The sequence below is a fragment of the Pongo pygmaeus genome, chromosome 19 (assembly GCF_028885625.2).
Source record: "Pongo pygmaeus isolate AG05252 chromosome 19, NHGRI_mPonPyg2-v2.0_pri, whole genome shotgun sequence".
In the NCBI taxonomy this organism is placed as follows: domain Eukaryota; kingdom Metazoa; phylum Chordata; class Mammalia; order Primates; family Hominidae; genus Pongo; species Pongo pygmaeus.
In genome coordinates this window covers 70,384,947-70,930,951 of record NC_072392.2, presented here as the reverse complement: position 1 = coordinate 70,930,951, position 546,005 = coordinate 70,384,947, and the positions used below count along the sequence as shown (strand labels likewise).

Genomic DNA, 546,005 nt, shown 5'->3' with positions numbered 1-546,005 from the left:
TTATACTTTTATCAGACTCTCAAAGAGACCTGTGACAATCTCCCCACTAGCAAAGTGCCACTGGCTTCAACTCCTCCCAGATGTTCAGCAGTCTATTGAAAGGGCCTTCCTGGGTATTATAAAGTTGGCAAAACCTGGAGCAAGTTCTCAAGGAAAGGAGAGATGGGTCCCTAGTGAGGCTAGAAGAGAAGGAAAGGCAAGAAGGCAGGGGATGGGCACACGGTTGGGGACCGGGGTAGAGTGTGTGTGCACAGGGGCCATCGTCCTCACTGATCTGCAGTCTCACTGCCCCTGCAAACCCACCATAGGCCAAGCTGTGTGCAGCCCTCAGCCAGGGCTGCTCTTGCAGATGGCTCCGTGCTTGGGGAGCGTTGTTTTGCAGCCACCGGGAGATGGCCTGTCCTATTTGCACTAGCATTCTCTCTCCCCTCAGATGGGCATCGCTGGAGAGTGGAAAACATCTGCTACATACTCAGTGTCTCTGCCACTTCCTGGGCCCAGTGCTACCAGCTTAGGTGCCCAATCCACCCACCAGCTACCTTCCTCCATGGACCGGGTGTGCATGTCAGGCAAAGAGTGAGGCACGTGGTAGAGAAAAAGCATAAAATCCCCCCTTTCCCTGGCTCTCCCTCTAAGTTACATTTGAAATCCCAGCTCACCAACTCTTAAAGCTGTCCCCCATTTCCAATCCTGCTTCTACTCGCTCCAGCTTCTGATGGCCTCTTGGGTTTGTATTCTCCTGCATCTGAAATAGCCCCCCTTCCCTTAAAATGTCCTTGGGTGGACAGTCCTCCAAAGCCTCCCCACAGCCCACAGCAGAACCTGCTTGGCCTGGCTCTCCTAGGATGGGGCCTCTGCAGCCTCCTCTCGTGCCCACCCACCCCTGCCAACTCTCCCTGAACACTAGGACCTTCTCTGCCTGCCTTTGTAGGCACGAGGCTGCCTTAGAAGGGTGAGATTAGGAGTGCTGGCTGTGCTCTTAGGTAACAATGTCCTCCCCATCACCTGTGCGACCCAAAACAAACTCCTTTTCATCCCTCAGAACCTGAATTAATGATCACACGTCCCACCCCACCAGGAATTTTCTTCTTTCCCCTTCTGTCTTCCCGTAGAACCTGCTCATATACTTCTATTTAACACGATATATATACCATGATTGATTTCCACTTATAGAATTTTAGCTCTTAGAGCCCAGAATTATGTATCACTGATCCAGACCGGACATACAGTAGGTACTTATGCAAGCTTGAAAACACAAATGAGAAACAGAAACATTGTTTTTACCCAAAGAAACTGTTAATGTAGCCAACTGCTTTGTCCCACTCTCCCTGGGGCAGGTAAACGTGCAAGAAAACCCATTTATTTGCCTTCTTGTGGTTCCAACCACAGCTGGCTTGCTGTCATGCTATCATGAAGGATATAATTTTGTAAGGTCCCCTGCCTCTAGTGCAAAGTACACACAGCTGTCCCAGAAAGCTGTCCCAGGCCCACAGCCTCCTAGATCTGTCACTTTCTATAAAAGCCTGGTCTACTCAGAGTGGATATCTGGTTCAGAAGACAAAAACTCCTTCCAGCTTAGGTGTTGGGAAGGGACCAGAAAGCTAGTGGGATGGGCTTTGGTCTGGGGGACAGTAACTCAGAGTCAGGTCCCCATTCCCCATCCATAGAAGAAAGGGCTTGCCCTGGAGGTACTCATTCCCTGTGCCTCAGAGATCCAGCCTCTCTGATGTCTGAGCCCAGGGGAGCAGATTCCTGTTCTCTTGGCTCCACACTGGAGAAGGAGCCCCCGTAAGTGCCATGGCAGGTCCACCTGTGGCTCTCCCTTCCCAAGTGCCACCAGGACCAGAAGCAGGTGTGAGGACCTAGTGCATTACCAGAGAGGGGCCAGCCTGGGAAGTCAGGCACAACCCCTGGCCTTCAGGGCATTTATTTCTGGGAGGAGCAGGGCTGGGAGGAAAGTTTGAGATAAGGCTGTGAGCTACTAATATAACTCCTCACGTACAGGCCACTTTATTGCTTTATAAAAATTTTCACCTTTGGCCGGGCACAGTGGCTCACACCTGTAATCCCAGCACTTTGGGAGACTGAGGCAGGCAGATCACCTGAGGTCGGAAGTTCGAGACCAGTCTGACCAACATGGAGAAACCCCAACTCTACTAAAAATACAAAATTAGCTAGTCATGTTGGTGTACGCCTGTAATCCCAGCTACTCGGGAGGCTGAGGCAGGAGAATCACTTGAACCTGGGAGGCGGAGGTTGCGGTGAGGCGAGACTGCACCATTGCACTCCAGCCTGGGCAACAAGAGTGAAACTCTGTCTTAAAAAAAAAAAAAAAAAAAAAAAATTCACCTTTAAGCACACCTTCCTAAAACTAGGTTTAAGTGTAACATGCTATATACATGCAGTGTGCACGTTTTCAGAAATGTGTTCTTGTTGAGTAAAGCAAGTTAAATTCACCTAAGGGAGCCCCAAGGACCTTGGTGCCCTTTTGGGGTGCACAGCCATGGGGCCCCATTGCATTACAAATCTAATCGGCCTGGCATATCCATCCCATTTTACTGACCTCTGCCCAGCAAGTAGATCTAGTCTTCAGGGATATTTCTTCCCTAAAACAGGGAGAAGAGAGGTGCTGCCATTCTCCTCAGCTCTCCCCGTTCTCTGGAAGGCCAGGAGATTGGAGATCCTGGGGGTGTCCAGCCCGGTCAAGGTGACAGGTGGGGCAAGACCAAAGATCAGTCTCTGGTGGACTACACCAGGTGCAGTGGGGAGGCGGGGGCAGGCAGAAGCTGCATTCTGATCTGAGGTGGGTGGTGGGGCTGCCATTGGAGGGGGCTTTCTCCTTGTTTTCATGTGAGGCGTTCCCTTCAAGGAGATCTCAGCAGGGAGTGGGGGTATAAGCAGCCAATATTAGGGGGACTGTGTTCCAGGCACTCTTGCAAATGTTCCATAGGTGTGAACTCTTGATCCCCACAGCTGCCCCTTAAGGTGGATTCTCTAACCGAGTACACCCATTTGCACCCCCTCAGCAATTTTCCTGTTGCTGTTTGCATTTGTTTCCTGTAGCTGCCATGAGTTACCACGAACTCCATGGCTTGAAACAACAGAAATGGATTCTTCTGACCTATCCAGTAAGTCAGAAGTCAGAAATGAGTTTAACTGGTGAAGACCAACGAGTTGCCAGTGCTATGATCCTTCTGGAGGCTTCAGGGAGAACCTGTCCTTGACTCTTCCAAGCTCCTGGTGACTGCAGGCACTCCTGGGCTTGTGGCCACATCACTCCAATCTCTGCCTCCTTTGTTTTCACTTCTGTGGGTTTGGCTAAACTCCCTCCACCTCTCTCTTATAAGGACACTTGGGATGGCATTTAGGGTCCACCCAGATAATCCAGGATTCTCTCATCTCAAGACGTTTAACATAATCACATGTGCAAAGAGTCTTTTTCCAAATAAGGTCACACTCATAGCTTCTGGAGATTTGACACGGTTATCTTTGGAGGGATCATTTTTCAGCCTTCCACATTCTTCATTCAGACCACCTCTTTGTATTGTCAGACGTAAGTGTGCTTCCTACATCCTTTTTCAGGGAAGGACTTGCTGCCGGGTCACAGGAGTGTGGTCAGCAGTTGGCCATCGGCTCCTTCAAGGTCTGTCTCAGCCACAGAAAGCCACCTTGCCCGAGGGCTACCATTCTGGAGCAGTGCACTTCTAGTGATATAAAAGCCCAGCCATTTCAGCCCCATGAAGGACATTCTCAGAGCAATATTCACTCAGAGGCTCCCACCACATTGACTAAAGCTTTGCTGGGCCTGCAGTGCAGTTGGATTTCTGCCTTTGCCCAGCACTGCTTCCATCTGGTTCCTCTTACAGGAAATGATTCCTAATAAACATCTTGCCCCCCAAAACACCACCTACTTCTGTAGAATGCAACCCATGACACGGACATTTCCATTTTTGCCAGTATGATGGAAGTGAAGTGGTCTTCTTCATGTTATTTATTTATTTATTTATTTAGAGAAGGAGTCTCGATCTGTTTCCCAGGCTGGAGTGCAGTGGTGCCATCTTGGCTCACTGCAACCTTCACCTCCCAGGTTCAAGCAATTCTCCCACCTCAGCCTCCTGAATACCTGGACTTACAGGTGGGCACCACCACACCCAGCTAATTTTTGCATTTTTAGTAGAGATGGGGTTTCACCATGTTGGACAGGCTGGTCTGGAACTCCTGACTTCACATGATCCGCCCACCTCAGCCTCCCAAAGTGCTGGGATTACAGGTGTGCACCATTATACCCGGCCCATGTCCTTTATATTTGCATTTCCCTAGTGTACTAGATTGAATAGTGTCCCCGAAAATTCACGTCCACTCAGAACCCCAGAAGGTGACCTGCATTGGAACTAGGGTTTCCAGATGTGGTTTTCAGATGTAGTCATCCTCGGTTAGTGTAGGCCCTAAGGCTGAGGAGTAGTGTCCTTACAGGAAGAGTGTCATGTGACAATGGAGGCCATGTGACAATGGAGGTACCTGCAAGCCAAAGACACCAAGGCCTTCCAGCAGCTGCAGAAGCCAGAAGAGAGGCACAGACAGCATCTCCTCTGCAAGGAACCAACCATACTGACACCTGGATTTCAGACTTCAAGCCTCCAGAACTGTGAGAGTAAATTTCTTTTTTTTTTTTTTTTTTGGGACAGAGTCTCTCTGTCACCCAGGCTGGAGTGCAGTGGTGCGATCTCGGCTCACTGCACCCTCCACCTCCCGGGTTCACGCCGTTCTCCTGTCTCAGCCTCCCAAGTAGCTGGGACTATAGGCGCCCGCCACCATGCCCGGCTAATTTTGTATTTTTAGTAGAGACGGGGTTTCTCCATGTTGGTCAGGCTGGTCTCAAACTCCTGACCTCAGGTGATCCGCCCGCCTCGGCTTCCCAAAGTGCTGGGATTACAGGTTTGAGCCACTGATCCCGGCCCTGTGAGAGAGTAAATTTCTATTGTTTTAAGCCACCCAGTTTGTGGTGATTTGTTACAGCAGCCCCAGGAAACTAGACACCTTGTTTCTAGTAAGGTTGGACATCTTTTCATACATTTATTGGTCATGTTCTCTGAAATGATCTTTCCTTCCTTCTTCCCTCCCTTCCTTCCTCTCTCTCTCCCTCTCTTTCTTTCTTTCTTTTTTTTTTTCTGAGTCAGGGTCTCACTATGTTGCCCAGGCTGGTTTCGAACTCCTGGACTCAAGTGATCCTCCTTCCTCAACCTCCCAAAATGCTGGGATTACAGGTGTGCGCTACCATGCCCAGCCAAAATGATCACTTTTTTCAATGTAGAAAAATTTCTGCATCTCATCATTTGAAAGTTGTCTTTTTAGTAACCACTGACTTAAAAAAAAAATCAATGCATTTATGGATCCCTGGCACCTTTGCATAATTCTATTTTATTTATTTATTTATTATTTTTACAGACAGGGTCTCCCTCCATCACCCAGGCTGGAATACAGTTGCACAGTCATAGCTCACTGCAGCCTCAAACTCCTTGGCTCAAGCCATCTTCCCACCTTTGCATAATTCTACAGCTTTCCAGGGACCTGCTTGCCCATTAGTTGGGAATCCTAACCTACAGAATTAAATTTCAACCCTGTATAATGGACCTGAAAGTTCTTCAAGATCTCCCTTTGCCTGTCTCTTCAACCTAATTTTTCTCCACTCTCCCCATAAACATCCATGCTCCCATAATAAACTTCTTCCTTCTGGAACAGCCATTCTCTCACCTCTGGGCTTTGTCCTTGCTTTTCCCTTTTTCCAGAATGACACCTGTCACCTCCCTTCCTCTTTTCTCTTCTCTCCGTTCTATTACAATCCATGCCATCTTGCAAGACTCAGCTCAAGTGTTACTTCTCCTAAGAGCCTTTTCTGGTGGTGTTCTGTCCTTCTCCTTTGCCTTTTCCCATGCTGAGCTGGGTACTCCGTCTCCTTCTTTCTGTTCCCTTAGCACTCTGAGCATCTCTGAGTGGAGCTCTTATTTGCTTTTTTTTTTTTTTTTTTTTTTTTTTTTGAGACTGAGTCTTGCTCTGTTGCCCAGGCTGGAGTGCAGTGGCACGACCTTGGCTCACTGCAACCTCTGCCTCCTGGGTTCAAGTGATTCTTGTGCCTGTGCCTCCCAAGTAGCTGGGACTACAAGCAGGCACCACCACACCCAGTTAATTTTCTGTGTTTTTGTATTTTTAGTAGAGACGGGATTTTGCCACGTTGGCCAGGCTGGTCTCAAACTCTTGACCTCAGGTGATCTGCCTGCCTCGGCCTCCCAAAGTGCTGGGATTACAGGTGCCTCTTATTTGCTTTGTATAGATTTTTTGAGCACCTTCTATGCATGAGCACAGTACTCTCACACTCTGTGACGACACACTCTGGAGATGCCGTCATGGGATTTGGAAAGTGGCGGGCCCCTCACTCAACATACTGCTATTTCCTTTGAGGCCTAGGACTGTGTCTTCGTGATAAGGTCCTCAGGGTGCATAAAGTTGAACTCCATTGGAAAAGAGGCAAATGGATGGGTGGTTTGGTAGTATCCCTGGTTTTCCTTCTCTTAGCAGATTAGATTCCCACCCCCTTCCATGATAAGCATGGTGAAATAATGAAAAACAGTGGCGTCCTTAGAAGATGACACACAGGACCCATTTCATGAAGCCACCCAGGGAGTTCTTTTTCCCCAGAAGACTAACAAAGGTGGAGGGATGAGGTGGCCAAGAGGCCATGAGTGGCCAGGGTTAAGGGTGCAATGAGTGGCCCCAGAGCATGACCCAGGTGACTGGCCCCACATAGACTTTCACTGGTCTGTACCAAACTTGTGAAGCTGACCACCCCTAATTTCTTCTCCCTTCACTCCCAAGAGGCTCAGAGGATGTTGACTCCAAGTCCTGAGCTGTAGAGGAAAGGATGAGAAAAGGATCTGGGGACCTTGAACCTCTTGTCCCAAGACAAAGCAATCATGGTCCCGACTCATCACAACTACCACCATCATCAAAAGCCTTCCTGCATACAGCTTGCCTTCACTACAAGCATCCATTAAGCTCCTGACACTCAATGTCAAGTGTCACACCGGATGCTGGGGTTATAGAGATGAACAAGTCTGCTTTGGCTTCCCAGCCCACAGGTACTCGCAGACTAGGCGGGGAGACAGACTGAAAAAAGCAACACGCCGGGCACGGTGGCTCACGCCTGTAATCCCAGCACTTTGGGAGGCCAAAGTGGGCGGATCACGAGGTCAGGAGTTCAAGACCACCCTGGCCAACATGGTGAAACCCCATCTCTACTGAAAATACAAAAATTAGCTGGGCATGGTGGCAGGTGCCTGTAATCCCAGCTACTTGGGAGGCTGAGGTAGGAGAATCGCTTGAACCCGAGAGGAGGAGGCTGCAGTGAGCTGAGATCACGCCACTGCACTCCAGCCTGGGTGACAGAGCGAGACTCTGTCTCAAAAAAAAAAAAAAAGAAAGAAAAAAGCAACACAGTGGTTACACTCCAGGCAGCAAGAGGCCCAAGGCTGCTATGTTTTCAGAGCTTCCAGCCTAGCAGGCAGATACACCACACACACACAGGCACACACACCACACCCCATAGTCAGTGTGGCTGTGAGCAAACACACAGACCATAAAGTAATAAAAATATAGCAGATAAAATAAATGAGTTATTTGAATGTCGAAAGTAAGCCTTCTTTTATGGATATTGCAGGAGGATAAGTAATGGGCTCCCTTTCCCAGAATGGGGTGTGGTAAGAATGAACTTTGGAAAGGGGCAGGGCCTGCAGGGGTGGGAGTTCTAAGTGTCTGGCACAACAACTGGGGAGAAAATAGGAATCAGGCCCAAGGGAGGAAGAGACCTGAAGCTGTTGTGGCTGAGCCAAAGGGGCAGGCAGGGGTGCAGGAGAAGCAAAGGCACATCACACAGAGAAGAAGAATGCAGGTTGGCTAGCCCAACAGGCCCGGGTTTGAATCCCAGCCCCACCAACTACCCACTGTATGATTTTCCTTTTTTTTTTTTTGAGTCTTTCTCTGTTTCCCAGGCTGGAGTGTAGTGACACAATCTTGGCTCATTGCAACCTCTGCCTCCCAGGTTCAAGGGATTCTCCTGCCTCAACCTCCCGAGTAGCTGGGATTACAGGCATGCGCCATCACGCCCAGCTAATTTTGTATATTTAGTAGATGGGGTTTCACTATGTTGGCCAGGCTGGTCTCAAACTTCTGACCTCAGGTGATCCACCCGCCTCAGCCTCCCAAAGTGTTGAGTTACATGTGTGAGCCACCGCGCCCGGCCCACTGTATGATCTGTATGATTTTCTTTTCTTTCTTTTTTTTTTTTTTTTTTTTTGAGACGGAGTCTTGCTCTGTCATCCAGGCTGGAGTGCAGTGGCACGATCTCGGCTCACTGCAACCTCCGCCTCCTGGGTTCAAGTGATTGTCCTGCCTCAGCCTCCTGAGTAGCTGGGACCACAGGCACGTGCCACCACACCCAGCTAATTTTTTGTGTTTTTAATAGAGACGGGGTTTCACCGTGTTAGCCAGGATGGTCTCAATCTCCTGACCTTGTGATCCACCCGCCTCGGCCTCCCAAAGTGTTGGGATTGCAGACGTGAGCCACCGCACCTGGCCCACTGGATGATTTTCAACATGTTACATAATTAGTCTTTGGCTTCCTTGCCTTTAAAATCTGGTTAATGATGGTACCCACATTATAAGGTTGTTAGAAGAATCACATTAGATAAGGCTTGTAAAACATTTAGATCTACACTGGCACGTGGGCATGTTTATCACGTAATGAGCAAGCTAACAACAACAATAATGGATGGCAAGTCAGGCTGCCTACACAGTGCCTTCAGGCTCTGTGCTTCCTTGTCCAAAGCTGGCACAGCCCTGGTATATCCTCCTCACCTCTCTACATGTGCTGCCCCTCTCCCAGGGTCCCATCTGCTAAATCAGCAGAGAACTGAGAGATTCCTGGTCAGAAACCTACCATACCTCTCTCTGCCTCCTTCTAGCTGCTGGGAGCCCCGATGACTAAAGTCTCCTGAAGGAGATAGAGTCGATGCCCTGGATGCCAGACCAATTATGTGCTTATCTGCCCATAGGCCCTGAAGTTCCCTGTGGCCTTGGAAAAGTGCAGAAACCCGCCAAAGGCCCATGCTCCTACACTCTTTGGGAACACAGAAGCATGTGCCTTTGGCAGGCTGTCCCCCAGAGCCTCTGCAGTCAGCAGAGGCAGTTTCTCTCCCAGAGCCTCTGGCTTTGGGACAGCCTCCCTGGAGTCAGTAGCTGGGCAGAACTGTTCTCAAACATGCTTCTGCTCCACGTGAGTCACCTTGGGGAGCTGTGGGTGGGGCTGAGGTGCTGGTGGTCCCTGCTTCCATCAACTCACCTGGGCTGGGTCTTCCAGACCCACCCTGTCCTGTTCTGCCCAGCCTGTTGGTTCAAGGAAGAGAGATAGATACACCTTGAGGGCAGGGCATTGCCTTGCTTCTTGAGATGTCCCAGAGAGCCCCGAGCACATAGTTGGGGCCCAGTTAAGTGTGTGTTTAATCATGGAGGAGCCTGAGCAATTCCTACAGCCCGAGTCAGGCTGACTCAGATGGGAGCCAAATTCCCATGAAAGATCCCTGAAAAGGCCCTTAGTTCAGCCCTATGAGCCATTTTCAGAGCAGTTTTTCAATCCGTTCTATAATAATAATGATCATATATGACATATATATATATTTCGAGATGGAGTCTCACTCTGTTGCCCAGACTGGAGTGCAGTGGCGCAGCCTCGGCTCATTGCAACCTCCGCCTCCCGGGTTCAAGTGATTCTTCCGCCGCAGCCTGCCGAGTAGCTGAGTAGCTGGGACTGCAGGCATGCACCACCACGCCGGGATGGTTTTTGTTTTTGTTTGTTTGTTTTTTGTTTTGTTTTGTTTTTGAGATGGAGTCTCACTCTGTCGCCCAGGCTGGAGTGCGGTGGCGCAATATCGGCTCACTGCAGCCTCCGCCTCCCGGGTTCAAGCAGTTCTCCTGCCTCAGCTTCCTGAGTAGCTGGGATTACAGGCGTACGCCACCACGCCCAGCTAATTTTCGTATTTTTAGTAAAGACGGGGTTTCACCATGTTGATCAGGCTGGTCTCAAACTCCTGACCTCGTGATCCACCTGCCTCAGCCTCCCAAAGTGCTGAGATTACAGGCGTGAGCCACCGTACCCGGCGTGTTTTTTGTTTTTTTCAGAGATGGGATTTCACCATGTTGATCAGGCTGGTCTCAAATTCCTGACCTTAGGTGATCCGCCTGTCTCAGTCTCCCAAAAGTGCTGGGATTACAGGCGTGAGCCACCGCGCCCGGCCCATATATGATATTTCATATAGGGAGAGTTTACAAAGCATGAGAAATATATCCACAGTATGTTGTAAACTGTCATGAGTTACTAGTGTGTTTATTTAAGCCTCTAAACAGAAATACCCTGAGATAGGATAGCTGTTATCTCCATGTCGGGAAACTGTGGCTATCAGATAGGTTATAGAAATGGTCCAAGACCTCACTGGGCAGAATCTAGGTCTTCCCGCTGCTGTATCACACTATGCATTTCAATCAAAAATTTACTAAGCCACAAGTGTTGTGCTGTGGTGAGCAGGAGCTGGGGAAGGAATATTTAGAAATGGCATACCCAGGGCCGGGCGCGGTGGCTCAAGCCTGTAATCCTAGCACTTTAGGAGGCCGAGGCGGGCGGATCACGAGGTCAGGAGATCGAGACCATCCTGGCTAACACGTCTCTACTAAAAATACAAAAAAAATTAGCCGGGCGTGGTGGCGGGCGCATGTAGTCCCAGCTACTCGGGAGGCTGAGGCAGGAGAATGGCGTGAACCCGGGAGGCGGAGCTTGCAGTGAGCCGAGATCGCGTCACTGCACTACAGGCCGGGTGACAGAGCGCGACTCCGTCTCAAAAACCTGGGGGATCTGGCCTCAGCCTATCCTCCCTCCTTACTCTACCCACTTCTTGGCCAATCTCAGACTCTCCCTTAGCTTCAGCCACCACTCGGACCACAGATTAGCCAGCTTGTGACTCTCCAAGCTGTATCTCCAGCCCGGACAACTCCCTTGAACTCCAAAATTATAGACCCAAGTGCCTTCTGCACACTTTCCATCTGGGGGGGTCTCCCAGCATTGCCAGACTAGATTCAAAGCTAGACCCCTCTTCCCCAACACCTGCTCAGCATCCTGCATCCCTGTCTCAGGTGGTGGTTCCCACTTAATCACCTAGGTGTCATCCTTAGTGTCTCTCTCCTCCACCCAAACAGCCAATCAATTGCCAAGTCCTATTCATTTTCCTCCTAAATATTCCTCAGATCCAGCCCTTCCCCTTCCTCCTCATATCTTGTGTCCCAGCTCAGGCTATAATCCCTCGATAACAACCTCCTTCCAGTCTCCTTGTCCCCAGTCTTATCTCCCATGCATCCATCATCCTAGCAGCCTATCTGTACAGGTTCCTCCCTGCCTCAAACCCCTTCTGTGATTCCTCTGTCTGAAGGGATGAAGTCCAAGTTCCTTAATGAGTCTCCCTTTGATATGACCTTTCCACCCTTACAGCCTCTCCTGTAGCCACTCGCTGCCTCAAACCATCTACGGCACAGAGGTTGGCCTGCCCGCGGAGCCGACTTCATCTTGAAATTCTTCATCATTTTGTAACAAGCAGCCGTGCATTTCCATTTTGCACTGGACCTCACAAATTATGTTGCCCGTCCCGCCTGCCTGTTGTTGCTTGCACCCCTCTTGCAGTTTGCGGCCACCTAAGCTTTGTCTGTGTAGTCTCTTCCACCTAAAACTCCTCTTCCCACATCACCCAGCTATCTTCAGCTCTTCGTTTAGACTCAATGTAGGTGTTCTCTTTGGGACGTCTCACCGACTCTCCTCCCTCCCCTTCCCTGCCCTAATCGCCCAACACGTTGCAGGTGCTCAACCATGTCTATTAGAGAAACTGAATGAGAAGGCAAAGCATGACAAGTGCCACAAGAGACCTGCACACTGCTCTGGATGGTAAAGCGACGCAAGGAGGGAAGAAGGTATTTGCAACGGCCTCCCATATCGGCGCTAGGACCCCGCCAGCAGACGCCTCAATCTGCGTGGAGAGGACCCAGTGCCCGCCAGGGGAAGCGGCTGCCAGGCTGGGCTCTCGAGCGCCGCCTGTCGCAATCGCACGGCCGCTGCAGCGCACCCCCTCCCGTCCCGCGCCCTGAGCCCGCCTCGCGTCTCCGATTGGCTGTCTCTATTCTCCCGCCCCCCCCGAGCTCAGCCATTCGGAGCCTGGGGTGGGCGGGGCTTGAGGCCTGTGGAGCGTAAGCCCTGATTGGCTGTACGGAAGGCGGCGACGGGGCCGAAGGAGGCCCGTTTGTGTCTAAACGGAGGCTCGGCCACAACGCCACTGGATTGGTGGTAGGGCGGGGCGGGCCAGAGTCTCCAGCCTGAAGCGGAAGTGGAGGAAAGATGGAGGTGTGGGGACAGGAGATGGGTGTGCTGGGGACTGGCCGCGGACCCCTAACCTATGTCCCCGGTATCCCTCCGGGAGCGGCTCAACCCAGCCCATCGCTCTGGCCCCGTTCTGGCCCTGCAGGGTGGTGGTTGGGACCGTGAAATGAGCGCGCGAGTGGTACGTCCGCTCTCCGCGCTCACGCCCCCCCCCACTACCGTGTTTCCCGCCAGGACCATCAGCACGTGCCCATCGACATCCAGACCAGCAAGCTGCTCGGTAGGAGGGGGCGCCACCGCGCAGCTGACTGTCGGGGGGAGGCCTGTTCGTTGCCCCCTGTGTCCAACAGCTGGGAGTTCTGATGCCTGAAAGCCTGGGTCGAGATGCTGACCACTGGCCTCGTTCTATGCCCCATCTGTGGCCAGACCTGCTTACCTGATAGCAGCGGGAAGGAACCATATGTGGAGTCTGTTTGACCTGCGTTTTTTCCTTTAATAACATATGTTATCGTATCATTCAGGGACAGGATAAATGACTCGCTTTAAAAACAGTCAACCACGGACGGGCGCGGTGGCTCATGCCCGTAATTCCAGCACTGTGGGAGGCCGAGGCGGGTGAATCACCTGAGGTCGGGAGTTCGAGACCAGCCTGAGCAACATGGAGAAACCTTGTCTCCATGTCTCCATGACTAAAAATAGAAAATAAATAAATAAATAAAAAGTAGCTGGGCGTGGTAGCACATGCCTGTAATCCCAGTTACTCGGGAGGCTGAGGTGGGAGAATCGCTTGAACCCGAGAGGCAGAGGTTGCGGTGAGCCGAGATCTCACCATTGCACTCCAGCCTGGGCAACAAGAGCGAAACTCCATCTCAAAAAGAAGACAAAGAACAGTCAACCACTAAGTGGCACATCTGAATTGGAACTTAAGTCTGTCTGACCCACTGTCCATGCCTTTTGCATTATGCCAGGAAAAAAAAAAAACTCATTTAAAAAGCTTCCACCTCCCCCTTGATTTTAGGAGGAAGAGGGACCTAAGACCCAGTTGCAAATGAAGACCTTTTAGTGTCCTGGCCATCTCCAGGTTGTCTGTATGGGGCCTACATACCTCTTCCCCAGTTCATAGTTAGGGAAGGCCTCTTCATCTGATCACACAGCTCCTGGCATTTTAAAATGCTTATTGGATTCATGGATTTGATGCCAGTCTTGTCCTTAAGATGGTGTCTGTTTGACTACCCCAGTCCATTGCTTCTAGTTCTGTGACATCAACAGAATTTTTCTTTCTGAAAACTTTACAGGAATATAGCAGAGGGAGTATAACTGATACTAGTGTGGGACCCCAGCATTTGACTGGTTGGCAGAGTTCAAGTTCTGAATTCACCGCTCTGTAGGGCCATTTAGTCAGTCCTGCTTGGTGGCCACGAGGGGAGCTTCTTTAGCCTTCCTTCAGATTTGTACTGGCCCTTCAGCCCATGTGCAGTCTTGGTGTGTGAGCTTGTTCTTGGTCATGAAAAGGACCAATAAAATGACCACCATTCATTGAGGGTTTTTTTTGTACCAGGTGCTGTTTTAGGCACTTGACATGATAAAAATGATCACTATGATTTTTTGAGTCCTTGCCATGTCTCAGGTACACTGTTCAGTGTTTTACCTGCATTCCCTTTTCTAGTCAGTGTCTTATTGTTCCCCATTTTACATGTGGGAAAACTGAGGCACAGAATAGTAGACTTGCTCAAGAAACTTGATAACGAGAACCCAGGACCATTTGACCACAAAGCTCAGCTCTTAGCTCTCACTGAGGAAATATGCATGGCTCCGAAGCCACAAATCTGGGCCCAGTCTTTGAGAGGTCAGTCCCATTGGTATTCACATGTATAGGGTGGTACTTCACTGTTCACAATAGAGTCATGTTATCTAGTCCTTAGGGCGCTGTAGGTATTAGGAGCTTTGCAGCTGTTCATTCATCCGGTACTTGGCATAACCAGCTTGTATTTTCCACTGTCATGGTTAATCCCAGCCCTGAGGAAATGGAAGTTGAGCAGCATCCTCTGTCAGGAAGAAAGATATAATTACCCATAGAAGCAAAAATATTATGGGGAATTGAGAATGGTCAAAAGTGGCATTTCCAATTCAAACTTTTTGTTATCCCTGTGTTGAGGCAATTGCTCTATAAAAATCACACTGCTAATGAAGTCAGATTGTCAGAGCCTGGTTTAGCCCCAGGCATCTCTTTGGGCTTGTCTTTATTCCCGTCTTCCCATAACCCCCATACTTTAATCAATGTAAAGACAACTTTTAGACTAATTTCAGTGTATTTCACTCAAATTAGTGATGGAATTTTGGTGATGTGAATGGGAATGCTCTAATTTGGGTGCTTCTCATGTAGATTGGCTGGTGGACAGAAGGCACTGCAGCCTGAAATGGCAGAGTCTGGTGCTGACGATCCGCGAGAAGATCAATGCTGCCATCCAGGATATGCCAGAGAGCGAAGAGATCGCCCAGCTGCTGTCTGGGTCCTGTGAGTGCTTAGGGGCTGTCACTGGAGTCCCCTCTTTGCTGAGGTAGTATGTATCAGCTGAGCTACTCTCTTGTTATTTAGCCACCAGGGCTGGCCTGTAGAGAGGGAGCGATTTTTATTTGAGGTATAGATACTGGCTTCTTGCACTATGAAATGATTAAGGGAAAAGCTACACACTAAAGTTACTGGTAGTATATTATACATGAATCAGCCACCTGCAGTGCCCAGAGTAGGTGAGGAAGATACTTTAGTTCTCAAAATCCTGTCTCTTGCTTTCTAGACATTCACTACTTTCACTGCCTAAGAATCCTGGACCTTCTCAAAGGCACAGAGGCCTCCACGAAAAATATTTTTGGCCGATACTCTTCACAGCGGATGAAGGCAAGTGTGGGCCAAGGGCTGGTAGTATGTGGCTGGGGACATCCAGTCCGAGGAGTCATAGCCTCTGTGGTCTCTCTGAGGCTCCAGTGGGGAGGCCTACATAGAATATTTCCTGAACTTTCACTCTGTCTCTATAGTTTATTCCAAAAGTGGATCCTATCCCTGAGTTTAATTTTCAAACCCACTGCTTTAGGGATTGCCTGCACTCTTAAAGTGGGTGGTCCAGCCAGCAGAGTTGAAAGAAGGACAAGGAGTTTGTGTTTGATGTGATATGAAGGCTGGGAGAACTTCCCCTGTTTAGGGATTGAGCTGGGATGTGGCTGTTGAGTGCTCTTCTGGCTTAACGTCGTCTTTCTGTTCTTACTCAGGATTGGCAGGAGATTATAGCCCTGTATGAGAAGGACAACACCTACTTAGGTAAAGTGGCCTGGCCTGGGAGCCCTGGTATCCATGGGGAAGCCCACTCTCAGAGTTCTGAGATACCAGGCTTATAGGAGGCACAGTCTGTGAGTGGGAAGAGACTGGAGTATAGATGTTGCCTGTTTGTAGGTGGTAGAATCAATTGTTTTTGATGGAGTTGATTTTCCCTGGGTGGAGTGCTGGGGGAAGGAGGAGGTCCAGGCCGGTAGTGGGCATTCACCATGCCTCAGCGAGCAGGTGTGTGTGGGTCCTCCACCACTCACCTATTGCTTAGCGGGAGTGTGCTGCCCCCACCCCTACGCCCGCACCCCCATTCTGCAAGGCAGAAGAGGCACGGGTTTTCCTGGGAGCGAATATCAAGTGACTGAGAGAGAGCAACTACAGGACTAATTGTGTTTGGGTTGGGTTTAGTATAAATGATAATAATGGCTAATATTTACTGAGCATCTACTAAATGCAAGGAATTGTGCTTGGTGTGTCATGTGGATTCCCTCTTGCGTCTTCATGATAAATGTTATTGTCACTGTTTTACAGATGAGGGTTGGATTAGAGGGGTTAAACAACTTGTCTTAGGCTCCACAGCTGGGAACAAGTGGGGCAGGGAAGCTGACTTCATGCTCTTCACCACCACAAAGGGTGTGTGTGCATCCTGGGGCATGCCTGCCTCATGTGGGGGTGTCCTGGGCTGAATTTCCTGGGCACTTCTCAGTGGAACTCTCTAGCCTCCTGGTTCGGAATGTCAACTATGAGATCCCCTCACTGAAGAAGCAGATTGCCAAGTGCCAGCAGCTGCAGCAAGAATACAGCCGCAAGGAGGAGGAGTGCCAGGCAGGGGCTGCCGAGATGCGGGAGCAGTTCTACCACTCCTGCAAGCAGTATGGTATCACGGTGAGCGGCGGCAGCCTCTTCGCAGCCAGAGGACATCTGGGCCCTTGCTTGTCTTCCTTTGACCCCGTCTGACCCCTCAGCCTGGTTGCGCCCCCTTTGGGCCAGTGTCTTACTTTTCTTCGGTCTTTGGATGTTTTTTTCAATCTGTTGGACTCCACCTCTCACCACTTCTGTCTCACTCCACCTCTTTTCCCCTCTCTAGGGCGAAAATGTCCGAGGAGAACTGCTGGCCCTGGTGAAGGACCTGCCGAGTCAGCTGGCTGAGATCGGGGCAGCGGCTCAGCAGTCCCTGGGGGAAGCCATTGACGTGTACCAGGCGTCTGTGGGGTTTGTGTGTGAGAGGTAAAGAGGCCTCAGCTTCTGGTGGGGGTGCTTTGCCTGTGTTCCCCAGCTCATGTCCCTTCTCCAGTTGTCTTGTTCCCATATAACATTTGAACTCTTTTTACACACCTGAACCTGTGGGGGCCTTGCCCATTTGACCATGTGGCCCAGGCCAAAGCCCATTGTTGACCTTATGCATGGTCGGCAGGAGAGTCAGTTGTGTGCTCTGTTGAAGCCCCACAGAGCAGGTGTTGCCAATGCTGCAGTTCGTGCAGAAGCGGGGAAACTCAACGGTGTACGAGTGGAGGACAGGGACAGAGCCCTCTGTGGTGGAGCGACCCCACCTCGAGGAGCTTCCGGAGCAGGTGGCAGAAGACGCGGTAAGATGGGCCTCGTGATGAGCTGTGGGAGTGGAGTGGGAGCTGCTTGTCCCCTCCCCACCCACAACAGCCCAACCCAAGACCCAGAGGGAAGAAAGGGGGATTTGTGTGAGAGTGACTGTAGGTAGAAGGGCCCAGGAGGCCCTACTCCTTTATTTTTCTGAGTATAGGTGAGTGAGTGCCACAGAGGCTTTGCAAGGTGGTTCGCTTTGAACTCGGAACCTCCATCATGTGAGCTCTCTGAAGATGGGCTTTCTTTGGGGTAGCTTAGAGGCCACTGCATTTGAACAGTGTGCTCTCTACAGAAGCAGCTGAGGCCTGTGGGAAGGCAGTCCCACCCTCCTTTTTAAATTAATTAATTTTGAGACTGGGCCTTGCTCTGTTGCCCAGGCTGGAGTGCGGTGGCATGATCTTAGCTGACTGCAACCTCTGCCTTTCAGCCTCAAGTGATCCTCCCAAGTCAGCCTCCCAGATAGCTGGGATTACAGGTTTGCACCACCACTCCTAGCTAATTTTTTATTAACATCTTTGTAGGGACAGGATTTTGCCATATTGCCCAGGCTGGTCTCAAACTCCTGGGCTCAAGCAATCCACTATCCTCGGCCTCCCAAAGTACTGGGGTTACAGACATGAGCCACCACGCCTGGCCCTTTTTAAATCCATCTTCCGTGAGCTAACACTCTCTTTCCCTTTCCAGATTGACTGGGGCGACTTTGCGGTAGAGGCAGTGTCTGAGGGGACTGACTCTGGCATCTCTGCCGAGGCTGCTGGAATCGACTGGGGCATCTTCCCGGAATCAGATTCAAAGGTGAGGAGGCCTTCTCAGTCTGTCTCTCTCTGATCACTACTCTAACCATAAGAAAAGTGTCATTTGTGTCTGTAAAGGCATCACTTGAAGTTCATAGCTCTAAGACCAGGTATAGTCCAAGGGAGGCAGAGTTTCACACATCACATGTCAGAGTTTTGTTTTGTTTTTTGAGACAGAGTCTCATTCTGTCACCCAGGCTGGAGTGCAGTGGCGCGATCTCAGCTCACTGCAACTTCCACCTCTGGGGTTCAGGTGATTCTCCTGCCTCAGCCTCCCAAGTAGTTGGGATTATAGGCACCCACCACCACACCCCTCTAATTTTTGTATTTTGTTTGTTTGTTTGTTTTTTGAGACAGAGTCTCGCTCTGTCACCCAGGCTGGAGTGCAGTGGTGTGATCGGCTCACTGCAAGCTCCGCCTCCCGGGTTCACGCCATTCTCCTGCCTCAGCCTCCTGAGTAGCTGGGACTACAGGTGCCCGTCACCACTCCCGGCTAATTGTTTTGTATTTTTAGTAGAGATGGGGTTTCACCATGTTAGCCAGGATGGTTTCGATCTCCTGACCTCGTGATCCACCCGCCTCAGCCTCCCAAAGTGCTGGGATTACAGGCGTGAGCCACCGTGCCCGGCTGATTTTTGTATTTTTAATAGAGACGGGGTTTTGCCATGTTGGCCATGCTGGTAACTCCTGACCTTAGGTGATCCACCTGCCTTGGCCTCCTGAGGTGCTGGGATTACAGGCGTGAGCCACTACACCCAGCCCATGTCAGAGTTAAATTTTGATGTTTGGTATGGGGTGTAGGGGTAAAGGCAGGTGGGAACACTACAGAGCAGGGATGATGGGCCATACTGCCATTTTTGCCACCTAAGTCAGGGCTGCAAATCCTTAATAGAGTTGGAATGTGCAGCCATTGACCTCATCAAGGGCTTTGGTTTATTCTGGCTCCTTGGCTCAGGAAAAGGCTCCCCCCATTGCTGTGGTTCTTTGCTCTCCTTCCAGGACCCTGGAGGTGATGGGATAGACTGGGGAGACGGTGCTGTTGCTTTGCAGATCACAGTGCTGGAAGCAGGAACCCAGGGTAAGTGCACCATCCCCTGCAGCCCTGGCAAAAGTGGGGTGCTCAAGGGCCCCCACATGTCTAGAAACAGAAAAAATGCAGCGCTAAGATGAGGCTTCTTGTACATTTAACTGTTTCTCAGAACCTTGATGAGGATGTGAGCTGAGGGGGACCAAGAGAGGTTCTTTTTTTTTTTTTCTGGAGACGGAGTTTCACTCTTGTTGCCCAGGTTGGAGTGCAATGGCATGATCTCAGCTCACTGCAACCTCCACCTCCTGGGTTCAAGCTATTCTCCTGCCTCAGCCTCCCGAGTAGCTGGGATTACAGGCATGCACCACCACGCCCAGCTAATTTTATATTTTTTTAGTAGAGACGGGGTTTCTCCATGTTGGTCAGGCTGGTTTGGAACTTGACCTCAGGTGATCCACCTGCCTCGGCCCCCCAAATGCTGGGATTATAGGTGTGAGCCACCGCGCCTGGCCCAAGAGAGGTTCTTAAAAGTTGAGAGTTTAGAAACTCTCAACTTTTTAGAGACCAAATGTGGGCCAGCTGTTATGGTAGAAGGGCTCTAGGGGGATCGGGGCCCTGGAGTGTGACATGACCCCCGCACCAACAGCAGAGAAGATGTAGTGGTGTCTTACCCACTAGAGGGCGGTGCAGGATGAAACTTTACCTCCTGCGGTCCACCAGAGCAGAGAGCCGGCCTTTCTACCCCTCTGAACCCAGCTCTGGTTCTCCTCTCAGTCTGGGGGTTGGAAAGTGGTACCTGATTAGAGCTGAGACACCTGGGACAAGGTAGCCTTCCCCCTTGGATTGGAACAAGAAGTGGCTTTAGCACAGTGAGTCTGTCCGTATTAATCCTCCAGGGCTTCTCAAACTTGAGGGTCTTTTCCTTCTCCAGTCCTCTGATCCTTTATCACTTCTCTGTCTCTTCCTGGCAGCTCCAGAAGGTGTTGCCAGGGGCCCAGATGCCCTGACACTTCTTGAATACACTGAGACCCGGAATCAGTTCCTTGATGAACTCATGGAGGTACTGTCATCTCTGGAAGATGCAGGGGGAGGCATGGCACCAGCACAGGTGGCCTCTCTCCAGACGCCTGACCTGACCCCTCCTGTTTTTGTGAAGGGTGTGAGTGCTTTCTGTGTCCTACAGCAGGAGCCTCACATATTAGATGCCTCCTATTCATCCAGTTACTTATCAGGTACCTCTTAGGCACCTGGCACTATCTTAGGCACCAGAACTTGGGTGGTGAATAAGACAGTCAAAGTCCTTGACCTCATGGAGCTTATATTCTAATGGGGAATGCAGACTGGAAAGAAGATAAATAAATAAAATGTGCAGGATGCTAGATGGCACTAAATGCCACGGAGAAAAAGAAAGTAGGGGAGGATGACGAGAATGTTGGGAAGGGCTATGGTTTTGTATCTGGTGGTCAGGGAAGGCCTCATTGAGAAGGTGACCTGTAATCAAGACTGCAGGCGGTGCAGAGAGAACCATGCAGATGTCTGGCAGAAGGGCTTCCCAGGCAGAGAGAGCAAGTGCAGAGGTCCCAAGGTGGGAGCAGGTCTTGCACAGTTGACCAGCAACATGGAGGCTGGTGTGGCTGAGGAGAGAGCTGGTGGGGAGTAGAAGAGCTCAGAGATGTAGCGTCTGAACCTTGGTTTGCCTCTGAGTGAACTGGGAAGCTGTTGGAGGTTTCGAGCAGGTTAGGAACATGATCTCATTTGTGTTTAAGCACAATCCGTGTGGCTAAGGTGTTGAGCAGCCCAGCATAAGGAGCCAGTGTTCTTGGACCTTTGTTGTAAGGCTGGGAGAACGGGGTCCTGTCTTTGTTAATCTCTATATCTGCTCCCTTCCCAGTAGCCTGCTGGTTCGGAGAGCCTGCTGAAAGTTCTGTCCTCACCCAGTTCTCTCCTCTTTCTGCCCAGAGTCTCCTCCCAGCCTCAAGGGGAGAGGACAAAAGATATCTGTGAAGTTTTAATGGCAGAATAGGATTGATAAATTAATATGGCTGGCTCTTGTATTCCTTTCAGCCTTGCCTTAATCTGGTGCTTCTCAAACATGTATTTCTGTTCCCTGAATCTCATTCCTCCCATGGAGACAAAATAAATACCTTCCCTGGGCAGAGAGAACCCTTTGAGTCTCTGTGTTCTCAGTTATCTCATCCCAGGCTGGGGAGAAAGGACAGAGGTCCCGGGGTTAGGGTGAGATAGGAGTTGGGGACTGAAGGGTGACAGTAGTCTCTCCTAGCACTTGCAGTGTTCAGAGGAAATAACCCCTCGTTACCCAGGGTCTAGCCCTCATGTCTCATTTTTGCATTTCGAGTAGTCTGAGGGCTTAGATTCTGAGTTCTTTTCTCAGTTTGAACCAATTTATCTTCTTTTTTTCTTGCTTCCTTTTTTTTAAAAAGAGTTTCTCTGTCGCCCAGTCTGGAGTGCAGTGGAGCAATCATAGCTCACTATAACCTCGAACTCCTGGGCTCAAGTGATCCTCCGGCCTCAGCCTCCTGAGTAGCTGGGACTACAGGCATATACCACCATGTTTGGCTAATTTTAAAAATTTCTGTAGAGACAGGGTCTCACTGTTTCCCAGGCTGGTCTTGAACTCCTGGCCTCAAGCGATCCTCCTGCCTCGGCCTCCCACAGTGCTGGAATTGCAAGTGTGAGCCATCATGTACAGCCTGAACCAATCTTTCTTGTATCCTCAGCTTGAGATCTTCTTAGCCCAGAGAGCAGTGGAGTTGAGTGAGGAGGCAGACGTCCTGTCTGTGAGCCAGTTCCAGCTGGCTCCAGCCATCCTGCAGGGTCAGACCAAAGAGAAGACGGTTACCATGGTGTCAGTGCTGGAGGATCTGATTGGCAAGCTTACCAGTCTTCAACTGCAACACCTGTTTATGATCCTGGCCTCACCAAGGTCTGGCTTCCCCTTGATGCAAGGCTCTGCCATCTTGAGCAGCTCTGCCTCCTTGTATTCCTCCTCTTGTTCCATGACCCCTTAGACCCCATCCCTGCCTCCTGGCCATTGCCATCCACTGGGGATAGGGGTTCTCTTTGGGACAAGAGGGGGTGGTTTGATATATACAGGAAGAATCTGCTTGCTTCCTGAGTAGGACAGGGGAACTGGGAGTGGGTTTTCCTTAAAAGGAAAGGGTTTAAGGATGTGAGGGTAAGCGGCCAATTGGGGGTTTGGTTTCCCGAGCCTCTCACCTCCCCAGCAGCTGAATGGGAATGCTCAGGATGCACAGCTACCCCAGCACTCACCTGAGTGCCCTGCACAGGTATGTGGACCGAGTGACTGAATTCCTCCAGCAAAAGCTGAAGCAGTCCCAGTTGCTGGCTTTGAAGAAAGAGCTGATGGTGCAGAAGCAGCAGGAGGCACTTGAGGAGCAGGCAGCTCTGGAGCCTAAGCTGGACCTGCTGCTGGAGAAGACCAAGGAGCTGCAGAAGCTGGTGAGATGGGAAAGGGAGGCCTGCCGGTGGGAGGACTCCCAGTCTGTACAAAGTGAGGCCCTGAGCACCCCTGCTTCTGCCCACTTGGTATCACTCTTTCAGATTGAAGCTGACATCTCCAAGAGGTACAGCGGGCGCCCTGTGAACCTGATGGGAACCTCTCTGTGACACCCTCCGTGTTCTTGCCTGCCCATCTTCTCCGCTTTTGGGATGAAGATGATAGCCAGGGCTGTTGTTTTGGGGCCCTTCAAGGCAAAAGACCAGGCCGACTGGAAGACGGAAAGCCACAGGAAGGAAGCAGCACCTGATGGTGATCTTGGCACTCTCCATGTTCTCTACAAGAAGCTGTGGTGATTGGCCCTGTGGCCTGTCAGGTGAAAACCACAGCTTCTTCTAATTAGTATAGCAGACTTCATAAAAGAGGAAAAAACTCTTGCCTCAGTACTGACAGTTCCTTATGCTGCTTCGCTGAGCCGGCAGTTGAGGCTTCGCACCTGTTTTCGTGGGGTTCTTGATCCAGGTGGGCTCCCCGGGCCATCAGCTGTCACTGTGGAGCCCCAAGTTGAGGACTTTTCCCCTTTGCTTCTGGTGATAAGGAGGACCCCAGATCTACAAATGGTTCAGCAAGGGGCTCTGGGATGGCTGCGTGTGGGCCCCTTTCCATAACCAGGCCCAGGCCGCCCGACTCAGGCCAGAAGCCCGGGGGGAGCAGTCAAGCAGCAGCCTTGTTGGAGCCAGCAAAGCTGTATTTTCCTTTTAATCACAGCTTACCTCCAGGCAGAGGGAAAATGCGGTTTGGGGAGGAGGGGTCTGATAAACAAGGTGGAGACAGGAGCTGTCACCTTCCCTGGCTGCCTGTCCACTTCCTGCCCATAACTGCCCGCTCTGTGATCGGATAGAGCCCACCCCAGGATAGCAGCCCTCTCCCAAGCCACCTACCCATTCCCATTTCCCAGGAAGGGTAGGGGTTGGGGGTGGCCGGCAATTCGATTTTAATTTCATAGCAGAGCAGTTGATTCATGGCTCTTTGTCGCTGGCGTTGACTCCCGTAATGACTTTCCATCAAAATGAAAAGTGGAGTGACACCACTCATTATTCCTGCTGCTTGTTATCTCAGTTCTGGGGAGGGCCGCCCCCTCCCTGCTGCCTTTCAGCCGTCCTGGACAGTGAGTGATGGCGCCTATTAATCACCGACCCCGCGGACTCCAGCGGACACACGCTATCCAAAGGAGAGAGAGATAAGGCAGCATGAACTGCTCGAAGCCGTTCCTATCAATTAATGCCAACCCACCACTTCCCCCCAGTCTTTGCCTGGTCACCTCTTTCTGGGGGATCAGGGGCCGAAATGAGAAGTCCAGGAATTGGGAAAATATTGGTGTTGAATGTGGAAGTAAGACTCTGCAGACTAGCAGGGTATAGAGGAGCTAAGTGGACTGCACTCTGGCCTCAGCGCTCAGGAGGGATGCACTTGGCTTAGGGAACTGCCTGCTGCTCTTGGTCCCTCTGCCTCTGGGAGATTGCCTGCTAGCTCCTGCCGCACCTGTTCAGCTGCTGGCTCCGATGGCCGTCTGGCCAGCCTCTTGCAGTAGCAGTCAGTTCACTGAGGCATGCTACGCTTGCCCACTCTAATGTCCTTTGCCCAGTCACCAGCTGTTACGCAGACTCCATTGCTTACAGCAATGGAGCTTCAGGGAGAAGCCCCGTGGACCAGGTGACCGTGGCAGACCGGGTTCAGGCCTCCAAAGCTTCTGCCCCTGCCGTTGCAGATGAGCACCTGACCTGCTTTCCCAGCCCTGCCTAAGGTCAGCGACGGGAAGCAGTACTCACCGAGGTTTGGCTATTTTCCCAGGAAGGGAAGTGGGTTTAGATAGAGTTTTCTCAGCTGATTTTGGCCCCCTTGGTAAGCAGTGTGGTTAGGCGACTGCTCTGGATCAGAGATACTAGGTGACTGCTTAACAGGTGACATCAAGGCCCACCCTGATCCCCAGGCTGAGGCAAGTGGTTTCGTAAAAGCCTTTAACCCGATAACATTGGGTTTGTTCTCCAGAACCTTCAGCCTCCCTTTCCTTTACCCCCGCCTGCTTCCTGAGTCCAGCCCTCCTGGCCATGCTGAAGACACTGAAGGGATCCACCTGGCTGGTTCTCCCTGGCAAGAGCAGCTCTGTGTCTTTCAGGTCTGCCTCCAACTTCCCTGAGCTTCTCTGGTTGTATTTGGGTTCCTGCTTGTGTATCTCAGAATGCCCTCAGAAGTCGTTGTAGGGACAGAATGAGTTAAGATATGCAGAGCTCTTAGAACGCTGCCTGGTGCGGAGGAGGCTCTTGCTGGACATGTGTGAGCTCTTATTTTTGGTTTGGGGAACCATGATGAGGACTCTCCATCCTGGCCTAACTTGTCTTCTTGGAAAGGAAAGGTGAGGGGCTTTAGGGGGGAGCTTGAGACCAAGTTTCAAGCAGTCAGGTTGAAACTTCCCTCTTTCAGGGAAAGAGGGAAGCGGTGCACCAAGATTACACCCTCAGAATCCTTAGTTTGGTGTGAATTATGCTGCCAAGAGCACACTATACTTTTGTGTTGACTTTTATCCCACCTCTTTCCAGAGAGGATTTAAGGCAACGCCTCTCACTACTTGGCTAGGACTCCTCACCCGGCTTCAGATAAGGAAGCAGCGAGTCACCTTTCCAAAATTCTCTGCTTGCTAAATCCAGCCACGGCTCAGCCCCACTCACTGCTCTCTGCCCAAACACTGCCTCTCTCCCTGCGTCAGTTCTACCGTGTCCTCTCTGGTGTGGTTCTCTTTATAGACCACAAAAGTAGGATCCCTTTGCACTGCAGCCTGCAGTGGCTGACTGTGAACATGGGGTAAGTGGAGTGCTAAGGCTCATTCATCTGGGTCCCAGCAGTCCACCCCCTGTGCCCCTCTGAGGGCCTGCCAGTATCATGGGGAGTCTGGCACATCTAGAACTCTTCCCATTGCCAGTTCAGAGCAGGGAACAAGCTGCATCATTCAGAGTGAACATCTCCTCACCCATCTAAAGAATTAACCTGCTCTGGAGACCTGGCCTGGAGTTGAGGACAAAAGAAAGGCACATCCCCAGCCTTTGGGAGCAGAAGCCAACCTTGCTGGAGCTCCTCACATGTACCTCCCAACCACCATTAATTCCCCAGATGTTGTGTACAGTTTCTCCCCAGAAACCCAGGTCCTGTGGCTCTTCTCTGCTTTTTCATACACTCCTACCTGTCCTGTTAATGATTTTTATTTCATCTTTTTTTAAAACTTATTATTTTTGAGACAGTTTTGCTTGTCACCCAGGCTGGAGTACACTGGCGCGATCTCGGCTCACTGCAACCTCTGCCTCCCGGGTTCAAGCGATTCTCCTGCCTCAGCCTCCCAAGTAGCTGGGATTACAGGTGCAGTAGAGACTGGGTTTCACAGTGTTGGCCAGGCTGGTCTCGAACTCCTGACCTCAGGTGATCCACCCACCTCGGCCTCCCAAAGTGTTGGTATTACAGGCATGAACCACCATGCCTGGCCTAAACTTATTTATTTATTTTTTTTGAGACAGAGCCTCACTGTGTCACCCAGGCTGGAGTGTAGTGGCATGATCTAAGCTCACTGCAACCTCTGACACCCAGGTTCAAGCAATTCTCCTGCCTCAACTTCCCCAGTAGCTGAGATTAGGGGCAGTTGCCACCACACCCAACTAATTTTTGTATTTTTAGTAGAGACAGGGTTTTGCCATATTGGTCAGGCTGGTGTTGAACTCCTGACAGGCGTGAGCCACTGCGCCCGGCTGCCTAAACTTATTTTTTAATAGAGACAGGGTCTCACTATGTTTTCCAGGCTGATCTCAAACTCCTGGCCTCAAGGGATCCTCCTGCCTCAGTCTCCCAAAGTGCTGGGATTACAGGTGTGAGCCACCTTATCAGGCCTATTTAATCTAATTGCCACTTGTTTGATCTCTTTCCCAACTCCTGTACATGCACATACAAAATCTAATAAAAGTGATAGGAAGACAAACGCGCAATACAGTGTGGTGGTGATTAGCACGTTCTTGAGATCTGGACTGCTTGGGTCAAACCCTGTCTCTGTTCTTACTCCCTTGGGCGAGTTGCTAGACCTCTCTGCCTCATTTCCTTCACCTGTAAAATGAAGACGAAGACCTTGGGTAGGAAGCTGTGGTGAGCATGCACACCACTTAGAACAGTGCCTGGAGGTCAGGCGCGGTGGCTCACACCTGTAATCCCAGCACTTTGGCAGGCCAGGGTGGGCAGATCACCTGAGGTCAGGAGTTTGAGACCAGCCTGGCCAAGATGGTGAAACCCCGTCTCCACTAAAAACACCAAAAATTAGCCAGTGTAGTGGCAGGCACCTGTAATCCCTGCTATTCAGGAGGCTGAGACAGGAGAATCGCTTGAACCTGGGAGGCAGAGGTTGCAGAGCTGAGATCATGCCATTGCACTCCAGCCTAGGCAACAAGAGTGAAACTCTGTCTCAAACAAACAAACAAAAAACAAAAAACAGTGCCTGGCACAGTAAGACTCAGACTAGCTGTTGTGAGAGGGTGGTGGGGTGGAAATACCCTTGGCTGAGGTTAGAAAGTTGTGTTCTAGGCTGGGCGCGGTGGCTCAAGCCTGTAATCCCAGCACTTTGAGAGGCAGAGGCAGGTGGATCACGAGGTCAGTAGTTCGAGACCAGCCTGGCCAATACACTGAAACTCTGTCTCTACTAAAAATACAAAAATTACCTGAACGTGGTGACGCGTGCCTGTAGTCCCAGCTACTCAGCAGGAGAATCGCTTGAACCCAGAGGCGGAGGTTGCAGTGAGCCAAGATCTCGTCACTGCACTCCAGACTGAGTGACAAGGCAAGACTCTGTCTCAAAGAAAAAAAAAAGAAAGAAAAAAGAAAGTTGTGTTCTGGTGCCCCATATTCCAACATGTCCCAAATCGAAGCCATTGTCCACACCCATACTGCATCTCTGTTTCCTGACGGTTTCATCAGTGGTGTCCTGGGCTCTGCTGGCTGCTCTTTCTAATCCACCCTTTCAGTGTTGCTCTGGGCCTTTTCATCCTAGTCATTTCCCTGCTTAGAAACTCCGAGGCTCTGTAGTGCCCCAAATTCCTAGAGTAGCAGCCACCCAGCCCTGCATAATTGGACCCCCACCACCCTTTTCAGCCTGGGCTACCCACCCAAGACACCAAATTCACATGTGTCCTCGAGGCCCCACCCTTTACTCGGCTCCCTCCAAACCCTCTTGACCCCCGACTCAGATGAGGCCCAAACGCATCTCTGTGGACATCTCCAGTTGTCCCTGCAGAATTAGTCACTCCATCCCTCAGCAGCATCCTGCAGCCCCATGCAGATGTCCTTAGGAGGGGGGAGCTCTTATTAATTGTGTTATATGCCTTCCTGAAGTGCCTGCCCACTGAGCTGCTTGCGGGCAGGAATGGTGTCTTGACCACATTTATGTCTCTCTTGGAGTATCAAACTTTAGCTTCTCTGAACTTTAATTGTCTTAATGCTCTCTAAAATGACTTTGACCTCTGACATATTATGATCATGTGGCTTACAAGTTAACACAAAGGAAGAGTCCCACAAAGCACAAGAAGTTTGGGAAGAAAATTGGGGTTGTCAGCTTTTTAAATGGACTGATGGCCAGGTGGGGTGGCTCATGCCTGTAATCCCAGCACTTTGGGAGGCCAAGGCGGGAGGATCACTTGAGCCCAGGAGTTCGAGACCAGCCTGGGCAGAGTGCCTGCCTACCCCGAGGATCATTTCTGGGCCTCATCTCTTCTCTTTCCCTGTTTGGTTGAGGACATTTCTGGAGAGGAAAGTAGAGGGCTGTTGTCCCATCCTTTTGGAGATATCATTGCTTCATAGACCCAGTTTTGCTATCAAAGCTGGGGCCTCCTCCCCTGTCTGAATACCACCATCTGCTGGGCTTTGAGCAAGCCGTTCTGCCCCCTGAGCAATCAGGCCCGAGGAGCTGCGTCCAGGGTAGCTGTCCTGCCTGGCAGAGCCTGAGCCCAGCAGGAGGGCATCAAGGCTGCTGCAGGAGTGCAGAACCTGGGGGCACCAGCTGACCCGGATCTGCCTGTGTCCTCCAGATGCCCTTCCTCCCTGGTGACCGCCGGGGCTTCTCTGAGTAAATTGGCCCTGAGTAAACTCTTACTTAGCCAGCCCGCCACCCTCCTCTCATTCCCCAGGCTTCAAAGAAAGCCAGTTTGAATATTTAAACTTCTCCTGTGTATCTAATAAAAAGTTCTGCACTATTTAACGCCCCAGCTATCCATTACTGTCGGGAGCTGCCCTCTCCCTCCCAGCATTCCCCTCCCTCCCTCTCGCCCAAACCACGCGCATGGCAAAGCCATTTGTCAAACCGCTCCCGCCACTGGCTGCGCTTGGCTGTGTCTGAAAGGACAAGCCGCCCCACAGGGGAAGGTGGGAATGAATAAAGGGGCTATGCAAATTGCTGCTTAATCTGCAGAGAAACACCCAGGCTTTGGGGAGACGCTCATTACTTCTTTTAACTGTGATTAACGGGCAAATTAAACCCAAGCCCTTAACTCTCTCCTGGCAGAGGACTTGAACGCAGAGCCCTGGGCCAGTGAGGTTGGAGGGAGGTAGTTGCATCTGTACCTGGGGACCAGGACCGAGGAGCAGCCGCACTGCCCCTTAACCCTGGTAGAAGGGAGGGGAACCCCAATTGCCTGAGGGCAGACCCAGCACAACTAACCTTAAAGCGCAGGGAAGGAAGAACTTAATTCTGTATTTGAGAAGACAGTTCTGTCTGTCATTCAAGAAAAAGCAAAGTCAGGTTGGGCACGGTGGCTCACTCCTGTAATCCCAGCACTTTGGGAAGCTGAGGCAGGCAGACTGCTTGAGCCCAGGAGTTCCAGACCAACCTGGACAACATAGCAAAACCCCGTCTCTACAAGAAATACAAAAAATTAGCCGGATTTGGTGGTCCACACCTGTAGTCCCAGCTACTGTGGAGGCTGAGGTGGGAGGGTCACCTGAGTCCAGGAGGCAGAGGCTGCAGTGAGCCAAGATCACACCACTACACTCTAGCCTGGGCGACAGAGACCCTGAGTCAAAAAAAAAAAAGTAACACAGAGGCCAGGCACAGTGGCTCACACTTGTAATCCCAGCACTTTGGGAGGCCAAGGCGGGTGGATCACTTGAGGTCAGGAGTTTGAGGCCAGCCTGGCCAACATGGTGAAACCCTATCTCCACTAAAAATACAAAAAAAAAAAAAAGCAAAGTCACTGGTCCCTTGAATTTGTTGCCATCCTTCCCCCCACCCCCCCACACACACACATACACACACAAAAAAAAAACCCTGGGAGAATTTCTTAGACCTCAAGTGCCAGAACATGCCAAGGGTGTGGCTAAAGTGGCTTTAGCCACAAACTGAGTTGCTGGTCAGACCAGCCCCAAGTCTGGTGCTGGAAAAGTGTGTTTAAGGAGCCTCCAGATGTTCAACTCCAAAAATGACCTTGAGACATATTAACCAGGGAGGTGAGGAAGCAGGAAGTGGGGGAGCTGAGTGTGCTTCTGGAAGGGGAGACACTGGGAATGGCCCTGCGCTGGCCATATGGGTTACAAGCACACACCCTACAAGGGATCAAAGAGCCAAGGCAGCTCTCTTCGTTCCTTATCCATCTGTGGGTTTTGGTTTTGGTTTTGAGGTAAGACATACATAGAATAAAATATGCCATTTTAACCTTTTTTGAGTGTACAGTTCAGTGACATTCACATTGCTGTACCACCATCATCACTATCCATTCTGTTTTTGCAGAATATCGAGCCATCCTAGGAGACCTGTAATCACCTCTAACAAACAGCAACAATGGAGGCAGGGCCCTGTAGCTAGAAGAGTTCTGTTTGAAATCCAGAAAATTGGAGAATGCCCACAGGAGCCCCGGGAGGTTGAAATAGAGGCCTGCTGTTCAGGAGGCAGGTTTGGGAGGAAATCCTACAGAGATTCCCCGTTAAACGTGGATTTCCCCTAAGCTTGAGCGATTAGGAGGTGAAAGATGGCATACAATAGTGACAGACTGTCTGTCAACCTGATGGAGCCAAGGAGAGACACGGCCCCGTATTTTATTTTGTCGTGGAGTCGATCAGTAGGTCTGTCATAGAAACCAGCCCTGACAGCTCGCTCAACAACTCTGCTCTCTTTTCTTAACTCCCGAAGCCCAGCTCCACCATCTATTAAAACATCCTGGGCTGTCAGGGATATTAAAAGGCTCTGTCACTCCTTCTTAAAACAGTCATAAATACAATCTGGACACCAGCATTTGGGCAGGAGCCCCAGCATTGAGTGGGAAGAGGCAACAGCAGGTATGCCTGCCTTTCTTGACAGCCTGGGCTTTGGCATTGTTCAAATAGGGACCATGGACTTATCTCCTTTTTCTGTGTGTAGATGCAGGAATCACGGCCTTCTCTGATATCATGGATGCCTGGTATTTTGAAACGACTGTTCTTGACCACAGGATGTAGTCTTTGGTAAATGCAACCACAACTCTCAGCTTATCTTGCTCCTCATGCACCTAAACCACACCTGTTCCGAATGCCTACCTAAGGAGTCTGGTTCCCAGGCCACCCCAGCTGGTAGGAGGGGGAGGAGGAACAAAAAGGTAACCAGAGTCTGAATTTTCCTCCACAATGGAGTTTGCCTCTTTCCCACTTCCATTCTTCTTGCTCCATGCAGCCTTGTAACTGACCCACCTTGCTAAAAAAGGTCTTTTGGGCGCCAGAAACTGACCTGAGACTTTGCAGGTGGGCTTCTCAGAGTGTAGGCTGGAACTTATGACCTTGCCAATTGGAAGAGCCCAGTCATTATCTCTGAATCTTTTATTTTTTTTTTTTGAGACAGAGTCTTGCTCTGTCGCCCAGGCTGGAGTTCAGTGGCGCGATCTCAGCTCACTGCAACCTCCACCTCCCGGGTTCAAGCAATTCTCCTGCCCTCAGCCTCCCAAGTAGCTGGGATTACATGTGTGTGCCACCATGCCCGGCCAATTTTTGTGTTTTTAGTAGAGACGGGGTTTCACCATGTTGGCCAAGCTGGTCTTGAACTCCAGACCTCAGGTGATCCACCCGCCTCGGCCTCCCAAAGTGCTGGGATTACAGGCATGAGCCACCAAGCCTGGCCCCATCAACTTCTGTGTTGACATCAGAGCAGTGCAGCACCAGGGAGCCTGGCATCTTAAGATGTCCTGTCTTTTGCCCACCCAGTGTCCAGTGTCCAGAATCACTTTTCACCCCAGGACTGTCACTCTTTCACTTAGCTTTGGATATTTTAAAACTACAGACTGTGTGTTTTTCCCAACTGAGTCATCTTCTCAGCAGCTTTCTTCAGGTATTTTATGCCAAGAAGGGTCAGGCTTTTATGTTTTCTTTCTATGACATTAAATCCCTACTTTATTCCACTGTGCAACCTCAGAGGGCAGAACTAGAGCCCACTCGTGGAGGTAACAGGGCGATGGATTTCCACCTGATATAAGGAAGCCCTTTCTGACAACCAAAAATGCCCTGCAAGGGCACAGGTGGGAAAGTCACATCACTGAAGACCTTAGGCTGACATTGGATCAATATCTGATGGGGACACTGCTGAGAGTGGGAGGTTGGGTCAGATGACTCTGAGTCAATGATTTGGGCACTTGGTATGTCCAGAGGCTGGACGAGGCCTAGCAGCTGTTCACCAGCTGCCTTCCATGTGGCCATCTTGCAATTTAATCCCAGATGGTGGGACCCCTCACCCTCAAAGGTCACAGGGCCAGCTGCAGGGTAGTGGGCAAACCCTTCTTTGCCCCGGTAGCCTCCAGGCAGTGTCTGTGACCCAGCAGGCAGGATGTGGAAAGGAAAGAATGAGAGATGAAGCTGAGAGATCCCACCAGCGCCTCTGATTGAGAAAGGCAGGCGGGAGCTCTGCTGGCTTCCCCTCCCCCTTTCACTTCACCCCCTCCCTGCTCCTTGCCTGTTTCCACCTGCCTTTCACTCTCCCTCCCTCTTTTGCTCTCTTCATCCCTCCCAGAGACCTCCCCCCATCTCCATGGCGATAAAAGGGGAGGTGGGGTGGGCTGTGCCCTGTATTTTTAGTTGCACCATAATAGCCCCTTTCTCTGGAGACACAGGGGCTGCCTGTGGAACGAATCTCCCCCTGCCCGTTGGCTCACAAAGGGCCAGAGAAGCCCCTTCAGCCTGGGCCGCCCTCTGTGACCCCAGCCTGTTTCCGGGTGGGGTGTGCTTCCAGCCCCCGGGGGCCTGCAGCTGGGCCTCTCTCACGGGATCCTGCACACAGGCAGGGTCACCCTGGCTGACCTCCCCCGAGGACAGAGGTCAAGCCCCCTCTGGGGTCTCTGATGTGATTGGAAGGGAGCCCAGGCAGGGGACAGGGGGAGGGGCGAGGAGGAAGGGACCTTCTCTTTTAATGTAAAATTAAACGACTCCCTGTGCCTCCCTGTCTGTGCCTATCTCAGGCTGGGTCCGTTGGCCTAGGACCTCACCCCTGGGGATCCAGGCATCTTAGAAATGAGTTAAACACCCTGCACTGGGGCTTGGTCAAACCTGAGTCCAGAGTATTAGAATAATAAAATCCTGGTCAGGCATGGTGGCTCATGACTGTAATCCCAGCACTTTGGAAGGCTGACGTGGGCAGATCATGAGGTCAGGAGTTCAAGCCCAGCCTGGCCAGTATGGTGAAACCTTGTCTCTACTAAAAATACAAAAATTAGCTGGGTGTGGTGGCGTACACCTGTAATCCCAGCTACTTGGAAGGCTAGGACAAGGAATTGCTTGAACCTGGGAGGTGGAGGTTGCAGTGAGCGGAGATCACACCACTGCACTCCAGCCTGGGCAACAGATCAAAACTCCATCTCGAAAAAAGATAAATAAAAATAAAACCCTGGCATGGGAAATGGGAGAAACTGCATAGGGCATCCGGGCCCGCAGAGTCAGCCCTGGATTTGAATCTGGTATTTGCTTGCTACCATGTGGCTTGAGACACTTCTGAGCCTTGATATGCTCATCTGCAGAGTCAATATCACAAGGTTAAGGCTCAAGTGAGATAATGCACATAACATGTTTCTTTGCACAGTGCTTGGCTCCTAGTAGGTACTCAGGGTCCCATAGCTGTGACACTATTAGGCAGGAAGGAGTTCTTAGGCTTCAAAAATTTACCCACTTAATTGAGGCTAGGACATCCCCATTTCAGAACATTAAAGACAGAGAAGCCACCATCCCCAGAGAAGAATAGTCAAGGCAGTATAGCGGATGAGAATCCAGGATGGGAAGTCAGAGTGGCTGGAACTGAATTGACTATGTAGGGTTATTATGAAAATCAAACATGTTAACACATGAAATGTGCTCAAAAGGGAACTTGGCCCTTCACCCCCACTATATAAATGTTATTATTATTGTTATTGATTTATTATTATTGGGTCTCTGCGGATTTTCCGGGAGACTGCTTATTTCAAATATGTAAAGCCCCTGTCCCTACAGGTTCCCCCTCTTTTCCATGTCACACAGCATGTTCTGATTCCCGGCAAGAAATAATATACGATCACTCTGACTTCCTTGGCTGATGAAAAAAAAATTCATTTTGTCCATGTAAATAGCAGCTCTAAACAAGGGACACAGCTAACCCAGAAGGGAGTAATTGGCCCCGTATAAAACAAGGCCAAGTGAAAGATAGGAGTTCCGAAAGGTCGAAGGAGGTCTGGCAGGAGCTGCCGACAGCTCTTCTAACCTGCCCAACTTATTACCGGAATCATTTCAAGAGATTATTTAATGGTCTCCCTCTGTGTGGCCCTGTTCACTCCTGAAGGGAAATATATAAATAAATAAACAAACCTAACTACCCCAACCAACACATGCTTTATGAGAACATCGCTTGCTTGTTTTTAATGGCACAGTTATTAATATAACTGTCCCGGCACCTCCCCTACATCTGATCACTGCTGAATTATGAGCCTTGAATCCTGATTGTGGTTCCCATGACTGCAGACGTCTCCACACTGTCCTGATGGGAGGAGAGAAGCAGCCCTCCACATGCAGGGAGGACTCAGAGGCTGGAGCGGGGGCCTGCTGCCCTATCTGGGAACATGCAGAATTTGGGGGACAAGGCTGAAACATGGAGCAGGAGGGGAAGAAAGGCATCTGTAAGGTGTGATGAGGAAAGCTTTGGACTGAGGTCAGGAGACCTCAATTCAAAACAATCACTAGCTCTGGGATCTAGCTCAACCTCTCACCTGCCTCAAATAAATAGGAATCTTATTTTATATTTTATTATTTTTTTTGAGACAGTGTCTCATTCTGTTGCCCAGGCTGGAGTGCAGTGGTGTGATCTCAGCTCACTGCAACCTCTGCCTCCTGGTCTCAAGGGATCCTCCCACCTCAGCCTCCTGAGTAGCTGGGACTACAGGTGCGGGCCATCACACCCAGTTAATTTTTTGTATTTTTAGTAGAGACAGGGTTTTGCCATGTTGCCCAGGTTGGTCTCAAACTCCTGGACTCAAGCAATATGCTTGCCTTGGCCTCCCAAAGTGCTGAGATTACACGTGTGAGACACCTTGCCCGTCTAAAACAGAAATTTTAAGAAATTCCTTTTCCCTTTGCTGTTTTTAAACACTTACAGTGTGCCAGGCGTCGTTAGCAAGATCTCATTTAATGCAGTCCCACAACCACTGTGTATGGAGACTAATTTAATCCCCATGTAGTAGATAAGGAAACTCAAGCTCCGAGAAATTAAGGAACTTGCCCAGCTGGTAAGCAGGGACGCTTATTGACAGCCCGGATGTGCCTGACTGCAGGGCCCAAGCCCGTAACTACTAGGCTACACAGCCTTCCCGGGAAATAACAGCTGTCCCTCCCACCTGGCAGGATGGAGAGAGTCAGATGAGCCTATCCAAGTGAAGGGGCTCCATCACCTGCAAGCAGTATCATATGAGGTGGCTACAAGGCTTTCCCAACAGAAGGAGAGGGAGGCTGGAGTCTGATACACTAAGATTAGAGGCATGGGCAACAAGAGCAAGCTGCAAAAGGCAGCAGCAACATCCCAAAGGGGACTGAATGAGTGACAAGCAGGCCACACCATTCCAACACTCACTCCAGAAGAAAGCTTTATTTCCTTTGACAACTGTGGGTAGACAAGGAAAGGGGAGAATGCTCTCATGTTCTGTGACTTCCTACCTCCATCAGGGGTATAGTTAATTCTCATCTTGCTGGTTCTTCCTCAGGGACTTTGAGATGAGCAGGGCTCTGGTCTAGTTGAGTGGGGTGGACACGGCTGTTTCGTGCCACCCAGGACCCTGCAACCACACGGAGAAGCCTCACTGAGTTCAGCCACAGTAGGGAGTTGGTAGAGCTAGGCATAAAGGCATAGAGGTGGCCAGGGGACAGAACCCCACCTTGCCCAGGTTTGCTGGCCACCAGAGGCAGCCTGAGGCCCAGTGCAACCAGGCGGCTGCTTGGTATTCTGCTCAGGCACTGCTGCGGCCTGCCTCCTGGCTTCTCTGCCAGAGGGGCCTCCTCCCCCAGCCCAGCCTGGGCCATGCATTATCCTTGCAAGATTGAGGACCTAATGGAGGCGATCAGCACCCCCAGAGCGGGGGATCTCCATCCAGGCTTGAGAAGGAGGGCAGAGTAGTGCTAGTTGGCTTCTTTGCCCACCCTGAGATCAGGGTGTACTTGAGGGGGTCCCTGGAACTGGGGGCATTCCCTGCACCCCATCTTTGGGGGCTCTGGACAACCTCTGTCCAGGAAGCCACATTGCAAAAATTTCTCTCCTTGTCTCCATAGGATACCTTTGACATTCAGGGTCCCTTTGGGGAGACCCCAGCCTCTTGAAGCTTTCTGCTTGCTCTGAGGAGGGGACACTCCTACCCTTACCCCACCCCCTCTCCTGACTGCCAGCTGGCCGGCGTGGGAGCCAGGCTTCCACTGCCCATTGTTTCTCAGCTCTCCTCCCACGGTGTGGGGGTGAGCCTCACCCCCCAGGTCAGGAGCACAGGGCAGCCCCTCCCCCTTCCCTTCCTAGGCTTCAAAGGCCCAGAGGGACTAACCCTTGTCACCATGGGGCCTCCCCTCTGGGAGCCATGATGGGGGCAGCTGCCCCCAAAGCAGCATTCAGTGGCTCCCTGGGAGTGAGCCGAGCAGGCCAGGAGGTGATCACAGGCATGTATGAGGTCAAACGAGGGAGGTCCCAGCAGACCGCTTGGGAAAAGCTTGGGGATGGGAGAGAGGCAGCAAAGGTGACTGCAGTAATTAAAGCAATGAGCCTGCTACTTCCAAGAGGAGCTAATCCTAGCACAGCCCAGGACCAGATGCTGTGTTTCCCGTGTGCCGCATCGTTTCTCCTCACAGAAGCTGTGTAATACCAAAGCTACATTGCACACATGGAGAACATCGGGCTTAGAGAGGTTAAGTAATTTACCTGTGTCACACAGAACGGACCTGAAAAGGACTTGGACTCATATTATTTGACTCTGGAACCTTACTCCTAACCACTGTGCCAGGTGCTGAACTAGGGAACTGGGAGGGAAAACAGAATGGGTCCTGGGCACCCATCTTCAAAACACTCACCTGACTTCATACACGTCTGCAAAATGTGTGCTTCTTGCCAAAGAGTATCCAGGCATCCAAGAAGCAATGTTTTCACTGAGCCTACAATATAGAAATTTCTCCCTCTTCTTTCCAGCTCTCCTTCCCCTTCTAAGTGTCTTTACTCCTCTTTTTCCCAGGCTAACATTCTCTCCTCCCACCATCTGCTCACTGCCCACCTTGCTTCCCTGGGGATGGAGGGGTCTGGGGCTCATCCCTCCCCCAGGTGCTGTAATTTGAGGGGCTGCCCAACTGGAGTGGACCCAGGGCCTCCCAGACTGCCCTCCCGCCACTGTGAGTTGGCTGGCCTCTGCCCTCTGCCCTCTTCTGCCATTAACCCTGTCACCTGCCGGACATCAGCCTCCGGGCCCAGTCTGTCATCCATGGCCAAAGATGGATGGGGGGCGGCTGGGAAGCATAAACAGCGACCCCTTAATGAGATCTGGTGGGGGAGGGCTGGGCTCTATCAGGCGGCAGCAGGGCCAGGTTGGCGATAACAGACCCTTGTGGAGCGTGACCCATTTTCCTTCTGGAGGAGAAGACAGTCGGGTGAGAAGCTGCAGGACAGGCTTGGGGGGCGGGTCACAGGGTTCTTTTACCACCCACCCCTGTCCTCCTTCCCTTCTTCTGGCAAACCAGACTGGGAGGGTAGACGGGCAGAGGCTATGGAAAACGACCCCCACTTCTCATTCCTCCTCCTTGGCACAGTGACCCCAGCTCCTAGGGAAGAAACACGGACACAAAGAATGACTAGGACACAGGAGGCCAGATACCAGGCTGGGGCAGCCCCAGTCAGGCCTGGGAGACGTCAGAGATACTGGAGGGAGGGGGCCTTTGTGGGGTGTCTATGGAGTGAGGAGCATCTTCAGAGGTGCAAGGAAAGGGCCTTTGTTGAAGCTGGTGAAAGAATGGGATGCAAGGGTTGGGGGAGAAACATTATTGCATTACTGGGTGGTCTCCCTACCATTTCCCCACATGGTGATTCATGGCATTTTATTTTATTTATTTATTTATTTTTATTTTTTTTTTTTGAGACAGAGTCTCGCTCTGTCACGTAGGCTGGAGTGCAGTGGTGCGATCTCAGCTCACTGCAAGCTCTGCCTCCCAGGTTCAAGCCATTCTCCTGCCTCAGCCTCCGGAGTAGCCGGGACTACAGGCATCCGCCACCATGCCCAGCTCATTTTTTGTATTTTTTTTAGTAGAGACGGGGTTTCACCGCGTTAGCCAGGATGGTCTCGATCTCCTGACCTCATGATCCGCCCACCTCGGCCTCCCAAAGGGCTGGGATTACAGGTGTGAGCCACTGCGCCCAGCAATTCATGGCATTTTGAAAGAAAGAGATGCTGGGCCGGGCACGGTGGCTCACGCCTGTAATCCCAACACTTTGGGAGGCCAAGGTGGGTGGATTGTCTGAGGTCAGGAGTTCCAGACCAGCCTGGCGAACATAGTGAAACCCTGTCTCTACTAAAAATACAAAAAATTAGCCTGGTGTGGTGGCGGGCTCCTGTAATCCCACCTACTTGGAAGGCTGAGGCAGGAGAATGGCTTGAACCTGGGAGAGGGAGGTTGCAGTGAGCTGAGATCGTGCCATTGCACTCCAGCCTGGGCAACAAGACCAAAACTCCATTTCAATAAATAAATAAATAAGATGCTGGAAAGCATCAGTTCTAGACTTTCATTGTACAGATGGGGAAGTTGATGTCCAGAGAGGGGAAGAGATCCACCCAAATAAGTAGAAGAGCCAGAGCGAGAATCCAGGGCTCTTAAAGACCCAGGCCTCCACTTAGCACCGCACCACATTTCCTTCTTGCTCCTTACCCGGGAAGAAAATATAACAGCTGCTGAAATAATTATTCCTGGACTTGTCTAAAAAGGGTTATTCTTTCCCACTCCCTCCCACACCCCCTCAACCCACATACAGTGCATTGCCCAAGGACTTTTCGTAGGTTTGGGAGAGAGACTTGGGGGAAGAGGGGTGAGGATGCTTCTTGTTTCATCCAAGTCAGAATGGGAAATAATTTACTCCCTGAGGACATGAACAGGGTTGGTTCAAAATAGTAGTCTTCAAGTTTGAGGGGTTTGTTTGGGTTTGGTTTGGTTTTGCCCAGCAAAGGTTGGCTGCGAGACCCTTTGGCCACTTATTTTGACATTGGCCACTGTCGATGGCCCCCTGCGCTCCTGCCTGGGTGCTGCTGTGGTGATGTCTGTCTCCCTGTCTCCTCTCCTCCCTGCCTATGACAGTCCAGCCGAGTTGGATTGTGGAGTGTGGCATCTGGTGGTTCGGGGATCAGGGACTTTGGAATCTGGTCCTAGAAAGCTGTGTGGCTCTCAGTAACAATTAATCTTTCTAGGTCTCAGCTGCCTCATCTTTAAAAGGTAGTAATAGAAAAGTCTTCACACTTTTTTTTTTTTTTTTTTTTGAGACAGTCTCGCTCCATCACCCAGGCTGGAGTGCAGTAGCACAATCTCAGCTTACTGCAACCTCCGCCTCCCAGGTTCAAGCCATTTTCCTGCCTCAGCCTCCCAAGTAGCTGGGATTACAGGCACCCACCACCACACATGGCTAATTTTTTAAATGTATTTTTAGTAGAGATGGGGTTTCACCATGTTGGCCAGCCTGGTCTCAAACTCCTGACCTCAGGTGATCCACCTGCCTCAGCCTCCCAAAATGCTGAGATTACAGGCGTGAGCCACCACGCCCGGCCCACATTTCTTTTTAAAGAGGAGGACTGGGCTGGGCAACGGTGGCTCATGCCAGTAACCCCAGCACTTTGGGAGGCTGAGGTTGGAGGATCACTTGAGCTCAGGGGTTCAACACTAGCCTGGGCAACATGGTGAAACGCTGTCTCTACTAAAAATACAAAAATTAGCTGGGCGTGGTGTTATACGCCTGTAGTCCCAGTTACTCAGGAGGCTGAGGCAGAAGGATGGCTTGAGTTCGGGAGGCACAGGTTGCAGTGAGCTGAGATCACGCCACTGCCCTCCAGCCTGGGTGACAGAGCAAGACTTTGTCATAAAAAAAAAAAAGACCAGAACTAGTGCCATGCTGAAGCTGGCTTACACCGGCTCCTAAAAGCCAATTATGTGCCTTTCCCAACTCTGCACTGGGATTTCCAGTTGGTGTCTTGAAATGGGCTTTTGTGGAAATATTTACACCACAGAAATAAGCAAATGCTACAAATCAGGGCTTCAGAACTCCAAGTGAGAGCCAGCTAGTAAACGTTTAGCAGCATGACACGGGCCAGAACTCTAACATGTTATATGAAAACACATAAACAGGCTGGTCAAGGTGGCTCATGCCTGTAATCCCAGCACTTTGGGAAACCAAGGTGGGCAGATCCCCTGAGGTCAGCAGCTCGAGACTAGCCTGGCCAACATGGCGAAACCCTATCTCTACTAAAAATACAAAAATTAGCCGGGTGTGGTGGCACATGCCTGTAATCCCAGCTACTCAGGAGGCTGAGGCAGGAGAATCGCTTGAACCCAGAAGGCAGTGGTGGCAGTGAGCGGAGATCGCACCACTGCACTCCAGCCCGGGTGACGGTGTGAGACTCCATCTCAAAAACAAAACAAAACAAAACAACAAAACAAAAAAATACACATAAACAGAACTGCTTTGGTTGGTTGAAACAGGGGTTCCCCACTCCCCTCACACACACCAAGCTTTACTAAAACCCAGGACTTGAAGTCTGAGATTTGTCCCAGGTCTCAATCCTGTGAGTCTAAGTAACAGGCCACAAGAGGTGATGCAGGAGGAAGAATGACGAACAATTATGAGGCTTAGGTTTTATTACTGTATTTAGCTAATCGAGCCTTGTCTGTGTGGGCAAGTCAACTTTGATGATCCAGGAAGCAGCTCTGGAGTTGCTTAACCCTGCAGGTCCCAAGGCCTTCTGGTGGCCTCGGCAGGCAGTGGCACCCTCCAGAGCAGTCTCTCACTAGGGGATCTCTCAGTGGGTGGCAGGAGGATGGCTTTAAGGGAGGGAATGTCACCCACCTCCCCACAACTGTGCCCCTGCCCCGCTGGGTGAAGGTAAATGAAGTGACATTTGAATCCATTCAGATACTGCAGGAGAATGAATGCTGAATGAATGAATGAATCCAGGGAGAGCTGGAGCCAAATAAGCTTCGTCAATTTATGTGGTGGGGAGGATGCTAGCCAGGAAGTGGAGGCGGGTGTTCAAATGCAGGGCTCAACCCATAGCTCCAGCAGTTCCTGACCATGACATTTTTTGTATTTCAGTACCGTTTTGTAGAATGGGGCTACTGAACCAGGCTTAAAATCGTATTTCAGTCTGGTCTTTATGATGGGGATGGTAGGGGTGAACATGGAGTTTGCATTCTGCATGTAGTGGAAGGGCCCACCCCACAAGCATGTTTCGCCTCTATTTTTGCCAAGGTTCTGTGAAGATTTCAATATTCCCAAGCTTGCTATCTTTCAAGCCTAGTAGAATCAGCTGGGCTGATTTCTTCTAGCTGGTGGGAAAAAAATGCCAGCAAGCAAAAGAAAAGGAGAGGAAAAACAAATGTTTGTAGCTGAAAGAAACCTGGCATTTAATCTAGTGATTTCTATCTGCCAATCATCAGAATTGTCATTACCTGGGACGATTTAAAAAGTACAATTTCTAGGCCAGGCGCAGTGGCTCACGCCTGTAATCCCAGCACTTTGGGAGGCCAAGGCGGGCAGTTCATGACGTCAGAAGATCGAGACCATCCTGGCTGACACGGTAAAACCCCATCTCTACTAAAAATACAAAAAATTAGCTGGGTGTGGTGGCAGACGCCAGTGGTCCCAGCTACTTGGGAGGCTGAGGCAGGAGAATGGCGTGAAACCAGGAGGTGGAGGTTGCAGTGAGCTGAGATTGTGCCACTGCACCCCAGCCTGGGCGACAGAGCAAGACTCTGTCTCAATAAATAAATAAATAAATAAATAAATAATTTTTAAAAACAAAATAAAAAGTACAATTTCTTACCCCTGCCTCTAGACATACTGATTATTAAAAATCTCCCGTTGAAGAGGGGTCTGGTGTTTGGGAACCAGCAAGCTCCCTCTCCTGACCTCCCACAGCAGAGGGTGAAGGCTACCACCAGCTGACCAGTCATAAGACTTTGTCTTCTTTCTGTTTCTAAAAGAGATTTCCTCATTTTCCCTTAGCAAATAGGGAAAGGCGAAAAAAAAAAAAAAAAAAGAGTTCTTTCCTACAGCTAACCTAAATCTTGGCTGCATTTCTAGGCCTCTCATTTGCATAATAACTTCACTGATGATTTCAGAGTTTGCTTTCTTCACCCTGAATGTTCTGGGTTTATTTCTTCATTCAATAAAAATTAATTCAGCACCTCCTACTCACCAGGTCCTTTAGTAGCTGTTGGGGAGATGAGCAAAATGGACACTATCCTTGGCCTTTGTATCCTATAGCCTTTTAAGGGAGTCAGACAGTTAAATTTGCAATGTTGGCCAGGATGGTGGCTCACGCCTATAATCTCAACACTTTGGGAAGCCAAGGCAGGAGGATTGCTTGAAGTCAGGATTTTGAGACCAGCCTGGGCAGCATAGTGAGACCCTGTCTCTACAAAAAATTAAAAAATTAGCCGGGTATGGTAACACATGCTTGTGGTCCCAGCTACTTGAGAGGCTGAGGTAGGAGGATTGCTTGAGCCTGAGAGGAGGTCACGGTGCTTCAGTGAGCCTTGATTGCACCACTGCACTCCAGCCTGGGTGACACAGCGAGACCCTCATCTCTAAAAAATAATAATAAAAAAATAAAATAGCATGTCAGGATGTTAGGCTAGGGCAGATGTTGGGATGGTAAGATGGGGTGGGGCAAAGCCTCCTGAAGAAATGAAGGGTCGGGTATGGTGGCTCATGCCTATAATCCCAGCACTTTGGGAGGCCAAGGCAGGGGGATCCCTTGAGCCCAGGGATTTGAGACCAACCTAGGCAACACAGCAAAACCCCTTCTCTCCAATAAAATAAAATAAAATAAATAGCTGGGTGTGGTGGTGTGTGCCTGTAATCCCAGCTACTCAGGAGGCTGAGGCAAGAAAATTGCTTTAGCCTGGGAGGTGGCGGGTACAGTGAGTGGTGTTTGTACCACTGCTTTCCAGCATGTAGCAAGAGAGTGAGACTCAACTGGAAGGAAGGAAAGGAGGGAGGGGAAAGAAGGAAAGGAGGGCTAGCTTGTGGCCTTAGGATAAGTAGCAGTTAGTCCAAGGATGTGGAAGGGAGGGTGGAGAGCAAAGATCCTGGCAGAGAGACCAGCATATGTGGGGCTGAAGGCAAAAAAACAGAGAATGCTTGACAAGCTTAGCGAAAATTCATACAATCGGGCACTGTGCCTCACAAATCCTTCTGTCATTTCTACAGTTCTCCCAGAAACCCCTCGAAACTCGCCTGTGACTCTCTAGGCTCCCTGGAGTCCAGAGCAAGACAAAGAACTTTTGTCTGATCAGCTGAGATATAATGAAAATGACCCCCAGGTTCCTTATATATGCATCCGGCATGCAGCTTGCTTTTGTAAGAACAGCACTGTATTGCTGACTCATAGTCAGTCATGCATTTTACAATAATCCCACAATGTCTGCCCTGGATTTTCTTTCTGCCTAACTTCCCTTTCAGCCTTCTTTTAAAAAGCCTTGTCTCTGCTTTTTACTTATCTCTTTCTTTGAAATGGATCATGTCTAGAATTTGTGGGTTTCTGGGAAATCTGCCATCCCAAGGGTCCTTCTCCAATGAAATTCAGGTCAAATTGAGATTTTGAATTGAAAGCCGATTAGTCTAAATGCCCACATCTTAGAGCATCTAACCAATCTATCTGCCCATCAGGGCGACTGATCCCATCCCTGTCTTATTTACTGCTGTGGGGGTGAGGGCAGGGGGTGGAGAAGGATGGAAGCAGAGTCAGCGCCAGACAGTGATGTGCCAGGCAGAATAGAATCTCTGCACAGCGTCTCCTGGAAGGGGGAGGGGGGCAGATGCTGACAGGCTCGTGGGAGCTATGCCAACAGATGGGTCTGCCTGGGTCCCTGACTAAACCAACTAACTCTTCCCAAGCCGATCAGGCTGCAGGGCCTGAGCCCCACTATTCTTCCCTGGGATCCCAAGTGAAGCAATGGGGGCCACGTAGGAATTCATCGGTCAATGCTAGTTTGGTGGGTGAGGGTGTGGAGGTTGGGGAGGAGCAGGCGCGGGGGTGGGTGTGCTTGGATTCGCTCATGGGAGCTGAGCCAGCCCCAGCAGGGAAGAAGGGTCGCTTTGGCATTCATTCTCCTGCAGTTACCAGGCCTCGCCGCCTGCAGGGCTGCTGGTGCGCAGGGCCCAGCCCCCTCCCCAAAAAGCCCCCGAGAGGGGCCAGACGTGGGGGGAAGGCCACCCGTGGCCTTGTGAGGCTGAAGCACAAGCTCCTTCCTCAGCTGCCAGGGAAGAATTTAATTACCAATTAAAGCCCCCTCCATCTGTTTCGGGCCTGCCAGAGAGCTCTCTCTACCCTTTAATTACATCTCTGACAACAATTTAACTCAATTAGCTGGTAAACACAGCAGAATGCAGGCAACCCAGGGCACCCTCTTGTCCCTGCCATCTGTCTGTCCGTCTTGTGCTTTCCCAACTCACTCTCAGTCTGTCTGTCCTGCCCCTGCTTCTCTGTCTCATTTTGACACCACCCCCCACCCCTTGGTTTTCTCTTTTTCTTCTGTCTTCTCCAGCACCTCTTGTCGGTTTCACACCAGCTGGGTACCCCTCCCCCCCGGTCTTCCTTTCCCATCTGCTGTTTGTCCATCCCTTTCCTGTGCTCTGTCTTGTTCTGTGCATCCCAACTTTCTTTCTCTGCCAGGCTAGTCTCCAATGATCCCTTTTCCTTCCCCTTTCCTTCTCCCCATCTTCTTCCTCCTTCTCCGCCATCCATCCTACATTAACCAAATCCATCCCTTTCAGCATCTCTTCTGTGAGCCTCCTTTCTGGTGTGTTTCCCTTAATCCCTGCCATCTCCTTTTGCTTCATCCACTTAGCACAAACAAAGGTGAGCCCTAGAAGCAATAGTTGCCATCTTTTGAGCACTTAACTTTGCCAATCATTGGCTAAGAGCTTTACATGCATTATTTTGTTGAATTTTTACAAAAATTCTGTGAATGGGTATAATTATTCCCATTTCACAAGCGGAATAATGGATCATCTGAGAGATTTTGCCACTTGTCCAAGGTCACAGAGCTTGCAACTGATAGAACTAGGATTCAAATCCAGGTCTGTTTCCTTCAATACTGAATGAGATACCCGAGGCTGGGCACAGTAGCTCATGCCTGTAATCCCAGCACTTTGGGAGGCCAGGGTGGGCAGATAGCTTGAGCCCAGGAGTTCGAGACCAGACTGGGCAACATGATGAGACCCCCGTCTCTATAAAAAATATAAAAATTAGCCAGAAGTGGTGTATGCCTGTAGTCTCAGCTACTCAGGAGCCTGAGGTGAGTGAGTCACTTGAGCCCAGCAGGTCGAGGGGAGCAGTTTTATGGATGACAGAGAGGCCTGAATATTTGGGGAAAGGCTCTGTGTTGCTGAAATGAAGGGCAAAGCAATAGGTTCCCAGTTAACATTGAGAGGGAGATGGGTAGAGAAGGGTAAAAAATGGAAATGATTTCTGAGAATTTAACCTCCTCATTTCTGCTGGAAGGAACTTTCCAGATTCTAGTTTACTACAGTGTTGAAGAAGTTCCCCAGTCCTCTGAGAAAGTAAAAAATGTCCAGGACCTACAGGAATAAGAGAGAGGGAGAGAGAGACACAAGTAGGCTATAATTATCCTAGCAACCCTCTCCTGGAATGGGGGCGGGGGTGGGTGCTGCCGAGAAGGGCAGCCTGATCCGTCTTGTGGACAGGCAGGGACATGATGGAGACCCCAGGTCAGCCAGGTAGTCACATGGCTGCGGCTCGGGCAGACCCCAGCCAGATAAAACTCATCTGCTTTCTTCCCCCATCCTTCCTTGGCTAACTAATCACTCTTCCTGTGATTAAAACAGAAAAGAACTGCAGGGAAAGGCTACAGGAGAGAAAGAGGCTGTCTCTGATCTCTGTTTTCTACCTTCCTTTGCTCTTGAGATGTGCTGTCCATCCTTGGGGGTTTGCTCCGCTTGGTGTTTAGAACCCACGTATTCCACTAACTCATACCTTCACCTCGCCTTCTGCCACGCTAAGCAAGAATGCGTGGATTCCAGCGAAATTCCTCAAGTGCAGAAACTGTGCTCTGAGAGCAAATGCCAGTCAGCTATGGGTTAGAGTCAGCCTCAGTAGGGAGACTGGCACAATACCCAGACTTTTCTTTTTTTGTCTTTTGTCCTGTTTTTGTTTTTGTTTTTGAGAGGGAGTCTCGCTCTGTCATCCAGGCTGGAGTGCAGTGGCACCATCTCGGCTCACTGCAACCTCTGTCTCCCGGGTTCAAGCGATTCTCCTGCCTCAGTCACCCAAGGAGCTGGGATTACAGGCACGTGCCACCATGCCTGGCTAATTTCTGTATTTTTTATAGAGACGGGGTTTCACCATGTTGGCCAGGCTGGTCTCGAACTCCTGACCTCAAGTGATCCGCCCACCTTGGCCTCCCAAAGTGCTGAGATTACAGGCATGAACCACTGCATGTGGCCTCTTTTTTTTTTTTTTTTTTTTGAGACAGAGTCTCACCCTGTTGCCCAGGCTGGAGTGCAGTGGCGCAATCTCAGCTCACTTTGACCTCCACCTCCTGGGTTCGGGCAATTCTCGTGCCTCAGCCTCCCAAGTAGCTGGATTATAAGCATGTGCTACCACGCCTAGCTAATTTTTGTATTTTTAGTAGAGACGGTGTTTCATCATGTTGGCCAGGCTGGTCTCAAATTTCTTGTGTCAAGTGGTCCACCCGCCTTAGCCTCCTAAAGTACTGGGATTACAAGCATGAGCGACTGTGCCTGGCAGAATTTTCAATATTATAAATCTCTCAAGAAGTCCATCCTGCAGGCAGACAAGGAAAGTTCTGGACAGAGGCAACCAAGGGGCAGGATGGAAGGCTGGAAAAGAGATGGGGTAGGGAAGCAAGGAATTCAAAATGAAGAAGCTCCCAGTCCAGTCCCAAGCTTTATACAATCAGTGGATGTGTGGGGAGTTTCTGTAAACATTATATAATAAAGACCACAGAGAAAAGAGGCTGGTAGGTGTTTTTTTTTTGTTTTTGTTTTTGTTTTTTTTTCTAAATAGATATGTAATTACCTAGAACTTTAGAGTTCAACAGACCAGCAGTCTACCTAACCTAGGGTCCTTCCTGTTGCAAGACTTCTTATTATAGTAGCCCTCATAATAGCCTTCTTTGGATACTTCCAGCCACAGATAACTTATTACCTCACTAGGTAATGCCTTTCTATTTTCAGACTGTTTTAATGGGTGTTTTTTTTTTTTTTTTTTCTGAGACGGAGTCTGGCTCTGTTGCCCAGGCTGGAGTGCAGTGGCGTAATCTCGGCTCACTGCAAGCTCCGCCTCCCGGGTTCACGCCATTCTCCTGCCTCAGCCTCCTGAGTAGCTGGGACTACAGGCGCCCACCACTACGCCAGGCTAATTTTTTGTATTTTTAGTAGAGACGGGGTTTCACCGTGTTAGCCAGGATGGTCTTGATCTCCTGACCTCGTGATCCACCCGCCTCGGCCTCCCAAAGTGCTGGGATTACAGGCGTGAGCCACCGCACCCGGCCCTGTTTTAATGTTTAGAAAATTCTTTCTCATACTAAACCAGAAACTATTTCCCTGTAATTCACCTCCTTCTGTCCTTTTTTCATTGTGTGGATTGATGGAGAATATGTAAATCTTCCTCCACAGTTCAGATGCCAATCAAATGTCTAGAAGGCAGCCAACAGGAATCCCTAAGAGTTAAACATTCCTAATTGCTTCACCTATTCCTCAAGTGCTCTCCTTTCAAAATCTCACTATGTTTAAATATCCCACAGGCCTTTTCATTAGCAATGCCTTTCTTTATAAATAGTGCCCCAGACCTAAAGATTAATTCCAAAGGGCACAGGATAAAGAAAGACCATCACCTCGCTTGTTCTAAAGATTGTATTTATTAATGCAGCTCAGAATCTATAATTTTTTACAGCAGACGCAGATCATAGCAGTTTTATTTGTTTGTTTGTTTGTTTAGAGTTTCACTCTGTCTCCCAGGCTAGAGTGCAGTGTCACAATCTCGGCTCACTGCAACCTCCGCCTCCCGGATTCAAGCAATGCCTGTGCTTCAGCCTCCCAGTAGCTGGGATTACGCCACCACACGCAGCTAATTTTCGTATTTTTAGTAGAGACAGGGTTTCATCATGTTGGCCAGGCTGGCTCGAACTCCTGGCCTCATGTGACCCGCCCTCCTCAGCCTCCCAAAGTGCTGGGATTACAGGTGTGAGCCACCATGCCCGGCCCATAGTAGCTTCTCTATCATATCAGCGTATTGAGGTTGCAGGCAACTAAACTTACTGTTTTTAGTATATGTCACTCTTAGGCCCTGTCTTCCTCATTCCTACTGAATTAACTCTTTCGGTGACAAGTATAAAACTTATTTAATTCTTTTAAATTTCACCTCACTCAACTCAATTTAACACTGATGGAGCATACATCAATGTTAAACTGTGTTCGATTTGGGCCAGTGTTCCCATCCTGCTAAGATCTTATTAAATCCTTAGCCTGTCACCCAAAACATTAACTCTCTCTTTTAGCTGTGTATCATCCACAGAGCTGATGAGCTTGTCTTTCATGTTTTCACCCAATCCCGATAAAGTGTTGAAGAGTACAGTGCCTCCTAAAAGGACCATTTTGAAAGAATCAACATCTGGCCGGGCACGGTGGCTCACGCCTGTAATCCCAGCACTTTGGGAGGCCGAGGTGAGCCAATCACGAGGTCAGGAGATCAAGACCATCCTGGCTAACACGGTGAAACCCTGTCTCTACTAAAAAAAAAAAAAAAAAAAAAAAAAAAAAAAAAAAAAAAAAAATTAGCCAGGTGTAGTGGCGGGCACCTGTAGTCCCAGCTACTTGGGAGGCTGAGGCAGGAGAATGGCGTGAACCTGGGAGGCGGAGCTTGCAGTGAGCCGAAATGGCACCACTGCACTCCAGCCTGGGCAACAGAGCGAAACTCTGTCTCAAAAAAAAAAAAAAAAAGAAAGAAAGAAAGAATCAACATCTAAATGAATCTCTCTCCTTCAGATGGAGGCTATATAGTTGGTTTTTTGGTAACTTTTTATTTTGATAAATTTCAAATTTATAAAAAAAATGTCAAAAACAGTACAAAGAACTCCCATATGCCCTTTACCCAGATTCATCAATTGTTTACATTTTGCTCCATTCATTTCATCCTTATCTATCTACATGTTTACATATACATTTTTTTGGAACTTTTGGAGAGTACATTGGAGACATCCTGTCCCTTTACTCCTAAATATTCTAGTATGTGTTTCCTAAGAACAAAGGCATTCTCTTACACAAACAACCTCAGTATCATGATCAAAATCAATAAATTTAACATTGTTATGAAACTACCATCTAATGTACAACCCATATTCAATGTCCATCCATTTTTCCAGTAATGTCCTTTATGACTATTTCCATTGTCAAACCCTCTCTACTGCCAGTCCAGGATACAATCCAGGATCATAGATGGCACTCAGTTGTCATGACTTCTTAGTAGGAGGCTATAATTCTATTTCAACACTTTGCCATTGCTAAAAGCAGTTTCAAAACTTTTTTTGGAAAATGGGAAGGCTCCATGGGAATTATCTTCAGAGTCTTCAGCACATTTGTGTTGCTTTCCTCAAAGGAACCAGATCCTCATCCTTGGAGGGTGGTGGGATGGTTTGAATGTTTTTCTATGGCTGCCATTTCCAAAAAACTCTCCAAAACAAACAAAAAGATTCCTTTTTTGTTGTTGTTGGTGATGGAGTCTTGCTCTGTCGCCCAGGCTGGAGTGCAGTGGCGCAATTTCGGCTCACTGCAACCTCCGCCTCCTGGGTTCAAGCAATTCTCCTGCGTCAGTCTCCTGAGTAGCTGGGACTACAGGCATGCGCCACCATGCCTGGCTAATTTTTGTGTTTTTAGTAGAGACAGGGTTTCGCCATGTTGGCCAGGCTGGTCTCGAACTCCTGACCTCAGGTGATCCACCCTCCTCGGCCTTCCAAAGTGGTGGGATTACAGGCATGCGCCACCGTGCCTGGCCCTGTATTAAAGATTCTTATCAAGTCTACACTTTATTTTTATTTTATTTATTTATTTATTTTTGAAACAGGGTCTCACTCTGCCTCCCAGGCTGGAGTGCAGTGGCACCTTCCCAGCTCCCAGCCTTGACTGCCTGAGCTCAAGCCATCTTCCCACCTCAGCCTCCCAAGTAGCTGGGACCACAGGCAGCCATGACCATGCCCAGCCAATTTTTTATTTGTAGAGACAGGTCTCGTTATGTTGCCCAGGCTGATAAACTTTATCTTTTTTAGAGATGAGGCCTTGCTGTGTTGCCCAGCCTGGTCACACACTCCTGGACTCAAGTGATCCTCATGCTTCAGCCTCCAGAGTAGCTGGAACTACAGGCATAGGCCACCTACTCAGCCCCAAGTTTCCTCTATAGATGCAGCCAGACTCATTCATTCAAAAGCAAGCCATCCTCATAGTCTTTGCTCATGCCATTCCCTTTTTCACTTCACTTCATTCCATCCCTCACTTCCTTAAAGACCCAGGCTCTGTGGCTCCTTTTGCGGGGGACCCCTAGCTCCAAGTCCTGCAACCCCTCCCTTGGAGCTGAGCGTTGAAGCATCTGGCATTTGTACTATTCATTTGGCACTTGGCATACGATTCCTTAGGTGATTTGTCATTTTTAATGCATCTACTATTTCTCATCAGAAAGACTGTAAACCTTTGAGAGCAGAAGTCATGTTTATATCTCTTGCTACCTTATATTTAATGTAATGCCACATACATAGTTGGAGTGCAATGCATATTCAGTGTTGGTGATCATGGGATGTGTTTGAAAAGGAGCTATAACCAAGTAACAGCCAATGTGTATTGGGCACATAATAATCATTATACACAATGCTATACACTTTATATGGATTATGTCATTTGTCCTTTCTACAACCCAGTGATCTACGGACAACTATAATCCCATTTTACTGATGAGGAAACTGAGGCTTAGAGAGAGCCAAGTAATTTGCCTATGGTCATCCAGCTCGTAGGTGGAGAAACCAGAATTCAATCCAGATGGTTTGGTTCCAGAGCCACTGCTCTCAACCACCGTGCTATGACCACATTTGACGAGAGTAATCCCTTCATCCCAGCACTGTAAATAATAATTAAATATAATAATTGTGATGCTGGTGATAAATAAAAATCTTCCATGGAGAGTGGGGCTCTGATCTGCTCCACGTTTGTTTGTTTGTTTGTTTTCTGAGATGAGGTCTCCCCCTGTCACCCAGGCTGGAGTGCAGTGGCACCATCTCTGCTCACTGCAACCTCTGCCTCACGGTTTCCACCGATTCTCCCACCTCAGCCTCCCGAGTAACTGGAATTACAGGCGCATGCCACCACACCCAGATAATTTTTTGTATTTTTAGTAGAGATGGAGTTTCACTATGTTGGCCAGGCTGGTCTTGAACTCCTGACCTCAAGTGATCCATCTGCCTCGGCCTCCCAAATTGCTGGGATTATAGGCATGAGCCACTGTGCCCCACCATCAAACAGGTTTTTTTGGTGTCCAATAACTTCCCTCTTGCAAAGCTCTTCAGATGTAGAAATGCACTTCTTTCTTGTACAAGAAGGTAAAATGAGCTGCACAGTCATGTTAGAATTTGGCTTAGGCTTTAAAGGGGTATTTCTTTTCTTTCTTTCTTTCTTTTTTTTTTTTTTTTTTTTTTTGTCAAGGGATAGTAAAGAGGAAGCCTCTAACCTCAAAGCAGCCTAAGTTTTACAGACCCTCGCCTGTGTTTCTGAATCCCAGGCCTGGCCAGAAATCGGTAATTTTCAGTTTGCACTCCACATTCCTAGTGGGCTGGAGCTGAGGATTTGGTGGGGAGGGCAGAAAAGGGGTGCGGTTGTGTTTTCTCACAAACTGGGTCGTCAAATTTGAGTTTCCAAGGGGGCTCTCAGTTCCCCCATGACTCTAGAGAAGGAAAAATAGAAAGCATTATAGGTGTTCAGACTGGTCACAGAAGACATCTTGGCAAGGTGGTTCCTATCACAGCCAGCTGATGTCACCAACGGGGCATGGGGGAGATGGAGGAAAGAAACAATAGAAGAGACAAACAGGAAGGAGGGACGACGGAGCAAAAGTGAAGACAGGATATATGGCCGAGGACAGAGGGTGAGAGGAAAGAAAAGAGAAGGGTGGAGGAAAGAGAGAGGAAGGAGAATTCGAAGCCTAGGCTTTTGCCTACTTCGCTTCTCCCATCCCTAACACACGGATGAGAGCTTCTCGCCTTTTTCTATATCCAGAGGGTATGGAGACCCCTCACTCTCCGACCTCGGTGATATCTCCAGGGCCCAGAGGAGCAAACTGGGAAGGGGAGGGGAGACTTGTAAACATGAGTGCAATTTTCCTCTGGTTTCCCCAGAAGTTGCCCGTTTCCTGGGGCCATTCCTCTCCAGGCAGCCCTCGGGAGTTCCCGCCGCACCGACCCCAGCCAGGCTCCAGCGGCCCCCTCTCTTCCATCCCGCCATCTCTCTGAGGGGCTTGCGTCTCCCTGATGCGCTCTGGTGTCTGTCTGAGCCATCCATCAAGGGTGGCAGGCTGGGGGAAACATGAAAAAGAGCCTATTTGGCTATTAACATCCCCTCCCGCTTTGTTGTCTATCTCCTCTCCACTCCCCTACCAGCCCCTCACCCAACCCCTCCCTTTTCCCCTTTTGCAGGAGACAAAACCAGACTGACAAGCTGAAGACTCAAACATTAATCAAACTGCGCTCCGGAACAACCTTTCCCTCGCATTAATAAATACATTTGCGGCCCCTCATTGGACAGTTGGCCTAATTTGTTTCTTTTTCGCGGGGTAGGGGGAGCAGCCGCGCCCGCGCCCGCGCCCCCTGGCTCCCAGCAGCCCTGTGCAAAGCAGATGTTCCGCCGCAGACGCCGAGCTGCGCCTAGCCGCGCGCCCCGGAGGCCGCGGTTGCCATGGCGACGGCGGGGCTGCCTGCTGTCGCCGAGCACGCTGTCTCGCCCGCTCAGTGATTACCTCCATCTCCGCAGTGTTCGCCATACGGCCCGGATTCTAATCAGATCCCCTCCCCCCTCTCCCCTCCCTCCTCCGCCCGGCCCACTACCCCTTCAGCTCCCACAGCCTTGGGACCCATTAAGAACTGCCCGCGCATCCCTGAAGGTGCCCAGGAAGGCAGAGTGGGGGAGAGACGACCCGCACTCAGCCTGTGTTTAGGGAGGACTGGCCCCAGTGCGGTTCGCAAGAGGTTCTGTGTCCCCAGGCCATCTTTGGTGACACTGGACCCCGGGAGTCCAGCTCCCAGCACTGTCCCCTGAAGACTCCTCCTCCTCCCCTTTGGTATGTTGAGGCAGGTCACCTGAGGTCCCCAAAAGAAGTAAGGCAGGCAACCATAGTTCCCCCTCCATCTGGACAAGACTCTTCCATTCCCGTTCTGTAAGTGCTGGGAATGATTTCATCTGCACAGACTGGAGGTGGGCAGGGTTTCTGGAACCATCAGAGCATCAGCCCAAGCCATGCTTCTTGTGCTAAACGCAGTGCTTTCTCAGACTAAAGGGAGGAGTGGAGAAGCACAGGTCTGGTACTCCAGCCACTCAGGCCTGGCCTGAGTTAGGCCCATGGTTATTTGACCCCCTCCACATCACACACACACTATGCTTTCCATGCGTCCAGGCTGAGGGTGGTTTTTTATAGGTGGTCTCAGATGTACTCCCGGCTGGCAGCCTTGCAAGGGATGCACTGGGAACCCTCTCTGGACTTAGTAATGAACAACGGGCAGTGCGATGCCTCAGGGCCTTGGGGTACCTAGCTGTCTTTCTGTTAGGGGAGGAGGGTCCTTTCCCTGAGACTCTGAGGCTTCACTATAAGATCCCAAGCATAAGCCCTCTTTCCAAACATCCCTGGCTTTAGGAGAAACGAGGTAATCACAGAAGCCACGGGCAAGAGAGCACAGAGAGGTTGGGAGTGAGGCCGGCAGGGAATAAGGCAGATTTGGGACAGGAAGATGAAATTCTAGGTTCAGATTCCACCTTCCAGCCTAAATCAAAAGGCAGGAAGCCTGAGGTGGTTGGCGTAAAAAATAATTTTGCTCAAGGGGAGGAACCCTTTGGAGTGACGAAAAGTAGAAACACACATGTTCCAGAAGTGTTATCAATGCCAGGGAAATCTTGCTTAAACGCTCTCACAACATCCCAAATGCCAGCCTCCTTCCAATGTTCGCCGGAAAGTTCTGAGCTGTATTAGCAAATGAGAAGAAATGCCAGGCTGAGCTCTCTCTCCGAGGCTACTAAGAATCCTCATGTTAGAGCTGCAAGGGCCTTTAGAGATCTGGACCAATCCTTCATTTTACAGATGAAAAAACTGAAACTCAGAGAGGAATGACAACTGGACAAGATCCCACAGCTAGAAATAGTGGAACCAGGTTTTTCTTTCTGCAATAGTGGCCACTGTTCTGGCCCCTTTCCTCTCTCAGAGGCAACCGGCTGGGAAACTCTGGTTTCCAAGAGGCACAAACAGAATCCCAAAAATCTCAGGCCTTTCCCAGCCCCTAGTCAACCTGCCTCCTGAAGGCCCGTCACCTACCTGAAGGCAGCTCCACTAGAGTGACAGCTCCCGTTGGCTCTGGCTGGCTCAGGGCCTCTGGGGAGGGTATGGGGGGATGGTGGGTTGGGAGGGAACTTTTGTGGGGCCTCCTTCAGTCAATGGTCTACAGCTCTGTCTTTGTCTGTCTGTCACTCAGAAGGGAACTGCTGAAGGGAGAGGTCAGGCTGGTCGGTGGAAAGGGAGAAAGAGGCCTATCTCTGTCAGAGAGGGGTTGGGAAGAAGGCAGGCAAGGGGACCAAAGCTCCTTCAACCTCCTCATCCTCTCCCACCCCAACTCCTGGGCTGTTTCCCCTAGGGAATTCCAGGCTTTGCTCATTTTAGGACCAGGGCAGCAACTGCACACAAAGGCCCTTCTCTTCTTGCCGTGTGAAATCCTGCCTCCCCACTGGAGAGCTACTCCCTTACCCTGCCCTGTCTGCAAGAAGAGACTGCCAAGGGGTCTAACTCAAACCTACAAGGCAGGGAGTTCCATTGCGTTCCCCTTCCATGCAACCAGCACCCTGTGCTTGCCCGTGTCCCTGCTCGCGCCTGCCACATCAGATTCCCCAGGCTCCCTTGCCCCCCATGCAATTTAAAGCAGATTCATCCCCTGAGAGCCCCAGTTTCCAGGCCACCCTAGCTTCTACTGTACACTATCCCATCTCCCCAGATTGTGCTGTTTCCAGTCTCCCCTTGTTCCCTCTGCACACGAATCTTCCTCCCCAGATTCAACTGTTTTCAGGCTACTCCCTCTGTCTGCCCCCTGTACACGACTGTCTCCCCAGATCCTGCTGTTTCTAGGTTCCCCCATATTTCCCCGGTATACAAATTGGCCTCCCTGGGTTCGGCAGTTTCCAGAAGCCCGTTGCTCTCTCACTAGGCAGTTCCATCTCCCCAGATTCAGCTGTTTTCAGGCTCCCCTCATTTGCCCTGTACACAGGTACCTCTCCCAGGTTCTGCTATTTCTAGGCTTCCTGATTTCCCTTGTATACGCATCAGTTTCTAGCTTATATTGATCCCAGCCGCCTAAGGGATTCAGCGGGTTTAGGGAGAGTGGAAGGAAGAAGAGAGTCAGAAAGAGGAGGAGAAGAAAGATGGTCATCAGGGAAGCTCCGGATTTCTCTGTGACCCTAAGCAGCTTGCATACGACAGCCTCTGGGCCTCTGCCTCTACAAATAGGCCCCTTAAGGCCATCTGCCCTGGGACACCCCAATCCCCTCCCCGTTGCTGCTGCCCAGGATCTGAGCTTTAAGTTGGACATCCTCTGGAGGCCCCCCGTCTTGGCAGGAGTGCTTATGCTTGCATGAGGTGGGACAGGCAAGAGCCTTCTCAAGCCAGGAGTTCCCTTGTCTCTCCTCTGCTATTTCCCTCTTGCCTTCCCAGCACCCACCCCTGCTCCCCCCCCACTTTTTTTTTTTTTTTGAGTTGGAGTTTCGCTCTGTCACCCAGGCTGGAGTGTAGTGGTGTGATCTTGGCTCACTACAACCGCTGCCTCATGGGCTCAAGCAACAATCCTGCCTCAGCCTCCGGAGTAGCTGGGACTACAGGCGTGTGCCACCACGCCCAGCTTATTTTTGTATTTTTAGTAGAGGCAAGGTTTCACCATGTTTTCCAGGCTGGTGAACTCCTGACCTCCGGTGATCCACCCGCCTTGGCCTCCCAAAGTGCTGGGATTACAGGCGTGAGCCACTGTGCCCACCCCCACCCCTTGTCTCTTTCTCATCTGTTGCACCTTAGCCCTCCTCAATTTATCCACATATAATTAATTTAATTTAATTTATTTATTATTATTATTATTTTTTGAGATGGAGTCACAAAGTGCTGGGATTATAGGCGCGAGCCACCACGCCTGGCCTTTTGTTTTATTTTTGAAACAGTCTCACTCTGTCGCCCAGGCTGGAGAGCAGTGGCACCATCTCCTCTCACTGCAACCTCTGCCTCTGGGGTTCAAGTGATTCTCCTCCTTTAGCATCCTGTATCCATGTAGAATTTAAAGGAAACTCCAAATGCACTCCCAGAACTAAAGGGAGTACAGAACTAAAGACTCACACTTTTTTTTTTTTTTTTTTTTTTTCCCAGTTTTCAGGATGGAGTAGTATCAATCTCAGGCCCTGGAAACTGCCCCTGGACTAGTTTCCTGACATGCTTCTCCAGCCTTTGTAAACAATTGTTTCATCTGCAGACTCCCTGCATCCTAATCCTCCTTGGGGCTGGAGGTGGGAGGGTATGGGAAGCGTTCTGCAAGGTATTCCAGTCTTCTTATCTTCTCTGATTCATTTAGCTACTGCCTGCAAAGTTTCCACTGGAATCCAGGGAAATGGTCTGATCCCTCATCGCCTTCCTCCACATACAGCTGCTTACCCATTAGACTAATCCCAGCCATTTGTCAGTCACGATGCTCCATCATACTGGCCCCAGCAAACTTTCTGGTTTCACTAAGAAATAAATAGGAAGGGCAGGCCCACTGGGTCCAGGATAGTGCCCTACAAGGAGACCTTTCTTCAAAATAAAATCCATACCTGGGTTCAGGCCGCATTGCTTCTGCTCCCAGGACCCGAGAGCAACCTCAATCACCTCACAAGTGGAAATGACAACTCCTGCCTCCTTCACTGAGATAGGGGTACAAAAAAATTACATGTTTGAAAGAAATAGAATACTTTTACAGATCTTGACAAATGTGAGTTTACATAAATCCTATTAAAAGAACATTGTGCAAGAAGCTTTTCTGTGTCTTGTACATAAATTATCCTCTCTCAGAAAAGAAGTGCAGCTGATGGGACTCACTTATTAATTTCATTATTTAAAAAACACACGTCCTGGGCGCGGTGGCTTACGCCTGTAATCCCAGCACTTTGGGAGGCCAAGGTGGGCGGATCACTTGAGGTCAGGAGTTTGAGACTAGCCTGGCCAATATGGTGAAACTCTGTCTCTACTAAAAATACAAAAATTAGCTGGGCATGGTGTTGTGTGCCTCTAGTCCCAGCTACTTGGGAGGTTGAAGCACGAGAATCACTTGAACCCAGGAGGCAGATGCAGCAGTGAGTCGGGCTGGCGCCACTTACTCCAGCCTGGGCGACCGAGCAAGATTCTGTCTCAAAAAATAAATAAATAAAAAAATAAAAATTAAAAAACCGTATTGGAGCCAGCCGTGGTGGCTCCCAGCACTTTGGGAGGCCGAGGTGGGCAGATTGCTTGAGCTCAGAAGTTTGAGACCAGCCTGGGCAACATGGTGAAACCCCATCTCTACTAAAAATACAAAAATTAGCCAGGCATGGTGGCAGGTGCCTGTAATCCCAGCTACTCAAGAGGCTGAGGCTGAAGAATTGCTTAAACCGGGGAGGTGGAGGTTGCAGTGCACAGAGATCATGCCACTGCACTGCAGCCTAGGCAACAAGAGCAAAACTTGGTCTCAAAAAAAAAAAAAAAAAAGCATGCAAAGAAGGCCCAGTGTGGTGGCTCATGCCTGTAATCCCAGCACTTTGGGAGGCCTAGGCAGGTGGATCACTTGAGGTCAGGAGTTCGAGACTAATCTGGCCAAAATGGTGAAACCTTGTCTCCACTAAAAATACAAAAATTAGCCAGGCATGGTGGCACAAGCCTGTAATCCCAGCTACTCGGGAGGCTGAGGCACGAGAATCACTTGAACCTGGGAGGTGGAGGTTGTAGTAAGCAAAGACTGTGCCACTGTACTCTAGCCTGGGTGATAGAGTGAGACTCTGCTTAAAAAAAAAAAAAAAAAAAAAAAAGGGCATGCAAAGAAAAATGTGCATCAGGGTTTTGAGTCAAGAGCCCTGCTATTTTTTCTAACTGCCCAGGAAGGCAATCCTTGTCAAGGGAATTCTATTTATAAACATTATATTCTCATGCTCTGCAGAAAACACAGGGCAGAAAGAGGTGAGAGGGTTCCAGGAAACCCTCTTTCTTGTCTCAGTTCTGTCCCTTATTAGCTGTGTGACATTGGGTAAGTCACCCTTTGAGCTTCACTTTCCTAATCTGAAGGCCTCTAGCTTGCTCTCCCAGAAAGATCCACTTTTTTTTTCCTACCTTAGAGTATAAACTTCAGTCAGTGCCCAAGCCCCTCCGCCCCCTTCCCCAATCTCCCAGCTACCTTGGGGAGTGGGGCCAAATCTCCAGAGTTGGAGGAAAAGGTCTGTATTTGTTTTTTGTTTGTTTGAGACAGAGTCTCACTCTGTCACCCAGGCTGTAGTGCAGTGGCGCAATCTCGGCTCACTGCAACCTCCATCTCTTGGGTTCAAGCAATTTTCCTGCCTCACCCTCCCGAGTAGCTGGGATTACAGGCATGTGTCATCATGCCCAGCTAATTTTTGTATTTTTAGTAGAGACGGGGTTTCACCACGTTGGCCATGTTGGTGTCGAACTCCTGACCTCAAGTGATCTGCCCACCTCGGCCTCCCAAAGTGCTGGGATTACAGGAGTGAGACACCATGCCCAGCCAGGTCTGTATTTCTTGACAGTGTTTCTTGATCAGAGGCCCTGTTTTCTCAGGACAATTGCTGTCCCAGGTTGCCAGGGTCTCTCACCTTCGTGTTCCCATGGAGGTGCTCACAGCTCTGATGTGGGAACCCCCAAGGTTCTCCTCAGTGGTCTAGGGAGTATCTAGGAATGGACTGCAATGCTCAGCACTCTGAGATAACTCCTGCCCAATAGGGAGTAGAGATGCCCTCTAGGTCTGGTTCCTGCAAGCCTTTTTGTAGTCCTGTCACTGATCCCAGCCAGGCTAAGGATGAAAGAGGGGCTTGTCTTACAGCACCATCTTCTGGGCAAACCTGTGAGAGCTACTTCTTCTTGCTGCCATCTGGAGAATACTGAGATTTTGGGGGATTTTGGGTCCCAGAAGTTTTGTTCGTTTGTTTGTTTGAGATGGAGTCTCGCTCTGTTGCCCAGGGCTGGAGTGCAGTGGTGCGATCTCGGCTCACTGCAACTTCCATCTCCCGGGTTCAAGCGATTCTCCTGCCTCAGCCTCCTGAGTAGCTGGGATTACAGGCGCCCACCACCATGCCCAGCTAATTTTTGTATTTTTAGTAGAGACAGGGTTTCACCATGTTGGTCAGGCTGGTCTCAAACTTGTGACCTCGTGATCCATCCACCTCGTCCTCCCAGAGTGCTGGGATTACAGGTGGGAGCCACCACACCCGGCTGGTTCCAGAAGTTTTTATCTTACCTGTTTCCCCAAGATAAAATAATTCCGGACTTTTCCAGCCATCTCTTAGGAGAGGATGTTCCAAGAGCCCTCCAACCTTCCAAACACAAGGCTGCTAGGAATGGTAAGCAGCTGAAACCAGTCTTCCAAACATTCCACCCAGAACCTGAGTCCTCACCTACTCACCCCATATATCCCCACCCCAGAACACCCTGTCACTCACTAAGAAGCTGTTGTCTGGAAGCAAGGGTACAGTCTCATTACTTCCAGAGTTTTCTTCTATCCTCAAGTTTATTTGTTTGTTTGTTTTAGATGAGGGCTCACTGGCAGCCATGAGAGTAAAACACAGATTTTCAATCTTTTAAAAATCAGGTTTCTGGACTGGGTGTAATGGCTCATGCCTGTAATCCCAGCACTTTGGGAGGCTGACTTGGGTGGATCGCTTGAGCCCAGGAGTTCAAGACCAGCCTGGGCAACATGGCAAAATCGTGTCTCTACAAAAAACAAAAAATTAGCCAGGCGTGGTGGCATGTGCCTGTAGTCCCAGCTACCCGGAGGTTGAGGCTGCAGTGAGCCATGATCACGCCACTGTACTCCAACCTAGGCGACAAAGCAAAACTCTGTCCCTTAGAAAAAAAAAAGGCTAGGCGTGGCGGCTCAATCCTGTAATCCCAGCACTTTGGGAGGCTGAGGCAGGAGGATCACTTGAGCCCAGGAGTTTGAGACCAGCCTGGACAACAAAGTGAGACCCCCATCTCCCTACCAAAAAAAAGGAAAAAAAAAAAAAAAAAAAAAGCAAGGCGTCATGGTGTGCACCTATAGTCCAAGCTACATGGGAGGCTGAAGTAGGAGGATCACTTCTCCCCAGGAAGTCAAGACTGCAGTGAACCGTATTCATGCCACTGCACTCCAGGCTGGGTGACAGAGCAAGACCCAGTCTCAAAAAAAAAAAAAAAAGAAAGAAAAAGAAAAAAAAATCGGGTGTCTAGACAAAGAGAAATTGTGGATCTGGTCAAATGGAATCAGATCCCTCTTGCTACTTCTTTTTCTTTCATTTGAAGTGTATGTGTCTATTTTCAGAGTGCGGTATGTGAGAGTGGTAAGAGGGCACTAAATATATAAGATATAAAGTAGACTTGTGGTTTTTTGTTTTTGTTTTTGTTTTTTGAGACGGAGTCTCGTTCTTTTGCCCAGGCTGGAGTGCAATGGCACGATCTCAGTTCACTGCAACCTCCACCTCCCGGGTTCAAGCGATTCTCCTGCCTCAGCCTCCCAAGTAGCTGGGACTACAGGCACCAGCCACCACGCCCGGCTAATTTTTTTTTTTTTTTTTTTTTTTTTTTTTTGTATTTTTAGTAGAGATGGGGGTTTCACCATCTTGGCCAGGCTGGTCTTGAACTCCTGACCTTGTGATCCACCTGCCTCGGCCTCCCAAAGTGTTGGGATCACAGGCATGAGCCACTGCGCCCAGCCAACTTGTTATTTTTAAACATACTTTTCAGAACCTAAATATTCAGATCATTGTCCCTGACAAAATGATCCTTTTGGAGGGCCTCTTTTGGAATGATTGCCTGCAATTATCTGAATTAATTCAAGCACTAACTCTTCAAATTCTGAGAGTGGACTTGATTTTTGCAAGCTGCTTGGTGAGTAAGATCAGCAATCAAGCGGGGTGGTACTGTTTTAGATAAAGAATGAGAAGTGACTGTAATGAAAATATTTCCTTTTGGAGGTCATAAATTGACCTGAATTCCTGTTCTCTTCTTTAACCCAGGTTCCATGTTGCTAGCAGAGTTCCTCCCTCAAAACACAGAGCTGATATCACTTAACAGCTTGAAAATCTTCAGTGGCTCTCTATTACCTTCAAACACAAGCCAAGTTCTCTACTAACTTTTTTTTTTTTTTTTGAAATGGAGTTTCGCTCTTGTTGCCCAGGCTGGAGTGTGATGGCGTGATCTTGGCTCACCGAAAACTCCGCCTCCCGGGTTCAAGCGATTCTCCTACCTCAGCCTCCCGAGTAGCTGGGATTACAGGCATGCGCCACCACACCCTGCTAATTTTGTATTTTTAGTAGAGACAGGGTTTCTCCATGTTGGTCAGGCTGGTCTCAATCTCAGGTGATCCACCCACCTTGTCCTCCCAAAGTGCTTGGATTACACGGTGCCTGGCCACAAGCCAAGTTCTTTAGCTCTGTGGTTGGGGTAAAGAAGAGCGAGCAATGGAGTCAGACCAGAATGGGTTTAAATCCCACCTATGAGCTCTGAGGCAAATTATTCAATCTCTCAGGCTCTCAGCTCTCTCATTTGTAAAAAGAAGGCTAACAGGCAAGGCACGGTGTACCCAACACTTTGGGACCCAAAGTGGACAAATCGCTTGAGCTCAGGAGTTTGAGACCAGCCTGAGCAACATGGTGAGACCTCGTCTCTACTAAAATTTTTTTAAAAATTAGCTAGGTGTGGTGGTACATGCCTGTGGTCCCAGCTACTCGGGGGACTGAGGTAAGAGGATAGCTTGAGCCCCGGAGGTTGAGGCTGCAGCGAGCCTATCAATACCTACTTTGTTAGGTTGTTTTGAGGACAATGGTAATTTTAAGGTGTATATAGTAGCAAACTCAATAAATAGCAGTCATTCTTCAGCATGGCGTTCATTGCTCACTGTGACCCAGTTGCAACCTATCTAGAAGAAACCTCAGATCTCAACACACTCCATGCAGACACACACCATTCCAGCTACATTTGCCTACCCGAAATTCCTTGAACAATACAGAGATTTTTTTTCTTTTTCTTTTTTTTTTTTTTTAAGACAGGGTCTTGCTCTGTCCTCCAGGCTGGAGTGCAGTGGCGTGATCTCAGCTCACAGCAGCCTCAGCCTCCTGGGCTCAAGTGATCCTTCCACCTCAGCCCATGGTGCCCCCTCTCCCCCCAGTAGCTGGGACTACAGGCACACACCGCTACACCCAGCTAATTTTTTTGGTTGTTTTTTTTTTTTTTTTTGGTAGAGGCAGGGTTTTGCCATGTTGCCCAGGCTGGTCTTGAACTCCCAGACTCAAGCAACCTGCCTGTCTCACCCTTCCTAAGTGCCGGGATTACAGGCATGAGCCACTGCGCCCAGCCTAAACGGAGATTCCTTACCTCTGGCCTTATGTTGTTGCTCCCTTTGGGGTGTCTCTTTCCCCATCTTCCTTCTTTACATGTTATGTAATACACTGTTTCCTCTGTGAATATTTATAATTTCCTTATCTGCATACATGACTTTGTCCCCAGCCAAATTGTAATCTCCTTGAGTCAGGAACTGTGTTTCCCAATTCATTTTAGAAGCTCCCAACAATCCCCAGCAAGGTGCCTGGCCTGGAACAGCCTGTTAGTAAACGTCTGTTGAACGAATTCATTCCAAAAGAGTTTATTTTATTATTATTATTAACATTGCTTTTCTTACCAAAGGGTGCATTTTGAGGAATGGCGTTAATCTATACGTGCAGTATAAAATTTACATGTGTCTCACACTCTTATTTATTTAGAACCTCATCCAACATGTTTACTAGTTTCTGTTGATAGAGATGAGGAAGAGATTAGGAAACAGATGAGGACCATACACACATTGATGCTAGAATATAATTTGGCAGCCATTTGATTTTTTCTTTTTTATTGAAGTATGACTTACCTACAGGAAACAGCACATATCTTAAGTGTAAACTCTGTGACTTTTTTTTCTTTTCTTTTTCTTTTTTTTTTTTTTTTGAGACAGTTTCACTCTTGTTGCCCAGGCTGGATTGCAATGGCAAGATCTCGGCTCACTGCAACCTCCACCTTCCGGGTTCAAGTGATTCTCCTGCCTCAGCCTCCCCCAGTAGCTGGGATTACAGGCACCTGCCATCATGCCTGGCTAATTTTTGTGTTTTTAGTAGAGACGGGGTTTCACCATGTTGGTCAGGCTGGTCTCGAACTCCTGACCTTGTGATCCGCCTGCCTCAGCTTCCCAAAGTGCTGGGATTACAGGTGTGAGACACTGTGCCCGGCCTGTGACTTTTTACTACTACTCAGATCAAGATAAAGAACATCATTTGATTTTTAAAGGCATTTCTACTTTCAAATATCTCTTAAATCCCTTCCTGCCTTTTAACCTCCACCCTCACCCCACTACGGAGTCTAATCAGTCTCTCTCTCACTTTCTTTCCCCAGTGCCTGGCTCATGGCAAACACTCAAATATTTGAAATAATAAATCAACAAACAAATATTGTTGAATGAATGAGACCCAAATTGGAAAGAAATGGAGGTCTGTAAGGTTGTGCCCAGACTGTTTTGGGTAAATTATTCAACATTACTTGCATCGGCCTCCAAAGTTAAGGGGTATCTAGTAGGAATTTAGAGGTAAGATTTTTTTTTTCCCGCTATATAGCAAAGTTTCAAAGGGTGGTTAAGGGCACAGAAAATTTGAGCCTCAGGCGGTGTCCTCCTCATCCCCATGCACCCCACACCCAGGCCTGGCTGGCCCCACCCCCGCCAACCTTTGCAGCCCTGCAAAGCGCCCCGCCCGGCTGCGGTTCCGCCAGCGGGGAGCCATCCATCACCGCCTGGATGCCAGCCAACCCGACCAGCCCCGCCTTCCTGCCAGCCAATAGCCGGAAGGCAGGGGGCGTGCGGGGCTCTAAGTGGTATAAAAGGGGTCCGAGGGTCAGGCCGCGCTACCTCTGCGCCCCCGGTTGGGTCTGCTTGTTGCTGGCGTCCTGTTCCGCGCCAGAGCCCCCAGGCCGGTGTTTCTGTGCGTGCCGTCTGGCTGGGCCCTGACTCCTGGGGTCTGGGTTTCAGAAGTGCCCTGGTGCCCATTCTGCTTGAGGAAAGAAGAGGCCCTGAAGCCCCCTTCCCTTATACACTTGGGGCCCGCAGGGTCGCCCACGAGGGCAAGGGGGTGGAGGAATGCAGAAAGACGCAGAGGGGCCCTGGGGATGGCAGGAGACTGGAAGGCAGGCCCTGGCTGCCCTCCCGCCCGGAACCGCCGGCCGCCCTTCCCGAAAACCGGTCCTCCGCGCTCCCCTCCGCGCCCGCCGGCTCCGGCCTGTGGCAGCGCTAATGAGGCAGTCTGGAGGAAGCCGGTGCCAGCGGGCAGGACTCTGGGCGGCAGGCCAGGCTTGTCATCCTGGCGGCTCTGCCGGGCTGCGGGCGCCACGTGGGAGCTGGGGGCACAGCAGCCGGCGGCCCTCCACCCCCAGCGGGGTCTTCGCCTCAGCCCCCAGAAAGCTGGGCTTGCAAACTCAGGGTCCTCGGGAAGGGGCAGCGCCCTTCCTTGCTGGCCCTCGCGGCTCCTCTGGCAGTGCTGCGCAGCCTGCTCTGCGCTGTCCTCTCCGCCGCGGCGTGGGTCCGTCGGCTGCTTCGTTGCCGCGCCGCTCCCCGCAATCCCTCAGCTGTCGCGGGCGAGGACACCTTTCTGGTCGCCTCTCGGCATTGCCATGCCCCCTCAGCTCCTTCCTTTTAACCTAGTACGGTTATTGTGTGGGCCAGGGGTTCGGATGGGCCTAGGGCAGGGATGCGCGAGAAAGCCACTTGTCCCCAGCAGTTCCCCATCCGGAGCCCCGCCCTGCGGAAACTGCACCAAACACTTCAACCTGAGCCTCAGTGTTCCCTTCCGTAAAATGGGGAGAGCATCGCATAATTCACAGGATTCGGTGAGCCAGTTTGTGTGAAGCGCTCCTGCCTGTCCCTTTACATTCCCGTCCCTGCTACATTGGAATAGCAGGGCCGAGACGGGCGCGACCGCGTTGCTAAGAAGCGCATTTGCCCGTCCCTCCTTGCGGTCGCTTAAGGGTGGTGGAGGAGGCCAAGCCCTGGGTGTGGCCGCATATTTGCCAAAATATTTCTGGAAAATGCCTCCTTTCTTGTCGCCATACTAGCCCCTGAACTCCACGGAATTTAACCGAATACTCTTTTTTTTCTCCCCTTCCAAGAGTTGCCATTTTGCATTATTTATTAGGATGGGTTATGCACTCAGCGCTTACAATGTAAATGTTTACATAACTATATCATTTTCTCCAATTGCAGAAGTAGCAAGCCCGTTATAAATGTCCAATCTTAAACAGTTTTATAATGTAGGACTTGAAAGCCGCAGGGACAACTTCTATTAACGTCCACGGCTCGCCACTTTCCCTCCCTCGCTGAAATTCCTGTGCCCACGCTGGCGCGGCACTACCAGGGTGGGTCACGCGTGCAGGTTGCTGGGGCAACGTCCTGTCGCCGGCGTCGGAAACCAACCAGTAACTCTCAGGAGCCGGAGTCGGGTCCGCCCTGGGGGCGGAGTTAGTCAGCGGGTCGGCCCCGGCGGGAGAGCGTTTCCTGCCGGTCCCTGCAGGTGGCACCATAGGATCGCGGATGCTTTCCTGGGGCGGGGCTTTCCGCAGGGCTCAGCTCACGCCACGGCCGGGGCCGGGGTGGAGCCGGGGTGGAGCGTGAGCCACCAGCTGCAATCCGCAAAGGATCGAGGGAAACGAGCTGTCCCGGGACGCAACGCTAGACAAGCTCAGGGACGCATTTACAGGGACGCAGAAAGTGTACGCGTCAGAGAGTGGAAAGGAGAAAACAGAGGTTCTGGGACGGCGACAGAGAAGGGAAGTCGTGTCGCCCAGAAAGGCTATACAATCTCCACCTTTCCCGATTGTCCCTGCGACACCCTTCCACCCTCCTGTCCCTCCGGACCTGCAATTCTTCACACCCTCTGCAGCGTACAGGGTGCTCAGGACACATGTGCACGGTGGGGGCTGGCGATGCTTCCTCGCCCCCACCACCCGCAAGCTTGCAGAGAGCTGTAGTGCCCAGGGTGTATGCCAGGATAGGAATTCCACGGTTCCAGGCATGCCAAGAAAAATAGCCATGCTGTTTCTCGGTTTGTTCAGAGGAAGCCTCAACTCTTCCCTTCTGGAGTTTGGGAATGGAAAAAATGACTCAAGGAATCCCCAGCGGAGCTACCATGTATGTACTGCATTGCAAAATAGGGGTACCATATTTTGCTCTCCCCTACCTGGCAGTATGCGCCACACATGGGGCTCCGTGGTATCAGCGTCGCACCCCCCCCCCCCGCCATGGTGTTAAATAGTCCCCTTTCCCTTGTCCCACATCTCTGCCCAATCACACAACCACAGGGACACGCCCCACCCTGGTACTGGATATCCCCACGATGAGCCACAGAAAGTGCAGGAGCCCTTATCTGAACACACACACACACACACACACACACACACACACACACACTTCCTAGGCCAAGAAAGAAGGAGATCCTCGGCAGAAGACAAAAGCAGGTTTATTAGGGCCCTGGGGCCAGGAATGCCTAAGATATGAGTTAAGGCCAGGGCCGTGAGAAGAGGTGACTCTCCTGAGGCCAAACCTTTGCATCTCAGAATCCCTGGCTGGAGACCTTAGGAGTCAGTTCCGGGAGGGACCTGGGGATGCAAAGGGGTCTCTCTTGACCCTGGGATCTTTGGGCTTTTGCCAGGATTGGGGAAATGGTCTGGGGGGCAGGGAGCCTTGAATCCACAGCCTTCATTTCAATAACGACCATTTAATTTGTTCCTTGGCAGACTGAAGAACCTGGGGTGGGGTGGGGGAGGTTGAGAGAAAATTGAGAATGTCAAATGCCTCCACACACAGTCATGGGGAGGTCCACAGCCCACCTTCCCCAAGCGCCCCTGCAACCCCCGGTCACTAGGTGGCAGCAGCTTGTCTCCACTTGGCTTAAACGCGGCCAACCCTCCAAGTCAGAACGCGCAGACCAAACCGGCTGCAGCCAGCTCCCACCTCAGGCCCAAGCCTGCCCAGACCTCTGGCTCCTGCATCTGCAGCGTGGGTGTGGCAGCAGCCTGTCTCCCCGCTGTCATGCCATGAGAGTTCCCGCCCACAGTGCCACGTCCAGGCGGACACGGGGCCCAGGCCTGACACTCGCTGTGCTCAGACGCCTCAGCAAACCCCTAGCTCTGGCCATGGCTGGCAATGTGTCCTCAACACCCCACCCCAACCCACTGCTGATGTGGCACAGCTGGCAAAGGGTGGCCAGCCAGACCCTGCGGTGGGATGCCTGGTGGAAAGTCTCAGCCCAGTGCTTACACAAATCCATACAAGTGCACACACGCATACACAATACCAAACCAGGAGAGGGGAACAGGACTCCAGGTGCGTCCCTCAGATTGTCCCTCCAGCCACTCAGCCTTATTCCCTTCTAGAGAAGGAGGGAACGCTGTGTCTCCTCCTCCTGCACAGTCTCCCTCCTCTCTTCGGGGCAGTGGCTTAGGGTTCCCCTGATTCTCCTAGCCAGAATCTAACTTTGTCCTCATTTTATCCCGCATTGGCTACCTGTAGCTTCCTTTGTTTTTACTCAAGAATTCCATAAAAAATGCTGTGTTTTCATTCTTTCTCCCTTTGGAGAAATACTGATGGTTATTCAGCATGTAACTTGCTTGGAGCCCTGCTAAGAGCTTGCCATGCATTGGCTCATTGAATTCTCATAATTCCATGAAGAGGGTCCTGTTATTATGTGAGGCCCAGAGAGGTTGAGTAACTTGCCCTAGGTCACCCAGCTTTAGGTGGTAAGGTAGAACATGTACCCTGGGATGACTCCCATGAGCACCTGTGTTCTTATCTGTTCTGCTCATTACTCCCTACCCTCTTTCCACCCTGAAAATTGCCTTGCAGCTGCATTCATTCCAGCATGGTATGAGGAAACATGGGGAATCACAGGGGAGGACGAAGCAGAGTGAGCGCTAAGGGCAGTGCAGGAAAATGGGCACCACACCTGGGACTCCACACGAGACGGCACAGGCTCATCTCGGTAGGGCCACCACAGCACGAGGAGTTAGCGCCAGGGCGGGGAGTTCCATACAAGCAGGATTAGTCTGAGCAGAGAGACCTGCAGGCGGACAGAAGAGAGGTCAAGACAGTCGTCCTGAACTAGCAGGAAGTTTGTGCAGCTGGGGAACTGATCAGGCTTCAGAGCCAGGAACCTCCCCCTGGCCTCACACTCTGCATGCACCTCCACATAAGACCATGCAGGGTTGTGGCAGGTTCTTCCATAGCCAGGTCACTCAGGGGCAAGGTGACAAGTGATGAGTGGGGAAAGTCAGATCCTATCATGGGTTTGAGAGTCCTTAACAATCCCAGTGTGCACCCTAAGTGGCAAGGACAGGGGTTAAGAGCCAAACTCCTATTTGGTACCCTTTCCAGGTTTCGGTAGAGGTCGCATCAGAGGCCTGAGTTCCCAGATTTTTGGGGGGCACAAGTGACCCAGCCATCTCCAAGGTAGGCAGCTCATCCTAGTTTCAATCCAACTAAACTAAGCCAGATGAGGTGGGCTGACAGTAACATGCCCATCCATCCATTAGTACCCAGCTCCCCCGAGTTGGAGAGCCCGGAGGCCTCCAGTGAGTCTTTCCAAGATATGACCTGTCACTGCCTCATCCCTTCCCTCCTCACCCCTGATTTTTCAGACTTGATAACTTCACTGGGTCCCCTTAGGATGCTCTAGGATGCTCTGCTCCCGTATCTCTCTAGACCATTTCTAGCCAAGGCAGATGCAGGGGGGCCTACCTGGGCCACACTCTGTTCAGTCAAGCCGCCATCATCTACCTGTAAGGAAGCAGAGTCAAAGGGTGGGGTAGGGCCAGCGTGAGGGTCCTGGGTCAGGGAGGTAAAGGAAAGGGGCTTGGGGGTATGGGTGAGGTGGTGCAGTGGTTAGGGTGATTCAGAGCTGCACCTGTGTCACTGCTTAGTAGAAGTCCTGCAGCCTGTCATTTGGAAGCCAGGACCTCTGGGATTGTGCTATGGTGCATGGAGGGTGAGGGAAGATGGGAAGAAAGATGGGAAGAAAGGTTTCATCCAGACGTGAGAAAGCCAAACAAGGCAGGGAGGTTCTATCCATACCCCTGACCCCCAACCTCAAGGCCAAGGCAGCCACCTGGTGCATCTTTGAGGATGTATTTATTTCCCCAGTCTATACTTCCTACCAGGAACGAGGTGAGGTACTTGTGCTCCTAGCCGGGGAGAGGACAGGAAGATTTCTTCCATTAACTGGCATCCCACCCACAAACTGCTGCTCATCCCACCCCTAACAAGTGTGTCAGCCCAGTGGTTGGCTTCTGCTAGAGGAGCTTGGGCTTCTACCATCTAGGCCCTAGCAGCCCTATTCCCAGGGAGGACAGGAAGGGCAGCCTAAAAGAGGAGGTGTTCAGGAAGACTCTTACCCTAAAATTCACCTTCTGGATCACTTGCTGGGGGTCACTCTCCAGAATCACACTAGAAGATGAGAGGAAAAACCAGGAGGCAAATCAGTGGCACAATCCTCCCCTCTGCCCCTTCTCCTTGCCAAGCCTCTTCCCTCTCCCAATGCCTCCTGCAACATCTCCACCTTCCAGGTCCCTTCCCACTGATAGCCCTCAAGTCAGAACTCTCCCTCAGCATGGAGGGCCCTCAGCTCTGATTCTTTGATGCTTCAACCCAGTGGTCCACATGCTTTGTCATCCCTGGGCAAAATCTTTGAAACTGGATGAGAACAGTCTGGTCTAGAATGATCAGGTTGTCAAAAGCAGGGACTCTCAAAACTCAGAGCTCTTGAAAGTTCACTTCACCTTCTGGGTATAGGGTTGGATTCCCTGTGAAAAGAGTTAGGAAGGGAGGCCCTGGGGGTTCTTATCTTGTTGCAATGGTTATTTTATGGCATGGGGTCATGCCCTGCATAAAATAAATGAAACTCCAAAAATCAGCATCTACCTTCTCCCCAACTTCCTCCCTTTTTTTTTTTTTTTTTAAGGCTGGGCACGGTGGTTCATGCCTGTAATCCCAGCACTTTGGGAGGCCGAGGCGGGTGGATCACCTGAGGTCAGGAGTTCCACACCAGCCTGGCCAACATGGCGAAACCCTGTCTCTACTAAAAGTACAAAAATCAGCCAGGCATGGTGGCATACATTGTAATTCCAGCTAATCGGGAGGGTGAGGCAGGAGAATCGCTTCAACCCTGGAGGCAGAGGTTGCAGTGAGCCAAGATCGCGCCACTGCACTCCAGCCTGGGCATCACAGTGAGACTCCGTCCAAAAAAAAAAAATTTTTTTTTTAAATCTTCCCTTTTAGGCCAGGCACAGTGGCTCATGCCTGCAATCCTAGCACTTTGGGAGGCTGAGGTGGGCAGATCACAAGGTCAAGAGTTCGAGACCAGCCTGGCCAATATGGTGAAACCCCGTCTTTACCGAAAATACAAAAAAAAATTAGCCGGTAGTGGTGGCGCACGCCTGTAATCCCAGCTACTCGGGAGGCTGAGGCAGGAGAATTGCTTGAACCCAGGAGGCAGAGGTTGCAGTGAGCCGAGATCACGCCACTGCACTCCAGCCTGGGTGACAGAGCGAGACTCCGTCTCAAAAACACACACACACACACACACACACAAAGAAACAAACAAAAAACTTCCCTTTTGATAGACCCAAATATTGTAGCTTTTCTTAGAGAGCAGGCGCTCCTTCATGAGGCCTTGGGGTTATGTACAGGGTACATGGGCACGAGGGCCTGTCACTGTGGCAGGACAAAGATGACAGGATCTGAGTATACCTCCTTACCCAGTGAGACTCCTCCAGGGCAGAAGCTTTGTTTTTCTTTTTTACTAAATCACTGGAAATGACAAACATTTCTTGGGAGCCTCTTCCAGGCCCCATCCTTGGGCTGAGCACCCCCTGCCCCAAGCTCCCTAACCAGGGGTCCTGTAATCCATAAAGAAAGAGCATCCCAGGCCAAGGCTCCGGTTTAGGCGTTGCCTCCCGACTGGCGCTTCCCCAGTTTTTCTTGGCAGGAAACTGAGTTCCTCAGAGGCAAAGACGGGAAGCTTGTGAAGCTTACACCTCAGGCATCCTCCTTTGCACAAGCCATCCAGAGCCCTGCATCTTGTTTTGCATTCATAGTTTTGTGTGTGTTTGTGTAAAGTTTTCCTTCAAGAGGGTGCACTAAATTGTATATGCTTCTGGCTCCCCAAAACCTGGCGTTACCCCACTCCCTTTTGGGTCTCAGAAATGTGCAGGAGGCATTCCTTAGTGCCCCAGGCAGTCCAGTACAGTGCCATGGAAACAGCCTGGCCCCTGGAACTATTCACATGGTTTTAGATCTTGGCCCTGCCACTCCTTAGCTGTGTGAGAGACCTCTGGCGTGTCACTTGAACCTTTGAGCCTGTTTCCTAATGTATAAAATTATGTAATGATAGAGGCATGTATGTTTTTAAGGAGCTCAAGAAATTCCTATTGGCTGGGGATGGTGGCTCACACCTGTAATCCCAGCACTTTGGGAGGCTGAGGTGGGCGGATCAGGAGGTCAGGAGATCGAGACCATCCTGGCTAACATGGTGAAACCCCGTCTCTACTAAAAATACAAAAAATTAGCTGGGTGTGGTGGTGGGTGCCTGTAGTCCCAGCTACTCATGAGGCTGAAGCAGGAGAATGGTGTGAACCCGGGAGGTGGAGCTTGCAGTGAGCCGAGATTGCGCTACTTACTGCATACCAGCCTGGGTGACAGAGCAAGACTCTGCCTCAAAAAAAAAAAAAAATTTTTATTATCCTTTGCCCCAGAGCCAGAACTTCTTTTTCTCTCTGAATATTGATCCCCTGATGGAAATTCACAAGCCAACTTTTCTCAAAAGAGCTCCTAGCTTCCTAAGAATATACTAGCATACCAATAGGAGGCAACATCTATTGAATGAGAACCACAAGCTTCACATGTATCTTCTCATTTAATCCCCACAATCCCTTATTACCGCCATCCTAAAGATGGAGAAAGTAAGCCTTGGGGAGAGTCAGTAATTGACCCAGGTCACGCATCTAGCTTGTGTTGGAATTGAGCCCTAAGAGCAGGACATGTGGGGCTGGTGGGACTGTCTGAAGTCCTTCCAGAGAGGGCCAGCATCTGTGCCAGTGCTTCCCCTGGGCATTGGAGACCAAACTGGATTTTCCCCAAACCCTGCCTATTCAACAGTCTCCCATAGTTTTGACATCAGGTTACTCTCTTGTTTGGCTTGACTTTGGCTAACATTGAAATCAACTTCTATCTTCATGAGTGGGGCGCTAGTAAGGGGAAGGGGTAGGGGAATGGGATCCCTGGGAATATGCTGGGGGAAGGGAGTGAGAAGTTGGTCAGAGTTCTAGCCATGCTGGGTGCCATCTGGGGCTGATGATTCTCAAAGGCACTCCTGCTGTGAGTGTCCCTGACTGTCCCCTCCTCACCCGCCATCCACAATCTCGTCCAGCACCAAGAAGGCTCCGTCCATGTTCTCCAGCAACCAGCGCTTCTCCACGTTCTTCCTGAAGGTGGACACAAGCTCCTGAGCCTCCCTGTGGCTGGGAGGAACTGAGTCCCTGCCTAGGTGAGGCTGACCCCACTCTCCAAAGACTGCCTCATTCGCCCCTCACCAAACAAGGACTGGGAAGGAGAATGTGAAGGGCAGTGAGCACAGAGCCCATGCAAGGCATTTCTGAGCAAAGGGCAGTTCTGCTTGCTTACACCCTACCTTGTCCAACTTCCCATACTTTGGGCCTTGACACCCACCACAGGACCCCAAATGCATTTCACAACTAGGTTAGATGCTATAGCACAGCCCTACTTTGGTTCATTGTGTCGACTGTGAACTTTTCTTTTTGGATTATCTTAGTCTTGTGGGGACTTCAGGAGAAAAACAGGGAGGAAGGGTCCTGTGACATATCAGGGCTGGGGGGAAGGGGCCTCGGAGGGCAGAGTACCTCACTCACCTTAACATGTGGTTCAGAGACTCAAACAGGCAGGTGAGAACAGACATGAGCATCAGCTGGGATGGGCAGATATGGGAGGAGGAAAACGAGAGTTTGAGATTGAGAAGGTCAAAAGAAGCACTTGGAGCCCACCTGTGTGGGCAGCAATGGAGAGTTTCAGAGGCCTGGGCTGGAGACTGACTGCAGTGTGACATTAGAGGGAACTTCCATGTGTCTGGGCTGGGAAACTGGAGTTCTCCACTGGGAGACATTGAGTGTATCCTTCTCTAGTTATGTTTAAGAAGGACAAAGCCTCCCTTGAAGATGAAGTGATTACTTCATTCCTGGTTCCCAAGGAAACTAAGGGGCATCGAAGATACACATTGTCCCAGAAAGAACCCTTCTGGCTGCCCTCCTCTACCCCATGGAGCCTAGAAGGAGGGGTCCAATGGTGAGCCTCCAGGTCCCAGCCTCAAGCCCAGATTCCAAATAAGAACATTTCCCCATAGACAGACCCTTCTTACTGCCCCAACCTCCTGAATTCACCTCATTCTCGTAGGATGAGCCCACCACGTATAGGAAGAGGTCAATGCTGTTCTTGTAGACGATGGTCATACCCCCAAAAAATGCAATCTCACCTAGAAGTGGAGGGAGCTTTCAGTCCTGGCCACCTTGCCTGGTCCCAGCCTAGCCTCTCCTCCTCATGTATGACTCTGTGACTCTCCTATTTCCTTCTCCCCTTTCTAGAGAACCCTTGGAAAGACCAGCACTAGGGACACTACCATCAGGCAGCCCCATGTCCTTCCCCTTATCTGCTACTCTATTTCTAGGGACTGTCTCAGGCCAAGGAGTCAACAAGCCTAGTTGTTGACCAGTTTACCTCCTGCCCACGCTCCCACCCTGTGCAGCACCTTGGGACTAGATCCAGGTTTGGACCACAACACAGTTGGCCTCCTCAGCTAGAGAGAGGCCTGGGGATGCTGGGGGGTTGGGTAGTTGGGGGAATTGGAGAGCGACAGGGAGTGGAGGTTCCCTGGAGGAAGGGAGTGGAGAACAGCTGGGAAGGAGAGGACAAAAAGCCTCTGAAGAAAGGGAAATGGCCTGTGGGTGTGCAAGGCTGATGGGGACAGACGTGTCCAGATGGAGAAGATGACAGTATGCATCTGATAGTCTGCTGGAGGAAGAGGGGGACACTTACTCTCAGTCCGGCTGGTCTTGTTGAAGACATTTTTCTCGAAAACCATCTGCTCCTTCATGGAGGGGAATGTGTCATCATAATACTATGAGAAAGGGAAGGAGAAGGGACCATAGCTTTCCACACAGCCTGGGTCCTCCCTAGATTGGGGGGCAGGAAAGAGTAGGTGCTGGGCAAGCGAGATCCTGCTTCCCTGCCCCATCTCTCCATTACTGCACCCTAGGCCTGCAGGCTGACTACTTCCTCCAAAACAAATTATTCTTTTTTAGATGGAGTTTTGCTCTTATTGCACAGGCTGGAGTGCAATGGCATGATCTCGGCTCACCACAACCTCCACCTCCCGGGTTCAAGCAATTCTCCTGCCTCAGCCTCCTGAGTAGCTGGGATTACAGGCATGTGCCACCACGCCCAGATAATTTTGTATTTTTAGTAGAGACGGGGTTTCTCCATGTTGGTCAGGCTGGTCTCGAATTCCCAACCTCAGGTGATCTGCCCACCTTGGCCTCCCAAAGTGCTGGGATTACAGGCATGAGCCACTGTGCTCGGCCCCCTCCAAAACAAATTTTGAGCAAAGAAAGTCCCAAAAAGTAGAGGGATATTGAGGCCTGCTTTTGGAGTCCCCTCCTGGTTTCTTGGAGGATCTTGTACATTCAGCAGATGTGCAGGGTGCTAAGGATTGGCATGATCACTAGGGCACACTAATTCTACAGCACCCTGAGTCTACAGGAAAGATGGCAAAACTAGGAGTCCTTCTTAAACAATGATAACGATAATAACAATGCTACTTTATTATCCCCATTACACAGATGGGGAAACCGAGGCATCAAGAAGTCAGGTAACGGCCTGGCACGGTGGCTCATGCCTGTAATCCCAGCACTTTGGGAGGCTGAGGCGGGTGGATCACCTGAGGTCAGGTGTTCAAGACCAGCTTTGCCAACATGGTGAAACCCCATCTCTACTAAATATACAAAATAAATTAGCCAGGCATGGTGGCGGGTGCCTGTAATCCCAGCTACTTAGGAGGCTAAGGCAGAAGAATCGCTTGAACCCGGGAGGTGGAGGTTGCAGTGAGCTGAGATCGCGCCACTGAACTTCAGCCTGGGTAGCAGAGCGAGACTCCATCTCAAAAAAAAAAAAAAGAAGTCAGGTAACTTCTCCAACATCTCACAGTTGTGAGGCCAAAGCTGGGTTTGAGCACTAAGGATGGTCTGACTGCAGACAGGGTTATAGTGAAGATTAAATATCTAAGAAACAATTCCCCACACATATCCCATAACTAAATTAATGTTTTTTGTTTGGGAATGATGACCCTCTCTCTCTGACTCAGTTTCTTAATCAGTAGGGAGCAAGAGCCTTTGGCCTTGCTGATCCACCTCTGACCATCTGCTGGGGCAAGGTGTGGTCAGCTCAGTTTTCAATTTTCTGGATGTGGATTTTGCCACTTAGTACTCAATCCGCAGGCAGATTAGCCATCTCCCTAGTGGCCACTGCTTATTTGAATGCCATAAAAACAAAAAACTTTCAGTTCCAAATAAACAAACAGAAAATATATTTTTTGGGATGGGGTCTCACTCTATAACCCAGATTGGAGTGCAGTAGCTCGATCATGGCTTACTGCAGCCTCAACCTCTCAGGCTCACGCGATCCTCCCACTTCAGCCTCCCGAGTAGCTGGGACTACAGGCGCACACCACCACGCCTGTCTAATTTTCGTTTTTTTTTTTTTTTTTTTTTTTTTGTAGAGATGCGGTTTGCCATGCTGCCCAGGCTGGTCTGGCACTCCTGGGCTCAAGCAGTCCACCTGCTTCAGCCTCTCAAAGTACTGGGATTACAGGCATCAGCCACTGCGCCTGGCCTTACAACATATTTCTTTCCTTTTTCTTTTTTGAGACAGAGTTTCGCTCTTGTTGCCCAGGCTGGAGTGCAATGGTGCGATCTCGGCTCACTGCAACCTCTGCCTCCCAGGTTCAAGCAATTCTCCTGCCTCAGCCTCTCGAGTAGCTGGGATTACAGGCGCCCACCACCATGCCTGGCTAATTCTTTGTATTTTTAGTAGAGACAGGGTTTCACCATGTTGGCCAGGCTGGTTTCGAACTCCTGACCTCAGGTGATCTGCCCTCCTCGGCCTCCCAAAGTGCTGGGATTACAGGCATGAGCCATCACGCCTGGCCTTATAATGCATTTCATAGCTAATGCAGATGCTATAGCTCCACTACAATTAATTGTGTTGACAGTAGAAATTTATTTTTGGATTATTTTAGTTTGGTTTGCTCAGGCCATGTTTGCTAGGATAGATATCAGCTAATTGAATGGGGGTACAGTGAAAACCACCTTGAGCTTCATGTCAAAAAACCTGAGTTTGCCTGTGAAACGTGTGACATGGGAGAAGTGAAAAAATTAAATAAGTAAATAAATAAAATTTGGTTTGGATCTGTTAGGATATTAATACTTGTGACCCCAGGCAACTCACTTAGCTTCTCTACCTCTCATTTTCTTCATCTACGAAATTAAAGAGTTAGATTATACAGTCTCTCAAATCCCATCTGGTTCTAAATCCTTAGACTCCTTAGACTAAATCGTTAGTGTTTACCAAGCTGTAGAACAAAAGTGGAGGTTTTGAGGAGGTTTAGAGACAAACCCCAAAGAACAAAAGAACTTGTGTGGGGGTTTGGGGACTAAGACTCCTGGGTCCCAGGCTCAACACTCCACTGACCCATTAGGCAGAACCTTCCCATGCCCAGGTCCAACTGGCCAGTAGCAGGATGATGAGGAAACATTTCAGGGAACATGAGTAGAAACAGAGGAGACCCCTCATTTCAGGGAGCAGCACCTTGACACGGCAGGAGGATGAGAAGGACCTCTGGAGGGGTCTAAGCTGAGCTGCCCTGACTCACAGAGATCACAGTGGAGTTTCTCCTGAGACAGGAGTGTCAGCTGGGTGGGAACTGTGTCCCTCATGGGTGGGGTCAGAGGTTACCTTGGCCAGCAGCCGGCGCCCGTCATTATCTAGGATGAAAACAGCCTTGATGGTGTAGAGGGAAGGTTCCTGCAACTGACACCGGAGAGGAGAGTTCCGTTTGGCCCCTGACTCAAGGTGGACACCCTGTCTCTATGGGATCTGCTGGCCCTAGGATACATCCTCAGGCTCCAGCAACCCCAGTCCTCAAGGTCCACAGCTGGTTCTGCCCAACCCTGTGCCACATGGGCCAACCCGGGTGCCCAGTCCACTCTCAGGCAGATGTTCCACTGCAGGCCCCGAGTGGGCGCTGTGCCCGTTGGGTGCAGAAGGTCCTTCCGGGCCCAAGTTCTGTCATGCACTGACTGCTCCAGAGCCCGAGTCGGAGTGTATCACAGAACCTGGGCCGGGGGGGACAGCGGGCCGAGCCTCCTCCTTCCAGCTGATCCCTGGCCGGGCTGGACCTGCGCTCTCCAGCGCGCCCCCGGGCCCTGGCCCGGGTGGACTCTAGAAGCATGCCCATCACCCACCGGTGATGGGAGCCGAGTCTGGGACGGACAGGCCACTCCTTACCCTCCCCGCGGAATCTCAACTCACCCGCCACCCCCGCTCCAAACGGACCCAGAACTTCAGCCCCGCACCGACGGACTCAGGACAGGCCTCCTCTCCGGTCGGCGCCGGGACGAACTTTTCCTCCCGGGTCCTGGGACCGGTCAGGGGTGACACAAAGTTCCCAGCCGCCGGGCGCGCGAGTTCTGAGTTGGCTGCTCCCCCCAACCCTGCTCCGTCCCGGCCCAGCTCCCGCCGCCCGGGACCCCCGCGCCCGCCCGCTCCGTACCCGCAGCCCCGAGGGCTCCCCGGCTCGAGCAGGCGGCACCGGGCCCCCGGCCTGGGCCGCCGCGGCCCCCTCCCCCGGGTGCGGACGTGGCCAGGCCTCGGGCCGCTGCATTCCGCTCGCCGCCTCGCACTGACAGCGCCGCCCGCCGCCTGCCCGCCGCCGCCGCCCCGCCTCCGCGCCCGCCCCGCGGCCCCCTCTCGCGCGTGGCCTTCCTTTCCTCGGGGCCCCGTCCTCTTGCTCGTTCTCCCCGCTCTCCCCTCCCGCCCTCACCCCAGCTCTCCTTCCCCCACCTCTCCTCTCCCTCTCTCCTCCTTGGCTCCTTCCCGAGTCCCTTACAGCCCCGAACTCTGCATCCTCAGGGTGCCCCAAGACCAGCCCTCCTCCTGCTTCCTGCCTGCTCTCCGGCCTGTGGCTTTGGTGTGCACTGGTGTCTGTAGGCTGTCCTGGGGCCAGCAGCAAACACAAGCAAAGCCCACTTTTGTCTGTTGACTTCTGGTAGGTACCATGGGGACAAATACGTCAGGTCACCCTTTAGATCTCAGGGACAGGGTCTATAAGCAAGAGCAAATGAGAACAGTTCTGGGGACACCCCTCTGTGAAGAGGCTTTCTCATTCCTCTCTCACTACTTGCAGAAGGGAACCATAGCCCCGGAGACACCTCCCCAGGCTCTCCTAAGTCACAGATATGGCACCATCAGAAGCAAGAGATGCCCAGCAGCACAAATGCTCCACCAATGACATCAGGCTTTGCAGCATGTTTTGGTTTCTCTGGTCTAAGTGTACCTAAGACAAGCTCTCATTTCAGGGTACACTGGCAAGTGGGAAATTCACACCCCAGTGATATGTTAGTGCTACGTATGCATTTACCGGTAAAAACACTGTGTATTTTACATTTGACACCTTTACATCCATTATCTAATATAGCCCACACCTGTGAGACAGGCATAATGGACCCTCATTTCAAGGAAAGAGAGACTCTGAGGTTGTGTGACCTTTTCAAGACTATACAGCTAGTTAACTGGGGATAGAACCCAGATTTTTGACTCAAAATTTCTTCCCTATTCTTCTCTTCAAGCCCTCTCATGTTGTGGACCACAGTCACTTACCCTAGATGGTTACAGAATGGGGTTTTCCTCACTGAATGCATCAAGTCTTCTTATCTTCAAGCCTCTGCTGAAATATCATTACCAAAAGGTCCTCCTGACAGCCACCATATCTGACTTGATAGGTCTCTCCTGTCACATTCTGTATCTTAGTTCCTATTTCTTTCTTTCATTCCACTTTTTTCAATCTCTAAATATTATTTTTACTAATTTTGCTTGTTTGAGACACGGTCTCACTTTGTTGCCCAGGCTGGAGTGCAGTGACTCAATCTGGGCTCACTGCAGCCTCAACCTCCTGGGCTCAGGCAATCCTCCCATCTCAGTCTCCCGAGTAGCTGGGACCACTGGTGCATGCAACCACTCCCAGGTAATTTTTTGTTTGTTTGTTTGTTTTGTAGAAACAAGGTCTCAAGGCTGGGCTCAGTGGCTCACACCTGTAATCCCAGCACTTTGGGAGGCTGAGGTGGGCAGAAGGCTTGAGCCCAGGAGTTCCAGACCAGCCTGGGCAACATGGTAAGACCTGGTCTCTACTAAAACTACAATGAAATTAGCCAGGTAGGGTGGTGTGCACCTGTAGTCCCAGCTACTCAGAAGGCTGAGGTGGGAGAATCACCCGAGTCTGGGGGTTCAAGGCTGCAGAGCCATGATCATGCCACTGTGCTCCAGCCTGAGCAATGGGAGTGAGAACCTGTTTCAAAAAAAAAAAAAAAAAAAAAAGAAGAAGAAGAAAAAGAAAGAGAAAGGAAGAGGAGGAGGAGGAGGAGGCGGCGGAGGGGGAGGGGGAGGGGGAGGAGGGTGATCAAGGTCTCACTATGTTGCCCAGGCTGGTCTTGAACTCCTAGGCTCAAGTGATCCTCCCACCTCAGCCTCCCAAAGTGTTGGGATACAGGCGTGAACCACCATTCCCAGCCTTTACTAGTTTGTTTACAAGTGTTCCTTCTCCCCGCCCAGACTTTGAGCCCTGCAAGAATGAATGAATGTGACTTTTTTGTTTGTTTGTTTTGAGACAGGGTCTTGCTCTATCACCCAGGCTGGAGTACAGTGGTGTGATCATAGTTCACTGCAGCCTCAAATTCCCAGTCTCAGCCGGGCATGGTGGCTCACGCCTGTAATCCCAGCTCTTTGGAAGGCCGAGACAGGCGGATCACGAGATCAGGAGTTTGAGACCAGCCTGGCCAACATGGTAAAACCCCATCTCTACTAAAAATATAAAAAAATTAGCCGGGGGTGGTGGCAGGTGCCTGTAATCCCAGCTACTCGGGAGGCTGAGGCAGGAGAATCACTTGAACCCAGGAGGTGGAGGTTGCAGTGACCCGAGACTGCGCTACAGCACTCCAGCCTGGCCAAGAGAGCGAGAACCTGCCCCCACACACACACAAAAACAACTCCCAGGATCAAGCCATTCTCTTGTCTCAGTCTCCTGAGTAGGTGGGACGATACACATGTGCCACCATGCCTGGTTATTTATTTATTTTTTTTAGAGGCAGGGTCTTGCTGTGTTGTCCAGGCAGGTCTTGAACTCCTGGGATCAAACTCTCTTCCTGCCTCAGCCTCCCAAAGCCCTGAGATTACAGGTGTGACCCACCTCACCTGGCCAAGTATGTTTGTCTTGTTCACTATGGAATCCCTAGTGTTTCTTACCGGGCTTGGTGACAGATTTTTTTTTTTTTTTTTTTTTGAGACGGAGTCTTGCTCCATCACCAGGCTGGAGTGCAGTGGCGAGATCTCGACTCACTGCAACCTCCGCCTCACGGGTTCAAGTGATTCTCCTGCCTCAGCCTCCCGAGTAGCTGGGACTACAGGCGCACACCACCACGCCCAGCTAATTTTTGTATTTTTAGTAGAGACAGGGTTTCACCATGTTGGCCAGGATGGTCTCGATCTCTTGACCTTGTGATCTGCTTGTCTCGGCCTCCCAAAGTGCTGGGATTACAGGCATAGGCCACTGCACCTGGCCGATGACAGATATTTAATAAGCATTTGTGAAGTAAATGAATAAAGGAATTCAGGATGAGGGAGATCATGTATAAATATTCACAGATACCAAATTTTAACTAATAATAATAAAAATGTATCTATCAATGATACCATATTGGCTGGGTGTGGTGGCTTATACCTGTAATCCCAGCACTTTGGGAGGCCAAGGTGGGCAGATCACTTGAGACCAGGAGTTCGAGACCAGCCTGGCCAACATGGTGAAACCCTGATTCTACTAAAAAAACACAAAAATCAGCCGGGCATGGTGGCGAGTGCCTGTAGTCCCAGCTACTTGGGAGGTGAAGGCAGGAGAATCACTTGCACCCAGGAGGCAGAGGCTGTAGTGAGCCAAGATCACACCACTGCAGCCTCGGCAACAGAGCAAGACTCTATCTCAAAAAAAAAAAAAAAAAAAAAAAGACATCATATGTGCCGTACAAATATTTATTGAGTGCTTAGTATGTACCAGATATTTTTCTAGCCACTGGGACACAATAGTAGACAAAAGAAAAATTTTGCTCTCATGGAACTTACAATCAAGTGTTTGTGTGTATACATGCGTGCGTTTCTGTGCAAGATATAATACACAAATAAATGGGAAAAGTAGATATTATGTGAGTTGGGGACAAGTGCTCCAAAGTAAAATAGAGCAGAAATGGGGTGTGGAATGTGAGGGGTCAGGGACAGGCAAGCCAGAAAGCCATTTTCATAGTCCTCTGAGAAAACCTTTAACAAGGTGACATTTGAACAAAGAGCTAAAGGAAAGGAGGAAGCAGGCCATGCAAACATCTGAGGAAGCATCTACTGACCCTCCCTATATGATGACTTAGAAGGCACATCTGAACCTTCCTTGCAGGCTATCAGTTATAACAGGGAACATAATGACACTATTTGATAACAGCAGGCAGGGAAAAGACCCAGTATTTGGGCATTTTATTTCTTCGGATTCCAGATCATCAGAAGTTATGTCAATGGTCATGCTGGCTGGGTATGTTATTTTAAAAAAATACTGATTTGGTTATTTTGATGTCTTAATATTTCTGTGAGCTAGTCCATTTTTTTTTTTTTTTTTGGCTCATATTTACAAGGACAGCGCCAAAAAGCCTCCAGGAGTATTTCTCAGCCTCTGTTTGGCATATGGTACCCACCATGAAAGACCAGCAGCCTGCAGAAGGGACAGAGGGAGACCTGGGAAGATAGGGGACTTAGGGGGCTGGCTCCATGGGGGAGGTGGGGAAGGAGTCAGTTATACACGTTAGGGATGGGAAGGCACTGGAGAGGGGCCAAGGGGATAGGAATGAGAGAAGGCTGGGGAAAGCAGCTTAGGAACCACAAAGTTCTCATCACCCCCACATCTATCACTGTTGTTGCTTTTTTTCTTTCTTTTTTTTTTTTTTAAGAAGGAGTTTCACTCTTGTTGCCCAGGCTGGAGTGCAATGGCGTGATGTCGGCTCACTGCAATCTCCACCTCCCAGGTTCAAGCGATTCTCCTGTCTCAGTCTCCTGAGTAGCTGGGATTACAGGTATGCGCCACCACACCTGGCTAATTTTTTTATTTTTAGTAGAGACAGGGTTTCACTATGTTGTTTGGGCTGGTCTTGAACTCCCGACCTCAGGTGATCGGCCTGCCTCGGCCTCCCAAAGTGCTGGGATTACAGGCGTGAACCACTGCGCCTGGCCTTGTTGTTCCTATTCTTAAAATCTCTTTACATCTTTTCTTTTTTTTGAAATGGAGTCTCACTCTGTCTCCCAGGCTGGAGTGCAGTAGCACGATCTCGGCTCACTGCAACCTCTGCCTCCCAGGTTCAAGCAATTCTCCTGCCTCAGCCTCCCAAGTAGCAGGGACTACAGGCGTGTGCCACCATGCCCGGCTAATTTTTGTATTTTTAGTAGAGACGGGGTTTCACCATGTTAGCCAGGTTGATCTCCAACTCCTGACCTTAAGTGATCTGCCCACCTTGGCCTCCCAAAGTGCTGGGATTATAGGCGTAAGCCACCGTGCCTGGCCCATAAAATCTCTTTACATCTTAAGTGTAGTGGTGAATAAGTAAATTCAGAGCCAAGTTCAACTTTTCAAGGGCAAGATTCTCCCCAATGACAACCCCTCCCCAAACTCCTTCAACAGAGACCCCAGAACTTCTTTCTCTCCATGACACCCGCTTTCCCACACATCTTGAAGTGCACCTTTAATGCGGTTTCACATAAACATGCGAGCTATGTGTGTCCAGTACTGGGACAGTGTCTTCCACAGAGCATGGCCCTAAGAGGACTTTCCAGTTTAAGGCTGGCAGCACATGAGAAGCATGCACGTGCAGCAGCAGACTCGGCAGGAGAGCCTCCCCAGCTCGAGGAAGCCAAGTTGGGTTCAAAAAGAATGCAGCCTTCATGTTTCTCTGCCCTCTGCTCCCTTCAGGTAGGTACAGTAGGGTGGAGAGGTGGGCTGTGCACATCCCTTCCCAGCTGGAACCTGTGAAGTAGTACACTCAGAATTGGTCCCTGCCCTTTGGAGTCCCAGGAGGCAGGTGATTCAAAGGAAGTTCTCCTCTGGGCCTTGGTATAGCTTGAAGGGGAGACCATTTCATTTCCTCTGAGTCACCCTCCTGCTGCCACATTTCTGCGCTGTCTGTCCTAGGATTTCAGCATCTGTTCTTATGTGACGAGAAGAAACAGCTCCCTTGGGTACCAGCCTCTCTCTATCCTTCCTGCTTAATGTCAAGAGGGGGAGGTGTGTGTGGAATATGAGGCGTGGAAGTGTGTACTGGTGGCATCCTCTAGAGAAAACTAAAGCTTCCATGCTCTGTCTGTAGGATGGGTTTCTAGTAGACCATTCTAAGGACAGCTCTCATTTCTTCATCGCCTTTGGCTTTCTCTGAGATAAAGTTGTAGGGTGGGTGGAGAGAGGATTATTCAAGACAGGGCCTTATACTCAGCTCTTCCTCCAGGCATGAATGGCTTTATACACATGACCTGATTTTTAAGATTTATGAATATGTACATTGTTATCTCCATTTAGCTCGGGATGGCCCAACTAGTAAGAAACAGAGCCAGATTTTCGAACCCAGCTATGAGTCCAAAACATCCACTCCTCCCATCTCTTAATGGCAGCTCCTTGATTGTGACATGTCACACAAAGCTATACGAAGAACACTACCTGGTATTGTTTGAGACAACATAGCAAGACATACAGGACAGTTGAACTCAGCTTCAAAAAAATGTTACACTAAGACACTAATGAACAATGAGGCATTTTCATTGTAGAGGTGAAGAAAAAACATTTTAGGGTTGAGAATGAGCACACCCTAAAAGTCAAACAAGCTGGGTGCAGTGGCTCATGCCTGTAATCCCAGCACTTTGGGAGGCTGAGGTGGGCAGATCACTTGAGGTCAGGAGTTTGAGACCAGCCTGGCCAACATGGAAAAACCCTGTCTCTACTAAAAATACAAAAATTAGCCAAGCGTGGTGGTGTGCGCCTTTAATACCAGCCACTCAGGAGGCTGAAGCAGGAATCGCTTGAACTTGGGAGGCAGAGGTTGCAGTGAGCTGAGATGGTGTCACTGCACTCCAGCCTGGACCACAGAGCGACTCCATCTCAAAAAAAAAAAAAAACTCAGATAATCATTTTAGCCTGTGTTCCTGTATTACCACAATCTTCTGCTTTTTTTTTTTTTACCCCAATTTGGATTCTTGCTCCAACCTAGTGATTCTCTACTCTGGCTGCACATAAAAATCACCTGAAGAGCTTTTACAAAATACTGATGTCCAATTCTGCTCTGGGCAGCTGTTTTAATTGGTGTGGGGTGGGACCTGGGCATTGGTATTTCTTACGAGCTACCCACCTGGGGGATTCTAATATGCAGCCAGGATTGAGAAGCAATCTTCTAAGAGTGTGGTAGTGGTGCATAGCAAAGAGGCTGGCTTGCAGGAGAGCTTTACTTTTTGGTGGTTTAATGGTAAGCTTGCTGATGATGTTTACCATGTAAGAGAGAGGGCCATATGTCCGGATTTGCCAGAAAACTGATTTCTTTGCAAAACATGCTAACATTTAGTATTGACATGATGTATTCCTACCATCTCTCAGGACTGTAAGGAAATCTCAGGCAATCATCTATCTAATCTATTCCCCTGGATTAGATGAGGTTACAGATTAAGAAATATTTATACGGATTGGCAACACTTAAAAGACATGTTTTTCTTTTTCTTATTTTTTTTGAGACAGGGTCTTACTCTGTCGCCCAGACTGGAGTGCAATGGCACAATCACAGCTTACTGCACCCTCAACCTCCCCAGGATTGGGTGATCTTTCCACCTCAGCCTCCCCACTAGCTAGGACTACAGGCATGAACCACCACGCCTGGCTAATTTTTGTATATTTTTTGTAGAGATGGGTTTTCACTATGTTGGCCAGGCTGGTCTCAAACTCCTGGCTCAAGTGATCTGCCCACCTGGGCCTCTCAAAGTGCTGGGGTTACAGGTGTGAGCCACTGTGCCTGGCCTTAGAGACATTTTTAGAGGAAGGATAATGGGCAACCAGAATGGCAGAAAGCCTGGGTTTCCCTTTTAGGGAAAAAGCAATTTCACTGTTCCAAAAGAAATCAGAGCCCCAGCCAGCCTGCCCTCCCACAGGCCCTTCTCTGAGGATTCCTGGCATGTGTCATCCTCTGGGGATGACTGCAGGATGGATGTGGCTGTTGGCGGCAGCAGCAGCTTTTCCTACTAGGGAAGCTAGGTCGGTAGACGCTACACTGCTATTCCTGGGGTGGGGGTGGGGATTTCCGTGTATGTCTTATAGTTAGCTGGCCCCAAATCCCTGTGCTTTAGACCTAACCCTCTTCTCAGCTCCCACTGCCTTCTTCTCTCTCCTGCACAGCCTGGAGTCGCAGGGGCAAGGCCTGGTTTTACAATGGCTGCCAGCCTTTCCCTTAGGGAGCCACACGCATGCGCTTTTTCCAGTGGTCTTCTCAGTCTGATTTAATGGATATACCGGGACTGATGACACATCAGCATGGGATCCTTCTTTTGCTTCTTGGGTAATTGTCCTATTAACAGCTGTCCCAGGCAAAGGGAGGGGGAGAGTGTTGGGGGAAAGGAGGGGGTGGCTTCCTGGGTGAAGAAGGACACACCCTGGGTTTTACAAGGTTAATCAGCAGGTTCTGGGAAAGCTTGCACCTGCTCAGACTTGATCTGGAACTCTAGACAGAATGGAAGACAGTCTTTCTGTCTCCACTCCCTTCCATGGAGTATCAAATATCCTGGGCGCCCACACCCTGCCAGGCCTAGGCCTGCTGTTGCGATTGAGTTTGTCTCTACACCTTTACTCTCTTCGGCCCTTGCAACTCTCTTTCCCTTTTTCTGCCCATCTTTGTGAAACGGCTAAGCAGGAAACTCCACAGATAAACGATTGTCCAGTTTTAGTTTGAACTGTTAGGACTGAAAATTGTTCTGTATTTTTCTGTCAAAAAAAGACCAACCTTTGTATGCTCTTTTCACCTTCTCAAAATTGTCTTGTATTTAAACACTGTACTTTAGTTGAGACTTTGTATCTTTCAATTTTATGTTTTGTTTTGAGGAAGGATCTCACTGTTGCCCAGACTGGCACCATCATAGCTCACTGCAGCCTCAACCTCCCGGCTCAAGCAATCCTCCTACCTCAGCCTCCTGAGTAGTTGGGACTATAGATGTGTGGCACCAGGCCCAGCTTGTTTTTTTGTAGAGACGGGGGTCTCACTATGCTGCCCAGGCTGGTGAAGCAATCCTCCCCCCTCGGCCTCCCAAGATGCTACTGTGAGCCACTGCGCCGGGCGCAGTTCTATGATTTTAAAATACTTCCTTTTCAACCTTCTTTATTTATTTTTAGAGTTGATGGCCACACCTAAATTTTTCCTCCTTTCTTATACAATACCAGTCTTTATCTTCATTGTCTCACTGCTTCGGGGACTGAATGGTCTCCTATTTTATTGGTAACATGCCATATCCTTCAAAACTGTACATCCTCCAAGGTGTGGTTAATTTCTGCTTTTAACAGGAAAATCGGAGGCCTGCCTGCTTGAGTCCCCCTTCAAGTACTCAGTATTTGAGTGTCTACTAAGTTATAACAGTTAACGCACAAAATTCTAGTCCTCATGTTGTTTATACTCAGGCATTTATTGGGAGACACGCGTCAGTAGTCCCTGCTAAATGGGAAGATCGCTTGAGTCCAGGAGTTCCAGTCCAGCCTGGAATAGGTAAAACATGTTCTCTGAATTAGTCTTTGAAACTGGTAAACTAGCTCAGAAGTTTTGTAAGAATTCCATGAGCGGTTGCTGGTGTACTTTTATTATATACAGTGAAAGTACTTAATCTGCAAACCACCCCAAATTAAGCCTCCTAACTCAGCAAGCACAAAATAGACTCGATTATTTACTGAGTTATCATTTGGCCTTGTCCTCAGTTGTACAGGGACTAATGACTCACCTATAAATAATCGGCTCTTCTAAGAAGACAGAGTTGAGTTGACACCTCTTTGTCCTATAGCTGGGAGGAACGCTTTGCAAACGCCAACCCAATGATTCCCTAAATGGGGTCTTCGCATCAGCTGCGTTAAAATCACCCCAGCAGGCAGGTTATCTGGCCGCCACTCCAGGGTCATTAAATCAGACTCTCCAGTGGGACCTCGGAATTCGTAGCCTAGCAAGCTCCCCAAGTGATGCTGGGAGTAAACTAACGTTTGAGAGTCACAAACATGTTTTAGAAATATAACCAGATGGGACTGGAGAAATTAAAATTGAGAAACATCCCTAAAAAAGCAAGACTAAGCTGCGTGGGAGGCCAAACGAGGGGGGTCCTTTGGGGTGTTTCTACCATGACAAAAATCGCCATTACCCCACACCTCTCACACCATCAACGTTCCACCAACGTCCCACCACCCTCATGATATCCGTCCGCGGAACTGCTCCAGCGAAGGTACCCTTGCCTGGGCCATGAGGCGCAACCGTCCCTCACAGCTGGGGTGGCTTCTCCAGGTTCGCACCGAGAGGAAGTTAGGGTACCGGTTTCCGCCGCCAGCACCCAAGATGGCGGCACGAGCGTCGCAACCACAAGAACCACATGCTTCGTGTCCCGCCTCAGCCTTCTCGGGTCTCACTAGACTTTTGCAAGTCACTGTGGGAACCCTCAAGGCGAGGGTGTTCCGCACTCCGGCGGCGATACACCCTCCTATTCCCTGACCTAGGCCCTCATTCCCCCGCCACAGAAAGCGCTGGAAGCACCCAACCTGGATACTTCACCCAACACCCAAGCCCACTAACATCGCCCGCTGCGAACGCGCGGCCGAGGGGCCCAGAATGCCAGACACTAGGGCCTTCGCCCTACTCATTGGTGGGTCCACACCGCGGGGCGGGCCTAGGTACTCATTGGGCCGGGAATTATGTCAGTCTTGGGAAATCAGGTCCGGAGATGAGGAGGTACACTCAGCCATTGGGCCCTCTCTGCTGCCAATCAGAGGGACATCCGTCGACGGCCCCGGTCTCGGCTCGTTGATTGGAGAAACTGTTCCTAGGGTGCTTGCGGCGGGCGGGTTTCCGAGTGCCTTAGCAGGAGGGGGCGGGGAGGGAAGCGGAGGCTCGGAGCTCTAGGCCGGCCGGCGGTGGCGGCGGCGAGGCCGGGACTCGGGCTTAGGGCCTGCTGTGGAGGCAGCGGCGGACGCCGAGCTAAGCAGTGGGTATCGGGCACATTCCTTTCCTAGAAGGGAGGGGTGCAGCGCCGCGAGGCCGAGGCTTATGGGGCGACGGGCGACGGGATGGTGCTGAGGTGCAGGAGGCGGGGGCCGAGCGGGGTTCCCGCCAGAGCCCGGCCCTGGGCCTGACAGGGAGGGGCCGCGCGCGGGGCCGAGAGGAAAGCTGGCTCCGGGGTGGGATGGACTGGGCAGGGTTGAGGGCACGAGAAGGCGTGGTGTGAGGCCTGGACTTGGGAGTGGGGTGGGGCCATTGGGACGGAGGGCGGGGTGGGGTTTGCTGTAAGGGTGGGTCAAGGCCAGGGAAGTAGCACTTGTTCGCTGGCCGCCCCTGGAGGCTAGAAGCTCCGGCGCCGAGAGTGGGCATGGCGACTTGGTCTCAGCCGGACTCGGGTATCCGGGCAGGGTGGGACCAGCCTCAGGCTAGGGCCCTGCCCCTACTCGATTTTTAAGGGACTTTGTCCGGTTTCTCGAACTTAATTGGCTCCTGGGAGGTTTTAGTAATAAATTGCGTGAGAACGGGAGGGTAGCGTAAGCAGGAATTCTGGGTCGCAATTGTGTTTACTCTGACCAGAGAGAGGGAGTGTGAGTGTGTGTGTGTACACGTTCGTGTGTGTACGTATAGCTCGCTCTCCCCCTGTAGAATGAAGTTGGTAGATGGGTCACAACGCAGGAGAGGAGAGGGGGTATGTCTTGGTTTGTGAGATTAATGGAAGCTCAAAAGTGGAGACCAGAAACAGATTTACCTCCTCGGCACTGGGCAGTCTGGCTAGAGAACGTGGCCGTATCCTTCTGCTTTGGCTCAGAAGGTCATATGAATGAAAATAAAACCTGCCTATGCAAATTCTGGACGGAATAGTCCTGCGTAGTAGGGCCCCCACAATCCCTCGCCTCCTTTTTTTTTTCTTTTTTCTTTTTTTGAGATGGAGTTTTGCTCTTGTTGCCCAGGCTGGAGTGCAGTGGCGCGATATCGGCCCACCACAACCTACGCTTCCTGGGTTCAAGCGATTCTCCTGTCTCAGCCTCCCGAGTAGCTGGGATTACAGGCATGCGCCACCACACCCGGCTAATTTTTGTATTTTTAGTAGAGATGGGGTTTCTCCATGTCGTTCAGACTGGTCTCGAACTCCCGACCTCGGGTGATCCGCCCTCCTCAGCCTCCCGAAGTGCTGGGATTACAGGCGTCGGCCCTTTTCCTTTTCCTTTTTTTTTTTTTTTTTTTTTAAGATGTGAGGATAGGAAAGGGAAATCAGATTTCAAAGTTCAGAAAACAAAAGGCATTCTTCTTCTGGGTGAAGTGGTGGCCTGAACATTGTCCTTTTGTCCTTCCACACTCTCACTGTTTAATAATCTTGTCTTTTTGAACTGGAAAAGACAACTGTTATGGGTGGTTTTCTCCCGAGAGGTGAAAATCCAGCTTTACTTTTAAGACAGGAAATGGGCTTCTCATGTGAAAATAGAAGCTGGGTAATGCGCCTGTAGTGGGGGAGGAGGGCTGGTAAATAAAACAAAGGTGTGAGATATTTTGGATGACCTGGTTATTGTCTGCTTATCCAAACCAAGCTACATTTTAGGATATTGCACATTTAATATTCAGTAACTGAGATCATTTGTGATCAGTATCTTTCTTTGATAGTTCTTCTATGATCGGTTGCTATATTTTGGGGTTTTTTTCTGAGAGTGTAAGTAGTCCTTTCTTCCTGTAAAAGTGGCCTTTAGGCCAGGCACAGTGGCTTACGCCTGTAATCCCAGCACTTTGGGGGGCCGAGGCGGGCAGATCACCTGAGGTCAGGAGCTCGAGACCAGCCTGGCCAACATAGTGAAACCCCATCTCTACTAAAAATACAAAAATTAGCCGGGCATGGTGGCAGGCGCCTGTAATCCCAGATACTTGGGAGACTGAGGCAGCAGAATCTCTTGAACGCAGAAGGTGGAGGTTGCAGTGAGCACAGATCACGCCACTGCGGTCTAACCTGGGCGACAGAGTCAGACTCGGTCTCAAAAAAAAAAAAAAGTGAAAGTGTCCTTTGAATGTGTTTTCTACCTTCTACTGTGAAGGTTTTCCTACCCTGATCATGATGTGAAAAGTATGGAATCTTATCCTGTTGCTTTTGTGATTCCCATTTCAGGTTTCTCTGGAAACCCCCCTGGTAAGTGTGGAGGAGGCGGGACACTCTGACCCAAGACGAAAGGCCTGTAGCTCCAGCCAAAGAAAATAAACCTTAGGAAGGAGAAGGAAAAAAAAAATCCATCAGCTGTTCCTGAGAACAGCCTGCATTGGAACCTACAGAGAGGACAACTAATGTGAGTGAGGAAGTGACTGTATGTGGACTGTGGAGACAGTAAGTCACGTGGGCCCTTGAGGGCCTGGACTGGGTTAGGAACAGTTGTACTTTCAGAGGTGAGGTGTCAAGAAGGGAAAGTGAATGTGGTCTGGAGTGTGTCCTTGGCCTTGGCTCCACAGGGTGTGCTTTCCTCTGGGGCCATCAGGGAGCTCAGCCCTTGTGTTCTGCCAGGGTGGGGTACGGGGTTTGACACTGAGGAGGGTAACCTGCTGGCTGGAGCGGCAGAGCAGTGGCCTTGATTTGTCTTTTGGAAGATTTTAAAAACCAAAAAGCATAAACATTCTGGTCCTTCAGCAATGCTTTCTCTGAAGAAATACTTAACGGAAGGACTTCTCCAGTTCACCATTCTGCTGAGTTTGATTGGGGTACGGGTGGACGTGGATACTTACCTGACCTCACAGCTTCCCCCACTCCGGGAGATCATCCTGGGGCCCAGTTCTGCCTATACTCAGACCCAGTTCCACAACCTGAGGAATACCTTGGATGGCTATGGTATCCACCCCAAGAGCATAGACCTGGACAATTACTTCACTGCCCGGCGGCTCCTCAGTCAGGTGAGGGCCCTGGACAGGTTCCAGGTGCCAACCACTGAGGTAAATGCCTGGCTGGTTCACCGAGACCCAGAGGGGTCTGTCTCTGGCAGTCAGCCCAACTCAGGCCTTGCCCTCGAGAGTTCCAGTGGCCTCCAAGATGTGACAGGCCCAGACAACGGGGTGCGAGAAAGCGAAACGGAGCAGGGATTCGGTGAAGATTTGGAGGATTTGGGGGCTGTAGCCCCTCCAGTCAGTGGAGACTTAACCAAAGAGGTTAGTGGAACTGTGGTGGGTGTGTGGGGCCTGGGGCTTGGGGGTGGGCTGGTTCCAAAGGATTGTGGTCAGAACACTGAGCCCTGTAAAGAGCCAGACAGGTTTCAGCAGGGCCTCAGGCACTGTTCTTGGGTAGGGATGGGCTGAACTTTCTGACTTTAGGATTGGGGGCTGGGAGCATTTCCCTGTGTTGAACCATTGACCTACCTCTAAATGTACTGTCAGGGCAGTGGGAGGTTCCTACACATGCCAGGGTGTTTACTGCTTGGATTTCAGCATGACTGCTGGAGGCCTGGGGTGGGGGAGGAGTCATGTTGTGATGGGCTTTGATGCAGTGTACATCTGTTGCTAAGACACAAATACTTCATGGACTCTTGCTTTGTATCTCCCCCCACTTCAGAACACAGACATACCCTGAAGTTCTCCTTTGTGGTCAGGCCTGTTGTTGTATTGTCCTGATAATTCAGACCTCCTGGGCCTGAGCCAAAGGGTAGATTTGGATAGTTATTCTTGGCTAGGAGAGGGCCAAGGCTTCCAACCAATCTTTGCTAAAGGCCCACTGCAGGGAGTAGGGAAGAGAAGTCTGGGAGCTAGAAAGAGAAACTGCATTCTGCTGCCCAAGTCAACTTGCTTTGAGCTGTCAGAAGAGATCCTTAGCTCTTGTCACATGGCTGACATACTGTTCTGGGCAGAAAGTGATGCAGTTCTTTGCCTTTTAAGATGTGAATGGCTGCTGCTGCCCCTGCCTCACCAACATAAGTTTGCTTTGAGCTCTGGGTTTGTATGGCTCTCGCTTGCCACCCAGCCTTAAGTAGCTGGGAAAAAGGCCCATTGCACTCCCCTGGCCATTAGGGAAGGAGAAAGCCCGATTGGGTTTTTGGAGGTGGCATGTGAAGGAATGTAAAAAGTTTTACAGATGCTGCAGAAATGGGCTCCTCTACCTGCCAGGTCAGACCACGTTTTCCCTCCTTCCCTGCTCTGTAGTCTTTTCCTGAGCTTAGTTCTCTGACTGTTAGTGAGTGTCAAAGAGTATGGCTTGTTCTAGGCCAGTGGTCCTCAACCGGGGATGATTTTGTCCCCGAGGGTGCAGGTGGCAATATCGTGAAACAGTTTTGGTTGTCCATCTTGGGGCGGGGGTGCTAGTGGCACCTAGTGGGTAGAGGCCAAGGATGCTGGTTAACATCCTGAATGGCACAGGACACCTTCAAACAACAGATTCGTCTGACCCCAAGTGTCAGTAGTGCAGAGATTGAGACACTCAGCTCTGTGCTTAAATGGCTCATACTGGACCTGCTTTGAGAGAGACTAGGATTATCTGAGCGCAGGAGCCAGGAACATTTCTTACCTTTCAGGGCCTCTTAGTTTAGCATCTTACAGGGCCACTTGGAACTTCACCTCTCTTCTGCTTCCCTTTTCCTTCAAGTGGGCTCTAATCTTGGCACAGTGTTCTGAAGTATGCTTCCCAGTCTCTGCTCTATGCTCCTCCCCCAGGGTAGCTCCCCCAGGGGTGGGTGTAACTGGGTTTGCTCCTGGAAACCCTGCAGGGTAGCTCCATATCTGTTCCTGCTGGGATGGGATGGGATGTTTTGGATATTACTGGGTGGGTTGGGGCCGAATGGGATGGGACTCTGACCCTGCTTTCCTCTGTTTCTTGCCCCTCGTGAAGGTTGTGCTTTTCCTCATCTCAGGCCTTTACAGCTCCCTTTGGGAGGTGGGGTGGGTCAGCATTAGGGGCCCAGGCTGGGTATGGGGGAAGGGAGGATTATTATGTGTCTAGAACAACATTTCCTCAGCAACTCAGGGATAAAAATACCCAGGTCCAGAGCATGTGACAGGCACTGCTGGAACCGGTATTATCCCTGGGGTGGCAGTGCTCCCCTGCTGCCAGGCCTGCTCTATGGACAGCCATAGCCTAGGCTGTTGTCAGGGATAGGATTCCCCTTGAGATTGGCATTCTGCCCAGAGCAGGGGGGTGGCCTGTTTACAGCTCTTTCCAGGCTAGGAGCCTACTGTGACCAGAGAGAACATACTGTCTCTCTGACCTGACCTTAGGCTCCAGGGGAGCAGCAGTGGGGAGGGAGCTAAATTTCCCCTCGAGAAACCAATCCGGGGAGTCTGAATTGTGATACTGAGTCTGTGAGGGGCTTCTTTCCTGCTTGGATGAGATATGGGCCAGGGATCAGGCAGAGAATGCTCTTGAATAAAGCTGGGGTGAAAGGGGAGGGGGGACATTTGTGGCGAGGAGAATGCAGAGCACCTGTCTCCCTAAGTATGGGGCTTCAGGGTTGTGTCTCCCCTCCTCTTGCTTGGGGCTAGGCCTGGCCAGCACTGTGACATTGCTGCACGTGGGCAAAATGGCCTTCCCCTTTTCTCTAGTCTGGCCTATTTTGGGGTGACAAAACTTATGGCTTATGGTGGGCCTTGGTGCCCTGGGTTCCTGCCCAGCCTGGCTTGTGATCCCTGGCCTTGAGAACTGGCCACTGCCTTCCTGAGGAATGGGATAACTCTTTCCACTTCCAGCAAATAATTTAGATTCCCAGAGAATCTGCGGGAGGAGTGTCTGCCCAGTCCTGAGTGGGCTGGATGAGCAAGATGCGACAGGAGGGAGGAGAGTGGCACCCCTTCCCCCAGGGCTCTCACTGCGCCACCCCAGCTGACTGACTGGGCTGGGTGGGGCTGCCCGCCCCTGGGCGCATCTCCTCAAGGAGACGGAGGCGGCCCAGGGATGGGCTGGTTCCTTGCGGCAGCTTCTCCAGCTGCCCTGATGCAGAGATTGGCTCCCGTCTGCAGCTAGGTAACAGGCGGTGGAAGGGGATTGGCTCCTTCCGCATCTCCAGCGGAGACTTGGGGGAGGAGATTGGCTCTCGGCGCAGCCTAGGTAACGACAGTGGGAGGGGATTGGCTCTTTCCGCAGCCCAGCTGCTGACCTGGGGGAGGGGATTGGCTCTCTGCAGCCTCAGCAGTGACCTGCGGGGTGGGAGGGGGAGGGGATTGGCTCCCTGCTGCAGCCTAGGTAACAAGTTTGGGGGGCGTGGGGGGGAGGAGCGGGAGGATAGGCCCAGGAGGGAGCTTGCTTTCCTCTGCAGCTTGAGCACGGAGCATGGGGTGGGAGTCCCATCTCACTGCAGCCTCTGCGGTGAGCTCAGGGTGGGGGCAGCTGGGCGCCTGAGTGGAACTGGGGTTGTGAGGTGGGAGGGGGCTGCTCAAGGATGGAGGAAGGGGGCTGGGCTGGGCCGCCCAGGCAGCAGCACGGGCGGGGCACTCTCCTCAGGCCCCTCGGAGCTAGCAAGGGGCCACCCTTCCAGCCTGGTGTGCTCCCTGAAAGCCAAGAGCTCCTTGCAGCCCCCTGTCCGGCTTCCCGGCACCGGCTGCCCTGGGGCTCATCTCGCAGACCATGACCCGCCTGGACCGCAGCTCTCACAGTGGTGGGGGCCATGCCAAAGGCAGCCGGCCCCTTAACTCTTTGCTGGCTGGTCACCGGGTGGCCCAGCCCGCCTCTGCTCCTGGGTCCAGGGCTTCTGTTCAGGTTGGTGTATGTGGGGAGACTAAAGTAGTACGTCTGGGAGGTCTTAGGGTCAGGGAGGGTTAATGGGAGAAGAATACTGGCTTAGAGGTAGGGAGGAGGGTCTGATCTAAGGAAATTGCTTTCTGGAAAGTGTGTGTCTGCATTTTAACCCCTGGATGGAAGGCAACACTTTAGGGTTTCTTCAGGCTTGTGGGGAGGGCTCGACTACAGGGGGGTGCCGTGTATAGGAAGCCCAAATAGCTCTATTTATTGGAGTTATATGCTGTTAGTGGGGGTGGCAGTTGGTGCAGCAACTGTTCACGAGCCACCAGGGTAGAGCGGGAGGGAAGCATTTTTGGTGCCCAAGGTGGCAGTTGTAGCTGAGCAGTGATGGGGGTTATGTCCTTGAGGGGGTTGACTGATGGGGATTTGGTGAGTCCTGGGGTATGGTGAGGGAGTGAGAGCACTGGTGTGAGGGGACACAGTGAGGCTGGCCCGAGCAGGGGTGGGGTACACCCCTGGGGATCATCTGACTGCCTGAGCCTCCCTGGAATGGAGGCAGCAGCTAGGATCAGCTGAGAGGGAATTCTGGCGGGGATGAGTCTTGAGGTGAGCCTGGGCTTGAGGAGTTGTGGGTGTTCAGCCTTACTCTTGCTGCCAGCTGGGGAATGGGGAATGGCTATAGGAAGGGCTGGAGACAGCATGGCGTTGTCATTGGTTGCATCAGGTGGTTGGAAATGCAGGGATTTTCCTCTCTAGCCCACCCCACCCCTTTATGCAAATGAAATGGCACCACAGGCTGATGCAAGCCTGGCCACTGCTAAGTAATTCTGCATGACAATTCGCTCTTGCTTGCCATGGCCAGCTTCCTCCAAACCAAGTTTTAAGGGGTCCAATCCCCAAAGCTAGAGGTGTCTCCTGATGTTCCCCTTCTTTCTTATGTAGGGGTGAGGCGGCCCTGCCTTTTTTCTGGGTGTGTCTTGGTCCAGATCCTAATCCTTTCCACCCTTATGGTGATAGTCACGCTAATGGTTTTGCTAGTGGCTCTTTTTTTTTGTGGGAAGGGGATAGTGTCTGGAAGTAGATGAATGAACACTTGCTGGTGCAGGGACCAGGGGGTAAAGGCTGGCAGGTGAAGAGCTGGGAGGGGCCCCACCCAGGACTAACTGGGGTGACACTAGGAGGGAACTCTGAGGGGCAGGACAAGGAAGGAACCTTGGGACCTTAGAGCTAAAGTCATGTGATCTGTCTTTCAGGACATAGATCTGATTGACATCCTTTGGCGACAGGATATTGATCTGGGGGCTGGGCGTGAGGTTTTTGACTATAGTCATCGCCAGAAGGAGCAGGATGTGGAGAAGGAGCTGCGAGATGGAGGCGAGCAGGACACCTGGGCAGGCGAGGGCGCGGAAGCTCTGGCACGGAACCTGCTAGTGGATGGAGAGACTGGGGAGAGCTTCCCTGCACAGGTACCATCGCCCCTGCTCACTGGGCTCTCTTCTTGTCCCTACTACCCTGACACAAACCAGGCTGGAGTTCTTCCAGAAACTTCCCTTAGAGAAGACAGGTTGTGTGTGGGGTGGACCTGAATTTCTGTTTTGGGTTGGGGTCTGTAAATCACAGTGGCTGAGCCTTGGAAGGGGGGAGTGGAAAGCAGCAGATGCAGAATGGCCAGGCCTTGGCAACAGACAGTGCAAGGGAGGCAGAGCATGTAGCATCTTCCTGCTTGCTTCAGGACTCTTTCACTCTCTCTTCTGTTGTTCCTGGGAGTTTGGGACTCGGGCCAGCCATTAGCCTGGGAATGGGAGGGAGACTGCAGGGCTTCAGCCATTCTGGGAAAGAAGCTTCAGCCCCAGGCAGCCAAGGCCCGGGTCAGTCAGACTTACAGTTCCTGTTGCCACAGGTGCCTAGTGGGGAGGACCAGACGGCCCTGTCCCTGGAAGAGTGCCTTAGGCTGCTGGAAGCCACCTGCCCCTTTGGGGAGAATGCTGAGGTGAGCAGGACTCCAGTGAGAGCCCACCAAGTGAGCAGGGCAGCCTGTACCTGGTGTGTCCCTCCATGGCTGAGGGGCCAGCTGTTGGTTCTGGCCTTGTTCTGGCTGCTGGGGGTAAATGCAGAGGAAGGAAGAACAGAAACAGATCCAGGTGGTAATCTCTGGGAGGAAAGCACAAGGTCTTTCCTTCCCCTTTGTTAAAGCCTCTGTGTTTTGCCCTAGTTTCCAGCAGACATTTCCAGCATAACAGAAGCAGTGCCTAGTGAGAGTGAGCCCCCAGCTCTTCAAAACAACCTCTTGTCTCCTCTTCTGACCGGGACAGAGTCACCATTTGATTTGGAACAGCAGTGGCAAGATCTCATGTCCATCATGGAAATGCAGGTAGGATTGTTGGAACCGGGCACAAACCTATTGGATTTTGCACAGATTGTCTTAGCACTCAGTTGCTTTTCCATCTCCAAGGAGAGAAAGTGTAATACTTTCCCTGATTCATAGAGAAGTGGGGACAATGAGAAGAAACCTGTCCAGGTGTGTCCTTGGGGCAATGGGAGGTGGAGACAGGTAGAGTTTCGGTTAAATAAAACTCAGGACTCAGCCTTCCAAATCAGGGCCTGCATCCTGGGTGTGCCTTCTTCCTTTCCTTCAGGCAGATAGGCACTTGGCTGAATGCTTCCAAGGTTCTGCGTTAATAATAGCTGACATTCACATGGTGCTTCACAGCCATCGTTCGCTCACTTGGCCCTCACAGTCATCTAGTCAGCCTTTATCTCAAAGGTGAGGAAATTGAAGCTCAGAGAGGTTAAAGGATGTGCCCATCGTCACACAGCAAGTGGTGCAGCTAGGTTTTCTGACTTAAGTCTGGGTGTTCTTTTCACTGTGTTGATTTTGCAGTAACAAGGTAGTGTTTTCTTCCTCTCCCTCCAAGATGGGGGAGTCTGGCCAAACATGAGGAAAAGCTGATCAGTCCTGTATTAGGGTGGAGCCTACATGGAAGAACCCATCTCTGCCAGGCCTGGTGGACGAAGCTGGGTCAGGAGCTGACACTGTGGGCTTTGGTTTATAGTATTTTGCCTTTACACCCATGCAGCTGTGCCTCTGTTGGGTGCCTGCAGTGTGTGAGCCCCAGGGGAGGGAGTCAGTTCCTAGTGAACAGTGGTGCTCTTCTCCCCTCCCAGGCCATGGAAGTGAACACATCAGCAAGTGAAATCCTGTACAGTGCCCCTCCTGGAGACCCACTGAGCACCAACTACAGCCTTGCCCCCAACACTCCCATCAATCAGAATGTCAGCCTGCATCAGGCATCCCTGGGGGGCTGCAGCCAGGACTTCTTACTCTTCAGCCCCGAGGTGGAAAGCCTGCCTGTGGCCAGTAGCTCCACGCTGCTCCCGTTGGCCCCCAGCAATTCTACCAGCCTCAACTCCACCTTCGGCTCCACCAACCTGACAGGGCTCTTCTTTCCACCCCAGCTCAATGGCACAGCCAATGACACAGCAGGCCCAGAGCTGCCTGACCCTTTGGGGGGTCTGTTAGATGAAGCTATGTTGGATGAAATCAGCCTTATGGACCTGGCCATTGAAGAAGGCTTTAACCCTGTGCAGGCCTCCCAGCTGGAGGAGGAATTTGACTCTGACTCAGGCCTTTCCTTAGACTCGAGCCATAGCCCTTCTTCCCTAAGCAGCTCTGAAGGCAGTTCTTCCTCTTCTTCCTCCTCCTCTTCCTCTTCTTCCTCTGCCTCTTCCTCCTTTTCTGAGGAAGGTGCGGTCGGCTACAGCTCTGACTCTGAGACCCTGGATCTGGAAGAGGCCGAGGGTGCTGTGGGCTACCAGCCAGAGTATTCCAAGTTCTGCCGCATGAGCTACCAGGATCCAGCTCAGCTCTCATGCCTGCCCTACCTGGAGCACGTGGGCCACAACCACACATACAACATGGCACCCAGTGCCCTGGACTCAGCCGACCTGCCACCACCCAGTGCCCTCAAGAAAGGCAGCAAGGAGAAGCAGGCTGACTTCCTGGACAAGCAGATGAGCCGGGATGAGCACCGAGCCCGAGCCATGAAGATCCCTTTCACCAATGACAAAATCATCAACCTGCCTGTGGAGGAGTTCAATGAGCTGCTGTCCAAATACCAGCTGAGTGAAGCCCAGCTGAGCCTCATCCGAGACATCCGGCGCCGGGGCAAGAACAAGATGGCGGCGCAGAACTGCCGCAAGCGCAAGCTGGACACCATCCTGAATCTGGAGCGTGACGTGGAGGACCTGCAGCGTGACAAAGCCCGGCTGCTGCGGGAGAAAGTGGAGTTCCTGCGCTCCCTGCGACAGATGAAGCAGAAGGTCCAGAGCCTGTACCAGGAGGTGTTTGGGCGGCTGAGAGATGAGAATGGACGACCCTACTCGCCCAGTCAGTATGCGCTCCAGTACGCCGGGGACGGCAGTGTCCTCCTCATCCCCCGCACGATGGCCGACCAGCAGGCCCGGCGGCAGGAGAGGAAGCCAAAGGACCGGAGAAAGTGAGCCTGGGGAGGAAGGGGGTTTGAAGCCCACCAAGACCGAAACTGGAGAAGGGCTGGACCTGGACCTGGACCTGGACCTACAGCGGGGACTTAAATGCCTTCTTATCCAATATATCTTCTCAGATGGGATGACTGCGGGTCAGTGTACAGGAAGAGGCAGGCACTGGCTGGCTCAGCTCCACTCGGGTGGAGTGGAAGTGGCCAGACCATTTAGACGGACAGGGTCCTCACCCTACCCCTTTCCTGTGAGGCAGGGGTGGTGGTGGAGTTGCTGGAGGTAGAGGAGCTGTGTGGAGCAAAGGCCGACAGAGGGGAAGGAATGGACCTGTGAGAGGAAGGGAAGGTGGCAGAAAGTCTCATTTCAGGAAGGAGGGAAAGAAAGAAGGAAGGAAGGAAACCCCTCCCCCCCAAAAAAAATCAAAGCGGGAAGAAAATCAGAGGGAAGGTTAAGGTTGGCTCTGGCCAGGATTCCAGGCAGCAGGTTGGAGTGACTGGTGGGCCTAGATCACTGGTGTGATAAACCCCATTTCACCCCAGGGGGTGGGGTACACAGACACAGGGTGGGGGTGGGGAGGGGCGGTGTTAACTCTTTCTGCTCCTTGCATTTTGGCATCCCTGAAGGGGAGCTCTTGGATATCATCAGCCATAATGTTTCAATCGAATGGAGCCACTGGGCCCCAACACTGGCTTTGAGATTTAGAGTCAAAGGGTAGAGTGAACAGGAAAGGGTCACGTGGTCCCATGTTGCAACAGCCCCAACATCACGCATGTCATTCACTGCCTTGCCACTCCATCTCCCTCCGTGCTCCAGCCACCCCTGAGCTGAGGCTCCCATTGTCTCCATCAGAGCCTGCATGTGAATGCCGTCCTCCCCTGGTCCGGTGTTTGTGTTCCCCACCCCTCACAGACTGCCTGAGCTCTTCTGTAAGCTGGGGTAGGGTGATGGCAGTGCTCCGGGAACTGGGCCTGCAGCCTTCCTCTTCTGGGACTGCTGTGAGGCAGAGGAATGATGGAGGATCTAGTGTAGCAGCCTCCAGGCAGGATTCAGCACAACACTGGGGAGTCACCCTTCCCTCGGGCCTCTGCCTTACCAACAACTGGGCTTATCACTGGGAAAACACAAAAAATTACACAACCCAGCAACAACAAAAAAACTAGTCCTCTTAGAATTTCTTGCGCTTTGATTTTTTTAGGGCTTGTGCCCTGTTTCACTTATAGGGTCTAGAATGCTTGTGTTGAGTAAAAAGGAGATGCCCAATATTCAAAGCTGCTAAATGTTCTCTTTGCCATAAAGACTCCGTGTAACTGTGTGAACATTTGGGATTTTTCTCCTCTGTCCCGAGGTCGTCGTCTGCTTTCTTTTTTGGGTTTCTTTCTAGAAGATTGAGAAGTGCATATGACGGGCTGAGAGCACCTCCCCAAACACACAAGCTCTCAGCCACAGGCAGCTTCTCCACAGCCCCAACTTAGCACAGGCTCCTGGAGGGCTGCCTGGGGGAGGCAGACATGGGAGTGCCAAGGTGGCCAGATGGTTCCAGGACCACAATGTCTTTATTTTTAACTGTTTGCCACTGCTGCCCTCACCCCTGCCCGGCTCTGGAGTAATGTCTGCCCCAGACAAGCAGGAGTGAAATGGGGGTGGGGGGAAGCACTGATTCCCAGTTAGGGGGTGCCTAACTGAGCAGTAGGGATAGAAGGTGTGAACCTGGGAGTGCTTTTATAAATTATTTTCCTTGTAGATTTTATTTTTAATTTATCTCTGTGACCTGCCAGGGAGAGGAGAGAGAGAGAGATGCTGTTGAGCACATGACAAAATAAAATAAAATGGATGATTCATTCTCAAGTGCACTTTTTCCCCACTTTGAATTTAAATTGAGAATAAAGGAAATGGACTCATTGTAGGGAGGACTGGCCATTGCGTGGCTAAGGCAGAGCTCACATGGGAAGATGGGTGGAGAACTGGGGAGGTTAACAATGGGGAACTTCAAAAGGCAAGTCTTAAATATTGTATTAAACGTTGGGGGCAGGCATTAGGCACCATGTACTTCATAGGGTTAGCCAGCTCAATCCTCTCAGGAAGGATTCAGAGTTTTTTTATTCTCATACAGCTAGGATAGGTGGAGGTGTCATTTAACCCAGCTTTTTACCTGTCCACCTGCTACAAACTACATTTTTAAACTCAACTGTCTGTTATTTCTCTAGTGGCCTCACCTGCCAAAGGGGTGCAGAGTATTGGAGTGTAGTCATGATGTTGAAAACCTGAGAAATCCATGGCAGCGACTAACATGTGACAAGCACTACTGTGTAACCAGCAGCAGGGCCACTAAAGAGAAGCAGGAGGCCAAGGTTTAGGACACTGGGAAACCTCCCCAGCTGAGGGGGCTAGAATCTGCTTTCCCTCAAACTGCTCAACTACCCGCCCTATGAAGAGCTGTAATGCGTGAAGGTCTCTGGGATGCTGGAACTTCCACATGCCCATGTTAGGGCAGGTGTTTAGTAGATGCTGGAAGAATGAACACTCACTCAGCAGTCTTTTTATTGGCAGGGTCTTGCTCTGTCCCCCAGGCTGGAGTGCAGTGATGTGATCTCAGCTCACTGCAACTTCCACCGGGCTCAAGCCATCTTCCCACCTCAGCCTCCTGAATAGCTGGGACTACAGGCGCACGCCACCACGTCTAGCTAATCTTTGTAGAGACAAGCTTTTGCTGTGTTGCCCAGGCTGGTCTCAAACTCCTGGCATCAAGTGATCCGCCTGCCTCAGCCTCCCAAAGTGCTGGGATTATAGGCATGAGCCATTGCACCTAGTTTCTGTGAGATTATTGGGCAGGGTTTAGGAGTAGAAGCTATGATCCCCTTAATGGAAGCTGTGATCTCAAACTCCTGGATACCACCCTGTAACCTGGTTCAGCTCAGTCCTTTAGTGATAACTACTTTAGTAATGTTTAGAGTTGTTCTAAGGAGTGGAGTAGAATTCTAAGAATAATGATGATTTCTTATGTTTCAGTTTATAAGAGCCTCTCCACAACTCCCCAGTCTCCAGTTGGAAAGGTTTGGTCATATCAAACAAGAACTCTTTCCTAATTCGGAATTGACTAAAGTCTGTAAGCCAGATAAAACCAAGATACGTAAAGGGGTGAAAAAAGCAAGACTAAAAATTAGTTTGAGGCCTGGTGTGGTGGCTCACGCCTGTAATCCCAGCACTTTGGGAGGCCGAGGCAGATGGATCACCTGAGGTCAGGAGTTCAAACACCAGCCTAACCAACATGGTAAAACCGTCTCTACTAAAAATACAAAAATTAGGCGGGTGTGGTGGCGGGCGCCTGTAATCCCAGCTACTCGGAGACTGAGGCAGGAGAACCGCTTGAACCCGGGAGGCAGAGGTTGCAGTGAGCCAAAAGCGCGCCATTGCACTCCAGCCTGGACAACAAGAGCAAAACTTCCATCTCAAAAAAAAAAAAAAGTTTGAAAAACACTCATACCAATACTTAAAAAAATACAAATTATATATAGAAGGGTAAACTGTGAGAAGTAAAATTCAGTTTTAATATTTTTGTACCCTTCGAGAAATGTATGTACAGTCATGTGTTATTTAACGGCCAACATATATTCTGAGAAATGCCTCGTTAGACAATTTTGTCATAGTGTACTTACACAAACTTAAATGGTAGTGCCTACTACACACCTAGCCTATGTGCCATATAGCCTATTGCTCCTAGGCTACAAACCTGTACAGCATGTTGCTATACTGAATACTATAGGCAGCTGAAGTACAATGATAAGTACTTGTGTATCTAAACATAGAAAAGGCACAGTATAGGCTGGGTGCAGTAGCTCAACGCCTGTACTCGCAACAAGACTGTGCAACTGCACTCCAGCCTGGGTGCAAGAGTGAGACCCTATCTCAAAAAAAAAAAAAAAAAAAAAAAAAAGAAATACAGTATAAATAGGGTATTATAATCTTATCAGACCATAATCATATATGTGATCTGTCACTGATGAAATATGCAGCACATGACTATATATGTATTTTTGTTCAGTAATTACACTGTAACTTTTACCTTATTTTGCAACTTTTTTTTTAACTTAAAAGACTTAAGAGATTTGAAAAATTCTTCTTAATCCCGTTGCTAGTGTTGTCCCTGGTCTGAGTAAGAATATTTTTGTTGGCCAGGCATGGTGGCTCACGCCTGTAATCCTGGCACTTTGGGAGGCTGAGGCAGGTGGATCACGAGGTCAGGAGTTAAAGACCAGCCTGACCAACATGGTGAAACCCCATCTCTACTAAAAATACAAAAATTAGCCGGGCGTGATGGCACATGCCTGTAATCCTAGCTACTCAGGAGGCTGAGGCAGGAGAACGGCTTGAACCCGGGAAGCGGAGGTTGCAGTGAGCCAAGATCATGCATGCCATTGCACTCCAGCCTGTGTGACAAAGCGAGACTCTGTCTCAAAAAAAAAAGGGAATATTTTTGTTAGCAGCCCCTCCCCCTTAGAGAGGTGTACAGTTTTGTCTAGGATCGTGCTGATTAGCTGGGGCATGGAGCCAAGTTGGTCAGCACTGCTGTGGGGCTGACCTCTTTCTGCTGGCAGGTAGAGTGGGTGTTCCAGCCTCTTTCTGGCAGGAAGATAGGAGGACTCAAGGCCTATGGAAGGGCTGCTACCACTAGCCATCTACCTAAGGCAGGAAGTGAGAAGAGGTCCTGGCAGAAGGCTGGGAGCCGAACAGGACTTAGGCTTAACAAAGGACCAAACTCTTCAGGGTGACTGACTTGGGTGGGTGTGGGAAAGCTTACTTTGTCTTGACTTCAGCAGTTGTAGGCCTCATTCAAACTGATTTTTTTCTCACATCTTACTCATGTTAAGGAGATGGAAAAAGACCCATATTTTCAACCTCTGCCCTGCATAGATCTCACCAATGAAGGTGGGGCTGTTTCAGTATCAATAAAAATAGAATAGTGAACTATAGAGGGAAAATCGTGATCTAGAGACATGCTTCAGTGTCATCAAGACTGGCCTCCATAGCTGACATTCCCCCACCTTTACTGGGGAAAGCTGAGTAATAATTAGTCCAACAGTCTGGTGAACAGGGAGGTACTTTCCATAGAGCCCTGTCAAGCTGGCCTCATCCCTGCTTTTATAAGCCCCAGCTAAACCAAACCTTGCTGCCCCTCTTCACGTTTGCTTGGTAAACAGTTCCTTATGGAAAAAAACAACATCCCCACTATCCTCAAGTCCGCCACCTACCTCATCCTGTAGGCACTGACCAAGAGCAACAACTTTAGAAGCTCACGCTAAATATAGTTTAGGGCACACCATGGTGAACAGGTGGACAGCAAGAAGCCTGTTTCCATATTGATGTACCATATGTATACAAACACAGGTACTAGATTGGTGTCTGCTTCTGAGTCATTTTCCCAGCCAAGTATAGAAATTCTGTAGCAAAACCCATGTGCTTCATGATCATGAGTAGTTAAGCCTTGTTTTTCTATCACAGATCCCCCTCTGTTAAGTGAAAGGAACCCACAAACCTTCAACTTCTCATTTTGTCAATATACCAAAAATAACCTTGCTTTTTACCTTTACTGTATTACACAGAAGTCAATCATCTTCCTTGCCTCTGGCTCTGAACTTTGGAGTGGAGAATGAGCCATTTGGGGACTATGGGGAAACTTACCACTATGTGTGAAACTTAACACTACAAGTTCTAGTCCTTGTTCTGTTCAGTTCGTGTCTGCCTGAATTAGCTGAGAAACAGAATTTAGTACACATATTGTCTCTGGAGTAGTGTTAGAATCTGGTACCTTGCAAAAGAGGGCTGTTTTCAAAAATTAGCTGGATAGAAGTCTTTGTCTTCCTTTTTGAATACACCATACCAACAAAGGTCTTAAAGCTGTTTTGGTTGTATTTTTTTTTGAGACGGAGTCTCGCCCTGTCACCCAGGCTGGAGTGTAGTGGCGCAATCTTGGCTCACTGCAAGCTCTGCCTTCCGGGTTCATGCCATTCTCCTGCCGAGTAGCTGGGACTACAGGTGCCCGCCACTGCACCCAGCTAATTTTTTGTATTTTTAGTAGAGATGGGGTTTCACCGTGTTAGCCAGGATGGTCTTGATCTCCTGACCTCATGATCCGCCTGCCTCGGCCTCCCAAAGTGCTGGGATTACAGGCATGAGCCACCGCGCCCAGCCTGCTGTTTTGGTTTTTTTTGGAGACAGGATCTAGCTTTGTCACCCACGCTGGAGTGCAGTGGCGCGATCTTGGCTCACTGTAAAACTGCCTCTAGGCTCAAGCTATTCTCCCACCTCAGCCTCCTGGTAGCTGGCATACAGGCGTGCACCACCATGCCTGGCTAATTTTTGTATTTTTAGTAGAGATGGGGTTTTGCCATGTTGTCCAGTCTGGTCTTGAACTCCTGAGTTCAAGCGATCTGTCCACCTCAGCCTCCAAAGTGCTGGGATTACAGGTGTGAGCCACTGCGCCCAGTCTTAAAGCTGCTGCTTTTCCAGCCTAACTTAAACTGCAGAATGGAGATAGGTTGCACAGTATTTTTTACTTAATTCTAGATGCTCTTCAACTAAGGAAACAAAAAATCTAGTTCACTTGGGGAGAGGTGGAGAATAAACCAAGGAGTTGGCATTCTGCCTTTTGTGTCAAACACAAGTGTAACTGGGGTAATACAGTTGACTTGAACTTTCCAATTCTCAGTTAGGGGCTGAAGCAGTAATTGAAATGGGCTAGTGTCCCAAAGCCAGGCCTCAAAGTTGCCCAGCCTGACCCTAACTATGCAAATAGCAAAAAGGGCAGGCTTGGTCAAAGTCAACTAGGATTTAAAAATCCATTTGGGGTAAACAGTGGCTTTGGTACTATCACAAACCACTATACAAACCAACAAGGTCACAAGGCAGACCCAGTTGTGCCACTGGTATATTTTAAAACAGGTTATTTAATACAACCAAAAACTATAGAAGCTGAATTGTCAGCACCTAGTCTAAACTTGATATTTAGCCTTCCCTCACTTTTGCCACTTCATTAGCCTAAGGAAAAAAAAAAACAAAAAGCCTTTAAAAGGCACTGCTCTGCTTGCCCCCACAAAGCAGGGCCAACTGTGCTTTTCATCCCAGCAGGATGGTTTTATTTCACATTTCATTTGCTTTCAACATTCAGCAGTTTATTCAACAGGAAACTTACAAGGCCAAGGTCAGTTAAGTCATCCGTAGGAGAGACAAGTAACTTTAAACTTCACACACTAGATAGGAAAGCAGTAACTTTTGGGGAAAAAACCTCAGTGCTGGACATCGTCAAAACAAGGTGATGTGCAGATCCACAGACTGACAAGTTGTCTTGGGATCTTAAGTTCTCCTCTATCAAACTCCTGTAATCCCACACCAAAACACTAGGATGCCTCTCCCTGATCATTGTTTCCTACTGCTGAAAGCCAAGACTCCTTTATTAAGTTGAACGCTAATACTGAGCCTGGACTTAGTTCAGTTCTATCAGCTTTAAATTATAAATGAGAACATATCTTCATCAGAAGACCCAACTTGCACATTAATCTGAGCTATCATTTTCCCTTTTACTATGAGAAATAATTGCTTTTATAATGCAGATTCCCAATGCCACAGTCCATAAAGATGTGCCAAGCACACAGACAAACCCCAAACGGTGAAAGTTTAAGATCAAATTGAGCCAAGTCTATGGCCACCACAGAATTGAGAGTTCTGGAATATAAGGTCATATCTGAAAACAGGTATTTAAAAATTTAATTAGGCGAGGTGCAGTGGCTTACACCTGTAATTCTAACACTTTGGAAGGCAGAAGACAGGAGGACTGTTTGATCCCAGGAGTTCGAGACCAGCCTGGGCAACACAGTGAGACCCCATCTCTACTAAAAGTTAAAAAAAAAAAAAAGAAAAAAAGAATTAGCTGGGCATTATGGCACACACCTGTAGTCCCAGCTCAGGAGGCTGAGGTGGGAGGATCCCTTTAGCCCAGGAGGATGAGGCTGCCGTGAGCCATGGTAGCACCACTGCACTCTAGACTAGGTGACAGAGACCATTTCTCTCCTCAAAAAAATAAATAAAAATTTAATTACTAAAAATTACTTAAAATTGGTCGTCAAAATTTTCAAACGATATTAAATGCAGGAACAATTATTCCTCAGCACTGTCAGAGTGCTTCTGTGGTCATTATTCCATCCATTTACAATACTAAATAGAAACTTAAGGCAATGGAGGAGCAAGATTTTTGTTTAATGGCTCTTACCAGTACAGGACACCTCAGGTAATAATGATGTCACAATATTAACAAGCTCCCCTTTTCTGTTAGTAACTAAGATAATTTATTGCCTCTTTAATTCCTGGGCAGGTCTATGATGGTGCAATTTCATGGAAACCACCCAACAAACATGTTTTTCCACTGCCTGAAGAAATATTCTTTGGCTGAGAGTGGTGGTTCACGCCTATAATCCCAGCACTTTGGGAAGCCAAGGCAGGTGGATCACTTGAGGTTAGGGGTTCAAGACCAGCCTGACCAACATGGGGAAACCTCATCTCTACCAAAAATACAAAAATTAGCCAGGTGTGGTGGGGCATGCCTGTAGTCCCAGCTACTCGGGAGGCTGAAGCAGGAGAATCGCTTGAACCCAGGAGGCGGAGGTTGCAGTGAGCTGAGATTGTGCCACTGAACTCCAGCCTGGGTGACAGCAAGACTCTGTCTCGAAAGAAAAAACAAAAAACAAAGAAATATTCTCTGAATACTTTCTCAAGCTGACTTAAGATTTGTTGTGCCTACTTATATTTGTAACAGTTTGAATTTGTGGCCTCAACAATCAAAAAAGTTGATCCTTAAACCATTGATCTAGTAATATGCTAATTGGCTGTTGAAAATAACAAAATTGTGACTACCTAGCTTCAACTCAGTTTTCACTGCATGCCTATCAGTATTACTGTTTTCTCTGGGGGAGAATGATACAGTTTTTACAACAGCTCAGGAATGCCACAAATGACAAGTCAGTCAGTTCCAAAGGTTAAGACCAAAGCTGACTAGTAGTCCATTTGGGATACAAACCAAGGCTGTAGTTTCATTTCAGTGCATCTGATGGTGCAGAACAGAACTAGAACACCTCCACTTAAACTCCCTTAATTAGCTACCGATGGCTGTGCTACTGCCAACCACCATCAGGGCACACACTCAGACCTCTGTGCGGGAAGGCCTGTCTGTGACCCAGACCTTCAGTAAGGCTCCCCAGCTCCATTTATGTCTCCCGAGAACTTTCCTGAGGAGGCTTTCTGAAAAAATTATCTACACATCAGTTTATTTTAAACAAATGCTCTGCAAGAGTGAGTAGTACTCAACTGTTACACTGATTTGTTCTCAGTGGAAATCCTATTTCTGTTACAAAAATGACAAGTTGGCCGGATGTGGTGGCTCATTCCTGTAATACCAGCACTTTGGAAGGCCGAGGTGGGCGGATCATGAGGTCAGGAGATCGAGACCATCCTGGCCAACATGGTGAAACCCTGTCTCCACTAAAATATAAAAAATTAGCTGGGTGAGGTGGCGCGCGCCTGTAGTCCCAGCTACTCAGGAGGATGAGGCAGCGGAATCGCTTGAACCCAGGAGGCGGAGGTTGCAGTGAGCTGAGATTGCACCACTGCACTCCAGCCTGGCGACAGAGCAAGACTCTAAAAAAAAAAAAAAAAAAGACAAGTCCAAGGCAAGGCATGGTGGCTCACGCCTGTAATCCCAGCACTTTGGGAGGCCGAGGCAGGTGGATCACCTGAGGTTAGGAGTTCAAGACCAGCCTGGCCAACATGGCAAAACCCCATCTCTACTAAAAAAATTTAAAAAGTAGCCAGGTGTGGTGGCACGTGCCTGTAGTCCCAGCTACTCTGGAGGCTGAGGCAGGAGAATCGCTTGAACCCGGGAGGCAGAGGTTGTAGTGAGCCGAGATCACACCACTGTAGTCCAGCCTGGGTGACAGCAAGACTCCGTCTCAATAAAATAAAAATAAAATAAAATAAATCATAGGCAGAAAATGACTTTTTAAATCAGTGCTCAAACACAGGGCCAAATTCCTGGAAAATTTTGGAGAAGTAGATTTTAGCCAAGGTCATATAATCTATTACATACCATAGGCAGGATCTAAACCTAACTTAAAAACTCACGTTTCCAAATATACCATAGTTTGGAAGTGCTATCAGGTCAGAGTGCTCAATAAACTTTTGGCAGTACTGAAGACAGCATGATGCGACCATCTTTATAATCTCTGCAGCAACTGATAAATGCTCAGTAAGTATTTACTAAATTAACATGGTACGACCACTTAAAGATACAGGCCAGGCACTAGATTTTCAAGCCTACAATGTTAAAGAAATAAAACCATTCAAGTGAGAAAGCCATTTCCAACAGGCTGAACCTATAAGGCAAGAAGGGTTCCTGGTAAGACTTAAGACAGAAATCAGGGATTATAAATCTATAGTTTTATTAAGACAAAAACTGACAGTGTAGTATGAAGTTTACATTTAAACAAAGTTTACACAGAAATCTAACACATGCCTAAAAGAATTTTACAATGTAGCTCTAGATGCAAGTCTAGACAATATCAAGAACTGATGGATCTCATGACTCAAGACAGAGCATTTTGGGTATGTTACTTCTTAGGATTTCTTAAAAAATTGTTGTGTGTGTGTGTTTTAAAGTGAACCACTGCCCAATATTAAAGTTTAATCTTCTCCTGAGACCAAGGCTTTTGAAATCACTAAACTCTTGGATCAATTCAGTGAAACTTGTGCTGTCAGTGACTGAACCCTGCCAACAATGGTTTCAGTGTTCAAATCTCAAAAAAGAGAACAGCTCCAAGAGTTTTCCCCACTAAGAGCATGGGCCCTTGTCTTTCCCTACTGTCTTATCTCCTCTACCACCCTCTTCCTCTTCCCTAACACCTCAGCCAGTGGCTTGGATGAACAAGCTGATATTTATAACTTCGTTACTGGAAAAGAAAGGGTCTTCTAATTTCAGGAATTAGCACCTCTAAGGCAGAATGATCTGCTTGTACTGTATACTCTCCAATAAAAGACCTTCCCTCCTCGTCAATTTCCATCTCCAAAATGGCAACTTTGGTAACTTATGAACAGGCTTAGTCCTTTGTGGGAATAGCAATAAGTTTAGGCAGGGAACACCTTGGCTTATAGGTTTCAGACATTCACAGCTTTTAAACAGTCTCTCACAGTCCTTATTTATGGTGCCAATGACATTTTTTTAAAGGTAAAATATTCTGGACATAGAAGCAAATCATTAGTTGTCTGTTTTTTTCCATTGCTTCACCATTTCCCCTATCAGGCCCCAAATGTTAATCAAAATGATGCTACCCATCTCCCTTTCTCCCCTCCCCATCCCTCCCTCCCCCAAATAATACACCAGTAATAGCCAAAAACTACACACATGCTACACTGTAAAAATGCAGAGTTAACACTATTGGGAAGAAGGCTGTGGGTTGTGGAGATGCTCTTTGAAGATCTACAGTATTTTTTTGCTCTCCCACACACCCAATTCTGCAAGTTTTGTCCTTCATAGAAGGCCCTTTGCTTTTCGCAGCAAAGTGCAGAAAAGGTTGCCTTGAAACACTTATCCCCTTTCCCCTCCACTGGGATGGGTGTGCAAACTATACAGCTTGAAACGGCTTTAAAGCACTTGGGCTGCTGCAGGGCACAGAAACTATACTGGCTCTTCAAAGGACATCTTCTCAAGCCACCTCTATGGTGTCAAGACAAGTAGAACTCCTTCCCTTCCCACTTGAAACCCACAGTCAGATGTGACAGGGGCTGGTACTCAGGAGCGTTAATTCTTGTCATCTTTTTTGTCATCATCCTCCGAGGGGTAGGAATGCCACGTCAGCCTTTCCTCATAGAAGGATATGACAACCTGTGGGCACTTGACATTGGCTTCCTTGGCAGGGACCAGGTCAGCCTCATCAGAGTTTTTCCTGCAGAATAAAGCAAAGAGAGACTTTGAGACCAGGTGCTGGTGGTCTATCCTAAGTTGGATAACCCAGGGGATAGTGCTTTAAAAATAGTAATTTTAGAAAAATAGGCTAGGGAACAATGAAAACGTGGCCCAAGCAGCATTTACTGGCAATTGTATGTCAAGTGACATCCTCAGAGTTAACTTACCTGTTGAAAATTCCCTCTGGGGATTCGTGTATGTCAAAAGCCAGGTCAATGGGCTTAACCAATCACATCTGAACATCTGGGCAAGGCCCCAAAAAGCATGACTCTCTAGATTCTCTGAGGGAAGAGAGGATACCTAGATTCTCTGAGGGAAGAGAAGCTACCACACTCCTCCAAAAGCCATATCCCAGATGATAAGAACCCATGGAGAAATCTTGGCTTTGTAATAGGATTTTTTTTTTTTTTTGAGACGGAATCTCACTCTGTTGCCCAGGTTGGAGTGCAGTGGCATGATCTCGGCTCACCACAACCTCCACCTCCTGGGTTCAAGCGATTTTCCTGCCTCAGCCTCCCCTAATAGCTGGGATTATTATAGGTGTGCGCCACCACACCCAGCTAATTTTTGTATTTTTAGTAGAGATGGGGTTTTGCCATCTCTACTAAAGATGTTGGCCAGGCTCATCTTGAACTCCTGACCTCAGGTGATCCACCTGCCTCAGCCTCCCAAAGTGTTGGGATTACGGGCATGAGCCACCGCGCCCGGCCCGTAATAGGATTAAATACCACATCTGGCATTGGCCAGAGCAAATGAAGATGGACACTTTTTGCATAATCGTAATTACACTGACACTTCCAAATGCTATCCTCGCATAACTTCCAGGTGCTTTGAAATGATGTTTCAACATTGGGAGGCAGAAAATGAGGGAGCTGTATTTTTCTGAATTTTAAAATGTTTTCAAGTGGCCGGCCGCGGTGGCTCACACCTGTAATCCCAGCACTTTGGGAAGCCGAGGCAGGTGGATCACGAGGTCAGATCGTGGCTAACATGGTGAAACCCTGTCTCTACTAAAAATACAAAAATTAGCCTGGTGTGGTGGCAGGCACCTGTAGTCCCAGCTACTCGGGAGGCTGAGGCAGGAGAATGGCGTGAACCCGGGAGGCAGAGCTTGCAGTGAGCCAAGATCATGTCACTGCACTCCAGTCTGGGCGACAGAGTGAGACTCTGTCTCAAAAAAAAAAATTTTCTTTTCAAAATTTGAAAATCATGCACATTATAAGGGAATTAGGAGTAAACTCTTAGGCCGGGAGCAGTAGCTCACGCCTATAATCCCAGCACTTTGGGAGGCCAAGGTGGGCAGGCCCAGGAGTTCAAGACCAGCCTGGTCAACATGGCAAAACCGTGTTGCTACTAAAAATACAAAAATTAGCCGGGTGACAGAGCGAGACTCTGTCTCATTAAAAAAAAAAAACATTCTTATCTTCAGGTTATTAGGAATGTCCTAGACAGAAGCAGTAGCATAAAACAAGCAGGAGACACCTGATGAGATCTCTGACAAAACACCACCCCAAATCTCCAGCACCTTAATAACAGGAAATCAGAGCCACATCGTCCCATAGAGCAGAAGAGTAAGCTGATAACGTATGTTTTTGAACAATGGACCCAAGAGAATGGGAGGGACATGGGTATCTGAAGCATGCTGCCATTTGCTGACAGCTGAACAACACCTTCTGAGTTAAATTTAGTCATTTCACTCCCTAGAAATATTTACTACTTTTAGAAATATACAAAAATCACTATTCTCCAGTAAAATAACTTTTTAAAATGTACTTGGTCTTATAATCAAATCCAGTTTTAACCTGTAGACAGCAGTGAGTCGGCCAGGTGCAGTGGCTCATGCCTGTAATCCTAGCACCTTGGGAGGCCGAGGTGGGTGGATCACCTAAGGTCAGGAGTTTGAGACCAGCCTGGCTAACATGGTGAAACCCCATCTCTACTAAAAATACAAAAATCAGCTGGGCGTGGTAGCGCATGCCTGTAATCCCAGCTACTTGAGAGGCTGAGGCAGAAGAATTGTTGAACCCAGGGGGGCGGAGGTTGCAGTGAGCTGAGATCGTGCCACTGCACTCCAGCCTAGGCGAAAGAGTGAGACTCTGTCTCAAAAAAAAAAAAAAAAAAAAAAAAAAGACAGTAGTGCCTCAACCAAAGGAGTACAGTCTTAAGCAATATGGAGATACTACTGTAACTCACACTGGTCACAAGCAGAAAAAGTATATTCTAGCTAGACTGAGTAACTCATGGTATAACTTCTCCCACCCCATAAGCAGCACCTTAAAAATGAACTTTTCTCTTATAGGTTAACAATAAATCAGCTAAAAGAGGGGCAGCTCCAGTAACCGCCTAGGGAATAGATAGAAGAGAATAGGTTAGTTAGTTGTGACTCTGGCTTTCAGTGGTGCTAAAGTTAGGCCCCTCTAACCATACTGTAAAAGAGCATAATTAGTACAGACACGAGTTTCAGAGTAAGTTCTGGACTGATGAAAGGACTAAGCTCCATAGACATTGTGTGTGTGTGTGTGTGTGTGTGTGTGTGTGTGTGTGTGTGTGTGTGTGCTCCATAGACATTGTGTGTGTGTGTGTGTGTGTGTGTGTGTGTGTGTGTGTGTGTGTGTATTTTAAAGGACAAAGTTTCTAGAATGCTGCCTTCATTGGCAATGGCTTAGAATTATTCCCTCCTAATTTTAAATACAATCATTGAGATCCACTTTGGGGGGAGAATGAGCAAGAAATAGGAAGAATGGCCTTCTTTTGACAGAGCAGGAAAATTATAGAGATTGTTGGGATAACTATCTTCATTAGGCTGTTTCATGGAGTATTACTATCACCGGTATTTAATACTTATAATGGAAAAAAGCAGGCTTGCTCTATGCTTGATAGCAGTTAAGGAGCCTTGCTGACCCCTGCTGGCTGATCCTGTAATTGTAGAATCTGCACACATTGAAAGGGATCCAACAATTAAGGACAAAAGGAAGAACTACAGATTCTTTCCTAACCCTGAGAATTTAGCAGAATTTCTGATTCTGGGGCCAGCCTCATCTTTATTAAGGAGGTGGTAGAAGGAGAGGGTGGTCCAATCACATTTCATTTTTTCCCCTTTTATTTACAGAAGTGAAATGTAATTCCTTCCCATACTCTTTCCACTCTAGATTGTCTCCCACCTCCTAAAAATATGGGCAAAGACCCAAGATTCCTAAGAGCTCCTACCTGTAATTCATGAGTCCAGGGTGGCAGTCAGGCCGAGGGTCACTATCGAAGGACTATGCCATCTTAACAATTTCACACTTGGGTGACTGGAATTTCGAAGGTCCAGCTCTTTTCCTCTGGCATGAAACCAATGGGAGAAGAAAAAAAACAACCACACAGAGCCACTGGCCGACTCACCATTTCATCAGGAACATAAGCTCTCCACTGGAGTCTGTAGCTCCAATAATCCGCTCCGGCTCCAAACCTCGAGCAAAACCTCGTGGCTTTTCTGACTGTAAAAACAAGATGGGTAAAACAATTTTATCTATATGGGACTATTATCCAGAATGGAACCATTCCTGTGTCTCTGATTAATGTAATCACAAACTCTTTTTTTTTTTTTTTTGAGACGGAATCTCACTCTGTCGCCCAGGCTGGAGTGCAGTGGTGCGATCTCGGCTCACTGCAGCCTCTGCCTCCCAGGTTCAAGTGATTCTCCTGCCTCAGCCTCCCAAGTAGCTGGGACCACAGGCACATGCCACCACGTCTAGCTAATTTTTTGTATATTTAGTAGAGACCCAATTTCACCGTGTTAGTCAGGATGGTCTTGATCTCCTGACCTTGAGATCCGCCCGCCTCGGCCTCCCAAGGGGCTGAGATTACAGGTGTGAGCCACCGTGCCCGGCCCAATCACAAACTCTTTTGCCAATATTTCACCAATACCTTGGCTCAAAGTAAGAGAGCTGTTAGAATCCTTTGGAGTTATTATTCATCAATGTCTGAAGCGCATGAGATTTTCCCTATGTGAAAAGGGACATACAGCCCAAGCAAAATCAATGTTTACAACTATCTCTTCACTCTCAAAAAACAACTTAAGATACTGATTAAGTCAAAATAGCCACCTCACACCTTTAATGATTAAACATTGAAAACTATTTTTTACAAGAATGAATTCACTTGCCCTTATATCTGTCCCCAGCAAGTTTTCCATTTACTGCTCCTGTACCATGGATAAAAGGTAAGCGATCATGTGGCTTCATGACAGTACACTCTCACTTTGTAGGCATTAGCTTACCTAAGATTTCAGGACTAAGAAGAGATAGCTGCTAATATCCGGGAAGAAGCAGAACAAAACTACTTTGACAGTAGTTTGAATTGTGGGCTAGTAAAAATTCTTACTTCTATTCTTACCTCTTCTTTCTTCTTCTTTGGTTTGCTCTCCTCTCCCTTATCTTCAGAATCAGAATCAGCTTTGCGCTTGCCTCCCTCTGATTTATCTGTCTCATGTGCTGTTTTCTGTGACTGCAGAAACTCAGCAATGAGGTCAGGGCAGTCCAGGTTCTCTTCTGGCTCCCATGTGTTGTCCTCACTGAAACCAGAGGGCACAGCAAGTCACACTTTCACTCAAATAAGTATATTCATACTAAGGATAATCGTAAGAGGACGACCTCAGATGTCCATGGAAAAGCTGATATTTCTTGGGGAATGGGGAAGCTTTTTAGTATAAATAGAAAGCTAAGAAACTGGCTTCTTTCAAAGGCAAATGACTTTTACTTGTCAATTTAAATTGGTCTATAGCCACACACAAAACTCTTTCTCAGCAATCACTATGGGCTGGGTACAGTGGCTCATGCCTGTAGTCCCAACACTTTGGGAGGCCCAGGTGGGAGGATTGCTTGAGGCCAGGAGTTAAGAGACAAACCTGGGCAACTAAGCGAGACATGGTGGTGCATGCCTGTGGTACCAGCTACTTAGAAGGCTGAGGTGGGAGGATACCTTGAGCCTGGGAGGTTGAGGCTGCAGCGAGCTATGACTGCACCACTGTACTCTAGCCTGGGTGACAGAGCGAGACCTCGTCTCGAAAGAAATAATTTTTTAAAAGAAGTCATTCTGCTTTGTATTATAAGCAGTAGGCCATATTCCTAATTAAACAATAAGCCATGAAGGTGGAGACTGAGTCACACTGTATCCATCATAGCACTGGAGGTCTCATACATCTCTAGACTCCTGATAAACACTTGGTGGCTACATTTACCTGTGTCAGTGAAACTTACTCTGAGAACCCCTTCCACTTTAGGAGGTACTCCACTTTGCCCTTTACCACTCGACGGTCGAGAACTTTTTCCACCACATATTCCTCTTCCTCCTCTTCTAGCACCTCCTCCACTTTCTTCTTGTTTTGTTTTTTCCCCATAGTGCCCGCCAGCTTTCTGGTATAAAGGGTGACGCTGCTAAAATGATAAATGAAATAAAAAGGGCATTAGGGAGCACTCTTACTGGTTAGATAATATCTGGATGGTTAAGAAAACCAGGGACATGACAGGTGATAATACTGTATGCTGCTTACAGTAAGTGTTAGGCCTATTCTCACACTCGATACACAATAGTTTTCTGGTATGTCCAGCCAGAAAACTCATAAAACAGCCCCAATTAATCTTACAGCAAACTTTTTTTTTTTTTTTTTTGAGAGACGGAGTCTTGCTCTGCTGCCCAGGCTGGAGTGCAGTGGCGCAATCTCGGCTTACTGCAACCTCCGCCTCCTGGGTTCAAGCGATTCTCCTGCCTCAGCTTCCCAACAGCTGGGACTACAGGCGTGTGCCACCAAGCCCAGCTAATTTTTGTATTTTTTTTTTTTTTTTTTTAGTAGAGACGGGGTTTCACTATGTGTTGGCCAGGTTGGTCTCAAACTCCTGACCTCAGGTGATCCACCTGCCTCGGCCTCCCAAAGTGCTGGAATTACAGGCGTGAGCCACCATGCCTGGCCTTCACAGCAAACTTCTTTATTCTTGTGTATCCATTTAAAACTTTTATACCCATTCTTTGTAATTTTAAAAGGCTCCCAATACTCCTTTTACCATAAAGCATGGTAGCTAGGGCCAGGCGTGCAGGCTCACATCTGCAATCCCAGCATTTTGGAAGGCCCAAGTGGAAGAATTCCTGGAGCCCAGGAGTGTGTGACCAGCCTAGGCAACATAGCAAGACTCCATCTCCACAAAAAAAAAAGCGTTGTAAAAGAGCATGGTAGCTAAAATATTGCATTAAATTGAAAGAAGGCCGGGCGCAGTGGCTCACACCTATATATAATTCTAGCACTTTGGGAGGCCGAGGTGGGCAGATCACCTGAGGTCAGGGGTTCAAGACCATCCTGGCCAACATGGCGAGACCCTGTCCCTACTAAAAGTACAAAAATTAGCCAGTCATGAGCCAAGATCGCACGACTGTACTCCAGCCTGGGCAACAGAGTGAGACACTGTCTCAAAAAAAAAAAAAAAAAAAAAAAGAAAAAGAAAAAGAAAGAAAAGCAGTCCTCTTAAAAATGTGCACATATCAATAAAACTTACATATTACTCCCTGACTCATACTTTCTCCTATTCCAAGTTTTCCTTTTCATCAAAGTACTGGACTTGAATTTTTTTTTTTTTTTTGAGACGGAGTCTTGCTCTGTCCCCCAGGCTGGAGTGCAGTGGTGCAATCTCAGCTCACTGCAAGCTCCGCCTCCTGGGTTCACATCATTTTCCTGCCTCAGCCTCCTGAGTAGCTGGGACTACTGGCACCCGCCACCACACCCAGCTAATTTTTTGTATTTTTAGTAGAGACGGGGTTTCACCATGTTAGCCAGGATGGTCTTGATCTCCTGACCTCGTGATCCGCTCGCCTCGGCCTCCCAAAGTGCTGGGATTACAGGCGTGAGTCACCGCGCCCGGCCCTGGACTTGAATTTTTAACTGTGGAAAGCAGCTTGTCCTATTAAACATCTAATTTAATTTTTTCCTTTCATATATGCATATATAATATAATCCATTCTTCTGCATGATTAATACACCGTTTTGAAAAGTTCGCTTTCTGTTTTTTGTTTAGTTTTTTTTTTTTTTTTTGAGACAGAGTCTTGCTTTGTCGCCCACACTGGAGTGCAGCTCACTGCAAGCTCCGCCTCATGGGTTCACGCCATTCTCCTGCCTCAGCCTCCCGAGTAGCTGGGACTACAGGCGCCCGCCACCACGCCTAATTTTTTTGAATTTTTTAGTAGAGACGGGGTTTCACCATGTTAGCCAGGATGGTCTTGATCTCCTGACCTTGTGATCTGCCCACCTCAGCCTCCCAAAGTGCTGGGATTACAGGGCTGAGCCACCATGCCCGGTCTGTTTTTGTCTTTTTGAGACGGAGTCTCAACTCTGTCGCCTGGGCTGGAGTGCAGTGGTGCGATCTCAACTTACTGCAACCTCTGCCTCCCGGGTTCAAGCGATTCTCCTGCCTCCACCTCCCGAGTAGTTGGTTTTACAGGTGCCCACCATTACGCCTGGCTAATTTCTGTATTTTTAGTAGAGACGGGGTTTAACCATGTTGGCCAGGCTGGTCTTGAACTCCTGACCTCGTGATTCGCCTTCCTTGGCCTTCCAAAGTGCTGGGATTATAGGCGTGAGCCACCGCGCTTGGCCCTTTTTTCTTTTTGGAGACGGAGTCTCACTCCAGCCCAGGATGGAGTGCAGTGGCACAATCTTGGCTCACTGCAACCTCTGCCTCCCGGGTTCAAGTGATTCTCCTGTCTCAGCCTCCTGAGTAGCTGGGACTACAGGTGTGAGCCACCATGCCTGGCTAATTTTTGTATTTTTAGTAGAGACAGGGTTTCACCACGTTGGTCAGGCTGCCAGGCTGGTCTCAAACTCCTGACTTCGTGATTTGCCTGCATTGGCCTCCCAAAGTGCTGGGATTACAGACGTGAGCCACCAAGCCCAGCTCCAGCCCTGGCCCCGTCCCTCCCCCTCTTTGAGACGGAGTCTCACTCCAGCCAGGCTGGAGTGCAGTGGCACAGTCTTGGCTCACTGCAACCTCCGCCACCTGGGTTCAAGTGATTCTTTTGCCTCAGCCTCCTGAGTAGCTGGGACTACAGGCGTGTGCCACCATGCCCAGCTAGTTTTTGTATTTTTAGTAGAGACAGGGTTTTGCCATGTTGGCCAGGCTGGTCTCGAACTCCTGACCTCAAGTGATCCACTCGCCATGGCCTCCCAAAGTGCTGGGATTACAGGCATGAGCCACTGTGCCCAGCCATGTTCTCTTGTTCTTTATGCAGTCTTTTCTGAATTGAACTTACGATTCACAAATTTCTTGTTAACTTACTGTATTTGGTTTATTTTACAACTTTTTTTCTTTTTTGAGACAGTGTCTCATTCTATCACCTAGGTTGGAATGCAGTGAAGTAATTATGGCTCACTGCAGCTTTGACCTCCTGGGCTCAAGTGATCCTGCTGCCTCAGTCTCCTGAGTAGCTGGAACCACAGGTGTGCACCACCATGCCTGGCTACTTTTTAAAATTTTTAGTAGAGACAAGTTCTCAATATGTTGCCCAGGCTTGTTTCAAACTCCTAGGCTCAAGTGATCCTCCCACCTCAGCCTCCCAAAGTACTGGGATTACAGACATGAGCCATCACACCTGGCCTCCAATTTATTTCTAAAAACTAAGGAAGAGTCATAAAAATGCCGGAATGACCATGAAATTCTCTAAACTGGAACCCTGTAAAAATTTGGAAAACAAGTGTGGGGAAAACAGAACTGTAGTTATCAAAGATAATAGAATCTGAGTTTACTCCTTTGTAAAATACATCATCAAGCTAGGTAACATCTAAGGGTTTTTCCAGTGTTGAAATTTTAGTCCCTTATAAATCTATTTTATTTAGTCCTTCATCCAAATTTGACTTTTTTGGGGGAGGGGGACACAGTCTCCCTCTGTCACCCAGGCTGCAGTGCAATGGTGCTATCTTGGCTCACCTACGCCTCTAGGATTCAAGTGATTCTCATGCCTCAGCCTCCTGAGTAGCTGGGACTACAGGCGCCCGCCACCAGGCGCAGTTGATTTTTGTATATTTAGTAGAGATGGGGTTTCAGCATGTTGGCCAGGCTAGTCTTGAACTCCTGACCTCAAGTGAGCTGCCTGTTTTGGTTTCCCAAAACACTGGAATTAACAGGCATGAGCTACCGTGCCCGGACCCAACTCTGACTTCTGACAGACTTAAAGCCTTATGATTACCAATTTTTGTCAGTAGATGGCGCTGTATCAATGAAACAAAATTGATCAGCAAAACTGGCCAAATAATTACTTGGATGGCAGGTAATCCAAGACAAGGAAGAAAGAGTTACTTCTCTGCTTGAGTTTAAAATAATACCAATTTGAGGTTAAACTGGTTATTCCTAGCATCCTTAGGAAAGGAAGCTTACTTAGTGTAAGCATTAAGTTTTCTAAACACTGTAAAACTGGCACATATAGACAGAATGCACTTAGAAAGAGTCCATCTACAAGGCCGGGTGCGGTGGTTCACACCTGTAATCCCAGCACTTTGGGAGACCGAGGCAGGCAGATCACAAGGTCAGGAGTTCGAGACCAGCCTGGCCAATATGGTGAAACCCCATCTCTACTAAAAGTATAAAAATTAGCTGGGTATGGTGGCGCTTGCCTGTAGTGCCAGCTACTCGGGAGGCTGAGGCAGGAGAACTGCTTGAACCCGGGAGGCGGAGGTTGCAGTGAGCTGAGATCGCGCCACTGCACTCCAGCCTGGTGACAGAGCGAGACTCCGTCTCAAAAAAAAAAAAAAAAAATTATATATATATATTTGTCTTAGAAAAATAAATAGCATTTCTTTTTGAAAAGTTTAATCTATTTATTTGTTTATTTAAAAACCAGGTTATGAGACTGCCTAATTTTTGTATTTTCGGTAGAGGAGGGTTTTTGCCATGTTGCCAATGCTGGTCTCGAACCCCTGGGCTCAAGCGATCCACCTGCCTCGACCTCCCAAAGTGCTGGGATTACTGGCGTGAGATCTGGCCAAAAAATAAAACAGCACTGACTATTATCCACCTGATCCTTCTGCTACGAGCCGAAAGGGTCAGCATAGCTTCTAACTGATCTCTACCTACTGCAAGCTTATCCTCCCTTTATCATTAATTAGCATGGCCTCAGAGAGGAAGAGTCATAGAATGGCATAATTGTTAGGTAAAGAAAGCCCCCAAATGGGGAAATCTAAAGTAAAACATTCTCATGACTTCGATCTTTACTCACTTTTATTTTTTGAGACAGAGTTTTGCTCTTGTCGCCCAGGCTGGAGTGCAATGGAGCGCTCTCAGCTCACTGCAACCTTCACCTCCTGGGTTCAAGCGATTCTCCTGCCTCAGCCTCTCAAAGAGCTGGGATTACAGGCACTCACCACCATGCCCAGCTTATTTTTTTAATACTCTTAGTAGAGACAAGATTTCACCATGTTGGCCAGGCTGGTCTCGAACTCCTGACCTCAGGTGATCTGCCTGCTTCGGCCTCCCAAAGTGCTGGGATTACAGGCCTGAGCCACTGAGCCTGGCCCTTTACTTACTTTTTAAGTACTGTCTTAAGAGCAACTCAAATAAGAATATAGAAAACAGATCCCCACTTCTTCCTGAGCTTTCTTTACTGGCTCATCCCAGAGCTTCTACATCCAGAGAGACTGTATTACTGGAGATTCCCAGCCAGCCTTCCCAACGTGTTTTTTTGTTTACAATTAGTTCTCTAGGGTTTCAAGAAAGCTATTTGTCAAAATCAGTAGAGAGGTCAGGGCTCGGCAGCACACACCTGTAATTCCAGCACTTTGGGAGGCCTAGGCAGAAGGATTGCTTGAGCCCAGGAGTTTGAGACCAGCCTGGGCAACGTAGTGAGACCCCATCTCTACAAAAAATAATCGGCTGGGTGTGCTGGGAGGATCGCTTAAGCACAGGAGGTTGAGGCTGCTGTGAGCTGTGACTGTGCCACTGCACTCCAGCCTGGGTGACGAAGCAAGACTGTCTTTAAAAAAATGATAAAGAGGCTGGGCGTGGTGGCTCACACCTCTAATCCCAGCACTTTGGGAGGCCGAGGTGGGCAGATCACGAGGTCAGGAGATCGAGCCCATCCTGGCTAACATGGTGAAACCCCATCTCTACTAAAAATACAAAAAATTAGCCGGGTGTGATGGCAGTCACCTGTAATCCCAGCTACTCGGGAGGCTGAGGCAGGAGAATGGCGTGAACCCGGGAAACGGAGCTTGCAGTGAGCTGAGATCACGCCACTGCACTCCAGCCTGGGGGACAGAGCGAGACTCCATCTCAAAAAAAGAAAAAAAAAGGAAAAATGATTTATTATTTATTTTTTTGAGATGGAGTCTCGCTCTGTCCCCCAGGATGGAGTGCAGTGACGCAATCTCAGTTCACTGCAACCTCCACCTCCCAGGTTCAAATGATCCTCTTCCTTAGCCTCCCAAGTAGCTGGGACTACAGATGCACACCACCACTCCTGGCTAATTTTTTTTGTATTTTTAGTAAAGATGTGGTTTTACCATGTTGGCCAGGCTGGTCTCAAACGCTTGACCTCAAGTAATCTGCCCACCTCAGCCTCCCAAAGTGCTGGGATTACAGGCGTGAGCCACTGTGCCAGGTAATTTCATTTTGTTTTAATGACACAATTGTCTTTTTTTTTTTTTTGAGACGGACTTTCGCTCTTGTCACCCAGGCTGGAGTGCAACAACGTGATCTCAGCTCACTACCACCTCTGCCTCCCGGGTTCAAGCAATTCTCCTGCCTCAGCCTCCCAAGTAGCTGGGATTACAGGCATGTACCACCATGCCCAGCTAATTTTGTATTTTTAGTAGAGACAGAGTTTCTCCATGTTGGTCAGGCTGGTCTTGAACTCCCAACCTCAGGTGTTCTGCCCGCCTCAGCCTCCCAAAGTGCTGGCATTACAGGCATGAGCCACCGCACCTGGCCTAATTTTTATTTATTTATTTATTTATTTTTTAAAGACAGGGTTTCACTATGTCACCCAGGCTGTTCTTGAACTCCTGGACTCAAGTGATCCTCCCGCCTCAGCCTCCCAAAGTGCTGGGATTACATGTGTAAGCCATCATACCTGGTCAATTACCACTTTCTAAATTCCACCTGCACCCCTATTGTCAGAGGTACCTAGTGGCCTTTCCAGAATCCTGTGACACAAACTGGTTTGTTGTACCTTCTTGGCTCTTCCTAAATCCAGTCCTACTTAATTTTTAGCTTTTTCTGGTCAGTAACTAGTTTTCCGGCTGTTTTCTGACATCTCTACTTGTCTTTTTCCTATTTTTCTTGTCTCTTTAAAAATCTTCTTATTGGCCAGGTAGCGTGGTGGCTCAATGCCTGTAATCCCAGTAATTTGGGAGGCTGAGGTGAGTGGATCACTTGAGGTCAGGAGTTTGAGACCAGCCTGACCAACATGGTGATAACCCTGTCTCTGCTAAAAATCCAAATAATTAGCTGGGTGTGGTGGTGGGCGCCTGTAATCCCAGCTACTTGGAAGGCTGAGGCAGGAGAATCGTTGGAACCTGGGAGGCAGAGGTTACAGTGAGCCGAGATTGCGCCATTACACTCCAGCCTGGGCGACAAAAGCGAAACTCCATCTGCCCAAAAAAAAAAAAATCCTTTGACCATTACTTGTGTGAGATTTTCAAAAGGAGTAGAACCATGTGGTTCAAACAGCCATGTTTATCTGCGAAGTTTCACTGAAGTATCTAATAATAGTGAGTGCTTATTACATGCCAGATACTATTACAAACACTTTACTCATTTATTTAAAAAATTTTGTTTAGACACAGGGTGTCGCTCTGTTGCCCAGTATGGTGGCCTGATCATAACTCACTGCAGCCTCGATCTCCTGGGCTCAAGCCATCCTCCCGAGTAGCTGGGACTACAGGCTTGTACCACCAAACCTGGCTAATTTTTTCGATTTTTTCTTGTGGAGACAAGGTGTTCAGGCTTCTCTCTTTTTTTTTTTTTTTGAGACAGAGTCTTGCTCTGTCGCTCAGGCTGGAGTGCAGTGGTGCGATCTCAGCTCACTGCAACCTCCGCCTCCCGAGTTCAAGCGATTCTCCTGCCTCAGCCTCCTGAGTAGCTGGGATTACAGGCGCGTGCCACCACACCCAGCTAATTTTTATATTTTTAGTAGAGACAGGTCACCATGTTGGTCAGGCTGGTCTCGAACTCCTGACCTCGTGATCCACCCGCCTCAGCCTCCCAAAGTGCTGGAATAACAGGCGTGAGCCACTGTGCCGGGCCCCAGGCTTCTATTAAACTCCTGGCCTCACACAATTCTCTCACTTTGGCCTCCCCAAGTGTTGGGATTACAGGCATGAACCACGGCGCCCTGCCTACTCATTTATTATTTACAATACTCCCGGCCGGGCATGGTGGCTCACGCCTGTAATCCCAGCACTTTGGGAGGCCGAGGCGGGTGGATCATGAGGTCAGGAGATTGAGACCATCCTGGCTAACATGGTGAAACCCTGTCTCTACTAAATGTACAAAAAATTAGCCGGGCGTGATGGCGGGCGCCTGTAGTCCCAGCTACTTGGGAGGCTGAGGCAGGAGAATGGTGTGAACCCAGGAGACGGAGCTTGCAGTGAGCTGAGATTGCGCCACTGCACTCCAGCCTGGGTGACAGAGCCAGATACGTCTCAAAAAAAAAAAAAAAAAAAAAATACTCCCAAGAGTTACTAGTTGAAGCTAGTAACTGAGTTGACTGGACTACAAATGCGGGATTATGGTTTTACAGTATGTACTCAAACCTCAGTTTGAGATCCTCAGTTGTCCTACTTAGCCAACTCGTATGGTTTATATCACAATATTGTAAACAAAGAAATCTAGCATTGCCATAATTTTTACCTAAACATTTGCTGAGTCTGCTACATTTGAAGATTCCTAGAAAAATACTTTACATTTGCATTATACTTTACAGTTTACAAAGTGCTACCACATTATCTCATTTAATCTTCAAAACCATCCTGTGAGATAAGCCATTCAGATGTTATCTCTACCTCACAAATAGACCAAATTTAGATGAAATAGATCACCTAAGGTCACACAATTAAACAAAGCATTGCACTTCAGTAAGGCCATCTAGCAAGGCTAGGCTAAATGCCCTGTTGAACACATAAAACTAGCAACAAACCTACAGGGTAACATCCCTCCAGCCTGTATAAGGAAAGGACACAGGGGTCTCTTAAGATGACTCCTCCCTACAATTTGTCATTGGTAAATAAGAAAGTGACCAGTAATGATTTTTCTCAGAAAAGACCTTGAAAGGTATGGCTCTGTTAAAAAAAAAAAAAACAATGATTTTTAATTGGTTTCTGTAATATGAAGGTATTCATTGTCATGTCAAGCATGAGAATTGCTTGAACTCAGGCGGCAGACATTGGCAGTGAGCCAAAATCGCGCCACTGCACTCCAGCCTGGGTGACACAGCAAGACTCTGTCTCAATAAAAAACAAAACAAAACAAAACAAACCCAAAACTTGTTTACAGTGTCCCAAGGAATCCAGGAACAGTGTAAATCTGAATCAAGAGTAATTATAATTAATTCATAGCTCAATTTTAAGGAAAGAGTACTGTTGTGATTTTCCTCACCCACCCTCCACTCCTGCACTGAGGAGCTAGAAAATGTAAAGAAGCAACAATGCTACTTGACTGCAGAAGACAGTAACATAACAGACACAAGCTTAGGCATTTCATTTTGTTTTGAAATAGTTTGTACTGTGAAAGGGTACGAAAAGGCTTCAAGAAGCCAGTATGGCCACAGCTCTTGGCTGCCACCATAAACATGAACTATGAAGTGCTATGCTAGGAACTTCCATGATTCTGATTTCTTGCCAGTTTGAAAAACCAAATTATAAATGTGAGGCCATGGTAACACCTACAGACCTAAGAAACTAAACCAGTAGGGTTTCTAGCTAAATGCCAAGGTGAGGCATTTAAAATGTTGGTCAGGGCTGGGCATGATGGCTCACGCCTATAATCCCAGCACTTTGGGAGGCTGAGGCAGCAGAATTACCTGAGATCAGGAGTTTGAGACCAGCCTGGCCAACATGGTGAAACCCTGTCTCTACTAAAAAATACAAAAATTAGCTGGGCATGGTGGTGCACATCTGTAATCGCAGCTACTTGGGAGCCTGAAGCAGGAGAATCACTTGACTTCAACCCAGAAGGCGGAGGCTGCAGTGAGCCTAGATCACACAACTGCACTCCAGCCTGGGCTATAGAGTGAGACTCCCTCTCAAAAAAAAAAAAAAAAAAAAAAGAAAAAGAAAAAAACAATAAATAAATACAAATGGCCGGGCGCAGTGGCTCACGCCTGTAATTCCAGCACTTTGGGAGGCCGAGGTGGGCAGATCATGAGGTCAGGAGATCGAGACCATCCTGGCTAACATGGTGAAACCCCATCTCTACTAAAAACACAAAAAATTAGCTAGGCGTGGTGGCAGGCGCCTGTAGTCCCAGCTACTCAGGAGGCTGAGGCAGGAGAATCAGTTGAACCTGGGAAGCAGAGGTTGCAGTGAGCCCAGATCGCATCACTGCACTCTAGCCTGGGCAACAGAGTAAGACTCCATCTCAAAAAAAAAAAAAGAATTCAGAGGAAAGCAAACTCTGAGTCAAGAACCTTCACCTCTATGAGAACCAGAATCACCTATGGAGTTTAGAAATATAGATGCCTGCCTGGGTGTGATAGCTCACGCCTGTAATCCCAGCACTTTGGGAGGCGAGGTGGGTGGATCACGAGGTCAGGAGTTGAGATCAGCCTGGCCAACATGATGAAACCCCAGTCTCTACTAAAAATACAAAAATTAGCTAGGTGTGGTGGTGTGCACCTGTAATCCCAGCTACTTAGGAGGCTGAGGCAGGAGAATAGCTTGAACCCAGGAGGCGGAGGTTGCAGTAAGCCAAGATCATGCCATTGCACTCCAGCCTGGGCAATAGAGTGAGACTCCATCTCAAAAAAAATTTAGAAAAAGGCTGGGCGCAGTGGCTCACGCCTGTAACCCCAACACTTTGGGAGGTCAAGGCAGGCAGATCACGAGGTCATGAGATCAAGACCATCCTGGCCAACATGGCGAAACCCTGTCTCTAGTAAAAACACAAAAATTGGCCGGGCATAGTGGCACACGCATGTAGTCCTAGCTATTCGGGAGGCTGAGGCAGGAGAATCACTTGAACCGGGGAATTGGAGGTTGCAGTGAGCTGAGATTGTACCACTGCACTCCAGAGCCTGGCAACAGTGAGACTCAGTCTCAAAAAAAAAAAAAAGAAAAAAGAAGAAATACAGGTGCCTAGACCCCACTCCACAGCAAATACATCAGGAAGTGGTGTTTTTAAAGCAGTATTTTAATTTTTTCTAATTAAAATCATATATGAACATTCAATTACAAAAATATATAATGTGGCCAGGCGCAGTGGCTCACGCCTGTAATCCCAGCACTTTGGAAGGCCAAGGCGGGCAGATCACAAGGTCAGGAGTTTGAGACCAGCCTGCCCAACATAGTGAAACTCCATCTCTACTAAAAATACAAAAAATTACTTGGGCGTGGTGGCAGGCGCCTGCAATCCTAGCTACTTGGGAAGCAGAGGCAGAAGAATTGCTACAACCTGGGAGGTGGAGGTTACAGTGTGCCAAGATCACGCCACTGCACTCCAGCCTGGGCGACAGTGTGAGACTCCGTCCGAAAAAACAAAAAAAAAATTTTTTTTTCTTGTTGCCAGGTGCAGTGGCTCACGCCTATAATCCCAGCACTTTGGGAGGTCGAGGTGGGTAGATCACGAGGTCAGGAGTTCGAGACCAGCCTGACCAACATGGTGAAACCCCATCTCTACTAAAAATACAAAAATTAGCCGGGCGTGGTGGCGCATGCCTGTAATCCCAGCTACTCAAGAGGCTGAGGCAGGAAAATCGCTTGAACCCGGGAGGCGGATGTTGCAGTGAGCCAAGATCACGCCACTGCACTCCAGCCTGGGCAACAAAGCGAGACTCCATCTTGAAATAAATAAATAAATAAATAAATAGATAGATAAAAATTTTTTACTTTTGAATTTTTTTTTAAATACTTAAAAATATGGACTGCTTCACGAATTTGCGTGTTGTCCTTGCATAGGGGCCATGCTAATCTTCTCTGTATCATTCCAATTTTAGTATATGTGCTGCCTAAGCAAGCACCAGTTTACCATTTTATACAATGCAATGTCATCTTTGACATTATTCCATGAAGATCTCCATCCCTAACAGCTGCCATAGTATTCCACTGTATGGTTTCCTTTTTTTATTATTATGAAGCGATGCTGTTTTGACATTGGCAGTGAGCCAAAATCGCGCCACTACACTCCAGCCTGGGCGACACAGCAAGACTGTCTCAATAAAACACAAAGCAAAACAAAAAAACCCCAAAACTTGTTTATAGTGTCCCAAAGAATCCAGGAACAGTGTAAATCTGAATCAAGAGTAATTAATTCATAGCTCAATTTTAAAAGCTGGCATCTGCATCTTTCTTTTTTTTTTTTTGAGACAGAGTCTCACTCAGTCGCCCAGGCTGGAGTGCAGTGGCGTGATCTCGGCTCACTGAAAGCTCCACCTCCCAGGTTCATGCCATTCTCCTGCCTCAGCCTCCCCAGTAGCTGGGACTACATGCGCCTGCCGCCACACCCGGCTAATTTTTTTGTATTTTTAGTAGAGACAGGGTTTCACTGTGTTAGCCAGGATGGTCTCTATCTCCTGACCTCGTGATCCGCCCATCTCGGCCTCCAACAGTGCTGGAATTACAGGCGTGAGCCACCGCACCCGGCCAGGCATCTGCAGCTTTCAAAGCTCCACAGGTGATTTTGATGAACATTCTTGGATAAAAGCTACTGCTGTAAGAGGATTGGCAAAAACCATATTCCTCAAGTGAAATTACACACATTACTGCAGACATAAATCAGTTCTCGGGGCCCAGCGCAGTGGCTCAGGCCTGTAATCCCAGCACTTTGGGAGGCCGAGGTGGGCGTATCACCTGAGGTTGGGAGTTCAAGACCAGCCTGACCAACATGGAGAAATCTCGTCTCTACTAAAAACACAAAATTAGCCGGGCGTGGTAGCACATGCCTGTAATCCCAGCTACTCAGGAGGCTGAGGTAATCGCTTGAACCTGGGAGGCAGAGGTTGCAGTGAGCCGAGATCGTGCCATTGCACTCCAGCCTGGGCAACAAGAGTAAAACTCTGTCTCAAAAAGAAAAAAAAAAATCAGTTCTCATAGTTCACTAGAATGCCGGTGAACATTTTATTTTCTCCATCACATTTAGAATAACGATGAAGCAGTAAGGGAAGTAACAACTGATGTGCTTGAAAACAAAACCTCCTCTATATCATATTCAACACCATCCAGTCTAGACCTTTGTTGTACAGCAACGAAACTGGAAGAGCACTGCTTAAAAGATCCTCAGTGTCCCTTTCACCAGAAGAAAGGTAACAGGAGCACCAGAAGCATGATTAGGGTTCCTGTGTGATCTGCTTCTCAGTGAAGACCTGTTTAACCAAACACCAGGACAATAAGCAAAACACAACTGTCACGATTCCAAGCCTTGGCCCCTAATATCTTTCACTTCTCTGACCTCTCAACTTTATGTTTATAGGTAGTCACATATAGTTACTATATAACTCAGTTTCTTCATCTGTACAACAGACTTAATGACCCTCATGGGATAACTGAGAGGTTAGCTTGTTTTCTTTCTTTTTTTTTTGAGACAGAGTCTCGCTTTGTCGCCCAGGATGGGGTCCAGTGGTGCGATCTTGGCTCACTGTAAGCTCTGCCTCCCAGGTTCACACCATTCTTCTGCCTCAGCCTCCCAAGTAGCTGGGACTACAGGCACCAGCCACCACGCCTGGCTAATTTTTTTGTATTTTTAGTAGAGGCAGGGTTTCACTGTGTTAGCCAGGATGCTCTCAATCTCCTGACCTCATGATCCACCCGCCTCGGCCTCCCAAAGTGCTGGAATTACAGGCGTGAGCCACCATGCCCGGCCCTGAGAGGTTAGCTTTTATGACCCCTGGCATTAATTATCTATTTATATATTTGCACATACACTCTACTTCTTCATTATACACTGCTTGAGCAGTATATATTCAGAGATAGCTCTCTGAAACCCAGTGCACTGAGAAAACTCAATGAGAAAACAACATTTTTGTCCTACAGATCTGGCTGAAATTCATGACTTGGTTTCTCCAAACAGCAGAGCAGTTCCAGAAAACACTCAAGAAGAACCCAGATATGGCTACTATGAATGAACCAAGAACTACAAAACAGAGAAACCAAGATCTTATTTCTGGAGGACTGAGACAGAAGAGCTGCCAGAAACAGAAATCACATTACATATACCAAAAACACAGGAATTTCTTGTGCTTTTCCATTTATCTGGCCCAGGGAGGAGAATAGTCACAAAGTTTGTGTAATAAATGGCAAAAGGAGGCCGGGCACGGTGGCTCACGCCTGTAATCCCAACACCCAACACTTTGGGAGGCTGAGATGGGCGGACCACCTGAGGTCAAGAGTTTGAAACCAGCTTGACCAACATGGTGAAATCCCATCTCTACTAAAAATACAAAATTAGCTGGGCGTGGTGGCACATATCTGTAATCCCAGCTACTCGGGAGGCTGAGGCAGGAGAATCACTTGAACCAGAGAGGTGGAGGTTGTAGTGGACTGAGATCGTGCCACTGCACTCTAGCCTGGGCAACAAGAGTGAAACTCTGTCTCTAAATAAATAAATAAATGGCAAAAGGAATTTACCTTCCAAGGAGTAAAGGAAGGAAGTAAATTCTGGATACAAACAAAATTTTAACGAAATTTGTGACTTTTTTTTTTTGAGACGGAGTCTGGCTCTGTCACCCAGGCTGGAGTGCAGTGGCATGATCTCGGCTCACTGCAACCTCCGCCTCCTGGGTTCAAGCAATTCTCCTGCCTCAGCCTTCCAGGGCGTGCACCACCACACCCGGCTAATTTTTGTATTTTTAGTAGAGATGGGGTTTCATCATGTTGGCCAGGATGGTCTTGATCTCTTGACCTCATGATCCGCCCACCTCAGCCTCCCAAAGTGCTGGGATTACAGGCACAAGTCACCGTACCTGGCTATTTGTGACAAAAATTTTAAGATTTCTGATGACCTTTGTAAGTACAAAAATCAGTTTTGGTAATCCACACAGTAAAGTTCCATAAGAAACTTTGGAGGTTGTGATTTCAACCTCAGTTTTTATTTACATGTATATATTTTTTTCTAGCCAATCACCCAATTAAATAAACAGTCTAAGAATTCATATAGCTTTTGCTGCACTCAAGACAAAAATATGGGAATCAGCTCTGATTCCTCATCCTCCATATCCAGTCTCTCACTAAATCCTGGTAATTTTATATCTTAAATATCTTCCAATTCATACTTTTTTCTAGCCCCACTGCTGCTGCTCTATTCCAAGCCACCATCATCTCTTGCAATGGATAACTCCTGATCCAATTCATTTTCAACACTAGCCAGTGATTTCAAAATGAAAATCCATCTCTTCACATCATTATCTGTGGGCATTTGAGCTGAAGGTCCCTGCACCTACACCTATCAATCATAATTACCTTGCGCTTTGCCCAACTTTTCACTTAACCAATTTCCTTAGCTTAAATGTCACTTCCTTAGAATGCCTTCCCTGGAGTCCCAGACTGGGTTAACTCTGTATGAACACGCTCCTGTTGTATTCATTCATCTAACAGTTATCTACTGGGCACCTATTATGTGTGAGGTGCTGGAAAAATGGGGTAGACAAGACAGACAAAATCCTTGATCTCTTAGACCTTATTATTCTAGTGCAGACAAGTGAGTGAGAACTATTGAGTGTGTGCACACATGTGTTTGCAAAGCATGGCACAGACAATAAACAAGAAAATATTACTGATAAATGTTACAAAGCAAATCTCTTTAGAATAACATTTAAACAGAAACCCGAACTACAAGGAGACAACTCAGCCAAAATAAGAAAAGCACTCCACGTTTAGGGAATAGGTGGTTTGAAAGTCCTAAGGTGAGAATGAGCTTGCTTTATCTGAAGAAAAGAAACATGGCCAGGTGGAAAGACCTTGACTAGACTGAGGGAATGGGAGGCAGGAAGAAGATGACAATTATTTTGCATATCACTTCTTACTTCATTCCTTTTTCCATCTAGTTCTTTTTACCATTCCATTTTCTTTCCCCCTCTTTTAACCCCAGTTTAGGCTGAAGATCTAGTCAGTTAATGGCTATCAAAGTTCATAACTGCAGATCTTCTAGCTTTTTTTTTTTTTTTTTTTAAGATGGAGTTTTACTCTTGTTGCCCAGGCAGGAGTGAAGTGGTGTGATCTCAGCTCACTTTAGAACTCTGCCTCTGGGGTTCAACCGATTCTCCTGCCTCAGCCTCCCAAGTAGGTGGGATTACAGGTGCCTGCCACCATGCCCAACTTTTTTTTTTTTTTTTTTTTTGAGACAGAGTCTCACTCTGTTGCCCAGGCTAGAGTGCGGGGGCACGATCTTGGCTCACCGCAACTTCTGCCTCCAGGGTTCAAGTGCTTCTCCTGTCTCAGCCCCACCAAATAGCTGGAATTACAAGCACGCGCCACCATGCCCAGCTAATTTTTTAATTTTTAGTAGAGACGGGGTTTTACCATGTTGGCCAAGCTGCTCTTGAACTCCTGACCTCAGGTGATCCACTCACCTCGACCACTCAAAGTACTCAGGTTACAGGCGTGAGCCACCATGCCCAGCCAGATCTTTTTTTTTTTTTTTTTTGAGACAGAGTTTCACTCTTGTCGCCCAGGCTGGAATACAATGGCGCCATCGTGACTCACCGCAACCTTCGCCTCCCGGGTTCAAGTGATTCTCCTGCCTCAGCCTCCCGAGTGGCTGGGATTACAGGCATGCGCCACCATGCCCAGCTACGTTTGTATTTTTAGTAGAGACGGGGTTTCTCCATGTTGGTCAGGCTGGTCTCGAACTCCTGACCTCGGGTAATCTGCCTGCCTCGGCCTCCCAAAGTGCTGGGATTACAGGTGTGAGCCACCATGCCCGACCAGATCTTCTAGCTTTTAATACTATCTATTAAAAAAAAAAAAAATTAGCAAGGCACTGTGGCTTACACCTGTAATCCCAGCAGTTTAGAAGGCCAAGGCAAGGGTTGTGGGGTGGTTGAGGCCATGAGTTTCAGACCAGCCTGGGCAACATAGCGAGACTCCATCTCTCTCTCTTTTTTTTTTTTGAGAGGGAGTCTTGCTCTGTTGCCCAGGTTAGAGTGCAGCTATCTTGGCTCACAACCTCCACCTCCCGGGTTCAAGCGATTCTCCTGCCTCAGCCTCCCGAGTAACTGGGATTACAGGCGCCCGCCACTGCGCCTGGCTAATTTTTCTATTTTTAGTAGAGACAAGGTTTCACCATCTTTGCCAGGCTGGTCTTGAACTCCTGACCTCGTGATCCACCTACCTCAGACTCCCAAAGTGCTGAGATTGCAGGTGTCAGCCACCGCGCCCAGCCGTGAGACTCTATCTCTAAAAGATTAATTAATTAGGCCGGGCGTGGTGGCTCAGGCCTGTAATCCCAGCACTTTGGGAGGCCGAGGTGGGCAGATGACCTGAGGTCAGGAGTTCAAGACCAGCCTGACCAACATGGAGAAACCCAGTCTCTACTAAAAATACAAAATGAGCTGGACGTGGTGGCGCATGCCTGTAATCCCAGCTACTCGGGAGGCTGAGGCAGGAGAATCGCTTGAACCCAGGAGGCAGAGGTTGCAGTGAGCTGAGATCACAGCATTGCACTCCAGCCTGGGCAGCAAGAGCAAAACTCTGTTTCAAAAAAAAAAAAAAAAAAAAAAGGAAAGAAAAGAAAGAAACAAATTAGCTGGGCATGATGGAAGGCGCCTGTAATCCCAGCTACCCAACTACTTGGGAGGCTAAGGCAGGGAGAACTGCTTGAACCCGGGAGGCAGAGGTTGCAGTGAGGCCAGATCACGACACTGCATTCCAGCCTGGGCAACAGAGCAAGACTCTGTCTCAAAAATAAAATTAAAAAAAAAAAAAAAAAAAAGACGCAGAGAACAGGTCTCGGAAAAAAAAAATACAAAAAGGTAAACAATGCAAGTTCAAGTAAGAGTCCGAAATGGCAAGCATACATAATTACCAAAAGCAGTATAAGCAATAAAAAGTAGCCATAAACACACTATAGGAGATTGGAGGAAGAACTGGCGAGGGCATCAGGAAACATTTTGAAAAGCTGAGTTTGAAACCAGGCTTTACTAGCATTTGAAAAGGTGTACTGGTAGGGCAATTTGGCTTCAGGAACTGTTGTAAACAAAGGCAGTGTGACACATATAAACCAGTTTGGGCTGCAGCTGACTGAATAGGAAATATTTTCTACAAGGTTTCCTCCCATTTAAAACAAAGGCCAAAGTCCTCAGTGTAACACTTACATTCTTCGGTTCCTATTCCAGACTAATTATGTCCCTTCTTCCCTCACAAAATCTACATTCCTGTCAAAGACTATAACCTGGCCATAACCTGAACATATCCTATGTTTCCTCCATAGCTTTGCTCATCTATTAGTATTAAGAAGTGTGGGCTTAGGCCTGGCATGGTGACTCACGCCTGTAATCCCAGCACTTTGGGAGGCTGAGGCAGGCGAATTGAGGTTGGGAGTTCGAGACCAGCCTGACCAACATGACCCCATCTCTACTAAAAATACAAAATGAGCTGGGTGTGGTGGCGCATGCCTGTAATCCCAGCTACTCCAGAGGCTGAGGCAGGAGAATCACTTGAACCTGGGAGGCGGAAGTTGCGGTGCGCCAAGATTGTGCCACTGCACTCCAGCCTGGGCATCAAGAGTGAAACTCCGTCTCAAAAAAAAAAAAAGAAGTGTGGGCTTGGTAGGGCGCAGTGGCTCGTGCTTGTAATCCCAGCACATTGGGAGGCCAAGGCAGGTGGATCACTTGAGGTCAGGAGTTTGAGACCAGGCTGGCTAAGATGGTGAAACCCCAACTCTAGTAAAAATACAAAAATCAGCCAGGTGTGGTGGCACACGCCTGTAATCCCAGATACTCAGGAGGCTAAAGCAGGAGAATTCCTTGAACCTGGGAGGTGAAGGCTGCAGTGAACCGAGACTGCGCCACTGCACTCCAGCCTGGGATACAGGACAAGACTCTGTCTCCAAAAAAAAAAAAAAAAAAGTGTTGGTTGGGCTCTGTGGCCCACACCTGTCATCTCAGCACTTTGGGAGGCCGAGGTGGGTGGATCGCTTCAGGCTAGGAGTTTGAGACCAGCCCAGCAACATGGTGAAACCCCGTGTCTACTAAAAATACAAAAAAAAAATTAGCCAGCATGGCACAGCTGTAGTCCCAGCTACTCAAGAAGCTGAGGCACGACAATTGCTTGAATCCAGAAAACGGGGTTAGGATGCAGTGAGCTGAGATCACACCACTGCACTCCAGCCTGGGTGACGGACCAAGACTCTGTCTCAAAGGAAAAAAAAAAAAAAAAAAAAAAAAGTGTGCTCCTGACTGGGCTTGGTGGCTCACACCTATAAATCAGTACTTTGAGAAGTCGAGGCGGGTGGATCACTTCAGGCCTGGAGTTCAAGACCAGCCTGGCCAACATGGTGAAACCCCATGTCTACTAAAAATACAAAAATTAGCCAGGTGTGGTGGTGCATGCCTGTAATCCCAGCTACTTGGGAGGGTGGGGCACAAGAATTACTTGAACCAGGCAGGCAGAGGTTGCAGTGAGCCAAGATCTTGACACTGCACTCCAGCCTCAGTGACAGAGCAAGACTGCCTCAAAAAAAAAAAAAAAAAAAAAAAGTGTTGTGCTCCTGTACAGGGCCAACAGTCAAAATCCTATCCATTCTTCAAGACCCAGCTTAAAAATGCTACTTTCTCCATGAAGCCTACCCAACCTAGCTAAATAATATTTCTCTTTTCTTTGGGGTTCCCAAAGCATTTTGTTTCTATTTTTACTTGCACACACAATTAAAGGTAGGTCTGGAACCTGAACAAGTTGTTGAACCCTATATGGACAATAAAGATGGATGTCTCAGGTGAGGCACGGTGGCTCATGCCTGTAATCCCAGCACTTTGGGAGGCTAAGGCGGGCAGATCTCCTGAGGTCGGGAGTTCGAGACCAGCCTGACCAACATGGAGAAACCCCATCTCTACTAAAAATGCAAAATTAGCCGGGCATGGTGGTGCATGCCTGTAATCCCAGCTACTTGGGAGGCTGAGGCAGGAAAATCACTTGAACCCAGGAGGCTGAGATTGCGGTGAGCCGAGATTGCACCATTGCACTCCAGCCTGGGCAACAAGAACAAAACTCCTTCTCAAAAAAAAAAAAGGATGATTGTCTCAGAAGCATCAGGGAATAGAATTCCAAAGCTATAAGCTTTTAAGGGAATAAGCAGCAAGATAAATCTGATCCATAAGCCTTAAAGAGAAAACAAGAAAGAAGTACCTTTTGTTGAAAGAATCAGCAACTACATACCAATCATCAAAAGGCAGGTGAAGGCATGTGTAGTATATTCAGGTGGTAGTCTTGTTTCTAAACTGCTTTTAGTCTGTAAGCTGTGGCTGTTTGCGAAGCAAATGCTTTCCAGATGGAAAACTTGACTAAGCAGAAAACAAGAACTTATGCCACACACACAGTTAGCAGGAGTTTCTCTTTTTTGGAGACGGAGTCTTGCTCTTTCACCCAGGCTAGAGTACGGTGGTGCAATCTCGGGTCCCTGCAACCTCCACCTCCCAGGTTCAAGCAGTTCTCCTGCCTCAGCCTCCCGAGTCACTGGGATTACAGGCATGTGCCACCACGCCCAGCTAATTGTGTATTTTTAGTAGAGATGGAGTTTCTCCATGTTGGTCAGGCTGGTCTTCAATTCCCACCTGAGGTGATCCACCCACCTAGGCCTCCCATAGTGCTGGTATTATAGGCGTGAGCCATCACGCCCAGTCAAGAGTTTCATTTTTAAAGGAACACCAGCCCTTGAAATCCAGAGGATCTAAGGCTAGAATGCTGGTGTGTGAATACATTTTGAATTTTATCTGAGATGTGTTCTGAAACTTGGAAAACCCCTTTGAGTATGTTGACATGGATATTTTGACACGGATTTTTGGGCTGAAAGGCCACAAGAGTCTACAAATGTTAATATGGACACAGAGATACTTCAAACAATCTTTCAAAGGTGAATTTAAGATAAAATAAAAGTGGTTAGAAAGCTAGACCACAATTATGACTACACTGGAAATGTATCAAAACACCACGGTGGCCAGGCATGGTGGCTCACACCTGCAATCCCAGCACTTTGAGAGGCTGAGGTGGGTGGATCACTTGAGGTCATGATTTCAAGACCAGCCTGGCCAACATGGTGAGACCTCATCTCTACTAAAAATACAAAAAAAGTTAGCTGGGCATGGTGGTGTGCGCCTGTATTCCTAGCTACTCAGGAGGCTGAGGCAAGAGAATCACTTGAACCTGGGAGGTGGAAGCTGCAGTGAGCCGAGTGGAGTGTACCACTGCACTCCAGCCTGGGTGACAGAGCAAGACTTGTCTAAAAAAAAAAAAAGAAAAACAAAAACCACCACAGTGGGCCAGGTGCAGTGGCTCATGTCTGTAATCCCAGTACTTTGGGAGGGTTAGGTGGGAAGATTACTTGAGGCCAGGAGTTCGAAACTAGCCTGGGCAACATGGTGAGTCCCTGCCTCTATTTATGTGAGAAAAATAAAAGTTCAAAAAACCCCACCATAAGCTGGGTATGGTGGCTCATGCCTGTAATCTCTGCACTTTGGAGGCCAAGGAGGGTGGATCACCTGAGGTCAGGAGTTCAAGACCAACTTGGCCAACATGATGAAACCCCATCTCTACTAAAAAAATACAAAAAATTAGCCAGGCGTGGTGGCAGGCGCCTGTAATTCCAGATACTTAGGAGGCCTGAGGCAGGAGAATCACTTGAACCGAGGAGGCGGAGGTTGCAGTAAACTGAGATTGCGCCACTGCACTCCAGCCTTGGCAACAAGAGCGAAACTCCGTCTCAAAAAAAAAAAAAAAAAAAAAAAAAAAGCCACCACATTGTACCCCGTAAGGATACACCATTCTTGTCAGTTAAAAGTTAATACTATAGGCTGGGCGCGGTAGCTCACGCCTGTAATCCCAACACTTTGGGTGGCCGAGGAGGGTGGGTCACCCGAGGTCAGGAGTTCAAGACCAGCCTGGCCAACATGGCAAGACCCCCATCTCTACTAAAAATACAAAAATTAGCCGGGCGTTGTGGGGGGCCCCTGGTAGCCCCAGCTACTCTGGAGGCTGAAGCAGGAGGATGGCTTGAACCTGGGAGGCGGAGGTTGCAGTGAGCTGAGATCGTGCCACTGCACTCCAGCTTTGGTGACAGAGTGAGACTCTGTCTCAAAAAAAAAAATTAATACCATAGTTCTGTTACACACTCAAAGTGTCAACTATTATTTTAAAAGGCACAATTTCACAGACAAATTAGGTCGCCCCCTTCTGGTCATCAAAGTATAAATGCTAAAGGCAGGAAAGATTTAATACAAATTATTCTATGCAAATACTGACAAGATCTAAATTTTGTCCATATCTGAGTAACTTCAAATAACCTTGGAAAGGCTATTCAATTTTTCAACAGACATTGCTACTGGTAAATTATTGTTCAGGTCAATACAAAGGACACAGAAGATTTTTCAAGATTCTTTTAAAACAGATATATTCAAGCTATTTGCTTGCTGACGAAACCCAGAATCTGAGGACTGAGGTATTTAAAATGGCCAGTTGCACAGCCTGTATACCTTTTCTATATTTAGTACCAGAGTAAGTGCAAAACTGAAGCTAACCATTCTGGGCAACAGAGACTGTCCTACAAAAAAGAAGCCATGCATGGTGGCATGAGACTGTAGTCCTAGCTACTCAAGAGGCTGTGGTGGGAGGACTGCTTGTGTCCAGCAGGTTGAGGCTTCAGTGAGCCATGATGCCACCACTGCACTCCAGCCTGGCAACAGAGCGACACCCTGTCTTAAAAAAACAAAAAACAAACAAACAAACAAAACAAAGAAACTAACTGAGGCTAAGACAAACATGGCAAAGCAACAGTTTAACTCCGCCAAATGTCACAGATACAGGACAAGCAAACTACTATGCACATTAATTTGGCTAACAGAGTTCTCAGAATGGATCTCAAAGCTCCCCTATTTATCATTCATTCATCAACAATCTGAACGGCCTACTATGTGCCAGGCACTGATGAACAAGAGGTACAGCCCCATTTTTTCATTTTTCTTTTTCTGAGACAGAGTTTTGCTCTTGTTGCCCAGGCTGGAGTGCAATAGTGCGATCTCGGCTCATGGCAACCTCCGCCTCCCGGGTTCAAACGATTCTCCTGCCTCAGCCTCCCAAGTAGCTGGGATTACAGGTGTGCACCACCACACCCAGCTAATTTTGTATTTTTAGTAGAGACGGGGCCAGTATAGCCCCATTTTATGGGAGCCCATAAACTAGCAATTAGCCTTCTACTCCAGAAACTCTTCGTGGAAAGAACCTATGAAGTGAAAATCTACCAAATCTAATGCAAAATCTCTTACACCACTGCAGATGGGATTTTTTTTTTTAAAAAGGGAGGTTTTGCTAGATAAACCACTAGAGGATGCCAAAATTTAATGAATTATTTTCAAATGGTGTGAACAACAAAAAGAAACATTTTCCTAGTCCTTAAAATGGGCACAAGAATGAGTGCTATTTTTCTTTAGAGGTATAGTTTGTAAGTTATAGGTATCTTGTATTCAGAAATGCAGAAGACCAGGGTAACTTACTTACCACTAGGCTTCTATTTACATTCAAAACTATTTATTTCACACATCATCTATCTATCTATCATCTATCTTTTCTTTTTTTTGAGACAGAGTCTCCCTCTGTTGCCCGGGCTGGAGTGCAGTGGCGCGGATCTCGGCTCACTGCAACCTCTGCCTCCAGGGTTCAAGCGATTCTCCTGCCTCAGCCTCCTGAGTAGCTGGGACTACAGGCATGCGCCACTGGGCCCAGCTAATTTTGTATTTTTAGTAGAGACGGGGTTTCACCATGTTGGTTGGCCAGGATGGTCTCGATCTCTTGACCTCATGATCCGCCCGCCTCAGCCTCCCAAAGTACGGGGTTACAGGCGTGAGCCACCGCGTCCGGCCTTTTTTTTTGAGACAGAGTCTCTCTCTGTTGCCCAGGCTGGAGGGCAGCGGCGCCAATCTCAGCTCACTGCAACCTCCATCTCGGGTTCAAGCAGTTCTCCTGCCTCAGCCTCCCAAGTAGCTGGGACTACAGGCGCCCGCCACCACACCGTGCTAATTTTTCTATTTTTAGTAGAGACGGGGTTTCACCATGTTGGCCAGGCTGGTCTGGAACTCCTGACCTCAGGTGATCCGCCCACCTCAGACTCCCAAAGTGCTGGGATGGCAGGCTTGAGCCACTGCGCCCGACCCTACTATTTATTTTTTTAATGAAAAACAATTTAGGATACAGCAGCCACTGAAGAAAAATATCACCACAGGGAAAACCGTAAATGACTTCAGGTCCTCCAGTCCCCCGAAGCTTCATTAAGGTGCCACCGGTTTCAATACAAGTGCTTTTCAATCACACCACTTTCATATAAAAGTCTATAAGGCACTTAGGGAGGAACACCGGCATTAATTTCCCCATTGTATTCCTGAATCTATTCCAAAGTCTTGGACCTTTCACAATCTTGCCAAACTGCTGATGTGACTCTTAACACAATTGAGGAGGCTACTTTACCCTGGGCTAGAGGTTCTAGTATATAACTGATTATAGCTGAACTTTTTGTAAATTCCACCTCAATTGCGTTAAACCAACACGTCTAAATGTAACACCAATTTATGAAAAACCCTCATTTGAAACTTTGAAAAAGAGGTAAAATATGGCCAGGCGCGGTGGCTCACGCCTATAATCCCAGCACTTTGGGAGGCCGAGGCGGGAGGATCACGAGGTCAGGAGTTCGAGACCAGGGTGACCAATACGGTGAAACCCCGTCTCTACTAAAAATACAAAAATTAGCCGGGCGTGGTGGCGTGTGCCTGTAATCCCAGCTAGTCGGGAGGCTGAGGCAAGAGAATCGCATGAACCCGGGAGGTGGAAGCTGCAGTGAGCCAAGATCGCACCACTGTACTCCAGCCTGGGCGACAGAGGGAGACTCTTCTCAAAAAAAAAAAAAAAGAGGTAAAATATTGCTCACTCTGTATTCAAATTTTCCAACAAGGAAAAGCTGGCTAAAAACAGAAGGGCCCACGAAACAAATACTACCTCACAATCTCACATAATTTTCTTATGTCTCCCAATTTCTCGCACCTCACACGATCTCACAATCTCTCACTACCTCACGCCGTTCCTTAACTATTAACTCATCTACATACTTTTACAATTTCATAACCTTTGTGAGACCAGTTACGATCCCACACAAAAACGTATGGAACTAATTTTGAATCAAAGCAAGAACTCCACTTGGACTTTTTTTAACTCCCCAAAGGAATCATGGAGTGAAGGTAGTAGGAAACCTGGAAAAGTGAAAAAAGCGTATTCATCCTCCCTTCTCACATTATTCTTACAGCCTCCCCACTGTAAGGACCCATCAGGATGCAAGGGCGGCCTGCTTTCCCCTTTTTTCTTACATACCTTACAGAAATATTCTCGGGATCTCCGCCCTACTTATCCTAACAGCTCCTCCCCTTCCAGAGCCAGGCCCAGCAAACGCCTGCCCCTCCCCCTCCGTGTCCCCTTTCCCAATTTATTCCACACATCTCCTCCTCCAATCAGCACACCTTGTGCGGCCCAGGGCCCTCTTCCAATTCACTCGACGTTACTCCTCCGTAGTCCTGCAAAGCCAGGTTCCTCTGGCAGTCCCAGCCGGACCCGGCGTCCTCCGAATACAGTTACAAACCTCGGGTCGTGGGGTCGTCAGCGCCTCCTCACGCCTATCCAAGCCTCAAGCCTGTCCCCTTCCGCCCTATCCCGCAGCCGCCCAGCCAAGCAACATTGTTCCAGACCACCCGGGCCCCGAAGAGCGGCCCCTAAGTGCTCGGCCCACCCCCAAGCACTTCAGTCTCTGGCTCAGGATTCGCGCCCCGCCCTCTCCATCCTTCACGCAGCTGGCACCGACGCCTCAGCGACAGGCGAAGAGCTCAGCGCGGGAAGCGGAGAAGCAGGACGCTGGATCCGGGCGCGCTCCCCGCTCCTAACCTCCGCCTCGAAAGCGCGGCCCCTCACGCAGGGCTCCCGCCGCCGCCGCCGCCGCCGCGCCCCCTCCCCCAGCTCTCCCGCCTCCAGCGGGCTCCTCACCTCAGAGCAGCGCCCGAGAGCCCGAGAGGAATCGGTGCTGCGCTACTGGCGCGTCGCGTCGGGTCGCCTGGGGGAGTGGCGCCCAGGAAGGCAGCAAGCCGGGTGGCCGCAGTGGAGTCCCTCACTGAAGCGGCGTACCGCAGGCCCCGGCCAACGGCCCTCCCCTCAGCCGAACAAAAGAGCCTCGCACTCTGCGCTGCCCGCCGCTCGCACCGCGCAGGCGCGACGACCAGCCGCACGGCACCATGGGCCTCGTGGCGGCGGCGGCGGGGGGGTGGGGGGGGGGAGTGTCCGTCCAAGACTACAAGGCCCGAAGCGCCGCGCGCCGCGCGCGCACAGTAGGTGAGGGTGGTAGGGACTTCTAGTTTTTAAACTGTAACGGTGGAGAGATTGCAGCGTAGAGCGTTGTAACCTAGAATATTAGAACATATGGGCCAGGGGCAGTCGCTCACGCCTGTCATCCCAGCACTTTGGGAGGCCGAGGCGGGTGGAAAACCTGAAGTCAGGAGTTCGAGACCAGCCTTACCAACAAGGTGAAACCCTGTCTCTACTAAAAATGCAAAAATTAGCCGGGCGTGGTGGCAGGTGCCTGTAGTCCCAGCTACTCAGGAGGCTGAGACAGGAGAATTGCTTGAACTTGGGAGGCGGAGCTTGCAGTGAGCCGAGATCCAGCCACTGCACTTCAGCCTGGGCGATGGAGCGAGACTCCATCTTAAAGAAAAAAAAAAGAAAAAATGAGAACATATGATTTTTATAAGCGATCCCCCTGATGCTTGGCCCCCAAAAAATCAACCACTTCTGGATAGTTCTGTAATTCACATCCTCAAAATTTTTGAATCTTAGATTCTTCACCAGAACTTTATCATATCGCCGCTGTGTCAAATTTCCAATGATTTCTTAGTCCTCAATCTCTGCCTCCTCAAATCTCTGTAAAATTCCTACTCAGGCCAGTACGGTGGCTCAAGCCTGTAATCCCAACACCTGGGGAGGCGGAGGTGGGTGGATCACCTGAGGTCAGGGTTTCAAGACCAGCCTGGCCAACATGGTGAAAACCCATCTCTACTAAAATACAAAAATTAGCTGGACGTCGTGGCGGGCGCCTGTAGTGCCAGCTACTTGGGAGGCTGAGGGGGGAGAATCACTTGAACCCAGGAGGTGGAGGTTGCAGTGAGCCGAGATCGCACCATTGCACTCCAGCCTGGGCAACAAGAGCGAAACTTCCTCTAAAAAAAAAAAATACTGCTCAGTGTTAAGATTACTTCCCCTTCGAGGTCTTCCCTGATTCCCTAGAGTAGGTTAGGTCCCCCCATAGGCCTCTCATAGCTTCCTGAATTTTCCCCCTTTTCATTGGCTGTGCCATAAAAATGTCCCCTTTTTCATTGTAATTTGTGCTCACCTTTTTCAGTGTCATTAATCTCCGTCATCACCTTTCACCCAATCATCCCAAGGAAACACATAATTAGGAAAAAAACATGTTTTTAAGCCACAATATAACTAAAGTTTTATTTATTTATTTTTAAGTATCCTTCTAATCAGGAGAAAGAGGGAAACTCTATTGCACTCTACCCCAAAAGGCAAGAGTTTGCATTTATAAGACAGTTTTGCTGATGCAGGCACTGTTCAGGGCAGGAGTTTGCATTTATAAGACAGTTTTGCTGATGCAGGCACTGTTCAGGGCTCTGGAGAACTGTCATGTAAGAAAAACCCAGCCCAGCAATATCATAATAGAGTTTAGCTAAAAGGGCTTCAAGAAAGCACAGAGAAGATGAGAGGTGAAGCCAGCTGGACTTCCTGGGTCCAGTGGGGACTTGGAGAACTTTTCTGTCTTACAAGAGGATTGTAAAATGCACCAATCAGCACTCTGTACCTAGCAAGGGGATTGTAAAATGTACCAATCAGCACTCTGTAAAAACACACCAATCAGCCCTCTGTAGCTAGCAAGAGGATTGTAAAATGCACCAATCAGCACTCTGCAAAATGCATCAATCAGCCCTCTGTAAAATGCACCAATCAGCACTCTGTAAAATGCACCAATCAGCAGGAATCTAAAAGTAGCCAATCATGGGGAGGATTGAAAAAAGGGCACTCTGATAGGACAGAAATGGAAAATGGGCAGGGACAAATAAGGGTGTAAAAGCTGGCTCCCCGCCCCTCACCCATTCCCGCTAGCCAGCGGCAGCAACCGGCCCAGGTCGGTTTCCGCACTATGGAAGGTTTGTTCTTTCGCGTTCTTTTGCTTTTCACAATAAATCTTGCTGTTGCTCAATCTTTGGGTCCCTGCCAGCTTTAAGAGCTGTTTTTAACACTCACCATGAAGGTCCGCGGCTTCATTCTTTAAGTCAGGGAGACCACAAACCCACCGGAAGGAATCAACTCCGGACACAAAGAGAGCAATTCTTCCTGAAACATTTGGGCTGGGTTTCTATGAAGAAGCAAGTGAGAAGCATCTCCTCACTTTCTCCTGTAGTGTACTGTTTTTGACTGATGATAATGATGAGAAAATTAGTTGTAATGACAATTAGCTACTATTAATAAGTGCTTTTTTTTTTTTTTTCTGAGGCGGAGTCTTGCACTGTCGCCCAGGCTGGAGTGCAATGGCAAGATCTCGGCCCACTGCAACCTCCGCCTCTCGGGTTCATGCAATTCTCCTGCCTCGGCCTCCCAAGTAACTGGTATTACAAGTGCACACCACCATGCATAGCTAATTTTTTTTGTATTTTAGTAGAGACGGGGGCTTCACCGTGTTGCCCAGCCTGGTCTTGAACTCCTGAGTTCCGGCAATCCACCCTCCTCAACCTGCCAAAGTGCAAGGCTTACAGGCGTGAGCCACCACGCCTGGTTTATTTTTTATTGTATTTTATTTATTTTTATTTATTATTATTTTTTGAGACGGAGTCTAACTCTGTCACCCAGGCTGGAGTGCAGTGGCATGATCTTGGCTCACTGCAACCTCCACCTCCCGGGTTCAAGCAATTATCCAGCCTCGGTCTCCCAAGTAGCTGGGATTACAGGTGCCTACCACCATGCCTAGCTACTTTTTTTGTTTCCCGAGACTGAGTCTTGCTCTGTCACCCAGGCTGGAGGGCAGTGGTGAGATCTCAGCTCACTGCAACCTCCACCTCCCGGGTTCAAGCAATTATCCAGCCTCAGTCTCCTGAGTAGCTGGGTTTACAGTCGCCCGCCACCGTGCCTGGCTAATTTTTGTAATTTTAGTAGAGGGCAGTTTCACCATGTTGGCCAGACTGGTCTCGAACTCCTGACCTCAAGTGGTCCCACTGCCTCCGCCTGCCAAAGTGCTGGGATTACAGGTGTGAACCACCGCGCCCAATCTTAATTTTTGTATTTTTGGTAGAGACGGGGTTTCACTGAGTTTTCAGGCTGATCTTGAACTCCTAACCTTGTGATCCCCCCGTTGCAGCCTCCCAAAGTGCTGGCATTACAAGTGTGAGCCACCACACCCAGCCTATTTTTTTTTTTTTTTTTTTTGAGACAGGATGTTACTCTGTCTCCTAGGCTGAAGTGCAGTAGTGCAATCACGGTTCACTGCAGTTTCAACTTCCCAGGCCCAAGTACTCTTTCCCCCTCAGCCTCCTGAGTAGCTTTGAGCCTCACCTTACTCGGCTAATTTTTTCTATTTTGTAGAGACAGAGAGTCTTGTCACATTGTCCAGGCTGGTCTGGAACTCCTGGGCTCAAGCAGGCCTTGACCTGTCTCGGCCTCCCAAAGTGCTGGGATTACAGATATGAGCCACCATGCCTGGCCATAAATTCTTGATTGATTTAATCTCATTTCTGTCTAACTCCCAAACCATATTTCTGTCTACATAAAATGCTGCCATCTCTAATTCCTTGTATTGAGCTGAATTCTGCTCCCCATGGAGATGCCACCTATTTTCCCTAATTCTGGCATCTGTAGCCACACAGTAAGCCTAATCTTTCTTTCACATGTTTCTTCTAATATTGAAGTTCAGCCATCATGTTCCCTGAGGTCTCTATTTAAATGTCATCATTTTCCTAAACTGTATATTACAGGACAACAGTTTCAGATATATCATATTTAGTGTGTTAGTAAATTCTGGCTCTTATATGGGTGTTTCAAGGTGGAGAGGGCCATCACTGCCTTTGTGCTGTATACCATTCTTTTTTTTTTTTTTTTTTTTTGAGACGGAGTCTCGCTTTGTCACTAGGCTGGAGTGCAGTGGCATGATCTTGGCTCACTGAAGCCTCTGCCTCCCGGGTTTAAGTGATTCTCCTGCCTCAGCCTCCCGACTAGCTGGGATTACAATCACACGCCACCAGATGGTCTCAATCTCTTGAGAGTTCAAGACCAGGCGGGGCAACATAGTGAGACCTCATCTAAACAAATAATAATAAAAAATTAGTCGGGCATGGTGGCACACACCTGTGGTCCCAGCTACTTAGGAGGCTTGGGTGGCAGGATCACTTGAGCCCAGGAGGTTGAGGCTGTCTTAATATTAAGACATGTGAGGCCAGGCACAGTGGCTCATGCCTGTAATCCAAGCACTTTGGGAAGCCAAGGCGGGTGGATCATGAGGTCAGGAGTTCAAGACCAGCCTGACCAATATGGTGAAACCCCATGTCTACTAAAAATACAAAAATTAGCAGGGCATGGTGGCGCATGCCTGTAATCCCAGCTAGTCAGTAGGCAGTTTCTTGAGACTTTCCTGATGAGATCAGTGATGAATTTAATAAATGTGATTTTTTTTTACATTGAATAAATGCATCAACATTGGCTGATCTGCATAACTCTGTACCAGTATTTTCTAAATGGCTTCAAACTCCCTATCGCACTTAACCTTTAAGAAATGACTCCATCTCCAAGGTGGTGTGTACTTAAAAAATAAATAAATAAATAAATAAACACTTCCAGTCTCGGCCACATAGGGAGACCCTATCTGTATAAAAATTTAAAAAATTAACCGAGTATGGTGGCACATGCCTGCAGTCCCAGCAGCTCCAAGGGCTGAGGAGGGAGGATGGCTTGAGCCCTGGAGGTTGAGGCTGCAGTGAGCTGTGATCCTGCCACTGCACTCCAGCCTGGGCAACAAAGCAGGACCCTGTCTCAAAAAAACAAAGAAAAGTTACCATTTGTTGAATTTGGGTAGTATCAAAGAAGAGTATTCAGAATTGTTTGAGAAGGCTAAAAATACTCTTCCTTTTCTCAACTACATATCTATGTAAGGCTGAATTTTCTTAATGTACCAAAACAACAGAGCACAACAGAGAAAGGGGAAGCACATATGAGAATCCAGCTATCTTCCTTTTTATTTATTTATTTATTTATTTTTTACAATGGAGTCTCCCAGGCTGGAGTGTAATGGCACGATCTTCGCTCACTGCAACCTCCAATTCCTGGGTTCAAGCAACCCCCCTGCGTCAGTCTCCTGAATAGCTGGGATTACAGGTGCCCATGACCACATCCAGCTAATTTTTGTAGTTTTAGTAGAGACGGGGTTTCACCATGTTGGCCAGGCTGGTCTCGATCTCCTGACCTCAGGTAATCCACCTGCCTCCGCCTCCCAAAGTGGTGGAAGTACAGGCGTGAGGCACTGTGCCCGGCGCCTTTCTTTTCTTTCTTTTCTTCCTTTTAGCTCTCTCTCTTTTTTTCAGACAGGGTCTTGCTCTGCAGTGATCAGGGCTCACTGCAGCCTCGAACCCCTGGGTTCAAGCCATCCTCCTGTTTCAGCCTCCTGAGTAGCTGGGACTACAGGCGCGTGCCACCATGCCCAGCTAATTTTTAAAATTTTTTGCAGAGGCGAGGGTCTCCCTAAGTTGGTAGGGCGTGTCTCAAGCCTGGCCTCAAGTGATCCTCCCGCCTCGGCCTCCCTAATAGTATTGGGATTACAGGCGTGAGCCACCGCGTTAGGCTTGCTGAAATTATCTTTAAATAAGTTGTTAAAAGACCACCGCAAAAGCCTTCAACACATTGAACGGCTTTCTCTTGCTCCCTAGCTGCATGATATTGCTTCGAGTTTGTTTCGGTGTGAGCAATCTGAGTCGCCGGACCCTCTCGAGTCTGACTTTCATTCTGACAATCGGTCCGTGGCTTTACGAATCTGAATCGGAGTCCCCTTGATAGCTCCGCTGGGGAACAGCAAACTACGAGGTTCAAATGGTGGCTCTCGGGACTTAGTGAGGATCTAGGGATGTGGGCTTCCTAAAGCCCCGAACCTCCCACACTGCAGACTATCCCTCGCATAGCGGGAACAAGAGTAACAACCCCCTCACACCCCTCTGAGGCTCCCGGGACCCACTGGCTGACCGTCGCTGACGCCCCCTGGCCGCTGATTGGCTTCCCCTGACAGTGGGCGGAACGCGGCCCCAGATTGGATATCCATTCACCGTCCCTCACCCGGCACCTGCGTCCACTCTCTAGCGTCCCAAGTGAGTGGAGGGGGGATCCCGACTCCAGTCCGGGGCCTTGGCCAGCGGAGCCGCGCTGTTCGGAAGCGGGAATCCCACTAAGAGCCCGGGCCTGTAGGGGCGGGGCGTCCCGGGCACCCGGGATTGGGGCGTCTCCCGTCGTGCACCGGGGCACCGGCGACTCACCCGGAAGGAGAAGCCGTGATCTGGCTATATGGTGGGGCGCGGGCAGTGTCGCTGTGGGGAGCTGGTGCTGTTCTCAGGTGAGAGGGCGTGGGCGGGGCCCCGGGGAGTGGGTGCTGCTCTCCTGTGAGGGGGCGTGGGCTTGAGCTTCAGTAGTGGCACTCGGGATGGTGGCATCGCTTTACATCCTAGGGAGGGTCTCCTAAACCCGGGATTAAGGCAAGGGCTTGCTCGGGATCCCAGAAAGGAAACCTGGCTTTTCAGTTTACCTTCAAAGTATATCTTTCACTTCTTACTCCCCAAGCTTAATCGGAAAGAAAGAAGGACCATGTGGCCCTTTCGGTCCTAGTTTGTTGAGAATGGAGGAGGAGTGGCCGTAGTAAAAGACTCTGGGGACATTTACTTAAATGGCTAAGACTGGGGGCAATGGCGAGTATTTTACGTGGACACGGGAGACTTGCGGTGATTGTGGTCGCCTTTGTTACTTACTTTCCAAGTGAAAGGAGTCGGTTAGAGATGGACAAAAAGATGGAGCATAACTGCTTGGTTGAGATTACACAGAGCTTGGTCAGAACTGGGAGCTTCCTCTATTTAGTACCTGTGATATTTATAATTGGAGGGAGAGCTTTTTGAATTGCTCTCTGCCATCTGGCACTAAAGTCTCAAGATTGAGTAAGAAGGAACAGTAGTCTCAGTAGTTCCATCTACTTTTATCACCTGATTTGTTTCTTAACCTGTCTCTTGAAGTTGTTTAAATGGGAGAGAAAATAAATGGTGAGACTAAAGCCTTGCATTGTTACTATATTAGAAAGCTTTACGATGAATCTACTTTGTAAACAGCAAACAATCGGGTACTCACCAGAGCTACTGGTGCTGGTACAGGTGAAGACAGTAACGGAAACTTCAGATGTGGTTGAAAGGGCCCAGGAAATGTAGTTAACACTAAGTTATGTAACTAGCTATGGTCACTGACTTTAGCCTTATTTGGATGACGTACAGATCCATCTCCCAGATCAGAGAACTAGAGTTAGGAACTTCCTGCTGCTTCTCCAGAGGCAGAACTGAGCTTTTTCTTTTGAGGAGTGGTATCTGTGGGGAGGAATCTAATGGAGAATAGTGGTTGCTAGAAATTACTACTTGGTGTCTAGGTTTTTGTATTTGTTCCAGTGTTTGTTTTTTTTTGAGACAGGGTCTCGCTCTGTCGCCCAGGCTGGAGTGCAGTGGTGTGATCTTGGCTCACTGCAGCCTCCGCCTCCTAGGTTCCAGTGATTCTCATGCCTCAGTCTCCCGAGTAGCTGGGAGTACAGGCCTGCGCCACCATGCCCAGCTAATTTTTGTATTTTTAGTAGAGACAGAGTTTTGCCGTGTTGGCCAGGCTGTTCTTGAACTCCTGGCCTCAAGTGTTCTGCCCGCTTCAGCTTCCCAAAGTGTTGGATTACATGTGTGAGCCACTGGGCTGGCCCACTATTTTTACGGACAGTTACAACTGAAACTTTCTTTTTTTTTTTTTTTTTTTTTTTTGAGACGGAGTCTCATTCTGTTGCCAGGCTGGAGTGCAGTGGCGCGATCTCCGCTCACTGCAACCTCCACCTCCTGGGTTCAACTGATTCTCCTGCCTCAGTCTCCCGAGTAGCTGGGACTACAGGCATGCGCCACCATGCCCAGCTAATTTTTGTATTTTTAGTAAAGAAGGGGTTTCACCATGTTGGCCAGGATGGTCTCAATCTCTTGACCTCGTATTTCGCCCGCCTCGGCCTCCCAAAGTGCTGGGATTACAGACATGAGCCACCGCACCCGGCCCATCTGGAGGTTTTTTGTTTTTTGTTTTTTTTTTTTTGACAACGGAGTCTTGCACTGTCAACTGGGCTGGAGTGCAGTGGCGCGATCTCGGCTCACTGCAACCTCCGCCTCCCGGGTTCAAGCGATTCTCCTGCTTCAGTCTCCCAAGTAGCTGGGATTACAGGCGCCTGCCACCACGCCCAGATAATTTTTTGTATTTTTAGTAGAGATGGAGTTTCATTATGTTGGCCAGGCTGGTGTCGGGAGGTTTTTTAAAAGCCAGTTCATAGCTATTTGTTTCTGAGTGGTATTGACCCCAAAGGAAAGAAGAATTTCTTCATGAAGGTAGTGCAGGGCCCTGTGCAAACTCTTCCTGAGACCAAGGGTATGATGATCATTTCGTTCCTAAATTATGGTCCTGAATTTGACAAACCTTTTTCAAGGCACAAAAGATGTATGAGCTCCACTGAGTGGATGACTGTGATTTCCTTGTTATCGTCTTTCCCATTGTTAGTTTTGTTTAAAGACACTTCAGAATATTTAACTCTCTGCTCCTGTGCTGGCAGTTTATCCCAATGCCTGCAAAGAGAAGAGAAAAAAACACTTAAGGAGGTTCATTGTTCACAGCAAATAGGTCTGCTCTTTTTGGTCTCAGACATTTGACTGATATCTGGAATATTAATATGGATTAATAAGGGTTGTTATGGAATTGGAATTTCCCACCTTTCAGTTCAGGACCCCTTGGAGGTGGTGGCTGCATCAGATAAAAATCAGATTGTCAGCAAGAATACCATTTAAGATGGTACTGAAATCACAAAACCTTGGGTTTGCTCAATATTGTGTAGCCCAATTTTGTCATGGACCATGCAGCTTCATTTCTGCATGCAGTGTTTGTCTGTGGAGATACTTCTGGTATATTGGAGAGAATTGAAAAAGCAGTTTGCTTTGCTAATTTCATGGTGTAAATGAGTTCCCCTTCTTTTGAAATGTTAGCCTTGTGTTAGCAAAACATAAAATAGAAGGAAACTCATTACACAGTCTTCTAATGGTAAGGCAGAACTAATAAGAGAATGTGTTTAAAATTAATTGTGGCACTGTAAAAATGAGTGGGTATGTGAATGGGTATGGGGGGGAGGAGAGGGAGGGCTTAGAGATATTAGAGATAGTCTTGTTTTCCCAGGAGCCAGCCTGGATCATTTGTTGGCAGTACATATTGGCTGAAGTCAGTTTTCATTTCAAGGTAAATTGGAAAAGGAAATTAAACCTTATTGTTTCTCTCTTAAGAGAGAAGGGGGTGGAGGTGGCAGCCAGGGTGGATGCTGTTGGAATAGTTCTAGAAGTAACAAGATTAGTGCTGTATTTTAACAGAAGGTGACATCATGGGCCCCACTGGACTTGAGTAACCCTGTGCTGCAGCCTTCATGGTCCCCTTGTCGGAGTGGGTGATGTCGCTATACATGTAAACTGCCACATTGGGGAAAATCAGGGGCTGAGGCTTTAATGAATCTTTACAAAGGAGCAGAACGCATCCTGAGTCGACCTGTGCAGCTGTGCGGTGCTTGGGCAGAAGTAGAAACCGGATGGCATGTCAGGAGAGGAAGTAATTAGAACAGTTGGCTCGGGTTCCGGAGTATGGATTGGATAAGGGGAAGGTCCCAACTGGGCAACCCACTCAGGTGCTCCTTGGAGTGCACTAGCTCTATGATTCACCTGTGGGGAGTTGACTGATTGTTAGTGAGACTGGGAGAAATGCAGAAGCATTGGTGTTTGTGGGGACTTGGTTGTCTCTAAACAGCCGGGAGGGGGCGCTGTTAGGCTCAATTTCAAAGCTGTGATCTGGCAGGGCACGGTGGCTCACGCCTGTAATCCCGGCACTTTAGGAGGCCGAGGAGGGCGGATTACCTGAGGTCAGGAGTTCGAGACCAGCCTGACCAACATGGAGAAACCCCGTCTCTACTAAAAATACAAAATTAGCCGGGTGTGGTGGCACGTGCCTGTAATCCCAGCTACTCGGGAGACTGAGGCAGGAGAATTGCTTGAACCCAGGAGGCAGAGGTCGCGGTGAGCCGAGATTGTGCCGTTGCACTCCAGCCTGGGCAACAAGAGTGAAACTCCGTCTCAAAAAAAAAAAAAATGCAGTGATGTGAGTGCTCACCAGACCCTGTTGTGCCTGCATTCTTCAAGGCAAAAGTTTTACATCTGGACCCGCCTGTTCTGGCTGTGTGTGACAAACTTTCTGTAGACTCCAACACGCTTTGGGGAGAGGTGGCCTAGTTGAGGGCCTGGTCTGAGAAGGGAGGCAAATCCCCCAGGGCCTTTTAGCTTGGCATTGAGCTAATGGGGATTTTTTTTTGCTTCCTCTTAAGTTTTACAAGAACAAAAAGTGTTGCCTGGGTTTCCCCACAGGGGTCTATTAAAAACTTTCAGGGTTTTCCCTGGTAAAGAATGATAAGAACAGAGGCATACTAACCTTGATCCTGTATCCTCTGTCCCTCATCAGATGTTTCCTTCCAATGGGCTTTTCGTGTAGGATGTCGGAGAACCAAGAACAGGAGGTAAGAGTGTGGTCTCCAGAGAACAGGTGGGTAAAAGTTGGAGAGGGGATTTAGGAGGAAAGAGGACACAGAGATGCAAATCATTAATCATTACCTGCAGTATTACTTTGGTGGTTCTGATGAACTCAGAATAAAGTCAGGAGAAAGAAATCAATAGCAGAGGCATTCCTAGGAAATGGGGTTCCATTCTGACTAAATTTTCCTTTGATTGGAATATACTGGAATGTAAGCTTCATGGGGGCAGGGACTTACGTCTCTTGTTCATGCTTTATCCCCAGTGCCTAGAACAGTGTCTGACACATAGTGGGGCTCAGTAAAAATTTGTTGAATTGAGTGACTGAATTGAGTGAATGAAAGTTGAATTGAATAAATGAAAGTTGGTGTTGGGTGGAAAAATCTAGCAACCTGTGTTGTCAGAGCTGCCTTGCTGTGTGGCTGAAGCTGAGGGAGCTTTTCTTACCTACAGGAGGTGATTACAGTGCGTGTTCAGGACCCCCGAGTGCAGAATGAGGGCTCCTGGAACTCTTATGTGGATTATAAGATATTCCTTCATGTGAGTATATCAAGCTTCTGTATTGGGGTCAGCGCTCTGCAGGGCTGAGGGGCTTGTACTGAGGTGTAACCTTTTTTTTTTTTTTTTTGAGATGGAGTTTTGCTCTTGTTGCCTAGGCTGGAGTGCAGTGGGGTGATCTCGGCTTACTGCAACCTCCGCCTCCCAGGTTTAAGTGATTCTCCTGCCTCAGCCTCCCAAGTAGCTGGGATTACAGGCATGTGCCACCACGCCCAGCTAATTTTGAATATATATTTTTTTAGTAGAGACGGGGTTTCATCATGTTGGCCAGGCTGGTTTTGAACTGCTGACCTCAAGTGATCCACCCTCCTTGGCCTCCCAAAGTGCTGGGATTATAGGCGTGAGCCACCACCCAGGTCAAGGTGTAACCTATTTTTGAGTGTATCTGGTGGACCCAAGACAGAAGACTTAGAAAAAAGGGAGGGAGGAAAGGAAAGAGAGCTTGAGGTATGTCTTTGAGTTGCTTTTGGGCTGCCTGGTGGCACCTTGTTCTAGTTGGGGACCTGATCAGGTCTCTGGCCTGATGGCATGGCTCCTTAGTGAAAGCAATGATAGGGAGCTCATGTGAACTTGTCTTTTTCCACTAAACCCTTTTCATGTGCTTCATGTGCTTTCATGTATAGACCAACAGCAAAGCCTTTACTGCCAAGACTTCCTGTGTGCGGCGCCGCTACCGTGAGTTCGTGTGGCTGAGAAAGCAGCTACAGAGAAATGCTGGTTTGGTGTGAGTTTGCTCTTGCTTCCTTCTTGGGTCTGTGACTGGCTTTTTGGGTGCTTATGTAGGAACTGGAGTTGACAATGAAGAGAACTTGCAACATACCAGGCACTAAGGAAATTGGGAAATATATTGTTTCTTTTTTTGTTTTTTGGGTTTTTTTTTTTGACATAGGGTCTTGCTTTGTTACGGAGGCTGGAGTGCAGTGGTGTGATCATGGCTCACTGCAGCCTCAACCTCCTGGGTTCTAGCAATCCTCCCACCCCAGCTTCCCGAGTGGCTGGGACTACAGGTGCATGCCACCACACTTGCCTAATTTGGAAAATATTTTTGTAGAGATGGGGGTCTCCCTATGTTACTAGGGTGGTCTTGAACTCCTGGGCTCAAGCAGTCCTCCTGCTTTGGCCTTCCAAATTGTTGGGATTACAGGTGTGAGCCACCAGACCCAGCTGGGAAATAATGTTTTTTTTTTTTTTGAGATGGAGTCTTGCTCTGTTGCCTAGGCTGGAGTGCAACTGCATGATCTCATCTCACTGCAACCTCCACCTCCCAGGTTGAAGCAATTCTCTCTGCCTCAGCCTCCCAAGTAGCTGGGATTACAGGTGCCCGCCACTATGCCTGCCTAATTTTTATATTTTTAGTAGAGATGGGGTTTCTCCGTGTTGGCCAGGCTGGTCTCAAACTCCTGGACTCAAGTGATCCACCCGTCTCGGCCTCCCAAAGTGCTGGGATTACAGGCGTGAGCCACCACTCCTGGCTGGGAAATATGTTCTTTTTCTTTTTTTGAGACTGAGTTTTGCTCTTGTTGCCCGGGTGCGATCTCGGCTCACCGCAACCTCCACCTCCCGGGTTCAAGAGGTTCTCCTGCCTTAGCCTCCTGAGTAGCTGGGATCACAGGCATGCGCCACCACTCCCGGCTAATTTTGTATTTTTAGTAGAGATGGGGTTTCTCCATGTTGGTCAGGCTAGTCTTGAACTCCCGACCTCAGGTGATCCGCCTGCCTCAGCCTCCCAAAGTTGCTAGGATTACAGGCGTGAGGCACCATGCCCAGGCTTTTTTTTTTTTTTGAGATGGAGTCTCGCTCTGTTGCCCAGGCTGGAGTGCAGTGGTACAGTCTCGTCTTACTGCAACCTCCGCCTCCCGGGTTCAAGCAGTTCTCTGCCTCAGCCTCCCGAGTAGCTGGAATTACAGGGGCTCACCACCATGCCCAGCTAAGTTTTTGTATTTTTAGTGGAGACAGGGTTTTACCATCTTGGCCAGGCTGGGTTTTTTTTTTGCTTTTTTTTTTTTTTTTTTTTGAGACAGAGTTTCACTTTGTTGCCCAGGCTGGAGTGCAGTGACACCCTCCACCTCCCAGGCTCAAGCAATTCTCGTGCCTCAGCCTTCCGAGTAGCTGGGATTACAGGCGCCTGCCACCACACCCGGCTGACTTTTTTTATATTTTAGTAGAGACGGGGTTTTACCATGTTGCCCAGGCTGGTCTCGAACTCCTGAGCTCAGGCAATCCACCCATCTTGGCCTCCCTAAGTGCTAGGATTACAGGTGTGAGCCACCACACCCAGCCTGGCCAGGCTGGTCTTGAACTGACCTGGTGATCCACCTGCCCTGGCCTCCCAAAGTGCTGGGATTACAGACGTGAGCCACCATGCTCCGCCTTTTTTCTTTTTTCTTTTTTTTTTTTTTTTTTTTTTTTGGAGACAGAGTCTCACTCTGTTGCCCAGGCTGGAGTACAGTGGTGTGATCTCGGCTCACTGCTACCTCTGCCTCAAGAGATTCTCCTGCCTCAGCTTCCCGAGTAGCTGGGATTACAGGTGCCTACCCCTACGCCCAGCTAATTTTTGTGTTTTTAGTAGTGACAGGGTTTTACCATGCTAGCCAGGCTGGTCTCGAACTCCCGACCTCAGGCAATCCGCCTGCCTCGGCCTCCCAAAGTGCTGGGATTACAGGCGTGAGCCACTGCACCCGGCCAGATATATGTTCTTAAATCATACTTTCAAGTCAGTGAAAAAAGTAGAATCTAATTTCGAGTATTTTTACCTAACAAAGCCAAACTAACATCAAAAATATTTTTCTTTCTTTATATGCATATATGTCTAGAGCTCAACAAATATACAGCTAACATTTTAAACAGTTTAAATCTGCTTATCAGAAAATTTTAAGCACCTGGACTTATTTGACAGATAGTGTTTCCATCCACTCCACATGTAAAAATAATGATTTTTTTTTCCCTTTTAATACAGAGGTCCTTTTCCAGAGACATATGAGAGCCTAGGGAAGGCAGTTATTATTTACTCCTCACACCCACCTGCCAAACAATTCCTGAAAGTGGAGAGAATTACAGCAGTGATTTTGCTGTAGGATGGCCACTGACTACTCAGTGGTGATAGGTGGCCGGTTGAGTGACCAAGTCAGTTAACATGTGGAACTGATGAGGCTGTTGTCCTGGGGCAGGCCCTAATGAACCAAGTGAAACTCCGTTCCCCTGACAAATCCTATATCCTCCAGCCTGGCCTGTTTTTTCTGTTTTGTTTTTCTTTTCTTTTTTTTTTTTTGAGATGGAGCTTAGCTATGTGAGACTCTGCTGGTCGCGGTGGCTCACGCCCAGCACTTTGGGAGGCTGAGGCAGGTGGATCACGAGGTCAGGAGTTCAAGACCAGCCTGGCCACAATGGTCTTGGTGAAACCCATCTCTACTAAAAATACAAAAAATTAGCCGGGTGTGGTGGTGGGCGCCTGTAATCCCAGCTACTCAGGAGGCTGAGGCAGAGAATTGCTTGAACCTGGGAGGCAGAGGTTGCAGTGAGCTGAGATTGTGCCACTGCACTCCAGCCTGGTGACAGAGCGAGACTGTCTCAAAAACAACAACAACAACTACAAAAAAAATGTGAGCCTCAGCAGCCTCAAACGCCTGGGGTCAAGGGATTCTCCCACTTCAGCCTCCCAAGTAGCTGGGACTACAGGTATGTGCCACCATGCTCAGCTAATTTTTGTATTTTTTGTAGAGAAAGGTCTCACTTTGTTGCCCAGGCTGGTCTCTCAAACTCCTTGGCCTCAAGTGATCCTCCTGCCTCAGTCTCCCAAGTTGTTGGGATTACAGTTGTGAGCCACTGCATCCCACTCCAGTTTCTTCCTTTTTAAAAATAATAGCTGATGGTGGGTGTGGATTTCTTTTTTTTTTTATTTTTTGAGGCGGAGTCTTGCTCTGTCACCCAGGCTAGAGTGTAGTGGTGCGATCTCGGCTCACTGCACCTCCCAGGTTCAAGGGATTCTCCTGCCTCAGCCTCCTGAGCAGTTGGGATTACAGGTGTGCACCACCATGGCTGGCTAATTTTTGTATTTTTAGTAGAGACGGGGTTTCACCATTTTGGTCAGGCTGGTCTCCAACTCCTGACCTCATGATCTACCCGCCTTGTCCTCCCAAAGTGCTGGGATTACAGGTGTGAGCCACTGCGCCCGGCCTTTATTTTTTTTTTTGAGATGGAGTCTTGCTTCTGTCCCGTCATGCAGGCTGGAGTGTTTGCAGTGGTGTGATCTCGGCTCACTGCAACCTCAACCTCCCAGGTTCAAGTGTTTCTCCTTCCTCAGCCTCCTGAGTAGCTGGGATTACAGGGGTACACCACCACGCCCTACTAATTTTCTTTTCTTTTCTCTTTTTTTTTTTTTTTTTTGAGATGGAGTTTCACTCTTGTTGCCCAGGCTGGAGTGCAATGGCTTGATCTTGGCTCACTGCAACCACCGCCTCACAGGTTTAAACAATTCCCATGCCTCAGCCTCCCGAGTAGCTGGGGATTACAGGCATGTGCCACCATGTCCTGCTAATTATGTATTTTTATTTTTATTTGTTTTTTTAATTTTTTTTTTTTGAGACAGAGTTTCACTCTTGTTGCCCAGGCTGGAGTGCAATGGCAAGATCTCAGCTCACTGCAAGCTCCGCCTCCCGGGTTCACGCCATTCTCCTGCCTCAGCCTCCCGAGTAGCTGGGACTACAGGTGCCCGCCACCACGCCCGGCTAGTTTTTTCTATTTTTAGTGAGACGGGGTTTCACCGTGTTAGCCAGGATGGTCTCGATCTTCTGACCTCATGAACCCCACCCGCCTTGGCCTCCCAAAGTGCTGGGATTACAGGTGTGAGCCACCGCGCCCGGCTGTTTTTTTTTTTTTTAAGGAGAGATGAGGTTTCACCATGTCGCCCAAGGTGGTCTTGAACTCCTGAGCTCAAGTGATCTGCCCACCTCGGCCTCCCAAAGTGCCAGGATTACAGGCATGAACCATGGCACCAAGCCGGGAGTGGGTTTCATAAACAACATAGTGTGGCTCGGCTTTGTGGCTCACACATGTAATTCCAGTGCTTTGGGAGATTAAGGAAGGAAGATCACTTGAGGCCAGGAGTTTGAGACCAGCCTGGGCAACAGACCAATACTCTGTCTCTACAGATACATAAGTAAATAAATAAATAAATTAGGTGCACACAGTGGCACGTGCCTGTAGTCATAGTTATTCTGGAGGCTGATGCAGGAGGATTACTTGATCCCAGGAATTTGAGGCTGCGGTGAGCTATGCTCACAATTATGCTACTGCGCTCCAGCCTGAGCAACCTGGAGACGGCAGCTTGGAAAGCAATACCTTGTCTCTAAAATCAAACAGACAAAAATAATGTATCAGCATGGGTTTTATAGTCATAAATCTGGTTCTGATATGAGCTTTGCTGCTTACCAGCTGTGTAACAGTGAGAAATTTACTTAACTTCTCTGATCTGAAGTGAGTTAATACCTTTCTCACAGAGTTTTGGGATGACTAAATGAAATCATGTTTATAAAACATTTAGCACAGTCTGGCTTGACACTTGGCATGCAGTCAATGTTAGCACCACCCCTTATTAAAAGCTAATTGGGGCCAGGCACGGTGGCTCACGCCTGTAATCCCAGCACTTTGGGAGGCTGAGGCGGTCAGGGATCACGAGGTCAGGAGATCAAGACCATCCTGGCTAACATGGTGAAACCCCGTCTCTACTAAAAATACAAAAAATTAGCTGAGTGTGGTGGCCTGCACCTGTAATCCCAGTTACTTGGGAGGCTGAGGTTGCAGTAAGCCGAGATTGTACCACTACACTCCAGCCTGGGCGATAGAGTGAGACTCCATCTCAAAAAAAAAAAAAAATAGCTATTTGTATTGATTAGGCCTCTTTTCAAGGGGATTTCCTTGATCAGAGGCTAGAATGACTATCTTAGATGTTACACTTATCATGGATGTTATATCATGTGGCTACACAGGCCTGTTCCTGAACTTCCTGGGAAGTCAACCTTCTTCAGCACCTCAGATGAGTTCATTGAGAAGCGACGACAAGGTCTGCAGCACTTCCTTGAAAAGTGAGTGGACAGAACGGCTGGTGCTGGCCACCGAGGGAGGAAGCAGGGGTGGAGGAATGTGCCAGGCAGGATAGAGCTCCCTGCTCAGGTAGCCAGAAGTTCTTCAGAGGATGGGGAATGGAGAGCAGTTCCTCAGGATGATGCTCTGTGTCGTGCTACCTGTGTTTTCCCCAGGGTCCTGCAGAGTGTGGTTCTCCTGTCAGACAGCCAGTTGCACCTCTTCCTGCAAAGCCAGCTCTCGGTGCCTGAGATAGAAGCCTGTGTCCAGGGCCGAAGTACCATGACTGTGTCTGATGCCATTCTTCGATATGCTATGTCAAACTGTGGCTGGGCCCAGGAAGAGAGGCAGAGCTCTTCTCACCTGGCTAAAGGAGACCACCCTAAGAGGTAACTGGAGTACTCTTTGAGATAGCAGGGGCTAGGTTTGCTATAACCTAGACCAGAGAGGTGTCCATTTGTTAGGGAAAGTAATGTCATAGCATTGGTAGCCTTTCACAGCCTTTCTTGTTCTTTGGGTGCGTGGCTTTCTATCCAGGTGGGTCTGTGTTAACCCACCACTGGGTAGCAGGGGCTCCTACTGAAACCTGGGGAGAAAGAAGGGAAAGCTTTCTCATTTATTCGGTTTTTTATTCCTCCTCCCTCCCTTTTTATTTATTTATTTTTTTGTGTGGAGACGGACGCTCACTCTTTCGCCCAGGCTGGAGTGCAGTGGCGTGATCTCAGCTCACTGCAACCTCTGCCTCCTGGGTTCAAGTGATTCTCCTGCAACCTCTGCCTCCTGGGTTCAAGCAATTCTCCTGCCTCAGCTTCCCGAGTAGCTGGGATTACAGGCAAGTGCCACCACACCTGGCTAAGTTTTGTATTTTTAGTAGAGACGGGATTTTGTCATGTTGGCCAGGCTGGTCTCAAACACCTGACCTTAGGTGATCCGCCTGCCTCTGCCTCCCAAAGTGCTAGGATTACTGGCGTGAGCCACTGTGCCTGGCCTAATAGCTTTATTGACATACAATTTACCTGCCATAAAGTTTACCTTTTTAGATACAGTTCAGTAGTTTTTAATATAGTCACAGGGTTGTATAACTGTCAGCCACCACAGTCAATTTTAGAACATTTTCATCACCCCGAAAGAAACCCTGTACCCATGAGTAGTGACTCCCCTGTCCTTCCCTCCCCCCCAGCTCCTGGCAACCACTAGTCTACTTTCTCTGTCTATGCATTTGTCTATTTTGGACATTTACACAAATGGAGTCATATGATTTGTGGTCTTTTGTAACTGGCTTTTTTCATCTAACAATGTTTTCAAGGTTCATTTGTATTTTATCATGTGTCATTACTTCATTACTTTTTTTTTCTCTTTTTTTCCCCCATTTTTATGGCTAAATAACAGTCCATTTATATGGCGCTATATACCACATTTTGTTTATCCATTCACTTGCATGCATTTATCTGTTTTTTTTTTTTTTTTTTTTTTTTTTTTTTTTTGAGACAGAGTCTTGCTCTGTTACCCAGGCTGGAATGCAGTGGCACGATCTCAGCTCACTGCAACCTCCGCCACCCAGGTTCAAGCAATTCTTCTGCCTCAGCCTCCCTAGTAGCTGGGATTACAGGCACCCGACACCACACCCAGCTAAGTTTTTGTATTTTTAGTAGAGATAGGGTTTCGCCATGTTGGCCAGGCTGGTCTCGAACTCCTGACCTCAGGTGATCCACCCGTCTCAGCCTCCCAAAGTGCTGGGATTACAGGTGTGAGCCATCGCACCTGGCCATTTTTTTTTTTTTTTTGAGATAGAGTCTTGCTGTGTTGCCCAGGCTGGAGTGCAGTGGCGCGATTCAGCTCACTGCAAGCTCCGCCTTCTGGGTTCACGCCATTCTCCTGCCTCAGCCTCCCGAGTAGCTGGGACTATAGGTGCCCGCCACCATGCCCGGCTAATTTTTTTTGTATTTTTAGTAGAGATGGGGTTTCACCGTGTTAGCCAGGATGGTCTCGATCTCCTGACCTCGTGATCCGCCCACCTCGGCCTCCCAAAGTGCTGGGGTTACAGGTGTGAGCCACCGCGCCCAGCCTCTTTTTATTTTTTTAAATTGAGATAGGGTTTCACCAGGTTGCCCAGGCTGGTCTCCACCTCCCAGACTCAAATAATTCACCATGCCCAGCCATTTTTTTTTTTTTAATCGGGCAGCCTCCTGAGTCAGAATAGGCTCAGAGAGACTTCCCTTTCCATTCATTTTTGTTTATATGTTCATACTCTTTTTTTTCTGAGACGGAGTCTCACTCTGTTGCCCAGGCTGAAGTGCAGTGGTGTAATCATAACTCACTGCAGCCTTGACCTCCCAGGCTCAAGCAGTCTTCTGGCCTCAGCTTCCTGAGTAGTTGGGATTACAGGCACATGCCAACATCCCTGGCTAATTTATTTTTTTTTGTCGAGACGGAGTCTCCCTATGTTACCCAAGCTGTTCATACCTTTCTTTTCCCTTTCCCACTCTTTTCCAGTTGCTGCTTTCTTCCAAGATCGGGTAGGAGGAACTCTCCCTCACCGCCTCCCAGTGAAGAAAAGGACCATTTAGAAGTGTGGGCTCCAGTTGTTGACTCTGAGGTTCCTTCCTTGGAAAGTCCCACTCTCCCACCCCTCTCACCATTATGCTGTGATTTTGGAAGACCCAAAGAGGGAACCTCCACTCTTCAGTCTGTGAGGAGGGCTGTGGGAGGGGACCATGGTGTGCCTTTGGACCCTGGTCAGTTAGAAACAGTTTTGGAAAAGTGAGCTCTGGGTTCTGCTCTGAGATGGTCAGAGAAGATGCGGGCCAGGAGACTTACTCAGGTGGGACTGGGCACAGGGCAGGTATGTGGGAGGCTGGGCTGCTTAGTGTCTTCTAGTCGCCTCTGCTTGGGCTGATCGACAGAGGTCAGTCATAACAGCCCCTTATGCCTCTTCCATGGGAACAAATACTGTGCAGATGTTTGTAAGTTAAACATAAGACACAGGGGCTGTTGATTTTGAACAGAACCTCATATTACTCTCCTGGGATCTGAGTTTCTGCAGGTCATTTGTATGTAGGACCAGGAGTATCTCCTCAGGTGACCTGTTTTGGGGACCTGTATGTGGCAAATTCTAAGCTGCCATATTGAACATCATCCCAACAGGAGTGGTTATGTTGTATCCCCATCTTGGCTGGCTTCAGTTTTTGCTGTAGCCCTAGAGCACTTTGTTTCTGGGAGGCTGGCCTCTTGCCTACCTCCTTGCATGGACAGGGGGATGAATATTTACTTTCCCACCTCCTTGCTTTTTCTTTCACTGATACCACTGAATGGAACTGGTGCTGTGACTCCTCCTGCTGGGGATTTATGTCCCGAGACCTTATCCTGGCTGAGTGGAGCCTGAGACCTGCACAACAGCTCATGGTCATGCATGAGAGAGAAGTGGCTGGCTACAGCCAGAGGGAACAGTAACAGCCCAGGGGCCTTTATTTTGGGAAAGGCTGTCTGGGGCTGTTACTGTCTCTTCTGGTTATAAAGCGGAGATGTGGCTATCTTTGCTACAGGGTTAGAGTGGGCTCCTTTCTTTTTGGAATCCTTTTCTTCTCCTTTGGTAACAGCTCCCTGCCTCCAGAGCTTCCGCCGCCAGCATCTCTGCTGTGTTGCGCAGTGCAGTGGGGTGCAAGGGCTTTGTTTCTGCCTGCCTGAAAGAGAGGGCTCTGGGGATGGAGATGAGGAACAACACGCTCTCCTTCAGACAATGAGGCATTCTGTCCTTCTGCTGCCATTCTTCATCTCCACTGAGAGCCAGAGCTGGTGGGAGCCGAGTGCCACAGGCATTCTGTATTGCTCTACTCTTAGGTTTGTGTGTGTGATCCTTCTCCCTGTCGCCCACTCCTCCCTCCTCTGGCTATCCTACCTTGTCTGTGGGCTCTTTTACTACCAGCCTATGCTGTGGGACTGTCATGGCATTTAGTTCAGAGTGGAGGGTCTTTGGCCTGAAATAAAATGCAAGTATTTAAGATTGTTGTTGCAATTTGTGTCTAACAAGTTCTAACAAGCTGTAGCAGAGAAGGAGGGAGTGAGGGCTGGCAGTAGTTCCTTTCATAAATCATGAATTTATCAGTGTGGAAATAATGCTTCAGAACTGTGCTCTGTAGCCCTTCTGCATTGTGTGTGCAGCTCAAGTTCACCACTGGAGGAAGGATTGTCTTCCAAAGAGCTGGGATCCAACTCTTCTCACAGTTCTGGGCGTGAACCTTGTTAGGTATAATTTACCTGATGCTGCTTCCATCCTCGCAGTCTGTCTGAGGTGCCAGGTGCTGAAAGAGAAATAAAGTTTGTCAACAGGCAGATGCAAAGCCCTGGCTGGTATTCATCCCTCTTTCCTGCCCGCCTCCCCTGGGTCTCTCCTTTATATGATGCAGCAGAGCAAGGCGAGGATAGAAAACCTACAGAGGCAAATCCAAAATGTTAGAAGTTCATTTAAAAGGGGAAAAAAACTCCATGTGCAACCCTCACAAAAACCCGACAGATGCTAAGCTAATGGCATCCGCTCTGCCGATTGGTGGGGATGGCTCATGAATATTAATGAGCCCAATGCTCCAAATGGCGCAGCTGTGAAGCCAGCTGTGCCTGAAGCTCTCTGATCTCGAAACTTCCAGACAGGAGCCGGAGGTGGTCTGTGTCAATTCCCTACTCAGCCAAAAAACAGCAAGCTGGGTTGGCCTTCTTCTGTTTGCTCCTTTTCTTCCTGGAGTTGGTGCTCAGTAGTTAGTTCTGCCAGCCGGCTAGGCTGCTGGGACAGCAGGAGCCGTTCAAAGACATGGATGTGATTTTTCTGACTCCCAGCTTTTTTAATGATCCATTAGCAGCGTGCATACAACAGCACCTCAGTTAATCTAAGGCCAGGCAACATCTCTTTTCAGCCTCTCTCTTAACTGAGTATAGGCCTTGGAAGGAGAAGTCCTAGGAAGGAAAGCACTTTTCTAATAATACAAGCCTAGGGTCATCAGAAAAATAGCGCACATGAGTTTCCTTCTTCATCCAGATAGTGCCATAGGCCCCTCTTCTGTTTTGCTCTGTCCCTGCGTGTGCCCAGGTCTAGCCACTGTGGCCGGATGACCTCTATGAAAGGTGGAGGATTAGCTGGGGGGAGTGGCTCATTGAGCTGTTTTGTAGGATAAAAATATTTTGTTTAGAATTTAGTTTTGAGTCAAGTTCTGTCCTGATTTAGTCACCTTTCTTCTGTCAGATACCTCCATGGCCCACATCTAGTCATCCATTACCCAGGATGACTGATTCCAAGCTTGTGGGGGTTGTTTGGTGGGAGGAAATGTGTTTGTGTGTGAGGGGGGTGTTTTCTTACATTAAAATACTAAGTTTTATAAGCATAATTTTATTGGCCCTTCTCAGTGCCTAGCAAGGAAGGTAGGTTAGGTATATGCTTCTTTTTTCATTGAGGAAACTGAGCTCAATGTTTTTGTGTTTTTTTTTTTTTTTTTGAGATGGGCAGCCTTTGCTGCCCAGGCTGGAGTGCAGTGGTACAATCTCGGCTCACTGCAACCTCCACCTCTGGGGGTCAAGCAGTTCTCCTGCCTCAGCCTCCGGAGTAGCCGGGATTACAGGGGCCTGCCACCACACCCGGCTAATTTTTGTATTTTTATTTTTATTTTATTTATTTATTATGATTATTTTTTGACATGGACTCTTGCTCTGTGGCCAGGCTGGAGTGCAGTGGCACCATCTTGGCTCACTGCAACCTCCGCTTCCTGGGTTCAAGTGATTCTCCTGCCTCAGCCTCCCAAGTAGCTAGGACTACAGGCGCGTGCCACCATGTCCAGCTAATTTTTGTATTTTTAGTAGAGACGGGGTTTCACCATGTTGGCCAGGCTGGTCTCGAACTCCTGACCTCAAGTGATCCACCTGCCTCGGCCTCCCAAAGTGCTCGGATTACAGGCGTGAGCCACTGTGCCCAGCCAAGTGTGGTTTTTTAAAAAGCTTGCTTTTAGATGATGGTGGAATATGTTCACATGAGAGATACTTTCCAAGCTCTGTGAGACAAGTCCCCCACCACCCCCCCAAAAAAAAGTCTACCACTACATTCAAGGAAAAAAAACAACAACCCCGCAGGGCTTTCCAGAATTGTTCTCAGGAATCAGAGCTCTTTCACAGTTCTTAGTTTTCTCATGCTAAGGCCTTAGATCCACACGACCGAGTCCAAGGTACTTCCTATCCTCTCTGTTAGCTTTGCTTGGGAGGTGATAATGACTTTTTTTTTTTTTTGAGACAGAGTCTCGCTCTGTTGCCCAGGCTGGAGTGCAGTGGTATGATCTCAGTTCACTGCAACCTCTGCCTCCCAGGTTCAAGTGATTCTCTTGCCTCAGCCTCCTGAGTAACTGGGATTACAGGCGTCCGCCACCATGCCTGGCTAATTTTTGTATTGTTATTAGAGGTGGGGTTTCACCATGTTGGCCAGGCTGGTCTCGAACTCCTGACCTCAAGTAATCCGCCTGCCTTGGCCTCCCAAAGTACTAGGATTACAAGTGTGAGCCACGGCGCCCGGCCTGATCATGACTTTTTAACAGTCTGATTGGGTATTAAGTTAGTTCCATGTATGTGAATTTGTTTATATGCCTCAGCTCTTGCAGAATATCCTTAACACCCTAGGGGTGGGGTGGACAGTGGTGTGAGAATTGGAAGGATTTGATGTGAGGAGGGGTTGGGGGTAGAAAGGGGAATAGACCAGCTCCCAGCCTGCCTCACTGAGGCTGCAGGAGCATTAAATCAGAGGCTGGAGTGGCGTCTGTGGATTTATGTATGAGCAGCCAGCTGAGACGCAGCTAAAGCCAAACATAGCCACTGCAGCACGACATAGCACTTCCTTAGTGGAACACTGGGCAGTGATTCTAAGCTGGAGGGGTGGCCCTCTGCCAGCAGGGACTCAGTTCTGTAAAAGGCTCAGAGTCTGGTTTAAAGCACCTTTCTTTGAACTGTGGATGAGTGCCCCCTTTCCTGTTCTCACCCACTATACTTTTTTTTTTTTTTGAGATGGAGTCTCGCTCTGTTGCCCAGGCTGGAGTGCAGTGGCGTGCTCTCGGCTCTGCAACACTTGCCTCCCGGGTTCATGTGATTCTCCTGCCTCAGCCTCCTGAGTAGCTGGGACTACAGGTGTCCACCACCACGCCTGGCTAACTTTTGTATTTTTATTAGAGATGGGATTTCACCATGTTGGCCAGGCTGGTCTCAAACTCCTGACTTCGGGTGATCTGCCCTTCTTGGCCTCCCAAAGTGCTGAGATTACAGGTGTTAGCCACTGAGTCCGGCCTTATTAGAGATACGAGTTCTTAGGGGGGAAAAACACTTCTATTTTAGCCATGATTGGATTTGGAGTTGGAAAGCTGGAGACCTCAAATCTCAAGATATAATAAACACAGACAACTTGTGCTCAAAATGTTAACAAGAAATACACTTCCTAGGAGACAGAGTCCTCCTGACTCAATAAGCAGAGTGAATAATTTTACTTTTCTTTTGTTCAGGGGAGATCTGGTCTATTTTCACAAGCAAAGGAGAAGGAAAAAAAGCCAAGGGGTACCTTCATGGTAGCCAAAGGGGCACAGATAATAAACAGAGGTGATAAAGCTAGGTTGTGAGAATTAGGAGACTACTGGGAAGTCTCTAAGGTTTTTTTCCCCTGGAAGGGCAGGAACACAAGATGCTTCTGGAATCTCTGGATTATGGGAAGCCACCAGCCAAAATTTCTTTTCATGCATGGCTGCATGGCTGTCAAGTCTCTCCTTCCCGTCCTTCAGCCAAGCACTTTTTCTTTGATACCATCAGTTCAGAAAGGGCCAGCCTGTTTGAATCCTGTAAGTGCTCTAGCCCTGTGTGTGTCCCTTTCCCTGGTGGCTGTGTTGGTGTGGGAAGCCTAGCCCACCCCACCAGCAGCCTGACCTGGATCCTTCCGGCAGAAGGCCCAGAACAGTGAAAGCCTGAGGCAGTTTGTTGGAGGCAATGCAGCCTGCCTGCTATAAGCTGTGAGACTTAGATATATTCTACCAATTAGGGCACATCTGTTCAAAACGCTGAAAGGCGGGCACTATCTCTTTAAGAGGCATCCCACTCCTCTCCTTGAGTAATGAGGGCTGGGAGCACAAGGGAGTCAGATGCTGATTAAACAGTCCTACTGCCGAGCTCTGTTAGAAAATTACTGTAATTATGATCTGGTCCCAGCAGAGGGATGAGTTCCAATCCTGCTAATAACCCTTCCAGGTGCCTCAGATTCAGGGCCCATGGGAGGCAGCGTCGACAGGGCTCTGGCTGGCACCAGGGCCGGTGATGGCCCTCCTGGCTGGCCTGTGCTGGCAGAGACAACAATGGCACTGGACCTCACTTCCTATTTTGGCCTCCTGAGAAGGCAGTGGTTTTTGGTTGCGTTTTTGTTTTATTTATTTTTTGGTTCTGGACAGAGCTCCTGGGAGTCATTTTGTATGAGAAAACTTTCCAGTAAATGAACACGGAAGACCAGGAAAATCACAGCCGAGAGATGGCAGTCTGTCCTGAATCTCCCCACTTCTGCCTGGGGACTGTAGTCAACACACGAAAAGCATGTTGCCCAGCCCCAGTCCCACCAGTGCACTGAGGGAACCAGAGCCGAACCCTTTCATCTGCAGCTGCCTTCTGCGTGGTGTTTCTTGATCTGAAGTACACAGCATTTGACTTGGTCCTAAGTGGGAGTTTCAAGCACTCCTCTTTTAGATCTCTGTCATAGAAAAGGGAAACAAGGGATAGTAATCACAGGGCTCGAGACACGAGAGAGACTGTAATGCAGCTCTGAACCGGCGAGTATGGTCTTGCTCATTCCAACACATCGTAGTGCAAATCTGCAGCAGCGCAGGTGAGCAAATCTTAAAGGTAGAGCAAAGGGTTTTTAAGCCCTGAGGGATTTGTGGCATTTAAATGCTGTACCTTCTCAACCTAGCTGTAATCTCTATCACATAATCCAGCAGCTCAAGCACAAACTTCTAGAATGAGGGGCGGTTTCTCTGCTTTGTGCTAAACACACCCCAAATGCTGTGAGACAGCAATTCTCAACCAGGGGAGATTTTGCCCCCAGGGGATATTAGGCACTGCCTAGAAATATTTTTGGTGGTCAGAGCTCAGGGGTAGGGTAGGGGGAGGCCACTGGCACTTAGTGGGTAGAGGCCAGGGGTGTGGCCGAACATCCTACAATGCTCCCAACAACATAGAATTATCTGGCTTAAGATATGAATAATGCTGAGGTCGAGAAGCCCTGCACTAACAGAGTGAAGTAATCTGCTCCAAGTTCTGGTACCCTAAACATGGAGATGTTGAAGAAGTGAACTTCAATCTCCAGATGCTGCATGCTTCTCCGGAGGTGGAACAGTTCATGACACGTCCATGGAGCTGGTGGTGTGCATATGCCACCTTGGTGACTCACAGCACAGCAATGCGGGCATGTCTGATGGTGTGGAAAAGGGAAATGTCTGTAGCCTGCTTCCTGTTCCATGATGGGATGTGGAGGATAAAAGGTGACCAGCTGCTCACCATCAGGCTGCGAGTGTCTACAGTGGAAGCAGATGCCCTCTTTGAGGACCAGCACTAGAAGTCTCTTGGAACACTTCGGTCACAGGAGGCAGGGAAGTGGCATGCTATTGCTCGGTGCCACAAAAATGCTTCCTTCGGTGGCGCTTTGCCAGTTGGAGGGGTGGTGGACTGTGATGGGACCCCACGAGGGAACTGAATGCACACAGCCATTGACAGCTGGCCAGCCCCACAGGCGGCTCGATGCCAAAGACACCAGGCCCCTCAGAATGCCTGGGCATCAGGAAAAGAAAGCCCAGTTGGCAGGGTCTGCCTGGAAACCAGGCCTGCAGGGGAGAGGACTTCATTAGAAGGGAAGTTGCCAAGCCTCATACCAGGAAAGCCAGGTCATCTTTCTCTACTGTCCACTCCCCGGATGACTGGGCACCTCATTTTGCCTATTTTTAGCATAATCACACTTCCCAGTTTACACCTGCGGTCTTGGTATCATCATTAACTCCGCTTTCACTCTCAAAAATGTCTTCCTTTGGAGAATAAATTATACGATCACTCTGTTAATTGTACTTCAGTTTCCTCTGACACGGAAGTATTTTTGAGGCCATTATATTTATAAAAGATTTTTGTGCAGCATGGGCTAAATCTTAAAATATATCATTAATGGAATCCGAAAGAATGGTCATCAATTCATATAGAGGAGAAAAACAGCATGTTTTCTGAAGAGTTAGTTTTTTATAGGGAAAAAGGGAGACTAATTCAAATCCCTTGAAAAAGAAGAATCTTTTTAGTTATAAATTTCAAAGTCCCTACCCAATCTCGGTAAGTTCTAATGGGAAATGAAATAGCTGGGCAGTAGGGAAGGGAAGAAGCAAGGGACTATGGTAATCCACAAACTAGAAAATGAGCTGGAGTCACTGGGCTGTGTCGCAGAGATAATCCTCTGTGTAGAGGTCTGCTTTTTTTAAACTCAGCCCTGCAGATTTTGCTGGTGCTCTGGGAGTTAACAAATCAACGCCATTCAAGATTTATCCTTCCAGAGCCACTCCTGGTGGGAGACCTGAGGGGAGGGGTTTTTGTTTTTGTTTTTGTTTTGCCAAAGATGAAAGCACCACTGTCCCTGGCATCTGAGAGTTTTGTTCTTAAGATAAAAAAAAAAAAAAAAACCTTTTGTTTCTTTTCTTTTTTTTCATCTTGCTTCTCTTCAACTCCATCTTTCTCAGACTGGTTTTTAAAGGCAGGGGTCTTCCTCCCCAGCCATGTGCATTATCTTGCGCTTTGCATTGACACCACTGCTTTATTGTGATGCCAGGGACTGGCATGAAATGTGGATTTTGAAGATGTCTCACTGGAGGTGTCTGACTGCAACAGAACTCGAGTAAGTCAATAAGCAAAGCAGCTGACAGAATTTCAAGGGGCTTTCATTTTATTTCTTCTTCCATGGCAGAGTTTGTGATTTTGAACCAGTGGTCACAACCTTTAAGATCCTCAGTTTCATCATTTGCAAATACGAGCTGCTTATAAATAAGGTGGTGCAACTAGGGAAGCTAAAATTCTTAAAAAGGTTAATGGCAACTTGAGATCAATGCTAATTCCTTACATAATTCTGTTTAGATAAAAAAATCTGTCTCAGCTGGGCGCAGTGGCTCATGCCTATAATCCCAGCACTTTGGGAGGCTGAGGCAGGTGGATCACGAGATTAGGAGTTCAAGACCAGCCTGGCCAAGATGGTGAAACCCTGTCTCTGCTAAAAATACAAAAATTAGCCAGGCGTGGTGGTGGGCGCCTGTAATCCCAGCTACTCGGGAGGCTGAGGCAGAGATCGCATCACTGCACTCCAGCCTGGGTGACAGAGGGGAGACTAGGTCTCAAAAAAAAAAAAAAAATCAAACAGGAGGGAGGGCACCTTGTCAACCCCACCTTTGACACTACTCTAGTTGAAAACAAAATCAACCCGGGTTTAGGGAATGAGACTTAATAGGAATTCTCACCTCTTTCCCATTTTTCATTCGCCATCAAGAAAGATATAGTTGGCTTTGAATTAAATACAGATTTCTAAGAGATATACCAGGCCATCATATGGAAAAATTTAATATTGAGGTAATTGCAAAACAATGTCTATGCTATTTTGCTATGTGGATGACAGGGAAAGCACACTAGAAAAACGTATTTTTAATGAAATGTAGCTGAAATGTTGCTTTCAGAGCATTTAGTATTCTTGGATACCAGCTTGGACAATTCAGGCCAAACTGTACCAGCCCCAGGTTAGATTATTGACTGGGAGTCAGTACCTTCTGTGTCAATGATTACACATTTACTTCTTAAATTTAGGATTTTAGCTTTTAAATTTTCTTTTTACATAAAATCAAGGAAAAAAGCCTTTCATCTCCATAGCTCTCCTATTTCACTTGCCAGAACAATTGGTAGTGATTAAGAAGCCATCCTACATATAATGTGGTTAGTTAAGTGGTCTAATGCCCCAGTTATCCAGTTAGTGGCAGGCAGTGAGGTGGGGATTTGGTTAGTAGAGCCAAACAGAGGAGCGGTAATCTAATTAGCCTGTTGCCATTTGAGGTGTTGGCTAAGTTGGGGGCTAATTGGGTGGGGAGCAGTTTTGCTGGGTGAGGTTTAGTTTCCAATGCTGTAGGAATCTGCTGCTTCCAAAAAGTCTCCTTTAGAACTATCTCCTAGCAGAGGATGTCCATCAGCCTGTAGACTGTCTCATCAACACATCAAACATGCTCTACCCAACGCCCCCCCGCTTTCTTTTTTTTTTTTGCATATAACAATGTCAGAGACAGCCAGAACAACTACAGACCAGATTTCCAATGAGGTCATTTGTTTATATACTTTAGAACCAACCTAATTTCTTTTTCTGCTGAGTTTCACAGCTAGAAGGGCCAGAGATCTGAGTGTGGTCCCTACGGTGGGGTGTATGGCGGTACCCAAATACCTTTGCAGTTTGGCAAGTGGTTGTTTCCTCTTGTTAACAGGTATAGAAGGGACATTTTATTTTAAATGCTGGAAGCCAATGGCCATATGATTTAGAGAGCATTGAACTCTGTAGGGAGTGAAGAAGTTACCTTGACCTTTTTCTTTTCTTTTCTTTTTTTTCTTTTTTTCCTGCTCTGTTGCCAGGCTAGAGTGCAGTGGTGTGATCTTGGCTCACTGCAACCTCCACCTCCCAGGTTCAAGCGATTTTCATGCCTCAGCCACCTTAGTAGCTGGAATTACAGGCGTGCGCCACCACACCTGGCCAATTTTTGTATTTTTAGTCGAGATAGGATTTCATCATGTTGGCCAGGATGGTCTTGATCTCTTGACCTCGTGATCCACCCACCTTGGCCTCCCAAAGTGCTGGGATTACAGGCGTGAGCCACCGCACCCAGCTGACCTTTTCCTTTTTCAGTCTCTTATCCTGTCCCAGATCCCTGCCCTTTCTCTTCTGGTATCCCCTTTTCTGATGTCTTTCAGCCACAGAGTGGTGGCACAGTGATATTCTGGCCTCTTAGCCACCCAGCTTTTCAGATTTGGGTCCCTGGGTCTCCAGGGAAGGATGGGCGAGGGATGGAGGAGTGGGGGAGAGGTGGGTGCAGAGGAGGAGTATAGAAGGGTTTGTGTTTGCTCCCTCTGTTAAACACTTTAGAATACTGCCCATTGTCCTTTCTTGTGGGATGGGATTGGTGCAAAGGCTCCTAAAACTGGAGGCAGTTGGTTCTCTTTGGTTCACCTGCTCATATGCTGCCACCTAGTGGTTCCTTCTCCTTTAGCACTCTGTGTGAAGCGTGGGGGGACGTCAAGGACACTTCTATATTGCTTTTATCTCACTTGGGGTTTTTTTTCCTCCTAAACCTAAAATTTCCCCTTTTCATTCCATGCAGTTATCCATCATACACAAAACTGTTTTCTTCTTTTTACTCTTGGGTCAGATAATCTGGAAATGAATAGTTGGTATAAGATCTATTTTTTTTGAGAAAGTTAGAGCCCACTAACATCCCTGTTTGCCCCCTGGTTTCTCTTTTGTGATGTGAGATGGGCGTCTTACTCCAGTGCTGCAACATGGTCATTACAGAGGAGAGGCAGGCTACCACCAATCCAGGGCTTCTCTGAACAGGGATTTCTTTTTTCTTTTGTTTTCTTTTTTTTATTTTTGAGACGGAGTCTCACTCTGTCGCCCAGGCTGGAGTGCAGTGGCGCGATCTCGGCTCACCACAACCTCCACCTCCCGGGTTCAAGCGATTCTCCTGTCTCAGCCTCCCAAGTAGCTGGGATTACAGGTGCATGCCACCATGCCTGGCTAATTTTTGTATTTTTAGTAGAGACGAGGTTTCACCATGTTGGCCAGGCTGGTCTCAAACGCCTGATCTCGTGATCTGCTCCCCTCGGCCTCCCAAAGTGCTGGGATTACAGGCGTGAGTCACTGCGCCCGGCCAGTTGCCTGTCTTTCAAAATTTCTCCTGTAGAGAATCAGGCAATAATAGCAGCTACCCTTATTGAGCAGTTATTATGTGCCAGGCATTGTTCCAAGTACCATTACACATGTTAAATCATTTAATCTTCCTAATCACCTAATGATACAGTGAATAGAGTATATCCCTTCTAAGGTGAGGAAACTGAGGCATAAACAGTTGAATAACTTGCTCCAGAGAGCACAGTAGACAGAGAACTGAGATTTATTCCCAGGCTCTCTGGTTGCAGATGTTATGCTGTTAATCACTATGTTTTCCTGCCTCTTAATATGCAGGTAACCTGAGTGCTAGGTACAGACAACAGGAAAGGGAAACAGGGAGCCCTGTATCCATACTTGAGCTCTTCTCAGAGCATTTCCTCAGCCCCTACCTGGGAGGTGTTGTAGTGGAGGACACGTGGGTTGTTAACTAACCCGAGGCCTGAAGAGGAACTCTTCAATGTGCTGACTCCAAGGCCTTGCTTCTGGTTCTGTCTCGTTTTGGAGATTCAGCACATAGGAAAAAAACCAAGTAGCTGGGTGGGAGTGGTGGCTCATGTCTGTAATCCCAGCACTTTTGGAGGCTGAGGCGGGTAGATCACTTGAGCTAAGGAGTTTGAGAGCAGCCGGGCCAACATGGTGAAACCCCATCTCTATAAAAATACAAAAATTGGCTGGGCGCAGTGGCTCAGCCACCCTGTAATCCCAGCACTTTGGGAGGCCGTGGCGGGTGGATCACTTGAGGTCAGGAGTTCAAGACCAGCCTGATTAACATGGTGAAACCCCGTCTCTACTAAAAATACAAAAATTAGCTGGGTGTGGTGGTGCAGGCCTGTAATCCCAGCTACTTGGGTGGCTGAGGCAGGAGAATCACTTGAACTGGGGACAGGGAGGTTGCAGTGAGCCAAGATTGTGCCACTGCACTCCAGCCTGGGCAACAGAGTCAAGACTCCATCTCAAAAACAAACAAACAAACAAAAAACCAAAAATGAGCCAGGTGTAGTGGTGGGCGCCTGTAATCCCAGTTACTCGGGAGTCTGAAGCAGGAGAATTGTTTGAACTCAGGAGGTAGAGGTTGCAGTGAGCCAAGATCATGCCACTGCACTCCAGCCTGGGCAACAGAGCAAGACTCTGTCTCAGAAAAAAAAAACAAAAAGCAAAAGACAAAAAATAAACAACAGATGTGGATTCCAGAGAAGATTCTGCTCTGAAAGACAATTCCAAGTCTCCTTTTTTCTCTGGGCTTTTGTTTTCTCTCATGCTATCCCCACTTTATTGGGAGGTGGTAAAAATGCCCAGAGCTGACATATTGATATCATTTTACAAAAAAGAGCTCAACATCATCACACATGGCAAGGAACCACATCCCAAGTTTATTTGTGCTTTTCAAACCAGCCAGAACAACCAGCAATGTCCTCCTCCCAAGGTTTCCTTCTGTCTAACTTTCTTTGTGAAAAGCTTGTGGAAAAGGCAGATGTGACTGTGTGGACACATTTAGAGATGGGGATGAGCTATGACTAGGCTGGTTTAGTAACAGGTTTGATGAACGTGCCTCTTCCCACTTGTCTTACTGGTAGCTTACAGTCACTCTGAGGTGTCAGAGACTTGGGTCTCTTCAGCAAAGAGAGGAGTCCAAGGCGTTGGTGGGGTGGCAGAAGTAGGGAGTGGGAACTTTTGATGATCAGTTTCCTCATAAAGGCAGGAGAGAGGGAAGAATATATTTCCTAAAGGAGGAAAAATACATAAATTTGCTTTTGTGATTCAAAATGTAGACGTATTAAAGGGCACAGAGTATAATGTTTTCCCCCTTACCCTGTCTCACAGTTTCTCTGTCCTTGGAGGCAACCATGTTATCATTTCATGTCTGCCTCCAGAAATATCCCATACAAATATAAACAAACAGGTATATATAGTCTCCAGTCCTTTTTTATACAAATGGGGCAAATTTGGCTCCCATTCTTTGCTGCTTTATTTTTTTAAAACTTACCAACATATCTCAAATGTATTCCACACAGTTTCCCTTTCTTTTTTACTGTTGCGTAATATTCAGCTCTATGAATGTACTATAGTTATTTGACTAGTTCTCTGTTAAACATTTAGGTCATTTCCAAGTGTTTGCTATTACAATGAACTGTATGTGCCTGTCATTTTGCATATGTGCAAGTATAGCTGTAGGATAATTTCTTTTTTTTTTGTTTTTTTACCCAAACCAAAAATGGTCAATAGGATAAATTCGTTTTTTTGTTTTTTTTTTTTTGAGATGGAGTCTTGCTCTGTTGCCCAGGCTGGAGTGCAGTGGCATGATCTCAGCTCACTGCAACCTCCGCCTCCTGGATTCAAGCGATTCTCCTGCCTCAGCCTCCTGAGTAGCCGGGTTACAGGCGCCCGCCACCACGCCTGGCTAATTTTTGTATTTTTAGTAGAGACGAGGTTTCACCATGTTGGTCAGGCTGGTCTCAAACTCCTGATCTCGTTATCTGCTCCCCTTGGCCTCCCAAAGTGCTGGGATTACAGGTGTGAGCCACTGCGCCTGGCCAGATAAATTCTTAGAAATAGATTTGTTGGGCCAAAGACAATGAAGAGATAAACAAATAAATGACAGAGTGAAAAAGGGTGAATTTGTTTTTTATTTTTATTTTTATTTTTTGAGATGGAGTCTCTGTCACCCAGGCTAGAGTACAATGGCGCAATCTCGGCTCACTGCAACCTCTGCCTCCCAGGTTCAAGTGATTCTCCTGCCTCAGCTTCCCAAGTAGCTGGGATTACAGATGCCCGCCACCATGCCTGGCTAATTTTTGTATTTTTAGTAGAGATGGGGTTTCACCATGTTGGTGAGGCCGGTCCTGAACTCCTGACCTCAAGTGATCCACCTGCCTTGGCCTTGAAAGTGCTGGGATTACAGGTGTAAGCCACCATGCCCGGCTGGCTGGATTTGTTTAGATTTGACAGAAAAATTCCAACCCTCTACACTTGTGGCCATGAAACAGTCTTCATCAGAAAAATCATAAAGTCAAACCTTGAGTGACAGGCCTGAGCTGGTGTTATATGGTTGTACAAGGGCATTGGAGAATAAGATCTATCCTTATGTATTTTCCTAAACGAGTTCACTCAGCTGCTGCAGCACACTAGAGTGGGCTCTGGTCTGGACTCCAAGGAGTGTTTGTATCACTGTCACACTGATGCCATTCTTTACCCCCAGCAGTGAAGACTGCTCCTATTTCAGGCCAGAAGATGGAGCTAGTGACAACATGCTGGTCTTGGGGCCCTCCATCAGAATCTTAATTCTAACCAAAACCCACTCTGCACCAAAGTGGCTCCCACTATTATTCCACCCAAACCAGGCACCCACCCCCACTATTTTGAAACACAATGTGGTTCTTGCTAATAAAACACAAACCTATTCTTTTTCTTTTTTTGAGACAGGATCTTGCTCTTTCACCCAGGCTGGAGTGCAGTGGTGCAGTCATGGCTCACTGTAATCTCAACCTCCTGGGCTGAAGCATTCCTCCCACCTTAGCCTCCCAAGTAGCTGGGCCCACAGACGTGCACCACCACACTTGGCTAATTTTTTAAAAAAATTTTTGTAGAGAGGGGGTTTCACTCTGTTGCCCAGGCTGGTCTCAACCTCCTGATCTCAAGTGATCCTCCTGCCTTGGCCTCCTAAAGTGTTGGGATTACAGGTGTGAGCCACTGTGCCTGGCCCTGCAAACCATATTCTCTATTACTTAAAAGTTAATTTGATTATGTTCCATAGTTCCAATATTTCATATGTTCCAATATGAGGAATCCTCATATTGGATTCCTAATCTTGGTCAGTCATATTGCAATATGTGGGCATTTTGGGGAAATGGTGCCCTGAGTTTGAGAGCTGGGGATAAACCTAGATCCATCCCTGTGGCAAAAATTGCTAGTTTTATCCCAATATCCATTCTTCCCTTTGTATTTAATCATGAATCTCCCAATTCTAAGCTGGACACAGGGCTATAAGCTTTCTTTACAGCTTGCTGTGTCCATATATTCCAACTTCTGACCAATGGAATGTGAAAGGAATTGTGTGTGCAACATCTGTGAAGTGCCCTTAAAGGAAGGGGGTATGCTTTTCTCTTTTTTTCATTTTTTATTTTCTCAAGACGGAGTCTTGCTCTGTCGCCCAGGCTGGAGTGCAATGGCGTGATCTTGGCTCACTGCAACCTATCCCTCCTGGGTTCAAGCGATTCTCCTGCCTCAGCCTCCTGAGTAGCTGGGATTACAGGTGTGCGCCACCATGCCTGGCTAATTTTTTGTATTTTTAATAGAGATGGGATTTCACCATGTTGGCCAGGCTGGTCTTGAACTCCTGACCTCATGATCCGCCCACCTGGGACTCCCAAAGTGCTGGGATTACAGGCGTGAGCCCCTGCACCCGGCCTGACCTTCTCCTTTTATCTTTCCTGCTGTGCTGTGTAGGTTGCAGACAGGATGGCTGGAGATGGAGCATCTGTCTTGGCCATTAGGTAACCTTGGGAATGTTGGGCACACAGAGAAGAACAAAAAGAAAAGGTACCTGGGACTGGATACCTTGGACCACTTACCTCTAGATTTTTACAGAAGAGAAAAATACATTTCTGTGTAAATTTTTTTTTTTTTTTTGAGACAGAGTCTCACTCTGTTGGCCCAGGCTGGAGTCCAGTGGTGTGATCTCGGTTCACTGCAACCTCCGCTTCCTGGGTTCAAGCGATTCTCCTGCCTCAGCCTCCCCAGTAGCTGAGATTACAGGCGCCCACCACCACACCTGACTATTTTTTTTTGTATATTTAGTAGAGATGAGGTTTCACTATGTTGGTAAAGCTGGTCTCGAACTCCTGACCTCAGGTGATCTGCCCACCTCAGCCTCCCAAAGTGCTGGGATTACAGGTGTGAGCCACTGAGCCTGGACTTCTGTGTTAATTAAGTCACTTTTAGTTTAGATTTTATGTTGCTATTAGTTGAACCTTATCCTAAGTGACACTGTCCCCAAATTTAAGAAAAAAACAATTCCAGAGGCATTTTCTTTCCATCAGTGGTGAATCACTAGCATTAGTATGAGAAATGAAGAAAAGCTACTTCACTGGCAACTCTCATCTTTCAGAGAACAAAGTAGTGGCCCACAAGTTCCACTCAACTATTAGGCAGTTCATTGGCAATGGTTCTGATACCTGGGTTTCATCTTTCTTCCACTTCAAAGGCAGTGGTGAGATACTCCTTTGGAACAATCCCAACGAGGCTGTTCAGTTCTCCCAGCCACCAGCCATACATGTTATACTCCTGAAAAGTGAAAAGAGGATAGCGTCAGTTAGAATTTGTTCATGCTTCTGCTCATTTATTCTAGTGATTGCATGGGAGATTCTGTTTGGTGGTTTCATTGTTGCCATTATCACTGTGAACTGTTAACTTCCCTGATGGAATTATTAAATTTAAAAAAGTCATCTAGAGGAAGAGAGCAAGCACTTTCATTTTGCCATCTTCCTGTCTACATTGTAAAGTTAGCACATTTGATGCCCTTGCTGAACCTAAAGAGCATTTTTTTTTAAACCAAGCCGAATGGTATAGCTTCTTAGAGAAACTTGGGCACACATTAAATTGCCAGAACACTACAGATATTCAAGGGGTCAACTCATAGTTCAAATCAATAATATTTATCAAGCATCTTCTATGTGCAAAGTGCTGTTTGAGTTCCCATGAGGTATATAATGATGAATCGGAGGATTGCTTGCTCCTTGGGAGCTTACAGCAGAGTAATGGGCTTTGGAGTCAGACAGACTGAGATCTAATCCTCGCTTGGTCATTTAGTAGTCACATGACTTTAGGTTCTCCTAGCTTTAGCTTCTTTATCTCCCTTCTATCTTGTGGAGATGTAAATTGTATCACTGAAGTAAAAACAACTGAAAGTGTTTGATACATAGTAGGTGCTCTAAACATTAGATTCTTTCCCTAGAACAGGTGAGAGGTGACAGGTACATTAATAATGACAGGCTAGTCACAGAGAGGAACAAACAAGAAAGAGGATGAGAGGGTTTTAAAGAGAGTTTAAGGGGTAGTCACAGGGTGAGGATGCAGCTCCTTGAATACAGAAAAGCTTCTCAAAAGCACAACAGATGTTGAAGAGTATGGGGCTATTTCTTTTTTTTTTTTTTTTGAGACGGAGTCTCGCACTGTCGCCCAGGCTGGAGTGCAGTGGCAAGATCTCAGCTCACTGCAACCTCCGGCTCCCAGGTTCAAGCAATTCTCCTGTCTCAACCTCCTGAGTAGCTGGGATTACAGGTGCGTGCCACCACACCTGGCTATTTTTTTTTTAGACAGAGTCTTGCTCTGTCTCCCAGGCTGGAGTGCAGTGGCGCAATCTCGGCTCACTGCAACCTCCACCTCCCAGGTTCAAGCGATTCTCCTGCCTCAGCCTCCCGAGTAGCTGGGATTACAGGCGCGTACCACCACGCCCGGCTAATTTTTCTATTTTTAGTAGAGATGGGGTTTCACCATGTTGGCCATGATGGTCTTGAATTCCTGACCCCAGATGATCCACCCGCCTCAGCCTCCCAAAGTGCTGGGATTACAGGCGTGAGCCACTGCACCTGGCCACAACTGGCTAATATTTTATATTTTTGGTAGAGATGGGGTTTCATCATGTTGGCCAGGCTGGTCTCAAACTCCTGACCTCAAGTGATCCACCAGCCTCGGCCTTGCTAAGTGCTGGGATTACAGGCGTGAGCCACTGTGCCCACTCTGAGTATGGGGCTATTTCTGATAGCACCAGAAAATGTTTTCTTTCTTTTGAAAGAAGTAAAATTAGAATGAAAAAAAAATTTTTTTTTTTTTTGAGACAGAGTCTCACTCTGTTGCCCAGGCTGGAATGCAGTGGCACGATCTTGGCTCACTGCAACCTCCACCTCCTGGGTTCAAATGATTTTCCTGCCTCAGCCTCCTGAGTAGCTGGGACTACAGGCTTGCGCCCAGCTAATTTTTGTATTTTTAGTAAAGACGGGGTTTCACCCTGTTGGCCAGGGTGGTCTCGAATTCCTGACCTCATGATCCGCTCGCCTCGGCCTCTCAAAGTGCTGGGATTACAGGTGTGAGCCACCGTGCCTGGCCAAAATAATTTTTTTTTTTTTTTTTTGAGATGGAGTCTCGCTCTTTCGCCCGGTCTGGAGTGCAGTGGTGAGATCTCAGCTCACTGCAACTTCTGCCTTCTGGGTTCAAGTGATTCTTCTGCTTCAGCCTCCTCAGTAGCTGGGACTACAGGTGTGCACCATCACGCCCAGCTAATTTTTGTATTTTTAGTAGAGACAGGGTTTCACCATGTTGGCCAGGCTGGTCTTGAGCTCCTGACCTCATTATCCACCCGCCTCAGCCTCCCAAAGTACTGGGATTACAGGTGTGAGCCACCGCGCCTGGCCCCAAATGAAATTTTAAGTATGGGAAATATCACATATTCCAGTTCAATTGGATTTGGTGTACCAAAGAGCTAACTGCTTCTTTGTACACTTGGTTGCTGAGTACTATTAGGAAAAACAAAACAAAAGAAATAAAACTAGATTGGTGATATGTAAAATTCAGAGTCCCTAGCATTATCTGGTGATCTTTTTATCTCTGGATGCATGTAATTATCATAGAATTATGATATCTAATATCTCCCTTCCTCAAACTCTTGTTGCTTCCGACAACCTCTTCTCCACCTTCAAAGGGAAAAGAGAAGCCATCAGATTTGTCAGCCTTCAGCCACCAAAGCAGAAACTTACCTGTATTGACAACCATCTTTCTTTCCCATTAAAGTCGGGGAAGCATCCCTCCCCTGGTTTAAGACTACCCCTCACAATATGCACTTGCAACCCTTCTCCTTTCTTTCCGAGAGAGGAGGTTCTGTGGAGACTGATCTCTGCCTGTAAAGTAAATGGCTCCTTCCACCAGCACTGAAAGGTGTTCAAGTTTCTCTCATTTTTGAAAACAACCATTAAATAGCTGCCACTGCATGTCTACTTCCCATTTCTGCTAGTCTATGCCACACTTGTTGGAAAAGTTTACTCACTCACTGCTCCAACTTCCTTCCTGTTCACTGTTGAAGCCGCTCTCATCAGGCTCGGTTGCCGTCCTCTACTTAGGCTCTCTCTCCGTGGTCTCCTGTAACCTCTGCATTGCTCAGATTCCCTGAGCACTTCTCAGTCCTTAACTTACTTGATCTCTCAGCAGTGCTGGCACTATTGATCTTCTTGAGGCCTTTTATTGTCTTAGTTTCTATGATAGTTATACTCACCTGGTTTCTCTCCTTCTGCTTCTACTTCTCATTCTCCTTTGCAGGCTCATCTTGCTCAATTCTGCTTTTTAATGTGGTTGTTTTCCAGGGTTCTATCCTGGCCTTCTCTTCTGTCTTGATGCACTTTACTAGAGAAATCCCATATATCTCTGTAGAGTATCCACCATGTCTGTGTTTATCACTCATGACCAGAGCGCCAGCCCAGGTCTGTATTGGACCCCAATAGCCAAGTGCATTCCACCAAGCTGTTCAAACTCAGCACGTCCTAAATTTAACATGTAATCCTGCCTTTACCTCCATCCTGACTCCGAAGCTATCTTTGCTTCCTTGGTTCTCTATCTCAGTGAGCTGTACTACAATGCACTGTTACCCAGGCTGGAATCTCAGGAGTCATTCCTAATTTCACTTTCACCTTCTTCTTCTTTCTTTTTCTTTTTCTTCTTTTTTCTTTTAAGATGGAGTCTTGCTCTCTGTTACCCAGGCTGGAGTGCAGTGGCGTGATCTCATGATCGCGGCTGACCACAACCTATACCTCCCAGGTTCAAGCAATTCTCCTGCCTCAGCCTCCCAAGTAGCTAGGACTACAGGCATGTGCCACCACGGCCAGCTAATTTTTGTATTTTTAGTAGAGACGAGGTTTCACCATATTAGCCAGGCTGGTCTCGAACTCCTGACCTCAGGTGAGCCACCCGCCTCGGCCTCCCAAAGTACTGGGATTACAGGCGTGTGAGCCACGGCGCCCAGCCCCATCCCCCTCTTCTAATCAATCCTTGAGTCCTGTCAATTCTCCCTCTAAAATATTACTAAAATCCTCCATTTTCTTTCCATTCCCAGTTGCCAATACCATAGGGTCATGTAGCTATCATCTCACATGAGAACTACAGAAACAATCTCCAAGTTAATCTCTGTATCAGCATTCTTCTTCTCCACTCTATTCGTTGTGCAACCAGACTCGCTCCCTACAGTACACATTGATCACATTGATAATGTCACTGCTCTGCTTGGAAACTTTCAGTGGGTTCCCAGTCCAGTGCCCCTTGTTAACTGTTTTTTTTTTTTTTTTTTTTTTTGAGCCGTAGCCCCTGTTGCCCAGTCTGGAGTGCAGTGACATGATCTCAGCTCACTGCAACCTCTGCCTCCTGGGTTCAAACGATTCTCCTACCTCAATCTCCTGAGTAGCTGGGATTACAGGTGCCCGCCACCACACCTGGCTAATTTTTGTATTTTTAGTAGAGATGGGGTTTCACCATATTGGCCAGGCTGGTCTTGAACTCCTGACCTCAGGTGATCTGCCTGCCTCGGCCTCCCAAAGTGCTGGGAATACAGGCATGAGCCACTGTGCCCGGCCACCCCTTAACTTCTTAACAAAGTAGACAAGGCCCTGCATGACCCAGTCCCACTCACTGTTCAGCATTGTCACTCACCTCCTAGATTTAGTGTCCCTTAGTAAAATAGAACTTGTCTCAGCTGCTCCTATGGGCCACAGGCTCCCTCACCTTGGAACCTTTCGTCTGCCTGTTTAGCCTTTACTTCCCTCCTCATTTCATGGGGCTTACTCCTAAGCAGCCTTCAGATCTCAGTTCCTGAGTTACTGACTCTCTAGAAGCCTCTCCTTGACACTCTCTGACTGTGTGGGGTTCTGGTTACACGGTCCACAGTGCTGTGCCCTGTGCTTTCCTGGAAAAGAGCTTGTGATTACACTGCCTTCTATCTGCCTGTCTTTGTCTCAGTGTCAATCACTAGTTGGAAAGTTCTGGGGACTGGACCTTGTTGGTTTTGTTTGCTTTTGTGTTCTCAGCATTCAGCACTGTACCCAGCACAGAGTGGGTCCAAATAAATACTTGTTAAATGAGGCTGGGCGCGGTGGCTAACGCCTGTGATCCCAGCACTTTGGGAGGCCGAGATGGGTGGATCACCTGAGGTCAGGAGTTTGACACCCTGACCAACATGATGAAACCCTGTCTCTATTAAAAATACAAAAATTAGCTGGGCGTGGTTGAGGATGCCTGTAATCCCAGCTACTTGGGAAGCTGAGGCAGGAGAATTGCTTGAACCCGGGAGGCGGAGGTTGCGGTGAGCCGAGATCGTGCCATTGCACTCCAGCCTGGGCAACAAGAGCGAAACTCCATCTCAAATAAAAACAAAACAAAACAAAACAAACAAAAAAACTTGTTAAATGAGATTATGATGAAATGAAGGGGGCAGTGGGAATTTGTACTCTTAGTTGAGCAGATTTAGTTACAACTAACTCCAAGATATTCCCCTGGTGATTGAACTAGTTGTGGCGGAAAGAGATCAACTACCTTTGGAGACAGTCTCCTCAAATGGCTCCCTATACAACAATAAGAGTCTGAAATGCCACAAGAAGTGAGACTACTGAGTTGATCCTTTTAGGACCAGGGAATTGCCTTGTGAAAATCAGCCTTAAATAACTAAATGTGTCTGTCTGTCACCTCTTTCTACACCACACCTTCTTTTCTTGTTTTGTTTTTTGAGACAGGGTTTCGCTCTGTTGCCCAGGATGGAGTGCAGTAGTGCAAGTATAGCTCACTGCAACCACTCGTGGGCTCAAGTGATCCTCCTGCTTCAGCCTCCTAAGTAACTAGGACTACAGGTGCATTTCACCATGCCTGGCTAGTTAAAAAAAAAAAAACAACTTTTTTTTTTTTTGTAGAGATGGGGTCTCCCTATGTTGCCCAGGCTGGTCCTGAACTCCTGGGTTCAAGCAGTCCTCCTGCTTGTTGGGATTACTGGAGTGAGCCACTGTGCCTGACCCACCACACCTCATTTCCTCCCTCTCCCAGGCCAGCTTCCCCCTACAGTTTGCAACGTCTTATGGGAAATTACCTATAATTCTTTAGCTTTTTTTTGTGGGGGGGGGGGCAGGATTTCACTCTCTTCACCTAGGCCGAAGTGCAGTGGCATGATCTCGGCTCACTGCAACCTCTGCCTCCTGGGCTCGAGATTCTCCTGCCTCAGCCTCCAGAGTAGCTGGGACCACAGGCGCATGCCACTGCCTAATTATTTTTTATTTGCTAATTATTTTATTATTATTATTTTTTTGTAGAGATAGAGTTTTGCCATGTTGCCTAGGCTAGCCTTGAACTCCTGAGCTCAAGTGATCCCCCAGCCTCGGGCTCCCAAAGTGCTGGGATTACACCCTGCCCAGCCTGTCAGAGCATTTTTAAGCTCCCCTTGGTACAAGATATGTTACTGTCCATTTTCCGACACTGAAGTTAGGGCAGTTTCTGACTTACGTTTTCTTGTAGTGTTGCCTTGCTGTGAAGGGCCTTGCTGTGAAGGGGAAATACATACTCTGTCTACCTCTCACATTGTAACTTGTAAAAACTAGCTTTAGGTCTTCTGCTATCTCACAGGCAGAGGGTGGGCACAGTATTGTCTGAGAATCTTTTGATCCAAGTCAACTTGCTGAAATGTGTGAAATGTGGTCTTCCACCTGCCAGATGCTGTCATCTGCATCACCTGCAGGGGACAGTAAGGCATTCGCTCCCCGGGGATTGTTCAACGCTCCTAACTTTGACTAACACTTTGTAGCACCCCTCTTTAGTCGTAATGCCAGGAGTAGGGACGAAGCCTTGGGAAGGTGCTCTCTGCCAACTCGAAGAGGGTGCAAACAGGAAGCTGATGAGTCTCAGCAGGGTACCTGCAAAAGCCAGGCTCCCAGTCTGTCTGCTCTTGCTTGAGGGGAACACTGACCCTGCCGACTGCAGATGTAGAAGCCTCGCCACAGTGATGAGAACTGAAATGAGTGAAATCAACTCTCTGCCCTTCAAAACAAAAGAGCAGGCAGAAGTGTAAGGAGGATGGCACAGTCCCAGAGACCATATACATCCTGCTGTGGGAGCCTGGGAGCTTAATCAAAGCACCTACAGGTCCCGGGATCTGACTGTCTTTTCCAGATTTCATCCCTTGGCTGTATACCCGAAAAGGGCTGCAGGGCTGAGATGTTTAAAGCATGAATGGAAAATTTCTAACCTTCTCTCCCACTACCACCCCCATGCATTGCTCCAGCCCAGTCTGAACACCACGAGGTATTTTAAAATAATTTCTACTTTGATGAATTGCTGGGAAGTCCACAATTGCTCATAATCAAAGGGAGAAAAATGCAAATGAGATCCGGCCGAGAACTATCACCACCAAACGTTTATTTCACTGCACAGTGCCAAAAAGAATTAAAACAACATTAAACTCACAGCAATCATGTTTAAGCCCTCGTTTCCAAGTGCCAAATTGCACCACTCTGGATCATACAGATGTTCGTTAATTATGCTAATTTTTATTAAACTATTAAAATGGAGAGAGTACTGGCTCAGTCAGGCAGACCCCAGCTCTGAATGAACCCTGCTCCTGTCTAAAGGTGCTAATTTACTGCATTTTTATTAAGTTGCTGATTCTTGAGTTTTAGTTTTAGGAAGGCAAAGAGAACTGAATTCCTGGGATCAATGTTTGCTATAAACTCTGATTTCTTTTTGCCCAGGTGTTGGAAAGATTGGAAAAATGCTGAGAGGCTCCCGGGAGACCTGAAATCCTCAATTTGGAAGTGTTTCTATCTTCAAGGTAGGGATACACATCTACAAGTGACCGTGTTAGGGCTTCAGAATTATACATGCTCACTACTCCATAACTCTACATATATTCTGAATGGTAGGGCTAAGATTTATATTATACAAAATTGTTCAATGAAGATGTTTTAGATAAGAATATAAAAAGTTATTTAAAAAAAAAACCCCACAAACCTTTCCATCAGGGCTTGCTTCTTGCCACAAAGTCTTTTTAGAAACTTTTCATCTAAAATAAGCACAGTGTATGGTTTGTTCTCCTCATAAATATTTCTAGGTTTGACTAAACATCTGCTTCTCTCAATACCAACCTTGCCCCACCTCCTTGAACAACCCACATGAAGAAGTCTTAAAAATAAAAGTTGGCTGTTTGGACTCCATTATATGGCTGTAGAAACTATTGGTCTGGATGAATGAAGCATTGAGTGAACCTGAAATAGACACAGGGCTCACCATCAGCAACAATCAAAGTGTTTATGGCAGATTTCACACTGCCATAAAAGGATTTATGCTGCTAATCTCCATCAACAAGGAAAAAAAAAAACCCTACCAAACCTGCCATAAAAAGAACAGCAAATTCTATAAACAAAAAGCAGTATGGCCACCAACAACGGGCATGTTGCACAGCTTGACTCTGCCTCCAGTGGTTTCCTATTGCTGTTTATGGTTTCAAGACTATCATGGACCTCCTCAGTGCTCCTCCTGTCACAGGGCCCTGAGTCCCTATGTGATGCTGCAAATACCCTGTCAGTAGGTGTCAGGGGATATCGGGGGAAAACCAGCAGGCGCCTATCATAAGCCTTAAAAGAGATTAAATACCCCTACTCCATGATTGCTACATTTTAATTTCTCTCCTCCCTGCTGGTTCCTATTTGTATAAGCTCTTCCATGGCTCCCCTGGAGTAGCACAGACATGACCTGGAATGACCATCCTGTCTTGGGATGAGAATTCAATTTCTAGGCTCAGTGAATCCTAGGCTGTTCCAACAAAAGGAACTCACCATCCTCCAGGGCACAGATTCTTAAACCAGAGTCTGTGAACCCCTGGCCTCTCTGTGGATGGATGTGAAGGAATCTTTGAACTCCCTGAAACTGGTGTAAAATTTTGTGTGCATGTGTACGTAGGCCTCATCTTTGGGGTGAGGCCCAGAACTTTCATCAGATTCTCAAAGGGTTTATGAACCCTTTGCAGTTTACCAGCCGGCACTCTATGGGAAAAAAATACAATGGTCTTTATGGGCTGGATCTGTACTTTGGCCCAGGGTGGGTATCCTTGCGCTCCGCACACACAGGCCCCTGCTTTTAAAAAATACAGTGAAGGAGAGGCCGGGCATGGTGGCTCACGCCTGTAATCCCAGCACTTTGGGAGGCTAAGGCGGGTGGATCACAAGGTCGGGAGTTCGAGACCAGCCTGGCCAATATGGTGAAACTCAATCTCTACTAAAAATACAAAAAAATTAGCTGGGCATGGTGGCGCACACCTGTAATCCCAGCTACTTGGGAGGCTGAGGCAGGATAATCGCTTGAACCTAGGAGGCAGAGGTTGCAGTGAGCCGAGATCGCACCACTGCACTCCAGCCTGGGCAACAGAGCGAGGCTCCATTAAAAAAAAACAAAAACAAAAACAAAAAACAATGAAGGGGAATCAAGAATCCTCATTGCTTCCATGCTGGATTTCATAGGCTTCAGCCCTCCAGCTGAAGAGGCTGTTCCCTCCTCAAAGGTTGACTGCACTTGTATACCTCTTTTAAGGAATCATCTCTATTTTTTTTGAGACGGAGTTTTGCTCTTTGTCACCCAGGCTGGAGTGCAATGGTGCAGTCTCGGCTCACTGCAACCTCTGCCTCCCAGGTTCAAGCGATTCTCCTGCCTCAGCTTCCTGAATAGTTGAGATTACAGGCGCCCACCACCACGCCCAGCTAATTTTTGTATTTTAGTAGAGATGGGGTTTCACCATGTTGGCCAGGCTGGTCTCGAACTCCTGACCTCAGGCGATCCTGCCCACCTCCACCTCCCAAAGTTCTGGGATTACAGGCGTGAGCCACTGCGCCTGGCCAAGGCATCATCTGTTTAACTGTGACTTCAAAGTTGTGGTGTCTTCTCATAGTTTCCATTCAAATGGCTTGGAGCAAGCTGCTTGACACTGTCAGTTCCCTGGAGAAAGCTCCTAACAGAAACATTCTCTTTTCACATTGAATTGGGTTCCAAGTCTCCGTGGAACAAGATTCCCAGAAAATATCTCATACTTTTTTGTTCTTTTTACCATAAAAGTTCCCTATATCAGTGCTTATAAACAAGAGGATGCATCTTCAAGAGAAGAGTCTATAAGCCCCTAACCCGAAAGATTAGTAAATGCTTGATATATGTATGGAAAGGTCAATCAATCACAGAAATATTGGTTTATGATTGCCTATTTCTCTTATTAGTGTTTGTGCATCATACATTGCCATTAGTTAAGATGGGAAATTTGAATTCCTAAGCAGAGTAACTTGTACTATTCCAGGGTCAGTCCCAAACATCATATTTTTACTCTGGATTTCCCCACAAATTCTCTATTCCTAAAATCCAGCTTTGGATATATAATTCTTTCTTAGGATACCATACCCTATGAAATAAATTAAGGGCTCCAAATCAGCATCCTTCTAACTGCCAAGAAAAACACGGCTGGGAACAGGAATTGTTCACCAAAGACAAAGTGCCCATTTTTCAGCACAGATAGTTTTATGAAGAGATTTTCCAGAAGGAGAAAGGAAATGGTCAGTTGGGTGGCTGGTAGGTTAGTGGTGTTGGAACTTGTGAAAGGATCGAAGCTCAGCACTTGGCTGAAACCTTGGGTAGCGTGGCAGCCTCTCCAGGCTGTTTTACAATCTGTTTTAAGTTCTTGGCAATCACTTTCTCTTTTTCCATTATTCAGAGTTTTGGTCTATAAATCATAATAAAAATGAATCATTAAATTTGCCTCAATTGAGCTAGTTTTATTTATTGTTACATTTCAGGGAACTTGCTAACCTGGAGATTGATGGGCCTGGATACAGGGGAAAGTATGTGAGTGTGAGAAGGGGGACATGGGAAGGCTGGGTAGTCAGCAACAGCAGTTGGGAGGGGGGTGGGTCATGGTGACAACTCCACAAAGTGCACCCTGAGCTAAGTGTTCTGAGAAGAGGAATGTGTTCTCTAGATGGAGGGTCTCAGAGCACTTGAGTGCGAGAGAACATTCAGCCTTAAAGGTGAAGCTTATGTCCTGAACAGGGTGGGAGTGGATAATGATCAAGCTGAGGCCACGGAGGTGTGCAGGGCCTGTGCACACACTGCATGTTGTGGGTGAAATGTGTGCAAAACACAGAGTGGGTGTGTGCAAGTGTATGTGACAGAAGAATCAAGCTGTGAAGGTAAGAGCAAAGGTGAAATAGGGCTGTAAGGAAAGAGAAATGAAAAGAAGCACACAATTACCTAAAGAAGAAAGAAGGGGTAGAGGGAAGGTAAACACTTTGCAGATGGGAGAAAACAAGGTGCCAAGTGCAGAAGTCAGGAACAATAGAGACAGCACCATTTCGGAGCTGATAGAATTGTGATACCATGTGAGACGGGCGTATTAATATGTATTCCATAAACTGCGCAGCTCTGCACCGCTATGTTTTGCTCTGACCGCAGTACCAGCCTCAGGCACCACAACACAATTTGGAAACAATGTGACGGAAATGTTTAATCTGCTCGGCCCATCTGTGCTGCGTATTTCTCCAGATCTCCCTGAGAGAGGCGCCTTGAATCTCCACATTGCCTTTAATATTCTCCTAAATCACCTCCCTACTGCACTTCAAGGGCCATTGCTACAATATCACAGGTTCATCTAAAGTGCAATGGGGAGGGGGTGTTGGGGGAGGCGCAGGCCGGGAGATTTTTTATTTTAAAATAATTTCCAGAGACCGTCCTTTCTGCTTCCTTTAAAAAAAGAAGAAAAGTTATTCTACTGTTGCCTTAAGGTTATTGAGGTTGTTTGGTGCAAAACAGGGTAGGATAGAGTGGAATCATTCTCCAAAGAATTATTTTTATTAATCTCGATTCTCTCAAATGGACATAGGAGGGTGAGCAGATGCTCGTTTTCTCTTATCTCTTTTCCTTGCACCTTGCTAGAAAGCACACATAGGGTATGCTAGGGTGATGTGTTCATTTGGGGCTGGAGCCTCTCTCCTTTCCACTCTTGGCATCAGGTACCAGCTTGTTAGTTTCCAGGGCCAACCCTGTCTCTGCTCCACTCTAAACAAAGCCATCTCATTCAGGACAAGTATACATTTAGTCTGTGGTCAACATGCCCTCATTAGGAGAGGACACTGTCTATATTTTTAATTTTAGCTTAAAACCTTAGATTTTCTCTCCTTAAGTACAGATGTTGGGTGTCAGATTTCCACTGCCTTTCCCCACTTGATTGCGCCAGATTCAGCAATTTGGGTCTAGCTGGGGTGGGTTTTGGAGAAAGAAGGATGACAAGTCACCATGTTCCAGACCCTAGACAAATGGAAGAGAGTTGCACATCACCAAGAAAATTAGGATTCCTTTTGCTTTGTGAATTAAAGAAATGAATAATTTAATCCTCAAGATTGTTCCGGCGAGGGAAAAGCAACGTCCCAGTTGCGGAGCCCTACAGCCTGTCGGTGTGTTACATCATCTGCACACATAGGCGTTTCCATGACAACCGCTTATAGCTTCATTTCCTGGATCCCTCTAGGGGGTGTCACAGCCAGATCCACCTGCTTTTCACCCTACCCTCGGTGGGGTCATGGTAAGGTCGCCAGAATAAATGAACGCGGGTACTAATGATCTGTTTACTGCTGTTTATGCTCTGTGTGTGTCAGGGGCACGCACATTTAGAGAGCTCATTATGGTTGCAATTAGAATGCACCATCGCTAGATATTTAACTCCTTTTTCTTTTAAATTAGCATTTTAATAACATTCTTTGAGCAGAGAAACAAAATGACCATTTTTTCACGGACAAACTTCTAGCTGTAGGTGCAACTTTAATGGCAAAGTTGTGAAGGGGAAAGAAGGGGAAAAAAAGGCCATTTTTACTACTTTCACCCTCCTTACCGAAAGGATATTTTTATTTGCTTTCTAACACACTCAATTTCCTAAATTTGTTTTGAATCCAATTATTTTGGGTGGTTTAAAGTACTGCACTCTTGTTGGGCGGAAATTGGCAGCAATTGAAATTAACTTTTTATGTGACCTGTGAAAGGGGCTAAAATAATTACAAGTGTGTAGAAGACTCTCTCCAAAAGACCCTTGCTGTAGGATCAGGCTGTGATCCGATGATGCCATTATCCAAATATCTTTATACAGCAAATACAAGTGCTTTTTTCTTTAAAAAGGTGATTGCAATTATTGTTTCTGTTTTGTAATTCTGAGGATTATCTTGTAGAGAATAAGTGATGACAAAAACTTGTCATTATAGACAGGATAAATAAGCAGAAAGAATGAAAATAATAACATAGCATTGTTTACCATTTGAAAATGGTGAGCACCAAAAAGCAGGAGAGGAGGAACAGGAAATGTGTAGAGACCCCCTTGGTTACAATGTTTCAAAAGGCATTGCTTTTTAGGGATCAGCCAACACACTTTCTAGGTGTTTATAGATGCTCTGTTTGTGTAAAGTACAGTGAAAAATAACAATTTGAATGTTTCGATTATCTTTCCCAGTCCGTTCCATTTTCATTATTTATTTCCTATAAATCGGGACCTTGCTGAACATAATTCTGCAGACAAGGAGGTGGATGGGACAGCCAATGTGAACAAGGAGATAGATGGTGGGTGCGTGTAAGATAGATGCTATGCGCTTATGAAAAGGAGTAGTATGTCTGCATGTGAACATCCACAAAGTAGAGTGAGCAAGCGTGTACACGACAACGGGTATTTATAGGTGGAAAAAGGTGCAAGGAAGATATGTGGGAACAGACACAGAGAGTCTGAAACAGTTTGCTTTTTTCCTACCCTCCTGGAATCCACGTCCAAGTTCTGCCTAAGATGTCCCACACTTGCTGTGGCTCCTGTGAACCTCGCAAGCCTTTCCATGACAACAGACGGGGATTTCACAGCCAGAGATTTAGGAGGTCAACAGTTGAAAAGCAAGAGTTAGAGAGATCTTTAAACAATCACACTAACCTCCCTCCCCTTCCAAAGATAGAAGGAGGAAAACATTTAAAGACGCAGCAGGAAAAAAAGAAAAGAGCCTTTCTAAAAATGCAAGTTTAAAATGTTCATGCTTTTGTATCAGCCTAGTTGCACCTTAGAATCTGCCATTTCATAAATAAAATACCGATGGCATAGAGTATAATTTGGTGATAGCTACCCCAGGACATATCTAGATGCACTTCTGTTATTTTAATTAAATATTGCATTATGGTTTGTGACAACTACATAGCTATAGCGTAAATGAATTCAGAATTAAAGTGTTACTTAGGCATCCAGTAATTTTTGTTTCATTCCTTAGTTTTACAAAGCAAATAGCTATAAAATCAAGATGTTTGTTCATTTACAGATGGAGCAGGATTGTCGTCGCTGTTTTTTCCTCCTTAATCCTCATCCACAAAAAGAAGACAGAGCTCAGAGTCTGGCTCCCAACACTCTTAGCTTATGAGCCACATCACAAAGAAAAACACATCCTCTTGACTATAATGTGAAATGCTGAATATTAATTGCTGGTATTATGCTTATCTTTCTAGCCGGGTTCTGTCTTTTAACAATTATTCGGATGGGCTACAGCCTTGCACTGCCAGGATATTTTTCTCCTTTGTTTAATAGTTAGAAACCAATTATATTAAAAAACTGTAAAGTTCACAATGCTTCCTGGAAGTTCTTAGTATTTGGAACTCTCCCCAAATACAGAATATTATCAGGAACAGAGAAAACTCTCCCCAAATACAGAATATTATCAGGAACAGAGAAACTGCAGACTCTCTTTGCTAAATATGATGAACATTTCTGCATTTAAAAGAAAAAACTATTTTTCATTTTAGCAATATTAATGTTTCCTTAATGAAACTGGAGAGGGTGTTACAATTTGATATACTTGGTTAGTTTCATTGTTACTTCACTAGCAAATCATGAGAAAGGTTCAGAATATTCTCGTCTATCAGGTACAGATTTTCACTCACAATTAATATGTAGAGTAAAAGGATTTTTGTTCAAATCTGAGGATTTAATTGTATCTTTAATGTTTCATATGTCAAGATGAAAGTTTTTAAATAACTAGTTTTCTGAAACCATTTCTATTATTTCTGATTTGAGAATCAATATGATCTTTTTATTAGCCTTAAATACCTTACGTCTGCGAATGTCTGCAAATTTAAGCTTTTCTGTGTTCTAATCAATTACCTTCAATCTTGCATAACTAATCCTATAACCTGTATAGAAGTTACTGCCCTGTATGTTAGCAATGAGGTTATACTTTGTTTCAACATTTTGCTAGTTTGGTTGGAGAGCTGAATCATGCAATACCAAGAAATGGTGGCAGAAGAGGTTTGAGGAGGCTGAGTTCCTTTTGAGAAAATAATTATACTGAAACAAAGCTTTTGTGACTCCTTTTAAATAGGGCATCTCACCAAAATGTCATCCAGCCTCTTTGGCAGATTAGTGGGGAGTTTATTACTAAATCTCTGTCTAATAAATGTGCAGTTGACTCTGGAGGAGCTGCTTGTTATAATACTGGCGGTGGGAAATGGAGGGAATGTCACAGTTAAAGACACAAATTTTCCCCATAATATATTCGGATGGAAACCTCTGAATCCAATACTACATGGGCATATCTAATAAATTCACAATATTTCAGTTTCCACAGACTTCGCCGGTTAGTTTTAAAGATTTATGTGGTAAAAAATTACTCAGTGATGAATATGGTTTATTCTGTGCAGTATTGGAGGTATAAGGAATTAAACTACCGTCTTTAACAGTGAATTTATTATTACCTCTGTCAAAAGACGAAGACTTTAACAGCATTTGTTATAAATTCACTGCAAAATAAATGGCTGGAATTTTTTACACTGGAGTTTGTAAAGCATCGGGCGATTCTGAGCATTAACCTAACCCTGCCATGGCTTATATGGTTCTAGGTAAACATTTCTGTCTGGGCTTCGTAGTTAATTATCTGGTCTGGACTTTTCCCCAACTGAAAACTGTGTGCACATGGACACACACACACACACACACACACACACACACACACACACACATACATACACAGAGAGAGAGAAAAGTGAAAGATCTTGTCCAGGACAACTGTTTAGGAATAAATAGATTAGACAGAAAAACGCCAATTTTATTCTCTTTTTAAAAAAATGGGTTTTAGAATAAATGGTCGGGGTTTGCAGGATGGGTTGATGAGCAGTTGGGCCTCTTGTTAGCAGGTTTACATGCATGCACACACACATAAACACCCTCTCCCTTTTGTCCTCTCTTGGAATGGGTGTCCCCTCATTTATAAAAATTACCTGGAAGGAATGAGGCTGCCAGGGTTTGTTCTAGACAATTGGCTCCTGTCTGGGGGAAAGGAATGGCCTGTACTGAATTTGACCGGTATATGACCGTTGCCTTCCAGCTGACCCCAAATCCCATTCCCATCCTCCTAACTCTGTTGACTCCCATAGGGGTTATTAATGAGAGAAAACACCATCATCATCATCTTCGTCATCACAGCACAGTGTTGACCTGCTTGTTAACATGAAATGGAGTGGTGGGGACAGCTTCTGCTTCTCTTTCGTACCATCATAAATAAGAAAAGATACTTTGCCATAGGATCCCCTCACCGACCCCTTTGATTAGGTCAGAGGTGCATAATAGCTCTTTGACAGGCATTGATCAGTTTCATCACACTGTTTGGGCAGCCTGTGCCCCAGGGCTATGTTCTCCCCACTTACTACCCCTAAATTACCTCCCAGATAACCCCCCGCCCATCCCCCACTAGCCAACCAGAGGGTATGGTGCCTGAGGAAGTCCTAAATGGACACTAGATGTCACCAAACACCTCCTTTCCCTCAGAGCCCTGAAATTTAAAAAAGAAAAAAAAATCCTTCATTTAAGGCAATTGAAGGAATTAACTTATCTGTTTTTATGAGGGTTGTTGTCACATTCAACTAAGCACACTTCAAAGAGGAAGTATTGCTGCATTAAGATAATTTTTACAACATACAAATCTCTTTTGGAAAGAACGGGGTCAAGGGAGGGGAAAGGTCTCCATTCTTTAAGTAGCCCATTGAGGAAGTAGGTGGAGAAAACCGGGTTAAAACTCCCATTATAATTGACATAGTGTTGTGTTAACATAGTCCAGGTGTGCTGGCGCAGGCCTGCCGCATTCAGATGACTAGACTGGCTGTGGAGCCAGGATCTCATCTGAGTTTAAGTAGCTGCAGTCCAGGGTGACAAAGTCTGTCCATTCTTCTCCACATAAGACCCATGACCACCTGACAGCATCACGTGTTCCACACTAAACTTGACTTTGTCTGTATGGCTCCCTGTTTCCACATCAATTCCATCAGCAAGGAAGATGACCCAGATCCTGGTGTGTCTGGGCCATGAGAATATCTTCCCACCCCAGCTAAGCCACCGTGTAAGTATAAACCTTATGTGTGCCCAACTTCTTGCTCCAAGGCTGCTTTGCATGGAAATAAGGCACTGGACAATTCCTTAGAAGAGCCTCAGACCAACTTATGAGGCACACAACCCAAGCCCAAGAGATGTATCCCACTGGCTCAGTTTACCTTAAATGGAAGACCTCACCCAGTGGCCTCTTCTCCTTCCTAGTCAATTGAAAAAGAGCTTCTCTTTCTCTCCCTCTTTAATTTGTCTTTATCTTCTGAACAGCTCATGTTACCACCATAAATAACTTCTGGAACAGGATGCTTTTAAAAAAAATGGGCGTTTAAGTGTTATCTTGGCTGGGCGTGGTGGCTCACGCCTGTAATCCCAGCACTTTGGGAGGCCAAGGCAAGCGGATCACTCGAGGCCAGGAGTTCAAGACCAGCCTGGCCAACATGGCGAAACCCCATCTCTACTAAAAATACAAAAAATTAGCCAGGTGTGGTGGCTTGAGCCTGTAATCCCAGCTACTAGGGAGGTTTGAGGCAGGAGAATCGCTTGAACTCGGGAGGCAGAGGTTGCAGTGAGCCAAGATTGTGCCACTGTACTCCAGTCTCGCAGTCTGGGTGACAGAGCAAGACTCTGTCTCAAAAAAAAAAAAAAGTTATCTTGAATAGTGGAACAAGCATGATGATGATGATGATGATGATGATGATGATGATGATGATGATGATGATTTTTATTTTTTCTTGAGACGGAGTCTTGCTCTGTCGTCCAGACTGGAGTGCAATGGCATGATCTTGGCTCACTGCAACCACTGCCTCCCGGGTTCAAGCGAGTCTCCTGCCCCAGCTTCCCTAGTAGCTGGGACTACAGGCATGCGCCACCATGCCTGGCTAATTTTTGTATTTTTAGTAGAGATGGGGTTTTGCCATGTTGGCCAGGCTGGCCTCGAACTCCTGACCTCAGGCAATCCACCTGCCTCGGCCTCCCAAAGTGCTGGGTGAGCCACCACGCCCTGCCAACAAGCATTATTATTATTTGGAAAGAATGTTCCCTAGTGAGAGACACTGGAGCCAAGAAGACAGGGTCACTTTTCTGAAAGCTAGGACTTGTGACTTGTCTTATCCAAATAGAGGCTTCTTACCTCTTTTTTTCCCACTTATAACAAGTGACCATAGGCCAAGCACAGTGGCTCACAGCTGTAATTCCAGCACTTTGGGAGGCCGAGGCAGATGGATCACCTGAGGCCAGGAGTTCGAGACCAGCCTGGCCAATATGGCAAAATCCCGTCTCTACTAAAAATACAAAAATTAGCTGGGTGCCGTGGCACTTGCCTGTAGTCTCAGTTACTCAGGAGGCTGAGGCAGGAGAATCGCTTGAACCCGGGAGGCAGAGGTTGCAGTGAGCCGAGACCGCGCCACTGCATTCCAGGGCAACAGAGAGAGACTCCGTCTCAAGAAAAACAGAAACAAAAACAAGTGACCATAGTGGTGCTGGTCCACAAAAGGGCCTTGCAATCTGCAGATAAAAGGAACTAAGCCAGGGCACCACACTATCACATGGAGGGTGATTCGGCACCTGCCCTGTCATGCCTGGTGCCCAGGCTGAATGGATTTTTGGAGTACACCTGTTGTTGAACCCCTGACAAGTACTGATGGCCACTAACCCCCAAATCACTTTTCCCCGCTGTTGATGTTTGGAATGTCAGACAGGACTGAGCAGCAGCCGGCGTGTATTTCAAACACAGCAGATGGATTTTTATATTAGCTCCTATTTCATGTTCAGGCAGAGCGACCGCCACACTAAAACCGCAGCCTCAATGCTGCCGAGTTTGCTTCTGTGAGATTAATTCTGTGAAATTAATTGGGACAAGATTGAAAAGGAAATTAAAATGCAGCTGAGTGAACAGGCCTTTCAAACACCTTTTCCCTGCTCTATTCAAACTTGAATTCTGCGGTGGTCGCTGGCATCGTGGGAAGTAATTTACGAGACGCAGACTCTCAGGAGCCATTGGTTACGTATGAGGAGACCTGCACCAGCGCCACAATCTGGAGCCACTGAAGAGCGCTAAACACCCCGCTGTGGCTTGAGCTGCATCCTGGCTCCAGGGAGGAAGGGAAGTTTAGTCCCTCACCAGAAAAAGCTGTTCAGAAATTTCTGAGTCCAAAAGGAACACAGGAACATCCACTGGATGCACAGATCTGCTTCGTTATTAAAATCTCCCTTTAATATATTTTGAGACCCAAATTGGAACTCAGTGAATTAAGTGGGCATGACACTGCATGGGGCCGAGGAATGCATGGATGTGATGCAGGGAGGTCAGTGGGAGTCCTCCTGCTGACTGTGCCACTGGTTACTGTTTCAGAGTTTCGATGTGTGGCTCTGGTCTCTCCAGAAAATGAAGTTTTAATAATCTGTCAGGGATGAAAGCTCTCAGACCAGGAAAGGCATGGTGGATTTTCATGTAGGCCTCTTCACTGGGTATTTTTTTTTATATCCAAGTGAGCACCTTTTGTGCTGTAGATCATTTCTTTTTCAATAATTTATTGAACTCCTAGTATGTGCCCAACACTGATCCAAAAGTTTATTATTAGTAAAAGGGAAGGAAATATTCCTACTTCCTACATGCCAGGCACTTCCTTACACAAATTCTCTAATGTAAACATCACAACAAACCTATAAATATAAAATTTCCCAATTTTTACAGGTGAGGAAACTGAAGATTATCAGGATTAGGAGATTTTTGCCCAGGGTCATAAATAACCCGTCTGTTATAGGCACTTACTTGCTTCCCTGAGAACAGGACAGGTGATGGGCACTTGGTTATCTCTGGGGAGCATCTTTTTTTTTTTTGAGACGGAGTCTCGCTCTGTTGCCCAAGCTGGAGCGCAGTGGCATAATCTCGGCTCATTGCAACCTCTGCCTTCCAGGATCAAGCGATTCTCCTGCCTCAGCCTCCCGAGTAGCTGGGATTACAGGTACCCGCCACCACGCCCAGCTAATTTTTGTATTTTAGTAGAGACGGGGTTTCACCATGTTGGCCAGGCTGGTCTTGAACTCCTGACCTCAGGTGATCTGCCCACCTCGGCCTCCCAAAGTGCTGGGATTACAGGTGTGAGCCACCGTGCCCGGCCTCTTTTTTTTCTGAGACAAGGTCTCACTCTGTTGCCCAGGCTGGAGTGCAGTGGCACTATCTCAGCTCACTGCAACCTCCGTCTCCTGGTTCAAGCAATTCTCCTGCCTCAGCCTCCCAAGTAGCTGGGACTACAGGCATGCGCCATCACGCCCAGCTAGCTTTTGTATTTTTAGTGGAGACTAGGTTTCACCATATTGGCCAGGCTGGTCTTGAACTCCTAACCTCAGGTGATCCGCTGGCCTTGGCCTCCCAAAGTGTTGGGATTACAAGCATGAGCCACCACGCCTAGCCACTGGGGAGCATCTTTCTTGACCAATCATCTTCTCTGGATAATTTTTTTTTTTTTTGAAAAAGGATAGCCGGGCATGGTGGCTCACACCTGTAATCCCAACACTTTAGGAGGCCGAGGTGGGTGGATCACCTGAGGTCAGGAGTTCGAGAACAGTCTGACCAACATGGCAAAACCCTGACTCTAATAAAAATACAAAATTAGCTGGGCATGGGGGCGCGAGCCTGTAATCTCAGCTACTTGGGAGGCTGAGGCAGGAGAATTGCTTGAACCCGGGAGGTGGAGGTTGCAGTGAGCCAAGATCATGCCATCGCACTCCAGCCTGGGCAACAAGAGCAAAACTCTGTCTCAAAAAAAAAAAAAAAAAGCGATAAATAGCTCTCTTTCTGTGATCATTCTTGCCCAAAGGCAAGACTAAAAGATTTTCCTCTGGGCCGGGTGCGCTGGCTCACGCCTGTAATCCTAGCACTTTGGGAGGCCGAGGCGGGCGGATCCCGAGGTCAGGAGATCCAGACCATCCTGGCTAACACAGTGAAACCCCATCTCTATTAAAAATACATAAAAAAAAAAAAAAAAAAAGAAATTAGCTAGGCATGGTGGCGGGTGCCTGTAGTCCCAGCTACTCGGGAGGCTGAAGCAGGAGAATGGCGTGAACCTAGGAGGCGGAGCTTGCAGTGAGCCGAGATCGTGGCACTGCACTCCAGCCTGGGCCACAGAGCGAGACTCTGTCTCAAAAAAAACGAAAAAAGAAAAAAAAAGATTCTCCTGAGTTTGGTCCTAGGCTTCTAAGATTCAAAGTTGGATCATGCTTGGGTGACTATTAAGAAACAGCAGAGGCCGGGCGCGGTGGCTCACACCTGTAATCCCAGCACTTTGGGAGGCCGAGGCGGGCGGATCATGAGGTCAGGAGATTGAGACCATCCTGGCTAACACGGTGAAACCCCGCCTCTACTAAGAATACAAAAAATTAGCCGGGTGAGGTGGCGGGCGCCTGTAGCCCCAGTTACTCGGGAGGCTGAGGCAAGAGAATGGCGTGAACCCCAGGGGGCGGAGCCTGCAGTGAGCCGAGATCGCGCCACTGCACTCCAGCCTGGGGGACAGAGCGAGACTCCGTCTCAAAAAGAACAACAACAACAACAACAACAAAAAGAAACAGCAGGGAGCAGCAGGAGCCTACGACTAAGGCTGCCATCCTCATTTCTCCTGCCACCTCCATCTCACCTGCCTTTCTAGATCCTCTAACCTCTGCACCCCGACCTCTGCCTTTCAGAATACTTTTATCAGATAGAGAGAGAGGGGGAAACCAGATGTATTTATGAGAACTGAAAACAAAAGACCTGGTAATTTAAAAAAATTCTTTTTTGTTTAAACTGAATAAATAATTAAAGCTAAAACACGTTTTTGTGTGGAACTTCTTTAGCAGTTTTGCAGTGTCAGGCCCACCATATTTAGAATGGGAATGTCTGAGGTAGAAGGATTCTTAGATGCTATCCAACTCCACACTCTCTTTTAACAGGTGAAGAAACAAGTCCACTTAAGCTGAGCTGCACACAGCTGCATCTGTGTCTCTCAGGGAAACAGATTTCCCTAGATTCCTAAACAGCAGGCCCTTCTTGTCCAACAGAGCTTCTACTGGACAAAAAGAAAAGTAAAATAGAGCTTTCTAGATACCACTTTCCGGGACTAAATTCAACTTGGGTCAGTTCTGTCCTTACAGGTGTGAGAGACAGCTGCAGAGTGTAACGGACCCCAGCAAAAGAAGGCAGCTGAGGCTAAAGTGGGAATAAATTAGGATCTATTTGAGAGAAAATTCCAGAGATGAGGCAATACTGAACTTCTGAATAGACAGATAGCTGGGAATGGTAGTGGAATCTCCTTTTCTATCTGTTTGAATTTGTTCATTTGTGCTTCTTAGAAGCAAGGCAATGAATAGATTGGGTGGCCTTTTAAGGTTCCCTCCTGTCCAAGGACTATTATTGAATTAGGTAATATAATAAAGGTGAATCAAAACTGAGATGCTCCCCAAACCAATGTTAACTGGAATGCAGCTTCATGAGGGAAAGTTCAGCTGAGCTCTTAACTTCTCATTTCCTCTTTGATATGCAGGGATTTGCAACATGGGGAAGAGAGCCAGCTGGTATAGGTTTTTGGGGAAGAAATATGCTACTATTAATACAATGGTACAGGATGAAAATGGACTCAGAATCTTCCAGAAGAGAGGAGAAAGAAACTGATAGAAACAGGGCAGTGAGGTATTCTCATTGAATTAAACTCAGATATATTTGCTTTCTTTTCTTCTTTTTTTCTTTTTGGAGACAAAGTCTCACTCTGTCACCCAGGCAAGTGTACAGTGGCAATCATGGCAAAAATCATGGCAGCCTTGAACTGCTGGGCTCAAGTGATTCTCCCAGCTCAGCTTCCAGAGTAGCTGAGACTACAAGCATGTACCACCACACCCAGCTATTTTTTTTTAATTTTTAATTTTGTAGAGATGGGATCCTGCTATGTTGCCCAGGCTGGTCTTGAACTCTTGGGCTCAAGCATCCTCCCGCCTCAGCCTCCTAAAATACTGGGATCACAGGCGTAAGCCACCATGCCTGGCCTGTGTTAGCTTTTAGTAACAAAGAAGGGGAAGAGGTATTTTTTTTTTTTAAAAGATTGGATTGGTTCCCCATGTTCTTTGAGATTTCTTAAAAATACAATAGCCACTGTAACCACAGACAGCTCCATACTGCAGGACAGGTCACTGCACAACCCCTTCTAACTAGAGGAAAGGGACCCCCAGTGAGAAGCCATTAACAAAAGCAAAAGACATGCAAAACAAACAAAATAATCATGACAGAGAGAAGGCCAGCAGCCAGTCTGGCTCTGTTCTTCCCCCCTCCTGCTGCAGGCACCTCCAGACAATGTAAACAGTTAATTTGTTCACCTGCAGGCTCTGGGCAAACAGAGGCCTGGTCACACCTGAGTGGATAACTCGATTTCCCTTGTAATGCCAGTGTGGTAATGTACACAAATTCTATTACACGGCAAACCTTGCTTTCGGGCAGTTGAAATACCAATCAGGCCAATGTCCACTCCCTTCTTTGCTTCCAATTTATTCTTGGTGTATTGGAGCCACACAGAAATGGCACTAGGGTGGTACTGAGTTAAGGATCCAGGAGGAATCACTAGAAGATTGTGATCTCACTCAACAAGGCCTGCAGGCCTCCTACTCTTTTGCAAACAAAGGGTTGGATTTGAATTGGGTCCATATTTAAAGGGGCCTGATTCTGTTGGAACCGTGGAAAGGTGCTGTGGGTTAGACCCATACTGTTTCCTAAGGTGCTTATGGTATATCTCAAACCAAGACAAACCTTTGCCCAAGGTAGTAAAATTCACAGAATAAAGATAAAAGATACTGACACATAAAAAAAGAAGAAAGATAAACGATAAATGACAGATTAATAACCAACGGGTTTTCAGTTTTCCCTTATGGAATCCACATACTCAGCAATTAAAGAGCAAGTTGTGTCTATTTCAAAAATGTGTTTGTAGAGATTGATGGGCTGCATAGAGAGAGGACTTTTTAATAAGTGCTAGGGACAGAGCCTATTATTTTAGCCCACCTATAGAATATGTATGGTCTTTCTTTACCAAAATGATGCTACTGATCCCCCAAACTGTAGCCCATGAGTTCTGAATCTTCTTCACATCAGTGATTGATCTGTAATAATCCATCCTTTTTTTAAAAAACCAGTTTGTTTATGGTCAACACTACTATTTGTAAGATGGTTAGCTGCAACTAGGGGTTAACTTGTGACTGAGGAAGAGAATAAAGTTAGCTGGCCTGTGTGGGATTGAATTCACTCTCTTGGCCTTATCAGCAATTGCTCAAACCAATTGAGTTAACTAGCTCTGACTCCTCCCCCATACATAATTATGTTACAGTCTTGTTTATCTATAAATGAAATAAGAAGGCAGCTTACCTAGCCAGAATGTTTTCAATAGTATTACATGGTAATAAATTATGTACATAGTGATGACCTTTAAGCACAAGTCCCTGAGAAAGATTAAATTTTGATTGGCATAGTTTTGGTATAATACCAATTTTATTGCATTTTTTATTTTATTATTTTTATTATTTATTTATTTATTTTTGAGATGGAGTCTTGCTCCGTCGCCAGGCTGGAGTGCAGTGGCGTGATCTCAGCTCACTGCAACCTCCGCCTCCCGGGTTCAAGCAATTCTCATGCCTCAGCCTCCCAAGTAGCTGGGACTACAGGTGCGTGCCACCACACCTGGTTAATTTTCTGTAGTTTAGTAGAGACTGGCTTTCAGCATGTTGCCCAGGCTGGTCTTGAACTCCTGAGCTGAGGCAGTTCACCAGCCTCGGCCTCCCGAAGTGCTAGGATTGCAGGCGTGAGCCACCACACCCAGCCTGGCCTTGTATTTTTAAATGTGAAATTGGTTCCTGAATCTGGATTTTCATTTAAAACTTTTCCTAACAATTATGAATAAATGGGAATTTATATGTGAGGGAGCCATGGGAAGTGTATGACATGGAATAATTCTGTTTATGGTGACTAAATCAAGAATGAAAAAATTGACTTTCGATTTAAGCCCCACACTTTCTGTCCTTACCTTGCTGAGAATACGGATGACGTCACCCCGTTGGAAGGACAGTTCATCTGGCTGGTCACCATGGCAATCCCATAGGCCCTGGTAGTAACTGGCATAGTCTACTGATCAAAGAGAGGAGAAATCAAAGTTAAAAGGACTCTATTTTTTCCGAGGAGCCCGTGTATTTGCTGCAAATGGAAACCAGGGTTCTGATATTGCCCTTAGGAAACTTCAGATTAAGGGGAGTTGAGATGAGATACAGCCAAACACTCAGCATGAGCAAAGGACTATGGGAGAAGGAGATCATTAACTAACATTAAATATTTAAAGATCACTCCTAGTAGGATGCCGTTCAACAATATGATAAATATATTTATTTATTAATAAAAAAATCAGGCAGGTAATTTTTCACTTGGTTTGTAAGTAAGCAGTGCAGAGGTTTCCCACCAGACTTTCCTGATCCAGGGCAACTAACTGTCTAGTTTTTCTCTTCATTATGCATTTGAAGGATCAGAGTAAATCTGTGACTTCTGCCTATTTACAAGAAAGGCTTAGTCAGCCAGCAGGTTTCTGGACCACAGCTCACTTTTTGGCTTTCTTTGTCCATAGGAACTTCTTCCTGGGAACTTCCCACCTAGGTACTATATGAGGTAATCACCAATAAATACTGAAACGAATAGCCCAGTCTTTAAGTGGAACCAAGGGGTGTCTCATCCATTACAACCAAATTCTGGGTGGGCTGGCCCTTTTCCAGCATCTCATTTGTAGACCTTGAACATGTCTGCCAAGATTTATCTGCAAGCCCCGGGGGAACAGAAACCAAAGTGATCTGCATTAAAAATGAAAGCAACTGAAGACGACAAACCAAGCTTTAGAAGCAGCTGGAGAGATTTACTGAGCTTCTCAGCAAAACTAGATGGCAATGATGCCACAGGACAGCCATCGATTCTTAACAATGAAGAATTTGTATTGATCTTCTACCCGGAAAGGTTAAACACTAGAGTACAAAGTGGGAGAGGATCTGGGGATTTGAATGGCAGGAGAGCTAATGCCCACTAGACCAGGCATGCTCCTTTTTCCTTGGGGTGCTCTGTATCAGAGCTGTGAACAAAGCACCTACAAAAGATGAAATTCAATAGATGGGAGTCAGGAGTCCTGGGTTCTAATTAAAATTCACATGATTTTGGGGGACTCTGTTCTATAGATTTCCACCTTTCCCTTTATTCATTTCACCCTCCCCTGAGCAGTGATAGTATTGGTAGCTGAGGATAGGGCAAGTGGGCCGTAGGGGCACAGACACTCTCCCTATATTTGCTTTTTTTCGACTTATTCCTGACTTACGAGCAATTTAAATAATAAAGGCACAGAGGGACAAAATCCCTATATGTCTCTGGAAAAGAACTTTGGTAGGAATCTTAAAGGGTACAAAAACAGAGGAGGGAGAGAACTATTTAGTTAAAACTCAGATATTGCAAACAAAAGTAAAAATGTCAACCATATAGAAATTCAGGCATGTTTTCTTCACACATAAAATTGTCTGTGTGTGCAGTAGACAACAGAGGGCAGCAAACAAGATAACTACTGTGAAAATATTCTGCCACAGAGTTGATAGTATGTTTGGAAGAAAAATACTTTGGGAGAAATATGTTAGTTATTGAAAAGACAAAGCATTCATTTTTGGAAATATAAGTATATGAAATAATAGAGAAATATCAATCCCTGAAAAGTGAAAGTAGTTTTCCCAGAGGATATATTATGAATTTTCCATTTTAATGGAGTTGATTAATCACCCCAAGATTTTGACTAAATTCAGGAATGAAAGAATATTAACATCAATATTTTCCATGGATTTATATGTGGTAGAGAAAACCATTTTTGTAAAAATAGATTCTAAAACCATAACAATATTTCTAAGTGGTAAGGAGAATAACAAGGTTATCTTGGTCTTTTCTGGCCTAGCAGATAGTCACTTTGGAGTACAGTTCCCTACTGTGTGCCTGGATGTGGGATAGGTCCTAATATTGAGTGCCTTTTTGGTGTATACATAAAAAGTGATTTGACATTGGGTATATATGGGCCTGGGAGAACATCTGGAAAAAGATCTATTCTAAAAGCACAAAAGATCACAGGGAAAGCAAGAAGCTAGGAGAAAAACAGAAGCCTTCCAGGAAAAAAAATAAAGATAGAAAAGGTCTTTGATATTAAAGGCCAAAAGAAGACAGAGTTCAGGAATCTAGGAGATGGTTTAGCTCAGCCCAAGAACAGGGATTGTCAGAAGTAGAACAGCTCCAAAAAACAGGCAGAATGAAGGGCTAAAAACTGGGAAAAGTTTGAACTTGCTAGCTAGCTAGAAGTATTCTCTATTAAGGAAATCAGTGAGGGGTAATTCCTTAGCTGGGCAAGATGACTCCATATTGCAGACTTCCTGTTTAACACACATGTGATATGCATTTATGTGTATGTGTGCATGCAACTTCACTAATTCATTTCTCATCATCCAACAGACATGTATACAGTACCTACTAAATGCCAGGGACTGTGTTAGATACTGGGAATCCCACATTGGCCACACATGAGCCCTCCTCTCAAGGGTACCTTCTAGTCGGGGAAGCATCATGGAAAAAACAGTTACACAAATGTTTATTTATGATTATGATACGTCTGTGAAGGAGAAGTTGAGGACGCTGTGTGTAATAGGGAATCTAACATAGTTTGAGGGGTCAGAAAAGGCTTTTCTGACCAAGTGGGTGTTAAAGACCTTGAAGAGGGGAAGAGATAAGCTGGAGGAGGGCTTCATTCCTGAAACTTGGCACCAGGAAGAGCTTAAAAGCCCAGAAGTCTGCAGGGCTATTCCAGCTTCTCCCTAAACCTGCCCAACTCATCCTATAAACAAGAGAATGCATGAGGAGACTTTGCTTTCTTTTCTTTTCTTTCTTTCTTTTTTTTTTTTTTGAGACAAAGTTTCGCTCTTGTTGCCCAGGCTGGAGTGTAATGCCTCTGCTTCTTGGGTTCAAGGGATTCTCCTGCCTTAGCCTCCTGAGTAGCTGGGATTACAGGCATGTGACAACATGCCCAGCTAATTTTGTATTTTTAGTAGAGACAGGGTTTCTCCATGTTGGTCAGGCTAGTCTTGAACTCCCGACCTCAGGTGATCCGCCCGCCTCGGCCTCCTAAAGTGTTGGGATTACAAGCGTGAGCCACTGCGCCCGGCCGACTTTGATTTCTGTAGAGCAGACAGAGGAACTGAGAGCCCAAGGGTGAGGCTTGCCTCTATGGGCTGGATTTAGATTCCTTTAGGCTTACACTACTCTGGCAGCCGTCTGAAATCAGAAATGGTGCAGCATTCTGACCATTTAATTAATTCAAAACATCCTAATTCTCATTTTAAGGACATTATTCCATCTAATTATTTTTCCAGTCTGTCCATTTGGAATGAAAAACAAAAGAATAAAGCTTAATGCCAGCATTTCTCAATGTCTCTCCAAAAAAACGTAACTCTGCACTAAATAAAGCCTGGTAATTCAAAAGCAAAGCACTAATATATTCAGCATAAAACAGACAGAGGACCTAGAGCAATAATGACACCACTAATAACTAAAACAGTTATAACAATTAACAACAATTACAATGATAGAGAAGCTAATGGGTGTGATCACTGCATTTAAATTGCTAGCAGAGCTGAGAAGGGCTTTTTCTAGAGAAAAAAAAGCAGCATCTTACTCTCTTTATCCTATGTAAGGGAAGCTAAACTCCAAGCAACCAAAATGTCATAAGAAGAATAGCAACAGACCAAGTTAAAAAAAAGTATTGGTTTCTTTTTTCTATTTATTGCAAAGCATTTGTCATTGCATGCCAGGTTCTTTACAACTAGTGACAGTCATTTCTCTTGTAACTGAGGCCAAGTTGGTGCTACTGATGATAGAGTCAATGGCTGAAAATTAGCCTGTATGACTAGCAAAGTTTTAAGGTAAAAAGGACCAGGACATCTCTCTGCTTTTCTCCTTCCTTAGGGACAATAAAAGCTGACTCTTCCTTCCAGAGTTCAGCTTATGTTTGGGAGTCACTGGGTAGCGACAGAATTCAGGCTGTGACCAGGGAAAAGTGGCTAAAGTCAGGCCAGCATGTTATTTACATTTTCTTGATTACTAAAATGATCGTGTCAATAAGGCCTGGCATTGAGTACAACCTCTTAAGTTATGGAAAAGAGAGACAAAATGTGAAGATGGATAAAGCCAGTCCTACGAGAGGATGGGATGGTGAGACTTGGACAAAAAACGCCAAAGTAGTGACCCATTGGAAGTGACTTGAAATGTTCTTTAAGCCAGATCAGAAATGTCTAACATGTTCAGTTCATTCAAGTAAACTCTGACAATTTTTCTTTTTTTTCTTTTTTTTTTTCTGAAACAGGGTCTTGCTTTGTCACCCAGGCTGAAGTGCAGTGGCACAATCATAGCTCACTGCAGCCTCGAACACCTGGGCTCAAGCTATCTTTCCCCTGCAGCCTCCCGAGTAGCTGGGACTACAGGTGCATGCCACCACACCCAGCTAATCTTTTTAATTTTTTGAAAACACAGGGTCTCGCTTTGTTGCCCAGTTGATCTCAAACTCCCGGGCTCAAGCAATTCTCCCATCTTCGCCTCCCAAAGTGCTGGAATTACAGATGTGAGTTACCACGCCCAGCCTTGATAGTTTATTAACTATTTTGGAAGAAAGCTATGAAAATATTTGCCAAGCCCCCACTGACTGTGGCACCAGAGGAGGAAGAGCAATTGGATAATACCATTTGCTTATTTCATAGCCCTTTAATCTTGAGTTTTGAAATTACTATGATCCTAGTGTTATAAGTATGATTTGGAAGTGGAGTATACTCAGATTCTGATTTTCATGTCATTTCCTCTTTCCATTGGGCCAAAATTTTAGCTGGTTAATAATCAGCTCATGTTTGGTCTTGGAAAACAGGCTTCAAAAGGTAAGAGCTGCAAACACCTCTGTGGTTTCCCTTTGTTTCTTTCATGTAGTAGTTCACTCTTTTGGCGCGCACTAAAGTGAGAAGCGGGCCTCAGAGATGGAATGGTATAAGCAACCATTTTTTGGCCCACCTAAAAGCAATCATTTGCTTATAAGACCACAGTAGTGTGGTCTGTGTCTCCTTTTGGCTTAGTTTGCCCACAATTTCAGAGTTGGGGTTGGGGGCAGACTGAGGGAGGTACGGGTGGGAGGGGTCTGTTTCAGGTTTTCCTTGGTCAGGGATTTTATGTATCTAAGGATGATTTGTGCCTCCAGGGTTGCTTTTTATTTGACATAGCACATGCAAACAAATGGCCAGTAATTTTTATAAAAAACGAACACAGAGGAAGTTTTATTTTTGGTTACCTGGAGGTTACCTTTTCATGATAGGAAAAGGTGATAAGTTCTCATTACCTAAGACCCTTATTGTTAGACTACTGGGCTGATGGGTTGGAATTTAGTGAAACTCTGAGGTGTTGAAGAGTCACTCATTAAAATAACCCTGTTACTAACAGTCATGCTGTAAACTGAGCTCTTTATAGATTGAACAATCAATACTACAAGGCTGTGATAGATTTTCTAGGTAACAGAATGAAATAAAAGAAATTACATCTTACAGGGTCATTAACACTCAATAAAGATGAACTGAATCCCTTCCCCCCTATTCTGATATGATCTAGTTGGGCCTTAAGAATGTTAGCAATTCCATCAGAGAAAAAAGCACAGCATTCAAGGAACAGGATCCATCGAGGTTGGAGAAAAGTACTTGGATTTTAAAAGTAACTCTACTAGCCATAGCATCTTTTGGGAAAAAAGGAAGAAGGGAAAGGTCAACTTGCTTACATATTTTTTTCTCCCCAAAAGCATGTTAACACCTGAGAAAAGGCTGGGCGCAGTGGCTCATGCCTGTAATCCCAGCACTTTGGGAGGCCAAGACGGTCGGATCGCCTGAGGTCAGGAGTTCCAGACCAGCCTGGCCAGCATGGTGAAACCCTGTCTCTACTAAAAGTACAAAAATTAGCCAGGCTTGGTGGCACGTGCCTGTAATCCCAGCTACTTGGGAAGCTGAGGCAGAAGAATCACTTGAACCTGGGAGGCAGAGGTTGCAGTGAGCGGAGATAGCGCCATTGCACTCCAGCTTGGACAACAGAGCGAGACTTCGTCTCAAAAAACAAACAAACAAACAAAAAAACACACACCTGAGAAAAACTAAGTAGCCCAAACTTGTGTAGCTTGTCTATGACATAGGAATTCACACCGTCCTAGAGCTCCCTGCCTTTTAAATGCCTTCACTAGGGCTGCCTGCCCTTCCCCCAGACCTTTATCTTTTATTATTACAAAACTAAATGATGACATTTGGATTTATGTATTTTTCACCATTTCTATAGCGCCTTTGGAGAAAAGGCAGTATATAAAATCAATCGATAAATAAGTAAACACAAATAATAAAAATTCCTGCCTCAGATTCTGCAGAGAGAGCAAAAAGTCCTCCTGTTTTTCAATCACTAAGTCACCAATCATTATAACTGGTGGGAAGTGTAAACCATAGAAACGTATTCAGAGCTTGCTATACTTTAACAACACTTATTTTGGAGGCAGGAAGCATGAGGAACAAAAGGGTTTTTTTTTTTTTTAAACTTACTTGAATTATAGCTGTAGGAACAGTTAAGAAATAAATCTCCTCTCACCTCCCAGATATAACCTTAGAGAAAGAGGTGGAAGGAGGAAATGAGATGAGGGAGGAGTCTGAAACTGGATTCTAGACTTTGCTAAAAGATCGATGCTTCCTGAATGGAGTTTAATATGAAATTGGCCATAGGAAGCTTACAGTTACTCCACCCGAGCTGTCCACATGAAGCGTTTCTTTTCTGCACTGGTGATGGAAGTTGGTAGAGAAAAGATATATGTGGAACATGGGTGGGTCAGAACAGATTTTCATTTGGAATTCTGTACAGTAAGTAGACAACAGAAGGAAATAGGTTTCAGAATGGACCTAATCACATGTGTTCATTATCATGAGGTACTTGCAGCTACACTCACATCTGTGCATCACACCTGCCTCCACTGCTTTCTTTCTCTCCTGCTTTGGCACATGACTTCTGAGGCTGCAGCTTCGTTGTCTCTTCTCTTCCCTGGGAGAAGCTGGACCCTTAGGAAGTTGGGTCCTGAACCTTTTAAGTATTCACTTTCTATAGAGAATGAACCTAGAAATGGGGGTTTTGCTGGATGGATAAGGAAGAGAAGAAAAAGCACAAGGAAAGGAGAGAGGAGAATGGGAAAAGACAGGGCCAGATAATGGAGAAGGAGCAGGGAGGGAAAGAGGGCAAGAATTCCTAGGCTTAAGATTTTCATAGACTCCCTAAGAAAAATATCAGCCAGTATCTAAATCAGTCATGATTAGGGCTCTGCTGATGGAACGAATGTCCTTGAGATGGCCCTTGCAATGTGCAGCATTCCTTTACTGACAACCGTGGAATAGGTCCTTGGTCCACTTAAGGAGGCTTCTGAGGGGCATCTGACCTTAGAAAGGATGGGCTCACTAACAGCCTGAAGCATGGTTAACAGTCTGGGATGAATAAGATGTAATTTTATATTCAACAAACCTGTTACATATTCATTTCCACATGTGCCTGGAATCAAACCAGGCCATCAGAAGTCAGCATTACCAAGCAATTCTATCTTTCACCCTGTGTTCACTCTTCAGATCTGACACATTTCCATTCCCCTCTGAACTTGCAATCTCCGGGCCGCTCAGAGAGGAGACATTTCCATTCTTTCCATTCTCAATCCTCTGATCTCTTAGAGATGAGGCAATTCTATTTTCACTGTACTGATATAAGAAATACTGATAGGAAAAAATAAATATCTGGTTTGGCTTCCCACCCTCTCTAGGATAAATCTTGGCTGTTCTGGGAACATTAATTAAAGTGAATGTATGGCTGCTTTTAAAGTTTAGGTATTTCCCTACCCAGTCACTTTATTTGGGGCTTTGGGGTTCACACACAGGTACTCTCTTAATTATTAAGTTCAGTAATTTTTGTAGTCTCAGAGAAAGGTGCTTTCTCTAATCAGAAGCCCATAATGTCCTACCCAGTGCCTGTGCATTTAGAAGCTCTTATACCTCCTTTTCGTCGAGTGCCACTCTCATCCTCTTCTAGATCATGCTCTTCATCTGGGGGGATAAATGATCAGTATTAGCAATTAGTGGTTCACAGTCTCATGTTCTTTTTTTTTTTTTTTGAGATAAGAGTCTTGCTCTGTTGTCCAGGCTGGAGTGCAGTGGAACGATTTCGGTTCACTGCAAATTCCACGTCCGGGGTTCAAGGGATTCTCCTGCCTCAGCCCCCTGGGGAGCTAGGAGTACAGGTGCCCGCCACCACACCTAATTTTTGTATTTTTAGTAGAGACAGAGTTTCACTATGTTGGCCAGGTTGGTCTTGAACTCCTGGCGTCAGGTGATCCACCCTCCTCAGTCTCCCAAAGTATTGGGATTACAGGTGTGAGCTACTGCGTCCAGCCAGTCAGTCTCATGTTCTTTATATGGAGAGGTCTGCTTTCTCTGAGCTCATCATACTCTCTTCTTTAAGGAAAGTTTAATTACTGTTTTTTTTTTTAGGCAGAGTTTCACTCTTTGTTGCCCAGGCTGGAGTGCAATGGTGTGATCTCGACTCACTGCAACCTCCACCTTCCGTGTTCAAGCGATTCTTCCCGAGTAGCTCAGCCTCCTGAGTAGCTGGGATTACAGGCTCACACCACCATGCCCAGCTAATTTTGTATCTTTAGTGAAGATGGGGTTTCTCCACGTTGATCAGGCTGGTCTCAAACTCTTGACCTCGGATGATCCGCCCACCTTAGCCTCCCAAAGTGCTGGGATTACAGGCGTGAGCCACCGCGCCTGGCAATTACTGTGTTCTTAAAAAAAGTATTAATTTGTCACCTTCAAACTGGCCCTCACCTTCCCTTCCCTTTCATTTATTCATAAGCATGTTGAAGTGCTTATCACATGCAAGACATTGCACTAGGAACTGGGGACAAGCAATAAACAAGACTGTCAGAGTTCCTGCCCTGGTGGAGCTTCCAGTCCATTGGATTATTTAGATGTCTATCACCAGAATCCTAATCCTTTTCCTCAAACTCCATTTCTCCTTCCCACTGGAATTCTCTTCAAAATTATTATCTCTATGCAAGCGTTCTCTCTAGTTTTAAGCATTCTAGAGTTAGGATGTTAGAGTGTGTGTGTGTGTGTGTGTGTGTGTGTGTGTGTGTGTGAGAGAACAACCCTCTGTGATTGGCCGGGTGCGGTGGCTCATGCCTGTAATCCCAATACTTTGGGAGGCCGAGGCGGGCAGATCATGAGGTCAGGAGTTGGAGACCATCCTGGCCAACATGGTGAAACCCCGTCTCTACTAAAAATACAAAAATTAGCCGGGCCTGTGGCGGGTGCCTGTAACTCCAGCTACTCAGGAGGCTGAGGCAGGAGAATTGCTTGAATCCAGGAGGCAGAGGTTGCAGTGAGTCGAGATTGTGCCACTGCACTCCAGCCTGGGTGACAGAGCAAGACTCTGTCCTGGGGAAAAAACAAAAAACAAAAAACCCTCTTTGATTAATTAGTCCTTAATCCTTAATGTATCCATCTTTGTTCAGCTGTAATGGAGGCTGGTCATGTACATAATTTTATGTTCCTAGTACTTGGGGCTTGTAGTTATCTTTTTACTGTTTTTATTCAGCATGCCTTGTTCATTAGAGTATAAGCTCCTGAGGGTAGCTGGAATGGTCTTTTAATTAATTGCCGTAGATTCACAATGGGTTCTAACTCAATGCCAGTGTCTAACTCCAGTCAAATGTTTACATGGTCAAAGTCATAACATAATTGGCCTAAGTTTCTTACTCCCATTAACCGGTTTCATCTCATCACATTACCTGATAAAATAGGAATTGGGCCCTTATAAAGTAAATATGTGTACCAGAATCATATTTAGCTATTTTATACATGGGGCAAAGTGAAGAAAAATACACTCGCTATTCTTTTCACTACCACCATGCTCTTTTCCCACTCTCTCACTCACACATATATACACACATATGCACAGTAGATAGGGTATAATAAGCAATGTTTTGAGGGCTGAATGCTCAGCTCCTCCTGGCCACATTTACTTTCCTTTCTCCTGAGTCTTAACGGTATTTGCTTGTCTTGCTTCTCCATAGTTTTGCCACTAAGTGAAACTTTGACATTTCTCTTTCTTTTTTTAAATGTAATGTTTATAGGGCAATATGAGTTCCGGTATGCCAAACTGGGGAAGTAAGTAAGCTCCAAGCTCATAGGTAAGAAGGAGCAGCATAAAAATATATTAGAATACTATAAAGCATTAAAGGAGTAACTGATTTCAAGTAAGAAAGAGACTGATACGGCCAGGTGTGGTGGCTCACGCCTGTAATTCCAGCACTCTGGTAGGCTGAGATGGGAGGATCACTTGAGCCCAAGAGTTAGACACCAGCATAGACAACAGAGCAAGACCCTGTCTCTATAAAAAATAAAAATAAAAATTAGCTAGGCACAGTGATGCACACCTGTAGTTCCAGCTACTTGGGAGACTGAGGCGGGAGGATTGCCTGAGCCCAGAGTTTGAGGCTGCAGTAAGTCATGATTGCACCACTGCAGTCCAGCCTGGGCCTGGGCAACAGAGTGAGACCTTGTCTCTAAAAAAAAAAAAAAAAAAGACGGATACTCTGGAAAATGAAATATATATATATGCCCTACAATATAGTATGGGAAAAGGAGCACTTTGACGCAACAGTTCTTATAGCCATGTATGATCTAGCAGCATAGAATGTTCTACTTGCCTCCTGTAGTGCTCCGTCAACCCTACCATGAGGAATAAAACAACCTAAGCTAATGGAGGAGTGAAATCAAATATAGGAAACAGATCATGCTGAAATAAACCACACTAAACATTCTTTACACATTGTCTTCTCGTTACTGGTCCACTTCCTTCCTTTCTCAGCTATGATGCATTTCCTTTTTGACATGGGACTAATTTTAGGATTGGAAACATTAGAGGAAAAGTTGATACATCCTCAGTTTTAGACATACCCAATAACTTGAACAGAGAGCAGCTCTTTTGTTGATATCAAACAACTCCATCACAAAGACCAATAATTTGCTGTGCTTAGGCACTTTTGCAGAGAGGGTTTATTCTACCTCTGCTGTCTGTGCGCAGCTGTCTCTTCCTCCCAATTCTAATCAATGTAAATTGGGTCAGATCTCCACTGTGAATTACAAATTGGATCCGAAGTTGGAGGGTCACAGTGCTGCTACTCCACCTCCTTCCCACCACCATTAGATGGGAAGCTTCAGCAAAGATCTTTTCTAAATAAATCAGACTTTATTGTAAAACTCAGCCACTGACGAGACATAACCTCATTAGCATTGATTTTAAAATAAATTATTGAAAGTGGCTTGCCTGCTCTTTGCATTTGTAAAATAGGAGAATGTAAATGTATTTGCAATGATAAAAATGAAAACTAAAACTTAATTCCTTTATTCTTTCGGGCAACAGCACTTAATCTAGTCATAATACAAAGATGGAACAATAGAAATGTGTTCTATGCAGTTCAGTTCCAGACCAGATACTCTTGGTTTCCACCGCACTTTTGGAATCAACTAGAAAGAAAAAAAAACATTGGCTATAGAGCTTTTATATCATTCACCGCCATTACTAAGCTCTACGATCGATGATGGATGTAAATGGGGAAGCTCCAATCTCCACATCTGTTTTATCTAACACTGTCCTTCCCAGGTGGCTGAAAGTGGGCTCAAATCAAGAAGCCTTCCCATTGACGGGCTTGGTGCTATGCCTCTGGGGTCTTTGGAAGACTGGGTAGGGGGCACTGTCACATAGTGAAGGAAAACACCATTCACAGCTGGTTGTGAAAATTACACCCCTAGACACCTCCTTAGGTTCAGAGGGCACAATACAAATAAGCATACAAGTTATCTCAGATCTTTCCATGAAACTGAACAGGTGTCTTTCCAACTCCAGAGTCAAAGACAACTATTATATGGCAACAGAAAAAAAGTCTTGTTGCTCATAAAAAGGGGTTGGTTAAATAGCTAAAGTTCTCATTTTTATTAATCTGTAATGTGACACTTTAAGAGACTATTTTGAAAAATATTTTTTAGGCTAAAGAGCTTGTTGAATTTCTTTATGAGAATATTATTAGGCATTTCAGCATTATATCTACTGAAATACATCTTCGTTTAAGAGTGAATTAAAATTTATGTGCTAGCTCAACTTTAAACAGTAATGGATTATAATGGTCCTTGCTCCTAACAGGGCATATGGGACCCCAACCTTACGTAGATTTTAAACAAATTAACCTCTAAAGATTACTGTCCACTTACCACATTAAATGCTCTACTTGATCCCCAAATATCTCATCTCAATGGGGAAAACAGTTGAAGAAGATTCTGTTAACTGTGCGAACATGTAAGAGAACCACGGGGCATCACAAATGAGCATCAGTATCCGGAGAGTCGATTTCAATCAACATTCTTGGCACAATGTCAGGGACACTAATGAGAGGCTGAGAGGAATAGGACACTGAATCCACCTCAGAGGGACAGAGAGGAGCCAGCAGCTTCTCACGACACCTGGCTATTTTCTGAAGTGCTGCTCTGACACTCCTCTGACATTGGCTACACTGATATCAGAAAGAATAACATTAGAAAAAAATGACTAAATCAGAAAGAGGGGAAATCACTTACTTCCCCAAACAAAGAAAGTGACAAAAGCTTCAAAAAATGCCAACTGTGTAAATGTGCAACCAGATGTCAAGGTGCTGTGGTGACAGATGCAACAGAAATACAGATAGACTCAAGGTGCAAAGGGGACATGCAGAAAAGTAGAAATAAACTGCTCCCCAGCATGCACAGATATGTTATAAATCCACGGACGTATAGCACCTCATCAGACTACATGGAAAATACAAGCAAGATGCTAATAACACATTTAATTCTCTGTTGTGTATTTGGTTATCTCAACTATTACCTCAAAATATTTGCAACCTATTTCAGTGATATGGGCTTGATATATAAGATATTAAACTCAATTTATGCTAACTGCGACACTTGGAATGCACTGAATTTAACTTCACAAATAATACCTAAGCATCTACTAATTGGGGAGAAAGACCTGAATACAAATCACTGGTGAGGGCTAAAACAAAGCTTAATTCTAGTTGAGTATCTGGGAAGGTGTCACTGAGGAGACATATTTGAGCAGAATGTGTACGATTTCACAGGCTGAGATCAGGGGGATGGTCTAGGTAGAAGAGACAACATGATTCTAGTTTTGGTGCTGGCCAAGCACCCACTCTGTGGCTGGGGCTCAGTGGGCATGGGAGTAAGAGAGAGAAAAGGCCAGAAGTTCAGAGGAGGCCTGATGATGGTGTTGACTCTTCCCTGATGCTCTTTCTTCATAAACTTTGTATTTTTGGTCTCCATTTTCTTTCATTTCCTTAGACTTCTTATCTTCACTGTTCCCCCTTCCTGTGGGTCTGAACAACTGTACAGGGGGAAAAATTATTCCACAGAATGCTTGTTTCCATTTGACTCAAAATTTTAAAAACTCAGTTATATGCTTTATTTTAAAGCAATCTGGTTTCTAGGTCTATAATAACACCCTGGGGCAGTGTGGGCAGCATTGGAATGTGCACAGAAATTCCCAAAGACGGCTTGTCATCTCTCTTTCCATTTGCTCTTCTGAAACCTCTCTAGAGAACACAGCCGGATTCCGTTGCCATTGCAGCTGCTACAAGGCCCCAGTCACAGCACTTCAATGGTCTCAGACGTCTTGCTGGATCCCAGCCTTGAGACCCCAGACAAAGCGAAACCTGATAAAAGTTGTCCTTTTATGGAATCTTGAATCATGGAGCTGGGCCTATGCTGGCCTGTAAAATAACTTCGGGAGTGGTGGTGGTGGTGGTGAGAAAGGGCTCAGAAAAGCTTCCATTTTCTACATATTGCTTTAGCATTTCTTTTTGGTAGTTCCCTGCAGTTTAATCTACTGCAAATGAGATCCTAAAAAAATCAAGGGCTCACATATGCTCAACACGGATGTTCAGAAATTCCACCAGATACCAACCTTGAAACCATATTTTCCAGGACTAACATTTTTGTGGCCTGGCTGAAAACCTTGAGTGCTCTGGTTTTCCCTCATGGGGAGAAGAGTGCTAGCCATGTAGCAAATGCTAATTATCCCTCCCATGATTAATGTGATGGAGTGAGTTTAATGTGATGACCCATACATTATTTTGATTACAAAAAAACATTTTTTATTGACTTGGTATGTATTACATACACTTTTCTCCCTATTAGGAAGCCCATCTAAATTATACTCTGGAAGGAAGGTCTCACTTACATGGCTTTCCCTATAGAGACAGTGTGAGGCTTGTGTGGGCCCCATCCCAAAAGGGAGGATTAGCAGAACCGTCAATGTTAAATATCCTCCACAAAGCACATTTACCTATTACAATGAAACAAATGTTAGAGGCCCACGTCATTTGACTCTTGATGGGTATGCAATGTTAGAACAATCCAACATTACTGTAGGCTGTCCCTCCACCCAGCACCTGGCCGTAGTAAAAATGGGCCTGAGCAGAAGGTGCACTCCACATTCCATCTGCTCAGGATTTTCAATTTCACCTGCTCCATACACATAACTGGAAATAACCAACTGGACTGTCTCGGGTCTGGTTCGAGAGGGCAGGGACCTAACAATCCCCAGTTTTTCAAGGAGGTAACACTTCCTGTTTAAACACCATCACATTAATAACAGCCAGCATTTACTGAGTACTCACTGTATGCCATTGTTTGCCAGGGCTCTGTGCTAAGAACTTCACGCATGTCAGTTCTAGACTCCTCAGCACATCCCTCTGAGACAGCTACTATTGTTTTCCCTGTTTTACAGGTAATACAATCAGACAGAGAGGGTAAGTAACTTGCTCAAGATCTCACAGCTAGCAGGTGGCAGAGCAAATCCATCCTGATTTAGAGCTAGTATCTGTGCCTAGGATACCATTGCTGTCTCATGTGCCGCTGCTTGGTAGGTGGTCTTATGAGAGGGCAACAGAAAGGAGACAGTGTTAGGCCCCCTCACATTCCCTTCTTAATTTCTCCAGGTGTGGCACTATGCAAAATCCAAACAGCAAGTTCAGAAGCAACAGCTAAGTGGAGTGGACAGGAAGCTGGGTGATGGAAACTTGTGGCTGAAATATTCATATCAGAATTAAATGCCAATATATCCCACCTCCAACTCTGACTCGAAGAACTGTGAAGGATAGAGGCTTATGGGAAAGAACCTGTTGGCTGGGTACAGTGTTGTCCTTTGGAAACTAGGTGCAGTTTAGCTGTTGTTTCCCTAATCTGCAGAAAGAGATCCTGGATTTCCTACTGTGTGGCCTTCCTCACTTCCAGTGGGCAGCTGTTGTGGATAGAGGTTAAATGTACCTACAGACGAGTCTTCATGCCCTTGGGGACACTCCAACATACCAGCTGGTGGGAATTTTGGAAAAATGCCCTGATACTCTGGGCAGTGCTGCATTGGCCAAGGGGAGGAGTTTAGGAGGCAGGAGAAAGATGGTCATTAGGAAGCCAATCATACCTTCACTGCCCACTCCTGAGGTAAGGTGACAGTCCCAAACTCATCTTATTTTTTGAGGACTCTTCCTCTTTATTCTCCTTTGCTCTTTGTCTCTGAGCATCAGCCCCCTCCCCCCGACTCCTTTGAAAATGAAACATGGTGCAGAAAAAGGCCCTTTCTTTCCACCCGAGAAGGTTCACTGAGGTTTTCCCAGAGCATTCTTCCACAGTTGTAACCCAAAGTTGAGTGTCACCCGGATATTTCCCCAAGCCTGGGCAGGAGTGAGCAGAATGTGAGCTCACTAGGAAGATTCTGGCCAAGTTGGGGAGTGCATCTCCTTTTAGGGAGTACTGTGAATTAGATCCATTTCTGCACCCTGCTGTTGCAATGGAGCCGACTGTGAAAGGGAAGATTCTCAGAGGAGCTGTGTTTTAATGTAGCAATTTGATTCAATTTTCCACTCTATAAAATTACCCATCACTGCTCGTTGCTTTCTAACAGACACCTTCACTCTTAATTTAACAATCCTATCGAATTCTGCCAGGGAAATTGGAAAAATTTATCACCTGTGAAATTTTATTTTCCTTTGGTTGTATCTGTTTTTGTAAAACTTCATTAACGACGATGACTTGCTGAGGAAATTATCATTTTTTTTAACGTCAGACACAAGAAATGGCTCGACCTCAACCAAGATATCATTTGCATAATAAAACACAACAAAAAGGCTGGAGAAGTCGGGACTGGCAGAGGTTGGAAGTGCTAGGAGAAGAAGCAGGCTCTCCTTGGTGGGTGGGTGAAGTCCCCAGCAGGGCAGGGACATGTGGTCACAGTCCTGCCCCTTGACTCAGGAAGCAATGACGTAGCTTCTTCCCCAGAAAGAGATGAATGCAGCGTGGAGAGGGTCAGACGCTCTTCTTAGGAAGCCTTGAAATGCAAGTTGCCTACTGATGATGCTTTCAGCAACCAGCCCTGTCTTCAGGGACTTGAGTGTTAGATTCACCTTAGTTCTTAGGCTCATCTGGGATTGAGGTTCATCTGGGTTCATCTGGGATCTAAATTGCTATAAATTTAGGCTTAACTTGAATTTCTCAGCAGAGCACTGAACTCCTGACAAATTTCCATAGGAACGATCTTTCTGAATGGACTTGAAGATTAGCATTCCTGTGGTCTAACTACTTCACAATTAAAAGGCTCAGGCTTTGGTTCTCCACTGTCTGACCCCCACTGAGCTCTGCACCGTTCACCAGCTGCTGTTATCCCCACCAGACATGGCTATGCAGAAGCAGTGATGACTATACATTTTTTGAGATGCTAGTTTTCATGCCTTTGGAAGAAAGGAAATATATAGAGTAGACCTGCTGTAATGATGAGCAGATAAAACATGTTAGGGTTATTTTTAAGAGATGTGATTTGATTCATGGTATATCTGAACTAGGTAATAATAAGTTGTTCTCTATCAAGGTTTACTATTAAGGTTTGGTCTATCAAGGTATTACTAGAAAGGTTGGTCAGCATTTGCATATTTCAGAGTTTTGAAATCCTTCATAATTTTGAAGCGATTTTCCATTATTCTCACAACTACACACCAAAAAGTTGAAACTAGAAATTTTGGTGACTCATTCCAAAACTCACAATAAACCAATAAAAACCAATGTAAGTATTGTTGACTCTTTAACCTGGTGGACACATGTAATAAGTTACTTCACATGGCATGGACAGAAGACACTCTCTAATCAAATTCTTCTTGCTCCCAGAGCAAGGCAGAGTCTCATTACCCGCTTCCCTACAACCTCATAAAGCGTCCCACATTATCTCCTTCAGAGGATGAAGGTTAGATTTGGCTTCTTTTGGAATTTTCAAAGTTATTATTCTTCCACCAGGTCATGAGTTTCTGAAACTAGCAGAAGATAATCAGAGGACAAAATTTCTCACCTGGCAAGACTTCATAAATATCTTCTTCTTCTTTCTCCTCTGTAGGCTCTTTTATCCCCAGACTCCCAGCCAAGATAGTGGGTCTGCACTGGGAACCAGAACTTGGGGAGTCAAAACCATCAATATCATCATATGTCTCTTCTTTTTCTTCTTCCTCCTCATCCTCTTCATATGGAATGGTTAAGGAGCTCAGATCTGCCAGGGCAAAGATGAGAATGAATCAAGAAACAGAGAAAAAGAAAATAAGAAGACAGGAAAGGAAAGAGGGGGAAGGAGGAGGAGGGATGAGAGTAAAATATGTCAAATGAAAATGAAACATCAGGTTAAATGCTACTATTTCTAATGTGGGCTTTGGTGGCAGGAAATCTACAGAAAAGGCCAGAATAGCACTGCATCAGGTTTAAACAGTTAACATAAATCCTTCCTTGCAATAAAACTTGATCAGAGTGAAGCAGCCTGAAAAGTATGGGTGTGTGAATGAGAACACGAGGCAAAGGGAAGAAAACAGGCCTGACGAGGAAAAGCCAGTGTGCTGTACACAGCTTATCATGTAGGAAACTGGAAGGGTGAGTGAAGGCTTGCAGTACTCCAGGGTGCTCAGGCCATGGGAACTAAGGTGGCCTCTGTAGGGTACTGGAGCTGTCAGAAGCTTATCTCCCCAGTGATTTCACTGCAGAATTTCAGACAAGTTTGTTTGCAGAGAAAAAAATGGGCAACAGTGGAAGATAAAAAGAAACAGGGTATGGAAAAATATAACAGTAATACAAGACCAAATGGAATGGCTGAACAATGCAGTTACCATGTCCTTTTGCAACTGCACAGTCTAGCTGACCTTAAAGTGGGTCACTGCATAGAAGGTGTTGAGCCATTACAGCACTGGGGAGCACCAGGGCAGGGGAGGGAGATTGGTTTTTTATTCTAATGGGGAACTGGGAATGTTCATTCTCTGATGTGTACTACAGAGTGTTCTCTGAAACCCTGCTGAGGGCCCTCTGCAGGATGGGTGAGTGCAGTCAGCATACTCTGGGGAAGGAAAGGATGGAGAGACGTCCAACGTTCATTTCAAAATGCAATAAAATTGTTTGGCTTGATTAGGCTTTTAATAAAGATTTTGCAACAATTTTCATCTGAATTTTGGTGCCACCACATATGAGGAAAAGACCAAAAACACATTTGTGGCTTAAACCATATGTTATTATTTTGTTTGTTTTAAAATAAAATGGAATGAATAATTTCTTCAATGTGGGATTCTGAAAGTACCACAGGGTACAGCTCAATAAAGCTGCTTTGAGTTTTATGGAGGTTTACACACTTAGGGGTATATTACACGCATAAATCCAAGGCACCTAGATGAGAGTGTACCCTGTAGTCTCGCCATCAATGTTCATGTTTGCCTAGTTCCAGTCTATTATACGTGACGCTGTTGGTAGATGCAATAGTTTGCTTTTGTGATAGCAAAGGCATAACTGAGTAAAACAGGCAATTCTTGTAATTAAAGCTCTGGTGCTTCCTGCTTTTTATCCTCAATAAAATCTCATAGCAGAATAAAAAACTGAGATGAAAAGGCTTTGCGTTTTTAGGTTGACGTGTGTCTTTCTAGGTCTTGCGCCATGTATAAAGTTGGTGTTTCTACCTTTCTGCAGAACAGAGTAGGGTCCTGCCATGATGGTAGGTGACGATTGTCTAATACCAAGTGACTCACTCAAGGTTGGCTTCTTTTACCTGACAGACCACTCCCAGATAAGGCTTCCCTGGCCACTGTTTCTGCTTTGCCTACAGGCTGGCCAGCAGAGGGTACTCTAAGAGCAGTCATTTACCATCTTCAGGCAGGACTCTTCCCATCCCAAAGCAAGGAACATCTTATTGCGGCTTGGGAAATAACAATTTGTTTTTAATGTCCAATGTCCCTGAAGACCATCTAGATTGGTTTAGATTTCTACTTCCTCCTAAGACTAAAATAAGGAGATTTTGAACCTCAATTGCAACTAGATGACTTTAAGTTGGATATTATGAATTTCCTTTCCAGCATATAAGGGGTTAGGAGACACTGAATTGGGCTGAGCTGATTTTTAGAATCTCCTTTTCTAGTGATTTTGAATATTACAGACTTGCCTGTAGGTAGGTGGATGAGCTATGATACCAGAGGTCCTCCCAAGGTTGATACTGTCTTTACCTTCTCATTCACACATAGTACTATTTGTTGTTGTAATATGGGGAATGTGGTAGGAAAGGTAGAGGTGAGAAAGGGCAGAAAAAATACATACTGAAGTCTGTAGATTATATTTATGCAACATAACTTCAACTGCAAATCAACTCAAGTATTATTTCTGTAACAATGACACTTACCCTTTAACAAGAAGCTTATTTGATCCACCCAGTCTCTGGCTTCTGCTGGACTAGTAGCTGTAAACTAGAGAAAAATCAGTGAATTAATTTATCACTGTCACTAAAATTTCCATGAATCTTGACAGGGATGTCCAAGGGGGAGGAACCACTGAGTTTCAGAGTCAAGTTTAAAGCTCAGGATTCTCTGCCTGCTTAACATATAGAAAAAAGACCAAATATTTCACTCAAACTGATTTTTTCCTTCTGCAATTTTGCATACCCAGAGATGACAGCTCTTTGAGTCTAGACATTCATGTCCTTGGGCATTCTTTCATTTGATTATCTATTCCTTCATCAGACATTTATTTGAGAAAAGTTTACAAGAAAAAAAAGCAAACCAACCCACACACACGAAACAGGAACACTAAAAGGAGGCACATTTGGTAACAACTGGATATCAAGAGGAGACAGGGAGCACCTGTTGTTGCCTAGAGTAGGTCAGAGTGGCTTGCTGAAATAATACCATTTTGGTTGGATTTTAAAGAAGAGTTGGTGGAAACTGGTGGACAGAGCTGGACATTTTAGGTAGGCAGGCCTATGTGCAAAAGAACAGGAATGAGAACATGACTTATGGGGAAGCCTGGCAGATCAGCTTGACTGAAGAACAATAACAGATGAAGTTGGAGAGTTGAGGGTCAGAGAAGAGTTGGTAAAAGGGCTCTGAGTACTAGGAGTTCAGAGTTAAAACGCAGGCAACAGGAAGCCACTATCAGCTCTAGCAAAAGGAGTGGGGGATTCTTTCAATAGCAGTGAGTAGGAAGGATTGGAATAGAGAAATCTGGAGACAGAAGACCAACTGGTCCTCTGGATGAAGTGACAGGAACTTAATATTGTGATAGCTGTGGGAATAAATAAGAAGGGAAAGAGCCAAAGGATATTGTAGAAGAAGAATACACAGACCATGGTAATGATTTGGATTCAATAGGCCAAAGAAAAGAAGTAAATAAACTACATTCTGATTTACAAAATAGGCCAGTCAAGCATCAGCCTTTAGTAATTTTTTTATTTTAAATGCATCAACTTGAAGTAATTGTTCCTGAAAAATATTTTAATTATCTGGCCATTAGGGTAAGGTAAAGACATATGCTATACAAAGAAACTGGATTCCTGCATAATGCTTATTAATAGACATTGTTATTCTTGATTTCTTAAAAACAAATTTCTATAAAAACATTTCTAGAAATACTGGTTTAGACTTGTTACATAAACTTTTACCTGGATGTGTTACTATCAGAATGTAATAATACAAATAACTAGGAACATATTCAGTGCATAGATCTATATTATATATATTCATAAAGGACTCTATAGAAAAGTTTTAGTTCAAATTTTTAAAAATTTCTGGAAATTACACAATGAAGACCTAGGTCCTTTAACAAAATAAGAGTTAAGATATTGTAGAAATAAAAAGAAGAATGCTGAGAAAAGTCTGAAGACTAAAAGGGTTACTTAAGTGGTTAATTTACTCTTAGCATGGGGTTTTCCTTTTTCATAAGCTAAAGTTTTTCTAAATTGCTTTAATAAAATTGTGATAAGATAAAAATTACCAAAAAGCAGGAAACAATACACACACACATGCAAACATACATTTTTGGTGAAAATCACTATATTTCCACAGTCAGAAATTTTTAAATTTTATTGGTCATTCAGAATGAAGATGGCAAAAATAAAATAAAACAAATTAATTTTATAATGAGGTAAAGATTCAAACTGAGCACAGTAAGGAATAAGTCTTTCTTGCCCTGACCAGGTCCTCTAGTCCTTCAATTATTATTGTTACTATCGTCACCAATATCTTAGAAATCCTTCCAGAGATATGCAAAGCATCTGTACACAGGAAGATTATTTTGGATAGCAAGATGAACATGGGAAAATAATTTTTTTTTCACTCTACAGTTAGATCTTTTTTTGGGGTTTCATGGAAGGAAGTGAAGAAAATCAGTTGAAGAATAAAGAGAATGGGAATTTAACTATAAAATCGGAGACTATAAGTAAGGAATTGGATTGTGTGCTGCAATTGACAAGCATCTCACCTATGAAGTGAAATTGAGAAGGGGAGGAATGAAGGATGGAAGCCAAGCAAAGTCTGTATCTAGGATGAGAGTGGCAACAGAGGGGAGGGTGTGGCATAGCAAATGTGAGAACATGCCAAGAAATAGGGTCTTAGTTGGTATGAAATGAGCAGGTAACAAAGAAAGGCTGGAACCCAGCATAGCAACCATGGCTCACATGCAATACAGAAGGAAACTGCAACACCAACAAGGATCACCATCTCCTTGGTGCGTCCTACCTCATAGCTGCGCCTATCCTGGGAGGTCAGTTCAAAGCAGGATTCTTTCTTGGAATCTCTTCGCAGGTGGGGGGCCATCCGTACACTGTAGCCCTTAATGAGGAAGGTCCCTTTGGGCTGCTTGCCTGCAAGACAGGAAAGCTCCCTGTATCCCTAGAGAGATGCAACTGCCAAGGGAAGGCATCTTCTCTGGTATGTAAAATAAAAGCACAGAAACAGCTGTTACATCCCTGAGGAACCACAATAGTCAAGGAAAGGTTATTAGAGAAGCTTAAGAAGAGGCTACTGCGACAGTAAGGCAGATATCACTGCCAAGCTAGGGAAATGCAACGTGAAAGGTTATTTTGCCAAAAGAGTACAACAGAGACAGAGAATTTATTAGAATGTTAAGAGATCTATAATAACAGAAAGAAGGAATTATTACAGCAGGGAGAGTGTGGCTGTAAATGTGAGGCTCTTGAAGGCTATTATAGAGCTGAAACATTATTATCAGGGCCAGCAGAGCTCACATTTGAGGGGAGGGACAATAGCACAGGGGGGCATTATAAGGTCCCAGAATCGCCTCCCATGCCCTATGTAGCATTTGGGCTAAACTTCTCTCCCGCTTCCCTGCTGGTCAGGTGGGAATTTATGCTAGAGGGAGAATGATTAAAACTCAGTATTTTATCCTCCTTGTAAGAGGTCAACCTGGGAAGTAGCAGAATAATGTTGAGTATTATTAGATAACAAAGAAGGAGATAAAAGGAAAAGGACCCTAAGTGAAGAGAGACTATTCTGCTTGTCACTACTTAAAAAAAATGTTAGAAACAGAAAAAGAGGAGGTGGCTCTCAAGAATTTTGTGTCTTCATTGTGTGGGTCAGGCAGAACACACAGAGAACAGGAACCACAGTGTCTGGGATGCTTTGAGCTCTATATCATGTGAAATGAATTGCTTAATAAATGCTTTTTGATGATGATAATGATGACAAGGATGGCAATGCGATGACAATATTAAAAAAGAAAGAAGAAGGAAAAAGACTCTGTCCTCACCTGGTTGAGCTAAAAGAAATACACAAACACTATTCTTACTTAAGAAAATGTCATGGGCACAATAAGAAATAACTGGCGAGAAGGGAGCCATGGAACAGTGCTTTTTGACACCAGAATCTTTTTTGTTAAAGTATCTCTCCTTGTTCTAACTGGCCACTAAAATGTTTTGTTGTTTCTTTGGTCACCAGATTTTATTTCACCCTAATGGCAAAATGGTCAATAAAAGCTTCTGAGTCTCTTGCTCTTGCTCTCCCCACTCCTCTCTCATTGTGAGTATGGAAGATTCTGAATGAACAGATGTGACACACCTGGTTTTATATCTAGATATGCCAACCACTTATTTAAATGCAAAATAAATGATGAACATATTTACAGTGAGAAGTGTCATATTAATTTGAAGGTTTAAAATAAGAAAAGAACAACTGGCTGGATTGAACGCCTATAATTTAGAGGAGAAATTGTGGTTGCTGGGTTTGACAGCAGGCTGGGTGTTGGAAGGACACAGAGGACTTGTAGCTCAGTTTACAAACTATGCTGTTATCCTTTCCAAACAGGGCTTTAGCCTTTGCCCCTAGATGGGAAAGGTTCTGAGGAATCTAGGATAGTGAAAGGTAGGCAAGGTCTGTGATAACTACTGCAGGCAGGGAGGCAGTGTGAGACAATTGCTTGGGCAAATCTTAAGGATTTCAAGTCACTTAGCAAAGTTGCAGTTTTTATTTATTTATTTATTTATTTTTGGTTGAGACAGAGTCTCGCTTTGTTGCCCAGGGTGGAGTGCAGTGGCGTGATCTCGGCTCACCACAACCTCCGCCTCCTGGGTTCAAGCAATTCTGCTGCCTCAGCCTACAGGCACACGCCACCATGCCTGGCTAATTTTTGTATTTTTAGTAGTAGAGACGGGGTTTCACTACATTGGCCAGGTTGGTCTTGAACTCCTGACCTCATGATCTGCCTGCCTTGGCCTCCCAAAGTGCTGGGATTACAGGCGTGAGCCACTGCGCCTCGCCCAAAGCTGCAGTTCTTTCCACTACCTTAGTGCCACAGGTGCAGGAAGTACAAAGGCAACTGAGGGTGTCTGATTATTCCCTATATTGGATATCCAGGCACTGGGACAGCACTGTTTGAGGAATGAGAAACAGAAAATGATTGCAAGGAAAAATAAGAGTCTACTCAATCTGTATCGCTGGCCTCTGTACGAAGGTGCACAGCACAAGGAAAGCCCCAAGAAGAATTGATGCTTTTTAAACTTCGTCTCCCTCTTGCTTCTTAGAATTACTCCTGGGGCAGTCCAACTCTGTTGAAGAGTATCACCTATTCAAAAGTTTGCATTCATCTATAATAATAATTTTTAGCTTGTCTTTATTTGTAATTGCCTCCAATTGTGCTTATATCCTCTATTTCTTTTCATAAACCAATCAATTACATTAAACATGGATGGGAGGTCTTCTAGGGTTAGCTCATGAGTGTTGACTTGATTAAGTCAGTGGTGGCTGATTAAGAAACTATCTCTGGCCTGAGTCAACACTTCACTGCTGCTGTCATCTGGCTGAAGGGCATGCCTTGGGTACAGCAACCATTTGGGTCTCAATATTCCATGGCTATAGGAATGTCCACCGGACTACTTACTTCCTAGCAGTCGTTAGGATAAAGCAGGGAGCATGCCCTTAGGGGGTCCTATTTCTGGGCCATTGTTTAAGTTCTTTAAGTCTTTCTCAGAATTAATTTATTTCAATTTTTAGCTATGGTATTGATGCCTGTAAAGAGTTTGAAGTTCTTTTTATTTTTTTTAAAAAAACCAAAACATTCAACTTTGATAATGTGTTGTTAATCATAATAAAAGATAACCCTTTGATGTGCTGACCACACTCTTAGTGTTTAAAGGTGAAATAATTTCTAAATTGGGTTCTGCTTTTTCGGTGATGGGCAAGGTATTATTTGCCCATGCTAATTTCTTTCCTAAGCATGTCCCTTTATGGGTTAGTTAAGGACTGCTATCTTGAGATCTAAGTGCTTGAGAATTTATGAAGTGTTTGCATCCAGGAGTGAGATGCTGCTGTGCAAATGAAGAACACTTACTCTTCTCATTAGCATAGTAGTAGAAGAGACCTCTGCTGACAACACACCATCGCTTCTGCCACTCCGATCCAAAGAAACTATGATCTAAACAGAACAGCAGTAGGGGACATAAATTCAGGTAACTACCATCACTGAAGAGTCTGTAAAATCCAACAACATACAGTCCAGTGTGTTATTGTTTTATTTCCCAGGTTAATGGACTGTAAAACCCTTCCTTTCACTCCCACAGGTTAACCCATATTGACTCAGGGTCCAGGGGACTAGCTCAGTTAAAGGTCCAAGTTCCAAACAGCGTTGCCTGCTCTGTGCCCCCACAGCTGTCTTTTTATCTAGACTCCTTTATATCTTTCGGGTTCTAATCTCATCCTGTACATTTTCAAATTCTCCATTATATCTTTATGTGTTGCCTTAGACAAAGCAAAATGATTCTCCAGGCCATGGCCATGAAAGAGCCTTTGTTTTGGTGCTGAGCCAATTTGCCTATTGAGTGTTAAACCTGAGATGCCAACTCTAGTGGTACCTACTCTAATTAAATTAGTTAAAGGTCAAGAGTTGGGTTTGAAGGCAGAAGTGGTGACTCACATCTGTAATCCCAGCACTTTGGGAGGCTGAGATGGGAGGTATGCTTAAAGCCAGGAGTTTGAGACCAGCCTGGGCAACAAAGTGAGACCTTGTCTCTATAAAAAATAATAAAATAGCCAGGCACAGTTGTGTGCACCTGTTGTCCCAGCTCTTTGACAGGCTGAAGTGGGAGCATTGCTTGAGCCCAGGATTGGAGGCTGCAGTGAGCTATGATGGTGCTACTGTATTCCAGCCTTGGTAATAGAGGGAGATCCTATCTTAAAACAAAAAGAAAAAAAGAAAGAAAAAAAAAAGGCCAGGTGTGGTGGCTCATGCCTGTAATCCCAGTACTTTAGGAGGCTGAGGCGGGCAGATCACTTGAGGCCAGGAATTTAAGACCAGCCTGGCCAACATGATGAAATCCTGTCTCTGTTAAAAATACAAAAAATTAGCTGGGCATGGTGGTGCGCACCTGTAGTCCCAGCTACTCAGGAGGCTGAGACAGCAGAATCGCTTGAACCAGGAGGTGGAGGTTGCAGTGTGCCAGGATCACACCCACTGCACTACAGAGCAAGACTCTGTCTCAAACAACAACAACAACAAAAACAAAAACAAAAACAAAAAGAGTTGAGCTTGTCTGAAATTTGAAAGTAGACTGCTTCACATATGATATAAAAACTACACAGTGGGAGCACACTGAGAGATGAGGACAAGAACACCATTCATTGATTCAACAAGTTTTATTAAGCACCTGTTATTATACCAGGCATTGGGGATACAGAGGTGAGCAGGACATAAGCATCCCTATCTTGATGAAGCTTACGGTCTGCTCAAGGCTGGGACATCTCTCTTTAGCCTACACACAAACACCAGACTCCTTTCCTTTCCTTGCTTTGCTTTTGCCTTGTATCCGCCTAGCACAGTACCGGGCACAGAGAAGGCATCCAATGTGTTAGCCTTCTTTTTCCTCACTTCCCTTCCCTTCCTGGAATGTTCTGAAATCTGTGGGTCTGACCAATACCTTTGCTTTTCTTCTCCAAGTATCCTTGCTTGATTACGTTATCAAGTTCTTGAGCTCCTTTTACAATGTCTTCCATTCCTAAAAGAACCAATGGCAAAATGCTTTATTGAAACCCGGCAAAATTTTCATTTATTTAGGCTACTTTAGATAATTCACATTAATAACAGTGCAAAAAGGGCAACTGCTTAAACACAGTACAAAATAAAACAATTTCTATATGATTGGAGGGAAAAGTAAATTTTCTTGCTTTTTCTTTTTTTTTTTTTTTTGAGACAGAGTCTTGGTCTGTCACCCAGGCTGGAGTGCAATGGCGCTATCTCAGCTCACTGCAACCTCTGCCTCCCAGGTTCGAGCCATTCTCCTGTCTCAGCCTCCCAGGTAGCTGAGACTACAGGCATGTGCCACCACATCTGGCTAATGTTTTTTGTATTTTTAGTAGAGATGGGGTTTCACCATGCTGGCCAGGCTGGTCTCAAACTCCTGACCTCAAGTGATCTGCCCGCCTTGGCCTCCCAAAATGCTGGGATTACAGATGTGAGCCACCACACCCAGCCAATTTTCTTTCTTTTCGATTATATCTAATGCTAAAATTGCTTAAAACTATCTAAATATACATTAATTTGTAGTAAGGTGAGGTAGCCTAAATATGCACTGATGGGCAGGAAAAGGACTCCAGAAAATTAAGAATTTTTTTTTTTTTGAGAGTCTGTCTCTGTTGCCCAGGCTGGAGTGCAGTGGCGTGATTTTGGCTCACTGCAAGCTCCGCCTCCCGAGTTCATGCCATTCTCCTGCCTCAGCTTCCCTAGTAGGTGAGACTACGGGCGCCCGCCACCATGCCCAGCTAATTTTTTTTTTTTTTTTGTATTTTTAGTAGAGATGGGGTTTCACCGTGTTAGCCAGGATGGTCTCGATCTCCTAACCTTGTGATCCACCCACCTTGGCCTCCCAAAGTGCTAGGATTACAGGCGTGAGCCACTGCGCCCAGCCAAAATTAAGAATTTTTTTGTGGATATAAGTTCCAAGTTGGATAAACCTCATTGAGATAATCAAAAGTCAAATGAATAGCTACCAGCACAGACAGCTTTAATGAGTAACAGAGTCCACCATAAACGTAGTCACCTAAGAGGGAGCAATAAACACACACTCAATTTTTTTTCTCTTAACAAACAGATAGCCACCTCTGTGAACATAAATTTTTTTAAGTTCATAGAAGGAGGGCTATGCAAGCTGAACTTAGCAATAACTGTCAAATCCTGATTTCTTAAAAGTCTGAGAAAGAGGCCCGGCCCAGTGGCTCATGCCTGTAATCTCAGTGCTTTGGGGGGCCGAGGCAGGCAAATCATGAGGTCAGGAGTTTGAGACCAGCCTGGCCAACATGGTGAAACCTCATCTCTACTAAAGATACAAAAAATTAGCCGGGCATGGTGGCGCACACCTGTAATCCCAGCTACTCAGGAGGCTGAGGCACGAGAATCGCTTGAATGCGGGAGGCAGAGGTTGCAGTGAGCCGAGATCGTGCCATTGCACTCCAGCATGGGTGACAGGGTGAGACTTCGTCTCAAAACAAAACAAACAAAAAAAAGTATGAGAAAGAATCTAAGAACTGTAAAAAGCTTCACAAATAATACCCTGAAACTTACATCAGCCTTTAATTGTATGCTGCTAACATTCTTGGCTTTCAATTAGCCTTGTTAGGTACAAATTTATTGAGAAGTCAAGATCCTAATCCATCTTCCTCCACTGGGGTTTATACTTACTTCACAGAAGGGAGGGACAAAGGATAGAGACAAAGAAGGAATGTACTTCTCAAAAAATAAAATGAAAGAAGAATGAAAAAAAAAAGCCTCCTTTAAGAACACACTCTACATTTCTTAATTAGGCAAAATGAAGGTAATTGGCCTAGCAGTATTTTAACATTTATTCTTTTTAGTCCCAGAACCCAAATCTCTTTTGGATTGTCTTAAATAATTTATGAAGCAAACCAAATACAAAACACAGTAAGGCATAACTACATATGAATCAACTGGGCCACCTATAGAGTATCTTGAGAGTTCTGGTTGAAATAACTTTTTTTCAAACAATTGTGTTTTGAACATTTCCTACAATAACATTTATTCAATGGTGGCTATGAGCTGGCACTTTGCTCAGTGCTTTTCCTACTTTTTGTTTTAAAATAACATCTACAACAATTTAAAATGCAATCAAAGTTACATTTTGCTTTAAAGCTGTTTCAAGCTTAGTTATAAAAAGGTAGATCAGAAGAGCCTCTTTTTCTGTTTTCAAGTGTGTCTATGTGCCTGATTTTTTATACAATTTGTCCTTATTGTTAACCTCCTTGTTCATGGACTACTTTTATTTGTGTGTTTCACAGTTAGCAAACTATGTGGTTGCCATAAATCCTTTTAATCCATCTCAGGGTGCATGCGTGAGATGAACAGCAGCAAAGGAAAGTTCATTTTTCTAGGGTTCTTTCATTTCTCCTACCCCTCTGAAAACACCCTCCAAGGAAACAGTAGCAGATTCTACTGAGGGAGAGGCATTGAGTAGGGTGAGGACCAGTTATAGAAGAGAAGGCTCTCTGAAGTGCTGTCCAAAAATTGCTCCTGGGGAGGCCAGGTGTGGTGGCACAAACCTGTAGTCCCAGCTACTTGGGAGGCTGAGGTAGGGTCCAGGAGTTCAAGGCTGCAGTGAGCTGTGATTGAACTACTTCACTACAGCCTGGGTGACAGAGCGAGACCCTGCCTCTTAAAAAAAAAATTGTTCCTGGAGGCCTAAAAATTAAATGAAAGACATAGGGAGATGAGGAAAACATGATCCCATAAGCTGGGAGTTTCCATCTCTTCTTTCCACAGGTTTTTTTTTTTTTTTTTTTTCTTTTTAAAGGTCTTGTTAAACTTAGAGACACAGCTCCTTGTTAAAGATGCCAAGAGTCTGAATCATAAAAGACATGTTAAACGTTCTATTAGAATTCAAACCTCCTTTTTTTAATGCAAATTTAAATGCCATTTTATGGAACATCTATAATTATGAAAATGGGAAGACATTGCCTCGTGTGCAGGGAGAGTCTGTGAGTATGAATATTACATTAATGTGCCCACACCAGCTCACTGATCCTGCTGGCAGGAGCATAAAAAATGCTTGAGTGAAACTTTTATTTAGATGTTAAGACTCCAGGCCCCAGCGGGGTGACAGAGACAGCCCCTGTGAGTTGCCATCAGAGAGAGAGCTTGAATTGAATTACCCAGGGGGGAGGAAGTAGTGATGAGCACTGCTTCGCTTATTTAATTTCATTTACTTTCAGTACATTATCAGCATGAGGTTTTTCTCTCCCCACCAACTGAAACCCAAGAATGCCACCACCAAGGAAACAAAGACATAATGCAGCAGAGATGTAACTCCAAGTCACTAATTCTAGGAGACAAGGGACAGCACCATCACCACCTTCTCTCCCCAAGAGTCAAACTCAGTTTGCTAAAATTGGGTACCGAAGGAGTTGCTGAATTTTTTCTCTTGGTCATTCACTAACAAGATTCTGAAAAGGGATAGAGCTGGAAACAGCTTTTTATATGCTGTGTTTTTGTGTATAGTCAGTAAGATGTGTTATGTTGCTTTCTTTCTTTCTTTTTTTTTGAGACAGAGTCTCACTCTTGTCACCCAGGCTGGAGTGTAATGGTGCGATCTCAGCTCACTGCAACCTCCACCTCCTGGGTTCAAGCGATTCTCCTGCTCCAGCCTCCCGAGTAGCTGGGATTACAGGCATGCACCACCATGCCCGAATAATTTTTTGTATTTTTAGTAGAGACGGGGTTTCTCCATGTTGGTCAGGCTGGTCTCAAACTCCTGACCTCAGGGGATCCAGCAGCCTCGGCCTCCCAAAGTGCTGGGATTACAGGCGTGAGCCACCGCACCCGGTCTATGTTGCTTTCTTATTCATTAGACAGAATCTGTATTGAGTAATTCTCTTGCCTGGTTTCCCTTATGGGCAGTGGGAAAAGATGGGATTATAGGCTAAGTTTAGAATGTCTATGGAAAAAAAATTAGGAAATGAGGTCAGATCAGTCTCTAGTCTATTAACTGTCTTCTGTGTACAAGGTACTGTGTGGTGAGTCCAATAACAGAGTTGTTCTCAATGTAGTTGACTCTGAGCTCAATCTCATTAGCTCCATGATCTATCTGACAAATCCAAACAACCAAGGTGGGAATCCACAGTGGCATGCAAGGTACCTCCTCTTTCAGTGTCAGCGCAGGGTCCTACTGATCAAGAACTAGTGATCCTGAGGATGCACAGTGTTAGCCATGCCATGGGCTGATGAGGCAGGAATCTTGTATGCCTGAATCCACATCTACTGGTAAATGAACAGATCTGCAGAGAACTACTTAATGCATAATAGAAAGTGTGTAAAATATGCTTTAAAGGATGGTTATAAAAATAGGAAGAAGTTGCAAACAATTGTATAAGTTGCTATTTTAAGGCAAACAATTTATATTTAAGTATGCAATTAAAAAAAGAAGCTTTTTGTTCATTACCTGAGAAAAGATATCACCACCGTCATGAAAAAATAAAAATGATTTTGATTTATTGAGAATAAATGGCCCTATTGGCTAAGTCTAAAGGTGTATTACATTATATCAGCACAAAACAGAATTACATTAGTGTCATAATCTCTCTCTACCACTACACTTAACTAAACCTCTCAGAACAGCCCGTATAAAGAAAAGATTCACTTAGCTGAAGGATATGGGGCCATAAAGAAAAGATCGACCGAGAAGTATGTTACCCAGAAGTGATGGCCACCCAACTTTCATGGCAGATGAAGATAAAAGAAATTCTCAGATATCTTTCTCTTCATCTAGATTCCTTTTAACCCTTGTATCCCACCCACATCAAAAAAAGCAATAAAAAACGACAGAATAGGATTCCATCTCTCAATGCTAAACATGACTCTTTAGTCAGCTATGCACAGCAACAACAATGGGGACCCTTTGGAATGTGATACATTTCCATAAAGCAGTCAATAAAAAAGACACGAGAGCTTATGTGAGTCATGGCCTATTTAACCAGCTGCGTTCTAGCCCACTGAGAAAAGAGAATTGGAGAAATCAGTTGGCAACACCAGAGCACAAGGCTAATAGCACAGGAGGCCACACAATTTCCACGCAAAAAGGCTGCAGCCCCTGCAGAACAAACCAGGTGTCCACTAACTTTCATTATAGGCAGCTGGCTTGGTCTCTTGCTAAATCATCCTGAAAGGAAAATAAATAGTTTTTTAAAAAACATCTTTTGTTCAAATCGTCCCCCTGTTAAGTTATGGACCTCTCCCATCCTCCCTCTTCCTTTTAATTCAAGTTCTTTTCAACTGTTTAAAAGAGGGACCTAACCAACTTGAGCCTAGAGACTAATAGTTAACAGGGGTGAATTTCAGACAGAGTGAAGTTTAGCAGGTTCCTTCATTAAAGTACTCATGTAAAAAACCTGGGGACTGGGTGTATGGGATTGGAGAAAATTTAACATTTGAAGGCTGGGAATGGTCAAATTCCACCTGCAATTCCAATGCAGTCACAGATGGCTGGTGTGTGTGCATCTGCAGACATGTACACAAACACACCCTTTAAAATGCCTCAAATGTACCAAGGAGAGGAGGGTATTGCAGATAGGTTGGGGAGGGGGTAGTTTTCTCTTGTCTGGTGATTGTGGATTTCAAATCTGTTAATGAACCTCTCTTTTGTGCATTTGATTTCTGTGGCCTTCTTTAATAAGTTCATTACTGCTTTTCCTTAGCTTCTTACTTTTCTGGATTACTTTTTTGCCTTCTTCTCAATTTTCAGGAACCAGTCAATAAATGATAGTTTGTAGTGTCTGGTAGGAAGTGTTCATCTTCTGATACTAACAAGGAAGTTGGTTTCAATGACTATTCCTTGATTAGTCCCTTGAACAGGCGTATATGATTCTTTAACTTCTGTTAAAGAAGTTAAAGAAGGATGACATCCACCTGAGTTTACACTTATACCACACATTTTTCTTGCATTGTGTTTCACTTATAAAGGAATTTAGCTCAACAAATGAAAGGTGAAAAATTCTAAAACATTAGTAATAGGTTTAGCATCTAAAAGTTTCAAAGATATAGTAAGCACTCAAACAGATGGCTTTAAACTAACTGAATGGAACTGTTCATGGAGAAATAAATTGGACAACAGATGAAAGGAAGGGAATGAACACAACGTACTTAATCAAGTTCTTCAACAAGCTGTGATGTAAGAAGCTAGGAAACAAAACATGAGCAACTGGAGCTAGACTAAAGGACCCCAGAAAATGGTAGAAATGACATATTTGTAGTTAGCAAACCAACACAGAAGACAACTTTCATGAGACCTCAATAGACTCACGTTGCCCTTCTAATTTTTGAAGGTCTTTTAAAAATACCAGTGAATCCAGGTTATAGTGAACCCAGGTTACAGAAATCTGTGGAGAAAATCCTGTTATACTGAAGACAAAAAAACCTCTGAGGTTCTAGGTCAGTAGTACGAAGAAAAAAAGCAGATAATAAACAAAATAATTAAAATGAATATGTTTTAACAAAAATGGCCCCCCAAAACCCTAACCAGTTTTAAATTCATCAGCATTGTATCAAGCATTTTTACATCTAAGTCCCACAACATCCCTATGAGGCATGTTTTATTATCATCCCCACTTTACAGACTAGGAAACTGAGGTGTAATGAAATGACATAATTTGCTGAAGGTTGCTCAGTTGGAATAGCCCATGCTCTTTCCAATACTCTGAGCTTCAGACATGCACAGAAGCGGATGAGGAAAGATTGGGTCTTCCTATCTCACTCCACCACAAAAAGAGACCCTGTTTTTTGGAAGAAGAAACAGACATGATGTGTGATTATTCTAACTCCTGGTGTCAAAAAATTATTTTAGTATCTATATTTCTTATTTACTTTTTTATGAGTAAAATGAGCAGGTTTTATTTTATTTTTATGTTTTTCAGCTTTTATTTTAGAATCAGGGGGTACATATGTAGGTTTGTTACAAAGGTATATTGTGTGATGCTGAGGTTTGGAGTATGAATGAATCTGTCACCCAGGTAGTGAGCACAGTACCCAATAATAGTTTTTCAACCCTTGCTTCCCTCCCTACCTCCTCATGTATTTACCCAGTGTCTACTGTTGCCATATTTATTGTCCATGTGTACCCAATGTGTAGCTCCCACTTATAAGTGAGAAAATGCCATATTATGTTTTCTGTTTCTGCGTTAGTTCAAAAACATGGAATGCTTCACAAATTTGCATGTCATCTTTGCACAGGGGCCATGCTAATCTTCTCTGTATCATTTCAATTTTAGTATATATGCTGCCAAAGTGAGCACTCTTACTTTTAAATATACTAACTGATTAATCTTTGGAATTGCCTCCTAGGGCAGATCTATGTGAAATCCAAGAGGTCAACAGAGATATAGAGCAAAATACAAGAAAGTCTCAGAATTCAATAAAAGGACACATGAGTTAAGTACCTATAAGATGGCACAGCCAGAAGCTCTCAAAAAATGCTGCTTGGGGCTGGGCGTGGTGGCCCACGCCTGTAATCCCAGCACTTTGGGAGGCCGAGGTGGGCAGATCATGAGGTCAGGAGTTTAAGACCACCCTGGCCAGCATGGTGAAACCCTGTCTTTACTAAAAATACAAAAAATTAGCTGGGCATGGTGGTGCTCACCTGTAATCCCAGCTACTTGGGAGGCTGAGGTAGGAGAATTGCTTGAACCCAGGAGGTGGATGTTGCAGTGAGCTGAGATCACACCACTGCACTCCAGTCTGGGTGACAGAGTGAGACTCTGACTCAAAAAAAAAAAAAAAATGCTGATTGCTCACCAAGATTCATAAGACCTCTTCTGATGCAAGGGTGATCATCTAGAAAAAAGAAACCCTGTTCCAGTGTAGGGCTCATGCAGAAATCTTGGACATGATTTGCTTACTCTTGAAGGAAGAGGTTTGGGTTTGAAAAGGAAGAAGATTTTTCTCAGCACTTTGGGAGGCTGAGGCAGGCAGATCACTTGAGGCCAGGAGTTTGAGACCAGCCTGGCCAACATAGCGAAACTCCGTCTCTACTAAAAATACAAAAATTAGTCAGGCATGGTGGTATGTGCCTGTAGTCCCAGGTACTTAGAAGCTTGAGGCAGGAGGACTGCTTGAGCCTGGGAGGCAGAGGTTGCAGTGAGCTGAGAGTGCACCAGCCTAGGTGACAGAACAAGACTCAAAACAAAACAAAAAACAAACAAACAAAAAACCAAAAACAAAACAAAACAAAAGGATTTTAAAGCCAAATATCCAAATTGGTTTCTTTTCATAAAGTATTCCCTCAGTAATGCCAAGCCGCAAGGTAACTTACAGAAACCATGAGTATTCATGGAGAATGAAGAACCCTCTCTTTCCTACAAAGGGGCAACACACGCTAATTGTCTAGGAGACCTATGGTCTTGCAAGATGCTCTCTTCCACATCTTCACTTTCAGTGGGATTTTACTTATAAGAAATGAAAGTGTTAGGAAAAAGCCCTTCTAACTCCAAGCATGGTAACTTCAATGCACTAAAGTAGTATCTAAATAAATGGTAATAATCAATACTTTCTGGTAGGTGACAGGAGTTCATCTTAAAGAATGACTAACTATAGTAATCCATTGCTTCTCAATCATGAAACATTGGTATACTTTGATCAGTTAAAGGACAGAGATTTTGAATAATTTACTTTTAGAATAAGAATGGGTTTTAAGTTTTTCTATAACAATACCATTCACTGCATTCTGATACGCTTTCTTACAGGGAAAAGTCAATCAAAAATAACTTATAGCTTATCCTATGTATGCTACAGCCTATAGTGATGAAATGAATCTGAGGTACTATCATAATTGTGGCATCATGAATTCCCACAGTGCTTTATTTACTTGAAAAAAAAATTGTGTTCCTTCAAAACCATGAGTGTTCTGTGGTGGTGGGTTAAGCATATGTGTCTTTTGATTTTATCAATAACACATATCTGTAACCCAACATCCTCAGCTTCATTTTTATCCTAAGAATCCGTCCTTAATATAGAACCACAAAAGATCTGAAGTCTCTTTAGCAGCTAAGCCACAGTAAGTGGCAACAGAGCAAAGTGGGAATCCTGATACAAATTAAGGCAGCAATCCTTCAATGGTCTTATGATTCTAAAAAGGAGGAGAGGATTTTAAAATGCCAAATTGTCTTTTTACAAACCTTGCAAGATCGATGTATTCCCCCTGAGTCAGATCACCATTATACATGCATCACTTGAGAGCCTATCTTTGAAAATGAATGACGAAATGTCATTTTCAGATCTGTTTATTTACTATGCCACTGGACTGTGATAAGAACACAGAGAAAAGGAAATAAAAAGAAAAGAGCCTTGCCTGGGTTTAGAATCCCTTTTTAACTGGTTCACCAAACTGTGGCCAGAAGTCATCTTTCTGAAACACAGATCATGTCACATTCTGCTTAAATCCTGTAATGGTTTTTTATTACCTACAGGATGAAACTCAAACTCTCCAGCATACAAAAACTTTTAAGTACTTGGTGTCTTCCTACCTTCCAGTTTCATTTTCTCCCAACTTTGTCACCTCCCAGTACTCCAGCAACAATAAGGAACAGACTCTGTCCTATGGAACATGCCATGCACTTTACACTGCCAGGTCTCTGTGTATTCTGTTTTTCCTGTTTGGAACTTCCTCTCTCTACACCCAGCTGCTGAGTTGGGAGTGCTCCTTCAATTCAAATGTCACATCCTCTTTGAATCTTTGATTCCACCATGTAAAATTATATACTCCCTCTTCTGTGTTTCTATAGCATTTTCTAGAACATTTTTATAGCACAGTCTTGGCTCCCAGGGACCCTAAATATTTTCCTCAACGTGCTCCATTCTTGCCACTTTGCTTGGCTTTCCGTAAGACCTTAGTAACAATGTAAAGCTGCTAGAATCCTTGAAAAAGCAAATAGAAAAAGGGCTATTCCTGGGAAAAGAACTGTAGTTGTAGACCTGGGTACAAGGCAATAGGGAGGAGGGTAAGAATAGATCTTGCAGTCATAGGAAAAGAGATGACACCATGGAAGAAATTAAGTGAACAGAACGTTGTAGTACCTGGATTAAAATGGGGAAACAAAGAAGTTGCATATTAGATTCTTCTTTAGTGCATATAGCCGTGCACGTAGGGGGATGGGCCAGGGCTTTCATAGCAATTGTCTAGGTAAGAAGAGTAAGAATTAGATTGAGGAGGAAGGCTGGCGCGGTGGCTCACGCCTGTAATCTCAGCACTTTGGGAGGCCGAGGTAGGCAGATCACAAGGTCAGGAGTTTGAGACCAGCCTGGCCAATATGGTGAAACTCTGTCTCTACTAAAAAAAAAAAATACAAAAATAATTAGCTGGGTGTGGTTGCGCACACCTGTAATCCCAGCTACTCGGCAGGCTGAGGCAGGAGAATTGCTTGCGGTGAGCTGAGATCATGCCACTGCACTCCCGCCTGGGCGACAGAGGGAGACTCTGTTTCAAAAAAAAAAAAAAGAATTAAATTGAGGAGGAACTGGAACATGTGAATAGCTGAGCTCCATCACAAGATTGGGCCATTCTTTCTTTCTTTTTTTTTTTTTTTTGAGTTGGAGTTTCACTCTTGTTGACCAGGCTGGGGTACAATGGCGCAATCCCGGCTCACTGCAACCTCCGCCTCCCAGGTTCAAGCGATTCTCCTTCCTCAGCCTCCCGAGTAAGCTGGGATTACAGGCGCCCACCACCATGCCCAGCTAATTTTTGTATTTTTAGTAGAGACGGGGTTTCACCATGTTGATCAGGCTGTTCTTGAACTCCTGACCTCAGGTGATCCAGCCACCTCAGGCTCCCAAAGTGCTGAGATTACAGGCATGAGCCACCGTGCCCGGCCCTGGGCCATTCTTTAATTAGTTGTTGAACTGATGTGGAATTAAGAAGGATCTTTCCCTTAAATATACACAATACACTGTAAGGAGTGTGATACTAATTATTTAATTTCTGGAAGCCTAAAGAAAAGCTGCCAGTGGGAAATCTGGTCCCTTTCATAGAGAGCAGTGCAATTCATTATTTGTATACTTGTTTCTCTTTTTATCCCCAGGGGCCTCGTACACACAGTAGGTACCCAATAATGTTTGTTAAACTGAACTGAAACCACTTCTAGCCTAATAGGACTTGTGATCTAGGAATGCAATATAAAAGTGAATATTTGTTAGTCAAACCATTTTCACTTAAGTCACAAACAGTAATTTTTGTTCTACTTTAATCTTAGAATTGGTATCATATAAAACAAGAAAGTAAGAAGAGGCAAGGAAAGGAGGATTTTGCCAAGACGACAAGGAGGAAGTGGGAGTGCAGAAATTAGCTTGTATGACAGCGCTGAGAATGAAAGAAAGAGGACCAAAAAGGATTTTGGAGAAAAAATTAGAATAAAATGCCATGAACCTGAACTGGAGAGAAATAAATTTCTCTCTCTCTCTTTTTTCCTTCCTTCCTTCCTTCCTTCCTTCCTTCCTTCCTTCCTTCCTTTCTTCCTTCCTTCCTTCCTTCTCTCCTCCCTCTCTCCCTCTCTCTCTCTTCCTTGCTTCTTTTCCTCCCTCTTTCCTTCTTTCCTCTCTCTTTCTTTTTTGAGACAGGGTCTTTCTCTGACACCCAGGCTGAAGTGCAGTGGTGCAATCACAGCTCACTGCAGCCTCCATCTCCTGGGTTCAAGCAACCCTCCTGCCCTCAGCCTCCCAAGTAGCTTGGACTACTTGGTGTGCACCGCCACACTTGGCTAATTTATTTCTTATTTTTGGTAGAGACAGGGTCTCACTATGTTGCCCAGGCTGGTCTTGAAGTCCTGGTCTCAAACTTCTGGTCTCAAGCAATCTTTCCATCTCAGCCTCCCAAAGTGCTGGGATTATAGGTGTGAATTACCATGCCTGGCCAAGAAATAAATTTCTGAGTCCCATGTTACAGCCTGATTGGCACACCAATTCTGTTTGCCTTGGATCTTATCTATCTCCAGAACAGGGTTCAGAAGAAGCAATAAACAGGCAAAAGACTGTGCCAAATGAATAACTGATTACTCTTTAGGAAATAGCTATTGATAGCAACTTCTGAGCTATAGACTTTGAGTGGCTGAGAATTTGGTCACTGATAGTGTTTCCTCAGTCTTGTTCTTTTATTTCTCCCCTGGAGAAATGGCATTTTCCTTTTGGGCTTTTACATGTACTTTGGTTTGCATCCTGTGAACAAACATCTTATGTGTGTCTGAGCATTTAATACTGTTAATGGTGAAGTGTGATGAGATTAGTGTGACAGACTCCTGACATCTCTATTTTAGTTACTATCCAAAGCAAAAGATTTAAGGAGGAATCAAATGATAATAATTTTTCCTTCTCTATGTCTCTCTAGTAAAAGACATTCAGATATCATCAGAGTACTGCATTGAGAAAACTTTAAAAGCAAACACAGCAGAAAATACAAAAGAAGACTCAGGAACTAATTATTGTGATTCTCTGGGGGTATTTCAGGGTGGGTGATCTAACGAGAACTCTCACACCCCATCAGGAAGAACTTGATGGGAAAGCCGTGATCTTAGCAATATGGCTTTGACCTGGTATGTATTATCTCCTGGTCAAAGGGCCACTCCCAAGCCAAACCTCACCCTCAGACAGCTCCATGTGTGTCTCTGTGCAGCAGTACGGGCTCAGAGACAGAAAAATGATGTTGGCTGTGGTAAGTTACCTTTAAGGCAAGAATCACCCTCCCTTAAAAAAGAAGTTACAAATTCTAGATTTAAATATTTCTGGATTCTTCCGTTTCATCTGACAAAACTCAAGCAAGTTTGAAGTCAAACTTTGCAAGGAAAAAGAGTTAGGAGGGGAAAATGAGGGTGATGTTTCTAAACCCAAAATTTTCCAACCAAATCACCAAGTCTGTAATTGCAAAATAAAAACACTAAATCTCAATATCTATTTGCACAGCTCATTAACTAAGGGCTTACACTCAGCAAACGGGGAAAAAAAGAAAAAGAAAAAAACTTCAGTACCAAATACATTTGGAAAGTTACTATAGAGACCTATATTTCCCTTGGATCTAAACCAGGCCCTGCCACATTCTGCTACACTGTGGTTGGATGCATCTGTTTGTCTGTCTGTCTTTACTGCTTATTTAGCAAGTAGCAAATCGGGATGAGGCAAAGGATCTTTTGTCAGACCGTGCGGGAGAGAGAAAGAGAACATTTCTTTCCCCACTGAACATTATGAACGTTATGGCAGGCACTCGACCTGCTCTGCTACTGGGACAACATGATTTACAATGTGAAAAGGGAAAACCTAAATCACCAAGTAATGAAAACATTAAAGTTAATGCATCACAAGTGAGGAATTTATTACCATTAACTCCAATAAACAGTTATAAAACACTTGTCCTTTCCTGTCCGTGCACAGGGACACAGACACTGGACTTCATTAAGCTCAACTTTCTTTTCTTCTTCACTAGGCCAGTCATGTGTGTTTGAACCAACCACCATTTATTGTTAAGTGGACTGGCTCATTTTCCAGGACTGTAGAAAGCTGAAGGCACATCCATTCTGCTTCACGGCACTTGGTATAGACGGATGAAATAGCAAAGTTTAGAAGACCTGCAGCTCGGTATTGCTATATAAGTTTATTTAAAAGTCTCTAAAATGTATGTCTGACAAAAGCAGAGTAGCTCTTCCGAGCAGCCTTTCTCACAGGCAGGTATATAAGTAATAATGCCTGGTGAGGAGGGTGGCATATTGGATGCCAGTGCACGTCAGGTGTGTTTAACTGAATAATTTTTCCCTTGTTATTGTTTGGTATAGCACATTGGAAGCCTGAGATGGAAACCCATTTCCTTCTAACATTTTTCTCTGTCACAGGGGCAGAGAAGTTTATTACCTTAAGGTTGTTCCTGAACAAAAGAGGCTGCACATATTGGATGGCTAAGGTAGATTGGTTCCAGATTCATTTATTTTCAAGGAAAAAAAGAACTAAAGTGTCTTTTTGAAAAGCCACTTCTAATTGTGGAATTGCCTGTGTGTTACAAAGCACATAGGAGAGGCAGCATGAAATTCAGGCTTTCCTGACCAAATAATTACAACAGTAACATGATAATAGTAATACTTTACATTTGGATAACACTTTATTTAGTGTTTATAAAATGCTTTCATGTATGACACCTCCTTAATTCTGATCTCCTTCAGTCAGACAGAAAGATCTCACCAGTCTAGTCTTCTGAAGCTGAAACAGGCTCACAGTTGGGAAGAAGAAGAACCAAGATATAAACTCAGATTTTTTTCTTTTTTTTTTTTTGAGACAGAGTTTCACTCTTGTTGCCCAGGCTGGAGTGCAATGGCGTGATCTTGGCTGGAGTGCAATGGCGTGATCTGAGCACCTCCCGGGCTCAAACGATTCTCCTGCCTCAGCCTCCTGAGTAGCTGTGTTATAGGCGTGTGCCACCACACCCGGCTAATTTTTTTTTTTTTTGTATTTTTAGTAGAGACGGAGTTTCACCATGCTGGTCAGGCTGGTCTCGAACTCCTGACCTTAGGTGATTCCCCCGCCTCTGCCTCTCAAAGTGCTGGGATTACAGGCGTGAGCCACCGTGCCCGGCCAAAACTCAGGTATTTTTAAGCTCCAAATCCAGTTTTTTTTTTTTTCCTTTTGTTTTGGCTACACCATGCTACACATTTTATCTAATGTAAGTTATGGTCCTAACTATAAAGTCAAGATGAAGAATGCTTTAATTCTATATTTCTCAGCCCAAATTTCATGATTTTTAGGAACCCCATTCTGCTAAGAATGGCTACAGTAATATACTACTAAATGGAGCCATTATGCCTGGGAGTTGTCCAGGATATTCAGCCTTAAAATGGGATCTGATCTTTGGCATTACCAGAGAAGAGACAGGTACCTGGGCTGTATGAGGTTCACAGGGATGTTTAGCCCCAGACATTGAGTGCGACTGCTGGACTTCTATGGGTCAAACTGTGTAGAGCACATGAGGAGGAACAAGAATAGCTCTGATGCAGAATCTGCGCAGCACATCCCACATTACCAAAGCTAAGAATTCCATAAGACCAACTACTAAAATGTTGCATGATTTAAGATGGTAGAAATACTTGTCAAGGAAATCCTTCCTTCCTTCCTTCCTCCCTCCCTCCTTCCTTTCTTTCTTTCTTTCTTTCTTTTCTTTCTTTCTTCCTTTCTTTCTTTCTTTCTTTCTTTTCTTTCTTTCTTCCTTTCTTTCTTTCTTTCTTTCTTTCTTTCTTTCTTTCTTTCTTTCTTTCTTTCTTCCTTTCTTTCTTCCTTTCTTTCTTTCTCTTTCTTTCTTTCTTTCCTTTCTTGCTTTCTCTCTCTCTCTCTTTCTTTCTTTCTCTCTCTCTCTCTTTCTTTTTTTCAGATGGGGTCTCACTCTGTTGCCCAGGCTGGAGTGCTGTGGCTTGATCTTGGTTCACTGCAGTCTCCACCTCCCAGGCTTAAGCAATTCTCCTACCTCAGCCTCCCGAGTAGCTGAAACTACAGGCATGTGCCACCACGCTTAGCTAATTTCTGGATTTTTTGGTAGAGACAGGGTTTAGCTATGTTGCCCAGGCTGGTCTAGAGCTCCTGGGCTCAAGCAATCCACATGCCTTGGCCTCCCAAAGTGCTGGGATTATAGGCGTGAGCTACTGCACCTGGCCAAGGAAATCTTAAATAGAACAAAAAGATCTAGAAAAGGAAACCAGAAAAGATAAAAAGTCTTAGAACACAGAAACAGAGGGAAGGACATTACCAAAGAAATAATAACATTTCTCAAAATGCTAGGAATCTTTTGATTGAAATGGTCCTCCATACACCCAGCACATGAATGAAACGGGACTCACATATTGGTAATCACAGTGATGTTTCAGAACAGAATTCATAAAAAGAAGATCCTAAAACCTTCTGAACCGGGGGGAGAAACAAGTCATACAAAGAATTAAGAATCAGAATGGCACTGAAATTCTCCACAGCAACAGTGAAAGCTGGAAGCCAATGAAGCAAAGCTTTCCAAGTTCTAAGGGAAAATGATTTCCATTAGCATTCTCACACCCAAACTAACAGTTAAGTGTAAAAGTAGAATACATAGGTTTTCAGACATTCAAAGTCTCAAGAAATTGACCTCCCAGGCATCCTTTCTCAGGATGCCACCACAATATGTGCTCCATCAAAATGAGGGAGTCCACCAAGAAAGAAGGTGACATTGGGTCCAGAACGTGGTGCTCTGATGAAGGAAAGGGATGAAAGAGAAGTCCCAGGATGACAGCTGTGCCTGGAGGCCTGAGAGCAGCCAGCCCAGAGTGGGGAGGAAGATGGAGATCTCCAGGAGAGACTAGAAGCACAAATGGAACTGATGGACCATCTGGTGTGTTTGATCATGTGGAAAATTACAATTCTGCAAAGTTTGGAAAGAATTAGGGATGGTGACTTAGAAAACTATGCAAATGAAGAAAGTCAAGGCATTTGCCAACTCTAGGAAAAACAAGAATTTTTTTTTACATTTCCTGGTTTATTATAAAGGATATTACAAAGGATATAGGTAAAGAGATGCATAGGGTGAGGTATGGGGGAAGGGGTGTGGAGCTTCCATGTCCTCCCTGGCTATGCTACCCTCCAGGAACCTCCACGTGGTCAGTTATCTGGAAGCTCTATGAACCTAGTCCTCTTGGGTAAAAAATAAAGAGGTATTTTTTTTTATACCCCTTGGTATAAAAAATAAAGAAATAAAATTTAATTATACAATTTTATAAGGGTTGATGTAAATAATATTTACGTAGTTAATGTAAACACTAAATATTGATTAACTAAAAATTATGATATAACCACACTGGAAACATGAAGAATGGAGAATTGATGGCTGGGATGGAATAGGAATGCTGACTCCTCCCCTATCATAATATAAAATCAATAGATAATGTCTGAAATTGATAAACTAAAAAAATAGCTGTATAATCATATTATTTAGAAGTGTGGAAGAGACACATCAGAATGGATGAGAAAGTTAATTTTTAAAAAATGGAAAGGGGTTGCCTCTGGAAAGCAGAACTCCAGGGTGACTGCTTGTAGTATTATTTGATTTAAAAAAATTTTTTTGGAAATGGGGTCTTGCTATGTGGCCGAGGCTGGATTCAAACTCCTGGGCTCAAGTAATCTTCCCACTTTAGCCTCCCAAGGGACTACAGGTACACACCATTGTGCCTGGCTTTATTTGATTTTTAAGAACTATATGCATACATTATTTTGATAAAAATAAAAATAGAAAATTTTAAAAATAGTTTTTCAACTATTTCACAGTATAGCCATGTCTCCATATTTACATAGTGATATCCATTCTGAGTGGCTGATTACACAAAATTCCTAAGCTTGGTATGAAGGTATGTGGCAAAGGAATCCAGAAAAGAAAGAAGAAACCAGTGTAGAATAAAGAGAAACAATGCTATTAAAAATTGCACAGGTTGGGCATGGTGACTCACGCCTGTAATCCCAGCACTTTGGAGGCCGAGGCAGGCAGATCACTTGAGGCCAGGAGTTCAAGACCAGGAGTTCTGGCCAACATGCAGAAACCATCTCTACTAAAAATACAAAAATTAGCTGGGTGTGGTGATGCATGCTTGTAATCCCAGCTACTCAGGAGGCTGAGGCACAAGAATTGCTTGAGCCTGGGAGGCAGATGTTGCAGTGAGCTGAGACTGCGCCACTACACTCCAGCCTGGGCAACAGAGGAAGACTCTGTCTCAAAAAAAAAAAAAAAAAAGAAAAAACATTTACATAAAGTTATATTTGAATTAGGTATTGTCTTAAGAATGCTTTAATAATCCATAGTCTTTATGTAATTTTAAGACTCATTTACCATTCTAATATTGTACTTTATACCACATGTCTAATTTGCCTAAGCTCTTCCTACATTGCAAGGGGACCCACAAAAACAGGAGGTCTCTTTCCACTGGAGAGCAGTTTTATTTCATAAGGAATAAAAGGTATGGAATCCCATTATGAAATCTGGGGTCAGAAGCCCAGGGTATAAACTTGGGTTGCAATTTACAAAGTATTATGGTATTACTGGGAATGACCAGAATTTGATCAAGTACCTGTAGATCAAATCAAATCAAGAAAAATTTATCCGGAACCTTCCATGTGGGAGGTTTTGTGCCAGAGAGCACAGAATTCCTAGAATGTCCTAGAATGACTTCAGATCAGTGCAAAGACAGAGACAGCACAGACATGATTTTAATTTATAGGGTTGGAAAGGTACAAGGCTATAAAACAGGACACCTGTTGTCTTGCATTTATGTTAAAGGTTTCACCTTTTTAAAAAATAATCAGAAACACATAATCATTAGTCTTGACATAAATTATACTTTAGATTGGGAGTGGAAATCGTGTTTTCAGAATAGGAAGGGAAGGAAAAGTAAAACCAACTGCATGTAATTTTTCAAGTGGAAACAACGGCAATATGAAGATATATGGGCATCAGACCCACTGGTAGAGGAAGGAGGCTGTGCTCTCTTACCTCTTACGATGTCACTCCTGTGACCTCCACCATTTGAAATGCTTTGATTCCACCTTGCCCAAGGGACCTGTGAGCACCAGGGAAAGGGATGAAGGATGCCTATGCCTGACCTCACCTTTACATTGTCTAACGACTGAAGGTATAAATCAGCTTTCCCCTTGAAGACCCAAGTGTCAGTAGCTCATGTGAAATGCTGGAAATATTAAATGATGTCCCTGAGGGTTTTATTGTTACTCAGTTTTCTCCTGTAACTGGGAGAGCTGTTCACATGAAGTATACTCTCCCCCAGGACCTCAATTTGTATATAAAATGAAGTATGAAACTCCAACAACTTCTTGCCAGTTTGGAAAGAAAATAAACAATTAGGGGAGGCTGCACTTAGCCCACTGTCCTGTTTATATTTCATTTATCTCTTTGACTATTCCTGGTGAACAGTTCACATCAACAAAGGTGTGATAACACTCTTATTACAAATCCTTATTTCTAGGGCAATAAATCTTTGATAGTTACAAAATCTCCATAGACAATTCAATGTGTTTTTGTAATGGACAAGAACAAAAGCTCTTCCTTTTATCCTATTTAGCAGAGGGAGTGTGCTAATAATTAGAACTGAGGGGCAAGTGTCTGGATGCCAGGGTTCCATGTCTAGCTAGGACTTGGGCCTGTATCTAAATCTCCCTTCCAGATTCTTTCTGCAGAATTTACAAAATCTATGGATGCTTAAGTCTCCTAATAGACCTTGATTCATTAATCCTCACCACTACCTCTATGAGTAATTTTCTATAATAAGAAAAATGACCATTTTTCTCTTGATGGAGAAATTAAAGTGACTTGCTCAAGCCTCCTAGTTAGTAAGTGGACAAGGCAGGAACAGAAGGAATTCTCATGGCAATCCTTAGCATTAGTCTGTCTACATCTCAGTCTTTCCTCCTCGTCTTTCCATCAAAAACTTAAGTACTGCTACACAAAGAATACAGTTCTTATTATAGAAACATTATTATACATTTATGTAGGCCTTTAAAATATTTTAGAGCACTGTCAAACCTCCTATTTAACTTGGTTTTTATAATAGTCCTATTAGGTTTGTATTTACAGAGTCTGGAAGGAAAGGATAAAAGTAATAAGAAACAAAACAATTGAGAAGAAAAGCCAGTGAAATATTAAGGATTACCTAAGACATTGTAGAATCTTAATTACCCCAGGTTTGTAAAAGCTGGCCAGATACATGAAAATATTGATTAGACTGGCTGTGCCTGTGCTGTAATAGGGGATTGATCACTAAATGACTCTTTGCTCTGTGTTCTAAGATTGGATTCCATGTATGAAAGGATATTCAGAAGAGTGTAATGTGCTCTTTTAACATGAGCTCTCTTGCCATTTAACTATGGCTGAATTAGGGGCAAACAGCACTGCTTCTCTAGAGGCAAGAGAAAGTGTGAGGGCTGAAGGTGATTTCAAACAGCAGGTGAAAGAAGATGAAGAAATACTTTTCCCCGCAGAAGTCTAAAACATCTTCTCAATCAGGCCCAGTTGTTTTGCTGCTGTTGTTTTATAAGTAGAATTGGTGCTGCTTAAATGGTGTGTGTTTAATTGAACTGGAAAAGGGCCCCTCTTCCAAAATATCTTCTCAGCGGACTTCTGTAATTCCTGAAATTCCATCATTTGGGGCTTATTCCCTTAGATTAAAGCATTATTCCCCATTGAACTACAAATGCCTCTGGGAGAGGTAGCACATTAATCGAGATATTCTCATCCACAGTGTGGTAACAAGCTAGTACATCAGAAATCACTCGGAGGAGGAGGCACAGAGCTCCAGCTCTCCTAGGGATAAGGCACAGCTGTCTGTACCTATGCGGTAGACCACTGAGTAGAGGTAGATAACTGATAGATGTCAGGTAGTGACGCTTATCCATGAGGTCACGTGTGTGTAGTTGACAATATTATCCTGAGCCATTATCTGTCATCAACACCTTGGAGCAGTGGTTCTTAACTCTGGCTGCACATCAGAATCACCTGTCTACTTTTAAAAAAAAAGTAGATACCTGAACTGCACCCCAGATTTACTGATTCAGGATTATCTGGAGTGGGGCTGAGGCATGTTTATTTTTACAAAGTTCTATGAGTAGTTCTGATGCTCACCTAGGGCTGAAAACCACAGCCTCAGAGTAAATTTGTATGTTAGGTCCTTATCATCCTGATGGCTTGCTGGAGGGCCTTGGTGAGGTGGGCCCAGGGAGGCCCCCAGGTGGAGGGCGTGGACAGTAGTATCAGAACAAGCATGAGGGGCAAGACAAGTGCTATAAGCACCAAAGTAACCAAAGATGACCTGGAAAAGAGCCAAGACAACTTGTACACATGGCAATTTTAACAAACTACCCAGGATCATTATTACCAAGACTAGAAGAAACTACATTAATTAACCAATAAAAGTTAGGACTTCTGCCTAACACCATTTAAGAAATACTAAAGAAATTATTATCTGTGCTAATATAACTCTGGCTTTAATCATTTCCATGGCTGAGGAGGCCACTTGTAGTCATTTCATCACTGTGGTATCTTTCCCATTCTATTCCTCATAGTCTCCTCCCGAGTGCTACCCTACTCAGTTTGTCCTCGGCTACCCCCCAAAGGAAGTCCTTACCAGATGTATCATTAGGATTAGTTTAGCCAGTGTGATGGAAAACCCCAAATAATAGAGGCCTTAACAAAATAGAAGGTAATTTGTCCCTCATGTATAAAAAGACTGGAGGGAGGCAACCCAGGAATGGGAGGGCATTTCATGCTCCTCTTTTTTTTTCCTGAAAAAGAGTTTTGCATCTTGGTGATCACATTTATTAGAAGGGTTGGAGAAAAATAAAAATGCCATTTAGCTTAAGAAGTTATGAATTATCTGGACTGGGTGCAGTGGCTCATGCTTGTAATCCCAGCACTTTGGAGGGCCGAGGTGGGAGGATGGCTTAAGCCCAGGAGTTTGAGACCAGGCTGGGCAACACAGTGAGACCCCACCTCTATAAAAAATTCTTTTTTTAATAGAAGTTATGAGTTGTCTGCAAATCAACTCATTTCAGGTGTGGGAGAATTTCTTAATATCAAAATGTTTGCTGGTTTCTCTTTTGAATGTCCTGAACATTTAAAGAGGTACCTGTACAAAGTCTCCTATTTTCCATATGGGATAAATTGTTTCAGCCAACTTTCAACGGAGGAACAACCAAGACAAAACATCTTCTGGGAAAAAGAGCATTCGAATATTCTGTTTCGCTGATTTATATATCTCTTATATATGATGTCTTCTTCCTCAATTTCTGTAGTAGTCACAGTTTCTTCCACATCTCCCAATAACATATTTAAATATAGATCATGAGCATGTAATCTGCCTAGAAGCTCCTGGTAATCTCTCATTTATCCATAAATTCATTCATCCAGGCTGAGCCTGATGAAATCAAGGGGCTCCTCTATGGTGTTGGTAGTTTGTTGCTGGTCTATGTCATCCACCATGTTTCAAACCCTTCGCCCTTTCCTCTTCAGGCTCTTTCTGTCTTTATAAAGTGTGTCATTTGTTTGTCATGGTCTAAACTGGCTCCAGTTCCAGCCAGCAGGAAGGAGGAAAGGGGCAACACAGACAGCATCACCCTCCCTCTACCTGCTTAAGGACACTTGTGTGTGGCCCTAAAAAGTTGACACATTACTTACACATTCCACTAGCCAGAAGTTAAATCACGTGGTCAAATCTAGTTGCCATGGAGGCAGGGAGTTGTTCTGGGCAGCCACGAACCCAGAATTGGGGGCTAGCTAGCAGTCTCAGCTACACCAGTAATACTGCACATAGCTAAATAAGTATTGGCAGCATCTTATGAACCTAGAATATCCCACTGGAAAGAAAGAAAATGAGTATGGTAAGAGAAGACTGCTTAATTCCAGGTGTTGGGTAATTCGTGGCAATTAGAGGAAAGTGTTTTCCACTAATAAAGAGTGAGAATTTGTTCAAAGTAGTTATCTGTGGTCCAAGAATCATAACAGAGGCCTCAAACAAATGAAGTGTTGGTTTATCTTTTGAAAGGTTATGTTTCCTCTTGGAATTATGTGATTCAAAAGTCCACCTCTTGCCTAATGAAGGACTGGAATGCAGGCCTTCTTGTCCAAGTTCCTGAAGTTAACTTCTATAACACTGTCAGGAGCAGAACAACATATAAGACCACTGGAGTGTGCGCTAGCTGTTAGTGCTCACAATAAGTAGGAGAAATGTTAGTACTAACTTCACATCCAAATTTGCTTAGATGTGCTTAAAAAGATTCTGATCAATGAAAAAGTATACTTTTCCCTAACTCTAGGGCTCCAAGTGCTTGAGGGTTACAGATAATGCTGTTCTAGATGCATGTGGTATAAAATACAAATAATCTGTTTAAGTCTATGGCTATGTTTGGATTGCTTCACTGACTAGGATTATTTTAAAAGTAAAGCACTGTATCTTTTCCAATCTGATCTCCTTAAATCATGCAATAGACTTGTTTCCTTTCTTTGTGTTTCTCATTTGTCCAGCTGATTGAATTGTATGGCTATTTAGCTCAGTTGGATAGAGGAACATGGTGCTAAGGAGAGGAAGGTGACCTGGTGCTAAGGAGACAAGGCTTTATCCCTAAGTGGGTTGGTTGGCATGTAGAATTCAGTTCTGTTCCATGTCTAGTTGACTGCTTCTCTACCCCTGGCTAGCTATTCTGAGGGGATGCATGCTTCTTAAAAGGGGGGCTGAGTAGGAAAGAGTGCGTGCCTCAGCAGAATTAAGCTGTACTGTTGGCCGGGCTGAGTGGCTCACGCCTGTAATCCCAGCACTTTGGGAGGCTGAGGCGGGTGGATCACCTGAGGTCAGGAGTTCGAGACCAGCCTGACAAACATGGAGAAACCCCATCTCTACTAAAAATCCAAAAATTAGCTGGGTGTGGTGGCGGGGGCCTGTAATCTCAGCTACTCGGGAGGCTGAGGTAGGAGAATTGCTTGAAGCCGGGAGGTGGAGGTTGCGGCGAGCCGAGATCACACCATTGCACTCCAGCCTGGGCAATAAGAGCAAAACTCTGTCTCAAAAAAAAAAAAAAAAAAACCAGCTGTACTGTTGTAAACGCCCTGCAAAGGCTCTTATACAGAGTTGATGGCCCAGAAGTACCTCTATGCAAAGAGGAACATAAGTAGTTTGGATATGAAATGGTCTCTCCAACAATAAGCCATTCTACTTTCAGGAGACTATGACCTAGCAGCCTGGAGATTGAACTGTGGCATCAGGAATGGAAAAGGAAGCTAGCGTGGCAAGAACAACTGTCATATTCACAGGACAAGGTTTAGGGCTCTCCATCTTCTGCTGCTTGCTTGATGTGGGTCACCACATTCTGCCTCCTATTTCCAACCCATCTCGGTGTTTCCCACCCCCAGGTGAGCTGTCACTATGTGTTGAGGAAAATCGTCTCCGTAACAGGAATTATATTTGCCACTGTTTTTACTTATTCTAGATAGAAATGTTATTTCTCACCACAGAGGAAGACTTTTTTCCCTCTTATCAAAATCTGTCAGTCTATCCACACAATCTGGAGAACAAATGTGTTTTTTATCCCTCTGTGAACAAACACGGCTCAGCACCTGCACAGCACTCAAGGGTGGCCAGACCTCATCCTGACTCTGAGCCGGCTGCTGCTCTTGGAGACAGAAAGTAAAAATGATGGATTCTACATCTTAATTAAGATAAACAAACAAAGAGGGACATCAAATAATGGCCCTGACAGTTTGAAACAAACTGAAAGTACAGCTTAGCATTTCATAAAATAAAAAGCGTTTGATGTGAGGATGGCAGTTTAATAATTTGTAAATATCACTGGCTTAGTATTATAGCTAATCCAAATATTTTCATTTCTCATCATAAGTTACCCTCTGTTGATGGCTTGTCCTCTTCAACTTACAGCTCTCACCCTCGAGCCTTCAACAGAGGCAGAGAGGAGAGGAACAGAAAGGATCACAGGTTCTCTCCGGAATGTGAATTACAGCGTCAACTTCCTTTATACTTTCTGATTCTGAATATTCACTAGAAAATACCACTGACCAGCCCAAAGGATGTATTGCCTTCTTCTTCATCTCCTCTAAAACATGTCAAACTTTAATTATAGCTTTCTATTAGCTTCTGATTGTTTCTTCTTCTTTAATTTTTTGTAGAGATGGGATTTTGCCATGTTGCCCAGGCTGGTCTCAAACTCTTGGGTTCAAGTGATCTACCCACCTTGGCCTCCCAAGTGCTGGAATTACAGGCATAGGCCATTGCGCTGAGCCTGATTGTTTCTTAATTAAGAGAAGCTGAACTTTCTCCAGTTCCTTTTGTTTTTTTTCTTTCTTTTTCTAAAATTAGAGGCTGGGCTCACACCTGTAATCCCAGCATTTTGGGAGGCTGAGGCAGGCAGATCACTGGAGGTCAGGAGTTCGAGACCAGCCTGGCCAACATGGTGAAACCCTGACTCTACTAAAAATACAAAAATTAGCCAGGCATAGTGGTGCGTGCCTGTAGTCCCAGCTACTTGGGAGGCTGAGGCAGAAGAATTGCTTAAACCTGGGAGGCGGAGGTTGCAGTGAGCTGAGATTGCGCCGCTGCACTTCAGCCTGGGTGACAGAGTGAGACTCTGTCTCAAAATAAAGTAAAATAAAATAAAATAAAATAAACAGATGGGGTTCCACTATGTTGGTCAGGCTGGTCTCGAACTCCTGGGCTCAAGCAATCCTCCTGCCTCAGCCTCTCCAAGTGCTGGGATTACAGGTATGAGCCACTGCACCTGGCCTCTGGTTCTTAAATTGTAGAGAAATAAAGAAATTGAACCACCATACTAACTGTAATGCTCCTACAGTACTGTTTTTATATCATAATGAAATAGTCAGCTATAGATCTATATCTAAAGTGTGTTTTATTGCCCTAACGCCCTCTGAAGAAGGGTAGCTGAAGGGTATTCTTGTTAATGCCTATGTCTACACTTCCTTGGGTGGGTATGGAGGAAGACAAGCAGAAAACTGTGATGATAATTATAAAAAGATAAAAGTGGAAACCCCTATGTTGGCCATAGCCTTGTGATTTGGCTTTTGTGAAAAATATTCAGAGAAATAGTAGGGAATTTTAACAATTGATTTGGAATTCCCAAGGGTGCAAGCCAGAACATATATCTGTGAAAGCAGAACTGAAGGAACACCATTGGGCAGACAGAGGCTTTGGGCTTTTTAAAAAGGTATATAAAAAGGGAAGGGTGAGGATGCAGACCTGTCAGATCAGTCTGTTGTGAGATATGACTCTGGACTCAGGAGAGGACCATTTTCTCTTGGCCTCCCCATTCTTTTTGCTGAGGTTCTTAACAGAATTTTTTTTTTCCTGCTGTTGGATGATACCAAGTCCAGGCTCGAGACCACACTGGATGGACGTGACAGGCAGGGGCCCACAGAGGGAAGCTGCAGTTCAGAGAATTCTCCACAGGGAAGCAGTATGAGATCAGGGTTTAGATAGAGGCAGCCCCAGCATCACTAGCTCTCCCTGGTTCTGATTTGAGACAGTTTTCCACCTTTCCTTTCACTGTGTAAGATAAGCACCAACAGGGCAAGCTCACCTTTCAGGAGAGCCCATGAGCCTAACTGCAATCCTTCATGTAGCCCTTTACTCCCAGGCCTGTTCCTCCTCACTTAAACAGCTGGCTTTCGGCATATTGCTTTGTTTATTCCATCTCTGACCTATGCATTATCTGAAGGATGCCATAAGGGTTCAAGATGCCCACCTTTGTGAAATTACCTCATTCTGAGCTGCTGGGTTCACACCACTGACGCAGAGGGGAAACCTGCAGAGGGAAGCTTAGCAACATGTCACACACATGTTGTTCTTGGCAGTATAAATTCCGGTGACTTTTGACATTTCTTAAACAGGAGTCAGTTACATCTTTGGTACTCTGAGGAAAATGGTGCCAGCTACAACTTGATCTTGTTTGAGTTATAGAAGCAATACAACTTTATAGACAAAACTCTGAATAGAGAGCTTACAACTGAGATTCTATCTTGACAACATCCCATTGATAGAGTGTGTGATAACTGCAAAGCCACTATTTATCTTACTTGCTTATGAAATTGAAATAGCATATTGCTGAGAAGTCTTAAGAACTATGTATCCTATGTCCACTTTGCACAAGCACCCAATACTGTGAATATATATATATTTTTTTCTTTTTGAGACAGGGTCTTACTCTGTTGCTCAGGCTGGAGTACAGTGGTACAATCTCAGGTCACTGAAACTTCCGCCTCCTGGGATCAAGGGATCCTCTCACCTCAGCCTCCAGAGTAGCTGTGACTACAGGTGTGCACCATCATGCCGGGCTAATTTTTGTATTTTTTGTAGAGACAGGGTTTCGCCATGTTATCTAGGCTAGTCTCGAACTCCTGAGCTCAAGCGATTCACCCACCTCGGCCTCCCAAAGTGCTGGGATTACAGCTGTGAGCCACTGCACCTGGCCTGAATATTCATAAGAGAAAAAATTTTGGCCTCTCTTTTGTCAGACATTCTCTAGAATGCATGTTCTTTCATGGACAGATTGGCAAATATTATAAGTATCAGATTCAAAACTTTCTAAGAAATTTAAATGTTGAGAATTCTTCTAATACAAGAAGCAAAAATTCTATTTTCAGCATTTCATGTGTTGAGAGTGAAAAGGGGGAATATAGGAAAGAAGTGAAGTCCAGATTTCCTAAAATATATCTCAGGTAAGCCTCTCTCTTATCACATATTTTATTTTTTTACCTTAAATATTTCAGAACTTAAATGTTTTTGTCAAATTTGAAAAAGGCGTGTGGTATTGACTTCTTCATACTGATCTCATTTTTATTTTCTTTATAGTCTGTCCAAACCATTTTCAGGCCCCTTAAATCAGTTACCTTTCTTCTACGGACAATCAATAGAAAACAAGCAAAAAGAAAAAAGAGTGAGACCTGCCCTCTCAGTGGTCTCCTGGGTAACTTTGCCTCCCAGATAGGATGATGCAAAGATGAACAGAAGAGGGGTTTCTGAATAGATTTCTAGTAGGATTGCTGTCAAGATGGGATCAGCTGCAATGGTGCCAGATAAAAACTGCAGGAGACCGAGATGGGTGGATTGCTTGAGCTCAGGAGTTTGAGACCAGCCTGGGCAACATGGCAAAACCCCATTTCTACAAAATACACAAAAATTAGCCTGGCCTGGTGGTGTGCACCTGTAGTCCCAGCTGCTTGGGAGGCTGAGGTGAGAGGATGGCTTGAGCCAAGAGGTCGAGGTTGCCGTGGGCTGAGATTGTGCCACTGCACTCCAGCTTGGGTGACAGAACAAGATATTGTCTCTAAATAAATAAATAAGAAAAGGTTAGGTAAAGGTAAAAAATATATGGAGTCCACTGCAATATCTCTTATCCAAAAGAAACTTGTTAAAAAAATATTTTAACAGCTCAGACTACCTTTGAGGCTAATAAAGGCACCAAAACGGATTATCAGACCGTGATTTGAGGTTTGAAAAAGGATGCCAGTGCTGGCTGACTGGGAAGCTATTGGAAATAAATTAAAAGGCTACATTATGTGAAACAGAGGGTCACAGCATAGGAACATCTTGAAAAGCCATAGGTGCACCAATTACATTTATCAAGATGTTAGTGAAAGCTTTGTGTATGGCTTGTTTTTGCAGGTCATTTGTATGAGATATTGTTGGATAAACTGATTTCATAGAGAAGGAGGAAGGTATTAAGTATCACATTGTGTTAATGTGCCAGCTTGCCACCTTTGGGATCAGATTTGGTGCAGGGCACAAATGAAATGAGTTTGGTGGCTTCAAGCTAGGCTACCACTGATATTTATCCTTAAAATCACAAATCATTTGCTAACAGCTAGGATCAGAAACCTGGGGCTGAGACAGCAAGAATGTTGCAGGTCAGAAGGAAGACTAGCTGGCAGAGTTGGGTTAGGGAAGCAGCCATTTCCTCTAGGTCTCCAGCTTGGCTTCAGCTTATGTTACCAACCGATGCTTCTCATCCATAAACACTGACATTCACACTGATTTTACAACCTCTCTTTGCCTGGCAAACCCAACATCAATATTCCCAACAGCATTTCATGAAACCTCTAGTTATCAAAGTCCTCATCACTTAATCAATTCTAAGAATAATAATTTCATAAACACTATGGAAAAGGAGTCCTATTGTTAGACTGTAACTGTCCTTAGCAAAATAATGGAACTTGGTTGTTCTAGTGAATTCTAAATTTAAACACTGCTTGCTCTCTCTCCACTCAACGAAGAGCTTGTGTGCTACTCTGATGAAAATGCAGAGAATTAGAAAACAATGACTGTGTGAATGACATTTACAGAGATCTCATACTGGAAAGGGCACATTTTATTGTGACTCTGTGTCAAAAGTGTAGTTTCATCAGAGGACAGGGGGCAAAAGAAACAGGCAATCAATACTTGGGCCTCTAATACCTGAACTGAGAAAGAAAATCATTATCCTGTTACTTTTATTGTAGGGTGACGCTTGAAATATTGCACCTTGTTTCCATAATAATTCAATATTTTGGGGGTTTCAGATTGTTAAAAAAAACCCTCATGGGGTGGCCATGTGAAATCAGAACGTAAAGTAGAAAGGAATAAACACGCACACATTTTAGAGTGGGAGTAAAGAGAAAGGCAGATTGAGAAAGAGAAAGAGAAAAAATATAAGAACCTAATTTCCTATTAGCATTTATCTAACAGTATATGTTTAATTTTGGAATCTCTAGAATTAAGCTGAAAGAGTTCTTTGCTTCCAGTTTTTTGAACAAAACACACCGATTTCCAATAGAGAAGAGTCCCCTCAATATTAATGAGGCTACTTGGGCAGAATTTTTATCTCTAGATTTATTGAAAATTGTATTCCATTGTTGAGAAACTAAAACCAAGGTGGGAACTATGTGGAATGTGACATTTGATTTTAAAAGTCAGTTGTACTATTCACTTCTCATTGGCAAAAAAACTGGCCACTGAACTTGAACTTCTTGCTGACAAAAGCAGAGGAATAATCATCCACAAATCTTTTTGAAACTCTTATATGTCCAGCCTCAAATAAAGCACCAGTTCTGCCTATTTCTAATATGACTGTTTATTGGTTAGTATTTTCAAAACACTTCAAAGCAATTAAACCCTCCCCCCTCTAGATTTCAGCATCCAGTTTAAAAGTCTCTCTGAATACGTATTATGGAGAATAGGGTCATGTCAGTTAATGTTAGTTGCAAAAACAAGTACAGCTGTCCTCAACCTGACTTTCATACTTTTGTGTGTTGGTACCATAACCCAGTTATTTAAATTCTGGGTTTTTTCCTCTTAGAATTATTATTGATGAAATTAGCATTATATAGTCATAAAGTCATTACCTGCTTTTCTAGGCTGTCTGCTGCACCCCCATGGAGAGCTAAGTGGGTCCTTAATGAACAAGAAAAGGTTATCTGGCTGCACACGGTGTCTCCCAGTCTGCTCTGGCTAGAATCTACAGCAGCCACAGATAACAGTTCAAAGTCATGCAAATGAGGGCTAGGCTACCACTTTGTTCCTCACAGAGTAGATGTTCCTGTGATCCTTTGGCAAATGTACAATGGCAGCAGGAAAAAAGGATATTTTTAGAGACCTAATCCCTCCAGGCAGCTGGTTTATTTCAATTGAAGAAACTACTACAGCCACCCACCAGAATTGCTAAAATTAAGAAAAACTGACAATACCAAGTATCAGTGAGAATGAGGAGCAACTGGAATTTTCACACATTGTTGGTGGGAGTATAAAATGGTACAAGTCTTTTGGAAAAATATTTGGTAGAATCTCCTAAAGCAGAATATGCACATATCCTCTAATTCAGCAATTCCTCTCCTAGCTATATACCAAACAGAAATGCCAACATAGTGGTGCTCCAAAAGTTTGATATAAGATTGTTCACAGCAGCATTATTTACAATATTTCCAAAGCAGAAAAAACCCATATGTTTACCTACCATAGAATGAAATAAAATGAATAAAGGAAATACTATATAGTAATGAGAACAAAGGAACTACATGTGTTTTGCTACATGCAAAAACACGGACAATCCTCACAATTATAATGCTAAATGAAAGAGTCCAGACACACATAAGTATATATAGTATGAATCTGTTCATATGAAGTTCAAGTATAGGCAAAATTAATCTGGTGATAGAAGTCAGAATAGTAGTTATTTTGGTGGAGATAACTGGGAAGGGGCATAAAGAGAAGTTTCAGGCCAGGTGCAGTGGCTTACACCTGTAATCCCAGCACTTTGGGAGTCTGAGGTGGAAGGATCACTTGAGGTCAGGAGTTTGAGACCAACATGGCCAATATGGTGGAACCCTGTTTCTACTGAAAATACAAAAGCCAGGCATGGTTGCACGTGCCTGTAATCCCAGCTACTCAGGAGGCTGAGGCACAAGAATCGCTTGAACCCGGGAGGTGGAGGTTGCAATGAGCCCAGATTGCGCCACTGCACTCCAGCCTGGGTGACAGAGCGAGACTCTATCTCAAAAAAAAAAAAAAAAAAAGAGAAAGAAGCTTTAGGGGTGCTGGTAATGTTCTATATCTTGATGTGGGAAGGGCTTACATGAGTGTGTTCACTTTGTTAAAAAAAAAATCACTGAGCTGGGCACGGTGGCTCACACCTGTAATCCCAGTACTTTCAGAGGCCAAGGCAGGAGGATAACGAGGTCAGGAGTTCCAGACCAGACTGACCAATATGGTGAAACCCCGTCTCTACTAAAAATATAAAAATTAGCTGGGTGTGGTGACGCACACCTGTGATCCCAGCTACTCAGGAGGCTGAGGCAGGAGAAGCGCTTGGACCCGGGAGGTGGAGGTTGCAGTGAGCCAAGATTGCACCACTGCACTCCAGCCTGGGTGACAGAGTGAGACTCTGTCTCAAAAAATAAATAAATAAATAAATCGTTGAGTTCTACATTTATGATTTGTGCATTTTTCTGTATATATGATGTATTGCAATAAAAAAGTTGACAAAAAACTATCAAAGTAGTTTGTTACTAATTAATGCCTTTGTCAACTTCTGAAACACTAGGAAACAAAGGAAGGATGACTGAAACAGTTTCTCCTTGAGTAAAGTTTGCTACAGAATTACTTTTTAAAAATCCTCGAGAAATTACATAGGCATGGCTAAAAGAATTTGTATTTCCTAGCCTGAAGCTCATAAGGCTAAACAGTGTTTTGGTTTAAACCTTCAAGTACTGTACAGTGCATTATATCAAATGTTTTATAAGGAGGGTACTAACCAGCTAATTCTGTTCGTGCTGCAAGAGAAATGGACTTAAATTAAAACAGGAGCAATTTCAAGAAGTTAAATAATTGTGGGATCAGAATTGCTGAGTATCTTTAAGAAATCCACAAGATCGCCTGCAGTCTCTTTGAGTTCTATTCTCCAGTTCAACAGTGGGATGGTGGCGTAGTTTAAAAATCTGCCCTTCACAGAGAGCACTGCATGTTTTAAGGGCTCTTGCCCTAAACTCACTTATCAATACCGAAATATCCCTAACTCAGTTTCTCTGTCTAGACGTTTCTGTTGCCCACTCCTCCTGATGATAAAGGAGGGAGAAAGCCCAATTGGTTAACATCTATAATTTGTAGTGATTCTGTGATGAAATATGGTATGTAAATGTAAAGAATTATTATTATAATAAGCCCAGTCAACCACAACAATGGTGGCTGGTGGTGCCAGAAATGTCTAAGGGGTAACTTGGAACTCTTACCACTGTCTCAGAAATTAAGTTGCTACAGTTAGCTACAGGCTTTGAGAAGTAGAGGGAACCACAAAGAGCCTAAGCGTAGTGAGCTGAAGTAAAAGGAGCTTGGTCTAGAGGAAACCCTAGGCAAATATGATGAAAAGGGTTCCTCACGCTAATACAAATCAATAATAGTTTTAGCTATCATCTAGGATTTTCTAGAAGTTTTCTTTCCATTAATTACTCTTCCTTCATACTCCTACACTCTTTCTGCCTCTAAGAAAAACTGTATTCAAGAGATATTGATGAACTGACTTGGGTTTTTTGTTTGTTTTGTTTTGCTTTGCTTTTGTAGCTGAAAAATGTACATAGCTAAAATAAGAGATGCATATAGAAGAATTATTTATATATTTTTTTCCCGAGATGGAGTCTTGCTCTGTCACCCAGGCTGGATTGTAGTGGTGCAATCTTAGCTCACTGCAACCTCCATCTCCCAGGTTCAAGCAATTCTCCTGCCTCAGCCTCCTGAGTATCTGGGATTACAGGCCCCTGCCACCACACTTGGCTAATTTTTGTATTATTAGTAGAGACGGAGTTTCACCATGTTGGCCAGGCTGGTCTTGAACTCCTGACCTCATGATACGCCCACCTCGGCCTCCCAAAGTGCTGTAGAATATTTTTAATGCTTCCTAAAATGCCCTCTTAGGGCCGGGTGCGGTGGCTCACACCTGTAATGCCACCACTTTGGGAGGCTGAGGCGGGTGGATCACGAGGTCAGGAGTTCGAGACCAGCTTGGCCAACATGGTGAAACCCCGTCTCTACTAAAAATACAAAAATTAGCTGGGCGTGGAGGCGAGTGCCTGTAATCCCAGCTACTCGGGAGGCTGAGGCAGGAGAATCGCTTGAACCTGGGAGGTGGAGGTTGCAGTGAGCAGAGATCATGCCATTGCACTCTAGCCTGGGTGACAGGGTGAGACTCCATCTCAAAAAAAAAAAAAAAAAGCCATCTTAGAAGGTGCATGGTTTGAAGTCAAGCTCTCCAGTGTTAAAATGCTACCAGATTTTAAGCTCAATTCCTGTGTGATTTTGGAGATGCTGGCATTCTAAAAACTGCTGATTCTCGCTTGGTAAATGGAAACTGAGTTATAGCAACTAAGGTCTGAAGAATCAGAAGTAGATTTATGCTTAACAAAGATCTATGTAAGATAAATATTATGTGGAAATTTAGGGCCCTTCCAATTTTAGGTTTCTGACTTCTCTGGAGTGGTTGTCTGGCACAACTAAGACACTGGTGCTCAATTATGAGCAACACAGCACTTCTCCGAATTATGTGTCCACTCCCTTGTATTCTGGATACTTTCCTAGTTGCTCCTAAATTTCCACATTACTACCATTATATGCTACGCAGTATATGAAAATGCCCTTTTGCATCATCTATGAACTGCTGAAAACTGAAATGTGGGCAAATGTCCCATGTGGATATGTATCCATATAAACCAAGCCACAGAAGTGGCAAATCAGTCTAAGCACAGAAATGCCTGCAAATTTCCATCCATCAAGTCTAGAAGAACTATCACATGTATTTGAAAATAAGCAATTGCTGAAAATAAGCCAAGTTAACCAGTTTTTATGAACTCATAGTGACTGATGGTTAACAGTTTGCTTGGGGTTATTCACTCAGAACTTTACTGGCATGTTCTATGACTACAAGTACAAGGTACCAAGGAACAGCAGATGTGCATGGCACTGTATGTGAGAAGTATGAGAGGAAGAGCAGATGGCCTCTAGCTGAATACCTGAAATTGTTAATTAACAATAAAAAAAGTACATGATTAGGTACCAAAATAAAAACCTACAGCTCAGAGAAGGCAGTGTGTATAGACTGTGGAGAAGAGTACCTTGAGCTGAACTCTGAGAGATGGGAGACAGAGAGAGAGAGAAGAAGAAGAAGAAGGAGGAGGAGGGGGAGGAGGAGGAGGAGGAACTTTCCAGAAAGGAAACAGCACAAGCAAGAGCTTGAAAGTCTACACTGAGTGTAAAGTGTTCTTAGCCAACAGTAACTTGACTGATGCCTGGAGCTTTTGGTGGACATGTAGGTGTGGGTGTATTCTAGGAAATAAGCTAAACATTTATCCTATGAGTGTAGGACAAACTCTGAAAGATTTCAAAGGTCAGGCTAACAAGTTCTAATAATCTAGTTTTCCCTAGTTTCCCTCACTCCAATTTCTCATTATGAATGCTGAAATGAGCAGGTCCTTTAAACTGGAGAGGCTAGGAGGTCTCCTCAGCTATGCAGAGTTATTGAAAGTTTTCAGTCAGGAAATGACATAATAAAGCCAGTGTTTCTCTAGTGATGAAGACGATTGAAATATAGTTGCTCTACAACTATTCTTCTATTGATTGAGCTATTCCATTTTTCAAATAGAATAATAATTCTTAACAAAATAAACTGGTTCTTGCCTTAGATTCTTTCTGGAACAATGTGGTATCATATCTATGCCTAGTTAATGGATAGGAAATGTCATCAAATTTAAATTTTCTCTTAAACCTTGGGTTATTTTACCACTTTAGGTGGCCAAAAAAGAACAAATGGTAAATAAATATATTAATGGAAATTTTTGGAGACCACTGATCATGCTTAGTTCAAAAAGCCATACTTAGTGGCCTTTTGGGGGAGGGGAGATGGGTGTGCTTCTGGCTGAGAGTTTATATTGTATACATATAATGTGGCCATATTTTATGTCAGTACAGTTGTTTGTACGATGGAATTAAACATATATTTAATGAAGTTTTGCCAAGTGTACCAGAACACATTTGAGAACTACTGCTTTTACATAGCCATATTTGAATCTATTCAATTTCAACAGATTTGGAAAGGACTACAAATAACTACAGGGGGCAGAAATTTAAAATTTAATAGGGAAGGGCAGTCTACTATGGCCACTGGTTCATTCATGGTAAAGTGAAATAGAATTTGTATTCCTAGTATGTACGCAAATTCTCTAAAGTAAAGTAGTATATTTCAATATGCTTCTCCCTCACTAAAACTGATTTAAACATAAATGGGATTGAATGAGTTAACAGCTGTCCCTAGAGGCTCCCTGTATTCCCAGCTCTTGGCACACACAGTAGGTGCTTACTCAACATTTTAAAAATCAATGAATTAAAGGACTGAATATAGCAGGGAGTCAGAGATTTTAGGTCTTGTTATTGATCTTGCCACACATTTATTTATCAAGTAGATTTGGGTATATAGGCTTTCTGTGCTCATTTTTTCCCTCTCTGAAATCAAGATGATAAAACTTCTTTTACATATGGTGATGCTTGAAATACTGTGTGTGAAATGATTTGCACTCTTTGGGAGAAAAGGATCTTATAAATAGAAAGCATTGTTCAGATTACCAACAGCATTCAAATTTAATTTGTACCACATGGATTATGCGGAGGGCCCATGACCTAAGTAATGAAGGTTGCTGAGCCCTAGATGCCCATGGAAAAAAGCTTTTTCTCCTTGTTTTTCTGGCTGCAAGAGTGGCTGCTGTTTCCTCTGCCTGCCTGTTCTAACTATGATGCACTTATTTTCCTCAGCCTCATCTCAATTCTTTATTATGAATACCGAAACCAGCAGGTCCCTTAAATTGGAAAGGGTAGGAGATGCATACATCTGAAAGTGCAGTAATAAGGGCCCTGGACTTAAGAATGAAGAGTTGAGAGAGATGAGTAAAGAACACTGACTAGGACGTGCGAGAAAAGACAGATGAATCCCAACGATTCATCATGCCAGGAGCTGTCCAAATAATCAAAGGTATCAGCCAGGGTGATGTATAGCTGATGTCACTTGGGGAGACCCTTAACAAGGCGGTTAGTACAACAGCTGCTGCTGGTCAGTGAGTAGCACAGCACATGCCAGGCCAGGGCACAGGAACATAGACCATCCATCACTGACCCAACCTAATGGCTAGGCTTATTAGTAAACATTCTCTGTGGCTGACAGCCTGTAATGGTACAGGATGTTCCCCTACTGTCCCCCAAATAAACTGACCCACCTGACAGATGTGTGAAATCTGTGGTCTCTCTTCAGATTGTTTGAGTAAGTATAATTTATTCTATTTTATTGAGACAGGCAAGAATGGATCTTTAGAAAGAATAAGAGAAGGGAGTTATGTATAAAGCCTCCATTTAGCAGAAGTATTTGTAATCCACTTCCCCCAAGATACATTTTTTTCCTTCTTAACCATAAATCAGAAAAGTGACAGTATATGTTGACATGCATGCATTTTTCTATAGGCACTATTGTAGGTAAGTTTCATCTATATCTCTCTTTATTATGGATCAGAAATTCCCAAAGTGGAAATAAAATCCACTCTCTGTATTAAAGATATCTAAGTCTACTTTAACTACATTATGTTCTTGGAGGGGATATCTTAATGGACTAAGTATGAGGTTTGAAATATCTAGACTTCCTGGAACCACAGGTCCAATTCCCAGCTGAATTGGCTCAGTCCTCCAGTCTTCACTAGCAGATAAAGTAAGATACTAAGAAGCTTACTGTGCACAGATCTATCAGATGAGTTGCAGTAACTCATAATCTTGCCTATTTTTTTTGAGGTGGACATTTAACTTGATTTTGGTGGTTTTGATCTTGAAAAATTCCATACAGTCTGCATGGTAAACTTGATGCTTAATTTATTCAAAAGGGATGTGCTATTTAGGGTGAGCTCGCACCCTCCATCAAGTTTGAGACATTCTTAAACATCTGTGGGGTTTGAAATGAGCAGGTTGTTGCGATTCCAATTACCTCTTCCTAAGTCCATACCTTCCAGTTTGCCTGGACTTGAGCTTCCTGTCTTGCCTTACCCTTCAATGCATCTTCCCCTTGGCTTGACCTTAGCTTGGCTCTCTAGTTTTGGTTATTGAGCTTGCTTTGAATTCTGGCATAGGTGAATTTTTCAAGCCCTACTTAACTTGGATTCTGGACTTTTCCCTACTCTGACTTCCAGGATTGGCGTGATATCTCAAGTTTTACTTCAGTTTCTGTGAATGGAGAGGGAACATGGTATAAGAAAAGAGCTCTGGGGCTTGGGAGAAATTAAGAGTTTCCAGTAAGACTGTTTCCTAAACTGCCCCCGTTTGTTCTTGTTCTGTGCACCAGTCCTAGCACTGACACAAAGTAGTTCTGCAGTGATGAGCAAGTCATTTGATTTATCTGCATTTTGGTCTGCAGAATGGGTAGGCCAGACTACATGAATTCATGGCTCCTTCTCTGTCCTAAGATTCTTGGATCTTTCTTGGTTTCTATCTGGGGACCCCATCACTCAAGCTCCAGCTCAGTACAGAAAGGGACTGAAAAATGTTTTAAAACCTAAATTTTATGCATCATCATAGTCACTAATTAATGCCAACTGAGCACTAACACTTTGTGTTAAGAATTTTAGAATTCTTTACCTCTAGTGGAAAATAAAAGAATTTTAGAATTTTATAGAATGCAGAGAGGATTGGCATTTTGGAATTTTTTATCAAGGGGAGATTCCATAACATAGTCTCAAAGAGAAGCTCATTTTTATTTTTACTGTGGGGTCTGAAAGAAATGAAGTTGACTGGCCAGTAGAGAGTGGTGGTGAAGAACATGGACTCTGGAACCAGATAGCCTGCTCTGAATCCAGGTTTCAACCCTTACCAGCTGTAAGACTTGAGCAAACTGATCAATTTCTCTGTGTTTCAGTTTTATCTTATAAGGTTGTTAGGAGGATAAAATGAATTACTGCTAAATAGTGCTTAGAACTGTGTCTGGAACACAATACGCACTATGTAAATGTTGGTTAAATAAATAAAAATATTGGAGCTACAAAGTCCCTCATTCATTTCAAGGTGTGTTTCTGTGTATATCCTGATCATTAATAAGTAGCAGAGATATTATGACATATATTTAATATCTACAATTAAGTTGCAGGCTTATGCATAGAGAAACACTGATGTAATTCAGTATTGTTAAGATTGCAGGAAACATAATTATATAAGGTGTGGGTGGGGTGTGTTTGTGAGAGAGTGAGAGAGAAAGACAGAGAGATAGAGAGATAGAGATTGAATGAGCATGAGAAATCTTTCTAATCCACCAAGAAAAAGTCTGTCTCTAAAATACTTAATTTTTTCACACCGTGTATTTGTGTCTCACTAAAAAACACAATATAGAACATTTGTGTTGTTAATAAACCTCCCATAGAGAGCACTGACACTTGAATAGCCTGAAATGTTTTCTGACATCTGGCCAGAGCTAATCATAGATGCTTCTATAGGTTGGTTTCTGCTTTTGGAGCATTATTCAAATATTGCTGCAGTATTGTGTTAAATTCTCAAATCATACCCAATAGATAGCAAAGGTAGGCCTTGAATAATTTAAGCCTTGTATTAGGTTTTGTGTTAGAACTGAGGAAATAGCCTGGTGAGCATTTATTAGACTCCACTTATGTATCAGTTGCTGTTCTAAGTGCTTTACATGTATCAACTCATTCAGGTCTCAAAACAACTTTATGAGGTAGGCGCTTTCCCATTTTATGAGTGAAGAAACTGAGGGATACAGAGTTTAAATAATTTGCTCAAACTATATAGCCAGTGAGTGCCAGAGCTCAGTTAAGCCTTTTGGTTTAGTGTCTGGGGTTTCGGGCCAGGTCCCAGGCATTTTGGAAAACTGAAGAGAGAACTAGGCACCACAGAGCTGGGCTAAAGAGCAGACACTGTGGTGGGATTCCTAATAGACCCCTGTGGTTTGCTGGCACAGGGCCCTCTACAGGCAGGTGGGGTAAGAGCTGGGGCAGATAAGGAAAGACACCACAGTTCAACATCTGATGCTCAGCTCAGAGAGGAGACCTCTGTGCCTCTTCTCAGCACTGCCTTCAGGTCTGGAGTGAGTCTCTGTACTCTTGGTCGTGCATCTCTGAGGGTGAGGTCTGGATCCTACTCTCTTTACACCCAACACTTAGCACTGTGTCTGACACACTGTAGGCACCCAAAAGACCTGCAGTTAAGTATGAATCTCTTTTTTCAACTTAGGGTTCTGAAGCTTTAATATGAAAATTTTATTTATTTTTGTTTTTATTACATAGACTTGGAAATAAAGCAAGAGAATGATGATCATCAACTACCTAGAAGCATGAGTTAAGTTAGCAGTACTAAACCTTTTTTTGTCATCATAAAACATTTGCGGGCCTGGCGTGGTGACTCACACCTGTAATCCCAGCATTTTGGGAGGATGAGGTGGGCGGATCGCCTGAGGTCAAGAGTTTGTGACCAGCCTGGCCAAGATGGTTAAACCCCATCTCTACTAAAAATACAAAAATTAGCTGGGCGTTGTGGTGGGTGACTGTAATCTCAGCTACTCGGGAGGCTGGGGCAGGAGAATTGCTTAAACCCAGGAGGCAGAGGTTGCAGTGAGCTGAGATCATGCCACTGCACTCCAGCTTGGGTGACAGAGTGAGACTCTGTCTCAAAAATAAATAAATAAATAAAATATAAATAAAACATTTGCAGTTTTTTTTTTTAACTGACAGGTTCAACTCATAACTTTTTTCTCCTAAATCTTGAGTTTATATATTTTGGCTGGTGCTAAACACCAATGTCACCCTCTCCAATTATAACAGCAAGAAGACATTTTAACATAAACAGTGTTCTTCAGATTAATGAAATCTAATAGCAACTCTTTCACCTCTGGGCTATTCCAAACCAAGTGGTAATGTCCAAAGACCATTCCTCATCTTGTGCTTGGATAGGAAACCCTGAGAAATGAGTCTTGGGCTTGGTCCAGTTTTTAGTGGAAAGTGCACACATCACAAAACTTAGTTTCAAAATTCGCCTCCATGCTGACAGTCTCTGTTAGAAGGGCAGAGCATCCAGGCTCAGACCCTGAACTGAAAAATCCTTCTCACTTTTCAACAATGCCCCTTTGGGTTAGAATGCAGGTCAGGCATACTTGTCCAGCCATGGCCATTACTGGGCTGTCTGCTCTAGGGCTAAAAAAAGATGTTGATTTCCTGGAATATCTACCCTGCAATTTTTACAGGAACAATGGTCATTAAATTAAAAATAATAAACCAGGCAATGTTCTTGTGTAACCTGTTTCTTAGAACTTGCTGTCCACATGACAGCCTTCCAGGATGTTTTTTCTTGTCCATTCTAGGTTAGAGCATCAACAAAGCTTTGTTTTGTGTTAAACTCAAAGGTGTCTTTCTGCAGATTCTTCCAGAACTGCTTGATGGGGGAGAGGGAAGATCATGCCTGGCAAAAAGTGATTTACACTAACATATACACAAACAAGATAATCATCTTGTTTTATGTGCCGGTTGCAGTGGCTCACACTTGTAATCCTAGCAATTTGGGAGGCTGAGGTGGGCAGATCGCTTGAGGCCAGGAGTGTGAGACCAGCCTGGGCAATATGGCAAAACCCTGTCTTTACAAAAAATACCAAAAATTAGCCAGGTGTGGTGGTGTGTGCCTGTAGTCTCATCTACTTGGGAGGCTGAGGTGGGAGGATCCCCTGAGCCTGGGGAGATAGAGGCTATGGTGAGCCACGATCATGCCACTGCACTGCAGCTGGGGTGATAGAGTGAGACCCTGTCTCAAAAAAAATTGTTTTATGAGTGAGTAAGCATATATAATTATAAGTAAGATCCTAAATCTTTATTAGACAGACATGTAATGAAATGGAATAGAATAGAGGCATAATGACATATTAACCTGATTTTTGCATAAAAGCACACTTGCATAAAAAAGATATTGTATAGTCCTTTATGATAATGAAATGTATTACATATATTATCTCATGTAATCTGCACAGTTTAGGAGGTAGATGTGATACAGATGATGAAGAAAGAAGGCTGTGGGCATTTAATTCAGGGATAGGTTAAGGGATAGATGCAGGCAGTGTTTACATCTCTCTGTCCCAGTCTGTTTAAACCATAGTATTTTCAAGTTAGTGTACACAGTGGTTTACAAATCAGCTGCATTTGCATCACCTGGGCACCTTAAAGATACCTTTAGAGCCTTGCCCCTGTTTCAACAGATATCAAAATGAATTTCTGGGTCAGGTTATTGGAAATTTACATTTTTAACAGATTCCCTTAAATTATTCTATTATGCTTCCTTGTTTGAGAGGGATCTTCACACTAACGGTCTCTCAGACCAGTAATTATACCATTATTTCAAAAAACAGCTAATAATGTGTAGGGATTATTGCAATAGCTGTTGTAAAAGCATACATGCTTACACAGCCTGAAGAAAGAAGGCTGCTTTTGCAGAAAGCAAAAGTAAATTAACTTAACAACTGGCATAGTTTGAGGAAGGGTACTACACAAGTAGAAGGGTACTAAATACTCTATGTAGTTGAGAGGGTTTCAGAAAATGAGTTAATAAAAAAAAACAGCTTAAGAAAGCAAGGAATTTTACGCTGAGACCTTCTAACTGTCCTGAAATATTTGAAGGGTTGTCCCATAGATATAGGGAGTAGTGGGAGTACTAGGACCCACAAGCTGAAGCTAATGACAGTGGGGGTTAAGTTCAGCCTGAGAAAGACCCTTCAGACGTTAGAGAGCTTCCACCTCCCCAGCCTTTGGGAATAATGGTGGTCATGAGGTAGGAAGCCTCACCTCACTGCAAGGTTAAGTAGGGACTATATAACCTAGTGTTAATAGATTCTTACACTGATGGATAAGTTGGTTTTATCTTCTATAATTCCTATTTTCTCTATACTCTCCTATTCATTCTTCTCAAAATACCTATGTAAAAAAAACAAAGGCACACGTTACTGATACATATTTTACAATCAGAGAAACTGAAGTCAAAAGCTGAGGTGAGTTGCCAAAAGCGAGGCACTTGCTAGCAAAGCTAAGAACAGATCTCTCCTTCCTGGTATTCTTCCCTCTTAACCCCCTTTTCTTCACCCTACAAACCACATAGATGCCTCTTAGGAAACACTAAAGCACTTAGGAATATAGCCTGAAAATGGCTATTGTAGGCCAGTCACCTTCAAACCTAAAAATGCAAGTTCCTGGGCGTGCCTCAGATTAACTGAATCATAATCTGTGCAGATGGGACTCAGGAATCTGTATGCCAGATTGGGCACCACCATTTTAGACTTCTTTCCATCTGGAATAAGGAACAGGAAATCTGATAGTCTTGTGTTCTATATACTATTCTTTGTAACTGCTGATTGATTTCTGAGTCCAAGGATACCACCAGGTGGGTACCTTTTTATGTAAAGATTTCAATGCTTTTGCTTCACATTTACATGGGCACAAATATTTATATAATGATCACAAGTTTATTTACAGAAGTAACAGATGGCTGTAAAGGTGATACGAATGTATTTGAGTCAATGGTGAAGGTTCCATTGTGTATTTTACAGGCCTGGGTAAATGTCAGCCTTTACCCAAATTATGGCAGCATAAAGTATATGGATATGGGAACAGTATGGAGTTAGAAAAAATTCCCTGCCCTTCTCATAGGCTCTGAGTAAGTATCCCATTGGATTAACTGGAGTCCACTTGATTGCTACAGTTTCAATAGCTTGTTCAGACATCGATTGCTGTCATGCCACTAGGAGAAAAGGATTAATAATAGGGTGCTCAGGTTGGCTCAATACTGCTGATAGTGCCTGACAAAAGACTGTTAGTAGGACTCCCATGGGGACACTGCCTGCATAGGAAAGCTACAAGAAACATCATTCAGGATTTCGCAGAATAATGATTAACTACAGAACTTCAGCCTACAAAACCCAACCAACAGTTCTATTATTTCCAAATAAATTCACTGCTTGATCTTCCTTTTCTTAGGTTCACAGATTATCCAGAATCAGAATGTCTAGTGGATATTCATAACCATGATTGTGTTGTTATATAAGTCACTGTGCCTGGACTGTTTTTGAGAGGTGTATTTCTGCCAATCCTGATCATGGAAAACAGCAAGATACTAGAGGAGCTTGGTTTGGCAAGTGTCTCCTGAGTAAATTTTACAAAAGAAATGCTCCACCTCCAATGGGAACTCTGTGGCAGTTGTGGCTAATGGGTACCACAATCTGGGGAGGTCACCAGTGCTGGATATCACATTTGAAAAAACTCAATTTCAGCTATGGAAAATTAAATGGGGATACTTTGCATTGGGTTTCAATGTTCAGTTGAGATTAAGATGAAGGAGGATATTAAAAGGAAATGTTGATGATTCTTTATATCAATAGAAAAGAGAAAGGATGGCAGTGCTAGAATGTGTGGTTTTGTTGAACTGTGTTGTCCCTGTTTGGCAAAGGTTTGGTGATGGAACTAGAAAGAAGGGGACGAATTCTGACTTCTAGTAAAAACAAGAATAGTCTGTAATTTAAACAGATCAAATATAATACTATAAAATTTTACTGTACTAATTGTATAAAATATGGGTAAAATAAGATTACTGGCCAAGTGTGGTGGCTTACACCTGTAATTCCAGCACTTTGGGAGGTCGAGGCGGGCGGACCATGAGGTCAGGAGTTCAAGACCAGCCTGGCCAACATGGTGAAACCCCATCTCTACTAAAAACATACAAAAAATTAGCTGGGCATAGTGGCTCGCACCGGTAATCCCAACTACTAGGGAGGCTGAGGCAGAAGAATTGCTTGAACCCAGGAGGCAGAGGTTGCAGTGGGCTGAGATTGTGCCATTGTACTCTAGCCTGGGCGACAGAGCAAGACTGTGTCTCGAGAAAAAAAAAAAGGTTACTTAGAGTGGCAGAAATACAGGCCAACAGCTTCTCTCTCTGCATCCCCCATGCTTATATGACAAGAGTTCCAAGTTGTCTGAGTGTTTGGTTTTTTTGGCAGTGAAAGGTTTAAGGGCATTTATCTCTATAACTAGCAATTTAATAAGTACATGACTTCTTACTCAAGTGCATTTAGATAATTTTCTAAGTTTTCATAACAGCTTTATTTATTTATGCTTTAATGCCTTTCCTCTTAAGAGCTCAAGATGCTGGTTATTTAACATTTTATATTCAGATATGAGGATTAAAAATGGCACTGGGTGCCATGCTGCTGTCTCCAATGATAGCTCCACTAAAAATAACACAATTAACTTGATGTCAGCCCTCAGCTTGTTCTTATATATAGGTTTCTTAAAAATATCCAGACTACTTTAATTAGAGTCACAGAATATTTTAATTATTCCTAAAAGACTGAGTATACTCCATTGACTACAATAAATACATGAGATAGAAAGCAGTTCTCTAGGAACTTATATATGCTAATGATTATGTCACATTAATGGGAATATGGGCAGTTGTTTAGGATGAAATTGGTACAGGGCTGGACATGGGTACCTGTGAAGAAAACTGAGGCCGTGTGTCATCTGGCATGAGGTAAATGGTATCTGAGCCCCAGATATCATCAGAAATGCAAAATTCTGAAATTCAAGGTAATACGTTGTTCAGTTCAACTTAATTTTAATCAGATGCAATCCAACCCTGGAAACCTTTATTCAGCATCTGTTATATGTCAGGTAATGTTCTGAGAGCTGTGGGGGTACCAAAATAAATAAGAAATACATTCTATTTTCAAGGCACTTTTTTTCTGGTAGGAAAGACAGTCAAATAAATAACCACAGAATGTGACGAGTAAAAAGCAAAATTACAAATGTATGCATTAATACAAAATAAATAAAGGAGATTTATGGTGGCATGATATGGTAGAACAAGGATCAGTTTTGAAATCATGCAGACCCTGGTTTAAATTCTGGATATTTCAATTGCTTGCCATAAAGCTTTTAGCTTTGGTCTTATGTTTTGAGAATGGAGATCTCAATGTATTTTAAAATTCTTTGTAAAGATAAAGCAAGGTAAGATTTGTAAAAGTATCAAACATAGTTCCTAGCATGAGAATCCTAACAGGAGCTCAAGAAATGTTAGGTTTTTCCTTGTGTGTATATGTGAAGGCTTCACAGAGGAGACAAAGACTGAGCTGGGTTTTGAAGGATGAATAGGAGTTCTCTAAGACTAATGGAACAATATTTGGAAAAAGAGAGATGTGGAAAAGTGGGGAATATCTGGTATTGTTGATATATAAAAGGGGAATGAGCAGCAAAGGGACCTGAAAATAGGGAAGTGGCAGAGATCTACAAAGAAAGTGAGAAATGAACAAAAATGTGTATACTTAGGGAACACCATGGAATGTGTGACCATGGAGCATTCAGCATCACCGTGGTTGAAGGTCCATAAAGTAACAAATTGTCCTAACTTGCTAGACAACTATCAAGTTTGAACAGTCTCAAGAGTTAGCTTTCATTTTTTTTTTTTTTTAGTGAGTTCATCAAAGTTGCTCACAGACTCCATTTAGTAAAAGCTGCAGAACAAGATCAACTACAACAAAACTCTGAATGCAGACACAGTCATTTCATCCTGTGCTAAGGTAACTGATAAGTGGACAATAGCAGAATATCCAAGATGCTGCTGGAAATTGTGTTAAAGTAGGACAAGCATGATGAGAGAGGTTTAATGCCATGAAATCTTTCAGTAGTGCAGCAAAGCTGAGGATGGCAAAGAATGTTGGTGTTCACTTCCCAACTCCAACTCACAGTTGTGAGAACTTAGCAAGTGTATGATGCTATTCCACTCCCAGAATAACATCACCCGGAGGCAAGTCTTGCTTGTACTTGGACCAGTAATCATAGCTCTTTCTCCTGCTTTACTCATCAGGAGCCTATAGTCAAACATACCAGAGAATACTAGAAGATCTGTCTTTCCTACAATAGTCTGGTATGTAGCTCAAGGGACCACACTTGCTTTTTTTTGAGAAATGATCCATTGATTTAAGAGGAAAGCCAGCCCAGGCTTTTGGGTGGAGTGGCAGACACAATTTGAAGGATAAAATTCATGAGGAACCATCTTAAAAGATGTTGGGCCTTCTAAAAATAGTTACACTGGATGTGATGATTGTAACATTTCAAAGTCAAGGGAGAAAAATACATTCATACATAGAGTTAACGAGGTTAAGCAAAGCTCTTTAAAGTTGAAAATGCTTTCCGATATTCCTTCACTTATTCAATAAACATACACTGAGCACCTTCAAAGTTTTAGGTACTGGAGAGACAAAGATGAGTAAGGTAACTGCTGTGAAGGAACTCAGTCTAGAGGAGAAGGGGACAGAATGTAAACAAATAACTATAATGCAATTTATCATTTGTATTAAGGTTTCTACCAGATTCTTTGGGAGCACAGAGAGGGTAATTGTTTCCAAATCTTGAATATTACGTTACTATTATTGGAATATACACTATGTAGAGGTTTATATACCACAGTAGGTTCTTGATAAATATTCCTTGTATTAATGAATGAAAAGTAATCAATCCCCAAATATAAATTTCTCTATCACATCAGGTTACTTAATCACTTAATAAGATTACATAAAGAAATTTAAAGTACTTGGTGTGAATCTGGCAATTTATAAAATGCTGTGAGACTATGGAAGACTGTTTGCCAATGGAGGAGGAGGAACGAATAGGATGTTAACTGAGACTGTGAAGTTTGAGCTAAATCTTGAAGGAAGAGAAGGAATTCATCAGACTTACAAGTAAGAAACAGTATTCCAGACAAAGAGAAAAGTATCTGCTAAGGTGTGTAAGAGTGTGTTTTACACTTGATAAGTCATTAGTATATCTGTAGACATAGGATGCTTGTAAGGAGAGTCACAGGAGATGAGGTCAGAAAGTCAAGATAGTAATATCTACTCTATTGTCAAGTAGTTACATTTCTTACTATGTGCCAGGCACTGGGCCAAGCAATTCTTACGCATTGTATCATGTAATCTTCAAAACAACAGTAAGAGGTAGGTACTATCATTATCTCTATTTTATGAATAAGGGAACTTGAATTTGGTGAGGATAAGTGACTCGCTCATGATCATACAACTATTAGGTCATGAAGTTGGATTTGAAATCCAGTTCTTTCTGACTCCAGAAACCATCCACTTACTCGTTGTTAGTTCCACTTTACGTATTACAAGGATATTTGTTGTGCCCTAATCATTTCAGGTTCCCAAATACAATAAGAGAATGTCATAAAGATTTTCAGGGCTATGGTAAAATGAGGAAAATAAGGACTACATAGTGATTTTTTCCATAAAGTTGTATCATTATTCAATATAAGAGATCTTATTCCTAACTTGTGTTCTTCCTATTTTCTGACATCAAAATTCTTTTTTTGTTTGTGAAATTATGTAGCTAGAAGGTGGTAGTGATCTTAAAACTGTTCTGGTCAAAACTGAAAATTGTCAATCCCATGATACTATTCCAAACCTATAAATCATTGCTCTAGGCCATGAAGCTATGCTGCCTTACTAAAGATTGTGTAAGCCATGGTACAACATTTAAATTTATGCTACAAGCAATGAGAGGTCATTTAAGTATTTTTAGCAGTAAAATTACAAAATTTGCATTCTAGAGGGATTATTCTTTTATTAGCATTGAGGATGTATTGGAGGAGGATGAAAGATAGAGAGATTAACTGGAAGATGATCATGGCAATCCAACAAAGAGGTGATGAGAACTTTGAACTAAGGCAAGAGGAGAGAGAAGGAATGGTTTTAAGAGATTTTGAAAAGGTAAAGTCGGTGGGTTTTGTGACCAATGAAATGCTAGCTGTGCAAGAGAGATAGAATCTAGGACCATTCCCAAGTTTCCAATCCATAACACGTTGAAGGGTGGAATAATTCCTAAGATTTTGTATACATGAAGAAGACTGGGCTGGTGAAGGGAAAGATTGATGAGTTTGGTTCAGTTTTTTTTTTTTTTTTGAGATGGAGCCTCGCTCTGTTTTTGTTGTTGTTGTTGTTTTTTGTTTGTTTGTTTTGTTTTTTGTTTTTTTCTTTGAGACAGAGCCTGGCTCTGTTGCCCAGGCTGGAATGCAGTGGCAAGATCTTGGCTCACTGCAAGCTCCGCCTCCCGAGTTCAAGCAATTCTCCTGCCTCAGCCTTCCGAGTAGCTGGGATTACAGGCGCATGCCACCATATCCAGCTGATTTTTGTATTTTTAGTAGAGACATGGTTTCACCATATTGGCCAGGCTGGTCTCGAACTCCTGGCCTCAGGTGATCCACCCGTCTCAGCCTTCCAAAATGCTGGGATTACAGGCTTTGAATTCAAGGACAATCAGATGAATATGATTTTAAAATATTGACTCTATCTCACCAAGCTTCTGGGGACAAAATATTATCTTTCATGTAGTCATGAAACTTGACATAAGTTTGTTTATTTATTTATTTTGGGTTTTTTTTTTTTGAGACAGGTTCTCACTCTGTGGCCCAAGCTGGAGTACAGTGGCTGATCACGGCTCACTGTAGCCTCAACCTCCCAGGCTCAAGCAATCCTTTCATCTCAACCTCCTGAGTAGCTGGGACCACAGGCGCGTGCCACCATGCCCAGCAGTCTCCCTATGCTGCACAGGATGGTCTCGAACTCCTGGGCTCAAGCAATCCTCCCACCTCAGCCTCCCAAAGTACTGGGATTACAGGCATGAGCCACCGCACCCAGTTGACATAGGTTTAAATAGTCAAGGCCTAAAAAACAGACTTTGCTTCATGAAGTAAAAAATTGTAATAAGTGTACAAAATTAATCTTAGGCATGGATATGGAGCTCCATCACATGACTACTATTATATTGTGATCCTTGTCACACTTTATTTTTAAGATGAATCAGAGAAACAGTGAACTGGCAAAATGTTTGGAAGGCTAGTAGGTTATTTTGGCCCTGTCAGAAAGACCAAAATAATGGTTATAAAGTGCTTTTTGAGATCTTCAAATGAAAGATGCCCAGAAAAAGACATTATTAATGTTGACTATGAAGATGTAGAGACAGGTATCTTTAGTTATTTGAAAAAGCTTATAAACAAAAGACAATGACTTAGTGACTTGAAAACAGAAATATCTGGCCTTACTTCTGATTTTCTATATGAATCATAACAAATCAAATGCACCCTTTAAAAATATGAACACTTGGGATTCCTGCAGCTTCCTGAAGACAGAAATGAATTTAACACAGTAACCATCTCTGGACAGTGAAATTCACATTCCGCACCACCACCAGCCCAATTAAAGGGAAAGAATTTCGACTTGACAATCTGCCCTTCAGTATCTCAGGCCCAGGCTGAGGGCAGATCTAGTGACCTCCTCCTGAATAAAAAGGGGAAGGGGATTGGGTAGTAAATTCTGTCCTGGCGAACATCAGCCCGGCAGTAAATCGGAATCCTCTCTGTGCCCTCTTTATTATCACATTCACAGCATGAAGTTATGAGCTTCCTCACAGCTCCTGCTATAAAAATGTGATGGATGGTAGGGAAACCTCAGGGAGTTAATCTATTCTTCCATTAAATTTTACTTTAATTGGTCTGTGAGTCAATCAGAAACTCACTAGACAGTGAATTAAGAAAGAAAAGAATGAAATAGAAAAAGAGCTTTCTTTTGCAGTTACTATATTATAATGCAGAATTATTCTTCCATTGAAAGAAAACTGAGACCATTGGTCCATACAAATAATCCCTGGCTCTGTAAAGAAAATGAGAGAAAAACAGACAACCATGAATCCTACTCACTGGTGACATTAACACATATGACATTTACACACACTCACACGTATCTCACCAAGGAAAAGCAGGCTTCTCAGACCCCCTCCACCCCCACCAATAGTAATTAGAATGAGAGAGAGAGAGAGAGAGAGAGAGAGAAGGAGAGAGAATGAACTTGAATCATGGCCTCTAAGAAAATTAATACAAAGAAAAATTAGCTGTTGAGAACCTCTATCATCAGTAACATAACTCTATAGGTACAAAAGAAGGTAGATGTTAAAGACCAAAGATGGATCAGCTGAAATGTTCATGGATTCAGTTAGTAAAATGTTTGTGCAGTATTTAAGGCCATAATGGGCTCTGATAAAGATTCTCAGAATCTAATAATGGCCTCTCTGGACTTCTTGTCTAATTAGTGGAATAAGGAGCGAGCCAGCTTGGAATTGAGCATTGCTAGGGATGAGGGAGAAGGGAAAAAAAAAAGCCAAAGCTGCAAGAAAAATAAACCAGAGTAAAGGAGAAGAAAAACAAGAGCAGCCAGAGCTTTCAGAACTGCTCCTGAGCTGACAACTGAAGTTTATGCCTTGAAATATATGATAATAAGATTTTATGGGAGTGAGCCCCAGGGACGCAAATGTCTCTCTGTAAACAACGGACTTCAGGGAAAAGCCAAGGTTTGAGTAATGTACTCGGTCTCCACTCATGATAAAAAAATAAAAAAAGCAAAAAAAGCAGTGAAGACAGGAAATAACTCGTTTTATTCTAACTGTAGAACCCTGAGTTGCAGCAAATGCCCTCTGAGGGCAAAGACAATTGACAACCAGTGTAGAAATACAGTTGTCCCATGTTCAGACAAGGGATTTAAACCTCAGCAGCCTCAAAAACCTGAGGTTGTATGAGAAGAACCTAGTAAAGTGCTGCCTGTCCACCCTTCATACATGGGCAATATATGTCCGGAAACCAAATGGTTTATTGTGCAGTGTTGTTCCAGTGGAATTACTGGAGGGACATCAGAATGACCTAATCCTTGAAGCATGTGCTAGTTTTCCCAGTGCTGCAAAGAGTTAAACCTGAAAGTGCTGCCTGTTCCCACTGGTTCACAATTCAGGCCAGGTTACCTAGAAAGATATTACCAGCTGAACTCCACACATAGTATGATGGCTTCCTTTGAAGACTTGGGTCAGGTAAAGCTCAAAGGTAGCCTTAAGCAACTACTAAACGATGGAAGTCCCTAGTGTACTCTGAGACTAAATCAGGTTGCCTTTAAAATTCTTCATCTTCAAAGACAACAGCTCTATCCTCTTTTTATAAATGTGAGGCCATGAGACAGCAAAGTGCTATTTCTACTGGCATTAGTTCCACCTTATATATTAAAAAGATATTTGTTGTGCCCTAATCACTCTGGGTCCAAGATCATAAGGGACCTTGTTTCTTGGTGGAAGGCTATAGTGTGAAAAGGTTACTTAGTCATCACTAGCCTCTAGCAATGCTGGAACACCACACATGGGGCTCCTCAAACAGGAAGTCAAAGCCAGTTCTGACCCCTGCATGAACTCTGCATTTTCAGGCAAGAGGCCTGATGAATCTCCAGGGACAGTGCTGCCCTGTGTTTCTGTGTCCATATGTATGTGTTTACTCCTCTGTGTGCATGTGTGGAGGTGGGTGGTACTGAAGGGAAGCAGGGTGTGAAGGTTCTGGATAATTATGAAAATTAGATCTTTTACAGCAGGCTTCAAGCTCAATTTGGGCTGACAGCTCATGAACAGATCATCTGAAGTCTTAATAGGCCAATGCTGGTTCAATAGTTGTATGGTTAAATCATGCACATTTGTGCCTCAGCTGACACAGAAAGCAGACCCAGATGCCTCACATGGATCATGAAGATAAGTCTATATTTAACATTCTTCCTCTCTTGGGGAAGGCCTAACAAAGCAAAACAAAACAGATCTAAAACCATGCTTAAAACTTTCACCAGCCAAAGAAACATTCTAGCATTCTTTTCACTATAAAACATCTAATAGTAGAAATGATACATGATTGATAAAGTGATTGTAAATATACTTAATTCTGATGTCTTTTCAAAATATTTCTGAACCTAGCAGTAACAGATATAATCTTCCAAACTGGGAGTTTTTTCCATTTTTAGTTACCTGTCCCAAAAGCACTTATTCTCCTACTTTCCATTCTTTGCTGGTAGTTTTGTACAGTGATGTCAAGATATCAAGGCTCCTGACACATCCTGAATTCTGAAAGAATGTGCTTCCTGAATATTCCTGATAATGGGCTTAGTATCAAAGGGGTTAATGAGGTTGAGTTAAGGCAGCATTTCCTGCTTGAAGGAGAACTGAGTCCAACAACATTAGAAGCATTTTCTTATTATTTTTCTCTGTGTTTGCAGTAACTGCTTCTCCTGGAAGCTTTACCTGGGGGAAGGAATAAAGCAATATCACTAACCTGCCTGGCATCTGGCTTCCAGCAGGGAAAGAGGCTCATCCACCTCACCCCTTGGGCTTCTTTAACTGAATTAGCCGTATTAAGTGCCTTGGTAGCCCAGGGAATGAACGTCGTCGATCAGTGTGCCTGGAAAGGCATGTTTTCAGGGTATAATTCTGCTGGAGGAGAATGGACTCCCCAGCACATGGGCCTAAACTGCAGAGTAACAGAGCCCTAAATCTCCAGTTACAGATTTACAGCCTCCATTCTCCTTCTTTACTGCAAATACAATCCGGCAGTAATGGTCTAACACAGCAACACCATCACCAACTGGCTGATGGCTCGCATAAAAGCAATGTCAACCAAAAACTATGAGTTTATAAAAGGGAACAAACCCTCAACAGTGACAAGAACATGAAACCCATTAACAATTTAAACACTCTCCATTTTTTATGTCCCACCTTGAAGCTATTATTGCTGATAGAAAGCTCCTCAGTGGAGTTAACCACTGCAAGGAAGGGTTAGGAAGCTAGCTTAACTCCTAAGACAAGGGGTTATGTGGTTTGAACCATTTGATGGTGTGGTTTGAACCTTTGTTAATAGGAAGGCCATTTGATAACCTGTAGTGCAAAAGAAGGTCTTAGAATACTGTAAGTGTGATAGGATCTCCCCTAGTAGGTCTATCAAATTATTCTCAGGAACCACACTGAATAAAAACGGTTGGAATTGGATTGGCTAGTCTATTGAATATGCCAAGACTTGAGCCTGTACTGTAAAAGGAATGGTAGAATATTTTTTGGAGAAAGTTCTGTAAAAATCAAGGATCAACTCTTGGCATTATAACAATAAATGCTTATATGAAGTTTTATTTCTGTGATAGCTCTAACTCTTCGAAGGAACATTGCCACCATAATATTTCCATTTTGCAAATTGACTATACCTGGGCTGTGATGTAAAATGTAACTCGTCACACACTATTACCTTCCAGTCTTTAGGTAATCAGATACAAACATTATAACTAATTTGCTCAACTTAACTACAGGACTCTCCCATTTAAAACAAATATTACTGTGGAATTCTCTGGTGAAAAATGCTTGAGCAAGCCATCTCCCTCCCTGCCCTTTCAAATTCCCTGACTTCCCCTAGTAAAAATAAAAATAGGACTTTAAAGAGATATAATAAGCCCATGATTGGGTATTTTACCCCCAAAACAAAACTTCTTCCCTTTGTTCTATAAATCGGACAAACCCAATGGCAATAAGAAAGTTGTTCTCTTTGTGGTTTTGAACTTTTTGCATATGTAATTTGGCAAACAGTTCATCTTTTGGAAATAGGATCTTAGCACTAAAAAGGAACAAAATCCTGTTTTTGCAAAGGGGAAAAAAAGGCCATGTCGAACATGGTAACATATATATCCATACGAATAGTGCCAAAGAACTTAAAGTCCCTGATTTACATATATTGTGCTGATTATTTGAGCATCAATATAAAAAATTTAATCTGTACTAATGGGCCTGGGGGAAGCGCAAATAAAACCAAGGAATAAGTACTTGTTTTGCAGTACAATGAATGCTATTAATATATATAAAACACAGGCTTCAGTGATGCATAAGCTATTGTATTCTAAAAATATTTCTACATTTTTGGCACTTCAAAAATGTATTACCTCACAAAGGACTATCAACCTATCTGCAGACTCTTAACCTGGGCTAGCATTAAGAAAGGAATCATTTCATTCTGCTTTTGTTACACGTACATAGATTTTGAACTAAGCAGATATGGCACCTGTTGGTTTTAAATGTCTCCTCCTCTAAGAAAAAGAAAGAAAAAAGTTCAGGAGAAGAAAAAGAAGAGATGTTAAATAAAAGACAAGAAACAAGGAACTAAGAGAATAAAATTATTTTCCCTACAGTGTGCAACGAAATCAAGCTACACTAATTTTACTTATAATAATGTTAGAAAATGGTTAGCCTTAATGCCTGATAATGACCAGAGCTAATGTGGTTCTGCTTTCAGTGTGGATAATGTTTAAGGAAGTAGCAGAATGCACGGCAGCTTTCCTGGACTCTACAGTCAACTCCAATGAAGCCTTTTCTCCAGCTTGAGTCATAACCATAAATACTGCCCCATCCCCACATTCCAGTAACAAAGTCCTTCCTTCCTCCTTTGCCCCTAAACAAAGAGGACAACAGTGTGTTCGGTGGGAACATCTTGAAATAAGATATCACTCCCCAAATGGAAGGAAGTCACAGGGGAGATTGACGCCATAAAGGCAGTTCTATCCTATTGAAACGCCAGCAGATGCGGTCATAAACATTTCCTTCTCCCCTTGCTAACAGCCACCAAGTCAGCTTCATCTTTATCTTTATCTTTATCTTCCTGTCAGGTCATAAATACCTCTCACTCAAGCTTCACTCACAGCTGGGCCATGCCAAGCAAGTTTACTTCCTGTTAAAGGTTCCTTTCAGCAAACATTAACAAGTAGTTGGGGGAAAGAAAACTGAAAATTCTGCTGATGATACACAGTTATAGTATTCCAAAGGAAGCTTGGAAACCTCAAAGAAGGGGTTTGGCCAGACTAAGAAATGACCAAACTGCCTAGCAAAAAGCATGGAGATCCACTTAAAAGAAGATGCGTTCACAGGGAAAATGAGTCAAATAATTAGTTAAAACTTATATTTACATCCAAACAAAATAAAAGAGCTGAATAGTGTCATGGGCTTTCATTCTTTCTTCCAGAACCTCCAAATGATGCATGGGTGCTTGTCATTTGTTCCTGAGTCTAAAACCTGGAACATAATCATAGAAAATGAAAACAGAAGATTTCTAGGAGTAGTAACTCAATACAAAGTCATTGCTTAGGCCAAAGGTTGGAGAAAGAATACACCCCTTTACTTTCAGAATTTTGGCGCATGAGGAAGGAGTAACCTGACTCTCTTTCCTTCCTGGGGAACAGTTTTACACTTGGGAAACCATCTGCCTGAAGTACTGCTGGAAGCTCCAAAATTATAGAATCTAAAATGGTAGGAACCTGGAAAATAGTAGGTATCTTCCTCCTTGACTTGGCTGGAGCAACTGCCCCTCTTGAATTTCTGGGATGTAAGATTACAACCAAAAATGATTGTAGTCTTTCTAAAACACGACCCACAATCTGATTTTTTTTCTTTTTTTTTTTTTTTTTTTTTTGTAAAAGCATCATTTTAAGGAACACATTCTGACAAAATAGTTAAGTCTTTTAAAATGACGATAGTGACAGGCTGCTGTTGATTACGAGAAGTAGGCTTTTGCTCCAACAGGGATTGGTTAAAAATGCCTTTATTATGCTTTAGAATGACTGATCCATACTGGCTTATTTCAGTCAATCTTTCAATTTTTACATGTGCTTTTAGATAACATGTGACTTTAAAGAGAGAAAAATGAAGACAGCACTTACCATAATAAGTTTTCTATGGTAGTTAAAACAAACGGGTTTGAATTCCAGCTCTGACACTTTACTAGCTGTGTGACTTTGGGAAAGTTACTTAACCTCTCTGTGCTTCAATTTCCTCATCTATAAAATGTACAATAAGAGGCCGGGTGCGGTGGCTCACACCTGTAATCCCAACACTTTGGGAGGCCAAGGTGGGTGGATCACTGGAGGTCAGGAGTTCGAGACCAGCCTGGCCAACAGGGTGAAACCCTGTCTCTACTAAAAATATAAAAATTAGCCAGTGTAGTGGTGCATGCCTGTAATCCCAGCTACTCAAGAGGCTGAGGCAAGATAATCACTTGAACCTAGGAGGCGGAGGTTGCAGTGACCCAAGATTGTGCCACTGTACTCCAGCCTGGGTGACAGAGCTAGACTCCGTCTCAAAACAACAACAACAACAACAACAAAAACAAACAAACAAACAAACAAAAATGTACAATAATAATGCCTTTCTCATTGGGTTGCTATAAATTAAAATACATAAATCACTTAGAACAGAGCCTGGCACATTGTAGGGGCTCTGTACATTTTAACACACATATAAAATGGAAGACTTAGGTAATTTCATTATCCGTACTGTATCTAAAGCAAAGGATATTGGTTATATTCTTAAAAATCTTTAATTAAGCTGAATATTACACTTCAGACTAGCATTCAAAGGTTTCCACAAATTAGGCTGGTTTACCTTTACTGTCTTCTCTCATCATCCTCCTACAATTAAGTAACCTTTGTTAGACAGGACTATTTGGTGTTTCCTGAACACATTCTACACTTCCCCACAGCTACACCTTTGTGGGTATAGCCCCATTGCCCTGGAGTTCACTATTCTCACTTCTATCTTCCCCTATCTCTACCTGTTAAAATCATAGCATAGCAGAGGTTCTCTCATTCAAACCGTAAATCTTTATTTTATTTTTTATTTTTATAGTCATCCTTCAAAGCCTGATTCAAATACGGTTCTTCATGGAGTTCTAGAGCTGGAAGAGCTTTAGAGACTAAATGATCTAATTTCTCCTTTTACTAAGGCATGCAGAGATTAAGTGATTTGCCCAAAGACACCAAGCTACAGCTTGGACCACATTTCAGGTCTCCTAACAGTGCAGAGATCTCTGAGAGTTAATCACCCAATCCTCCTGGTCTTTTTCATCACTCTAATCTAAACTGACTGGTCTCCTTGGAGCTGCTATGTACTTACAGTACTTATCACACAGTCTCTTCAATTTCAGTTACTTGGGTGCATAACTTATCTCGCATGTCATCTCTCATGTGCCTTTGACACCTCTGTCTATCCCTGGAATGCTTAGAACAGTCTTAACGAGAAGGCATTTAGTAAATATTTGTTGAATTAATGTATGAATGAATGTTAGAAAGAAGGAAATTAAACAACCTTTCCCATCCCCCTAACTCATACCTCTCACAGTCTCAAAAGTTCTCTCTAACCCAACTATCTGAATTGAACCATCAATTCTAGTGCACAATAAATAAATACCTCCACATCTGCAGAAAAGTGTCACTATACCTAATACATACACACGAATTCACTTACTTTACAAAAGTCTCTGTGTACTCACTGTGTACATTTCACTTCAAAGTATGCACACAATTTACCAAAGAAGTAGGAGACCAAACCCTGCCTTCCTATTAGTCACATTCTATTGGGAAGACCTGTATACAGCACAACTAGACATCCATTAACTAAGCACCATGAAAGCATGGACATGATAATGAAGGCAAATAGCTAGAAAAAGGGATTCAGGGAGGCTAAAGAAGTGGTAGTTACAGAGGAAGCTGCCAATACTATGCAGCATATCTTATGCTGTCTCTTATGGGGCTGCAATTTGCAAGCTAAGCCCAATACAATTTGTTTCCTTCTATCCAATACTTCTGATTTCTTTTCCTCTATCATTCATTTTCTTTACTCAATGATTTTAAAGGTAACCATCTTTTCCTACCTCACAAAAGTTTTAGCTGCTGACCGAAGTTTGATTAAATATCATGTCACGTATATTTTTCCAGTTGGAGATAGTAAGTAATAGTAACAATACATACACCACTTTTAATTTTTCAAAGTGTTTATATATATATTTTTTCATCCTTTTTCCCCCAATAAACTCAGCAGGGAGGTGTCAAGTGCAAACTGCATACTATAGATGCATACTCGATGCATAACAGCTACACTTTAATTTTGCGACACTGTTCTACTTCTTTCCTGGAATCTCTCTTCATGAATTTCCTGGAAAGAGGAAAGCAGAAGAAAGGCATATCTCTATTACAATGACCTGCTTATTTTCTTTATCACACTAATCACAATCTGTAATTATTTTATTTATTGGTTTAATTCTTTATTGTTGGTCTCCCCAGTAGAATGTAACACTCCTTAAGTTTACTCTCCTTAAATGTAAAACTCATCTATCTTATTCTTTCATTGTAGGCACTCAACAAGAAATTTCTGAATCGATGAATGAATGATCAACAACACTATTTCTATTAAGGCAAATAGGTCATGATAAAAGAGGCCAATGAACAGACCTCATAGTGTAGAACTGATTAGCTATGTTTTTACCCGTTTATTCTTCCAAGGATGGCCTGTGCAGGAACAGGTAGTCTTCTTAGTTTTCACTTTTGCCAATTCTTCACCAAGTAATTATTATTTTCTTTGTATAGGGTACTGTATGAAAAACTATAGGGGAGGATGGGCACAGGTGGCTCATGCTTGTAATCCCAGCACTTTGGGAAGCCGAGGCGGTTGGATCACCTGTGATCAGGAGTTCGAGACCAGCCTGGCCAACATGGTGAAACCCAATTTCTACTAAAAATACAAAAAATAGCCGGGCATGGTGGCATATACCTGCAATCCCAGCTACTCATGAGGCTGAGGCAGGAGAATCGCGCAAACCCAGGAGGTGGATGTTGCAGTGAGCAGAGATTGAGCCACTGCACTCCAGCCTGAAAGACAGGGCAATACTCTTGTCTCAAAAAAGAAAACAGAAACAAACAAACAAACAAACTGTAAGGGATAAGAAATTTAAGACATAATCCTTGCCCCCAAGGAGCCTATGTGATTACAGCAATACCATAGTAATATAAGACAGCAAATGACAAGTGCAAAAAAAAGTTATGCAGGATATCATGTGATATCATGAGATATCAATCAACAAAGGGAGAAACTGCCTTAGATTGGTGTGATCAGGAAGGGCTCCCTGGGAGTGGTGGTAGTATCTGAGTTCAAGATAAGTTTAATTTCTATCAATGAACAGGGTTTAATAGAGGGCCTTTAAAAAAAAATCATCTTATGTCTTAACATACCCCAAGTTTAGATAAGAACATTTAGGCTGGGCGCGGTGGCTCAAGCCAGTAATCCCAGCACTTTGGGAGGCCGAGGCGGGCAGATCACGAGGTCAGGAGATCGAGACCATCCTGGCTAACACGGTGAAACCCCATCTCTACTAAAAAAAAAAAAAAAAAAAAAAAAAATTTAATTAAATAATATAAACACTTCGAGATCCTCTAATAGACAATAACTTGTCAATGCAAAATAGTTCTATTAGACTATTCGGGTGGCCTCCAAAGCAAGTTTTTAATGGCTTTATGTATGTTTAATCACACTCAGTTGGTCTAGCTTACTCAGCTTCAGTCCCATTAGAATTTAAAAGGTCAAGTTTCAAAAACCTAAAAAGGTGATTTAGAATAGAAATACCAGCTTAACCTTAGCCACGGCTAAACTAACATTATAATAGTATTGAAAATAGTACCTTAAAGAAAATACATGGACAAAAGAAGAATATTAAAACTTTACAATTCTTGGCTGGGCACAGTGCCTCACACCTGTAATCTCAGCACTTTGGGAGGCTGAGGTGGGCAGATGGCTTGAGCCTAGGAGTTTGAGACCAGCCTGGGCAACATGATGAAACCCTGTCTTTACCAAAAATACAAAAAATTAGCTGGGCGTGGTGGCGTGTGCCTGTAGTCCCAGCTACCCGGGAGGCTGCGATAGGAGAATCATCTGAATCCCCGAGGTCGAGGCTGCTGTGAACCATGATCATGCCACTGCACTCCAGGCTAAGCAACAGAGCAAGACCTTGTCTTAAAAAAAAACAAAACCCGAAAGCCCCCCAAAAACCACTTTACAGTTCTCTCCTAAGGTTATATTTTAAAAATAGAATTTGAGTAAAATTTAAAATCACAATTGGAATTTTACTAAAAATTATGACTTACTGATAGCTTTTAATGCATATTGCCTATCTGGGAGGGCACAGAGGCCTTATAAGTGAGTGAGAAAGATGTAGACCTAACAGCACGGATAGGGAGCGATCTCTTGAAAATGACACAGATCTGTTACAGCTCAGAAGGGTAAGAGAGGAGTTTAGGAGCATTTTCTAAAGCTTGCTGGTTGGAGCTGTTGCTTTCTGCCTGAAGCATCCTATCCAGTCTCTTACCCTCACTCATGCTGCCATTAAAATATCTCCTGCCTTTTCTCACATACGCATTCCTCAATTACTCTCCCTAATATTTACATCTCATTTCATTTACTGCAATTTCATAATACGTTTTATATTAAAATGACTCCAAACTGTTATAATTTATGAGATCTATGTTATAAGCTGTGAGATTATAATAGTTTGGAGTATTTTAATATAAAACATATTATGAAATTGCAGTAAATGAAAAAATATATATTTTGCTGCCATTGACAGGTTTTTTTTTTTTTTTGAGATGGAGTTTCACTCTGTCGCCCAGGCTGGAGTGCAGTGGCACGATCTCAGTTCACTGCAACCTCTGCCTCCTGGGTTCAAGCAATTCTCCTGTCTCAACCTCCCTGAGTAGCTGGGATTACAGGCGTGCACCATCACGCCCAGCTAATTTTTGTATTTTTAGTAGTGATGGGATTTCACCACATTGGCTAGGCTGGTCTCAAACTCCTGACCTTGTGATCTGCCCGTCTTGGCCTCCCAAAGTGCTGGGATTATAGGCGTCAGCCACCATGCCTGGCCATAGATAGTTTTTTAAAGCTGCCCCTTTCATCAATTGAAAGGTTAGAAATTAGTCTAAATATGCGATCTTCTCGTTTTTCTAAAAAAAAATAGTGTTTTGGCATTATTTAAAGTAATAATTCTTTATTTTTGTAATCATCTCTGTTATATAATTCCATCTCTCAGGAATTATAGCTCCATTTCTGATATTTCCACACCTGCAGATATATAGATGATTAAAAAGTGGATTAAGAAATGTCACCATAAAGCAAGCAAAGTCCTGAGGGAGACAGTCAGGGAGACAAGTAACTTAGTAAAAATGGAAGGTGCCAAATGGTAATAAAACCAAAATGGGAAATCATGAAAATAAAATAACTATGCATTAAAAATATATTTGGGCCAGCTCCTCTGAGCTCATGTTTTATAATATTAACTATTTAAACCTGCTTAAAATGAGAGCTTTGAGTTCTCAAAATCCTTTAATTCGGTTAAACATCCGCTACCCTGAAAGGACTCCACAGCATCCCATAAAACATTATTTATCTGTGTGCGTTAACTGCACGATACTGTAATTTCCAGAATAAATGCTGGGTGTAAATTGTTGTTTATGTTGGATCCTGACTGTCTTTACGAGAAACAAAGTGAAAACGGAATCTTCACAGCTTTATTTCTTCCGTTAAAGTCTATTCTGCAGCAGGAAACACGCCTAGTGGAGTTTCTTAATGAACACTTATAAAGACTGTTGGTTAAAACCAAGTATATAGAATCACCTCCAAATGTACACCCTCTTTTATTCTACATTCTTTTCATTTAAATCAAGTTAAATTAAAGTGAAAGTAGCACCATTCACATTGTTATAGTTAAGGGTCTGTCAGCATTTTTATGCAAAGCCTTGTTGTCACAAGTTTATAACTTTAAAGCGACAAGAAAATGTTTTTTAAAAAGAACTTTAATACAGAGAAACTTGGCCTGGAAATGAATTGCTGTATTCACTTATCTTTAATGACTTTTTAAGGTCCATCTTGGGGCAAAAGATATATATCCTAATGATTTAAAACATTTGGTTGGGATTTTCTTTGTTTTCCACCATAATAGCTTTCAAAGGCATTTCAGCTATAAAATTGATTAAAACATGAAATTCTCTATGTGCATGAATTTTCTAAAGGACATTAAAGATTAGAAATTTCATGTATCACCTCCTGACCTGCTGCCACACATTCAAAACACACAACAAAAATAATTACCTTTTCTTACAAATGAAAAATCAGGCATGGAGAAGTTACAAAGGTTTCAAAGTCAAATATGCATAGAACGATGTAAAATTTCAAAATTATCTTTTAAATTCTTTCTTTGGACACTTGGTAATTATTTCTTCCCAAACACCATTGCTAAATTCTAAACAAGAATAGATAGTCTTGCAATGCATGTATTAAGTATTCATTTAACATTTATTCTGGAAAAAAAAAACTGCACAGATTTTAAGGCTAAGAATTTACTGTGCCTGTGCAGCAGCTGCTCTCACCTGATAAAATTGTGATGATTCTTTCTGAGCGATTATGACTTATCAGGTCAGTGACCAACAAACTATAAAATAGATTCTAACAGCCCCCAAAGGGTTGGTATAGACTCTTGAGTAAATAATATATGTAAGCGAGAATGGGGGAGAGAGAGAGAGAGAAACACAAGGAGAGAGACAGAGAAATAAAGAGAAGAGCACACACATGAGTGTTATAGGACAGGAAGACACAGTCCTTGATTTTAATCCCAGTTTTCTCACTCAGTAGCACTTCTTGAGACCAAAAGTCAGATAAAGAGATAGTACTGTTTTTAGCAAGAGAGAGGTCCCATAGCAGCTGTATACAATTTTCTGGTATATGTTGTTTTGCGCTGGATTTCATGTAAGCCATGAACTTGTTACTTTGCCTGTACTTTACATATATATCTGAGAAGGCAACCAGTGACTTCTAGGAAAATCCTTAAAATGAACTCTAGAGAAGGAATATGAAGATAGTACATTCCATTTTAGTGTCTTGTTCTACTTAAGACCTTAATGAATAGAATTGCTATTCAGATAAGTTTACATTGGATTTAAAGGAATTCAAGGAAACCTTAATAAAGGAATTCAGACTGTGTGATAAAAATGGCTAAAGCTCTAAGCCAGTGTGTGTGTGTGTGTGTGTGTGTGTGTGTGTGTGGATATGTGCTCATGTGTGTACAGACCCAGCTACTTACAACCACAGCCAATATGAGGGAGGAACTTTGATCTATATACTGTACTTAAGTCAAGTTTTCCTAATTGCATCAGCTTCCCTGGAGGTCTCTGCTGCTTTATTGCTGGAGTAGATGCTATAGAACTTCTCTCGGGTTTAATGGCATAGTAAGAGTTGTATTTGCTTTTCGGATTTTGAAAACTGGATACAAATTGTTGTCTAGGTTTTAAGACCACAGATTGAGTGACATCATTCTGGTCCCCAGTGGGAACATGTCACTGTGGTCCTCTGGTCACTCTTCACTTAAAGAACTGCAACATGAAGTAAGCATGATAGGTTTCAGGTTGTGAGCCATCCTGGCTCTTACTAAAGGGGGGCTGTCAATCTTTCTCTGGAGATTTGCAAGGTGGGAGTATAAAGGGAGGCTAAGGCTGAGGCAAGGATGAAATGGTTTCTACAAGTCCCCTCTAAGAGTCCAGGGGGATACTTAGAAGTCCAACCCTTAAAACTTTGGATTCTTTTTTGCTGAGTCTTTTTCTGGGTCTTCAAGTTGTGGCAAGGCCTAGAACTAAGAAGCAAGGGGAAGGAGGGAGAAGGAAAGATAAATGTAAGAACAGAGATAGTTTTCCAGAGATGAGCATGGATATTTGCCAAACAATCTACACTACTCTTGACTCAAGACAGTGCTAGCAGTTTTATGAGCAATGGCTTCATTTCTCTCTAAAATTACACAAGTGGTATTTCTTGGTGTGATTTTATAGAGATACTATGGTTGTTGTTTACTCCAAGGGAATCCAAATTAGTTATGGATTAGGATGGCTACAGGATACTTCTCTTAGGCATAGGTGCCGGACTCATCTCTCCCCACTGAACCTGGACCCTGCTGTGTTCTGTAATGAGACCTCTTCTTCTATACAACTGTGGAAGGGACCAGAGCCAATGCCACCTCAAACCTTCCTTATCTCTCTCTGAGAGATCAAGAGATGCTCTGGCTGTCACCAAGGGGAGGAATGGACCAGAGTTCAGATAAACTTTTGATAAAGTGCCATAGCAAACCCCTCATCAGAAGGCAGGAAAGGTCACACAGTAAAAAAAAAAATAATAATAAGAAAATATAACTGCTTTCTTATGAGGAAAATATTATGAGTTCTTCCCCTTTTTCAGCTTTTATGGAAGGAGATTCTGCCAGCTCCTTCAGAAAAAAATAAGAAAAAGTAGTTTTAAAATGAGATTATGCACCTTCAGGGTGCCATTAGGAAGTTTTACTGTACTGAGATGACATGAAAGCTCTGGAATTAATATCCCTGAGATGCTTCAAACCTGCAATAGCAATTATTGTACTACGTGTCCCTGGATAAATAATAGGGCCATTCAACTAATTAGCTTCAATGATTTCAGCTCTCTGTAAATTCTCTCTCACTCAGCTATAAAAATAACACTAGGAAAACTTTTGGTAAGAGAAACTTCCTTCAAGAGATATTTTCTTTTCCTTTTTTCCCCCTTCAGTTCATAATGTGAAACGTGTAAAGTAACTTTCATTCCTAATCACAAAGCTAGAATGGAATATGCAAAATTTGCACATTATTAATTGCCATTTACTGCTACTGAACATATTGATTTAAATCTCTAAATCTTGCCTTCCACATATGACATCAATGTTTTGAGAAATTTAAACTAGTTTCTTGATACATAGTATAAGCAATCATGTCTGCATGGGCAATAAAGTATAAATCCCAAGTGCACATATATATAGATGTATTGTTAAAGAGAAACGAAAGAATTACTTAAGTCCACACTACAATATATTATAGCCATGTTATTTTAGAGAATTTTGACAACACATTAGCTTTTCAATGGTGTTCATGGAACATTAATTCATTCTGTCATATTTACTGAACGCGTACTAGATGCAAGATGTAAAGTTGCTTCTGTATGTTGTCTTGGAAGAAAAGTAGATTTATTTAACTTAAACATAGTATTATTCCTGCTTAAGTGACAAGGATTCTCCTATACTTCTGTCACCTAGAAATACCATAAAATTCTGCAAATTCAAAGCAATAAGGATGTAAACTTCAATAATACAAGCAAATACAATTCTAACATTATCAGCAATGGTCTGAAAATCTATGATATGATCCCAAGAGCACTTGAATTTTCTTATAGCTTGGGGTTTTGTTTTTTCTTTTTTCCTTTGGGTAAGCTGTTGAGATTTCTTCTTTCCCTTTCATGGAAACTTCTCTACACATTGAAATGAATCAGAAACTCCTCCCCTGGATGGGCTAGTACTCCTCCTTCAAATGCTGAACGTCATCACAGGAGAGACAGAGGGACCTAGTGAGAGGCAGATGGTGATAAGCTCATACTTGGTGAAGAAAGGAAGAGGAAAAGAGTCTGAAACCTCTTATTGGGCTTATCTTGTTTTTAATTAACAGGATATAATTAAAATTCAAGCCAGACAAAATGACTGGATCTTAAATCAGAATTATGTCTAAGAGTGGAGACTGCAGTCATCTGTTTGCACTCATTAGAGGTGACCTCCCACTACTTTCTGGGTCTCCCATTTTGCACTGCTACTGATAGGCAAGTTCTTGTTTTATTTCTTAGCCACATAAAAAAGGATTTTTTTCCTTTCTGCACCAATACTAACTAAATATATATGTGTATATATATATATTTACATACAGTTGTACTGCACATTAGGATAAAGAATATGGTATAACAGGATACAATATAATAGATTTTTAAAAATCTTGACCTTCCTCTATAATTATTACATTCAAAATGATTCCCCTAAAATTGATAATCATGTAATCTGGCAGAGAAACTAATTTTCCAGTAAAAAATTTGAATGTTAAAGTTTTCCCTAACTTAAACAAAATGTGGCTAGAGATTATAGTTTTTGTTTTACAGTCATCCCACAATATTCAAACATTCTAGTCTCACTACCTCAAAATCTACACCTAAGAGCTATCTAGGAGGTTTGTAATATCAACCCCCATAATTTTTCCTTCGAAGAGATCTGCAGCCTCAGCTTATGAAAAATGCAGTCTGTTTACCCTAGGAGAATATAAGTCATAACATTTGTTTTGGAAATCTATCTTACCCAGTATTTCTCAATGAAATAAATTGTATAAATGAAATAAAACTGACACTGCAATATTTACTAAATCACTACCGTCTGCTCTCTGCTTAACACTCTGGCTATCATTGGTTTCTCCTTCTTGTTCAGTTTAGCAGCCAAAAGAGCAAAGGAAAAAGGCTTCTGCAAAGATGCATTTTTAAATCAATATAAATAAGGTTATAAAATAGCCACACTTAGCATGGTTTCCTCCTTCCTTGTCATCCCCATGCATTTGTCACTTTCTCACTGGCTTCTCTTCTTAATAATGTGCATTCTTCAGTTTACCAAAATGTGTGTGTGTGTGTGAGGAGTTCACACATAGAACTAGGGCAAAAAGGTCCAGAGAGTAGTATAAGAGAGAAAAATTCAAGTAAATCAATCCCATGTAAACTTTATTAATGGTCTGATATTACATACAGACTGAATGATGAAAAAATTGTTAATTATAATTGACATTCTTATTTGAAAATAACTATTAATAAAAATGAAATATTTAAAGGTGAAAGTGGTTAGCCAAAAGATACTTTTAAATATCAAGTCTACAAATAAAAGGAAACAAAAATATTTTCAGGGCCCTGAAGAGCAAATGTTCCTTTTAGTCTGAGGCATCACAGAGTCACACTGTTACATTGACAATGGAGGAGACTAGACTCCACCAGCATCCTAGTCCTAGTTTTCAGGACAGCTGTGAGGTAGTGTACAAAGCCTCATGCAAAGAAATTCCCCTGTATTCTATGGAGAATTTGATTCATGAAGGAGCAGGACTGATCTGTTTATCAGTGCTAAGAAAGTCTTGTAAAGGACATTGCCTATGAAAGGAGAGAAGGAAGGTAAAAATGGGACAGGAGGCTCTGAGGGCTCCTTTGGCAATTGAAGGTAAGGAAGGAAGAAGCTAAGCTATAAATAAAAAAATATTTCTAGAAATGGTATGTGGATGATGCATTATTAATGATGGTGAAATACATCTCAATATGGAGGGGAGAGTGGGCACATCTTAAGATGGAATAGACACAGGAAGGGGAACATCACACTTCAGGGACTGTTGTGGGTTGGGGGGAGGGGGGAGGGATAACATTGGGAGATATACCTAATGCTAGATGACGAGTTGGTGGGTGCAGTGCACCAGCATGGCACATGTATACATATGTAACTTACCTGCACATTGGGCACATGTACCATAAAACCTAAAGTATAATAATAATAATAATAATAATAATTACAATAAAAGAAAAAAAAAGAAAAAAAAAAAAGATGGAATAGAGCCAATATCACAAGTCACTTGGTCTAAACACTGCTGATGCTCTTGTGATTTTAGAAGGATGCAAAATACCCCTAAAGTCAAAGAGGTTTTAAGTGTTCCTATGTCTACTTGATTAAGCACAAGGATGATACTAAAGAACTAATATGCAATAAAGAGATGAAAAAACACACAATGTTATTTTGATAATCTCAAATGTTTAAGCCTCACAACTGTATGAGAGCCTAGCTTACTGTCATTAAAATTTTTTTTTTTTGTATTTTAAAAGGTCTACCTTAACTTTTAAAAACAAGTCTCATTACCTACAGAGTCTAGAAAGTACTGACTGTAGCTTGAGGTTATGAAACTGAAGGATTCCTCACTTACTGTTCTCCGTTTTAACCGCTAGATGTATTTTCTGTTAACATATTCTGGGGTTAAAAAAATTGGCCTTTTTCATATTTACCTGGATTCCCAAATATGTATCCAAACAGTATTTAGCCAGTTTACTACAAACACAAATCTTACATGTGGAGCTATGTATGAAGGTATTATAATTATAGCAGTAATGCAAATATGGTAAAGAGGACCAAAACAGGTGACAGATGGTCACAGACTTAAGACTTATAACTTAAAAATGCAGCTTCACTTTGAAGGGTGTATTGTGGTACATCCATGGACATTCAGAAAATTTGTTGGAAACTTACAAAGAAGGAGGACCGTTAGCAGGTTAATATACTCTTTTCTTTTTTGTTTCTTTCTTTTTTTTTTTGTTATCTAGATGGGAGATTTAGTCCTGGTGCCTGAATTTGAGGGTCTCTCACACTGCTCATCTCAACAATCAATTTTTACTGCTGTAGAAGATAATAATGGTAATAACACTATAGAAAAAAACTACCATGACCTATAACTATAAGTTATTACAGTCTTTTAAAAATAACTGTAGTGTATGGAGCTTCTTCATTTCCTGAAGTAGAAGAGAAGCTGATAGTTGGAGCCTGTGAAGCTGTTCATATATCTCCTGAATGCATGCAAGAGGTTGATTTGCTCACAAAGGAAGAGCAGCTTTGAGAATGGGCCACATGGATGAGAAAAGTGACCCAACATTAGAAATCTGCTGAGGACAATCACCTTCTGGCCCACCTGTCTTCTTGCACCAATTTCCAGCAAAAAGCTCACATCATGACACACTAGTGCTTTATCATCCTACAACAAAAAAAGTCAGGATTCTAGGCCAGTTAAAGTGATGCTCTTAGGTAGCAAATTGTCAGTATTCCCAACAGGACAGTCCTCTGATGGTGCTTTTGATACTGAAATTTCAAAGATCTCTGTTCACCTGAATGACAACCATAAATTAAGTCTCCCACAAAGCCCAAAATGTTCTTCTATTGCATTTAACAGAGAAGATGCAAAATATAAAACTTTATTTCATGTGTGTGCAGATTTCCATATGCTTAACAAGAACTCACCTGGTTTCTATATTATGTGAAAAGACTGTCCTTATAAGACAAATTATATTCTAGTCACTTTCAAATGAAGTGGATTCACCAAGCACACAGTTTATCTCAGGATCTGGAAGCCTTCCTTAAAGCATGACTGTGCAACAAAAGAGTTTTAATGCCACTCCACTCTGTAATGCACTGCATGGTAACAAGATTTACATACATTACTGGTGCTGTTAAGGAAACTTAAATGACTTGCAGTTTCTCTAGATGAGATTTTTAAAAATCTTAAAAAGGGTGTGTAGCATACAAATGAAATCAGATTACTTTAGAAGTTGTTTAAAAGTACAAACGTAATACCGCTTGTGTACCAGCTATGGAACACACAGCAAAGACTTGTTTTACTTCAGACAAGCATTCTACAGTCACTGAACATAAACAACCATAAAGTTACAGCTGCTTTTAAAATGTCACTTAGGGACAAACTGTATAGATGGGAAATTAGATAGTACTGAATGGTTCTGGAGAAGGACCAGGCCTGTACTCTGAACTCCTAGCTCTGCATTCATGAGAAAGAATAAAATATTTCTCATCACTAATCATGTTTTCATATGTAGGTACCTGTACCTACAATGTGATCCAAATAATTTATCACATTCAGAATGATTAACACTTTCTAAACTATACTTAAAATTGAGTCTAGTTATATTGTATGAAAATTGAGAAAAATGAGGTAGATGATGTTTGGGTAACAATTAAAATTTTAGGCAGATGCTTGAATGTCCGTAATTTTTTTAAATGGGGGACTTTACAGTACATGCTGCAAAAATGACTCAAGCTAGGATTTTCAGTTAAATATGCTAAGGCAGGGCAATATACTTTCAGTAGGCTGAATAAAACATAGAATAACCTATATTTTAAAAGTGAATAATGATGTCAAATCTTTAAGCTTTCAAGCACAGGATTCACAATAAAATGAAACCATTAGGCAAAGAGTGGTCACTGTTATGATAAGAAGAAAAAATAACTCAAAATTCTCATATCTATTATTATATTAGAATAGTTCACTTTCTTCTCTACATAATAACATTGGGTATTAAAGAGCCGTTTATGCATACCTTATTATTATTTATGAAATTACAAATACACACAGTGTCTGATAACTCATCTCTCTGTATTAAATAGGAACATACATTGTTTTTAAAAATGTCTGCCTTTTACAATGTGCTAGGTAACAGATTTCCATAGCGTAATCATGAATGCATTATATAATGTGCTTTATAAGAAGTTATTAAGGATTATGACTGTAGCAACATAATTCGAATATAAATATGAATAAAGCATTTAGGAATGATATTTTCACTTAGACTGTTACCTATATAATTTGCAGCAATACAATTGTCATAGGAGAAGACATACCACATTTACAGAAAAAGCTGTTGCTACGAATGTTAGTAAAAATCCTATAACGTAGGTGTTTTTCTAGCAATTTCACAAAACCCATGCCTTTAAAAACATGAGGAGAATCCACAATGCCACCTACAGTTTTCTTGGCAGTAATCTTGCCTTGGCAGGAAAAAAGATCAGCTTTATTTGAAAAGCCAGGTGCATGTAAATTTCCAAACTGCAAGTAGGTGGCAGTGGAGACATTTCTGGATGGCTCTTCTCAGTTGGAAATGTAAAAGGAGGAAGAAGCTTCCTTAAAAACAAGTTAGAAACATACTAAAATAAATAATTTCCTGAAATGTAACCTTCCAGATCACCATTAAGAGCTAATAAATTATTTGTCTTTAGGGACCAAAATCCCACCAATCTCTTAATGAAGACAACCATAGCATGAAAAGTGAGCAGCACGGATGACAAAATTAGAAAAAAAATGAAAAGAGAGAAGGGTTGGACAATTGTTTCCCACAAATCTAAAAGAAATGATTAGGAATTTGATGTGGACAAGAAACTCCGAGGCTAGCAGCATGAAATACATAAATTTAAAACTAGTAACTTAGCATTTTAAGAAGCCATTAAGAAATCTCCTGTTTGAATGTGAATTTAAGAGTAAGGGAGATGAGTTCATTAGGATCTGGTCTTTAATGAAGAATATCAATTGGGTCCATCAAAAAATTGTGTACAAGAGGCTATTAAACAATGTAGACATATTTAAAGTGTGCTCAACTATAAACAAACACTAGAAACATTAGAATAAAACCACCTGAATTGTCTTTCAAGGTTAATGAGTTGGCATTTAGATTCATTCCATTCTCAAGTTTACCTGCAAAGATAAGCAGGGTCATTAAGTTGTATTATCAGTTCAATTTAATTGATTTGACTCGTGGACATCATATTAGAAACTGGAAAATGCCCAAGAATAAACACTGGAGGGGTGTGTGTGTGTATCAATATAGATGGAAAGAAACAGGTAAATGTGTTGTAAGATGGAAAAAAAGGACGTTAATGACATTATTTATATCAGAATCACCATGTGAAAAGAAATGAAGGTAAACGTCCAGATCAAAGCTTTTTCACACCATGGCTATCTCGAATCAGCTTTTATCCTTTCCTTAATTGGTTAACCACACACACACAGTTTAACAACAAAGGCAACCAAGTGGTCAAGGGATGCAAGAAACCTGGTGAAAACAAATGGTGCAATGTTAGTACTACTGTTCCCCTGCCTGGAACATTCTTCTTCTATTCATCTTTTAAGATTCACCTCAAAATCCAGATACTCTAAAATGCTGTTCAGAATCCCTGATGTGAAATTAATCACTTCCTCTCCTGCAGTATTTTAAAAAAACTTCTATTATAGCAATTATCACATTTTAGAATTAGAATTATTATAGCTGTGCTTGGATCTGAATGACCCCTAAGTCTGCATGTCCTAGGAGGGCAGGGGTCAGTCCTTGACAGTTTTTGGAAAATTTCTGGTGCCATGCTCTCCAAGGATGTTTATCTGAATTAGTTGAAAGGATGACTTAAAACCATCTCTCAAAATATGCCATGCTTCAATGCTGTGGACAGTAAAGAATCTATGCTTTGGTGAACAGAAGAGTGACAAGCCTGTGGCTCACTCTGAATAGAGCCTTATAAAGCCTTAAAAAGAAATGTGGCACCACCCTTTACCCTCTCCTTATATACCCAGGAATCCTTGGGAGCTACAGGGTTAGTTTGGTTGCTAGGAGTAAGGCCTGAGAATTATTAGCGAACTGACATCCTGGAAGCAGTAGGGGGCGTTTTACGCTGAGGATGCTATTGGAGGATGTACTCACAGACTGTGTGATGGGCGGTCACCTAGTCATTGTCCTGGTGACCTTTTAAATGTAAGCAGCAGGAAGCATAAGTCAGGCCTGGTAGAAGTGATCAGAGTCATGGGGGAACAAACTGTAAAAATTCCAAAAGCAAGGGCCATACTGAACCCAGAATTCTCAAATTGAGGAAGAAATTTCTTAGGCTAATTAATAGAGTTTGTTACTTAGGTTTCCCTCATCAAAATGGATTTGGTGTTGTTGTTTTCTACCCTTTCTATTCCTTGCCCCCTTATGGCATTACAGGTTCCTTTTGTTTTATGGTGGGGGAAAAAACCATACACACAATGAAAGAATATTGAAAAAGTTCTGTAAAATCTCCCCTGAGAGAGAAAAATCTCTGGAAGTCATTCTTTCTCTTGGAAAGGCGTTGGATCAATTTCATTCTTCTCCAGATAACACATAAAACTCAGTACACGCTATGTAAGTACAACAAAGTTTCAGTGAGGGTTTGTTTCTTTCTGCCAAGGGTCTGCAACTTCGAACTGCCTGAAATACTGAACATATTGAGACATGAATGCTGCAAACATCTAAAAATATTAGTAGTGTGGCTGCCTACAAAGAAGATGGAGGGCCTACCTGAGGCGGCAGAGCCTCTTACATTGGAGGGTCGGAGAGAATCATCCACCTGCAGGAGGCCCCCAGTCAGGAGGTTAGAAGACCATATTTAAGAAGAAGGAATCACTGTCCAAGTTCGGCCTCAAACCAGTACATTTTAAGAGTCTCACTAGATAGCAAAGAGATAATAAAAATGACTCATCAAAAGGCATATATTAAAATTGGACTGGGATGTATTTTTAAGAAAGCCAGAAAACTCCAAGAGCATAGCTTCAGAATAAGAACAACACATGGTTTTTTGGGGGGAAGTTTAATAAACTGCACTTTTGGATTACCTTAATCCATATCCTTAATCCACAAAATTCTGTCATTCACTGTTTTGGGCAATGTGACATTATATTTTATTGTAAAGTATTATAGTATATTTCTGTTTGATGAGTAAAAACTTGAACAATTAAAAGAAACAATGTATATTGTAATCTCATTGCATGAAGAGTTGATTTTCCTATTCTATTGTACATTTTAAATTTCTTATCCTGTTAAAAAGCCCATAAAACAGATTTTGTGAACATATGTTTTATGAGCCAATGCCAAAGTAAGAGTGGTAAATCCCTCACTCACAGACATAATCTTTAGAAGTCAACACTTAATTATTCAGCCTGTAGATTTTCCATGCTTTCCTGTCCCTCCTCCTTGGTATTTCATTGCACACACACACTTCTTTTAGAAAGCAGGCAAACAAAGAAGTAGAAGAGATGAAACTCAGACTTGAAGGTGTGGATATCTGTAACATTACTTTGAAATGTTGTCGGCAGGGAAAAAGAAGCTAAAAGATAATAAAAATTGTTATCATTTAAGAATAGCTTTCATTTCAAAACTATTTCATGTGCAATTTTTTTCAAATGTCTGTTTAAAAGTTTTTGCAAATTAATTGTGGTTAGGATGTTTCAAACTAACACAGTAAATAGATTTTCACCTCAAAATTGTACCTACTTAAAAACATTTAAATTTTACTTAATACTGACTTTTAGGTTGATTCTTCAGTAAACAAAGTGAGAGCTTGTCATTAACTACCAGCAGGTGGTGGTATTCATAAATAGGGTAGAAGAAATACTGAAAGGGCTATGAGTATAACCAATATGTGGTTCAGATTTATGGATTATGGATTTTAAAACATTTTTAATGGAGTTGTCAGCACACTGAAACTACTTCCATTCCCATCTGTTCCATATGAATGTGGAAATTTGGAAGTCACCTTAAAATATGTGCCTGTAGAAAGTTTTGCATTAAAAACATTGGGTCTCTTTGTAAAAGCAGACAAATATTTTCTATTTTTAAATATTTAAATTTTCTGTATAACAAAGAGCTTCAAACATGCACAGGTATCCAGACTCTTCCAATATTTTGGGGGCCTCTAGATTTAGAATCTGATCTATCTTCTATTCAGGGCAGACATGTATCAAGAGGAGCACTGACTGTATACTTTAGCCAAGCTAACCTGAGCAAATGCTGAATGGTGGGCACTGTGCACACAGTTGCTATGGAGAAAATATGTCCGTTCTTGTCTCCAAAAATAAAACTCCCAGGTTTCAGAGGATACAGAAGCAACAAGAGGCGGTGAACTCCAGTCATCGAGTCAACAGCTTCAGGGGCTTTAGGAACAGGCTGAAATTATTTGGTTTTGACCGCCAGATGACCTCCATTGCTGCCCAGTCTGATGGACAGTCGGACCATTAGTTCTTTTAACACACATTCTTTTCCTGAAACACAGACACCACTCTGCGTTTGCACAGAGCAAGAAAGGAGAGCAAACGAGAGCGTCTGAAAGGGAGAGACAGAGATGTACATTTGCAGAGAAACTTCTAAACCAGCCGCAACCCTTCTACTGTTTTAGGGCCTAGGACTAGAGGAATTCAATCCAAACAAAGAGACATCAGATCATTTTTTTAAAAATCTAACTTAAAAATCTGACTTTAGACTACAATTAGGCAAGATTATATCTAATAAATGTCCAAAACAAAAACATGGAAATGCTTAAAATTGATTTTTTGTATTTTCTAAAGCATTTGATATCTAGCTTAAAAATCAGCAACACTACTTTATATATATATACACACACACACAGAGATCAGAAATAAAGAGGTCTTACTATGTTCTACCTAATGTTAGTTCAGGCTTACTGCAAAATTGTTTTCCACTACATACTACCCAGTTCTTTGAAATCCATTTAATGAGTTTAATTCCCAGGCCACATTACTGTGGTATATGAGATTCAATGTACATTTTATTTCTTTTTTGGTATGCATGTGTTTTGATGTGTGAATGAAAAGTAACTTTGGTCTTATTATTCTTATCAAACAAATCAGGAGCTAAGCTTTGCTTTCAGACAACCTATTAATCCAAAGCAAAACTGAAAAGCACGAAGATTGTACTCCAAAGAGACCCATAAAGATACTGAACTTTGCCAGGAAAGGGGGAGGGAAAAGGGAGTAGAAAAGGAAATTTAGGTAGAGGATAAAATTTTCTATAGATGATGAATCATTCTATCTTTAAAGCAATATTTAAACTTACATTTAATCAAATCTACAAAACACATACACACACACACACACACACACACACACACACACACACACACACACACACACACACACACCCTCCATCTCCATTTTCTTGTGGTTGTGGCTGACAGAACTGTGCTTGTCCCCAGCCTCTTCTGATTTTCCTCTTGGCATAAGTGATGAGCTATGCTGCAGTCAACGAGGAAACATCTGTTTGACTTTCCGAAGCTGGCATGGGGAGCTGAAGTCTGAATCACAAATGCCACTTTCATAAACAGGTCTCCCACAGGAACCTTGCTAAAAACATGACTCTACTGGGGTGAGCCACAGCTCTGGTGAGTGATGGGGAAGGCTGCTCTCCTTTCCAGCTATTTGAAACAATATACACTTTTTATAGGATTTGTCTGTGGTGGGATTTAATGAATTCCAATCTGTTAACAGACATACCTGAATCCAGTTTAATTTGGAAAGTTAGTTCATACTGAAGCTCCAAAGACTCTAAATCTGAGAATTTTTAATTAGTAAGAAAGCTATGGCTGGGCGCGGTGGCTCACGCCTGTAATCCCAGCACTTTGGGAGGCTGAGGGAGGCGGATCACGAGGTCAGGAGATCGAGACCAGCCTGGCCAACATGGTGAAACCCCGTTTCTACTAAAAATACAAAAAATTAGCCCTGCATGGTGGCAGGTGCCTGTAATCCCAGCTGCTTGGGAGGCCGAGGCAGGAGAATTGCTTGAACCTGGGAGGCGGAGGTTGCAGTGAGCCGAGACCGTGCCACTGCACTCCAGCCTGGGCCTGTCTCAAAAAAAAAGGAAGCAAGCAAGCAAGCAAGCTATGACACTGTGGTGTGTGGTTACTGTGTATTCAGAAAAGACACACAAAACCTCAAATTATTTTTTAAGCATATTGACGTGGTACTTAAAAATCAGCACACAGTTTTCACATTTTATTTTATTCTAGTATTGTTGTCATCAACAATGTGACACCACTCTGGCTAGAGGTGTGTCTAACACACCTGAACTGTAACCTTTCACTTTCCCTACCCCCATGAGACTAGGGAGAAAACACCTTTGGGAGCTGCATCTGCTGCCCAAAGGCAAACTCCTGTGGCAGGTGGAACAGGGAGCTGGCTCCAAATGCCTCCCCTGTTAGAATCTTCACATCTGAATGTCTTTTTAGTTGTCCAGGTTTTCAGTTTAACTTATTTTTAAAACCTCTTTTCTTTAGTTTAGTGATTTTTCTCTTTATGAAAAATGACTGCTTGCTGTTTGATTCCTCTCTTGGGATATTTACTCATTCTCTCCTGAACAGGGCTCTCATTTCCTTGTCAGCACTTGGTTTGGCTGACATCACTGTATGATTATTAACCTGTGAGTGAGCTGGAAATATTTTAGAGACAATCTAAACACACACCCACACCTACCCACACCCACACACACATACACACACACACTAGCCTAGTCTATTCAACTGAAGCATTTGGCAAAAATAATAGATTTTATAAGCTATATCAAATAGGTCTTAATGTAAATTGTTAGGCTGGTGCAAACATCATCCTGCATATTTCTACTTCAAAGGCAGAGAGCATTTGTGTCAGAAAGGAGTTCCTTTATTATTTAAAGATAGTTTCCACCTATCAGAACAGATGGATAGTTGTTGCCTGTAAAATACGAATTATACTATACATAACAATAAATACACTATCGAAACTGTTAGTTCAAGAAATCAAGGCTGTGGCTGGAAAGCAACTTAATTTTAGAAATTCTGTTTTCCTTTTCTTTTTTTCTTTTTTGAGACAGAGTCTCACTCTGTCACCCAGGCTGGAGTGCAGTGGTACAATCTTGGTTCACTGTAAGCTCTGCCTCCCAGGTTCAAGCGATTCTCCTGCCTCAGTCTCCCGAGTAGCTGGGACTACAGGCGCCTGCCACCACGCCCGGCTAATTTTTTGTATTTTAGTAGAGACAGGGTTTCACCGTGTTGGCCAGGATGGTCTCGATCTCTTGACCTCGTGATCCACCAGCCTTGGCCTCCCAAAGTGCTGGGATTATAGGCGTGAGCCACCGCGCCTGGTCCTGTTTTCCTTTTCTTATTCCTCTTTTTCTTTTTTTTGAAATTTAAAAATGATATTTCTATTTTACAATTACTAGAGAGAATTATTGGGTGAATGAAGTGGAAATGTCCAAAAATACACGAATTTTCTTTCTTTCTGTGACTAACAGTCAACACGAAATGCTTTCACTGCTTTAAGGAAAGCCCTCATAGAACACAGCAGATGGCAGAATTAGCACATAGAATATCATTTTATCATGAAAAAAATGTGATGCCAAGCAAATGATTATTTTCCTCAAATTTGTTTTCCACATCTTTCCCTATACTTAGGGCTCTGAATGTTCCTACAGCATTTAGGATCTTCTGATAAATTTCCAACTTTTGAATTATGAACACTAGTAAGCCTTTTTTAGCTTTAAGTAAAATTAAGACATGAAATAGATATATAAGTTATTAGGCCTTAGAGAAAAAAACACAAAATTAGATACTTCTCAACATACATGATTTAACTTAAACAATACCTCAATTTTACTTTGTTCTCACAATCAAAAAATAATGTTGAACAAAAGGAACAGTAGTTGGAGAATTCTTCCAAAATCAATTTTAATTAAACACACACACACACACTTTAATGTTGACTATGCCTGTTTAATCAATGATTTTGGCTCTAAAGTGATACAATCAGCATTTATACTTCAAATTACCACTTGGTACTAATAGATACTCTATACACAAGTCCTTAAGGTCAACACCCAAATTATTGCCCTATATTAATCATTAATAACTTAGAAAATGATAATTTTATAAACTCGTTTTTTTCTAAAGAGCAAAAACACTTGCTTAGTTTAATTTGCTACTATTAAAATGATTTGTGATGAATTTAATATCAATTAATTTAATACTAGATTGCTTACAAAATTATTTACTATATTTTTGTTCTTTTCACCACTTGCTGTTAAGTATTGAGCCATGGGAGATGTTTAGGAACTCCGTTAGGAAGGGTAATTACAGAACCAAAGAAGGGGGAGGACCTGACAAAATAGATACCAACAGATAAATGGAGGGAAGGGAGAGATGGAAAGGCACACCATTTCTCATGTGATTATACAGAGGTTGTTTATAGGTACCTTTACTTTATTTCCTTGTGTTTGTATTATGCCCATTTTACAGATGAGAAAAGCTAAAATCAGAGAACTTAAATGACTTCTCTGAGATCATACAGGTAGTTAATGTAATAATCCAGTGTAGGGTTTGGAATGCTTTACAAAATGAATCTCATCAAATCCTCAAAAGACAGACATTACTCCCTAGAGTTTCAAAAAAAAGAAAGAAAACTTGAAGAGGCCTCATGCAATATAATAAGACAGTTATAAAAATGAGAAGAAGATGCAAAGGATATCAGTCCTGGGCAACCAAACAATCAGTAGCTAACCCTCCAAATACTGACCTGAAATAATAACATGACAAAAGACTACTTAAAAAAAAACAAACCCATACCTGTGTTACATATTGTGCTTACTAGTCAAAAGTCCTAAATGACAATTTTCTAAAACTTGAGTACAGGCAATCCTGACTTACAAACCCCTGAGTTACCACCTATAATGTGTATTCATTGCTGTCACATCTGACACAGAGCTGCTGTGGAAAATACTTGGAAGACTGAAAAGGATGTGTTGGTACGAAGTGGAGAGATTCAAGTTAATTTTTTTTTGTTTTTTTTTTGAGACAGAGTCTCACTCTGTTGCACAGGCTGGAGTGCAGTGGCGTGATCTCTGCTCACTGCAACCTCCGCCTCCCGGGTTCAAGTGATTTGCCTACCTCAGCCTCCAGAGTAGTTGGGATTACAGGCAGGTGCCACCATGCCCAGCTAATTTTTGTATTTTTAGTAGAGACGGGGTCTCACCATGTTGGCCAGGCTGGTCTTGAACTCCTGATCTCAAATGATCTACCCGCCTCAGCCTCCCAAAGTGCTGGAATTGCAGGTGTGAGCCACTGCACCCAGCCTCAAGTTAATTTTTAACCATAATGCTATACAAACTAAAACCACAGTAAGATTTTAAGGTACTCGATAAAACAATTCTGAAATTTACAGGAAAAATAAATGGGTGAAAATAGCATTTTGAAATTTTGAAAGAGAAAAGTCATGACTGACACTAACAATATTTAAAACATTCTAGAGCTACATAAGTCCTATACTGGTACAAAAATAGATCAATAGAATAGGATAAAGAGCTCATTTTAGATGTAATATACTAATATATAATAAATTATGCACCACAAGTAGAAGAGGGTGATTGAATAAATGATTCTGAAGAGAATAGTAATTTGGAACAAGATCAGTTTAGATTCTTGTCTCACACTAATCAAAATAAATTCCACCTGAATTAAAAGTAAATATACAGAAGTCAAATTATACAAAAACCAGAAAAGAACTGAATGTTGAACAAAACTCTAGAGAAGAAAGGACATTTTAAGTTAGAAGTGATAGAAATAAATAAATAAATTTGACCATGTTAAGAAAACAAAACAAAAAATAACTTCTGTGTGTAACAAGTATCTGTCTACACCAGGACTAGAGATCTACACTAGTCCACTAGATACACTAGAGACTAGTATCTGTCTACGCCAGGACTAGAGAATGTGGCATAAGTGGGAAGAGCTTCAGCAAGCTGACCCTGAGAGACTGTATTGCCAGGCAGTTAACCTGCTATGAGGTCATATTCTTGTACAAAATTATGTAACCCACATTGCCCAAATTATTGTGCTTCATCATTATTCCACCTTAAATGCCTTCATTTGGAGATTCATTCATATTTTGAGAACACAAATTTGTTTTGAAGGATAATGGAGATAACAATCACTCACAAATTGGCACAAAATTAATTAGCTTAGCTTCCTTCTACATCTAGCTGTGATAAGCTGCACTAAGCTAAAGAGAGCTTTTATCTAGTGGGGAGGGAAAGTAAGTGATTCAGGAGTTTAATATAAAATTTATTTTTTATTATTAAAAAATGAGGCTGGCTGCGGTGGCTCACACCTGTAATCCCAGCACTTTGGGAGGCTGAGGCGGGAAGATCACCTGAGGTTGGGAGTTCGAGACCTGCCCGACCAACATGGAGACCGTCTCTACTAAAAATACAAGATTAGCCAGGTGTGGTGGCGCATGCCTGTAATCCCAGCTACTCAGGAGGCTGAGGCAGGAGAACCGCTTGAACCGGGAGGCGGAGGTTGCAGTGAGCCGAGATAGCACCACTGCACTCCAGCCTGGGCAATAAGAGCGAAACTCTGTCTCAAGAAAAAGAAAACAACTTTATTATGTTTTCTGAGTCCTAAAATATGAAAAACAGTGAAATTTTAAACGATATGGAAAACATAAATAAATAAAAGTCATCAAAAATATCTCAGTATTTGTGACTTTTCTTTTGGATAACTTTTTTGCATACATGCATGTGCTCACACATACACACCTAATTTTAGCAAAATCAAGTCAGTCTTTAAAATTTTTTTTAATTAATTTAATTTTATTATTTATTTTTGCGACAGAGTCTCGCTCTGTCACTGAGGCTGGAGTGCAGGGGTGGAATATCGACTCACTGCAACCTCCACCTCCCGGGTTCAAGTGATTCTCTTGCTTCAACCTCCTGAGTAGCTAGGATTACAGGTGCACGCCACATGCCTGGCTAATTTTTGTATTTTTAGTAGAAATGGGGTTTCTCCATGTTGGCCAGACTGGTCTCAATCTCCTGACCTAGTGATCTGCCGGCCTCAACCTCCCGAAGTGCTGGGGTTACAGGTGTGAGCCACTGCGCCCGGCCCTATTTTTTATTTTTTATCTTTTTAAGGCTAGTCAAGTGAACAAGTAAGTCTTTAATGCTGTTTTGCAGCATGCTTTTTCACCTTCTAAAAGGTCAAGGCTATTTTTTACCAAAAAAGTAGATTGTTATCATTGTGTTTATGACATACTGTTCATGATTCAGATACATTATAATTTATTTAACAAATCTCCCACTGATGGATACATAGGCTGTTTCCAAATTTTCACTATAATTATTAATGCTGGAATTCAATTTTTGTACAAATGAATTTGGAAATGCTTTTAAAGGTAGTGCAGGTTTAAGCGGGGGTTGAGGGGGTGCATGAACATATGGTGAACCTGAGCAGAAGAAGAGAGGTGTCAAAAGGAGATACGAGAGCACCAAGGAAAATTTTGCTTGTTTCTTTTTTTAAACATTTCCTGTAGCCGGCTTTGTTCCTAGAAAATAGGAATAAACTCCTATTACACACCTCTCTATTTTTAAACTCCAGAAAAAAGGTTAGTGACCTATAATTAGCCACATCAGCAATTACATACACTTTTTTAGGCTGGCCTAAGAATCTAAACACTATATTTCTATTATAACCATATTAGGAGTACCAACAGTTTTTAAATTGGAAACTATATATATATTTATTTAAAGTCAACAAAATAGCAATATTCATTCAATAAACCTGACAGTGATATTAATATTCTTGTTTCTTTGTTTGTTTCTTTTTTTTTTTTTTTTTGAGACAGGGTCTCACTCTGCTGCCTAGGCCAGAGTGCAGTGGCACAATCACAGGTGTGTCACCACACCTGACTAATTTTTTTTGGTATCATCTGTAGAGACAAGGTCTGGCTTTTTTGCCCAGGTCGATCTTGAACTACTGGCCTCAAGCAATCTTCCTGCCTCAGCCTCCCAAAGTGCTGGGATTACAGGCATGAGCCACTGCACCTGGACTATTCTTATTTCTTGATTTTTTTTTCTCTATTCAGTGATTTTTAAGAGCTGGTGGGAACTGTATTAAAATAATTTTGGAACTTTTCAAACCAAGCATACTTTCTCCAATCTTCTGATTTGACTTGGGTGAGGACATTTATATTCCGAAAAATCTCCTTAGGGGGTTCTGATACATGCCTCCTGTATCACTTGTACTTCTTGTTTGAGAAGCGTTGCTTTTTATCTATTGCTACTTTATCAATTTATGTTTTGACTTCCTAAGTAAATTGACATCCCCCTTTTAAAAAAAACACGGAAGGGTATACTTCTTCTGAATCTCAAAGTTAGTTATAATGCTTGTGCGTCATAAATACATAACATTTTACTGGATAAATGAATGATAGATAACTATGTACTTTAGCTGTTTAATTCATGTAGAAATTTAAATATTATAAAAGCAGTAATGATTCTCAGATGTTTTTAAAATAAGTCCTCTTCCTTTTTTTTTTTTGAGATGAGGTCTCACTCAGTCACCTAGGATGGAGTGCAGTGGTGCGATCTCAGCTCAGTGCAATCTGTCTACTGGGTTCAAGCAATTCTTCTGCCTCAGCCTCCCGAGTAGCTGGGATTACAGGTGTGTGCCACCACACCTGGCTAATTTTTGTATTTTAAGTAGAGACGGGGTTTCACCATGTTGGCCAGTCTGCTCTCGAACTCCTGACCTCAGGTGATCCATCTGCCTTGGCCTCCCAGGGTGCTGGGATTACAGGCGTGAGACATCGTGTTCCTCTTCCTTTTTAATTTGGGAACTAAGACTTAGGAATTGTTAGGATTGTCATTATAAGTCTTCTTTTTCAGATTCTAGGGACAAAGAACTATCTAAGTAAAGACGATCTTACTTTTAATTTTTATTTATTTATATTTTTTGAGAAAGAGTCTCACTCTGTCATCTAGGTTGGAGTGCAGCGGTGCGATCTCGGCTCACTGCAACCTCTGCCCACTGGGCTCAAGCGATCCTCCTGCCTTAGCCTCCCAAGTACCTGGGACCACAGACGTGCACCACAACTCCTGGCCAAGTTTTTGTATTTTTGGTAGAGACGGGGTTTCACCATATTGCCCAGGCTGGTCTCGAACTCCTGAGCTCAAGCAATCCACCCACCTTGGCCTCCCAAAGTACTGGGATTACAGGTGTGAGCCACTGTGCCCAGCTGAATAGGATCTTATTTTCATAAATTTCAATGTCAATGTCTTAACATGAGTTGACGAGTCATTGGGACACTGGGAATGACTTCTGCAGCACTAAAATATGTTTAAATATAGAAAGGCAACAAGGATAAAGTACAGCAGGTTTGATCATTAAAACTCGTAAAGAGCAGCTCAGAATTTGCTGTCCCAGCTGCACTCCTTCAATCCAGCCAACCTACTGGGAATGGAGCTTCTCTATGTAAAGATGTTTATTTCCACTCGATTTAGAACCATTTCACTTTCCTGCCTAATCAGCATGAACTCCAAGATCAACCACCCTCGATTCCCTTTCCCTTTGATATCTATTGCACTCCTGCAATTCCCAACATCTTGCATCAATCTGAACATTTCCTTTCTGTGCCTCCTGGGCCATCAAGCATACCAGAAATAAACAGAATGCTTAGGTAACTGACATATTTAATTTATTTATAATTTTCAACCTCCACTGGACACTTAGTATTCTTCAGAAATCCTTTGCTTGATTCCATTTCCTGTTTCCCAAGGGCTATATATGCCAAACTTTTATCACTGTTTTTTTTTTTTTTTTCCTTTTGAGATGGAGTCTTGCTCTGTCACCCAGGCTGGAGTGCAGTGGCATGATCTCAGATCGATCTCTGCCTCCCCGGGTTCAAGTGATTCTCCTGCCTCAGCCTCCCAAGTAGCTGGGATTAGAGGCACCTGCCACCGCGCCTGGCTAATTTTTGTGTTTTTAGCAGAGGCCGGGTCTCACCATGTTGACCAGGCTGTCTCGAACTCCTGACCTCTCAGGTGATCCGCCCACCTCGGCCTCCCAAAGTGCTGGGATTACAGGGCTAAGCCACTGTGCCCAGCTCTTTTATCACTCTTTAGCTCCAATTCCATCTCTCCTTTTGTATAGTCTCTATTAGTGATTCTCAATTTTAATATGAATAATTGTCACCTGCAGCTTGTTAATAATGCAGATTCAGGGACCCCTTGCACTAATATTCTAATTCACTAAGGGTAGGCTTGAGGAATCTCCAGGTTTAAGAACTCTGGTGATTTATATTTTATTTTAAAACTTTTACTTTTAGAGATGGGGTCTTGCTCTGTCACCCAGGCTGGAGTGCAGTGGTACAATCATAGCTTATTCAGTGCAGCCTCAAATTCCTAGGCTCAAGGAATCCTCCTGCTTCAGCCTCCTGAGTAGGTAGGTCAATAGGCGTACACCACCATGCCTGGCTAATTTAAACAAACTTTTAGGCCAAGCGAGGTGGCTCATGCTTGTAATCCCAGCACTTCAGGAGGCCGAGGTGAGCAGATCACTTGAGACCAGATCCAAGAGTTTGAGACCAGCCTGAACAACATGGAGAAACCCTGTCTCCATTAAAAATACAAAAAATTAGCTGGGCATGGTGGCATGGGCCCGTAGTCCCAGCTACTCCAGAGGCTGAGGTAGGAGGATTGCTTGAGCCTAGGAAGCAGAGGTTGCAGTGAGCCGAGATTGCATCACTGCACTCCAGTCTGGGTGACAGAGTGAGACTCTGTATCAAAAAAAAAATTTTTTTGGCCGGGCATGGTGGTTCACGCATGTAATCCCAGCACTTTGGGAGGCCGAGGCAGGCGGATCACCTGCAGTCGGGAGTTTGAGACCAGACTGACCAACATGGAGAAACCCCGTCTCTACTAAAAATACAAAATTAGCCAGGCGTGGTGGCAGGCGCCTGTAATCCCAGCTACTCAGAAGGCTGAGGCAGAAGAATCGCTTGAACCCTGGAGGTAGAGGTTGCGGTGAGCTGAGATCACACCATTGCACTCCAGCCTGGGCAACAAGAGTGAAACTCCTCAAAAAAAAATTTTTTTTTCTTTTAAAGAGACAGGGGTCTCACTATGTTGTCCAGCTGGTCTTGAACTTCTGGCCTCAAGTGATTTTCCTGCCTCAGCCTCCTGAGTAACTGGGATTATAGGTGTGAACCACAGTGCCTGGCTCCAGTGATTTTAATATTTATCTTTTCTTCCCTCTTCCAGTCCTGTTTCCAAAAAGAAAGAGGCTCTACTCCCTTCCAAGGCCAATCATTCAACCTTGCTACAACTGCCGTCACCTCCTTCCTTCTCCTAGATAATGCTCCAACATCAATCTTTCCTGTGTCTTATATTTTCAATCCCTCCTCCTCCACCAACTCTTTTGCTAGAGAAAAGACTCAATTTTCTCTCAACTTCAAATCCCTGTAGCTGTTTCATTCCCTTTCACTTTACCAGACTTCCAGTAAAGCAATCTCTACTGATGCTTCCACTTGTCACTTCCCATTACTTCCTCAACCATGGAGTTTTGGCTCCCACCTTTAAAGCTACTCTTAATTTGTCCTTTCGAATGTACCCAGTGACCTGCTAATTGTCAATCCCAATGACCTCTTCTTAGTCTTTATTCTCTCTGATCTCCCTGCAGTATTTGATATTGCTGAGCCCTTTCTTGAAATTATTTCCTCCTTGGGTTCTCCTCCTACCTCTGATATCCATTTAGGGGGATCTTTGCTAGCTCCTCTGTCTGCTTCATCGTATGTTGACATCTCTCAGGATATTATCTCTGGTCCTCTTGTTTTCTTCCTCTATAGTCTCTCCCTGGATTATCTATCTCTTGACCTTTAACTCTCAGCTTTAATACAAGGGATCTTAAATCTTTTTTCATCTCTGAAAAGCCTTTCATTTGAAGTTTTGAACTTGTAGTTCCATGTTCCCAGTGTGTAACTTCTTGAACTTGAATGATGAGTTTGGTTTTGGACATTGCTGGGTCAGGGTTCTTAGCTGCAAAGCAGAAACTGACTCAAGGTTGGAATCAAGGGAACTTCTGAGGGCAAGGGACAGGAACCACAGCAAAAATCCCAACTATTGTTGCTGCTGCTGCTGCTGCTGCTATGAATATCATCACCAGATGTCCTCATATCTTTGAATCACTTAATTAAGATTCAAAGTCTTCAAAGAGGAAATATCCATTTGGTCAAGCCTAAATTATGTGGTTGGACCCTAGTAACACCAGAGGTGGGTGAAGAAGGATTTGATAGTGGAAAGGGACAACTATATCTTATTAATACCACACATAATAGGAGATAACATGAAGGGGATGAGAGAGTTTATAGGAAGGGGGAGGGTCTGACTGCAATGGCAAGCAATGAAACATGCCCACCACAAAATACTAAGGTTGATCAGTCCCCAATGTCTTAAAAAATAAAGCCTAACTATCAACCGTAGGTGACAGGATTGGATCAAGAGAGGAATAAATAACCATATGATTCACAACTAACCGTAATCTACCCCCCCAGCCACTCTCTCTAAATATTCTCCAATGTGCCAAGAATTTTTATATAATTTGCTTTTGTTTTCTGCTACTTTCTCTTTCTAGGGAATCTTTACTTTCTTTATTTGGTTAAATCTTACTTATCCTTCAAGATTTGGCTAAATGTCTCCTCCTCTGTGAAGTCTTCCCTGATTCCCCTGGGCAAAATTAATCATTTATTTTGTTCTCCCTCCACTTAGCACTTTGCTGAAAACACTAATATATCTTAATGATTATGGTTAGTTGTACACATCTGTTTTCCACCGGATTATTAGTTCCTTGAAGGCAGGGACTAGGTCTTATTCATCTTTATATCTTCACAGTCTACATCAGTAAGGAAGAATTAGGAAGCAGAAGGGGTGATGCAGCTATAACGATGAGGTCTCTTAACTTATGGTTTATATTTTTTCAGCTTAATTTCTTTTGTTTCATACATGGTACTTCCCTAATCATTTCAAATGAAACAGTCTATAGAGTTCTAGGTCAACTTTACCCTGGGTCAGGTAACTTTTGTTATTTCTATTCTTTAGGTGAAGGAAGCAGAGTGCAATGTTCCCGTTGCTCTTCACAACTGAGGTGTCATCAGTACTTTCAGAGGTCTTACAAGCAATTCAATTTTTCTTAATTCATGTATGTTTCTTTCAGAAGCACAGATTGAGCTAGTTGTATGCGTTTCTCTGTATCTTAGACACTGGGCTTAAAACTAAGAACACTAAAATACTTTATGTAACAAGTGCATTGTGATCTTTATGTGACAGACTTTAGACACAGGAGATGACCTCCAACAATGGAAATAGTGTCTGTGATTATGAATCAGTTTCCTTATGGTAAAGAATATTTCTGTGAAATGTCTGCACAATAATATGGTCAATAAGCCTCATAGGCCTAAAAGGAAATTTAAGTTTCTCTTTTAAGAATACTTCTTTTATATTACAGAAATGATCTCATTTACTTAATACATTTTTCAAAAATTAAGAGAATGCTTTCAATTTTCCAAAGGTTAGGAAAACAAAGTACAATCCGAAGGCCCTATTTGTAAAAGAAAGTGTTATTAATAGTTAAATTTATCAAGTGGACATCAGCAGCAGCTGAGTATTAAAGTTGCATTCCTAGAAAACTAGTTATTTCATACCTAATCTGTGCTTAGGCAAGCCACAAAACCTCAAACTAACAGACCCTCTGTCATTTGTGGATAGTCTAATTTATCTATACTGAAATTAAACATTTAAAAAGGCCTAATTACACGATGAATATATGGAGCATTCCTGATTAGAAAAAGGCTCAAATTCTGAAGATGTTAATTTATTTTTTGGTTGATTCTGACCATATTCTGTCATCAACAGCCTTTTCAATTCCCACTTTTTGAGACAGGTTTCAAGAAAATGGAAATTTAGGGTTATTAGATTAGCCACGAAAAACCAGTGAAAAAAATTTTTAACAAAGGTCACAGAAAAGCACTCAATGAAAATAAGAAGGTGTTTAATCAACTTTGTTATTTATTTTAAAGACAGTGTCTTGCTCTGTTGCCCAGGATCCCAAGTAGCTTAGGACTACAGTCTCATACCTCTATGTCCAGCTAATATTTTATTTTTATTTTTGTTATTATGTTGCCCAGGCTGGTCTTGAATTCCTGGCCTCAAGTGATCCTCCCCTCACCTCGGCTCCCAACACACTGAGATTACAGACTTGAGCATCAATGTGCCTGGCCTCAGCTTTATTTGTTCTAAGGAAATTATGAATAGTAATGGTTATTACATAAGTAATCTCTATAATGTGGGAAACCATTAGGCACCTTTTACATACTCTAAGAATTATGCTTTGGGTTTTTATCATATTTCTAAAATATTTTCTAGCATGAAACATCTAACTTAACATTACACACAAACACATATTCCTATTTATCCTTCCAGACATAATATATTCACTGTCATTACAAAGCCTTCTTTGTGCTAACTTCTTTGTTCTCTCTTCTCTGCTCCCATGTTACATTTTACCATAATCATTTTCTTGTATCTCTATCCACCATTAGGCATTGAGCTCATCCTGGGCAGAGAACAGACCCTCTTCACGTCTGAATTTTCAGTGCCTACGCTGTTCTTTTTTCTTTCTTTCTTTCTTTACCTGCACTGTTCTTGACACATAGTAGTAGACGTCCGGTGTGTGTTAGTTGAATGAGTTAATAAATGAAAAAATAAATTACATGTATATAATAGAATATAATTCTAGCACAACGAGACCTCAATTATAATAGAATATAATTCTAGTACAACAACAGTTCAATGAGAGTGGAGAAAAGGATGGAATCAGGTGAAGTCTTCTGGATGTGTTAATTATGTTGAACCTAATGCTAAGGATAACAAAAGTCTTTGAAGAATGGCCAAGAGTGAATTTTGGGAAGTCCAGTTGAATGATTAATAGTCCAGATGAGAATCTGTAATGGCTTGGTGGAGATGGCAGGGATGGAGAGTAACAGATGTATCAGAGGAACACTTATGATGAAGAATTGATAGCATCTGGTGAGTGGCTGGATATTGGGCTGGGGTAAGAGAGACAGGAAGTCAAAGATGAGAGCACCATTTACCAAGAGAAAGAAGAAAAGGTACAGATTTTAGGGGGGAGAAAACAAAGTTTCAGACATATTGAGTCAGGTACTGGAAAGACATCCACGTGTTACTATGAGGAGGAAACTATTCCTATCCTCCCCTCTTACACACAAGGAAACCTGGGCTGAGGGAGCTTACATAACTTGCTAATTGGTTCCCAGACCTGCCTCCAAAGTCCATGTTGTTAACTCCCAGGCCATACAGCATATTATCCTTTGTTTAAGGAAAACACCAATATATAGCAAGCCGAGTTACACTTCTGACTTCTGAGTACTAAATGTGTCTCAACTGAAGCAACTATCCTGGAGGATGAGGCCACTTAACAGCTTCCAAAGCAAGGTGATGGTATTCTTAAGGCCTCCTTCCCACACACTTCTCTGCCAAAATAGATGGCAGCCAAGCCAAAGAGCACTGGAGAAAGACATGGAGCAGAGAGAAAAAAAAAAAAGAAGATCCTAGGGCGCTAGTAGAAGTGCAAAGGTCTCATTCAGGTGAAAGAAAATGTGTAATAAAATTCACCGGTTCAGCTGAACAGGTAATTACAGAGTTAATAAAACAAGGATTCCTGACACAATGGATTCTAACACTGCCATGGGTGTCATAGTCACTAAGTGACTTTTTAGTTTGCTGATCATTGATCCACTAGACACTAACAGCTCCAATCGGATCAATGCAGGATAACATATGAGGAGGACTTTGCATGTTAAAAATCTACTGGAAATTTTACATGAAAGAGTTCATTATCTGGGTAATGTGACCTGTGTCCAAATGATACATGTGGACCATTTGTCAGGTTTTTTAATGGAAAAAAATGAATTTTTTTCTAAAAGCCTAATTATGTGATAAATTCCACTGCCGAGAAATTGAAGCCACTTGGGTGTCATGAATGTGTAAACATGTTAATTTGAGGGCTGTGATACCCAAAGAAGTCTATTTCATTCCACTCTCTTAGCTTCCCTTTCCCCAACGGGGTCATCTCATCCATCTCCTCCATTCCTATGGCCCACCAACACTCTGTTCTTGGGTCTTTCTCTCTTTGTAGCTTGGGCCAGCTTCCATTTTCCCTAAATCCTTCTTTCCTGTGCTCACAGTTCCTTCTAAGAGCTTGTCTCCTAATGCCAGCATTTAACCCAAGGTCCCCTTTGCTATCTTCATCCCCTGGGGCCCTGTTGTCATACAGTTTTATCAGAAGAGAGCAGACAGAGAAGAAAATATACATATGTCTCATGGAAAGAACTCATATATTGCTTGGTTCTAGAAAGACAAATGATCTAAAGCAATAACAATAAGCTTGTTTATGGAAACTAGACAAATCAAAACGAGTTCTGGAAAACATATTTTGTATGTTTGGTTTTAAATAGTTTATTGAGATATAATTTACATAAAATACAATTCTTGGCCAGGCACTATGGCTCATGCCTGGAATCCCAGCATTTTGGGAGGCAGAGGTGGGCGGATTCACCTGAGGTCAGGAGTTTGAGACCAGCGTGGTACAACATGGTGAAACACCGTCTCTACTAAAAATACAAAAATCAGCTGGCTGTGGTGGTGGGCACCTGTAATCCCAGCTACTTGGGAGGCTGAGGCAGGAGAATCACTTGAACCTGGGAGGCAGAGGTTGCAGTGAGCCGAGATCATGCCACTGCACTCCAGCCTGGGTGACAGAGTGAGACTCTGTCTCAAAAACTAACAAAAAACAACAACAACAAAAAACCACACACAAAAAAACAATTTTTTTAAATGTACAGTTTAATGAATTTTGACAAATATATACGTATATATATAGTAGTTGTATAACCACTACCAAATCAAGATATAGATTATTTCTATCACTGTGAAAAGCTCCTTTTTGCCCCTTTGTAGTCAATCCACTCTTTCTATCACTGGCCCTGCCAATCATTGATCTATTTTTGTGTCTATAGCTTTGACTTTTTAGGGATGTCAAATACATGAAATCATATAGTATCTAATATTTTATGTCTGGCTTCCTTTAATTAGCATAAAACCTTTAAGATTCATCCATGTAGTTGTGTGTATCAGTAGTTTATCCCTTTTTATTGCTGAATAGAAACACAATTTGTTTACTTACCAGTTGATGGATACTTGGGTTGTTTTCAGTTTCAGTGAATAAAGCTGTTATAAACACTCAAGGCAGAACCTGTACTCAGACTTAGGCAGTCTAAACCCAGAGCTCAAGTTTTTTTACTTTTTTATTTTTATTTATCTTTATTTTTTCAGATGGAGTCTTGTTCTGTTGCCAGGCTGGAGTGCAGTGGCGCGATCTCGGCTCACTGCAATCTCCGCCTCCCGAGGTCAAGCGATTCCCCTGCCTCAGCCTCCCAAGTAGCTGGGATTACAGGCACACGCCACCATGCCTGGCTAATTTTTTGTATTTTAGTAGAGATGGGTTTTCACCATGTTGGCCAGGATGGTCTCGATCTCCTGAACTCGTGATCCACCCGCCTTGGCCTCCCAAAGTGCTGGAATTACAGGCGTGAGTCACTGCACCTGGCCCAGAGCTCAAGTTTTAAAGCACTTCAGTCTACTGGTGCCCAATAAGAAACCATGAAGCTCTTTGTCATTGTCATGGCACTCCCTGATGGGGTTCTTCTCACTGCTCCTAGTGCCCATGATGCTCTCCAAGTGGAGACTGCCTGATCGCACATCAAATGCCGCTCATTTAGGCTGGTAGGCAGAGGCAGCGTGCTTTCAAATTGTGCTTTAAAGAAAAACCTTTATATTTCCAAACAAATTAAGGGAATTTACTTGTAAGGAAAATCTAATTTAGGTATCTTTAAAAGGAGAGCTTTAGAAAATAAGAAATTAACACTGTGGCCACCATCTAGTGATCCATGGCTTAAGTTTTAACATGGCACTGAAAACTTCTCTTACCCATAAGTGTTGATCTAGTATAATTTATTATCTTTGGAACACTATAATTTTATTATAAAATCAATGAGAAAATATATGCCACTAGGCATGACCTCATACTCACATTGTTTAGAAAAACAATAAAACAAAAACAGACAGAAAATAAATATTAATATTTACTAGTTTATGGACAGGCAAGACAACTTTAAAAAAATTCTAGTTTATCTAATGCATATATTTTTAGTACTGCAGCGATAAGGAAAACCTGAAGAACAACAGCTAAGTGTAACTAAGAGTACATATTCTACAGTTAAAAAAATCACACAAGCATTTACTTGATTCTTCATGCACCAATAATAAGAATGGCAAAGAAAACAGAAATCCCAAAATAATATAAGTTTGTCTCAGCTAACAATATCATTTGGAAAATTCTTATGTTTACCCAAAGTTGAACTGCACTTAATACTTCCTTTTATGCCTTTCTGTTTCATTTTATTAGATTAAGAAATTATAAAAAGTTTAAACATGTACAAATGTATAGAAATAATGTAATGAACCTCCTGTACCTATCATCAAGCTTCAACAATTATCAACTCATGGCCAATTCTGTTTCCTCTATTTTCCTCCATTCATTCCTCACCTCTACCCAAACTAATACCTCACTTTTTTAACTTTTTACTTTGAAATAATTTTAAGTTTTCAGAAAAGTTGCAAAAATATTACAGAGTTCTCATCTATCTTTCACCCTGTTGCCTCAAAGCTAACATATTGTATAACCACAGTATAACTACCAAAACTAAGAAACTGCTTTTGGCTGGGCAAGGTGACTCATCTCTGTAATCTCAGCACTTTGGGAGGCCAAGGCAGGAGGATTGCTTGAGCCCAAGAGTTCAAGACCGGCCTGGGCAACATAGTGGGACCTCAGCTCTATAAAAAAGTAGAAAGTCAGTCAAGCATTGTGGTGTACGCCTGTAGTCTCAGCTACTTAGTAGGCTGAGGTGAGAGGATTGCTTGAGCCTAGGAGGTCAAGGTTGCAGTGAGCCAAGGTTGCCTCGCTGCACTGCTGCTGCCTAAGTGACAGAGCAAGATCCGGTCTCAAAAAAAAAAAAAAAAAAAAGAAAAAAAGAAAAACAAAAGAAAAAGAAAAAAAGAAACTGCCCTTTTTATTGGTAAGGAAAACTGCACATTTTTGTGTTCCTTTGATAAATGCAAACCCACCCATTTGAGGGAACAATAACTACAAAATGCCATCCACTCTTAGCAATCATGTAATTATTTTCTCAGTTTGGCTAAAAAAGCAAGTACTTGAAGATCTCTAAAATAGTCATAAACTAGTGCATTTTCTAGTTAAGAAGATGTTTGGGAGAGTCAAGCTCCTATTTCAGAGACAGAATATAATTTAATAATTACCTGAATACAGAAACACCAAGGAAGTTGTGGCTTAGACGTGTTGGGCATTTCTAAAATATAGGTAATACCAAGAGACTCCTGCTGTGAGTCAAGACAAACAAGCTTCCCCCTGCCACCCAGCATAACTGATGAGAGAATGCAGAGAAAAGTGATTAGAGTAGACTATGATACAGAGCTGGAGAAAGTTTCCTAAGGGAAGTCATGTTTAAAGTTGTATCTAAAATTTAGATGTAATAAGAAAAATAAAATAATAATAAAATTTAGATGCATATATCATTAAGGCAGCATAGCATAGTGCTTAAAACCAGGATAAACTCTGGAATTAGACTGCATGGGTTCAAATCACTGTTCAACTTCCTCTTGGTCTGTGACCTGGGGCAAGTTATTTAACCCTTTCAGACTCTGACTCTAGGTGCTTATAATAACCTCTGCCATCTATGGATGCATCAGCCTTGGTCCAATCAATCATACAGCCGAGATCATATGTCTATTAACTTGGCTGACTGGCTATATTTCCCTCTAACTATAATCTAGCGGCAGGCAGGGGGCAGGATCTCACTAACTCTTGAAAATCTTAGTGGTGGTAGATAGATTCCTCTTCTAAAGTGAGCGACGGCTGGATACAAGCTGCTGCTCCATTCTGTTTCCCTCTGCGTGGGAAATAACTTAGGAATAAGGAGGACAATGTGCTCTCAGTCTGCCTAACTGGCCCTTCTGTCTGGGCATCTTGTACCTAGCTAGTTCCCCAGGGCAGAAGTGGGACTCTAGCCAGCCTCCTCTTCTGAGATCAGACTGTACTTCCCTCCCTGATTAATGTCCCAGACTCTCACCTGTCATTCTTGGAACACCATGATTACTCAGTTTATTTCAATGCCATTCTCTGTCTACTCCTCTTAGAATGCCTGGGATGTAACTTTGAAATTGTTTGTCCAGCCTAAACTCAGCTCACAGGTAAAGGAGCTGCTCCCTCCCTTTCATATTGCTAAGATTTCCTTTACCTCTCCACTTGCTTCCCCCTGCTTCTTGCTAAATCCCACACAGTCCATTCTCCTAGTAAGAGCTGCCAACTCGTTGACTGGCCAATTCAACTCCATTTATGGCAAAAATTTGTAGTTGTTCTGATTTTAAGGGGCTATCCTTTATAATAATGTTTTTAAAAAGTAGGTCATGAATAGAACCAATAAAGATAAGAAATAATTTGTGGAGGCCAATTTCTTTTAAGACATTCTATATCAAATAGAAACTTTATGGTGGGTTTGAAACACTGAAACAGACCACTCATGAGTAGTTATTAGAACATGGAGGAAAAACTGTTTGCCATTTTAGCATAGGTAATTTACAAAATGTCATTCTTTCAGTGTACTCAGACGCACATGGGCCTATGGTGGGTTCTGCCAATTTCAAAGGTGATGATCTATGAAGGAGACTTGGATATGAGTACACAGGTGACTTCTATGTTCAGACATACTCTGTCATCATGTTCAAAAACAGCATCCAAAAAGCACAATTGGCACGTTGTGGGAAAAAATACACTTATATTCAATATATCCCTTTTGTATAAGTAACGCAGGGATCTATACATCTTTGACAATTTTGCTCTCACCTTAACTAGAGAACATATCTATGTCAACTAGCATATATTTTAGCAGTTGTAGAAGGTTGGAAATCTTAAAGGAAACCAGACTTTAGCCAAGTCTGGGAGGACCTGCCTTTCAGGGGCTGCCAAAGAATTGGTGGAGACATACACGGTAAGACTGAAAGCATTTGGATTTTCTTCACAATTTAACACAATTCTCCCACAGTAGTCATTAAACACTGATCAGGTTACCAGATTGGTAGTTTTCAGCACACTGAAATTCTTAGTTGCTGAGATTTATGAAAGTCGTACTGAAAGACATTGAGGTATGGATTTGCCTACAGAGCAATTACTAATATATGGAGATTTCTCTTATAGTAGGCCTGAGTCCTCTTCTGATGCACAGAGAGGCCATGTTTTATGGTTTTGGTGCATTTACTCTCTAAGCTCTCCAAATCCTCACAGCCATCTCTAAATGTTCTTTTATGGTATTTGCTTTATGGCCAAGATGTTATTAAGGATGAGGAAAGAGGCGTTTAGCAACATATTTGAATAAGGGAATAAGATGGGAGTGGTGATTCTAGTAAAGCAGAAGAAAGCTTACTTATACCTCCTCTCCTTTATACGATACCACCTCCTCTTTCTGGTCATACTAAGTCTAGAGAGAAAAAGGGAGCCCTGGCCGGGCATGGTGGCTCATGCCTATAGTCCCAGCACTTTGGGAGGCCAAGGCGGGTGGATCATGAGGTCAGGAGTTGGAGACCAGCCTGACCAACATGGTGAAAACCTGTCTCTACTAAAAATACAAAAATTAGCCGGGCATGGTGGCGTGTGCCTGTAATCCCAACTACTCAGGAGGCTGAGGCAGGAAAATCGCTTGAGCCCGGGAGGCGGAGGTTGCAGTGAGCTGAGATCGTGCCACTGCACTCCAGCTTGGGTGACACAGCAAGACTCCATATCAAAAAAACAAAACAAAACAAAACAAAAACGGGGAGCTCCTATGTCAATATTTCCTATGAGCCCTTTTGATCCTCTGACCCTAAACAAATGCTGCATTTTTATCATTCATCTTTTTCTCCACCAGAAATCATAACAGCCATTATGTGCAATTCTGTGGTGAGAAAAGGAGACAGGAATTCTGAATATTGCTTCTTAATCTGTTCCTTGTTTTCTCAGACATTTACTTTTGGAGTCAGATGTATATGAACAGTCCTGATTTGCCACAGCTGAGCAGTATGGCTTTAGGAAAGTTACTTAACCTCTCTGATTCTCAAGTGTACACATCGATGAAATGGGAATGGTAATATCTAGTTTACAGAATTACTGTGAGAATTAAAATGAGATATTATATGGAAAACAGCCAGTGCAGTGCTTAGCACATAAAGGGCTCTCAATAAATGATTGCAACAGTAATTTCTGATAGCAGTGACTCAGCTTGGGGAAAAGTCTTAAACAGGTTGGGGAGGCTACCTCAAATGCTTGGTGAAAGGAGAAAACGTAGAAAGAAACAAGAAGACAAATGAGATGTCATTCATTTTACCTTACAGAGAAGATCTGCTGTATAAAACTAAATTTTAGGTGTTTCTGAATGTGGGATTATTGTTAGACCATAGCAGGAAGGCTGTTTCAATCATATAGGGATGCATATAAGAAATGTGAAGCCTGGAATATATAACAAGATTTATTTTTATAACCTTCAGTGAGAGGTATTGTGCAAGTATAAATTATATATTTTCACTATTGTAATTATACCTAAACCACATACTCCCAGAAGATTTCATTATGTAATTCCTCAAACTTAACTTCAAGTTTCCTTTATAAAGCAATGTTCTATAAAAAACTTATGTAAAAGAAATCATTACTAATCACATTTACTGCATAAAGAAAAAATGCCCCCCTAAATATTCATATTTATATTGCCACATTAGCCACTCTGAAATTGTTATTGGGCAAAACTAATCTATTCAAGGCAGGTAAAATATTTATAAACATGATTCAAATTACCTACATCCAGAGACTTCATAAAATCTTTTCAAATAATTTTCCTCTAAAAATTTAGAAATGTATTAATAGCCATGAATGTGTTGTGCACAAAGGTCATTTGTCTCCAATTCTGGTTCAGAATGGAGATTACGCAAACAATTTTTAGCCTCAAATTCTCCCCATGTCCTGCTAAATTTCTGCAAGAAATTTCTTTGCAATACTGCCATTGCAATCGCTATATGTAACACTTCAAATAGTATATGTAGGATCTCTGAGTACTTGAACTAGAAAAGCAAAAATAAAGTTTATGAATTCAGCCAGAGGCAAACAACCAACTAGGAATTACTGAGTGGATCTAAGTTATATAAGCATTCAACAGGCAAATTAACATCTACAACATTCCATAACAAACACACACACACTCGACTTCTTCCTCAAGAGCAAGAGTTCTTTTGGCTTTGAAATCAGCTTAATAGTTGCTTCCCCACTTTCTTATAACTCCTCTTCATATTGCTCATCTTAATCATCCAGATAATTTTTGCTGGGTGCGGTGGCTCACGCCTGTAATCCAGCACTTTGAGAGGCCAAGGCGGGTGGATCACGAGGTCAGGAGGTCGAGACCAGCCTGGCCAACATAGTGAAATCCTGTCTCTACTAATAACACAAAAATTGGCGGGGCTTGGTGGCGCACGCCTGTAATCCCAGCTACTCAGGAGGCTGGGGCAGGAGAATTGCTTGAACCCGGGAGATGGAGGTTGCAGTGAGCCAAGATCGTGTCATTGCACTCCAGTTCTGGGCGACAGAGCAAGACTCCGTCTCAAAAATAAATAAATAAAATAAAAATCATCTAGATAATTTTAATTTCTTTATCAAAGTTATTTGGCAAATTGTGCCAGTGCCACAACTAGAACACAGGAGTGACTCTTACCACCTGGTTCGACATTTTCATTACCTATAGTCAGCAACATCCCTCAAACCTACAAAATTCACAATAATAATAGAAAATGAAAAATATATCTAATAAGCAACCTAGGCTTTAAGAGAATGGCAGGGTAATTACTTTTTTTTTTTTTTAGTAGAACCAAAGGTAAGACTATTATATATCGTTCCAAGATTCTAACTAAAAGAGTGTACACAAAATATTAAACTCGAAGGTGTGAAAGGAAGTGATATATGATTCCTAATAACATGGAATAATGGTATAATTCAAAGCAGAGACATAGTTCCTACTAGCCACAGAAATTTTTGGCAAGAAAGAAAAAAAAGGAGGCATTTCTGAAAAACAAAAATGCCAATATAAAGCATACTTTTATAAAAACTTCTCAGTACTAACTTTTATTTGCTCTCTGACTATTAAGTACTAAAACAGGGTTAAATTGATTAGTTTGCTTTTTATTATTTATCAGTTAGTTAAATGCTGCTCAGACTCTAGAGTTCATTAGCTTATCAGTCAAATACCCGTCAGCTGTACATAAGGTCCAATATACCAGCTTGCTTATCAACACATATATACAAACGCAAGTGGAAAAGAAAGCCTATTTGAAATGTATATTTAGAATTGTTCACAATAAATATTTGACACAGTTAACCAAAATGTCGTAGCACCCTCTTACGTCTTACATAGCGTCATAATAAAAACATGTAACAGAATTCAAAGCAGATGGAACTCAAAGCTAAGCCATAAACTTGTGTTTTTTAAAAAAGAGAAAAATTGGTAAAAACATGGACTGACTCAAGAGGAAGTTGGTATATCTTTAATTTAATTACTGTATATTTAGTAACAGTGTTATTTAATTTGACAAATATTGAATTCTCTAATAGATTATTTGCTAGTCTGATTTCTATGAATTCGTGGGAGAGTTTAAGACAAGTGGTAACATTTAATGAAGGCATGTTCTGATTAATTATCTCTCAGTGATCTGTCTGACATACAGTGAGTTATGAAAGTCATCAATAATTTCCCCTTATTTTTAAATAGCAATAATTCTCTCTATAAAAAGTTATATCTTAAGGGGTTTTTAAGCTATAATTCATCAAAAACAATGAAGCACTGGCTAAGAATCTATCAAAATAGTGGCTGACTACCAGATGGAAAATAAATTTAGGCTGGGTGCGGTGGCTCACACCTGTAATCCCAGCAATTTGGGAGGCCAAGGCGGGTGGATCATCTGGGGTCAGGAGTTCAAGGCCATCCTGGCCAATATGGTGAAACCCCGTCTCTACTGAAAACACAAAAATTAGCCAGGTATGGTGGCGTGCACCTGTAGTCCCAGCTACTCAGGAGGCTGAGGCAGAAGGCTTGCTTGAACCCAGGAGATGGAGGTTGCAGTGAGCCAAGATGTGCCACTGCACTCCAGCCTGGGCGACAAAGTGAGACCATCTCAAAAAAAAGCAAAGCAAAGAAAAGAAATTTAAACATTTTAGTACTGGAGGCAGACTGCTAGGAATCTTAGCCAACTTGTTATCGTAACTGTGTCTACCTAAAGGCAAGCAAGAGAAATGCTGGGAAATAGCACAAAACAATGATTTTGAGAAAATACAAGAATGATATATACATATAAAATAAAAGTATATAAACTTGTGCAGTGTATAGCAAAATAGCTACTTGTAATATAACATGAATAGTGTGGCTTCAGGCAATTGAACAGGGAAGTGAAGCTGAACGCTGCTGTGCCAAACAAATGGCAAATGTGACACCTGATAATGTAAAACAGAGGCATCCCCAGGGCACCATGTAAAATTATTATAAAGCAGTGAAATAACAATATAAAGTTAATTTTATTAAAATTAACAATACTTCCCATCAGCACGAGGCAATCTATATTCAAAATTAAAACAGTAGGAATGTTTATCTATTCAAGCATTCTGATAGGCTAAATATTGTTGACTGCTAAAAGAAATAAAGTTTTCAAGCCTATTTTTCCTATATATTCATAAATACTCATGCTTATGAGTAATATCATATTCAAAGGCCTGAAATTAAAAACATGTTTCCTTATGAAATTTGGTATATCTGGCATATCATTAAAAAAATTGCTGCCTACTTTTAAAAAAAAATTGTATCTTGGAAATAAAAGAAGGGATAAACTGATCAAATTTTGCACTGTACTGTTTAACTACAATAAATAGAAATAGGTAAAATTAGTAATTTCACAGCATTATTTAAATATTAATGTTTGCTGATTTCTACTACTTTCTGATATTTGCAAAACTGATCTGCATTCACTTGCCAGCTGTGAGGTATTGTGTTAAGCAGAAATATAAGTTTTTAGGCTCTGTTAGCTTTCAAAAAATAGTATTGAGAGTTTTTTCTTGATTACAAAAAGAATGCAAGTTCATTACAGAAAAAAATGAAAATACAGAAAAGTACAAGGAAAAAAGAAATATTAGCCCTATTATGTTGTAATCTGTAGTCATTATTAACACTTTAGAACACATCCTTTCAGTATTTTTATCTATGCACCAATAAGTATATATATATATTTAAAAATTAATATTTAATCAAAAGTAAGCCTGAATGAAGACTACGTCATATTACAAAATGAATTTTATTTTTTCATCGAAACTAAAGGAGTATTTCAGAACATGTACCATGTTTCACCTAAAGAGTGGCTGCAGTTATATAATAAACTACATCTGCTGAAGAACCGAACATTAGTTTAAAATCCAGGAGTTAGGCAGTCAATAGTACCCTGGAGTGGGTGATGGAAATATTCTCAGAATTAGTATGAATTTTATTATTAGGGGACAGATGGATTTATAAGATCTCAAAATTTTGAGGCACATTCTCCATTTTAGATACTTGAAAAATCTGTTTCATATGTTTGGATATGTAGATCCACTAAGTCTACTATGATAACAGTTCCTCTATGAGGACAGTTTCATGCCCTTGATGATTAGAAACTAAAAAACATGGGTTATAAGGTAGAGAAAGGGGCAATTCAAGAATTATTTGTAACTAAAGATGGTATGTTTTTTAATGCTATTATCAGAGGAAAGAAACCAAACCATTAAAAAATTATGTAACATTATTAAATTTAATTCAAGCCAATAATCTCAGCTTACACTGAACACTCATTCCAACTATTTAACCCTGGCTGCTGAGCTGAGGCTATAACAGCAGGTGGGTTATCAGACAATGCACTAGAATTTCACAAGATCGATTAAGTCAGAAGATAAACAAGAACTTCCCCAGCCTCTTTTATTCTTCCCAGATAATCTCTTTTATGTTCTTGAGGAAGGAAAGGCAAATCTTAAGCTTTACACTGTATCTTAGCACACTCTGTCTCCCTATTTTATTTCTCACATAGTTTACGTTACATCATGTCATTTCATTTATTGCCCCCCTGAGGAATGCAAACTATGTGAGGGCAGGGTTTTCCACTGACATATCTCCAGTGCCTAGAACAGTACCTGGCACATAGTAGGTGCCCAGTAAATATCTGTTGAATAAATGAATAAGATTTCTTTAACTGGATAATTAGGGTTAGCAGAAGTCAATTTTAAATATTCAAAGAAAAGAAAAATATTTTACAAAAAATTAAAGACACTTCTGGCCTGGTGTGGTGACTCACACCTGTAATCTCAACACTTTGGGAGGCAAAGGCAGGAGGATCACTTGAGGCCAGGAGTTTGAGACCAGCCTGGGCAACATGGTGAGACTGTTTCAAAAGACAAAAAAATTAGCTGGGTGTGGTGGCATGCGCCTGTAATCCCAGCTACTCAGGAGGCTGAGGCAGGAGGGGTTTGAGGCTGCAAAGAGTTATGATGGCACCATTGCATTCTAGCCTGGGTGACAGAGTAGACCCTGTCTTAAACAAAAACAAAAACAAAATCATAAACTTTTGCTCAGAACTTGCATTTCTCTAACTTTGCAAGCACAAATTTTTATACCGTTGACCACCTTCATGGGGTTACTTTGAAAATAGTAATTACTAAAGCCCACTTAACTGAAAATTTGAGAGTTAATTTTTAAAATTTCTGAATTTGGGGGCCACTGGTGCTGGAAAAAAAATTACTCTCTCTGTTCTCTTGTAAAAAATTCAGTGCTAACCCACACAAATCCAGACAGCTGCCTCATCTATTCTGCTTCATCTATTCTCTTGCTGAGGACATTCTGTATTCTTAGATTCCTATTGAACAATAGCACCATTCTGAAAAATTTGCATACTGGCAATCAAATCATTCTGCAAACAGTAACGCAGATTCCAATGATAAGATGAGTGAGCAGGATGCAAGAACATCTTAAAGATCACCTGCCGCACTTGTGTTTGAGGTGCTCAATGGCTGTTTACACCAAGTGCCATCTGGCTCTATAGATATAATAACAATTATTCCATCGAGGTGTGTAGCTCTCTAAATCATATTAATATACAATGATTCCACTAGTCTTATAGGAGTTGATGTCTTTGTGTGCTCTCATTTAACCTGGGTAATGCGCTAAAACAAGTCTGCCTCATCATTAAGAATTGATTTTTTATTTATGTGAATGTCACTGGCAATCCCATGATATCCCTTTGTAATTCAGTTGGACAGGACGGCATACTAGCGTTAATCTATTTTTATGGCATATCTTTAAAAATTTGCAACATCTTGCTACATTTGGATATTTATATAGAGATTTGTGTTCCCGCAGAAAGCTGTTGTTAGCTTTGGAGATCCATTTCATACAGCAATAGGGCAAGTATCTAATATACTTCATTAGCTATCTTATATCAGATAAGGGTTTATTTCTTTAAATTATTTAACCTTGGTATAACCTACTAAAATCACATAAATTACAAATACACTAATGAAAATCATTAGTTTAGCCTATTCAAAAAAAAAAAAAAAAGAAAGAAAGAAAAGAAAAACTAAAACTTCCAACAGGGATAAAATTAAAACATTTTAAAATCAGCCCTCTGGAAGCATTTCATGAAAATAACTTCGTGAATTTGCCATGATCACTCATTTCTTAATGTTGTCATTGGTCAATCATTTAGTCATTGATGTTAACAACTATTCTGATGTGCTAACATTTGTAAAAAAAAACCAAAAAAACAAAAACACATTGCTTTTTTTCTGGCTGATTCAAAATCTGATCTTAAAAGTCATAGTTAAAATTATTTATAAATATGCCTTCATGACTTTTGCTAATTTAAAATGAGATAAACACAATAAGCAACAATAAAAAGAAAAAATACATATTTTAAGATACCAAGAAAAAATACTACATCACAAAATTATACTTTAAATCTAGTCTTCCCAACAGTATTTACAAGATCATTAAATAATTACCTTATGGGGAAGTTCTGTCAGAACACCTCTCATATTTAGATGAGTATTATAGACTTTGAACCTGTTCATAAAGCAATAGCAAGCTTCTTCAGAAAGTCACTGAATTTTGGGCGTGGGGAGATATGGTAAGTTATACTGCAGGTCTTGACCATTTCATGCTGCTGCTTTAAAGGCAGAATTACTCTTATGCTGTTGAATTTATCATACACAATTACTGATACTGCAACTCATAAGGAAGTTAAGCAAAGTTTCAGAACATGCAAATAAATGAGGTAACACTTTTTCAAATCTAAAGGATTTTGAAGAGGAGTGTCACTGCAAACTATAAACTACTGTAGGATTCTTGGTCTAGAACAATCTCTTGTGGATTATTTAGACAATTTTTAAAAAAGCACACTGGGGCAAGTTCATTTTTCTAACTTGAAAATATATGTCGTAAAACTTAACTAAAGGCTCAAACCTAAGAAAGCCACATTCATAAAAAATCTACATTTGAGTTAGATTGTGAAAACTATGTAGTTTTCAATATAATATATTAATATCTGTAATCCTTAAGCTGTAATTTTTACAAATATGTTTTCCAAGAGCTGTGTAAATTAACTTCTTTATGTATTGTATATGTTATAAATAACTAGAAGGAATTACGTGCTTTTGTATTCAATAAATAAATACATTTAAAGCTCAGATACTTTCACTAAAATAGATCCACAAAGAAGCTTGGAATGTTCTTCTGTGGTCTTCAGAACTATGTGTGGTGAGCAATTATCAAGAATAATACATGTGTCTGTTTTTGAATTCAGTAAGCCTTCTAAACATTATTTAAAAACTACTCCACAGAGATGATAAAAGGTGTATTAATCACCTAAATGCCTATAAATTGAGATTTAAGGTCAGAGATATTCCCTTAGTTTACTTAAGATATTCCTTGGATATCCCTTAGATATTTCCCTAGTTGTCCCACACGGGCTTGCTTGGTCACAAATCATATCCTGGTACATACAAGGTTCTGAGTTAGCATTGTGGAACTGGTGTACAAGTCAGCTTTTAAAACGTAATAATGATAGCATCTATGATACGAGTCTAGTGATTCTATGGTTTTCTTTTTGTTAAAATCATCCCTTATATTAGGAATAAGCTAAGTAAAGAGGGAACATAGAGTCAGACTGAAATCTACTTCAGGGCTCACCTCTGTCGGATGAACAGTGAACGCTCTGACAATGACATTCACAGCAGCATTGCTGCTGGGTATTGCTATAATTTGCTCTCTATGATTGTTCCTTTAAACAAAAAGCTCTGCGCTCAGCACGCAAAGAAGTTAGAAGTGCGGGAAGGAGGGGGAACCACACGTATAAGAGGAGAGAGAGGAAAAAACTGCAGATCAATCATTTATAATTAACAAAAATCCGATTGGTGCTTTAAATAGAGATCAATGTGTTCCAGGCTGCCTGGATTGTGGGGATGTATTCACCTTCTGGTAACTCTCCAAGCAAGCTGTCACACCTACAGAATCACCATTTGTTTTCTTAACAAAGCTTCAGGGGGCGCCAGGCTCTCATTGAAATTTCATTAATCTAATGGAGTAAAGTCCTATAGAAAAAAATCAAATTCTCGTTGGACGAGATGCTACCTGGGAAAGATAACCTCTGTTTGAACTCTCAGACTCAGATCTCTCTGCTATTAGTCTGAGGAAACAGACAGCAACAATGCTGATTACAGCCACCGGCCTCAACAATTTTTTTTTCTAACTAGCAATTTCGAGTGCAAGTGCCACAGTGTCAGCTAAAGAAACACAACTGCGGGTTTTCTGCCCAGCAAAATGGTTCTGAAATGTTACTGAATAGCTCACAGAGGACGCCAATCTACGACAACAGAGACATAAGCATATAGGAGAAAGGGTCCACACATCCTCCTTTCAAAGGTATGTTGTTTACATGCATGTAATTTGTGAAACCCACAGCTATTCAATTCAGGGTTTTCACAGAAGTCTAAACCAAAATCTGTGTAGAAAGCAATTATCAAGATTCCTCCAAAAGTCACAGAAATTTGGGTGTGGGGAAATTATGACATGTGATACACATAAATAGATGCCCTACATAGTACATGACCTACATAGTATAGTCTTCAAGTTCCCAAGACATCAATTATACCTGTTACTTGGTGATGATACTTCAGCATCACCTCCATGTGATTTGACTCACAAGTTTTCAAAAGTGGCCTAAATCTGGACATGTCAATATATAGTAGCAACAGTTACTGTGAGAGGAAAATACGGAATGTTGATTCCTTAAAATTCTTTCCAGGAATGTCCCCATGGCTCATCTGACACATGGCAAGGGTATATGATGGTACATGTATGTGACAAAAAGAGCCAGCATGACAAAGGCTGCATCTATGCCAAAGTAAAATAGCTGTTGGTACTGCTTATTTTTTCCCAACTTAAATGGCTATTTGTAAAAATTTAAATGACTACCAGACCAGTAGTTTTAGGCACGAAAGTCTAAAACAGAGAATGAAACAACCTGTAGAAAGCCCTCTGCTAGACTCTTATATGATCACTATGTTTTGCACGAAGCAACTGGGCAAAGGAAGTTGACTTCAATCGGGCAAGATCACAGTCAAGTTCAGCACTGCTTTCTGATTCCATAGACGTCTAAATTGGGAAGTGACAGTGCAAACCTTACTTGTGTTAAGGAAGAAGACTTATTGTACTTTAAACTAAAAAGAGAAACTAGTAATTTGAACACAAACTACAACTTGTATTTCCTTTCTTTTTTAAGCAGGGACCTAAAAATTGTAGCATATGATAAGGAGAAAAAAGTCATACTTTGAAAAAAGAAAAGGAAGGTCATGACATCCTAGGCAAGCAATTGAAAGGATTCAAAAAATTCTGAGTCCATCTTTAAAGATCCTTTTTTTCTTTTACAATAAGCTTGCCGTTTTTCACCTAGGTCACATAAAGCTTGCTGCAGATCAGGAAATGTCTTCAGTTTCCAAAGCCTCTCATAGCAGTGAGTCACTTCCTCTTTTTTTTTTTCCATTTTCTCTGTTTATGGGTAAACATTACTCTATTTGGATATATTTAATATTTTTGTGTCTGGCCCAAATTTATCCATAAGGATCTAGCTTCTTTTCGTACATGATTCCTTTAATTTTCTGTCTGAGATCCACCTGTAGAATTATACTTCCTGGTCTCCATCTACATCCTGTTTAAAGATATCACCGAGAGTGATATACCAATTTTTTAAAATTCTAAGCATTAGGAAAATGAGTACATAACACATTTATGTGTTTATGTGTATATACTATTTATGTAAACATATATGCAAAACATATCATATGCATATACACATACGATATATGCAAATCTGCACATAGAAAAACTAAGTTTACTCAAGATTATTAAAATTGATCCTGAGAACAAAACAATACACCTTTTCTAGGCATTTATCCCTACTATAGAGACAGAGAAAGAAAGATTGTGAGAGGGAGACACACACATTCAGATGAGCCTTCAGGGAATTGTATGAACTTTTGAACCAGAGATGGAGAGCCAGAGCCCAGCCTGTTCCCACTTTAATAAACATTTTTTTCTTCAATTAATTAAGGTTTGGAAAGAAAAAAAAACCACAGAAGAGAAGTAATTTAGCATGCAACGCATACTTTACAGATGGATCCTACCTTCGGATGCTTATTAAATCTATGCATGATTGCGCTGGAGAAAATTAATTGCATTGTTTCTCACTATTGGAAAATAGGTTGCAAACAGCTAAAAAATAAAAAGGAAAATGAAGCAAGGTGGTTGTTGTTGTTTAAAAAAACAGCTATAGTATAAAAGAAATACTTTCAAAGTCCTAAAATAAGTAATACCCACGACTGGCATAAGAGCATAGATTTCTTTAAAATTGTTTTGATGTTTCAAAATACCATATATGCTGCCAGAATACATATATCTACTTTAAGTTTGCAAATATTCTGGTCTAACTAAAATTTCCTACTCAGTAGCATTTGAGCTATTCAATTAAGTGGTAAGTTTTTGTTCAAATCCTGCTGTGAGGAAAGATTTACGTGAGCAGCTGGGAGTAGACACTGGCACACATTCACTGTATCGTGGTTGGCTGGTATTCTCTCCATTCCAGTCTTGGGAAAAAGTGATAACTTCCTCATTTTTTCAGAGAAAAATAGAAAATATTGTTATAAAATATTCAGAATACAGGTAATCATTTGCATTTTATCATCTTTAATTAGGAAAGAAAAAGCACAACAGCTTCAGAAACTGAAGCCATTTTTCCTTTTCTGAAGGCCTGCTGGTGGAAGTTGAACTATAACCTCTCTTAGAGTGTCCTGAAAATGACCTTTATCAAACTTGAAAGGAGCGTTCTCTGTCTAAGGAGTTAGACATTAATTTTCTTAACTCACGTATTTCTAGATTTAAAAAAAATCCTTGTGTTACTTCCTTATAGACACTCCTTTTGGTAGGCCTTACCCTGTTGTTGACTGACTAAAAACATTTCACTTCAGAACTTCTAAACTTACTTGATTCCATGACCTAAACAGATGGTGGTTTTATTTTACTCTTTCACCTACTCTAAGTCTATAAATCAGTCTCTCTAATCCCTGGTTAACATGTATAATTATTTTAAACTATTTATCATGACACAAATTTTGCTAAAAGTAGCAAACTAAGTACATATAAATAAATGAATCAGTCCTGTGTACAACAGGTTTTGTAGATACGGGTAAATATATACATTTACTAACATTGAGATTTATTTATATAGTGCCTTTCACCAGCAGATCTTGAAGAACAATATAAATGACCTTATAACCTTATAAATAGTTACAGATATTATCATTCTTAGGAATGGGGCAAAACAAGATCATATGGTGAGACAGGTAGTACAAAACTTCTAAAACAAGTGTTAACTTTTATTCTCTTGCTTTACCTTTTAAATCAGACCTACCACCCTTTTAGGGTATTAACCAATTAAAAGTAGAGTCTCATCAATGATTAAAAATATATATGGTTCAGTTCAGGCATGATTCAAAAGAAAAAAAGCCATGCTGCCATGAGAAACTAAAGTCAAAACCAAGCCAGTGCCTTGAGCTGCTAGAGTTTTTGTAAATGTGACATAAAAATGTGTGGTTCTTATTTTATTGGTTATTAAAAAGAACAAAAGGGCCTACAAGGGAATGGACCTATATAACTTTACCATTACAAAGGACCATTGAAGGTATAAAAACAGGGCTAGCTTCAGAAATTTTGGCAGTCGTAGTCTTACTTAAGCCAAACCACTCTGATAGGTATGAAATGCCTGAATAATATAAGCGGGAAAAGGTCCAAGAAGGGAGATTTCTTAGTTTAAGGCACCTGAACCTATTTCCTGTTTTCAGAAAGATCTCTTCTGTTTGCTGCACTCCAACCTTGAGCAGCCACTCCCACAGGGCTGACTGCAGCCTATACCTGCACATTTGACCTGCCTCTTGATTCCAGACTCTTTCCAGATGTTCCAGCGTTTACCTTTTAAAAGTTTCCCTTGCAGTTGACACCATCTTCCCCACCTTAAATATTTATTGGAAATGACAGTTCTTTATGTCATCCTTAGCTATTGGTCATCTAAAGTTTCCCAACTTCTATAAAGAACCTGTCACGTTAGAGTATTTTATTATCTTTCTGCATAAGTCAGAGTGAGTGTCAACAAATAACTAGTCAGAAGCTGCGGGCAAAGCAGTTTTGGTAGCATGGATAACTCAGGCTCTCCTTGGACTGATTCTGATTGACTATGTGGAAGGGGTTACCCTGGATTCCTAATTCTAGAAAAGTAGATGATTGAATTCACTTTCAGGAATCCAAGAGTTTAGAATAAATTTCAGATTTTGAGATACTGACTATAAAATAAGAATAGTTAAAACACAAAAATTAAAAACTCTTAACTGTTTTAGACTTTATTTTATATTTCTTATGCATCTTACACTGCGTAGTACACTATTCCCTTGGAGCAAAAAGCTCCCTGATGACTACGTAATTTGCTTCAAGACACTATATTTTGATTTAGCAAATCCCTGTATTCATTTATTTCATGAGATCCTGTTTTCATGAAAGAGTTAAACTCCTTGTATAAGGTAAAGAGCTTAATCACTATGGGATGAGATATTTTTTCTATTTTCCAGTGCAATTACTCTTTGTCTTAAATCTAATTGAATTCACTTTCCATGTTAGTGGGGGAAGGGAAGTGGGTAGGAGGGATGCAGCATATGTTAGAAGACAAATAGTGTAAACTGTAGACCTTTTAATACAGTGGATTTTTGTAAAGATAAAAAATTGTGATCTGATAAAAATGTTTAATATTCAGTGGTATGGCAGGCGTGGCGGAGATTTTGGCCATCAGAAACTGGATTTTGTGTATGGAGAATATCAGGGACATTGCATAAGGAACATTCATATTTATAATTTATAAAGCACCTTGGGATTCTCTAGATGAAAAGCACCATATAATATGAGCATTTTCATTTCATGTGGGTGATCACAGATTGTTGGCATTTCAGCATAAACCATATTTCAGTAGTGAAAGGGATATAAACTCTTATGTAGATTTGGTTTTGCTGCCATCTTCTCTTCCCTGAGTTGTAACATACACAATGGAGCATGCCCTTATTGGCTGCCTCCTTTACCTTTTCTAAAGTTCCTGTCTATTTCGTTTGTCTTTGTGGTGTCAATGTACTGTCAAGCATTTGGCTTTATACTCATAAGCTAGACTACTGAAGGAAGTAAACATTTATCTTGGATCTGTCTGGTATAGTGTTTTCCATCCTTCAGTATTTCTGGTGTCTAAGGGAGGAAAACCTCCAGATATCATTGAAGGGGGAAGAGGGGGAGGCTGTCACTCTGCGGCACACTAAGACACAGTATAGAACAGGAGACTGCTATTATCTCAAGGTTCTTTGAAAGTTCTTTAGGATATGACAGAATATATATGTATGTGTGTGTGTGTGATTTGAAAATCTGGATCATACAATCACATTTTAGGGGATCAATTTGACAAGCATTTATTGAATGTCTAATACGTGCTGACAGCCCACAATCCTTTGGAGACACCAATGTATATAATACAATGCAGGTAAATGGTGGTAGGCAACAGCTATGATAACTGATCAAGTAAAATGCAAGACTGGAAGGGGTTGAGTCCAACTTGGGGCAACTAGGAAGCCACCTAGAGCAGAGGGAGTTTGAGCATGGCCTTGAAGGATGAGTGGGTGGATGGGAGGATGGGAAAGGCACTCCAGGTGGAAGGCACAGGGTTGGGTTTGGGGAATGATGATGAATAATCCTGTGAGGCTGGGGTTTGGGGCATGAGTTTCACATGTAGGAGGTAAGATGAAAGGTAGGTTCAGTATTTCAGGTCATGGTTTCAAATCCTCTTCAAAATAAGTGTAGGTCATGAAGCTGCAGCGTTATGAGAAAACAGTTTTTAACTATGAGTGTTCCTAGCTTATTATTTCCCCTGTGTGCTCAAGAGTTTCTGGCTTCACTAGTTCAGGTCCTTCCCAGGCTCACCCTCATCCAAGGAGGGCTCTGCCATTCTCAGTCAGGTGTTTTGGCCTTGTGATGCAGTATGGGGAGAATGTGGAGAATAAGATACTTAGGTTGACAGTAGAAGACAGGGAGCGAAGAAGCAGTCTCCACCCCATATCTTCAAGGATTAAGAAAGACAGGGCAGAATGGCATGGGACTGTGAGAGAGTTCTGGGACAGGAGAGTGAGAGGTTCCAGGGAGTTGTGGGGATTTTGAAAAAGGAGGAGAAAGTTGCTTTGTAAAATGGGCTACAGGTATTTTTGAGGACAGAAATTCCTACTTTTGTTGTGCTTCTGTGAATGTGATACTTCTTCAGGACTGGGTCCTGGTGTCAAAGGGATAGACAGCTCAGTGTGAGATTGTATGTGATTTTCCATGGCCTGGAGGCTATATTATATTTATTAACCACATATTATACCAAGAGAGAGTGATGAGGGGTGAGCCTAAAAACGAAATGGATCAGAATCTTTTAGCATTTTGCTCCTCCATGAATTCTCCATTTAATGATCAATGTTTGTTGAATAGATTGAGATGGTTCTCACTGTATATATAAATTACTGCTTAACAATAATGTGTTTTCTCTTAATCCTATCACATCTCTTTAATGGCTGCCTTAAACTTCCACTCTCCAGTCTCCCTAGGCCCTAGGCCAGTCCCTGCTCCATGGCTTTTTACTCTTAGTAAATGGCTTTGCCTTCTCCTCCCTTCAAGTAAAAATATCTCCATATCTTCATTCTCTTCTATCCTTTAACTCCTTTCTCTAAGGAACGAGTCCCCTGCCTGTTAGCCAGGACTGATTCTTGTATAGTATTGACTGACCCATTTCTACCTTTCCAGGACCTGATTCTATCCATTATCTTTTCTTTTAGACTGGTTCTTTTTCATATGCTGGAAAACCAGCTCAAATCTCCCCTCTCCTAAAACTAAAACAAAATAACCAAAAAAGCTCCTCTCTCCTCCTACCATTTATCCCTTTCATTCTTTTCAACCAAACAACTTTTTTTAGGTAACATATACCCACGGCCTCTAGTTTCTGAGTACTCACTCACTCTAAGATCACTAATAACTAGACTTGTTTTTAGTAGACTACTGAAACTGCTCCTTGGAAGATGAGCAAAGATCTTCTTGTTTTGTTTCCTCTCTATTCCCACCAACCTTTCCCATCAGCCCAATATCCAATAAATTATAAATTTGCAGGGAGATTCCCAATTACTTATCTTTATATTCCTTCAGCACCTAGCATTATGCATTGCACATGGTAGAGACTCCATGAGTATTTGAATTGAATCTAGATTTCTTTCTTTCTTTTTTTTTTTTTTTTGAGATGGAGTCTCGCTCTGTCACCCAGGCTGGAGTGCAGTGGTGCGATCTCAGCTCACTGCAACCTCCGTCTCCTGGGTTCAAGCAATTCTTCTACTTCAGCCTCCCGAGTAGCTGGGATTACAGGCACCCACTACCATGCCCAGCTAATTTTTGCATTTTTAGTAGACATGGGGTTTCACCACATTGGCCAGGCTGGTCTTGAACTCCTGACCTCAGCGGATCCACCCACCTTGGCCTCCCAAAGTGCTGGGATTACAGGCGTGAGCCACCGCACCCGGTCTGAATCTACATTTCTTAGACCTTCCTTATGGTCCCCTGTCTCCTGATTTTCTTCCACCATGTTAGGAACCTTGCAGTAGTCTCAATGCTACAACTGGCATCAGGGCACATAGCTTTCTTTAATGAGCTTACAGAAATAGGAAACATCTCATCCTCAGTTGTACACAACAAAATTTTTAAAAAATTATCGTTTATCAAAAAGTATAATGAAGACTACGTTATTTTGATTTTCTGTTGAGATTATAGGAAACCAACAATAAATAATCCAATGTAAAATAGCATATCATAATGATCAATGGTAGTGATCAACAACTTAAAAATGAATTCAAAACATGCTAATTAGCCAAACTTATCAAGTGAGTCTCCCACTGACCCAAACATAAACCACTTTTTATATTATTTGATAGCCTATATTTCTTGAGCATTTTCCCAGAAAGTGCTTCAGGTGGCTGATATGATATATACTAAACAATATCCAGGAATTGAGCCAATCACTACTATAATAATATATTGATAGGACATCTTTAATAAATACGATTTTTTTTTTTCTGCAGAGGGTAGAAGAACACATATTCTTACTTCAAATCCAAACACTTAAAGATAATCAATGAGATGTAGGGACTTTTGTACTACTATGTTGCTCTTGGGTGTCTTATATTGCTACGGAATTTCACTAACAGGAAGTGAAGTTTCCTTCTCCCCTCCATTTCATGGAAAACCTTTAAGAGTGGTGAGGAGCAGCTGAAGTGCCACTCAACTTCTTTCACATGTGTACATGCTGAAGTAACTCCGCCAATTCTCCACCCTACCTTGCTGTCCACCTTATTGCAAGCAACATGAAATGCCCAAGGAAGTCAATACTGGCTTACTATAGTTGTTTACTTGTAGCATTCCTTTAGAATGGGCCTAACCACCAAAAATACAAAGAATCCATGAGTTTCTGTGGTGCATTCTAATGCTCAGTTAAAATCCATCCTCTTTGTCACTATTCGGTTCAACAGTTTAGGTCAACAAACACTCTGGGAGTGCTTACCTGGTGACAGGCATTGTGCTAGGGCTGCAAAAAGCCAGAGTCCAGTGAGGGATAGAGATTTGTAAACACAGAATTTCCATATAAGACTGGTAGTGATTTGAAGAAGTCAAATCACAGTGAATAATAATTTTAAAAGAGTGAGCTGTGTTTTGGGCAATTATATATTTTAAACTTTATCTTAAAATATAGAATTGCTCAAATTTAAAAGTTGAAATTTAAGTTTTTAAAGGTCAATGAAACGCTACAAAAATAATATATAAACAAGTACAAAGTGAAAAAACAAGACAAAAACATATTGACTAGCTTAGTCACTGAATAGATTGTTCTCAAAATAAAGGTCTTTAAAGGCAGCAAACTTGCTAAAGAAATATTGGAGAGTCTTACTTCACAAGCAGCTTTAAATTTGCTTTCTGGTTACGCTAAGACATTACCAGGTGATGAGCATTCCAAGGCCACTGTCCTGTGATACTGTGGTGGGGAAGGGGGTCTGCTGGTCACAGTATGGTTTTCTCTTTTGAAGGCTCTCTATCCCTAGATATTCTAGTTCAAATCATTTCTCATCTCAACCACTTCAAATAAACTGTGAATAGTCTTTTACCTTAATGCCTATGCAATTCATCAAATACTACTCAGTAGTCTTGGAAATATAAATAGATGAGCATTTTACTCTTAAGAAGCACTTTATTCATCTGGTCTCACTACAGCTCTATGACCAAAGTCGTTGAGTGAGTATGCTAAGACCATATTGAACACACATAGAGGCGGCAGACTTTAAAGGGACTGCTTTCCTTCAGGCTCCTCAATTTTTGTGGCTATAGAACCATCTTATGTCAGAAAACTATATATGTGCAAAATATTAGTTTTCTGACAAAATATCTGTAGAATACACAGGCTTGGGGAAAAACCTTCAAAAATTTGACTCCAATGGGTATTTCCAAGATGAAATACAGTCCTCTGAATTTATCATATCTAGGACACGTAGAAGGTTGCTAGATAATAAGGGGATATTTTCTTGCTATCTATGAAATAAATTGTGAATGTTTGGGAAACCCTAAGGCATACAACTCACTAGACTATTCAGGAGTATAAATGCTAAGGTTATAACTGGGGATTATACACAGAAACATCATAATATGTGTGAGATTTTATATTTTGTTTTTATCACATCACCTCAATAGACACTAAGGAAGCAGAAGTAAACTTGGGAATGGCCGTGAGTTTTAAAGCTAAAAGAAAAAGTGAAAGAGTTTTAAATTCACAATCAGCTATATTACTTGATTTTAAAAGAAGAGATGATTTGCTACATCTAATGTAATATCAAAGTATTATATAACTAAAGTAACTATAAATTAAGCATATGGACCTCTATAAAAAACACTTATTTTATGTAATAATGACACTTATAGACATTTTTGTATATGCATTTTTGGAAAATCCAACTTTTAAATACAGATAAGGAAAGGAAGTCTCTAACCTGTCTAATTCCTGGTTCTATCATACAAGAGGATAAAGACATTTTGGAGTAGATTCCTTTGAAAGTTACAATAATAGCTGGAAGAACAGAAAGCAATGTAGATAAGCAGAATAAAAGTGTGGGAGAATGATGGGAAATTATCTTCAGCTGCAGGAGGTGATGTAGAAGTTATAGAAGGTAGTGTAGAATTGTGTAGAAGACAGAGACAAGCTCATCTCCACTTCTAAAAATTAGAGCTAATGGGCTTCTGCTGCATCACGAGAGACTCAGACTAAATGTGAGGAACACAACCTGATAGGAACAGCCATTAACATAAAGTGGCTTTTTAAAGGATATAATGAAACATCTTTCTCAAAATATCAACTAAACAGAAGTAATTATTCATCTTTCTGAGATACTTTAGATGTAGTATTTGTTTTCCAAAGACAAGTTACAGGAAGTCTTGTTTTCCAAGGCAGGTTTCAATTCTTTAATTACATAGTATTAAATTCAAAGTAGTAACCCTACCATTGGAGCTGGGAAGTCATTGAATTAAAAAATTTCTTTAAAAAAAAGAGTTCCCTTTACTCTGCAATCTCACCAATATCTGTTGTCTTTTGTCTTTTTAATAAAATCCACTCTGACTGGGAAAATTTTTTTTCTTTAATAGTAGTAATGAACTAGAGACCATCAGGCTCAACTCCTTATTCTGTATATTGAGAGGCAATATAGTATAGTGCAGGGGTTGTCAAACTATGACTTGGGCAAAATCTCACCCACACCATTTTTTGTAGGTCTTAGAAGCTTAAAATGATTTTTATATTTCTAAATGGTTGGAGAAAAATCGTATCTTGACATGTGAAAATTATATGGAATTCAAGTGTCAGTGTGAAGTTTTTTTGTTGTTGTTGTTGTTATTTGTTTGTTTACTTTTAAAGAGACAGGGTCTCACTTTGTTGACCAGGCTGCCGGAGTGCAGTGGTACAATCATGGCTCACTGCAGCCTCAACCCCCTGTACTCAAGTGATCCTCCCACCTTGGCCTCCCAAAGTGCTGGAATGACAAGTGTGAGCCACTGCACCTGGCCTATAATAAAAGTTTTAATGGAACACAGCCACAATCATCCATCTACATATTGTCTAAGGCCACTTGCACACTATGATATATTTGCGCATTTGCTGCTCTTGAGACTGTATGGACCACAAAGTCTAAAATACTTACTATCTGGCCCTTTATAGAAAATGTTTACTGACCTCTGGTCCAGTGGCTGAAGGACATAAAGTCTAAAGCTAGATTAGCTGGGAGTGATCCTGGAAAAGATGGAGTGCCTCAGTTTCCTGTTCCCTGAGTTTCAGTTCTGTTAACTGGGAAAAATAATAGTACTTATCTGATAGGGTTGTTGTGAGAATTAAATGAAAGTGTTTAGAACACTAGTGCCTGCTATAAAGTAAGGATTCAGTAAATGTGAGATATTTTTATTATTACACAGGAAGAACCTCTGGCCTACAGAGATAAAGTAACTTCACAAGTTCATAGAATTTGCTAGGGGCAGACTGGGAGAATTTCCTGATTCTTGCTTACATTATATTGCCTTTTTTATTTTCAATATGGCCTGACCAAAAAAAAAAAAAATTCTTGTGGCTTTTTTGTTGCTGTTTTTAAACTACCTCATGGGTTCGCTAAATGAAAACTTTAGTTTCACCAGACTCTTCTCCTATCAATCCTGTTACCTGTAGTTGCCCAAAGACAAGTTGTGGAACATTTGAGATTTTCAGGTTACACATAAAGCCTCTAAAAGTTAAAATTTTCTTTATTCTTTCTAAAACAGGATAATAGAGGCCTCTACAACTCAAATCTGACAAATGTGTTAAAAATTTTTGTTGCTGCAAAACCTTCAGAAACAAATAACTGAAGTATGTATAGAGACCCCAGGATCTGAAAAGATGGCAGATTAGTCCATGAGTGTTCAAAGATACTTGTCATTCCCAGTATAACATATCCCATTTTCTCTGGTCATTTTTTTTCTTTATTAACTCTTGTACATTACCAACACAACCCCAGATTTTGCTTATTCTATGAAACCTCCGACACCTAGAATGTCTACTTAGTGGTCCTGGACAACCACCTTTTTCAAGGCTTTGTTCATAAGAGGTCTTACTTCATTAAATCCACTCCCAGTTGGTCACTCCATTATGCCACATTTCCTTGTCAGTTGGTACACAATTTTAAACAATTATGCATTTGTCACTGCTGTCTAATTGTTCTCTAGTTTTTCTCTTTCTAAATAATATAACCTATCTTGCAACAAAACTGTAATTCCTTATAACCAGTTACACACCTTTTTTAAAAAAAATCACCCATAGTACTTAGTTGAAGTTATTTACCATAGTAGGTATTCAACAGATGCTTCTTGCATTAATAAATGAAGAACCACAAATACATCCTATGAACAGAATTTCAATTTTAGAATGAATCAATAACACCTTTAGACTACCATCAAGATTGTGAAAGTGATAATTTTTGGTACATGAATTTAAAGATCATCTAAATTAAACCAAAAGTGTAAAAGTACGTTCATTAAAATGGAGACTACAACCTATAATACAGAAATTAACTCTAAATCCCTAATGCTTATTACTCCTTTCGGATACATCATTCCATGACACTGGAAAATATTAGATCTGATATGGATTTGTAGGTAGCGGTAAAACCTTATGTAAGTATTTTTTTAATCCACCCACAAAGGATTATGTTGAACTCCCAGACAAGTATAATTTTCATCTGCATGTCTAACATACCTATAGCAACATTACTTAATATATGAGTATGTGAAGTATATTTTATTATAATAGTAGACAAGCAAACTGAATGTGTCCCAGGAAGGGGTCTTTTCCATTAACTTTTATAAAGGCTTTCATTTCAAAGTTTCATTAACATCTGACAAGCAAGCTGAAAAAGCTTTGCTTAGAGCTTAGGTTAGGGGCAAAATGCATTTTGGTAAAACTATTCCAAGATTACACTGACTGACTGTGCGAGAATATACTAATTTGTTTTGTTTTGTTTTGTTTTGTTTGGAGTGTGGAGAAAAGAGAGAGAAAGGGAGAGAAGAGTCATGGACCCTACTTTATGGTTGCCATGGATGCAAGGTCAGCCTTCCACCCTTGGATCTACCAGCAGAGTTCAGACAGGTCAACGTGTGACCGGCTCAGGCCCTGGGGTTAAAAGTTCAAGCAGCGATGGAAAAACCAATATGTCCACACAGAGTATGCTGTACAATTTATTTCAATTTACATCAAGCCATGCATATAAAATTTAGATAAATTCCATTCAGATCTGATGTTGCCTGACACACAATGTATGCAAACAGATGTCTGTGGGGCTTTTTCTGTGCTTTAGAAAACAACATTAAATTTAAAAATATGTCTCTGGGATTTCTTTATTGAATTACAAAATGAACATAATTTTAACTTAAATGTTTTCATTCTTTCTTCCAATTTTTTTGTGTGGGGGTCTTAATAATTTCTCAGTTCTCAATCTACTCTATGTCATATTAAAGAGGATAATGTATATTTACAACTACAGCTTCAGTGTTATTGTAGTTATAGATTCTATTTATATCCCTTACCACTTTCCGCAAATATTTAGTGATTGATATTTCTGATTTATCTCTGGTTTCTAGCCTCATCTCCATTCCTTTCTACTTTGAACATAGCAAGTCCTGGAGGCTGCTGGGTCGCCTTCCAGCCACAAGGTGGCTCCCCCAACCCCTTCTCTCAAGCCAATCGATGTACACCTTTGCTGAGTTCTCCAGGCGGACTACAATTCAGAGTTAATTATGATCTATAAATGCCATTATTTTCATTGTGAAGTAAATGGCTCACGACCAAGACCCTGGTACACTAATATACAATGCAAAATTGGTCTTTAAAAATAGGAGATAGAAAAATACCTTTGTATTTGCTTAATTTCTCTTCACCCATCCTTCCAAAAGTACAACTGAGCTATCCTTAGAGCAAAATAAGAAAAATAATAAAAGGCTCCAGAGGAACCTAATTTTGTTGCCAATGAACATAGTCATAGACTAGACAAGGTCAAATTTAAGAAAAGTATACAACTTATTCTCACTTAAACTAGACCTACTTTTGGATTTGATATTTTACCTACGAGAGAGTTTTGAAGAGAAGACTTTGCAAAACTTTCTTAGAAGTCCCACATCATGCCATCATTGAAGAACAGTGATCTCCAATACTGCAAGGCTTTAAAAGGAGTGGAAATATTTTTTTTCTTTTATTATTATTATTATTATTATTATTATACTTTAGGTTTTATGGTACAGGTGCGCAATGTGCAGGTAAGTTACATATGTATACATGTGCCACGCTGGTGCGCTGCACCCACTAACTCGTCATCTAGCATTAGGTATATCAAGGAGTGGAAATATTACATATTTCCTTTTTGTTGCTTAGCAAACATGTTGCATATTCCATAAATGTGATTTTTATAGAAGACATCATAATTTTCTACAGCTGAAATAGGCATAGAAAGACAAATCATTCATCCAATTACATGGAAGTTCTTTCTAAAAGTCTGAGTCCTAATTTCTCACAGTTTTTCATTTTCTGTTCCGGGGAGAAACTATTTAACCTTGGGGCAAGTTTCGTTTTCCTTATCTGTAAAATGGAGATAAAAATAGGAACTATGCCTCATGGGATTTTTGCCAGGATTAAATGAGTTAATATACATAAAGCACTTATAAGAGTCCTTGGTACGTAATAAAAGCCATATAAATGTTTGTTATTATTATTATTATTGTTTATTTGAGCTCAGTTCCTCCTTGTTGACAAGTACTTCATGACACAATCACTTGAGAAAAATAAACTTTCATAGATTTCATAAAGACATGAAAAGTATCATTTTTTTCGATACCTGAAGGCTCTGATCGGGGTAACTGATGGTATATGGGCTTTTTCCTCCTCAAGAACATTAAAAAATAAGCATTTTCATCCCAATTCATGGTATTACTTTCAATATGACACTAAAAAAAGAAACTGCTGATTTCTAAATCTCAAGTGGGTTTTAGATAACACTTTAAAAAATACATCATTTTACTAAAGCAAAAAACAACCATAAGTAGTGGTTCTAATAACTTGGTTCCTATATTTGTATTGTAAATATTTTCATGTTACTTTTTCACTATATTAAAAAAAAGTCTTTAGGAGCTTACTCATGCCAGAATACAACTTTGTTAAGCCTCTTGTTAAACTTAAAACATATAAGTCCCCTGCTTCTAACATAAATAAATGTTTTGAATTCCCTGGTAAGCATGGCCTCGACAATTCTCAAGTAAATTTTCTAAGGATATAAATAATATCCTTAACTTAAGGTGGTCTGTAATAATTCAACCATGAGCAAAGGCTTATGTGGACACAAAATCCTGCATTCACATAAAACCTTGTTTGTATAAGGAAGGGTCTCTATGCACAGATATAAATATATACATATGTGTTGGTATGTATAGATACATATATGTCCACATATATGCTCTCTTGAAACCTCCTATCTATTTGGAAATACATATTCAGAGACCAAGAAAGATAATCAAATCCATTTTCAATAGCCAAGGAGAAGAGTATGACAATTTTAAATACCTGCTATACTGTCATGCAACTCTTTATTCTTTATTATGTCTGTCAGCTACTACTAGGTGCCTAGTAGACAAATGCTAGTTCTAGCCCTGACCATTTATTTCTATTTGGAATAATTTCAAGCCTAACTCTCTAGAACTGCTTGAAAATGCTGTCTTGGTATGTTGGCCTTGCACCTTTAATGAGGTTTGGAATAAAGGAAGGTGGAAAGGAATCTTTGGGCAATGACAATTTGGCACCATTTTTGAGGGAAGCCTGTCTTGGTTTTGCCTGCACTTGCACAAATACTACTTCGGAAGACGCTCTTTCCATTCTGAGCAATATGTATGCATTACCAAAAGCAATATCTTTTATCAGAGGCAGTTTTTGCTGCATGCACCAACTTTCACTATATTCTTAGCAACTCTTTCTTTTATGCCAGTTCCAGACATCGGTTAACAAAACCCCTTAACGAACAGATGTACTGAAGAAATGCATCAATTTGTTATTTGTTACAGTTTGGGGTGTCTGTCCTACGGGTTTTCCAGCCAAAGGCTTATATGTTTCCCAAGAGAAATTTACTTTCATGAGAGAAGAAAATTGAGGCAAATCACTGCTGTTAGACCCTGAAGTCAGAGACACTGGTTTGTTGTCCTTCTGTACATGTGAAGAAAAACTCCACAGTTACAGAAACAATTGTGGTTCCAATTCATCTCTCATTCTTTCCCAATGTGAAAAATTACAAATGAAACTAAATTTCTCTCTGTCAATAGAATGTGTATTACAGCTGTTCATATTTTCACTCTAATGAAGGGCTGCACATTTAATTGTAAGATTTATTAGAGACTATACATTGCTATGTACATGCAAAACAGTTAATCGACATCTAAAATGCTGGTTGTTTATTCTGACATTAATGATCATATTTCTTAATTTGAAACAAAAAGCATTTGGGGAAAATGTATTTTGTTTCCTCCAAATCAGAAAATAATAATTTCAATGTAAGAAATAAAAGGGCAAGAGGAAAAAATATTGATTTATGTATGTAAGGCAGGGGAACAATTAAAGATGCTTAAAAAAAAAAAGTCCATAATCCCCTATTCTGCTGGAAACAAGAGAGTTGATTGCCAGCTTTGTTTGATTTCACAGAGATCTCATACGAGGCTGGGTTCATAAACAGGTGAAATGATGGAGTTTATTGCAACGCACATCAACACTGAAACTAAATAACTGTGTTGCCATCTCAGTCCCACTGAAAGACGGATGGTAAACTTGACCTGCCGCTGGTACTATCCGATTGCCATTTTTTATTCCCCCTTCGCCGCCCCCCCCAGGCTGAGCCACGTTGAGTAAATGCATGTGCACGGTCAGGTCAGACCCCGGGATCGGGTGAAACTCCGTTCACATTTGCATACAGGCGGAGTCTCACAATGAAAGCCCATCTGTTCCCGTCTCAGAGTACAAATCGAGTGTCACCCAACTCACTGCAAACGACAGCAGCATGGCCATTAGATGGAGGAACACTCAGCTCAGGTTACGGATATGGAACTGCTGATTTGGGTTTAAATACCTGATAACTGAAGACTTTTCATTATATGTGAACAAAGAATGAACTTTGAACTGCTCAGGAGATACCCTCTCCCCACATTGGGCATCCCCAGTTCTATCCATTACCAATATGTAACTGCTACATTTTCCACTGACTCTATTTTTTTGTATAAAAATTAGCCAGGCTGAATGTCACAATGCCCTAAATAATTGCTTTTTTTGGGGGGAGGAGGGAAGGCTAAGGGTAAGAGGTGGAGCAGCAAGGGATGTTGTAAATAGAAAATGAACTCTGAACTCTATATGCCCCCAAAGGTCATTAATATCATGGCAGTGCTATTCCTTGAACTTCTAAATTTTACCAGGGTAGAAATTTTAGTTGCTAGAGTTTAACCAAAGTGTGAACTGCCCCTGCCCTTTAATTCTTCCCTCCCTCCCAAACCCATTCAGTTAAGCGAGGCACCTGCCTCCTAGGATCTTCACTCACGGGCCTGGTTATTCCAAAATAGTTTATCAATCACGATCTGTATCAGAGATTATTTTTCTGTTAAAATTCGGCAAGTACTTTAGAGTTTACAGACAGAAATCACATATATTCTGACACAAAAAGATAGAGCTGTTCAAGAAGAAACCCCAGGATAATAAGCCTATCCAAGCACCAGCCATGATAAATACAAGGAAAATCAAGAGCAAAAATATGGGTAGGGTTGCATCAAATGCTTTCTTGTCCTATTTTATGGCAAGAATCTATTTCTACAAAAATCTTTCTAAGGAAGACACAAGCATCTGGGGTTTGGCTACTTGTGTTTATATTTGAAATACTTTTGTATTGTTACATGAATCACATTTAACATTAAAATACGATTTTAGCCATTAGCCCAGTTTGGGCTCCAGTGCATGTGTGGTTACATGTCCAAACACATAAACTCTACTGTAGAGAAAACAGATTGCCAGTTTTCCTTTTACCAGTTATGCTTCTTGTTTTCCAATCAGTAATAGCATCACTATATGAAGTACAAAGGTAAAATCTGATTGGGTGAAAAAAAACTTTTAATATCTGCAAGAATTTTCTTGATTTGTTTTAAGTAATCAAGCAATTTGTTTTCTTGCATATACTTCTCTTTCTTAAAACACTTACTAGAACAATCTTATAGAAAAGAATGTATTAGGATGACGTAGAATCCAGAATGTTTAAAGGCCTTTGGGTCTTAAAGGCTGTGTCTCCTCAGCACGGGTTTCTATAACACTACGTGAAACTATGTTCTTATTATTTGTCCTTTAAAAATAATACCAGGGTAAAGAAAAGATTTGAGGGCTATTTCTTTTTTCATCCCATGCAAGAGCTTATGGTCAACCTTAATGGAAGTTCTACATGCATTAAAAGAGAGAATAGACCCTTTGTTTCAGAAGAATGACCAAGACAAGGGTGAATTTTTGTTCCACTTCATCAAGTTTAAGGGGAAACTGAATTCAGGAAAAGAAAGTGTGAGAGAGAGAGACCCCCAAACAACTTTCTTAGCTGTCTCCTCATTGCCTCCAATCTTAAACTTATAACATTTTATTGTTATTCTGTAAACAAGTCAGGAATTTGCATTAGGAGATACTTGGCCATATGATATCTTGGAGGTGGGCTGTTTATTTGCATTCCATGCAGCTGGGTGTCTTCTGTGTGATCAGTAACAAAGCAGAAGAAACCAACAAGCCGGGAATATAATACGAGAGGTTTTCTTTCTGTCTACATCAGGAGAAAATGCTCCATTAAGGAGGTATAACTACTTTAATTCTATATTCCTAAAGGGATATGGATGAGAAAAAATCTTCTCGTTCCAAAATGAGAAAATAACTTGTTTATAGAAATATGGGTTGCTTGGTTTCTTGTTATGCACTATTGGTGGCGGGGTGGTGGGGTGGTGGGGGGGTGGTGGGGTGGTGGGGGGGTGGGGGGGCGCGGCTGGTCTGAACAGGAACCGAACCTTGAACTTAATTTCCCCTTTGAACTCATGACCTTTGACAAGATTCCCCATGCGTTCCCCTTCAGACAAATTTCATCACAATTACAGCCCCTTCCACTTGAGTTAAAGATATATAATCATTGATTTGACCTAATTACCTGATACATCCCTTTCTTTGCAAGGTGAAGGCTAAATGTGTGAACAGAAGCTGACCCGTGAAGTTCTGATATCCAATTTTTATTCTAATTATCATAGAACACTTTCAGTCTTACTCTATTTTTCTCAAGTTTTCTTTTGGTCCCTTCCCTGAACCCACTATTCCTTCAAATTCAACAATGCCCCCTAGGTTTCAAGCTGCTTGGCAACAGACCTTTCAATGCATTATGCACTACATGTTCAAAGTGTCATTTTTAAACAAAAAAACTAAAGACCAACTCTGCATTAGAAAGTCGTCACTAATCCCTGTCTTTCACGAAAAAGTCTTCTGAGGAGATAAAAGAGTGGAAACCAGAAAGTTCCCACAAGGTTCTGAAATTATCTGACTTCTTAGCATCAATCTATTATGATTCAGACTCTCTCCTAATAATTTACAAACTTCAGGTTATAAAGCAGACACAGGCAATATCAATAGAGTTGGTATAATCAATTTAAACATAGGGCTCTGCATTTTTTAAAGGGACTATGTATGTGATGGTGGGGAGGTGGGGGATGTCTGCTAAGTTTGGTACAACAAATCCCAAGCAAAGACTTTAATAAGAAAGTTTAAATAATGGGATACATTTTTTAAAAGAAAATATGTGATTTAAAAGCAAAACTAAGGTTGATGGAAACTTTATGAGTTGACTTTAAAAAATGAATTTGTGAGTATTCGTCTCTAATTCAAGTTAATTTTTAAAAGGAATAAACTGAAATCACAGAGAGTTTTCATTATCTTGTCTTAGACTGTTGAAAAAGAAAGATGAATTGCAAAAAGTTAAACAGCAAAGAGTAAACAAAGAAGAAATTGTTCTCACTTCTTTATGGCATAGTTTATATACAGGGGCATCATGTTCTCTCAGAAACAAAATGACAGTCGATTTTCCTTTATATCATTTTTGCATCATATCCCTACTGCCTCCAAACATTAACAGGCTTTATAGGTAGAAGGGACAAAAGACTTGGAAAGAAAACACCTATAAAGTCAAATCACCTGTTTATTTTGGTGGAGCTTCTTGTGTCCTCCCTTACAAAAATTCAACAACATTGGAAGAAAAAAGTAATCTTGCATCTGACCATCACAGTGGACCTGCATCCTGCATTTTATTATCAGCAATTAATTTTAATTATACTTTGAAACCAAAGGCCTCAGCAAACAGGGAGGGAAAAAAAAGTAGGTGGCTAAACTCTTTAAGTAGGAAATTATCACAGTGTATACTGAGGGAAATCTCTAAAAAATTAACATTTTATGGTGTCAATTGTAACTAGGGTTGGACAGACATAACAAAATAGGCTGGAAGGTTCCCACAATGTTGGGCCATTAGGTAGTTTCTAAAAGGCAGGTAAAATCTGCTATGTTCCCTCACTTAGAAAAGTACAAAAATTATTAAAAAAAAATCCGAGGAATACTTGAAAAATGCCTGATCTCAACTCCCACTTCTACCCAAGAGCCTGAGGTGTAACCACGAAAGTACAGAGGAATGTCAGTTTCTTTGATGAAAGCAACACATAGCCAGATGGCTGGGATCCATGTTAAAAATCACATCATGGATTATAAAAACATTGCTTCTAATTCCTGTTTGGCTATCATAAGGACCTTTGTCAATATATATTAATATTGACATCCCAGGCAACATTCCAGGAAACAGAGAGAAATAGGATGCCTATACTGTGAGAGAAATACTGGATTTGGCATTATTGTTCTAAGCCTCAAGATAGTTCACTGAGAAATGGATGGATAGCAAAATATAACTAAAACAAACTGCCCTCACTAGCAAGTCAGAATTCCAGGTTTAAGAAGTAAATAAAAAATTTGTACTCATATAATAATTTTAGGATTGACAAAAACAGGGATAGAAATGCTGGAACATTCAGAAAAATGGATAAATGTCATATCCCTGGGGTTGAGCATGCTCTGAAATGATCCTCTACAGTCAAGATTCTTAATGTGGTATCTGTGAACACTCTGAAATTATACGCAAATGTGCATGTGTGCTTCCCTGTGCATGCTCATTTTTATGGCAATGAAGAACCACTGCTACATAGTGATAAGAAAAAGAATAAAAGGACAAAAATAATTATGACAATTTCCAAAGAAAAGATGTTGGAAGCCAATGAACAGCCAGTATCATCTCTCATGTAGAACAGTGGTTTTCAAACTTTTTAAAATTGATTTCCCCAATTGTAAATTTTTATTAGACACAACTATCCATTTACTGTGTACACTTACAGATCTTATATATGATACTAATAATTCATTAATATTACAAAAGCTTAATTTATTTCTCATATTCAAGTTGAGCATCCCTAATCCAAAAGTCCAAGATTCAAAATGCTCCAAAACCTGAAACTTTTTGAGCACTGATATGGTGCCACAAGTGGAAACTTCTACTCATAAGTACTTAACAAAAACTTTGTTTTATGTACAAAATTATTTAAAATCTTGTAGAAAGTTACCTTCAGACTATTCATATAAAGCATATATGAAACATAAATGGATTTCATGTTTAGACTTGGATCCCATCCCCAAGATATTTCTTTAGGTATATGGAAATATTCCAAAATCTGAAATCCAAAACCCATCCGGACCCAAGCATTTGGGATAAGGGATACTCAACCTGTATATACATATATGCTAATATTTTCTTCCCATCTCCTGTGGATCATCCAGTATACCCCACCCTAGTCTCTCCCCCTTTTCCACTCCTATCCCCTTAAAATCAATTCTACAAAGAATAATTAGAGAATTCTTTTAGAAATATAAATTATATTATGCCAGTCTGTTGCTTAAAACTCACTAGTTGCTTCCCATGATATGCAAAATAAAATCCAAATATCTTAGTGTGGCTTCAGTGACTTAGTCCTTTCTGTCTCTTCAATCTCATTTCCTAACACTCTATCTCACTCCAGCCACACAGGTGTGGCTCTAGACACATAAGTTTCTTGATTATTCCCTGAACACTCAAAGATGGGTTCTACCTCAGAGCCTTTGCATCTGCTATTCCCTATGTCTGGAATGCTCCTCCCTTAGATCAACCCACGGCTTGATCTCTCATTTCATTCAGGTTTCTGCTCAGAGGCCTCCTCTGATCACCCTGTTCTCAAAGAGATCTACTGTCACCCTTTTTAGTCATTCTCTCTCTGCCTTTCAGTCTTTTTTGTTGTGTTTAGTTTCAGCTCATTTACCATGGCTTGACATTATATAACATATCAGCCCCAGTAAAATATGAGCTCTATGTGGCTAAGGGTTTTGTCAGCTTCGTCTCTGCATCCCCAGTACTAGTCTAAGGTCGTGCACATAGTAGGTCCTCAATGATAAATGAATGGATGAAGAATAGTCAAAGCAATTGGCAGACATTCCACCTAATGTTCATTTGAATATGAACCTCAAAAGAATGTTCACATGACAGAGACCACCACACTAAGATGAGCTATTGATCAGACTGCTAAAAATCAGCTCTCTCTTTCCCCAACTTGCATAACACTGAAACCACATCTTCCTTATGGTATCTATCACTATTTCTTTTATACCATTCTTATTTCATACAGATCTTATCTCCCCTAGTAGCCTTTGTGGAAAAAAATCCCAATCTGATCCTTCATCTCCTCCCTTATCACATCCAACATGTGTCAGGTATCCAGCCCCCGGATCATGGGCAGGGCTGACAGTCACATCCTGGCCATGGCAATCTAAGGCCCAGATGCTCATGCAGGAGTGAAAAGTGCCAGCCTCTCTGAGCCATACTGAATGATGATCCTTGAGTCTATGCTCAGACGGATGTTCATGGGCATTCATCTGTTGACAAGGCTGAATAAAGAGAAGGGATTCCCAATGGAAATAAACCTATGAAAAATCACCAATCCCTTGTATGATAATTGAGGAAAAAAATTATCTCAATGTTGATATAAAAATGATGAACATAAAATAAAGACTAAACTTAAATGATGATCAGTTGACCTTCATTTCTTTTTTAGGGGTCAATTCCCAAACAGAAGTAGAACTATCACAAACATGGCATTAAACATTTTAAAAATTGAATTAAATTAAGAAATCAAGTTATATAATAGGAACAATTTTAAAGATGAAGAAATGAAAGTGCTCAAAGGTTTGGACCAGCAAAGCATAATTCTATACCTAGACCAGTCAGCTGGTCATATAAAATGTTCATAAAAATTTTCTTTTGAAATAAATATACTTGGATATGAATAATTTTCATGTACCAAAAGTTAAATAAAACTTGAAAACAAATGATAATAGGCAAGTTGCTTAACACTTCTACATCTTAGCATCTTTATCTGTAAACAAAAGGAACTGAAGTAACTTCAGGTCACTTCGAGGTCTGGAATAATTCAAATAAGAATCTAGCTGAGTTTTTCAGGATGAATATGTGTTTTACGCTTATTAATGGCTGAAACTAGAACAAATATTAAACTCTCATGAGACATTAAGTTAGAAAGCATCATACAAATCAGCAAAAACAAAGAAGCAATCAAAGGGTAGAGGTAGAAACTAAAGTACTTCAAGAATAAAATAAAATGGAGTTAAATCAAGAAAAAAATGCAATCAACAGGTATGAGAGAAAAATAATGCAAAATAGAAGTATCAATAAAATGAAAAGATTTAGAAAGTGTAATACTGTAAAAAGACTTAATGACACCAAAAAAGCACAAATAAACTTTCATTATGACACATGAACAATACCAATGATTTTTAGATTTCATGTAAAGCACCATAATTCATAAGCCCATAAGCACCTAGGAAGGCATTCATATTTCTACATTCTTTTGTAGGAATTGCCATGTTGAAACAGAACACTGGTCCATCCCTTTTGCCATGCTGCCCTGACAGCAAACAGATGTTTCAGAGAAAAGCTCTACTCTCACCAACCCAAATTCAATAATACACCTAATGGTGCAATACTATATCAAGAACATCATTTCTTTTTGACCTCAGATGGCAATTATCTTATACTCAAAGCAGGAGGCTGGCTCACTTTGATTTCATGCTGGGTGGCCCACTTAAGAGGTCTCACTTATAATTACATCAAAACTGATATTTTCATTCACTTGGCTTTTCTGACACACTAAGCTACTTACACAATTTGCTGTCACCACTGTCACAATTAGGCTCTCATGTGTTTGGAATAATGTAGGGATAATACAAATGGTTGTATTTGTATTCATAACTGTCCTTTTAAAAATCTTTGCTTTCTGTGACTGGGCGTGGGGGCTCACATCTGTAATTCCAGCACTTTGGGAGGCCACGGCAGGAGGACTGCTTGAGGCCAGGAGTTCAAGACCAGCCTGGGCAACATAGTGAGACTTCATTTCTACAAAACAAATTTAAAAATTAGCCAGGCATGGCATGTACCTATAGTCCCAGGTAGTCTGAAGGCTGAGGTAGGAGGATCACTTGGAGCATGGGAGGTTGAGGCTGCAGTGAGTCATGATTGCACCACTGTTTAGCCTGGGCAAGACAGAGCAAGACCTTGCTTCAGGGAAGAAAAATAATTGCTTTCTTAAAAATTAAGATTTCTATTATTAGCTTCAGTTTATTCAAAGTCTCGAGAATTCCCAACTTAATGTAAATAACCATCTTGAAGTGGAAACAAAAAGGAGAAATGAACCTTTAAAGAAGTACACATAACAGTAAGAATAACTTTTGAATACATGAGGTTTTGGGCTTTATATAGATGGTTCTCTGAGACAGTGAACAAAGCAGAAGAAATAGACTGGAATGGCAAAAGGAATTGATCAGGAGTATGAAACTGGAGCTGGATCTCAGTTGTTTCTAGTCCCCTACAGATTCAAAGGTACATTGCAGAAGCGCTTCTGCCATAAATCCCAAGGTCTTCTCATCTCCAGAGGAATCCTTTTTGGGACAATCTTCACCTGCCACACCCTTTCTATAGTCCTGGAGTAGACAATTTAATTAGAGCCTCTAGCATGACATTTAAATTAATGTAAAAGAATAGGGATTGGGACCAGCCTGGGCAACACAGAGAACCCTGTCTCTAGTTTAAAAAAGAAAGAAAGAATTGGAGAAGACTTTTTTCAACTGGGAACATAATGACAAACTTGGAGATGTGAATTATTTTCTCCATCAGAGTATTCTGGACATAAGAAGCAGCAGTAGATCATGGTAGTCAATGATGTTGCTCCATAGCTTGACTGGACCAGTAATTTTAAAATTCTGGGCCAGGTGTGTTGGCACACACCTGTAATCCCAGCAGCTTGGGAGGCCAGGGTGGGTGGATCACCGGAGCCCAGGACTTTGAGACCAGTCTGGGCAACATGGTGAAACCCATTTCTTCAAAAAATACAATAATTAGCTGGGTGTAGTGGCATGAGCCTGTAGTCCCTGCTACAGAAGAGGCTGAGGTGGGAGGATCACCTGAGCGTGGGAGGTTGAGGCTGCAGTGAGCAGTGATCACACCACTGCTTTCCAGCCTGGGTGACAGAGTGAGACCGTGTCTTAACAAACAAACAAACAAACAAACAGACAAATAAATGAATTCCTCTCTTTTAATAAAAATTTTGAAGGCTTGATAGGAAAGCTTATGACCAAGTATCTAAAATATCCCTTATATGATAACCAATATGATAACCATCTATTAAATGGACAAATAATCTCATAGTCTTTTAGTAATCCAAAGGTTAACAAAACCCTGAAAACAAAATTACCAGGATATTTCATGAGGCAAGAGATCCAAAGGCATGCAAGATAACCCAGGAATAAAAATGAAGCTAAAAGGAAAAAAGGATGAATTTCCTATTGATGATATCTATTATTACCAAGAAACAGTCTCTCATGAACCACAAATAACAGAGTAACAATTCAAGAACATGTCATCAGGAAAAACTCAGCCTTAAGTATTAATTAAATGATCTTATTTGTTCTCTGCACACCTTAAAAATCCCCTAAGTCTATTCTGGGAAGTATAATAAATCAGTAATAGTATCTTAAGATTAAACTGATACTTCTAGAAAAGGATGTCTTTCTAAAGAAAATTTTTTCTTTACTCTCCTGGAAATAAGTTGCCATAAAAACCTATAACACTGTAGAAACTCATAGTGCCCAGCACACTTATAAATGTTAAATAAAAGTAAATTACTTGGCCTGAACTTTATAACTTCTAAAAATACTAATGGTTACTGCAATATAAAAAAGAAAGTAAGTTTCTCTTAAAAATCTTACTAAGGCAAAGAAAACGCAATCAGACAGAAAAAAATCATACAAGTTTTTATCAAAAGAGAAAGGATTTCTTGGCTGGGTGTGGTGGCTGACACCTGTACTTCCAATGTTTTGGGAGCCGAAGCAGAAAGATTGCTTGAGCCTAGGAGTTTGAGACCAGACTGGGCAGCACAGTGAGATCCCATCTCTACCTCCACCAATTTTTTTTTAAAGAAAAAGCATTTCTTACTATCAGTAATAGTGGTAATTAAAAGAACAATAATGAATAAAATTCCTAGATACTTCAAAACTCTCATTTAACTGTTATGCTGGGCAAGGAGCAGCAGAAGGCAGTGATTATTGAACACCATTATATGTCAAATTCTTTCTGTTTCTGGTGGAAATCTATGCTTCCAGGCCTAGGCCAGCCAAGCCAATGACAGGCATCCAGATAATGAGCACCCTTAGTATGTGAGGTCCCAGAATTTCTCCAACATTTTTTAGAGGATGTGATACTAATCAGTAACATGGCTAGCAGTCTCCAACAGAATGGAGAGAAACAAGCAACACTTAGCTAACCAAGAATCCCACTGGCGTATAGAAGGAACTACCCATTTGTATATGTTTTCTAATTACCCAAAAGCAAAGAATGACCCCTCAAGAAATCATTTGGGCCAATTCCCTACCTCTCTAGATATAAATATGTAACTTGTTCAAGATAGAGAGATAGTTAGTCACCCTATTTTAAAAGATTTTCAGGAACAATATTCCACAATGATCTTTTATATCCAGCTCATCCTTCTGTTTCATTATTATTATTATTATTATTACTATTGAGACAGCGTCTCACTCTGTCACCCAGGCTGGAGTGCAGTGGCGCAATCTTGGCTCACTGCAAGCTCCGCCTTCTGGGTTCACACCATCCTCCTGCCTCAGCCTCCCGAGTAGCTGGGACTACAGGCGACTGCTGCCATGCCCAGCTAATTTTTTTGTATTTTTAGTAGAGACGGGGTTTCACCGTGTTAGCCAGGATGGTCTCGATCTCCTGACCTTGTGATCCGCCAGCCTCGGCCTCCCAAAGTGCTGGGATTACAGGCATGAGCCACTGCGCTCGACCTGTTTCATTATTTTTAAAGGTAAAATGCTCTCTCCAGTCCATCTCTCCATTGAAAGGTCCACTGACATTGAAAGGTCCTCACTACTGCTCACCAACACCATGGCAAGCATCTCCTCATCTTCTCTCTAATCACCCTTTCCTCCCAAAATATGAACCTGACTAAGTCAATCTGTGATTTTTTAAAAAAACTTCACAGCTGCCTATCACCTTCAAAATAAAGGTTGAACATAATCTTCACAATCCATACCCAAATTATTTTTCCAGTTTTATCTTCTCCTGTTCCTACCTGTGCAGCCTATGGTCTAGCCATAGCCTACTACTGAACTCTACCCAAGAAACCCCTTTGAATGTCTTCTTTCATATCTTTGCTCATAGTTCATTATCTGCCTGGCATTATCTTTCCTTATTTTTAACTGCTGACAGTACTTCAAAGCTTACTACCTTCTTAAAGTTTTTATAGAATTTCCCATTCAAGATGGATCTTACATTACTTTGTTCTCTTGCTACATTATAAAATTAGCATATTCTACCTTCATTACTTTTGCACATAAATCTATTTATAAGCCACCAGAGGGCAGGGATAGTCTTGCTCTCCTCTTTATGTCTTAGCACAGAGCTTGCACAGGAAGAGACTGAAATGTTTGCTGAATTGTATTATGCATATTTGTGTATGCATATATATTTAGACCCATTTCATTTGATATGTGGTTCATTTGGGGGTGGGAAAATCACTAGAATCTGCAATAAAGGGAAGTTCATTGACAGTTACACTCAAGGTATAACGGAAAGAGTGGACTGGATATTTATGTTCTTCTAGCTTTGCTACTTATTGATTGTTGCCATGGGTAAGACATAATATCTCTGAGCAAGTGGCTGCTGTATCTATAGGCGGCAAGTCTATATTCCAGGCAGGAAGACGGTGACAGAACAAAAGCAAAGGTGAAGACAGGAGGGGCAAAGGGCTTTCTCAACTTTCTTATTTTGGAGAGACGGTTCTTCTAGCAACTTCACTTTACACCTTGATGTCAGAACTGTGTCTCAGGTCCTTATTAGAAAAACCTGCCCTCTGTATTTTTCAGCTGGGCACATAGCCCCTGTGAAATAAGGGTTCTATAAGTAAGAAATAAGGTAGAATGGCTGGGCGTGGCGGCTCACGCCTGTAATCCCAGCAAGTTGGGAGGCCAAGGCGAGCAGATCACCTGAGGTCAGGAGTTTGAGACCAACCTGGCCAACATGGCAAAAACCCATCTCTACTAAAAATACAAAAATTAGCCGGGCGTGGTGGCATGCACCTGTAATCCCAGCTACCCAGGAGGCTAAGGCAGGAGAATTGCTTGAACCCAGGAGGCAGAGGTTGCAGTGAGCCAAGATCACACCAAAGCACTCCAGCCTGGGCAACAGAGTGAGACTGTCTCAAAAACAAAAACAAAAAAGAAAAAGAAATAAGGTAGAATGAACGCTGATAGACAATTAGCAGAGCATGTTACAACTTGGAAGAGGGAAATAGTTAAGTTTTCAGACAACTGTTAAAAAAAAAAAAAAGCAAGACAAAAAGAAGCCAAGTTAATGTGGACAAATTGCAGTAAAACCTCAGAAGAGTGTATCAATCACTGGACAGAGAAATGGCAGATGAGCTCCAGCATAGCTAATGTATTTTTAGTACTGGGAAAATATACAAGAAATTTTATTCACAGAGTCCAGATTATATTTAATGGATTATGGAAACTCAACAATTAAAACCAAATAAAATTTTCTCACTTAGATCATTAGAAAGTTATCCTTGAAAATGTTCGTTAAATGGGCTGCCCTGGGCAAACAGGGCACAAAATCCAAGGCATTATGATAGAAAGCACTGTGACCTTTAGCTTTAAATTGTTATTTTCAAATTTATTTAACAAGTATTTACTAGTAATAATACACATTATACTAAGAATAAATGCATTTATTGAGCATTTCTATGTGAAAAGTACCATGCTAGATCCTAGAGGCTGGAAGAGTGAGAACACAAAGTTGAATCAGACATTAGCATTACCTTCAAAAAAGAACATAACGAAGAGGGAGATACATAGGAAGGCCTGGACAAAAAAGAGGGACAAGAGGAACGATGCTGAGTGGGGTCAGGTTCCAGATAGGCGACAGTGTTGAGACTGGCTACTGTTCCTAACACTGCTCCAGGGACAGATCAGGGAGTCTTCCCAGGTCTGGTTGGCATATTGTAAGAGACACTCCGATCTTTAAAAACACATGCTGTTGTTTTGCTGTTTGCTCCTGACACGTTCTCATGTTATTGTGGATTCTCATGTATTCTGAGCTGTTAACACTCAACACTTATTTAATGTCACAACTTCTAGCATGCTCATTTGAAAAAACAAAAACAACCAATGACCTTTCATTTTAAAAAGTAACATGTTCAAACAGCAAACTTAGGAAATATAGAAAAGCACAAAGGGGAAAAAAAGCAACCCATAATCTTATAACACAGAAAAATCCACTGGTAACATTTTGGTATATGTCCTTTCCATATGTTTTGTATCCTGCCTTTTCCCTTTAATATATCATGAACACTTTCTTATGACAATATGAATCCTCTACTGACAACATGATTTTTAATGGCTGCGCTGCATTCCATCACATGGATGTACTATAATTTATTAAACCAATCCCATGTAATTAGACATTTAGGTTGTTTCTAATTACTTGATGTTCCAGGAGCTGTATTATTTCCAAGCTTATTGCTTATTTTTAATTATAAAAATTATACATGTTTTGGTGAAGAGAATTACAATCTTTTTTCTTTGCACACATATACATAAATTTCAAAAAGTAGGAGCTCACTGTATGCACTGTCTTATAACCTTATTTTTTCACTGAACAAACTATTAACATCTTTCCATAATCATTATATAAATACTATTCTACAAACAGCACTTTTAGTGGTTGCACATATTCTGTTGCATGGTAGTAGCTCAGGTATTTCTCCTGTTTCCAATTTTTGTAAACATCTACAATGAACATTATTAAATGTTATTGTGTATACTTATTTTCTTGAATTACATTCCTAAAAGTTGAATTGGTAAGTCCAAAGGGCATTTACATTTAAGGTTTTTGTTACATTTTTCCCAATTTCAACTATACCAAACTATTTACCCACCTGCAGCGTGTGGTCACTCTCTACACTTTTACCCAACAGTGAGTATTTTCACCTACTGCCACCCAACCATGGTCAGCCTGATACATTTCTATTGCTCTTTTAAGACATAATTAAATATCATTGCCAGGCGCGATGGCTCACGCCTGTAATCCCAGCACTTTGGGAGGCCGAGGCGGGTGGATCACGAGGTTAGGAGATCGAGACCATCCTGGCTAACACGGTGAAACCCCATCTCTACTAACAAATACAAAAAATTAGCAAGGCAAGGTGGCGGGCACCTGTAGTTCCAGCTACTCGGGAGGCTGAGGCAGGAGAATGGCGTGAACCCGGGAGGCGGAGTTTGCAGTGAGCGGAGAGCAGGCCACTGCACTGCAGCCTGGGCGACAGTGTGAGACTCCGTCTCAAAAAAAAAAAAAAAAAAAGACATAATTAAATATCTTTTCTTCAGAGAGGCTTTCCCTCGTCTCCAGTTTTCTTTCCAAGTGTAGTTACTGCTCCTTCCACTATGCTCTCATATCACCATTTATGCTCCTCATTTTTGGTGCTTACTACTCAGTAGTCAAATTACTGTCCGAATATTGTCTTTCCAACTAGACTGTGTGCCTGTTTTTGGAGGTAAGGGTCATGTTTTATTCACTGCTGTAGTCCCAGTGCCTGGCTATGTCTGACACACAACAGGCACAATAAATGTTGGATGAAGGTGCAGATTAGTGTCAGAACTCCCTGTTTTCCTAAAGAAAATGCTCCAAGCTGGTTTATGGATTTCAATTCCTTTTAAAAAATTTTAGATTTTCAAGGTTTATTTAATAAAATATCTAATGTCGGACAGTTAGTTTATACTTATTTTCTTTTGGATTTCAATTCTAGATATAATGTGCTGTACAAGAATCCGTAGGTGTTAAATAAAAATAGGAAGTGTCCGGGATTACCAAAGTACAATCTAGAGAGAAGCATTCATTAGTAAAATAATCTTTATGGAAGGGAAAACAATGTATATCTTTCCAGACTTTGACCTTCTTCTATTTCAGAATCCATGACAAAAGTGCTCTACCAGATATTTACAAGCAAAAGAGTCTTCATACTATAAGTAGCTTTCATTTTAAAGGGAAAACTGTTCATTAATTCACACAAACACCCTTTGAATTGTCAAAAATGTACACACACATCATCATCATTATCTTTGTGTGCAAACAACGTAAATCTACAAGTTATAACCAAGTAGAATATAGGGAAACTTAAAAATAGTTATGTTATATTAATGTTATAACACTTTGTAATCCTTCCAGGGGTGTAAAGCATAAATAATTTGACCTTTATTATAAACTAGCTGGTAATGAACATGCTTGTACATACATCCTGCTCTTTGCCAGAACTGTCTCCATAAAGGGGGGAAATGCATTTGTTTGTTTTAGTATGGGCCAGACTAATTAAAACTCCTGTCAAAATCTTCCTGCCTCATATTATTCTTAAAATCATGATAAGTTCATTTGTTTCAAAGCTACAGAAATAGAGATGATAAAAACAAAAGAAACTATAGAGCTTGTGGGAAGCTCTATAGGTCAAATGGCTCAGGCTCCTCAATCTTCTGGAGCTTCAGAATTGATTGGAAGTAGCATGTACAAGGTTGTCTGTCATTGGAACACTTTTTTCTGCAAACTCAGCGTCCCTGTAAGTGAAGAAGTGATTTCGTTTTGAATGGCTTATCTAGATCAAATTTGAACACTTGGACATTATAGCTCACCTTATAAGTGTATTCCTTTTATGTTTGAAAACTGTTTTAAATGTTTGTTTTTATTCCTAGGTTGATTGTGGATCAGAATTCAGAGCAGGACATTAATACATATCTAATAATCCCCCCACTGGTTTTTCTAGATTATTCCCCATTCTGATGACCACAGAACTTTAAACTTGGGTATTATCAAGATTTATAGAATACTAGGAATTTATTATAAAGCTCTCCAATCTAAATGCTTTCTTTCTAAGGAACCATTTTAAGTGTCAACTACAAGGTGTGTGACAAGAATTTTTTTTTTTTTTTTTTTTTTTGAGATGGAGTCTTGCTATGTCCCCCAGGCTGGAGTGCAGTGGCGTGACCTTGGCTCACTGCAATCTCTGCCTCCTGCTTCAAGTGATTCTCATGCCTCAGCCTCCCAAGTAGCTGGGACTATAGGCATGCGCCACCACACCTGGCTAATTTTTGTATTTTTAGTAGAGACGGGGTTTCGCCATGTTGGCCAGGCTGGTCTCAAACTCCTGATATCAGGTGATCTGTCCGCCTCGGCCTCCCAAAGTATTGGGATTACAGGTGTGAGCCACCGTGCCCAGCATAATAAGAAAATTGCATAGGCAAAAGGCTTATGGTCATTCAGAAGGGACACTAGGATCAACACACTAAAGAACAACAACTGCTATTTATTTTTAAAAATTTTAAATATGTATTTTCCAAAGTGATCACTGAATATTAAGCTAATGGAACATTCTTTCTGTCAGTTTCGCTACAGAAAGGTATAAAGTTTGAGACTAAGTGATAGAGCAGAAAATAAATCACGGTTTTCAGACCAGGGTTCCAATACATCTGCACCTTAATTTCTCTTTTCTTTTTAAAAAATTCTTGCCCATGTAAGACATTTTATTATTTTTTAAAAATCTCTTTTAATCTACATGTTGCCTTTCATCCCTTTCTTTTACTTATAATTTATCCATTTAAGTACTGGAATATTTGACTCTGGAGTTTCCCACCGTCTGCATTTTGCTAATTGCCTACTAGGAAGGCAATTCAACCTGTTATTCTAAGGCCTCACTCTTAACACCCAGACTGGAGCACAGTGGTGCAATCTTGGCTCACTGCAGCCTCAACCTCCTGGGCTCAAGCCATCCTCCCTCAGCCTCCCAAGTAGCTGGGACTACAGGTGCATGCCACCACACCTGGCTAATTTTTTTTCTTCATTATTTTTAGAGACAGGGTTTTGCTGTGTTGCCCAGGCTGGTCTCAAACTCCTGAGCTCAAGTGATCTGCCCGCCTTGGCCTCCCAAAGTGCTGGGATTACAGGCATGAACCACTGTGCCCCGCCGTGCCTCTGTTTCTTAATCAGAAAAATGGATACTCATGCATGAAAGTGTTAGAGCTCACTGTGATGTCCATAATTATCACCACAGAGAGTGTTGAATACTGAGAAACAACAATGGCAAGAGTGAGATCAGAGAACCCACACTCTGCAACTGTCTGGCTGTCATCTGGGTTCCAGCTCTGCTACATGTGAGATGTGTGATCCCAGATGAATCTCATGCTCAGTTTCCTCACCTATCAAACAAGGATACTACTCGCCTCACGAGACTGCTGTGAGGGTGAAATGTGGTGATGCATTTGAACAAGGTTTTTAAAGTGTAAAGTGCTATAAAGTGTACAAATTCGTGACAGCATTACTTAGTATCAGGGGCTTAAATACTTTTATAATGAAAAAATATTTTAATGTGTTGGAAAAATCTATCTCTTGAGAAAGATTAGATATGACACTGACTTGAAACAAGAGGGCCTATATGACTTAATGAATACTTGTGAAGGAATAAATGATACCCCGTACTGAGGAAACTTAGAGCCCTATGACCCAGGAGCTCTGTGAGTTCTATAGGATGATAGCAGTGTAAGTTTCTGTCCTACACAAACATCTCAGTACCATTTAAACAACTTACTCCAAAGCCACCAATCAAAATGTCAAGTAATGATTTACAGTGGGTGAATACTGAAAAAAAAAAGTGCTGATTTTTATTTACCTTTCAATCTGTGCAAATCCATTAACTATGGATGCTAATGCTCTTCTTCAAAGCACTTTGCCAGGTCACTTCCTTTCTTCCACTCCACATCCTGTTTTCTCTGGGCTTCTCACATAAATTTATTTGAGGGCTCTCCTGCCTACTCACCTACCTTGCACCTCTGACCTTCTCCTCAACCAGCCTATATCTGAGCCTTCCTTTCTACTCTCCCTCACCCACCAAACTTCCATTCCATCTGTTTTTAAAGAAATTTCTGAAATACTATTTTCAGGTACTCTTGACTAGTTTGGAAGTCATTTTTCTAGAGCTGTGGTCTTCAATTTGGTAGCCACTTGCTACATATGGCTATTTAAGGGTATATTTAAATTAACTAAAAAATTAAATTTTAAATAGTTTCTTAGTCTTCCAGCCACATTTCGAGTGCTCAATAGTTACAAATGTTAGTGACTGCTCTACTAGAAAATGCAAATATTATAGACCATTTGCATCACTACAGAAAGTGCTATTGGACAGTGCTAGAGCCCCCTTTTCTCTACAATAGTGGAAGACAATGTGGTGTAGTGGGAAAGGTATGAATTTTGAAATTAGATGCCCTTTGCCTTTTTAAATACTGGACTTAAAAGATAACTATAAGAAATTATATAATTGCCTAGCACAATGCCTGCCAGAGTAGGTGTTCAATTCATGGTAGCCATTATTAATGTGCTACTGCTTTTTAAAGTAACTCCGGAGTCTCTGTTTTCCTTTTACCAGGGCACACAAAAATCTGGAGGAGTAACAATCAATGTGGCTGGGCGCGGTGGCTCACGCCTATAATCCCAGAACTTTGGGAGGCCAAGGCGGGAGGATCACCTGAGGTCAGGAGTTCGAGATCAGCCTGGCCAACATGGTGAAACTCCATCTCTACTAAAAAAATACAAAAATTAGCCGGGCGTGGCGGCAGGCGCCTGTAATCCCAGCTGCTTGGGAGGCTGAGGCAGGAGAATCGCTTGAACCCGGGAGGCGGAGGTTGCAGTGAGCCGAGATCAGGCCATTGCACTCCAGCCTGGGGGACAAGAGCGAGACTTTGTCTAAAAAAAACAAAAAAACAAAAAACAATCAATGTTACTTCCTTTTCTGTGAGGCAGTGTGGCATACGAGAAATAATATGTGTTTTGGAACTACAGAGACTTGATCACATCCTGCCTCTGCCCCCTTATTAGTGGAGGAACGTGGGCAGGTTAATTTTTCTGATACTCGAATTTCTTCATCTGTGATAAGGAAATAATAATACCTACAATGCACAGTAGTGATGATGATTAGAGGTAAAGTGTGTAAAATACTATGTCTGGCACGTGGTAGGCATTCAATAAATTTATTATAGAAAGCAGGTACTATTAATTCACCTTATAGAGTGCCACGCATTCAGCATAGTTATGTGCTAAGTAAGTGATTGCTGTTGGTAATGAAGGCCAGGCTAATAAATCTCTTGCAGGATGGTAGTATTTATGCTTTTGTTTAAACACTTCTCCCTATACAGGGCTTTCTCTCGTACTCCTGGAATGCAGGTAAACTTAAGTTTTTCTCTATGGTATTATCAATTCCAGTTGATTATTTGTTTTAATTTAAAAGTTTTAAAAATTTTATATGAGAGGGAAAAAAATTGAGTATTCACAAGTCATCAGAAAGCCTTTAATTTACCATTATTTGGTAGTTTTTACTATTATAAAGACATTTATGGAGTGGTATTTGGATTGGAACTGCAGATTGGCATAAAGGACTGCCACTATCACTGTCACCAACAAAGGTTGCAGCTTAAAATTTTGCCTGGACAGCAAGTCTAAAATTTCTGCCATCAGAGCATAATCCAAAAGTCACAACTCTAAAAAGAAAAACCAAAACCAAACAAACCACCAGAGGTTAAACATATGCATGAGACATTGGAAGGCTGGGGGAAGGAGAAGGGAAGCATTCTGCAACCCACCCTCTTCATTCATGCTGCCAGAAGGGCAAATAAGAATTGTGTCCCTCTTGCTTCCGGCAGTTGGCACACCCTAAGTGACAGCATATTTCAAGAAGCTGTTTTATTTGCTTGAGTTGTCTCGTTCTTTCAACTGCTATAGTGTCGTGGGTCCTGCTAAAATATCTTTGGGGGAGTGGGTGAAGAGTGGTGAATCACAAATTTAGTAGCCAGTTATTCCCCAGGGGGGGAAAAAAACAACAAAGAGTGACCAAGTAACCAAGTAAAGAGAGCTATGAGTTCAATAACCAGGATTATCCCATGGCAAGGATTCTGTTATCGTTGAGCATGATTCCTTTATCTCTCAGAGACAATCAACCTTCAGCCAGAGGAGTGTAACCTTAAAACCTCATAACTCAATTTAACATAGTGTTAAAGTTTGGGGGGATATTTATCAGTGCTGAGGCTGATATAATCAGTCTGAGGGACCCTAGAACAAAGAGCAGTGGGTAAAGAACATGTCACCTCCGTGCACATTCGTTTCCTTGATGAACAAGGGGCTATTAGCTGCAGAGAAAGTATTATCTAGGTGAAGAATGATGCCGATTGTTTTAGCTACTTCTTTTGAAATTGTGGAATAGGACACAGAATCTTAGTGAGTTAAGAAACAGTTTTTGTTAATGTGGATTTTTTAAAAAAAATAAGTTTAATTTGGCAGAATATATAGATACATATTCTTCGATAGCAACCAGGAATTAATTTGAAACATACATCTCCTTTAACCTCTGCTCTTAGGCTCTTACCTCATTAAATCAGAAAGTTTAAAGATAATCACATAGGCTGGGCGTGGTGGCTCACGCCTGTAATCACAGCACTTTGGGAGGCCAAGGCGGGCGGATCACCTGAGGTCGGGAGTTGGAGACCAGCCTGACCAACATGGAGATATCCCGTCTCTACTAAAAATACAAAATTAGCCGGGAGTGGTGGCGCATGCCTGTAATCTCAGCTACTCGAAAGGCTGAGGCAGGAGAACCGCTTGAACCCGGGAGGCGGAGGTTGCGGTGAACTGAGATCTCGCGATTGTACTCCAGCCTGGCAACAAGAGCGAAACTCCGTCTCAAGGAAAAAAAAAAAAAGTCATATAAGGCTTTTAAAAAATCTAGTTTTCATGCAAAATACTAGCTTTCACGCAAAATTTAAGAAGAAAGGCCATATATGGCTTTTTTTAGTAATAAGCTAGTTAATAAAGCATCTAAGGAAGGAGAAAATATGTTCATTGAACATGTGACTTTTTAAAGGGCTAGGCATCATCTTCAAAATTTAATTCTCAATAAATTATAAACTTTAATTTTGAATTTTTATACAAAATATTATTTCTAAACATACCTTCCCAATAAAATTTTGCCACTCTCTTCACATTATGTTGTAAATTAATCATTGTCCTTACTGATTCTAAGTAGAAAAGTAACTTGTAATGCCTTTTTAAAAACTATCTCATGATTTTAGTTTGTTTTTTAAAAGCACTTTTAAAAAATAATTACATTCTTATTTTAAAATACATTTTCTTTAATTTTACCTTTCAGCATAATTTATTATATTATTACAGCTTTAAATAACTCGATAACATTTATACAAGAATAATCATATTAACTTCTCTGTATGCAGGTTTTCTGATTTAAAATATAAAATCTTATTATTTTTGTTGAATAGGCTTACTTTTATAATTTCTTTTTACACGCTCTCTGGATATGCTGGACTATGAAATGATAATTTAAGTTAACATCTTGGAAATCCAGGAACTTTCATATAACAAACTTATTAAAATATATTTCAGAAACTAAACTTTAGACGATAACATAAAATATCTGCTTTTATCGTTTAAAAAAATGACCAGCATATTTCATTTTAAAAGGATAGTAAAAGTTTCTTAATCAAAAACTTCTCAGGGATTTTTAACCACAAGGATTTACTGCAAACCTGCTGCATCTGCCAGGCCAGTAAAACTGTCAGCCTAGCTCAGTCAATATCTCATATCAAGATGCCACGTTTTAAAAATCTTCCTGATCGGGTAAATATTATAGAATATATTCTTTTCTAACTCTGCAGATATAGCTTTCATGGAGACATTTATGAGCGCTGAAAGAATTGAGGGAAAAATAAAACCCATACTGCTTTTTAGGGTTTTAAAAAAATTCTTTATTGGAATTTCAATAATTCATTTAGCAGAATGTGCAAAAAATTTCATAGAAATCTTTTCTTAATTTTACACTTTTGCCATATATTGAAAATCATACCCAGCATGGTCTTATATCACTTGGACTGAAAAATATAATATGTTAGAATTATTATGAGTGATAACGTGGGTAAGAGTTTAAAGAACATTATAACTAAATCGGACAGAATTCAATTTTTGCCTATTCTAGATGGGAAAAGTAAACTTAAAGTTGTGAAACTTTTTACCTAGGTTGTGGCTTCTGCATTGCTAGACCAGGACCTCTGCAATGTTCTGTACAGTGATTCATACTGTAACAGCCATAATTTCAATATATGGTATCTCACCGTGTAACAATCATAAGCAAACTATGAAATGTGTCACAATTACTTACTCAACTGGCAGAATTTACCAAATCACCACTTGTGCAATTTCAGCTATTTGCCTTAACTAACTTCTTAAAAACAAAAAGAAACAACAAAATGTAATAATGTAAGAAATAATGTAAGCATGTAAGAAGCAACAAAAAAGCTGACAGAAGGCCAGCATTAGATAAAAATGTAAACACTCTGAAAGCTTATGATGTATGTGCCTTCACAAGTTAGTCCTCATTTATTTTTGCCAGATCTAGTTAGTGGAGTAACCTAGCCTTCCTAACTGCACTGGAATTGATAGGAACTTTTCCACCATTTGTCCTAAATTTCTTTGCATCTGATAGGCAAAGTCATTATTCTTTCATACACCTTTTTATCTCAATTAGACAAAGCTGAGACGTTTTATATTGCTGAAACATGTTTTTCTGCTGGTAAGACAAGCTATATGTATTGCCTCTTAACACTGAATGAAACATATCTAACCAAATTAATATATTTAGAGTTAGGGAATTACATTAAAATTTAAAATTTTATCCATGGAACAAATATGAAAGCAGTAAAAAGTTTTCCCTGTTTAGCTCCTTCTAATGTATCTCATCCCAAACAAATAGGGAATTTTAATGAATCCAAATTAGGGGGAAAACATTTAAAATACTAATACTATCAAATTTGAGTAAATTTGCTATTTTTGAGAAAGCAAACATGTAAAAGATGCCACATGAAGAGCTCCTTGAATCATCCTGATGTTTCCTAGGAAAATTAAGGCAGATGTTTGCTTTACAGATGAAAGCATTTGCACACACAGAGCAAGAAAGCAAAGAAGGTAGAAGTAAACTGCCTTACTTTCAGTTTCAATTATATGATAAAAAAATTATATTTAAAATAAGATACTTAACAGGTACTCAGATGCAGTTTCCTAGAAAATTCCCTTCTATCCTACACTTTGACAACTATTCTGATACCCCAGGAGACCCTGACACCCTCTTATAGCTACACAAGTTAGACTTCTGCAAACAATTTCTATATTATACTGTTATCAACTTTAATATTCAAAAAAACTAGTCATTGTAATTTCCCTAATAGTGCTAAAAGAAAGAGCACAAAATATTAAGCTAATTAATAAATTCTGTTTTAAAAATAAGTATTCTAGAATGAACCTTTTCCCAATAGCCAAGTAAAGACAGATCCCTTCAGAGAGCTTTGTGAAAATATATCAAGTAACTTAAAAACAATGAAGAATATATACCCAAGAACAATCACAACTTTTTGGGGACCAAAGCAACTGAAATATGCATAATAGTAAATAGCACAGGTATAACTAAAGGCCATCTTCTGCTTCTCTACTCAGATAAGAATGTTCCAGAGTTTTTATAAAAATCCACAATTTTATCTGTCTCATGAAAGCACGGCCTTTACATTAAAAAAAAATCAGGCCCAGCAGGTATCTAAGAAATCTGACACAGATCAAGAAATCAAGGTAAGATTGCCTAACTTGATTATAGTTAAATCTCAAAAATGTTATATCAAATTATTATTTTTAAAAAATACACACAAATTAGATCATTCCTATGTAGATCCATAAACGTTTTGCTATTAAGATGTTTGATCTGTAGGTTGGTTAAATTTTGTCTTCAGGTGCTCATAGGAATGTCAATACTAAAAATTAATATTAATAAATAGCTGAGATTAAAATTTTATTCACATATCTTAAGGGAGAAGCACATAGTTTAATAAAAGTAAATTGATTTCCTTATTTAAAAAATAATTATAATCTCTTAAAGTTGGGGAGAAAGAAGAAAAATTAGTCAAAATTATGAGTTTCCTAATTAATATTTGATCATTGTATATTCTCACTCACTTCACCTGCGACTGACCCCTTTTCATTTTGTTCTGCTATGTTTATATCATTCTTCTCTTACAATTCCTCAATTAGTATAATATTCAGTACTCCCTTTTGGGGAAAAAAGGGCAATATTTAATATTAAAAAGCATGGTCTCAAATTTATTCCTAGAGTTCCCAGAATAACTAAATAGGATCCCATATTTTCATCAGAATGTGATTTGAGCATAAAGGCAATCTACCTTAACCATTACTCAAGCTTCTGAATAGCCTGAAACAAAACAAAACAAACTTAGGGATAGTGTCTAATTTTAATCACTTTTGGCATTGCCATCTAAGACATATTAATAGCAACTTTTCACTGATGCTTGTCTAGAGATCAACTATTTCAAGGCAGAAGGGTTACTTTTAGTAGTCTCCTGGAAAACAAACATAATTTTTTGCTACCTGTAAAAATTTATTCCATAGGCAATTCACATGAAGACATTTGCACACCAGTTCAGTGTCTTCTTCAGCTATTTGCTACTTACTTAGAACTTTAATATCTGAAATGTGTCTACCATAGAAGGAATGCTACAATAATAAGTTGTAAAATAATTGTAAAACTGGTAAAATTAATATGTTGTAGGAGACACAGGAGATCTGATTAAATAAGTTAGAAATGCTAACCACATCCATTTGTAATTGGCAAAGAAAAAAATACCTGTAAATTTGGTTTAAAATTCATATTTAACCCACTCCCTTTATTTATCTGTTTAGGAATACAAACCCTCAAGATTATAGTTTTATTTGTCCTCCCTTTAACTTGTGTAATAATAAGAACATATGAAATGATTTTAAGAAAGTAATATTTTTGAAGTTTTAAGGAATTAATAAAAGAACAGGAATTTCTCATATATGAGTATGTGTATGTGTACGCACACATACATATAATAGTTTTAATTTTTGAATTCACAACGTAAGCTCACATGTTGAGAACTTACATATCTTAGCCTTCCTCTTCACTAAAGCAAAACAAAATAAAAATCCAGAAAAGCCCAAAAGTAGTATTTCCTTTTACCACGAGAGGGAGCTAGAGAATTCTGATCTCTTTCAAGGTCTATAAAACCCTCTTAACTGCTACTTTATAGACATTCAATTACAACAGGCCATAATACATTAAAGCATTAAAATACACATATATCCCAACATATGCCAAAGCAAGCACTACACTGGTTTGCTCTCCAGATGATCACCAATACCAACATCTAATAAACACTTAGGCATCTTCTAGTGGTTTATATGAGATTTTACTCTTGAGCACTCCCCTCCCCATAGGGCAGCTCTCTTGGTTAGGTGATCCCCTTGGAATGGAAACTATCAAGCAGTGTGATAAAATACCTAAGCACTGGAAGTATGACAGGGGCAGAGTGAGGTAAGGATTAAGAGAACTGAAAGTTATGTAGTTTGGAAAAGTGAAGACTCTGGGGATAAATGTTCAGTCTTTAATACTTTCTAAAGGTAACAATATAAATGAATTAGGGGAATTATTCAGTCTCAGAAGATGGTATAGAAAAGAGCAATGGCCTGAAACTGAGGAAGGAAAAGTTTAGGTTAGACATGAAGAATAAATTAGGAATAATAGTTGGGCGGGAAAGATGTCTGGCAAAGGGAGGACCCAAAGCGTAATCACTATATTTGATAATTAATTAAATGAGATATTAGTAAGAATGATGTGAATTCATTAGAAGGGCTAGATTAGATAACTCAAAGTAATTTTTTTTCCCTAAGCACTGACAATCTCTAGGTTCAACTATATTCTTGGGCATTCACAAATGTCTTTCATTGATGATAATGATCACTTGTAGAGAGAAGAGCTAGTAATTCTAGTTAACCCTATGTTTTGTTGATTAAAATAAAATCTGGGGTATTATAATGAGACAACATAATAATAAAATTAACCAAGACAACAATGTCTATCTTTCAGAGTATTCTGTGAAAATATACTATACCATATAAGCTATATTCTAACAAAATGGGTCAGCAAATTGGAAAAGGCTTCTATAAGTGAAAACTTCTCATAAAGGAAAAATTCCTCTCTAAATCCCAATCTTTTACAAGCCAGAGAATCCATTCCATATAATCTTTCTTTCCTGCTAGACCAGTGTATCCAGACTTAAGCTACTTAGGGCCCAACATAAAAAAGGCTGTCACTCAAAGTTAGAAAGGCAGCCTAGAGCAGAAGTATAATATAGTTTATTAATTCAACAATCTTTCCCTAGTAAGCCATAATATTCTAGATTAAGACGTGGTTCAGCATTGTATTAAATAGTGTTATTAATATTTCTTTTTTACTTGAAAAGTCAGACTTCTATGTTAAGCCAAAATAAATTACGACTAGTAGAAAAACAAAAACTATCAAAGCAGGAAGAGTTGAATATATATATTAATTATAAACACAAACATATACTTGACCCAAAAGAGTTATTTTATGCCTAAACAAAATTATTTCCGATTAAAGTGAATTTGAGATTTTGAGGTAAAAATGGTCAGTGACTTTGGAGCTTGAGGAAGTACAGTCTGTTGGTTAAAATTATACCTCAGAATTCAGACCTCTAGAAATTTAGTCTTGATTGTCCTAGGAAAGATAGCCAAACTTGGGGTCATTCAATGTTCATCCACAAGCAGATACTACATTTAAGTATAATGCATGTACAGATTCTAAGAACAAGGTAATAAAATATGTTGTATAAGTTTTTCTAATCAACAGCCTCCAAAGATATATAACTCCTCCCCACCTCTGATTGATTTATATATCAATCATATATATATAACATCTTTGATAATCATATACTAGAACTTTCACATTACCATTACATTTGTTGACTAGTTTAGAATTTAGAGAGAAACAAAGAATACTCAAGGCATGATGAAAAAGCTTACCCTCATCTGTCAAGTCACTCATTTAAAAATCAAGTATTTGCACTTAAAAATGGTCACTGTTATTTTGCCATTTACCGAGTAGAAACTCAATAAATGTTTGACCTTTCAAAGCATGGACTTTTGCTCATATTCTGCTCTGGAAAAGATTTCTAAAAACACTTTGGCAAGAACCTAGGTCAAATATTATTTTAACTTTCTTCTGAACTACTGCAAGTCCAATCAATTAGTCTTTTCTGCAAACTCTGTCCCCAGTCATCAACACTGGATTATGTACCACATGCTTAGTTGTGAAAGTGCCCGAATCGTCTCTCTTCAACTAGATTATTTGCTCACTAAGGAATCACATCTTATTCCTTTTTCGTATCCTCTACATAGCATCCAAACTTGTGATGGAATAAGGACATTCAATATTGGTATTCAATAACGAACTCTTCATTAGTAGTGTATTAAAATCTGTAACATGGACAAAAAGGCCAAAAAAGATAATTAATTAGTTCTATGTCAAATCAATTCAGGGGCTTAATGAATGTTATTCATAACTATAATTGTTGGCATTTATGGGGCCTTTTTGAAATTCTTTATAAACTATACCACTTCCAAATCATCCTAGGAAAATAATAAGAACATATATAGGCAAGAGAGACACATGTGTCTGAAGAACTTGACTGAAACTTGCAAGAAATCATCTAGGAGCCAAGATCAGACCTTCTACAAAGCTGTTTGGAGGCTGCATTGAAAAGCATGCTGAGATCATGCAGGTGAGAGAACGCATGCAGTGTAAGCCAGGAGAGGTCACTCTCAGAGAGGTGGTCTTGGGTATGATACTGGCTCTATCACTTGCTAGTTGTAGGATGGAGACACTTAGTATCTTCCTTCCTTCCCTCCTACCTTCCTTCCTTCCTTCTTTCTTCACTTAGTTCCTTCTTTCCTTCCTTCCTTCCTTCTTCACTTAGTTCCTTCTTTCTTTCTTTCTTTCCTTCCTTCCTTCCTTCCTTCCCTCCCTCCCTCCCTTCTTTCTTTCTTTCTTTTCTTTCTTTTCTTTCTTTCTTTCTTTCTTTCTTTTTCTTTCTTTCTTTCTTTCCTTCTTTCCTTCTTTCCTTCTTTCCTTCCTTCCTTCCTTCTTTCTTTCTTTCTTTCTTTCTTTCTTTCTTTCTCTCTCTCTCTCTCTCTTTCTTTCTTTCTTTCTTTCTTTCTTTTTCTCTTTCTTTCTTTCTTTTCAGACGGAGTTTCACTCTTGTCACCCAGGCTGGAGTGCAGTGGCGCAATCTTGGCTCACTGCAACCTCTGCCTCCCGGGTTCAAGCGATTTTCCTGCCTCAGCCTCCTGAGTAGCTGGAATTACAGGCACCCACCACCACGCCAAGCTAATTTTTTTGTAGTTTTAGTAGAGACGGGGTTTCATCATGTTGGCCAAGCTGGTCTCGAATTCCTGACCTCAAGTGATCCACTCACCTTGGCCTCTCAAAGTTCTGGGATTACAGGCATGAGTCACCTTGCCTGACCACTTACCATCTTTAAAATTTAGTTTTCTCTTTGTTAAAACAGAGACTAGATTAGGTGATTGCCAACTCTCTTCCAGCTCTTAAATTCCATGATTTTATGTAGAATTTAACCCAAATGTATGGGTTAAATTCACAAGGAGTTTGTTTTAGTGAAAGAAGCATTATGGAAGATGTCCAGCTATCAACACATGTGAGAGCACTTTACTGGGTACTGGATGAAAAGTTAGAGTTTAAACACACACCAACAGCCCAAAATGTTGGGCTGAAAATGAAAAACGGGTCATTCATAGACAGATAATTGTTATTGTTTTTTAATTCTTCACGAAAACATGTATAATCCTTGGTAACCATTTGTTTAAGTAATATAAATTACTGTCAACTTGGAAGCCCAGTTTGTCATCTTCATCTGTGATTTATACCAGACTATATAAACGACATGATGTCTTAGATCTAATAAGACATTTATCTTCATGAAGGAAACCACTGTGATCCTGAGTGACAGTTTACTTACCCTTATCACAGTAAACTCAACACCAAGTCCTTAATTTCTCCCAATGATCTGAAATCTGATGGATTCACCTAAAGCCAACACAAACTTGTTTAGAAATCCACCAGGTTCATGAAAGTGTGTGTTCTACTGTGGAATTCATTATTTGGCTCCAAAAACACAGACATGGTTATAAGTTTTTATGTTCTTCCACAGTATGTGCCTCTAAACACACATACATAATTTCCATTAGCTTTGACAGGAGTCATGTGCCTTTATTAAAGAAAAATATACCTTCTAGCTAACAACAAAGATCAAAGCAGTTGTCTGAAGAATAAAAAGAAAATGAGAAAAATGCTTGCTTGAATATATGTATGTATGCATATATGTTTATTTACAGACTTATTTATGGAAAGGGACTATATTGAGTCATTTTCATTATCTTCATATCATAGAATAAACAGGAACTAAAAACTCCAAATATGTTCACATAGCTTACATAGTTTTAAAAAAATACACATGAAGAAAGTTAACAAGCCTAACCCCATCAGTGAGAAGGAAGCAAATGGCTTGCTGTTTTTAAGTCATTAATTTTTTCAATCTACTAGGGTCCTATTGGTGCTAGAATACTATGTATTATTGGTGCTAGGGTACCAGTGACTGAACCTACATAGGTTTCTAACACTCCAAGTAAAGCAGCACTAAATTACGCACATTTTATTCCAAAGTTGTCAGCAAGATTCCATCTAAGATTTATCCTGATCAATGAGGTCATTTACCTCTAATCCCTACATCATTAATTCACATACCTCAGTAAACATTGTAAGAAGCCCAGGTTATTTACTCTGTGAAACAACATAATTTATACACTAAAATCAGGCCTTACCCCTGACTCACAATAATGGGGATCTCAAACTGGCTTACGAACATTTTTTATACTCACTGAGTATAAAGTCTATCAGTGGCCGGGCGTGGTGGCTCACGCCTGTAATCCTTGCACTTTGGGAGTCCGAGGCAGGTGGATCACGAGGTCGGGAGTTCGAGACCAGCCTGACCAACATGATGAAACCCTGTCTTTACTGAAAATACAAAAATTAGCCGGTCGTGTGGCATGTGCCTATAATCCCAGCTACTCAGGAGGCTGAGGCAAGAGGATCGCTTAAACCCGGGAGGCGGAGGTTGCAGTGGGCTGAGGTCATGCCACTGCACTCCAGCCTGGGCAACAGAGCTAGACTCCGTCTCAAATAAATAAATAAATAAATAAATAAATAAATACAATAAAGTCTATCGAGGGTGCTCTCATAGATTTAGAGGCGAAACTAACTTAATAAGTGGAAGTTCTAGGAATAGGATTTCAGTTCATTAAGAGGGGGTCTTTTTAATCAATTAGAGCTCTTTATAAGTACTTAATAATATGACCCTGAAAACGAAACAAAACGTGGAAAAAAATGAATATATCTACAATTGTAATTGGAGATTTTACACAGTCCTCTCAGGAGAGAAAAGAAAATCTAGGCATATAAAAGATTTAAAGAGTATTATTTATAAAAATAAAAAGAGTAAGAGTGTAATCAATGAATGTTTCTGGAGCACACATAGCACATAAGCAAAACCTGATCATTACAGCTAAAAAGGAAGTCTCATCAAAGTCCAAAGAATCAAAATAATATACACTGTGCTCTTAGATTATAATGTAATAAAATCAGAAGTCAATAATAAAAGAGTAGGTTTTAAAATTCTTGAAACTACAACAAAACAAACTAAAATAAAAACTAGAACATAAACACAAAAAATGCTTCTAAGTAGCATGTAAGTTAAAAAGGATATCATAAAGGAAATGATAAAACACTTAGAATAATTATAAATGAAATTTTGTGGGATGCAGTAAAAGCATTTAGAGGATAATTTTTAGCTGTGAACACATTTATTTTAAAAATCAACATTATATCCAGTGAAAAAAGCAATAAGGAGAATGAGTTGGAAAGCCCGTAAGAGTAGATGTCTACAGAGGAACAAACATCCACCTCAGCAGAACTCTTCAAAAAGCAATGGTTTTGAAATCTATTGGAACGCTAGTCCCTCATGTGGATTAGATGTGTCATCCTTGGTCAAGTAATTAATTTCTCTAAGCCTGAATACTTTACCTGTAAAATGGGTAAATGTCTTCATCTCTGAGCTGGTTTGAGAATTAAATGAGATAACCCATGGAAAGCACTTAGTAAAGCATAGTAAACACTCGATAAATGGTTCCTATTACTAGATGACTTTATCATCCCTTCCAACTCCCAGATTCCATGATACTAACTTTGGCACCATGAAATTTAAGACAAACTTGAACTCTGGCTACAATAATTTAATCAATAAATTAAACCTTCATTTTAATTTCAGAATACTAAAACAGTTTTATTTAAAATAGATTCATATCTAATGCTTTCTCCCCACTATTATAAAAATAAAACCCACAATGATCAACAAAATCTAGTCTATTATTATTCATAATCTTAAATCCAAAATTGACTTGTATTTCAGAACTAAAATGAAAACAGAGAAATGTCTTAAAAGTGCTAAAAATAGCACTGTAAAAAATGAGTTCTTTTTATTTCCAGAATATTCTCTATATTTTTAAATGTACTTTTCAGAAATGGCATGGAGTTGAAAATAGCTACTATTGGTACTTTAACATGTTTGCAGTTCCTTTTAAATCAACAAGTATGTAATAAAATCAATCAACAACAGTCTCTTCAGTTATTCATTACTACTCTTTTCCAATGATAATTACAGGTCTTTCCTTTTCCAGTTGTTTCTCATTTTGCTGAAGAATAAGAATCTTCTCTAACCTTCAACATCCTGATGCACAAAGAAGCTCTAAAATATTCTCACTTCTATCCAGATTTAATTGTTCAATATCCATTCACCCATTCTTTAATCAGAATGTAAACATATATAACAAATGATACATTATCATAGATTTTAGGTTTCTTCTAAAATAATTTTATTTTTTCTTTTTCTTCCAGAAGGAGTCACTATACCCTGCTTATAGAATGATCACTTTCCCCAATCCACTTTAAAAAATAATGTAGGTATGCAGGGATTCTTCATTATACTAACAAAGTAAGTTTATAAATACATTAAAATCCACTGTATATTTTGGACACTGAAAACAATCAGATCTTGAGCTTCGTAGTTGCCTGGCTCTTGTACTAAGTATGGTGGTCAGTGTTTCCTACTACATTTTTTTCCTTCCATATGGTAAAAACTATGCTTTTAGTTTAGAAATCTAAATGTTATTACTTGTTAGCAAGTTTTTGTTCCCGATGGTAGGGCTGTGCTCTTGTGGGTGTCTCTCTCTGCCTTCAAATTGTGGGCATTTACAAAGGAAAAGGAGAAGGAATTGTAATTAGGTGGCAACAGGCTCTTATTTTTATGCATGGGTTAGCCTGTAACTTTGGTTTTCATTTTTTGCTGTGTACCTGGCCAGGTTTCTATATTCTTCTAGCACTCTTTGTAGTTTTCACAAAGTCATGATCTAAACGCGATATGCAGCATGGTTACTGCCCCTCATCACTAAAGTTATGGGTGGATGGGCCCGACTGTGTATCCTTTTATAATGGCAAGTCTAGGATACTACTCTAGCTGACAGTGGAAGACAAAATATCTGAAATATTTTCACATTTTCTAATGAAGACAAAATTCGAAAAGCCTAAAATAACTGTCATTACAAAGAATGTTAAAGAGGAATATCTGGGAGGCCAAGGCAGGTGGATCACGAGGTCAGGAGATCGAGACCATCCTGGCTAACACGGTGAAACCCCGTCTCTACTAAAAATACAAAAAATTAGCCAGGCGCGGTGGCCGGCACCTATAGTCCCAGCTACTTGGGAGGCTGAGGCAGGAGAATGGCGTGAACCCAGGAGGCAGAGCTTGCAGTGAGCCGAGATCCTGCCACTGCACTCTAGCCTGGGTGACAGAGCGACACTCTGTCTCAAAAAAAAAACAATAAAAAATAAAGAGGAATATTTTTTCTTCATAAATAATTGACTTAGCTATCTATAAAGACACTAACTTTATATTTTTTTATTTGTCTACTTATTAATAGTTTTCCCAATGAGATGGTAAGCTCCATGAGGGCAGGGACTGTATCTGCTTTCTTACTGCATTTTTCACCTGCAGCTTAGCACAGTGTCTTGGTGTTACCTAGGAATCTTTAAACAAACATTTGTTTAAAAAAAAGTAGCATATCAAGTGTTACCATTCTCTATAATGGTAAAATCTAATTAAATAGGATATAGAGATTGTTAAAAATTTTGACACCTTTATAACTTTCTCTTTAATTTCACAGGAAATATATGTATCTTTAATTTTCAGGGGATGAAAATGAACATTTATTGTGCCTGTTATGCATTAGGCACTCAGGCACTGTGCTAGATTCAATGCTTTGCAGAAACTCACATTTAAACAGTATCACATCATCTTACAATCAAGTTTTTAACACAGAAATAGGTCTATTCCTACCTCTACCATTGACTATGTCACTTTGGGAATTCTTTTAATTTCATGCATAGAACTAAAAACAAAAGTTTATTAAGTAAGAATTTAATATTACTAATATAATTAACTCCTCCCTTATGAGGAACTGTTATGGAACAAAGTTTTGCACTTTGGAGTTTTCCAGATTTACCTCTTTCAACACAAACGTTTTTCCTAAATTTCAACTATTTTAATGAAAATATTTTTAAGCATAGTATTTTTATCTCTATGGTCTTAGCCAAAATGTTTGGAGTATGAATCTGCCAAAATGTTTGGAGTATGAATCTATTTTTTTGGATATCTCAGATAAGGATAGTGGTAAGGATAGTAGAGTGGTTAAGAGCAGAGGTTTTAGAACCAGACTATGTAGGTGTAAATCCTGGCACTACTACTTACTAGCTGTGTGATTTTAGATAAGTTAACTTCCCTGAGTATGTTTCCTTGTCTGTAAAATAAGGATAATCCTAATATCCACATTTTAGGGCAGTCTTGAGGATCAAATGATGACATATGCAGAGTGCTTACCATACAGATGATGCAAGGCAAATAGTAAGTGCTCAATAAATGCTGGCTTAAAAAGTTTTAATTTATTAAGGTACTGAGCACTTAGGTGAGCATGCACTCTTTTTTTCTATCATAGAAAATGACCCCAAACTGCTATTTAAAAAAATTATTCTTAGATAAATTTTATTTATAGATTTTGTTTTCTATATAAAGTTTTGTTCTTGTTTCTTACCTTAATCTTATTTGTTAATTGATGCCTTTATAGTACCCCTTCTTCTAATTTGAAGCTCTACTGTGGGCTGAGAAACCAAAACACTGTATTGGTTAGAAACTTGTAAGAAGATTCCTCAGCAAAGGGCCTCAGGGGTTCTTCCCAGAGCAAGGTACATAAGTCACATCTATTTCCACTTAGAGGCCTTTCTGGATTACTTATTGTGTTCTCAGTTGTGTTTGGGAAAGTTGGAAATACCAAATAAGTGACCTAAGGATTAATGAGGCATTATTGTTCTAATTCTGTCAAGCATTAGATTAATCAAAAACAAATGAAAAGTTGATTTCTTCCTGTTTTGCACTGTTAATTTTCTACAATTATTAATCAGCTACCAATGTAATTATTAAACTTTCAATCCAAACAATGTTTTTAGTGTAATACCTAAATCAATACACAGATCCTATATTACAAACCCCATTTTAAAACTTGGGTATTACTAATTGTGCTATTATACAAAGCCCAAGCAAAATAAAATGTTTCTGTGTGATTCAACCCCCAGTTCTTATGTGGAGGTTATCAAGTCAGTGAAAGGGAAAAAAAAAACATGAATTGTCAAAAGGGCTAAATGAAATAACAATCAATGGATAAAGCAAAAAGAGAAAGTAAAACAGAAATTATAAGCTCTTGAAATCTAAATAAAAAGAAATGGAAAGATTGCAGACTAACAAAGAAAAGTAAGGAATAATTTACCAACTTTATTCCCAATCCCTAAGCGAATAATGTGTTTCCAATTTAATGTTCAATTTAGTAACACCTCTACCTTTTTAACCCTACTGGGAAGGCATGAGAGAGACTCTGATAAGAAAACCATGCACATCCATGATGATGAAACCTTCTGCTCAGGTGGCCACATGCCAGAAGAGGCACAGCGGATCCCCACACTTGGGAAATCTAGGCTTGAGCCAGAAACTGGTAGCCATCAGGCCAAAATATTTATATTTTATGTCTTATCTTAAAAATTCATGTATATTTTGCATTTCACTATGTTATACACTGTGGAATTCTGAATATAAAAATAATGTTTCTAACAATTGAATTATTTAACTCCTCTCATTCCCAAATATTCAAGTAAAATTGATGCTCTAGGAAGATTCACACTGTGGTTCTTGTGGCTTTCCCTTCCTCTTGAGCAATACAAATATGGTCAGGGGTATGTGAGAAGTACAGGTGAAATGGTATCTTATTATATACTATGATGAGCTCAAGGGTCTCAAATGATCCACAGAAAATTAATAATCCAACAATCATTAAATAAAAGCTTCAATTCTCATGTAAATCAGTGAAGCTAAAAAATCCAAAAGAATGGTATAAACTAGGCCCTGAAATCTTAAAATGCCCTCCTAGCTATTGAGCTACAGTTTTTATAAAAAGATCAATAATGATGTCTTCCTGTTCCAATATGGAATTAGTGTCTCCCTAAGTACATTAACTTCAGAAGTATTGAATTACCAGGGAGGATCAGCACCACAGTGAAACAAATAGTTGTTCTTTGCAAACTAGTGATTACCAGTACAGAAAACCCACCAAAGGCTGCTGGATACAAAAACGACAAAAGGCAAAGATGTCAGGTCAAAAGATAATGAAGTATGGTGGTCACCCAAAATCCAGAAGGATAACACTCACCCTCATCCTGATAATCTGACAAAAAGGGTGCATCGGATGTGAGGGACAGGCCAAGAGTCCCACTGTGATTATCATCAGAGCTGTCCTGTCCAATGTCTCCCCCTGAGGGAAAAAAAGAGAGAAAATAAGGTCAACCTTTGGGCATCCTTATAAAAGGATACATCCTTATAAAAGGATACATCCTTATAAAAGGATCTATGTATGATCTCTTCCAGTATTTGAAAAAAAATGTATCTTTTACTGGATGATGAACATGGCCACTATCCATTAACATATAGGAAACAGTTAAATAGGTTCAAGAACTGACTTACCTGGATGAAAAATTTTCCACTCAAGTAACTCTCTCACTAAAACTTAGGAACTGTTAGCTTATAGTGGGAATACCTCTTGCCACCAGAAAGAAATTTCTCTATCATACTTAAAATAAAAACATAGCTATATAAATTTATATTCAGCCAGGCACGGTGGGTCACACCTGTAATCCTAGCACTTTGGGAGGCCCAGGCAGGCGGATCACCTGAGGGCAGGAGTTCAAGATCAGCCTGGCCAATATGGTGAAACCCTGTCTCCACTAAAAATACAAAAATTAGCAGGGCGTGGTGGTGGGCACCTGTAATTCCAGCTACTGGGGAGGCTAGGGCAGGAGAATCGCTTGAACCCGGGAGGTGGAGGTTGCAGTGAGCCAAGATTGCACAATTGCACTCCGGCCTGGGTGACAAGAGTGAGACTCCATCTTAAAAAAAAAAAGAATTTAATTTATATTCATATATACTATGTCTCCAATAATTACAACCTTTACCCTGCATGCCTCTATTTCAAATGAAACACGACTGACCCAAAGGTTTAACCCTCTATACATAATATAATATAGCAAGGTCAATAGTCTTTCTCTGAAAAGTAAGAGAAGTATTATAAAAATAGAGAAAACCTAGTCTTTGCTGGACTGTATTCCTATTTGTTCTGCAATGTTAACAAAGTTCTTTCTTTGTAATGCTAGTTTACAGCCTAGGCAACCGACCTCTTAGGAATTCTAAAAGCCCTAAGAAGATAATATTTGTTCTGTAAAATGGCTTTGATAAAAGGTAATGTATATACAATACTGAATTATGCAATTAATGCTAATCTCTTTTGTGTGTTTTCAATATACATTGGATTGTATTCTGTAGAAGTGGCTGATGTTATTATGATACTTTAAAAGGTTCAGACAGAAGATGTTAGCTCATTCAGAAACCGGAAGAAAAGGCTCTGTATTGCAAATGGCTTTCCTTAAAATCCCCCAAATAGAGGTGCAGTCTGCTAATAAAAGGACACTGACAGCTGCTTATTTCATTTCACAAACATGAAAATAGGATTTTCAACTGAATTTAATATTATCTCAAATACTAATTTCCAAAGGAAATCACCAATGCTAATCTCAGTAAATACTGTAGTGTTTTGGCCTTGGATTTCAACTAGGGAGCTGTGAAACCAAACAACCTACATAGAATCTGTATTGCCTCACTTTAAAGGTTTATTTCCTACAATTAAACTAGAAAGCCAGGGAGGTTATAAAATGATAAAAAGAGAATGGCTGTAGCCTTCTCTTTCCATAAATTAGATGATCATATCTAGACTCTTCTTCAAATGCTGTACGGTAGGTAGATGTCCATAACTGAGTTGAACACCTACAAATATAGGACTTTAGAAATAAACTATAAAGTTTATTATGGAAAAGAGAAATAAAAATTATAGAAAACTCACACAATAGTCATTGGCCAAAGCCGGAAGAAATACTCTCCTTTATTAGTTTACTTATCAGTATACAAAGTTTATAGCTATGCTTAAAGCACCACTGTGTAATTTCCATAATAACCAGAAAAATTCTCAAATACTGGACTGAGGATTAAAATGCTCAAATTTTACATCACTGGAAGTCCACTAAAATTATATTATCAACACAATCTAAATGGACTGCCTGGCTAGTAACCTGAAAGTGAGCTGCAAGGTTAAATGGAATTTTTATTTTAAGCCAAATAAAAATCCTTAAAAATAAAAAAAGTACTGGAATTGCCAAGCAAAATTTAACTTTTGTAGGATATACTGAACATCATGTATAAACTTATTCTGGACTCAAAGTTCTCTGCTTGCTTCAAAAATGTGGTAAATCCACCATTAAAGAAAAAGAACCTAGCCAGGCGCAGTGGCTCACACCTATAATCCCAGCACTTTGGGAGGCCAAGGCAGGTGGATGGCTTGAGCCTAGGAGTTCAAGACCAGCCTGGGCAACATGATGATACCCCATCTCTACAAAAAGTAGAAAAATTAGCCAGGCATGGTGGCTTGTGCCTGTGGTCCCAGCTACTTGAGAGGCTGAGATGGGGGGGATTGTTTGAGCCAAGGAGGTAAAAGCTGCAGTGAGCCATGACTGTGCCACTGCACTCCAACCTAGACAACAGAGTGAGCCCTGTCTCAAAAAAAAAAAAAAAAAAAGAAAAAGAAAAGAAAAGAAAGAAAAGAAAAAAGAAAAAAAGTCATGCTCACATTCTTAGCATTTTAAAAAACATGCAGATCAGGAAGGGCTTTTTTTTTTTTTAGTAAACTTTTTATTTTGGAATAATTTTATATTTATGTAAGTGTTGCAAAGATAGTACAGAGTTCCTACATACCCTTCACCCAGTTTCCCCCAATGTCAGCTTCTTACATAATTGAGGTCTATCTGCCAAAACCAATAAATTAACATTGGTATATTGCTATTAACTAAACTACAGACTCTATTTGGATTTCACAAGTTTTCCATTAATGTACTTTTTCTGTTTTGGGATCCAATCCAGGGTATCACATTGCCTTCACAGTCTCAGTTTTTAAAGTCTTACCCAAAACACCTGCGTGGATTTGGCACTTGCTTTCCTAACTTCAGATGGAAAAGTCACTTCCACGTGATTCCTATGGTTTCTGAGTATAGTCACCCAAGGTGTGCTTTCAATAGCCACCCCTGATGTCAAACATGAGACACTTCCTCTGTAAAGTACACAATCACATAGATATACAACTCAATGCAGCAAAACAGAGCCTAGGTCAGCAGTACAAATGGTTGTGGTGCCGGAACATTTAGAAATAAGCTTTACACCCAAGTGCAATTAGTTCCTGATGATGGAGATGTTGTTATAAGTGTTTTTAGTGTCATATCAAGTGACCCAGTTCCCTTGGGCACACACAGAAACAAGGCTATAATACCATATAAATAGACACTCCCACGTAATTGAAATGATTACAACTACTGAGGATGCATGGGTGAAAAGTTTTATAGAAGAACAGCAATTATTGTGGTCATTTTGGATTTGTTTAAGTTTAAGAACATCATTTTTCTATAAAACATAACCGCACGTGTTCTCTGGATTTGTCTATAGCTCTGACAATCGCAGTTCCAAATGGCCACAACTGTAGTCCAGTGGGATCAGACATAAATGATCACAAACTATAGTGACAGACATTTCCACTCAGCAGCTCTACAATTAGGGCTTAGAACTCCATCTGCTTAGAGTGGCTTTCTCACAAGCAAGACCCCTTGCCACTGGAGACACACTTCCCCACTGCAACTCCCTCAGAATCAATATATTTCTATACAGATATATATTCTAACACACCATATCTCCATTAATCACATCCACTACCTTCAGTCCTTTCTCTTTGTATTTCTAAACAAGATCTAGTGGAACTATATCAAGGGTTCACCTGCTATTAGCAGGTAATTTGCTCCTGTAGCCTAAGTGTCATAAGAATTGGGCGTTAGATACATTCCTTGGTATATTCAATGGCAGGTTCTCCACCATGCACATGCTGAGGGGCCCATAAGCGGGATGATTTCTCTATTCTTCTTTTCTGAGAGTCAAACTCAATTTCATTCATGCTCCACAGAGTGATAAGTTGTGAATTTCTGAGGGTTGGAGCAGAAAGATAAAGCAGCTTTGTGTCAGGTGTAAGGTAATTATTTCCTAGGGTTTCTGTGCTATTTGTTTTTATTCCCTGTGTTTTCATTAACAGTTAATGAGTTTTCCCCCTTAATTCTGAAACAATAGTCTTGGCCACTAGAAGTTGGCTTTTTCTGCCACAGATTCAACCAGCTGTTGCTGCTCCATAAACTTTATGGAGAAATGAATTAAACTGCTAAAACTTTCATTTACTAATTCAATTCCAAATAAAACAGGGAGAAAAATGAATCATGATGATGTTCCCCTTGTAACTATTTTAGTTCACGGCAAATCCGTTTAGTCCTGAATTTGCAGATACTATTTTGAGACAAGAACAGGCCATAATGACAGTTTTACCAGAGAAATGAGAAAGAAATTTAAAAAGACAGAAAATGGTTTAAGCATTAAAAAAAGTGAGAAAATAACAAATAACAGAAAACATATATGTTTGCTTATTCAATATGTAAAGTCTCGTTTTTTTATGTTAGTCTACATCATCATCTTTTCTCTTCAAATTAATTGTGAGCTATATTATAAAGACTCTATTAATATATGCAGCCAACTGTTTATATGGCGTGGTTAAAAAGTAGGGTTTGCAGCTGGGCGTGGTGGCTCATGCCTGTAATCCCAGCACTTTGGGAGGCCGAGGCAGGCAGATCACCTGAGTTTGGGGTTCGAGACCAGCCTGACCAATATGGAAAACCCTGTCTCTACCAAAAATACAAAAAAATTAGCCGGGAGTGGTGGTGCATGCCTGTAATCCCAGCTACTTGGGAGACTGAGGCAGGAGAATCGCTTGAACCCAGGAGGCAGAGGTTGCAGTGAGCCGAGATTGTGCCATTGCACTCCAGCCTGGGCAACAAGAGCGAAACTCGGTCTCAAAAACAAACAAAAAAGAACAACAACAACAACAAAAAAACACTAGGGTTTGCTATTACTTCACCAAGTATCTCTGGATTATATAAGGAAATTTAGATTAATTTAAAATTGAAAAATTTTAAATTATTGTTGTTGTTGGAAGGAAACACACGACTTCCTATTCTATTTAATATTTAAGATCCCATAAGAAATACAGCTCCTTCTTTAAACTAATAAATTCTCACTAAAATGCTATAAATAAAACTCCCTGATCCAAGTCCAGTTAGTTTTCATGCTTGATAGCTTTAATATTGCCACATTTTCATGGGCCAATTTAATAGTAATACAGCTCCCAAAGCTGAACTATAGTAATATTAGCAAAACTGCAGCTTATTGTTCCTTATTATAACCATTCAACTAAGTTATTGAATCTAATACCAACTAAAGATATATGTTGGGTACAGATGTGACCATATATGAAATGTTACTCACATGTAAATATATTACAGAGCACATTTGCTGCACCAAAACTAAAATTCTGTCAACACTTCCATTATAAATTACATACCATTTTGCACATATTCATGCATTAGAAAATGTACTATGTTTTCCAGAGAACATCCTAGAGGCTTCACCAATTTCTAAATATCCATTTGGATCTGTGTGGTTAGTTCTTGTGATTAATCTATGTATAGTGAAGGTCTCAAATTCTTCTCTGTTCTATACAGTCGGACTTTCTGCCTATCTCCCTTTTTTTTTTCCTTTACTACACCTATCTATAATTCAATGTATAAATATTCCTTTTTTCCCCCCAAGGCCCTGGCAGTGAGTGTAATGGTACTGAATGTCATTAAGTCTACAGAATAAATGATAGGTCAGGTAAAGAAAGTTTCCGTTTATCATTCTTTTAAAAAGTTGCTCCAACTGGATCTCAAATGTACAAGAAGTAAATTGAGCCTAAGACTAGTTTTTAGCTTAGCTTAGTAAAAAACTACAGTTTTTTACTGTTTGCTAATTATGTAATCATGCTAAGAATAACAGCCTTCTTAAGAACCTTTAGAGATAACATTTGAGGAGAGTGGCACAGTCTAAATAATCACAAATGGAGCCAAACTGATTAGACACTCTTAGTATAATCACTATAACAACACCTGTGAATCCAACAACCGAAAGGGCAGCATAGCTTAATGATATTCTCAGAATGAACTACATCTGTCAGTGGTGGATTGAACAGGAAAATGTCAGTGGGAGCTAATTGAAAAGTTCTTTTTTTCTTTTTTTCCCTCAAGAAAATGGTCCTTTGTAATGCAGTTTTTAATTTTGACCAGTAGGGTGAGCTGTAGTGTGTAGCATCATCCCAGCTCTTAAAAAAATAAAAAGAAAAAGAAACAAGAAAAGAGAGAGAGGAAAAAAAAAAGCAGCCACTGTCTTCTCCTCTCCCACCCTCTAAGAAAATGCTGGGATTTTTAACCCTTCTTAGGTTTCACATAAAGGCATAACTCCTGGATGTTAATAAACTGGAGGGCTGGCAGCAACAAATACAAACCAGATAATTGTATATGTGACAACCCACACTTCATGAAGCAAATTACAGCCTGTCAGCAGTCATTCCAGCTTCACACTAACACATTCCATCTACCACTGGTATTATTCAACTGGTACTAAAATGGAACCTGCTGAGTGGGAATATTTTCAACAGTAATGAGATTTTGACATAATTCAAAATATATAAACCTAGGTATTTGGTAGTATGTGAATAAATATATTGTAAAATGAATACATTTATCATATGGCAACCAGGCAATCATAATCTGGAATTATTGGCTCATAGTTCTGTTTTCTTTGGGCCACTGTATTCTCAGTCCTTAATTCTTATTACAAAGCTATCCAACTGAATTTTCAGTATCTTTTGACATATAGGAGAAAGTTAGCTATAATAATAATAATTACATAATAGCTAGCTAAACTCTTACTGGGTACAAGCTCTGGGTCAAGGCTTTTTGTGGACTATCTCACTTAATCCTCAAAACAATCCTGAGATGTATTATTATCCCAAAGATGAAGATAAAGAAATTGAGACACAAAGATGAAATAACTTACCCAAAGTCATATAGGTGACTCATAAGTGGCAGGGCCAGGCTTTCACCCCAACTGGTTTGATTACTAAGCTCTTGTTCTAATCCACTGAACTATATAGCCTGAAAATCTGCATGTTTAATAAATCGTGATCATTACTCAAAGGCAAAGCATATTGAATGACAGCCAGTGAGTTGACTTTATGGTATATACTATCAATTAATATTTTAACTTTAGTAAAGTAAATCTATAAATTATGATTACTAGTGATAATAGTAGTAGTCACATTAGGTATGGAGAGTAGAACTGACAGACAAAACAAAATTTGGTCAATGATTTGGTCAAGAAAGAAGTGGTCCAATTCATAGTTGAAATTTATTATCGAGTAATGTAGTAATTTTTTCAAAATATCACTTTTTGGTATGAATTTCATGCTTGCAAAATTTAGAACAGCCACCTCAGGCTTAGTGAAATTAATATACTGATTTTTTTCCAGCACCTTCTGTTTGATTCTGTTGGATACTTAAATATAGCATTGACCTGGCTTGGTTAAAGAATGTGTTTCCTTTCTGGCACCATCATGCTTTAAGTCTCAGAGCAGGAAAGTCCTTTGAAAAATATATAATGCCACATAAATGTAGCAATTTTATTACTATTGGTTCATCTTGCTCTCTTGTCCCACCTTTCCTTTCTCCCAAACAACAAGTTGTAGTAGGCCTTAGCACTCGTTTACAATCCTGATGCATTTCAGGGTCTATTATGCCCCAACTGGTAAGCCAACATTACTTAAGAAACTATAAGGCTAGTTGGATTCTAATATCTTCCATTAAAGAAGAATGAGATGGCCAGGCACAGTGGCTCACACCTATAATTGCAGCACTTTGGGAGGCCGAGGCAGGTGGATCACCTGAGGTCAGGAGTTCAAGATCAGCCTGGCCAACATGGCAAAACCCCATTTCTACTAAAAATACAAAAATTAGCTGGGCATGGAGGCAGGTGCCTGTAATCCCAGCTACTCGGGAGGCTGAGGCAGAGAGAATTGCTTAAAACCCAAGAGGTAGAGGTTGCAGTGAGCCGAGATCGTGCCATTGCACTCCAGTCTGGGTGATAGAGCAAGACTCCGTCTCAAAAAAAAAAAAAAAGAAAAGAAAGAAGAAAGAAGAAAGAAGAAGAAGAAAGAAGAAAGAAGAAGAAGAAGAAGAAGAGGAAGAGGAAGAGGAAGAAGAAGAAGAAGAAGAAGAAGAAGAAGAAGAGTTGTACAGGCTACAGGTAGATATAGGAAATGTTTTTCAAAAGCCCAAGGAGTAAAAATAAAATAATACATAGTAAAGAATGGATTATGGGTAAGATTAGCAGGCCTAAACATGTGAGCCAGCTTTTAACATACTGAAGAAAGGGTAAGTTTTCTTTGTGATAACATAAACCTCCAATACCACTAAAGCTGTAATGGCAAATGGTGACAAGATTCAACCTTCCCATGCCACATCCCACTCCAAACAGGGATTCTCATTCACGTATTTGACAACATGTATGTAACATCATTATCAACAGCCAAAACCTCTCACTGTCAAGAATTCAGTGCAATATTTGGTTCCTTGGAAAAAAAGTTTCACATGAAAAAGTATCTCTTTATTTAAAAAAATTACTTTTTAATTGAGGTATCACTAACACAAGTAAAGTGCATAAATCTTAAGGGTAAGTGGTATCACTTTTTAAGTTTAGGAAAATACCTTTTAGAGATTAATCATGATCAAGAACTTTTCCAGGATGGCAAATGTGTGTTAAATTCACATCAACTGACAAGGACCGATAAGGTTCACAAGATTGGTTCTTCCACTATTTGCCTCACAGGAGTCAACAGAAACTGGAATCTTTATTTTACATGTCATATAAATCCCCTTGCCTATAGCTTAGCAGTCCCTTTCCTGTGCTAGTGATACTTAGCCATCTTCATAAACAAGTTTCTGAGAGAAGCATGTGTTGATGAGAAGCCAAATGAAAAATAAATGCTTTCTAGTAGAATTGGGTCCACCTATTACATAATTTAGCCTTAAAATATCAAGCAAATTCATTGGGTTTCAGGTCTGAAGGCTTAACCTGCTTACTCACAAAAAAGTTTTAAGAAAAAAAAAACAAAAAAGCCTGTATTCAAATGAACTACACTTTTCTCTCAATATTTTGTGTTTAGAACATGAAAATTTGTTAGAGGCACAAGTCTTGATGAACACTAATTCTTATGTAAAAATTCTATGCTCAGAAACTGTACTCCTCACCTGATTTTCTGTGTTGGTCCAGGAATAATACCTTCTAAGATAAATTATTTTAAGTTGTTTTTTTCCTCAACCAAAGTCCCCTGGGCTAATCAAATAAACTTAAAGCAATCATTAATTTTCAGTGACTTGATTTTCCTTGACATCTATGTGAAGACGAAAATCTGAAGTTCTGTGAATTTCTAAAAAGACGAAGATGGGGTAAGAAAAGGTATCATTATCAGTCACCATGAGTATTATTCAATACTAATTTGAAATTATTATTATTTTTGTTTTGTTTTTGTTTTGAGACAGGGTCTCACTCGGTCACCCAGGCCAGAGCGCAGTGGTGCAATTGCAGCTCCCTGCAGCCTTGACCTCTCAGGCTCAAGTGATCCTCCCACCTCAACCTCCAAAGTAGCTGGGACCACAGGTGCATACCACCATGCTTGGCTAATTTTTGTATCTTCTATAAAGATGGGGTCTCTCTATATTGCCCAGGCTGGTCTGGAACTCCCAGGCTCAAGAAATCAGCCTCCCTCGGCTTCCCAAAGTGCTGAGATTACAGATGTGACCCACCATGCCCGGCCATATAATTTATTTTTAAATTCACTTTTTCACTTGAGGCCAGGAGTACGAGACCAGCCTGGCCAACATGGCAAAACCCCATCTCTACTGAAAATACAAAAATTAGCCAGGCATGGTGGCACATGCCTGTAATCTGAACTACTTGGGTGGCTGAGGCACAAGAATTGGTTGAACCCATTGATGGGGGTTGCAGTGAACTGAGATCGTGCCACTGCACTCCAGCCTGGGTGACAGAGCGAGACTCTGTCTAAAAAAAAAAAAAAAAATTCACTTTTAAATGATAAGTAAACTCAACACACCTATATATACCAACGTTCTCAAACATTAAACAACAGAGAATGCTGCTATTTTATACCATCATCAGGGCCTTGCCCATTAATTAACATTTCAAAATAAATAGGCCAGGAGCAGTGGCTCATGCCTGTAATCCCAGCACTTTGGGAGACTGAGGCGGGCAAATCTCTTGAGCCCAAAATTTTGATACCAGCCTGGTAACATGGTGAGACCTTATGTCTACAAAAAATACAAAAATCAGCTGCACATGGTGGCTCATGCCTGTAGCCCCAGCTACTGCGGAGGCCACAGTGAGAAGATCACTTGATCTTGGGAGATGGAAGCTGCAGTGAGTGAGTCGAGATCAAGCCACTGCACTCCAGCCTAGGTGACAGAGCGAGATTCTGTCGCAAAAACTAAAATAAATAAATAAATAAATAAATAAATAAATAGGTAGATAGATAGATAGATGAAAACTTGAATGGGTAAGAAACTGCTAATCATGATTCTACTGAAAAATAGATGACTACCATGATGTTTTTTTGTTTGTTTTGGAAAGCTTCTTTATTAAATAAAAAAAGTTAAGTATGTCCAGAGCAAAACCTTCAAATGTTACAAGAAGGCACATAATGAAAGTTCATCTATCCTCTCTTCTCTTGATCCTTCTCTCCAGAGACAACCATTGTGAGATTTCTTAGGTGTTCTATGAATTTTTGTGTCTAATATAACAAGGGTCTCTGTGTGTGTGGCATATGTATTTTTTTCCTCTTTTTAAACAAATGGTAACATTTGTTCTGTTCTGTATCCAGCTTTTCTTCCTAACCATTTATCTTGACAATTGCTCCATATCAGCAATATAGATTTATCTCATTTTTTATTTTAACCAATTTTTAACATTAAAAAATAATACACGCACATGGTGAAAATTCAAATAGTATCAAAGAATATTCTCTCTTTCATTCATATCAATATCCCCCTCAACAGTGATTACCACTGTTAATAGATACATATGTATCCTTCCAAAAATATTCTATATACAAATAAAAACATGTGTGCTTGTGCCACACACACACAGAAACAAACTATACACGCTAGTTTGCTCAAATTACCCTTTTCATCTAACAATACTCCTTGGAGAACCTTCCATGTTATATATTACATACATATTACATATATACGTATCATTTTCTTTTAACTCTATATAGCATTCCATTAAATGGATGTATATTTATTTAACTAGTCCCCGATTGCTGGGCATTTAGGCTGTCTGTTTGCTATTCCAAACAATGCTATCATGAACATCCTTGTACATAATACATTGTGTAGGGAATACAGAAGGCAGCATTACCTGATTCCAATGATTTCTTTTACCTGCATAAAATTTAGTTTTTTTAATATCTTAATATCATCTACTACAGAACAGGAAGGACTTTTAGAAAGGACATAAAAATCTTGGGAAATGTTAACTTTAGAAAGGAAAAAAGTGAGTCTTTTTGTTAAAAAAAAAATCTTTTGGCCGGGCGTGGTGGCTCACGCCTATAATCACAGCACTTTGGGAGGCTAAGGCGGGCGGATCATGAGGTCAGGAGATCGAGACCATCCTGGCTAACACGGTGAAACCCCGTCTCTATTAAAAATACAAAAAATTAGCCGGGCATGGCGGCGGGCACCTGTAGTCCCAGCTGCTCAGGAGGCTGAGGCAGGAGAATTGCTTGAACCGAGGAGGCAGAGCTTGCAGTGAGCCAAGATCACGCCACTGCACTTCAGCCTGGGTGACAGAGCGAGACACCGTCACCAAAAAAAAAAAAAAAAAAAAAAAAAAAAATCTTTGATAGTCATTGCAAAACAACTGCTGCATTAATTTTAAAATGCATTATTCTGCCCTTTTAAGAAATTCATTATTCCACTAAAAAAAACACCCTACCAGTAGATGTATAGGAAGTAAAATATTTGAAAAGGTATCAAAATTAGTAATTAACTTCAAAAACAGTTTGTGTGGGTGTCCACTTGCTGCAGATTAATTTGTATAAAATGTAGCAAATAAGAAAAAGGGGGAAAATGCTTGAAGGAAGTCAAGCCACAAAAGCAGCTGTCAAGACTGTTGATGTTAAAAGGTTGAGTCAAAGCCAAAGGCAGGAGTATTCAGCCTGGGTTCATTTCCTCCTTATTAAATCCCCAAAAGACATGAAAAACATGCTGGAATATTTCCTTTTTTAAAAAGTAGTATAGGTTGAGATAGTCTAGGTTCAAAACCAATGCTTGTGTTTATAAAATATCAGCATTCCAGGAATAGTGGTGGAAAGATACTTAACAATAAATTATAAATATTGTAAATTTAGACTTTTTCTTATATTTGCAAACACATCATAAATTTGGGCTGTGTTTCTTTGTATAAATCCTACTTATGACTGTGCTAAAACCTTTTGGCATGAATGCAAAGAGTATTTTCATAAATAAAATTTAGTAAAATCACTGTACACTCCATTAATTCAAAAACACTTCTCTTCAACTTCAAAGGAAATTTCCTTCCTCTTTTTTTTTAAAGTGTAAAGATGGTGTTTCTTTGCTGCTTTAATGTTTTGCTTCTTGTAGTTGTCATAACTACATGCTCCAAGTATGTGACCATAAGGGACAAGAAGTTAAGCAACATTTGTGCTTCCATTCAACATGTCTCAGACACCATATAGCAAAAAGCTTGTAAATCTAGCCTCTGAAGTGGCTACCACCAATAAAAATGCTCTCTATAAATACAAACCTTACAAATATATACATGGTGAGTTTCATGGCACTACACCAGGGTTCAGCTATAATGAATGAATGAATTTTATGAAAAGATACGTGAAAATTTTATTATAAAGGTTTTATACATGTATGTACTTGCCTCGCCCTACTTTGAGACATAATAATACTTGTTACCACTTTAGTAAGTGCCTACCATGTGGCAAGCACTCCTCATGAGTTATCATCTCATTAAAACTCATTACAACTCATAGTAACTGTGAAGTAGACATTATTAGTGAGGTTTTACACATGAGGAAACTGAAGCTTCGAGAAGTGATGTAATTTGCCGTAGCTAACAAAGTTTCTAAGTAGAGGAGCTGGGATTCTAATTCAGGTATGATTTCAAAGCTTAGGCTCTTTCTATCATAAAACATTAACTTGAACAACAATTTAAAAAATCAGTTCACTATTCTATGTACTTTATATCCAGATGCATAAAGCAATATATGCATTAATATACTAGGTCTCATGACAGAGATAAAAGAATAATGTTACATTTTTAATCAATCTCAACCTTTTTCTTTTACCTTTACATTATGGAGAAGTTTAAACATATATAAAAGTAGACAAAACAATGTAATAAATTCCCATATATACATCATCCAGCTTCAACAAGTGTCAACTTATGGTTGATCTCGTCTCATCTATACTTACCCTGTTTCTTTCTCCTCTCCCATACTATTTGTCAAACATTATATATTTAAATATCATAGCACACCTCTCTCTGAAATAAAGAACTATTTTTTAAAAAATTAACCATAATACCACTGCCACACCTAAAAAAATCCAGTAGTTTCCTAATAACATAAAATAACCAGTCAGTGTTCAAATTTCTAATTCTCCCATAGACGTCATTTTTTAGTAGTTTGCTTGACTCAGAATGCACAAAGTTTATACATTCATTGGTAAACCTCTTAAATCTCTTAATTTACAGTTAACATGGCTTTATAATTTCCTTATTCACTTAGCACTATTTGTTTTTGCCAGGCTATATTTTTATTTGTTTATTTCTTTGTTTGTGTGTTTTGGGACAAGGTCTCGCTCGGTCTCCTAGGCTGAAGTGCAGTGGCGCGATCTCGGCTCACTGCAGTCTCAACCTGCCAGGCTTGAGTGATCCTCCCACCTCAGCCTCCCAAGCAGCTAGGACCACAGGCTTGTGCCACCATGCCCAGCTAATTGTTTTTCTGTAGACGCAGGGTCTCACCATGTTGCCCAGACTGATCTCAAACTCCTGGGTTCAAGCGATCTACCTGCCCTCAGCCTCCCAAAGTGCTGGGACTACAGGCATGAGCCACTGTGCCTGGCCTGCCAGGCTGTATTATTAGGCATCGATTTACTTTGACGTGAATATAGGCTTGCCATTTCAAAATGAGATTTTTTAAGCTTCACAAAGTAGAATTTTTTCATAATGAAATATACTGAATAATTTTCTCAGAAACCTTTTACACCACTCATAGAGATACTCAAAGAATCAAGTTGGCAAGAGATTCCACTGGCCCATGTTTACCACTACCACAAATGTAACGTGAGTGACCACTGGATTCAAAAAAAGATATTATTCTATATAATATTCCCATGGTCTTCCCTAGATTTTTATTTAAATATTATGTCATTTGTTTTAGATTCTGGGCCTATGGTGGGAAATTCAATCTAATATTCATGAAGTTTTTTTATAGCAAATAAATTTTGAATTATAAACATTATACCTTATAATCAAATTTTTGATTAAAACTGTCACTAACTCATTTTATAAAAGGGGAAACTGAAGCAAAATGAAAGAAATCAGTTTGCTCAATAACTTCAAGTGATATTACCATCAAATCTAAGGGCAAAATTAATATTGCCTTATCGATATCACCTTTTAGATATTGATTACTGAAATTATAAAAATTCCATGGCAAAAACTCCACTGGCTTTTCTTTGTAACTTTAAGTAAAAAATTAAGTAGAAAATTTTTTTGAGTAAGCAGGACATGAATTACTAAAGCAATATTATGTCTTATTGTCAAGTAAAAATAAAAAGCCTCTTTCATGTTCTCCAATTATGTTTAAGCTCATTAAAAGTGCCCTTCCATTTATATCCCCTCTACATTAAAGTAATATATTCCTTGGATCATGTTTTACTTCCCGTTTCCTTTTTAAAATAAATATCATTCAGGAAGTTGACAGTGGACCAATAAAAAAAGTAGGTGGAAATGTGAGAGAAAGAATTACCACTAATGTACCATTATGATAAATAGAAACTACTGGCTTTTTTTTTTTTCCACTATGTCCAGGTACTAAGCTAGATGCTTACACATATTACTACTAATCTTCAACAATCTTGCAATGAGACAGTGAAAAACAGTCACGAAGAGTATGGGCTCTCGACCTCTGGAGATAATGGGCTCTAGAATCCATACAGGGTTTCTTATTGGGGTGATGAAACGTTCTGAAATTAGACAGTGGTGATGGTTGCACAACTTGTACTGTACCATATTATACTATAGTATACTATAGTATACTATACTATACTGTACACCACTAACTTGTACCTTTTAAATGGGTAAATTTTATGGTATGTGAATTATATCTTGATAAGGCTGCCTTTTTTTTTTTTTTTTTTGAGACAGAGTTTTGCTCATGTTGCCCAGGCTTGAGTGCAATGACACAATCTCGGCTCACTGCAACCTCCATCTCCCAGGTTCAAGCGATTCTCCTGCCTCAGCCTCCCAAGTGGCTGGGACTACAGGCATGCACCACCACTCCCAGCTAATTTTTTGTATTTAGTAGAGACGGGGTTTCACCATGTTGGTCAGGCTGGTCTCGAACTCCTGACCTCAGGTGATCCACCTGCCTGCTTCAGCCTCCCAAAGTACTGGGATTACAGGCATGAGCCACCGCTCCCGGCCAAGGCTGCTATTTTTAAAATGTGTGCTACTAAAAGGATATACAAATAATGGATCTTTTATAATTAAAGACTATTTTCCTTCCAGGCACCAGACCTGGTTTAGTTCAAATATCTTGAAGAACTCAAGTGTGTATTTAGGCAGATGCAGAATTAATAAAATTCATCCCATCATCTTCTTGTACAGAGGGTCCTGTCACAGATAAAAATGCTCAGAAAGTTTGGGGCCAGCATTTCTGTTCTTTCTCACTCCCATCCCAACACCACCCAATTTTCCAGGGCTTTTAAGATTCTTCTGCTAGTTGTTCCCTTTCTTACATATTTCTAATCTTTTCATAATCTTAAATTGTCCTGTTGTACCTTATCTAAACCAGTTACTGCTCCTACCCATCCCACCAGCTACTGAAGCACATAATCAGCTAAGGTCTGATCAAAAGGGCAAGGTAAAAGATACCCTCTCACTAACTCCCCCTACCCCTGAAAATATCTGTGAGAAGGCATGAGACTGGGGGCTAGGGCATGAGTTTTTCTATGTCATCTTTCCTTACATTTACTTCCAAATGCACTAAGATTTTGCCACATATATTTAATCGTTGTCAAGAAGCAAATACAGTTTTCTGTTCTAAATAAACTATTTTCACTTGTCTCCTTGGCTGCTCTACCTCTGTCCTCTCTCCAAGAGAGAAAGGATGGGTAGAAGCTGCTTTATGTTGAAAGATGACTGCAATGCCAGCATTTCAAGAATCTGGTAAGATGTACTCTTTGTCTTTTTTAGTCCAATATAGTCTCTTGTGTTAAGCTCCAAAATTATTTTCTCTTCTCAACGTATTCCTATACCACATCTCTGACACTAACTCTTTATTTCTCCTTTACGTAATTAATTCTACCGTCACAGTTCCATTCATTTCTGCCAGTTCACAATCATGTGCTTCCCCCTGTGGATTTTGGTAAACATCTGTTAAACCCTGAATTATAGGGCCATCTCCTGAATAGTGCAATTCACATTTTGCAAAGCAAACTGCTACATTATTACATAAAATTATACACTGCTCAATCTATGTTTTCAGCTATAAATGCTTTAGGACAGTGAGATATATAGTAACAGCACATCACATTACGTAAAATAGTGTAAGTGCTCCAACTTTAACTTACAAGAGTCAAGAAGCTTTGAAAATATATGGTTTTTATTTCTTAAAGATGGCTTTAAAATAAAGCTTTATAAAAAACTTGAAATACACTAAAGGTATGAGCCAGAAAAATAAAAATTTTAATAAAACTATTATAATCACTCACAATTTTAATTTATTTAAGGTATTACTATTCACTGAGGTTGGATACAGTGACAACATTAAGAGAATAAAAAGTACTTAAAAAGTTTACAATTGGTTAAGAAAGTTATAGAGCAAAATAGTTTATAAAGCTATTTATAAGTTTGATCTAAAACTCTGTGATTATCTGAGAAAATAAAGCCCCTCCATTTACAAGAAATTAAGATAATATTCAGGTTGATGATTCTGACATTCTCAACCAGAGTACTAAAAAGAAGGAAGGCAAATACTTTAAAAGATATCCCCTCAAACTGTTTGAATTCAGAAAAAAAATTTCAATTCTGAACCTTTTAAAAATGTGTTTTAATCCTGGCCTTTTTCTTTTTTTAATTTTGCACACAGCTGTCTGTAGTACTTTTTAGAATCATGCCAGATGCTGGGTTCATCAAGCAAAAGCAGGAAAACAATGGTTTGAAAGCAATTAGAAGCACTGAGGCTGCAGCGAGGCTCATATTAAAATGTGATAACACTGTTCTAGTGGGAATTTTAACACTGCTCCATTTCTGACATTTCTCTGCTGCCAGACAGGCAGGCTGTGTGGAAGGGCACTGTGATCGAGGAGGTAACATACTGGAATTTATTTCTGGAGCAAATGAAGGATTAGCTGAGTTGGAACCCTCCCAAGGTTTTTATTATGGATTCGGCTACCATTTTATTTGAATGCTACTGGATCCTGTTGGCACCTAACAAAGCTCAAGGAATTAAAGCATATTATAGCCTTGGTTTTATAAAATAATCTAGCAACAATCCACTTAGAAGGAGGAAGCATAGAGCTTCTTGTTGCTAAAAAGCAGGGCAGGGGGGCGCAGCAGGGTGAAGGTTAATTAAACACTCCACTAACTTTCCTTGGAAATGGTTAATGCCACTCTGTGAAGAAGCTTGTAGAGAAGAGACAGGAATAAACAATCCCATTTACACATTTTTAGCATAAAACCGTACGTGGTCAAAGAGGACTCACCTTGGGGCTGAAAATCCCAATAGTACCTGAAATACAAGGGGAAAAAAAAGGGAATAAGTCAAACTTATATTTCTCAATTTTGGTTGGCCTACCATAGCTATAGCACCTGGTTCAAAAAGCTTGCTAAAGTCTATAACCAGCCAAAGTCACTACTAATTTTGAGAAAAACAAAAGGTTATCCCTGAGATTTGAAAGAGTCTCAATGGCTTAAAAGATGCATTTAATTCACTGAAATTCCTCAGGTAATTTTGACTTTAGAGCTGGAAAGGTCCTAAAAGGGAACCTAGCGGTGGCCTGGGGTTTCTCATCAAGAGCTCTACAGGCTTTCAGCAGGATGGTTCTTTGTTGTGACAATCTGGCCTGTGTATTACAGGACCATTACCATCACTGGTCCTAGGTACCAAATACCAGAGGCATTCCTAGTTGTTATAACAGTCAAACCCCACCACCAACACCAACACATCTCAAATGCCTCTGAAGCCTAATTTTTTTTTTTCTCTGTTACCCAGGCTGGAGTACAGTGACACAATCATAGCTCACTGCAGCCTCGAACTCCTGGGCTTTGCCTTTTAAACCTAAATTCTTAATTTTACAAGTGAAACATGGGCTGGGTGTGGTGGCTCATGCCTGTAACCCCAGCACTTTGGGAGGCCAAAGCAGGCAGATCACGAGGTCAGGAGTTCAAGACCAGTCTGACCAACATGGTGAAACCCCATCTCTACTAAAAATACAAAAAATAGCTGGGCATGGTGGCGTGTGCCTGTAATCCCAGCTACTCAGGAGGCTGAGGCAGGAGAATCGCTTGAACCCAGGAGGCGGAGGTTGCAGTGAGCCAAGATCGTGCCATTGCACTCCAGCCTGGGTGACAGAGCGAGACTCCATCTCAACAAAACAAAACAAACAACAACAACAATAAGTGAAACATGAACAATTGACTTAAGGATGTCTAACGTTTTAGTGCAATTGACTTAAGGTTGTCTAACATTTTAGTGTCTGAGCCAAGAATGGGGCTCTTGCAGTTCATTGTACCATCCTATCTCCTCTATTATTTTGGGAAATAATTGGCAAAACTGACAACCCTTGAAGTCTTTTATTTATCTAATTTTTTTTTTCTGAGACTGGGTCTTGTTCTATCACCCAAGCTGGAATGCAATGGCATGAACATCACTCACTGTAGCCTTGACCTGCTGGGCTCAAGGGATCCTCCTACCTCACCCTCCCATGTAGCTGGGGCCACAGGCACACGCCACCACACCTACATGCTTACACACATTACTACTAATTCTCAACAACCTTGCAATGAGACAGTGAAAAACAGTTACTGTTTTTTTGTTTTGTTTTTTGTTTTTTTGTATCGATGGGGTCTCACTTTGTTGCCCAGGCTGGGGCTTAAGCAATCCTCCCACTTCAGCATCCCAAAGTGTTGGGATTGCAGGGATGAGCCACTGCATCCAGCAACCCTTGAAGTCTTAAACTAACAAAATAGCAGTGGTGGAAAGGATCATTTGTAAGTCACTTATTTGGAAACTAAATTGCATTTCTTTCCCCACAAAAACAATGTTATATGTGATGGTTATCCAAGAAAGACTACTGTATTTTGGATCCCATTTCCTCCTGCCTTCACAGGAACTTTACATTATTCTTTATCAATTTTTCTCTTGTCTGTATTCAACCTCTTCCTCTCAGTTTGGCCCTTTCCATCAGCATTTATGCTCATATAAAAATAAAGCAAATCCTCCCTCACCCCTTCACATCCCTCCACCTGCTGTCCTGTTTCCCGTCACGTCACAGTGACGTTTTCAAAAGCACTGTCTACACTTGGCTCATTTTATTCCTTCACTGTCCACTCACTCAACATCCTCCAGTTAGGCTCAGAGCCATTGCACATTAACTCTTGCTATAGACATAATAACCTTCACGCCACCAAATATAAGGGATGCTTTTCTATCCTCATTTTGACCTCTCAGGAGTGTATATGTGTGTCGGAGCTTTTTTTTTTTTTTTAACCTAGGGAAGAAGTCCACAGTTTTTTATAGAATTCTTTTGCAGGGGTGCCCAAGGGAGAGAATACAGTCATGGGTTCTTAGTTTCTGTTTCTGGTGAGCCACTAAAGCCTCTTCCTCATCCCTCTTTTCCACTTATCACTAGAGGTAGAAACTAAAAATCATGGCTTCACCCTGCTAAAAGCCTAAAACAAAAACAAAAGAAAAACAAGAACAAAATAAGGCAGGTTGGACAAGCTTGCAGTTTAAAGGGTTCATAAACCCCCCAAAAAGATGCAGAAAAGGTGATAGGTGATATGGTGTGTCTTCTAGTACATACATTACTAAAATTAGGCTTAGCTTCTTCAGGGAAGAGTATCAGCCCAGTGAGTATATTGGTTATTTCTTTAGTGTGTGGCAAATTTTCAGAAAATAAAGACAGAAGAGGTCAGTGGAGAATAAGTATGTTGCCATAATTCACAGTTTAATTTGGGGAACATTATCAGACATAAGAAAGTGGAGAAGAAACCTGACAATTTGTCCTTCCTTGTTCCTTTCCTTTTCCAGAAGAGTTTCTGGGCTGGCAATCAGGTGAAGAGAAATGTAAGATACTTGGGTTAGAGGGTGAGGAAATTCCAGGACAGCTTTGACATCTGCAGTAGCAAAGGGAAGAGGAAGGGGCAGAGGACGGGGTGGGAAGTGGAACGCTTCAAAACCTGGGAAGAAGGAGTGTCCATATCAATGCAGGGACATATGTAAGCTGAAACTGGCTGAAACTTAAATACGTTGTGAATAATAGTATGATGGGTCAATCTCCACCTAGCAGACAGTGCACCTGTACCTGGCCACCACGAACAATTTTCCATAAAACTCCTTTCTGTAAAACATAGCTAATCAAGCAAATCATCAAATGGCTGAGGAATTTTCCATCTACTCTTGCTATTTTCCATCTTCTCTTGAGGCACTTCCCTAACCCCCAATTCCTACCATTACCCAACTTCTAATTTAATATAAATAGAAATTAGGGTTCGAGTATGTGCATACATGTATGTGCACCTGTGTACGTACACTCTCTCTCTTCTTTCCAAAATATTGATGATGGCAACAGCAGGAACTGTGCTGTTGCTCTCATTTATTGGCGCAGAAAAACCCTAGTCATGCAGTGGCAGTTAAAAGGTGCTCTAGGTAAATTGTTAAATAGGCAAAGTATGTTATTGATGATCTCAGCCACTTCTGTGCCTCCCTGTCCCATGATGCCCACTCCAACTAACACACATTTTCAGTCCTTTTCTCTACCTACTTTAAAGTGCCCTGGCTTCCTGGTTTCTCTTGTCAGTTGAGAAGAAATATGATCTTATAAGTCATATATACTAAGAGTATTGCTTCTGCCAATAGTAGTTATACCTTAAGAATTCAACAGTATCAAATAAAGTAGTAGGTCCATCTAGTTGATGTTAAATAGCAGAACCTGCTTTATTCCTGGTAATACTATAATTATTTCTGTCAAACTTTCAATTATAAGATGAATAAGTTCTGAGGATCTAATGTACAGTATGGTGACTATAGTTAATAATACTGTATTACATACTTGAAATTTGGTAAGAGAGTAGATTTTAAGCATTCTCACCAAAAAAAAAGGTAACCATGTAAGCCATGTAAGGTGATGAATGTATTAATTAGTATGACTATGGTAATCCTTTCACCATGTGTATGTTTGCGTATATGTATATGTGTGTATATATATATCCATATGTATATAGATATATATCCATATACATATGGATATATATCCATATATATCCATATACATATGGATGTATATCCATATATATAATCATACTGTACATTTTAAATATATTCCGCTGCATTTGTCAATTTAAAAAAATTTGAGGTCAGGTGTGGTGGCTCACACCTGTAATCCCAGCACTTTGGGAGGCCAAGGCAGGAGGATTGCCCAAGCCCAGGAGTTCAAGACCAGCTTGGGAAACATGGCGAAACTCCATCTCTACAAAAGGTACAAAAATCAGCCAGGCGTGGTGGCACATGCTAGTCCTAGCTACTCGGGAGGCTGAGGTGGGAGGATCGCTTGAACCCATGATGTTGAGGTTGAAGTTAGCTGTGATCATGCCACTGGACTCCAGCTTGGGTAACAGAACGAGATCCTGTCTCAAAAAAAAAAAAAGAGAGAAAATTCTGACAATAAAAATTATATGTAGAACTTGATGTGGAACAGTATGAAGTGGAATGTTAGTTCCCTTCTTTTTCAGAAGGTATTTTGCTATCCTACCTTTTCTCCCTGTCTTCTTTCTCTAAATATTATTTATGGATTAACCCTACAGGGAGTTTGTTTTTTAAAAAAGCCACACCTCTATTCGAAAGCTCACAAAGAACACTTCTAAAAGGAAAGCCCAAAAGGTGAGCAATCGCATCCCTCACTGGAGGGTACCACAGATTAGTCCCTGCTGGACACCTTTAAGATCTTGGTCTTGTCTTGTTAAAGATATCCCATGGGTGGCCTTCATCATGTTCTCTAGAAATATAATTCCACAGTCCCTCTCCCTCGCCCTCGCCCTCGCCCTCGCCCCTTTCTTCGGTCTCCCTCTCCTTCTTTTTTCGGTCTCCCTCTGTTGCCGAAGCTGGACTGTGCTGCCGTGATCGTGATCTCGGCTCGCTGCAACCTCCCTGCCTCAGGCTCCTGTGACTCTCCTGCCTCGGCCTGCCCAGTGCCTGGGATTGCAGGCGCGCGCCGCCACGCCTGAATGGTTTTTGTATTTTTGGTGGAGACGGGGTTTCGCCGTGTTGACTGGGCTGGTCTCCAGCTCCTGGCCTCGAGTGATCTGCCTGCCTCGGCCTCCCGAGGTGCTGGGATTGCAGACGGAGTCTCGCTCACTCAGTGCTCAATGGTGCTCAGGCTGGAGTGCAGTGGTGTGATCTCGGCTCGCTACAACCTCCACCTACCAGCCTCCTGCCTTGGCCTCTTAAAGTGCTAAGATTACAGCCTCTGCCCCGCCGCCACCCCGTCTAGGAAGTGAGGAGCATCTCTGCCTGGCCGCCCATCGTCTGGGATGTGAGGAGCCCCTCTGCCCGGCCGCCCTATCTGGGAAGTGAGGAGCGCCTCTGCCCGGCCGCCCATCATCTGGGATGTGAGGAGCGCCTCTGCCCGGCTGCCACCCCGTCTGGGATGTGAGGAGCCCCTCTGCCCGGCCGCCCCATCTGGGAAGTGAGGAGCGCCTCTGCCCGGCCGCCATCCCCTATAGGAAGTGAGGAACGTCTCTGCCCGGCCGCCCATCGTCTGGGATGTGAGGAGCTCCTCTGCCCGGCTGCCCCGTCTGGGAAGTGAGGAGCGCCTCTGCCCAGTCCCCCAACGTCTGGGAAGTGAGGAGCGCCTCTGCCCGGCTGCCCCGTCTGGGAGGTGAGGAGTGCCTCTGCCCGGCCGCCACCCCGTCTGGGAGGAAGTGAGGAGCGCCTCTGCCCGGCTGCCCCATCTGGGAAGTGAGGAGCGCCTCTACCCGGCCGCCCCGTCTGGGAGGTGAGGAGTGCCTCTGTCCGGCCACCACCCTGTATGGGAGGAAGTGAGGAGCACCTCTGCCCGGCTGCCTCGTCTGGGAGATGAGGAGCACCTCTACCCGGCCGCCCCGTCTGGGAGGTGAGGAGCGCCTCTGCCTGGCCGCCACCCCGTCTGGGAGGAAGTGAGGCGCGCCTCTGCCCGGCCGCCCCGTCTGGGAAGTGAGGAGCGCCTCTGCCCGGCCACCCCGTCTGGGAAGCGAGGAGCACCTCTGCCTGGCCGCCACCCCGTCTGGGAGGAAGAGAGGAGCGCCTCTGCCTGGCTGCCCCATCTGGGAAGTGAGGAGCGCCTCTGCCCGGCCACCCCGTCTGGGAGGTGAGGAGCGCCTCTGCCTGGCCGCCACCCCGTCTGGAAGGAAGTGAGGAGCGCCTCTGCCTGGCTGCCCCATCTGGGAAGTGAGGAGCGCCTCTGCCCGGCCGCCACCCCGTCTGGGAAGTGAGGAGCGCCTCTGCCCGGTCGCTCCGTCTGAGAGGTGAGGAGCGCCTCTGCCAGGCCGCCCAGTCTGGGAATTGAGGAGTGCCTCTGCCCGGCCGCCCCGTCTGGGAGGTGAGGAGCACCTCTGCCTGGCTGCCACCCCGTCTGGGAGGAAGTGAGGAGTGTCTCTGCCCGGCCGCCCCGTCTGGGAAGTGAGGAGCGCCTCGGCCCGGCCGCCCCGTCTGGGAGGTGAGGAGCGCCTCTGCCCGGTCGCCCCCTCTGGGAAGTGAGGAGCGCCTCTGCCTGGCCGCCCCCTCTGGGAGGTGAGGAGCGCCTCTGCCTGGCTGCCACCCCGTCTGGGAGGAAGTGAGGAGCGTCTCTGCCCGGCCGCCCCGTCTGGGAAGTGAGGAGCGCCTCTGCCCGGCTGCCCCGTCTGGGAAGTGAGGAGCGCCTCTGCCCGGCCGCCCCGTCTGGGAAGTGAGGAGCGCCTCTGCCCAGCCGCCCCGTCTGGGAGGTGAGGAGCGCCTCTGCCCGGTCGCCCCCTCTGGGAAGTGAGGAGCGCCTCTGCCTGGCCGCCCCGTCTGGGAGGTGAGGAGCACCTCTGCCTGGCTGCCACCCCGTCTGGGAGGAAGTGAGGAGCGTCTCTGCCCGGCCGCCCCGTCTGGGAAGTGAGGAGCGCCTCTGCCCGGCCGCCCCGTCTGGGAAGTGAGGAGCGCCTCTGCCCGGCCGCCCCGTCTGGGAGGTGAGGAGCGCCTCTGCCCGGCCGCCCCGTCTGGGAGGTGAGGAGCGCCTCTGCCCGGTCGCCCCCTCTGGGAAGTGAGGAGCGCCTCTGCCTGGCCGCCCCGTCTGGGAGGTGAGGAGCGCCTCTGCCTGGCTGCCACCCCGTCTGGGAGGAAGTGAGGAGTGTCTCTGCCCGGCCGCCCCGTCTGGGAGGTGAGGAGCGCCTCTGCCTGGCTGCCACCCCGTCTGGGAGGAAGTGAGGAGCATCTCTGCCCGGCCGCCCCGTCTGGGAAGTGAGGAGCGCCTCTGCCCGGCCGCCCCGTCTGGGAGGTGAGGAGCGCCTCTGCCCGGTCGCCCCCTCTGGGAAGTGAGGAGCGCCTCTGCCTGGCCGCCCCGTCTGGGAGGTGAGGAGCGCCTCTGCCTGGCTGCCACCCCGTCTGGGAGGAAGTGAGGAGCGCCTCTGCCCGGCCGCCCCGTCTGGGAAGTGAGGAGCGCCTCTGCCCGGCCGCCCCGTCTGGGAGGTGAGGAGCGCCTCTGCCCAGCCGCCTGGTCTGGGAAGTGAGGAGCGCCTCTGCCCAGCCGCCCTGTCTGGGAGGTGTACCCAACAGCTCCGAAGAGACAGCGACCATCGGGAGCGGGCCATGAGGACGATGGTGGTTTTGATGAAAAGAAGGTGGGGAAGTGTGGGGAAAGGAAGGAGAGATCAGATTGTTGCTGTGTCTGTGTAGAAAGAGGTGGGCATAGGAGACTCCATTTTGTTCTGACTAGGAGAAATTCTTCTGCCTTGGGATGCTGTTGATCTATGGCCTTTCCCCCAGCCCCGTGCTCTCTGAAACATGTGCTGTGTCAACTCAGGGTTAAATGGATAAAGGGCGGTGCAAGATGTGCTTTGTTAAACAGATACTTGAAGGCAGCATGCTCTTCAAGAGTCATCACCACTCCCTAATCTCAAGTACCCAGGGGCACAAACACTGCAGAAGGCCACAGGGACCTCTGCCTAGGAAAACCAGAGACCTTTGTTCATGTGTTTATCTCCTGACCTTCTCTCCACTATTATCCTATGAGCCTGCCACATCCCCCTCTCCGAGAAACACCCAAGAATGATCAATAAATACTTCATAAATAAAAATTTATATATAATAATGAAAAAAAGAAATATAATTCCACAATAGAGAATTCTATACTCTTCAGGAGGGATTTAGTAAAATCCTGCCAACATCTTCCAATTCTTACCCTTTTTCTGAAAACAATTCTCTGTTAGCCAGAGAGTCCAACAGTCTGAAACTAGAAATTTTAAACCAAAATACAAAGACCACAATAGAAGTACACGGAAGAAAAGGCATATAAATGCACACATACAGAGTTGTGTTTATCCTAAAAGCCTCTGAGAATTTCATATCAGGCCTGTGCAGATAGATAACAAACACTTCTTTAATCTTCTCTTTGAAGCTTCAGCTTCAATAGGAAAGGGAAGCTATCACTCCTCTGCAATATCCATACTCAATGTCATCAGGACCATGCAAATGATATTTGGAACTGAAAAATGATGAGTACAGAATGAGCAGAGAGAGAATGTTGCAACCATATTGATGATGATCATTTTTACATTCAGTAAAAATAAACCCATCTTCACTTGTGCCTCCAAAAGTGAAAATGGAAGAATAAAATTTCACAATATTTTCTCTATGCCACAGAACAGTCTTAAAATTTTAGTATTACATTGTAGAGTATGCTATTTGTGTTTTCAAATTAAAGATGTTTTGGCCAGGCACGGTGGCTTGCGCCTGTAATCTCAGCACTTTCGGAGGTCATAAGTTCAAGACCAGCCTGACCAACATGGTGAAACCCTGTCTCTATTAAAAATACAAAAAAATTAGCTGGGCGTAGGGGTGCATGCCTGTAATCTCAGCTACTTGGGAGTCTGAGGCAGGAGGATCACTTGAACTCAGGAGGTGGAGGTTGCAGTGAGCTGAGATCGCATCATGCACTCCAGCCTTGGCAACAGAGAGAGACTCCATCTCAAAATAAATAAATAAATAAATAAATAAATAATAAAGATGTTTTAACTGAACTTTAGGTCAGATGCAGTGGCTCACACCTGTAATCCAAGCACTCTGAGAAGCCAAGGTGGGTATATTGCTTGAGCCCAGGAGTTTGAGTCCAGCCTAGACAACATGGCAAAACCCTGTCTCTACAAAAAGTACAAAGATTAGCTGGGTGTGGTGGTGTGCACCTGCAGTCCCAGTTACTGAGCAGGCTGAGGTGGGAGGATTGCATGAGCCTGGGAGGTTGAAGCTACAGTGAGCCATAATTGCACCACTGCACTCCAGCCTGGGCAACAGAGTGAGACCCTCTCTCAAAAAAAAAAAAAAAAAAAAAGTAAAAAATAAAAAATGAACTTTAGTTTGGGGAAAGGTACAAATAAATTGAACCCACAGTATTGAGGGAATCTTGATAAGCAGCAGTCACTGTAGTAGTAATAACAGTAGTGCTAATAACAATGCTAAGATTTATTGAACATTTTGTTGGATGTTGCTCTAAGCACTTTTCTTACATTAACCCATTTCCTCACACTCTAACCCTATTATTATGCCCATTTTCTAAATAAGAAAACTGAGGCATCAAGGATTAAATAACTTACTTACCCATCATTACAAAGCTTTTAAGTGGAGTGGACAAGTTTCCACCACCAACAATCAGTTTCGGAACAGGACCTCTAATAAGAAACTAAGGAGGAAAGTCTTGAAAATATAATCTAACAATTAAAACAATCATCAAAATTAACTGAGTCTTTCTCTAAAGATATTTTACTATTCTAAAATAATTCAATGACTCAGTCAACCATTTCAATATTCATTGAATGTCTTCTATGACAAGCCCTTTGCCCAGGTACTATGGATGAAATGACAACTATAATAGATATGATTCATCTACAGATATATTTCAGTATCTTTCATACTGCAAACACACAGTTCTAGGTTGCCACCCCAAATTCACAGAGTCTATAAAGAACTTAATTGGACAAACAAAAAACAACGCCATTAAAAAGTTTGCAAAAGGCATGAACAGACACTTCTTAAGAGAAGACACACAAGTGGCCAACGAATATTTTAAAATGCTCAACATTACTAATCATCAGAGAAATGCAAATCAAAACCATCTCACACCAATCAGAATGGCTATCATTATTATTATATATATATATATTTTAAACTTGTATCCCATTTACATTCATGTAATTTATTCATTCTTTTTTTTTTTTTCTGAGATGGAGTCTCACTCTATTGCCCAGGCTGGAGTACAGTGGTACGATCTCAGCTCACCGCAACCTACACCTGCTGGGTTCAAGTGATTCTCCTGCCTTAGCCTCCCAAGTAGCTGTGATTACAGGCATGTGCCACCATGCCTGGCTAATTTTTTTTTAAATTATTATTATACTTTAAGTTTTAGGGTACATGTGCACAATGTGCAGGTTAGTTACATATGTATACATGTGCCATATTGGTGTGCTGCACCCATTAACTTGCTATTTAGCATTAGGTATATCTCCTAATGCTATCCCTCCCCCCTCCCTCCACCCCACAACAGTCCCCAGAGTGTGATGTTCCCCTTCCTGTGTCCATGTGTTCTCATTGTTCAATTCCCATCTATGAGTGAGAACATGTGGTGTTTGGTTTTTTGTCCTTGCGATAGTTTACTGAGAATGATGATTTCCAGTTTCATCCGTGTCCCTACAAAGGACATGAACTCATCATTTTTTATGGCTGCACAGTATTCCATGGTGTATATGTGCCACATTTTCTTAATCCAGTCTATCATTGTTGGACATTTGGGTTGGTTCCAAGTCTTTGCTATTGTGAATAGTGCCACAATAAACATACGTGTGCATGTGTCTTTATAGCAGCATGATTTATAGTCCTTTGGGTATATACCCAGTAATGGGATGGCTGGGTCAAATGGTATTTCTAGTTCTAGATCCCTGAGGAATCGCCACACTGACTTCCACAATGGTTGAACTAGTTTACAGTCCCACCAACAGTGTAAAAGTGTTCCTATTTCTCCACATCCTCTCCAGCACCTGTTGTTTCCTGACTTTTTAATGATTGCCATTCTAACTGGTGTGAGATGGTATCTCATTGTGGTTTTGATTTGCATTTCTCTGATGGCCAGTGATGATGAGCATTTTTTCATGTGTCTTTTGGCTGCATAAATGTCTTCTTTTGAGAAGTGTCTGTCCATATCCTTGGCCCACTTTTTGATGGGGTTGTTTGTTTTTTTCTTGTAAATTTGTTTGAGTTCATTGTAGATTCTGGATATTAGCCCTTTGTCAGATGAGTAGGTTGCAAAAATTTTCTCCCATTTTGTAGGTTTCCTGTTCACTCTGATGGTAGTTTCTTTTGCTGTGCAGAAGCTCTTTAGTTTAATTAGATCCCATTTGTCAATTTTGGCTTTTGTTGCCATTGCTTTTGGTGTTTTAGACATGAAGTCCTTGCCCATGCCTATGTCCTGAATGGTAATGCCTAGGTTTTCTTCTAGGGTTTTTATGGTTTTAGGTCTAACATTTAAGTCTTTAATCCCCCTTGAATTAATTTTTGTATAAGATGTAAGGAAGGGATCCAGTTTCAGCTTTCTACATATGGCTAGCCAGTTTTCCCAGCACCATTTATTAAATAGGGAATCCTTTCCCCATTGCTTGATTTTCTCAGGTTTGTCAAAGATCAGATAGTTGTAGATATGCAGCGTTATTTCTGAGGGCTCTGTTCTTTTCCATTGATCTATATCTCTGTTTTGGTACCAGTACCATGCTGTTTTGGTTACTGTAGCCTTGTAGTATAGTTTGAAGTCAGGTAGCGTGATGCCTTCAGCTTTGTTCTTTTGGCTTATGATTGACTTGGTGATGCGGGCTCTTTTTTGGTTCCATATGAACTTTAAAGTAGTTTTTTCCAATTCTGTGAAGAAAGTCATTGGTAGCTTGATGGGGATGGCATTGAATCTATAAATTACCTTGGGCAGTATGGCCATTTTCACGATATTGATTCTTCCTACCCACGAGCATGGAATGTTCTTCCATTTGTTTGTATCCTCTTTTATTTCATTAAGCAGTGGTTTATAGTTCTCCTTGAAGAGGTCCTTCACATCCCTTGTAAGTTGGATTCCTAAGTATTTTATTCTCTTTGAAGCAATTGTGAATGGGACTTCACTCATGATTTGGCTCTCTGTTTGTCTGTTATTGGTGTATAAGAATGCTTGTGATTTTTGTACATTGATTTTGTATCCTCAGACTTTGCTGAAGTTGCTTATCAGCTTAAGGAGATTTTGGGCTGAGACATTGGGGTTTTCTAGATATACAATCATGTCGTCTGCAAACAGGGACAATTTGGTTTCCTCTTTTCCTAATTGAATACCCTTTATTTCCTTCTCCTGCCTAATTGCCCTGGCCAGAACTTCCAACACTATGTTGAATAGGAGTGGTGAGAGAGGGCATCCCTGTCTTGTGCCAGTTTTCAAAGGGAATGCTTCCAGTTTTTGCCCATTCAATATGATATTGGCTGTGGGTTTGTCATAGATAGCTCTTATTATTTTGAGATACATCCCATCAATACCTAATTTATTGAGAGTTTCTAGCATGAAGAGTTGTTGAATTTTGTCAAAGGCTTTTTCTGCATCTATTGAGATAATCATGTGGTTTTTGTCTTTGGTTCTGTTTATATGCTGGATTACATTTATTGATTTGCGTATATTGAACCAGCCTTGCATCCCAGGGATGAAGCCCACTTGATCATGGTGGATAAGCTTTTTGATGTGCTGCTGGATTCGGTTTGCCAGTATTTTATTAAGGATTTTTGCATCAATGTTCATCAAGGATATTGGTCTAAAATTCTCTTTTTTGGTTGTGTCTCTGCCCGGCTTTGGTATCAGGATGATGCTGGCCTCATAAAATGAGTTAGGGAGGATTCCCTCTTTTTCTATTGATTGGAATAGTTTCAGAAGGAATGGTACCAGTTCCTTCTTGTACCTCTGGTAGAATTCGGCTGTGAATCCATCTGGTCCTGGACTCTTTTTGGTTGGTAAGCTATTGATTATTGCCACAATTTCAGATCTTGTTATTGGTCTATTCAGAGATTCAACTTCTTCCTGGTTTAGTCTTGGGAGACTGTATGTGTCGAGGAATTTATCCATTTCTTCTAGATTTTCTAGTTTATTTGCATACAGGTGTTTGTAATATTCTCTGATGGTAGTTTTTATTTCTGTGGGATCAGTGGTGATATACCCTTTATCATTTTTTATTGTGTCTATTTGATTCTTCTCTCTTTTTTTCTTTATTAGTCTTGCTAGCGGTCTATCAATTTTGTTGATCCTTTCAAAAAACCAGCTCCTGGATTCATTAATTTTTTGAAGGGTTTTTTTGGTCTCTATCTCCTTCAGTTCTGCTCTGATTTTAGTTATTTCTTGCCTTCTGCTGGCTTTTGAATGTGTTTGCTCTTGCTTTTCTAGTTCTTTTAATTGTGATGTTAAGGTGTCAATTTTGGATCTTTCCTGCTTTCTCTTGTGGGCATTTAGTGCTATAAATTTCCCTCTACACACTGCTTTGAATGTGTCCCAGAGATTCTGGTACGTTGTGTCTTTGTTCTCATTGGTTTCAAAGAACATCTTTATTTCTGCCTTCATTTCGTTATGTACCCAGTAGTCGTTCAGGAGCAGGTTGTTCAGTTTCCATGTAGTTGAGCAGTTTTGAGTGAGTTTCTTAATCCTGAGTTCTAGTTTGATTGCACTGTGGTCTGAGAGACAGTTTGTTATAATTTCTCTTCTTTTATATTTGCTGAGGAGAGCTTTCCTTCCAACTATGTGGTCAATTTTGGAATAGGTGTGGTGTGGTGTTGAAAAAAATGTATGTTCTGTTGATTTGGGGTGGAGAGTTCTGTAGATGTCTATTAGGTCCGCTTGGTGCAGAGCTGAGTTCAATTCCTGGGTATCCTTGTTAACTTTCTGTCTCGTTGATCTGTCTAATGTTGACAGTGGGGTGTTAAAGTCTCCCATTATTATTGTGTGGGAGTCTAAGTCTCTTTGTAGGTGACTCAGGACTTGCTTTATGAATCTGGGTGTGCCTGTATTGGGTGCATATATATTTAGGATAGTTAGCTCTTCTTGTTGAATTGATCCCTTTACCATTATGTAATGGCCTTCTTTGTCTCTTTTGATCTTTGTTGGTTTAAAGACTGTTTTATCAGAGACTAGGATTGCAACCCCTGCCTTTTTTTGTTTTCCATTTGCTTGGTAGATCTTCCTCCATCCTTTTATTTTGAGCCTATGTGTGTCTCTGCACGTGAGATGGGTTTCCTGAATACAGCACACTGATGGGTCTTGACTCTTTATCCAATTTGCCAGTCTGTGTCTTTTAATTGGAGCATTTAGTCCATTTACATTTAAAGTTAATATTGTTATGTGTGAATTTGATCCTGTCATTATGATGTTAGCTGGTTATTTTGCTCATTAGTTGATGCAGTTTCTTCCTAGTCTCGATGGTCTTTACATTTTGGCATGATTTTGCAGCAGCTGGTACCAATTGTGCCTTTCCATGTTTAGTGCTTCCTTCAGGAGCTCTTTTAGGGCAGGCCTGGTGGTGACAAAATCTCTCAGCATTTACTTGTCTGTAAAGTATTTTATTTCTCCTTCACTTATGAAGCTTAGTTTGGCTGGATATGAAATTCTGGGTTGAAAATTATTTTCTTTAAGGATGTTGAATATTGGCCCCCACTCTCTTCTGGCTTGTAGAGTTTCTGCCGAGAGATCCGCTGTTAGTCTGATGGGCTTCCCTTTGTGGGTAACCCGACCTTTCTCTCTGGCTGCTCTTAACATTTTTTCCTTCATTTCAACTTTGGTGAATCTGACAATTATGTGTCTTGGAGTTGCTCTTCTCGAGGAGTATCTTTGTGGTGTTCTCTGTATTTCCTGAATCTGAATGTTGGCCTGCCTTGCTAGATTGGGGAAGTTCTCCTGGATAATATCCTGCAGAGTGTTTTCCAACTTGGTTCCATTCTCCCCGTCACTTTCAGGTACACCAATCAGACGCAGATTTGGTCTTTTCACATAGTCCCATATTTCTTGGAGGCTTTGTTCGTTTCATTTTATTATTTTTTCTCTAAACTTCCCTTCTCGCTTCATTTCATTCATTTCATCTTCCATCACTGATACTCCTTCTTCCAGTTGGTCGCATCAGCTCCTGAGGCTTCTGCATTCTTCACGTAGTTCTCGAGCTTTGGCTTTCAGCTCCATCAGCTCCTTTAAGCACTTCTCTGTATTGGTTATTCTAGTTATACATTCGTCTAAAGTTTTTTCAAAGTTTTCAACTTCTTTGCCTTTGGTTTGAATTTCCTCCTGTAGCTCGGAGTAGTTTGATCGTCTGAAGACTTCTTCTCTCAACTCGTCAAAGTCATTCTCTGTCCAGCTTTGTTTCGTTGCTGGTAAGGAACTGCGTTCCTTTGGAGGAGGAGAGGCACTCTGCTTTTTAGAGTTTCCAGTTTTTCTGCTCTGTTTTTTCCCCATCTTTGTGGTTTTAACTACTTTTGGTCTTTGATGATGGTGTTGTACAGATGGGTTTTTGGTGTGGATGTCCTTTCCGTTTGTTAGTTTTCCTTCTGACAGACAGGACCCTCAACTGCAGGTCTGTAGGAGTTTGCTAGAGGTCCATTCCAGACCCCGTTTGCCTGGGTATCAGCAGCGGTGTCTGCAGAACCGCGGATTTTCGTGATCTGCGAATGCTGCTGTCTGATCGTTCCTCCAGAAGTTTTGTCTCAGAGGAGTACCCGGCCGTGTGAGGTGTCAGTCTGCCCCTACTGGGGGGTGCCTCCCAGTTAGGCTGCTCAGGGGTCAGGGGTCAGGGACCAACTTGAGGAGGCAATCTGCCCGTTCTCAGATCTCCAGCTGTGTGCTGGGAGAACCACTGCTCTCCTCAAAGCTGTCAGACAGGGACATTTAAGTCTGCAGAGGTTACTGCTGTCTTTTTGTTTGTCTGTGCCCTGCCCCCAGAGGTGGAGCCTACCGAGGCAGGCAGGCCTCCTCGAGCTGTGGTGGGCTCCACCCAGCTAGAGCTTCCCGGCTGCTTTGTTTACCTAAGCGAGCCTGGGCTATGGTGGGAGCCCCTCCCCCAGCCTCGCTGCCGCCTTGCAATTTGATCTCATACTGCTGTGCTAGCAATCAGCGAGACTCCGTGGGCGTAGGACCCTCCGAGCCAGGTGCGGGATATAATCTCCTGGTGCGTCCGTTTCCTAAGCCCGTTGGAAAAGTGCAGTATTTGGGTGGGAGTGGCCCGATTTTCCAGGTGCCGTCTGTCACCCCTTTTCTTGACCAGGAAAGGGAACTCCCTGTCCCCTTACGCTTCCTGAGTGAGGCAATGCCTTGCCCTGCTTCGGCTGGCACATGGTGCGCTGCACTCACTGTCCTGCGCCCACTGTCTGGCACTCCCTAGTGAGATGAACCCAGTACCTCAGATGGAAATGCAGAAATCACCCGTCTTCTGCGTCGCTCACGCTGGGAGCTGTAGACCGAAGCTGTTCCTATTCGGCCATCTTGGCTCCTCCCTCATATTTTTTTGAAACACGGTCTCGCCCTGTCACCTATGCTGGAGTGCTGTGGCGTGATCATGGCTTACTGCAGCCTCAACCTCCTGGGCTCAAGCAATCCTCCCCACCTCAGCCTCTCAGTAGCTGGGAGCAGCACGTGCCATCACACCTGGCTAATTATTGTATTTTTTGTAGAGACAAGGTTTCTCATTGTTGCCCTAGGCTGGTCTCAAACTGCTGAGCTCAAGCCCGCCTCAGCCACCCAAAGTGCTGGGATTACAAGCGTGAACCACCACACCTAGCCGGAATGGTTATTATTAAAAAGTCAAGAAACAACAGGTGCTGGTGAGGCTGTGGAGAAAAGGAACACTTATACATTGTTGGTGGGAATGTAAATTAGTTTAGCTGCTGTGGAAAGCAGTTTGGAGATTTATCAAAGAACTTAAAACAGAACTACCATTCAACCCAGCAATCCCATTCCTGGGTATATATCCAAAAGAAAATAAATCATTCTACCAAAAAAGACATACGCACTTGTAGGTTCATCACAGCACTACTCACAATAGCAAAGACATGGAATCAACCTAGGTGTCCATCAACAGTGGATTAGATTTTTTAAAATGTGGCATATATACACCATGGACTACGATGCATCCATAATAAACAATGAAATTATGTCCTTTTCAACAAGATGGATGCAGCTGGAGGCCATTATTCTAAGCAAATTAATGCAGAAACAGAAAACCAAATATTGCATGTTCTCACTTATAAGTGGGAGCTAAACATTAGCTACTTATGAACATAAAGGTGTGAGCAATAGACACTAGGGACTAATAGAGGTGGGGAAAGAGAAAGAGGGGTAGGAGTTGAAAAATTATTGGGTACTATGCTCACTATTTGGATGATGGGATCATTTGTATCCCAAGCTTCAGCATCACACTATATACCCTGTAACAAACCTGCACATGTACCCCCTGTGTCTAAAATAAAAGTTGAAATTGTAACAAATAAACAATTCACAGAAAACATTGTCAGGTTTCTGCTGAAAATAGGGCTACTGAATCTAAATCAACAGATTGCAAGGGAGAGAATATCAGATTCTTGGCCATGGAGCTAACCAATGAACATGGTTATTGAGATTAAAGTACTCAGAGCTTTATTCCCTCAGTCAGCTAATTAGATAGATCCTGATGAAACAGGTCAGACAAACAACTGTAGCTATCCTCATATTATTAGAAATGCTAGTCAGGTGTGGTGGCTCACACCTGTAATCCCAGCACTTTGGGAGGCCAATGCGGGTAGGTTGCTCGGATCTAGGAGTTCGAGACCAGCCATGGGTAACATGGCGAAACCTTGTCTCTACAAAAAAAAAAAAAAATAGCCAGGCATGATGGTGCATGCCTGTAGTCCCAGCTACTTGGGAGGCTGAACTGGGAGGATCCCTTGAGCCTGTGAGGTTGAGGCAGCAGTGAGCCATGATCACACCACTGCACTCCAGCCTGGGTGACACAGCAAGACCCTGTCTCAAAAAAAAAAAAAAAAAAAAAAGAAAAGAAAAAGAAAAAAAGAAAGGAAAAATAATTCTATTTCCCAATTATAAAAAAATGATTAACATTTATTAGCACTTATATGTTAGGCATTGTGCTAGATATACACATATACATATGCATATACATCATATACATTTTTTTGAGACAGAGTCTCACTCTGTCACCCAGGCTGGAGTGCAGTGGCACAATCTCCATTCACTGCAACCTCTGCCTCCTGGGTTCACACGATTCTCGTACCTCAGCCTCCTGAGTAGCTGGAATTACAAGCGTGTGCCACCACACCCAGTTGATTTTTTATCTTTTTAGTAGAGATGGGGTTTTTCCATGTTGGCAAGGTTGGTTTTGAGCTCCTTGCCTCAAGTGATTTGCCCACCTCAGCCTCCCAAAGTGCTGGGATTAAAGGCATGAGCCACCATGTCTGGCCCTGTACTAGGTATATGTTTTACATGTATTATTTTATTTATTTATTCATTTTTGAGACGGAGTTTTGCTCTTGTTGCCCAGGCTGGAGTGTAATGGTGCAGTCTTGGCTCACTGCAACCTCCGCCTCCCAGGTTCAAGTGATTCTCCTGCCTTAGCCTCCCAAGTAGCTGGGATTACAGGCATGTGCCACCACGCCCGGCTAATTTTGTATTTTTAGTAGACAGGGGTTTCCCCATGTTGATCAGGCTGGTCTCGAACTCCCGACCCCAGGAGATTCGCCTGCCTTGGCCTCCCAAAGTGCTGGGATTACAGGCGTGAGCCACCATGCCCGGCACATGTATTATTTTATTTAATCTTTATGAAAACCCTAGGAGGTCAGTATTTTTTTAAGACAAGGTTGCGTTCTGTCACACAGGCTGGAATGCAGTGGTGCAATCATAGCTTATTGTAAACTTGAACTCCTGGGCTCAAGCAATCTTCCTGCCTCAGCCTCCCAAGTAGCTGGGATTATAGGTGTGCACCACCACACCTGGCTAATTTCCTTTATTTTTCATTTTAGTAGATACAAATTCTCACTATGTTGCCCAGACTGGTCTCAAACTTCTGGCCTCAAGTGATCCTCCTGCTTTGGCCTCCCCAAAGCACTGAGATTACAGGCATGAGCCACTATGCCCAGCCCAGGACTACTATTATCCTCATTTTACAGATGAGGAAACTCAAACTCAGGAAGGTCAAACAACTTGGCCAAGATCGCGTAGCTACTAAGTGGCAGAACCAAGATTTGTATGCAGGTTGTATTAGTCCATTTTCACACTGCTATAAAGATACTACCTGAGACTGGGTAATTTATAAATAAAAGAGGTTTAACTGACTCACAGTTCCACATGGCTGCGGAGGCCTCAGGAAACTTACAACCATGGTGGAAGGTGAAAGGGAAGCAAGCACCTTCTTCACAGGGTGGCAGGAGAGAGACAGCATGAGAGAAGTGGGAAGCACTAGACACTTATCAAACAAACAGATCTTGTGAGAACTCACTCACTATCATGAGAGCAGCAAGGGGCAAATCCGATCCCACGATCTAATCACCTCCCACCAGGTCCCTCCCTCGACATGTGGGGGTTATAATTCAAGATGAGATTTGGGTGGGGACACAGAGCCAAACCATATCATAGGTCTACTTTGTTCCAGAGCCCAAGCTCTTAAATTCCATATTAACTGCTTTCCTATTGGCTATAATATAAAAAAAAATAAATCTGGTACTTAAGATACAATTGCTTTGTTAGATAGCCTATGGGCATGAATCAACCCTAATATGAATATTAGGGAGTGGTTAGACAGAGGTCTTTATCCTGAAGTCCATAGTTTGGGCTTCAGGGGATTTCCTAAACTCTCTAAAATTGTGGGTGAAATGTAACACTTGTTTTCCTTTCTCTTGGAGAAGAGTCTATAGACCTCATTACTGTCAATAACTCACCCCCGCCCTGCACCCACCAAAAATGATATGACCCACTGAATTAAGTGAATAGAGTTGTAATGGCATTATAAAACTAGCTATCCAGAAAGGCCAACATCTGTGATGTTATAAATCTAGAACATCTAGATGAATTTTTTTTGCAACTGAAGTATTAAAAATGTTATTTTACCTGTGACTTATGGAAATTTAAAACACATCATATACTCTCTGCCTTGGTAAACCCCTGCTGAACAAAATCAAATCTCTTCTTAATGACTTAAGGACATCCAAATTTGAACTTCTCTTTTTTGTTGTTTTTGAGACAGGGTCTTGCTCTGCTGCCCATGCTGGAGCGTAGTGGCACAATCTCAGCTCACTGCAACCTCTGCCTTCCAGGCTCAAGCCATCGTTCCACCTTAGCCTCTTGAGTATCTGGGACTGCAGGCATGCTCCACCATGCCTGGCTAATTTTTGTTTTTTTTTGTACAGACAGGGTTTCATCATGTTGCCCAGACTGGTGTTGAACTCCTGGACTCAAGCAATCTGCCTGCCTTGGCCTCCCAAAGTGCTGAGATTACAGATGTGAGCCACTGCATTCAGCTTGAATTTCCTTTTTGTACTAAAACAGCAATGCCTTCTGAATGCATAGGCTGTCTGCAATACTCAGTGTCCAAAGACTTCTATCTCTCTCTTGACCATCTCTGTTCTCTGATAATGGCTGTCTCCAAACAGACTGCAAAGGCTAACACTGAAGAGTTATCCTGCATTGAAAATGGAATCTTAGGATTCAGATGGACACCTAGTTGAGCATGGATTCCATGCAAGTTGATAAGTCTAGGAAAACCCCTTGCAACTGATCTTGAGCAGTCAGCCACACGGTAGAAGTTTATTTATGCCCAAGGAAATGGCTTTGCTGAGCAATGCTAAGAGTCTGTACACTAAATAGTTCCTATAATTTTTTTTCTCACTTGGAAAGATTCATATTGTTTCCAAATTATCTTCTGAAAGTGTTCCATCTACTACCTTGCAGAAGGTATGGACTAGTGGCAAAGAGTAACATGGCCAGTGACACCCAACAACAGAAATGGGAAAAGAGCACCATCTGGTGGAAGTCCCCAGTGGAGGCATCCAAGGCCTGGGACCCAGGGGTCCAGGTACCAGCCTTAGAAACAACTGGGCAGCAAAAGGAAGGTCCTTGGTGGAAGAGCTGGTGATCCTTCTAGTCCCAGTTCCTTAATCTCACCAAAAGTACAAGACCTAATGCCTACCTACAAGGAGCTTACAATCTAGTCCAAAATATGAGCTCTTTGTATATAATGAGATGACAATCTAATATGGTAAATACTATTGTAACAACAGACAATAGGCATATAACTCAATTATGTAATAGAAGAACATATCACAAGAAGGTCCCGGGTTCTTTTGGGGGATGTAATATTTCTGTGGTCTTGAGTCTATATTTACAAGCCCATCTAGGTAGATAATACAATGTTCACCTACCTACTAAATACAATGGTCACAATCAAACTTTTATTAAATAATAAACAACATTATCTGAGATTCACAGTATAACTCATCACCTGCTCCCCCACCACAATTTTTAAGTCCATTCCTGGACAGCAAAAAAGAAATTAAATTTTGAAAAGAAATTAAAGTACTATTTAACACTAGAATCTCCTATAACACTTTTGCTACATGAAATCATTGCTATGGTCAATGAAACACCCACCATGAGTATAAACATTAAGAAACCTAAGAACTCTTTTTGATCGTGAGTGATTAAGCTTTCTGATTGCAACACTGGAAACCCACATTCTAACATTCCTTCCCCTACTTTCTAGCATGAGGACTGTTTTTTCACCAGCAAATTTCACTAGTATGTCTACACAATCCCCATACTTCCTCCATGTAATAGGCAACAAACTATAATTTGATGAACTAATAAACGAAAAATGCTAGCCAAATACATTATGGCAAAATAAAAACACTAAATAACAGGTCAGAGTGGAGGGTTTTTTTCTGTAAATAAAAAGGAGTCATTGAAAGGCCTGTTTGTTTGTTTGTCTTTAAGGATAAAGAATGATGTCCACATCAAATCCAGCAGAGATGTGTAGCATGGATGGGAGGGAGAAAAGTGGGGAGATAGTTTAGGAAGCTACTTGAGAGCAAGAGAAGAGAGAAGAGATTAGATAACAGACTTAGAGACTGGCTAGAAGGAGAGCATCAAGAGGAAAGTCAGAGACGCCTTTTGATTCCAAACTTGTGTATTGGAGAAAACAAGGTACTGCTTATGTACAAACAACTCCAGCTGATTACTGTATTCTAAACTGTTGTCTCTTTGGCCCTTGCTCTGTCATTTTTGTCACTGTTGACGCTTGAAAACCTAATTTTGTTTTATTTTTTGCTTGCTTCAGGTTAACAGCTACTCTTCGACCACTGAGACGCCATTATCTGATTAGTGAATAACTGATAGCTGAGTGACTGTGTAACTGTGGCCCATATACTCACTGAATTTTACAGCTGGAAGGACACTTAAAATCATTTACTCTAGCCTTCACTTTACAGATAAGAACAATGAAGCATGGAGAGGTTATCTGATTGCACCATAGGAGTTTAAAAGTCCACACTGTGGGGCCACCACAGTTTATCTTGTACAGAATCAGGGGCAAGTTCAAAAATGTGATATTCATTTAAAAATGAGACAATTTCTACAAAAACATTTAAAACCTCCTTGGAAAAACTCGGCTATCATGCCTTTGATATTTTCCTTGTTATGAACATGGACATATTATTCACCTGAAGGCAAATGTTATGTAAAAAATTTTTAAGCTGGATTAGTTATTAGAGTTCATCTAGGCAAGGTGGATATCTCAGCATTAACAGGCCAGCACAGTCTCTGTATCTCAGGTTACGAATACTGCATTTGTTCTCTCGGTAGTAGAGATGAATAAATTTCCACTATTTGCCAGACACTCTGTGAGGGACTAAGAGCACAGAAAACCCAACTGTGGACCAGTTTGGCCAAAATAATCAAATTGTGTAGAAGTGATGTAATTGGCCCAGAACATGCAAATGGTAAAAACTGGGACCAGAAGAACCCATGTCTGACTAATGCCAGAATGTCTTACTGCCTGCAGATAAGAGTTGCTAAGGGAGGATTCGAGATCAGAGAGAAGCCTGGCAGGGGAGGGTCGGGTCACAGAGAGGCCAGGCCCAAGATGCAGAGGGAGGTCAGGCAGAGGGGCCAGGTCCAGAAGAAGAGAAAGTGGCAAAGGACCAGCCTAGCACCCCAAAGCAGTTATGTTGAGTAAGGGACAGAGTAGGATACTGAGTAGGTTCCAACCTGAGAGACTCTCTTTTCTCTTGTGAAGTAGGCTGTGATGTCATGGAAAGAGTGAGAAGCAATATAATGAGGTAAAGACTGACAAGGGTTTGGGGAGGAAAAAAAATCAAGGAAAAAGGTTGCTGATGTGGAGCATGTGAAATAACTACCAGTTATCACTAAGGGTTCGACGGAGTTTGAAGACTAAACTTGACTCTAGTGCAGCCAGGATGGAGACTCATGCCTATAATTGCAGCACTTTAGGAGGCCAAAGTGGGCAGATCACTTGAGTCCAGGAATTTCAGACCAGTCTGGGCAACATTGTGAGACCCCGTCTCTACAAAAAAATAAAAAAAAAATTAGCCATGTGTAGTGGCTTGTACCTGTGGTCCAAGCTACCTAAGAGGCTGAGGTGGGAGGACTGCTTTAGCCCAGGAGGTTGAGGCTGCAGTGAACCATGATTGCTCCACTACACTCCAGCATGGGTGACAGAGCAAGACCCTGTCTCAAAAAAAAAAAAAAAAAAAAAAAATTAAATAAAAAGGTTTACTATGGCACAATCCAATTGTGCAATTTTTCTCCGGAACTGAATAGCTTCCCAGATATACAAACAGAGAAGATGGACAGTTGAACCGATGATCCAAGATTAGGATTTTTCTAGGTTTGTGGGATGAAAAGACAAGAGAATCAGAGAAGACTAGAGGACTAGAGGGATAGGTCATAGAGCTCAGGCTGACCAGAGAAGAAACCAATTGCCAAAGACTTCACTATAGTGCCTGCATATATTAAATACTTTAGTCCATTAAAACATTCAAAAGCAGGAGATATCATTACTCTTCTCTTTCAGGAGTAGAACTGTCCTTTGTCCCACAGATCCCAAACTTCTCCTACCCCTGTGTTCCCTATTTCAATGGATGATATTACTATCCACCCAACTGAAATTTGGGAATCATCCCTATACCTCTTTTTCTATTACTGTATATATCCCATTAGTCACCAAGACCTGTAGATTCTACTCCCTTAATACTCTTTTAATCAATCTCCTCTCCATCTCTGCAGACACTGAGTTCATCTGAGCTTTCAAAAGGCCTCACCCACATCCATGTAACCACATCGCAAACGGTCCACCTGCCCCCATCCTCCTCCCTTTGACCTACTCTCCTCAGTGCTGATGGAAAAGGGAATGGAATGAGCATGAAGAGCAAAGTCTTTGCAGACAGGTCTGGGTTGAAGTCCCAGCTCCTCCATCTTCTAGCTGAGACTTTTGCTGCAGCCTGTTTCCTCATCTTTAAAACAGAAATAATAACCACATCTGCCTCATTTGGTTCTTGGGAGGACTAGCAGAGGTAATGCACGTAAAGAACCTGGTAAACCTTCAATAAATGTCAGCTGTTAGTCATTAGCACCTTCATTATCTTGATGACCTAAAAGGCAAGACTGGTCCTATCGTTCTCCTGCTTGAAATCCTTCCATGGCTCATCTCAGTTCTCAGGTCCTCCCCGGCTCCCGCTCACACTCCTGCCTACTTGTTCAAGCACCCTCTGCCAGCAAACCTTTCCTTTCATGCCTCCTTCTTCTCCTAGTGGACCCTCCATGATCCTTTGAGGCTCAGCTAAGTGTCCTATGTTAGGGTTCCCACAGCACATCTGTGCATGCCTCTCAGTAGCACCTATAATACTGTATTAGCATCTTCTTGTCTCTCTGTCACTGAGCCCTCAAGGGGTAGTGGCTTAGAGCTTGTGCTCAGTAAATGTTTGCTAAATCAGCGAATGGAGGTAAGAAGCAGCAAGGGCTGTCTGAGTTCGGTATGAGACTCACTCAGTTTAAGAGAGCATTTCAGGGAGGGGTAGGGACAAGCTTGGAGAGGCAGGCAGAGGGCAAGGCACTTCCAGGCAATGCTATGAAGTATGGATTTTATTCCAAAAAGGTGGGGCTGGGGTGCCTTCATTTTCCTCTAAATCACTCACACAAAGTCAAGAGGGGAAAAAAGAAAGAAAATCAAAGTAAGGGATGAAAGAGAAGAGAGACAAAAATAAGAAAGCTTTGTTAAATTGAAACCTTCATCCAAATGAAGAATTTTTTCCCCCAAAGCCTGGCTTCAAAGACAAACCACAAAATGACCAGTAAAAATATACTTCAAAAGACACGACTGAATACACATTGCGGTGGCAAGAATCCAATATATAAATACAATCAATTTTCTTCCTCATTAGAAGCTTTCATGAAGAAAATCATTTAATACAAATGCTAAAGCTAATGACATAGATTAATTGAAAAATAACAACAGAATCCTAATTAAAGATATAACATTATTTCACTCATTCACACTACACCAAAATCTGAATCAATAAATAACAGAATTTAGAAAGCCAGCTTCTACTGGTAACCACTCTAAGAACTACAATGAATTACTGACATTTTCATAAAATGCCTATCCTTTTGTGTACACTTTCTCCTATTTAAGAACTGAGATGTATACAGAAATCCAGAAATCATTTTAAAATTATTTCACACTTTTCCTAAATTCGTATCATCTTACTTAATCCAGATTATTGCTTTTGCCATCAAGTTGACTTTTTTCCCTAATTGTAAAGATTCTATACTAAAGTATCTATTTTTTTTTTTTTTTTTTTTTTTTTTTGGAGACAGAGTCTTACTCTGTTGCCCAGGCTGGAGTGCAGTGGCATAATCTCGGTTCACTGCAACCTCTGCCTCCCGGGTTCAAGCAATTCTCCTGCCTCGGCCTCCTGAGTAGCTGGGATTACAGGTGCCCGCCACCATGCACAGCTAATTCTTTTGTATTTTTAGTAGAGATGGAGTTTCACCAATATTGGCCAGGCTGGTCTCGAACACCTGACCTCGTCATCCGCCCGCCTTGGCCTCCCAAAGTGCTGGGATTACAGGCATGAGCCACCGCGCCCGGCCTAAAGTATCATTCTTACCCATTTATTACGTTGTCATAATTAAACCCTTACATAAAGTACCCAATTATCCAAGTCATAAAAAAATGGAATGGACTTTGATCTAAAAGCTAATGACTACATGACCAGCTCTGTGGCTATATCAATACACGTCAGGGGTCCTCAGAGTTTCGATTACAATCAACCAGTCAATCCCAGGCTTTACCTGGCTCATCTTGGGACCAGGGCTTTCAGTTCTGTCCCACTTTGAGGGATTCTCCAGCATCAGAAACATCTTGAGCTGTTGCCAGTTCACAAGGAAGCACAGAGCAGCGTATGAACATATCCCCATCTCCTCACCCCAGGAGCTAATCAGGCTGAAATGTTTCAGCTACTGACAAGTCTTAAGCCCTGCTGGTAAGATTTTCCCTTCATTGTTAAAATTCAGTTGAGAACCAAAATAGTCACTTACCTCAAAAACAAAAAACAAAAAACCAGGGTATTCTGATAAAGATTTGTACACACTTTCCTGATCTTAAGAATCCCTTAGACATTTTATTGAAGCACAAATTCTCAGGGTCCACCCCAGACCCAGTGAATTAGCATCTCCAGGGTAGGGGCCTAGAAATCTATATATTTTAACAAAATCCCCAGGTTTTTGTTAAAAAACCTGATGATGGGGCAATTTTGGAAAATACAATAAAGGAAACAGATATTTACCAGTGGTTGCCCATTAAGGAAATTCTAGACAGGCAGCTCTCAATTCAAGTATTGACGGTATTCTAAAAGTTCATTTCCAGTTGTTTGGACCTTGGAATACATTTTCCTAATGAAACAAAGTTGAAAGTTGTCTGGGCCAGCTTTGAAAATCTATTAAATCTTGTTAACAGATCTGAAAAATTGTGAATACAGTCTTTAATTTTCAGACAAATCATATTTCGAAAGTTGAAGCATATATCCACAGAACATATTTTCCCATTGATATAACATTCTGAAAAGTGGTTAGGGCACCAAATTGTATGCATTCCTTATTTACAGTGCTTTGTATACAAATTATACCCAGTGATACTGAAAAATAAAATAAAGTATGGCAAAGGAGATTTGTCTTCCTTCTCTGGGTACAGGGAACATAGGCAACATTTGACATTCTTATGCTCTTTCTTTGCAACCATTTTCTGCCTTCCAGTGGCCTCAGCCCTTGTGCCAAAGACCCAAATGTTATCCACTACTAAAGCATCCCTCCTCAGCTTACCTATCCCTGCCTCATGCTTTACTTTTCCAAACTACCTATCTGTCCTCCTCAAACCCAATCAAAACTCTTATTTCCAGGAGTTGGTTCCATTTTGTCTTTTCAGCCATACCTCCCATTACTCTTTTTTACCTAATCAACAGAATCACCCTTTGGTTCCCAAAAATGCCTAAACTTTATCACCTCTGTGTCTTAGCACATGGTATTTCTGCATGCAATGTATCTTACCAAAAACCTATCCCATTCACTCCATGGCCAAGTCATGATGCCAACTCATCCATGAAGGCTTCTCAAGCCCACCAGAAGGGATTTCCTTCTCTGGGCTTTTACAGTACTATATATGTGCAGTGTTTTGTATACCTCAATAAACTGGAAAATAAAATAAAATATGGCCTCTTCTAAAGACTTGCCACAATATATCTTGAATTATAGTTATTTGTGCATGGTTTTTTAATCTTTCCCATGAGGTTATAAATTTCTTGGGAATATTTGTTGGCTATCTACTATGTGACATGTTTGTGTTAGGCACTTTTATGTACATAACAACAACCCTACAAGGTAAGTGTATTGTATAATAATTTGGTTTATTCTGCTCAAAAATAAGTTATAGAAGGACTGGGACCTATGTTGTGTTCACCACAAAAATGCTTTGCACATAGTATATGCTCAATAAACATTTGTATAAACTATGAGTGAATGAATGGAGTGGCATTATTCACTTTCTATGACAAGGTTGAGCCTCAATAAAAGTGCTTTCCCAATAGTCATACTAGCTGGGTTCAAATTCCAATTCTAGAACCTAATAGCTATGTAACCTTGAGCAAGTTGATTACCTTTCTGAACCTCAGTTTTCTCATCTGCTATATAGGGATTATAACAGTATCAACCTCACATACCTGTTGTAAGGAAAGCCCTTGACACTGAGCCTGGCACATGGTATGTGTGTGATTAATGCTAGCTGTGACTATTATTCTTAAAAAAAAAAAACCCACACGGGGGGAGCAGGGAGGGATAGCATTAGGAGATATACCTAACATAAATGATGAGTTAATGGGTGCAGCACACCAACATGGCACATGTATACATATGTAACAAACCTGCACGTTGTGCACATGTACCCTAGAACTTAAAGTATAATTTAAAAAACCCCACATAAATGGGAACCACTCAGACTGTGTCCTCTCCTCCTTACTCTCCCAGAGGAAGAGAAGAATGATTGTCAATGGCAAATGGCAGGTACAGTGAAGCAACACCAAGAGCCAGCTTCATGCTCCGGAGAGAATACTACATCTCCTCCTCATGGTTTCTGGTGCTCCACATGTCCAGAGAAACTTCTCTAGCAACAAACTATAGAAATGATCCCTGAAAGTATAGTCTTTATGACTGTTATTCTTAAGCTGCAGAGATAACGAACCTCTAAAGTCCTCATTCTTTCTGAGAAAAGGCATCCTCTGTTACTTCTATAACCCTCAGTATATCTGGCACTGTGCATTGCCTGTAATAGTGGTTCAAAAGACCACTTCACTGAATGTCCTCAGTGAAGCCATCTTAACCAAAAGTTGGAAGGAAACCACTGAACAGGTCTAGTGCACATGACTGAACAACCAAAAGTATCTTCACCCACTAGGTGAATTTGTATTTTAAAAAAGGATGTTGAACCCAAATGAATCTCTAAGGGGTGAAACTGCAGGCATGTAATAAATTGAAAACAAACCTTCAAACCTTCTAGAGCAGATTATCTGGGGGTAGTGGGCTCCATGCTGGTCTATGGAGGAGCTAAGATGAGTCTAGCCGCTCATTGGCCCAAGAACTGCTTGAAAAACAGAAATATGTCTTATCTGACACTGTCTTGATCACCTGGCATAGTGCCTGACATAAACAAATAGCCAATACATATTCGTTAAGTAAATTATCTGCTTCCGGTCTATAATCCTCACCCTGCTTTTAGTTGATTCCATTTCTCTTTACTACCAACATAAAAATCAATCATGGTGGCTGATGTTTTGAGAAGGAGGAAGTGAATGGTTTACTCAAGCACCCTCACTTTGGAAAAGTAGTCTGACGAATACAAATGTTTTACTAAATAGTCACACAGTGTAGATAATCCTCTTCTAATGAAGGATTCATCCTGTGTCAGTTCAGTGCAGCTCAAAGGGATAACATCTGAAAAATGGAAGTTGTTCCCAGTCAGTAATACCTCATCTAATGAAGGCCTTAAGAGTCAACATCCTTAATTAAAAAAAAATTTTTAGAAAAATAATCACAAAATAAAACTCAAAGTACTGCTGTATTTCACAAGGCTCAAAAATAATTTCATTTTCATGTATATGTATTTAAGCACAGAGTAAAACAATTGGGAAGAGAGCTGTTTATTTGCACAGAAGTGACCCAAAGCCAGGCTGCACAATTAAAGCCTAATTTTCTCTTCCCACATCTCTCCCTGTCAGTCTCAACTCCTTTCCCACCTGGAAACTGAATACCTTTCAACTCTTAAATCTCTGCCCTTTTTTTTTTTTTTTTTTTTTTTTTTTTTTTTTTTTTGAGATGGAGTCTCGCTCTGTTGCCCAGGCTGGAGTGCAGTGGAGCAATCTTAGCTCACTGCAACCTCCGCCTCCCAGGTTCAAATGATTCTCCTGCCTCAGCCTCCCGAGTAGCTAGGATTACAGGAGCCCACCATCATGCCCGGCTAATTTTTTTGTATTTTTTTTTAGTAAAGATGGGGTTTCACTATGTTGGCCAGGCTGGTCTCAAACTCCTGACCTCAAGTGCTCTACCTGCCTCAGCCTCTCAAAGTGCTGGGATTACAGGCGTGAGCCACCACACCCAGCGAATAAATTACCCTTTTTAAAAGGTTTGCTCTTTCAACATGGAATGGAGGAGCAGAATAAACTGGAACAGGGAGAGACTGGAGGCAGAGAACCAGAAAGGAGAATTCTGCAGTGCTTGAGTACAGCTTTATGAAGACTAAAGTTTAGCTAGTGACAAAGGGAAGAGAAAGGGGAGGACATCTAGAACGAAGAATCAACAGGCCTTGTTGATGGTTTGGGGAGTGAGGGGGGAGCAATCAGGAATGACTCCCAGGATTTTGCCTTAGGAGCCTAGGCCTAGAGAAAGCAGAGGTAGGCTTCAGGGGTGAGCAGAATGTAAGATAATGAGTTCAGTTCCGGACATTCAAGCAGTTAAGATTCTTCTAGCCACAAATAACAGAAAACCTGACTGACAAGAGCCTAAACAAGTGGAAGTTAATTTTTCCCACAAAACAAAAAGTCTGAAGATAGGAGATTCTAGAGTTGTGCAGGGCCCAACAATGACATGAAGGAGCCAGGTTCTTCCCATATTTCTGCTCTAACACCTTAGAGCAGAGTAACGTTGTACTGCATTTCAGTGTATTACTATCTCCCAACTATAAGACTATCCTGTGAGAATCTATCAGAAGTCTTCTTACATTTATTTGGCCATAACGATATTTTATGTAAACTCTAGACCAAGCACTGGCAAAGCAGAATGGCTTATAGATCATGATTCTGTTGTCAAGGAAGAAGGGATGGTGGCTGCTGAGTAGGCACCCAGCAGGGTATGCCCAGCTTTGTGAAGTTTGAAGTACACCCAGAAGGAGGTATGCAATATGCTGTCTGGTGTCTTGGAGGGAGAACTGCCGCTGAGCTGTAGAATTGGGAGTCTCCCATGCACAGGGGAAGCTGAGGAGCTATGGACATGCATGTAACTGCCTCCTAAGGAGAACGTGGTGAGGAAAGAGAAAACGCTGAGGAACAAGAGCAAAGAGGGCAGGGTAGAAAAATGAGCTCAAGGGCCTAAAAAAGAGCATAAACACAAGGAAGAAGAAAACCAGGAGAATTCATGAGAATCAATGGAGAGTTTTTTACATTTATGAGAAAAAGGATGTGATCAGCAGTGTCAAATGCTACAGAAAAACCAAATAAGACAAAGACTTAACAGTACCACCTGGCTGTGGCAATTGGAGATATGGGTACATTGGAGAAAGTTGCTCAATAGGAGCAGAAGCTAGATTAAAGGGGACTGAAGAGGGACTGGGAAGTGACTAGAGACCAGGAAGTCAGAAATAGCTACTCTAGGCTTCTATTTCAAGAAGTTTGCCTGCACACACACACACACACACACACACACACACACACAAAATAGATGCAAAGACAGTAGCTAAAGAGGGAACCACTGTGTAGGACATAATGATTTTATTAAAATTAGGAGAAATTTGAGTGTATTTATATAATTATTGAGAGACATAATGAAGAAGGAAAAGCTAAATTTAAGAAAGGGGAAGTCTCTACATCAAGAATGGAGTGAAGATAACAACTATGAGCCAATGCTTCAGTCCTCAAATACTGTGTGGAGGGACTCTGAACTCAAAAGATGACAAAAGGACAGGGTACTGCAAAGCCAAAAAGACAAACCTTAAAAGGGGAGAGGTCTGAAGCAAGATTGAATAGTGAAAGTCCAGAAGTAGCAGCAGGGAGCTTGAAGAATGCCAACAGCACTTTGGGAAAACGAGCAGATTCTATTTAAGAGGGCCGCAAGCAAACAGGGTCCTGTGGGAGAACCATCCTTTAGGATGCAGAAAAGAGGTGGAGGATATTGTGGGGTTTGGTTATAACAGGACGTAGATTCTAGGGAACACAGGGGAAAGAGTTAGAAAAGAGGTCTTCAAGAAAGAGGAGAAATGGTAGAGACAAGGAAGTGCAAAGCTGAACAGGGATGCTGCTGGCCAAATGTAGAGAGCTGGTGATAGGTCTCAAAGACAGCTGGAATGCCTGGCATCCATGCTGTGATAGAACTCCAATACACGGTCAGTAGCCCTGTAACCTTTTGTCACAGTTCCAATCAGAATATTAGAGATATGTTATTACAGGAGACACATGAAGAGATGGATGCCTTGGCTCTGTCTCTCCTAACACTCAGTAAAAAGAAAGCACCCTTATTTCTAGGAAAGAATATGTAGGGTTGGCTACTAAATAGTAAGTTTCCTAATAAAGAGGGTCTCTTGTTCTCAGGTCTAGTCTAGGACCTAAAAATACATTTATAACAGTTTTTCACCATGCATTTTACTCACATCATTGAACTCATGCAACATGCCAGCACCATGCTAGACCTTTTTTTTTTTTTAGTGACTGTAAGACCATTCATGCCTTTAAGGAGCTTATGATCTCCAGAAATATGTATTCTAAGTTCTGAGAAACTGAATTTAAAATGAATCTGATGTGTGAAAACAGTGCTTCTCAAATGTTAATGTGCATACTGTACAAATAAACTTAGGATCCTATTAAAATGCAGATTATGATTAAGTAGGTCTCATTCAATGGAGCCTGAGAGTTTGCATTGCTAACAAGTTTCCAGGTTGCTGTTCCATGTGGATACTTAGAGTATCAAGGAGCTAAAGACTAGCAAAAACAATTTATTGTCTGATCTTTTCTTGTCTCCCCTATAAAGTCATGATAATCTTTCTTCCTTTCCTTGCTAACCCTTCTATCCAGTGTCCATTTTTCTAATTAAAACAAGTTAGGGGGTGGGGGCAGGAGCAGGGAAGGGAAGCTAGAAAACCTCATGAGGGGCTTTTTCTTCCAAGCAACTATTAGCTACACACATTGCTTTCATGAACATGTCAAACATCTATCTCATGTGATTAAATACTTCTGTGGAACCACTAATATTTCAAACAGGGCACCTAAATATTCAGTAGAAGAATAAGAGACTGAGAACAGCAATTAATTCTAGTTATGCCATATGGCAGCATAGAACACTGGCTGGAACCTGAAAACTCAATTTCACAAGAGTCTTACTTATTCTGAATTTTAATCATTTTAGGATCAGCAAACATATGCCTACCAACCTGCTCCATTTACACAAAATTCTGAAGCATAATCACACTGCACACTCAAAAATGATTGGTTTTTCCCAAATGGACTTAAAATTTTTCTCCTACAAGATTCGCAAAATAAAGTAGCTGCTGAGAGCTCCAGTTTAATCTCCCTGTTAAATATAATCTTCACACAATTCTTTTAAAGAATAGTATCACTTGCTTCCTTACCGTTTTCATCATCAGCTCACAATATTGCATGAGTATAATTTTCTGTGGTCTTGGATTTCTCAGCTCTGTGTTGGTTCATGAACCCTCCTATCCCTGTGCACTCTCTTCCCTCCACCGTGCCTATAACTGCTGAGACACCCATGCCACTATCTCTTCTCTCCATCTCACCTCTCCAGAATGGAAATATTATCACTTTCAACATATACTTCATCTCCAGTCCTCTTAGAACTAAGATATCTTCATGTCTCCTGTACATTTAATAATTTCAAGATACGGACAGAAAAATCAGTTCTTGCTTTGTGAACTTTTGTCTCTGGTGCTTGAGAAACTGTCCTAATATCCCCTGAACATGTTTTAGTGATAACATTTACTGCACTAGGGCCAAAATGATTTTCTGCCACTTTCAATTCTAGTTCAATAAAAGAATAAGAGCTTTGTTTCTAACCTCTGTCATTTTTAATACCATAAAATGATTTTTAAATTATAAAATTGAGTTCCATTTCCTACTGGACTACCAATCTCATATTAGCTTTCCTTTTATCAAATTTATGAGAAAAGTCAGAAATTACCTTTCCTTTTTTTAAAAACAATCAAAATTTCAGGATATCCCAGGTAGAATGTTTGAATTGAATTTTAGCTCCTAATAATTGCTGGTTTAGAAGTTTTAAAGAAGTACAAAAGTTAGCTACTTCCTGTTACTTATGTCAGAAATAACAAACTGGAGGATTATCCCCTAGTTCAGTATTACCCATATAATAAGATATTCCTAGAAAATTATCATCCTTAAAAACCATATCCCATATGGAGGCAGTCTATGATTTTCTGAAACCAGAGTATATAAAATCCATGGTTCCTGAAATGCAAAGTCAAACCAATCAAATATTTTTTATAACATTATATTATGGGGCCGGGCTTGGTGGCTCACGTCTGTAATCCCAGCACTTTGGGATGCCAAGGCAGGCGGATCATGAGGTCAGGAGTTTGAGACCAGCCTGGCCAACATGGTAAAACCCTGTCTCTACTAAAGATATAAAAATTAGCCGGGCATGGTGGCACGCGCCTGTAATCCCAGCTACTCGTGAGGCTGAGGCAGTAGAATCGCTTGAACCCGGGAGGCAGAGGTTGCAGTAAGCCAAGATCAGGCCACTGCACTCCAGCCTGGGTGACAGAGTGAGACCCCGTCTCAGGAAACAAACAAACAAACGACAATAAAAAACCTTTATATTATGAAAATTTTCAACTCTGCACAAAAGTTGAAAGAACACACACGTACACCCACAATCTAGTGGATATATGCTGTGATTCACATTTTATTTGCTTTGTCATATATCCTTCCATCCATATTATTTTTTATACATTCCAAAACAAACTGCTCAAATTAGAACACTCCATCCCCAAACAATTCAGCATGCATATAATTACCTAGACTTCAATATTTGTTTATAGTTTTTTAAAACCAATAATCTTTGAAAGATGCCGCTTCATTTTTTTGATGGCTTGGCTAGATAAAATTCTAAATTCTAAATCCTAATATTTAAACAAACTCTGTTACTTTGAGTAATTTCTCATATATCAGTTCTCTCATCAACAAAAGAACAAAGGCACTTGGTGAACGTGATAGAAGGTCTAAATTACCAAATTGTATGGGCCTTGTGGTTATGGTAGAATTTACAAATGAGAGTCACTCACTAATATAACTTGGAGAAATAGCTAATTGGAGATTATGTGGCCATAAAATTTTCTGTAAATTATAATGAGAACCTCAACAAGGCTCACAAACTCAAGAGGGAGCTTTGAGTTTCAGCATTTAATTATAATATATCTTATATAAACCACACTGTGATAAAAACTACTAGAAGCTGGACGATTTAAGAATGGTTCACTACAAGTAGGGATTTTGTAACAACAAAGCACCAGCATCAAATTGGAATTTTCTTGGCTTTGCCATGCTGTAGTATTACTGGTTTGTAAACTCTCTATTAATTGTCTGACTACAATAAGAGCTGCCACAGGGATAGCACTTCTTTTATGAGCTGTTTGTTCCCCTATACTATTTTTTTTTCTTTCCTAAGATTGGCCCTGGAAGGGACACCCTTCGAAGCCCAAAGAATCAAAGCTACTGCAAAGCACTGCTGAGAGTTTTGAAAGCAATATGAAGAAACTACATCACACCTGGGGCGATAGGCTGAGCTCTTCCCAAACAGGTCAGCAGTTGGTCTCTAAAATATTCCTATTGCCAAGGAGGCAATGACATCTTGTGTAAATCAAAAACTAAAACCCTAAGATATCTCATTTCCATTTTAAATGCTTGGGGGCTAAATATGGATGTCTAGCACTCAAGAAGTTCCTGTGGGATTGATTTTTTTCCCATCTTCTCTGAGCCCTTTGCTGAGTGTGATAAGCAGGACTGCATTTCATTATCAACCCTGCTAGCACTGTACTTCAGGGAGACTAGAGGAGGCTACACACTAGAGAGAAGATCCAGAATCCAAAGAAGAAATGATTCACATGCTGTGATTATAAAAACCCACTTTATGCTCAACTCATTTTCAACAGAATCATGAAATAAAATAAAATCCCAAGAAATGAAATTTCCTGCATCACATTCCAAATTTTTAAAAAAGTCATGGGGGTACCATAAAAGAAATCAAATAGAAGTTTTAAGGTTTGGTTGGTAATGTGTGCATTTTTGTAGCATTTATTTAAAAAAATAATTCCAAACAACATTTTGGGTAAGCAACCTAAAAAGAAAACATAAGATTATCATTAGGGGAATCTTCAAGTGACTCAGTGTTATAGAAGTAACATCAGAACAAAGGGCTTGGCTCCTGACAGTTGGTCAGCGCTCTTGCATTTCCCTCCCCTCTGTTCCAGTTTCCCTCTAACACAGAAAGTGGATACAGGCTGGGTCTATATCAGAAACAAGAGAAAACATGCAAATTAGAGAAAACCACCATCACTAAGGTCCCAAGCCACAGGTTCCTGGAATCCACAAACAGATAAATACAGAGAGGCCTTTTTCATTGGCTTTCCTTAAACAGACAAAATAGCATAGCTCTGGGACAAAAGGCTAGCTCCAGATCAAATGAGACTTAAAATCAAAGCCAAAGCAAATGGTGATAAAAATGAAGGCAGTAATTTCATACAGATGATCTTTTCACACAATGTACGAATTAAGTCCATCTACAGACAGCGAGGCTTCATGTATTAAAAAAAAAAAGACAGGATTTTCTGAAACCAAGACGAATCCATATTGAGTAGCTAATAGGAATGTGCCCAAGTGATAACGATGGCTAAAATTCTATCAGGAGTAAAGCAAATTTCAGTGACCTAACTATACAGTTAAAGAATACGGCTCAGCTTATTATTCTAATGGGTTAGTCAGACTGTAAGGGTGCAAGTTCAGTTACCTGCCTGTGTTCTAGCTCACAATCCAAAACTCCTTTACACTCTTGATTGAGGAGCTCAGTACCGGGAAGAATTACACATGATCTAGTTTTGCAAGTGATCTAAAAACTCTCTTAAAAATACATTTTCCTAGGTACGGTGGCTCACGCCTGTAATCCCAGCACTTTGGGAGGCCAAGGTGGGCGGATTGCTTGAGGCCAGGAGTTCAAGATCAGCCTGGCCAACATGGTGAAACCCCGTCTTTACTAAAAATACAAAAATTAGCCAGGTATGGTGGTGCATGCCTGTAGTCCCAGCTACTCGGGTGGCTGAGGCACAAGAATTGCTTGAACTTGCGGAGGTTGCAGTGAGCCAAGATCATGCCACTGCACTCCAGTCTGGGTGACAGAATGAGACTCTGTCTCAAAAAAACAAAAAACAAACTAACAAAAAACAACAACAAAAAACATCTTTCTGAACTTCGATCTAAAATCTTAAAGATATAAAATGAAAATATCAAAGGTATGGTTTATTCTGAACCACCAAGGACTATGGTCATTATTACATTAAAAAATGTTATTTAAGAAAAATTGTTCTACTTCCAGATAGCCTCTCATATGAAAGAATAAACAAAATAATCATTATGATAAAATTATAAGGAGAGTTATACATTTCAAAGCTATTTTGAAAGGACAGAGACTTGCCATAAAAAACACATAAGATGATCTTCCTTACCAGGTCTTAAAAGTTAAGCCAAGAGATCAACAGTAAGTAATATTCTATCATTCTCATCTGTAGGGCATTCCAGATTAAAAGAGCAATAAATACAACCTCTCATTCCTAGAGAAGTAGATTCACAAAACTCTTTAACTCAGTTATGAAATCTCAACATTCATCCACTGAATAACAGAGAACTAAGCAAAAATTTGGCTGATATAACTGATGAGTTGAGAAATAATGTTGAAGTTGTGAGGTTTTTTTTTTCTTCCTTTAAGGATGGGAGGGAGGGATAAGACTGAAAAACGAAGAAATGAGTTATTAACCTTCCAGATGTGGTCAAATTATTGCTATGACTTTTGAGCCTTTTCAGAGCTATTTAAACTTAGATGGATCATTCAAGTACCTCCTCTTTTTTTTTTTTTTTCTGCATTGGCACTGAAGCTCCAGTACAAGTAGCAAAATTAAAAAACAGAAAAAGATGTTATGAGCAAATCTTGAAACTTGTGAACAACATAAATGTACTAATAGCACATTATACATTAGTTCTTTTGATAAGCATACTTCATTTGAATGTGTTTTGTTTTGGGGATTTTTAAGCTCAATAATTAACATTTAAGAAAAGTAAAACTCTCTATATAATTAATGGTAATTATATTTATAGTATACTACTTCAAAACTCTTGCTCCCAAGAGTTTTATCAGGCTAACTCCTTGTCTTTCTTCCTGTAATAGAAAAATATCAGAATCATACATTCTTAAGCTAAATCTTGTTTTAAAGCTAAATCCATGTTAAGCTGAAAAGAAAATGTGAAATTCCCAAAGAAAGTCAGAATTATTTTTATGAGATTTTACTGGTATATCATGTTTCACACAGAGCTATAGGTTAGCCACCCACAAATGAGACATGTTCAAGATATTCTTTCAGCCTGTAGTTTAAATGTCCTGAGTTTTGTGCCATAACCCTGTTACACAAAATGTATTTCTTTATTTCTTTCCATCTCAATATGATATAAATCTACTGGTCTCTTTTTGGAACTCCTTCAGCATTACTAAGTTTCACAGAAGGAAACAATACTCCAAGTTTGCTTCCATTGGCTCTGTCCTTCACTTACAACAGGGAGCATAAATGACTAGTTATCCAAGAAGGGCCATCGAGAGAGAAATTAAGCCATATCTCAATAATAAAAATATTCTATTTTTGGCTGGGCATAGTGGCTCACTCCTGTAATCCTAGCACTTTGGGAGGCCAAGGTGAGTGGATCACCTGAGGTCAGGCGAGACCAGCCTGGCCAACATGGTAAAACCCCATCTCTACTAAAAATACAAAAAACTTTAGCCAGGTGCGGTGGCTCATGCCTGTAATCCCAGCTACTTGGGAGGCTGAGGCACAAGAATTGCCTGAACCTGGGAGGTGGAGGTTGCAATGAACCAAGATCGCACCACTGCACTCTAGCCTGGGCAACAGAGACTTGGTCTCAAAAAAAAAAAAAAAAAAAAAAATATATATATATATATATATATATATTTTTTTTTTTTTTTCTTTATCCCTCCCCGACTCTCAACGTATTCTTGCAGTCAGATGGCCTCCACTGAATCAAACATTTAAAAAATGCTCTACTGTTTCTCCCAATGCGTTAGAATGCCATCAAGTGTCTGAGCGTAGATCACAACTGCTTCATTCCAGGTGTCTCACATCTGGTGCTAATCCTGCAGTGACCATCATAATAAAGCAGGAAGTGCCTTTGCCTGGCTTTCATACTAGCCATTCTCCAAAGGGCTCAATGAAAACTTGGACTTGGAATGTGAAAGCTGTTTAGTTTTTAAGAACAGCAATGAAAATCACAGCTTAGGACAACAAATACCACAACAGGGCTTCATTTCCTTGGAATCACAGAAATTGCTATCCGTTTTTATTTCGTGTTACATGGAAAATATTAGTCTTCATTGGTAACACTTTCAAACGAAAAGAAGAGTATGTAAATATAGATACGATTTTATTTTTTGTTTCTAAGTCTAAAAAAAGATAGCTATTTTTTGTTTCTAAGTCTAAAAACAGAATGGCTAAAGTGATTTGTACTGAAAAACAGATGAGCACTTGGAGAACACCCATGATTCTTGACACAATTGTCTTTTCCTGTGGTCATTCACTCTAGACAACAAAAAATAGCAAAAAGCACATTATAATAGCTGTGATGGAGTCAGATGCTTCCATTTACAGCAAGTCCACAACCATGGCAAATACCAGTGAATGCCAAGCCAGCCATAAAAATAAGAGCTAAGCCCCTAAAGTTTACCAAGAATCAGAGGCAGTGCTATTTTTATTTCTCTCCACCCTTTTGTTTCTAGAGCAATACACGTTGAGGAAAGAATTAAAGGAAGCAAGGAAACAACAAAGAGAGTGGGAAGTTGTAAAATATATATATGTGTGTGTGTAAATATATAATTTACATTTATCTAGTAGTGGCTTTTCCAGATTATCTTGCTAGAGATTTATCTACCTTCCAAATAAGGCTTGAAGTGCTAAATTATAGTTTTAGATAGGTTACCACCCCCCCAAATTTACCAAACTCCTAAAATATTATTGTTTTAATCTGACTAAAAATAGGCCAGGCACAGAGACTCAGGCCTGTAATCTCAGCATTTTGGGAAGCCAAGACAGGAGAACTGCTTGAGTCCAAGAGTTCCAGACCAGCCTGGGCAACATAGTGACACCCTGTCTCTACAAAAAGTAAAAAATTAGCCAGGCATGGTGATGTGCAGCTACTCAGGAGGCTGAGGTCAGGGGATCGCTTGAGCCCAGGAGGCCGAGGCTGCAGCGAGCTGTGATTGTGCCACTGCACTGCAGCCTGGGCTACAGAGTGAGACTCTGTCTAAAAAAGCAAAAAACAAACAAACAAACAAATGACTAAAAAGAAAACCTTTTAAATGATCTTCATTAATTTTAATTATTTTTGTGTTACTGTATGGTTCATGTATTTGCCATATGTTTATTTTTTACTTTTTTTTTTTGAGACAGAGTCTTACTTGGTTGCCCAGGCTGAAGTGCAGTGTAATGATCATGGCCCACTGCAGCCTCAACCTGCTAGGCTCAAGTGATCCTCCTACCTCAGCCTCCCAAGTGGCTGGGACCACAGGCATATACCACCACACCTGGCTAACTTTTTATTTTTTGTAGAGAGAGAGTTTTGTTATGTTGCCCAGGCTGGTCTCAAACTCCTGGCCTCAAGCGATCTTCTGGCCTCAGCCTCCCAAAGTGCTGGGATTATAGGAGTAAGCCACTGCATTTAGCCTGCCATATATGTTTAACTCTCAAGTTTGATGACTTCTAAATTTCTTTTTATGCCAAGCTTTTTGGGGGACATATAACTGCCACACAACATAAATAAATGTGGCAGCCATAAATGGCACAATAGAGGTGATATGGCTGAAGAAGAGGATTCAGGAAAACAAGGGTTACATTAACAGAATGATGATTGAATGGGTGGATGTAAGGCAATTTCAAACAGCTTGCCAAAGGAAAGCCTCGTTTTTCCATTTTCTTGTACAGTATCTAATTTCTGGCTCCTCATTTCCTCAGTGATCTGATAATTATGAAATTCTAAATAAAGTGTCATCTTTCTTGCAACAAGTCAATGAACAGAAAGCTCCCATCAACAATGCAGATATTTCCTAAAGTTCCTGCTGATGATTTCCTGAATGTCTACCCCACAAACCACACAGAAAGTTCTTTGAGAACAAGAATTTGAGAACAAGAAACTGACTGTACCCCATGACAAATTCAACATGTGTGTGTGTTCATGCACGTGTGTGCATGTGTGTATGTATTTTAAAAGAGGATTAAGAAGTATAATAATATGCAGCTGACAGTAATGGGTTACCGTAATTTGCCTTTTATTACCAACTTAAGATTGAAATTTAGTTCTTTCTCAATGCTGTGGTACAAATACAGGAAAGAATTCCTCTTCGTTGTGTATTTGTACCCACAGCTGCAGTAAAAGTGTTTTTGCATTCCTTATTAGAGATTTATACCAACAGAATCGCCAAATACACCATTATATTTAGGGCATTCCTCTCCCAATTTAAAATAATTCCACCCTTATTCCGCATGCCACCCTTAGAGTAATCATAAAATACAAAGGCAAACTTGTGAAAGTAAAAAAAAATCTATAGGTTACTAAGTCTCCAGGTACGTAACTAAGCCTAAACTTATCTATTAATAAAATAACATTATGGAGAACTTTGTTTTAAACACTCTTTCAACCTACCAAAAATTATAGATATTCCCACTTTTGCAAAAAATTCCCATCTTCTGCATTCTGTTTGTTTCAATTATTCAGGGCAACCCAGGCTGATAATTATACAGTCCCCAGTTGCTGAGTAAAAGTGATGCTTAATTAGCCAACAGGAAAGATCGATTAAGATCCAGCAGGGCATCTCATGAGGTTCTCTCACATTCCTGAATGGAATAGATTCTGGCTGTGCCCTTCCGAAAGATAAACTTCTCTGCTTCTATGGAGTTTCAATGAGGTTTTTAGAGCAGATATTAAGAACGGTCAGCCACGCAAATTAAATCCCAACCATAACCCTGCAGATGTTCTTCCTTTTCTAAGAATATTCAGTTTAAACATTCTAAATCACATTGCCACCAGGTTTGAAAAGGCTAAAGGAACACTCACTTATCCCTTGCTCTCATTCAGTTACCCATTTCAAGCAATAGGTGGTCAGAAAATATATATGAAGGAAAATTTTTATTTTTTCCCCAAGCAAGTGTTTGCATCTGTCAGATGCTCACATTCTAAAATGCACAAATTACGTCAGGGCCTCTTATTTTTAAAAAATGAACATAATATTTCAACCCAGTCCAGGAATAAAACATCCCAATATGGTCAAAGAATCAACTTGATAAGTCTCATTTAAGTTTTCTATGAGGTAAGGAGATGTGGAAGTAAAATCAGTACCAAAAATCATAATGAACATTATCTCATACTGCCTAACACTTTCTCGTTAATAATTTGGACAAGCATAAATGTTTAGCTTTCACCATCTTTTTAGTTAAATGCAAAAGTGGTCAATAAAGGCTAACATAAAAATCCAAAGCTAAAAGCAGAATAATTACCTCAAGATACATACATAATTATCAAAACATTTTTATTTTGGTAAACTACACTAACTATGCTTGCCTGCCTCCAATTCAATTCAGTAAATATTTATTAAGTTTCTGCCAAGTATAAAGAACTATGATAGGTATGTCTTACCTTGTGACTTTATTTTACTGATATAAATTGTTTTAAAGCTTATGAAGAAGATTAATGGAACCAGTTTATACAAACCTGGCTTTGATTTGCTGAAAGCCCCGTAGAATATGGTCTCTGTGATCCCTTGCAACAGCGCTGAGGTTCTCATTCTGCAAACCTTCTGCTAGAAACTCTTCAGCATCTAAAAGAAAAGGAAAGTTGATAAAACAGAAAAGATGTACTAAGGGAGAAAGGATAATCAGAAGGATTAAGAAATGGGTATTGTTTTCTTTTTAAAAACTTTATAGTTGTGGCACAATGTGAATGTGCTTAATGCCACATAACTGTATACTTTATAATAGTTAAGATAGTAAAATTTATATTTTGTATATGTTACCAGAATAAATAATAACTAAAATTTTATATATACCTGTAGGTAACATGTTCTAATAATCCAAGACCTTGCTATGAATTTAGAAAACTATCACATATATTAGCCATAAGAAATAACTATTTTCTAAATCATTTTAAGTAGACATTTACATATTAATTATTATTGATGGCAGAGAATGGACTGTAAATTTCTTTCTTTTTTTGGGGAGGGGGACGGAGTCTCACTCTGTTGCCCAGGTTGGAGTGCAGTGGCATCATCTTGGCTCACTGCAACCTTCACCTCCCAAGTTCAAGCGATTCTCCTGCCTCAGCCTCCTGAGTAGCTGGGACTACAGGCGCACGCCGCCAAGCCCAGTTAATTTTTCGTATTTTAGTAGAGACGGGTTTTCATCACGTTGCCTAGGCTGGTTTCGAACTCCTGAGCTCAGACAATCAGCCTGCCTCGGCCTCCCAAACTGCTGGGATTACAGGCGTGAGCCACCGCGCCCGGCCTGGACTGTCAATTTCATAAACATGTAAATATTATAAATAAGTCACAGAAGGTCACAGGCCAATAGAAGCTAGAAAGAAATACCAATAAATAGAGCTGAAATAAAAAATAGAGCTGAACTGCAAAAATCAAGAACAAAAGGGCAGGCATTCAAAGAAATATTAATTAGCAGATGCATCATCAATGAAAATGACAATAAACCAAGTGAAGGAACCCACATGAGAAAGACAAATATCTCCAAGAGAAGGGAACTGCAATTAATGTGAACATATATTATAAAATAGGGACATGATGGAAATACATAATATGAAACAAATCATGTTATGTTGAAGGAAGAAATTGCAGGGGGGTGGTTCTACAAATTTTCAAAGACAAAATACATTGATAATGATTACAACTGCCAGAAACACTGGCTACACATTTTATTCTGCACAAAAGGTTTGTCATCCCCCAAAAGCGTATAAATAATATAGTTAAAATTTTCCACCTCCAAAAATTGTGCATGTAATATGAAACCGTATCATATATATCAGGGGTCCCCAACTCCTGGGCCACACACAGGAACCTTATTTCCTCAGTGATCTGATAATTATGAAATTCTAAATAAAGGGCCACATGGCAGGAGGTGAGCAGCAGGTGAGCAAGTGAAGCTTCATCTGTATTTACAGCTGGTCCCCATCACTTGCATTACCACCTGAGCTCCAGATCCTGTCAGATCAGTGGCAGCATTAGATCCTTATAGGAGCACAAACCCTATTGTGAACTGTGTATGTGAGGGATCTAGGTTGTGTGCTCCTTATGAGAATCTAATGCCTGATGATCTGTCACTAACTCCTGTCACTCCCAGATGGGACCATCTAGTTGCAGAAAAACAAGCTCAAGCCTCCCACTGATTCTACATTATGGTGAGTTGTATAATTTTTTCATTATATATTACAATGTAATAATAATAGAAATAAAGTGCATAATAAATCTAATGCTCTTTAATTATCCCCAAACCATCCCCCCACCCCCGGTCCATGGAAAAATTGTCTTCCTTGAAACCAGTCCCCGGTGCCAAAAAGGTTGGGGACCTCTGATATATACTATCAAAATATTGCTATGAATTTATATAGTTGGATAAGTACACCTAAAAATTTGTTTTATATTCACGTCATTTAACAACACCAGGCCGGGCGCAGTGGCTCACACCTGTAATCTCAGCACTTTGGGAGGCCGAGGCAGGCGGATCATGAGGTCAGGAGACTGAGACCATCCTGGCCAACATGGTGAAACCCCCCTGTCTCTCTAAAAATACAAAAATTAGCTGGGCATGGTGGCACACCCCTGTAGACCCAGCTACTCAGGAGGCAGAGGCAGGAGAATCACTTGAACCAGGGAGTTGGAGGTTGCAGTGAGCTGAGATTGCACCACTGCACTACAGCCTGGAGACAGAGCAAGACTCCATCTCAAAAAGAAAGAAACAAACAAACAAACAAAAAACCACCAAACAAAAAATCCTAAATAGCCATCGCTAGGACTTTTGATGAGATACAAAGTCCTGGAAATTGAATATTTCACAAAGGACCACCATCAACATCAAAGCTCTGCATTGTATCTATTGCATATGTGATTTAATGGGTTCCACTAGGGTCCTTTGAACGCTAACGAATGAGGAAATGGGAAGCTGAATTAAAAGGCAAAAATAAATGACATCTAAGATTCATTTTATGTAATATATCATAACAATAGAATAAAGGAAAAAAACCATATGATCATCTCACTAGACACAGAAGAAGCGTTTAACAAAATTCAACAGCCCTTCGTGATAAAAATTCTCAACAAACTAAAAATAGAAGGAAGCTTCCTCAAACTAATAAAAAGCATTAACACAAACCCACAGCTAACATTGTACTTAATGATTAAAGACTGGCCAGGCATGGTGGCTTGTGCCTGTAATCCCAACCTTTTGGGAGGCCGAGGCAAGAAGATCACTTAAGGGCAGGAGTTTTGAGACTAGCTTAGATGATATAGAGAGATCCCATCTCTACAAAAAATAATTTTTAAAAAATTGGCTGGGCATTGTGGTGCATGTCTGTAGTCCTAGCTACTCAAGAGGCTCAAGTGGGAGGATCACTTGAGCCTGGAAGGTTGAGGCTGCAGTGAGCCATGACTGCGCCACTCCAGCCTGGGTGACAGAGCAAGACTCTTGTCTCAAAAAAAAAAAAAATTAAAAAGAAAATAAATGGTCAAAGACCGAACACTTTCCCCATGTTCCTTAGATCAGGAATAAGATAAGGATGTCTGTTCTCACCACTTATACTGAACATTGTACAGGTGATGCCAGCCAGGACAACTAAGCAAGAAAATGAAATAAAAAGCATTCAAACTGGAAAGGAAGAAGTAAAACTATTTCTATTTGCAGATGACATCTTGTATATGGAACACCCTAAGGAATCTATTAAAAAACTATTAAAACTAATAAAAGAGTTCAGCAAGTTTGCAGGATATAAGATCAATGTACAAAAATCAACTGTATTTCTTTTTTCTTTTCTTTTTTTTTTGAGACGGAGTCTCACTCTGCCTCCCAAGCTGGAGTGTAGTGGCCCGATCTCGGCTCACTGCAACCTCTGGCTCCTGGGTTCAAGCGATTCTCTTGCCTCAGCCTCCTGAGTAGCTGGGACTACTGGCACACACCACCACGCCTGGCTAATTTTTGTATTTTTAGTAGAGACAGGGTTTCTCCTCGTTAGCTAGGCTGGTCTCAAACTCCTGACCTCAGGTGATCCACCCGCCTGGGGCTCCCAAAGTGCTGGGATTACAGGTGTGAGCCACCACGCCCAGCCAATCAACTGTATTTCTTTATAGTGGCAATGAACAAACAAAAAGGACATTAATAAAATTCCATTTAAGATAGCATGTAGGATGGGCATGGTGGTCCATGCTTGGGATTATTCTCAGCACTTTGGGAGGCCAAGGCGGGCAGATCATTTGAGCCCAGGAGTTGGTCAACATGATGAAACCCTGCCTCTACAAAAAATACAAAAATTAGCCAGGCATGGTGGTACTCATCTGTGGTCCCAGCTGCTCGGGAGGCTAAGGTGGCCTCACTTGAGCCCAGGGAGGTTGAGGCTGCAGTGAGCTGAGATCACATCACTGCACTCCAGGGTAGGTGACAGAGCAAGACCTTATCTCAAAAATAAAAATTAAAAAAAAAGAAAAGAAATAAAGCAGGTAAAAGAATTAAGAATTACGAATAAATAGAACATATTCTATGTTCATGATCAGAAGACTTAATATCATTAAAATGGCAATACTCCCCAAATTGATCTAAAGCTTTTATGTACCCTATCAAAATCCCAGCTGGCTTTTTTTGTAGAAATTGAAAAGCTAATTCTAAAATTAACTTGGAAATGAAAGGAATCCAGATAGCCAAAACAATTTTGAAAAAGAGAGACAATGGCCGGGCGTGATGGCTCACACTTGTAACCCCAGCACTTTGGGAGGCTGAGGCGGGTGGATCACCTGAGGTCAGGAGTTCAAGACTAGACTGGTCAACATGGAGAAACACCATCTCTACTAAAAATACAAAAATTAGCTGAGGGTGGTGGCTAGTGCCTGTAATCCCAGCCACTTGGGAGGCTGAGGCAGAATAATTGTTTGAACCCGGGAGGTGGAGGTTGCAGTGAGCCGAGATCACGCCACTGCACTCCAACCTAGGTGACAGAGCAAGACTCTGTCTCAAAAAAAAAAGAAAAAAGGAAAGAAAAAGAAAGACAAATTTGGAGGACTCATACTTTCTGACTTCAAAACTTACTACAAAACTACAGCAATTAGGAAAATATGGTACTGGCATAAGGACAGAGATAAAGTTCAAAGGAATAGAATTGGGAATTCAGAAATAAACCCTCACACTTATGGTCAATTTTTGCAAGAGGGCCAAGACAATTAAATGTTGAAAAAGTTGTTTTTTCAACAAATGGTGCTGAGACAACCGAGTATACACATGCAAAAGAATGAAGCTGGATCCTACCTCACACCATATAAAAAAATTAACTAAAAATGGATCAAAGACCTAAATATAAGAGCTAAAACTATGAAACTCTTAGAAAAAGACAGGTGTAAATCTTTGTGTCCTTGGGTTAGGTAATGGTTTCTTAGCTATGACACCAAGAAAAAAAAAGCAACCAAACAAAAAAATAGACAAACAGGGCATCATCAAATTTAAAAGCTATTGTGCTTCAAAGAAGGCCAACAAGAAAGCAAAAGCATAACCCACAGAATGAGAGAAAGCTTTTTCAAATCATATGGCTGATGAAAGACTTGTATGTAGAATATATTAAAACTCTTATATTTCAGTAATAATAAGACAAATAGCCCAACTGAAAAATGAGAAAAGGAACTGAATAGACATATCTCTAAAGAAGATATACAAATGACCAATAAGCACATTAAAAGATGTTCAATATCACTAGCCGTCAGGGAAACGCAAATCAAAATCATGAAATACCACTTCACACCCACTAGAATGGTTACAGGCAAAAAGAACAACAATGAATGTTGTTGAAAATGTAGAAAAATTGGAAACCTTATACATTGCTGGTAGGAATGTAAAACAGTGCAGCCACTTAGAAAAATAATCTAGCAGTTCCTCAAAAGGCTAAACAGAGAATTATCATAGGATCCAGAAATTATATTACTAGGAAATACCCAAAAGAAATGAAAACAGGTGCTCACACAAAAACTTTACACAAATGTTCATAGCAGCATTATTCTTTTTTTTTTTTTTTTTGAGACAGAGTCTCGCTCTATTGCCCCGGCTGGAGGGCAGTGGTGCGATCTCAGCTCACTGCAACCTCTGCATCCTGGGTTCAAGTGATTCTCGTGCCTCAGCCCCCCAAGTAGCTGGGACTACAGGTGCATGCCACCATGCTGGGTTAATTTTTGTATTTTTAGTAGAGATGGGGTTTCATCACATCGCCCAGGCTGGTCTTGAACTCCTAGACTCAAGCAAGCTGCCCGCCCTGGCTTCCCAAATTGCTGGGATTACAGGCATGAGACACCACGCCTGGCATAGCAGCATTATTCTTAATAGCTAAAAAGTGGAAACAACCCAAATGTCCGTTAACTGATGAATGGATAGATAAAATGTAGCATACAATGGAATATTATTCAGCAATAAAAGGAAATGAAATGCTGATATATGCTACAACATGGATGAATCTTTAAAATCATTATGCTAAGTGAAAGGAGCCAGTCACAAAGGACCACATATCGTATGATTCCATTTACATGAAATGTATAGAATAGGCAGATCTAAAGAGACAGAAAGTAGATAAAGAAAGAAAGTCAGGGAGAGGGATTGGAGAGTGAAGGCTAAGAGGTTCAGGTTTTCTTTTGGTGTAATGAAAATGTTCTAAAATTTACTGTGGTGATAGTTACACAATTCTGTGAACCTACTAGAAGCCATTGAGTTGTACGCTTTAAATGTGTGAGTTGTATAGCGTGTGAATTATATCTCAATGAAGCTGTTTAAAAAAATAAATAAATACCTGTAATCTCAGCATTTTGGGAAGCCAAGGTAGGAGAATTGCTTGAGCCCAGGAGTTCAAGACAAGCCTGGGCAAAAAGGAAGACCCTGTCTCTACCAAAAAAAAAAAAAGTTTTTAATTAGCTGGACATGGTGGTGCATGCCTGTAGCTACTAGGGAGGCTGAGACAGGAGGATCCATTGAGCCCAGGAGTTCAAGGTTGCAGAGAGCTGTGATTAACCCACTGCATTCCAGCTGGGTGACAGTGCAAGACTCTGTCTCAAAATACTATATTGAATATTTTTTATTACATTTACACTTTGAAAATCATAGTTAAAATATATATATGTGTCAGTGTGTGTGTGTGTATAAATAACAACACCTACACATATCCTTTTGAGCTTTCAAAATTTCAAGGAAAGTGAAAACATCTCTCAAGCACCCAGAGAGAAAAAATAAGACACCTACAGAACAACAGCAACAAGAACAACAAAATCAAAATGGCCTTGCTACAAAATAAGCATCAGAAGATGAGATGTGTACAAAGTTTTAAAGGAAAAATGGTGTGCTCTAAGAATTCTAAGCATAGTCAAGATGTTGGTTTGGCCACATAGAAGGAGAAAATCTTCTCAAGTATATATTCTGATCCACAAAGAGAAAGAGGTGGTGATAAATGTCAAACTGCAAAACAAGTTAAATCTAGATCACAGCCGGGCGCAGTGGGTAACGCCTGTAATCCCAGCACTTTGGGAGGCAGAGGCGGGCAGACTACTTGAGGTCAGGAGTTTGAGACCAGCCTGGCCAACATGGCAAAAACCCATCTCTACTAAAAATACAAAAAAATTAGCCAGGCATGATGGCGGACACCTGTAGTCCTTGCTACTTGGGAGGCTGAGGCAGGAGAATCCCTTGAACCTGGGAGGCAGAGATTGCAGTGAGCTGAGATCGCACCACTGCACTCCAGCCTGGGCGACAGAGTGAGACTCTGTCTCAGAAAAAAAAAAAAAAAATCGAAATCACTGTGGTCTATATGGTTTAAAATTTATAAAAATATTAATACCAAAAATAATTCTTGGCTGAGAGAGGTGGCTGACACCTGTAATCCCAGCACTTTGGGTGGCCGAGGTGGGCGGATCACCTGAGGTTGGGAGAGTTCGAGACCAGCCTGACCAACATGGAGAAAACCCATCTCTACTAAAGATACAAAATTAGCCGGGCGTAGTGGCACCTGCCTGTAATCCCAGCTACTCCAGTGGCTGAGGCAGGAGAATTGTTGGAACCCAGGAGGTGGAGGTTGTGGTGAGCTAAGATCACGCCATTGCACTCCAGCCTGGGCGAGAAGGGTGAAACTCTATAAAAACAAAACCAAAACAAAAATTCGTATGGCGAAACAATGTAAAAAATGTAAAAATAGTCTAATTCCTAGTTAGAAAATGAATAGAGAGGAAAATATATACTAAATTACACATTTACATAGGGTCAATGGATACTACTTCATCCTTGACAGTGATAATTAAAGACAATGGGTTTAACTATGATTTTTTGAAGTGTAAATGTAATAAAAGCAGAATTAAAGGTTTTTAAAATATTCAATATAATAAAATATATAAAAGAGAAAAGCAAAATAGCATGAAAGTGGAACTCATAAAATAAGATGACAATTGTGAAAAGTTAGACTTCTGTATTAAAAGCAAAAATTTTTGTACTGTATCAAAAAGTTAAACAAGTTTAATTACTATTTAAAAGATATCCGAAACAAACGAAGCTGAAAATAAGAGAGGTGTACAAAAAATCCTAGGCAAAATGATTTTTTAAAAGCAAGAATGGCAATAATTCATATCAAAATAGAATTAAAGAAACTATTATTAAAAGGCCAAAGGTGGTAATTTCATTTGACATAAAGTACAATCCACAATAGATATGACCTGTTATGTGCTAAGTAACACACTAAAATACATACAATGAAAACTGTGAGAGAAGCAGAAATTACTAAAAAAAAAAACATTTTAATGTTACTACTAGTCTTGGATAGATGAAGTAGACAAAAATAATGGTTTGGAGTGTGTCCAACAGAAACAGAATGGAAGCTACACATTTCATTTTAAATTTTCTAGTAGCCTCATTTAAAAAGTACTAAAAAGAGGGATGAAATTAACTTTAATAGTATTTATTTTTTATTTAACCAAAAATATTATTTCAATATGTAACCAATATAAAAATTATTCCTGGGCTATTTTGCTTTTTTGGCATTACATCCTCAAAACCCAGTGTGCGTTTTCTTTTCTTTCTTTCTTTCTCTTTCTTTCTTTCCCTTCTTTCTTTCCCTTCTTTCTTTCTTTCTTTCTTTCTTTCTTTCCTTCTCTTTCTTTCTTTCTCTTTCTTTCTTTCTTTTTCTTTCTTCCTTTCCTTTCTTTCTTTTTTTTTTTTGAGACAGTTTCACTCTTGTCACACAGGCTGGAGTGCAATGGCGCTATCTTGGCTAACTGCAACCTCCGCCTCCCGGGTTCAAGTGATTCTCCTATCAGCCTCCTGAGTAGCTGGGATTACAGGCGCCTGCCACCATGCCTGGCTAATGTTTGTATTTTTAGTAGAGATGGGGGTTTCACCATGTTGACCAGGCTGGACTTGAACTAACCTCAGGTGATCCGCCTGTCTCGGCTTCCCAAAGTGCTGGGATTACAGGTGTGAGCCACCGTGCCCGGCCCCGAGTGTGCATTTTACACTTATATCTCAGTTCAGACTAGTTACATTTCAAATGCTTAATAGCCACAGACAGAGAATGGCTACTACGATGATCAGTGCAGATATAGAGGATTCAAATAATATAATTAACAGAAAAGATAACAGAAGTAAGAAGAAATGAACTAAACTTTGTAACCTAAAAACAGAATACAGGCTGGGCCCAGTGTCTCACACCTGTAATCCCAGCACTTTGGGAGACCAAGGCGGGTGGATCACGAAGTCAAGAGATCGAGACCATCCTCGCCAACATGATGAAACCCCATCTCCACTAAAAATACAAAAATTAGTCGGGCGTGGTGGCACACATCTATAGTCCCAGCTACATGGGAGGCTGAGGCAGGAGAATCGCTTGAACCTGAGAGGCGGAGGTTGCAGTGAGCCAAGATCATGCCACTGCACTCCAGCCTGGCGACAGAGCGAGACTGTCTCAAAAAAACAAACAAACAAACAAAAAAAGCAGCATACAAACTTTACAAACTACCATGGAAAATTTATAAATATTGATTAAACACTGAATTACAGGAAATATCAATAATTTCTTAATTTTAAATTAGAAATTTTGTTTTCTTTTTTTTTTTGAGACAGGGTCTTGCCTTGTCACCCAGGCTGGAGTGCAGTGGCACAATTGCGGCTCACTGCAGCCTCAACCTCCCGGGTTCAAGTGATTCACCCACCTCAGCCTCCCAAGTAGCCGGGACTAAAGGCTCATGTCCCCCTAATTTATTTATTTATTTATTTATTTATTTATTTATTTATTTTGAGACGGAGTCTAACTTATGTCACCCAGGCTGGAGTGCAGTGGCGTGATCTCGGCTCACGGCAACCTCTGCCTCCCAGGTTCAAGTGATTCTCCTGCCTCAGCCTCCCAAGAAGCTGGGATTAAAGGTGCCCACGACCACGCCTGGCTAATTTTTGCATTTTTAGTAGAGACGAGGTTTCATCATGTTAGTCAGTCTGGTCTTAAACTCCTGACCTCAAGTGATCCGCCTGCCTCGGCCTCCCAAAGTGCTGGGATTACAGGTGTGAGCCACTGCGCCCGACCAATTTTTAAAAATTTTTTGTAGAGATAGGGTTTCGCCATGTTGCCCAGGCTAGTCTTGAACTCCTGGGCTCAAGAGATCCTCCTGCCTCAGCTCCTAAAGTGCTGCAGGCATGAGCCATCGTGTTTGGCCTAGAAAGATCTTATTTTATTACCACAGTGAAATTAAACAAGAACTTGATATTAAAAAGAGTAAACAAACCCCTCTACACTTAAACATTAAAAACACATACTCCTACATATATTATGAGTCAAAGAGAAACTCAAAAATTATAATTACCACTTAGGAGAAAACAGCCTATATAAAATGTTATAAGATATGGCCAGCATCATGGAGTGACAAATTCACAGACTTGAATATTTTCAATGTTAAATAAGAAAGAACGAAAGTAAATGCAATAAACACCAAACTCAAGAAGTCAGAACAGAGCAATAAAACAAGTCTATGGGAAAAAGGAGGAAGGAAACAATAAAGATAAAAGCAGAAATTAGTGTATCAGAACAATGGTTTTCTAACAGTGCTCTCTGGACTCACAAGCCTCCGATAAGAAAGAAAAAGAGTGGGAAATTCCCTTCTCCTCACCCCTCCTTTGATTTAATCACAAGTGCTTGGCTTTTATATGCCAGGATTTCACATATGGTTTTATTTTTTTAAAAGAGTTCCATTGTACGACTTAGTGGGTAAAAATCATAAGCCTTAAAAATAGGGGGGAAATGCCAGGTGCAGTGGCTCACGCCTGTAATCCCAACACTTTAGGAGGCCCAGGCAGGCAAATTGCTTGAACCCAGGGGTTTGAGACCAGCCTGGGCAACATGATGAAACTTCACAGAAAAATACAAAAATTAGCCAGGCATGATGACGCATGTCTGTAGTTCCAGCTACTTTGAAGGCTGAGGCAAGAGGATTGCTTGAGCCCAGGAGATAAAGCCTTCAGTGAGCTGAGATCATGCCACTGCACTCCAGCATGGACAACAGAGTGAGACTTTGTCTCCAAAAAAAAAAGGCAGGGGAGGAATATATAAATGCTACATAAATGTAAGTGTAAGAGCTGGAATTTTTCAGAGGTGGGGGAAATCCAGTAAATGATAAACCATTAGTAAATGCAATCAAGAAAAAAGGAGAGAAAGCACAAATATACAAAAATTAGGCAGAGTAAAAAGGAGCAAAAACAAATAAAATTTTTAGAAAGATCATGAAATACTTTACAAAAATGGTAAGAGTTCAAGCACTTTAAGTTTTGTGATAATGAGAATCATTTTATCTCTTTAAAAAGGTATTTTGAAAAATAAAGTGCCATGTAAACAAAATAAAATACCAGGCAAATAATTTGAAAATCTCAATGAAAAGTTGCTGAGAAAAATATAAGTTTCTAAAACTAAATTGAGAAATGAAAAACCTGAATTCTGAATAAGCTAATAAGCAGGGGGAAAGAAAGTTGCCAAAATGTTTTTTATTTATTAAGTTCAAGTTTAGATAGTTTTATACATGTCTTTCAAACCTTTGAGTAATAAATAATTCTCATTCTATATAAACTATCCCAGAGCATATAAAAAGAGGAAAAGTTGAAATATCTGGTAAAAGCTAGCATAACCCTAGTTCTAAAAGCACAGAAAGCAATCAGTTTAAGGTTAGTAGAGAGACAAAAGTCCTATATAAAATACTAGTAAATCAAACTTAGTAATACATTAAAATATTAATGTAAAGCTTATACTGGGAATGTAAAGATGTTTCAATACTATTGATTCATTGTATATTTCTTTAATAGGTTAAAAAAATCTAAAAAGTTTCCTGATAAATGGCAAAAATGTCATCTAATGGTATTTATATTTACTAGTGACAAAACTGTAGTAAAACAGAAGTATTCCCCAATGCCAAAACTTTATGATTAAGATACTAAGGAAAGAAACTGTAGACCAATATACAATACATTTGCCCTTCAATTTAGAAGATGGTGCTACTCACAGTGGATGTGATCTGCAGGTGCCTGAGCAACTTCACTGCTGTACTTCACTACTCACTACTGAACAGCAAAGAGACTTAACAAGTTCCCTCGATAGGTCACCTCTCTATTTAACCAAGCTTCCCATCAACCTGATGGGTTTTCCACTAAGTGATCAACCTTTTTAAAATAAAATCTTTCCTAACATATACATCAGATCATGTCATATCAGGATAGGCTGAGCTGCCTATGGGGTAGATACTACTGTTCCATTTTCTGGGTAAAGAAACTTGCTCCCAGGTTACACACCTAGCAAGTGGTGCAACCAAGATAGTCTTACCATAAGATGCAGCAGTCATACTCTTAAGTATTTATCCAATTAAGATAAAAATTTATGTCCACACAAAAATCTGCAAGTGAATGTTCATAACACATTTTTTCATAATTGCCAAAGAGTGGAAGCAACCAAAATGTCCCTCAATAGGTGAATAGATAAACAAACTGTGACACCTCCATACCCTGGAATATTATTCAGCATTAAAAAGAACTCTCAGCTGGGTATGGTGGCTCACACCTACAATCCCAGCACTTTGGGAGGCCAAGGCAGGCAAATCACTTGAGCCCAGGAGTTCAAGACCAGCCTGGACATCATGGTGAAACCCTGTCTCTACCAAAAATACAAAAAAGAATTAGCTGGGCATGGTGGCGGGTACCTTTAGTCCCAGCTACTAGAGAGGCTGAGGTGAGAGAATTGTTTGAACAGGGAGGCGTAGGTTGCAGTGAGCCGAGATTGTGCCACTGCACTCCAGCCTGGGTGATAGAGCAAGATCCTGTCTCAAAAAAAAAAAAAAAAAAAAAAAAAAGGAATGAACTCTCAAGCTAGAAAAAGATAGAGTTCAGGAGTGGGCGAGGGATAAACAGGTGAGGCATAGGGGATTTTTAGGGTAGTGAAATTATACCGTATGATACTATAATGGCAGATACATGACATCATGCATTTGTTGAAACCTATAGAACTTTAAAACACAGAGTGAGCCTTAATGCCTGCAAATTTCAAGAAATCATTTAGGAGGTTAGGAGATTTCAAGAAAGAATGTAAACTGTAACAATATAATCTAACTGTATTACAAATCTAAGAAATAAATTCACTGAAGGGGAAAGGGAAAAGGTGCTGACCTAAGTAGCTTTGGAAATGAGCAGAATTTGCAAGACTAAAGGCAAAAGGAACTGAACATAAATACTGAACTCTAGTCATTAAAGTTGTTTGCCATGGGTGTATGGGTTAACAATTCTTATACCGCTATACATGTTTACCGTAATTGAACAATTAAATAAACAGATTGATGAATGGTGGGTGCCAGGTTTCTAACTGTTGGAGTGGAAAGGAGGGGAAAAGGTAGAAAGAATAGCAAGGCGAAGAGTCTAGAATGATCCATGTGGTAATGAATTAGAATTGGAGACATCAGTAAGAGCCCATGTTTCACTTTACACAGATACAGTTGGTTATATATAGAAACATATAAATCAGGTTATTATTAATATATACACTTGTATTTCCTTGCTTTGTCAGCTAAGAGGACCTAAAAGAAATGACATCACAGTAACAAGGAGCATACCTAGCACAAACATCTTGATTTCTAGTACCAATCTTCAATAAAAGGAACCTAGGCTCCTTAGACAATGGCTGATTCTAGGACTGGGGCAGGAAATATATAAGATGAGCCTAAAGGATCTTGTAGTGTCAGAAAGTAAGGAAGTGCTGAAAACACACACACACACACACACAAGCACACAAGACACAAGACACTGATGGGACATGTCAAAAGGGGCACAGGAGGTCGGGCGTAGTGGCTCACATCTGTAATCCTAACACTTTGGGAGGCCAAGGTGGGCGGATCACTTGAGGTGAGGAGTTTGAAACCAGCTTGGCCAACATGGTGAAACCTGGTCTCTACTAAAAATACAAAAATTAGTGGGGTGTGGTGGCAGGCACCTGTAATCCCAGCTACTTGGGAGGCTGAGGCACAAGAATTGCTTGAACCCAGGAGGTGGAGGTTGCAGTGAGCCAAGATCACACCACTGCACTTTAGCCTGGGTGACAGAGCAACAGAGCGAGACTCCATTTCAAAAAAAAAAAGAAAGGGGCACAGGAACCAACTGAAAGAGCTCCCAGTGGCCAAAACTGGAACAATTTCCACAACAAAATAAAGTAATATTGGATTATAACCCAAAGTATAAAATAAGTATGCATGATTCCATACTTATATCAATAAATGGTTGAATAAATAAATAAGTGAGGCCGGGCACAGTGGCTTGCACCTGTAATCCCAGTACTTTGGAAAGCTGAGACAGGCAGATCACTTGAGGTCAGGAGTTCGAGACCAGTCTGGCCAACATGGCGAAACCCCATCTCTACTAAAAATACAAAAATTCACTGGATGTGCTGGTGCCTACCTGTGATCCTAGATACTCGAGAGGCTGAGGCAGGAGAATTGTTTGAACCCGGAGGCAGAGGTTGCAGTGAGCCGACATCACGCCACTGCACACCAGCCTGGGTGACAGAGCTAGACTCCATCTCAAATAAATAAATAAATAAATAAATGGGAGACAAGAGCTGAATCTCCAGTGCAGAAGAATTTCAAATAATTTATGTACTACTCCACTGTAAAGTGGGGGAGCATAACTCCCACTCCTTAAGTGTGGGGTGCACATAGCAACTTTCTTCCAAAGAGTATGGAAAGGATGAATAAGAAGTCACCTTACAATAGAGAAATCTGACAAACATCATATCAGCCAGGTGATCAAAGTCAACATTAACAGTCATAATCATGCTGATAGCATGTACACTTGACATGATGGGACGAAAATGGCACTTTTCCTCTGTGATCTTCTTCCTCAAAACCCATAACCCTAGTCTAGTTATGAGAAAAAGACCAGACAAATTTTAATATAGGGGCATTCTACAATATACCTCACCAGTACTCCGCAAAACTGTCAAGGTCATCAAAAACAGGAAAGGTCTGGGAAACTGTTACAGCAAGAGGTGCCCAAGGAGCCTAAACTAAATGAGATAGCCTGGATGGGATCCTGGAACAGTAAAAGAACGTTAGGCAAAAACTAAAGAAAACTGAATGAAATGTGGATTTTAGTTAAGAATGTATCTGTTCTGGTTCATTAAGTGTAAAAGAAGTACAATACTAATGTGAAATGCTAACAATAAGGGAAACTGGAGGGGAAAGGAGGAATAGGGGAACTCTGTACTATCTGCTTAATTTTTCTATAAATCTGAAACTGTTCTAAAAATATAAAGCCTATTAATTTAAAAAGTGGCATATGGTATAATCTTAATGTTTTGCAAATAAAAAAAAAGATAGGGTTCAATTCATTCATTAACCTGATCTTTACTGAGTCCTTCCTTTGTGCCAGTCAGGCACTGTGATAAATACCAGAACATTAACAATGGCCACCTCTGGGTAGTGAATTGCTGCCATTTTCATCATCTTCTTTATATTCTCTATATTTCTAAATGCTCTAAAAATATGTGTTTTGGAATCAGAAAAAAATAAGTAAAATAAAAATCTTTATGCAAGCATGAGGTAATATTACTCACAAATTGGATAGACTTTAATTTTTGGTCCTCATCTTCATTTCACTCAGTAGTAGTGGGATCAGCTCAAGTCGTTGTGAAAAAGGAAAGGAAGCCCCCTGGTCAGAGATCAAATGGGGAATAAAGAAGATCCTACAGGAGGTGGAGTGTTAAAGTATATACTTTATTCCTGTAGATGATTAATACTATACCTATATATAATTCTGAACATCAACTCTTCTTACTAAATTCATTTTCCTCCAGCTTTCTTGAGTAATAACTGACAAATATCCTTACTAAATTATAAGTAAAATAGCCTATGTAATTATAGCTGTGCATACTAAAATTGTTAAAAAATAATTAACATGATATAATTATCCCCCAATGATGTCACTAAGGACAAGTTGTTTTTATTATGATTTTACTTTTCAAGTTTACTCCATATTAATTTTTAAAAGACTTCCTTTCAAAACACTTTAGGAGGTCACATGTTAATTTAAGTACTTGTTTCTTTACCTGCACTACTTAGGGGAATAAAAGGTCACAAAGATAACTTCTTCCATCTGTCTCATCCAGCTTTTTAAAAAAATCTGCTCTAAAGATACACCCACAAACTTACTAGATGAATAAGCATATAACCGAAAAAAAAAACATAAAGAAGTCAAAAGCAATGTCTACATGAGAGATCATATCTCTAGTATTATATATGCTTTCCAATTCATTTTATGAAGCTAGTATAACCCTGATGCCAAAACTTGATGAAGACCTAGGAAAGGAAACTTCAGACCAGTATATAAAACATTTGCTCTTCAGGGCCGGGCGCAGTAGCTCACGCCTGTAATCCCAGCACTTTGGGAGGCTGAGGTGGGTGGATCTCCTGAGGTCAGGAGTTTGAGACCAGCCTGACCAACATGGAGAAACCCTGTCTCCACTAAAAATACAAAATTAGCCGGGCATGGTGGCACATGCCTGTAATCCCACCCACCCGAAAGGCTAAGGCAGGAGAACTGCTTGAACCTGGGAGGTGGAGGTTACAGTAAGCCGAGATCGCGCCATTGCACTCCAGCCTAGGCAACAAGAGCAAAACTCCGTCTCAAAAAAAAAAAAAAAAAAAAAAAAAAAATATATATATATATATATATATATATATATATATATATTTGCTCTTCAATGTAAAAGATGATGCCACTCACAGTGATTACAACCCATAACCCAAAGAGGCCTGGGCAACCCTGCTCAGAACACACTACTCACCACTGAACAGGGAAGAGATTTTAAAAGATCTCTCAATATATTACCTCCTTTATTTAACCAAGGTCACCATTCTATCTGGTGGGTTTTCTATGAAGTGATCAACCTTTTACAAACAAGAGCTCTTCTAATATAAACATCATGTGCAGTCACATCTGAATGCCTTGGGCTTCCTGTAAGTGTAACACCCAGTGTGAAAAGCACCACTAACTGCATAAGAACATCCCCCAGATGCTTCTGACATCGCAGCATTCACTCTACGTAGGACCTGATGCTACAGAGTCTTCCCACAGTTACCTTCAACTAGGGAGTGAACAATACCGCATGGTGTAAATGTCCTCAGACCAAAGAGAAAAGGCAAAATCAAAAACAACCATAAACAATGCTACATTGTCTAAATGCATTTATTCTTCAAGAAATATTTATTGAATGCTCATCACAGGCTAAGCACAAAAAGTAAACGAAATAGATCTAATCTCTACCTTAACTAAGAGTTTACAGTCTAGCAAAGAATATAGACTTAAATAGACAGAATAAATTGTGACAACAAAGGAAGTGATGGGTATACAGGTCCATAGTAGAAGCACCTAGTCTAGAGGGGAAGGTAAATCACGGAAGTCCTCTCAGAGAACTCATCTTTCACCTGAAACCCCCAAAATTAGCAGGCCAAGAATGTGTACTGGGGGAAAGGTGGGAAGTTGGTGAGATGAGGGAAAGAATGGCCCAGGCATGGGAACATCATGTGCAGAGGTCCAGAGGTGAGAGATCACAGTTTAGTTGGAGAGACAAAAAATTTCAAATTGGAGGGCAGAACACAGAGGTCAGGAGGAGGGTGGTGAAAGATTAATATGGAGGGTAAGCTTGTAGCAATATACTGTATTTTGTACTAAAAGTAATACAAAATCATTTGAAGTCACATATTTAAAAGGTAAACACAGCTCTGACAACAATGCATCTTTCTGTTATAATTCATAGCTGCCCTAAAACGAAAATTCTCTCAGCTTCCAGGGAGCTTATAGATATCTACGCCAGCAAGTCAGGGTAGGAAAAGCAAACAGGAAAAGATGACTGAAGGACAAGGGAAGAGAGGGTATTTGCAACACTAGAGGCATGATATGATTATCACACCCCCGCAAAAAACCACTGTAGAATTTGAAGGCCAGCTGAAAAGACTCTGACATGGCAGGATGCACCCAAGAGCACTAGGTTTTGTAGACTGGTGAAAGTTTCCTACATTCTCCCAAATTCTCTGATCTTGTACATTCACAAAGTTGCTCTTTTGTTTATTTAGAGAATGACATCTTATGGGTCATATTTTTCAAACTACTAAAAGATTAAGGTTGCTTCCTGTTTTCCAAGTAATGCTCCTAGTACATTAAAAGCAAAAAATATTTGTCTGTGTTCCCTAACAGTTGCAAGGGTTTTTGTTGATATATGTTTCTAAAACTCAAAAGTTCACTTCAATCAACCTTTTATTTGGAGGCAGGATGGATGGCCAAATACTGTTGAAAACAACCCCACTGACCAAATACCAATCAAAGTGTTCCTAGAGGGGAAATTTCGTAAAAGTATTTGAACTACTAAAGCAGAACTCACATTTCCAAAAAGAAAAATGGCATAAATTTCCACCTATTCTAGCATTACGCTCAAGAAAATATTTGAGGTTTTTGTCTATGGGGAAAAGGGTTAGCACCACCCTTTGGCAAAAAAATAAAAAAAAATAAAAAAAAGTCTCAAGTACTGGCAAATACTCTTTACATGTGAATGCTTGTCCTCACTGGGCATAATTACAGAAGTGTCCATTCTCTCCCTTTGTTGGTGACTTTATTCTCGTTTTACTTCATCAGCCATCATCCCATCCTCTAACCCCTCTCTTCTTTTCATAGCCCTCTAAGCCTGTTGGTTGGCAGTCACACTCTCAACAGAAAGATAGAGTCAGAGGTGGGACTGCAGGACAGGGAAAGAAGGGAGAGACACAAGAAGAAATTCTTTTCTCCCTTCCCTTTGGGTCCTTCCACTGGTTCTCACCTCCTCTTTGTGTGGGGCCCCATTCCTGCCCTCATTCTGTCCCCTTAGATGGTCTCTTCCCTAATCCTCAGAACCCCAACCTGGCTCCCATCAGCTCCTCATTCCTGCCCAGCCCTGCTCATTGGAGTCATTCCCCAGTCACAAGTACCAGCATCAGAGCTTGGAGTTGGAGAGGAGGGGGATGAAGAGTGCACTCCCCCAACTAACAAAGAGGAAGCAAGTAGAAGGGGGAGATATTCAGCAGAAAAGGAGTTTTCAGAAGCCCAAGTTGGAAGGTGGGACCCCATCAAAATATTGTCTATAGTCCTCTTCTCTAGGTATAATACTTGAAAAGTAGTTTTTAAAAAATAGGTTGGCCTGTGAATCATCCTAAAAACTTGGTCCTTTTTCCCATAAAAACATTGCTTCTATAAGAAAATATCTAAGTGAACATTGGAAAATAATCTATGTATTGACTTTTAAAAAATTTTAAGAGCAGGATGCTATTTCAGCCTTACCATCTCTTAAATTTTCAATGATACCTGTATTTTTTTTTCTAGTTATAAGGAAAATGTTTCCTTTATCTTGCAGACACTTCACTCTGAATACTTTGAAGAAGTTAAAACCTAAAAGACCAGACATCACCCCTCCCGGTTGGAGATGGGACCCTGGGTGGAAAAGGGTAGAGGGATAGAAAAGGTTTGTTGGGTTTGTGGAGGAGAAGAGGAAAGGAGAACAAGGGAAGGAGGGACTCCCAGGGGCTCATCCCAGGGCTCTCCTTGTACTGGTGGTGGTGGGCAGGGAGTAAAAATCTGTTTGTGTCATCCCCAGGACTTCCATGAGTGAACTACTAACAGTAAGACAATCTTTCCAAAAATAATTGGCCATGCCTAACCACCTTGTCATGTCTAGCCAACCATGCCTGCCATGCCCAAACAATCTCCACCTTGGAAACAGTAGAAAACCATATTTCATTCTAGGGCATCTGAGTTTTCTATACATTTAATTAAATGTCACAAGTATCTCTTTAAGTTACATATTGCTATTTTATGGAAGAAAGCAACCTAGTTGGTAATCCCACTTGTATAAAGTCTCATTAACAGCTTCTGGTAGAAACAAAAATAATAATTCCCAATTCCCTGTCACAGGTACACTGAAGTTATCAGACCATTAGGATTTCTGCAGTCACTCTTAAATATATCACTAAAATCAAACCTCTAAGATTTTAGTGTTTAATTTTCCTGTCCTATTAATTGAAACTTTCATGGAAACCTTGTCTATTTTCACATCAATTACATAAAAGTACCATAGTGGGGAAAAATGACTTTCAGTTTGTCTAGAACATGTTTTAAACTTACCTAAAACTTCTGATCTGAAAAATGTCATCATTAAGGCATATACTTTTCACCTTTTGCCAAGAAGGAAAACGTGTTGGCAGGCTACAATCATACCTCATACCTGCCAGCTTTGTTTTGGTTTGCAGGAAGTTGTCAGCATTACAATAGAATAACCGTCGGCATGTTCTGATTGTGGTTAGGTTCGACCTGCTAACTGTGTTTGCCCCATGACCTAAGAAACGTGTAGTGTTTATATTTTTAATTTTCCTTCTACCTCCTGTAGAGGAAAAATGAAAATACTTATATACTCACAACACAGAGAAAACAAAAACCAGAAACGAAAACAATGAGAGTACTTTGGATCAAGTTTTAACTAGCAGCCAGCCTAGAAATCCAGGATTAACACTTTTGCAATCTTTATTTGACAGTCTAAGAATATATTCTATAGAAACATCTGCATATGGCCAGGTGCAGTGGCTCATGCCTGTAATCCCAGCACTTTGGGAAGCTGAGGCAGGAGGATTACCTGAGGTCAGGAGTCAAAGACCAGCCTGGGCAACATGATGAAACCCTGTCTCTACTAAAAATACAAAAATTAGCCAGGCGTGGTGGCGCATGCCTGTAATCCCAGCTACTTGGGAGGTCGAGGCATGAGAATCACTTGAACCCAGGAGGTTGCAGTGAGCGGAGATTCTGCCATTCCACCACAGCCTGGGTGACAGAGCAAGACTTCGTCTCCAAAAAAAAAAAAAAAGAAAAAAGAAAAAGAAATTTCTGCACATGTACACTAAGATGCACAGATAAAGATGTTTTCTACAGCAGTGTGGATATATAAAATATTTGGAAACACCTTAAACATCCATCAATAGGACAATTGCTAAATAAATTGTTAAATACTGTGTAGCAGTTTAAATATATATACACATAGATAGATGGATAGATTGATTTGCATGAAAAAGTCTCCAACACTGCTATGGTAAAAAAAACAAACAACAATAAAAACAAACCAGGGTGGGTGCAGTGGCTCACACCTGTAATCCCAGCATTTTGGGAGAGAAAGGATTGCTTGAGATCAGAAGTTTAAGACCAGCCTGGGCAATACAGCAAGACTCTCGTCTCTACTAAAAATAAAAATAATTAGCTGGGCATGGTGGCATGAGCTTGTTGTCCCAACTATTCAGGAGGCTGAGGTGGGAGAATCACTTGAGCCTGGAAGATTAAGGCTGCAGTGAGCCGTAATCGTGCCACTGCACTCCAGCCTGGACAACAGATTGAGAACTTGTCTCTAAAAAACCCCAAAAAACAAAAACCACCCCACCAAATATTCTATATACTTCTATGTTGTGCAAATATTCTACAATAAAAATATATCTATCAGTTATTTTCATAATTTAAAAAATACATGGACCATGACATCAACCAGAATGTCTAAAAATAAAAAGACTGCAATAACAAGTGTTGGTAAGGATATGGAGCAACAGGAACTCCCATATACTGCCTGTGGAAGTGGAAAATGGGTATAATCACTTAAGAAAAGTATTTGGAGTTTAACATACAACTACCCTATGACCTAGTAATTCCACTCCTAGATATATTTATCCAAGATAAATGAGTGCTTATGTTCACAAAACAAGTTATACAAGAATGCTCGTAGCAGCTGTATTCGTGATAGCCAAAAACTGAAAACAACTCCTTGTCTATCAGCATAAGAATGGATAAACAAATTGTGGAATATTCACACAATGGAATACTATTTAGCAAAAAGGAATAAACCAATACACACAATAACATGGATACATTTCAAAAATATTATGTGGACAACAGATACAAAAAAGTACATACTGATTGCATTATGATAGAAGTCAAAACAGTGATTAGCTCTGGGATGGAATACTGACTGGAAAGGAAACTTTCTAGGGGGATGGAAGGTGGTGTGGGTGTATATTGATAAAGTATCTTGATCTGGGGAGTGGTCACATAGGTGTATATATATGTTTAAGTCAACCAGTTTTAACACTTAAGATAAATGGTATATAAGTCATACCTAAAGTACTAATTAGAAAGGGAGAAAAATGTAAGGAAAGGAGGGAGGAAGAGAGGAAGAAAAGAAGAGAGAGGGAGGGAGAGAGGGAGAAAGAAACATTAGACTGTTGCAAAAGTAATTGGAGATTTTGCTATTTAAAAGTAATGGCAAAAACCTCAATTTTTGCACCAACCTAATGGATGGATGAATGGATAAAAGGGCTCATACAAAAAGTTATGAGAAAGAAAATAATTTTGGGGGCTTTTTTTTTTTTTTTTTTTTCCCAAAACAGTGTCTTGCTCTGCCACCTAGGCTGGAGTGCAGTGGTGCTATCTTGGCTCACTGCAACCTCCAACTCCTGAGTTCAAGCAATTATCATACCTCAGCCTCCAGAGTAGCTGGGATTACAGGCATTCACCACCACACCCAGCTAATTTTTGTTTTTAGTAGAGATGAGGTTTCAGCATGTTGGCCAGGCTGGTCTCGAACTCCTGACCTCAGGTGATCCACCCGCCTCAGCCTCCCAAAGTGCTGGGATTGCAGGCATGAGCCACCATGCCTGGCCAGAAAAGTTATTTTTAAAGGAGTGTAGTTTAAGAAGGTTTATTAAAATGCAGTGAATAGATGTTTTCTGTAGCTACCTATGCACCCAAGCATACTTCCCATACTAGATTTATAATATATAGTACCTTAATTAATTCCAGCTACTACAATATTGGTTTCATTAAGTACAAATATGTGCCATTGGATATATTTTAGTAAAGCATCTATTATTTGAATAAAATTTTGTTTTTCCATAACAATATTAGAATGTCGACAATGTTAGGAGGAGACCCTAAATGAGAATTCGAATAATTCACAAATGATTTTATTAAAGCCAGCAGCCTTGAGGAAGACTTGCTATCTGGATGGTAAGACCACTCTATTCCTGAGCTCAGATCTGTCCTATCTTCCATGTAAATGCTGGATAGTAAAATTAAGCAGTGGAACTCAAAGACTCCAAACCTGAAAATCCATCTGTTATAATCACCTAACCTATAATGCAGCCCTGACAAACTGGAAAGCAAGCAATGAACTCGGAAACACAGGGGAAATAAATATGAATAAATGTAGCAGAAATTATAGGATTTCTGTAGGGTGTAATGGCTTACAACATGAAAAAATTAGATCTATGATAGTTAGGTCAATATGTTAAGATTCTCAGATGGTGGTAAAACTTGATACTTACCTTATTTTTCCTATATGTAAAATGATTAAAAACTGTTTAAGTATTATACTTATGAAATTAGGTAAAAATATTATCTTAATAACTGGTACTACAGTTCCTCTTAGGGAAAGAACTGTCATTGTTTGGGAAAATAACTTGTTTTGCTGTGTGTGGCTATTGGTGGGAACCTAAACAACTACACAGATAGTTAAACTGCCTTTTCATGTGGCAGGGAAAAAATATATATGTATTTTTTACTTCAGATAGGATAAAGAAAGGAAGTGACAATGAGAAGGCATAAGGCTGGGAACTAAATCAAGTGAAAGAATAGAGGATATACCCTGATAACTGGGGTGGCAGAAGGGTATTTAGGAATAGGAATGCCTAATGCTCAAATCATTTGCATGACTGCAATGTAAACCCCTCCTCCCCATCCTGGCACCCCCTGATTCTCCAGTGATGTTTTCTATACTCATAGGGACTTCATGTGAATAGGCTTTTGTGGAAATTGAGAAGGAAAATATGTCCAGGCCAGGGCTTCTCAACCTCAGCGCTATTGACAATTTGGGCTGGATGATTCTTTACTGTGGAGGGACTGTCCAGTGTATTGTAGGAAGTTTAGCAGCATCCTTAGCTTCTACCCACTAGATGCCAGGAGCACCCTCCCGAGCTGTGACAACCAAAATGTCTCCAGATGTTGCCAAAAGCCCCCAGGGTCAAAATCACCCCTGTTGGCAACCACTGGTTTGCGCCTACACAACCCAGGACAGACAGCATGCATAGCAGCAGGGGAGCCTGGAGGGAAAGCTGACCTTGACAATGCATGCTCTTTGAGAATCACCCTGATCCTGAGGAGAGCTGTGAACTTCCGTGGGGAGCAGCTCTTACCTAGAGTTCAAAAGATCTAGGCAGTCCATCTAACATGAGACGATAATCAGAATGAAGTTCAAATATCTCTACCACGTTTTTTTAAATTTTAGCAAACAAAAGGGAGAAGGAGAATAGATCTTTTTTTTAAAACTAGGAATTAATGCAAAATACTAGTTTTACACACACAAAATAGTGTGTTCTTTTTTTTTTTTTAAGACTAATTTTGCTCTGTCGCCCAGGCTGGAGTGCAATGGTACGAGGCGGGAGGCTCACTGCAACCTCTGCCTCCCAGGTTCAAGTGATTCTCCTGCCTCAGCCTCCTGAGTAGCTGGGATTACAGGTGCCTGCCACCATACCTGGATACTTTTTTTGTATTTTTAGTAGAAATGGGGTTTCACCATCTTGGCCAGGCTGGTCTCAAACTCCTAACCTCAGGTGATCTACCCACCTCGGCCTCCCAAAATGCTGGGATTACAGGTATAAGCCACCATGCCCAGCCACAAAACAGGGTGTTCTATAACAAGGCAAGGAACACACATCTTTCCTGATATGCTCAGTCATACACAAACAGACTAGGTGAAACTTCAAGTGCCATCTCAGAGAATCCTTTTGTGACAAAACAAAATTTCAACTGAAACATCAGGGTAGAAAAATTATATGCCTGGGAATCTATAAGAATATAGAAAATTCAGAGAACTGCAGGCTAGGTGACAACAAAAGCAATGAAGCTAATTTTCTCTCTCCTTCCTCCATAAAGTTTCTCATCGAAATGATCACTAGACTCTGAAGGAAAGAAATGGAGATTTTGAAAGAACCCCTAAAAGTCGGGCTGGGCATGGTGGCTCGCACCTGTAATCCCAGCACTTTGGGAGGCTGAGGCGGGCAGATCACGAGGCCAAGAGATCAAGACCATCCTGGCCAACAAGGTGAAACCCCATCTCTACTGAAAATACAAAAATTAGCTGGGCTTGGTGGTGCACGCCTTTAGTCCCAGCTACTCAGGAGGGTGAGGCAGGAGAATTGCTTGAACCCAGGAGGCAGAGGTTGCAGTAAGCCAAGATTGCACCACTGCACTCCAGCGTGGTGACAGAGTGAGACTCCATCTCAAAAAAAAAAAAAAAAAAGCCTCCTGTAATGGAGAAAAAGGATAAAAACAGGGATGGGCCACCAATATAAGCAAAAGACCATGACTGGGAGTTTTCCTGTGGAAAGGCAGCTGCCAAAACAAACAAACAAACAAACAAAAGAGGTCAGTTGGATAACTCAAGTGAAAAAAAAATTAATTTTATTTATCAGACATTTATATGGTGTTTAGTACATACCAGATACTGTTCTAAATTCTTTTCAAATATTCATTCCTTTATTCTTCATATAAATTCTGTAAGATAGGTACCACTATTATCTCAATACTACAGATAGTTACCATTATTATCTCGATATTACAGATTAAGAAACTGAGGCCCATGGTCTATTTAGTGAGTAAATGGTAGTAAGAAAGTGGCAAATTGAATCTAGGCAAATTGCACACAGAGAAAATATACAGGACCTATGAGAAAACATTAATGTTCAAAAAGAAAAGATCACCTGAAGAACTAAAGGAAATGCCTCCTTCTGAAGCAGATTTATTATTAAAGAACAGAAATGTTTAGAAAATTTCTAATTCTCAGCAACATCCAAAAAGTCATTAAATGTACAAATCAGCACTTTATAGATGTAATGAAAATGAGACAATGAATGATGAGGAGAGAATACATGGCAACTTTTTAAAAAATAAATAAATGTTGAATTTAAAACCATAATGAAAACAGTGACAGATGAGACAGTAAAAAAGATGAAACAGAGAGAGCATATCAGGAGTCCAATATATGTATGCTATAAACTCAAGTATGACAGAATAAAACAGATGGAGCAGAAGCATAATGGAAGAAAACTTGCCCAACTCAAAGGGAGACCAGAGTCCATAGATCAAGAGGGTTCACTACATACCAGGCAAAATTATTAAAAGGCCTTCCTGGCATGCTATTGAACAACAACAAAAAAAAGTATTAAAAAGTCTAAGTAAGACCTTGATACTAACTAGTGACATTTTTGAGAGCAAAGAAAAATATTCTATACACCCCCAGCTGAGAGGAGTGGATTATAAATGAAATATACCAGGCTGGCATCACACTTTTCCTTCACAAAACTGAAGGCCAAAAGATAATGGCACAACTTTTAGAGGCTTAGTTGGGGGGAGGTTGAAGGAAGGGGAAAAGTGTGACCCCAGAACTTCATGCCCACAGCTAAGTTTATATGAAATAAGGGAGACACATTCTCAGACATACAGAGGCTTAGTAAGCCTATTATCAAAGTACCCTTCCTGAGAAATTCACTCAGCATTATATTCTAGATCATCAACTACCAGGACTTTACATACTGTCCAGTACAGTAGCCACTGTGGCTACTAAGCAGCTGAAATGTCGCTAGCACAACTGAGGAACCAACTTTTTTTTTGTATTTAATTTTAGTTAATAATTTAAATTGAAATAGCCACATGTGGCTAGTGGCTATTATGGTCAACAGCACAGTCTTAATATCTAAGAGATAAAATAGAGTTCAAGGATGAAAAATTCATGGTACCAAAAGTAAGAAATGAACAAGTTAAGCAGGGAAAACATTCTTGTTTGTTTGGTTTTCGAGACAGGATCTCACTACTTTGCTTTTTGGTTCATAGACATGACCTTTTAACTGTGTCCTCACATAGTGGAAGGAGTAAGGCAGTTCTCTGGGACCTCTCTTTTTTTTTTTTTTTTTTTTTTTTTTGAGATGGAGTCTTGCTCTGTCGCCCAGGCTGGAGTGCAGTGGCGCAATCTCGGCTCACTGCAAGCTCCGCCTCCCAGGTTCACGCCATTCTCCTGCCTCAGCCTCCCGAGTAGCTGCAACTACAGGTGCCTGCCACCATGCCCGGCTAATTTTTTGTATTTTTAGTAGAGACGGGGTTTCACCTTGTTAGCCAGGATGGTCTCGATCTCCTGACCTCGTGATCCGCCCACCTCGGCCTCCCAAAGTGCTGGGATTACAGGCGTGAGCCACGGCACCTGGCCATCTGGGACCTCTTTTATAAGGGCATTAATCACCTCCCATCATATTTGTAATTAGATTTCAACATAAAAATTTTGGCAAGTCACAAACATCCAGAGCATAGCCGTGATCTAAGAAAACCCTCAGGAAAGGCCAGGCACGGTGGCTCATGCCTGTAATTCCAGCACTTTGGGAGGCCGAGGCAGGCAGATCAAGAGGTCAAGAGATCAAGACCATCATGGCCAACATGTTGAAACCCCATCTCTACTAAAAATATAAAATTAGCTGGGTGTGGTGGCGTGTGCCTGTAGTCCCAGCTACTCGGAAGGCTGAGGCAGGAGAATCACTTGAACCTGGGATGCAGAGGTTGCAGTGAGCTGAGATCGCTCCACTGTACTCCAACCTGGAGACAGAGCGAGACTCCGTCTCAAAAAAAAAGAAAAGAAAATGCAAACCCTCAGGAAGTCCAGGTGGGGTGACTCACGCCTGTAATCCCAGCACTTTGGGAGGCTGAGGCAGGCAGATCATGAGGTCAGGAGTTCGAGACCAGCTTGGCCAACATAGTGAAACCATGTCTCTACTAAAAATATAAAAATTAGCCTGTCATGGCAGCGTGCACCTGTAGTCCCAGCTACTCAGGAAGCTGAGGCAGAAGAATTGCTCGAACCCGGGAGGTGGGGGTTGTGGTGAGCCAAGATTGTGCCTTTGCACTCCAGCCTGGGCAACAGAGTGAGACTCCATCTCAAAAAGAAACGAAAACCCCAGGAGACAATAACAAGTGAAAAATTATAAGTAGAAAAATCAATAGACAAACCTGTGCACAGATATGTCCCAACTTTTAAAGTATATCCATATAATGAACACTGAGAAAAATACATGGAAATTTAACAATTACTGATTCTGAGTAACTGTATCCTATTGTGTGTTTTCTAAATTTTCTATAATTAGCATTATTACTTTTATAATCAGAAAATTTTAACATAAAAAAGGAATAGAATTATAGTCATATCTCACTTTTCAGAATTCAACGGAGCAGTAGCCTCACTGATCTGGAAGCAATCCAGTTGCAAAAATTAAGCAAAAAAGATTCTGAGCAACCAAAATACATCTTACAAAGCCCACACTTAAAGATGTGGGTACTTTGGTCATCAAGAAAGCCCTTTGTAACTTCTTTTACATATATCTCAATTCCAACTAACGTAGTTATCTGATGTACCAGAAGCACTGGGAATGTAGACACAAAGACAAGGGTGCAAAGTGATAGGCCTTGGCCTAACAGCAAGAAAAAAATAATGAAAATAAAAATATAAAGCAGACACAGACACTTACAAAGCAGTTCAGGGGCAACTATGGCCAAACTTCCTAAACAATACATTACCATAAAGTATGGTAATAGATATTCACTATAACAACTTTGAGTTAAAGAGTGCTCTAAAGAGGTTCATTTGAAGATAGCTGTAGACTGGTTGGCTAAAGAAGAAAAGTTCCTAATGCATTTTAGGAAAAACCTGATCACAAATATTTATAATAAAAAGATAAGAGTGCTTAAAGAGAATCTCCTCAGCTATCCAGAGCAACTCATTTCTGCAAGTTCCCCATAGTTGGAATTTTACTATACTGAAACAGATTTTATGATTGGCTGCATTGACTAATACTAATCTGGAGAACAATCTGGAAGGAAATGATTAATGACTGCTTCTTTACAAGGAAGTTTAAAAATAAATAACTATAGGCATATCAGAATCAGCATTAATGCAGCAATTGCTACTACATGCAGCCAGGTTGTTGATGTTATTTTGGCTTAAATCCATATTCTGGGCAGGATTTAGTACCATGTAGGCAGTTGGGACCTATTAGCTACCAGGGTAATGTCAGTAGGCCCCATTCCATCACACAGGACAAACTACGAACCAAAGAAATATCTATTCCACCTCCTTCATACTCATCTCTTTTGCTTCTGACTTCAAAAGCAGGGCTAGAAAGAACAGGAAGAAGAGACTGATTATGTTTATATCTGTGGAGCAAAGATTATGCAAACTGCCAGCACTTCATTGTTTTTGTTTTCAGTGTGGTTATCACAAAACAAAAACAAAAAGATAACTTCTACATCTGAAGCCCCATTATTTGAAAACAGACCTGAATATTTCCTCCTCTTTCAATAAAGCAGAAAGCACCCTCCATTTTACTTATCTATGAGGTATTTATTTATTGATAGGGGACTAGTTACTATTTCTATATGAGAGCTTGACAGAGTCTATCTAAAGAAGCTATTTCCTGAGTTACTCTAGAAGCCTCACACTGTTTTGATATTTGCCAAAAATCCAAGATAGCATTTTTTTTTTAAATTTCTCCACCTTCCATACCCCTCAGGGCTAAAAAGAGAAAAACATGACCACAAGCATAGTTAATGGTCCATTAGCACTCTGACCTCTCTGAGTTTCTATTTGTCTTTTGTTCCTTTTTCTTTTAAATATTTACTATTTATTTTTTCCTGTTTACAAAAGTAATGCATGGTCATTGTCACAATTCAAACAACATAAAGACGTATGAAATAAAAATTAATAACCTCCCCTCCTCCAAACTCTCACTCTTCTCCCAAGGAAGCCAATGTTAACAGTCTGGTATATATTCTTTTTTACTTCTTCCTAGGCTTACACAAATATTTATAACATATGTGGCTTTTCTGGTTTTGTCTTTTGGTTTTCAAGCAAAAATGGGATATTACATGTACTATCATGCATTTTGCCTTTTAGTCTTAAAAATATGCCATGGACACTTTCCAAGCCTATATATAGATCCACAGAATACTCTTTTAGTGGCTGTGAAGTATTCCATAAGACAAATGTCTCATAATTCATTCAACCATCACCCTGAGTCTCCCAACTTATTAACATTTAGGATAGATCTTCATGCATATACTACTTCATGACCTTTAACTTCAGTGACAGATTTTTAGAAGTGAGGTTTCTAGGTCAAGTGAAACATTTCCAAATGTTTCAAATTTTATGTTTAAACAAAATTAATTTTAGGCCTTGAGAATTTCTGTTCTCTTCTTCATTATGCAAAATTTTGTTATCTACCATTCACAATGCTTTACATATTTTATTCTTAAAAGCACACACATTATGTCAAAAAATGCCCCTGTCATTTATGCTTGTATAGTCATAAATAAATAAATGCTTAAGTTATGGCTGTGATATCCAGTGTTAAATCACTGTGCAAATGCTTATGCCTTGGTTTATGAAAGTAGTAATTCATTGTGGAAACCCCACCCCCACAGCCATGTGGCAGCACTAGAGTTGCAGCCCTCACATCCTGTGACTCCCTCCCACAGAGTGACTATATAGAGATCAAGACCTCCATTTTTTCTAATTATCAACAGTTAACCTTAAAAAGTGTGTGGTGGGGGAGACAAACAGCAACAAACAACAAATTGATGGCCATTTTGGGTTTCTAATATCGACAGAGTATTTGTAACACAATGAATAATCCTCCTGGTCTACACCAGAGACTGTGTTCCAAAAGAAATAAAACTTGTAACCAATATGTTGCTATTATTATTACAGGAACCTTTCAAAAACATATTCTTCAAACATTTTTCAATAGAATCACTGGATGAATCACACTTCACATTTTTTTCTCTACTTCAGATTCAAGTTCTAATTGCAAACTTAAAAAAAAAAAAAAAGCCTTAAAGAAATACATTAACCAACGAAGCTCCTTATAATTTGGTTTCAGACTCCTCCATATATTTTAAAGACCTGAGCACCAACAGAGATTGTTAAGACACAGCAAGCTTGATACAGAAGTATGTGACATGCAATTAATCTCCATTCATACCCTGCTCTACTTGTCAGCAAACAAAGGTTCTGCTTTAGAAGGAGATCTGAACACTTCAATTAAAAACAGTCAGCTAACAAGAAAATAATCTAAGCTAAAGGAAGGTGGCAGGTGCAGAAATGAGTTGTTTACCAAAGTGTCAGTTTTGAACAATAAAGAACTGCACATCAAAAATGCTGAAGGAATGGATTTCATTGCAAGCCTCTGAAAATAAAAAGGAATTTTCTACCAAGCCTAGACACAAAACTGAAGTATAGTTTAATAAACTTATAAAATAGGTTTCCTGTCATCAAATGACAGATACCAATAAAAAGAATCACTTTATATCTTTCAATGCAAGGGCAGAGTTAAACTTTTTGCCACAGTTCCTTCTCTCCTAGAAACCAAAGGCAATTACAGCCTTCCTTCACAAGCCTAATATTAAACCAACAACAGAGGGAAAGGCTGGATTGTTTCTTCTTAGACACTCAGATAATGCTCTTTTACCCTGCAAATAGTTTTCTACCCCCAAAATTTAGATTTATTCTGATCGTAAGTAAAATGGATTTTGGAAACCTCACCTCAAAAGAAATATCTAGTTGACAGCTTTTCCATAGAAGCAGTCCAGAATGGAAATAGTGCTACAAACAGAGACCAAAAGGACTTGCCAAATATTTGATTAGGAGGCATTTATACAGAGATAACAAGGTAATGGAGGTATAAAACCAATTAAATTGAGAGAAACCAAAAAAAAAATACTGCTTGCCAAAAATATGACCTGCCCAAAGCAGGCCATCTGTTAAATATGTGTCAAATATGTCAACTTAGATGCCAAAAGGCTTAATTCTGAATAGTTTCCTCCTGGGACCCTTATGCGACTGCAGATTCGGCCTCTGTCCTCCCTGGAAGGTTAGTTACAGGAAAGCAAGTAAAAGTGACTTTCACCATGAAACCCAGCAGATGAAACTGCCCGTTAGCAACGTCTCTTTGCGACATCTCTTTGGAGTGTCGGCAGTGTGTGTTGAGTGTTGATGGGGATGGCTGGAACTCTTTAAACCACCGCTTAGACACTGTAGTTGGAAGGTGAACACACCACAATGGGGGCACTTCTAGAAAAGGAGGAAATCCTATGCTGAGAATGAGCCTGCCTTGGGGTGGGTGAGACCCCTAGACGTCTGCATGGTGATAAAGGGAGGGCTGGGGTTTTCGCACTGACAAAAACTCACGTCAACCACCTGGCCTTGGCCCATGGGGATCCCATGAGCCCCTCGCAGCCCCCTGGAGAGCCTCGGGGACCTCTAAGGAGGAAGCTTTGGGGTCTTCTGTGAGAGGTGAGGAAGTCGTGGCTGGGGAAGGAGGGGGACAGGAAACCCTACAGATGTAGGGCAGTCCTTCGGAGAAAGGGACAGGTCGAAGACCAGGCAAGGTGGCATGGGGGACCAAGAACCTGGCCTGAGGACTTTAGAAGCTGGGGAGGTGAAGTGGAGGCGTGGAGGTGCCTCAAGGAAAAAGAAGATGTGGGACTCCAGGGAGTGAAAGGGGCCCTGAGGTGAGAGGATGGAAAGCTGGCTCTAGGGAGTTGAGGGCTCTGGAAGCCTTAAGGTTCTAGAAGGAGGTGAGTGACGAAGCTGAAAAGAAAGCCCGGCCGCGGGAGGCCTGGTGTCCCCTTTCTGCCTTCGGCTCAGCACTGGAGGGGCCTGCGCCAGGGCGTTACCTTCCAGGAGCCAACGGATCTCCTCAGGGAGGGCGGCGGCCTGCATTTGGCTGGGCGGGAGAGAGGACGCGCGCGGGCCCTGGTCGGGAGGCGGACGAGCTGGAAGGCGACCCGGCTGCACCGCGAGGCACCTGTACCTCAGCCGCGGTCGCCGCCCTCCCAGCCCGGCCGCGGGGCGGGGCCGTGGGTCCCCAGGCGCGTCAGGAAGTGGCGCGGGCGGCGGGCGGGGACCGGGACGGGGCGCGGGGCGTGGGTGCACGTGGCGCTCACGCCGGGGCCCAGCGGTAGACGGATTGGGGGTGCCGGAAGCACCGCACCGTGCGAGGCCAAAGGTGCGCCCCTCCAGCACCCACCAAAACAAAAGACTTCACAAGGCTCAAAGGACCCACGGCTTTGGAGACTCCATCCTAAGCACCAAACAGTTGACCTCACGGTGGCAGATCTGAAAGACCACGGGGTGCCTGAAGTAGGGTGCGGGGAGGCAGAATCCAAGGAAGAGATGAATCCCCGTCAAGCACAGCACCCCTCAATTGCCGGCCCAGTTAACATCTCCATCCCCAGAAAAGAGGGCAAAACTTCGCTCTTAGGGAAGCCACAATGTTGAAAGGAAATGATTAATTCCCGATAAGCAATATAAGGGCACCAACATTTGGGAGAATCGCGGCAGCGTGGCAGCAAAGGACACAGGAAACCAAATTGTGCCGTTCTCCCTCAGGCTGGAAAGGCCCTGAGGAAAGGAAGGGGTAACTCAGGGAGAAAGCTGAGAGAGAGGAGAACAGAGCCCTTTCCCTCCAAGAGCTGCGGAAGGGAGGAAAGTGAAGGACAAAATCACAGGGTCTCATTCAAGGGACAGTTGGTGTCAGTGTCCTGGTTGTGACATGGTACTGTAATAGTGCCAGATGTTACCCTTGGGGGAAACTGGGTAAAGGTAGACAGAGTTCCTCTATTATTTCTTAAACTCTCTGTGAATCTAATATTCTCAAAATAAAGAGGTTTTTTAAGTACAATAGGTCAACTGCCATGAAAAAAGTATAAAGTGCTGTGGTTGATAAAAGAAGGGAGTTGAATACAAGAAAAGGAGGGAAGAGGCCAGGCATTGTGGCTCACACCTGTAATCACAGCACTTTGGGAGGCTGAGGCAGGAGGATCACTTGAGCCCAAGAATCTGAGGTTACAGCCAACTATGATCACCCCAGCATACTCCAGCCTGGGCAATAGAGCAAGACCCTGTCTCTTAAAAAAGAAAAAAAAAAAAAAAAGAAGTGCCCATGTGCATGTGAGTGTTTAAAGGTGCATGTGGTGTTTGAGATGGGCTCTGAAAAACACACCAGACTTTGAAGGGGCAGAGGACTTTCCAGGTGGGAGGACCAGAGTAAAGAAGGATGGAAGAGCCCTCACCAGTTTGAGGAAGAGTTAGTAGCCCTCTTTTACTGGGTGTTGTAGAAAGACTATGGTTGTCAAGATAAACTGCAGCTCTACTGTGAAGGGACTTGAAAGTCAGAATAGGAATGTTGAACTTAATTGAGTGAGCAGTGGGGAGCCATTGACAATTTTTGAGATTGGGAGTGACCTAACCAGAGCTCCAGTGTAGTCTGCAGCCTCACACATCTCCACCTCTGCCGTTTTCCTTCTTTGTAAAAAAATGGCATTTCTGTTCTCAGACTCAACCTACAGACTATGTAGAAAAGATTAGGAGTGGTGGGAAAAGACACAGGGGGAAGTGGGTAAAATGGGTTTTACAACAGCCATAAGGGGAATAGTGATGGACTCAACCTAGCAGACGGGGCAAAAGCAGTAAGAAGAAATCATCGAGAAGGATGAGTGGTAGAAGTGCCTGCCTCCTTGTACTGTTTCCCATCCAGAGATACAGCCTCAAAGATGAGGGTGTGATCCTTTAAGAAGTACAGTGCATCCTGCCATCTGAAAAGGAGTGGTGCATTGGTTTCAGTGTCACATGACCCACCTACAAGCTGCAGTAAGTTGGGGTGAGGGGACAGAGGCTGGCATGAGTCTCTCTGGGGTATCTGTCTCCTGCTCATCCTCCTTCCTGCCCTGAGAAAGTATAGCAATGGGTGGCTGGGTGCAGTGGCTCACGCCTGTAATCCCAGCACTTTGGGAGGCCAAGGCAGGCGGATCATGAGGTCAGGAGTTTGAGGTTAGACTGACCAATATGGTGAAACCCCGTCCCTACTAAAAATACAAAAATTAGCTGGGCATGGTGGTGTGCACCTGTAATCCCAGCTACTTGGGCGGCTGAGGCAGGAGAATCGCGTGAACCTGGGGGGCGGAGGTTGCAGTGAGCCGAGATCAGGCCATTGCACTCTAGCCTGGGTGACAGGGCAAGACTCCATCTCAAAAAAACAGGAAGTATAGCAATGGGCAGACTACCTCTTTCAGGCTTGGGATCAAGTACCAGGTACCCCCATGGCATTTTTACCAACTTCACCACTTCACCTATAAAATTGTAGCTGCTCTAGAATCATTTTGAAGTACTTATGAGGCATACTAAAAAGCAAGAAAAGATACATGGGAACTGTCTGTGCTATCATCTCAATTTTTTTTTTTTGGTAAATCTAAACTGTTACAAAAAAAAGTACAGCAAGGGAAATAAAGTCTCCCCATATGTCAACCTAAACTTTGCCTTGCTTTCCTTCTTGGCAACAGAAGAAAATTTGATAACCTCCCCCTCTTCTTCAAGGATATGGTGTCACATACTAATATAGGCTACCAGCTAATGAATTGTTTGATAAAGAGCAGTAAACCCAGGTAATTGCACTTCTTTGCAGGCTTCACTGCCTGTCATAGCTTACTTACACCAAGGAAAACAGCAAAAACTCACAGTGTACGTATTCTATATGCACTCTTCCTTACAAGAATCTCTGGGTTTTAGAGAGACAGGGGTAGAGGGAGGTGCAGAGTCAGGTAGTATGTAGTGAGTGACCGGCAGATTCCAATAAGGTATTGTCATGTTGCGTCAAGTTTCCTCATTGTAGACAGAAATCTGCCTCCACACATGAACGCAGCCCTTCCTTAATCATCTGAGGACCCTCTTTCAGCAGTCAGCCTCATTCCTAATGACATTCTGTTAAATGGACAAATTCCTTTGAAGCCTTGTCCTTTTTTGAAATCCAATTTCGCAGGAAGCCAAATCTGATTGGAGGTAGCCATGGAAACCACACGGAGGAGTCTTAGAGGAGGTGAAGAGAGGCAAGGCAAAACGTGATAGTCACGAGTCCTTTACTGTTCTGTCAGAAATATCAAAGCAATCTGGAGAGGTTGGCAGTAGCCGAGTCCCTGCCTGGGTCCTGTTCTGTGTGGCTGGGTACTATGTGGCTGTCATGGAAGAAAGCAGCCAGCTGTCTCTGCACACAGGCAGGAGGACGGAACAGACTACACAAATCTCAGGTCTGTCTGCCTCCCTTTTCTTCCCCTCCCCCAAGACCCAATTCCAGCAAGATCTTAGCATCCTCTTTTTAGCTGCCTGCTCCTTAAAGACAAACAACAAAAGAATGACAAGGTTAAAATACAAGGCCCTCACAGATAAGAGGTCCTTTGGAGCAGAGGCCATGAAATTAATCTGGAATTCCTTGTAATTAGATAAGATAAGGGGATCTAAAGAGATGTAGAACGGTCAGGAATGGAGTCCAGCAGCACAACATGCAGAAAACACTTCATGCACTGTCAGCAGACAGAAGACACAGAAAATAGGGCCCGTATTGGCCTCTGAGCTGCTTGGGAATGCTGTCTACATGTTCTCATGCCAGGTGGGCACTCACTAAATAGGCATCTATGGGATGTCCAGAGGGCCTAATCAGGAAGAAACAAAAGCATCTGGCACCCAGAATGGCATGGAGTGGGAACAACTGCAAGCAAAGCAGGAGCTGGCTGGCACCGCTCTGCCCTGGCTGAAATGGGTCTGGAGAGGAAACTGCAGAGGGCAGGCTCTGAGACTTTATTCCGAGCTGGTTATTGATCCCTGAATGCTGGGTCATGACATGTGGCGGAGCTGATGTCTGCCCTGTGGATGTGCAGCCACTGCCTCTCAGCCTCTCAGTCCGAACCCCATCAACCGGGTTTATTGACTCTTTCATTGACAATGCTGGGGCCTAATGAGGACAAGAGCTGCACACTTCATTAAGGGATGTGGAAGGAGAGATGATGCATCCTGTCGATGTCAAGAACCAGGCTCACTGTATGTTTTGCAAGGCTCCAGAAACCAAGCATCTTGCCGCCTTGGAGGCAGAGGAGATGGACATAAGATGCTAACTTGGGCACGTTACTTCAGTGGCCTAAAAATGAAGTTTCCACGGCTTTCCAGAAGCCTTGTTCTTACCAATTAGCTAACTCTTCAACTTAGGAGGGTCCTGTTATACACACACTCACACAAATATACTTCCAATGGTCTCCCCTTCCAGCTCACACTCCTAGATTCTCTGCCTTAATACATACAACAAAATAAGCAGCTTCTCATATCATATCAGGAAACAATTCCATAAGCAGGTTCTCAATGAGGTACAGGCTTGGAACAGGATGAGGGACTATATAAAAACTCAAAAGAATCTTCAAAGGGAGCAAATTCAAGATAAGGAACAGACCCAGCACTATGCCCAGGGTCCCCCAGCTTACCAGGAGCTGTGCATTAGAATCAGGTACAAAGCTCTTGTAGAACTGAAAAATACCTAAGATAGATAGTTACAGCCTAGGGATCACTGAGCCACTCTGTGAAGTCATCACTGTTGGCCCTCCTCCATCTAAATAGTAATGTTTCATTCCCAGCACTTTGGGAGGCCGAGGCAGGGGGATCACTTCAGGCAGGGGGATCACTTGAGGCAGGGAGTTGGAGACCAGCCTGGGCAACATAGTGAAATCCCTGTCTCTACAAAAAATACAAAAATTTCAAAAATTAGCTGGGCACGGTGGCATGAGCCTGTAGTCCCAGCTACTCTCGAGGCTTAGGCAGGATTGTTTGAGCCCAGGAATTCGAGGTTGCCATGCCACTGCACTCCAGCCTGGGCAACAAAGCTGAGACCCTGTCTCAAATAAATAAATAAATAAATAGTAACATGTCTTTCCTTCTTCTTTATCTTATCTAACACTCCTCTTATTATTTTTTCTCTATTGTCCCCAATCCTTTTTTTTTTTTTCTTTAATCTTCTTTACCTATCCTTTAGACCACATTAGATATCCCCCCTGGGCACTGCTGAGCCCAACAGAGGACGTGAAGACCAAAGAGGTTGCTGACTCTGACATTCTCTGTTTTTGATTGGTTCTCTTGGGGATCTGAAGTGCAGATGGGGGGACTCAGAATGTATCAGCTGTAGCCAGATGAGCTGTGCACCCTGCGTGAGATGCGGAAACAGTCTGTGTAGCTAATCTGCATGAGAGCAGATGAGGCTAAGGCTAATTTTATAGACTATATATTTGCAGACATAACTTTGGAAACAAGCTGGAAGAAGTAATCTCTTCTTCTGAGGGGTTAAGGAGATTGAAGGTAGAAGGACAGCAATTTTCTAAAGTCGAACTGGGTTTCTTTGGTTTCTTTTCATCTGTTATTTCAAAGGTAAAAAAATTTAAGTTTCCAAACCCCTTCCTTACTTTTTATCCTTTCTTCTTCCTCACTTTACTACAGGTCTTAGAGTTCAGAGTTGGAGCAGGGGGATTCAAGGTGAGAGAAGGGGCAGTTATTTAGAAGCTGGTAGAAAGCTCCGGCCTGCCCTGCACATGTGCTCATGTGATTTGGAGGATACTGACACTAAGATGAGTGGATGTAATCTAACAAGAACCACAAATACAGACAGAAGCACTACAGTCAGAGATAAAAACAGCAATAGCTGATTATTTCGATGTAAGAAAGCGAGTAAAAATACCTTTGCCCTAGTGGATATCCTTGGTCCTCAAGATATGTTCTTTCCTTGCCTTCAGAATTGTGTCAGTGTCCATTTCATTTTTTTTCTTTCTAAATGTCTGTTCTTTTCTTTTTTTTGAGATGGAGTTTCGCTCTTGTTGCCCAGGTTGGAGTGCAATGGCGGGATCTTGGCTCACTGCAACTTCCACTTCCCGGGTTCAAGCGATTCTCCTGCCTCAGCTTCTCTAGTAGCTGGGATTATAGGCACATGCCACCATGCTAGGCTAATTTTTGTATTTTTAGTAGAGAAAGGGTTTCACGATGTTGGCCATGCTGGTCTCAAACTCCTTACCTCAGGTGATCTGTCCACCTCAGCCTCCCAAAGTGCTGGGATTACAGGCGTGAACCACCGTGTCCGGCCAACCACTGTACCCGGCCTCTATTCTTAAAAATCCCTGGACTTCCATTCCCACAACATTTTCTTCCTGTGTAAACCACACTATCTTTCATACACAAAACAGCACTGTCAGTTCATGTTGCATTGCTTTTCAGTTTCACTCTTGTCTTGCCTCCTCTCATCCCTCCACTAGAATTTGTGATCGCACTCTCTTACACCACCTTTGAGATCTTCAGTCTCACATTATTTTTCATCTTCAATCTTTCCTTCTGCCTGCTAACATTCTTGGTCTTCTCTGTCCTTAAAAATCAAGATCTTCCTTTCATCCCTCTACCTCCTCCAACTCTCATCCTTTCCTCTCCTTCCCTGTCCCCATCAACTTCCTCATCAAATCTTATATCCTTTCTCCTCCATCTCTTAACCTTGCCTGCCTGTCTTCACACCACCAAAGGGATATCTCTCCCAAGAGCATCACTGACCTCCTTCTCCACTCTCCTTTGTCTTCACCAGCCTTCTTTTTGGATCATTGGATGGTCTTGACCACCTCTCTTGCTGTAAGCATCCAGCTTGCTTGGCATTGTCCTATCTGATCCTCTTCCTGTCCATCTTAACTGTGACTTCCCTGCCTCCTTCTTTAGCTGTCTTCATTTCACCTTCTAGTCATAGGTATTCACCAGAGTTTCTACTTGCCTTTCTCCCATCCCTCTTCTTTCATTTCTTTCTTTGTTCTCTGAGTCTCTAGTGGTTTTATTCTCACACTACTACAACTTTCCCCTTTGCACAGATTGCTTTGCTGATTTGTACCTCTGCCCCACATTCCCACTTGGATATCTGAGCAGTTCCACCAAATTGTTATTTCCTCTCTCCTTAATTATTGCAATAGCAACAAAGCTCAGTGGACAGGGCATGGGCTTACAAATCAGAAAGACCTGGGTCCCGTTTCTGGCTCTGCCACCTACCTGTTCTAAGACTCTAGGCAGAGCTCCATGAGCCTCAGGTTCCTCATCAGTAAATTGGAGATCATAATCCCTACCTTACAGGGTTATTGTGAAGGTTAAGTAGGATGATGTATGTATATAGTATATGCTCCATAAATTGTAACAGTTAGGCCGGGTGCAGTGACTCATGCCTGTAATCCCAACACTTTGGGAGGCCAAGGCAGGTGGACTGTTTGAGGCCAGGAGTTCGAGACCAGCCTGGCCAACATGGCGAAATCCCATCTCTACAAAAATAAAAAAATTAGCCGGAAATGGTGGCGCATGCTTTTAGTCCTAGCTACTCAGGAGGCTGAGTAACAAGAATCACTGGAACCCAGGAGGCAGAAGTTGCAGTGAGCCAAGATCGTGTCACTGCACTCCAGCCTGGGTGACAGAGCAAGACCCTGTCTCAAAAAAAAAAAAAAAAGGTAATGTTATAAAGGCATTGCTGTTTTCCTGGTAATTCAAGCTCAAAATATAGAAGTCATCTTGGACACTTCCTCACTCATTCTAAACAGCCACTAAGACCACTAGTCTTACCTCCTCACAGTGGCTTTTGAATCCTTACCCTCCTTGCATCCTTAATGTCACCTCTTTGGGTTTGGTTCTCAACATCTTTCTTGGGAAGTGATATGTTGAAATGGCTTCTAACCCGGCCTCCTGCATCCAATTTCCCCACCATCCCATGCCACCCCTCACATAAGCTTCAGAGTATATATCCCAAAGCATGGTTCTGATCCCATCAAAGAGGTGATAGAGTATAGAATGTAGTGGCCCTAAAGTTAGACAACCCTGTGCTCAAATCTGCCACTGCTTGCTGTGACCTTGGACATCTTCCATATGCCTCAATTTCCTCCACTGTAAAATGGCAATAGTAACTGTATTCTCAAGGTTGTTGTGAAGATCCAAAGAGCTAATATATATAGTGCTTACACCTGCCTGCAGCATGGTAGGTGCTTTGTAAAGTTTAGCGATTACTGTCCCTGCATTCCCTGCAAAAACTAGCACCTGTCAGATGCTCAATAAATACATATACAAATTATCCATAATCTCTCATTTGATCTTTCTTACTCATTAAAGATATATTTGAGGAGTGGCCAAGATATAGGTATCATTGATCACCAAGGATGAAAACTCTTCATAAAGAATCTGCCTTTCCAAGAGGAAAACTCTTCATAAAGAATCTGCCTTTAAAGAGATGAATAGAGTGGCCTTGGCTTCCTTGGGACCAGGCTCTAACAAATCAAGGTTATCAGATTCTCCCCGCCCACCTCCAGAGATTTCCTCCCTGCCCTATCTATTCTAGAATACTTCCAGTGTTCTCCAAACCACATGGGGGGAACACTGATCTGGAAGGCATGAGATATTAACACCTCTTTTCACTCATTGCAGCAAAAACAAAGTTTCCACCATAAATAAAGACCCTGCAAAGAACAAATCAGAAGGAAGATCATATCCTAGGAGTCGGTAGTCTCTTTAGTCTGGAGAGCTGCCAGCAGGGCTAAGCTCTGCAGAAGGGCTGGGGTTGTGGCAGACGGACATGACTTAGGGAGTGTGTGGGAGGGGTGATGGCCTAGGGATGAGGCTAGTGAGAAAGAAAAAGGGAAAAGAGAGTGAATGAGAAGTTGAATGAAAAGATAAATAAGTGGAGAAATAGAAAACATGATAAAGAAGTCTTCATAGTTTGGAGGATTAGAAACTAAATCAAACAGATCCACTTCATTTCCTGAGTTGTAATTTCAGGCTACACCATGTTCTACCTCCGAGGACCATTGAGTAGCTTCAGGGAATGGCTATAAATTCCTAAAGAAAAGTGCCTTGTGGATCAAGCTGTTCCTATCTGCTGCTGTACTTTTTAGCATCTGCACTTTCAACACAATGACACATCTTACTGAGTAATATGAGATATTCTGCATCATGAGACTATTGATGCAGAATTTCCTTTTTCAGTGCTCAATATTCCAAACAAAGCCTGTTGCATCACATCACTAGGCCATCCACTTAATGACAAGTTGTAAGATGCATATTGCAGAATATTCATGTTCATTTTATGCTCACAGTGCTTGAAATCTCCTCTAAACAGCCTCTGCTCTCAGCCTATTAAGGTGCCCGTGTTATCTACACTCCATTCAATGGTGTGGAAATAATTGTCTTGAGACGAAAGAAAAAATTGATGGTCACAAGCCGAGTCAGCACTTGTGTTCTTTTCTTACTCTGTTGAATCAGGTGTTATTTACCTCTTCCAACACCTGGGACTCCTGATAAGTCACTCCCATGGTAGCTTTTTCCAGGACAGTGCTATGGGGTCTTTAGAAGAAGGAGGGATCCTTCATAAGCTATATTGTTATCAGCACAATTCATGCAGCTACCAGATGTGCAAAATCGAAACCACCAAGGGCATTCAGGCAAAGGGGGCTTCCCCAGCTCCATATGGCCACTATGACATGTGCTCATGAGTTGGAGGAGGAATCAGAGAAAAAATGGGATGCACTCAACTTGAGGGCCTGTGTGCTTACGAGAAAATGCTTATATTCTGACAAAGTTGGGGCCCTTTTTCATTGCCCTTATGAAGGTGCTGCTATCCCAGCACCTGCACCCTATAGCCTTCCTCCTTACAAACCTGGCTGTACTAAAAAGACCTGCCTGTTAGAGACAGGTGGGCCCTTTTCTTCATCTCTTCCCCTTCCTCTTATCTCTGGGATGAAGCACCAGGACGCAGGCTGGTGGAGGAGAGCAGTTGCCCCTGGCAGCTGATAGTTCAGCAATGCGGCCTGCGACTTTGCCTTTAAATATCAACCACATGCACAGACAACACCCTGGCAGTCTGAGAGGTTTCCATGGTGACAGAATGCAGGCCATGACCTCTGTAAATGTAATCAGAGCACTGGGATTGGTGTGCGAGACAGGTTTAATTTCTCCTGCAGTGGAAGCTCTGTGGTCCTGGCCCTACATAGGCTTCATACGTTGACAGACAACCTGTTATCTCCACCAGGGCAGCTCTGCATATGGCAGTTCCCTCTGCCCCAGAGCTGCTTCCTCTACTGTCTGAGCAGGTTGCAGGATGTAGAAGGTCACTGGGGACTGGGACAACAGTCATATCAATACCTGGCATCCTTGCCCAGTGTCCTTGGGAGGTGAGACTGTCCCTTATACAAAGAGCAGCTGTGGCATAAGGGTCAGACCAACGACTCAAGAGATTGGCCAAGGTTTTCATCCCTGCTGTGCCACCAACAGTGTGACCTAGGGCAAGTCATTTAACCTCCAACTTTCAACATCTTCATTCCAAGGAGAAAGTGCCTGGGGAAGGGAAGGCCAAGGGCTTCCAAAGTCCCCAATTTAAGATGGTACCCAATAATGGTGAATGTGAGGATCCTCCCACCCTCAGTGGACTCATACCCCAAGAAGTGAATGCTAGTCACTGGTGTCCGTGCTGCCAGTGGTGAGGGGAAGGCTCACCGTGGGAGAGGCTCAGCAGGACTTCCCCACCTCTATCCTGAATTGGAACAAAACCAGGATGCATTTTTTCTAAGCCAGCCCAGAGTAGTAGACTAGAGTTTTGCACTAAACTGACAGGAAACAGACGGAGGCTCAGAGGGAAATGTAGCTGCATCAAAGGAGGACCCCACAGCCTCTTTCCTTAAACTCCATGCAACCTCAGCAAAGAGTTTCTTTGGTCACTTGGATGCTAGCACCCCGATTCCATTTCTAATTCACATGAGATGCTGGCTGACTTCAGTTGCCAGTTATCCTGCTTCTCTGATTCTTTCACTTTTCCAGTGTAGTGTTCTAAAAAAAAAAAACAAAAACAAAAACAAAACCAACAAACAAAAAAAGATTTGGACTAAGATGAGATTCATAGGGTTGCATGAAACATTTTTCTTCCCAGAGGGAGCTGGTCCATAAGATTCCCCTTGCAGAATGAGATTCAACAAGGAATCTCAGAATTTCAGAGCTGGAAGGAACTTTAGAAACCCTTTAACCTACAGAGAGAAACCTGAGGACTAGCCTGGATGTTCCTGGGTTACAGCAAATTAATGGCAGAACCACAAGAGCATCAGGGCCCCACTCTGCTCGGCTGAGTATTAATTTACCTCATGGGTGCTTTTGAACCTCAAACTAAAATAGAGGGGAAGTGCGGGGAGGATTCAAAAGTGGTTGATGAACATTAGAATCAGGAAATGGTGATTTGGTTGAATCTACAGATAATAGCTTTACCACTTCCTGTGTCAGCTGATGCCAAAGGAGCGAAGATTCTAAAGAAGAAAATAGTTAAATGACAGGATTGTGGGCTTCCACACAACTGTCCCCAACCAGGCCACACTCTTTCTCTAAGGCCATTGAGGAGAGTATAAACCTGATTGCTCAGGGGTTTCATTGGCTGGTGTCCAACACAGAATCACAAGATCAAAGAATAGTGGAGTTTATAGGAACCCCAAGAGAACATCTGGTCTGACATTATGTCTTCTGGTTGCTGAGTAACTAAACCATCTAGGACAGGTAATTTAATTGTCTTTCCTTTTTATTAAAGGACTCAGTTTCCCAACTATAAATGAGGAAATAAGGTTTCTTCTAGGTCTAACATGCCAGAACTCCATGATCTTGAAAGGTGGAGATTTCCCAACCTTTTCCAGGATCCCTTTACAGCATTTAACGCATATCTTATAAGTAGCAGGCTTCCCTGGCCTCAAGCTTAGCATCATCAGTGTGGCAAGCACCAAGGGTTTGTCCAGCTCCCAGGGATTACCATGGACTCCAGGAACATGCACTGAAGTTCCTTCTAGTGTTTTAAGGAGGAGGAGAAGGCAACCATTTATGTATTACTCATGTCGGTCCAAGTTGTTAATACTCCAGTAGCTGATAGGCCCAACCTGAGTGCGTTGTGGCCATGGGGTGTGGTGGGGTGTGAGGTGGTGTCAATTACATAACAGCTCCTACAGAAACTGTGTGGAATAGGGGAGAAAAGAAATTCTTAGACAACACAGATGGTTATTTGTGGAAGAAATGGGTAGGTTTGCTGCACAGAAAAAGCAATCTATCCATCATACCCCTTGTTCTTCAGACCTGCCTATGTATGCCTGAATCATTATAGAAAAGTTTCCAATTCTGAGCCCTTGAAAATCAGGGATATGATCATGCTCACTCCACTCACTGAAGCCTTAGTTCCATCCTGCCTGGGACTCTGCTATACTTGGTGTTACATTTTTGGATATGAAATGTGCAGGGTGGACTCAGACTCCACAACCACTTGCCCCCTTCTTGGCCAAGTCATCTTCTCCTTCCAACTCCTCTAGGTCAGTAAATGGCACCATGGATAATCCAGTTGCCCAATCTGGAACCCCGGGGGAGTCATCTTTCTTTCCTTTTTCTTCCTCTGCCAAGTCTAGCTGGTAAATATCTTTCAAACAATCTGTTTCTCTCTAGTCTGTTGCCACCATCCTGGTCCAAGCCACCATCATCTTCTACCTTGCAACCCTCTGGTTATACGCCCCACCAACCCATTTTCCACCCTAAAACCAGTGATGTCATTTTAAAAAATCTGCCCATGCCTCTTTCCTAATTAAAATTTTAGTAGCTTCCCAATATTACACTTCCTAACTCCTCACAATGGCTAACAAACGTCCACCATTGCCACTATCATAACCTCCTGCTAATCTTTCTAGCCTCGCTGCCTGCATGGACCCTTTACTCTCCGTCATCTTCAGTAACAGACTTCCTGCAGTTTTTCAATGAGTCATACCCACTCCCACTTCCGTTTGCTCACATGTGCTGTTCCTTCTGTCTACAACACTCTTCCCCTTCCCCTTCCCCTTCGCCCAGCTAACTCCTACTCATGCTTCAAGTCTCAACTTCATTTCGTCTGGTAACCAACCTTGGCTCCCCAGACTGGGTTATATTTCCCTCTCTCACATTCCTGTAGCATTTAGCACCTGCTATTCAAAACTCACATCCCATCTGTAATTATTAAAATTATTAAAAGTAATGGCAAAAACAGCAATTGCTTTTGCACCAACCTAATACTTGTCTACCTGCCACCTGTCTTCTCCTCGTGAGGGTTCAGATCTTACCTATCTTATTTCCTAATGTATTCCCAGCAACTACTATGCTTGGTGTATAGTAGGTCCTCAATAAAGGATTATTGAGTAAGTGCTACAAGGTAAGTCTGTTTGTTTGTTTGTTTGTTTGTTTGAGACAGAGTCTTGCTCTGTCACCCAGGCTGGAGTGCAATGGTGCGATCTCGGCTCACTGTAACCTCTGTCTCCTGGGTTCAAGCAATTCTCCTGCCTCAGACTTCCGAGTAGCTGAGATTACAGGCGCGTGCCACCACACCTGGCTAATTTTTGTATTTTTAGTAGAGACAGGGTTTCTCCACGTTGGTCAGGCTGGTCTCGAACTCCTGACCTCAAGTGATCCACTCACCTTGGCCTCCCAAAGTGGTGGGATTACAGGCGTGAGCCACCATGCCTGGGCTGTTGGGTTTTTAAAAATAATTTTATTTTGAAATAATTTCAAACTTACAGAAAAGTTATCATAGTATCCAGAACTCAAGTATACCATTCACTTGGAATCATCAATTATTAACTTTGATTATTAATTATTAAATTTAGTAATCATCAATTATTAAATTTACTTTATTTTTTCATAATAAATAAAATATTAATTATAGAAAAGTAATTAGTACTAGATTAATTTACATTTTTTTCTGAATGTGAGAGTAAATTACAGTCATCACGCTCCTTTTCCCTAAAAACTTCAGCGGTATTTTCTAAAAATAAGGATATTCCCTTAAAAATAACACCTAGTACGAGGCCGGGCGCAGTGACTCACGCCTGTAATCCCAGCACTTTGGAAGGCTAAGGCAGGCGGATCACTTGAGGTTAGCGGTTCGAGACCAGCTTGGCCAACATGGTGAAACTCCATCTCTACTAAAAATACAAAATTTAGCCGGGCGTGGTGGCATGCGTCTGTAATCCCAGTAACAGGGGCTGAGGCAGGAGAATCGCTTGAACCAGGAGGCAGAGGTTGCGATGAGCCCAGATCGTGTCACTATACTCCAGCCTGGGCAATAGGGTAAGACTCCGTCTCAAAAAACACCCAGTACAGTTATCAAAATGAGGAAAGTTAGCAAAGACACATGAACTTTAATTCAAATATGTGTTATCATTTTCAGAGAAGTAGAAAGTGCTAGGCAAATGTGGCAGTCTGGGATTAGGTGCATGCATTCATAAGGTAACCTCTCTCTCTCTCCTTCCCCTCTCTGCCCTTGTTCAAGGGCTTCCTCTAAAACTAAAGCTGTGTTTGCCAAGGCAGAGCCAAGCTGGTTGTGTCTGGTGTTCCCTCATGCCCCCACTTGCACTAGTAACTTCTCTGCACCACGCCCATGTGTCGCTGCCTATGCAGTCCTCTATTGGTAGGCTGGAAGGCTCCTGAGCAAGTTAGCTTTGTTTCACAAAGTCCCAGCGATAGGAGGAAGCCCAGTCCACCGGAAGTGAAGGTTGGAGGGAAAGGTGAAGGACAGGAAGTGGGAAGATGACTCCTGGGACCCATAATCATGCATGAGCAGTTCAGAGCTTCCCAGAAGGGAAGAAGACAAGCTGTAGGGGCAGTAAGATTTGCACACCTTGGGTCCTGCGATCATCCTGCTCAGCTGAGTAGAATACCAAACGAGGGTGTCTCTGAGCTGCACTTCACCTCAGCCAGGCAATCGACAGGAGAAGCAGCGAGCGAGACCGACAGACTGTCACTGGCAAAATGAACTGTCACCTCCCATTTTTCAGAGGCACGGCAGGATGAATTGCAGCCTTGAACCGTGCGGCCCACTGTTGATTGAGTTCCGCTGTCTTAGAACCCCATCGAACAAGGCGAGTTCATTTCAGACTGACGTACCACCGCTTATCAATTTAGGAGCCAGTAAAATTAACTGCTTCGGAGCTGATTTCCTCCCTTTCCCTGCTTGGATTCCGCATGCAGAAAGGTCACCAAATAAATCTCTCTGGGTCCTGCTAGCATAATATGCAGCTAGGAGATGGGGTCTCAGAAGAGGAAGCTGAACCAAACAGCACAGGCCCAAAAGGTCGCTGAGGCCCCCTTACAGCCACGGATTGTGGCAGTGGTGTGTGACAAGTCGTGCCTTTGCTAACTCTGCTCTGCCCACATCAGCAGCATCTGCTTTCAAGAGATACTGTGGTTGGGTGGCTGAGAATGGAGCTGCTACAGAAGCCCCCGCAGTCTTTCTGCAGAGATCTCTGTGTATTCTTCTGCTTTGCATCCACAGGGCCTTACACATAGTAGGCACCCGCTAAATGTCTATTAAACTGAATAAGACTTGATGTATGCTTTACCATCAAAGTTTATGCAAAAGGATGTATGTGTGAGGAATTTCACTGCAACTTTTTGAAATTCAGAGATAACCTAAATGTTGTCAATAAGGAATTGAGTAAATAAATTATAAAATTATGATGCATAGATACTATGCAACACTGTAATAGTTAAAAAGAATAAGAAAGTAAATTTATAACTTTATGGTTGTTATAAGAGTTATAAGGGCATGAAAGCCAACTTATAAAAATTAACAAATGTGGTTATTATATCATTAAATCCTTGGATGTTCACTAGATACTTGAGTCAAGTGTGACCATAGAAAAATACATCCAGATAAACCTTAGGGAACTATCCAAAGCTTTAAACAAAAAGGAACACATCTAATAGTTGCATTTCTATTTACTATATCATGGACATCTCTTCATGTCAGTACTTCTTAATTTTTATTACTAAAAAAAATTACACAGAGCCAGGCACAGTGGCTCATGCCTGTAATCCCAGCACTTTGAAAGGCGAGAGGACTACTTGAGCTCCAGAGTTCAAGACCAACCTGGGCAACATAATGAGACCTCGTCTTTACAAAAACTAAAAAACACTAGCCAGGCATGATGGCACATGCTTGTAGTCCCAGTCACTTGGGAGGCTGAGGTAGGAGGATCACTTGAGCCTGGGAGTTCAAGGTTGCAGTGAGCTGTGATCATGCCACTCACTGCACTCCAGCCTGGGTGACAGTGAGAGCCAGTCTCAAAACAAACAAACAAAACAAAAACAAAACAAACACATAATAAAACATAGGCCATGGATTATAAAGATAGTTCTCTGGTCTAACTATTGAGAAAAGTTAGATGATTTGTAGGTAGTTGAAGTGTGTTCTCAGGAATACAAATCTATAATATCCTAGCAGTGTAAGTTATAAGTTGAAACAGCCCTAAACCAAGAATCGGGCATCCAGGACTCTTGTCCCAGCTTTACCATTAACTCACTACATGACGTCAACCAAACCACTTTTCTGGGCCCCAGTTTCCACATCCAGAAAATAAGAATGTTGAAGTTCATGTTCTCCAAGGTCCCTTCAAGCTGAAAATTCTATGGTTCTATGAACTCACTTTTCAAAGATTCAATAAAGGATGTTTATATATAATTATAGTCTCTGGTCATTTCTGACACTAACAGGAAGGTTTTGACAAGGGCTTAAATACTCACATGCAGAGAAAGTACACTAAGAATTTTTTCTTTTGTCTTGAGACAGAGTCTCACTCTGTCACCCAGGCTGGAGTGCAGTGGTGCAAACACATTTCACTGCAGCCTTGACCTCCCAGGCTCATGCAATCCTCCTGCCTAAGCCTCCTGAGTAGCTGAGTCTACACAGTGCACCACCACACCTGGCTAATTTATTTGTATTTTTATTTTGTAGAGATGGGTTCTCCCTATGTTGTTCAGGCTAGTCTCGAACTCCTAGGCTCAAGCAATCCTTCCACCTCGGCCTCCCAAAGTGTTGAGATTACAGGTGTGAGCCATCACATCCAGCCCAGAATTTTTTTATTAAAAAGGTTCCTGCCCTCAAGGAACCTATAATTTAAAAAAGAAAATAAGACAGTTGAATTAATAGAAAAACAGTAGAACCATGTTTTACAAAAGGAATGTACAAAACGAAATTGTTAAGTGGGATCAGCGGAACTCAAATTTATGTTCCTAGAAGCCTTTGGCTTACTCAGAGGTGTTCAGAAGCTGCTTCCAGGATAGGGCAAGAGGGCAAAAGAGTGAGTACTCCACCTCCCCATCCTGGTTTAATCAGAGTAACTCTGCGTTCATTTGTATCATGCATCTAAGAAATATAACACTTTTACAGAAATAGGGCAGCTACAATAAAAATTTGAAAACCACTGGCCTAGATGATTTCTAAGGCCTGTTCCTAATTTAAGGTTTCACAATTCTATGATTCTAAGATGTATGTAAAAATAAGTTTTTATATTCTGCATTCAGCTTTGCAGGTACATAGGAAATTAACTTCATAAAGATTAATTCTCCTTTAAAACAAATAATTATTTTGTAATATGAATATAAAACCCTAGATGTACACTGGTCATTAGATAAATGCAAATCAAAACCAAAATGAGATACCATCCCACACCAGTCAGAATGGCGATTATTAAAAAGTCAGGAAACAACAGATGCTGGTGAGGCTGACAAGGCTGTGGAGAAATAGGAATGCTTTTACACTGTTTGTGGGAGTGTAAATTAGTTCAACCATTGTGGAAGACAGTGTGGTGATTCCTCAAGGATCTAGAACCAGAAATAACATTTGACCCAGCAATCCCATTACTGAGTATATACCCAAAGGATTATAAATCATTCTACTATAAAGACACATGCACATGTATGTTTATTGTAGCACTATTTATAAAAGCAAAGACTTGGAACCAATCCAAATGCCCATCAATGATAGACTGGATAAAGAAAATGTGGCACATATACACCATGGAATACTATACAGCCTTAAAAAAGAATAGTTCATGTCCTTTTCAGGGACATGATGAAGCTGGAAGCCATCATTCTCAGCAAACTAGTACAGGAATAGAAAACCAAACACCGCATGTTCTCACTCATAAGTGGGAGTTGAATAATGAGAACACATGGACACAGGGAGGGGAACATCATAAACCAGGGCCTGTTGGGGGGTGGGGGGCAACGAGAGGGAGAGTATTAGGACAAATACCTAATACACACGGGGCTTAAAACCTAGGTGCAGCAAACCACCATGGTACATGTATACCTATGTAACAAACCAGCACGTTCTGCGCATGTATCCCAAAACTTAAAGTCAAAACAAAAAAACAAAAAAACAAAAAACAAACCCTAGATGTATCATTTAACACACTCAGATTTTCCTGTCCTGAATTTTCTGAATGTGAGGCATGATCATAATTACAAAAGAACTAGATGAGAATACAAGGCAGACAAAGGGGTTGTAAAAAAAAGATTTGCAAGATCCCTGGAACACCACGGACTAGCTGTCAGTTTTGCCAGTGAGGTAAAAGATACTGAACTAGAGCTAGAATTACTTGGCTCTACTATCGAATTAGGTCATTTTTGTTTTATAGAACACATCTCAGAAAAATCCATGATAATTACTACAGTGTTTTCTATGCATTATTACATTTAATTCTCCCAACTCCATGAAACAGGTGTTATTTTCTTCCCCATTTTACAAACAAGAAAACCGGAACCACGGATGTTAAGTACTTTGTCCAAGGTTAAAGAGCCAGGGCTCAAACCCAGAGAGTCTGACAGCAAAGCCCATGCTCTCAGCCACCAAAAGCTGTACCCCATGTTGCTACTGGTGACTCTCAGATGCTGGGTAGACAGCCTGCCCTCCAAAGGTCAAAGGATAGGATTCAAATGGGACTCTGCCTCCAATTCCTCTATAAATTTATTTGTCTCATTATCCAATCACAAAGAAGAGTTTTCACTTCCCTTATCAAGGCTGGCCCCAGATAAAATTAATGAGGTAGCTGCAGCTTGTTCATCCTCCCTCCCCCTCACAGCTCCTTCTTCATATGAGGAAGGAAAGAAATACTGACTCCATGAAATTTGTTCTGATGCCTCACAGGAATTGGCCACTCCTTATCTTGTGCACGCACTGAAGATGTATGTGTGTACATGTATACATCTGTGTGTGTACGTGTAGTACTTTCTTGCCTACTTTACATTTGATCCTCTCCCCAACTAGATCATATCTCCTTAGGAATCACAACTAATTTTTACTCATCTCTGTATCCACAACACCTGACAGAGTGCCTAGCATATAATGGAGGCTTGATAAATGTTTATTTGTTTGAATGAAGGAAAGAAGTACATTCAATTTGGCGTGGTGGCTCACACCTGTAATCCCAGCACTTTGGGAGGCTTAGGCAGGTGGATCACCTGAGGTCAAGAGTTCGAGACCAGCCTGGCTAATATGGCAAAACCCCGTCTCTACTAAAAATACAAAAATTTTCTGGGTGTGGTGGAGTGCGCCTGTAATCCCAGCTACTGCGAAGGCTGAGACAGGAGAATTGCTTGAACCTGGGAAGCAGAGGTTGCCGTGAGCCAAGATTACAACACTGCACTCTAGCCTGGGCTCAAAAAAATAAATAAAAAAAGAAGTACATTCATACATGCATGCTGTCCTCAAGGTTCCCAGTGTGTCCCTTTGTAGCGCCTCACCTAATCTTGCTTTTCTCGGGAACCCTTTCTCCCAGTCAAACTTTGTCAAGCCTGGGCTCCCTTTCTCCTCCAGATCTGCTCTCTGCCCTCCAAAATGATAACCAGTTAGCTAACCTCAGGTGTAATAAGTGCAAATGAAGTTAGCCGAGGTTAATATATTAATGTATTACTACTTTTCATAATGTATTTTCACTTTAACTAGAAACAATTCCTTGACCTAATAGAGCCATTTCTAATGGTGAATGCATTATGCCAGCATTCAGGATGGGTGGGGGGTGGGAAATCATTGGCAGGAGAGTTTTAAGGACCCTGGCCTAGGCGCCCTAAAACCACATGACCCCACCCACTTGTGTAGAAGAGTCACGGAACTAAAATGGCAAAAACACATAAATACTAACACTGCAAGTACATGTGGTCTCTACTGTGACCAAATGAGTAGACCAAAGAAATGAAATTTGATCTGCCACAACAGGAGTCTGGGGTTCCCCACTGATCTGCAAGCCAAGTTAGGGTCACCTGAATAACAGATGCTCCTAAAGAGAAATGAGCTAGCCCTGTGTTTGATTGGTATGGGGTTAGGATGTTGGAGACAGCAGGAGTAATCTAATACATCTTTCACCGCATAGATGAGGAAACGGAAACCCAGACAAATAGGTGACCTGTTCAAGGCCATGAAGCCAGAGCCAAAATTGGGACAAAATAATTTATTTCTTTGAGCTAATATACAGGAAATTTGCTTTTTTCTTTCTTTCTTTCTTTCTTTTTTTTTTTTTTTTTTTTTTTTGAGGCAGATTCTTGCTCTGTCACTCAGGCTGGAGTGCAGTGGCATGATCTTGGCTCACTGCAACCTCCAACTCCTGGGTTCAAGAGATTCTCCTGCCTTGGCCTCCCCAGTAGCTGGGATTACAGGTGTGCACCACCACGCCAAGCTAATTTTTTGTATTTTTATTAGAGACGGGGTTTCTCCATGTTGGCCAGGCCAGGCTGGTCTCGAACTCCTGATCTCATGATCCGCCTGCCTCAGCCTCCCAAAGTGCTGGGATTACAGGCGTAGGCCACCGTGCCCAGCCTTCTATCTTATTTAAAGCATCCTACACATTAGTTATTACGAAGCCTATTATTTGCCACAGGGCTCAACTATTTAAAGGATCTAACCCAAAAGAATCATGGCTAAAGCCTCTGCACAGCGGCAGGCAGCATCATACAAATCTCAGCAAAGTGCATTTAACTTGCAGAACCCAATTCACATCCAGAATCCTAGCTACATGGGAGTCTGGAAGATGTAGTATTTTACTTTACAGCCTCTGCAGTACAAAAAAGCACACCAGAAATAGTGGGAATGACTATCAAGTGTGAATTAGTCTTATCTAGCATATTATATATATTACATTTTTAAGAACCTTCTTAAACCTTTGACAAGTTGACAAATTGGTATACACCTCAGCCTCCCAAGTAGCCTCCCAAGTAGCTTTGACTCACTGCAGCCTCAACCTTCCAGGCTCAAGTGATCTTCCCACCTCAGCCTCCAAAGTAGCTGGGACCATAGGCATGCACCACCACACCTGGCTAATTTTTAAAGTTGTTTTGTTTTGTTTTTGTTTTTGTTTTTTGTAGAGGCAGGTTTCTCCATGTTGCCCAGGCTGGTCTTGAACTCCTGAGGCTCAAGCAATTCACCCACCTCGGCCTTCCAAAGTGCTGAGATTACAGGTGTGCACCATGGCACCTGGCTAATTTTTATTTTTATTTTTATTTCTGTGGAGATGGGGTCTTACCAGGTTGCCTAAGCTGGTCTGAAACTCCTGAGCTCAAGTGACCCAAAGTGCTGGGATTACAACCATGAGCTTCCACGCCCAGCGAGGATAAACTTTTAAAACCATATGTACTGGCCTTTCATATTACTTCTTTTATAAATTACCTTGTTCTACTTTTTATTCATTTTTCTTTAGGGATATTTGTCCGTTTGTTCTTATATATTTGTAGGAACTCTTTATACATTAAGGATATTAACCCATTAACCAAAGTGCTTTTTTTAAAATGTCAAATTTTGCCAAGAGCTAGCCCTAATTTGATTAACTCCACTGATGGTTCCTTGGTTTGGTATCTCCTAAATATTTGTACATTTGGCTTGTTCCATAGATATTCAGATTTATAACTATAGTCATGCCTTTTTTCACACACTCCACAGCAGAACCTGGTTTGCCTGTCAGGAAGATAAGATCACTAGAGAGCTGTGCAGATGTTAAGGACAGACACACACCAGGTCTGGGGATCTAGAGATGAAAGCACAGATCCCAGAAAGTGGGCAGTCTGCCTTGTTCAGGAGTATGGTGAAAGTCTAAACACTGTGAGGTTAGTTAGCAAGATGAGGTGGAGGAATCAGATCCCAGATGACAGAGTCTGCTGTTCAGGAAGACATTTATAGTCACAGCACAAATTAACAAACACATCTAAATGGCCTTGATCTTCTTTTATACTTCCTGCCTAGGTAGGAGGTTGTGGTCTCAGGAGCTAGAACCACAGATATGAAGAAAATGGCTTTAGTTGGTTAAGAAAGTAGTATATAAAGTAGCAGCTGCATTTAAGTCATCAACTGCTGTTATAGATATTTAATTTTGTCCCATGTTTTCTCAAATATACTTACTGGTTATCAAATACACTTCTGGCAGAGCTGCCTCTCATGACAGAGACTGAAAAACCAGATTCTTGCTTTCTCAGTTTCCATTACAACTAGGAATGGCCTTGTCTTAGTCCATTCATGCTGCTACACCAAAATACCTTGGACTGGATAATTCATAACAAGAGAAATTTATTGTTCACAGTTCTGGAGGCTGGGAAGTCCAAGATCAATGTGCCAGCAGATCCAGATGAAGGCATGTTCTCAGCTTCATAGATGGTGCATTCTTGCTGCTTCTTCACATGATGAAAGGAGTGAACAAGCTCCCTTGGGCCTCTTTCACAAAGGTGCTAATCTAATTTATGAGGGCTCCACCATCATGACTTAATCGCCTCCTAAAGGCCCTACCTTTTAATATATTGCATTGGGGATTAGGTTTCTATTTATGAATTTTGAAGGGACACAAACATTCAGATTATATTAGGCCACATGACAGAGTTCTGGCCAAGGAGAGGAAGGCGAAGACTACTGGGAGATGTCTGAGGACATTTTTATTCTAGTTAAAAGGATGAGTATGCATGAGGCTCCTACTCTTTCATTCATGTCTACGAATATAGTTGTATGAGCACATGATTTCTTCAACCATGGCAACCATGCAAGCCTAGAGACCAAGAACCAACACTGAAGATAGAAAAGCAAAAGGATGAAGGAAGCCTGGTCAGTCATAGTATTTTTCAGCTGATGAACCAAAATAAGACCTCTACATTTCTTATTTTGTGAGAGAGTAAGAACTTTCATTGACACTTTTAGTTTTTTGTTACCTGCTTCTGCATTTTGACACATTCAAAATATAAAATGATACAGAACTTATATCATTGTAAGTATATAAAATATGTTAGTGTGTGGATAAGGACAGCATGGTATTGGTAGGGGCAGGAAGCAGGGAAATTCTAGGCAGAAAAGGGTGGGGTCCCTGGCGAAGCCCCACCCTCAAGCCTAGAACCGCGGTCCAAAGTGAGAGCATGCATTCCCATTTTCCTGCTCAAATGTTGCCTTTTCCAAAATCACCATGACCTGTCTCATCCCCCGTCCTGTACCCATTAAATCCCCTGGCCCAACTGGCAGATGGCAAAGAAGGAGAGAAGAGAAGAAGTAGCCAGACATTAGAAAGAAACAGCTTGACTTCAGAGGGATGGCTTGATGGTGGGACTTAGGAGAAGTGTACAGCAGGGGACTGATGGACTCCAGGGGAAGATCACCTTCCCACTCCATCCCCCTTCCAGCTCCTCATCTTGCTGGGAGCCACTTTCATCAGTACTAAAATTCTCCGCATTCATCACCCTTCAATTTTTTCATGCAACCTTGGTTGTAAGGACTCAGGTATGGGTGCAAAAGATTGTCACACTGACCCTCCACTGAGCTGTTAACACTTAAGCCATTCATGGACAGAAGAGCTAAAAGAGCACACTGTAACACATGCCCTCTGGGTCTTCAGAGGTTGTGGGTACCCCCCCAGATGCTGCTGCAGGGCCGCACAGTTTTGCTCCTGCCAGCACCCAAAAGCAGTCACTCTGGCTCCCGTACCTGCTCACTTGTGTGCTCCCCCTCCTGTGAGGGATTGAGAGCTGGGAGCTAAGTAACTGAGGCACCCCTGTTGCAAGGTCCACGAAGGGATCAAGGAAAATTTCATGTTTCAGTACGATGACTAATACCAAGACCAGAATGTTCTATAGAGAAGTGCTGGGGGAAAGGGAGAGCAGGGTCCCATTCCTGGATATTCCGATTTAATTGGCTTGGGGTAGGAGCCAAGCATTGGTATTTAAAATTTTAATTTTATTTTACAGGTGGAAAAATAAAGGATCAAGCGGTGTGACTGGTAGAAACCGTGTTATACAAGGTAAGCCAAGAGAGAATTGTGCAAAAATGTCTTCAGGGTCACTTCTTTCCCTAACTTGGTCCCTCAGAGTTCTTTCCACTAGATATCCAGTGTGTTCAACCTAACTCCTATCTGCAATGGACCTCCAAATATTGCACCCCTATGGGCAGGGCTGTGTGTCATTTCCCTGGCCCCTATCTGGGTCAAAACTCTCATTCCTCCAGGGACCTGCTGGGCAACTAGCAAACTAATCTTCAATGCATTTTACCCAAGGTGTTAATGACAGATAATGGCTTAATGCATTACCCCTCCCAGCTAACATTTCCATTTTAATAGAGCCTTTAAATGCTTTAACCTGAAGGAAACAGCATGAAAAATGCAGGGATAGCAAATATCTGGCACCTTTGCTCCTTCCCTGTTCCTGGAAGACATCTTCAAATGGTCACTGAGGCTTTTCCTGCTATGCCTGGACATACCCTGAGAAGCCCATAGGGCCCTGGGCAGCCCCTACCAGCCAATGATGGGAGTTACTATGCAAGATGAAATCTATTTGCCAACCTTATCGTGAAAGAAATATTTGTCCAGGAGTAAAAAGACCTGAATTCTACTTTGGGGCTTTGACATTACCTGGACATAGGGCCTAAACAAATTTATTAGACATTTCCAAGTCTCAGTTTCCTTATCCATAAAATGAGAGGACTGGCATTAGAGTCAAGCATTTCCAAAGAATAGTTCTCGATCTGGCAGGGACTCTCAAAACCTGACCTCACAGCTCTCCAAGCTGATTGCTGCTACCACGTACCTCTTCCCATTTTTGCCTTGCTTCGCACAAGGGAAGGAAATTCACTCCCAACTGGGCACCATCTTTCTATCTCTGTTTGGGGACCTTCCTGTCCCTGAAAGGCCCTGGGAACTTAATGTAAAGCAACTTTAGGGGCAGCTGCTAAGAAGCCAGATCTTGTGACACTAGGAGTCCAGTCACGTGGTTCAGAGTCCACAGCAACTTGTGGCGACTGTGCAGTCATCAGTCAGAGGGGCAGAGCCTCTGTCTGGAGATGTGTCAGAAATGGGTGTGTCTAGTCCCAGACACATCAAGTGGGGAAAAATCAGGTGTGCAGATTACGCTGTGTAAATGCGTTTCTAATTCTCAATGCTCCAGGAAGGAATCTCAGAGATTAAATTAAGCTGTTAACCCTCTAGGCGCTCCTGTCGTTTATTGTTAAGGAATTAATAGGAATGCGGGAATGCAGATGGCCTGGCTGTCAGCTCGGAGAGGCGATTTTTCTGATCTCCAAAGACGTTTCCAGCATCTTTCATTAAGCACTCATGTACCAATTTGTCATTTTAACCAAGCAGGAAAGAAACTCCCACTCAACTGCCTACCTCAGGTGCTGGGAGTGCAATCTTCCCAGGAGTCTTTCTGGGTTGCAGGTGCAGGGGAGGCGCCCAGGTGATGGGGGTGGGGTGCAGCGGGAAATGGCTTTAAAGCCACTCCAGGAAGGAAATCGGATCCCAAAACCTGGTTGTCCTGGGCACAGGCTTCAGGTGACTGCAGGAGATCCCTCTCTAGCAATCCTGAACTGAGCAGAGATGTGAAAACTTTCCGCTTTCTCGAAGCGCTCCAGGACGCAGGTGGCACGCTCAACGCGGGGAGGCGCCACCTACAGGACAGAGGAAGACCTGCAGCTTGGGCTCGAGATTTCAACAGTCTGTGGCGGGGGCTGATGAGGGCGGCCCCTCCTCCTTCTGGAGTAATAGTCCCTGACATTTATCGAATGCTCTTCTCGTGCCAGACACTGTCCTGAGCACTTGACATGTATTAATGATTTTAAACCTCACAACAACCCTGTTAGGTAGGTGTTATTTTCATCTTCATTTTATGGAATAGAAAACCACAGTTCCAGGAGAGAGTAATTTGCCCCAAGTCACCCAGTTAGGAAGTGGGAAGTGGAGACCCCGACCCTGAATAGGCACTAAGGCGGGTGTGGTGGGATGGTTAGAGTCGGGCGCAACTCTACTCATGGTTCACGGCATTCAACTCTATGGGTCCTCGATTCTGCAGCTTTTTTTTGAGACTCGCTTACTCGTCTGGAGAGGAAATCGTTGCTAAGGTAATCATAACCTTGTGTAATTTTTAAAGAGAGGGAAAAAGGCAAACATCGCATATTCTCACTTATTTGTGGGATCTAAGAAAACAATTGAACTGGAGATAGTGGAAGGATGGATAGTGGAAAGATAGTGGAAGGATGGAAGGATAGTGGAAGGAGATAGTGGAGGCTGGGTAGTGGGGGGCCTGAGGGGGAGGAGGGGTGGTTAATGGGCACAAAAAAAAAATAGAAAAAACGAATAGGACCTAATATTTGATAGCACAACAGGGGGATTATGGTCAATAATACTTTAATTGTACATTTTGAAACAACTAAGAGTATAATTGTATTGTTTGTAACACAAAGGATAAGTGCTTGAGGGGATGGATATCCATTTTCCATGATGTAATTCTTACACATTGCATGCCTGTACCAAAATATCTCATGTGCCTCATAAGTATATACATCTACTATGTACCCACAAATATTTTTGAAAAACCAAGGCGAAAAAGGGGGCACAGTGGGGCAGGGATGCTAGAGATTGTGTATCTCTCATCAGTTCATTTTTTCAGTTTATAGATGAGTATGAGAGAGGTAAGGGACCCAACCATGTGCACAATCTCAGTGACAGCGCAAGAACTGGAACCCAGATCTCCTCACTCCCAGCCCAGTGCTTTCCCCCCATGCTACATTCATTCTTTAATCATCCATTGACAGGATGGATTCTGTATATGGGACGGAAGGTAATCACACACAGTGTGGCTTCAGAGGCTCCAGGCCCACCCTCTAACCAAAACATACATTTCCTTTTTTTTTTTTTTTTTTGAGACAGGGTTTTGCTCTGTTGCCCAGGCTGGAGTACAGCGATGCAATCTCGGCTCACTGCAACCTCCACCTCTGGGTTCAAGCAATTCTTCTGCCTCAGCCTCCTGAATACAAGGGATTACAGGCACACTCTACCACACCCAGTTAAGTTTTGTATTTTTAGTAGAGATGGGGTTTCGCCATGTTGGCCAGGCTGGTCTCAAACTCCCGGCCTTTAGTGATCCACCTGCCTCGACCTCCCAAAGTTCTGGGATTACAGGTGTGAACCACCGTGCCTGGCTCAAAACATACTTTAAAAAAAAAACCTGGTGGCTGGTGCGTAAAATCCCACCATTAGTGGCTCATTTTATTCACTAAGACTTTGATCCTATCCACTTAGGACCAGTAAGGCTTTTAACTGTTGGCCATCGTTTCGTGTGTATGTAATTGAGTTCTAAGGCAGCGCTACTCAAAGTGTGGTCCACAGACAGCAGCATCAGTGTCATCTGCAAGCTTGTTAAAAACGCAAGTCATGGCTTTCACCCAGACCTACTGAGTCAGAATTGCCATAGTTCTCAAACTTCTGTGTATGTGCTTAAGTTCTCATCTGAAGAGCTTATGAAAACACAGTTTCCTGAGACAACTGTTCCCCACCTCAAACCCAGAGATTCTGATTCAGCAAGTCTGGGGAATGCACCCCAAAATTTGCATTTCCAACAGGTTCCCAGGTGATGCACCTGAGACCAGCTACTGCTGGTCTGGGAACTATACTTTCAGTAGGACCTAAGGAGTTCCTGATAACATATATTGGGGAGGGAGAAGAGGGAGAATGAGCACGCTGAGGTAGAAGAAGGAACGATTATCACCAAGGGTGCAAAGGGTACAGAATATGAAGCCTTGGAGTCAAAAAACCGCTGAGGGTGTGAGTGCACAATCACGTCTTTCCATTTGAATACATTCAAATATTAAGATCCTTAAGTGATTCAATACAATGCATGCATGTTTGTTAGCTGGATTTACTGAGCCTATGGTAAAATCTGCTCTCGCATCACCTTTTGCTGAGCTCTGCCTGTCTCAGTTACAAACGAAAATCTTTCCAGTCCCCTCTGACCATCAGTTAGCTTTCCAATTTCATTCCAGAGTTAACTGCACTGTAGCAGCAGACAAAACTGGCCCGATGGCAGGAATACTGTTCCCCGATGGTATCAGAGCCATCTGTATTTATGTTTGCTGTGTGACTGTCACTTGTATACAATCACGCAGAGACTCTGATATTAAGACTTGGCCTGGAAATCACCCCCATGGCACAGCTCTGGTGGAAAAGGAAAAGGGGCTTCAGTGGCAACCAGATATCAAACACAAATTACATTGCCCTTGTACCAAAACAGGCATCTTTAAGAAATCATGTCTTCTGGTCTTCCTTTGCTATACTTCAGGTAATATGGTACCCAGAGGAACCCAGAGAGATAACAACCTCTTCTATTTGTAAAGACCACTTGTGAAGGAAACTCCATAACCTCCCTGTGGTGAAGTGTATTATTGCTCAGCAAACATTCATTCTTCTCTATTTCCTTCCATGGGGGGAGCAAACTTCCCCACTCCATTGATGATGGGTCTAGCCATGTGACTTGTTTTGGCCAATGGAATGTAAACAGAGGCTTTAACTCTACTTGCTTGGTTAAGCTTGGTCTCTTGCACCTCTACCCTTTGCCACGAGAAGAGCATGCCCTTGTCACTTCGGCCTGAGTCCCAGAATGAGAAGTTACATGGAGCAGACCTGAACAAGATTCACAACCTGGAACAGAATCACTGCAGCCAGTCCACAAACCTGTGAGCAAAAAATAAATGTTATAAATTTCTGAGATTTTAGGTTAGTTGTTATGCAGCATTATTTTAGTAAAGTTGACTGATACACTCCCTCAGGTACCTGTTCCACTGAACTTTTGCTGCAAAGTTCTTCATTGTGTCTAACCTAAATCCGACATATGTTAATGTAAAGATCTATCTCATTTGTGGTCCAAATGAGGGATCACTAGATTACATCTTCGATTCTAAATGTCCAAATCTAGCTTGAATTGTTTAATATATATTTAGATGAATAAAATAGAGGTGCATTCAGGGAATTATTTGCATTTACAAAGTATCATTTATGCTTTTCCTTATTGGAGCTATTAGAAGGTGGGTCCTTAAGAAGTGATCGTCTTCAGGAACCATAAAAGTAGCAATGGGAGAGATGAGAGTTTGGAAGCGTAATTAAAATATTATAGAACTGAGCCAGGCGCAGTGGCTCACACCTGTAATCCCAGCACTTTGGGAGGCTGAGGCAGGCAGATCATGAGGTCAGGAGTTCGAGACCAGCCTGGCCAACATGGTGAAACCTTGTCTCTACCAAAAATACAAAAAATTAGCCGGGTGTGGTGGTGCGCACCTGTAATCCCAGCTACTTGGGAGGCTTAGGCAGGAGAATCTCTTGAACCCAGGAGGCAGAGGTTGCAGTGAGCCAAGATCGTACCATTGCACTACAGCCTGGTTAACAGCAAGATTCAGCCTTGAGGAAAAGAAAAAGTTATAGAACTGCCTTATTTTCTCTTAGCTTTCTTTCCTAGCAGTTTATAAATTATTTATTTCCTAGCAGTTTGCAATTATTTTATTTGCCTATTTTATTTCTTTTTAGTTGTCTGTCTCCCCCATTAGAAAGTGTTTCCACAAAGGCAGGAACAATGTTTGTCATGTTCACAACTTTATCCTCCAGTACTCAGCAAACTCTGGCATGTAGCAGTCACTAAAAAAAAAAAAAAAAAAAAAAAAAAAATTTCAGTAGAGCCAGGGTTTCACCATGTTGGCCAGGCTGGTCTCAAACTCCTGGCTTCAGGTGATCCACCCTCTTCAACCTCCCAAAGTGCTGGGGTTACAGGCATGAGCCACTGTGCCTGGCCAAAAAAAATTTGTTAAATAAATTCTTTCTAATAAGGCATGTCACTAGACCAGGTAAGGGGGAAATAATGAAAAAGAGATAGGATTTACAGTCTAAACATCTGGCTTCTACACTATGTGATCTTAGATAGTTCGGTGGTGTCTTACTCTGTTCCAGCTGCTGTAACAAAATACCACAGACTGGGTGGCTTATAAACAACAGAAATTTATTTCTTACAATTCTGAAGGCTGGGAAGTCCAAGATCAAGGTGCTAGCAGATTTGGTGGCTGGTAAAGCCCTGCTTCTTCATAGGTAGTGCCTTCTTGCTGTGTCCTCACATGGTGGGAAGAGCAAGCTAACTCTCTGGGACCACCTCTTTTATGAGGAAACTAATCCCATTCACGAGGTCTCTACCATTAGGAACTAATCCCCTCCCGAAGGTCCCACCTCCTATACCATCACCTTGGGGGCTAGGATTTTAGTATATGAATTTGGGGGAAACATAAAGATTCACTCCATTGTAAATGGGCACCTAATTGTGAAAAACTTTTAATCATAATAGTACTCAGTCAATGGAGAGCCACTGAGTAATTTTGAGCTGTGGAAGGACCGATCAAGACAGCATCTTGATAGCTGGGCATGGTGGTGCACGCCTGTATTCTCAGCTACTTGGGAGACTGAGGCAGAAGAGTCACCTGAACCTGGGAGGTGGAGGTTGCAGGGAGCCGAGATTACGCCACTGCACTCCAGCCTGGGCCACAGAGCAGGACTCTGTCTCAAAAAAAAAAAAAAAAAAAGACAGCATCTTGAGATGATGTATGTGATCGCTGTGTTCAGAGATGGTTTAGCAGAGAGAGGGAGCAGTTAGAAGGTAATTTCAAGGTGAAGGAATAAGGGCCTAAAGTGTGGGGTGGCAGTGGGAGTGAAAAGGAATGAGATTGGGATGGATGGAAGATTCAATAGTTCTATCACCTGATGGGAAAGGGAGGCAGGAGAGAGAGGGTGCCTAAGGAAGCGCCATGATTTTATACCTGTATAGCTGAAATAATAGAAATGCTTTTAATAGATATATGGAAGTTGGAGAAGAGGCCAGCTGTGTTTGGGAGAAATGATAATGTATTTTAGACAATATAATTTAGACAATGGCTGGTTATCAAGCGAAAATGCCTAGCCCTTAGGTAGAAATTCAGGACTAGGCCAGGCACAGTGGCTCATGCCTGTAAGTCCCAGCACTTTGGGTGGCCGAGTCGGGTGGATTGCTTGAGTCCAGGAGTTCAAGACCAACCTGGGAAACATGGCAAAACCTGGTCTTTACTAAAAATACAAAAACTTAGCTGGGCATGGTGGTGCGCACCTGTAATCCCAGCTACTCAGGAGGCTGAGGTGAGAGATCACCTGAGCCCAGGAGGTCAAGGCTGCAGTGAGCTGAAGTCACACCGCTGCACTCCAGCCTGGGGGATCAGAGTGAGACCCTGCCTCAAAAAAAGAAAGAATAGAAAGAAAGAAATTCAGGACTACACCATCAGAGAGAAGTCAGAACAGAAAACCGCTGTGGTCATTGGACTCATGGAGGTGACAGGTATAGAAAGAGAAAAGCCAGAGACTGAAGCCAGCCTGGCACACAGCCTAGTTAGCAAGGGCAGGTGGGGGAAGCGTGGCTGGTGAAAGGGATAGAGAAACAAAATCAGCAAAGGGTCTCAGAAACCAAGAAAAGGGAGAATTTTGTGGGGTGTTTTTGGTTTGTTTGCTTGCTTTGGTTTTTGTTTGTTTGTTTGCTGGGATTACAGGCATGAGCCACCGTGCCTGGCTGGAAAGGGAGAATTTTGATGTCCAGCCCTGTCTTCTCTGCAACCAGCATTGGCTGTCAGCCTTCTTAGGGAGCTCTCCTGTAGGAGCAGAGCGTAACATCCTTTCTCTAACCACCTGGGTGGCTGAAGGAGTCCCAAGGCTTTGTGAGCCTTTGAAAGAAAAATCCAGGGAAGGGAAAATGGAGAAATATAATCAATAACAACAAGCCTTGTTTTTTCCACTTCATATGCAGGAAGCAGTCCAGGGCTATAGCTGCTGCTATGCTGGGTGTACTCTGGATATTCAAAAGGTCATCTGGCATAGAGACAGGTTAAATTATGGCTGGAGTGTATGAATCTGAGGAGGTTCTCCATTAACATTTATTAGGAATTGTCATCACTTCAACTCGAATGGGCCCCAGATGTGGAAACCCCGTCTGCCCCAGACTTCTCTTCCGGGCTGCAATCTCTCCTCTGATTTATTGTTGTTAAACATGACCAGATTTTGTAGAGGGGAAAATTGAAGAAAGCAACACACACATGGGGAACCGTTGGGTGGAGGCTGCCAAGAGAAACAAACCATTTTATAATTTCTGGTGGCAGTGGGAACACATGGAGATGAGAGCTATTGTTATGAGACTTCATAGAGCCTATTTCCTAAATCAAAAAGACACAAGCCTCAACTTCTGGGCAGTCTGTTTGAAGCGCAAATGTCCTAACCCTGAGGATGAGAGAGGGGCAGTTGAAGATGTCTATAATGAGAAAGGCTAAGAATAGGGAGTTAGTGCTTAGAATTTGGGAAGCCATGGCAGGGATCCTCTTCCTTAAAATATATTACCTTACAAGGTGGATGGCTTCCTGGGAGTCATCACACCCCCACTGGATGATAGGTCATTATACTTATCAATAATATTTACTCTCCCATTGTGTAAATACTGCAAGGGATACCAAGAAGTCAAAATTAGAGTACCACCTTCTGGTAATCTATTTCCTGTCTTTACTCAACATAATTTTATGAAGCACATCCTAGGTATCAGGCATTGCTCAAAGTGTTGAGGGAATATTAATAAATGAAAGAGACAAAGACTCTCTCAGAGTGCTCTCTGAGCACTCACAAATCTGTAGGGGACAAACTCAGGAAGTAATTAAAAATTAGCTACTAGACAAAAGTGCATAAAAGGAAGGCAGCTTAAAGAAAGACACTGTGTTAAGAGTCAGAACACCTGAACTCCAGTCCTGGCTCTACCACCTAAGAGTCTTATGACTTTAAATGAGTTGGTACATTATTTAACTTTTGTGAACCTCGATTGTTTTTTGGGTAGTTTTGTTTTGTTTTTGAGACAGGGTCTCACTCTGTCACTGAGGCTGGAGTGCAATGGTGAGATCATGGCACATTGCAGCCTTAATCTCCCAGGCTCAAATGATTCTCCCACCTCAGCCTCCCAAGTAACTGGGACTGCATGTGCATGCCACCATGTTGGGCTAATTTTTATATTTTTTTAGAGACGAGGTTCTCACTATGTTACCCAGCCTGGTCTCAAACTCCTAACCTCAAGCGATCCTCCCACCTCAGCCTTGCAAAGTGCTGGGATTACATGCATAAGCCACTGCACCCGGCTAAACATGAGCTCCTTGTTTGCAAGATAGTAATAAACCTGCCTTAACTGATCTCACTGGTTTGTGTAAAAATTAAATGTGGTAATGTAGTCAAAGAGTTCCTTATAAACTAAATTGCTCTATGGCGTCAGGTTTGTAAGTGCCAAATAAATGGAAAGGTGGGTGTTACGGGATGGTTCATTTGCTTGCCAGGAACCTGGGGACACATCCTCTTCTGCTTTCTTTCAGGAAAAGGGGCAAGCAGGACTATCCCCAGACCACCAGATACATGCCCCTTGGGGAGTTGTTTACTAGTAGGGTCTGAATATCTGGTGCTGACATCACTAACAAGCCATCACTGGGAAGCCCTCACTTACTGTGGCTCCTGTTCTTAGAACAGTGCATGGAAATTATCTCATGTGAGAACTGTGGTAAGTGAACATAGATAATGAGGAAAGTCTCAGAAGGGCTACATCTAATTATTGTTCTTGCATTGTCCTCCTTTCAGAAAATTGTCTACATTCCTGGCTGGGCATGGTGGCTCATGCCTGTAATCCAGCACTTTGGGAGGCCGAAGTGGGCGAGTCACTTGAGTCACGAGTTCGAGACCAGCCTGGCCAACATGGTGAAACCCTGCCTCTACTAAAAATACAAAAAATTAGCTGAGCATGGTGGTGCATGCCTGTAATCCCAGCTATTTGGGAGGCTGGGTCAGGAGAATCACTTGAACTGGGAGGTGGAGGTTGCAGTGAGCCAAGATCACGCCACTGCACTCTAGACGGGGAAACAGAGTGAGACTCCATCTCAGAAAGAAGAAGGAGAAGGAGAAGGAGATTATCTACATTCCTGAGGAGGAGAAGTTGTACTTAAGCCATCTTGACCAAACTTCCAGCTTTACAATCATTGCCCCCCACCACGCATATATCATACATATATACCTGCTAGCACGAATACCTGCATCATATCTAGAATTAATGGGAATAGTCCTAGGGCCAATCTTTCTTATATCAAGCAAGCTGAACAAGGGTCCAAGGGATAAGGCCACAGCTGCTTCCTCCTGCTTTAGAACAGAGCTAAATAACCCTGTTCCTAAGTCTTGTGAGTCATTGCATCCTTGCCTTATAAGGAATGAAGACTTAACCTGCTTCCTGGCACTCATCACTAGCTGAGTGAAGATTCCCATTAATCCAGAAATGGGAGCCTCTCTGGCTTGCATATGTCCAGGAATGGACATACCACCCACAATTTTACTCCTGGTGGCCAATCTGTCCTGCACTCAAACACAGGCACATCTTCTATTTAATGCTCAAGATTCGTGAACAACTCCCAGAGCTGTGCCTCCCAAAAGGCTTGCATTAAGTGCTGGTGAAGGAGCAGGGACCTCTATCATGGCCAGAGCCAATCAATAATGACACCCTGGCAGCTCTAAAAGGTGCACAAGTGGAATGGCCATTGAGCTACTCCATGCAATGAAAAGTTCTAATGGGGAGTGGAGGCACTTCTCTCCCCAATCCCATCCCATGGCTTGGCTGAAAATTTTTTTCTTTCGGGAGATCACTGGCTTTCTCCAGCAACCTTGACTATAAGGATGAGGATGAGGAGAAAAAATAGGAACTGCTGAGTGTGGTGGCTCATGCCTGTAATCCCAGCACTTTGGGAGGCTGAGGTGGGTGGATCACGAGGTCAGGAGTTCAAGACCAGCCTGGCCAAGATGGTGAAATCCCGTCTCTACTAAAAATACAAAAGAAAAAAAAATTAGCCAGGCGTGGTGGCGAGTGCCTGTAATCCCAGCTACTCGGGAGGCTGAGGCAGAGAAATGCTTGAACCAGGGAGGCAGAGGTCACAGTGAGCCAAGATCATGCCACTGTTCTCCAGCCTTGGCAACAGAGTGAGACTCTGTCTCAGAAAAAAAAAAAAGTACACAGGGGAAGTTGTGGGGAATTTGGAATATTCCCTAAGGATTTCCTACATTGAAGAGGTCTGCTTTAAAGTACTGGGGGTCCACAAACTCACCGCATTTCCAGCTTGGCCTTGGGAGAAGAGGAGGACAGAGAACAGAATTCTGGATTGTTACTAGGTAGTTGGGCTGCATCAGGAAGACATTTTGGTAGAAGGAGAGGAAAGAGAGGTAGGAAGTGGGAAGGGAAGCACTAAGGGGTTTGTTTGGCCCTGATCCCCTTAGCTAGACAGCTCAATGGGGCTTAGGATGGAGGTCAGGGATAGCCTAAGATCCTGTTACCGAAAGGGTAGTCTCCAGCCAGCAGCATCAGCTCACCTGGCTCTTAGGCTTCACCCCAGACCTACTGAATCAGAAATTGCATTTTAATCCCTAGGTGATAAGTATGTCCAATAAAATTTCAGAAGCATTAGCCTAGATGCTTCAATGGGAATAACTTCTTGCAGTGAGCTGTTGAGGAACTGTGCTGGATAATCTCTCTGTCCTTCCAAATCCACTCGCCATCCTTATTCCCCTGCTCTTGGGACTAAGAAGTGAACTGATGAATTCGCTTCCTTTATTCATTGCTTCAACAGGCTCCCTTGTCATCTGGCTTCTGGTTGGGCTCAGCCAATGGTCAGTGTTCAAGAAGCGGTGACTTAAGTGACATTAATAGTGACTTTACCACCCGGGCGGGGTGGCTCATGCCTGTAATCCCAGCACTTTGGGTGGCCAAGACGGGTGGATCACCTGAGGTCAGGAGTTTGAGATCAGCCTGGCTAACATGGTGAAACCCTGTCTCTACTAAAAATACAAAAATTAGCCAGGTGTGGTGGCACATGCCTGTAGTCCCAGCTACTCAGGAGGCTGAGGCAGGAAAATCGCTTGAATCCGGGAGGCGGAGGTTGCAGTGAGCCAAGATCGTGCCACTGCACTCCAGCCTGGGCAACAGAGAGAAACTCCGTCTCAAAAAAGAAAAAAAAATAGTGACTTTATCTGAAGTTTTTATAGGGAAACAGGAGAATGCATTTATTATTTTTTATGCAGCAAGCCACTGGAAAAGGCTGAGGGTAGGATCAAGATATTTATTCCCCCGGCTGGGCCTCAGGTTGACAGTGGCTATGTTCCTCTCCAGACTGTGAGGACTGCTCCTTCCCAATCCTTCAGGCCTCAAGTGGTCATTATTCCCTATTCTGGCTAACCGCACCATTTCTTATGGGTTTCTCTGAACCCTGCCCATATCTTTGTAAATATGCCTTCATTAAACTTTTCTCAGACAAACCCGTTTGAGTGTGCCATCTGTTTTCCAACAGGACTACGATCAATAAGGTACCCTAGAGAACAGAACCAGAAAGAATTCTTGCTCATGGCTAGGGAATTGACCTAGATGAGTATTTTCAATTAAAGAATCTTTGAGATCAAAACAACCATTTTTCAATTCAGCATGTTATTTCTTCGCGAATCTTGTTTTTAGAAATGAAAAATATATCACAGAAGCACTTGGCAGTTTCTCCAACATGCCTCAGCTTCTGTGCTCCAGCCTGCCTGTGTGCAGGTGCAAGTGCAGATCACAAGGAGGGAAGTGAAGCTGCCACATTCTTGCTCATGAGCACTGATTGTTAAACTGTCAAGAATTTTGCAAAAATAAATTGTTTTTAAAAAGAACTAAAATTGGCCAGATGTTGTGGCTCATGCCTGTAATCCCAGCACTTTCAGAGGCCAAGGCAGGCAGATCACCTGAGGTCAGGAGTTGGAGACCAGCCTGGCCATCATGGTGAAACCCTGTCACTACTAAAAATACAAAAATTAGCCAGGCATGGTGGTGGGTGCCTATAATCCCAGCTACTCAGGAGGCTAAGGCAGGAGAGTTTCTTGAACCCAGGAGGCAGAGGTTGCAGTGAGCTGAGATCACACCATTGCACTCCAGCCTGGGCAATAAGAGCAAAACTCCGTCTCAAAAAAAAAAGAAAAGAAAACAAACTAAAATGGTATAAAGTTACAATAAATTATATATATACACACACATATATATTTATGCACGCACACACACACACGCACACACACACATATATATATATAGGTTTTTTTGAGACTGAGTCTCATTCTGTCACCCTTGAACCTCCCAGGTTCAAGCGATTCTCATGCCTCAGCCTCCCGAGTAGCTGAGATTACAGGTATGTGACAAAATGCCTGGCTAATTTTTGTGTTTTTATTAGAGACGGGGTTTTGCCATGTTGGCCAGGCTGGTCTTGAACTCCTGACCTCAAATGATCCTCCCGCCTCAGCCTCCCAAAGTACTGGGATTATAGGTGTGAGCCACCGTGCCTGTAGGTGGCCCAAATTATATTTAAAAGAAAAAAAGGTACTAAATATCATCACTTCCTAATTATTTTGCTAAATTTCATTGCTATCTAACCTTTTGGGGTTATTTATGTCTGGTGTACCTAGGTGGTAGAAACACTATAACTGCACATCTCTTCCGAATCCTGTTTTCAATGACGTCATGAAAAAAGTTGACACACCAGCATGGCACATGTATACGTATGTAACTAACCTGCACATTGTGCACATGCACCCTAAAACTTAAAGTATAATTAAAAAAAAAAGAAAGAAACGAAAAAAAAAGAAAAAAGTTGAAATCAGGCATGGTGGAAGCATTTACACCAAGGAAATAGACAAATGCAACAAATCAGGACTTAACTTTTTTTCTGGAAAGCTGTTTGTTAAATATTTTCCAGAAGAAAGGGAATCCTTTGAGATGATCATGTTATTTGGACTTGTGTGGTTTTAAGGGAGATCCATATGCTTGGTTTCTGTTGTGAGAAAGCAAAGTGCAATAGACTTGGCACTGGACTAGAAAGGACAAACTAAACTGTTCTCTCTAAACAGGAGAGAAGGTTAGTTCTCTTTGGCTTCTTAGGACAGGATGGATTAAGTAGACCTTTTAGCATGGGGAGATGTGTATTATATTAATAAACAGCTTTCTTTCACAGTTGTTTGTTTAAAATCTCTGAAAGTACTTTACATCTATGACCTCTTTCATCTATCAAGTATCTGAGTGATCAAGGAAAGAAGCAATAAAGATTTTTGTGTTTTTTTGTGACAGAGTCTCACTCTGTCACCTAGGCTGGAGTGCAGTGGCACAATCTTGGCTCACTGCACCCTCTGCCTCCTGGGTTCAGGCAAGTCTCCTGCCTTAGTCTCCCGAGTAGCTGGGACTACAGGCGCACACCACCATGCCCGGCTAATTTTTGTAGAGATGGGGTTTTGCCATGTTGGCCAGGCTGGTCTCGAACCCCTGGCCTCAAGCGATCCACCTGCTTCAGCCTCCCAAAATGCTGGAATTACAGGAGTGAGCCACTGTGCCCAGCCAAGATACTTCTTAAATATAGAAAAATTGGGGGCCCATGGCGGTTATGTGACCTTTTTAACCTCAAAAACTGAGGGCCAGAAGGGCAACGCACTACAGTATCCAGAGCCCTCCTCCAACAGCTGCCACTTGTGTGACCTTGAGCAAGTTGTCCATATTTTCTGAGCCTGTATCTTCATCTGTGAAAAGTTATAGGGGAAATAAATGAAAGAATATGTGTAAATCACCAGATTTTGTGATTGATGTTCTAAAAATTGTGAGTTTCATAGATATACTCAAAGATTTTGTAGGGGAGAAAGAGAGAGCTTACATTATGCAGCACAGACAACTTGAAGGGGCACCACAATGGGCATCATTGTTGTTAAACACCCATTTGTCAATCCAACGGTACGGAGTTTCACTTCTCCCTTCTCCACACCTGGCCTCTCTCCATCCCATTGGTGCCTTGCTCCTCCTCCTCTTTTTTCTCTTCTTTCTCTCATGCAGAGCAATATTCTCCCTTCTCTGAAGTTGTGAGCACATCTGCCATGTGTTAAGCATATCAAGGCATTCTTCTAAGCAGAATTACCTTCCTAAGAGAAATTCTGTTAGTGAAGTTGTTACTTCATTATACATACAGAATCATTTGCAAAGGGTATTCCCATTCACTATTTCCTTTGAATCTCAGAGCCACCCTGTGGCAAGAATTACAATTATAACCACTTTACATTGGGAGATACTGAGGCTTAGGGAATTGCTCAGGGTCATAACTTAAAAGTGGCTGAGGGGCTGAGCGTGGTGACTCATGCCTGTAATTCCAGCACTTTGAGAGGCCGAGGCAGGAGGATCTCCTGAGCCCAGGAGTTCAAGACCAGCCCAGGGAACATAGTGAGATCTTGTCTCAACAAAATATTTTAAAAATTAGCTGGGGGTGTTTCTCCCAGCTACTTGGGAGGCTAAGGTGGGAGGATCACTTGAGCCTGGGAGGTTGAGGCTGTGGTGAGCCATGGTCACACCACTGCACTCAAGCCTGGGTGACAAAGCATGACAGACCCTGTCTCAAAAAAAAAAAAAAAGGCTGAGGCAGGACTTGAACCTGGCAAGGTACCTCACACCATGCTGGTCGTGCTTCCTCGCTCTTCAGAGGCGGCATGTTCTAGTTGGCCTCCTGAAGGAAACTACTAATTTTGTTTTCTCTGTCATTCAGTGAGCATCTAGATTGAGAGCCCCACGTAGGTCACTTCCTGATCAAGATGTCAGGAGCTGGGTTAGGGTTGTAATTCCTTTCCTAGCTTGTTGCACAGCCTCGAGCAAGGAGATTTGAGAGGCAGAAAGGTAGCGTGTTGGGAAAAAATGCTGTGTTCCAGGCATTATATGCTAGAACTTTACATTGATTACTTCATCTAATCTTCACTAGAATTCTGTGTGAGATAGTATCAATATTTTAATTTTAAGTAAAATTAAATTGTGGAAACTGAGGCTCAAAGAGCTGATGAAATTTGTTCATGGTCATATGGATAGGAAATGATGGAGATGGGATTTGAATCTTTGTCTCTGGGACTCTAAATTCTATCTGCATTTCCTCATATCATGTTGTCCCTCTGGGCCTTGGGGCCTTTTTAAAATGTAAATCCAGGCACCTAACTTCTCTGAATCCCACCTCACATGTCTGTCAACTGCTGGATTATGTTCCTAAACTGGCAGGGGTCGCAAGGCTGGGAAACCTTCATGCCGTTATCAATCTTCTCCCCAGTTCAGAGGTCAGAGGCTCTCTTTACTCCAGCCCCCTCCTCCACCTCTGGGATGGGGCCACATTTCACCTGGGGATTAGCAGCCACACCTCTCTACTTCTGCGGAGGAGAGAGGGCGACTATGAAGGATGGTGTGTCTCCCCACCCACATCTCATACCTAGCCTGAGGTGGACTGTTCATTAGGGGCAGGCAGGGAGGAGGCGAACCAAGATAGCACAGAGATCCATCAAGGTGACAAGCTGACAGGTGCACACACCTGTTTCTAGCCAGAGGAGCTAGAGGCCAGTGGGAACCTGACTCATAAGAGAGGACTTTGTCTGGAAAGAGAAGGGAGGATGAAAAAACAACAACAGCAACTGAGATTGGATCACTCTAATTACACGGCTCTAAATCACCGAGAAGAACCTTGGCTCAAACATCCAAGTGGTGGAGGATGGATTTTTACCTTGACTCCTGCTAATTTTCATTGATTTATGTGGCTTGAAAGCATTTATTTTCTGCTCAGAGGCAGCCCAGCTCCTGCTAAGGAGGTGCAGGACTCCCCTAAATGCTGTCACCATGGACAGGCGAGCAGCAGAGCTGGCTCCCAGGGCAACAGCTACATTTCCTGCTCGGTTTCAGTTGCTACCTAAGAGCTGGGAGGGTCCAATGGGAGCTGTTGGCCCTGCTGTGACAGCCTCCCCACTCCTGTCCCCGGAGCCTGCCTGCTTCTGGTCACAGCTACTTGAGTTTAACACTCCTGGCAGCGTAGCGCTCTGGTTTTTATGTGTGAAGCCGTAATATTTGGTGAGCTGTGAGATGAGGTGGGAACATTTGCAACTGGCATTCCCTTCCGGCCCTGCCCTGTGATTCAGGTCAGTGGTGTGACAAAGTGAGGCCACCCCTCCTCCCCACTCTGGCTTCCCACCTGTGGCTATTTGGAATGATGTCCTTCCTTCCTTTTCTCCTCTTCCCCCATCCCATGCCTGATAGACTCCCGTAGCTCTTGGCTTTCAAAAGGGGGTATTCAGTCCTCACATTCCAAACCATCTGCTCAATTAAACATTTTAAACAGCAATTCTGAGTCTGCCCAGGACCACATTCCAAAAGGTGGGTGTCAGGAGATAGGCTTTCTAAATGTCAGAGGCTCTGTAAAAATCTTAACTGATGAGGAAGTGGGCCAGCTAGAAAGCGTCACGTTTTCTTGGAGATTAGAAACATAAGACTCGGTGTCCATACTTTCAAAATTCCTCTTCCTAAGGCACATGATGAGTCATTTGAGCATCTCTAGTCCTTTTCTCCAGGTCTGTATTCCCTGAGCCCTTCCTGCCCCGTTTCCTGAGCCAGGGTTGAAGTTCAGATTCCTGTGGGTCCCCCTAGGCATCCTCCTTCTTATCTGCAGTTGTCTTAATTTCTGTCCCATCTTCCCACCCATTCCAGTTGCAGCTGCCTTCCAGGAATAGAGTAAGATTTGTCATAATATGATGGTACAAGGAGGAAGAAAATTAAACATTTTTATGGGATAGTTTTGAGTATATATTAATAGAGGCCAGGCACAGTGGCTCACGCCTGTAATCCCAGCACTTTGGGAGGGCGAGGCAGGCAGATCACTTGAGGTCAGGAGTTTGAGACCAGCCTGGCCAACATGGTGATGCCCTGTCTCTACTAAAAATACAAAAATTAGCTGGGCATGGTGGTGGGCACCTGTAATCCCAGCTACTGGGGAGACTGAGGCAGGAGAATCACTTGAACCCAGGAGGTGGAGGTTGCAGTGAGCCGAGATCATGCCATTGCACTCCAGCCTGGGCAACAGAGTGAGACTCAGTCTCAATAATAATAATAATTATTATTATTATTATTATGATAGAGCTTTGTAATAAAATTATTACTGATTCTGAGCTAGCTGCAGGCCCAGCCTTCAAGAAAACAGGAGCAGAGAGATCTCCTAAAATGTCTTTAAAACTGGGGAGTCTTCAGCCTAGACAACATAGCGAGACCCTATATTAGTCCGTTTTCACACTGCTGATAAAGGCATACCTGTGACTGGGAAGAAAAAGAAGTTTAATTGGACTTAACAGTTCCACGTGGCTGGAGAGGCCTCAGAATCATGGCAAGAGGTGAAAGGCTCTTCTTACATGGCAGAGGCAAAAGAAAATGAGGAAGAAGCAAAAGCGGAAACCCCAGATAAACCCATCAGATATCGTGAGACTTATTCACTATCATGAGAATAGCACGGGAAAGACCAGTCCCCATGATTCAGTTACCTCCCCCTGGGTCCCTCCCACACAAGGGAATTCTGGGAGATACAACTCAAATTGAGATTTCAGTGGGGACACAGCCAAACCATATCATTCTGCCCCTGGCCCCTCCAAATCTCATGTCCTCACATTTCAAAACCAATCATGCCTTCTCAACAGTCCCCCAAAATCTTAACTCATTTCAGCATTAACCAATATCAGACCCGATCTCTACAAAAGGTAGAAAAAAATTAGCTGGGAGTGGTGGTGCACACCTGTAGTCCCAGCTACTTGAGAGGTTGAGGTGGGAGGATCACTTGGCCCTGGGAAGCGAGGCCTCAGTGAGTTGTAATTGCACCACTGTTCTCCAGCCTGAGTGATAGAGAGAGACTCTGTCTCAAAAAAAAAAAAAAAAAAAATTAAATGGAGAACATCTTACACATTTGGTATGGATTGGCACTATGACTTAGAGATAGTAGAATTAGTCAGAAAACTTCTGGACTCTTGCAAATAGTTAGAATGAAAGATTAAGCTTATCTGATAAAGATGTCCCAAAATTCAATGGTTCAAGACAGAAGTTTATTTTTTAGCAAGCGGCTCTCCTTCATGCAGTCATGCAGGGGCCCAGGTTCCTTCTATCTTGCTTTTCCACCATTCCCTAGCTTGTAGCTTTTTTTTTTTTTTTTTTTTCTGGGACAAGTTTTCACTCTGTTGCCCAGGCTGGAGTGCAGTGCATGATCATAGCTCATTGCAGCCTTGAACTCCGGGGCTCAAGTGATCCTCCTGCCTCAGCCTCCCAAGTAGCTGGGACTACAAGGGCACACCACCTTGCCCAGCTAATTTTTGTTCTTATTAGGTTACCCAGACTGGTCTCAAACTCCTGGCCACTGGTGATCCTCCTGCCTCAGCTTCCCAAAGCTCTGGGATTACAGGTATGAGCCCACTGTGCCCAGCGGCCCCCACCCCCACCTTTTTTTAAAAAAAAATAAATAGTGGCAAGCTCTTGCTATGCTTCCAAGGCTAATCTTAAACTCTTGCGCTCAAGTGATCTTCCCACCTGGGCCTCCCAAAATGCTGGGATTACAGGACAACACCCAGTCAGGTGTAGCCTTTGTCTGCATGATCCAAGCTAGATTGTGGGTACACTCATGTTCTAGGTCTCAAGAAGAATAAAGAGTATGGATGAGGCACCTTTAGTTTTTCTTTTTTCTTTTTCTTTTCTTTCTTTTTTTTTTTTTGAGACAGAATCTCACTCTGTCACCCAGGCTGGAGTGCAGTGCTGCGATCTCGCCTCACTGCAACGTCCGCTTCCCAAGTTCAAGTGATTCTCCTGCCTCAGCCTCCTGAGTAGCTGGGACTACAGGCGCCCACCACCACACCCGGCTAATTTTTTGTATTTTTAATAGAGACGGGGTTTCACCATGTTAGCCAGGATGGTCTTGATCTCCTGATCTCATGATCCGCCAGCCTCGGCCTCAAAGAGCTGGGATTACAGGCGTGAGCCACAGTGCCCAGCTGAGGCACCTTTCTTAAGGTCCCAGCCCATAGGTGGTCCACATCACTTCTGCCTACATTCCATGATCAGGAGCTTAGTCACATGATCAGCCCTAACTGTAAGGTAGCTGGGAAATATATATATGTATGTGTATACACATATGTGTGTATATATATGTGTGTGTGTGTATATATATATATATATATATATATATATATATGCAGCCATATGCCGAGTAGTTCAATTATTGTAGAAGAAGGAAAGATTAGGTTTTTGGATAGTGTCATTACATCAACCTAGATGTGACCCAGATACCACCAAGTAGAGGCTCTTCATTTATTATAAGCAATTAGGTCAGATTTTTTGTAAAAGTGGAAACAGGGAAAGTATGATCCATAGAGGACGTAAGGACATAGGATCCCTTCAAGTAATGGAATATGTCCCAGGGGCTTGAAAAGAGACTGTTTTGTTTGTCCTTCCAGACAAGGGAGTTCAGGGACATTCAGCAGCAGACAAGGGTGATGGATACCCAGAACATTGCCTATGAAATGATTTATATTTTTAATAATACTTTGTAGTTTACAAGGATCATTTGTACATATTATTTGATTGGATGTTGAAAACATTCCTCATTAGGGACAGCTAGACTTAGAGAGGTGAAAGGTCTTGCACAAAATCACACAATTTATAAATAGCAAAGGTGGGATCTGAACCCAAGTCTTCCTAGTTTCAGTTTAGTGCTTTTTACCAAACAAAAATGCTACATATTGATTTTTTTTTTTTTAATCCTGGGAGGGTGACTAGTTGGACATCTCAAATGGAGTAAGGTCTTTACTTTTTCACTGGACTTTATTTTTTCAGTTTCCATGTGATTTGGATGTCATTGTGAAGACGTCAAGAGTCATGTCCACAAAGATAATACTGGTTATTACTTGGTGACCACCTACTGTGAGCCAGGCCCTGAGCTGGACACTTTATTTATATCTTATTTATTCCTCCTAACGACCCAACAAGGTAGGCATTATTATACCTATCTTGCAGAGGAGGAAGCTGAAGATGTTAGGTAACTTTTCCCAAACAGAGAGCTAGTAAGTGGTTAAGCCAGGTCATGAATCCAAGTTAATCTGCTATCTTCCCTCTCAGTGCTGCCTTGAAGAATGAGGGGTATCTGCTGCTCAGGCCTCAGGAATGGACACATAGGTAATGCTTGGTAATCTCAAGCCTGAAGTAAGAACAATTTATTTAAATTTGTCCCAAACTCCTGACTTCTCATTGGATGTCCTAGAAATTAAACCCAAAGTGAGGTCTTCGCTAGCCATGACCCTCAAAAATCCTTGTCCATTAGGCTCAGTCATTTGTGATGTCAGAACTGGAAACAAACTTAAAGTTCCTCTGGTCCAACATGGCCCTTTTACAGATGATAAAGCTGAGACCCAGAGGGGGGAAAAATAACTTGCCAACAGTATCAGGGCTATTTCCTGGCAAAACCAACATATTCCTTTGATTCTCCAGGCTTCAGGCCCATGAGGACCTCCTGGACTAAGAGCCAGTCTCACTGCCACCTGTCAGAGCCTTCTTCAAGGGAGTAAACAGAGGGGCAGGACTCACCTCGCTTCGTGCTGCCAGAGCTAGAGCTATCCTTTCTCCTCACTCCATTCCCACCTCGCTGGGCGAGCCTGCAGTTTTTCCAAGGCAGGGCCAGCCTGTCCTGTGCTGGAAGATGTATTAATCAATTTGATGAGGATGTTAAAGCTTTCTCTTTGCAACTAATTATGGCCTGATTTATAGGCCTGGCCTTGGTTTGATAGAGCTCTCCTCATGACAGGGATGAATGTGGTACTGGCATGGACCCCTTCATCTCTTCCATTTCTCTCTCTTCCTCCCTCCTCCCTCCCTCCCACGGCTCCTGCCTCCTGCCTCTGCTCTTGGTTCCCACAGGAACACCCTAATGACATGTTGACAAGCTAGTGAAGCATGGCTCCCTCTCTGTTGCATCTGCCTCTGGCACCACCATTCCTCCTGTATTCTCTGACATGGGCAGATGGGTGCTGTGCTAGAGGAAGCTCTGTACACCCTTTCCTTCTGGAAACAAGAAACAATAAAAATATTTTGGGTTGACGCAGCATCTTTCTTCCCAAACCTTTCAAGAGCTTGTTGAAATAAACTTTATCCCTGATGGAACTTCCAGGTAAGATTTCAGGTAAGGTTTATTCTGGTTATTTTACAAATGAGAGCACTGAGACAGAGAGATGAACTTGTCTGTGATTTTACACACAGCAGGACAATGAAGATGAGAATAAATTGGTGTCATGGTGTCCAGCTCCAAGATCTTCCCATTGCTGGGGTCTTTGGGTCACCTTACTATTGCTAGGAACCCTTTCCTCATACCTGCACAACTTGACAGAAGGAGAGCCCTCACATATGCACTGCTTTTTTGTTTTGTTTTGTTTTGTTTTTTGGAGACAGGGTCACACTCGGTCACCCAGGCTGGAGTGCAGTGGCGTGATCTTGACTCACTGCAGCCTCCACCTCCTGGGTTCAAGCAATTCTCTGCCTCAGTCTCCCGAGTAGCTGTGATTACAGGCACCCACCGCCATGCCCAGCTAATTTTTTCTTTTGTATTTTTAGTGGAAACGGGGTTTCGCCATGTTGACCAGGCTGGTCTCAAACTCCTGACCTCAAGTAATCCGCCTGCCTCAGTCTCCCAAAGTGCTGGGATTACAGGCATGAGCCACCCTGCCCGGCTGCACTGGTTTCTTAACAGTAAGCATAAGGACATTTGTGGCCACCGTATGCAAATAGGGATATGAAATAAGATGTAAATCATCACTCTGCACAAAGAGTATGTATGCACATGCATGCGAGCACACACAGGCCAGTTTCCAGAAGTCTGCATGTCACACAGAGTATAGATAAGGAACAACCCCAAATTATCACCTTCCTTAGTCCTGAAGGCCATTATGAAGTCACTTTCCCCAGACTCAGCAAGGTTCGATGGGCAGCTCCCCTGTGTGGGTATATTTCCTAGCAGTGTGCTATGACAGCCACTTCCCAGTAGGGCTAATGGAGAGAAATAGTGGCTTGGCAGCCGTACAATTGTTTGTACTCAGACTTGAAATTCATTGTGTAATATTTTTGAAATACATTTGTCTCTGCAAGATGCTAACCTAAACCTAACCAAAGTGCAAGCTCTAGACCTAGCCTGAACCTGAACCTGAACCTGAGCCTTAGCCTTACTCCTAACTCTAAATCTAAATCGTTTCCAAACCCTAACTCTAATCCTAATCTAAACTTGAACCCAACTCAAAATGTAAACATAACCTGATCCCAGATCCTAATCCTAACTCTAAAAACAATCTTAACATTAACCCTAATCTTTATTTTAACTCAGTCAGGGGTGATTACCCCTCTTCTTCTCAGGGAATATTTGGCAATGACTAGAGATATTTTGGGGTCCTACAATGCAGAGAGAGGGGAAATACTAGAATCTAACCTGTAGGCTGGTCCGAGTGCAGTGGTGTTTACAACTAATTGATCACAACCAGTTACAGATTTCTTTGTTCCTTCTCCACTGCCACTGCTTCACTTGACTAGCTTTAAGAAAAAAAAAAAAAAAGAGGAAACTAATGGGTAGAGGCCAGGAATACTGCTAAACATTCTAAAATGTTTAGGATACACAGAACAGCACCCTCAAAACAGAATTATTCAGCCCCAAATGTCCATATTGCCAACTTTAGAAATGCTGTCTCAACTTTAACCCTAATTCTAAAATAAACTAATACTATTAACCTTAACTTTAAGAATAAACCAGGCCCGGCACAGTGGTTCATGCCTGTAATCCCAACACTTTGGGAGGCTGAGGCAGGCAGATCACCTGAGGTCGGGAGTTTGAGACCAGCCTGACCAACATGGAGAAACCCCGTCTCTACTAAAAATACAAAATTAGCCAGGTGTGGTGGCCCATGCCTGTAATCCCAGCTACTTGGGGGGCTGAGGCAGGAGAATTGCTTGAACCCGGGAGGCAGAGGTTGTGGTGAGCCAAGATTGTGCCATTGCACTCTAGCCTGGGTAACAAGAGAGAAACTCTGTCTCAAAAATAATAATAATAATAATAATAATAATAATAATAATAATAATAAACCTAAGGAGGCCATGCCTGTAATCTCAGCACTTTAAGAGGCCAAGGTGGGCGTATCACCTGAGGTCAGGGGTTTGAGACCAGCCTGGGCAACATGGTGAAACCCATCTCTACTAAAAATACAAAAATTAGCCAGGTGTGGTGGCACATGCCTGTAATCCCAGCTACTCAGGAGGCTGAGGCATGAGAATCACTTGAAAACTGGGAGGCAGAGGTTGTAGTGAGCTGAGATCATGCCATTGCACCCCAGCCTGGGCAACAGAGTGAGACTGTGTCTCTAAATAAATAAATAAATAAACCTAAGGCTAGGCACGTGGCTCACACCTGTAATCTAGCACTTTGGGAAGCCAAGGTGGACAGATCACTCGAGGCCAAGAGTTCGAGACCAGCCTGGGCAACATAGTGAAACCTCATCTCTACAAAAAAATACAAAAATTGGCCTGGCATGATGATGTGTACCCATAGTCCCAGCTACTTGTGGGATTGAGGTGGGAGGATTGCTTGAGCTGGGAAGGTCAAAGCTTTAGTGAGCTGAGATCACGTCATTGCACTCCAGCCTGGGTGACAGAGTGAGACCCTGTCTGAAAAATTTAAAAAATGAAAACAAAAATAAGCTTGGCATGGTGGCATGCACCTGTAGTTCTAGCTACTCAGAAGGCTGAGCAGGGAAGATTGCTTGAGCCCAGGAGGCAGAGGTTGCAGTTAGCCATGACCATGCCACTACACTCCAGCCTGGACAATAGAGCAAGACCTTGTCTCAATAAATGAATGAATGAATGAGTAAATAAACAAATAAACCTAAGCCGGGTGCGGTGGCTCACGCCTGTAATCCCACCACTTTGGGAGGCTGTGGCAGGCGGATCAGGTGAAACCCCGTCTCTACTAAAAATACAAAAAATTAGCCGGGTGTGGTGGCGGGCGCCTGTAGTCCCAGCTACTTGGGAGGCTGAGGCAGGAGAATGGGGTGAACCCAGGAGGTGGAGCTTGCAGTGAGCCAAGATCGTGCCACTGCACTCCAGCCTGGGTGACAGAGCGAGACTCTGTATCAAAAAATAAATAAATAAATAAACAAACCTAATTTCTCATTCCTAACTCTAAACTAACCCTAACCTAAACCTGAATCCCAATTTGAAATCTAAACCTAACTGGAACCCAACCCTAACCCTAATCCTAACATAGACAATAATTATAAATTAAACCTAATCTAAACCCAACCCTAACAACATCCAGATGACCAAGTGTTATTAAGATGAGAAGAGGGAACCCAGAACCTTGTTCTATTGCGATTTCCCTTGGTTTTTCTTCACAATGGACATGAAATTGTTCAGATCCTTCTGGAGCGTACAGGTCTTCTATTTTCCCCGGCCTCCATTATGCTTATATTACTGCTTGTCAGCTCCTTCTGCCCAGAAGAGAAGATATAAAAGGAGATGAAATTCAGACTTGGCTTAGCAGATAGCTGCTTACCAGTATATCTCAGAGGACACTGATGAAGGAGGATGATTTAAAATATGTTACAATATTATTTTTTTCAATTAAGAAAAAGTTCAAATCTGCCCTCCCACATGATTTTTAATTTTTTTTTTAGTGGTGAGGTCTTGCTATGTTGTCCAGCCCGGAGTGCAGTGGCTATTCACAGGTGTCATCATAGTGCACTGCAGTCTTGAACCCCTGGGTTCAAGCGACCTCTTGCTGCAGCTTCCCAAGTAGCTGAGACTAAAGGTGCATGCTACCATGCCTGACCCATTTGATTTTCAATATTTTTTAAAGGTCAATGCATCAGGCAGTATTATCCTCACCTGAAAAATAAGACACTGAAGCACAGATACGTTAAAGGCTTTGCCCAAGACCACACAGGAAAGTAGCAGGAGAGCCTAGCCAGAGGGCTTGATTCGTAGTCTATTTTCCACTCTTTTACCACGCTTACGATCCCAATTACTATTATCTCTCGTATCCCCCAAGTGCAGTTATCCAAGAATTCTCAATTTTTTTTTAGAATTTAAAATGACATCAGGGCTGTGTCCAGGATTTGAGAAGGGGAAGCAAAGCCAGTGAAAAGAGTAGAATAAGGAGGATTAATCCATATGCCCAAGTGCTCAATGACAAACACTTTTTGAAGCTCCAGTTCTTGAATGAGAGTGGAGTGGGAGGTGGAGAGAGATGACCAGGCAGTCAAGACCAGGTGAAAACACTGGAGGATGGAGCCAAGTGTCGGGTTGAAGTGCTGACTGCGGACGATAAGAGAAACCAGTCTAGAGCCTCAGGAAGAACCTAAGCTCAGTCCTGTTTTCCCTGCTTCTTTCCTTATAGAAGGTCAGTGCCCCCTTTTTTTGGGCAAAAACATTTCCAGGATGTTTCTTATTTCTATGGAAGCTGGAGCTTTATATATTCACAACCCTGTGAGCATTACAGTGGCCAGTGACAAAGCAGGGTTTGCTCAGACGGGCATTTAAAAAAAGTGGTGGGCTGGGCCGTGGTGCCTCAGGCCTGTAATCCCAGCACTTTGGGAGATCAAGGTGGTTGGATCACTGGAGGTTGGGAGTTCCAGACCAGCCTAGGCAACATGGTGAAACCTCATCTCTACTAAAAATACAAAAAAAATTAGCCAGGCATGGTGGCGTGCACCTGTAATCCCAGCTACTCAGGAGGCTGAGTCACGAGGATCTCCTGAGCCCAGGAGGTGGAGGTTGCAGTCAGTAGAGATCATGCCACTGCACTCCAGCCTGGGCAACAGTGAGACTCTGTCTCAAAACCAAACCAAAGCAAACCAAACCAAAACAAAACAAAACAACAGTGTTGAACAGAGAGGGGGAGGGATGAGTGGAAACCCAGCACAAAAAGGATGTGCATGAGGTAGGGCTGGTTGGGAAGACATAGGGGTAGTGAATCTTGGAGCCCTATAATGTTGGGCAAAACAGACATTTAGAGATCAAATGTAGAGAAAAAAACCCTGGACTGGGGTCAGAACATGTCTATGTGAATCTCCTCTTTGATGTGGACTTTATACAAATCACTTCCCACAATTTCTGCATCTGGAAAATAGGAGGGTTGAGCCAGAACTCAAATTCTGTCTCGACTTTGATATTCTAAAATTCTTGATGTTCCCAATCAAAACCACCCAGTGCACATCTTTTTCTAATTCTGTCCTCCCTCTGTACATCTGAACCAGCCTGGCCCTCTCCTGGGGGCACTTAAGTTTTTGTTCCATTGGATTTGCTTTCTGGTGAGAGAAGTCCCTGGTTTCTCCTGTTAGACACGAACTTTGAAAAGATGATGGCAGTCTGGAACTCACAGCTCTTGGAGCCTCCAGTTAGTGTTTTGCTGGCCAACAAGGCTCCAAGAGGTGCTCAGGCAGGTATGTCTGACCTGTCACATGACCTTCCCTGTGTTCTGGAAGCTGCCCCTTCCCTGCCCTTCCCTGCCCTGTCCCCAGGCCCCAGGGATGCTGGGCCAGGAGCTGGGATGCTGGGAGTCCTCCACAATGGCACACTCATCCCGCTGGAACTGGAGGCCCATCCCTCAGAGGAGCTGATGTTTCTTGATGAGGAGCCTAGCTGCACAGAAGATGAAAAGCTGTCTTTGCGGTGGAATGAATTCCCTCAGACCCAAAGCAGCTGCTCCTCAAGGTCTCTGAAAACAAAAACCCTCATGAATAAATATTAGGGAAGAAATGAGTTTTCCCGAGAACAAAAGCAGATTTGAGGAAGTTCTCTGGGAGAGGGTGGGATCTTTCATCTCATGAAATAAGTAATCTATGTATCACCCAGACTCTGCTTGCAAATTCCCCTCCTGTTCCACTGATCTGCAGCCACATCCTGCTCCTCCCTCACATGGAAACAGGCAGCACCTAGGCCATCATCTGCTCAGACTTTCCTTCAGAGGAAAAGAGAAACCACAAACAGCTGCCGCGTGGGCCCTCCTGCCAGATTCCGGATTCCAGCTCAGACCACGGATCTTGATGACTTCATTGGTATCTGAGCTGGAACTCTCTTCTCCGGAGACAGAGAGGCTGCTAACATCCCTGCAGAGCCCCTGGAAAAAGAGGAAGCTGCATGGTGGGTTCACACCTGGGCCAGTACAAAAAGGGCATGCTTGGAGAGATGCACCAAGATCTTCACCTGAGGGCTGAGTCCTGGCCCAGGGCTTGCTTCACTAGTCGGCAGCTTGGGGTGAGTGCCTCTCCCCACCTCCACCCTGCCCCTTCAAAAAGCTTGTTGCTCATTGAATCAAAAGACATTCCTAAGTGAGAGTCTCATTCCCTTTCATCTGGATCCAAATGGAAATGCAAATACCATGGGACAGAATGTGCCTCTGTGGGAATGAATTTATCAGACCCTGTCCACAGCGGTTTTGCTGAAAGAGAAATTTAGTTTTTCTGAGAGAGCCTGGTGAGGCAATGGAGTTAAGGGGCCAAATGGTTCAAAACTTCTACAAGGTTAGCGCTGGAGGGGAAGCTTCAGCAATCATGAGCCAGACTCCTCCTGTTGCAGATGAGGAAACCAAAGCCTAGAGAGGAGTATCTTTCACAGCATCATACAGCAAGTTAATATGGCTTAGGATGCTAGAACTCAGGTGTCCCAACTCTTAGCCTGGTGCCAGTCACAGAAAACAAAAGCCCAAGGCCTGAAAGATAAACTTGGCCTCCTTCAAAATCTGATGGGGGCTGGCACTTTCCACCTTCAGAATATTTGTTTCCACCCGGAGTGAATCTCAGTTCTTGGCTGTGAGCAGTTGCAGAGGTCACATGAGTGGACAAAAAAGGAATGTGAGTGAGAAGGGAGATGGGGTGAAGATCTTCCTGAACAATGACTTAGCGAGGACAAGTCTGAATCTCCAACTGCATCAGACTCTGTGACCGGTGTTAAATCTTGACTTAGGGGCTATGGGCTTTTGCCTCTCTTTGTAGCCACGGTTGCCCAAAGAGAACTAGTAATGCTGTTATCTTCAGATGCAAAGGATAACACATTAATAAATTATTCCTTGCTTATACTTCTAATGTCACATTCCCCTTGTCTTATAGTTGTTTTGTGATGAAAGAAACTAATGGGATCTTAGAATCAGACCTGGGTTACACGGCTTAAACTTTTTTTAAAAAAATGTAATTGTGGTAAAATATGAATAACATAAAATTCACCATCTTAATGATTTTTAAGTGTACAGTTCAGCAGTGTTAAGTATATTGATGTTATATTGCAACCAGTCTCCAGACCTTTTTTCATCTTGAACAATTGAAGCTGTACCCATTAAACAACAGTTCCTCATTCTCCATTCCCTTTCAGTCCCTGACAACCACCATTCTACTTTCCATCACCATGAATTTGACGACTCATGAGTGGAACCACACAGTATTTGTCCTTTTGTGAATCACTTATTTCACTTAGCATAATGTCCTCAAGGTTCATTCATGTTGTAGCACTTGTCAAAATTTCTTTCCTTTTTTTTTGAGATGGAGTCTCATGCTCTGTCCCCCAGGCTGGAGTGCAGTGGCATGATCTCGGCTCATTGCAACCTCCACCTCCCGGGTTCATGCCATTCTCCTGCCTCAGCCTCCCGAGTAGCTGGAACTACAGGTGCGAGCCACCATGCCCAGCTAATTTTTTGTATTTTTAGTAGAGATGGCGTTTCACCGTGTTAGCCAGGATGGTCTAGATCTCCTGACCTTGTGATCTGCCTGCCTCGGCCTCCCAAAGTGCTGGGATTACAGGCATGAGCCGCCGTGCCCGGCCTTCAATTTCTTTCCTTTTTAAGGCTGAATAATATTCCATTGCATGGATATACCACATTTTGTTTATCTATTTATCCACTGATGGACACTTGGGTTGCTTCCACTTTTTGGCCATTGTGAATAATGCTGCTATGAACACGGGTGTACAGATATCTTTTTGAGACCCTGACTTCCTCAATTCTTTTGGATATATATCCAGAAGTAGAACTGGTGAATCCTATGGTAGTTCTATTATCAAGTTTTGGAAGAATAACCATACTGTTGGCTTAAACTTATTGGGCTTTTATTTTCCTCATCTATAAAATAGACTTGAGGTTGTTGTGAGTATTAAAGAAATCATGTGCATAAAGCTCTTGGCTCAATGCCTGGTACATGTTTGAAATTTAAGAACTGGTTGTTTCCTATGAACTCTTGAAGACAGAGACTGTTTCATTTCGGTATCTAAGCATTTAGCATGGCATCAGACATATAGTAGGGGTTCACTATATGACTGTTAGTGAATGAATGAATAATGAACAAACATATCCTTGTAACTTTGAAGTATGGCCGGGAGCAGTGGCTCACGCCTGTAATCCCAGTACTTTGGGAGGCCAAGGCAGGCGGATCACGTTAGGTCAGGAGTTTGAGGCCTGGCCAACATGGCGAAACCCTGTCTCTACTAAAAATACAAAAATTAGCTGGGGGTGGTGGCAGGCGCCTGTAATCCCAGCTACTTGGGAAGCTGAGGCAGGAGAATCACTTGAACCAGGGAGGCAGAGGTTGCAATGAGCCGAGATCATGCCATTGCACTCCAGCCTGGGAGACAAGAGCGAGACTCCATCTCAAAAAAAACAAACAAACAAGCAAACAAAAAAAAACAACTTTGAAGTACATAGAATAATTCCTGCACTTTGTGGGTGTTTAATAAATGTCAAATAAATGCATGTAATAATCCTATATAAGTAAGGCCTATTTCTTCTGCATCCTACTTCATGAGAAAAGGAATTTGCTCTTGTCCCTAAAGTTCCTGAAGGACAATTCAGAATCAAGTATTTGACCTACTCTCAACTTTCTGGGGATCCTCCTCTTCCAACATTCATGGCAAATTCCACTGTGCAAGGGATACAAAGGAGGAAGATCTCCGTGCGAGAGTAACCGAGCACTTCAGTCTGCACTGGGCTTGCTAAGCTTTCTCTCTTTCTGCCATGTTCACAGAACACTTGCTGTGAGCTCCAAAGCATGTTGAAGAGCAGGGCTGTCCATGTTGAATCCTGTTAGTCATGCAGCTGAGGGAATTCCAATCACCTGACCCAGGTCTGACCGCAGTTACCAGTCTCAAGTCTTAGCAGCGTCTCCAGTGTTGGGCTGCCTTCTTGACTCCAGGAGGCATGCCTGCTCTTACAATGAAACTCAAGTCTTTTTTTTTTCCTTCCCCAAGTTTGGCTTCTACTTTTCTAAGTGCTGTTCATAATATACTCTGTGTTATAAGTACTCAGCTCTCTAGCATCTCTTTATACTACCTTTTATTCTTCTGGAATATCCTTCCTTCCCACCCACAAGTATATTGGCCAAAACTTGCCCACTGTGGTAACTGGAAACAGGACTGAGGGGAAGGAAAACTCTCTTCCAGGTGCATGGAGTGGGAACTGATTTAGGGCATCCTTAGTGCCATGCATAGAACCTGGAATACAGTAGGAGCTCAATTAATACATGTTAAATGGATAAATATTGGTCAAATGCATCATGTTTCTATACAATTCTCTTTAAACTATAAGCTCCCTAAGCACAAAGTTAAGAACAATGTCTCTCTTATCAGACAAGATGCCTCCTAACCCAGATTATACAGAAGCATTGTGAGGGCAAGCCCATGCCACCTCCACATTCTGTGAGCTCCCAAAATTCCACAAGGACCTTGCTTAATGATGACTTAGACCAGAGTTTCTCAACCTCAGCATTATTGACATTCTGGGCCAGATCTTTCTCTGATGTGGGGAGCTGACTGGTACACTGTACAATGTTCAGGGACATCCCTGGCCTCTACCCACTAGATGCCCATAGCAACCCCCTCCCAGTTGTGACAACCAAAAATGCCTCCAGATAACAACAGATATCCCCTGTGTTTGGGGGAATGAAGAGGTACAAAATCACTCCCAGTTGAGAACTACTGACTCAAACTGAAGCAAAACAAGAAGGGATTTCTCTACTTTTTATTGCCTGTGGGAATGGAAAATATTTTTCTAGCAGAGAAGTTGAGTATTTATTAGATTAAGAATTGGGCCGGGCGCAGTGGCTCATGCCTGTAATCCCAGCACTTTGGGAGGCCAAGGCAGGCAGATCACAAGGTCCGGAGATCAAGACCATCCTGGCTAACACAGTGAAACTCCGTCTCTACTAAAAATACAAAAAATTAGCTGGGCGTGGTGGCGGGCACCTGTAGTCCCAGCTACTTGGGAGGCTGAGGCAGGAGAATGGCGTGAACCCAGGAGGCAGAGCTTGCAGTGAGCCGAGATTCAGCTCACTGGACTCCAGCCTGGGCAACAGAGCGAGACTCCATCTCAAAAAAAAAAAAAAAGAATTGGGCCAGGTGCAGTGGCTCACACATGTAATCCCAGCACTTTGGGAGGCTGAGGAAGGCAGAACACAAGGTCAGGAGTTCGAGACCTGCCTGGCCAAAATGGTGAAATCCCATCTTTACTAAAAATGCAAAAATTAGCTGGGCATGGTGGCGGGTGCCTGTAGTTCCAGCTACTCAGGAGGCTGAGGCAGGACAATCATTTGAACCAGGAGGCGAAGGTTGCAGTGAGCCAAGATTGCACCACTGCACTGCAGCCTGGGTGACAGAGTGAGACTCCATCTCCAAAAAAAAAGAATTGATGAAAAATGTACTTCCAACTCCCAGGTATTCTTAGAATTGAACCTGGGAAGACTCCAGGTGAGAAAATCCTTGCCAGGGACAAAATTTCCTTGTCTAACCACTGGAGTGCAGAACAGAGTGACAGAAGAGGGAAGTGCTAGTGGGTAAGGGCATGCCCCATCAGAAGTTACTGGAAACAGCAATTACTTCCCATTCCTTGGGACCTACCGGGGATCTGAACCTGGATTCAAATACATAAAGGCCCACTATGGTTGGGGCCTACCTGCCTACTGAAATTGGAGTTTCAGAGACTGAGTGACCTTTCTGATATTGCACAGCACATCAGAGACAAAACTAGCACTTGAACCACCCTCGAGTTAGACATCGGAAGGATAAGGGGATGTGGTGCACCCCAGCTATCCAGCACCTTTTCTTTTTTCTTTCCCAATCCAGTGACCCCTCTGATTGTAGGATAACAGACCAGAGAGAAAGGCAAAAGGTATCTGTGGGTGATCTTTGCTTGGGGGTGGGGGTGGGTAGGGGACAGAGCTGCTCACAACAGCAGGCCATTTCCCAAGATGCTCAGGGTTGCTGGCTTCTGCACTCACCATCTCACTTTCTGGTTGCTGCGTGGAGATAAGCTATCGACTTCTGCACAGAATCAACCAAGGAAGTCAGGAGGGTGGGGAGGCCCTGGCAGCTGGCAGGAAAGGGCTGGCAGAAAAAAAAAAAAAAAAAAAAAAAAGGAAAGCATCCTGGGGACAAAACTGCTGACTGGACTGCTAAGAAACAGGAGGGAAGAAAAAGGAGAATCGATGCAAGGGGAGAACACTGGAAAAGCAGGAAAGGCAGAAAGACCCACAAAACCTAAAGAGACTCAGCAAAGCAGAAATCAGGAGAGTTTTCCCCTTTCTATTAAAAATGTATTTTCTTGGCCAGGTGCAGTGGCTCACACCTGTAATCCCAGCACTTTGGGAGGCTGAGGCGGGCGGATCACCTTAGGTCGGGAGTTTGAGACCAGCCTGGCCAACATGGTGAAACCCCCTCTCTACTAAAAATACCAAAAATTAGCCAGGCATAGTGGCGGGCGCCTGTAATCCCAGCTACTCAGGAGTCTGAGACAGGAGAATTACTTGAACCCGGGAGGCAGAGGTTGCAGTGAGCCGAGATCACGCCACTGCACTCCAGCCTGGGCAGCAAGAGCGAAACTCTGTCTCAAACAAACAACAAAAAAAATATTTTCTCATCTACCTGTAGGTATGTCATTTTAAAACATGCTTTTCTTCTGCCTTGGCCTTCAAAGAGTGAATGCAAGCCAAATATTCTTTAAATGCATTTGTGATCCAATAAACAAAGGATCAAGTCTTCAAGAGTGATTTACTATGTGACTTCTGGAAAGTCACTCAACTGTACTGAGGCTTTATGCCTGTCTTTTATTTAAAAGAAAAAAAAATGCAGAGATTACCCCAGCCGGCTATAAGGAGAGCCCTCATTGTCTAACTCACTGGAAGTGCTAAAGAGCTGTTCTTTCATCTGGAACTACCTAGGGAGAGATTTTCTTACCATGAGCTTTTACATCCTCATTCATTTGAATTGGTGCTCTGGGAACCAGGCAGGGAACAGGTATTTTCATCTTACTTTAGTGGATAAGCAGTAGTGTAACTAGTGGAAAAAAAAAAAAGGGGGGGGCCGGGCGCGGTGGCTCATGCCTGTAATTCCCAGCACTTTGGGAGGCCGAGGCTGGTGGATCACACGGTCAGGAGATCGAGACCACCCTGGCTAACATGGTGATACCCCGTCTGTATTAAAAATACAAAAAATTAGCCGAGCGTGGTGCGGGCACCTGTAGTCCCAGCTACTTGGGAGGCTGAGGCAGGAGAATGGCGTGAACCCAGGAGGCAAAGCTTGCAGTGAGCCGAGATCATGCCATTGCACTCCAGCCTGGGAGACAGAGCAAGACTCCGTCTCAAAAGAAAAAAAAAAAAAAAAGGATCTCTCTTTTATTACACTCTGATGCGTACTATAGAAAAGGCCCTGCCTTTCTCCTTTGGATAGAATTCAGATACTAGGCTGAGTAGACTAGATTTGGGTGGGCAAATCCTGCTCTTTGGAGAGGGAAGGGACCCATAGACTAGCAGGGAGGCTGCTGGTGTCATGGAAAAGCTCAAACCCAGAGCCTCTCGCCTGAATCCAAGCCCCTCGCAGTTATGTGGGTTCACAGCCTTGGCTGCTCTGGCTTGGTTTCAATGCTGGAACTGAAGCAGGACTACATTCCATAACTCTTTGATAGAGCAAGTCAGGGGTGAGTGCGGAAGTAAAATCAGGATTAAGAATTCCCGGCCTGGGCCCTTAATGAGCAGGGAGAGTTATTTCCTCTTCTGTCCTTTCTTATGTGCTCACTCCCAGTTTCTCTTTCTACAAGGTCTCCTCTCCATTCCCATTCAACTTGTAGGTGGCAGCCCCTTTTTTATTTATACTCTTTTCCAAACCACATCCTCCAGGAGGCTACTCAGATTACACCTGCCATTGAGGAATCCTTCCTTTACTTTGTTATTAGATCTCCAAATTTGTCTATAAGAACAAGACCCTGCACACCCAAAAAGACAGCAGTAAATTAGGGGTGAGTTATATGCCCAGTGTAATTTATATGCTACCATGTAAGTTAATACCATGTGGATGAAATCTAGATCTGCCCCTGTTAATGCAACCCCTTGGGCTCTGAAATTCTCACTTTTAGGAAACTGGTTTCTGCAGAGTTTCAGGGACTAGGATTCCATCAGGCATGGGGCTGAGTCCCATGGTTGTTAGAATAACTGGACGCTTTTGCTGTGTCAAATCCAGCCCTCGCCCTAAGCCCTAAGCTCTACCTCCCCAAGGACAAAGACTAAGTTAGAGAGGGTGCCCCAGTGGATGATGGCTTCATTCAGAACCAAGCTGGGGCATCCAAGTCGGATTGCTTCTGAAGCATCTGCCTCTGCTTTTGTCACAGGATGAACCCCAATTTTGGACCCCCAAATTTGGGAAATTGGGGTTCACGTGGGTTCTTGACTTCATGCAGGAAAGAATTCAAGAGTGAGCCAATACAGTGAAGTGGAAGAAAGTTCATTAAGAAAGTAAAAGAATAGTCCAGGTGCGGTGGCTCACGCCCGTAATCCAAACACTTTGGGAGGCTGAGGCAGGTGGATCACTTGAAGTCAGGAGTTCTAGACCAGCCTGGCCAACATGGTGAAGCCCCATCTCTACTAAAAGTACAAAAATTAGCTGGGTGTGGTGGTGGGTGTCTGTAATCACAGCTACTCAGGAGGCTGAGGCAGGAGAATTGCTTGAACTCAGGAGGCAGAGGTTGCAGTGAGCCGAGATCATGCCACTGCACTCCAGCCTGGGCAACACAGCAAGACTGTCTCAAGTAAAAAAAAAAAAAAAAAAAGTAAAAGAATAAAAGGGTGGCTACTCCATAAGCAGAGCATCCCCAAGTGCTGCTGGTTGGCTATTTTTATGGTTATTTATTGGTCATATGAATTTTCCAGGAAAGAGGTGGGGGAATTCCCGGAAGTGAGGGTTCCTTCCTCTTTCAGACAATATAGAGTAATTTCCGGATGTTGTCATGGTGTTTGTAAACTGTCGTGGCACTAGTAGAGTGTTTTTTAGCATGTTAATATATTATAATTAATGTATAATGAGCAGTGAGGATGACTGGAGCTCACTTTCGTCACCATCTTGGTTTTGGTAGGTTTTGGCCAGCTTTTTTACATCTCATTTTATCAGATGGGTCTTTGTTACCTGTACCTTGCAAAACAAGTCCTGCCCAACTCCTGTCTCACTTTGAAGTCTAGGTTAGAAGAATCTCTAAAGACAGGAGGCCTCCCATATGTCAAAGAGGAAGGGAGGTTCCAAGTTCAGGGCCAGGAACAGAAATAGAGAAAGGAAGGACTACCAAGCAGGAGGAACCTTTCCCCTCTCCTTGGGAGTACACAAAATCACCAGGGAACAAAAAGAATGTCCTCCTTTCTCTACCCTAAGTGATTCCTAACCACCATCCCCCATCCCCCCAATCCTCCCCCACCCCCCCCACTCCCCCCACCCTCCCCCCCCCCCCCACCCCCGCGCTGCTTTTCCTGATCTGGCAAAGAGAGAGTTCCCTTGCCCTTGCAGTAGACCCTTGGGCCAGGCTAGACCAGCTGACCACACCCCAAGGAATCCCAGGACTGGGGAAGAGTGGGAGCATCCAGGCCAAGGGTCCTCTCCAGCCCCAGCCCCTACCGCAGCTGGAGGAATGCCGCAGGTGCAGTTTCCCAGCAGGATGGAGATGGTGCCTCTGTTCTTGACCGAAATTGTTTTCAGGACTGTACCTGCGTGGGATAGTGAGAGGGAGAGGGGCGAAGGGACGAAGGGGCGCCCGGAGAGGCGCGCGGGAATGCGGGAGCCGCGGGCGCAGAGGCCGCCGCTAGGGTGCAGCTGTGGGCCGACGCGGGAGCCAGGCCTAGGGTGGAGCCGCGCCAGAGCCGGGCCGGCAGCGCTGGCGAGGAGGTTCGGGTGTTGTGTTTCCACTGTAACTATAATTAGGCGGATTCAGTGTTTATTTAGGCTGAGAGCTGTAAGATAAATGACAGCTTCGAAGATGCTTTTCAGCACTTCATAAATCACCCATCCGCCCGGGCAGTTTGCTGCTGCCACGTCTCGGTTCTCCCTCCGCGCGCTCCCTGTCCCCCCACTCACCTCGGAAGAGGGCACACCCGGGGACGACTCCGGAGCTGTCACCACAAAGGGCAGGAGGGCAAAGGGGAAATGGTGTCTGTGCTTCCCAGAGCCCGCAGCGCCCCGGAAGGGTACAGGGCAGCCGCCAGGAAAGCTGTCAGGAGACGCTTCCTCCCGAGGTGGTCCCGGCGGCCA

General features: G+C 43.1%; 6 protein-coding genes, 2 long non-coding RNA genes, 3 other non-coding genes and 1 pseudogene across 39 annotated transcripts; 4 read left to right on the top strand and 8 right to left on the bottom strand.

The window, feature by feature from the left end:
* The first annotated feature begins 12,316 nt into the window (after positions 1-12,316).
* Positions 12,317-23,767, top strand: CDK5RAP3 (CDK5 regulatory subunit associated protein 3). Its single transcript, XM_054456022.2, has 14 exons — positions 12,317-12,484; positions 12,695-12,740; positions 14,844-14,975; positions 15,256-15,356; positions 15,725-15,773; positions 16,486-16,664; positions 16,867-17,006; positions 17,221-17,365; positions 18,063-18,173; positions 19,172-19,250; positions 20,171-20,259; positions 21,938-22,143; positions 22,508-22,679; positions 22,782-23,767. Exons 1-14 carry the CDS (start codon positions 12,479-12,481, stop codon positions 22,845-22,847), a joined length of 1,521 nt encoding a protein of 506 aa, XP_054311997.2. The 5' UTR covers positions 12,317-12,478; the 3' UTR covers positions 22,848-23,767.
* A 43,692-nt stretch (positions 23,768-67,459) lies between these two features.
* COPZ2 (COPI coat complex subunit zeta 2) lies at positions 67,460-79,059 on the bottom strand. Of its 4 annotated transcripts, XR_010124555.1 has the most exons (10): positions 78,905-79,058; positions 78,088-78,162; positions 75,115-75,196; positions 74,463-74,554; positions 73,938-73,993; positions 73,416-73,493; positions 70,407-70,458; positions 69,754-69,792; positions 68,963-69,076; positions 67,746-67,764 (listed from the first exon to the last, which is right to left on the bottom strand). XR_010124555.1 is itself a non-coding variant. In XM_054456021.2 (9 exons), exons 1-9 carry the CDS (start codon positions 79,013-79,015, stop codon positions 67,717-67,719), a joined length of 633 nt encoding a protein of 210 aa, XP_054311996.1. In that variant the 5' UTR covers positions 79,016-79,058; the 3' UTR covers positions 67,460-67,716. The 4 variants fall into 4 exon arrangements, 2 of the variants coding, with proteins under 2 accessions (XP_054311996.1, XP_063511766.1); XM_054456021.2 differs by lacking the exon at positions 68,963-69,076 and having other exon boundaries at positions 67,460-67,764; XR_010124556.1 differs by lacking the exon at positions 73,416-73,493 and having other exon boundaries at positions 67,729-67,764; positions 78,905-79,059.
* On the top strand, positions 78,428-102,686 carry NFE2L1 (NFE2 like bZIP transcription factor 1). 17 transcript variants are annotated; one of them, XM_063655689.1, is made up of 9 exons: positions 78,428-78,785; positions 79,264-79,399; positions 80,406-80,520; positions 84,236-84,397; positions 91,822-92,843; positions 97,605-97,817; positions 98,252-98,341; positions 98,564-98,722; positions 99,517-102,686. In XM_063655689.1, the coding sequence occupies exons 5-9, from the start codon at positions 92,334-92,336 to the stop codon at positions 100,849-100,851; spliced, it is 2,307 nt and encodes a 768-aa protein (XP_063511759.1). In that variant the 5' UTR covers positions 78,428-78,785; positions 79,264-79,399; positions 80,406-80,520; positions 84,236-84,397; positions 91,822-92,333; the 3' UTR covers positions 100,852-102,686. The 17 variants fall into 17 exon arrangements, with proteins under 17 accessions (XP_063511759.1, XP_063511761.1, XP_054311984.2 ...); XM_063655691.1 differs by lacking the exon at positions 98,252-98,341 and adding an exon at positions 83,385-83,507 and having other exon boundaries at positions 78,435-78,778; XM_054456009.2 differs by lacking the exons at positions 78,428-78,785; positions 79,264-79,399; positions 80,406-80,520; positions 84,236-84,397 and adding an exon at positions 89,448-89,676 and having other exon boundaries at positions 97,638-97,817.
* On the bottom strand, positions 88,107-89,336 carry LOC134738648 (uncharacterized). Its single transcript, XR_010124557.1, has 2 exons — positions 88,435-89,336; positions 88,107-88,196 (listed from the first exon to the last, which is right to left on the bottom strand). It is a non-coding gene; the product is annotated as an uncharacterized LOC134738648 (long non-coding RNA).
* An 8,626-nt stretch (positions 102,687-111,312) lies between the features above and the next one.
* CBX1 (chromobox 1) lies at positions 111,313-144,568 on the bottom strand. Of its 2 annotated transcripts, none has more exons than XM_054456018.2 (5): positions 144,231-144,568; positions 118,090-118,266; positions 117,227-117,404; positions 116,234-116,328; positions 111,313-112,829 (listed from the first exon to the last, which is right to left on the bottom strand). In XM_054456018.2, the coding sequence occupies exons 2-5, from the start codon at positions 118,227-118,229 to the stop codon at positions 112,685-112,687; spliced, it is 558 nt and encodes a 185-aa protein (XP_054311993.1). In that variant the 5' UTR covers positions 118,230-118,266; positions 144,231-144,568; the 3' UTR covers positions 111,313-112,684. The 2 variants fall into 2 exon arrangements, with proteins under 2 accessions (XP_054311993.1, XP_054311994.1); XM_054456019.2 differs by lacking the exon at positions 144,231-144,568 and adding an exon at positions 143,714-144,209.
* On the bottom strand, positions 129,930-130,036 carry LOC129018432 (U6 spliceosomal RNA). The gene has a single exon (XR_008495263.1). It is a non-coding gene; the product is annotated as a U6 spliceosomal RNA (small nuclear RNA).
* A 5,968-nt stretch (positions 144,569-150,536) lies between the features above and the next one.
* SNX11 (sorting nexin 11) lies at positions 150,537-165,777 on the top strand. 4 transcript variants are annotated; one of them, XM_063655687.1, is made up of 8 exons: positions 150,641-150,876; positions 153,756-153,815; positions 155,076-155,130; positions 155,597-155,683; positions 156,325-156,425; positions 161,686-161,781; positions 161,956-162,168; positions 164,273-165,777. In XM_063655687.1, the coding sequence occupies exons 3-8, from the start codon at positions 155,089-155,091 to the stop codon at positions 164,541-164,543; spliced, it is 810 nt and encodes a 269-aa protein (XP_063511757.1). In that variant the 5' UTR covers positions 150,641-150,876; positions 153,756-153,815; positions 155,076-155,088; the 3' UTR covers positions 164,544-165,777. The 4 variants fall into 4 exon arrangements, with proteins under 4 accessions (XP_054311980.2, XP_063511758.1, XP_063511757.1 ...); XM_054456006.2 differs by lacking the exon at positions 153,756-153,815 and adding an exon at positions 162,455-162,611 and having other exon boundaries at positions 164,273-164,384; XM_054456005.2 differs by lacking the exon at positions 153,756-153,815 and having other exon boundaries at positions 150,537-150,876.
* An 11,337-nt stretch (positions 165,778-177,114) lies between these two features.
* Positions 177,115-484,444, bottom strand: SKAP1 (src kinase associated phosphoprotein 1). Of its 6 annotated transcripts, none has more exons than XM_054456001.2 (13): positions 484,250-484,444; positions 451,359-451,464; positions 408,724-408,749; positions 390,780-390,881; positions 233,138-233,215; positions 231,556-231,639; positions 228,450-228,574; positions 226,121-226,184; positions 223,775-223,969; positions 214,324-214,374; positions 206,217-206,314; positions 180,935-181,043; positions 177,115-177,484 (listed from the first exon to the last, which is right to left on the bottom strand). In XM_054456001.2, exons 1-12 carry the CDS (start codon positions 484,293-484,295, stop codon positions 180,942-180,944), a joined length of 1,077 nt encoding a protein of 358 aa, XP_054311976.1. In that variant the 5' UTR covers positions 484,296-484,444; the 3' UTR covers positions 177,115-177,484; positions 180,935-180,941. The 6 variants fall into 6 exon arrangements, with proteins under 6 accessions (XP_054311976.1, XP_054311975.1, XP_054311977.1 ...); XM_054456000.2 differs by having other exon boundaries at positions 206,217-206,317; positions 484,250-484,409; XM_054456002.2 differs by lacking the exon at positions 214,324-214,374 and having other exon boundaries at positions 206,217-206,317; positions 484,250-484,409.
* LOC129018429 (U6 spliceosomal RNA) lies at positions 240,403-240,509 on the bottom strand. The gene has a single exon (XR_008495260.1). It is a non-coding gene; the product is annotated as a U6 spliceosomal RNA (small nuclear RNA).
* Positions 254,911-255,223, bottom strand: LOC129016608 (U6 snRNA-associated Sm-like protein LSm3; annotated as a pseudogene).
* Positions 335,311-351,626, top strand: LOC129016609 (uncharacterized). The gene is made up of 3 exons (XR_008494907.1): positions 335,311-335,459; positions 338,142-338,310; positions 351,128-351,626. It is a non-coding gene; the product is annotated as an uncharacterized LOC129016609 (long non-coding RNA).
* Positions 437,024-437,239, bottom strand: LOC129018578 (small nucleolar RNA U3). Its single transcript, XR_008495385.1, has one exon. It is a non-coding gene; the product is annotated as a small nucleolar RNA U3 (small nucleolar RNA).
* Positions 484,445-546,005: the final 61,561 nt, after the last annotated feature.

Coding starts and splice junctions, on each gene's coding strand:
- COPZ2 (XM_054456021.2), bottom strand. CDS start 79,015: ATGCAGCGGCCCGAGGCCTGGCCACGTCCGCACCCGGGGGAGGGGGCC. Junction 69,793..70,406: donor TCCAGAAGGTGAATTTTAGG/GTAAGAGTCTTC, acceptor GCTTCCTTACAG/GTAGATGATGGCGGCTTGAC. Junction 67,765..69,753: donor CTGAACAGAGTGTGGCCCAG/GTAGGCCCCCCT, acceptor ACCCCACCCCAG/GTTCTTCAGTCTGCCAAGGA.
- CBX1 (XM_054456018.2), bottom strand. CDS start 118,229: ATGGGGAAAAAACAAAACAAGAAGAAAGTGGAGGAGGTGCTAGAAGAG. Junction 117,405..118,089: donor AAGTGGAAGGGGTTCTCAGA/GTAAGTTTCACT, acceptor CTCTGGTTTCAG/TGAGGACAACACATGGGAGC. Junction 116,329..117,226: donor CAAAGAAGAAGAAAGAAGAG/GTAAGAATAGAA, acceptor TTGTTTTTACAG/TCAGAAAAGCCACGAGGTTT.
- SKAP1 (XM_054456000.2), bottom strand. CDS start 484,295: ATGCAGGCCGCCGCCCTCCCTGAGGAGATCCGTTGGCTCCTGGAAG. Junction 408,750..451,358: donor TTTCAGCAAATCAAAGCCAG/GTTTGTATAAAC, acceptor CTTGTATTTCAG/GTACTATTGGGATTTTCAGC. Junction 233,216..390,779: donor GTCAGATTATCAGGATGAGG/GTGAGTGTTATC, acceptor TGGTTCTTTTAG/GAATGGAAGACATTGTAAAA.
- SNX11 (XM_054456005.2), top strand. CDS start 155,089: ATGGGCTTTTCGTGTAGGATGTCGGAGAACCAAGAACAGGAG. Junction 155,684..156,324: donor ATTATAAGATATTCCTTCAT/GTGAGTATATCA, acceptor TTTCATGTATAG/ACCAACAGCAAAGCCTTTAC. Junction 156,426..161,685: donor CAGAGAAATGCTGGTTTGGT/GTGAGTTTGCTC, acceptor GTGGCTACACAG/GCCTGTTCCTGAACTTCCTG.
- CDK5RAP3 (XM_054456022.2), top strand. Junction 12,741..14,843: donor CCAGACCAGCAAGCTGCTCG/GTAGGAGGGGGC, acceptor CTTCTCATGTAG/ATTGGCTGGTGGACAGAAGG. Junction 17,366..18,062: donor AGCAGGTGGCAGAAGACGCG/GTAAGATGGGCC, acceptor TTCCCTTTCCAG/ATTGACTGGGGCGACTTTGC.
- NFE2L1 (XM_063655689.1), top strand. CDS start 92,334: ATGCTTTCTCTGAAGAAATACTTAACGGAAGGACTTCTCCAGTTCACC. Junction 92,844..97,604: donor GTGGAGACTTAACCAAAGAG/GTTAGTGGAACT, acceptor TCTGTCTTTCAG/GACATAGATCTGATTGACAT. Junction 98,342..98,563: donor CCTTTGGGGAGAATGCTGAG/GTGAGCAGGACT, acceptor GTTTTGCCCTAG/TTTCCAGCAGACATTTCCAG.